Source organism: Macaca mulatta, chromosome X (assembly GCF_049350105.2).
Source record: "Macaca mulatta isolate MMU2019108-1 chromosome X, T2T-MMU8v2.0, whole genome shotgun sequence".
Taxonomy (NCBI): domain Eukaryota; kingdom Metazoa; phylum Chordata; class Mammalia; order Primates; family Cercopithecidae; genus Macaca; species Macaca mulatta.
In genome coordinates, this window is record NC_133426.1 from 5,386,982 (window position 1) to 5,963,697 (window position 576,716).

At 39.0% G+C, this 576,716-nt stretch overlaps 1 protein-coding gene across 2 annotated transcripts; it reads right to left on the reverse strand.

Annotated features, from left to right (window-relative positions):
• Positions 1–63,449: 63,449 nt before the first annotated feature.
• NLGN4X (neuroligin 4 X-linked) lies at positions 63,450–404,479 on the reverse strand. Of its 2 annotated transcripts, none has more exons than XM_015126897.3 (6): positions 404,178–404,479; positions 322,634–323,410; positions 202,443–202,595; positions 81,749–81,934; positions 75,751–76,540; positions 63,450–66,261 (listed from the first exon to the last, which is right to left on the reverse strand). In XM_015126897.3, exons 2-6 carry the CDS (start codon positions 323,103–323,105, stop codon positions 65,412–65,414), a joined length of 2,451 nt encoding a protein of 816 aa, XP_014982383.1. In that variant the 5' UTR covers positions 323,106–323,410; positions 404,178–404,479; the 3' UTR covers positions 63,450–65,411. The 2 variants fall into 2 exon arrangements, with proteins under 2 accessions (XP_014982383.1, XP_028698187.1); XM_028842354.2 differs by lacking the exon at positions 404,178–404,479 and adding an exon at positions 402,484–402,713.
• Positions 404,480–576,716: the final 172,237 nt, after the last annotated feature.

The following is a 576,716-nucleotide window of genomic DNA, read 5'->3' on the forward strand; positions in this document are numbered from 1 at the left end:
GACCAGGAGCTAAAGGATAATTTGAGCCATATTTGTTACGTAGACATTTTGGTGCCTTGGTGTCGTCAGCAAAGGTTGCACAGTGGGTTTCGACATGCATGCATTCTAAAGATGTACAGAAATTCTAGTTACTTATAAATTTCTTCTTGAATGCCTCAGATAAGGGGTTTTGCCTCCAGATAGTCATCAAGTGATCTTGACTCTCCTCAATATATATATGCAAAAGGATTTGTTTCTTGCCCTTTAAAAAGGAAACATTATTGCACTGATATATATCTATTTTATGAAATTGTCAAAATTTGAAAAATTAATCTTGACTCTTGTTCACGGGTGAAACATAAATAGGTCAACATCAGGTAGTATGTCTAAGAAGAGAAATACTCTTATTATAAAAGTATCAATGCAAACTAAGAAAAAATACTTCAAATTTCACCATTTTTAAAAAATATAAAAATCGAGTGGTAGGGTCCGTCTCTAAATGACCTGGGTGTTCTCAGAAATCTAGTGATAAAATGTGGAATTGTGGTGTGTCATTTGCCTACTCTAGAGAAATTTCAAAGCGGCAGGTATGCACAAAAAAAGGTGTCATGGGGTTGCAGAATAAATAGTAATTCAGAACTGAGATGAGGAGGATCACACATGCACTGGGTATATGTGTAATTATGTAAAAGGACAGAGTCAAAAAAAAAAGAAAGAGTTCAGGGAATTAATTGCTAAAGTATCAAAGGAGTTTTTCTGGGAATATTAACATTTCAATTTTAACAAGTAAATTTTGACTACTTAGTAGCGGGAAATAATCTGCCTTCTTGTCTCAAGTGGTGATATAAGTGAGTTTCTTGAAGCATGTTGTAATTGAAGTGTTAGTCAGCATGGTTGGCATCCAAGGATGCACATCAAAGGTGCTCATATCTTAGTGAGTCTTCCAGGGACCTGGTTCTGACTCCCAGGTTGCAAGTCTAGAAAACCGACTTTGTTCATCCCCCTGCACTTCCTCAGGTATCAAAGTGAGTGGAAAGGAAGACAGAACTCACACAGAAATTGAACCTAGAGGAGAGGTGCACACCCAACAAAATGTCCTTCCATGAATTTTCCACATCTTCAAAATGACTGGAGTGTTGATGCTGTAATTGCAGGTGTGTTTAAAGAGAAGAAAATGGAAACAAAGGGAATCAGATGGTCTTGGTGCTATGGAGAGTCTAATTTTGTATGCCCCAATGTGCAATCATCTGTGCTTTGTTGGAGCAGGAGTGTGCTGCCTGAAACGTTAGCTTTCTGTGTCAACTTGGCTCAGCCATAGCACTCAGCTCCTTAATCAAACACTAATATAGGTGTGGCTGTGAAGGACTTTTGTGGATGTCATTAGCAACCACAATCGGTTGACTTTAAGAGGATAATGGGAGTGAGTCTCATCCAATAATAGTTGAAAGTCCTTAAGAGCAAAAACAGGTTTTGTGAATAATAAGAAATTCTGCCTCAAGACTGCAGTATCAATTCATGCCTGAATCCCCAGCCCGCAGCCTTGCCCTATAGCTTTTGGATGTGCCAGCTGCTACAGTCACATGAACCCATGCCTTCAAAGAAACTTCTTTGGTTCTGTTTCTCTGCAGATCCCAGTCTAACAGATTAGGTCTCTCTCCATTGTAGAGTTCCTAAGTTTTGCTTACGCAGCACATAAATCCTCATGGATTTGAAGTAAGTTTTTTTTTTTTTTTTTTTCATGGTGGATTTGATCAAGTATAATCTTTAACAAAGTTAACTTTTAATTTCACAAGTAATACGTGGACCAATTCTGTTTGTGAAAGGTCCAAAAATATAGATAATTCTAAGGCACACTGAATCATCATGTCCAATTATAATTCCCTCTCCAAAAGTAAACACCATCATCGATTTGATATGTCTCATGCTAGAGCAGCATTTCTGTAGTTATGAATATCTACCTAACCATCTATTGAATGTATATATCCATACATACTTTTTATCTTTCTGTACATCTTTCCATCCATCTTTAACATCTATCTATACTTATATTTATCCAATTATACATATACTCTATCTAATTCTATTATCTACATATCTATGTATCTAATATTTATCTCTATATCTATTATCTAGCAGTATATCTCGCTCTCTATCTTTAACATCTGTCTATTCACCCATCCATCTATTCATGCAACCATCCACTCTCTATCTATCTATGCATCCTATCATCTATCATCTACCTATCTAATCTATCATCTGTCTCTGTCTATCTATCATCTATCTATCTACTTATCTAATATATTATCTATCTATCTCCTATCAAAAATTCACACCAAAGAAACACGGAGGTCTGTGAATCTATAAAGTACATTGAGAAAAAAAAGAAACACTAAAGTAATTCTGTGATTACTGTTTTTTTTTATGTGTCATATGCAAAATTGCATTTATTCTGCAACAACTTATTTCCTAACATAACTCCTAAAATTCTTCTCCACCACTGTATATAAGCGTGTGTTATCATTTTATCTGCTGTATAAAGTTCCCTACCATGTTGTATTTTGCCTTTGTCCTTCCTGTGGGTGTCTATGTCATTCCAAGCCATGCACTGTTAGAAGCAAAGCCATGAAACACATCCTTGCACTTGCTTCTTGATGCATGTTTTTCTAAAATGGGCCATGAGAAATAGAATTGCTGAATCAGAAGGACTGATTTTGTTTAACTATAATAGCTTCCACCAAATTAACCTCAAAAATATCAGCAAATTTACATTCACACCAAGCACTAATTCCCTACTCCAGGTCTGATTTTATCATACTTTTGAAATGTGTGCTAATCTGATGAGAGAAAACTGTGCTTCCCTTATTAATAATAAGGTTAAGTAGGATTTAGTATTTAATTTGTATTTTTGTAATCCTGAATAAATTGATCATATCTTTTGATAATTTTTTCATTAGTGATTTTCTTTGTATTGTGAGGAGGTTTTTAAACACAGATTCTGGATATACCGTCATGTACTGCATAACAATATTTCAGTCATTGATGAGCCACAATTCCGCACTGTTCCCATGAGATTATAAAACCATGTTTCTACTGTACCTTTTCTGTGTTTAGATACACAAATATTTACCACTGTGTTATTGTTGCCTACAATATTCAGTATAGTAACATTTTGCATAGGTTTGTAGCCTCGGGGCAATAGGCTATACCATGTACGCAAGGTGTGTAGTAGGCTATACCACTGAGATTTGTGTAAGTACACTCTGTGCTGTTCACACGAAGATGATGAAATTGCCTGACACATTTCCCAGAATATATCCCTGTTGTTAAGTAACACATAACTGTAGTTTGTTGTGAGTTTTTAATGTTGAGGTAACCAAATGATTCAATATTTTCATGAGTAGCTTTTGTTTATTGCAGCCTTTTAAAAGACGAGTTTCTCTATCTTCAAGATTATAACATCATCTCTTCTTTCGTTATTGTTATGTATTCAATGTTTTTCATATTGAGGTTTTTAACAGATCATTGGATCTGTTAACAACCTCAATTTTAAGTAAAGTGTTTTTACTACTATTTTAAGTAAAATGTGTGTGTGTCTGTGTGTGTGTGTGCATGTGTGTGTGTGTGTGAGAAAGAGAGAGAGAGAGAATTCACTCTGATTTATTCTGTGGCAGGAAACTAAAATACTTTAAATTATCAACCTATTTAATGCTAACAATAATTTGAAAAAACAAGGACTATCATTGCCATATTTTATTTTCCCTTAATTGTTTAAAACATATTTAAGCTAGCATCACAGAAAATAAATCTAATGATGATTCTGTGGTTTTATAGATAATTTTCCCATATGAGGATCTTTTGGTATTTTGTTGTTGTTGTTTTTCTACTACTTCTGAAATTCCACAACAATACGTGTGATGTACTTATTTACTTAGGTATTTATCACACTGGGCACTAAGTCCATTCTTTATGTTTTTCTTTACTTCTACAGAAGTGTATATTATTTGATTCTCTAATTATTGACTACCACTGTGCTTTCTAGTATCTCCTTCTAGAACTATTAATGCAGATATTTTGCAAACTGTGTATTTAATGTGTATCTCTTTATGCTTCTACTTTTCAAATTCATGCCTTCTGGGCTGAATTCAGAGAATGTTCTTCAGCAAAAACTTACACTCATTTTACCCCTTCTTCAACTGTATATATTTTTATTAGTTACCCAACCTTCTAATATGTATTTTTTTTTTGCTAAAGACAAATTTTTAAATCTTTAGATGATACTTAAAAATGTTATTTAAGGAAGGCAACATCACATCACACACTTGAGGATCATTCGTATACTCCCAATAAACTGTAACTTGCTCAATTATCTGTGCTTCCAAGGTTCAATGTTCTTTTGAGTTAGTTGAATTTGCTTCTCTCTTTTATCTATTCACTTTCAGTCAGCGTGTGGCTATTTACACTGTACACTAAGTGTGTGAATTCCATTAGACCACCTCTGCTCTCTTTGTCCACCCTCCTCTTCCTCTTCTTCCTCCTTCTCTTCTTCTCTTCCTTCTTCCCTTTCTCCTCCTCCTCCTCCTCCTTCTTCTTCTTCTTCTCCTTCTTCTTCTCCTTCTTCTCCTTCTTCTTCTTCCTCTCTCTCTCTCTCTCTCTCTCTCTCTCTCTCTCTCTCTCCTTTTTCCCTCTGTCTCTCTGTCAATCTCTCTTCCTTTTCTATTCATCCTGGATGGAGACAGGATGTAGGTGGTGTTGTCTTTCTCCCTCCCTCTCTCCCCTCTCTCCTTCCTCTTTCTTTTCTCCTCCTCCTCTCTCTGTCTCTCTCCCCTTCTCTCCTCTCTCTTCCTCTCTGTCTTTTCTCCCGCTTTTCCTCTCTCTCCTCTGTCTCGCTGCCTCTCTCTCTCCTCTCTCTTTCATTTATCTCTCTCTTCTCTCTTTCATCTCTTTCTCTTTCTTTCTCCCTCCCTGTCTTTCCTTCTGCTTCTTGTCCTCTTTGTTCCCCTCTTCCCTCTCATTTTTCTCCCTTTCCTTTTCCCTCTCCCTGTCTATTTCCCTCTTCTATTCAGCCTGCAAGGATACAGGTTGGAGGTGTCAAGCCCAATGGGGCTGGTTCATCTGAGCATGAGAGCTAACCACCTCTTCTGTGCGCTGCCATCCACCTTGGTCTCTGCTATCACTCTCCTTCCCAAGCATCCACATTTATGGCTCCTACCTGGAGGCAAGTGCGCCTGCTTCTCATTATTCTTTCCTTTCTGTCTGCACCTTGACCTCCCTGCTGCATTTTTCTGGCTTACCTTCTGCTTCGTGTATAGACGGAATACCTGAATTACCGTGGCCTCTTTTCACAGTGTCTGTTCTTATAGAACAAAATTCAAAACAAAAGGTATCTGCTTTCCATATGTCAGAGTCCTTTTTAATCCACCAAGGACAAGTTTTATTATTTTCCAGCATGGTATTTGAAACATTTTATGTCCTGAAGTGTCTGACATATATGAGGATTTGATGTGGGAGAGGAAAAGAAAAATCTACAGTGTATGATTTTTCTGCTCTCTGGAAGTAAAAGTCCAATGTACAAAGTTAGACAAATGGTACATTTTATGAGTGGAGGGACTTTGTCCTCTGATAAGGTGTCTCCTTTGATGAATAAGTGTATGCTGTTCAAATATATTGTTACTTGCTCTATGTAGAAAAATTTCATCTCTCTTTTTGAATATGAATGAAATTGGCCTCTATTCTATTCTATTAAAATACTGGCACTTAAATTTTATAACAGTGGACAATAGGAATGTATATATTCATGGTTACCTTCATTTTTTCTATACCCACATTTTGAGGGGAATGGGATACAAGCATTTGAGATCATCAGCCTGATAGCAAAATACTAGAGAGAAATTCAGCCCCTGAATATCCAGTATGCTAGGCATGGACTTTCTCAGAAATATCAATGCCCTGAGCAACAACAACAATAAAACTTTGCAAGGATTGTGTCAATGTCTGTATTGCTTGGTCTTCACAGCACAGCAATCAGATCGGTTCTAGCAATAAAATAATTTGCTCTACTTTATACTTTTTAATAAAATTTGATTTCTCCGGGCCATATTATGCTTATTAGAAAGTAGAAGCTATTCTTGGACTCTGCTCAGAAGCTATTATGGAGGGAAAGTCAATGCAGAGTACTGTGAATGGTCTAAACTCACTTCCTAATTTGATTTCACTTGCCAGTATATCACACAATTAAATAAATAGGAACCAGTGTGAGGCAAAATTGAAATGCTTTTTCTACATTGCTCTTTGCAGTGTCCTAAAAGTATTTCATCTACCTTCCCTTTCTCATTTTCCCAATACTGCCATGGGTGATATCTTTAATTATTCCCTTTTACAGATAAAAAACTGGAACCAGAGATTGATGGCATGATATAACTTGCCAAAGTCCCCTTATCTAGTAAATTCATTGGTTTGAATGAAAGGCATAACGGGATGCAAAATAACTGCGCGCAATTTAGTTATGGTGGGAAGTTTATCATTTCAGGTACTGCTATAGCTAATAAATCAAGAGTAGACCTACTCTTTGGGTCTCTACAGACCACAGCATCTTGGAATGGTGCTTAAGTCTCCCCCAGGCAGGATGTAGCAATAAAAAGTAAAGGGACCCTGTGAAGAGTGATTTGGTTGGATGCAACAGCACTTAAGGAAACATATGCTGATAAATTAGGCATAAAAAATCAATCAAAACCAAACAGTATTTTGTGATGAAATAAATTCCTGGATTTTTATAAAACTCTAAAGAGTTATAACAAATTTAAGATCTGAACCCTAAACTATGCCACATACACTTGCAATAAAATATAACTCACACTATTTTCCAATTAAACAGCTTCCAATCTCCAGCTCCCAAAACAAAACAATACTAAAAGCTAGCAATGGGCAATGACTTTTTTTTTAATGACTTAGATAGATCAGGAACCTAACATTAAGGAATTGGCCAATCCTGGAGTGATCACAGCCTTTCGGCAAAATAACATGTTTTGTAGTCTAATAAATGTGCCTGGATTTAGTGTTACATAAACTTAGGTTTTGAGATTATTTTTACAATTAAAACATTTAATTAACTTCGGAGATTATCACCCACTAACTTGACACTATTGGCATTGAGTATGGCAATTCTCAACCATGACTGCATATAGCATCATTTACTTGCTGCTATTGTTTTGAGACCGGATCTCACTCCCGTTGCCCAGGCTGGAGTGCAGTGCCATGATCATAGCTCACTGCAGCCTTGACCTCCTGGGCTCAGGTGATTCTCCCACCTCAGCCTCCCAAGCAGCTGGGACTACAGGCCTCTGTCACCACACCCTGCTATTTTTATTTATTTATTTAATTTTTTTAATAAAGATGAGGTTTTACACTATGTTGCCCAGGCTGGTCTTGAACTCCTGGGCTCAAGCAATCCACTCACCTCAGCCTCCCAAAGTGCTGGAATTACAGGCATGAGCCACCACGCCTGGCCAGCATCATTTGTAAAGCTTTAAAAATACTAAGGCCAGGATTCTAATCCCTAGGACTCTGGTTTAACAGGTCCCGGGTGAGCTTAGACATGAGGCTCTACAAAATCTTTCTATGTGATTCGATTGTGCAGTCAAAGTGGAAAAAGAGAGGTGCCAATGTTTCCGGCCAGTGTAGGAAGCAATGAGCATGACTCCTCTTAAGCCACTTTTAAGTTTATGGAAAAGACCCAACAACATAGTTGGAGCCTTTTAAATTCACTTCCCTCCTTCATGTTTGGTCTTCCTTGTGACAGAAGGTCCAAATAAGCAACACACTGCAATTTATTCATGCAATGTCTTCTCAGCACACCTGCTTGGCTGCACTTCCTCTTGCTGTCATGAATCCAGGGGCTTAGGTGGACCAGAAGATGCCACTGGAGAACAAGTGTATTCTACGCCTTAAGAATCATGCTCTTGACTGTTTAAGACCACAGCAAAATGAGCCATTGTTGGATGACATCTCTAACCCAGATGTTTAATTAACACTCATTTAAATAATTCATTGCTCTTCTTAGCCATCTTTCACCCTGCTTTTTCAGTATCTTATGTGGACTGTCCACCTACATTAAAGAACATTAACAACTACAGTTGATGACATGCGTAGGTGGATCTGTTTTTTTTTAATTTTAGATGTATCTATATGTGCATATAAATAACTAATACATAATATAATACATTATATTATATATTAATACATAACACTATGTAAATATATAATACATTGAATAATATAAAATAAATAAGTATATATATAAGTGGTTGAAATTGCTAATTGTATATATAGCAATTTCAACCACTTTTAAGTGTGCAATTTGGTGGCATTAATTACATTCATACTGTGATGCAGACAATACCACCTTCTATTTCTGAAAACAGTTTTACCACTCTATACCCAGAATACAGTAACTCTTCATTTTTCCCCTCCCCCCAGCACCTGGCACCCACCATTCTACTTTCAGTCTCTATAAAATTGACTACTCTAGGTACCTTATATAAGTGGAACCAAACAATATGTGTCCTATTGTGGTTGGCTTATTTCATTTAGCTTGTCATCAAGGCTCATTTATGTTGTAGAAGAAATCTGAGCTCCCTTCTTTTATGGCTGAATAATATTCCGCTGTATATATACAGCACAATTTGTTTATCCATTCATCTGTCTATAGATACGCAGATTTTTTCTACCTTCTAGTCATTGTGAATACTGCTGCAATGGGCATTGGCTTACAAGCATCTCAGTTTCTGTCTTTAAATCTTTTGGGGTATATACCTTTGGAGTGGAATTGCTATGTCATGTGGTCATTCTATGTTTAGGAGCTGGGGGTTTTATATGTGCATTTGCAGAACGAAATGTCAGAGCAACATTCAGATGGAGGAAACTGAAACTCCAGAAGTTTAAGTAACTAACTAATGCTGTAGAAGTAATAAAATGATAATCCCAGGACACAGACCACAGACAGATACTCAAGGTTGAACTTTAAGCCAATCTGCCCTACTTTCTGTAAGATTGACTAGATACTCTGTTACTTTCTCAACAAAATTCTCTGTCTCCCACGTAAAGGACAAAAGGAGTTCCAGATTTACTTCTGAGAGGTACTAGGAGAGGACAAATTGATATAGTTAGAAAGGGGGAGCAAAGGATATGAGAAACACATGCCACAGGATTTCAGTGGACGTGCCTCATTTGGAGGTATGAAGGGAAAGTTTCAGGGAGTTCCTTGTATGTATGACTTTGATTGGTTTTGTTTTCTTTTAAATTTTCTAAAGGGGAAATTCTTCCAAGTGAAACAGTTATTTATGCGTTGTATTTATATTAAGGCAGCTAATAACATTTATATTTTGAGTTGTTGATTTACTATTAAAATATTTCAGCATCTTGCCTATTTCTGAGACCTGCTATTGCTTAGGTCTACAGACATTGACTCCAAACCTCTTGGGGTTCAAATCATTTATTCAAGACATGCTGGTAGGGTGAGTTCAAGCCAGTAACTCAACCTTTTTGTTTCTCATTGTTCTCATCTGTAAAATGTGAATAATATACTAACTCCCTTACAGGACTCCTGTGAGGATTAGATGAGTAAATACACAAAGTGTTTAGAACAATGCCTGGCTGCTAACAAGTATTATATAAGTGTTATCATTACCATTTTCATTGTTATTATTATCCCAAAGACACCAGCACTTGCATCCTGCCTTAATTCCAGATTTACATTCATTTAGTCAACCAACACATATTTATTTTGCTGATCCTTGAGTGAAGCAACAGGCAACTTCTTGGAAATAAAATGAGGAGGTACAAGAGATCTCACTGGCTTGAGATGGTCTTAGTGATGTGCTTCTAAAAATTGCATATAGGAAAAGTGATGGGATATCACTTCTGACTTTAGGTTACCCAGAACTCTCCATTTTTTGTTATTATTTTTTGAGTCAGGGTCTCGCTGTGTTTTCCAGGCTGGAGTGCAATGGTGCAGTCATAGCTCACTGCAACCTCGGCCTCCTGGGCTCAAGAGATCCTTCCACCTCAGCCTTCCAAGTAGCTGGGATTACAGGCATATGCTACCATGCCCATCAAATTTTTGTTAAAATTTCGTGTGGAGACAGGGTGTTGCCATGTTGCCCAGGCTGGTCTCAAACTCCTGGCCTCAAGTGATCCTCCTGCTTTGGACTCCCATATCCCTGGGATTAATACCCATCTTTTACTGAGTATTTATCACCACACTGAACCTTGGCTGGGTTGTTACTAGACATCCACCCATTGACATGCACCATTTTGAATCCACACTTCCACTCCAATCTAGTCTCTAGCTCCTTTAATTCACAGTTAGATGTTTCATCTTTCTCTCCCAATAGAATGTTCTCTCCTAAAATACATGTATTTGTTAATAATATCTAAGCTCAGATACAGGGCAGTGCTTAAACTTATTTTATAAATGTGTGAATAAATAAATGCATGGTTAAACTAATGCATGGCAGTGGAGGGGACCATAAAAGCTATGTTTGGGGATGCATTTTGAAAACTTTGCCAGCCTCATGACTTAATCTCAGAATAAGAGCTAGTGTTTATTAAATACCCACCTTTGTGCCAAAAATGCTAGCTTCATTAGCTCTAATTCTCAGAGTGGCCCCCCCAAAATAAGTAGAATTAATAACTAGGTCGAGAATACACAGCTTGTAAGTGCCAAGATTGGTGGGCTTTTCTTTTTTTTTTTTTTTTTTTTGAGGTGGAGTCTCGCTCTGTTACCCAGGCTAGAGTGCAGTGGCATGATCTCGGCTCACTGCAACCTCTTTCTCCCAGGTTCAAGTGATTCTCCTGCCTCAGCCTCCCAAGTAGTTGAGACTATAGGCGCACACCACCATGCCTGGCTAATTTTTGTATTTTTAGTAGAGGTGGGGTTTCACCATGTTGGCCAGGCTGCTCTCAAACTCCTGACCTCAGGTGGTCTTCCTGCCTTGGCCTCCCAAAGTGCTGGGATTACAGGTGTGAGACACCATGCCTGGCAAAGATTGGTCTTTGAACCCAGGAATATACAGCTGTTAACCCTGAGGGATTGTGATTCATATGTTGGTTCTTTAGAAGATAGAATTGATACATTTAAAAACATATTCCTGTTGACCCAAATTGCCATGTCTAAATATGTTGAAGTAGTGAGCCTACTCTTCAGAATCAGTGGGCTTTTTCTTTTCTTTCATCAGTAGCTCCTGCTCAGATCAACATTTTGGTGACCTTATTAATATGGAAGATGCTTTGTATGCTAGAACTAAATGGCTATTTAAATGTATAGGTATTTAAAGGTCCAAATCTATTTTCCCACCAGCAAACAGCAATGCCTCACATCACAATAGTGACAAGTAGATTAGTCAGTGTTTGCATAATATTTTGTACTGATGCCACCTAATTTTTCCCCTCTCACTGTGTTTTCAGTGGAGAGCAGAGAAACGATGAACCCTGGGAACACTGCCTGGAATCTTATTAAATTATCCATGTCCTGTGATTTACAACCTGTGGGGCTGTGGACCTTCAGGACATTTGTGTTCCAGTGATATTCCCAAACTTCCAGCATTGTATTCTTTTCCTTTTGATGTAAAATATACGTTAGTGTTAAAGAAAGCTTCCTTTAATTGATGTCCCAAGTTAAAATTACCATTGTGGCTCATTTTGTGTCTTAGACACAAAATTCTGTGTCTAAGTAAAATTAGAAACTATCTCACTACATAACAAAGTTGGAAGTTAAAATCATGAGATCTGAAATCATTCTCTTTGAATTTTAAGATAGTTATTATAATTTATTTTATATGTATCTAACTTTGTCACAATTACTTTGATCCTTTCATTTCACCTCAATTTTGTTGAATTTATCTCATATATTAGAGGTATGAGAATCATTAGGAGATAACTCACCACAGGTATTGAGAAGTTAAGATCCTTTGATAAATTATCTTTTATTTCTTCTGAAGTTATACTCAAAGATGTGTACTATGCATCACCAGTCAATAAAGTGGGATATATATCTTCCCTCCAGGCACACAAAATGCAACATTGACCAGCCGTTGTCGTTGCATGTCAAGAAACAGCCCAGTGGTTTATGTGCCAATGTCAAAATCCAGCATTGTCTCTTTCCTCATTTTTTGTTGTATAATGAACACATTATAGTAACATTATATATCTATATATCAGTGGCTTAAAGATTTATACAGGAAACTGAAGATCTGTGTTTATACAACATGTGTCTCATAAGTGATTCCATAAAAATATATCTTTTAAAATGTTATTGATTAATCTGATCAAGAGTTTATTAAGGAAAAGTAGGACACATGATTTCTTTTTGTTTTATTTTTCAGTTCGCAGTGTAATGAAATGATTCTCAAGTACTTTCTAAAGACAATCAATGTGCATATCTTTAACATCATTGGGAACTCATGTCTTTTATCAAATTTGATGTATTGAAATGCATTCAAATTATCATTCTTATTGATGGTCAAAGTGTGTCATCTTTAGCCAGTGGGAGTCCATTCAAGTCAGCTGTTGTGTCCTACAAACACCATCCTATAGTTTTGGATAGTCTTGAATTCTTAGGAACCATACAGTTGATGAAGGAAATTTTCACTTTAAAGAAGAATTGTAACCAAACGAAGAAAGATGTATATAATTACGCTATCACCATTTTGCAACTCCTTATGAAGACAAATCTCATCAATGATCATTAACTTTTTAGCTTCCTGCAAAGAGAGACAAACAGGCATTATGTAGTTGCTGGTGGAAGAACTCAACACCAATTATGAGACAGTTCTGCTGCTAAACATTAAGACTTGAATCTGATAAAAATTCTAGATGCAAGTTCCTGCTTGGAGGCACTATAGGGATGAAGAAGTACAGTGAATGTCACCACAGGGCTCCAGGAGTTATAGTAGGTAGTCAGGCAGACATGAGCAGGGCAGGAGAGGGCCCCCCACCACCAGAACCAACCCCCATCATCAGATAATGATCAGGTGGTTGATAACTGTCTCTCTAGAATAATAATTGGTCACAGCCAGCGCCAGGGAAAGGCAGTCTTCCAATAAACAGAAACACCTGAAACGGGTGAGCAGCAGCTTTCTGATAAGATCTCAGGAGTTGGATGAGTAGGCTCAAGCATGCGCATTAAGACGCAAAATTGTGGAGTTTAACTGGTATATGATTCTACTGGTAAGGGAAGAATGCCTCAAGTGAGCATGCATACAACTTCAGGAAACACACTGCACATGCTCACGTCCCAAGAGCTGGCAGGCCACTGTGCATGCGGACAGCCCACCCAAAGGGAAAAATCAAGAAAAGAAGGGACATAAGAGCATGGAAGCATGCCAACATATAAGACCCCAAGTCAAAAGGTCAAACCGTGGACTTGATCTCTCAAGTCACCTGCTTGGCCCTCTTCCAAGTGTACTTTACTTTCTTTCATTTCTGCTCTAAAGCTTTTTAATAAACTTTCACTCCTGCTCTAGAACTTGCCTTGATTTCTCTCTCTCTCTCTCTCTGCCTTATGCCTCTCAATCTAATTCTTTCTTCTGAGGAGTCAAGAATTGAGGTTGCTGCAGACCCATACAGATTTGCTGTCAGTAACACAGAGACCCAGTTTTTATTCAACACCAAAAAATAGGGAGACAAAAATGGGGGCATAGTAAACAAATGTGATGTATGGACCTTGTAGGATACTGATTCAAAGAAAATTTATAAGAAGAAGATGAAAAATAGGAAGATAATGGAGAAAGAGGAGGCTGGGAAAGGAAGAGAGACAAGAAGAAAAACAAATAAAAAGCAGAAGCAGAAACAGGAGGGAAGGAGGAGGAGGAGGAAGAGAAAAGAATGAGGAGGATGAGGCAGAGGAGGAAGAGAAAAGAAGAATGAGGAGGATGAGGCAGAGGAAGAAGAGAAGAAGAAATGGGAGTAAATAGAGAAGAACAAAAAGAACAGTGAGAAGGAGGAGGAAAAGAAGAAAAAAGAGGGGAAGGAGGAAGAGGAGGGCGTGGAGAAGAAGATTTATAGTAAATTTGAAAAATTACTTCAATGGAAGAATCCTGACCTTTTAAATCTATGTCCATCCATACTGCAATATGTCATATTTTAATTTTTGAAACATGATATATGAGATGTGCTTCAAAGTAAACTGGGGATAATGGGCATGGGAATTGGATGTGGGGGTGGTTAGGAGATTAAAGTCTGCATAGGATACTAACTTTCAGACATATGTGACAGTGCCTTGGAAGTTCACTTTATATTTGTCTTTTTTCACAACCGAAAGTTCCAAAATAATGGCATCATCCCATTGGAATAGAATGCAATATTTGATTTCAATGATAGTTGAGACATTGCATGACTCAGCTGTCTATATATGCGTTACATTTCATTTCCTAGGTGTCTTGTTAGAAATTCTAAAGTTAAGACAAACATGCATGAATTGTATCAGTCATGACAAACACCCGGACAAAGGGAAGACCCATGGACGCTGGCATAAACTCTCAACACTGAAAGTATTACCTAACAAGGAAATCACTGTCTACAGATTTGATTTTGCCAAGGAAGTGGATGAACTATAATAGTGTGCAAACCCACAAGTTCTGGGGCTGGAATGCCCGAGTTCTGATTTTTCCTTTAGGCAGCTACACAAAGTGTCCTCAAGTCTATGAAACCTCAGTTTCCCCATAAGCTAAAAAATAGTTGATGAAGCTTAAACGAAAAATGTATAGAAATGTTCTTAGTACAGTGTTTGGCACATAACATAATCTCAATAAATCAATAATATTAAGAGTAGCATTATGTGAATATAGCCAACCATATCTCCTAATGATGTTTTGTAATTATCCAATTATCTGACAAATTTCTATTGCATCTTCCTGAAACTGGAGTCTATGCAATTGAAGGGAAATTTCTTAATCTTTCTATACCACAGTTTTTGCACCTCTAAAAAAAGCAAGTGATAATTGTACCTACCTCAGAGACTTTTGTTGTTTTTTTTTTTTTTGGTTTTTTTTTTTTCTGACAAAAAGCTCGCAAAGTACCTAGAAGAGTCTGGCATATCCTAAGCCTGGAATAAATTGTAACTGTGATTAGAGTAATAATAATTACTCTTATTACTGGCCAACATCACAAAATTATCCCATGACCCAAAAAGTCATGCTTTTGTGATATTATGAACACTTCTAACCTAAAGGCATTTTATCTTCTGCTGTGTCCTCTTCCTAGCTAGCGATGTGCTAATTACTCAAGGTTAATGTGCTGATGCTTCAGGGAATGGTTGGAAAGGCACCCTAACGTGTTGCTACTGCTTAACTCCATCTCAATTTTTACATCGTTAATTCTTTGGGTAACCCACCCAACCCCCCACACCCACACACTTTCCCACGCCTTGCATCTGCTCTGAATACATTTTATATTTAACAATTGTCTTAAAGCTGGTTCCCTAGAAACAGACAGCGACAGAGGGTGTGTGCAGAAAGCTTTCTGGAGAATGTTTTTGGGAAATACAAGTGCAACTAAAAAAGAAAGGAAAGTGAGATTGGACTGAAGGAGAAGCTGTCCTGCAATATGGCTGCAACAGAGACGTCAGCCCACCTGTGAGGGAGCTCTGGCGTTAGGATGGTGCATCAGAATTTTCTTAAATTGAAGTTAAGTGGTCAATGGCTTCAAACCCCACACCAATCAATAACTGGCCAAGGTTCATCAAGTGAGGGTTTTGTAAGCTTAGGGAAGGCTGCAGTTTAACGCATTTCCCAGAAAAGGAGGAATCTGTGAGCATTCAGTGGTAGAAACTTCCAGAAGATGAAGAATGAGTGTGTCACTCTGAAGAGGCAATCAGTTAGCATCTCCACAGTTCCCACCACAGCATCCATAAAACATAAATCCTACACTTCAGGTTCTCCCAAGTCTTTGTGATATTTTTTTAAGTAAACATCATGGGCCATCATTCACTGGCTGCCATTCAATGCCAACTTAAAGGGTATTCTGGAGGCCTGTATAAGGTATGAAGTCCAAAGGAATATTAATGAAAGCAAGAGACAAAATGAGCTAAGAGAGTGATTTTTCATGTTAATAAGCTTTGCCGTCTAGATTAAGTTAATTGGTACCTCTTCTCCCTGATTTATCTAAGTCTGATATGACCCTGATTTTTCTTTCTTTACCTTTCATCAGGAAAAATTTCAACTGTGTGCTGTCTCTTCCTCTCCATCACATTCCAGTCATTATTGACCTGGAAGGAAAAGGCAAGTTGATTATGAAAATACTAAAAAAAAAAAAAAAGAAAAAAATAATGGATATTACCATAATTATATATAAATTATAATATACCATCCTACCATCCTATGTTTCCAGACTCATAATTCTGTAACTATCTTCTAGCATGAAGCTGTTCAAAATAGTGACAATGTACATTTTTAAATGCTTATTATTAATGTTATTTCATCTCATAAGCGAACATAAACATTGTCAAAAAAATCTACAAAGCTAGCCTGGACAACACAGCAAGACACTGTATCTACAATAATAACAATAACAGTGTATCTATAGTACCAGCTAGTCGGGAGACTAAGGCCAGAGAGGATCCCTTGAGTCCAGGAGGTCAAGGCTGCAGTGAACCATGACTGCACCACTGCACTCCAGCCTGCAACATAGAGCAAGAGACCCTGTCTCTTAAAAAAAAAAACAAAACAAAACTGCAAAGCACCAAAACTCCCAAAGAATAAAATAACCTTTCTTTACTGCCTAGAGATAACTGCTCTTAACATTTCGCTTTATATACCACCAGTTGTTCTCTGTGAGTAGAAATACATATTATACTGATTTTTAAAATATTTATATATTCCACACATATTTGTATATGTGTTCTTTCAATTGATGAATAATAGCAACAATCAGTATTGTCAAAGTAATAGATGAAATATATAGATACATTACAAATAATTTATCCAGTCCTCTATTGCTAGATATTAAGGAGGTGGAAGTATTCTCTTTAGAAACTATATGGTAGTAAATGACCTTATTGAAAACCTGAAATATTTCCAACATTTACTGAGGAAAATTCCTAAAATTGAATATATCGCCTATGATTTTAAGGAGAAAATTTTGTTGAGATCTCTTCCAGAAAAGACAAATAAATGAAAATGCAATGTAGCAAACCTCATCAAACCTGAATTGGGATAAATAGCTTTGGTTTCCAAGTCTCAGGAAAATAGAGGTACAATCTTAAAGAAGTTCAGCATATTAACAAATGCATCAAGTTTTAATTTATTTGAATGAAAGCAAATATATTATTTTAACTTCTTTTATTATTTCATGGAAGTTTGGAGAAAATTAATATGTAGAAATGGTTTTAAGACATTCACACTCTAATTTTCCTGCGAACATTTAAAAGGTTAAAGACCACTTACTATGTATGAGTTTGTCTGTAATAGGAAATTAACTACTCATGCAATTAAGTCCTCTGCTTTGAGTTCTGAGTCTGACTTTGAAGTGCTAATAAGACAAAATTACTGAAATCTAGGAAAGAAATTAAGACATGTAAAATGTTAATTAAATTCAGAAACAGAACTAATAGGAAAACCAATGTGAAATGGAAATTAAACAAGAGGAATATGTACACACACACACACACACACACACACACACAGGAAAAAGAATTCAGATGAAGTACAGAATTTTAAAAAAGATTTTAAAAATTCTTCAAGTGATTTTGTCTGTGTTTAGTAAATTCCATGACGGTGTCTGAGAAAGTAAATAAGCATCCAATTACAATAATTTTGTGGATTCTTCCTTCACAAAAGTCCCATAATCACATCCAGATAACTGGAACATGAATGTATTGTGAGATATTATTTATTGAAGTGCATTTTTTAGATGGAACTCGTTGGCTTGAATAATTGATCCTAAGCTTGCTTCCAAAAAACGAGTCATGACTGTAGTTAAACAAAAGCTACATAGATAGGTAAAGTCTACTGCAATATCTTCTCAGGGAAATCTGACCCATGATAACAGTTCCATACATTTTCCTGGCAATTGGGATTTTGACAAAAATTCAGTGGACTATGGGTCCTTTCGAAAGGGAAGTTGAGTAAGTGGCATCTCTCAACACCTTGATTTTCCATTTCAAGGGGGTGTGATTATGGAACTTTAGTTTTGTGAAGAAAGCATCCAAGAATTTATCGTAATTGGATGCGTATTTATGTTCTCAGACACCATCATGAAATGTATTAGAAGTGGGCAAAATCACGTAAGCGATTTTATAGAACTATTTAAAATTTTCTCCTTCTTTCAAATTAGCACTGTGCTTGCAATGAACTGGTACTTACTAAGAGTTCTCTACGTCATCGTGGGTTACATGCTTTCCCTTTCTAAACCAAATCGATTTTTGATTTAAGGCTTTTGTTTTGTTATTAGTGCTTTTAGCACATGGTGAACAGGAAGAAACTGGACATCAAGCCAATACAGTTTCATACTACCATAGATTTCTGATTAAAAGGTGTCATTGAAGAGAATAGTGGATTAGCTTTCTAGTATTGAACTTTTAATAACTTTACTAAGAGGACTCTCAGTGATTATATGGCTCTATCAGTATTTCTTGGTAAATACTGTGAATTTTCAATATATATTTATTATAATATTTATTTTGACTTAATATGTATTGGTTATCTATCAGTTTTTAAGTTTTGGTTATGTCCAAAAGGATTTTTTTATTAAAAGTGTAATTTTTGTTATTTGTTCTTTTCTTCAGGGACATCAATATTTGTGTGACGTAACTAACTTGTCACTTCTCAAATATTTGTGTTCTCAGTTTTTTATGCCATTTAAAAAAAAATTTCTCTCCTTTCTCTTTGGGACTCTAACAACATGTATATTAAACAATGTGTTATTCCTCAACAGGTACTGGTATTGTAAAGGTACCTAGTAGTAGGAATAGATTAATGAGATTGATGGATCTGGATCCAAGACAGTATTGAAGATAGAAAATGAGATTTGGAGACTAAATGCATAGAGACCAACTCCCTATTGATGTTGAGCTGATGACGTTAGTATCTGAACCCAAACCCTTTTCCCTTATTTGTGCACTACTAGATAGATAGATAGATAGATAGATAGATAGATAGATAGGTAATATGAATAGATAATAGGATGATAGATTTATACACATGTATTATAGCACTGGGATATCTATAGATATCTATAGAGATATATAGATAGACATAGATATACACATATAGCTATGAATATAAATAGCAAAGAAATTTGTGTATATAAATCAATGAATATATACGCATGTATGAATATATATTAATATATGTATGTGTATATATGTGTATATATGTGTGTGTATATATGTGTGTGTGTGTGTGTGTGTGTGTATATATATATATAGAGAGAGAGAGAGAGAGCACGATAAGCCATGAAATATAATATAGCCACCCACTACATCATGAGGTATTTCCACAGGAATGTATAAATATATAATTCCTTTTTCATTCTAAAACTGTATATATTCCTCTTCCTATTTAATTTGTTCCATTTTTATATTAGTTTTATAGAAACAACAGGGTTTTTTTTAGCAAATTAAGAGTTAAGCACACCTGCAGAAATTATATTCTAGAATTGGTATATGATTTCCTAGTGAAATATTTGAAGTCCATGCAATTAGTCCTGACATAAAAAATTATTGTAGATTGCAGGCATTTTCTGTCTATCCATAATGATGGACCCATCTGGAGACACATCTTGAAGAGGAACAAATAATATCAGCTCATTGACAACTACCTCTGTTCAGAGGGGGCCGTGATAGAGTTAGGGGCATGTGGTACGTAACGCTTTCTCCATTGCATTGCCCAAAACACTCATTTCAGGAGCTGCTCTGAGGGAGAGAGGTAGGAGGAGGCATAGGGATCTCCTAAGATTTATAGATTAACATTATACATGAGATTAATGAAATCCCTGCAATATACTTCAGGGAAGAATCTTGTTCTCCTTTGTTTTTTTCTGTATTTACTAATTTATTTAATTTGATGTGGAATTTCCCATGCATATCTGTTTGAAAAATACAGTTAGGAAATTAAAAACGTGAGAACTGGGAGTAAAAATAAAACACAATTCTTGTTCTCAGCTTTCTCATGCGTATATTAACTGGGTTGAATAAAATACTTTCTAAGATTCCTCTTACAGTTGAAGACTTCTATCTTATGGCAATAATTACCTGACTTGACTATAATTATTTTTTTATGCTACAATACAACATAGACTTTTCTCCCACTTATTTGTTTTCCAATGGGAAGATACACTTTTAAAATAATAAGACATGGCATCTGAAAATATATACATATTTTCTTTCTTCCAAACAACCACCCTTTGCCCCAATTCAGTAAGAGTCAAATGAAATGTGATTTTTAGAAAATATTCAGTTTCTTGTATAAATCTATTTATTAATGCTGATTTTATCAGCTGAAATTTATATCATGAACACGTGAAAATAGGGGTCTTGGACTATATATGACATTGAAATTTCACATCCTTTTGGAATCTTATATACCATGAACATATGAAAATAGGGATCTTGGACTATATGTGACATTGAAATTTCACATCCTTTTGGAATTTGCCAAGAGAGCATTGTCTATCATCTCCAATTTGTTTCTATGCTGGGGAAAAAGAAGTGCTGAGAAGATGAGACAATGTAACTAGCTGTTGGGTGTGTAGGAGGCACGTGAAATTTTTTAAAAATGGGAAAGGTGGCATTTTTCTGTCTTCATTTATAACATGTCTTGTCATCCTCATGCAAGGTTAGTTATTTCTAAATATCCGACCTCAAAAATGTAAGTCAGCTGTCACAAAATTATGCAATGATGCTCAATTTCAAAGTCACTTTTAAGTGGAAGAAATGGTTGAAGTTAGACAAGCTTCTTACAAAAATGCATGAAATAGTTGATTATGCCAAGTTATTTATTCCACTGCATGCAACATTGATTTAGGTTGGTGACAACAGTGATTGAATAATCTCCAGCCAGACTCCAGAACATTATAACAAAAAAATTCCAGTGTTTCTGAATAGTTTGGGCAAATATTTAAGGAACTACATTAGAGGCAGCTATCTGTTGCAGGAGAACATTATTATCACCAGTCTGTAAGCAAGTACTGTATCGTCCAAGGTAGCAAGGTTGGTAATCAAATGACAAAGTGATATGGGATGGCTTGGACCAAATTATAGTAGAATAGTCTGTGTAGCATAGGTTTATAGCCCAATGTAACAGAAGATGTATAATAAACCACTCAAGTTCTGTCTTGAAGGTCATGTAAAGAAAATTTCCAACAGGCAGAAGAAATGGAATTTTCTAGAATTATCAAGAGTTCCTAATTGTATCCTTTACCCAGTTTAAAGGTATCAAGAGGAATGAGTTTCACATTTGGGATCTTCTGTTGACTCTAAGTAACTTTGACAAATTCATTAAGCTGTAGAGTTCTCAGTATCATCACTATAATTTGCCAGTTCCTTCATCAAAGTTAATCCTGCCTTATGTCAGGGGAATCTTAAAGAGTCACGTTACTTAGATTGTACTGTTTTCTGGGACATTTGGGTGGAAGACACTGAGTCTCAGAAGTGTTATTTGATGACGGCAGACTTCATATTCCAAGGCTGGTCTTGTGACTTGAGTTACTCTTCCCAAACCTCAATCTACTTCCAGGTTTCCATACTTGTGTACAAATTGGTGCCCTTCTCTTACAGATATCCATTTTCTAGTTACCTTACATCATGATATCATGTTCAAATGCATGGAACTCTACTCCTTTAAGCCAGTGCCACTGTCTTGGTCATTTCTGTCTCCCATATCTGACTCAGACCAGTTGACTCAATGGTTAAGCCCATGCGACAGTGATCACTCTATCCATCCGTCTCTTCATACTTAAGTGTAATGTTTTATCCTTGTCTAACAGTAAACACCTTATCTTCCAACTCACACAAGAAGATGCATGTGGAAGATTCAATAATTTGTTCTAATTTTTCACTTTTCTGGAAATAATAATATATGCACTCCTTGCTAAGCATTTCTTTCCTCTTGACTTTGAACATACGATTGTGTTTGGTCAATAGAAGATGAGTCCATATGATGTGAGTGGAGGTTTAACATGTGCCTGCACTGACAGGTTTACCTTCACCTCCAGTGACATGCCATGGCCCCTGTTGTCTGTGCTTCAGAATAAATACAGATGAAACATGCTTGACACAAACTGTAGCTTTGACCCCAACCACAGGCGGGAGTACAGTGGCCCAGACTAGCCCCTTTAGACTACCCTATTTTAAACAAGTAACTGTTGTTAAGAAAAACAACAGCTTCTTCCTGGACGCTCTCCTCTATGCAAGTTTATTTTTAATTTTGCAGAGATTTCCAGTCAATGACTCAATTCTTTAACTTTACTTTGGAAGGCAAGATCTGTCAATATTAGATATCAAACCAAGAACTGAAGTTACATGGCAGGAAGGTTACTAAGGTGGCAAATAGAGCCATCACTAATGATACACATTTTCAAGGCATGACGTTTTCTCTTCTGAGTACCTTGTGGAGAGAACATCAAACTTCTCTTTGCCAAAATAATTAGCCACTTCAAAGCAGGAAAACACAGTGGCGGAACCAGAATTCATCACTTTGTTTCCAAGATACATTATGAAAATTAATGTATGCGTAATCCATATGACATCTCTTTAGCTCTTAAACATGTGTTGACCATTATAACTTTGGTTCTTATCAATATCAGGCATAAGAAAGAAGAAAAGGCTTATGCATTCATTCTAGTGCAGTTAAAGATATAAGAAGCTCGTCTAAGTGGAATATTTTCATGACTTCATGACTGTTGTGGTCAGCTATCATTATACTGATGTTACTTCTTCCTCTATTGTTTGAAAGCTGTTGTTTTTAAGGTTCTAAAAAAGGACAACATTTATATAAGAGCTAGGCTTTAACATTGTCTGAGAAAACAAGTTATACATACCACAGTCTCTTTCCTCATTTCCCTGGTTGAATCCAAGTAACTGTTGTTAAGAAAAACACCAGCTTCTTCCTGGACGCTCTCCTCTATGCCAGTCTATTTTTAATTTTGCAGAGATTTCCAGTCAATGACTCAATTCTTTAACTTTACTTTGGAAGGCAAGATCTGTCAATATTAGATATCAAACCAAGATCATTTTAAATAATTAAGAGGAGTCTCTAAATCACTGCACACTTGAATCAATGAAACCACGCATTTTAGAATGACATGAGCTACTGTGGTTTTAGGAGAAAATGAGAACGTACATGGGAAAACCTACAAGAGAATAATTTAACTAACTGCATTTTAAGGAAGTTTAGAAAACTATATCACGACTTCAATAACTATTCTCCTGAGTTTGGAAGAAGGCATTTGTCTTGGGAAAAACAAGAGATCGGTGATGTATAATCTTCATTCGATGACCTGCATGGGTATGAAAAGCTTCAGCTAGTAGCTGATATAAAAGACCAAAATTAGCACTCATATCTGGCTGGATTTTCCTTCTACCTGGGCACAGCCAGAGCTGACTGGAAACTGGTCTCCAGTGCTTACCTGTCACTTGGTAACAACTGAATAAATGATCGGGGCAGAAGGCAGGCCAGACCATGTGTGGGAGACAAAAGTTATTTTGAAGAACATCCCTCAGTCCTCAAATAGATTTAAATGCTAGCCACAAAGAGGAGGCCGGTGAAGCTACACAAGCTATATAGCTTTATATGGTGTGGCTTCAGTGTGTGTGTGTGTGTGTGTGTGTGTGTTTTAGGGATGGGATCTGGCACTGTTGCCCAGTCTGGAGTCCAGTGCTGCGATCATAGCTCACTGCAGCCTTGACTTTCTGGGCTCAAACAATCCTCCTGCTTCAGCCTCCTGAGTAGAAAGCACCACAGGCACACACCACCTCACCTGGCTAATTAATTTCTTTTTTTTTTTTTTTTTGTAGAGATGTGGTCTTGCTGTGTTGCCCAGGCTAGTCTCAAACTCCTGGCTTCAAGATTGCTAAGGGGATCCTCCTGCCTTAGCCTCCCAAAGTGCTGGGGTTACAGGCATGAGCCACTGCCTCCCGCCCAGCTTCAGTTGTTTTTGCAACAACTCTGCCTTAGTAAATACTCTTTGATAAGCATGATCCACAAGAAACAGAATACTTTTCATAAGAGAACACAGAACAAATCCATTATCCCCGGACATAATTAAAAATGGAGACTCATAGTTTTGAACTGCGAGTCATAAAATGATCAACGGTTCGGGTTGTCCAACTAAGAAAGCATCATTCTCTCTTTTCAGTTCTGTTTAAAGGCAGAGCATATCAGAACTGATTGGCAGAGCCTATTTTACCTATTGTCATTTTCCAATGACAAGGCCCAGTCCTATTGACTTTCACCCAAAGCACAACACAGGCTGCACTTTTCAATTATTCAATGTAATTTCTTCTTTGGAAATTATCCGCGATGGGAATATCCTTTTCTGTTACTATTTGCTTTTTTAAAGTAAGTTCAGCATAGGGCAGATTGATAAACATGGAGATATTGGTCATTTAAATCCCCAAGAAGACATGTGATTGTCTTATGAATAATTAAAGTGTCTGTGAATGTAATGGCTATCAAAGAACAAGGGAAATTTTCTGTAAAGAAACAAATATTCTACTACGATACAGCCTGGTATGGTAGGCATAAACTGATGGCCACTATGTACTTGAGTGTGGCAAGTATAAATGAAGAAGCTGATTTTTAATTTGTATTTAATTTTAATAGATTTTACTTTCAAATAAATAGCCACCTATTGGAGGCATTGCAATACAGTTTTATACATATATGTATATACATATATGTGTGTGTATGTGTATAGACACAAAAAAATACACATATCCACATACAACTTATGCACCTGATTTTTTAAAGTAGAAATCTGACACTAATAGTGCTTTATGTTGTATTTTGAAGATTATCTATAATTTTACATAAAGTTAAAGAATAATTGCATGCATTACGTATCTCTCATCAGTGTCCTTTCCCCCAAAATTCTTACTATTAAGCATATTTGTGTGTCCTTCATCAAGCCAGTATTATTCACCTGATGACCTTATTCTAAATCATATTTTAACTACAAGTACATAATTACTGATTATAGGATTATCCTTCAAATTCAGACTTGCAAACCAGAAAGTCCCATTTGCAGGCTGATAGGAATATATAATATATACTGGGGAGAGGTTTGAATACACAGGTAAAGCTGGGATGAGCTGGAACACAGAAGCTAGCTCAGGAGTCGCAAAACAGAAAGTTTGCCTTAGTCAAGAGTACCAGCTGACCTGAAAGGGCATCCAGGTGTGGGAGGTTGATGACAGTAGAGATCATGGCTTTTCACCCTTCTCTGTATCCATGTCCATCCAATATAAATTCCTCCTATAGCTATGTGAAGATTACTGCTCCATCCTTTCCATCTGCACCTATCTGTCACCCAAGACAAATCACATCTGGGTTCATCTTCGATCAACAAGCCCCCAGTCACCTTCCAGCTGCCTCCAAGAAGGGAGAGAGCCACTTAGTTGACTTACCCTGGCCAAAGCCTTGGGGCAGCCCGACCTCAACTAGCAGAACCAGTCAGCTGAATCCAGCCTAACTTGATATCTCTGAGAAGGTCAAACTAAATAATAACAGCTGCTTTTTAAACTGCAACAGGTGTGGGAGTTACAACACAGACTGAGGTTTGGCTAAGCAAGTTGGGTCAAATGAAAGGAATTATATTAGAGAATGTTTGTGTTATACTAGAATGCAAAGGTCAATTAGGAAAGTTAGAAAAGAGGCTACAGCATGGCAGGGAAGTCAGTTCGACCTCTGTTTCTGGGGAATATGTCTTTTTCTCCTTCTTCATTTCTGAGCCTGGGAGGTATGGTTTCTAACCACTCCTAAACACAGAGAGACTTGGACACTATCATTTCCAAGAGATTCTTCTTCAGTAGGATATCCCTAATGCATTTTATCTGAATTCTGCATACACAGTCTGCAATTTGTGGAGTGTAATGTACTACATGCCATCATTGTAAAAATATAATTATTTGAACTTTTTAATATTGGAGGTTACAAAGAACTGAGTCTGTTCCTAAGATAGGCATGTTCAATAAAACCCATTCAAATAACTTTATGGAGGCCTGAATATTCAGACGTTACAAAATGGGCTATGAAATTAAAGTGTCTATTGTGGGAAACCTTAAGTAGCTATATAGTCTTTTTCTTCTCTGTTGCCAGGTCATATAATACTGACCACAAATAAAAGGTTCCTGTTATTGTTCACAGTGGTTGGACCCTACTTAATGTCATTAATACAAATGGTTTCAGAAGATTCATAGGTATGACATTGTATGTATGTGCATGCATATGTATATATAATTATGTAAGTATAGAATTCACATGTAAATCTACGTATAAAGCTAGATACTTATTGGCTTTTGTGTGTGTGTGTGTATATATATACACACACACACATATATATACAGACACATACACACACACACACACACACACACGGTTGGCCCTCCGTATCCAGGGATTAAACTAACCTAGGATCAAAACTATTTGGAAGCAAAACATAAATAATTACAACTGTAGAGATCATGTACATACTTTTTGGTCATTATTCCCTAAACAATACAGTAGAACAACTATTTACATAGCATCTACATTATATGGGTAATGTAAGTAATCTGGAGATTATTTAACGTATACAGCAGGATGTGCATAGGTTACATGAAAATACTATGCCTTTTTATTACAGGGACTTGAGCGTCCTCGGATTTTGACATCTGCTGGGGTCCTGGAACTAGTACGCTGCAGAAACTGAGAGACAATTATACTTATATATGTATATATTACATATAGTTATATATAGTACATGCACACACATATATAGTATATACTATATACATATTTATATACAATATATACTATATACATATTTATATACACAACATATACTATATTTAGTGTGTATAAATATACAGTATGTATAAATATATAGTGTAAATATATAGTGTGTATAAATCTACATTATATATACTACATATAGTATATGCTATATGTATACTATATATGTTGACACAATGTGTATACATATATAATATATAGTGAATATAAACATGTGTATAGTAAACACTATATAAATACTATATACTATATAAATGCTATATAGTATATACTATATAAATATAATATATATAGGCCAGACACGGTGACTCATACCTGTAGTCCCAGCACTTAGGGAGGCTGAAGTGGGTCATTTACTTGAGGCCAGGAGTTTAGACCAGCCTGGCCAACATGGTGAAACCCTGTCTCTACTAAAAAAAAATTACATGTGTATACAAAAATTAGCCGAGTGTGGTGGCACACACCTGTAATTCCAGCTACTCGGGAGGCTGAGGATTGCTCGAACCTGGAAGGTGGAGGTTGCAGTGAGCCGAGATCATGCCATTGCACCTCAGCCTGGGTGATGGAGTGAGACCCTATCTCAAAAAAAAAAAAAAACCCATATATATATATACATACACACACTATATGTACACTATGCTGTATTTACTATATAAATAAATATGTGTATGTAAGCATATAAAATATACATACTTATAAACTGTGCTATTTGAATTTGTATAGCCTTCTTTATTTGTATATTTACATACTTATACAAAATATATTTTCATATTTCAGAATTATTAGTTACGTGAATAACTGCCTTCAGTTCTTTTTTAGTAGCCATTCAATTTAAATTTTATATCTGGGCTTCTTCTGCTTCCAATTAGAATATAGAAAGTAATGAGAGAATAGCACGCTCATCCTATCAACCCAAACACACTGGATATGATACAAATTAAATTTATTATAAACACAGGAGGCAAAGAAATTTACTGCAATCAATAGAAAAGAGATGATTTCCTTGTGAGGGAGACATGGGCCATGGCTTTTCCTCTCCCTGATGGATTAGAGCAAGAAGTACAAGAAGGAAAAGGGGTAGCAATTTATTTTAAAATCCAAAATTATAACAAACTTTCCATAACCAAATAGGCTGGTAAGGCAGATTAGAGTTCCAGGAGGGTCTGCGCCAGAGGTACCGGAGACTCCCCCCTCTTAGGTCTTCCCAGAATGTATGAGCAGTGCATGCATGCCTGGGCACAGGACACAGGAGTTGAGATATATCCCTACGAGGTCCTCAGGCCCACCCCTGGTTCTATAAAGCCAGTCTCTGAAGGCAGGAGCAGAAAAATGCTGAGAGAGATTCTTCAAAACATCTTTGACCTTCACAGATTGCAAGGCAGTTGCCCTCTAAAGACTAGGGGAAGAGATCGGTTGAGAAAAAGGTCTCCCCAAAACAAAAATATAGAAGCAGAACTGGAAAGCTAACAGAACTCCTGAAAGATGAATGCTGGGTGGTAAACAAGGGAAGCCACCCAGTAAATGAAATGATACAAGTGCCCAAGATTGCAAGGGCTGCTGAAAAGAAAGCCCAGAACATGTCTTTGAAAAGTTTAAAACCACTAGAAAATTAAACTAAAGCGGTAGAAAGCATAAATGCAGTTCAACTAGAGGTCAAATTGGCACAAGCCCACATTTTAGGGGCTTGAAATAAAAAAAAAAAAATGACAGGTTTTCTCCTGGAGAAGAAGATTACATATTTCACATTCTACTATGCTTTTATGCAAAATAGCTGACATGCAAATCAAACATAATAAGACTTCCAAAGAATTATAAATGTGTAACCCATGAACAAGAGAGGAAATAATCAGTAAAAGTAGATCTAGAAATATTAGGATTATCAGACAAGGTATTTATGTTACAGGAATTCATGTAGAAGAAGAAGGAAAACAAGAGTGGATATTTTAGTAAAAAGGTGAAAACTATGAAGTGGCACCAAAATTTTTTATTATGTATAATTATGAATTTATATATTATTTATAAAATAATTATTTCTTCTATAATTATTTTTATACCAGAAATAAAATTATGTTATTAAAAATGACATATTTATTAGAGTTACTCAACAGGAAACTTAGAAAGCAAACTGTGTGTGTGTGTTTGTGTAACCTTTGACATATGTCCATAAAAAATATCCAAACTGATACCAAATTTGTAAGTAAAAAAGTAGACAAACAGAAAGGAGCAGATATCAACTGATAGACAACATCAAACGTTGTGTGTGTAATTGGAGCGTCAGAAAGACATGAGACTGAGAAAATAGCCAAATAGTATTGAAAAACAAAATGGCCAATACCTTCCTAAAGCTGATAAAATACATTACCCAAATAATGTGAGATCCCCAGGCAGGATGTACACAAAGAAACCTGCACCTGGGCACTCCGTAGTCAATCTAATGAAAACTGAAATTATACACAAACCTTCAAACAGTCTGAGGGAATAAAAAGACACATTACATGAGCAAAACGGTGAGATAAATGAGATCTTGCAGTCTCCCTTAAACATGGGTGTGCAGAGAACAATGGAATGAAAACTGTAAGTTGCTGAAGGAATTTCTCTCCTGCAGGCTTGCACTGCAAGAAATGTTAAGAATAGAGCTTTAAAGTGTAGAAAATAAAAATAGATGTAATGGGAGAAATAGGAACAAATCCACTCACTCTCAGTAACCCAACAAACATTCAGTAAAAATATGAAAGATTTCAATCATCTTATCAACCGAATTTACTTAATTGACTATCATGGAACAGTATATCCGGCCACTTCAGAAGGTACACTGATTTGCAAGTGCACATTCACTAAAATTGACTATGTGCTGCGCCTTAAAATAGGTCTCAAAACTTATCAAAGGATTGGAATCATACCAAATATATTCCCCAGCTAAAAGAATGTTAAATTATAAATCAATGGCAATCAAATACGTAGAGAAACCCCACGGCATAAAACAAAGCAAGAAATGTGTATATGTGTGAGAGAGAGAGAAGGGGGAAGGATTGGGAGAAAGACACAGAGACAAAGAGGAAGAGAAAGACAGACACGGAGACAGAGAAAGCCCTATATATTTTCAAAATTAAGATAATTTTTAAAAACTCAGTGGTCATAGAAAAAAAATCACAAGAGGAATTACAGAAGATTCGGCCTGTCTGAAATATATGTTCTACAAAGACAGATACACAAATGTTTATAGAACCTTTATTTGTTACGGTCAAAACATGGAAACAACCCAAATGCCCAGCATCTGAAAAGAAGGAGAAACTGTGATGGATTTGTTCAAGGGAATACCAACCGCAATAAAAATGAATAAGCTACTGACAAAAACAACGTCACAATGAACCTCAAGTGTTTTATTTAGTTAAAAACCTACAGAGAAATAGGTAATATTTTCTTATTATTGAGGAATATAAGAAGAGAAAAACAGTTTCAGGGCAATAGAAGTGAGAGAAAGGTCTCCTCTGTGGAAGTTAATTGGTGGAGAATGGGCACATGGCGTGATTTTCTAAGGTAATGAAAAAGTTCTGTATCCTCAATTGGTTCATTGTCATATGGATGTATACAATAGACAAAAGGCATCAAAGACAGTCCTTTAAATCTATGCATTTTCTGTGTGTAAGTTACATCTCAATAAAAAATACATATTTTGATCCAACATCGCATGTCTTTATAAAACCTGGAAAAAATTTTCTCTCTCAAGCACAAAGCAATGAAAGAAAAAAAAGAGTAAAACAGGGAAGCAAATGGTTTAATATCTGGCGCAAATTCTATTTAAAAAGCAAATGTAAACTATAATGCACTTGAGATTTATTTTCAGACGAGAATTAGCTTGCAAATATGAAAAAAAAATCCATCTGAGCCTTAACATTATTTTAAGGGAAGTTTCCATTCTTCAATGGGTTATAATTTTCTCCAAACGATTTATAAAATATTTTATTTTATCTATTGGCTTGCTCCGCTGTGAGTTTTAGTCGTTAGGAACAAAAATAGAAATAACAACTGTGGTGTTTGGTTTCGGCCCGTAGGCAAAGGATAGAGCAAATTAATTAGTGGCAATTCAGGGAAGCAAGTTTAATTGTAGATTCAAATTCCATTAAGTTACTAGCTGTTTTTATTCAAGTCATGTCAGCTTTCTGTATTTTACTGCATCCTAATTTGATACTAAAACAAATCTCAATATCTAAAGTTTATTTTTCAGTTATAATGACAAATTTGATATCACTAGTCATTTCTGAGTTCACTGGGTGTTTTGACTCTAAGGAGAATAGACTCCTGCCTTGCTTCAAGGTATATGTATCAGACCTGTTTACCAGGGGAAGACAAAATGGAGTTACAGCCCTAGTTACAAATGGCAGAGAAAAATCTATTGAGACAAGAGGCTTGCGGTGATGCAAAAAATCATTAAGTTAAAGGGGTCTGCCACAATCTTCATCACACATTCCTTTGCTTAGAATGTGTAGCAAAGCAGTTTGGTCTCATTTGGAAGCACCGAAGTTTGTAGATTTAGTATGTACCAAGAGTTTAAGGAGGAAAAATCCACCCTCATAAATTTTCATGAAATGAGTATGCTTAAAAGTGAACCACTACTGATTTAACCCATAATAGCACAGAGTTCTCATTTTTAAAATACACTTAGGAAATCCTCAAGGTTATGTTGTTTCTAATGAGTTGAAAGCTTTACATTCCATTCTCCCAAATAACTGACATTATTGAAGATGTGTACCAAACAGAAAAATGATTTTTTCCTGGCCTATCATGATTTCGTAGGTGAGATCATTAAATTAGCTTAGCAATTCTTTTTTCTTTTTCACAGCAATTGCATCATAGCTTTCTATGTGTGTACTTATGAGGGCTCATCTGAAAAATCGGTAGGTACCCTCGTGTCCTGGAGTGTGTGATGGCTTTAATACATTTTAAGAGAGAAAAATACATTTAAAAAACGATTTTCTTAGCATCATTAAGAAAATAAGCAACTGGATTTTAAAAAAATTATCAGTTTATTATTTGTACCTGTTAAGAATATAAATGAAGAAAATAAACAAATGTTATAATATCTTTCCACTCACTGACATTAACTTTTGAGAATCAGCTTTATGTTTCTAACAGTGAAATTCAAAATCTCCGCTTCTTCAACTTTCTATAGTAATGTGTCATTTCTTTGGAATCACTGATCAGTGAGCTATGCCACCCAAGGCAGTTTTTCGAAATCTAACCATTTTAAAGGGAAACATTCATTTTAACAAATGACAACAAATAGGCTATAATTTGATGTCTTCTTTAAATACTGAATACCATTTAAATAAGAGTTTCCCAAATTGTGTTGTTAGGCACACTAACGACATAGGGTATTATTTGATACATGAAATGTATTGCATAAGCCATATTAAAATCCTGTAAAATTGTTCCTTTTAGAGAAACATTTTTATCAGAGGCTAACTTAGCTTGTTGTCTTTACAAATAGTATCTCACTAAGGTAAAATGTATACAGAAAAGAATATATACTCCATAAGTATGCAGCTTAATGCACTTTGGTAAAAAACTGTTCTATCCAAGTAAGCATCACTAAGAACAAGATATAAAACATCTCTGCCCTCCCAGGGAAGTTCTTCATGCCTATTTCCAACAAATGCCATTCATCAAGCCAACCACTTCTCTTGACTGATCTTGAACTTCCTATTATGACATCAGTCTTGAATGATCTTGAACTTCATGTTAGGGAAGCACACACTCTGTATTCTTTTGTGTCTGGCTTCTGGCAGTGATTAATTTTTTTTTGAGGTTCATTTATGCTATTCTTGAATTGGTAGCATTTATTTTTGTTTGCTTAATTCCTGAGAAGTATTTCATTGATGAGCATTTAGTTTTGCTTAATTTTACTTATTCTTGAAACTTGGGGTCAAAATCATGAACATCAACGATTGTACAGTGTGGTGTTTAACCCCAAGATGACTTGGGAATGATCTTCTTCTTCTTTTTTTTTTTTGAGAAGGGGTCTCACTCTGTCACCCAGGCTGCAGTGCAATGGCACAATCTCAGCTCTGCAACCTCCACCTCCCGGGTTCAAGTAATTCTCCTGCCTCAGCCTCCCGAGTAGCTGGGATTACAGGCTCCCCCACCACCACACCCAGCTAGATTTTGTGTTTTTTTTAGTAGAGACGGGGTTTCACTATGTTGGCCAGGCTGGTCTCGAACTCCTGACCTCAAGTGATCTGCCCGCCGCAGCCTCCCAAAGTGCTGGAATCACAGTCGTGAGCCACTGCATCTGGCTGATCTTCATGTTTAAGCATCATGCTGACCTATCCAATTAAAACTGTATCATCTAGCTGTATATGCTTTTATTATTGTAAGAAATTGTTGTAAATAGTAACTCAAGGAATTGGACATTAAATTAAAATTGTCAAAAGTAACATTGAATCCTCCTGATATTACTTAAAATATGTATTTTACCCATTGGTTGAACACTCTTAAATAGAACCTGGTGGAGAGTCTAAAATCTAACAACAGCAACAGAAGACAAATTGCCACTCTGTTACTCACAAGGGAAACTGATTGAACAATCCATTTTTGTTGGCAGTCACCCATTTCTACCTAAGAAATGATCACCTTTAAACAATGAGGTTCAAGAATGTGAAGATGCTTACTATTCTTATAACATCTGCGTGAACACTAAGGTCATGATAAATTCTAATTCTTGGATTCATTTTCTTTTATGCATGGAAGGTCAGGACATACTTGTAACATATCATTTTCATCATTTTCATTGTGAATATTTGCTGATAGTTATCTCTTTAAATTCCTGTCCCTCTCAAATTATAAAAGGTAGCTTAATTTCCCAAGGACAATTTACTTTTTGAAGGAGGCATTCTTAACCAGTGACCTGTATATGCATACAAAATCCCCTCAAATTCTGAAAAGATGTGTGTGTTCATTGTTCTGGATGAGGCCAATAATTTTGATCAGTTACTCAAAAGTATTTGTGACTAAAACGATGTCAAAAATTGCTACTTAAATGATGATATTCTGCTTACTCTTGCTGATATTTTGAGAAATGTCAGAAAAAAAATCTTGTGATATAGGAAACCCATCTGTCAGCTCTCAAAATAAAGCCCAGTGATTTCTGTTTTCAGACAGCAGCAAACATTTCTGTAAAATCAAATTATCTTCTTCTGATAAATCCCATCAAAGGTTCAGACTGCTCAAAAAGTAAGTGTAAATTTTAAATAAGACAAAAACTTTTGCCAAATTATAGAATGGATACAATTGAACACTTATGGTATTTATTTATTTATTTATTGAGACAGAGCCTCACTCTGTTGCCCAGGCTGATCTCTGCTCACTACAACCTCCACCCCGGGGTTCAAGTGATTCTCCTGCCTCGGCCTCCCGAGTAGCTGGATTATAGGCATGCACCACCATGCCCAGCTAATTTTTGTATTTTTAGTAGAGATGAGGTTTCACAATTTTGGCCAGGCTGGTCTCGAACTCCTGGCCTCAAGTGATCCACAGGCTTTGACCTCCCAAAGTTCTGGCATTACAGGCATGAGCCACCATGACCAGCCTGAACACTTCGGGTTTTAGATGGTCCAATCATGAAAAAGATGTACAAAACAGAATGGTTACATACTCACAACTATTCCTATATTGGGACAGAGTAAACAAGTTATATTCAGAAACTGATTTTAAGAGGGCGTAGAATAGTTTTATTAATGTTATAATTTCATATGTAAAAGGTAGCATTAAAATAATTTCTGGTTTACTTTTTTAAAAAGAGCAGTTTTTCTGTCAGTACACAAATTTAGGAAGAAGATGGTTAAATTTCAATCTGTTCTTCACAAAGATAACAAGCATGAACATTTGGGATTACAAGTCTTATTTAAAGAACTGCATCATTTGAAGCTGAAATTAAATATGTAAATGTTAATGATTTATTTTACACACCTCAAACTAACATAAATAATTTCATACTACCATATGTACAAGTAATTTGCTCTCGTTGACCCTGATAGATTTATCAACTCTTATAAATACTGAGTCACCTACAGGACACACATGCACATACACAAGCACACACACACACACACGCACCCACATACACACATATGCACATACACACACACACATACATACATACGCACACACATACACACATAGGCACTTTTTTTTATCGTGGAAATATAGTAAGTCTTTAAATAAATGCAATCTTAGGGGAAAAATGACTGTAATTTTAATATTTAAATTTTTTTTATTCCTTGGGAAGAATAAAAAGCATCTGAAAACAGGTATAAGACCTGATTCCTTGGTTACTTAAACCCAAATCAGAAAAAAAAAAAAAAGAGAGATTGAATTAACTAGAACAAATGGTAATTATTTAAAGACTTCTAAAGCATCTCATGTGCTTAAGAAACTGCATGTAACATTTACTTTTGAGGAGTAAGTCTCATTTCTAACCAAAGAATAGGGTAAAAAATAATGTATCTCAAATTACAAACTACTTCTGTTATGGCCATTCTGATGCCTACAGCCTTTTCTCTGTCTCTTCCTGAACAACCTGTGTCCCCACCCAAATCTCATGTCAAATTGTAATCCCCAGTGTTGAAGGAGGGGCCTGGTGGGAGGTGACTGGATCATGGGGTCAGATTTTCTCCTTGCTGTTCTCCTGATAGTGAGTGAGTTCTCACGAGATCTGGTTGTTTAAAAGTATGTAGCACTCCCCTTCTCTCTCTTCCTCCTCCTCTAGCCATGTGAGGAGTGCCTGCTTCCCCTTCACTTTCTGCCATGATTGTAAGTTTCCCGAGGCCTCCCCAGCCATGCCTCCTGTATAGCCTGTGGAATCATGAGCTAATTAAACCTCTTTTCTTTATAAATTACCCAGTCTCAGGTAGTTCTTTACAGCAGTGCAGGAATGGACTAATTTATTTCTGTCTATTTTTTAAAGTGGTTGGATAGCAAATACTATGGCTTTCTGTGCAAACTACTCAACTCTAACATTGTAGAGTAGGTAGCCATAGATAATGTTGTCATGTTCCAATAAAACTTTATTGACAAAAACAAATGGATGGCTTAGTTTGCTGACTTGATATAGTAGACAAGGAAAATGAGAAAGCCAATGTCATTTTGTTTTATAAGGGCTAGTGTTGGAATGAGGGATTGCTGTACTGTTTAGAAGGGGTAGGCACTTGAGCCCAGTTGACCACAAAGATGAGTGCAAAGCACTTACTAAGGGGCATGAAACATCTTAGGCAATGTCTGGGTATTCCACGCTCTTCCCCTAACATCTGAAAAAGTCTTTTCTATTCTGATTAAAGTGCATTCTGAAATCATCATTCAGAAGTACATTTGAAAAGATCCAGTGATGAGGGCATTTCTCTGAATTTCCACAATATGTTATAAAAGCTGAACTGTATTCTCCATGTATTGGAAACCACTGAATGAGAAGGGAGCCCAAAGTAGTGTCTTCTCGCAGAACAGGTCCCCCCAGTCCTCTGGCTGTTGTATTTGACTGACATTGACTTCCTATGACAGAACTGATAAACCACTAAGTAATAGCGTCTTTAGAAGGATGGATCATCATTTGCAAAATTTTATTTCTTGCAAGGTGACAGTCTGTGAGCTTAGATGTAGATAAAAAAATAAAAGAATTTCCCCAATGTCAAACTCTCTTGAATAAGCCCCAATAGGGGTCCCCTTAGGAAATTATTGAGAACACATTATTAAATTATTTTCTTCCTGAAATATCTACCATTCCAAAATGTACTACTTTTACTAGAAAAGTCAATCAATATTTTGTTGTAGCTGATGGTATGGGTGAGGCACATCAACTCATTGGATTGCATTTACCCTTAAACTGTTTCTATGTGCCATGATCAATCTTCTCTGTGTGTATGCATGTGCATGCGTATGTGTTTGTTTGAATATTTGTTTGTGTTTTTGGTTTAACACCCCACTTCTGTAACTCTCTTGAGAAATCTGTCCCTATGCTATTGTGATTTCCACGTGAAAGTACAAAAAGACTCAGAACTGTCTGGGAGATATTTCCTCCAGAGAGACCATTAGGCAGTGACTGACATACGTGTCCATGTGAAAAACTGTCTTTCTGTATTCAAACTAAGAAGACCCAGGATTCACTCTTCAGTGTTCCTATGACATGAGGCAGAGTCTTGGAATTTTCTCAGGTTTTTATTCATTATGTGGCTTACCCCATCTTTCCCTTATCTGTTTCTTAATAATGAGGACACTTGCTTAATAATTTATTGCAGAAGAATACTCCTCTTGTGGCTTGCTTCTTTGGTATTCCACTTATTACAGTAAAATCAATATTATAGGCTCCCAATTTAATGAAAAAAAAAATCCAAGTAGACTATGAAATGCAAATGATTGGACCAGGTGGTAGCAGACTATGAGATACGTTGAGTTGATGTGATTTTACTAAGCTAGATTTTAGTTTTCTTTGATTAGAAATATAAAAAATAAGAATGCTACAAATTACCAAGTGAGCAGCTTTTTTCTTCCATTTGATCTCTGGAATTTGGGAGATGAAATCATCAGGTGATCTTTCTGTAGTTGTGGTTTCAGGGCATTTTGAGAGGAAACCTTGGACTCCTTTCTTTTATGCAAGGGACATTTATGCCTGGCTGGTTTGATAAAACCATGTAAAAATGGCTGTGTCAATTTAAAGTCACTGTCTGTTTATTGGTAAGATATAAGAAGAGTGGTCAGTTTGGTGTGTAGAGTAAAGCCTCCATACATTGAATATACGTAAATGAATGGGTGTATCCAAAAGGTATCCATATCCTAACCTTGAAAGCTGTGGATATATTAGATTGCCCAGCAGAGAGGAATTAAAGTGGTTGGTGGGAATAAGGTTGTTACTCAGCTGATCTTAAACCGTGGAGATTCTCCTGGATCATTTGGGTGTGCACGATGTAATTACAAGGTTCCTTCTACGTGGAAGAGATTCAGAAGAAGGGTTAGCATAATAGAGATGGTTTTGTAAGAAACACTCTATTGATCATTGCTGGTTCTGGAGTGGGATGACTACCATGAGCCTAGAAATACAGGAAACTTCTAGAAGCCGGGAAGATCAAGGAAACAGATAGTTATCTAGAGCCTCCAGAAGGAAACATCATACTACCAATGCCTTGATTTTAGCCCAGGGAGACTTCCAGGACTTCAGAACAGTAAGATCTATACCTGCATTCTTTAGACATTAAGTTTCTGGGAATTTGTTACAGAAACAACAGAAAACCCATACAGTCATCCCTGAGCCTCACTGAAACTTTCACCGCCCCAAGTCCCTCCATGAAACAAAGAACAATGATCAAATACATGATAGTATTGATGATCACATGAGCTTCAGGAATAAATAAGGGCGTGAAAGTTGTTTTGGACTCTAGAGAACATTTTCTTTTTTGTTCTTTTCTGGAATCAACCGTCTACCTGTTGGAATTCTACTGGCTTTTATCTGGTGGCAATATTTAATGAGGGCACTTTTCCTCACCTCTCACCAAGGATTGAGCTAATAATCTGGCCAGGCCAACATTTCTATGCCTCTCATTTTACATCCATTAAACAGAAGCAGAACAAAGAGTGAATTAAGTCTACCAACCTAAGACAAGCAAACTCAGACACCTGAGACCTGCAGCTGGTGGTAGTTCAAGGTTCCACCAGAAAGCCGCCCAAAGGAGTTAAATTAACACAGCTTGTGGTTCAAAGGCTGTTCCTACAGTAAACACCAAGGGAAAAGGATTACAGCTTCCACTGATGTTCACGAGTTCCATTTTACATGAATTTGAAGTAAAGGTAATGCATTCTGGCAGAAATGTACTGCAGGCTGTAAAACCCATACACCTGAAATCCTAGAGAATTTTGAACATTTGGGACAGAATCTTAAGGACCTGCTGATTTGTAAAATGAGTAGAAGTATGTTAGATCAATGGTAAGACATTTCTGGTGGTGCTCTTTCACCCGAGGCTGTGAATGCCTGTGATGTAAGGGAAAAGTGAGGCAAGAGCAAGAATCCTCCCAGCTAGTATCTATTGTTGCAATAATAAACTCTTTATTAGAATTATAGAAAACTACTATTTATGTTTTGCATAGAAAAATTATAGGTGTGACTGTATGCAGTGGCTCATGCCTGTAATCCCAGCATTTTGGGAGGCGTAGGCAAGTGGATCACTTGAGTCCAGGAGTTCAAGACTAGCCTGGGCAACATGATGAAACCCCATCTCTACAAAAAAATATAAAAAAATAATAATAGTGGGTCGTGGTGGCACATGCCTATGGTCCCAGCTACTTGGAAAACTGAGGCAGGAGAATCACTTGAGCCCAGGAGGTGGAGGTTGCAGTGAGCTGTGATCATGATCACACCACTGCACTCCAGCTTGGGCAATAGAGTGAGACTCTGTCAAATAAATAAATAAATAAATAAACAAATAAATAAATAAAAGAGAAAAAAATAAGAAAAGATATAGGTGCAATACTTGTCACTTAAGGTAAATATTTTAAAAATGCATTTATTTTTGAGGCTTTAATATTTACAGCAGTTTTAGACTCACAGGAAAATCGAGAGGAAGGTGCCCTTGCCCCCACACATACATAACTTTTCTCATTATCAACATCCCCCACCAGAGCAGTACTTTGATTACACAGTTGTTACAATTGATGACCCTACAAATTGAATTTATTTTTGAGAGGGTCCTCATCTTCTTATACTTATTTTCTATAATCTTAATCAAGGGTTGTATGTTAGGTCAGAATCTCTGAAAAATGGTCATGACATACAACATATTTATTAGGGGGGTGCCATAAGAGATGAGTTTATGCAATTGCTAGCAGGGTGGCTCTCTCCTGGGTACCAACAAATATTCTACAGTGTAGGGTCCTCCCTCTTTCATTCTACTCTTTCTTTTCTTTTTCTAAATTTCTCTTTGCTCTTCCTTTCTATTCATTTTATCTCTTCTCCCATTTTGTCTGTGTATTAGTTCTTTTTCACGCTGCTGATAGAGACATACCTGAGACTGGGTGATTTATAAAGAAAAGGAGATTTAATGAACTCATAGTTCCACATGGCTGTGGAGGCCTCACAATCATGGTGGAAAGCAAAAGGCACGTCTTACATAGCAGAAGACAAGAAACAATATAAGAACCAAGTGAAAGGGGTTTCCCCTGATAAAACCATCAGATCTCATGAGACTTATTCACTACCATGAGAACAGTATGGGGGAAACTGCCCCCATGGTTCAATTATCTCCCAACAGTTTCCTCCCACAACATGTGGGAATTAGGGAAGCTTCAATTCAAGATGAGATTTGGGTGAGAACATGACCAAACCATACCAGTATATATGGACAGCCCCATGATAAATCAACATCACCCCCACCATCATCAACATCATTATCACCATCACCATCATCATCACCATCACGATCATCATCACCGTCACTATCATCATCACCATCATCACTGTCACTATCATCACCATCATCATTATCATCACTATCACCATCATCATTATCATCACTATCACCATCATCAACATAATGGTCACCAACACCATCACCATCATCACCATTATGATAATCATTTTATTAAACAATTAATATTTTCTATAGTGTATGAGCTTCTTGGTTTTCCTAGTGTTATATGGATTTGCCACATGGCAGCTCATGAAACTTTATATGCAAACCTTAAAGCCTTTGTGCTAAACACATTTCCATGTGTTTTGAAGCAAACTGCTCATCTGAAGTACAGAATCCCACAGGATTCCTTGAGTGAACTACCAAGAATCTAGAGAATTTTTCTGTCTCCACTACTTCTGATATTTGCAGACTTTTGGGTAATTTTTTCCCTTTTAAGTTGACTTTGTTATTGTAAAGTCTGCCTGAGAACCTAAGAGAATAGTAGACTTGAGTTGCAGTAAAAGGTCTACATGAGTACACATATTTGCGAGGTGAATAGGTTTCAGGGACTCCCAAAGAGTGGACTCATTCATACTGTTGTAACAATTTCATTATACAGTTGATTCTTGAACAACATGGAGGTTAGGAGCACAGCCCCTCTGTGCAGTTAAAAATCCACATATAACTTTTGACTCCTCAAACATTTAACTACTAATAGCTTACTGTTGACCAGAGCCTTACTGAAAAGGACAACAGTTGATTCACACATATTTTCATGCTATATGTATTATATATTGTGTTCTGAAAAGAATGTAAGCTAGAGAAAAGTCTTTAAGTGGAAGTGAATCATCTGAAAAGTCTTCATCCTCATCATCTTCAGGTTGAGCAAGCTGAGGAGGAGGAAGAGGAGGGTTTGGTCGTGTTGTCTCTGGGGTAGTAGAAGTGGAAGAAAATCTGTATGTATGTATACCTATGCAATTCAAACCTGTTTTGTTCAAGGGTCCATTGTATATCCAATGTGTGCATCATATTTTCTTTGGCAGGAAGGAGTGACTCCTCACAGCATAATTTTTTAGAATGTCAAAGTATATTGTTTCTTGCTCTGCCAGTGATGATTTCCTCAAAGTTTGAGCTGTTCATCTGATGCTACTTACATTTTTCACATAAATATCCAGTAAGAAAATAGCATTCCCAGTCACTGGGCTTTCTCATGCTCGCTCAACAACGAATATTTCCTTAACTAAAGGGATATTTTTTTAATTTGTCATTTAATCTGCAATGTATAAGCTCGCACTGAAATTGGCACAATTCATAGCTATTTTCTAACTGTGGATTTTGTGATGTGTACAGTTTCTGTTTTGTTCTAATAGATTATAAATATGTGTGGAATTTTTGCAAATTAACTATGCTTTGAAATTAGTTTTTAGTATACAGAAGAGGGCACTAAAGTCAATCAACAAATCTAGCTTTTAGGCGCCAACTTGGCCACCGAGGACGCATGGAAACTCTTAGGGTTCTATATTAATATTGGGGAAAATAGGAGGTTTAAATAGCTGTAAATTCTGGCATTTGAATTAATATTCATCGTAGACTTGAATGCAATATCTACCATGAGGCTCAAGATGTACTCATTAGGATCATCCATCTTCTTTACACCTTGAAACTTGAAGCAATATCTAAGTCACAAGGAAACAAATTGCCATCATAAACACAGTAAAAACTTTTGAATACTGTAGATGTAAATATTGAATACAAATTAGCCAGGATGAGCTCTATAACTTCAGGACTTACATCATCTCTCGCAATATCTAGTACTTCAGAGGTGTAAAAAAGCTAATATTGGCCGGGCGTGATGGCTCACGCCTGCAATCCCAGCACTTTGGGAGGCCAAGTCAGGTGGATCACTTGAGGTCAGGCGTACGAGACCAGCCTGGCCAATGTGGTGAAACTCCATCTCTACTAAAATTACAAAAATTAGCTGGGCATGGTGGCACATGCCTGTAGTCCCCGCTACAGAACTGTGAGTCAATTAAACCTCTTTCTTCATACATTACTCAGTCTCAGGTAGTTCTTGATAGCAGTGGGAAACGAATTAATACAGAAAACTTCTCACAACAAGCACGACTAGGAGGACTCAGGAATCTAATAATCATGGCAGAAGGCGAAAGGGAAGCACCTTCTTCTCATGGTGGCAGGAGAGAGAGTGAAGCGTGAAGTGCCACACACTTTTGAGTCATCAGATCTCGTAAGAACTCACTCACTGTCACGAGAGCAGCAAGGGGGAAATCCATCCCCAATCCAGTCACCTCCCACCAAGCCCCTCCTCCAGTTGGACATGAGATTTGGGCAGGGACACAAATCCACATCACATCGTTTTCTTTCCTTTGTATTCACAGCTTTAAGAAAACAAAAAAGACAAAGATTAGCTATGGCTAGCAGCCCCCAAACCCAGGACATGAGATATGGGTACTGCCAAGTTTTCTGTCCACTCCCCTAGTCACAAGAGAGTGGAAACACTAAGCTACCCAGGCAGGCTGACCCGTGTTCTGCAATAAAGAATGATCAGTGTGCTGGAATTGCCCAATATTTGAGGGAAGCACAGCAGCCTGTAAAAGTGCATCTATCAGCTGTAAAGCCTGAAATAGAATAAACAGAAGATTACAGAAAACAGACAGGATGTAGACTCCCATTCCCCAAGGGTAATTGATAGGAGAAAAATTCCTACTCTACAGAAATGCACAGAGAACAGAGGCAAAAAATTATTACAAATAGAGAAAACAGTATTTGTTCAGAACTCAGTTTTTTAAGTCAAGGCATAGATACTTATGAAAAGAATAAATTTCTCATCCATTTCTTTTCTTTTCTGAGATGAAGTGTCACTCTGTTGCCCAGGCTGGAGCGCAGTGGAGCAATCTCGGCTCACTGAAACCTCCACCTCTGGGATTCGAGTGATTCTCCTGCCTCAGCCTCCTGAGTAGCTGGGATTGCAGGTGCCTGCCACCACACCTGGCTAATTCTTTTGCATTTTTAGTAGAGACAGGATTTCGCCATGCTGGCCAGGCTGGTGTCAAACTCCTAACCTCAAGTGATCCACTCGCCTAGGCCTCCCAAAGTGCTGGGATTACAGGCATAAGCCACTGCACCCGGCCAAATTTCTCACCAAATTTCTTTTGCCTCACTGTCCTGGCCAGAACTTCCAATACGATGTTCAATAATAGTGGTGAGAGGGGGCATCTTTGTCTTGTGCCAGTTTTCAAAGGGAATGCTTTCAGCTTTTGCCCATTCAGTATGATGCTGGCTGTGGGTTTGTCATAAATAGCTCTTACTGTTTTGAGATATGTTCCGTCAATAGTCTGTCCTTTACTCATTTAGTCTTGAATGGTATATGCATGAAAATAATAAAATATCTTATAAACTGAACCACAAATATTGAATTTTCTGGGAATATTTTGTGCATGATTAATCAGTGTCGAAGAAATCATGTGTTCGTGTAGCTCCAAATATCAGAAAAATATCAAGAATAACTTGATAGGAATGTATGTTTTCTCATATACCAAATAGCCTAAAATAAGGAGTCCAGTGCAGATACAGATGCTTAAACTTGCCCATTGCAAGGTTCATGCTCTTTGTAGCCCTTTATCCTGCTATCCTTAGACTACTGGATTTTGTCTTTATACTGACTGCTTAATGCCTACAAAGTGTCTGAAAAGAAGGAGAGGGAGACAAAAATAAATGTAGTTATGCTATTGCCTTTATGAACCACCGAGTTCCCAATAGGCCAAAGAAATGGGCTTTTTGGCTTTTCTAGCCTCTATAATGGGGGCAGCTAAGAAAGAACAGGGATTGAGAGGAATTCATCTAGTCAGCCTCGAAAGAATAGTGTCAGTTCAGCATCATCCTCTTTAACATTACAAGAATTAGCTGATGTTAAAAAATCCAGTTTCTTCTATGGGATATTATAATTTTTGCTTGATACAAAGTGGCTCACTTTTCAGTGTTACTATTACTGAGAGTGAATTCAATCCATATGGACTTTTATAAAAACAACAACCTTATCAAGACAATCTGCAAGAAATTAAAATTCACCCTTATAAAATGTACAGCTTAGCATTTTTGTATATCCCCTTTGCTGTGCAACCACCAACATAATTTAATCCCCTAATATTTTCATTACTCCAGAGGATACCCCATACCTAATAGGTCCCTATTTCTCCTTCCTCCCAGTCTCTGGAAATCAGTAGTATACTTTCTGGCTTAATAGGTTTGCATAGTTTACAGATTTTGAATTAATAGAATCATACAATATGTGGCCTTTTGTGTCTGACTTTTTCACAGAACACAATGTTTTCAAAGTCCATCCATATTTTAGCATGAATCAATTTGTCATCCCCTTTTCTTACTGAATAATGCTTTATTATGCAGTGTGGAATATGGATACGTCATATTTTATTTATCCCTGTATCAGTTGGTTGACATATGCTTTGTTTTCTCTTTCTAGCTCTTATGAATACTGCTGCTTGAACATTTACATACGTGTTTTTATGTGGACATACATTTTCATTCTCTTGTGTCTGTATCTAGGAGAGGAATGGATGGGTCATGGGTAACTCCATGTCTAACACTTGGAGGAAGGGACAAACTGCTTTTTAAAGCGGCTGCCCCATGTTACTTTCTTATCAGCGGTGTATCAGGACTTCAATTTCTGCACATCCGTGTCAACACTTGTTAAGGACCGTCTGTTTAATTTTAGCCACCCTGGGTGTAAAGTGTGACCTCCTTGTGGTTTTGATTTGCTTTTCCCAAACGACTAATGATGCGTCCATGTGTTTAGTGGCTATCTTAATATCTTCTGTGGAGAAATGTCTATTTAAATACTTTGCTTATTTTTTTTTAATACAGCTATTTGTCTTTCTCTTGCTGAGTGCATATTCTTTTAAAGTTTCTTTGGAGGAAGTGCTTACTGGCTTGAGCAGATGGAGAAAAATAACCTGATGGGTGTAAATTAAATATGAATACCTGAAAGATGCTTGTAAACTACACCTGCATCTCCCTTCCCAGCCAGGACGAATTATTTTGTAACATCAATTAACTTTTCCTTCTGCTTTATTATGTTTATATTCTGTATTTCTATATTGTGTGTTAGAAATGTTAAATGTCATTCAAAAGTTATTTTAATTAACAAGAAATAGCAATAGTGTGTCTTTTGTCTTTTCTTCATAGGGATGAGAAAATGGAAGGGTTATCCTTGTTTCTGCCACATAAACATTCCCAGAACTTTACACATGCCAAGTTTCTAAATGAAATCTAGCTTTACTCTCCTGTATGCTGCAATTTAAGACCAACTTTCCTCATTCCACCTTCTGTGGTAAGCTGAAAGAAACCGCCCTCTTCCACCTCCTTAACATCTTATTTTTGTGCTAAACGCTAGGGATGACATTTGTGATAGCTACAGAGAGAGCCCACTGAAATATAAATGAGAACAGAGTCTCCTTCGCTATTTAATGGGTAAGACCAAGCTTAGCGTACTCACCGTAATTCAGTTCTATGTTATTCTCATGTAGTTGGTTGATTTGAGCTTGTTATTGCAGTAATGAACAAGAGACATAGAACATCAAAGGAGGAAAGGAGAGCATTTAATGTTTTATTTAGTGCTATCCCCAACCTGAGTAGGTTTTGATTAGGGAAGCAAAATTACTATTTGCGTAAGTTGGTTCCAGAATTTATTTATAACCCCATCAATGGATGACACCTCTTGTTGATTGAAAAGACCTAATTCATGGTAATTTTATTAGAGGAAGATTGTGAATTGCTGATTTATACTCTAGGGTAGCTTCTTCCTGACAACAATAGCAGCTATATCAACCGAGCCCCTTCTAATGTGTTCCCATATATGACTCAATCACTCACCCACAAGATGCACATCCAGTGGTAGGGACCCTATTACTTTTTTCTAGCATCAAAACTATCCTGATGCATCCCTCAATTTGTCAAGAGCAACAGAAATAGGCACCACAGGAAAGGGCAGGAAGGTCTCTGCATTTGGAGACAAGGGGACCTTGAAGTTAGTGTTTGGCATATGCAGGTGGTCTGCACAGTGAACCAAATAGGACAGAAACGAGAAAGGAAATGCAAGAGACTCAGATGTTGTAGCCAAATTATGGGACAAAGTTTTGATCCTTGAAACCTATTCCCTAATTCTTATTTACTCTCTTCAATGATTAAGTGCTTGACTTTGTTTTTCCAAACCCATTTATGTAGCCACCTGCCCAGCTAAACCTGAGATTCTACCTGTTCCCCTGCAACCTAGTTGTTCTCTAGGACTGCATCAGGAATTTGTGACCTAAGGCAATACATTTATTATCTCATGGTTTCTGTGTGTTAGGAGTCTGGGCATGGTTTAGCTGGGTCATCTGCCTCAGGCTCTCTCAGAAGGCCGCCCTCAATATGAGACCCACAGCTAAAGTCTCATCTGAAGACAGGGAACAATCCCCTTGCAAACTCATTTGGGAGCTTCAGTTGATCTCCCCACAGACTGTCTTGCCCTCTCCCCTCACCTTCTTCCCTCTGCATAGCTTTGAGGAGCTCTGTTGATATATGCCTTAGGTCACTATTCTGTTTAAATCAGTAGTTCCCCAGTGGACTTAAAATAATCCATCAATCTCTCACCAGGATGATAAGGTCATTGTCCTGGCTCAGCTTTGCAACTTCACCTTTTAAGCTACCATCTCCTCCACATTCCAGTCCATGGAAACATCCTTTGATTCCCACAAAGGTCCTGGCCAACCCTAATAGGTCCTCTTCTATCTGAACATTTCCTTCCCCCCTACAATGTGGGTTTCTTCTCAGCCTTTAGGATTCAGCTCCAATGTCACCTTTTCCTGGACAATCCCTTTTCAAGTCTGCATTATGAAACCCTGTACAATTAAAAATCCTTACCAGTTTGAAGCTACCTCTTTATTTCCTTTTCTGATTGTTCACATCCTTTTTTTTTTTTTTTTTTTTTTTTTTTACAGGGTCTCACTCTTTCACCAGACTGGAGTGCAGTGGCACAATCTCAGCTCACTGCAACCTCTACCTCCTGGGTTCAAGTGACCCTTCTACCTCAGCCTCCTACATAGCTGGGACCACAGGCACACACCATCATACCCATCTAATGTTTGTGTTTTTAGTAGAAATGAGGTTTCACCATGTTGGCCAGGCTGGCCTCGAGCTCCTGACCTCAGGTGACCCGCCCGCCTTGTCCTCCCAAAGTGCTGAGATTACAGGCATGAGCCACCGTGCCCAGCCTATAAGCTCTTCTTCTATTTAACACTGTGTGTGTTCCACAAGCTTGGAACAGCCAGGCATGTAAACATCACTAAATAAACAACCCTTGGTGAGACCAAGTTTAAGAAAACAAACATCTGAACAAATCATTTGATGCTTCACGATGTCAGTCTCTCACCTTTAAAATCCGTACCTCTTTAAAGAACTACAAGTGTCAACATATTCCAACTTAGGATAAAATTTTTTACTGACATCAAAAAATAAATTGCAAGGTGAAATAGAATTTCATATGAAATTTCCAATGAGAAATGTAATAGAGACTACATCAGCATCAGAGCTTTTACTGGACGTGATCTTCTGTGTGACACAAAACAGACAAATCCATCAAAAAGTGGGCTAAGTACATGAGTAGGCAGTTCTCAAAAGAAGATATACAAATGGCCAACAAACATATGAAAACATGCTCAACACCGTAGTGATCAGGGAAATGCAAATCAAAACCACAATGTGATACCACCTTACTCTTGCAAGAATGGCCATAATGATAACAAAAAAATAATAAATGTTGGCATGAATGCGGTGAAAAGGGCACAGTTTTACACTGTTGGTTGGAACGTAATCCAGAACAATCCCTATGGAAAAAAGTGTGGAGATTCTTTTAAGAGCTAAAAGTAGATTTACCATTTGATCTAGCAGCCCCACTCCTGGGTATCTACTCAGAGGAAAAGAAGTCATCACACGAGAAAGATACTTGCACATGTATGTTTATAGCAGCACAATTTGCAATTCCAAAAATATGGAACCAGCCCAAATGCCCTTCAATCAATGAGTGGATAAAGAAAGTGTGATATATATATGCACCATGAAATACTACTCAGCCATAAAAAGGAACAAAATAATGAAATAATGGCGTTTGCAGCAACTTGGATGAAATTGGAGACCATTATTCTAAGTGAAGTAACTCAAGAATGGAAAACCAAATATCATATGTTCTCACTCATAAGTGGAAGCTCAGCTATGAGGATGCAAAGACATAGGAATGGTACAGTGGGCTGCACTGGTGGCTCATGTCTGTAATCCCAGCACTTTGGGAGGCTAAGGTTGGCGGATCACTTCAGGTCAGGAGTTTGAGAGCAGCCCAGCCACCATGGTGAAACGCCGACTCTACTAAAAACATAAAAATTAGCCGGGCTTGGTGGCATGCATCTGTAGTCTCAGCTACTCGGGAGACAGAGGCAAGAGGATCACTTAAACCTGGGAGGTGGAGGTTGCAGTGAGCCAAGATCTTGTCACTGCACTCCAACCTGGTAGACAGAGTGAGATTCTTTCTCAAAAAAAAAAAAAAAAAAAAAAAAAAAAAAGGACTTTTGAGACTCAAGGGAAAGGGCGGGAGGTGGATGGTGAGGGATAAAAGACTATACATTGGGTAGAGTGTACACTGCTCGGGTGATGGGTGCACCAAAATCTCAGAAATCACCACTAAAGAACTTAATTGTGTAACCAAACACCACCTGTTGCCCAAAAACCTATTGAAATTTGAAAAATAAAATAAAATAAAATACATTCTCTGTAAAAAACACTAACAAACAAGCAAAACCAGACATGTTCCAATTCAGGGTCTCCCATGCTATAAAGAGCGGAAGTTGAGAATAATATATTTGTGTATGCCTCTTCCCATCATTTTGAAATGACTATCATGTTTTCCCAGAACCGAGTTTACGAGCACTAAACATAATCATTCTCCAATCAGTGTACAACATAGTGGAAATTGTTCTAGTTTGAGATGTTGAAATTTTCCAATGAAATATTTTGGAATTTTTCCTCCCCATTCCTCCCAGAGGACCTACTATGAATCCAAGGATATTAACAAAATATATATTCATATACTGGTGTCAAAGGTTCCATTTCCCTGCTGATTGACAGTAAAATCCAGGCTGGACTGGCGCTTCTGTTTCCTCTGGGAAGTGGAATGGAAAGAACTGTTCATGGAGCTGGAAGGAATTCTACAAATCCATAGACTCTTCCTCTTGAAAGTAAGCTCACCTGTCAGGCAGCTCTACTCGCATACGCATGACAGTGAGAAGTGCCTTAATTGGGTTTTCAGGAAGATAGATAGGAAGTCATGCCACTTGGGTTGTCACTTCTTATTTCAACACACTCCCTACTCACACCCTCCATTATCCATTCAGCCTCCCCCATTTCCACCTGAAATTCTTGCTGCCTCTCCTGACGCAGAGCGGATAGCTCCATCTACTGGGACACTCGCGTTGCTTCATGGAACGTGGCGGCATTTATTTTATTTCTGTTATTTTATTTTCTGTTATTTTATTTCTGTTATTTTATTTCTCTGCTGCAATACTTCTTTCCAATTATAATATGAATGGACATGCGGGAAATAAATAGGGATACCTAAATCTATTTATAGTATTCATATCATGTACATGATATTCTTTTTTAAATTTTAATTTTAAGTTCTGTGGTACATGTATTAATGATATGCTAATCCTAAAGCCCTACAAGGGCAAAGAGGAAGAAAGTAAGTCATTTATTCATGATTAAACAGCTGGTAAGGGTGGGACCTTGGCATTCACATCAGGCTGGCTTCAGATGTGAAGCTTTTTCACCTATCACAAAATGTGTACTTTGCTTATACTGACACACTTTTCAAAGGCTCCTCATAAACTTCATATGAAGCATCTTTAATGGCTTAGGAAAACATACTCCACGTGTGTATAATAGGTTACACTATAGTGAATATATCTTAAGGCTTCCTACTGATCAGGAAAATTGGGAAAAAATCCAGTAACTGTGTTCCGTAAAACTTTTGGAAAATTGTATGTTCTATTGTCTATTGTAGATACCTCAGGGACTACTCATTAACACATTGATTTGGTTTACTTATGGCAGAAAAATTTTCTATTATAGAGTCAGATTTTAGTACAATTAATCTTAGCAGCATATTCAGTTTGTGTCATTGGTGAGATTATGTTACTTATACATACACACACACATGCATGTGTGTGTGTCTGTGTGTGTGACACACATACTATATTTTTATAGTATTTATTTTACACAAACACATCCTTAGCCATACATAATATACTCCTTCAAGTGTGCATGTGTGCATAAAATCTTAGGCAATAAAAATAATATCTAAAGTAGAAAGTGGAAGTTGTTCATTGGTTTTTCTTTCAAGAGACAATATAGATGTAAGTGTAACTGCATTGTGGCAAATTGACAATATATACTATATATATAGTATATTTAGATACTGTGTATGTAGACTATATGTAGTATATTTAGACACTATATATAAAGTGTATATAGTATGTTTAGATACTATATACTATATATAGTGTATATATTTATATGGGATATATATTTATATAGTATATATTGTATATAGTATATATGCTTTTACTATACATATAGTATATATATTTTTTACATTTGCAAGTAATGGCTCTTATGAAGCTGGGAGAATAACATGAACATGAAGAGTTTGCTACATGGGTGTGAACTAATGACTTTGATAGAGGCAGAGTGCCATCATTCATGTCACTAGATAGGCCAAAAAGATGCTAGTATTAAAAGACTAGTCACACATCCCAAGTATCCTCGTTTTCCTTGTTAGTGTAGGCTTACTTTACTTTGAAATGAACAATGTCAACAGATGAATGACTAAAGAAAATGTGGTATGTCTATACGATGGAACACTATCCCGACTTTAAAGAGAAGGAAATCCTGTCATTTTCAAGAACATGCATGAACATACAGGGTGTTATGCTGAGTGAAATAATCCAGACACAGAAAGACAGACACTGCATGATCTCACTTACATGTGGAGTCTATGAAAAAGCCCAACTCATAGAAACATAAAATAGAGTGGTGTTTACCGGGGGCATGGATAAGAGGAATGGGGTGGTATAAATCCAAGGATACAAAATTTCAGCTAGACAGGAGGGATAAATAGTAAGTTTTGGGGTGAGAGATATGCTTATGAGCTTGGATCAATGAGTCCACACTGAATGCATATATCACAACATCGCTTTGTACCCCATAAGTGGATATGAATGTTATTTGTCAGTGTACAATTAAAACATAGGAGAATCTGGGTGCAAGGTGTATGGGAACAATCTGTACTATCTTCGCAACTTTTCTGTCAATCTAAAAGTATTCTAAACAAGAAGTTTAATTTTTAAAAGTTAAAAAAGGAAAAAGATTGTGCTTCTAATTCCCTGAGATTGTGCTTATCAAAGATCATCCAAGAAATCCCAAAGAAAGTAAAGGTTCACTTTGAAATATCGTTTGTAGCATTTGCAAGAGTCAGTCAGAACAAATATGCAATCGTGTTTCAAAAGAAAAGTTCGTATGCTCTAGAGAGCTTTATGTATAATTATTTTTGAGTGTATGTGTGTGTATATACACAGGTATACTGGATATGTATGCATACAGTATGTATCTATATATTGTACACAATATAAGTTTTTTCACACACACATGCATGCAGACACACGAACACACATGCACATATGATAGCCAGTACAAGACTAGAATGCTATGTTATATGACCTTGTGCTTTACTCACTATTACACATGAATATATGTTAAGGCTTCTTACTGATAAAAACGTGAACGAATTCCAGTAACTTTGTGTTCCATAAAACTCTTGGAAAATTGCCATAATGATATATTTCTCAATGTCATCTCTTCATCTTCCCAGGGAGATTATAAGGATGTTTATCGGGAAGAGGAAGAAATAGCAGAGAAGTAAGTGCAGAAGGGAGAAAGAAAGAAGAAAGAGGGAAGGACATCTTGCTCTCCACACCAAGCTAGTAAAAAATGTAATTCTCAAAGTGGATAGAAATATTTTTGTCTATCCACATCACGATGTGGCCTTGGTGGTAACTTGGAAATTGCCCAAGAAAGTGAATTTGGGTGATGAGTTACCTTGTCTCCAGGCAGAGCCTCCGTTTCCTCATTAAAAAGAAAATGCATAAAATAAAATACCACAAAGTATAGGGTCAGACTGCCAAATGGAGCTGGGTTACAAACTTCTTGACTCAATGATTAGGGAAGAACAAAGTCAGTCTCTTCATCAGGTATGTCAGCAGAGTGCATGACTGGCTTTTAAATTTTAAATTTTTATTTTGGGGGAAAAATTATGGGGATGAAACTTCAGTGGTTTTTCTTTCCTTCCCTGAAGACCATGCGCATCGTGTCTGAGATTCCCACCTCCCCACTACCCTGAGTTTACCCTTGTTTGGTTTATCTCCTCCTCTAAACTTAGTCCAGTATAATCTTCTAAACTTTCTCTGTTCCCTGTTTCCTTAAGGCGCATCTGCACTCTAGATGTGCATCAGGCAGTTTCTCTCCTCCTACGGGACAGTTTCCTACTATGCATCAGGCAGTTTCTTTCCTCCTACGGGACAGAAACAAGGTATGCTCTTCTATTTCTGTTTTATTCCCACAGGCCCTAGTTGTGTGCTTGCTGTAAAGATGCCAAATGAACAAAGATAATTACTTTTTTAAAAAAATTCTGCCAACGTGTTAAGCAGAGTTCCTAGAAGTCAGCAGCCTAGAGTTATGGCACCTCCTTCCTTCAAATATTACTTAAAAGCAGACTTGACAATGAATCAGATAACCCTGGATCCTTTGAGATTTTTTATGAGTTGATGACAAATTCTCAAATCTGCAATTTTGTTGTATGTTTAACTGGACCCCGTGGTGCAAGCTGGCCAAACGCTCTCCCTGGTGAGCAGATAAGCATATAGAGATTGGGGGTCTACTGTAGGGTAACTTGAGCTTCCGCTGCTAGTGGAGGAGAATAACCCAAGCTAGCTGATTCTGGTCCTTGGCAAGCAGATGTTTTGCTACTATTTAGATGCACGCTTTACAGGTGAATGTAACAAAGCCCTTTAGCACAGTGCTGCAAGCCTTTCCCCTCCCAGGTAGAGCGTGGATTTATTCCCACTGTTGACAAAGGAAGACTTTACCTATACTTATTTATTTTTTATTATCAATGTATGATCGGGTAGTAAAAATATATGACCTCAAATATGCTGCCTTTATTTACAATTCTTTCAGAAAATGCCTTATCACGTATTCCTTAGCAGACTCATCTTAGGAAAGACCAGCTAGTAATGTCATCATCCATTCCACCAAGAAACAATGCATTTATGCTTCATGTTTTAGGCCGGAAAGTAGTTTCCTCAATTAGCTCAATCCTAAATAAAGGGTCATTGAGGAGCTGCTATGAGATGCATTTTCTCCCCTTTCCCCATTGGGCACAGTGCAGATCTCATGGTGTTTGTATTCCCTACAAAGTGGGCAGGCTAGCAGCTGGTTTTACATTCAGATAATGCATAATACAAATAGGCATTCTGCATAAACACTTCCCATTTAGAAACTATAATTTCCACTGATCTTTTTCTATTGTTGTCTTTGCAATGGGCTGGCAACAAATAGAAATATTTTTCACTTGCACCTAAGAGGTGTTTGTTCAGAACTCAAACCACATTAAGCTTTCTGTTGGGTGCTGGTGTTTTCAGAGTGCTGCTGACATATGTTCATTCCGATAAATTAACTGTCTGCTCCAATCCGAATCAGCTGGTTGAAAGAAGCTACCTTGCTGTTTTTAAACTGGTCTTGCTATTAGAAGAAAACAGGTGGGAACTTCCTTGCCTTCATGTCATTTTGACCCTCCACTGGTCTTAGGGAGCAATCACTAAAACCAACTGCAGAACTGGGTTAATAATGAAGTGTCAACCACCTTCTCAGGTGATTTTGTTATTGCAGTTTGGAAATAAACATAAGGAAGCTTATCCCAAATGGGATGTGTAATAGACTGAAGAAATTGATCTGAAGCCCAGTGGAGAAAGATGTAGGTGTGATGTTCATGGAATTAGAATATCGAGTGAGACTTATTTAAAGGAAAACTGGTTTAAAGAAGATTTGTTTAAAGGAAAATGTGCTACGTGGACGGACGAGATGGAATACTCCTATCATTCACTTATTTCTAATTTCTCCTCTCATGTGCCTTTCACCAGAGCTAATGGTATTCTTGATAACGTGCTTCAACACCTTGCAGCAACAGGGATAAAATATAGGGGGAAGAGAAGAGTTGTAAAATCTATGAACATCCAACCAGCTCTTGAGTCATGAATAACTTTTGTGTCGATACTCATGGCTTATCCTGGATTTTTGATTGCAAGGAAAAGAGACTCATCAGACAAAGGTTGCTATGCAGACAACGTGCTCCTGTAACGGGGAATTTTAGGACAACCTGGAATACTCCCTTCCCAGGGAGAACCCTCTTTCTGCGTTTCCCTTCCTCTTCCTCTCTGGGGAATACAGTTTCTTCCAGATCATGTTGTCTTGCCTTTCACTTGATCCTGCTTCTACAGTGCTTCCCAATTTCACATTGTCAAATGTCTCTGCCTTCATCTATACTTTAAACATGCCCATTCTGATTTCCCTTTTTATTTTTATGGTGGGAAGCTGTCATTGATCTATATTATTATCATCATAATAATCACCATAATCACTTCTACTATTATTATTATTTTGTAAGGAAAACATTGAGTTTTTCTTGCTGAGTAGCCCACAGACTATACCAATGTAGAAGAAAATGAGAAAAAGGCCAGGCAACGGTGGTTCACGCCTGTAATCCCAGCACTTTGTGAGTCCAAGGTGGGTAGATCACTTGAGGTCAGGAGTTCAAGACCAGCCTGGTCAACATGGTGAAAACCCATCTCTACTAAAAAATACAAAAATTAGCCAGGCATGGTGGCGTGTCCCTGTAATCCCAGTTACTCGGGAGGCTGAAACGGGAGAATCCCTTGAACGAGGGAGGCGGAGGTTGCAGTGAGCCAAGATTGCACCACTGCACTCTAGCCTGGGCAACAGAATGAGACTTAGTCTAAAAAAAGAAGAAAAAAGGAAAGAAAATGAGGGGAAAAAAAAGGGTTTAATATTATACACTAAACCTAAGAAAGGAAACTACTAAACCTAAGAAAGGAGAAAAAATTAAAATGCAAAAAATGCCTCTATATTAAGATAGGAAATAAGATCAATAACTTAAAAAGGGTATGAAATTGTTTTCTTTTTTTTTTTTTTTGAGACGGAGTCTGGCTCTGTCGCCCGGGCTGGAGTGCAGTGGCCGGATCTCAGCTCACTGCAAGCTCCGCGTCCTGGGTTTACGCCATTCTCCTGCCTCAGCCTCCCGAGTAGCTGGGACTACAGGCGCCCGCCGCCTCGCCCGGCTAGTTTTTTGTATTTTTTAGTAGAGACGGGGTTTCACCGTGTTCGCCAGGATGGTCTCGATCTCCTGACCTAGTGATCCGCCCGTCTCGGCCTCCCAAAGTGCTGGGATTACAGGCTTGAGCCACCGCGCCCGGCCAAGGGTATGAAATTGAACTATTATCCCAAGTCCTATCAATTCAGGACAACTGCTACAGGGTACAATTTTGTGAACATTTGCCCATCTATGAAGAATAAAACTAGGATAGGCTCAAACTGTACACTATTTATTTGTTAAAGGGATTACTGTGGTATCTGTTTATAGTAATTATATGGTGGGTTAATATACCAAAAGTCAAATTTACGCCACTATTTAATAGAAATATTGCATTATGTGGTGCTGATATTTTTGTCTATTTAAATAGGCCATAAAACATGTCATGGTAAATGAGAGAATTAAATAAAAGGCTTTCTATGGTATCTTGGACTAGACAACAAGACGATAATCCATATGTTCTAGAAGTTTTGGCTGCAGGGTGAATGCTCATTCTATTAAATTAGCTTTCATGGAAATCCAAGGGGTTAAAGCTCTGCAGAGGACAAGGTAACTGTGAGATTTCGTTTACATGGCTCACGAGTGAATGCCATGTTTCCTCTGAATTGTTTTTACAGTAAACACCTACATCACCTACATAAATAGCATAATTTTGAAGTTGAAGCCCATTGCTTCAAAATGAGAGAAGTCAAAACCATGCATTCTTCTTATTAGCTTAGTATTGGAATAATATTTCCAGGGTCCATTTTAGACAATAACTGTCAGCTTACTCTTCTTTTTTTAAAAAGGAAATATTAGTATTTTTTCTCCAGCATACATGGCTCATAAAAGACTCACATAATTTGGAGTATTTTTATGCAGACATGCTATAAATTCTTATTTTCCTTGGTCACTCAAATAATTAATTGAAAATACAAAATGTTAGCCCTCCATATTACAAACTATTTTATATATACCCCTAAATTAAGGGTGACACATCTTAAAACATTAGTTTGTACCTTGTTTCTGCTAGTGCATAAGATACACTTAATTGAGTTTGAAAAACAATTCCCTGGGATGGAAGAACAAAGTTAAAACTTGTTATATAATGGGTTCCACTTAAGTTTATAAGAAAATTGTGGCTAAAGGGTACAAACAGTGACCGTGTATCCTGCTAAATTTCTTTTTCTCTCAGGAGCAAGCCAGCATACAGAAATTTAGATTTCAGAGGTGGGGAAGGACAGGATGAAAAATACTGCACATTGAAAACTTAAATATATGAAATCTTCACACTTACATGTATTCTTACTTAAATATTTGGTAGATCTTTAAGGTGGAATCACTCTTCCTAAATGACAACATTAAACCAAAGTGGTTGGGTTTGGAGGTGGGGATCTGCCCTGGGTCTGCTGCTGAATGTTCTTCTAATGGTATTTGAGGACAGAGGAAGGAGATTCTGAAGCAGTCAAGTAGGGAGATAACGGTTTCTCTCATTGCCCAAGTCTGGAGAAAAGGGGTTTTGCCTGTGGTCTGATGGGGATGACACAATGCATTGGGGATGGTGGGGTGATGATAATAGTCACATATTTCACAAAGTGTGTGCACTTGTCACACAGGTTAGGCAGCCCATGGACATCATTGGCTAGGAGCAGGTGTCCTGGGGTTTCATCTCATTCAAAGAGTGCTGCTTTTGAAAGCCATTCCTATTTAATGCATTTTGGGGTACATTCTGTAGCAATCCAAGCCTGCTTTCTTCTATGTTAAGCATTATTCACAATGTTTCCGTAGGCACCTGTATCTCCTTTGTGCTGTCTAACCTTAATCTTCTAAGTTCCATGCACTCTCTGTGTGCATTCAGATGAGATGCAGGCACAACGAGGGTTTTAAAGTGCCATTTCAGCAAAAATGAGCACAAAGAAAAACAAATCACAAGTAAAGTAAAATCACAGGTAAAACTGAGAAACTGTGTCTTAAACGGGCACTCTACAAAATCTATAAGCACTCTGAATCTATTCTGTGTTTGTGAGTGTGTATGTGTGTGTCTGTGTGTGTACATGACGAGTTTTAAGATTTAAAGCTATCATTGTTCTCAAGACACGGAGAGATTATAGTGATTTTTTTTTCCTTCCCCAAAATGTCTACAGGGAGGCATACATTTCTCCAATAACTGTGTGTGTTAGAGAATAGTTGACAAGCACATGCTTTTAAAAGCAAAACGAGATGATTGCGAATACTAGATATTTTATGTTCTAAGACTGCAACCTTGAGCAATTCGTTTAATCTTCTGTACCCTAGTTTCCTCATATGAAAAATGAGACGGTCTACACCCTGGGACTGGTAAAAGGATTAAATGATTAATGCATATAACCTATGCAGAACAACACATTTTGATGATTATTTGAAAGTTTTAAAACAAGTCATTGCTCTGTAAATGGTTTACTCAATGCTTTTAGAAAATCTCTTAAGCATTTGTTTGAAAAGTTTGTCTGTATGTAATGCATATCCTTATGAATTGTTATGTTCTTTTCTATTATTATAATTTGAAAACTGTAATTGCTCTGCTAGAAGTAACACCTGAAACCCAATAACACAGGCAGCCCAATCATGTTAGTTTGAAAGCTGTGTTCATAATGTATATCCTCGTAGAAAGAGATATTGCATAAAAATGAAGCATAATAATGGTTGTAATATTCAAAATTAGGTACCGTTTGATTTGTCAGTTTTTATGGGAATTTTTAGGGTTCTATTTTAGGGTGCCAGAAATACATCTCGCCATTTATTTTCTTCTGAGTCCAAGGCCCTGTGTTTAGGGCCTGGGGCTGAGAAAGATTTTTCTTGTGGGTATCCTTCCAGCTGTGGCTGTTGGCAATTCGTCTTAGTCTCCAAAGACTCCCTCTCCAGCCTGTTTAGGAACCAGTGACCTCAAGAACTAGTGTGAACATTTCCCTTTAATAAATGTCACCTGTTAATTCCAGCCAGGGTTTTCCCCTGGCTAATTTATCTCATTTTCCCTAATTCTCTTGTCTCTAGAGGAAACAGGATTATTTCTGGGTGTTCTAAGTATTTACACGGATGGTCAGTTTAGAGACGGGTAGAGTTACAGTGGACCTTTTCCTGTATCCCCATTTCTTTCAATATAATAACGAGAATTTGCAGAGCAAGTGTCACTTTTACTTCCTTAGCATAACCTAGATTTTTTTGAACCAGATGGCCTGGGAGATGGGACATATGAGTACATATTCTGGAAGTTCTGAGAAAGAACAGAAAAAACTGCCTTCATATCTGGCTGCTGGAACTAGCCTGCTAATTAATGGCTAAGTCAAGGTGCATCTGGCTGCACATAAAAATAATTGAAAGAACTTCAACATCAGAGGAAGGCAGCCCACAGCCAGCATGGGATGAGACAGAAAAAAGAACAATATGTAACCACTAAAAATGACCCCAAATCCCCTTCTCTTCCACTGCTTATTTTTACCAAAAAGAATGCTAGTCATGCTCTGGTCCTGTGACTTTCTGGCTAAAGGTTATTGACATCCCATTATCCTGATAGCAACCAATCCAGGAACACGTTCTTGCTCCTCTTAGCACTTCTAAAACAACCCAGTCTAAGCCCAAACCCTTGACCAGCCCATCTGAACCCCTCTCCAAGGTAGCTCATCGTTCTCCGTGTATGCCCTCCCTCTGTTGAAACAAGTTCCTAAACCCAAACTTGACTTCAGATGCGGTTCCAGGTGGTATTTGATAACTGCACCTAATCAGTTCTGGTACATGCAGCTATAAAATGATGCAATGTTTTTATTGTATTTTTTTGCTTTCTTACTTATTATCACTGTCTCAATCACCCTTGAAAAGAGGACAGTCATTAATTTCTCAAACAGATTGTTCTACCTCCTTAATGCTTTCCTTGTATCCAGAGCCCTCTTACTCTGATACAAACTACCCTCATGGTTACTTCTAAAGTGGACAGTTCTCCATCCTTTGCAACCTAAAAGAGTTGGGGTTAGTTGAGAATCGGCAACATGTGCACCACTTTGAGAGCTCATTGTAAATGCAGACACAGGTTCACCACAACACAATTGAATAAGGATCTGCACTTGAAGCAGACGTCCTACATGTTCCTAAGAACGTGAATTTTTGAGAATTACTGCTAAATGTCCCAACTGCACTCATACACCACTTTGGTGCAATCATTTGGCATCTCCCTGACTTTGGGACAAAGCCCAAACTCCCTGCTTTGCCTTTGGAGGTTTTTTATCAGCCAGTTTCTTTCTGCCTCATATTTCACACCTTTCTAAAAAATACCTTGAATTTTTCACCCAGGATGCAGGAGCATGGTTCCCCAACTTCCTGTCTTCTCACTTCAAAGGTGTGGAATTCTATCCTCCCCACAACACACCACCCACTGTCATTTTTTCTACGGAGTTGGAAAGGCCTGGCTTAGGTTTCTTCAGACAGAATATGTTCCCAATCTTCACAGACTAGGTTAAGGGCAGTGTCCAGACATTTATTAGCACCACTTATTAGCATGGGTGCCATCTCCATCTCCAGCACCCCCTGCCTCTCCTTGCTTCTGTGTTTCTCTGCCTTCCCCTTGAGGTTTATGATGTGAGAAGTTTTTTCTTCAATTTTAACACCAGCCCAGCACAGGGCCTGGGACAGTGGAGATATCCAGTAAAGGATTGTTGAATGAATGAATGAATGCATGTATTTTTTAGCATCCTTGAGTTATTCATAATGAACAAGAATGCACAAAATAGTCAAAACAAGAGTGATTCTCCCTTCAGCTGAAATTTGCTAAAAATTAGACTTTGAATGCCTGAAGATGACATTCAATTAAATATGTATAAGTATATATGTGTGTATATACATGTATGTTTATATGTGTTTAATGCAAATGCTGAGATTTAAGTGCATGCATATCTATGAATATATCTGTGTAAATTATGTGTATGTATATATGCATGTGTGTCTATGTGTGTGTATATTCAGTAATGGCCCTTTTCCAAGGGGGATGCGTTCAAAACTCAGTGGATACCTGAAACCACAGATAGTTCCAAACCCTTTATATACTATGTATTTTATTATATATATACACTTTTGATAAAGTTTATAAATTAGAGGCAGTAAGAGATGAACAATAACTAATAAAATAGAACATTTATAACAATATACTGTCATAAAAGTTATGTGAGTGTGGTCTCTTTCAAAATATCTCATTGAACTGTACTCGCATATTTTTAGACCACAGTTGTCCACAGTACCTGAAATTGCAGAATGTGATTCCACAGATAAAGAGAACTAATGTATTTTATATATATGTATACACACACATGCATAGGAATGTATATATGAACACATTAAATGTGTTATAGATGTGTGTGGATATATGAGTGTGTGTGCACATATATATGTGTGTGTATATATATGTTTAATGGAATTGGCATCTTCAGGAATTTAAGTATGTGATGTCTATGTATATATTTACATATGTAATATATATGCATATATGTATGTGTGCATATACAGTGCATATAATGTATACATGTACAGTCATGCATCACTTAACAATAGGGATAAATTCTGAGAAATGTATCGTTAGGTGATTTCATCGTTGTGCAAACATCATGTAGCGTACTTACACAAACCTCGAGGTGCAGCCTACAGTACTCCTAGGCTCTATGGTATAGCCTAGTCCTTCCAGACTACAAACCCGTGCAGCACATGACTGGAGAGAAGACCCTAGGCAACTGTAACACAATGATAAGTATTTGTGTATCTAAACATAGAAAAGGTACAATAAAAATATGGTATTATAATCTCATGAGACTGTCATCATATATGCTATTTGCATTTGTCAAAAATATGCTGTGCATGATTCTATACATAATGCATATATAGGATGTGTGTGTGTATATATATATATGTGTGTGTGTATTTCTCCTGTGTGCCTTCACAACATGATTGAGGCAAACAACATCTGAAGAATTTAGGAGTTCACATATGTCAGAGAGTCCCGGTCCTTGCTATCTTTCTTTCTCTGATACTTAGCTAGGATTATCACAACATGCAAGGCCTTGACTTACAAGCGTTTGCCGTGTTAACTTCTTGGTGAAAAGATTTGGGCTATGAGGATATACTATCATGTTATCCATCAAGTTCTCCTGTCTAATAGGGGCTAGTTTCCTCTGAACATCTTCCATTATGAAAGGGGAGCAATGCATGTGCGTGTCCCTTAAGGCTACTGTGAAAGTCAAATAAGGTCGCGATGGTTGGATGCACAGGAAGGAATTGACAAATGGGCTCCCATTGGTATGTTAGTGATTTTCTGCCTCTTGAGTTTCATTCAGCAGAATTTCTTGCTGTCACTTGAAAGTTTACTCACCTAAGGCTATTTTAAAGTGTTTTGTCAACCACAATTCCAAACACAGTGACACAAGAATGAGCAGGGGTAGATATAACAAATCCAAACACTCCGTTTCAGGCAGTGTCATCTGAGGTGCTTCACCAAACACGGCTTGGTTTTCCAAAATCAGGCCAGCAGAGTCTCCTCAACTGTGCAGCTGGCCAAAGCTAAAGAAATCATCCCATTACCAAATGTATTTATCCATTTCTAGCCTATGTCAGCTGCATCACTTAGCTTTTACAAAGAAAAAGGCATTCAAAGAACAACAAAAGTAAATAAAACACGCCACCTACCAAGAAAGAACGGACGCATAATTATTTGCACAAAGCATTAGAAAATACTGTGATATTTTATTATTAAAAATGCTGCTGAAAAGTTTATACATATGTGTCCGGCCATATATATCTTCTATCATTACTTAAGGCAAAATAAAAAACAAAATTGCAAAATAATAACCCAAGGAACCATTAAACCCTGCGTGCCTTTGAAGATCAAGAATAAAAGCCTAGGAAACGATTTTTTTTTTCTTATTTTTCTCATTTTTTTTCTTTTTTCTCTTTTTCATAGATAGCAAGTATATTTTTTTCTCATAGAACTCTATGAAGATTCTATAACTTCTTTCCATGTAGAAATAAGATATCATTTAAGATGTACTAAATCACTTTTGATCATAATCCCCTGTAAAAGCTAAAGTTATTCACTTAACAGGAACTCTGTTTTTCCTTATTCAAATGTCACAAGCCTGACGCGTTACTGTACATATTGCTAGCAGGAGACAATTGGAAATACTAAACAAATACTGGAATTCACATTACAGACAGACGAAACCAGCATGGGTGCCACACATCACTTCCTTTGTAGTTTCACGGAGAGCCTATTTGTGGTTGCTCAGGTGGGGTCATACACTGCTTGCAGAAATGGCCTGATCATAGCTCTATGAAACAATGAATTGGGAATGAAATCTTACCATGACACCTCTCTGTAGGACAGAAATGTTGCTTCACGTGTGCTAAGTTGAGATAATAATATTTCACATATTTATATACAGAGAATCACTCTCAAATTTAACCCAAGATAAGCAATAGGATTTGGGGATGACTTTTATGCATTTCTAAAAACACTTTTCTTTTTTCTAGAGGTCACTCTCAAACACTGATACATCACTATAGTTTGAGTGTAGGGATTCAGTAATCAAAGGCTGTTACTGCAAAAGAGCCAGGCAGCTGGACAATTTTTATGAGGAATGTCCACTTTAGCAGAGAGATTTAAGACTGGATTTCTAGAATAACCCACAATGGAGCCGAGGGACATGATCTTCAAATATCTTTGGCTACTGTTTCTTGGTAATGCAATAATTTTTGAAAGACAAAATATAAAGTAACCGTTGCTACTATGTTTCCTTCCACCTTATAACACTCAAAACTTTCCTGAAAATGAGAAGAGAAATGAGAAAATGACAAGCTATTGGAAAGAAAAATCTCTGATCCCTAGGTCACCAATTTAAAATGGGTGAATAATTTCCATTCAATGTCTTCTCAGTGAAGTTATCCTAATTTCCCAGAAAACCCATGCAAAGCAGTTTTAATGTTCTATCCTTTTCTTCCCCCATTCTTCTATAATATTCATCATTTGGTGACCAGATATACAAATTCACAAAAAGTGATATTTTCAGACAATCATTTGTTTGATCCCATAAATGATACAAAAATTTTTTAAAAACCTGCTTACTGATAAATAAGGGACCGAGTGCTTAAACAAAAAGGAAAGACACATGTCTTCCTTCAATCTGATTAGCTAAGCTGAGCAGGTACTTCATCGGCCAAACCCTCCCGCAGCTGCTAGGGAACACAGAGCCGTATTTACTCCACGGGGCATAGCCCCACCAAAGGCAAGCTTTCTTCTTTTTTTGGCAGGGCCCTGAAATGGGAAGCAACTCTTCCTAAACATATTCAAAGGGCCAGAGCTACAGAATGGGACTTGTATTTTTGTTTCTCCCTGCTGATTCTCTGTGTGTGCATGTCTCTAATTTAACAAGCTGTAAATACATTCCACTTTGGGGACCCATCTCTGTACTGCAATCTCATGAAGGCTAACACATACGAGTCAAAGTTTTTCAAAACAATGGTCTCCTAAGAATGCTCTTGCATGCACCTGTGCAACCTGACGGGGGAAATAGGCCACACAGACCGTCTGGGTCTTCTGTGGGACATCACATCCTCCTACAAATGAGAATCCCATGTAAGAAAATCCCATGTCTTTGTTTACCACAAGTAATTAAGAAGAAAAGCCTCTTTTGTTGGGGAGGAAACAGAGCTGATATGACTAATGTGTATATATATATATTTATATACATACAGAGCACAATGAAAAGCACAACCTTGCTAAAAGCTCTTTCAAACTGAAAACACCAATAAAAGCTTTTTTTCTTGTTTGTCTGTTTGTGGTTTTGTTTAAACTCACAGCTATATACATTTTTAATTTTTACAAAGTTTCTTAAATATAGTTCAGGCTGGCAAAACACCTCTTTGCACAGAACCATACAGATTTCACTGCATAGTCCATTCTTTTATTTTAATAATAAATTTCTACGTTTCCTTCTCTCTGGATTACAGCTCCATGTGCTGGGCAAAAGCCCATTGACGCTTTCTTCACTTAAGGAGAGCCATCCATTGTGTGGCACAGAAAGAAATGTTTAAATTTCCATTGTATTTAAAAAATATTCAGTGTCCTTGGGTGAGTTTCAGAAGTGTCAGCTGCTTCCATGATGTTAGAAACACCCAGGTCCTTGAAATGGTGATGTCCTATCACACTAAACATCGGTTGGAGTGGTAGAGATCTTAAAGCAGTATTTTAACAGAAATGTGTACCTTTCACATTTCATAGGGTCAGAAGTCGATCTCATAATACTGGAAAACACCAACGAGAAGGGTCTGCTGGGATGGGATGACTGCCTTTTTGCATTTTTGTCTTAAGTCAGTGGGACAAAACCATTCCTGGTTTGGAGACTTTCTTTCTCTCTTTCTTTATCTCTTCTATGTTGCTGAGCAGGTGGTGCAGAGGGATAGGAGGGAAACACGGCCAAGCTATACTCTAGTGGTGGAATGTCCGTGGGGTAAATTTGTACTGTTTTGTCCTCCACTGAAGGTGTTAAAAGTGTGCAAAGGCTGCATCCCCGTCAGTGTGTTTGGAATCATGGTGATGGTGTTTGGCGTCATAAGTGGGATATCATCTGGCGACCGGCGCAGCGTGAGGGTGTAGTCTGGTGGGCAGGTGAGCCTCAGCGTGTCGTGTGCCTGCAGCGACTCACACTCGTGATCGTGCTCCAGCTGCTTCATCTGCAAAGACATGATCTCTTCGTTCTGGATGTGAGCGATATCATTTGTGGTGTTTCTCTGGGGACTCGGGCGCCTGTGAGTCTCATGGCGCCTCTTGTCCTTTTTGTAGTACAGAGCCGCAAAGGCTAAAATGTTGAGGAAGAGGAGCGATGCCCCGACGGCAATGGTGACACTTAATTCAGTGGAATAATCCCGTTTGGTTTCAATGAGGACAGTTGTGTCCTCGGGCCCCGTTTTGTGAGGGTCCTTAGAGTGTTTGGGATTGTTGGCAGGAGTGATTGCTGGGCGTTTGGTCGTTGGCCATATCTTGGCAGGAGATCGGCGGGTACCATAGGGAAATGATGTCATGTCTGGAGGAGGAACCTTTGTGGTTGTTGAAACATACTGGAATATCTCGTTCAAGTTGTGCAAATGAGGAACGAGTTCCAACCAGAAAGCCACTTTCGTTGCCCGGTAGTGATCTCTCACTCTGGGTTTCAAGCCTATATGCAGGTAGAGCTGGTCTTTGGGATTATACTTGGACCAGGCCACTTCTTCAAAGCGGTTGGGTTTTGTGTGAATGAACTTGGTATCCTGAGGAACTGGTTGATTTGGATCACTGGGGTAGAAGGAAGAAAAAAAAGAAAGGTCATACTCTTCCACATGTGACATGAAATTATCTTAAACCAATAAATCAGGAAGTTACAATCTGCTCTTCATATATATTTTTCAATGAGCACAAAATACCCAAGCAGCAAAGGTACATTCTGCTTTAATCCTAGACATGTCTACCATGTTGTCTTTTCCCTTAAAAATTGCTTATTTTTCTTTTAAATATAAACCCTGATAGCAATATTATGGCATTTTTATAACATGTCTACTATTTTTAAGGCATCAAATGATCTTCAAAAATAAAGGGAAAAAAGGAAAACTAAGTGTCTCTAGGAACAATTTCAGTATTTCAAGTTTCACTCTCTTGAACTGCAAAACTCATCCAGGAGGGATTTGCTCCAAAGGGATATTTGGCAAGGTCTGGAGACATTTTTGGTTTTCATAGACAGATGGTAGTTTCTATGAAGGGTGGAGGTCAGGGATGCCACTAAACACCCTCTGGTGCACAGGAGAGACCCCCACAGCAAGGAAGTTATCTGGACCCAAATGTTAACAGTACTGAGGCTGAGAAATTCTGATTAAGAAGCTATTGTTCAAGAAATGGGCATTCTCTTTCTTGCTCAAGAATTTCTTTGGAAGTAAATGAATAAATGTTGCAGTTTTAGCAATGAAAATTGATATTAACAGTCAAAAATTGGTTTTATAATTAGAAAATGTTTGTAAACAGGCATATACACCATGTGTTTGCTCTCTATTTGAAAGTAAAATACCGGAAAACATGAAAGCACGCTATGTTAGCTGTAAGAAGTTTGCTAAAATGGTACATATAGTTATGATGAGGTTAACATGTTTAAGATAAATAAGACACCCGGAAACAAGCTGAGGGCTGTTACAGATGCTAAGCTGTGCTTGGAAACTATGAGCCAAAGAATTATCTTATTATTATTTGCACAAGTGGGCACAGGTAGAAGGAAAATCATAAAAATTTGGAGATAATTCATAAAACATAGGGCCTTTAATAAACATCTTTGCAACCAACTCTCTTAGGATAACACTTCCTCTTCAAAAAACAAATTACCAAATGCTAATTTCTTCCAGTTTTTGACGGTTTGTAAAGTAAGCTACAAAACAGTTACATCTTAAGGTTTATTTGTTATAAGAAAGATTTGAGATTACGCATGGTAAAATGTTATGTACTAGTTAGTACTGAACATTCAGATGTGATGTGCAGACCCAGGCAAGCAGGGAGTTGCAACATTCTGATCAATGGCTCCAGGTGTGAGCTAAGATCTATCTTCCAGGTAACTTCTCCTTGGTGGCACTTTTGTGACACTGCCTCCAACCATTGCATGGCCTGCATGGCAGAAGGCTGCAGGACCAAGGAAGATCATGTATCTGTAGCCATTACCAGACATTGTGCAGGATCCAAACAATATACTTGACTCAGAGGTGACACATTTGCTAAAGGAAGATTTTATCCCCTCAGTCTGAGTCTGTGGTGATGATAAATCATTTCCCTGTATTCAACTTTCTGCAGCTCTGGCTAGTTAACAGCTGTGAAAACTTGAGCAAGTTTTCCAGCCAGTATTGGCCTTAACTTCTCTACATGGTGGATGAGAATATCAGGGTTGGAGGTAAGTGATGAAGGTTGAAAGATAATGACAAAATGTCTGGCATATGGTAAGAATTCAGGAAATATTATCCCCTCTCTTTCAAAATAAAAATTAGAACACCTACAATATTGCAAGGGAGGGAGAACTAGGGAGTGATATACTGTGTATCAGAGTACATACTGTATTTCTATATTGCATACATTGTAGAGTGTATAAAAGTATATTGTATATTACATACTATATACAAGGATACTGTATAGCACAGTTTATACTGTATACTAACTGTATACTATATGCAGTATATATATGTGTGTATATTATGTGGGTATATATGTGTATGTGTATATCTATCTATAGATATAGATATAAGATGTATAATGTAATACAGAAGAAGAAAAAGTTGACCTCTACCTTTTAGTTGAATGCACACTAACTGCTGTGTTTTCACTTTACTAAGAGGGTGAAAACAAATATATATAATCTGATAGGTTCTAATACCATGAGTTTTCTTATTTACTGATAAACAATATATTTGAAAAGTCTTCTGCTTTTTTATTTATTATACATGTATTCTTATATGGTTTTGAAAAAATGTTGGATTCAATGCAACATCTCATGTTTCTTGTGCTTCTTTAAGCTTTCTGAAAGAATTTTAAAATTTTCAGTTATTTAATGTGTGTTAAAAGAAAAATAAGTGAATAAATATTTTAGGAAAAAAATCCACTAATATTAGTTATTGATTTTTAATATTCTAAAGAAACAAATGGAAGTGAAGATTCCTCCTTTTTTTCATGGATCCAATTTTACTAAATTGGGTCTATTAGATGTGTGGCTGTATCATCTATTATGCAGTGAGCATCTAGGAGATGGAGTATTCTGTTCATTTTGGGCACTAGGCTATTTTTGAAGGAACTCAGGGTATATTTGAAAGGTAAAGAAAACACATTTAATTTGTTCTTGAAGAATAAAGCAGAGGATTTGGAAAATCCACAAAAGTGAGCTGCCGCCTGATACGGTCTATCAAAGATATCAGAGATGCACAGCCAGAATCCTTAAACCCAGATACACTTGTGGAGATTATGATAGCCCAAGTCATTCTCCCTTACCAAACCCTCCAGACAGTGAGACCTAGATGTGGGGTATCAGTGTTTTGTTTTTTAGATTTTATTCAGCATAAGGACTGTTTAAACTCCTGTGAGTAAAATTAAAGATTGTAATGACTGAGGATAGAAACACAAGTTGGTCTCTCCAGTAAAAGACTCAATGCATGTCTCTCTCCTTATCCCCCAGCACCTAACACGGCCATTTCCCCCTGCCCCGTTTTATTTGAGATGTAATCTTGGCAGAAGAGACTCAAGTGCATTTCTAAGGTCTAGTTCATTTCTTTAGCTAGAGATGGATATAGTACTATGATCTCTCTAAAAATGTCTGTGAATCCTCTCAGCTGTTCCTTTAAGTAGCACAGGTTTTCCTTATACCCAAAACATTGTTCGCAGTTAACGATCTGTTACCAAACTAGTTTATTATGCATTCAGTGACTCCTCTGCCACACCAGGTGGGGATGTTCATTCATTCAGCTTAAAATCCCTTTTTGGTAATAAAGGTTGCCTTTACAGCCAGAATTATGCTGCAACTCTGTAACCCATCCCCACTAAATACCTCATTGTAACTTCTTTCTTTCCCAAAGATTTAACAATAGTTGAATATAAATTAATCATAGGATACCAGCACATTCAAAAGCAGTGATGGCATCTGATGCAAACAGGATAGAAATCAACCTGCTGTACAAACCCCAGATTTGATGGAACAACATAAAAAAATCAAAATATGTGTTGACCTGATTTTCCATTACAAAACTCTCTTCTCATTTCTGACTTCCAATAGCACATAAGGTCTTCTACTATATTATTATAATGTATTGTTTGATTACTTTAAAGCACTGTTCTTTGTCATACCTTATAAATAAACCAAGATTCCCCTACTCCTTTTTGTCCATCTCTTTCCACACAGACCTCAAAATGAAAGAATCCTGGATCAATGAGCACCTAAATTTTGTTGATCAGCTTGGCCAAACCCCTTTTCTCCTATTCCCAAAGTAATTTCACAGGAAAAGGACTTTAATGCTCTAGAACCCTTTTCAAACTTTAGAGTTAGTTTTCACTTTTCCTTGACGCTGCTCAGAGTCAAGGAAAGATGCACTTTTCCAAAAATGGTCTCAATCTACCTTATTTCTACAATGCCTCTGCATGTTTGAGCTTACACGGTTCTCTTGCAGCATGATTTTAGTCCTCTGACCTGGACTAACATTGAAACTCCTCCTTGCTACAGGGGAGAATCCCGCTCAGGCACAGGCCTGGGCAACTGCTTCCCTATTCAAAACAATAATAAAAAAGAAATAGCAAGGATTACTTGAGGCCCTGGCATTCACTGATTTCAATATCCTGTCTTGATCAAGGTTTTCATAATTTAGAGCCTCGGCAGGGACTTCCTCCTCATTTCTACTCTGTGTACTCGCTGCCTCCGCCTTTCCAAGATGGGAGAGCCCTCTCACCTAATGCTACCGTGAAAATATGCAGCTGACATGATCTATAAGCAAGGATCCAATTGTCTCTCCCTTCCTCCTTCTTTCCTTCCTCCCCTCCTCCCTTCCCTCATTTCTCTTTCTTACCCTCCTTTTCCCTGTTTTCCTTCTTTCCCTCCCTCCCTCCCTTCTTCCTCTCCTCCCCTATCCCCTTTTTTCTTTTTCCTCCCTCTTCCTTCCTTCCTCGCTTCCTTCCTTCTTTTTCTCTCCCTCCATTTTTTCCTTCCCTCCCTCGCTACTCTTTCTTTCCTTCATCTCTTCTTTCTCCCTCCTCCCTTCCTCTCTTGCCTCTTTTCTTTCTTTCCTTTCCTTCCTTCCCTCTTTTCTTCCTTCCTCCCTTCCTTCCTTTCACCTTCCCTCCCTCTTTCCTTCCCTTCTTCTTTCCTTCCTCTCCTCCTCCCTTCCCTCTTTCTTTCCCTCCTTCCTCCCTTCCTTCACTCCTTTCTTGATTCCCTCCCTCCCTACTTTCTTCTCTTCTTCCCTCCCTCCCTCCTTCCCTCCCTTCCTTCCTTTGTCCCAACTCTCTTTCCTTCATTTCCTCCCTCCTCCCTTCCTTTCTTTTCTCTGCCAAAATTACATCCCAACATAATTTTTCTGTGCCCATCCCAAATCCAAAGGTTTATGTATACCAGGTATACGTGCCTTCAAACCTAGACTAAAGGTCAGAACCATCTGCTTTGAGATGTCTGCATAGAAGCATCCAGACACCATCCTCCTCATCTCGGCAAACACGTGCGCCATCGGGAGACTGTGCTGTGTCTGCAGGTTTAGAACGCCTGACATAACGCCCACTGAGAGTGGTGAAGCATGTCCTGGCACAATGCGATCCTCTCTCCACGGCACCGTGTAGTGACAGACACGCTGGGAGCTATTCTTGTTTCCTCCTGTCACCTCCAGTGCTGGAAGGGAACAGTGATGGTATGCAGAAATATGCCCCTCCTGTTCTGTGAGTCATCGTCTGAGCGTGTGCTCTGCAGAACGGCGTTAAACTTGGCAGCTCACAGGATGACAACAGATAAGGTGCATCCCATACTTTCTCCTTACGGGCATCAGGTTGGTTCGTTCTCTGCAGCTGGTGACCAGGGACTCCTTCTCTGCCCTGGAGTGATCGGGCCACCACCCAATTTACAATAAACAAATAACTAGCAACTGCAACTGAGGTCCTTGTCATCCACTGACGAATACCTAGCTCACCAGACTGTGCCTGACGGTGATATTCCCCATTTCCTTCTTTTATGGAGCTGCCATGGAGGTGTGATCACTTAATCTATTTGTATTTGAATCCACACGTTGCATTTCACATGGGATGTAAGTTCTGAGTAACTTCCTTGAGGAATCATTTGAGTCATTCTAATACCTTTCCAATGAATTAAAAGAGCTCACTGCATTAATACACTCAGTGTTATTTCAGGGATGTTTCCCATGGGCGGAAGAAACAAAAATAGAGGCTTCAGACGGACTGACATTCGAGCTCTGGGTACCTCAATGAACTCTCTCTACCAGCAGCTTTTGATTTCAGTGGCATCAGAGTGTTTCTCCAAGTTCCAGCAGTAATTCCTTCCTCATCTCTTCCAGTCATGTCAGGGCCTTCATGAAAGCTAGACGAACCCTCAACACAGACCATGAATGGCAACATGAATGTATTCCCTAAATGCAGGGGGGAAACCACAGGCTCTAAGCCAAGTGGTTTTAAGAAACAGATTCATGGCATGAAAAAGCACTCAATAACAGAGAGAGCACTGTGGTATTCTCACGGCTCTCTCAGACCTTCATGATGTCTTGGTAAAAGCATCCATTTGGTGCCAGCAGTGATAACGATCACCTCATGGAACTAATTAACTTCCTTTATCTTTTTCTGTCTTTTTTCCTTTTTTTAATAATGAGAGAGCCAGTCTCAGTCTCACAGCCCTTGGGAGTCAGGAAGAGCTAATGAGAATTTAACAGCATTATTTAGATTTCACTATTGCTTTAATGGTTCTATAAAATGTATGAGGAATGATTCTAGCTTTCCACTTAAGATAATCATATAAAGTTTATTTTCAAATCATGTAAGGAGGAAAAGAAAAAGCATATGGTTTTAATGAAAGTAAGTAAAGAGAGTGTTACAGACCAAGTCAGTAATACCTTTAGATGCTAATGTAGTGAAGATTGAATGAGTATAGCCCTGTTGATGGAAGTCTTTAGGCTTCAAGAAGATGAAATTCTCTGCAAGGGCAGACACCACTTATCTTAGTGCTGTCACAAAAGAGGGCCTGGCCCTGGCTTCACAAGGTATTAGAGATTGAATACTGTCTCCCCGTAAAGTAAGATACGTTGAAGTCCTAACCCCAGTACCTCAGTATGTGAGCTTATTTGGAAATAGGGTAACTGCAGATATGACTATTTATGTTAAGATGAGGTCATACTGGAGTAGGGTGAGCTTCTAATGCACCTTGGCAGATGCTCTTATAGGAAGACAGCCATGTGGAGACAGAGACACACAGGGAGGCCGTAAGATGACAAACACACAGAGTGGGGTGGTGCAGCTGCAAGGCAGGAATGCCAAAGTCTGCACCCAAACACGAGTAACTAAGAAGCAGCAAAGAAATACCTTCCTATAGCTTTTGGAGGGAACTTGGCCCTGCAAGCACCTTCATTTGCAACTTCTGGCCTTAGGAAGTGTAAACCGATAAATTTCTGTTGTTATAAGACACACACTTTTTGGGCTTTTTTTTTTTTTTTTTTTTTTTTTTTTTTTTTAAGACAAAGGTTTCGTTCTGTCGCCCAGGTTGGAGTGCAGTGGTGCCAACATGGCCCACTGCAGCCTCGACCTCCTGTGCTCAAGTGATCCCTCTGCCTCAGCCTCCTGAGAAGCGGAGACTCTCGGCCTATGCTACCATGCCCAGCTAAATTTTTTCATTTGTTTTGTAGAGATGGACTCTCACTATGTTGCCCAGGCTGGTCTTAAACTCGTGGCTTCCTCAGGTGATCCTCCTGCCTTGGCCTCCTAAAGTACTGGGGTCACAGGCATGAGCCACTGCACCCAGCACAGACATACAGTTTTTGATACTCTGATAACAGCAGCCCTAACAGACTAATAAACAAGGTTTACTTTTAAAAAAAAAGTATAATTTGATTTCAACAATTTATTCACACAAGAAAGAACCTTTCAGTGATAGACAAGCATTTCCATCAAATGTGGGTCCCTCCTCCCTTCTCCTCCAGGTAGCCTTTCTCAGACCAAATCTACAAAGCCTGATTATTGAAAGTTGGTGTCCAGGTGATACCTTTTCCACTACAAAAACATGCTGTACTTTTGCCAAGAGCACAAAACATTCTTAAACCACTCCCCACCCAAACCACTTTGGAATCTTTGTACAGTATGCCAGCTGCTAAACACGTAGGCATTGAAACCACCAGCATCCCCAGATCTTCTAAGGATTACTGTGCATAACTCATGTGTGGCAGGGCCACTGCAGTCTCAGAGCCTCATTCCGCATGGCAAGATTTACCCTCCCTGGGCGACAGGCACCTCTCTCTCTCTCTCTCATTCAGTGTAAAGAGGCTCAGGGTGACGATGGAGGCACACACTGGTAGAACAGAATGACACCCCATCCATTTCCACAGTTACATTATTAGACAAGAGAAAATGAAAAGATGCCACAATGTCTGGAGCTATTTAGGATGTTTTGGGTTCTTTTCTCCCATGGTTTGCAGAGAATCCGCTCAGCAGAATATTGGCAGACTCGGTTGTATATGTGCTTTTTGTATATTTTATATTTTCTACTATATTTAGGCCAATAAATGAGCTTTCCTGTGAGATACACATATATGTGTGTTTGTGTGTGTGTGTTTATATATGCAAGCCATATAGCAATATGATACAAATATTATATATTTTATTTGCTCTATCTCTATAGCTATTTATATAGCAAAGAAAATACAAATATATATTTGTGTATGTATATACATATTTGTATCTGTATATATAGTATATATATTTGTATTTGTATATATAGTATATATACTATATATATTGTATTTGTATATATAGTATATTTATTTGTATTTGTATATACAAATATATTTGTGTGTGTATATATACAAATACAAATATATATGTACTATATATTATACATATGGGAATATCTATATTTTTATAGAGACATTAAATATATATAGGAATATATATTTATATTTCTGTATAATTATTATGATATGTGTTTTCATTCCTATGGCCAGGCAATCAACACAATTCCCCAAGTGGTGCATGTGCTGTGATACCCTCACAAATTAACAAAAGAGATATGGTTGAAATTAGACTTAAAACTCTGTAATCAGGGCTGGCGTGGTGGCTCACACCTGTAATCTCAGCACTTTGGGAGGCTGAGGTGGGAAGATCGCTTGAGCCCAAGAGTTTGAGACCAGCTCGCGTGACACAGCAAAACCCTGTCTCTAACAAAACAAAATTAGCTGAGTAAGTTGGTGTGCATCTGCAGTCCCAGCTATTCAGAAGGTTGATGTAGGAGGATCCCTTGAGCCCAGGAGTTTGAGAGAAGCCTGGGCAACATAGCAAACCTGTCTACAAAAATCCATGTAAGGGCATGGAGGTGCACGCCTGTAGTCCCAGCTACTCAAGAGGCTGAGATGATGAGAGGATCACATGAACCCATGAGTTTGGGGCTTCAGTGAGCTATGATTGTGCCAGTACACTTCAGCCTAGGCAACAGAGTGAGACCCTGTTTCTATCAAAAAAAACAAAAACAAAAACAAAAAAACAACAACTAAAAATTAGCCAGGCATGGTGGCGGGCACCTGTAGTCCCAGCTACTCAGGAGGCTGAGGCAGGAGGATGGCTTGAGCCTAGGAGTTCAAGGCTGTAGTGAGCTATCGTTGCACCACTGCACTCCAGCGTGGGCAACAGAGTGAGACTGTGTCTCTAAAACAACAAGAACAAAAACAAAAACAAAACCGTTTAATCAGCTATTAACAGAACCGTCCTATATGTATGAGTCCTGCACCTGCAGGTAGGAACTCTGGAATTCCCAATGGGCAATTAGAACTCTAGTAAAAATCTGGTTTGACAGTTGTTTTACTCCTATAACACTTTAGGAGTAAAGAAAAAAATGAGTTCCATAGATGTTGCGGGAGAAGCTGCCTGTTACTGCGTGTGTAAGCATATATCTGTGTGTATATGTGTGCACACATGTGTATGTGTGTGTACGCACGTGTGCTCCTGCAAGTGGCAGTAGAAGCAATACCTATATTGAGGACCCAAACAAGTGACGAGGATAGCGATACCCCAGCACGAAGAAGAACGTACCCAGTTTTGGCGAAGTTCGTCCAGTAGGTCATGACCACGGCGCTGAGCATGACGTCGTTCTTGGAGAAATTACAACTGAAGAGCTCGGTGGGACCGACCATGGGGATGCCGAAGACGTAGGGGACCTCATCGCCATGGGCCGAATCCGCCCAGCTGGGCTTCATTTCGCTTTGGCAGTGATGATAGAAGGCATAGAAGTAGGTGGGGGAGCCGTACTGCGCGTGCAGGTCGGCTGTGGCCACGGCGGGGGCCACCCACTGGTGGTCAGTGAAGAGAGCCACCAGCGTTTTCCGCCGTGTCTCCGGGTTTTCCTTATCGGCCCAGTCTGTGTACATGAACTTGATAGTCTCGCGCAAAGTGTCTTTCCCTTCAGGATAGCCGTAAAGGTTGTCCACGAAGTTGGACACGGAGAAGTCAAAGTCATTGGGCGTCACACCGTCCTCGTTATCCACGATGCCGTCCACGAACTTCAAGCCTTCCCCTTGGTTGACGCCCAGCATGATGTCGTAGTTGAGGAACTCGCCTTGCTCCATCAGGATCTGAGGGTCGTCTGGGATGACGTCGCCGTCAATCACCGGCCCGAAGGCTATGTGGTAGGTGGCTGGGGTGATGGTCTGCTGGATGAGCTCCTTGTAGTTCTTGTTCCGCAGGCATTCTACCATGTCCGTGGTGTCCAGCATGTTGCAGCCGACCTTGTCTGCCAATATCCGAGTGTACTTGGCCGGCTGGTAGTTCACTGCCCAGCTGGACAGGGCGGTGCCGCTCTGAATGATGGCCTTCTGGAAGAGACCTGCAGGTGCAAAATTGTGGACATGCAAATGAAAACCCGCAGGACAGAAACGCAGCTTTTACTGAGCAATGAAGGCTGTGATTGTCTCTCAGGCATGTGAATTTCTGGACGTAGTAGCATTCAACTCTGTCAGGGGACCTTTTACCCATTTTCATTTCGATTTCCCCTTCCCCCCCCCTCCTGAACATTCATTTTAGGCAATGTTATTCTACACACACAGACACACACACACACACACGAGTTTAAGGAAATGAAACCACATTTACACTTTTCCTGCACTGGTAAAATACATGTGATTTCTTTTTCCTTCCACAATCCAGTGTCGTTTTTGCTTCCTTGCCTCCAGATGCCATATATAAAAACTCCAACAGCAACTGCATTCCCCATTTCCAAGAAAAAAAAATGCTTTAAGCTAGTAAAAGGTCAAAGGCCCTCTTGTCTCACAAGCGAAACTAGGTATCTCTTCATTATGGGAAAAAAAATAAATCCACTTGAATCAACTTCAGAGTATTAATTCAGGAATGCATTTCTACTTATACCTTGAGTCTAATGAAGACACTAAGATCTGGCAATTAAAATAAATACATTGAGTTAGCTATGCTTAAAGAAATCCTCAACTGGGTGCCTAATGAGTATTTTTTGAAGTCACTTCTTTCAAAACTACATCCATTGGAAACTCAGAGATGTGTATATTTTATTTTGCCACATATAAAAAATGCTTTGCTTGGTGAGAAACTTGAAAAAGCATGGGTAATTTTAGGAGTAAAATTCTGTGTAGCTTAAAATTCTCCATGAGTTCAGTCTACTACATGGATGTCCAGAAGTATAAAATCTGTATTTTTAACCACGACAGGACAAGAGAGGCGGGCTGTAAAAATCAGCATTCCATTTACGATCGCTTCCCGCCGTTTCCGTGGATCCCAGCCCGAGTCGGGCACTAAAGAATAAGGCATTCAGCTGTGAGTCCAGAAGTTCATGCCCTGTCGATTTTTAAGGTCACAGAACCAATCAAATACGAGGAAAATATGATAGTCATCAGGAAGATGTGATTTTAAAGATTGGAGGATTGCCCAAAGATGACACACAGGACTGCAACTTGAAACCAATATGGCTTTGACCAAAATGTCATCAAAGCCATCTTGGGAACGTTTCTGTCAGAAATGTGCAAGTATTGACTTGAATGCTTGGCTCTGAAGATTATTTTAAAATGTCCAAACAAAAAAACAAAAACAAAAACAAAAACAACCAAAAAAAGTCAATATGTATTCAGTTGGATACTTTCAGTAGTTAAAACATTCAGAATTGGAAAAAATGCTGTGAGAAGTTCCTTTCCTGCCTTTCTCATAACTACTGGCAGTAATTTAGGCAGTAGTGTATATATAAGTAACACACATAAAACATTTATTTGTATGTTAGGGAAGCAGTATAACTCCTGATAAGACTAAAATAGTTGGATAATGAAAAAAAATCACCCGTAATTCATACTTTAAAACACAACTCACCTTAGCATAATGAGTATGCTAGGAGTTCACTTAATTCTTAGCTCTTTCCCCCCATTCAAATGTCTGTTTTGCATAGCTGAGCCCAATATTTATATAGCTATCTACACTGTGTTTTTCCAGCTGATGTAGATCTTAGGTAAATTCTTAAATTATTATTATTTTGAGTAAATACATATGGTTCATTATAATTTTCCTCTCCTTTTGATCTTGTAGCTTTTAATTTCATTCTTTGCTATGATACTAATACTGGGGTGAATATCTTCATAAAACTATCACTTTCCACGAGTACTTTGTCTTCATTAGACCACATAACCAGCAAGGAATTCCTAAGGCAAACAGTATGGGTATTTTTATTTTTATTTCAGACAGGGTATCACTCGGCTACCCAGGCTGGAGTGCAGTGGCGGGATCTCGGCTCGCTGCAGCCTCTGCCTTCCAGGATCAAATGATCCTTCCACCTCAGCTTCCCAAGTAGCTGGGACTACAGATGTGTCACTTTTTTGTAGAGACAGGGTTTCGCCACGCTGCCCAGGCTGGTCTTGAACTCCTGGACTCAAGCAATCCGCCCACCTCGGCCTCCCAAATTGCTGGGATGATAGGCAGGAGCCTGGCTTGCATTTTTCACAATTCTTGATTATATTGATGGGCTGTTTAGAAGCATGCTGTGCAGAAATGACTGATGCAAAGGTATAATAATTTCCAACCTATTGACTTAAATAATTAACACCTCCCTCCAATTAATGTGGCTTACATGTGTTTGATTACTCCTAAAGTTGGTTCTGACTGCTTTCTAAATCTACAATTGTGATTGTATCAATTGAGAAAAGTGAAAATCTAGGTATTTTCAAAAATGCCATATAAATCTCTCTACCAAAGGGTTCATCAGATTCTTCACTTTTCCTGTTTTTGAAATAAACTTAATACAAACATGAGCCTTTCCTCTTATTAGCACTACTAGGAGATCAAAGGCCATTTGGTCTCATGGGCGAAGCATTATGAACTAAAAACTCAAGGAATTTAGAGTTTGGAGGATTTTAGGAAACCCTCATCTGTCCTATCTTGGAAATTAAGACACTGAGGAGCATAGTGATCCAGAAACTTGTCCAGATGGTGCTGGAAGTGAAGAAAATCCTGCAGTTACTCTAAAGAAACATGCTTTTTAATTGTATTTATTTATTTATGTTGGGACAGGATCTCACTCTGTCACCCAGACTGAAGTGGAACCTCACAGTTCACTGCAGCCTCAACATCCCTGGCTCAAGTGATCCTCCCACCTCAGCCTCCCAAGTAACTGGGACCACAAGCAAGTGCCACCAGGCCCAGCTGGTTTTTATTTTTATTTTTGTACAAAAGGGGTCTTGCTACATTGACCAGGCTGGTCTCAAACTCCTGAGCTCAAGCCATCCTCCCCCCTCAGCCTCCCAAAGTGCTGGGATAACAGCCATGAGCCACAATATCCAGCTGGTAGCTTTAAAAATAATAATTCCAGAGGTCAAGGTGGGTGGACCACTTGAGGTCAGGAAGTTCAAGACTGGCCTGGCCAACATGGTGAAAGTCCATCTCTACTAAAAATACAAAAATTAGCCAGGCACAGTGGTGGGCACCTGTAATCCCAGCAACTCGGGAGGCTGAGGCAGGAGAATCGTTTTGAATCCAGGAGGTGGATGTTGCGGTGAGCCAAGATTGTGCCACTGCACTCCTGCCTGGGAGACAGAGTGAGACTCCCTGAAAATAAAAAAGAAATTCCATGAAGGTTTTGAGAACTTCAGGTTCAGTCAGTGTGGTGCCATTCTGAAGACCACTGACGATACAGAACAAATTACAAAGCTGTCTTGATGACTGAGATGGCTATTAGGGATATTCATTTGCACGTGGCCTCAACCCAGGGCTGGATCTGCTCTGCAGATTTTCCTGCTTCTTCCTTTTAGGCCACAGCCAAGAATTTGTGATCCTGTTTCCAGAACCAATTGCCTCAAATTCCTCTGGACTCCCCTTTGAAGTCTCCCATCGGATACTGCAGGGAGCCTCCTTCACAAAGGGACAGCAGGGAATCCACCGAGTGAGCCTCCGGGGAAAGCCTCAGTCACTCCTGCAGGGCTCGGGGTGTGGCTGCCTATGCTGACCATTACTTAGGCAGCATAACCATCTGCCTAAGTGATTACTCCTGATCTTGAACTCCTGGACTCAAGCAATCCGCCCACCTCGGTCTCCCAAATTGCACATCTGGTTGGGTACGGCTGCCTATGCTGACTACCTGTCCAAGTGCACGTCTGGTTGAGGTAACATGATGCACATGTGTTTTTGCGGTTTCCTCTTTCTCTGCTTTGCCAACATCAGCTTTTTCCAGGGTAACACCAGGGCCCCAGGGAGGGTTTGGAGCTCCCACAGGGATAAGCAGAGGACCTCAGGCTGACTGACCCAGCAAGGAGGTCCTTCCTAAAAGTCATATTTGCAGGAGAGAGAGGAAGGGAGAGGGGAAGGCAAACTGTGGACACCTCCTAGTGCTGCATGCTGACCTGACCAGGAAGGAGGTCCTTTGCTGAAAGTTGTATTTGTAGGAGAGGAAGAAAGGGAGGGAGAGAGAGAGAAAGAAACAAAGAGAGGGACAGAGGGAGAGGGGAGAAAGGGAGAGAGGAAAGGAGATAGTGAGGAAGAGAGTGGGGAGACAGAGAGAGGGAGAGAGAGGAAAGGGGGGGAAGGGAGTGTGAGGGAGAGAGAGAGAGGGAGGGGGGAGAGACAGTAGAGGGAGGCGAGAGAGAGAGACAGAGAGAGTGAGAGACAGAGCAAAAGAGAGAGAGGGAGTGGGCGAGAGGGAGAGGGAGGAGGATGTAGAGAGGGAGAGAGAAGAGAGGATGAGAGAGGGAGAGAGAAGAGTGGGAGGGGAAGAGCAAGAAGAGATGGAGGGAGACAGTCAGGGAGAGAGACACTATTCCTCTGGGTAGAATCTACTTCTAAACAAATGCACCAGACATGTTTCAATATTTCCAGAAAATTTAAAGAATTAATATAAATTAGAGAAGTGACTTCTTAAAAAACATGTGGCTAAAAGCCCTGATGGTTACAAAATCTATACACCCGCATCCCTTATCCACATACTGTCTCTTCCATATCACTCTTACTAAGTTGCAGCTAGAAGTTATTAAAATTTCAAATAGTCAAATACAGTCAGAATGGCAAAAGAAACAAAAGTGTCGAGACTTCTAAAAGTAGTTATTTTGTTCCAATCATTGTAACCAACACCTAATTGTCACACATTTAAATTAGGAGAAAAATATTGCTGACCAAGCATGGTGGCTCACATCTGTCATCCCAGCACTTTGAGAGGCCAAGGCAGGAGGATTGCTTGAGCCCACGAGTTTGAGACCAGCCCAGGCAAACACAGCAAGACCACTTCTCTATAAAAAGTTTAAAAAATCAGCCAGTAGTCCCAGGTATTCAGGAGACTGAGATGGGGGAAGTCTTAAGCCCAGGAGTTGGAGGCTGCAATGAGCTATGATCGTGCCACTGCACTCCAGCCTGGGTGACAGAGCAAATGGAACAAAAGCTGACTTAAAAGACATGAAGATGGATTCATCTGATCTTTTGGGCATTTTCTGTTGCCAGAGTGACTTCTAGCAACCCGGACATGCATCTGAGATATGAACTCTGACCATTCATTTCTTGGTTCAGTGCATTAGACTGTCTGCCCTGGGGGCACCATTATTACCTTCTGAGTAGTGGGACAGGGTCAACAGGCTGACACAGGAGGCCCCGGCCCCCGAGCCAAAGATGGTCACTCGCTTGGGGTCCCCGCCAAAGGCTCCCACATTCTCCTCAATCCACCTCAGTGCTTGAATCTGATCCAGGAGCCCATAGTTGCCTTTTGCTGCCTGGTCACCGGTACTTAAAAACCCTACAAAAGAACACAAGACATTTTTGGTGGTCAAATATAAAAAGTGCATACACATCTCTGCTATTTGAAAATATATCTCATAGCTTGTCTTCTTCATTCGCTCTTTCCTCAACCCTCACCCCCACAAATTAGAGGAAGAAGAGGAGAAAAAATGTTGTGGCAGAAATAATTATATAAATAATGGTTACTGTTTAGGTTGATGTTATGATACCATGGCATCTTTGGGTATACATGTGGCTAATATAGAAGGCAAAATGAATCTAAAATATTAATAACATGAAGCGATCCCAGAAGACGTCGTAAATTTTACTAGGTTCAAGGCATCGTTTCTGTGCACATTTTCATTTTCTTTTTTGAAAAATGCAACAGACTCCTACAAGAAAGTTTTCAGGGAAAACAGTACGTGTGTGTGGGGTTGGGGGGGGGCAGTGGGTGTAAGTGCACATGTCTGTCTAAGAATATGTCCTTGTATATAAAGGCAGTGTGCGCCTGTTTTTCTCACTGAATTAGTTATTAACATTTTGTTTTAACTCCTTTTAACGCTTAAGAAACAAAGTAAGTTACAGACTCCACTAGATCCCACTCACAAATAGTATGCCCCTCTATTTTCCTACATAGCAAAAATATGAGTTACATACAAAAAAAATGTAATTATTGAACCTCACCCAAAAGCTAATGAATATTCACATCTCTCCAACTGTTCCCAAAATATCAGTAGCTGGCCCTCCTTATTTTAAAAGGAAGGATTCTGTGAGTTGAGGATCTAGATTTTACTCAAGGCATACAATTCTTAATTTCTCCTTAGTAGTTGAAAAATGGCAATTTTGGTATTAATGATAGCAAAGTTACGAGTTAATCTGTTTTATTGTTTGTTCCTTTCGGATTGAAAAAATAGCTTGACTTGGAAAAACTGTTTTCCTCTGATGTTTTGGAGTCATGTTTCGGAAGACATACACTCTCCTACTCAGATTCAAAACTAGGAATATTTTCTAAAGCATCCTGCAAGTTTAATTCATTGCATAAACTTTAACCCAACTTTATGTCCAAATCTGTACTAGATATGCCTTCCAAAAAGACAAAGAATTTTAAAGTTTTTTTTAACCATTTTGCATCCTTATTTGAGCCTTCCCCAAATACCCAACTATGATATCTGCCCCTTCTATACAATTTCTTTTTTCCAAGAGCTATGCCATTCACTCATTTCAAGGGATGCTTAGTACACAATTATGGCCACCTGCAGTCATGTTTGCATGAAGACAGGCTGCTTTAAGCCCTAAAATAACATCAAACCAATTCCTCCAAAGCACATCCCTAACCAAAGTTGATGGCATTCCAAGGAGTGACTGAGTGCTGGTTTCTACTTTTAAAACAAAAAGTAGAGGATGGGGCTGCATACCAATTGAGTCAACCAGCTTTTCTTCCATGAGCTTTCCTGAGCACCGGTGGAAAAATGCTCTGAGCTGGAAAGGAGGAAATGGCCTGGCTCCAAAGAAAGTCACAGGACGATTTTCGTTCAACAATGACAATAAAAATTCCAAGCCTGAATCAGGAGTCACTATCTCCTGCAGCTTCAAAGAGAGGCAGCGTTGCAACTGCGAGGTTGGATACTTAAGACACATCCTACCAATGCGATCTTCTTTAAAGTTCAGAGGGATGTGACGTGAGATTAGTTACGATTAGTGGGTACGTTCAGACATTACCCAAGTCTCCTCCCCATTTAATTAGCAATTACTAATTAGTGCTTCATGCCAAAAATGTTCTGTGACACCTATCTCCATCCCTACATCTTTGACACGGTCATCCATAAAAAGCATCAGGCTTTGCTTGGGAGAAAAGATCCTTTCATGCAGGGTACATGTGACAATGACGAATCATGTCAGTTTGGGTGCCCCATAATACCATAGGGCAATGCTTTCTTCCTCTATCAAAGAAAGAGGTGATTAATTCCTAAGGCACAAGCAATTTTCTAACAGAACAATTCTGTCTTCAGCACGTCTTTTCTTCACTCACTGTTCTCTCTTTCTCAATTCTGCAGAATGACCTGTTGGCTTATTTTGTTTCTGTGGAGGAGCATGAAGATTTTCTACACACAGTAAATCACTGGCCTTTTCCACCACCACCTCTTCCTCCCTAGCAAAACGAGAGTGTTTTAACCTTTCCCAAAGCAGGCTAAGGAATATTCCCTGCCTTCAAAAATCTTAGTTCTTCTAACAGCATCCTATTGGAGGGTTTGATCTTTGACGTTCTGAAATTCTACAGGCTGGCTGAGGGAAATGACAATCCATGGATCTCTTCAGTTTAACAAATGAATGTGCTGTTTTGAAGCTGGTGTTTCCACAGTTTCTGCCATGGAATTTTCATTTATTACAACATCCAGAGATTATTATTATTTTTCTTTTTAAACTATCAACAAGGGGGAGTGCCTGTTTCAGGTACACAATGAATGCAACAATTTTATGCTCTTTACAAGAGGTCCTTTCATCTTGAAACCACCTTTGCAAAACGTGTAACAGTCAGACAATTATGACAGTGAAAGAGATCGGACCTAACCAACTCCATCTTGCCTTTAACTTCCATACTGCTCTGGGCATGGGCCAAGCTAACTTTGGGAGAAACTGAACTTGTAGTTTAAATGATAATAGCCCCTCTTAAAATTAAACCGCTTTTGTAAAACTAATAAAAGGCCACCAGGTTAAAATATGAGAGGGGCCTGAATTCTGCTAAGATGTAGGCTTAGTTGAATGATTACCAGTCATTATTCCAGAGGTCACAAGATTTACAACTTCCCCAGTCACTAGAAGCTAAAATTTGCCTTTTTAAAATTTTTATTTTACGTTCAGGGGTATACCTGTAGGTTTATTATGTAGGTAAATTGCATGTCACAGAGGTTTGAGGTACAGGTTATTTCATTACCCAGGTAATAAGCATAGTACAGATTGGCCTTTTAAGATGTCTTTTCAGGCTTTTGCATTTCTGACAACTGATTGGTCCTACTGGGACCAGCGACTCCTCTGTGTCCCCACATAGAAGCCAACTGGGTGCACTAGGACTGTTTTCCACACCCCTATCGTTGCAATCCTAAACCAATCAGCAGCACTCATTCCCTAGCCCCTGTCTGCCAAACTATTCAGGAAAAACCCGAGCACCATGTGAATTAATCCATGTTAATGGCTACATTGATGCCAAGTTTCATCCAGGACCCTGGAAGGAACAACAATAACAAAAATACACACACAAGAGGTATCAATAGATATGTTCAGTGATCTGGTTTGGCTGTGTCCCCACCAACATCTCATCTTGAACTGTAGCTCCCATAATCCTCATGTGTCATGGGAAGGACCCAGTAGGAGGTAACTGAATCATGGGGCTGGGTTTTTCTCATGCTGTTCTCATGATAGTGAATAAGTGTCATGAGATCTGATGGTTTTAAAAATGGCAGTTCCCCTGAACACATTCTCTTGCCTGCCACCATGTAAGATGTGACCTTGCATCTACTTTGTCTTCCACCATGATTGTGAGGCCTTCCCAGCCATGTGGAACTATGAGTCTGTTAAACTTCTTTCTTTATACATGACCCAGTCTCAGGTATGTCTTTTTTAGCAGCATGAGAACAGACTAGTACATTCAGTTAGTATGGTTATTTAAAAACAGGTTTCATGGAAAAGAGGACTAAAACCAGGAATCACAGTTTTTCCTGCTGCATATTGACTGAAGTGAATATCATATAAACGTGAGAATTTCTATTCAGACTTAATATTGTTGTTACAACAGAAAAGTTTCCAATTTTTATTATAGATAATAATGTAGATGTTTCCTCTCATTTTGAATTATATCACAGGGCTTAGGAGAATAACTGCAGGTCTTTTGTTTCCCCATGCACTGCAAGTCAATGGTAAGGAACCCAATGGGGTCAGATATTGTTTTTCTTTCAATTAAAAAAAGACATTGTTATATGACGTTAAAGCCACAATCCATTTTCTTTTAGGAGATTGTTCCTTGCATAAACACAGTAAGCATTTTTTTGGAGACAAGTAACCAGGAGATAATTAAGTGAATAAAGAAGTTAAATATCTTTCACCATTTCAGTGTGTGTAATTCACCTGGTATGTGTATATATATGCATATATAACCATATATATGTATGTGTGTTTATAAATGTATATGTACACAGACATACATCTGTGTACCTTTAAACTAAAGAAGTGATATCAAACAAGAAATGTTTAAATAAAAATAATTCAATGAGAAGAAACAGAATTTGTGTTAGGTCATGCAAATGAGGTCAAAAAGAAATCGGGTGAGAATGAAAGCAGAAGCATAAAAAACAAAAATCAGTCAGATAGATGCAAAACTAATCTTTAACGGTTATAGGAAATTATTCAGGAGTTCATTTATTACAAGGTGAACCTTTAATTTTCTGATTGAAAACATGTAGGATTTAACACAGAAGCATACATTGCACAGGATGGGCTGGAAGGGAGGGAAGCTGATGTACTGCATTCAAATTCTGTTGTCTGATAGGCGTGGCTGCTTGAAATTCAGTGCCTTTTATTTTTAGTTTTTACTTAAAAATGGAATGAGTTGTATACAATCTCCAACTGTATCATGTTATCACATCAGTATTGCACAGAACCAAAGTCTATTTCCAATGTCAATAGAGAAAATCTAAAACAATTATAACAGACACATGATTTTTATATCACAGGTTTCCAAACTCTGGGGCCCATGAACTACTATTGAGATTCCTTGTACTATTTTCATAAAATAGATAATATCCCCACACATTTATCTGGAATGAAGCTGCATAGGTATTTTTTAAGTGCTTTAGTTTAAATTACATGAAATAAAACAAAAACTGAAATTGATCATATTTTAGGAACAAAATATAAAATAAATACAGCTTGTTTATTAAACAATAAAACATCAAAATTTGAGATAAATGAGTTTCATGGAAATGAAAATTTGGGAATGGCCAGCCTGGAAACAAATCTCTTTGAGTCAACTTTGAGTCTTTTTTTTGTTTTTGAGACAGACTCTTGCTCTGTCGCCTAAGCTGGAGTGCAGCAGCATGATCTTGGCTCACTGCAACCTCCACTTCCTAGGTTCAAGCAGTTCTCCTGCCTCAGCCTCCTGAGTAGCTGGGATTACAGGCACACGCCACCACACCTAGCTAATTTTTGTATTTTTAGTAGAGACAGGGTTTCACCATGTTGGCCAGGCTGGTCTCGAACTCCTGAGCTCAATTGATCTGCCTGCCTCAGCCTCCGAAAAGTGCTGGGATTACAGGTGTGAACCACCGTGCCCAGCCAACTTTGAGTATTTTCAACTGAACACTTTCTCCTTGGATATTTCTCCAGATTTGCTGCTGACTCACATTCAATTGGCTGTCACATCCTTTTGTTTTTATTTTTCAAAGAGCTTGTACATCTTGTCCCTCCCTGGGTCTGCAACCTAGTGCCTGAGATGAGAACTACAGTTCCCCAGGACCTAACCACTTGGGTGCTACGTCCTTTTAGTTTCCTCTGAATTTCCACACCATCAACATCATCATGATGGTCTCCAGTGTAAGAGAATGGGTAAAACTCAGGAGAATGAAAATTGGAAACTTCTGACCCAGGAGTCCTAATTCTTTGAATGCTTTCTATGAAAATCTTTATTCTGATGCACAAAAATAGCCACCCAAGGCTCCACAATTCACACGGATTGTAATTTAAAAAACAAACAATAGCAGCAAGATCAATGTTCACAAGTCAGAGACTTGAACGGATTGTCTCGGCTGGATCCATATTATGAGATGCTATTTGCCTGCATAAAGTGCTAAGGAGTATTTACATGCATGGACACAGAAACACATCTAAGGTGTCTCAAGAAAAAATACTGGGCTACTGAATAGTATGTATCATTTATCTTATTTTATATTTTTATGTATTTTTTTTGAGACGGAGTTTCGCTCTGCTTCCCAGACTGGAGTGCAGTGCTGCAATCTCAGCTCACTACAACCTCTGTCTCCTGGATTCAAGCGACTCTCCTGCCTCAGCCCATCAAATAGCTGGGATTACAGGAATGTGCCACCACCTGTGGCTAATTTTTGTATTTTTTGTAGAGATGGGGTTTTGCAATGTTGTCCAGGCTGGTCTCGAACACCTGACTTCAAGTGATCCACCCGCCTCAGCCTCCCAAAGTCCTGGGATTAAGGCGTGAACCACTGCATCCAGCCCATTTATTTTATTAAAAAACAAAATCTGGAAGGAATTCAAACAGTGGAGAGTGATTATCTCGAAGCATGTGGCTATAGGGAATGTTCACGTTTTATTGCTAATATCTGTTTATATTTTGTTCATAATTTAAATCTCCTTTTTAGCAACAACAATCACCCACACAATAAAGTGAGTGTGTTGGACAAACAAATTCATTACTGGAAATCCAAGCATCATTCTGTGTGGGCCCATGTGGCCTTCTCAAGGGATGCCCTAATTATGTTCCTGAGCCTGCAAATTCACCACAACACTTGCTATTTCCAGAATATGCCTTGCATTTTGATATGCTTGCCTTTTTATATGAAGTCCCCAAGATCTAGGGTGCCCTCTGTAGGGCTGCCGGCAACCATAAATTGCCTTGAACACCTTGCCTGAGCACACCTTCCTGTGGACTATGGCCGCACACAAAGCTGCACCGCTAGCTGATGGACCCAGCACCATTTGAAAGGTCAGTGTGACCTGAAGGTCAATCTCTGCATCTTCTGCAGGGGTCGCCTGCATACTCAGGTAGAACCTGGCCATATCTCTCTACCAATGTGGGGCCCTTTTCCAAAAGTGTCCTGTATGATTATCTTTATTCTCTCAACACAGTAAATGGCTTTCAATGAATTTCTGTTACAGAATGTATCACTTTACACGAAGGGCATTTGCTTGGTGACTGCTTTTGGAGTTACTGCTTGCAATGGATTCAGTCGGACATCCTTGTGGTGGAATCTATTGTAAAGCTTCAAGCACATGACTTAAGATTTCAAAGTCCCACTTTCTTTATATGTGAAATGGGGAGGAGAATTGTAGCCCTCCCGTAGCAAGCTGAGGAACTCAACCGGACAATGTACAAGAAACAGCATTGTGCCTGGTGTGGAATGTGTTCAGAAATGGTTACCTACTAGCCTGCTTTCATGAATATCAGGAGCCATGCAGTTTAGTTTTGCTTCATGTACACATACTAGGAACAAAGAAATGTCCTTCAAATATATGAAAGGAGTCCAAAGGGAAAATGTTGACTGCTGGTCAAATTAGACTCTGACTCTAAAATTGTACAGATGGTAGAGAGATGGTGTGTTCTCTGATGGTATTTCAAAGAATGAATTAGATATCATTTATTTGTGAATAATTTTGCATAAAGGGGGTATTATTTATTTAATCTGATTACTAAGTATTTAAAGTGAGAAGAGAAAGACAAGGCAAAAAGCACATCATAGCTTTTACTTATGCTATGAAATTTATGGAAAATGCTCATTCAACAATGTATGAAGTAGCCATGATGACCCAAGCAAAATCTGGGGGAAATGATGCAGTAGTTCAGCGCATTTCCATAGATATCTTGAAAAATTACAGAAAAGGTTTTTTTTTTTTTCATTTACGTTTTCATTTGTTTTTAATGAGAGTATTTTAAAACTCATTTGAATGTAAAGTGATATTTTTCACCATCAAAGTATGGACACAAAACACATATTAAGACACATCTTTTGTACTTCAGTGCTATTCAGGGCACTGTAAAATGCATATAAGTAAAAAGACAACTTATACAACACTGTATTACATGAATTAGAATTCCTATTAGATGAATGAAATATTAAAGTAATGCACATATATTAGATGAATTAGAACTTAGATGTAATCACATGCACAGCAGCAAAGTAAATATGACCGCATATAAAATAGCTAAAATCCCAGTGGAATGCTTAGTTTCAGGAATAGAAAGGTTATTGAAAAAGACAGTATTTTCTAGAATTGAGGAAGGGTAAATTATGCATGTATTGTACCTTAAGCTACACACTAAAATTGTCCTGCTGGCTTGCTGCTTTAACCAAACTCTGTGCCTCTTTAAGTTCTTAATTATTTATACTATTTTTATATGTTCTAACATTAAGATTTTTCTTAATGTTAGATTCTGCTTTTCTTTTTGAAGATAGCTACATCCTAACTCTCATCTTCCTGTTATCCTCAACCACAATGCATACCTGGGATGCCTTTTCTAAGCCCAAAGTCAGCAACTTTTCTAACAAAACCTGAAATGGTGGCTTGATTTTGAGACTGCATCAGAGAAATCAGTGCAATTTGATTTTCACTAAGTGCCATTCTGTTTTCACTAAGCAGGAGGGCTGTTTGATTTGAGAGCAGTTACAGAGTCCCATTATATCTCTTACTATACTGAAGTTTATTGTTAGAATTGCCAACGATTTGTCATTTTTGATAACTGTTCCAGTGGTGCTTGGAAGTCTTTATTTATGGAGAGATTTAAATAGCTGGGGCCAAGATTTTTCTCTGAGAATTAATGTACAAAAAAACCCACCGTTAAATGGATCACATACCAGAACAGCTACAGTCAAACTCATCTCTAAAACCTAGATTTTAAGCAACCATCACAGTAACAATTCTCCTCTTCAGAAATTTTGTCTCACAAACCTTTATAGGCTCCAACAAAGCAATCCTCATGGGCTCTCTCTCTCTCTCTCTCTCTCTCTCTCTATATATATATATATACACACACACACACACACACACACACACACATATATATATATTTATGTAGCATAGCATCTTAATCTCTGTCTGACGTCTGTTTCACCTTCAGATCTTCTATTGTTCCAAGCTTCCAGTTTCTGTCTTATAAGGATATTTTTATTACATTGAGCTCACTTAGATACTTGAAGATACTCTCCTCATCTCAAAATCTTTATCACATCAGTCAAGTCCGTCTTATTGCATAAGGTAGGATGTGAACATATGTAGGGGGCTGTTATTCTGTCCTCTACAGCAGGGGTCCCCAAGCCCCAGGCCATGGCACCAGTTTTGGTTAGGGACTGGGCCAGCAGGAGGTGAGTAGTAGGCAAGCGAGGGAAGTTTCATCTGTATTTACAGCCACTCCCCATCACTCACATTTCCACCTGAGCTCCACCTCCTGTCACTTCAGCGGTGGCATTAGATTCTCATAGGAGCATGAACCCTACTGTGAACTGCACATGTGAGGGATCTAGGTTGCCTTCTTCTTATGAGAATCTGATGCCTGATGATCTGAGGTGGAGCAGTTTCATACTGAAATCATTCCCCTACTTGGAAAAAATTATCTTGCGTGAAATCAGTCCTTGGTGCCAAAAATGTTGAGGATTGCTGCTCTGCAGGCTGCCTGACTTATAGCTGAGTTGGGAGATATCTGTATATATTCTAGACACAAGTCAATCCTCTGCTATATTGGTTGTAACTGTTTTCTCTCAATCTGAAGCTTGCTCTCTGAGCTCTTCGTGGTGTCTTGAAGGCCTTTTGTGTTCTAGGTAAGAAACTTCTGCATAACCCCAGCTGGCAAATATTTGCTCCTATTGTTTTCTTCTAAACAAAGCCGGTCTGAAGAGGTAGAAATGGAAGGAAATGATGCCAAGGAAGCGGCTACAAGATGATGAAAGGGAAACATTCCTGAAAAGAATTACAAGTTGCAAAGTTTCAAATGGGAACATGTCTAAAGGGTGAGGAGAACAGAAGGAGTCCCGGTATAGCCGACTCATAATTAGCAAGGAAATGTGAAAGAATGGTATTCCAGGAGTAGGCAAAGTGAGTTCACACATGGAAGGGAGAATAAAATGTTGGACTTTATTGTAAAGCAATGACAAGGCATAAGAGTTGGAACATGGCAGTGATGGGATAGGATTTATGGTTTTGTAAAGCTCACAGGAGCCACTGGTGGATGGGACTGCAGGAGGCTGCGTCTGGAAGAAGTCCACTGCAGTCGTCCAGGTGAAAGTCAGTCCTGGCTTAGTCAAGTTAGTGGCAGTCAGGGTGGAAGACATTCAGCATCTTCTGGACACATGTTGTCCGGGTGCTGCAGGCTTCGGTGGTAATACAAGATGTGAATATGTGGTAGGAGTGGGGATTTGATGTTTGCTCTGGTTTGGGTTCGTATTGGATACGTGTTTGTGAAGAGTGCAGCATCATCCAAAGTGTGTCGGTTGTAACCAAGTTATTGAACCTGGGTAGGTGCCCTTGGGATGGGGATGTATCTTCTGGGATTTTCACCCTGTCTGAGTTACACACACATTCAAGAGTCCTAGGACTGTGGCCAAATGATTGAATCAACCCGTTTCTCTTCTCTCTGCACACTGGGCTTTGAGGTTACTGAAGCTCCCTCTCTCTATGACATTGAACAAAACGATGAATATGAAAGACCTTCATGCATTATAAAGCTTCATGGAAATGTGAGATGCTATTATTATCTTGTGCAGGAAGATACTTATTAACGGCTGGGTGGTAGTGATGATTAAGAAAAATGCTAATAGCATGTTGTGTTTACAGTGCCTTTAGTCCAAAACACAACATCTTCATTGTTGAAGCATGGTGATTCATGTGCTTTTGTATACAAAAAAAGGCATGTCAAACAAGATCACATATGGTAAGTATATATATATATATATGACATGTATATGTCTAAAATGATTCCAAAGAATAGCATAGGCTTATTTCATTATCATTGCAACAGTCTCAAGGTTGCCACATTTGACAAAGTCAGAAAGAGTTAAAAATAGATATTCAAATGAAAACATATTCACTTTTTCCCCCTGATGTTTCAATCTGTTAATGACCCTAAGCTGCTTCTCACTGTATGACTCAGTGGCATTGAAAATAAACCAGAAAGAGAGAGAGAGAGGAGAGACAGAGACAGAGACAAAGACAGAGAGAGAGAGAGAGAGAGAGAGAGAGAGAGAGAGAAACAGAGAGGGAGACAGAGAGAGACAGAGAGAGACAGCCAAGTACTTCCAAGCACAGGGGCATTCCTTTATTTCCGTAACACGTATTTATTAAGAGCTGTTCTGCATCCTGGAAGGTGTTTGCGGGGTGAGGGCAATCTCTCCCAGCCCCTATGGTACCAACAGCCTGGGAGGGCTGAGCTGTCTCAGGATATATCCACACAACCTTGAGTTGTCTGTAAAAATTTAAACTGCATAGCCTCCACCGCTGACTTCCAAATCAGCATCTCTGTTGGTATGATTCAGCAGTAGGCATGAACACTGAAAAGTTATTTGTATGCATATTCAGGATTTGGGGAGTACTGCTTTGGGCAGATGCATTGGACAGCGGTAGCTACTCGGTGTTAGGCTTTTAAGAATAAACTTAGTACGGCCCAGGTAGTATTTTCTAGATTCAAGGGTGAAGGCTGCCGTGACACATAATGGGAAGGGTCTGTCTTTAGTGAGGCGGTCTCAGGCTTTGCTGTCTTACTGTTAATATTACAGGCGAAGCTGACAGCGACTGCAGAAGGAAAGAACAAGGAACCATCATTTCCATCTTCTCCTTTTATCTCCAACATCATAACTACTCTTCACCAAGAATCAGAGGGAAAAGGGAGAAGGTTTCTCTTGCCGGAAATGCAAATCCCAGAACCAATTTTTTTTTTTTCTCTCTCTCTCCTTTTGCTTTATCTGCCAGAAATTGTGAGGTCAAATTTATGCTCAACTCCAGGACCTGAATGTCTTTGTTCCTTTTGCTTCATGTGTCAGATGTGGCCTCTTTTATTTCTTTGTGGGGAGGCGGGGGAACAGGAGAAATAAGTTCTAGTGTTCCATAGCACTGTAGGGTGACTATAGTTAAAAATAATATAATATATAGTTTCAAATAGCTAGAAGGAGGAAATTGAATGTTTCCAACACAAAGAAATGATAAATGTTTTAGATAATGGATATGCTAATTAACTTGGATCTGATCACTGTATATTACATGTATTGGAACATCAGTATGTACCCCATAAATATGTACAATTATTACTTGTCAATTAAAGCTAAATAAATAAAATGTGGGGAGTACTTTATGCTGTGCTGCCTCAAATTGTCTTTAAGCAAAACTAATATTAAAACCTATATGAAGGCTGGGCACAGTGGCTCACGCCTGTAATCCCAGCACTTCGGGAGGCTGAGGCAGGCGGATCACCTGCGGTCAGGAGTTCAAGATCATTCTGGCCAACATAGTGAAACCTCGTCTCTACTGAAAATACAAAAATCAGCCGAGCATGGTGGCGCGGTCCTGTAGTCCCAGCTACTTGAGAAGCTGAGGCAGGAGAATAGCTTGAACCTGGGAGGAGGAGGTTGCAGTGAGCCAAGATCATGCCACTGCACGCCAGCCTGGGCGACAGAGGGAGGTACCATCTCAAACAAACAACAACAACAACAACAACAATAAAAAAAGAATGAAAACCATATGAAGATATCTATGAATATCTATATCTGTTTATCTGTGTGTCGGATAAGTTTGCCATTTTAATCATTTTAAAATGTACAATTCAGTGGGATTCATTACATTCACAATGTTGTATAATTATCACCACTACCTATTTCCAAACCTATTCATCACTACAAACAATAACTCTAACTATTAAGCCATATGTCCCCTTTGGGGAAATATTTTCTATTTTTTGAGACAGGATCTCACTTTGTCACCCAGGCTAAAGTGGCGCCATCTCGGCTCACTGCACCCTTGAGATACACTGGGCATCTCTAGCTCAAGCAATCCTGTGCTCAAACAATCCTCCTGACCCAGCATCCCCAAGTAGCTGGGAATACACACTTGCGCCACTGCACCCAGCTAATTTTTGTATTTTTTATAGAGACAGGGTTTCACCATGTTGCCAAGGCTGGTCTCAAACTGCTAAGCTCAAGCGATCTGCCTGCCTTGCCCTCCCAAAGTGCTAGAATGACAGGTGTAAGCCAATGTATTAGTCCATTTTCACACTGCTGATATAAAGACATGCCTGAGACTGGGCAATTTACAAAAGAAACAGGTTTAATGGACTTACCGTTCCACATGCTTGGGGAGGTCTCGCAATCACGGTGGAAGGTAAAAGGCATGTCTCACATGGCAGCAGACAACAGAAGAGAGCTTGTGCAGGGAAACTCCCCTTTTTAAAACCATCAGATCTCATGAGACTTATTCACTACCATGAGTACAGCACAGGAAAGACCTGCCCCCATGACTCACTTGCCTCTCGCTGGGTCCCTCTCATAAGAATTCAATGTGAGATTTGGGTGGGGACACAGCCAAACCACGTCAGCCACCATGCCAGCCTTCTGGGGAAATACTTGGAATGGTGTTCATATGTTGAGTTACACATACCCTGAGATAAATCTGCTTGATTATGTGTGATGTCTGAATTTAATGACCAATGTGATCCCACCAGCCATTTCTACAACTGATCTTGTTGCCCAGGACACCTAAATATACATTTCTCCAAGAGTAAACATTCAAAATAGCCCTCAACTTCTTAATACTCTTAAAATCATGTTGTTGGTTTGTAATCTACATTTACATAAGTAAATCAAGTATGGATTGTGTTTCCTTTAATTAGCAGTGGGGGGATATCAGCAAATGATGGAAAACAGAATGCATTTTATCTAATTCTACAAGATTGACTTGTAAATTTACTAAAATCTTCCACTCTGGAAAGACTTCTGGTCAGCAAAGATGTATCTGGGTCCACAACAATTTGCTGAATATGGAATCATGGCTAAATTTCAATGGGATGCCTCCAAAACCCAGGATAATGTTCAGTTTCCAAGAAAGATCTTATTAGGTTCAACACATTGTGTTTTACAAAATGAATTATATATTCTCATACTTCTAAATGCTTTCAAGGCAAACACAAAATGAAAAAAAATAAAATCTCTCTAATTGACCACCACATTTAAATAGAAACTTCAAAAACACCTAATGTCTTTATGCAAAATGCCTTACAATTTTTGAAGTTCTTTTCACACATTACCTCATTTCCTTTGTGTTCCTGAAACTAAGATGGCTTTCAGTAAACAATTTTTCTAGTGTTCTGGCTTATGTCCATGGCCAAACACACACACTATTTTAAAAGCATTGGGTCACAATGTGGAACGAACCCAAATGCCCATCAATTAACGAGTGGATAAAGAAACTGTGGTACATAAATATATGATGGAATGCTACTCAGCCATAAAAAGGAATGAATTAATGGCATTCACAGCTACCTGGATGGGATTGAAGACTATTATTTGAAGTGAAGTAATTCAGGAATGGAAAACTAAACATCTTATGTTGTCATTCATAAGTGGGAGCTGAGCTATGAGAATGCAAAGACCTAAGAATGACACAATGGACTCTGGGGACTCAAGGGGAAAGGGTGGGAAGGGGGTGGGAGATAAAAGACTATAAATTGGGTTCAGTGTATACTGCTTGGATAATGGGTGCACCAAAATCTCACACATCACCACTAAAGAACTGACTCATGTAAGCAAATACCACTTGTTCCCCTAAAACCTATGAAAATAAAAAAAATTTTTAAAGTCCCAATTCATTAACAATAAGTTGTTTTGCAAGTGACAGCTGCTTATCACCCAAGTTCTTTCATTGCCTTCTTCCCCTGGCCCCAAACTGCCCACCTCACAAGCTTGGTGAAAATATATTCTTTCTTCCCTCATCATTCACACTAAACACTTAGTGATATTTTAACAAATACTGATGCCCATGTCCCAGTGGAAGAGATTCTTAATGAGCTGTTTTGGGGGTAGGGTATAGGCACATGTATTTCAAATATGTATATGTATCTGAATACTTTTAATGAAAAGCAAATGTTGTGATCCACACATTTATAGAGAAGGCAAGTGAAAACAATGACACCCTCTTTTCCATAATAAAATTCTTCTTCTTATTTTCTTACATCGTTAATTTCTTATGGAAATCAATGAACTGTCCCATGAAATTTTATCAAGCATAAACATCACCGACGGGCTTGGGAAAGAAAGAATAGTTTGCAACCCACACCCTCAATTTCAGATTCAGGAAGCCTCCTCCCAGGTACAGGATCCCAAATTTTGCATTTCTAACAAGTTGCTGCTTTGTGAACCACACTTTGAACATTACTGTTGAAGAACACCCCATGTTCTAGAATTAACAGAATGTTTCCTAATCAAATCTTGTTTTTCTTCCTTAGGGTTATGGTGCCCTTTGTAGGAAAGAATGCACCTAGGAACTGCTCTGTACTTTATACTGAATTTAATAAGGCCTTATATGATACCTGCTAGTGTTACTTTTAATTATCTTAAGAGTGGTTGATAATTACATTCAGTTGGTAATGAATCCCGCTATATATATATATACACACATCTACTAAGCTTTTTAAATAATCAGAGATAATTTCCTAGATCTCTTATTGATATGGTTTGGCTGTGTCCCCACCCAAATCCCATCTTGAATTGTAGTTCCATTGCCACGTGTTATGGGAGGGACCTGGTGGAGATAATTGAATCATGGGGGACGTTTCCCCCATGGTGTTCTTGTGGTAGTGAATCAGTTTTCACAAGATCTGATGGTTTTCTAAGGGACTTCCCCCTTCAATGGGCACTCATTTCTCTCTCCTGCCACCACTATGTGAAGAAAGACATGTTTGTTTCCCTTTCTGCCACGATTGTAAGCTTCCTGAGGCCTCCCCAGCCATGTGGAACTGCAAGTCAATTAAACCTCTTTCCTTTAAAAATTACCTAGTGTCTGGCAGTTCTTTATAGCAGTGTGAGGACAGATTAATGTACTTATTTATTTTGGGGTTTCACACAATAATGATTTTCTGATAGTATTGTTTTTTCTGCATGTATTATCTGAAATTTTACTTGTAATCACCAATTTTTTAGTTACTCTGAAATTCAATATATATAGGAAAAGTGGGAAAAAAGCATGATTCTTTTATTGATCAAGATTCAGGAAAATGTGATCATGGCCTAGTAATATAACCAGTGAGTTTTATTCTGGGTGTCATCATGAATACGTGAACTTTTATGTCTTTGTCATTTTAAATCCAGTACACATATTATTCTTACAGATGTTCTAATTGTCCCATTATAGCTGGTCAGTTTCTTCCGGCTGATATTTGGGCCTTTGTGGTTTTATTGTTTGTTTTATACATATACATACACATGCATATGTCTCTCTCTCTCTACCTCTGGAGAGAATACATACATATATATACACACACACACACACACACACACACACACACACACGTTCTTATATATAGACTGTTTCCTAGTCATGTGTCTAGAGAGAGAGAATATACATATTCTTATCTATCTATCTATCTATCTATCTATCTATCTATCTATCTATCTATCTATCTCACAGGTTTGCTCTCTACTCCGAGCCCCAAAGTGCCAAGAGGATATATGTATGTGTGTGTGTATGTATGTATGTATATGTGTATGTATGTATGTATGTAAACTAAATTATCAACAGTGGTTTTCTTTTGTTAAAAGATTTTTCTTCTGTATGCTCTTTGATATTGTAAATTTATAGCAATGAAGATATACTGTTTTGGCAATCAGACAATTAGAAAAATATAAAAGACTGTATTTAAAGGAAAGAAGATATCATCTGAAATGGGGTACAGAAAGACAGTTCACACACAAAAAAGGGTGTTTTACAGCCTTGGAAGAGTTTCAGGAAGGAACGAAAATGCAGTCACAGGACTGTTCTTGAATCCCTACAGCCAACGTTTGATCAATTGTACTTTCTGTAGCATATCTCGGAAATGACTGGGAGCAAATTGTATGTGGAGCTGTAGAATGTGTCAACAAACTTGAAGAGAAATCATTAAATATTACGTTTGGAGTTCAGCCCAAAGCAAATATTTCTGTATTATAGCTTCTTCTAACAGATGGATGGTATAAGTGGTTCAATACTATTCTTGCCTAGGTCCTCATAAAAGCACCGGGGGGAACAAGAATGCAGGTAGAAGAGAATTTACTTTAGTTCTTGCAGCGCTAAAACCAGTCCTTCAAAAAGACACTGCGTTCCCCATGCATCTGCACAGGCATTAGGACTCACATCCCCAGTGTGACTCCACCACACGTCTGGTAATGATTCCTGCCTGTAACTTGAAGGATTTTACCTGGGTTTCAGCTCTAACTTCTCCCATGTTTGACTGAGTCTTCCTCCACTCATGTCTTATTCCAGCCTAAAGCTCAGTGTGTGCTATGTTGAGGTAAACATCTTTTTCTCATTCAAACTGGTCTCTTTTCTTACTTCCCGTGTTAATATCACAAGAATGTATCCAGCTACACAGGTTAAAACACTGAATTCGTATTTTTACCATGGCCTCTCTTTGTAGAATCCCAGTATTGGTTAATATTTGGGGCTCACTGATTTTTGGTGTTTAAATTGGTTATCACACCCATTACTTTCTTTTTCATTCCCACACACATCTGCAACTCCAGGGCAAAAATCTGTATCCACTTTAAATCGCTGCCTGCCAGTTATTCCTCTGGGTCTAAACTTTTCAGAATGCCCACCCTTGGTGTTCTATCCTCATGCTAAGTCTCAATGAAAATTTATTTTGCTCAGGAAGGTTTAATAGTTGTGTTATACAAACAAGATTAAGATCCTAGGCTTGTCTTTCAAAGCCACACACACAATCTTTGTTCATCTAATATTTGTTTAATATCTTCCTTCCGCTCAATCAGAATAGTCTTTTGAACTCTGCGTTCTTATATACACAGTATGTCTATTTTCTTCTTTCATTACATGGACACTGAATAAATGAATACAAGTACCCTTAGGTGACAGGTGGCCTCAGGGACAACTCTCTTCCAAGCAATCATGTGATAAGGAGGGGGATGACCTCAGCTTGAAGTCTTTTCCAGTGGAGGGGAGGGAGATTTATAGCATGATAGAAGTGTTTACATTTTATAACAGTGTACAAATATTTTAGACAGTTTACTTGCTGGATTCATTTATCTTTTAATAGACAATAAACAGCAGAGCTTTTGAAATGCTATTCATCAATAGTGCAATCACATATTATTTACCAAGAATGTGTACCCTACTTTCCACTGCAGTGACTTCCACATGAAAATGCTGTCACTGAGCTTCACGGAAGCCCCTTGGTACCCTTCCATCCATCAGAAACGCTATCGTACGGATAGAACTTGCTACATTGAAATTTAATTCCTCTTTCAAATAAAATCACCTTAGCCCTGTCATACAGTTATTGAAAGACTTCTTTTTTTTTTTTAATTTTTAGGTTTTTTTAGAGATGGTGTCTTGCTATGTTGCCTAAGCTGGTCTTGAACTCCTGGGCTCCAGTGATCCTCCTGCCTCAGTCTCCTGAGTAGCTGGGACTATAGACATGCACAACCGTGCCCAGAGAAAGACTCATTTTGGTTTTAGTTGATCTGCTGATTAATCTGTTGGAGGAAAACGCACGATAATTATTTCCAAAGCTTTGTTGGAAAGACAGAAGCTTGTTCATTTTGAAAAAAAAATCTACATAAGATTGAATGAACTACTAAATATTTTAAAATAGACTTTGCTAAATATATTTTACAAGATGTATTATGTGTCGGCTGGGCGTGGTGGCTCACGCCTTTAATTCCAGCACTTTGGGAGGCCGAGGCGGGAAGATCACCTGAGGTCAGGAGTTCGAGACCAGACTGGCCAACATGGTGAAACTCCGTCTCTGCTAAAAGAAAATACAAAAATTAGCCGGGCATGGTGGCACATGCCTGTAATCCCAGCTACTCCAGAGGCTGAGACAGGATAATCACTTGAACCCAGGAGGTGGAGGTTGCAGTGAGCGCCACTGCAGTCCAGCCTCGGCGACAGAGCAAGACTCTGTCACACACACACATACAAAAATGTATATGTGCATACACATCTTATAAAAAAATATATGTATATACATATACACACCTACAATGTGGTGTGTGTGTATACATGCATGCACACACGTGTGCACACACGCATATTTTACACTTACTACTTTGATATTCTATAAGATTTTGCTTAAGCTTACATGTATAACTAGAATACTGTCAAATAATATAAGGGAAAAGAAATATATTTTCTTCCTATCTTAGTTTCATGGCTAAGGCCCCTATGACAAAAGACAGATTAAGCAGAGTAAAGAGTGCACTTCATTTAATAACAGTTTTAAATGACACAGGAGCCTTCATAAGGCAGTGAAAACCCAAAGAAACAGGGAAACCTGTGTATTTTTGTGCTTAGATGCTTAGGTTTGATAAAGAGTGGACAGTCATTGGAAAGTATGATTGAAGGAAAAATGTATATGATCTAATGGGAATGAACTGGGGAGAACTTAGCAAGGCCTGTGTGTTCAGATTTTCCTCGGTGTCCTTTTGTCTTCAGAGAAAAGAATGTTCTATTCCTCTCATAGGAGGGTCTTATGACCTGGCTTTAGGGGAGAAGGATGGGGAGAAGGTCAGAGAGAACTTTCCTGCTTCTTCTGTTTTCTCAAATGCTAAGATGCCATATTTAGGGGTCGTGTGCCCCATCAAGAATGCTCATTAAGTAGGCTTCTCCCTGTAGCTATAGACTGGGATAAATTTATTCTCAGCCCTATATAGGACATATACTTTTTTTTTTTTTTTTTTTTTTTGAGACGGAGTCTCGCTCTGTCGCCCAGGCTGGAGTGCAGTGGTGTGACCTTGGCTCACTGCAAGTTCCGCCTCCTGGGTTCACGCCATTCTCCTGCCTCAGCCTCCTGAGTACCTGGGACTACAGGCACCCGCCACCATGTCTGGCTAATTTTTTTGTATTTTTTTGGTAGAGACGGGGTTTCACCGTGTTAGCCAGAAAGGTCTCGATCTCCTGACCTCGTGATCCACCCGCCTCGGCCTCCCAAAGTGCTGGGATTACAGGCATGAGCCACCGCGCCCGGCCCAGATACATATTTTATGAAAAGAGTAACTGGCAGTTGACCAACAAGAAGAAATGTAGATAACAACACACAATCTTCATGACATCTGATGCTTCTGTGCAGTAGCACTTATGGTGTGTCCATAAACCAGCAAGGACCCTACTTTGTGGAAAGCAGGTAGATGCACAAATCCTCACACCCTCCCCTAGAACAATAAAATACAAATTGTGGGGGATGAGCCCCAGAATGTGTCTTTCACAAGTCCTTGGTGTCATTCTTTTAAATGCAAAAGCATGAAGAGTATCCTGGTAGAGTGCATGGATCATAGAAACAACTATAACCCCAAATAATCAATTCCAATCAATAGATTTCAAAGCCACCTCATGAACCAATTAATTGAATCCAGTGTCATCTGCTACATAAAATATGTATGCAAGAATATCTCCAGGCTTGCAAATAAACACGATGCGTTATATTCTGTGCTGCCAAAGACACTGGGGTACTCCCTCTTCCCGCTGAATCTGACATTTGCATGACGTCTGTGGAAATAAACTGTGGAATATCCATCTTTGCAAAGAAGAAATATCTACCAGGTGAGAAATACTGGTTTTATCTTGATGATAGCATAAAAATAATTGGCTCCAAATATATGTATCACCCTTTCAATTACTCTAGCTCATCCTTCCCTATTGCTGTCTTTCCTGATGCATTCCTAGGTCCTGGATCCTATTGATTTACCCCATCCTGTCTGCCACAGTTCTTTAAACTTCCAGTTCAACTACCACTTATCATAAGGGACTCTCATGGCAGTAAACGTTCCATCACTTTCATCCACAATCAGGGGATATTATATCCTTTGTTTTAATATACCACAAAGAAGTAAAAAAGCTCCACAATGGATCTATCTAGTGATGGGTTGGGAGGCAGAGTGGGGAAATGTAGTGGATTTGCTCTCTGGAGCTCATACAAGTCTTTGGTTAAAAATTCATACTGCAATCAAAAACACGCAAAGCAATTCCAAAACCCTTCATTGTCAAATTGTCATTACGAATTACTTAATATTTTGTCGTCTGTGGTCATAGCTATGGTATACGCTGATAAATGAATTATGTGATATTCCAAACCAGAACATTAGGAAATTCTTCCTGGAACATCTGGGATTCTTTTTAGAAATAGATGAAAGCCATTTTGAAAGTTTTGACAACTAATGAAATAATAAGTATATATGTTGCATTTCCTAGGTAATTTTCTTAATTGGTATATTAGCTAAATACAACTGACGTGGTCTGTGGGAATGAAAGAAGCTACCAAATAGTTCAGTGTTTCACCATTTCTCAATCCTCTTTGGTCCAAAGTCCAGGGGCAGGTGGCGGCACAGATTCATTTGGAGGGTTTAGAATCCTACCTTTAATGAGAAGCATACACAATGTGAGAAAAATAGTAATAAATCAGGGAAGAGATTTATGCTTCTTTTGAGATGGTGAATAGAACATAATGCCCCTTCCTCCACAAAAATCTACTTTTGAGAAACTACAGAGGCTAAGACAAGCCATCAATCTGCGGAAAGAGCAATAATAGAACATGAAATCAGTAAGCAGCTATAAGCCATCCTGAGGAGATTGCAAGCTGATGAATCATGTATATATGGCGAATGGGAGTGGCTGCACCTTCTGGCAGAGGGTGGAAGTGGTAACAGAAAGATGTTGGTTTGAAAGAAAAGTATTCAGTTCACTCTGGTCTCTTAGCAAGAATGCCTTGAGTTAATCATTGTCTAATCTCCCTCCCATCTTCTCTTCTCCATACAACTTGGAACTTGAGGGCAGCCGTCAGGTAGTGGGACTCTGGCAAGCCTACGGAAAACTCAGCTGCATTGAGGAGTTGGCTAAAAACTTTCAGGGCCACCAGTCACTTATGGCCACTATGGGCTTTTCCTGTTTCACCCCCTTCCCCTCCACACCCTCAGGAATGAAGCTAAAGAGGCTGCTTCTTCCTAATGCCGGCTCCTTTAGAGAGTTTAAAGCCAAATCTCAAATTTCAAACTTCTTTGTAGGTTTTCAGGGCTCCAGAGTGATCTAAAAGTGTTTGTTGAATGTGAATCTCATAGAAGAAACATAGACTTGGGCTTGCCCTTAGGTCCCATCAAATCCACAATTACAAACCAGAGTGATGGATGAGTTTCCACCAGCCTAAGGAGAACACAGGCTGAATGTTTAACAAAGAGCTATATACCTGAACATGTAAAAAGGTACCAAATGCTCTCTCTCAACAGAAAAACAATTCTTATATGTTAAATATAATGATTGGAACAGAACAGTGAAGGAATTACAACAGACAAAATAAATACATGCGATCACCTAATGGAATATATTTCAAATAGGAGATTATAATAAGAAGTAAAAGAGAACTTGGTAAATATAGTAGGTATAGAATAAATAATAGTAAAGATGAACAAGAACCTAATAGTTAAGATAAATCATAGAATGAATTACCAAATTGGAAGATTAGATGGAAGAAATTCCCAGAAAGTATCAGGAAAGAATAAAGGAGAGAAAGGCATTCTTGGAAAAATGTATCAGGTAACAGAAAGAGAAAAAAAATACAGAGGGAGAACTAAGTTGATGAAAGAATGAAAATACACTTGAAACAAACAAAAAGAACAAAAACCTTATTTTGAATGGGCTCTGAATAGAGCCCATTCTCACAAAGAGTGCCCTGAATAGATATATTACTAAGAAATTTAAGGACATCAAAGACAAATGGAAAATTCTAATAGCCTTCAGAGAGAAAAATGGGTGAGCTATGAATGAATAAGAATCAGATTGACTTCAAACTTCCCAGTCGTAGCACAGGACATTAGCAGGTACATGAGTCATATTTGAAAGTTTGAAGAAAAATAACTCTGAATTTTAAAAAATTTAATAGTATAGGCCAAGTTAAAAAAAAAAGATCAAAAAGAGATTCAATCATTTTGCTAAGCAAAGATTTAAAGACTCCAAAAATTATCTTTGAGAAACTACTTATCAAAGAATATAAGTAATTTGATAAGAATTCTGGAAAATATAAGAAATGTAAGCACAACCAATAACTATCATTTATATTTGGCTAAAATAGCTAGAAAAAAGAAGACAAAAATCATATATGGATAATAGCCCAGAACTTAAATTCTTGGAAATATCTACTTAAATGGCACTTAGGGGTGGGACTAAAAGAAGACACATCTTTGAAAAACGTTTGTCTTGTTAGAGGACTGCTACAGAAATTCCCAGATCTGTCAATAAATTCCTTGATGTATTCTATATATTTTTGATTTTCAAATAGAAATTGAACAAAATTGGTATAAACCAATAGTATGTTGTTAAATTTATAAAAACATTTGGGAAAAATAAATAGCACTCTCTGTGTTCAGTTAAGGTTAACCATAGTAAGGACAAAAAATAGATAATATAGTTTTAAATACAGTAGAAGTATATCTATTGATTGATAGGTAGAAAAATGTGGCACATATACACCATGGAATACTATGCAGCCATAAAAAAGGATGAGTTTGTGTCCTTTATAGGGACATGGATGCAGCTGGAAACCATCATTCTTAGCAAACTATCACAAGAACAGAAAACCAAACACCGCATGTTCTCACTCATAGGTGGGAAGTGAACAATGAGATCACTTGGACTCGGGAAGGGGAACATCACACACCGGGGCCTATCATGGGGAGGGGGGAGGGGGGAGGGATTGCATTGGGAGTTATACCTGATGTAAATGACGAGTTGATGGGTGCTGACGAGTTGATGGGTGCAGCACACCAACATGGCACAAGTATACATATGTAACAAATCTGCACGTTATGCACATGTACCCTAGAACTTAAAGTATAATAATCATAATAAAGAAAGAAAGAAAGAAAGTTATGTTTTCAAAAACAAAATGCACAGTTATGCTTCTCCTGAACTAAATTGAACAAATAAAATACGATGGCAGAAATTAATGTTCAACAAACATAAGTGGTTTAAATTCATAAATTAAAAAAAATTTCCAGACAATCTCATGTTTGTAACAAAACCTAAGATGAAAAATGCATCCAACTCAAGGGACAAATTTAAATCCAAAAGATATAGAAAGACTAAAATTATTCAAGAGTATAAAAAATGCAAGCATAAATAAGACCTAAAATGCTGATATGGAAATCTTAATAGTTCAAAAATTAGAACTTAAGAACATAATATTATAAGAAGAAAAAAGATGTTTATGCCCCTTGACCAAAATTCCCCCATGTACCCAACTTCCAGTCCCTGGCAATCATGTGTCTACTCTCTGTTTCTGTGAGTTTGACTTCTTTAGATTCCACATACAATTGAGATCATGTAGTGTTTACCTTTCTGTGCCTGGCTTATTTCACTTAACATAATGTCCTCCATGTACATCCACGTTGTCACAAATTACATTAATTCCTTCTTATTTCCTTCTTTTTTAAGGGTGAAGAATAGTTCATTGCGTGTACTTACATATTCATAATATACGTCTCAAGTGTAACACAGATATGATGAAAATATTAGGTCAAACTTTACATAAAACAGAGAAAACCCGTTGTTTAAAGCATAAGAACATAATAAATACATAAGAAAACCTGTAACAATCTGACGATGTTGTAAGATAGAAAGAAAGCTTCCATAAGACTCAAAAGATCAATATGACAGGAATTCACCCTATGAATCTAATGTGGCAAAATCAGAAGTTAGTGCAAATAATTAGATTTTAAAAATCTATATGTTGTAATATATTCATCCCTACAGCACCCAGAAAGGAATGCAGCCCTGCCAATCTCTTGATTTCCGCCATGGGAGAATCTAAGAAGAGGACGAAGCTAGGCTCCACTGCACCAGGATTTCTGATCTGCAGAACCCTGACATAATAAATGGCTATTCTTTTATGCTGCTAAATTTCTCACAATTTGTTATGACAATTTAACTAAATGTACACAGCAGACAGACAAATTCAGAAAGGGAACATAATAGAGTGATAACAGACATGTGCAGACATACAAATATGTTTTTATTCATATATACAAGAAATCAAAACATAATAAAGCCCACAATCAAGGAGGAAATAAAGGATGGCTTTAAGTACAACAAAGAAATAATCTGTACAAGGTGGACTGAATGGCAAGTCTACCGTTTATTAATGAAGGAATAATTTGTGTTTTTATATGAACTCTCCCAGAGAGCAGAAATAAACGTTCTCTTACTCTTTCTACACAGTTACTATTAGTTGGTGCTAAAACCAGGGAAGCTCAACAAAGAAAAATTACAGTCTATCTTATTTTGTACAGAGATCCAAAAAAACATGATTAACATCTAACAACAAATACAAAAACAATATTAAAGAAGATATTGAATATCAAGCTAAGCTTAACGTTCGAAAGTTAGGCTATTTAATTTACTACGTGAAAAAAGTAAATGCAAAGCAAGGATAATCTTAAAAGATAAAGAAAAATGCCTTGAACCAACTTATGATTGTATGTTATCAAATTAAGGAAAGAAATAAACATTTCTTTATCTGAAAATGGTAGTTTATTTATATCTTACTTCAAACATTATACATAATGATAAAACATTAGAAGCCTTTTGTCTAAAGAGAGAACAAATCAAAGACAGCTAACTTCTTTTCTATTCAATTTTGGATTCAGTGCAGTGAATGCAGAGAGGACAGGGAACTCTGATACCGTTCTTGGGTGAATAACACTGCCCAACCACTTAGACAGTTTTTAACCTGAGGGTGTATATCCAAATATGCACATAAAATATGGTCCAGTAAATATATTTCTAGGTGAAGAAACTTCTGCATTTTTTTTTTCAACAAGAGACACGCACAGAATCCTAAGAGTTGAACTCTTTACCTAAGGCCAACTCAAATTTCCAGCTTCTGAAAGAGTTAAATATCTTGTGGTATAACCATCGGGTGAGGTTCCATATATCAGTGAACACAAATACACTACAGCTCCAAGCATCTTCATGGTGAAAACAAAAAACATATTATTCAATGAAAAGGGAAATGCCAGGTCAAGAAGAACATAGCATGATCCTATTTATAAAAAATAAAAAGCAGACCAAACAATATATTATTTGGGTTATGCTGGTAATGACAATTTTGTAGAAATAAAACTTCATAAAAGAAGGAAATAATGAATCAGATTCACAAAAGTGGTTACCCTTAGGACAGGTTCAAAGAAATACAATTTATAAAAGGAATTGAGGGGAATCCAAAAATCTTTGTGTTCTACTCTTAATTCGGTTTGTGCACCGAAAGATGTTCATTTAATTATTCACATCCATATAATGAAACATTATCTAATAAGAAAAAACAAAAATAAATGATTAAAATTGTCTATGGAAGTTGGAAGCAGAACTGCACAAAACAGCTTGAGGTATAAAAAAAGACATATCCTTGCAGTAATTTTAGGTCAAATCCAGCAGTTTAACAATGGGAGTGATTACTAACCTTAAATTTTCTAATCCTATGAAACCCAGGAATTTAAGTTTGTGGTCAAGTACCAGATAGACATTAAAATAATTGTTTATCTGGAATGAAGAAAATAATACGTGTTCTAATTTTTTCCCAGTCTTGTGCTAAGAAATCTTTCATTAACTGGAACAAATTAATCTAAATAACTCTCAATATTTATAAAGGCATTTTATTAAAATGGTTTTTAAAACTAATGTTCTACCATTCTCAGTTGCCGTGTCTGGAAAAATTATTACTGATTATAAATTTTACCGGTGGTTTCCAGAGACGAATGAACACGTGGGAGTTGTTTTGCAAGAAAGTTCCTGGCTACCTCCCCTGAGGGTTCTGATGTATTGGCTATGTTACTGGAATTGGTACACAGTAATTATTCAAATTGCACGCACAGCTAAGAGACGCAATAAAGCTTCTAAAGGAGTTCCCTCGTGTATGCAAAACTATTTTAACAGCAGCACACATTATTTTAACACGGAGAGGCAAAACTCATCTTCAAAACAGAACTGCCTTTCAGAGAATTATTTGTTAAATCACGAGTGGCAGAGGGTGAAATCCAAAAACAAGAAGTGACGGTGAATCTGCTCTAGCCAATCAGTGGAGTTGAGAGTTGTAGCATCCAGAAGAAAATTTCATATTAGGATAGCCAAAAAGTAGTCAGCAAAAGGGCTAGATTTTTGATTTAAAAGGTTTATTTTTCCATCTTAACCCATATGATAAAATGCCCCCAAGTTTCTCCTCAAATCCTCAGTTAAATCTAATAAAAACCTCTCTCTCTCTCTCTCCCCCCCCACTACACATAGTTGAGTGAAATTTTTTTTAAGCAGGGTCTCACTCTGTTGCCCGAGCTGCAGTGCAGTGGCATGATCATAGTTCACTGCAGCCTCAAACTCCTGGGATCAGGGATCCTCCAGCCTCAGCCTCCCAAGCAGCTGGGACTACAGGCAGGTGGTACCACACCCAGCTAATTTTCTTCTATTTTTTGTAGAGACAGGGTTTAACCATGTTGGCCAGGCTGGTCTTGAACTCCTGGGCTCAAGCAATCCTCCCATTTCAACCTCCCAAAGTGCCTAACCTTGAGTGGATTTCTGAATTCAGAAGTGATCCAGCCTTTCATGTTGGTATCTGAGGTGGAAAACACATCATCCATAAAGGACAATATGTAAAACTGGCTCTAAAAATAACCATATTAACCTGAGTCATCATTCATCCTCTGTAAGTAATTGGCAGACATATTTGGACAGGGTTTGGACTTCCAGAGTGACTAAAGTTCACATTTCAGTCTAGATTATTTCTTTATTTACATTATTTCTTTATTGCATTCATTATGAGGATGCCAATTCCATACCCAGGGATTACAGAAGCAGGGATCTTGGAGGCTTTTGCTTATGGCTGCTTCCAGGAACCTAAAATGGTCCCTGGTGCACTGCTGGTACAAGTAACTATTGGTTGGATGAATGCATTTTCAGGGATAGGGAAACCCACATTATCTCAACATAATACAATTATGTGACTGGAAATAACACAATTCCAACCACATGTATTTCACCTTGGAGTCTGTACAAACAGAGATTATGGATGAAAGTTTCAACATCTTGCTCTCTAATGGTTGCATCTTTTTTTTCCCAAAAATACATTGGAGATTTTGTCCAAGTCTGCAGTGTCTGTAGTGGCGGCAGGGCTGCAAAGGCCACATCTACCCTACGGGACTGAGAGACTCAAATCCCCAACTTTAGAATAGGGATAGGTTTTGTATTCAGATTTGTAATTGGGTAGGGTCAGGCTTTGGGTTCAAGTTCAGGTTTGGGTAACAATTCAGATCAAAAAAGATTTTGAGTGTGTGTATAAATTTTAGTCCAGGCTGGGCTCTCACAGTCAGGAGTCAAGGAGAAAAATAAAGATCAAAGGTCAAGGGTTAGGATAGCTTTCAGGTACGGATGAAGGTTCATGTTAGGATTTGGGTTCAAGTTCAGGTTGGGGCACGGTTAGATCACTAATTGAATGTCAGGGTAGAAGCAAAGTTCAATGTTATAATCAAGGGATTATATTCATTATTAGGGGCAGTGATCAAAAGTCAGGATTAGGATCAAAGGCCATGGGTCGGAGAATGTGGGGGATGCCTTCAGTGTTCAGATCAGGGGTCAAGAGTTAAGGGCTATTGGCAAAAGTTAAGGGTAAGTTCAGATGTTTACATTAGAGTTAGATTAAGTGTTGGGTTGGCTTTGCTTTTGAGTTTAGAATTGAGTTCTTTTTTCAAAGTTGGGTAGAATTAGGTTTCATACCTAGTCACCAGTTAGGGTTTGGGTTCAAATTTGGGTTCAATTTCTCATTCTCTGTTCAGGGTCATGGGTTAACTCAACGGTCAAGAAGCAATGGTCAAAGGCCATGAGTTAGTTTAAAGCATTCAATTCTGTTTAGGGTCAGTATTAGGTTTAGAGTTAGAACACTACATGGGCACCTTATCACTTTCACCTTTATGATAGAAAATCATAATCAGAAAAACACAAGGAGAAGGGAAAACTTAAAAATCTATGCATATTTTAGGAGACATAACAGTTGAAAGATATCAGTAATTAATAATTACTATAATAAGCTTCAATGTGGCATAGGAATATTCTTAGCACAAAAGATATTAACCCTAGACAATCCCAATCTGAGCTACAGAGATTATGTGTGTTTGTATTTGTGTGTGTGTGCATGTGTGTGTGTGTGTGTATGTATGTATACTTCATAACACTGATGTCGAAGCTTAGTTTTGCATTATCCAACTCACTCGTGGAGACACTATTGGATGAGGATGGATGCATGTGAGATTTAGCCACCTCTACAAATGGGAAACATATAGATTGAAGATGGTTCCCAGCAGACATTCCATCTGTGTGAAGAAGGGAACAGCAAGAGGAGTACCTCAGCCACAGAGCTCTGGGGGTTTGCAGGACGGAAACGGTCTTATAGGAAATTTGTAAAACACTGCATGTGGCGGGAGGGAGAATGCAAACATATTTAATACCATAAATGTTTAAATACTTAAATTTGGAAGTGCAAAAATAGAGAGATGGTGAAAAATCAAATCACTCAGATGGGGCAAACACACACACACAGAAGCAGATGCACACACACATCTCTGTGGCTCCAAGTGGTTTGGTTTAGGGTTAATGCTAATGTGCACTCTTAGCTACAAATAGGACATGACAGTTGAATTCTATCAAATAAATTAGCTGAATTACTATATTATAAAGTGTCCATTCCATGATTCCTTTTCTGCTCAAAAAAAATGTTTTACTAACCCCTTCCCATTCTAAACTGAATCATTTTATGGTTCACATCTTTCCATATTTTTGTCTTACAAAAATATGAGTAAGATATTAAGCTTTCATTTTTCCAAGCATCTTTCAAATTATGATTTTCAGTCGTAATAAAGAAAAGAGATAAGGGTCCCATGTAGTATTCTCAGTTCCCAGTTATGTTCCGGAATTAAAATAACACAAGAAAAAAAGAAAAATGTCAGGAAGAAACACCTAAAATAATGTGGTTTACTTAGTAACACGAACTCTTCAGGATGTGGTGTATCCGCAAATTGCCCTATTTTTAACTACCTGGAGGTTCTTTCTGTGTAGATGTTATTTTTTTAAACTATTTTCTGGACCTAAATGTCTTGTCAAGGTAAGATAGTATTTAAATACTGATAAGAGCCCAGACTCACCTGAGAATGGGCAAGAACGTGTGGAAAAATACAAAATGTCATCTCATCACTTTTAGTGCCTCAGCTCAGCCATTTGCAAGGCTACTGAGATCACACTGTTGCAATATTAAATATGCTGGGATACATTGTTTCTCATGTATTTCTTATCCAGTACTAGGAACCACATTTCATCAAGGAAAAAAAAAAAAAAAAAAGAAAACAAAAGCTAATTTCTGATACTGCCTTATTGAAATAAAGCCATTATTTTCAAGGATTAATTCAGTGCCTATAACTTGATTTTAAATGTATACTATACCTTAAACCACTGGCAGATTTAAAAGACACTTCATATCTTATAACCACATTTTTCTTAAAACTTGTGTTTTAGTCTATTAATTAAACTGCAATTTAAGAGAGAATTCTGGAGAGCTAAATATATGAGGCAAACTGCCTTTAGAGTGTGTCTTCAATACAGACTGTGTTATAAGAAACTACTTTTGCTGCCCTTAGTAAAATCACCTAATAGCTACTGTGCTGCTAATAAATGGGGGAAAATAGTAGAATCGCAGCCTTATGAAGATTTGATGCTGCAAAAATATCCCATTACTGTTCAATACAATAAAAGGAATATGTGATATAGTGAACACTGTTTGGTTCTATTCTCTAGAAAGAAAAAAACAACTCTTTTTTAGCTAAGCAAAATGAGATCCACATTCATAAATTACTTTAAAATGCCTTTCTTCTATCACTTATTATAACTTATCATGGTAGCAGAGAAGCTGTTAAAACATGAAGAGCTAAAATAATAAATCACCAAAGCCAGGTTATGGCTTGAAAAGTCTGCCTGAGATAGCACAGGTCAATGAAAATCTCACAGCCAGTGAAAGGATAAAATGTGAGGGCCGACTGTGGTGGCTCACGCCAGAAATCACAGCACTTTGGGAGGCTGAGGCAGAAGAATCACTTGAGCCCAGGAATTCAAGACCAGCCAAAGCAACATGGCAAGACCTTGTCTCCACAAAAAAAAAAAAAAGTTTTTTCAAAATTAAATTAGCTGAGTGTGATGGTGGGTGCCTCTAGTCCCAGCTACTTGGGAAGCTGAGGCTGGAGGATCACTTGAGCTCAGGAGGTGGAGGCTGCAGTGAACTATGAGGGAACCACTGCACTCCAGCATGAGTGACAGAGTGTGACACTCCCTCCTCCAAAAAAAAAAAAAAAAAAAGATAAAATGCTGTTCTGGATCTCATGCTAGCTGTGTGTGTGTGTGTGTGTGTGTGTGTGTGTGTGTGTGGCGTTAAAAGACAGACTGCTTCATGTTCTAAGGAATATTTCCTCAGAAATAGCAATTAAAAATCCTAGAGTGGCCTAAGCAAGAATTTAAACCTGCAAATTAATTCAAGGAAAAACAAACACCAGAAAACTTCCATGGGTCAGATTGCTTTTGACAACTGAACTCTTCCTATGGAGCTATCTCAGGTTGTAAAATCACTTTGAATAAAGTAAGTTGGGATACAAATAGGATAAAATGAGGTGCTGACTCTGAATTTCAGGAAGGGAGCATTGTAAATATTAACAGTTCAGACATCTGGGGCAGAGAACTAGAAAAAGTCATTGCACCTTCGTAGCTAAGAACACAGATTCCAAAGGAGGTAATAATCTCCCGAGACCTTCCCTTGTTCTTTGATGTGATCGCAAACTGATTAAACATTCAAATCTTGCCAAATGGCTGATTTATGAAAATGAATGCACCTTTGACTGATTGCTGAAAACTGACGAAGGAAAAAAAGTTAACCTGTGATTACCCAAAGGAATCGAGAAAGCCAGATAGGAATTTAAGAGCACCCGCTCACTGTCTCTATAAGGTAAAATGAAAACTGTATCTTAATTCGAAATATTAAAATAACAACTGCTATACAAGTAGAGTGGGTTGATTTCAAGGAGCAGGATGTTAAGAAAAAGGAAGCTCTTAATGCATAAGGTGAAGGGGTAAAATACTTTCTCCATGTTGAGTCTTTTAAATTAAAAAGGACAAATAGGCCAGGCTGGGTGGCTCACACCTGTTAATTTCAGCACTTTGGGAGGCTTAGGTGGGAGAACTGCTTGAGCCTAACATTTTAAGACCAGCCTGGGCAACATAGCAACATCCTGCATCAACAAAAAAAATAAAAATTAGCCATGCAAGGTGGCATACACCTGTAGTCCCAGCTACTCGGGAGGCTGAGGTGGGAGGATCACTTGAGCCTGGGAGGTGGAGGCTGCAGTGAGCTATGATTGCACCACTGCATTCAAGCCTGGGTGACACAGTAAGACTCTGTCTCAACAAAGAATAAATAAATAAAAATAAAAGTAAAAGTAGACAAATTATTTGCAGTGGGGACGAGCCACATCAGGGAGGAGTGGTTCACTAATTGTCCATAACTATGTGCACTACCATCTGAGGATTATTACTCAGACTTCAAAAGGGCATGACATGCTGGGCACGGGGATTCATGCCTGGAATCCCAGCACTTTGGGAGGCTGAGCGGGTAGATCACCTGAGGCTAGGAGACCAGTCTGGCCAACATGACGAAACCTCATCTCTACTAAAAATAGAAAAAGTAGCCAGGCGTGGTGGCATGGTCCTGTAGTCCCAGCTACTTGGGAGACTGAGGCGGAGGTTGCAGTGGGCCAAGATCATGCCACTGCACTCCTGCCTGGGAGACAGAGAAAGACTCTGTCTCAAAACGAAAGAGAAGGAAAGGAAAGGGGAGAAGAGGAGAGGGGAGGGGAGGGGAGGGGAGGGGAGGGGAGGGGAGGGGTGGGGAAAGGAAAGGCATAAGAATAATGGCGTTATCATCCTTGATTGGGCTTTTCCTGGAGGAGCCACTGGTTGAGTAAAGATAGGACGCCAGTGTTCTAGGTACTCAAAGCCAGTTGTAAGGGGTCTGTCCACCAACCTTAAGATTAGTTTATAGATGACAATGTGGCAAGCAGAATTATAATGTCATCCACCCAAGATTCTCGTTCCCCTGGTTATTAAATCAAACATGAATCTAGGTACCGTTGTGAATTGTCTTTGCAGATACAATTAAGGTTACTAGGCAGCTGATGTTAAGATAAGCTGATTATCCTAGAATATCCAAGTGGGTCCATGACACTGAAAAGCAGGAAAATGGTAATGGAACTAACAGTCCAGACAAGCCATGCAACTTGGGAAAGGAGAGAAGAGGTAGAAAAGGAAGTCAGAGAGATTCAGCACATTAGAAGCTGCCACTGGTGGCTTTGAAGGAGGAGGAAGGAGGCCAGGAGTCAAGGAATGTTGCGGTCCTCAAGAAGCCAAAATTTGCCCTCAGCCAATAGCTTGCAAGGAAGCAGGAACCTCAACCCCATGGAACTGGATGTAGCCATCAATCCAGACTTTCCTGCAAGTGGATGCATCCCTGGAGTCTGGAGGAAGAAACACAGCCCAGCTGCCAACACACTGATATCAGCTTTGGAAGATGATGAAGAGAAATCATCCGAGCTACTCACACTTCAGAGCTTCAGAATGGTGAGACAATAAATGTGTGTGTTTTAAGCCACTACAGGTGGGATAATTTGTTACAGGAACAATAAGAAACACATACAAGGACATGCAGGCAGTGTGAATCCCCTGGATAAACTTGAGGTTGCAAAGGATGGGATTTGGAGAAATGAGGATTTGTAGAAAATGCTCAAAATATGCTTACATGAAGTCTGCAGTGCTCAGTACCCACAGGGTGGTAAACTTGCCTTCTAAGTTCAATAAATAGTTTGAGTACGGAGTGACCATTTCTTCCTATGTCACTGTGCCCTCCTACTAGAACATCCACATTAACTGAGAATGAATACCAGGCATATGGCAGCTTGCCATGATCATTTAAGGATAGAGCTGCCTTGTTACTCTATGCCTAACTAGGAATCCCCAGACATCTTTAAGAACTGAGATAGGTCAGGGAAGTTTGGGAGGAAAATGTAACTGTGGGTGCCATCTTCAACCATAAAGTTTATAAATGCGTGATTCTATATCTTCTGTACATGATGGAGATAATCCAGAAGTTCAGTAAAGACACCCATCTATTTTGGGGACTCCCCTTTTGCCTCACCAATCCTGGATCTGGAATGAACAAGGGTAGTTCAGATCACCTGGCTTGGACATGAAATGTCTGCTGTGTTATAATGCAAAAAGTTGCTGCCAGTCTAACCAGCAGTGGGAGGTTTCCCTAACTTCTCACAGAACTCACAGACAGTAGTATTCTAAAATTCCTGAAACAGTTACACCCCCTCTGCTGTGAGCAGCAAGCTGCTTTATGCTCTAAGAAACTTGCATATCTTCCTAACCACCCCCAACACTCAGCAGTGCCCTATCACTGGCATTCAGTCAGTTCACTTCAAAACACAAATGAATAGGGCATAAAAGTCCACATCAATTAGAAGATACCCAAATTAAGGCCAGGCATGGTGGCTCACACCGGTAATCTCAGCACTTTGGGAGGTCAAGTAGGAAGGAGTGTTCAAGTCCAGGAGTTTGAGACCAGCATGGGCAACAGAGCAAGACTGTCTCTTAAAAAAATAAAAATAAAAATAAAAAGTAGTCTGACATGGTGGCATACCCCTGTATTCCTAGCACTTTGGGAGGCCAACAGAGGAGGACTGCTTGAGCCTAGGAGGCCAAGGCTGCAGTGTGCTATGATGCTGTCACTGCACTTCAACCTGGGCAAAAGAACAAGAAGACTCTGTCTCAGAAAAAAAAAAAAAAAAAAGAAATTAAAATTAATGAACTACTTTACCCTTGGAAACCTCTCTGGTCTGAAAGAAGAAATCAGCCAAAAGAAAAATACTATTTGAGTTCTATTTTGTCATTACTTTTGACATGACAATAGCAAATAGCATGGAAAGAACCATCTGTTTGGAGCTAGAAGACAGAATTTAGATCCCTAGTTTTATCAAATAATGGCTAAGAAATCCTGACAAGTTATGAAACCATGCTTTATCATGTGAACAAGGTTAATAATAGTACTTTCGTCACAAAACTGTTGTGGAGGATAAAATGAGAGAAAAACGTAGAACACATACCCAGTGCTATAAAGCCTTTGAAAGTAGTGTCTAATAAAAGGAAATAATAAGTAACACTAATAAGAATTAAGAAAAGTATACATGTATTTATCTTGTAGTGCAACCACTGGGGATCACTTTTCACCATCCAATAAGCAAGAGTCACAATGAGTAATGATAAATACCACAAAGAGAGAAAAATGGGAGCTCATAAAAAGTATGGAGGTTCTGCAAGAAGACAAGTATAGCAATAAAGGCTTTATAGGACGAAAAGATGGATGGGACAGGTCAGTGGGTACCCATACAAGAAACCACACTCAGGAAGCACTGATAGTGAACTTACTGGAAACAACACTGAGACAGATGCATGGCGCGATTCAAACTCTCAGAATAAAATAAAATGGCATATGCTTCTGAAAAGAAAAGTGACATATGATTCATTTTGTGAAAGGTCCCGGCAGAAGACAGCAGGCTGACTGAATGCCTTGTTGGTCAGCCTGGCAGGATCATATTTGGAAGCGAACTTGGCACAGCAAAAAGGTATTTCACATTAAAATCCAACAGCATACACACAAATACATGATTTCACAGCCATGGCGCTTGTCTGGAATCAGGAAACAAGGATTCCCAGGAAAGTCAGGAGGTGCTCTGCTGTTTTTAACATAGAAGATTCTAAGGATAATGGCCTCCAGCTCAGAAAACCAAATACTGCGTATCCTCTCTTATAAATGGAAGCTAAAGGATGAGAACACATGCACACATAGAAGGGAACAACACACACTGAGGTCTACTTGAGGGTGAAGGGTGGGAGGAGGGAGAGGATAAAAAAATAACTAATGCGTACTTCACTCAATTCCTAGATGATGAAATAATCAGTACAAAACCCCATGATTCTAGGAAGCCACTTGCATGATATTCATCTCTCTGCTCCAAGTTGAAGTTGCACAAGCACACGGGCAGAATATTCCTCATGACTTCCATAGAACCAAGGGTTTATTTCTTCCAATGATCATTTAAAACAACCTATCACAGCCATATGGAAAAAGAGGCTTCAAGCTATACTCTGTGCTAATCAATATTACTCTAGACCTGGGTTGCTCAACCTCATCAATATTGACACATGTAGATGAGAGATTCTTTGTCATGGGGGACTGTTCTGTGCCCTGTGGGTTCCTTAAAAGCATCCCTGGCCTCTGTCCTCTAGATGCAAGTGATACCCACCCCCATAATCTAGCTGTGGCAACCAAAATTTTTTCCAGACGTCGACAAGTGTCTCCTGAAGTAAAATGCATGTGTCTTTGCAAAAACGTCCATAGTTGAGGATGGAAACAATTAGACATCTATGTATTTATTATGCTTCTTTTAACTGATTTTTCCAAAATTTACTTATCATTTATTGTCCATATTGGATACCATTACACAACTCAAATATTTTGTACAGTCTTTGTACAAATCCTAAAGGAAAAATAAGAGAATATGGCACCATTGTATGTAGAGAATCAAATTAGTACACAGAGCTCCTATAGTTTATTTAAAAATCAAGTAGAACACATACGAAACAGAGAGGGAGCTAAGACACACACAGAGCGATCATTAAAAAAATAGTCTAAATAGTCATAACTTGAATTTTAGGAGTGTTTCTCTGAGGAGAAACTCAGAAAGACCACCCATAAACGTAGTGGATACTGGCATTCTTTTAAACTTTTATTTTAGGTTCAGGGGTGCATGTACAGGTTTGTTATACAAGTAAACAAGTGTCACGGGGGTTTGTTGTACAGATTATTTCATGACTAAGCCTAGTACTCAATAGTTATTTTTCCAGATCCTCTCCCTCTCCTACCCTCCACCCTCCAGCAGGCCCCAGTGCCTGTTGTTCCCTATTATGTGACCATGTGTTCTCATCTTTAGCTTCCACTTCTAAGTGAGAACATGCAGTACTTGATTCTCTGTTCCTGAGTTAGTTTGGTTAAGCATAATGGCCTCCAGTTCTATCCATGTTCCTGCAAAAGACATGATCTTGTTCTTTTTTATGGCTGCATAGTATTCCATTCTGTGTATGTACCACATTTTCTTTATCTAGTCTACCATTGAGGGACATTCAAGTTGACTCCGTGTCTTTGCTATTGTGAATAGTGCCATAATGAACATATGTGTGCATGTGTCTTTATGACAGAACAACTTATAATCCTTTGAGTATATACCCAGTAATGGATGGGACTGCTGGGTCTAATGGTAATTCTGCTTTTAGCTTTTTAAGGAATGGCCACACTGCTTTCCACAATGGCTGAACCAATTTACACTCCCACCAATAGTGTATAAGGATTCCCTTTTCTCCGCAACCTTGCCAGCATTGATACAGGCGTTTTGTTTATGATTAAAGATTCATAGGGATAAAGGAATGTTTGCACAAGTGTTTTCAAGTCTGCAGTTCAAAATGCATGCAAGGTCAGGAAATTTGGGGGGAAAGTGGAGTCAGGTATTTTGTTTAGAATTCATTAAAAATTTACAGGGATAAAGGAATTTGTCCAGAGGGTTCAAAGTCTGAGGTATAAAATGCATACAAGTTCATGAAATTTTGAGGTAAAAAATATATTCTGAAATTCTCCAGAGAAACAAGAGTGGTTTCAAGTGATTTAGATCCTGGGGATAAGTTGATGTTGGTGACAGAGCATCTGTGCCTTATGCAAGGAAATAAGATATATTATGTGGATGTAAAGGCATTTCTGATGGAGCTGTTATTTTCCCGACACGGTTGGCATTTGTGTGAGATGTGTATTATGCACACATGTGTGTATGTGTACGTTTGTAGGTACGAAATTTCAAATATCAAAGTAATACATATTTAGAAAAAAAAATTCTGAAAGAAGGCATAGATGCCCTTTTTAAATGTATGTCTCATCCTTAAAATGCAGGCATTTGTAGAATAGCATGAGCACAAAAATGGAAATGTGTATACTTAAGTAGGAAATGATATAAATATATACAGAACCTAAATATATGCTAGGCAGATAGAGACTGAAAAGAATTTAAAGGGTCATTGCCAACTTTCCAAAAAACGTTCAAGAGTAGGTGGGAATGAATTGAACCAAAGAATAAAAAGACAACATAGTAACAGAAAAAAAGAAAAACTAGTTAAAATTTCACTTTTAAGGGAAAGACGTATACCAACTGTGTGTTTTATAATTTGTTCTTTCTTGTGGGAATATATGTTGCAAAATTTATACTGTAAAAATAGATTTAATATGACTCAAACAATAGAAAAGTCATGGGATATGATAGAAAATAAAAATGGTGTTCACAATTTACATTTAAGTGTAACCAAAAGAAATTTTAAAAGAATATATTATTGTAATTATATCCTTGACCTTTGCTATCCAATGGAAATTATACTATACTAAGATTATAAATAACATACACCAGTGAACTTTATGTTAAGTATTATGCTTATTAGGAACTACTCATGACAAACGTGTTCTTTGAGATGCCATCTTTCTATTTTAAAGGACAAAATCCAGTTTGCATGCAGTTGCACGTGCTAAAAGTTACTTCTCCTGTAAGGCTGTGAGTCAGTCATTCAAAGAGTTCTCTTTATCCATTCCATTTCCCCAGCCTCCAATTTTCTTCCCTTGTTCTTCAAGCCTTTAGTCTTGCCCTATGGAGGGTCCAACACCAACACCATGTACTTTAGGTTTCTGTTGAAACAGAACCTCACTTCCAGGTTCAATGCCTGCTCTGGTTAGCTAATGTTGTGTAACAAACATGCCCATAACATGTGGCTTCAAACAACCTTTTATGAGGATCTCCCATGATTCTGTGAGCTGACTGGGCTTAGCCGTGAAGTTCTCTCTTGAGATCTCCTGAGTTAGCTAAGGGATAGGAAGAGATAGGGGTGCTCAATCAGATGGGATGTCCACAATGGGTCACTCACATGGTGGTATTGCTGGTTGTCAACTGGGAGTGAAGCTAAAGCTACTGACAGGAGCACCATGCATAGCCTCTCCATGGGGCTTGAACACTTAGTAACATGAGATGTGGGTTCCAAGACAGAATGCCTCGAGCGTCAGTACTCCAAGTGCCCTAAATGGAAGCTTAATAGCTCCTTAATGATCCAGCCCTGGAAGTCCCAGTGCTTTACTCCCAGAACATTCTATTCAAGAAGACAGTCACTGAGGCCAGCACAAGATGCAAAGAGAGAGGGTTCAACTAAATTTGCAAGAGTATCTGCATCCATTTCTACCTATCACACCCTTAATGTTAAACCTGACTGATCAAGTGCAATTATTCCAATAGATATGGAATAGCACACTAGACTAAAAGTAGTGTCCCACATAGAGGGGAAGTTGCCTCTTAACTCAGAAAAACAGACTGCTGTGATCAGTTGGTGATGCCTTCCGGGGATAAAGACGACTGTCTTATCCGTTGAAGACTGACTTATTCTCGGCCAGGCGCGGTGGCTCAAGCCTGTAATCCCAGCACTTTGGGAGGCTGAGGCAGGCGGATCACCTGAGGTCAGGAGTTCGAGACCAGCCTCAACATGGAGAAACTCTGTCTCTACTTAAAAAAAAAAAAAAATACAACGTTAGCCGGGCCTGGTGGTGCATGCCTGTAATCCCAGCTACTCGGGAGGCTGAGGCAGGAGAATTGCTTGAACCTGGGAGGCAGAGGTTGCAGTGAGCCAAGATCGCACCATTGCACTCCAGCGTGGGCACCAAGAGCGACACTCTGTCTCAAATAAATAAATAAATAAATAAATAAATAAAGGAAGACTGACTTATTCTCAGCTGTTCCCTTCACACACAGGGAATTTGAGAGGCTCAGTACAAATAAATGACCCTCAAACTGCCCCAAATCATATATCAGACATCAACTCACACATACAGTGTTGATTCAGAATCAAGTTATCATTTGTATTCAAGCATCACATAAGGCCTCAATTTCAACCATGTTATTGTTGAAATATTATATATTATTTTCTACAGAAGTAATAAGAATATAGATGAAAACTGGCATTATTTAAAAATTTTAAAAATGATACTTGACAACCACGTGAGCCCTCAGTTACAGTTGCAGGTGCAATTGCTCATACATTAATTTAATTCAATCGATGGAGTGCTTTATATGCTGTGTTTTATGTCCTCAATTAGGCTTGATGGATGGGTGCATGTGGAAAAAGGGAGGCATAGTGTATGCTGCCATGAAACTTACAACCAACAGCCTACAACAGATATACACCACCCAGTAAATGCTGAGTACGAGTACAGAGTGCCTGGAGTGACTGCATTGGACTAGAAAACCTAGAATGTAGCAAATGAAGGGAAGATGGCATGACAAGAGGGAAAATGGCTTAGCAAATCAGACGGTTTTGGGACTTGAAGGCCATGTGTAGGAATGACCTACTATAATAGGGTGATCAGTTGGTCTCCCTGAAAGTCAATAATCAATGCCTGGAAATCAATTAGGACACAGTTGCCCAGGAGTAAGTGAGAGACGATGGTTGATCATGGCAGGAAGAATGCATTTTCCAGTACTGTGTTTTCCAAAATACTAGCCAATAACCACATGTGGCTATTGAGCATATAAAATGTGGCTTGTTCAAACCGAGATGTGTTGTTTTAAGTGTAAAATGTACTCTGGATATCAAATATGTAGTAAAAAACATATGCAAACTGTATTTCGTCTCTATTGTCTGCTGACTTAATAATAATAAATATTGGGATACATTAAATGTATTTTTAAACTTAGTATCAATGGTTTCTTTGTGCACTCTTCAATGCAACTACAAGAAAACTTAAAATTACACATGGAGTTCACATTACCTGTCTATGGGATGTGGCTGCACTGGAGGAAATTTGTGGTTCTTAGGTATTTTGATTTGTTATGGTTTTCTGTGGTTTACTGACATAAATAACCAAATTCGACAGGTTAATATGTTTCATATAATAGTGGGCAGTTTCCAGAAATTTTCTGTACAAGGAGATGAAAGTGTATAACCATAAGGACTCTAAATGTTACTTAAACACCTTGTCAGTGAGAACCCCAAGCCCTGATGTAGCAGTCACTGAAGACGTTCAGCAGAGAACAGAGGCAGAAGTTCTAGTGTTCAGTCACTGTGACCTTGAAACTCCTTGCCACAGCAAGAACTATGGAAATGGCTGGAATATATTCCCAGCTGCCTTCACTCTTGCAAAACCCTTCAGTCATTCTCAGGAGGTAGGACGGAGAAGCAACATCCCCACCACAACATGATTATAAGAAGGGTCATATGGTTGTGATTCCTTTATTGCTTTTCTCTTGAATTGCTGTGGCTATGAATCAGAATAAACTTGTTCTGAGAACAATAATCGTCTTCAACAATTAGCATTCACCTACATCCAAAACCATGTCTGTTTCCTTCTTGACAATGAAACTTACAATGATTCTCATGGTTTTGAATGAATTTATTCTTTTACAGAAGACATTATCTCACTTCACAGGAGTATAACCTGCCTCAAATTCTCAGGCACAAGAAATGTCATATTTATGACTCCATAAAATAGTAACTTTCTTCTAGTCCAGAAACATACCAGGAACTAGTCTTCTGTCTTTTCTTTTTCTACTGCAGAAATCCAAAGCAGCCCTTTGAGCCATTTTTCTGACATTTGAGCAATTTGACAACTGATCAGATGAACTAAAAAGAATAAAAATATAAGGCAACCTGTCTGTCATAACTGTGGGTAGAAGAGCATTGAACCTGGAGGAAGTCAGTCTTCCCTTTCCTGCCCTCTCTGCTGGGAGGACGGGGGGTTAGGGAGCAGTACATGATTCAGGGTGTTTGTGGACATCTCCATTCCTTCCCAACATCCCCTATCTTACCTGTATTGGCTGCTAAACAAAAGACTGTAGACCCCATGGCTTGTAAAAAACAAAAATTGATCACAGTTCTGGAGACTGGAAGTCCAAGATCAAGCATGCAGATTCAGGGGCTGGTGAGGACCCACTTTCTGGGTTATAGACAGCACCTTCTCGCTGTGTCCTCACATGGCAAAAGGGACAAGGGTGCCCTCTGGGGTCCCTTTCATAATGGTAGGAATTCCGCTCATGAGGCTCCACCCTCATGGCCTCATTACCTTCCAAAGCCCTGCTTCCAAATACCTACACAGTTGAGGACTACGTTTCAGACATGAATTTGGGGCGGGGCGGGGGGGGGGGAACATATACATTCAGTCTACACACTGCTAGATAATCCATCCTCCCAACTACCACAAATGCTCCAGGATAAGGATCTGGAAATATTGCCAGAGCAAGTAGTAGGAAGCCATGGAGATATCCTCTGCATTCAGCAGTATTTCATTTCCCTCCAGAGTGGGAAAAAAGTTGGTCTTACATGCTTTCTCAAAGATGAAACACTTTTCCAAAAATAGAGGCAGTGGAGATTCGAGGGAAAATGCAGAATGCTCATCATTTTTTAGAAACATTAGGAACAGCAACTCCACTTTTGTGGGGCCTAGGATCCAATGGTATAATTGGCAAGAGGAGTTTGGTGAAGTGGTGAGGGCTTTTTACTGATTGGAGTGGATTTAAGAAAGGATAGGTGGAGAGGAGTTGAGATGTGATCAGTGAGGACTCTTGGAAGACAAGGAGATGGTTGCCAGAGAAACAGAGACATGTAGCCAAATCAGGCAGAGAAAGTGAAGGTCAGGCAGGTATTTCCAAATGGGGTAAATGAAAGAATGTGGATGTGATGTTAGGTGTGCCTAGTGGATATAAACCACAAAAGATGTAGATGTTGGGAACAATGTTCTTGAGTAGGTGTGAGAAGAATGGGGTTTCTTACGTAAGATCCTCTATGGCTGCTTCTCTTTTCCTGTATCTATTGCCTATTTTTGTATGAGGCTGTGGCTGGGAATAGGTCTCTGTGAGTGCGTGTGCATTTATAACATACACACCAGATGACGAATTAGACTTTAGTGTAAGTTATTCAAATTCCAATTTTTCTAAAAATAATAAGTGGTACTAATACATATCAAAGTTCTCTGCTAAATTTGTTCACCAATATAGGTTAAATTTATTAAATTGATCTACTTTAAGGAATTGGCTCATGCAACGTGGGAGCTGGCAAGTCTGGAATCTGTAAGACAGGCTGGCTGGCTGGCTGGCTGGCAACTCGGGAGGGAGGAAATGCAGACTAGAGGCCGAATGCTTTCTTCTGCTTTGGGGGCCCTCAGGTTTTGCATGCCCCTCAGTAAAATTGTACTTGTCCCACACCTTATATTTTAATTTGCAATGCTCCAATATTAAACTGGAAATCTGATGAGCATCAATATACTTTTCTCTGCTTATACATTGTAACAGAGAAACAGACAGCAACCTCAGTGTATTCATATAGTTAACACAAGGTCCCCGGTCAGGCTAGTGGTATTTAGAGAGATCTTTGCAGTATCTCGTTCACTATCCAAAATCTTTGAAAGCCCAGTTATTGGGAAACTCCATCAAAAATTCCTATCAGCCGGGCACAGGTTCACACCTGTAATCCTAGCACTTTGGGAGGCCAAGGCAGGAGGATCATTGGAGCTCGGGAGTTTGAGACCAGCTTGGGCAACACAGTGAGACCTAATCTATACAAAATTAAAGAAATAATAATTAGCCAGGTGTGGTAGCATGTGCTACTCAAGAGGCTGACGTGGGAGGATTGCTTGAGCCCAGGAGATTAAGGCAGCAGTGAGCTATCATCACCAAACTGCACTCCAGCCTGGGTAACAAAGCAAGACTCTGTCTCAGAAAAATCTACTATTTGATAGCACAACAGAGTGACTATAGTCAAAAATAATTTGTTGTATATTTTAAAATAACTAAAGACTGGATTTGGAATGCTCTTAACACAGAGAAAGGGGAAATACTTGAGGTGGCGAATGCCCCAATTACCCTGACTTGATTATTACACATTGTATGCCTGTAGGAAAACACTGCATGTGCCCTGTACATATATACATCTATTATGTGTCCATGATAATTAAAATTAAAGTCAAGTGAAAGACATCATTGTGTGTATTTGAAGAGGAACACCTGAGGATTCAAAATCGAGAGCCTTCTCTTCTAATTTAAAGGTACCATATTCTGATGCATTCGCGTTCGCCTGTAATATGCTCTTCTTTTTTCCCAGTTTCGAACGGCAATGTGCATCATGTTCATACAAGCAGCAAAAAGATGCTGGAATATTTGGCCTAGGTTTCACCACAGTGTTAACGCAATGATAGGAGATGCCCCACAGAAGCCCCAGGCAGGCTGCAGCCTTGAAGGCCTCTTTTTCTTCATGGGTTGTGAATTTGAAAGCGCAGAAGCTGCCTCTGCCAACAGACTAGCCCCATGGAGGGTCTCCTGGGGCTAAAGGCCATATGTGCTCAACCTAATAAAGTTATAATTTATGCCTGCCCTGTGAAACCCAGAGAAGAGACAGCACCGGCATTCTGCCAGGGATTCGAGGCGATGCGGACAGCTGTTGTAAACTTCTGAGCTCTATCTTCCCCTCAATTATCTGAGAAATTTAGGAGAAAAACAATCAAGTTTTGGAAGGTTGCAAGGATTCGGGGGACTAGGCAAGGCTGGAGAGTCAGCACATACACAGTATTTATTTATTTATTTATTTATTTAGAGACAGGGTCTCCTTCTGTCACCCAGGCTGGAGTGCAGTGGTGCAATTATAGCTCATTTCAGTCTCCAACTCCGGGGCTCAGTGATACTCCAGCCTCAGCCTCTCAAGTCACTGGGACTACAGGCAGGCACCAGCATGCCTGGCCTTTTTTTTTTTTTTTTTTTTTAAAGAGATGAGGTCTCATTATGTTGCCCAGGCTGGTCTCAAAGTCCTGGGCTCAAGTAATCCTCCTTCCTTGACCCCACAAAAGTGCTGGGATTACAGGGATGAGCCACCACGGCAACATCGTACATTGATGCTTTGTAGCTAAATGGCTCCATGGTATCATCCCTCTTGGGCCCTGGCAATTTCCCTCTCTCTCTCTTTCAGTATTTCTCAAATGGTCAATTGGGAGTTAAACAAATTGCAAATATCTGGATCTTGCCCAGAATCTAGCACTTCCAGGGTCCATGGGGGGTCATTTGTACTCTTCCACTCCCCATTCTTTTGAAATATCTGGCTTTTTAACTTTCAGTTTGACATTCACATGTTTCTACGACAGTAAGGCTCCAGCATTGAAGGATGTTACCATAACTAGTATCTCTGAATTTCTGTCTGCAGCTGATCACCATAGTTATTAGTTAGTCTCTGGGTGCGGTTTTTTTTAACCATGAAAATTCAGGACCAGAATATAGCTTGTAGATATCTGTTCTTGAAATTGTTGAGTGTTTATTAAGGTAAATCAGATACTTAAAATATAAAATATTCTATTTTTTTAAACTTGCAATGATATATCTGACTTCACAGTATCGAAAGTATTCCCTATTATTACCATTTTAGCATGTTTCTAAAATCCTTACCATCTGGTAACACCTCAGGATTTAAGCCAAAAATATCTGGATTGTGGAACAGCAACCCACTTAGTACCATGAGAGAGCCCTTTTTTTTTTTTTTTTTTTGAGACGGAGTCTCGCTCTGTCCCCCAGGCTGGAGTGCAGTGGCGCGATCTCGGCTCACTGCAAGCTCCGCCTCCTGGGTTCACGCCATTCTCCTGCCTCAGCCTCCCGAGTAGCTGGGACTACAGAGACAGCCCTTTATTTCTTCATCAGTAAGTGATATAGAAATAGTTCACTGGCTTTAGCTGCAGTAGCTGATGTGTCAGGTAAGAAAATAAACATATCCATCACCAATGAGAATTCCAAACCCTGCTCTTTTACAGACAGATATCAAAAGCTTTTGTTTTATCTAAAATATATCTGACCATAAAAAGAAATATATTCGTTAGAAAGTAAAGTTTCTTTTTTTGCTGAACCAGTACAAAAGAATGATAATTTCCACTCTCACAGGGAAGAAAAAAAAATTCAGGGTCAGGTTTAACAGGGTCAGGTTTAACATCTCAAAAGAAACAAGGACCTCAGTAATGAGTCCATGGAAATGATAACCAATTTCCAATGCTGGAATCAAAGGACGTTATGGAATAATAATGTAACATAACACAAAGTGGCAAAATAATGACAGAAAAATAATCAGAACACTAAAACAATTTAAGAAGTATTTTTTTTTTCAGAAATGCATTGTGTGACATTACCTTGGGAAAATGATAGGAAACTCTCATTCTCCATGAAATCCAGTATTAAAAATTTTAAAGTACTTCAATATTTGTTAGATTAAAGGAAAAAAGGAGAAACAGCCGTACTAAAAAAAAAAAAAAAAAAAAAGACAAAATCCTGTATAAGACCACACCAACACACCACACAGATCAAAGAGATTCAAGAAACACTGCTTGTGTAGTTTATTTGTTTGGAAAGCAATGCAAGATATTCTTAAATAGTCAGCACCATAAAAAGCATTCAGGAAAAATGCAAGTAACTAATTACAACCATGTGTCTTCTAAATATTCCACCTGAGTTGTACTGTCAATATGCACCCTTTCCTGATATCAGGAATATGAATAAAAAGTCCTGCAACACTGGAAATCAAACTGTAGAAAACAATATGACTAATGAAATTAAATACATATATATTATATATATTTATTCTGTAATATATAATATGAAATATATATTATATATTTATATAATATGTGTATATTATATATCTATATATGTGTGTATATACACACATATTATATATAAATATATAATTTTGACTCCCAAGAAATACATATATATTTATATTTATATCTATATTTGCCTGAGAGTCAAAAGTTTTAAGATCATAGCACTAAAGTTAAAGAGGCATAAGCTGGTTTGTATGCCACAAATTATATTCTAAGACATACACACATTGATAACATCATAAAATAATGAATAGTTTAGTTGTGAAGTTCGGGAAGAAAATTTATATAAATTATACACTGGGTAGAAATGGAAAGGTTGAGAAAAATTGGTATTGCTGGCTGAAACTGTGGCTGCCTACGTTTGCAATCCAAGAACCACCCAAAGTATCTTTCTCATTGTGTTTCCATTGCTTGAAATGTGTAGAATTACAGGAATTGAGCAGATCGCTTTGGGGACAATCATCTATGCCCCAGTTTAAAATCTCTTGTTAGGCGCCGGGCGCGGTGGCTCACGCCTGTAATCCCAGCACTTTTGGGAGGCCGAGACGGGCGGATCACGAGGTCAGGAGACCGAGACCACCCTGGCTAACACGGTGAAACCCCGTGTCTACTAAAAAAGATACAAACAAACTAGCCGCGCGAGGTGGCGGGCGCCTGTAGTCCCAGCTACTGGGGAGGCTGAGGCAGGAGAATGGCGTGAACCCGGGGGGCGGAGCTTGCAGTGAGCCGAGATCGCGCCACTGCCCTCCAGCCTGGGCAACAGAGCGGGACTCCATCTCAAAAAAAAAAAAAAAAAAAAAAAAAAAAAAAAAAAATCTCTTGTCAGGGTGCATAGCGTCTCTGAACACCAGCACATGCATCACCAACCAGAAGCCAGGGAGGCAGGAGGAGGGAAAACATTTGAAAACTGACAGAAAGCTAAGAAACCCTCCACTGGGCATTTGTTTTAGGTTAGTTACTACATAATGTAAACATGACAAAAGGTATCCTGATCTGTTGTCCTCCTGTTTCTTCGATATGTGAGAGACAAGAGAATAGAAAGCCACATTGAAAGAAAAGAACGGCCAGTTTTACAATCTAATTATTGGCATTTTTTATTGGTGTTGTGTGTTAAGAAGTTGGGAATATTCTGTGTGGGGTGTGTGTGTGTGTGTGTGTGTGTGTGTGTGTGTGTGTAAAGGGAGAGAGAAGTAAACTGAGAGAGAGAGACAAAGAAGAAATGTCTCAATTGTAGTGGACACTCCAAAATATATCTCCAGAAACTCTTTCTCATACATCCACTAACATCCTTGGGGATCCCTGGTTTTTAACAAATGACAGTTACTGATAGATATTTAATACCCTCCAGAATAACCTGCATTATGTGTAAATAAATACACTATTCATATGTACCTTTTTTTCCCTTTATTTGGAATGGATCCTCCTTTCCCCGACTGCTTTATTCGGGACAGTTCACTCCTCCCGTATCAACTTTAGCATCTGAGTTCCAGAAAAAACGGGGAGAGGAGACCCCAGATTCCAGATTTAAGAGGTTTTCACATAAGCACGAATCAGTACCTCTCACAACAAACATATATGACATAAAGATATGCCTTTGCATCACAGTGGATATTTCTTCTTGCTAACACACACAGTTGTCATTATATGAAATATTTATTCAAATATCCTTAACTCCACATCTTTCGGTATCTCCATGTGTACATCAGAGCAGCCATTGGTCATCCTCTGCCTGATCTCTAGATACTGTTAGTTGACCAGGGAAAGTTACTGGTGAAGTAAAATTGCGGGACTTGTAAAGATTGCAACATTTCATGCATTTACCAAGACAGCTGGTATGTATTGCCTGGTGAATCTGAGAAATCAACGTGTAAGGAACTCACCAATGATGCAGACCCCTAAAAACCACACCAAGAGCAGCGGCGATTAAGCAGTCCTGAATCACTCTTTGTTGCCCACGTATTTTTATGTAGTTTCATGCATAACTTTTACTCAGTACAAAATAAACTTAGTTCCATCATTAGAGTTTAACTTTTGCAAAAGCATTAAAAATTTTTCCCTATTGTGTAGGAAAGTGAAGCATGTCTGTTTTATTTTATTTTATTTTTCTAAAGGCTTCCTTTTAAATTGGCCTTTTCTTGGTCTTTATCACCTTGCGGTATTGAGAAAATTTTTATGCATTTAATATAAAAACATTTGTCATCTTCTCCCAGAAGAACAGGCTTCTATTTAACCAATCTTGTGTAGGACATCTGATGGACATGCGGAATAGAGTTAAATAATAGCTGGTGAGAAATTCACAGATATTCAGGGTTTGTTGATGGGGGAAGGCAGAGAGCAGTGAGAACAAAAGTTGAACATTTCCACAAAAAAAGCATACATGAATTTGATAAGGGTAATAATTCTGAAACTCACAGAGATGTCTGGATTAAAAAATAATATTTCATTAAATTTATCAGAGTAAGTTTAAATAGGTACTATCTGTCATGCATCTTTTTGTAAAAAAAAAAAAAATCTGTCATAAGTGGAGATTGAGGAAGAAAATCCAGATTTTTTTATTATAAACTTAAGAATAGCAAGTCCATCTCCTTAATACTACATACTCACAATTTCCTGCTTGACACTCGTTAAGGGGTTTAGAAAGTGTTTCTGCTTGATGTCTGAAGAGGTATGCTAGGCCTATGGGCTATGTGGCTTTTGCAGACCACCTGAAATGCCTGACATATTACTAAAATAAGCTGAAAATGGTTTTCCAAAGTAATTAAGCTTCTGAAGTTGGTAATGGAATATAAGTACTTGTACCATGTGGGCTCCCATTCAAAATTGCCATCTTATCCCTTCCCTAAAGCATTTCTGCATATCATTCTCTTCTTCTTGCTGGGTCATGGTTTATTTAAGATTTGCCTACAGCAAACACATGCAGCATTTCCCTATGCAGAAACCAGGTTGCAGATAGCAGAGAGATACGGGCTATTGCAGTTTTAATATTACCCGGCTGAGTTTCATTAGGTTCAGCCCGTGGGGACGCCCTAGGTCAAACTGTAAAGTCAATGTTGCAAGCTACCTGAGCTAATCTGTTCATGCACAATTTTCAGGTTCATTTTGGTAGGTAACAGTAATCGCAGAAAAAGAGGGAGATGAGAGATAGTTTGTTATTCCTCCCCTCATCCTGTGTGTCTCAGGCCCAAATGTGTTACACATATAGGCAGTCATTCATCCGACTTCCATAGCAGACACAAAACAGTTCATATGTCTTGTTCCATAAACTTGTGAGAGGTACAACTTCTATAGTGTAGCTCTTCTGCCTCTCAAGTCTCTAATGACAAAACAAGTGGTGTTCTTTTATCTTTTTCAGTCAGCATCAGGTAATGAGAAATTTTCCTTAGTCCACTGGCTGAGCTTAGGACTAAAGAGACTTCAAGTTACGGGCATTGCAGCAGGTCAAAGGCATAGGCATTTCTGGAGTTTTACACCTTCATCACGCCACTGTGTTCTCTAAACAATTTTAGCGAATTTGTATGTTTTGAATATTTTAATGTTATGGGCCAATGAGAGGTCATGCTAACATTCATCATGATGTAACTAGTAATTCCTTTCATGAATGTAGTGCATTTCTGGCATGCTAATGACAAAAGGTTGTGTTGATTGACATGTGAACAGCTGAAGAACTAAGATGTGGATTTTCTGATGTAGGGCTAGCGAACCACTCCAGGAATGTGGGCATAAGGTTAAAACAATTTTATCCTCCTCAAACTGAAGCGCAGGTACATAATATCATATTATCTATTCTATTTTCCTACCTCAATTTCCCTGTCAGTCAGATACATACCCTGCATTTGACATCACAGGGTGGATGGGGTGGGCAAACCTGTCAGTTCTTGCTTTAAAATTTAATTATTGAAATATTATTCAAATACTCAAAACCCTCATGAAATGTTTTTTTGTTGATTTCTTCTTGATGATGTTGTTTGTTTTGGTTATGATTTAGATTTCTACTCCAGGGCCCTGGCAACCCTGCATGAATAAGATGCATTTGCATTTTATCAATAACGAAAAGAATTACCCCTGGAAACCTGAGTTAATTGGCACTGTATGTCTAATTTATTACACTGACATTATAATGTGCCTTTGAATTTGTGACCAGATTGCATCACAATCAGCATCTGATTACTTATAGAATTATCACAAAGCTGCAGAAGGATAGAAAGAGGGTTTTGCACTGCAATGTTGTCGATAAGTGTTCCAAATAACACTGAGGTAGTTTAATCAGTTATGGTATATCAATTAAGTTCAATCAATATTACACAATTGCTTGAAAATTAACTTCAGTCAACTTCCATATTAAAAATAGTAAATAAAGCAAGTTGCAGAGTAGTATAATTAATGTGATGCCAATTTTGCAAAAAAAAAAAAACACCAAAAAGAAATATGTGCAAATGAATAAATGTGTGTGGGTGGGTGGTATAGTTGTAGAATTGCTGTTTGTAATTCAAGAAAGAGCTGGAGAAAATACACAGAAAACACTGATGGGGAAATTTCACTATATTATGCATTCCCTTATTTTTAAAACGTTAAAGAGTAAATATATTTTAAAGCAACATTTCAAAGAACTTACTTAAATACTTTCACAAAGGAATTTAGGTGTAATGAGCTGCATGAAAGCAAAAAAGTGCCCTATTTTGACTGAAAATAAATAATTTATCTTTATTAGGCTGTTGTCTCTTACACATCATAAGAAAATATATAAATTGTGTGTGACGAGCTTAATTTACTAGGTTTTCTATTTAGTACTTTAATGGGTAGCCTTCTAAAGACATTGTTCCTTAACCTGAAGGAAAACTCTAAGTAAAATAGCAGGACATGAGAGGAAGAAGTTTTAGGAAGGCAAGTGGATAATAATGTATTTTTTCAGATATAAAGTAGTTTCTTATTCTTCTTAAACAGTTTGCCATATGATCCAATAATGAGTTCACTTTTAAGGCAGGGTTCTAGTAAGTTTATGAATGTTATACTTCACTGCCGTATTTTCCATAACTTACAGTATCTTTTACAAAATTATTTATTCTAAAAATGCTTAAAATATTCACATTAATAATAAATTTCAGACCTCAGAGGGATAATTTTTTATCTTTAAACAAAAATACAGTAATTCTGTAGAATGTTCATTGTGGAAATGAGTTAAAATTGTGAATAATGTTTTTGGTAATGAGAGACTGGCTTTCAGAATCTAACAGATATTTTGGTAGACTTGTAATAAAGGCAGTGAAAAGATTTTGAAGCTCTCAGAAGAAATCTATTATCACTCCATTAACACTCTTTGACTCCTTACAGTTCTTATTTAAGTAAATTACAATAATTCCTTCAGAATTTCAACTTTGTTTTCAACAGGTATATAGATTTGCCTCCATCGACATGCTAAGTTCTCAAATTTGAAATTCGCATATACACAGAAAACCTTGCACAGGTTGGATGGGTATCAAAAGCTATATTTTAACACCATATCCCTTTAAGATCTAAAAATGAGAATGTTAACTTGTTTTATATTAGGTTCCATGACATTTTCTGGAATATTCAATTCCATAAAAGTCAGCGCAGCCATTTACATAAGACACAGGAGTTTAAAAAGAAAAAGCTAATTCTGATTTACTAAAATGTCAATGTCAATTTGAAATCCTATTAAGGTTGGAAAAGCAGTTCTTTGCCATGGATACTAAAAAATGTGAGTCATTTCAAACTTTAAACATATTTTTACATTTTTGCGAACCCCTGAGGTATCCTGAAGAGGATTTATCACCTGAAACTCATACAACATTAAAAAATATATGATTTTGAACTGCTCAAACCGAGTTTTCAAGGATGTTCTTATTTCTACTGCATGTAGGAGCACATCTCTCTACGATATGTGATAAGGCAAACAAAGAGAAATTGAACACATTCGGTCTCATTTTTCTTCATGACATCTTATACCTGCTTTTTCCTGTTTTGAATGAGGTGGTTCTGTCTCCATGTTAGTGTAAATGTGAATCATTAAGCTCATTTTGTGTTGAGTTCTAAGAGAAGGCAGTTACACACAGTAAGATGGGAAGAGACAGTACTTACTCATATCAGCTAGTGAAAAGATACAAACTATTTGACATTAAGTATGTATGTATGTTTCCATAAAAAGAGCTATGGAGTCAAACAGATTCTAATAACGCCTAAACCTGCAGCCTCAAAACATAGTCTGCTCAAAGAACATGCATACTGCATGCATCATTGGGCAGAGCATCCTATAAGGCAGGTAGAGCTGAGGTCATTTTAGTCACTTTAAGACTCAAGACAAGTTCCGAGATACTTGGCAGCTTTCCAAGGTCTTATAAAGTCAGAGAGGAGACTTATAGCCAATGCATAGCAACACTTTTGTAAAAATGTCATGGAAGAATTAACTATCACTATGTACATTTGTTTTCTAGATGAATAATAACAAAGATAAAGTAAAAGATGTACACCAAAAATGTACTTGCTATATTTTAATCAAAACAGTAGAAGAGTTTATTGATTTCTGTAGTTTTCCAGTACTATCTCCTTTTATGGGCTGAATGTTGGCATTCTCCCAAAATTCAATCTTGAAATCCTAAACTCCCTTCCCCAGGAGATGGTATTAGGAGGTGGCATCTTTGAGAGGTCGTTAGATCATGAGGATGGAGTACTCGTGGATGAGATTAGTGTCCTTCAAGAAAAGATCTCAAAGAGCTCCCTCACCCTTTTTCCATGTGAGGACACAGGGAGAAGTCACTGTCTGTGGACCAGGAAGTGGGCTGTCAACAGAGACTGAATCTTCTGCTGCCTTGATCTTGGGCTTCCAGTCTCCAGAACTATGAGAAATAAATGTCTGTTGTTGATTACCCCCCACCCCCAGACTATGGTATTCTGTTATAGCAGCCTGAATGGACTAAGACAGAAATTGGTACTGAGAGTGTAATGTTGAGATGATAAATACCTAAAAATGCAGAAGTAGTTCTGGAACTGAGTAATAAGTAGAAGCCAGAAAAGTTTTGAAGTGTATGCTAGACAGAGCCTATGTTGCTATGAATAGACCTTTGAAGGTGATTCTAGCGAGGGCTCAGGAAAAAAAAAAGAGAAAAGCTGTACAGAAAGCCTCAATCGTCTTAGGGAAAATCTATGCAATTTTGAACGGAATGACACTAGAAATATGGACAGGAAGCGCCATTTTTATGAGCTGTCAGAGGCAAATGAGAAATATGCCAGTGCACAATGAAAGAAAGGTGATCTTTGCTACAAAGTGGCAAAGAACTTGGCTGAACCGTGTTCATGTTTTAGTAATTTGTGGAAGGCAGATCGTGTGAGTGATAAAAGTGAATATTTAGCTGAAGTTATTTCTAAGAAAAGTGGTGAAGGAATGGCTTGGTTCCTCCTGACTGCTTACAGTAAAATTTGAGAAGAAAAAGATGTATTAGCAGCCTGAACAGACTAAAACACCTCCTTCCCTCTAAGTAACATCTTCAAAACAACAAGGTAGGAGAATTGCATCTTAAGGCTAAGACAACTAACTGCTCTTAATACTCAAATCCTGGGATTACTAGAAAGGTTCAGAGGAATCACATTAAATTCCCCAATGACTGGTCCTTGGAAAAGTTTAAAAGCCACTTGCATGTGGATTATCAATTCTGCTCACTAAACAAACAGAAAGGAGATCAGAACACTCAACTTTGCAGAGATTTTCTCTTCACTAATTTTTGACTATTGAAGCCTAAGTCTAATTTGTAAAGTTTTGCTCCAATGCAAGAGTTTCCATGAAACATTCTCAAATTATCGTTTCTCTCCTCCTACAAAAAAACCCAAGTATTCACTCTTTCCTGCTTCAGAATATATTTACTTTTATTACTCTTAGTACATTATTGTATGTTCATTATAATATGGTCTATTTCTTGGTGCCCCTATATGGGAAAACAATGCAAAGTGTATGAAAGTGAAGAGAAAGGACGTAAAATTCAAAGACGACTTCAGGCAGTTCAGTATATTTAAGTTAGGTCTTGAGGAAGGTGTAAAGACTGGAGCCAGTTAGGGGTGGGTTATAAATGTTCAGGGAAGACTATCAACAGGATGAAACAGTGCACTCACTCCTGAATAATTTGCTGGGCATGCAAAAATAAATGAGAAGAATTCTCCTCCTAAGATAAATTCTCCATTTAGATAGCTAGTAGTACATTTGACTGATGAAAGTATCTGACATAGATAATTAAAATGCAACGCAAGGAGACAAAAACAATAGTAAATATACTATGTGAATACAGTGGTATTTTATTCTATTCATAAGTATTCTAAAAAAAAGATTACAACTAAACTAAGAACTAGTCGACACAGATAGAATGATAGGGAAAAAATGCAAGTAAAGTTAAATTTGAAAATTAATGCCCTCAAAGCATAATGCAATCCTGTCATTGCTTTTTATTTTATTTTACTCATTTGTTTTTTGAAACATGGTCTCACTCTGTCACCTAGGCTGAACTACAGTGGTATGATCATAGCTCAGCGTATCTTTGAACTCCTGGACTCAAGCAATCCTCCCAACTTAGCCTCTCGAGCAGCTGTGACTATAGGCACATGCCACCATGCCTGGCTGATTTTTTCACTTTTTGTAGAGACAGGGTGGGGAGGGAGGGCTTGCTATGTCATCCAAGCTAGTCTTGAACTCCTGGCCTCAAATGATCCTCCTGCCTTGGCCTCCAAAAATACTGGGATTACAGGCATATGCTACCACCTGGCCCATGCTTTTTATCTTAGATGTGTATCTTTTCTAGTGAGATATAAGAGGTAACTCCTATAGCTTTACTAATGCTATGCAACTTCAAAAAGAAGGGAACTTCTTCTAGATAAGGTTTTCATCGTAATAGTTAAAATGTATAAAATAGGAGCATTCCCTCCTTATCTGTATGAAATCATCTAATATACATAGAACATGGAACAGGCGTAAAGAAATGATTAGGTGGATCATCAGGTAATGAATATACATGCTAAGTTTAAAGAAAGGCTGGGCATTCAGAGAACACCCTATTAAATTGAATGGCTTATCAAAAGCAGAAAGAGCACCAAAACCTGTCATACACACACAATGAGCATCTAGAGTAGTTTGACACACCTGGTGATTAACAGTCATCATCAGGCCAGCACATGCAAGCATCAAACATTTCTTCTGCACATCCACCTGGTCCTATTTGGAGTTACTCTAAAGGCCCCACATGAGACAAGAAGTTGTGTGCAGGTAAATTACTTGGAAGATGGGATAGTCAATAAATGGACTATGCACAAGTTTGTAACGAATGTGGCCAAGCTGGGCTCCACTCTTCTTGAAAACCTTGGAGGCACTCTATAGAATGTGCACATCTGGTTGAACCATACCTCAACCCTGCAGGTGTTATTCCCATTGTGTGCTTGAGTTATGCCTGCACATGGCATGGTCCTCAGTAGCTTCAGAGAAAGCACTTCTAAGAGAGACTGTCAAGACACATTTATTCCAAGAGGAATGCTGATGAGATGATGGTGGAATGCAGTGTTTGGAACTGTCCGCTGTACAGGTTCTGAAACCAGAGAACCCAGGAGATAAGGACAGACCACTATTCTTACCAGCCACACTCCTTATGGGATAGGCATATTCTCATTGGATAAGAGACAAAATAGAAGCTGGAACTAGCTAAGCCACTGACACAAGGTGACACTTTTATTAAATGAGAAAATCTCATTTCAAAGTAAATGTTCTACAACTTCGTATAACACTGGCCTCACTGGGCAATGTATATATAAGTGGTTGGATATACTCAACTTGAATGAGAGGAAAGTTTCTGTATGTGTTGCCCAAACGCCATAAAAAATCCAAGAAGCAGATCTTGGTAACTCTATCACTAGACTGCAGCTTTAACATCATTTTCATTTAGTACAAAGTGAATGCCTCATTGACATTCCACCTTCAGGGAAACATGTCACAGTATAAAGAGAAACAAGTCACACATCGGGGTCCCTGCAAATGATACTGATCATTGATCAACTTCTGCATAGAAACAGATAAGATATGGCTTTGAAATTTTCTTTACAGTTGTTAAAAACCATAGCATGTGTTCATCGGAACTCCTGAAAAGATAGAACATGACGTATACTTTATTTATGCTTCATTGCAGTGAGAGCAATATTAAAGATAATATCCTGTCACAAAATAGTACAGGCAGTTTGGCAAAGTACAGTAACAGACTTTGAGTATGAATAAGATGTTGAATCCTGTATACACTTAGCTTAAATATTAATAAACAGTAAATTAATCACTTTGATTTCCTACTCATACTGCTTAACTTTTCAAGTTGCACTTTGCTGTTTTTTTACAAAGCTCTTCTGTTCCTGTGTCTCACAGGACATGAAAATTCAGAGTGTGATTTGTATTACATAATCTGTAAATATTATGCTAAGTGCATATGTAGAAAAGCCAATGACTACTGTATACTGAACAATGAATGAATAGTGGTGTTTCACCTTGTACCACTTTGGCCTGTTATTATTAATAAGTATACTTAAAACTGAATAAATACAGACAAATGTTATATGCTTTGATATCATATTTAAATATACTCCCCAAAGCTGCTTTTCTGTGTTTAATCTTGAGGGAGATACAAGCATTGCAGCTATACATAAAATGTTTACTGTAGTTTCATTGACTTGAGTAGAAGACAGGTCATTTTGTAAAATGCCAAGGCTTTACTGCATTTCCAGAATGCAAATGAAAGTCATTTGGGAAATTGGCTCTAACACAAACTGGTTGTCAGGAAAGATTGTTGTGAAACTTGATTACTTAAAACTTGGAAGAGAAAATACAGCTTAGTAACCAAACCTACACCAGATAGTAGATGACAACTGTGTAGGATCATTTTCATTTCTAATATTTCCATAAAATTCAGCATCAATGTACATTTTTCACCATTACCCTAAATACAGTAGGCGGGGTGGCAGCAAATGCAATAAAGATCCTTATCAGGCTGGGGATAAATTTGGTCTGTTGTCTGAGAAAAAGTTAGCAAAGCCTGCAGTTGACAGAATGAGGCCATTTTATCATGGGGGGAGGAGATTAGACTCTACTGATGTAGGCGTTAGATTCATTGTAGGTCTCACATTTACTCCTTCCTTTTGCCTCTATCCATGACAAAATATTAATGTTCACAGCAAAATTTACTGAGGACTTATTTTTAAATATTTCAAAAATGATGGTCAGTGCAACTCTCTTTAAATTTTTATTGCAGTTTATTTTTATGTTATTTTATCGGAATCAACCACCTAGGAACTAGAACAAGCTTTGGATAGAAGCCCTAGGTTGGGGCAAGATAGGAGAAAGCTATCTCTTTTCTCTCTGTCTTGGCCCTGCCTGATTTTTCCTGCTGATTCCGTAGCAGCACATGAGAGACCTCTTATAAAATCCTGAGACCACAAAGCTAAGGAAGGTGGAAGGAGTTTAGTAAGAAGCTGAGTCATTCCACTACCTTTCTGCTTCTGTGCATGAACCTTTGCTGTAACATTGTCCTGCTCTGGGAAGAAGGAAACTGGAAGCTGGGAAAATGCTTCTAGTCAAAGGCTACTTTTCAAAATTTGCATCAGCAGTGCCATGCTGGGATAATGTGCATGAGCGAGAAGTATGGATACAGACTGGCTCCCTTTCCTTTAAGCCTCAAGAATATGCGCCAAGAAAAGCACATGAAGGACATACAGGAAAGGTTACTCCCTGTAAGATTTACAATGCTGGTCCTGTGATACCAAGCCCCCACATCCTTCCTGCTCATCCTGCAGGTAGTGTGCAGTCCCTTCCCCATCACTATAAACCTTCCTCTCTTTATCAGTTGAGCTCCTCGGGGTCCTCAAATTTACAGTCTTGAAATCTGATTTCTAACCTGGGTTGGGTGTCAAGGAGCATTTCATCCCAGGCTTACCTGCAGATTGCAGAAACCCATTTATGGATTTTCCTCCACATCAGACTATGTGCTGACTCCTTGAGAGAAGAAGCCACAAGCTAAGCGGCTGATCAATACTTTTATTTTTTTCAGTGAAGTAACAAATAATTCATACTGAAAGGAAACTGGAGAAATCCGTAAATGCAATGTTTTTATTACGATTCTCAGCTCCCTTTTCAACGGTTCATTCTTCTCTAAAAGGAACATGAATGAGAACTGACACTCTTAATGGGTGGTGGGGAAGAAAATGAGCAGAGTGGAAAATGGACCCTTCTTCCCACTTCCTCCATTAAAGGGCACGCTGTGGATGTGGCTTTGTGTATTTTCAATTTGCCTGTGTGTTCTGGTACTTTTATCATTTTGTTGCTACCAATTGGATCTAGTACAGCTGTCTGTGATTGTAAGTACCTCTCTTTCTCTCTTTCTCTCTCTCGCTCTCTCTCTCTCCGTGTGTGTGTGTGTGTGTGTGTGTGTGTGTGTGTATGTGTGTGTGTGTGTTGGGGTGCTATTTACTAATAATGTATCGATGTGTTTGAAAACAAAATCAACTCATGAATGAATTAATGTGTGTGAGGAATCACGGTAGTCCCTTAAGAGTTTATAAGATCTTAGTAGCAATCATCCACGAATGAACAGTTAGTTATTTTAAACAAATGTGCATTTTTAATGACATAGTTTTTCCGGACCATTCACAGCCTAGCGCTTGAGTCTTGACTTAACAGAATTGCCCCAATGGAGCTGTTGCAGGGAGGACTTTCACCAGTTCAACACTCCAGACTTGCTCAATCAAGCTCCTGTGGATTGCTGTGTTCAATGTCTCCCCCACCTCTTTCTTCCATAATTAGCTTGGTCCTTGTGGTCAATTCAACATTGACATGTAGTGATTTCACATGATTACAAAGATTCAGAAAAAAAGTAACTATTTTCAATTCCTTTCCAGATAACAATGATTAAAGTCTGGAAGAAGCTTAGTCTTCTACCAGTCTCAATAGGAATTTATTCTCTGCAGGACTCGAAGCATTTTCCACCAGACCCAGTGACATGTTCTTTCCTAGCTTTCTGAAAGGCCTTTTACCTAGAATTCCTCATTTAGCATCTTTATAGGCTGCCATTACCAATCTGAATTTTTCCTCTGAAGCAATTTATAAAATCATATCTCCTCTCTGAAATATTTTTTCTTCTCCATATCTAAACTGTTGGAATGGGGAGATACTTTCATCCCTATCTTAAGAAATTCATTCTTCTTACTCTCCAACTTTAGGTAACATGAATGACATAGATATATCTAATAATATGGGTGTCTCTTACCTACCCATGTGCTTTTATTGTCAATGGTAAGCTCCTAGAAGGTAGGGCCATACCTTAACTCAGTTAAATTCAACCTGATACAGTGTTGTACCAATCAATTGATACTATATTGACCAACTGATACTGTGTTGTATAATTCAATGTAGTTGCCAATAATTAGACTAATGATGACAGGGAGTTGGAATATTAAAGGCCTGGACTTTAAAAATCTCAGAATGGCAGGGAATCACAGACTCAATTCAATCCAACTTGTGTTATAATTTGGAAATCATCTCTGCATGTCTTGACTATTCTCTGTACAGATACTGTCTAAACTCCTTCAGTAACAGAGAATCTGCTGTTCCCTGAGGAATCTCACCCAATAGCCACAGAGCTCAATTATTAGGAATAATATGACTAGAAATAATAACTAGATATAGCTAATAATTATTGGAAATACATTTTCTATTTTCAGAAATAATTGTAAAAACCCATTTGTCAGACCAGAGTTTCCCAGGAAAGGAATGTCACCCATGTTCAGGTGAATAATAAGCATGTTGAACAATGACATTTCACCCTGCATTACCCAACCTGGGTACCAGCCCCAGGAGAGTTCTCTAACTCAGATTCCATCTGTGCCTAACTCCATGCTTTGCAGACTGGCTGCTAAATTTCAGGCCTGTGTTTCTGGAGCCGAGGAAGATCATGATGAATTCTGTCGACTGAGTCTCAGTGAAAGCCATGATGATGCATTTGCAATACTTTTACCTCTTATTCACACCAGCTTCAAGAAACCTCCAGTCATCAGTGTGAATCATCACCCCTTCTCTGAGTTTGAAACAGCTCCTAATAGAAGGATAAAGTCACAACTGATCCAAAGATAATTCAAGGTAATTTTCACTTCAGAGAAATGCCTTCAAAAGGTGGATGTTCATTCAGCACTTTTGTCTTATCAGTAACAATCTCCTCAACAATACTTTCCTTTTTGCAAGGAGATGACACATTTCTTTAATGAATTTCTTCTCTACTGCTCAAATCCTCATTTGGACATGCATTGCACAATAACACACATAATGGACTTGGAAAATGATATTAGACAAAACTGGGCTTTATATGCAGCCTTCCTGTTAGGCAACCACGGTATGTTCTGCTCTGGATAAGAGGGACAACGGTATTAAATGAGTCATAACATGTTTTCCTGAAAGCAAAGAGCATCCTAGTGCATAGAAAAAGTGAAGGATGATAATATTTCAAGACAGAAACTTTAATTTTTAAAAAATGATTTCCCTACTTCCAGACATGGGCTTATCCTTAAAGATAATGAATTGATTTGGGCTGCGAGAGCAACTTTAAAGTAATGGTAAGCATCTTTTAAGTAATGGTAATCTAGTGTATTGCATTTTCTCAATAAGCAATATCTAATGAAAGGGGAAAGTGTTTAATAGGCAGAAATAACGTAAAAGTAACACTCATATGTACACACACGTGCACACACAGGCACACGTGCACACATAGACACATATGTATATATGTGTGTGTGTGCATGTATGTATGCATGCATGCATGTGTGTTTGTGTGTGCATGCATGTGGGTGTGTGTGCATTCCCCATCATCTCATCCTATTTACTTCATTCACTCCAAAGTATTCAGGTTTAAGACATGCCAATGCAAAATACCAAACTATGAATTTGCAATGTGTACCCCGTTTATTGTACTGATTTAACTAAGGAAAACTATGCGCCAAAGCTTCTGGTTACTCCTTGCCTTTCCAAACTATCCCTGTTATTTTGCATTGACTCATGGAAACTTGTATTTTGTGGCTAAGTTCCTATTGTAATCCTTCTTTCACTAAGAAACAATCAAAAACAAAGTTGTCCCTAAAAGTTCTAAAAATTGCCTACCAAATTCCTTACATATACTCTTTTACTAAACAAATGAAGGAAGCAAACTTGACAAATGATTATAATTAACACAAAATGAGAAAGATTCATATAGAAGTTAGTCTATTGTATCTACTGCATAGTCTATGAAAATGTGATTACAGGATTCTTGTCAATTACCATGTCTACGCAAGGTCAGGCCTGGTGGTTTACAACTATAATCCCAGCACTTTGGGAAGACAAGGTGGTGGTGGTGGGGGCGGGGGCGTCTCTTGAAGCCAGGAGCTTCAAGAGAGCTGGGATTACAGGTGTGAGACACTGTGCCTGGCAGATCTAACTATTTTTAAGAGTAACTGTTACACCACAAGGTAACATAATTTTTACTTGGTTCTATGTCAAATAGAAACTTATCAGAAAGCCAACTGTTGCAACGACTAAGAGATAAATTATTTTTCAGCATATATAAAATTAATTGTTTCAAATATATAGATTGCTTTTAATAAACCAACAGGAGAAAGTTAAACTGCATTATGCAAAATGAGCAAAGGATGTAATTAACAGGAAAAAATATGCCTAAGTGTATTTTAAACAGATGAACAGCTTAATTCATACAAAAGAAACAAACTAAAGATTACTATTATTGTTATCACATAGACCAGGGGTCAGCAAACTATGCTCCAGGAAGCAAACCTGGCCAGGACTCCTTTTGTAAATACAGATTTATTGGAAGAGAGCCACACCATTCATGGACAAATCATCTATTGCTGCTGTCACACTGCAAGGGCAGATTCGAGTAGTCAGGACAGAAACCATGTGGCTCACATTTACTATCTGATCCTTTACGGGAGTTTTACTGACCTGTGACAGACAAAAATGACATGCTTTATAACACTCTCTGTTGGCAAGAATGTGGCCAAGATGCATCTATAGGTTGTGCTTGGAAGCTAAATTGTTTAGTCCTCTAAAACTCAACAGCATCTATATACATTTATAATAGATACGGAATCCTACCCCCACCCAAAGGTGTGTGAAGGGCCGGGCGCGGTGGCTCATGCCTGTAATCCCAGCACTTTGGGAAGCCGAGGTGGGCGGATCACGAGGTCAGGAGATCGAGATCAGCCTGGCTACCACAGTGAAACCCCATCTCTACTAAAAATACAAAAAAAATTAGCCGGGCATGGTGGCAGGCACCTGTAGTCCCAGCTACTCTGGAGGCTGAGGCAGGAGAATGGCATGAACCTGGGAGGCGGAGCTTGTAGTGATCCGAGATCGTGCCATTGCACTTCAGCCTGGGCGACAAAGCTGGACTCTGTCTCAAAAAAAAAAAAGAAAAAGAAAAAAGAAAAAAAAAAAAGGTGTGTGAAGGATGTTTCACTGCACTCGGGTTTATGGTAGCAAGTATTTGGAAACAATCTCCATGTCCAACCACGGCAGTCCAATCGATGAATCATGGTAGGTCCATACATGGGCCTGTGACAGAGGCTTCCTGAAGAATGAGGTGGATGTTTATGTGTCAAAATAGGACAACCTCAAAGTTATGCTATTAAGTGGAAAAAGCAAGATGTAAAGAATGCTCTATTGCACTGGCATTTCCATGGCTGTTTAGCCACAAATGTCTCTGGAAGGATTCTCAAGCCACAAGAAAGAAAGGTGGTCACTGGAACAACTGAATGAAGGGGTGGGGAATGGCACAGTCAAATGGTGTCCTTGTATGCCTTTTGTTATATTGGACTTTTTAAACCACATGCACAATTAACTTTCAAAACAAACCAAAACAAATGCTTCACCGAAATGAAACATCATTCAGTACTAGATATTTGCAGCACATTTGTAGACGTAACCTTGAGAAACAGCACATTGAAGAAAAACAAGATGGAGTTCCATCCACAGTCATGGAGTTAGAGGATTGAGGAGACACTGCAGTTGGGGAGTCTCAAGGGAAGGGAAGAGGAGAAAATTTGAAACCATGAATTTAAAGAGGAAACACAAACAGGAGGGTTCCCTTTCCCAAAAGCATATTAACTGACATAATGAAAAATTTAACATTCTTCTGCAGGATAGAATGGATGAAGTGTTTAAAAGATTAAGCTGAAGGCATGCCAATTCAAATTTGCCAGAAGAGAAAAGGAAGAGGGCATGAAACAGATCACAAATGAATCAAAATCCCTTCAAATAAAACACAGACAATTGTAGTCCTCCATTACCCATGGGGACACGTACCGAGACCTGCAGTGGTTACCTGAAAACACAGACATTACTGAACCTTATATGTGCTATGCATTTTCCTATACATAGATGCCTATGATAAAGCTTAATTTATCAATTAGGCAGAGGAGATTAACAATAATAGCTAATAATACCATAGAAGAATTATAATAACATGCCAGCATCACTACTCTTGCACTTTGGGGCCACTGTTAAGTGAAATAAGGGTTACTTGAGCACAAACACTGCAGTACCATGACAGATGATCTGGTCACTGAGCAGACTACTAAGTGACTAAGGGTCAGGCAGTCTCTACAACATGAAAATGCTGGACAGAGGGAGGATTCACCTCTTGGGCAGGATGGATTGGGAGGGAGCAGGACTGCTGGAGAATTCATCACGGTACTCAGAACCAAGGGCAATATAAAACGGATGCACTGTTTATTTCTCGAATTTTCTGCAGATCATGGTTGACCATAGATAATTGAAACTGCAGAGTATAACTGAGGACAAACGAGTAGTACTAATGAATTCTGTCATCTTTTGTAGAATCAAAGTTATGCAATTGTTTAGGAAGTCATCATGTAGACCAACCTGGCCAACATTGGTGAAACCCTGTTTCTACTAAAAGTACAAAAATTAGCCAGGCGTGGTGGCATGTACCTGTAATCCTAGCACTTTGGGAGGCAGAGGTGGGTGGCTCTCTTGAGTTTAGGAGTTCCAGAGCAGGCTGGCCAACTTGGTGAAACCCCATCTCTACTAAAAATACAAAAAAAAAAAAAAAAATTAGGCATAGTGGTGGGCACCTGTAATCCCAGCTACTCAGGAGGCTGAGGTAGGAGAATTGCTTGAACCTGGGAGGCGGAGGTTGCAGTGATCTGAGATGGCGCCACTGCACTCCAGCCTGGGCGACAAAACGAGACTCCATCTCAAAAAAAAAAAAAAAAAAAAAAAAAAAGCAGCATAAAAAATAAGCACTTTGTATTAATATGTTAGAAATCCACAGGTCTGTTTTGTACTTTTTATACTGCTGGATACTTATAATAAAATCTTTTACTAGGGTACTGAATAAACCTAGTCTTATTAGAAAATTTAAAAAATAAAATAAAATAAAAAAATAAATTGCTTGACAAGAGATAAAGTTGGTTATGTGTCAAAAAGAAAAAGCCTGATATTTTCCATTCCTTAGCTGAGTCTTCAATTTAATTTTTTAAATATTAAGATGAGATACCAAAGGAAGAAAGAGGGGTCTACTACCTAAAGGCTCCATCTCTCTTTTCTTCTCCTACCTTCCCCATCTTTTCCTTTTACCACCAATTCACAAAGCAGATTCCAGTCTCCTTATTGAGTCTATAACTGAAATGTTTCTTTTGGGAAAATACCTTGGCAAAAGAAAAGACTGGCAGTTAAACTCCAGTCAACACAAAGCAGCATCTATTAATAATCATCTGATTTCAAAGTATGAGCATCTTCTGTTTTAGGTATCTTCTCTGACTTTAATAATCACAGTGTTTTCAACAAACACATATTGTGTTTTTTTGGATGTTCCTTGTTTAAATTACAAATGCATGCAACTACCCTTTGGCAAAGGGAAATGGACTACGTTCTTCCCATTGAACAAAGGTCACCAAATCAGACGAGAAGACTGAAATTTCCAGAAGGCTAGGGAATCTTCCAGTATAATGAATAAACAGAAGAAAAATATAGAAAGGTTATGGCTCTTGCTTCTAAAGATCATGCTTCTCATTCTGTGAAAATATGTGTCAGAGAAACCTCATTCAGTGACTAATGAAACTTCTTGCTGCAAATATCCCTCTCTCCTGCTGTGAAATCACTTAACTCATTTTTCAAGTGGGAGTAATCTGCTCTGAAGACTCTTACCCTTTTGTTAATGTGGCTTTCTGCTCTAGTGTTGGTCTCAAAAATGAAAATAAATGCACACCTTTTACGGCTGATAGGCATATTTTCTATCCCTCGAAAGTTGAACAGAGGACCTCCAATCTCAACACACTTTATTTTATGTTTGTCAAGATTTGTGCATTAGTATGTTTGCACTATGGTTAAGCCTCCGTTATCTGTTCAGAAAGATGTTTTTTAAAATAGTAGAAGCTGTCCATGCCCCTTGACCCACAGTGTACAGAGACAAGCCCTATGGCAGAATGTTCACATTGTGCGTACTTCTCATGATGATAATTGAGAGATGACCAACTCGGTGCCACTTCTGAATTTTTCCCACTTGCTCGTGGTATTAACTAAATACAAATGCGGTCAACAGCACTGCCTCATATCTTTCTCATGAGCATGAGGAATATTGGTAAAGGAATTTTAAAACAGATCTACCCTTTTTTTGAAAATCAATAATTGGTCTCACATACTGGAGCATTAAATTCATGTAAGGAAGCTGAACTAAAGAGATACGGGTCTAGAAGTTTGTTGAAACAGTTTGAAATCCTTGAAGGATAAAAACATGGTCAAAGTAGGTGATTATCAGGTATCTCCCATAGAATACATTTTTTTTTTCAGTTCAAGAGCATTTATCTTATTTATTTATTTTTATTTTTTAGAGACCAGGTCTTGCTCTGTCGCCTAAGCTGGAGTGCAGTGGAACCATCAATAGCTCACTGGAGCCTCAAACTCCTGGGCTCAAGTGGCCCTATCACCCCAGTCTCCTCAGTAGCTGGGACTATAGGCATGTATCACCATGCCTGGCTAATTTTTCATCTTTTATTTTTAGAGACGGAGTCTCACTATGTTACCCAGACTGGCCTCAAATTCCCAGGCTCATGGAATCCTCCTGCCTTGGCCTCCCCAAATGCTGGGACTACAGGCATGAGCCACTGTGTCCAGCCACTTATTATTATTATTATTTATCTGTAACAATGATTTTTTTCTTATTCATTTTAATTGGCAAAAACTGTCTATATTTATATACTGGTATCTGGTGGGTGTGAACCAGGGATGCTATTCAATACCTTAAAATGCACAGGACAACCCCAACAAAGCAAAGCTTTATGCAGCAAATATCAGTAGTGCTGAGGCTACCAAACCTGACTGTAAATTAGGTAGATGTGGCTCAAAAACTGAAAGATGAGCATGGTCTTCTTCTCACTGCATACAATGATCTGCTTCAACCATCAATCTTTTCCACGACATTCAACAGAAGGACTGTATTGGACACAGGGAGGTCCTCCAGCAGATGGATCAGTGTACCATGTGTATTGCTAACAGTGGTTTAAAGTCAGTCTTGTTCCCTGAGCAGGTGCTCCGAGAAAGAGCCCTCTCTTTGAAGGCCCATCTCTAGGAAAACGGCTGGTGCACTGCTCTTGCAGGAAGCGCATGCTTTCAACATGTCTGTGGACGGGATTGGACGGAATTGGATGGGATGTATGCACAGCTCATAAACGGGTCTTCAATAACTACATGCCTGATTGAAAAAGAATCATGTTCAGAGACATAGGATGCAAGTTAAAAAATTCAACTTAGTTGACACTTCATTTTTTTCCCAAGAGTATTCTAGAGAGTGGAAATTTTATAATATAACTAAAGCTGCTTCCAACTGGAACTGAAAAGACAGGCTTCTTTTTCTTTTCTTTTTTCTTTTCTTTTCTTTTCTTTTCTTTTCCTTCTTTCCTTCTTTCCTTCCTTCCTTCCTTTTCTTTCTTTCTTCTTTCTTTTATTTTTCTCTCTCTCTTCCTTTCCTTTCCTTTTCTTTCCTTTCCTATCAACTCTTTAAAAATAATCTAAATCACACAAACTAGTGGAAAATAATGTGACAATGGATCAGACATACTGAAGGCTCTTGTCTAATTTACATGTCTGAATCACCATAAGGGAAATTAGTAGGCAAAACAGACTTTGCACAAAATCCTATCAAACATTATTTTTTAATCTGATAAAATGTTAGTTCCCCATTATTGTTAAGGGGAAAAATGAGCATAAAGGAAACAGGGAGGTCTCACAGTGACTGAGAGGAATTATTAACTTTTTAAAAATTGGGTAATGGGTTTCTGAAGTTATAGTTGTAAAAGTATAAGCTGTACATATTTAAAGTATACAGTATAATAATTTATACAGTTATGAAGCCATCACCACAGTCAAAGTGATAGAAATGTCAATCACACATAGTGGGGCGTGGTGGCACGCACCTGTAGTCCCAGCTACTGGGGAGGCTAAGGCAGGAGAATTGCTTGAATCCGGGAGGTGGAGGTTGCAGTGCGCCGAGATTGTGCCACTGCACTTCAGCCTGGGTGACAGAGTGAGACTCTGTTTTAAAAATATATATATGTATATATACGTGTGTGTGTGTGTGTGTGTGTGTGTGTATGCGCGCAGGCACACACACACACACACACATATATATAATACCCCGAAGTTTACCCATATCCCTTTATAATCTATATCTCTTGCTCCTCCTCCTCATCTCAGGCAAACAGTTATCTGCTTACAGACAGGCATTATGAATTACAGCTTCCAAAATATTAAAAGCGAAGTAAGAGAATTATGGTCTCTTCATTGCTTGGCCTCTTAGGCTTGGCATAATCATTTTAATATTCATGCAAGTTGCAGCATGTACCAACAGTTCATTCATTTTTATTGCTCAGAAGCATTCCAGCCTATGAATACACTCAGGTTCTTGGTCTTGGTATGGACATATGCTCCTCTTTTTCTTGTGTAAACACCTAGGAGTTAAATGGCTGAATCACATGGTACTTGTAGGTTTAACAACAAAAAAATTGCCTAACTCTTCTCAAAAGTCCTGGTTTCATATGACTTCTCCACCAGAAGGTTGGGGGATACTCTAGCTCCTCCAGATCCTCACCAAGCCCTGGCACAGCAAGTCTTGTGGCTTCAGCCATTCTCAGATGTGTAGTGGCATTTCACTGTGGTTTCATTTGTGCATTTATCCAATGACTAATGATGCTGAGCACACTTCATTGGGTTATTGGTCATATGTATGTTTTCCCAGATGAACTGCCAATTCAATTTTCTGTCCAATATTTATGGGGTTGTTTCCTTTTAATTCTCCTTTTAGAAAATATCTCTATATATGTATATACACACACACATATATGTGTATATATACACACATATACACACATTTATACACACGGGTAAATTATATACTATATACATACAATACACATGAATATATATCTTATATAGTACACTATACACAGTATACTATACTGACTATATATGATACAGTATACTATATATACTACATTGTATACAATTGAGTATACTACATGTGCAAAATATATATGTATAAAACACTGTATTTTAAATATTTATTTTATTTAAATAGGCTTTCTTTACATTTTCATAGTTCATCTTCTGTAATTTTTAGTAATAGAGATACTCAGTATATTATATATACATATACGCATAGTATACTGTATGATAAATATACGATATTTTTATATATAGTATACAGTACTGTATCATACATACTATATATGCATATTGTATATAGAGTATATAATTGTACCAGTATGTGTCTATATATATGTCTATCTAATACTATATATACTATATATTTATAGTCAACTGCATCATATGTATGTATGTGTGCGTACATTTATACTGGTACATTTCCTTCATCCGATATTTAATTTGCCTATCTTACCTCCCAGTTTGGGAACTCTCTTTACATTTCCTTAGCAATGTCTTTCATGTAGCATAAGCATTTTTTTAAGTTTTGATGTAGTCCAGTGTATTAATTGGTTCCTTTAAAGATCAAGCTTCTTGTTGCAAGTAAGAATTATTTGCCAAAATCTAATGTCACAAAATTTTTCTTTTTTTTTTCCTCCTGGAAGTTTTATAATTTTAAGCTTTACATCTAGTTGTGATTCACTTTTGAGATATTTTTTGTACAAATTGTGAGTTACAGATCAAAGCTTTTTGTTTACATTTTCTTTTCTTTTGTATATGGATATTCAATGTTTCCAACACCATTTCTTGAAAAAAAAATAATTCCTGCATAGAATTACCTTTGAATCTCTTTGGAAAATTCATTGTCCATATATGAATAGTGCTATGTGGCATCTCTAGTCTATGACATTGATCAGGTTTTCCATCTTTATGTCAATAACACCCTGTTTCAATTAATATAGCTCTATACTAAGTCTTGAGCTCAGGTAGCAGGAGCCCTAACAAGTATGTTCTACTGCTACAAAAATGTTTTGGTTATTGTAGATCCTTTGTATTTTCATTAAAATTTTACATTTATCTTGTTAATTTATGTATTTTCTAAAAGTCTACTGTTATTTCATTTGGGATTGCAAAGAGTCTGTAGATCAATTTGTACAAAATGAGTATCTTAACAATATTGTATCTTCTCAGGAGGGCATTGTGTTTGTGAACACAGTCTGTCTCCACATTTGATTAAGCCTTCATCAGTGTCCCTCAGTGACAGAGTACAGTTTTCAGTGCACAGACTTTGTCAGATTGGCTACTCTATAGTTGATATATTCATCGGCCAAAGTACATTTGTGATGGATTGGAAATAAATAAATAAAAATAACAAAAGATCTAATTATCCATGACAGACTAATGAAAAGCACCATGCTTTGAGATTCCCTTCAGAAATCTGAATATTCTGAAACTTTTCCATTTCTACAATATTTATTAACATTCTGATTACATCTTAGCTTGCTGTTCTATTTTTCAATGGAAATTTGATAAAGTTTAATTCCCACTTCACCAAGATACAGGTATACAGAGTATACAGGATTTATGATTGTGTACAAGAAATTGGTGTGTATGTTTCATATCTACCAAATTCAAATTAATTACTAGTGAAGCTTACTAGAGATAATGAACTTTTTAAAAGTAGACTTCCATTAAGATCTACTCAACTAAATTTTGAAAACATTCCAGAGTCAAATATTAAAAATAATCAATATAAAAGCCTAATTTGCATTAACAGAAAATACATATTTTTGAGTACACCAAGAAATTTTAATTTTGTCTTAAAATCTACCATTATTCTTTCCTAATGTGTCTAGATTTTAAAGGTAAATTCACTGCTATGGGACTGATTGATAGATAAATAATCACAAGGGTATTATTTACTGAACAATTATAGTATGCAAAGAAGTTTGCTAGGCCTATTACATCCATCATGTCTTACTTATTTCTCCCAGTAACTCTCCAAGGTAGCTAGCGTTATTGCTATATTGTAGACTGATTGCAGACATATTAATCAACAGCTGGCACTTAACCCATCATCAATCGTCAAGTTGATGACCTTACAAAACCTCATGCACATATAAACAAGAGCATTTTCATTAAAAAAATTAAATCCCTAAATTTGAAACAAAACAGTGGCTTTAGTAATTTGTATTTAAAACACTCATGTTTATTTCTAAAATGGCTTTTAATCACGCATTTTCAAAGATCAAACACTCTCAAAAACACCAAAATAGCCAAACATACATTTCCCAAGGAACACTCAAATCTTGATTGAAAAGTATAAAGAAACTTGTGAAAAAACAAGAGTATGACTCAGTGCTTCAGGAAGAAATGTTAATGAAAACATCTTTTCATCCACAATCCTAGCAGTAACATAAATCCTAATTAAACCCAAGTTGCATAGGCTGTGGTGTCAGGTGATGATTAACTGTCTGAAATTTCTTTGAAGTTTGAGTTGTTAGGAATAAGATTGCTGATTTAATTTATTTTAATGCCTGTGAAATAAAGTCATGATTCTTTGAACTCTGAACTGCTCTTAAGAGAATACAGTGCTAATAAAATATTTGTTTTATCTTTATAAACTCATGTTCCTACTCATTTCCGTAATATATTAGAATAAATCAGAAGCCTACATCTAGTAGTAACAGAGTAGATCATTCAAACCAACCTTCTTCTTGAAAATTGATTGTAATATGTGTGATTTTTTAAGTCTCTTAAAAACATTTTAGTGCTAAAATCATATTTAGGATTACAGCTTCAAAACTGATTATCACAGCCTTGGCAACATGGTGAAACCTTGTCTCTACAAAAAATTTTTTAAAAAGTAGCCAGGTGTGGTGGCACACACGTGTGGTCCCAGCTACTGGGGAGGGTTAGGTGGGAGGAAGTCTTCCGCCCAGGTGTTTGAGGCTGCAGTGAACCATGTTCATGCCACTGCACTCTAGCCTGGGTGACACAGTAAGACCCTGTCTCAAAAGAAAATACAAACAAACAAAAAACAAAGAAACAAAACACACTGATGACCAAATGATGATCCAGTTAGATGCCCAGCACACAAAGCAGCCTTTGCCCTAGTACACTGTTCCAATCTGGAAGAAACTGTGGGAGTTCTTGCAGCATCACCATGTAATGAGGCAACTCTTAGACCCTAGTCACGCCTGAAGGTGTCCAATCTAATATACTTGCCTTTAACATTTGTCTACCTCCATGGGTTTCAACCTCAAGGCAAACATGAAACAAAGCTAAATTCAGTCTGGCAAGTACTTGCAGTCTACCTTCATAGCATCCATGAGCAATTCAGGGAACAGCATGGTCCCATGGATGAAAGAACCTAGAATTTCGCTATCCATGGGTTATCTGCTTTGGAGAAAGATGCCACTAATCCATTTGCAAATACAATGGCCAATTCACAATGATTACCAAGCCCGTGAAGAAAGAAACAAGAAGTCACCAGCAAGAGCCAGCAGAAATCCCAAAGGAATTAAGATGCAATGAAAATATATATACGATAACCAATTTTTTCGAAGGATGTTCAAAAAGCTTGAAAACAAAAAGTTGGAAAACATCTGCAGGGAATAAGAAAGTATTAAAAATGAAAAAACAAAGATCAAATCAAACTTCTAGATCAGAGAAATAAAATAAACAAAATGAGAAAACGACTGGGTCCACCTAAGGGCAGATTAAACAAAGCTGAAGAGAAAAATATAAAAAAAAAGCTGAAGTATAAACTGGAGAAGAGGTGAGAAGAAACGATCCAGAGAGTATCGTGGAAATATGAAAAAAGCTGGGAAACTGGGGGCAGTGGCCCATACCTCTAATCCCAACTATTCAAAAGACTGGGGTAGAAGGATTGCTTGAGGCCAGGAATTACAGAACAGCCTGGGCAACAAAGCAAGACCTAGCCTCCAAAAAAAATTTAAAATATAAAATATTAGCCAGGCATGTGGCATGTGCCTGTAGTCCTAGCTACTCAGGAGGCTGAGGCAGGAGACTTACATGAGCCCAAGAGATCGCAGCTACAGTGAGCTATGATTGTGCCACTGGGCACAGAGCACAGCCTCTCCAGCCTGGTCAACAGAGGGAGCTGTCATATATAAAAAACATAAAATAGAGAGTTAGAAATAAGGAAAATAATATGAGAATATCTAATATATGCATAATCACAACACTTAGTCCATGAAGATATTAGTCAATGAGACCAAAAAGCAAAAAAGAGAAAGAAACACAAGGGTGACTGAAAAAAACAGAAATACAAAATGCAGACTTTAAAATAAGTAGGAAGAATGCATTCCAGAAAATATAAAATTGAGAACTTCAAAAATATGGAAACTATAAGAAGAAACTAAAATTAATCCTTGAAATGTAATGAAAATACATATCAAACTTAAAGATTTGATGCATTGGTTTAACCATGCATTAGATACAGTAGAAAAGAGATTAGTGAAATAGATTATAGGTCTTCAGAAAAAGTAATCCAGAATGAAGCTTGAAAATAAAATTAAATAAAAAAATACAAAAAAAAAAGATTTAAAAAGGAGCCAGAGGGAGAAAATCTAAATTATGTGCAAACAGAGTGAAAACAGGAGAAACAGCACCAATATTTGAAGAAGTAATGACTATTTTCAGAATGGAAGAAACCACCATTGCAAATTTCAAGGTCATCAAGGAATTCCAATCAGATTAATAAGCCCCTAATGGTATCACAGTGAAATGGCAGAAACTAAAAGAAAAACTGTCTTAAAGATATCAGGGGGATACAGACAAACTATCTGTAGAAAATATATTATTTTTAAAGGAGTAACATTTAAACTGACAGTTAAATTCTCCATGCCAATAATGGAATCCAGAGAATAGAATGATTTCTCAGATGGCTGAAAGAATTGCAAATTAAAATTCAATGAGAATATTGTTCAAGAAGAGGATGTCATAGACACATTGAGCCATGCAAACAGAGTTTCCAACAGCTTGTTAGCTCTGAAAATTTTAGATCACCGATAGATTTTTTAAGATAATAATCACAGATGAAAGTAGGAGGTACAAAAAGTAATGAAACAGAAATAAAGTAGTGTAATTGTCAGAAAATCAAAACTAATATTGAAATAATACAATAAGCAATCATATCTGAAAAAGATTCCTAAAAAACACAAAATATTGAAAGCTACTAACAGCAAGTAAGTTAGGTCATAAACATGGAGCTAAAACACACTGATTACTGAGTATTTTCAGAGAAGTGGAAAATGTATTCATTAACATTAGTGATTATATTACAGATCCGTGTTGTAATTTCTAGGGTTATTTACTAAAACTAGTACAGTCTTTTAACATCTAGTGTAGTGGAATAATTGGGAGTGAAGGAAATGGAATAATGTTATTTGTTTTTTATTTCTTTATTTTCTGAGATAGGATCTAGTTCTGTCATCCAGGCTGCAGTGCAGTGGTGCCATCATAGGTCACTGCAGCCTTGAACTCATGGGATCAGACTCTCCTGTCAACTCAACCTCCGGAGTACCTAGGACTACAGGTGCACACCACCATACCTGGCTATTTTTTTTTTTTTTTAAATGTTTCATAGAGACGAGGTCTTGCTATCTTCCTCAGGCTGGTCTTGAAGTCCTGGAGGATTCTTAAGCGATCCTCCTGCCTTGGCCTCCCAAAGTGCTGGGATTACAGGTGTGAACCACTGTGCCTGGCCTGAATGATTTTTTAAAAAGCAATTCAAGCAAGATATAGAAGTGGGATATTAATAGCACAATTTAAGATAGGAGACTTAAACACAAATATATCAAAAATAAAAGTAAATATCAGTGGATCTGCGGTAGAAAATCAAAGATTAAGAGACACAAATAGATGCTACATAGAAAAGACTCAAAACCTGAGTCAGCAGAAAGGCCTGAAGTAAACACATGGGAACTATACACAATTGGATTACTAACAAAACAAAGGTAATGTTAATGTCAAACTAAACAGACATTAAGGCATGACACACCACAAACTTACAGAAGATCACTTTATAATGAGAAGAACCTTAATTTGCCACAATGCAATAAAAATTCTAGACTGTATCCACTAAAATTCATAAGCATATAAAATGCACAAAACTAAATTTTGGGAAAATATAGGAAACGATTTTAAAACGTCCATAAACATCGTGGGAAAATGTAATAGACCTATTTTAGTTACTGAAAGAATACGTAAACTACCACCTAGAAAACTAAATAGAGTATGTGAACAACATACTTCAACAGTTTGAGATAGTAGACATATAGCACATTGCACCAACCACTGCAAAATAAACACTTTTCTCAGGGATGCAATGCACATTGGCAAGAAACAAACAAAGTATAAAAATAAAAATAACTGGCTGGGCGTGGTGGCTCATGCCTGTAATCCCAGCATTTTGGGAGGCCGAGGCGGGTGGATCACGAGGTCAGGAGATCAAGACTATCCTGGCTAACACGGTGAAACCCTGTCTCTACTAAAAATTAGCCAGGTGTGGTGGTGGGCACCTGTAGTCCTAGCTACTTGGGAGGCTGAGGCAGGAGAATGGTGTGAACCCGGGAGGCGGAGCTTGTAATGAGTTGAGATCACACCACCGCACTCCAGTCTGGGCGACAGAGTGAGACTCCGTCTCAAAAAAAAAAAAAAAAATTGTATATGTATAAAACTAGAAAAAATACATCTATTTGGAAACTAAACAATGGTCTGTGAAAAAATTCATGAGTGAAAGAAAAATTAATAATAAAAATTACAAAACAGTTTATCTGAACAACAGCAAAAGTATCATTTACCTGATTTGTGGAATGTAGCTAATTCAGTACCTGAGAAAAATTTACAGGTATATATTAACATATTAGAAAAGAAAGATAGTTGAAAACTAATAAAATCAGCATTTCAAGAAGATAGTAAAACAACAGCAAGATTTATCAGAATAAGCCCCTTAACATTTATAATTTCAAATTAGTTGCTTGAGCTCAGGAGTTTGAGGCTTTACTGAGCTATGATTGTGCCACTGTACTCCAGCCTGGGTGACAGGATGGCAGCCTGTTTTTTTTTGTTTTATTTTATTTTAAAAGAAGAAGAAAAAAAAAAAGACATCAAATTAGCCGCCAAAACTCATGCCACAAAGAAAACTATGCAGAAAGGGTTGCATTTCTTATTTCAGGAAGATACTAAGGAAAATATAGCCTCAATCTTAAACTCTTCAAGTGAATATTAAAAACAAAAAACATATCCTTCAATTTTATTGTACGATAGTATAACTTCTGCCCCATATCCAACAAGGAATAGGATTAAGAAAGTGGCCAACAAAGTCACCTAGGGGCTATTTTCAGCAATGTGTGAAAAGCATACAAATACATAATTATCAAATTAGACTTACCCCAACACACAAAGTGGAATTAATATTAAATATATGAATAAATTTTATATTATAGTATATTTTCATATATATATAAAACAAAGAAAGTCAATATAGTAACATTAAAGAGAAAAAAAATCAACTGACTATATTTTGTAAAAAAAATAATAAAATGCAACATCCATCCATTCCCAGCTTTAAAACTATTTTATCAAACAAAAAATCAAAGAGAATTTTCCTAATCTGATAAAAATTCACAACTGAAAGCCAGTAGAATTTAAGACCTCATTTTAACGGGTTAGGGTGTTCGAAACTTTGTCTTTAAAGTCAAAAGTACATAAAGAGATGCTCAAGTCTTTGTTCTATTTGGTATTGTACTTGAAGGCTTACAGAAAGAGCTGTTAAGGAGAGAAAAATAAACATGTCTAAAAATTGAAAAGGAAGCAGCAGAAGTGTTTTTATTCACAGTTGATAGGAGTGTGCTCTAGGAAATTCCAAAGAATACAAGAGTTTAACAAGTCTCAAAATTAATGTTCAACAAGTAAGTAATGGCATTGTCGATTTTAGCAATAACATAAAATGAACATTTTAAGAAGACAGACATTACCGAAGCTTTGAAAACATCTTTTCTTACAAATAAATTAGACAAAAAGTGTAAAAGACCTCTATTCAGAACACTATAGAATATGACAGAGAAAAAATCTAAAATATTTAAATGTGTATAAGGATGTACATTTCCATGAACATGTCTGTTCAATGTTTAAAGATGTCCAAACAGCACTAACTAACTTGGAGATTAATTACATTATTAATTAAAAATGAGATGCTTGTTTGTTTTCCAAGTTGGAGATTCTTAAATTTATACAAAATCGACACACCAAAAATAACCAAGAGTCTCTTGCAAAAGAACAAGGAAAGAAGATGTGCTATACTACATATTGCGGATTATTATAAAATCATGATGATAAAAATGTGATTATTGGCACAGAGGTAGACAAAGAGATTGCTTGAACTTTAGTGATATGGATTACATTGTTTAAAATAAATTGTATTGTGATATTCTAAGGAAAAAAAAAAACTAGACCTCTTACAGAATGCAAAAAAGATATTCCCTGTGTGTTTTCAATAAGAAAGATAAAATATTAAGCTTTTTGCAGATAAAATAAAAGGAAATCCTCATATCTCTTGGTAGGAAAAGATATCCTAAACAAAAATTCCAAAGCACTAATCTGAAAGAAAATATTGTAAAGTCTATAAACTAACATTAAGAACTTTAGCTTATTTAAATAAATCATTAAAAACCTGGAAGGAAAATCAGAAGATATTTGCAACATATATAATCAGTGAAGCACTCTAATCAAAATATAGCAATAAGAAGACACACAACCAAATTGAAAAATAGATCAAAAACAGATGCTTCACCAAACAGGACATATGAATGGCCAATAGATACATGGAAATGTCTCAACCTCAGAGTAAACACAGTGAACACACAATGGGTTTCCATGTACACACACTACATCAGAAAAAGAAAATAGAACTTTTATACTGCCACATGTTGAAGATTGCACACTGCTGGTGAAAACAGGCATTTCTGTACTGGAAAACAGTTCATCCTTATATAAACTATATAGCTGAAGATTTGAACCAGCAATTCCATAATGGTATATGTCTCAGAAAACCAATGCTTGTGAGAAAAGAGGGTGCTTGAAAAAGAATGTTAATAACACAAATTTGTAATAACCTCAAACTCAAAATTATAACCATATCTATTAGGAATAAAATGGATATATGGACTATGGTATGTTCAGACTTTAAAACACTGTACAACAATTAAAATGAGTGGAATGGATGTATACACAGCAACACATACGAAATTTACAAAACAGTATTATGCATTAAAAAAACACATCAGAAAGTAATACAAAGTTGCATTCATTTAGAGTCTCCAAACAAGCAAAATTTAATTATGTGATTCAGGGATGCCTTTATCGTTGGGAAACTATAAAGAAAAGCATGGAAATGAGTAGTAAAAGAGAATAATGGTTATCACGGAGGAGGATAAGGAGATAGAAGGGGAAAAGAGCATGCATTGCTTTGAAGACGGAAACATTATATTTCTTCACATGGGTGTTGGCTATAGAAACACTTGCCTTAAGCTTTCACATTGCATGGAGCATTGATAATATAAGATAACAAAACACACAGAACTTTGGTTTCTGTGTGTCATACTTCAAATGGATTATTTTTTTAATCAGTGTAAATCTAAGTTCGGCATCAATGTTGACCAGTTAACCTCATGCATCTATTGTATTGTTTCATATGGCCCTATTATTTGTGGTTTCTGATGGTTGTCTTCATATTGTCCACCTTGAAAATACCATGAGAAACCATGGACACATCACCAGAGAGTGATTCATGCTAATGAGAAAAACATGCTGTGGAATTTCTGTTTTCCACTTCCTGCTAATGTAAAAGGTATTGAGGCTGGGCACCGTGGCTCACGCCTGTTCTCCCAGCATTCTGGGAGGCTGAGGTGGCAGGACTGCTTCAGGCCAAGAGTTTGAGACCCAGCTGGGCAATATAGCAAGACTCTGTCTCAGTGAATTTTTTTTAAAAAAATTAGCTTGGTATGGTGGTGCCCAGTTGTAGTCCTAGCTACTCAGGAGGCTGAGGCAGGAGGAGTGCTTGAGCCCAGGAGTTGGAGGCTGCGGTGAGCCATGATCATAACACTGCACTCCAGCCTGCATGACAGAGTTACACCCGGTCTACTTTTTTAAAAAGGAGGGGTATTGCAAAAGCCTCATTCAACCTCCGAGACCCTTCAGCGACTTCTCAATGGACATGCTTCCGTACAGTAGCAGCAGCTGATGAATACTCATGAATTCACTTATCCCCAGATGTGAAACTCCAATAGGAACTGAGCCATTGATCCAACCATCCCAGGCCTATCCTCAGGTCTATAGCATTGTCTGAAGCTTAACACTACAGTTATTCTTTCTGATTGCACATTGGTGTGTGCAATAATTTATTAGGACTCTCTAAGTGTCTACACCAATTGCTACTGTACTGTAATTTACCTATTATCTAGCCACATGAAATATTCAGTTAGTTGTGCAGAAACCACATTATAAAACCTTTAATTATTCAAAGACATTGGTGGGGGCGGGGGCGATGATCTAATTCAATAGAAACCAGATTACCTGAATTTAACATGAAGCAAGTATCTTCATTGGTTATTGGCGAAGGCAGAACTGGCAAAAAATTACATGGGAGGTACATGGGAAAGTTAGAAAACATTCCACTAAACAAACTTTAAAAGGTGAGACTATGCGATGAGGGTTCTAAAAAAACATAGAAGAGAACATCTGGCTGCACAGGAATGACATCCTTCATGGAAAGTCCATTTGGAAAGGCATATGCCTGGCATTTAGCTCAATGCATTTTGATTTTCTTTTCGATGTGCCTTAAGGTTTAGTTGAGGCCAGGCACATTGGCTCCTGCCTGTAATCCCAGCACTTTGGGAGGCCAAGGCGGGCAGAACACTTGAGGCCAAGAGTTCAAGACCAGCCTGGCCAACATGGCAAAACTCTATCCCTACTAAAAAAATACAAAAATTAGCTGGGCGTCGTGGCACACGCCTGTATTTCCAGCTACTTGGGAGGCTGAGGCAGGAGAATTGCTTGCACCTGTGAAGTGGAGGTTGCAGTGAGCTGAGATCATGCCACTGTACTCTAGCCCGGGCAACAGAGCAAGATTCTGTGTCAAAAAAAAAAAAAAAAAGAAAAGAAAAGAAAAAAAAAAGAGTTAGTTGAAACAAGCTCACCTTTATTTATAGCTGTTCCTTGTCTTTGAATTAAAATTGTGTTATACAATGTGGTCGCCGACCTTACTCAACAGAACCCTGGCTCCATCCAAATATAAATGCCTCCTTAAGGATTAAGACTTGCCTCAGCAAGATATTAAAAATAAATTACCATGGGCTCTGAAATGTTTTAAAGTGAGGAGAAATAGAGAAGTTTCCAGCAGTCTTACCTTATTGCAATTAGTGTACTGCCTCTGAAGTGACTAATTTGAATATAATAAAGCTCATTTTGGGTATATGATTTCTGATATACTTGCTAAATTATATCAGCCTAATTACATAACAGTCAGCACCCATATACCTTTATCATTTCACTAGTTTTACTTCTTAAAGTGAAGTTGCTCAGAACACTGCTAGGTTAATTTCGATTTTCATATGTAAGAATACGCATTGCTAAAATTTTGCTATTGCAACTTCCATTTTAATTTCCTAAAGTATATTGTTTGTGAAACCCTTTAATATATGAGATATATAAGATATGGTTTTAAATAACACTTTAAAAAATTCCCTATTAGGTTACAACTTGGATGTTTTTCATATCTATTTAGTTTCTTCTCTCAAAACTGGAGTAGTTCCTCCATACCAGGGGCAGTGGGGGGGATGCTTTCCAAGACCCCCAGTGGATGCCTCAAGCCGTGGACAGTACCCAACTCCATATATGCAGTGTTTTTTCCTATAACTACATGCCCATGATAAAGTTTATTTTATAAATTAGGCACAGTAAGAGATTAACAACAATAAAAATAAAATACAACGACTGTAACAATATATGCTCTAATAAAATGTTACGTGAATGTGATGTGTCTTTCTCTGAAAATATCACTGTGCTGTACTAACCTGACCATGAGTAATGGAATCACAGATAATGGGGGTTGGTTGGGGGGACTGCATATCTCTATCTCTATTTTCCTCTTTCTCTCTCTGCTACATCGAAATCCACCCAGACAACAAGCGGTGAAGACAAAATACCAGTGGGCAAAAAGAAGGCTTCAAGAATTTTCTGAATAGTGAAAGCAACTGAAAAACATTATAGCTGACATAATAATGTTAAAAAGACCAAGAAAGAAAGAAAATGTCAAGGCACTAGATACAAAGCTCAAGCTGGTCAGAAGGAAACAGAAGGATTACAAGAGTAAATGAGAACAGAATCATGTGCTGCAGAAAATGCATGAGCTTGCAGAGATTAGCAACCAGCTGGGCAGGAGGCTGCAGGATGCCTTCTAGAGAAACCCACGGCTCTCTGCAAAAGCAAAGACCTGCATATCATGAATGCCAGTAGTTTATACTAATAATGAAGTATGTATGAAGAAAGACAAGCCAAAGAATTATATATAACAACAATACAAGAATACACAGCAGCAGAAATATTCATTTTTTCCTTTTTCATGCATTCACTATTTCACCCATTTATTCCTTTATTCAGCTAATTTTTTTTGAGTCCCTACTACATTCCAAACACTGATTTAGACAGTGGGGATAAAGACAGGCTACAAAGTGATCAAGTTGGATTAAACAGACTGAGGGCAAATATTCAGTATGCAAAGTACGATAGGTGGAGGGGAAGGAGGAGAGGGTTGAGGGACCCTCTAGTCAAAAAAGTACCTGATACTTGGTGCATGAGAAATAGGCACACCTCTAGCCAGGTAATGCAGCCCCACAGGTACTCAGCCTGCAGAGTGCATCTGGGGCTAAATTTCAGCCTCCATTAGTCCCTTAGCCTTCAGCCTTGCACTACGCAAGCTGTACAATAATAGCAGCACATGCGTTGTGGGCATGCACACCTTCTGTTATTTTGAATTGCAAGAAATGCAACCTTATTTGGATGGCAGAATGGTTTCCCTATCCCTGAAACAGCAAGTCTAAGATGGCTTGCAACAAGGACACAGGCACAATAGGGCATTTCTGACATCAGAAGACATGGCCTAGCATTTGGGGGTGAAATATGTGGCCACCTTTTCCCTGTGAGATTCAAATGTTTGAAGGTGGCATTGAGATTCTAGGGTAGAAAAAGTTAAAAAAAATGAAAATGTTTCCTTTCCTTTTTTTTTTTTTTTTTTTGCAAAGGAACAATATCCAATGAGACACTGTTCTTCTTAGGGGATTCCCCCTCTCCCTTTGCCCCATAGCATAATCATTGAAAACATAGAAGAAACCTCCCTCTCTAAGTCCAGAGAAGTGAGAGGACAGTGGAGAATTTTCTCTCCACCTCTAATTCCGTCCTCATTTCTGAAAGGGGATGCTGACTTGCAACTCCATGGTGCCTGCAGGTGCAGCTGACAAAGATGCTTGCAGTTTCCATGAGCCAGTGTGTTTTCTGCTGAGTGAGATGGAAATACGACAGGTGAGGGCCTGACATTCTCTTGCCTAGAAAATCCACGAGGAAATAAGGCCCCTTTCTCAGCATGCAGTGTTCAGAGGAAGACATGAAGATTACATCCATCAGTGCTAATAACAGTAAACAAGTGTGAATGATGCCAACACTTGATTTAAAACACCACATAGGCAGGGGACATCTATTGTGGGCTGGTAACACCAATGAGTTATAATTGAAATCAGCAGCAAAGACAGGATAATTGCATATCCAATCTGAAGACAGACTTCTTCCTGTTTGTTTTATTCTACCTTCACTTTAATTTCCTTATAGTGTCACAATCTAATTCCATTTAATGAAGGGGGAAAGGGTAAGGAAAAGAAAAATTTAATACATTTCTACGAGCAGGATTATTTGACAACAGATGGGCTGCCTCCTGACAGGAGTTTTGCGTGTGAAGAATTCTAATTTAGGCCTTTTCCTGCCATGTTAGTTTCATGCTAAAAGTTTCAAAGCTAAAAACCAAGTCATATTGACAGAATAACACTTCTGGAGTGTTTACTCTTGGTAAGGCGCCCCTCTTAACTCCATTTATACCTATAATTTTACTATCTTTAGAGCTAGATCCAATGAGGAACAAAGACAGAAACAACAGGTTTAGACACAAAGAGAGATTACATAACTTGTCTAGGATCACAGACAGATCTAGATGTGCCCAAAGTGGGACTTGCACAAAGTCTTACTCCATTTGCATTGTTATAACGGAATACCTGAAGCTGAGTAATTTATAAAGAAAAGATGGTCCAGGCATGGTGACTCACATCTGTAATACCAGAACTTTAGGAGGCTGAAGCAGGAGGACCGCTTGAGGTCAGGATTTTGAGACCAGCCTGGGAAACTCAGCAAGACTCTGTCCCTAATATTTTGTTTTAATTAACTGGGCATGGAGGCATGCACCTGTAGTCTTAGCTAATCCGGAGGTTGAGGTGGGAGGGTGGCTTGAGCCTAGGAGTTTGAGGCTGCAGTAAGCTATGATTGCACCACTGTACTCCAGTCTAACAGAGCAAGACCTTGTCTCTAATTAGAAAAATAAAAGGAAAAGAGAAGAGGTTTATTTGGCTCACAGTTCTTCAGGGTGTACAAGAAGCATGGTACCAGCATCTGCTTCTGGTGAGGCTCAGGGAGCTTCCATTCATGGTGGAAGGGGAAGGGGAGGGGCTGTGTGCACAGATCACATGGTGGGAGAGGAAGCAAGAGAGAGAGGAGAGGAAGGTGCCAGGCTCTTTTTAACAACCTGATGTCCTGAGAAATAATAGAGCAATAACTCATGCATCACCTGGAAGACTGTACCAAGTCATTCATGAGGGATCTGGCCCATGACCGAAACGCCTCCCACCAAGTCCCACCTCCAACACTGGGGATCAATTTTCAATACAAGATTTGGAGAAGATAAATATCCAAAGTATATCATACCCTGTGAGTATGGCTTCAATGCCTCTGCTTGTCTTCAAAGCCGCTTCCAGACAGCATCTTAACGGGCACCAATAAGTATCCCCATATTCTAAACCAAAGTTTTTCAACCTTAATACTAGTGGCATTATGAACGGGTAATTCTTTGTTCTGGTGGGCTATCCTCTGCACTGCAGTATATCGAGCAGCATCTTGGACTTATATCCATTAGATGCCAGAAGCATCACCAATCTCCAGCTGTAACAACCCGAAGCATCTACATGCATAGCCAAATGTCCCTTGGAGAGGAAAACTTCTACCTCATTGGGGGCTAATAGTTTAGCTAGAGGAAGCATTTTAAATATGAGTAAGAAAAAAAAAACATTAACTTAGAGCAGGGTTTATTAACGTCAGCACCATTGACATTTGGAATCAGATCATTGTTATGGATGAGTGTCCTACAAATTGTAGGATGTTGAACAGCAACCCTGGTCTCCACCAACTAAGTTCATTAACACCCTTCAAACTCACTGTGACAACTGGAAATGTTTCCTTACATTGTCAAGGAGGGTGCAACTGCCCATGACTGAGAGCCATGATTCTAAATCAAGGAGTGTGTCCACCAAGGCAAGACCTAGTAAAGACTGCGGGGCTGGCCACACCATACTTGGCCCATCAGCCTTGTTCAGGCCTTATGGGGCACAGCAAAGACAGTGGTGAAGGATGAAGATGCTGGAGGGCCAAGATGCTGTCAGCTATGATTGTGATGGAGCCAAATGTGAACCACACAAAAAGAAGTGCTCTTTCGTCATCTAGAAAGGGACTATACCCTGGTCTCACCTCTAGAGAACAGGTGAGAATCACAGAAGAGGTTCAGCTGAAGTGATGGAGAGAGGAAAGAGACTCAACCCAAGTCAGATGAACTGCAGTGGGTGGAACTTGCCACAGAAACCCTGGAAATCATAGATGCCTCCAAAGTAAAGTTCAACTGTGTCCAGCTGCTGCTCCCAGAAGACAGTAGCATCACACTTTAACTCCACCACCAGCCACGCAAGAAGGTGCCTTTTCTTCTCATGGCCCCTCTCCCCTCAGTGAGGAAAGACGTCAACTTCACACTCCTTTCTCACGGAATGGTTGTCCTGTCTGTGGCTTTCCCAGAAAAGGAAAGTGAAAAAATTTTGTAATGGAGGAGAAATTGCAATCGACTGAACTGGATGGTTAAGATCCTTGACTGGCCAGAATTCCTATGCTTTATGCATGTTAGTCAGCCAAGGGTGAGGTTAAAGAAGGCTACTGATTAGATTGAGATGTAAGAATGCATTTGCTGCCTATTTGTGCTTTATTGAATCCAGTTAGTATGTACTTTACTAGAACCTCTTAGTGGGTAGACAGGAGTTAGGTAACTACCTAATGAAACATTTTACACCAGGCACTTACTAAAAGTTGCTTACTAACTTGACTACCTTAATCCTAAATAAGTGCTTGAAGGTGTATTTACTTTCACTGATCAGTAGTTAGTAAATCAATGTCAAAACATATACCTTCTCTGATGTTAGTCTTGCCCAATATTTTGGACATTTTAAAATACTTTTGAGAATACTTTTGGCAATATTTTTTATTTTACTTTGGTTGCTACAATCTTTGTCACAGTTCCTCTAATGAACGAGTCAATACTTTTAATAATCCCTCTCAATGTAACTATAGTTTTGCAAGACTTTCTCCACCTCTCACTTGGTTAACTGAAGCAAATGCTTTGGTTGCGTATGTAAATCCTATTTCAGAGAAAGGAGATTCCCATGAAGGCCCTGTCCTCTTCTTCCCTTGGGGAGCTTTATGCACAAAATTGCCTGTGTGTGTGAAGAGCACAGGAACAGACAGACGAGTCAGGGAGAAGCGAGGTTGATGGAAGATGTTGGTATCGAAACAGCTAGAACTTGATTTGGAGCATTTTGGTTATTTCTGACTTATTCCTGACCTATACAGCAAAACCAGCAATGATGCCATACGACTATGCATTTCGTAAACAGGACACTGAGTCCTGTTACAGATAGTTAGAGACATCTGACTGGGGCCAGGCAAGATGTTGATCAACATCAAGACTTGACCAGATTTTAGGAACTAAGAGCACACTGGGCTTTACCTAATGGTTCAATGTAGGCTTAAAAAACAGCTGACACATGTACCAGTGCCCAGGCACAAGGCACAGATATGAATTTTAGTAGCCATGACAGACTTCTAAGGAGTCCTCGTCAATGAGGCTCTACTTCAAAGATGTCATGTTTGAGGGGCCATCGAGGTGGTCATTGATATAAGGGCAAGGGTCCGGCAGGGTTTAGAATGAAAATCAAAGTACCCTGCTATTTTAACCAGCAAGAGACCCTCAGAGTTCACTGGCATCTGGATCCAGTGCCCATCCTCACTATTTCTTTTCTGACATTTTGTATCCTAGCTTATCACTCAAGAGGAATTCAATGAGCACTTACTGTATACACATATGTATCCATAAGTGCCATTCATCAGACTGTGAATAAATACGAAACCCAGAGCCCTTTGTCTTACAATTAAACTGTTTTTACAAGCCCAGAACACACATTTCTGTACAAGATGACACATGAATAGACAACTAAAAGTGTCCTCAACCAAGTGAAAAATAATTAGGGCATCAAAGCCATCCAAAGATAGCTGGACGGTCACAGTGCCTGAAAGGATTCCCTGGAAAGTCAGATCCAGCTTAGTCATTCAAAGCAGCGCCTTCCCTGATGAAAATAAGAGATCACAATGCAGTCAATGAAGCTTATCTGGGGTCCAGAGCCTTTGCAGAATCTCAGCCCGCCAGCCTGTGGCTCAGGTGTGCCCATCTAGATAAGAGTCTGACTTTGATATGTGCGATCACAACTCTCCTCTCATCCTTGCCTTTGGGGCGTTTTTCTGTGCTACTGAGTTTGATTCCAGTGATTTTTCTCCCTGCCCTGGTCACCTAGGGACTGCAAGATAACAGAGGCACGGAGCCTCCACTTACACAGAGCAAAGCAGTCTGTGGGATAACGAACAGTCAGCCCCTTGAAGCTCTGTCAGAGGTACTCAAAGACTTTCCCATTTACCGGTGCAGTTTCTGAGGAATCTGAGGCTGTGTGGGCCTGCCCACAGAAATAACAATCCTCACCCTTTTCACTGCTTTTTTTTTTTTTTTTTTTTTTTTTTTTGAGACAGAGTCTCGCTCTGTCGCCCAGGCTGGAGTACAGTGGCGTGATCTCGGCTCACTGCAACCTCTGCCTCCCGGGTTCAAGAGAGTCTCCTGTCTCAGCCTCCCAAGTAGCTGGGATTATAGGCATGCGCCACCATGCCCAGCTAACTTTTGTACTTTTAGTAGAGACGGGGTTTCACCATGTTGGCCAGGCCACTTGTACTCCTTCGCTCAAGTGATCCACCGGCCTCGGCCTCCCAAAGTGCTGAGACTACAGGCGTGAGCCACTATGCCCGGTCTATCCTCATCCTTTTTTAAAAAACTGAAGTAGAAGTATGGAGAACATAGCCAATTCTTGTGTAGATAATCAATAACACCCTCTTAAATAAAAATCATATTTACAAGAAAAGCACGAAAGAAAAAATTGTATGATTACCTAATGTGGTCAGAAGTTAGTAGTCCCATTTGTTGCTCCTAAATAAATCATGTGGAACTTAAAATTCCTCTATTTTTAGTTTCTGCTTTTTTGGGGGTGGGGTTGGAGGAGGTTAGATTAACAAATGAAGCCACACTGTGATGATTATTCATATGTAATACAAATATGTATATATATCTATATATATAAATTATAGATAGATACAAACATGTATATGAATTAGTAATTTTTATGTTTTATACATATGTTTACAAACTCAGAAGAGTTATATACATTATATATATTAATACCTCATATGTATTGATATTATCCCATGATTCAAAGGGATTTTAATAAAGGTTGATTGGGGTATGACTTGCAAAACCTATAAGCAAAATAAAATTTTCAAAATATGCTTACAAATTAAAAAAATAAAAAAGGTAGTATATATTGCATGATCTGTATTTCATAGTTTTAATATATATAAAATATATCACAGATTTATATTTATAATAAAAAATTTATAAATTATACACATTTCATATATAAAATTACATATCTGTGTGTGTATATATATATATATAGAAAATAGCCTTTCCGTGTGGCAGAGACTCTTACTAGCACTGTTTGTATAGTAACTCTTTTGATCCTCAAAACTCCATAAGACTCAATTATTTTAAAGATGAGAAAAATGAGGCCCAGAGAGGTTAAGTCAACTAATCAACAACACACAGCTCATGAGGCTCTAATACAGCATTGGTTTTGCCACAGGTAGAGAAGCCTGAAAGAAAACATTGTGTGATACGTCAATGTGGTCAGTTTTCAGAACTCCCATGTGTTGCTCGGATGTAAGTCATGTGGAAATTGAAATTCCTCTACTTTTAGTCTCTACTGAGGTATAAACATAAAGTGGAAGAGACACACATCTAAGCTGCCTTAATCTAACTTCCCTTAATACAACATCTTTAAGCTCTTTGCATTTTTCTTTGATATTTCCAGGAATGCTGTCTCTTGTTTAGGAAACTCAATTTGCGAAATGTAATTGTGCATCTTTAGGCCACCCCTGTAATCCCAGCACTTTGGGAGGCTGAGGCGGGTGGATCACCTGAGGTCAGGAGTTCAAGACCAGCCAGGCCAACATGGTGAAACTTCATCTCTACTAAAAATACAAAAATTAGTTGGGCATGGTGTCGGGCTCCTGTAATCCCAGCTACTCAGGAGGCTGAGGCAGGAGAATCACTTGAACTTGGGAGGAGGAGGTTGCAGTGAGCCAAGATTGCGCCATTGCACTCCAGCCTGGGTGACAAGAGGGAAACTCCTTCTCAAAAAAAAAAAAAAAAGAAAAAAAAAAAGAAAAGAAGAAGAAGAAGAAAAAAGAAATGTAATTGTGCATCGTTTTATCATGTCCCCTATGGTTCCTTTAAGAAAACAATTTTATTCAGACACCTTTTTCAGCACCTAGCACCATGTGTATGAAACACTTGGCTGACACTATCACAAGATATGAAAATGATTTTGTGTCATGTTAAATTGTTGGTAGAATATGCCAAAAAATCATTCCCAGAAGCTCTGATGACTCAGACATACAACCAAGGCATAGTAGATTATTTTTTCCAACAGCTAAAATGGCACAGCCCCATGGCAGTTGTATTTTAAACACTGGGAAAAAAAAGAGGGAAAAAAGATCATTCTCTTGGCCTACTTGCTTTGAAAATATGGCACTCTTTAGAAAAATCAAATACAAAATAAAAGTAGAGAAATTGATACAGAGTGCATGTTTTCAAAACTTTTGCCCAGAATAGGACTTCAAACATTTTATAGGGCATATCTGCAATGTGCAGTTGAAATGATCATAGTTTCATTTTAATAAAATGCAAATGCATAGATTGGTGTTAAGTAGATTCTACTGAAAAATCTGCACAATTTGCCTACTCAGTGCTGTAGAAAGCACTGCATCTTTCTGCTTTGTACTCACGCACTGGCATCTCCCTTGTTGTAGAGGAAGCTTCTGAACAGCCTTTTCCAGCAATGAGCCTGAAAGCAAACTAAAACCCAAGTTGCCACCAAGATGACCTAGGCCTGAATACCCCCGCTGATCTTTTGTGGTTGATCAGTCACACTTGGTTCTGAAAGAGAAGAAATAACCATTTTTTCCGTCTACCGTTGCCCAATGGCCTTAGTTGCAGCTTGAACACTCTTGTGAAAGCATAAGCTCTCCCAGCTGGTTTAAATGCTGTAGGATTAATTTTCAACCTAAATAAATCTAAGTATAATTTTCTGTATCTAATAACCTAAAAAGCTGTCAGTCATCGTTTTCTAACCTGTTTCTCTTAGAATCTTTAAACATATTTTGATACCTCAGCCATGCTGTCACTTTAAAAATAACTATGATAACTTTGGCTTGCTCACAACCTTTTTAAAATAAGCAGTATGCAATCATCAGGACCAAGAAAATGAGATTAATTTGTTAAATAAGGTTTATTTGTGCATGCTTCTGGCTCTCACAAACTAGAATCACTTATCTGTTAAAAAAACTAAGGTTGAATGCACGAAAATCAAACTTAACAATTGAAAGTAAATGATGAGATATCTTTTGTCAATATTTTTCTTTTGCATGTCATCTGGTTCTTCAAACCCCAAAAGAACAAATGCACATGAATTTATCCCTTGGTGTTTCAAGGGCATGCATTAGATTTACACTATTATTGCTGGCTGGCTCTTGGGGAATTTCAGATCCTACTCCTGAATGTGGCTTGCATGTTCAATCGCCATGGGAAGAAAACAAGAAGTAGGAATGATATTGCTCTATGGAGTTTGGCTGCAACAGAAAATGTCATTACTCTGCAAAAATTAACCTAAGCCCTTTGTTCTAGGAAAACATGGCCACAATGATCAGAATCACAGAACAAATATGTCAATGTGGACAAATCTGAATCAGCCATACAGAATGTAACAACAAAACCAAGAGTCAAAGACATTAATATGGGCCATCCCTATCCAAGCTACGCTCATGGACGAAGGGGTGGGTCCTGGGCTATAAATGGAATTCTCCCATCCTTAAGATGCCTGCATCTCTCCAGTGGAGATGGTGTCTGCTGACTGGCCACAGAAGATGCCTCCCAGTACGTTAGTTACACAACTCCTCTTTTTTCTAGCTTTCCTGAATTCTAAAGAACCTGATTAAAATTAACTCCCACTGAAGATTGTGTTGACCATAGGATGTCTCTTTTCTGCAACAAATAAAATATTGGCATTTGGTTTCTTAGAAAAAAGCCTGGAGATTAATAGGATAGACTATCCTGTATAGTCTTTATTGAGACTCCAGTATTACCTCCAACTCTCTGTAGGATTTCAGGCATGTTACTCAGTTTATTTAATTCTCAATTACTCACAAAAGAGAAAAGCAGCCCCTGTTGGTCAGCAGCTGACCTGGCAATGTACCCTAAGCCCTGGCAATGCTGGGAGTTGGTCTGTGCCTTGCAGCTAGGTTGTGCCATTGTTCTGTTGAACATAAAAAAAAAAAAAAAAAAAACAAAAAAAACAAAAAAAAACAAAAAACATGAAACAGCAACACCGGGCAAAATCACTGTGTGATCATGATAGAACAAGACAAAACGAAGACCACACTGTGATCACGTCCGGACACTCACACAAAAAAGGTGGTTAAAGGTGGTTATCCAAACACTCAAACATGACCTGTCCTGGCTGTCATCAGTGGCTGTTGTTTCTTTGCCAACCATTGCTTTAACCCATGCTTCATTTTTCCTTCTCTTACATGACACTGAATAAGATAACCAGTCATAGAATTGCCCACACTTCCTGATAGCATCAATTGCAAAGCCAAGCCTAGTTTCCCAGAATCCTCTGTAAATCATTTAACACAAGTCCCAATTCTCTCTTTCTTGTACTGAGACATCCCCTATGGTACATGGTACATATTCTTCCTTGTTGTAAACAGTCAACAGAGGTGGGAGGAACACCTGGGTTCATGAGTTCAAGACCAGCCTGGGCAACATAATGAAAACACACCTGTAAAAAAAAAAACCTAAAAATTAGCCGAATGTGGTGGTGAGCAACTGAAGTACTAGTACTCAGGAGGCTGAGGTGGGAGGATCGCTTGAGCCCAGGAGTTGGAGGCTGCAATGAGCTATGATCACACCACTGCACACCAGCATGGGTAGCATAGCAAGACCCTGTCTCTAAAAACAAACAATAATAAAATATATAGAAATACATAAAAGAGTCAATAAACCCAAGTTTATTCAAGTATAAGGGGACTCTGGTGGTATTTTTTCAAAGAAAATAAAGACAATAGTAATGGTCTCATAGGATTTTTGTAAGAGGGAGATGGGATAACAGATGCCATTTCAGAACAACATATTTGGTAGTTACAAAGTGAGTTACAAGCATGACATTATCATTATCATACTGGTATCTGGAGAAACGTATTAGCCAAAATCGGCATCCCTGAGTAAAACCAACAGTGTGCTAGGGTCAATGAAAATTTTCTCTTACTCTAGAGTCAAAGGGTTTTCATAGACTGTTGCAAACTCCCCAACTGTTACACAACTTGCTGGGTCATCTCACTCAGTTTTTTCAGACAATCAAGGTTTTTCTCAATTGCTGATATTTAATTGAATCAAAATATGTGACCCCCTCCATAGCCCTAGGGATATGAGTTAACATTACCGAAAATACTATACTCTCAGGAACATTAAGCAACACCGGACAGCTCCCGCTTTTTGCAGGATTCTCTCCCATATACAGGCAAATGGCACCACTCATTAAAGAAGTGGAAAAGAAGCTCTAGCATGAAATATTTTTTTTTTTACTTAAGAAGAAGTCCTGACCGATATCAACCACTAAGGCAACAAATCCAAATGGCAGGTGCCTCTGAAGAGAAACCAACTGAATTCCAATGATATCTCCAAAGATTACCAGTCAGGTTATCAATAAGAAGGAACTTAACCTTTGCTTTACTGTTGTGAAGGGGAATTAAAAAAACATAGCACCTTCTCTTTATATTGCTTTTGTGAACTGAATTGGGCATTGCATGTAAATATCTTAAGTAGGACTGGAGGACGGAGTGAAAGCCATCTTTTTTAATTACTTGTAGTATCAGCATAATTACAAAACATTTTAGGTCTTTAATTTTCCTAATTAGTTTGAACTATACATCATAACCCTAAAGAAAAAGGCAAAGTCTTTTTTCCTAAAGTTTCATAAATAATTTTACCATACCCCAAGCCAGCAAAAGCCATAATAAAAAGGTTTGTTAATTAGTCTGTCAGCTATACAATACACATTTTAATATTAGCAAGTATCGATCTGAAATATAATTAAAATACTTAAGCCTGAAAAAAACCCTAGTTACCACAGCAAGAATTTGCTATAGTTATGGATAAGTAGAATGTTTTTACTTCTGTGGTGGTTCTTTTAACCTTATAGCAATTCACTGGAATTTTCTCTTTAAAAAGCTATTAATAGAAATATATTCTATTGGAAATGTTGTCTTTTGCCATTTATTGAGTTGTTTATTATCAATATAATACATTTGAACAAATTTTAGAGGTACATGTGATATGGTCATATCTGTAAACAATGTGTCAGGATCCAATCAGATAACTGGGATATGCATCTTCTCAAATATTTATCTTTTCTTTGGGTTAGGAACATTCTAATTCTTCTCTTCCAGCTATTTTGAAATATACAGTTCCCCACTGCATTAACCAATCCTAGAACTTATTCCTTCTATCTAACTGCATTTTTGTACCCCTAAACCAACTTGTATTTTCTTACAATGTCAATTAGTATGTCTTGTATAGTAAATCATATTAATAGGAGAATAGCTTTGTTTTGTGTGTTTTAATTTCATTCTCCTCTGTGTAACCAAACATCTCCAAGACATTTATCTTCCTTTGGCTAAGAGAACAACATAAAAATTTGTTTCATATTGTTTCTTCCTGTTGATACCTTCTCTTCAGGTCAGGTAGACATCTCAATTCTAAGACCAAAGATCAGTTCCACTTTGGAAAATGGTTTGGTAATTACTAACCTAAGATATCCATGCCCCTTCACAGACATTCTGCAAGTTTATGTGACACATCTGATGTATGAATGCTGTCTAAAGATCTAACATTTAACAACTATAACACATGGGGCATTTATTAGACGGTGAGTACTGACTCAGATAATATTTACAGACACGTACAAGGATGTTTGATCTACAGAAACCTCCTGCCACAGCTTGCCATGACTTTATCTAGAAGATGACTTCCCAATGAATACCCTTATTTCTGAGTAAGAAAACATTCTAGAACTGGCTTTTTCACCCCAGAATGATTTATGTGTGCCATGTGCCACGTGTATTAGTCTGTTCTCATGCTGCTAATAAAGACATACCCGAGACTGGGTAATTTATAGAGGAAAGAGGTTTAATTGACTCACAGTTTCTCAGGGCTGGGGAGGCCTCAGGAAACTTACAATCATGGCAGAGGGGAAGCAAACATGTCCATCTTCACATGGCAGCAGCAAGGAGAAATGCAGAGCAAAGGGGAGAAAAGCCCCTTATAAAACCATCAGATCTTGTGAGAACTCACTCACTATCACAAGAACAGCATGAGGGTAACTGCTCCCATGACTCAATTACCTCTCACTGGGTCCCTCCCACAACATGTGGAGATTAAGGGAACTATAATTTAAGATGAGATTTGAGGGGACCACAGCCAAACCATATCATTCTGCCCCTAGTCCCTCCCAAATCTCATGTCCTCACATTTCAAAACACAATCGTATCCTTCAAACAGTCCCCCAAAGTATTAACTCATTCCAGCAATAACTCAAAAGTCCAAGTTCAAAGTCTCATCACAGGCAAGGCAAGTCTCTTCTGCCTAAGATCCTGTACAATCAAAAGCAAGTTAGTTACTTCCCAGATACAATGGGGGTACAGGCACTGGGTAAATACACCTGTTCCAAATGTGAGAAATTCACAAAAATGACGGGGCTACAGACCCCATGCAAGTCCGAAATCTTGCAAGGCAGCTAAATTTTAAAGCTCTAAAATTATCTCCTTTGACTCCATGTCTCACATCCAAGGTATGCTGATGCAAAAGGTGGACTCTGATGGCCTTGGGAGCTCCGCCCCCATGACTTTGCTGGATAAATTCCCCACACCCCAGCTGCTTCCATGGGCTGGCATTGTCTGTGGCTTTTCCAAGCTCATGATGCAAGCTGTTAGTGGATCTACCATTCTGGGGTCTGGAGGACGGTGGCCCTCTTCTCACAGCTCCACCTGGCAGTGCCCCAGTGGAGATTCTGTGGAGGGGCTCCAACCCCACATTCCCCTTCCACCAGATACCCTAAATCTTCTCTCTCAAGTTTAAAGTTCCACATATTTCTAGGGCAGGGGTAAAATGCCTCCAGTCTCTTTGGTAAAACATAGCAAAAGTCACCTGTATTCTGGTTCCCAAAAAATTACCCATATCCATCTGAGACCACCTCAGCCTGGACTTCATTGCCCATATCACTATCAGCATTTTGGTCAAGGCCATTCAACAAGTCTCTAGGAAGTTCCAAACTTTCCCACATCTCCCTGTCTTCTGAGCCCTTCAAACTGTTCCAACTTCTGCCTGTTACTCAGTTCCAAAGTCACTTCCACATTTTTGGGTATCTTTACGGCAGCACCCCACTCTCAGCAGCAATTTCCATTATCATGCTGCTAATAAAGACATACTCGAGAGTGGGTAATGTATAAAGGAAAAAAAGTTTGACTCACAGTTCAGCATGGCTGGGGAGTCCTCAGGAAACTTACAATCATGGCGGAAGGGGAAGCAAACATGTCCTTCTTCACATGGTGGTAGCAAGGAGAAGTGCCGAGCAAAAGGAGGAAAAGCCCCTTACACAACCATCTGATCTCATGAGAACTCACTATCATGAGAAAATCATGAGGGTAACCAACACAAGATTCAATTACTTCCCACTGGCTCCCTCCCATGACACATGAGGATTTTGGGAACTACAGTTCAAGATGACGTTTGGGTGGGGACACAGCCAAACCATATCACCATGCCATCTAGTAAAATGGTCAGGCACTTTTAGACATACAAAATTGACTATGTAGACTGTATAAACCAAGTCAATGGAGTAAAAATAAAAGAGAGTCTGTGTTTGGTATAGAATCCGTTGAAATATGTGAGGTTCAATCAACATGCTTACTAAGAAATAGCATAATTTAAATTACTTCTTGTGATGCTTAGAAAGAGACACATTTTTAGAGCAAATTGCTGACTTACAAATCACTATCATAGACAACTGTTGGAAGAAAATTTTTCACCTGCAGAATGAAGTGTGCTCATGAAAGGTACACCTATTGGTTTTAGATCAGTGGGGTTTGAAATAAAAGCATTTAATTTTTCAATTTTAAAACAATCACGTTGTGGACCATTTCAGAAAGAACTAGAAGACCTGAGAGCCTGGGGGCTCATTCAGAGTCATGTTTTTTTAAAAAAATATGGAAACCACTAAGTGTACATTCACCATCAAATCCTGCCCGAACTCTTGGGAAGGTAAATCAGCTACTAATAAAACTTTGTTGCAAACCAGAACTCTATCAAGAAATAAAGGAAAAATCCAAGGTAGAATACATTGATTTGATTTTCTAATAGTAGAAACATTTAAACATCACTGTTGTGTTTTAATCTCATTTGAAAACAAATGCAAATTTGACAACATGAGCACTCACCACTAAGGGGTGTAGAATATATCTAATTTGTTACCTAAAAAACTTGAAAGGAACTAGTAGAATCTCTCTTTAGTTCCCATGTTAGGGTGGAAGCTCCCCTAAAACCAGGAAACACGTGTAATGACTTCCTGTAGGGGGTGCACGGCAACATATTCAAGCTAATGTAGAAGATATTTGAGGTCGAGGCATGGAAAAATACTGAGGCGTGGTGTGCATGTTGTTTGTGCATGAGACTATAACTCCTTGTCCCTGAAAACAGGACAGGGAGTAGTATGTGTGATAAAGAGTGCTGAACACAGCCTCCTAAGAATGTGGTTTGAGTGTTTTTTACAAGGTCATATGTGCCTCCTGACCCGACCGCAAAGAGCCACCTGGTGGATGTCTTTTGTTCATCTGAATTGTAGTTTAAACAAGCTCTCTCAATAAATATTCGGGTGGATGGATCCTGGGGTGGCACTCTCTCAGAAGAGCTGTTCCCTGCCCCGTTCAGCTGGAATTGTCTGAGTACTTCATTTTCAGCTCACTGCAGCTATAAGCTGCACTTGCCTGTTTACGTCTGAGCTCAAAAGACATTCATTAAATCAATAAAAGAGATTTAAAATAATTAAACGTTTTTGAACTTCCATACAAACGTGCCTCTTACATACCTAAAATAAATACAAAACAGATAGGGACAGGAGGCAGGGAAATTCTGGGCAGAAGAGAATGGGTTCCCGGTGAGAGCCCCGCCCTCAAGCCAAAAAGTGTGCAACCACGGCCCAAAGTGAGAATTTACATTCCTGTTTTCCCACTCGACTGTTGCCTTTTCCAAAACCACCCATGGCCTGCCCTGCACCACATCCTGTGCCCATAAAAACTCCAGGCATAGCTTGGAGAGGGGAGAAGCAGTTGGACATTGGAGATTATGGTTGCACATCAGACAGAAGTGGCTTGACTTCAGAGGGACAGCTTGATGGCATAGCTTTGGAGAGGATTCTGGCCGGGGATGACGAGACTCCTGGGGAAGATTATCTTCCCACTCCATCCTGTTTTCAGTTCCCCTTCCTGCTGAGAGCTACTTTCACCAGCAATAAAATCCCCTGCATTTACCATCTTCATTTTGTTCATGTGACCTCATTCCTTCTGGACGTCAGACTGTTGCGGGATCAGGAGGACCAGAGAGAGACCTTGGGGTGTATACAGGAGGATATCTTTATTATTGAGTGCACTCTGACCCAGTAGACTCAATGTCCAAGGACTGGGACTGTAACAAAGACAGCACTTGACCTTCATACACACTTTACAAAAGGGGGTGGGCTAGCTTGAAGCAAGCTTACAGTGGCGTGAAAGCAGGGATACAGAGTCAGGACAAACTCAGGACTGCACATGACCATTGCCAAGCAACCCTGATGTCTGTTATCTAAGTTTTGCTCTGAAGTGCCTTGCACTGGTTTATTTCATAACCTTCACTACGGTGCCCAGGTAGCTATAGTTCAGACCTAATCAGGCTTCTCATGACCTTCATTGTACTTTTTGGATAAAACACAATACTTGAAGTCACTAGTTACAGAGAACATGAATCTATAAACTCATTCCATAAAACAAAGGAAAATTTGTTTTTCTTCTCTCTATGTTGAGGGAGTGCTGGGAGAGTCTCCAGAGCACATCAGATACTATTATCTATTATCACGACTTTTCCTGGGTCTGGGCTGTGCCTGTTGCTGCCTCTGGGACCAGTCAGCCTAATACAGGAAAACTTATTTCTCTTTCTTTTTAATTTTATTTTCCTTTAATTTCCCTCCTCAGGACAAGAACTTGGGTGCCATGAATGTGGGTGCAAAAGGCTGTCACACGGACCCTCCACTGAGCTGTTAACACTTACGCTGTCCACGGATGGCAAAGCCAAACAGGCAGTGTAACACTTCCTCTGGAACTTCAGCGGTTGCAGGCTACCCTCTACTAGATGCTGCCGTGGGGCTGGTATGAAGTTCATTCTTGATGGAGCCCAGAATTGCTCGCCCTGGCTCCTGTACCTGCTCACTTGTGCTTCCCCTCCCACAAGGGGTGAGCAGCGAGTGAGCAGAGTTCACCCCTGCTGGCCCAGAAGCAGCCGGCTAGTTCCAGCACCAGTGCACTCCAGTTCCCACCTGTGAAGGGGTCAGGGAAATACCCTGTTTCACTAAGACACTTGTAAAGAAGTAGTAGGGTCTTTGTTTATTTCCCATGTTGAGGTGGAAGTTCCCTAAAAACAAGAAACACGTGTCACAAGTTGTCTGTTCACATCTGACCTCAAAAGACATTTATTAAATGAATGAGAGGAGATTTAAAATCATTTAATGTTTTTGAACTCCTACACAAATGTGCCCCTTGCATACATAAAATTAATACAAAATCACATTTATTAATTATGCATTTTGTGTCTCTTTGTGATCCCATGTTCTGTCATTTTACAACTACATTTAAAAGATAAAACACAACTTAAGGGAAAAATGAAAATAAAACTTGTCCTCATACACTAGATGTTTCTCAAATGGATACTATCTCTTTTGATGATAGCAAGAGTGTCTGTACTCACAAACAGCAATATGTTAAGCACATCGTCTATTCACAGAAATAGTACAAGTTATAGAGAGGAAATGAAAATAAAATGTTTCATTTGATAGGAATGGTGAAGCAGGAAATGAGAAGAGTAGAAAATGAACAAAGGCGTGCTTTTCTTTTTCTATCACTAAACATTAAGTGATGCCAATTTGTTATTTTCTTCTTGGAACTGCATGGGTAGGGTTTTGGAAACCGGAAACTGCTGGATCAAATAAGGTTCTTGGCTTATGCACTTCTAACCCTGTTTCCCCCATTCCCTGGGGCTTCAAGATCATTCACACAAAAGGCATGCTTTTGAATATTAGGTAATATTTTCTCCTGCTGGTAATTTGCTCTGCAGATTGCAATGCTTCACGTTCCTAAGGATTGACAGAATGTTGCTCTTTAGGGATAAATGTAGCCCGCTGAGAAGAGGGTCAAGATGAAGGATCAAGATTCAATTAGATGTTTCAGAATTTACATGAGATATTATCCCATGTGCCTATCAATATTGCAATCCAGCAAGAAAACAACACTCGGTTAGATGTTTCTGGAACTGCACTAGTTTACTTATCCTGATATCACAAGATAAGTGCTTTTTTCAATTATATTTTACCTTCAGATTATTTGGAAAAACTAAAACAAATTCAAACAAAACAAAACAAACTACAAAAGTGAGACAAGGCAGTGAATGGGGATTCTGTCCCAGTGCAGATCCCGGGGACTCTCTTACTGGCATGATGAACGGTTAATAGCTCTGTTGCACTGAGGAAGTAAAATGCATTCCTCCAAAAAATGGACCAATGAAGACATAGCTTGGGCCTTAAGGTCATGTCAACCAATGGTTGAAACCACAAGGAATACATGCAATCTGAGTGCCAACTGTCATCAATACAACAAAGACATTTGAGATGAGGATGAGTCCCTGAGTGGCATTTAGCTTCCTCCCAGAGAAGTGAGCCTTGGCTGTCTGCATCGGAACCGTCAACACACAGCCCTAGGTGGTCTTCACTACCCAGCTGTTGGGACTCAGAAACCCACACTCCAAAATATGGTACTTTGATGTGCTGAACTGAAGAAGAAGCCTCAAGGTCTCTCTCATCTGCTCCCACTCCCTCTTGTCTGTCAATCCTCTGTGACCCCCAAAGCACAGGAGGAAGTTGTTTTCTGAAGTTGTTTATCTGCCCAGTGTCTGGACCCATCAAAGAAGAAAACAATGACCTCTGGTCCCTTCCCCGAGATTCTAGTAACTGAACTCATATCGCAGGAAGAAAGACTGAAGTCTGTCAACACACTTGGACAGACGTTTGTGACAAACCACTATCTGCTCTGCAAGCCCAACAGACTTTGTTCTAAGCCACTGTATGTTCTTCAAGCCCACTTAATTCCCTAAAAATCATTTACTGTTCCCCTAAGTATCACCCAGGAGTCCTCACCTCCCTTTCCTCTAGGAAGTAGAGTATATAAGCATATCTACCCCATTAAGTTATTGGGTAATCATTCTCCTACTCCTTCCTGCCAAGCTATCCACATTAAAGGAAATTTGCATGCCTTTTCTTCAATTATTCCGCCTTTTTAAAGTTGAGTTTTCAGTGAACCCTCAGAGGGGAAAAGGGAAGTTTCTACTAGGTGCCTACACAGCCAACAGTTTTGACTAACTCTTAAAGGATAGATTTTTGCACAGTGTTCAACCCGGAGCCAGGAACAAAGCACAGGTTCTATGAGTTAATAATGATGAGAAAATAACTCAAGTCTAAGGGGTGAAAATAGGAAAACCTGTCACCTTAATACAGTGTGTATTTTCTACAGTGGGAAGGAAAAAGTGTGGGCAGATATCTAATAGTTGCATATGCAGCTGAAAATATAAAGTAATCTAAATACCAGATCCAAATGCCAGATTAACAATTCTTGCAGTAAGAATCATCCACTAATAGTCCCAAATTTTATTATAAACCAAGTAAATGTAAGTAATGTTTTGGCATGTGGTTTAAAAAGTGAATAATTTGTGCAGATGTGAAGAATACACTTAAAGTTAGAAAAACTAGAGCAAAGTTAGACATCAAACATCTTCATCATCCTAAAAACAATTTTATCTTCCCAAACGTACTTCATCTCAAACGAGCTATTTTACCCACCTCTCTTCAGCATGGGGTTTATCTGTGGTCTTGTAACTAGAAATTATATGGCATTAAAAAAGATTATCAACTTTATCTTTCCCTTCTCTGTTAAAAGTCATCATTTTTAAGTAATTATAATAAAAGATGAAAATGAATGACATTTTGAAACACGTCAAACAGCAGCATATGTTGGCAAAGACGCTGAGAAAAGGGTGCAGTTATACACTGTTGGTGGGAAGGTAAATTAATACAATCTCTATGGAAAACAGTATGGAGATTCTCCAAATGACTTAATAGAAGTACCATTTAGCCCAGCAATCCCACTTGTGGGTTTCTACTCAAAGGAAAAGAAATGGTTCTATCAAAAAGACACCTCCACTCATATGTTTATCACTACACTATTCACAATAGCAAAGTCATGAAATCAACTGAAGTGTCCATCAACAGATGACTGGATATATAAATGTTTATATATGCCACAGTTTATATATCCATGGAATACAACTCAATAGTAGTCATAAAAAAGAATGAAATTATGTCTTTTGCAGCAACATGAATGAAACTGGGTGGAAGCCACTATCCTAAGTGAAATAACTCAAAAAGTCCAATACTCATGTTCTTATTTATAAGTGGAGGCTAAACAACAGGTACACGTTAACATACAGAGTAGAGACTACAAAATGTGAGGAGGTGGAAAGAGGAGGAAAGGGCATGAAGGATGAAATACTACCTACTGGATACAGGTTCCGCTATTCAGGTGATGGGTACACTAAAAGCCCAGATACCACCACTATGAATATACCCATATAACAAAACTGAATTTGTAACACCTGTAAATTTATAAACATTTTTTAAGCAAAAAATAAAAGGCAAACAAAAGTGTGTTTTCTTAAAACATGTTATTATTTTGTTCTTAATTTTATTTCTTAAAACATGTATTTTGTTAGTAAGTATATATATTTGCTAACAAAATAGTGGAAGCAAATACAAAATATACCATGTAGCTGTGAGCCCAGGGCCCTGTAAGGGGCATGCTTGCATCATGTAATTTCTGACCATATGACAAATGGAATGGATAGAAGCTAGATACATATACAATTTTCTCCTTTCTACAAGTTCACAGTTTCAAAGAAATTTCTTAAAGTCTTTCCCTGGTCAAAAGCATGGAAATTTAATTATCAGCTCAAGTTTGCTCTGAGATCAAATGGAGACACTGGGGTTGTGAACAGTCAAATTAAATTCTAAGCTAAAATGCCTCTGAAAGTAACAGATAAGGAAGAAGAAAGCCCTGGGAACAGTTTAGTTTAGTCTTCCATGTCAGGATGCTGAGGGGTACATTGACATGTTTTGTTTGATTGTTGTTTAGTTTGTTTATATGATCCTTTCAGGACCTTTTCTACACTTTTTAAAGAAAGCATCCCAGTGAAGTATATGACAACTTCAGACTTCATTTTTCTTCTATTTAAGATGAAATTCACATAACATAAAGTGAACCATTTTAAAGTGTACTGTTCTGTTCAATGGCATTTAGTACATTCGCATTTTTGTGAATCTGTCTCTAGAAATTTTTCATGTTCACAAACTGAAACTCTGTAACCATGACACGCTAATTCCCTACAGTCCTGTTCCAAGCACCAGCAACCACTAATCTATTTTCTGTCTCTGTGAATTGAATCCAAATATCCATCAAATGAAAAATAGATAAACATAATAGAATATGGTCTATCATACAATGGAATAGTATCCAGTCATAAACCAGCATACAGTACTGATTAATACATGCTACAATGTGGATGAACCTTGTAAACCTTGTAAACATTTTATTAGGAGAAAGAAACATGATACAGAGTGTATGATTTCACTTATATGAAATATAAGATTTTGTGAATACACAGAGATGGGTTTTTAAAAGTTACTTTATTTCTGCCACTCAAGTATTACCACGTCCATTCCAATACTGCAGGATATGCAATACTGAACATGCTCTAACATGGTGACGTTACAAAGAGTCAATTAAATCACAGATAACATAATGATTTATTTTATTGTGATACAATATAGATAATATGAAATTCATCATTTTAACTAGTTCTTTGGTGTATAATTGAGTGGCCTTAAGAACAGTCACATTATTGTCCAACTGTCCCCATCATCCATCTCCTGAACATTTTATACCTTTCCAAACTGAAACTCTATCCACCAGGAAATAATTTTCCATTCTCTTCACCTCCCAGCCCCACACAAACACCATTCAACTTTTTGCCTCTGTGAATTTGACAACTCTGCGTCCTCATATTGGTAAAATCATACAGCATTTGTCCTTTTGTGACTAGCTTGTAGCTTATTTCTCTTAGAATGATGTCCTCAAGGTTTATTTATGTTGTAGCATTTATCAGAATTTCCTTTCTTTTAGGGCTGAATAATATTCCATTTCAGCAGTGTGTCTCTGTGTGTGTGTGTACACTTTTTTATCCATTCATCCATCAATGGACAGTTGGCTATTTCAAAAGTTCAGTTTTTAGCTATTGTGGATAACATGGTTAAGGATTGCATATACAAATATCTCTCTGAATTCCTGCTTTCAATTCTTTTGAGTATATACCCAGAGGTAGAATTGTTGGATCACAGATGGTAGCTCTATGTTTATTTTTTTTAGGAACAGCCAAAGGGTTTTCCACAATGACTGTACCATTTTACATTCCCACCAGCAATGTGAAAGAGTTCCAGTTTCTCCACATCTCCATCACAACTTCTTATTTTACGTTTACTTTATTAACAGCCATCCTAATGGATATGATTTCCATGATCTGAAAACATGATTTCTTGTGCATTACTGAGAATGTCAACAATTGAGATTTTCATTGTACTGGCCCAGGCTCCCAAGACTCAACAATGAACGAAACAAACAACAATTCATGCCCTTGAAGGGCTGACATTCTGGTGGGTGGGTACTGATTGGAAGAAAAGCAATTGAGTTGCAGTATAATTGTGGCCAAGATGGTCATAAATTTGATTGGAAATTGGATCCACTTCTGCCACTGTCAAGTTTTGTGACCCTGACCACAAGCCTTCATTTCTTCATTTGTCAAATGTGGTTGGTTGTCCAGGCCCATGGGAACACGTATGACGACATAAACCACTTTCACAACACTGGGGGCCCCTATTTCAGCCAGATCCAAGAGAATCTGCTCTCTGTTCACAGAATGAACACATCTAAATCAAAACACTCTATCCTGCATTTTTCTTCTGTTTTGTCTCTCTTACATTTTCTTTTTAGGTTCTATGGTGATTTGAACTTGAGGCTCAGTTTCAAATGCATTCCATGTCCAGTTATTCCAATGCGATGGAGAATCACAAAGTGAAGCAAGTGGGATATATTGCTAACCATGAATAAGAGGTTGAAATGTCATGTTCTGATTAAGAGCAGTCAATTAGGGCTAATTTCCCATAGGAGTACAGGTAAATATTATCTTGCCTACAACTTGCAGGTGAGTGACTACAAAACTTGCATTTATCTAGCAACCTTCAGTACCATTGTGCTGACTGCTGAGATCAGGAAATATCTCTTTGCTGCCTAGTTAGTGTTGTTCTCATGAATTCGGGGGTGGGAGTGGGGGTGCTTCCTGCTTCTAGACCCCTACCTTTAGACCTCCTGGATCTCCTCTATGAACCTGCAATTTAAAATGGTAGCCCCTAGCTCAATCGGCCTCCAGGACTCTAACAAAGACCCTTCCATCTGTTATAATTGATGAATGGGTCCGTAGTTTAGTGATCCTTCTGTATTAAGTATTTGAATTATACTTTTGGGACAATATGAATATATCAAAATTCTTTTATTTTTTATTTTTATTGATTGACTGATTGATTGATTGTGTGGACAGAGTCTTGCTCTGTCGCCCAGGGTGGAGTGCAGCAGTGGTACAATCTCAGCTCGTAGCAACCTCTGCCTCCCAGGCTCCAGTGATTCTTGGGTCTCAGCCTCCCAAGCAGCTGGGATTACATGTTTGTCATACCATGCCCAGCTAATTTTTGTATTCATAGTTGAGATGGGGTATTGACGTGTTGGCCAGACTGGTCTCAAACTCCTGGCCTCAAGTGATCCACCTCCCATAGCCTCCCAACATGCTGGGATAACAGGCGTGAGTCACTGTGCCCAGTCTCAAATATCTTTTTCTACATCAATTTAGGGATTACTCATTTCGAATCGCAGTAATCTCTATTTACCAAACAACAAGAGGAAGGTTTCAAATTTGAACTTCAAATGAATAAGCTCAGGATAAATTACAGGCAAACACTACTAACTTCCTATCACTGGTATATTCAAAAGTTAAATGAAAATTCCACTGCGAATCAAAGAATAGTAAATGGGACTCATTAATAATATCCTATTTGTACTCTTCCATCCATATCTTAAAAGTGTTTAATAATCTATTAATCTATACTTGCACCAGAACTATTATTCTGCAATATAAAGTATCTCAGAGTCAAAAGGCTTTCCTAAATATGATAATAAAAAGGAAAGAAGTTTTGGTACTATAAAAACCTGCTGTTAATCTTACCCACAAGATACTTTATATTTAAACCAATAAGCTTGCCAACCTGTGGCAAATGAGAGCATTCATGCTGGTCAAAAGTAAGGCAAGTTTATTTCTATTCAAGTGAATGAATCTCTACCAATACCCAACATCTCAAATTCAGAAATATATATATATATACACACACACACATATATATATATACACACACACACATAAACACACACATATGTATCTGCTTCTACAGTAGGAATTTCTGGCATCATCCTAGTAAAATTTTTAAAAGTCTATAGAACTTCTCTATAATGGCCATTTTTATTTTCACCAGTCAAACACTCTGCTGGAGATGCAATAAGATGATATCATCTGAAAGAAAAATCTCTCTCCCGCCGATCAGTCAATTAAGATCTCATGAGGTTTAGGTATCGTTTTTCTCCATCTAGGTCCTGTAATCCATGGCCTAAAGTTGGATCTCACGAGAATATAGGTCCTACCACCAGTAGGGGTCAAGGCAGCGTCTGTGAATCAGACACCATTAACACCATCTTCTGTAGAACACCTGACTTGTCTGAATGTTACGTAATCTTTACTCACCAGTCTTTAAAACCAGGAAAGGATGTTACATGATCTCTTCATGGTACCGTGGGGTGAAGAGAAAGTAAAAACAAAAAATAACACCATCTCACAAATCTGGGGTTCTGGCAAATCAGATATGTTCTAAAGAGAAGGCTATGAAACAGTTGAGTTTGAAAAAAAAAAAAATGAGGCACTACAAGGCCATTCATTGCATTAAAAGTCCATGAGTCGTTTTAAAACTTGAGATATATTTGAATAAGGCCCTTTTTTAAAACCTGCATTAATCTTTGATTTTAATTTTTAGGAACCTCCATTTTCAGATGGCACATGCCCAAATTGCAATTCCAAGGCAGAGCATTAATAAGCATTTGTAATCAGACTTAATAATAGAAGGAAAAGGTGGGAAGAATATAGCAAGGTAAAAGGTTTTGCTTTATATTTATAGCCTGTAATTTAAGAAGGAAGTGTGAAATATAGCTCTGCGTATTGCTGGAGCAAAAGCACAAGTTTTGTGGCCAACGGGGAAAAACGCTTTTACTCCCTGTCAAACTGATGGAGAAGTTTTAAAGGCTCAGGAAATAAACTTTTAGATACTGCATGACTACATTATTTGAAAGCAAAGAGGATGCAAGAAGGAGATGAAGAATCCCAGACTGTCCTCAGATCTTCTTGCCAGAGCGTGGCCTAGCAAGGAGAAAGCCAGGTGGCATCCTGAATACAGTGGCTGTGCACACATATGTAACGAAAACATCTGAAACACCTACATTCATACATATATGTTGCAATAATGATGTGATAGGTGGAGTGGGTTGAGTAATATCCTCCAAAAATACACGTCCACCTGGAAACTCGGAGTGTGGCCCTATTTGAAAATAGGGCCTTTGCAGATATAATTAGTTAAGGACCTGCAGATAAAATTATCCTGAATTGAGGGTATAGCCCTAAATCCAATGACTGGTGTCTGTATAAGAAAAGGAGATGACACATACAACAGAGGGAGGAAGGCCTTGTGAAGATAGAGACAAACACCGAGGCCACCAGAGCTGAAAAGGCAAGAAAGGATGTCTTTCTGGAACCACCCAGGGAAAGGCAGCCCTGCCGACAGGTTTATTTTCAACATCTGATTTCCCAAACTATGAAAGAGTCAATTTCTCTTGTTTAAAGCCGTCACATTTGTGGTCATTTGTTATGGCTGCTCTAGAAAACTAATAAATGGAGATTACAGGATCATTTAGAAAACAGGCCAGCCAATTGCAAAATTCAGCAGAACTCTTAGAAAACCATGGTTTATGGTCTTTTCATAATGAGACATTTAAAATACCAATGAAAAGACCTAAAGAAAAAAAAATTCTACCATAGAGCTCTACTGTTTTGCTTTTATAACTTTCACAATCTGTTAAAACTATAAAGATACGTAGATTTTTGTAAACTACAGGTTTCAATTCAAGATCAAATGCATGCCACAAATATAAAATATCTCCATTCCAGCTAACCTATGTGTAATGAATTATGATACAGGTATACATAGATATTTCGGGGAACATGGAATCTTCAGTGTTTGTGAAAAAGAAACAGCTGCTAAGTGTAAAGAGTGGAAATAAACACGGTTTACATGAAACTGGGCATTCACTGATTTTGAGAATCAGGAGTTCACTCAAACTAAAAAAAAAAAAAAAGTGTATGAGTAAACAGATTCGCTCCTTTTTTAATTAGCTCGCATTTTGCAATTTGGAGCCAAAAATCCTGCAACGGCTAATCGTCCATAAAGTGCTTATTGTCTGGTAGATACTAGGGACAGAAAGGTAGTATGAGCTACGATCACAGCCCTCAAGGACCTTAGAAACTGGTGTCAGGAAGCACACCTACAATTCCAGCATTTTGGGAGGCTGAGGCCGGTGGATCACCTGAGCCCAGGAGTTCATGACGGGCCTGGGCAACATGGTGAAAACCCCTCTCTAAACAAATATAAAAATTAGCTGGGCATGGCGGTACATGTCTGTAGTCCCAGCTTCTCAGGAGGGTGAGATAAGAGGATGGATTGAACCCAAGAGGTTGGGACTTCAGTGAGCTGTGATCATGACACTGCACTCCAACCTATCTGAGAGAGCGAAGCCTCATCTCTAAAATAAAATAAAAACAAATCAATTTAAAAAAGTGAACATCCTGGCCAGGCACAGTGACTCATGCCTGTAATCCAAGCACTTTGGGAGGCCAAGGCGAGCGGATCACGAGGTCAGGAGATCGACATCATCCTGGCCAACATGGTGAAACCCCATCTCTAGTAAAACACACAAAAAAATTAGCCAGGGCATGGTGGTGCGGGCCTGTAGTCCCAGCTACTCGGGAGGCTGAGGCAAGGGAATCGCCTGCACCCGGGAGGCGGGGGTTGCAGTGAGCCGAGATCGCGCCATTGCCCGGCAGCCTGGCAACAGAGCAAGACTCCATCTCAAAAAAAAAAAAAAAAAAAAAGTGAGGATCTTAAGATGAGAACTTACCCCAGTTCACCTGGATGAATCCAGGTAATCATAATGTTTTTTTGTTTGTTTCTTTTTTAAGATGGAGGGTTAGAAACAGAGAATGAGATCTAAGATATGTAGCCAGTTTTCAAAAGAAGACAGACAGACCAAGGAAATGGATTCTCTCTTCGAATGCCAACACATTTGGGACTTTTAGCACCCAGAACTGTGAGATAATAAATCTGCATTGCTTTTAATTCCCTAGAGTTAACATTAGAGTTATAACAAGTTGTGATAACTTGTTATAGCAGCAATAGGAAAGAAACAAATACAGATAGAAAGAAAGGGATGTTTTTAGTGAAGGAGAGAGTCATCAAGAACTCCAAATGGTTCTGGAAAATCAAAATCAAAATTCAAAATTTTCCAGCAAATTGAACCCTGAGAGTGCAGAGTGCAAGGCACTAATGGAAATGATAAGCAGTTTCATGGAGTAGAAGGGGCTAAATTCTGATCGAAATGGGTTCAAGAGACAGAAACAAGAAAAACAGTGCACCCAGACAGGATGTCAACTTTTTTGTTGTTTTGAGGGCATAGGGGCCATTATTTTGCCTACTACAGTGTCGAGAATACTTCAACCTCTCAATTTTCTTGCTACCATAGTAGATGCACTCTGCTTATTGTTTTTCATCTTTCCACACTCTAACTATTGGAGGGTTGAAGGCTCTGGGTCTTAGAACTTTTCTGCACACTCTCTCACATAGAAATCTTGTTCAGTTTCTTGGACTTTAAATACAGAATGCGACGACATGCAGCTTGGTCCTCTCCCCTAAACTCCAGACTCACATCTATCTGCCCACTCTCTTTGTCTGTTTGATGATTAATACGGGATTCAAATTTAATATGCCCAACCTTGATCTCCTCATCCCCTAAACTTATTCCTCCTATGGTCTATTTCTTTTCTTTTCTTTTTACTTTTTTTTTTTTTGAGATGGAGTTTCACTCTTGTTGCCCAGGCTGGAGTGCAGTGGTGCGATCTTGGCTCACTGCAACCTCTGCCTCCTGGGTTCAAGCGATTCTCCCACCTCAGCCTCCCGAGTAGCTGGGATTACAGGCACCCGCCACCATGGCTGGCTAATTTTTGTATTTTTAGTAGAGACGGGATTTCACCATGTTGGCCAGGCTGGTATTGAACTCCTGACCTCAGGTGATCCACCGTCTCAGCCTCCCAAAGTGCTGGGATTATAGGTGTGAGCCACCACACCCGGCCATATGGCCTATTTCTTGTTGTTCTCAAAGTATACTTCTAAATTGGCCAGTATTGTCCTGGAATCTTCTCATTCTCTGCCACCCTGTATCCAATCTATCAGCAAATCCTGTTGGATCTGCAAGACATTCAAAACAACCTTTTTCTTTTCTTTTTTTTCTTTGCATTCTCACTGGTACTGCCTTGGTTTAAGCTAGTATTATTTGGTTATAATTTAGTCCCTAGGATAGGAAAATTACTTTGCACCTGTATGATTTATCCTCTAGGGTTCATTTCCATAAAGCTAATAACTTATTAATCTTGGATTGGACAAAAATAAGACAATTCTACTAGAACACAGCACATTTGTTTTTGTATCACTGCTGTCGTGCATGTACATATGTGCATATTCATGCTTCTTGTAGAACTGCCTGTGCTATTACAGGCTTGTAGGCAAATGTCAGGGGAAAAAAAGCTGCAGGCCAGAATATGTATAGTAGTCTTACTTTGTTTAAACTTTATGAGTAATTTGTGGGGTACTTGAGATGTTTTGGTACAGGCATGCAGTGCATAATAATCACATAGTCTTTAAACATTCCGCTCAGATTGCCTTTTAGAAATTTTTCCATTATCCTACTCGAAAGGACTAATTTCCTTGAATATATGCAGATACTGACAGAATTATCACCAGAATCCTAATTCCAATGTACTTGAATTTGGCTCTCAATTTCAATGCTTATCCCTGGAACTTTCCATCATCCCTTGGGATACTCATCATACTCTTATTTTCATTTAGAGCACAACTTACGTCCTTCTGTCCCCAAGGAGAAAGAGGGCACGTCATCCTCATCGACTAAAAATGATCAACCTTTCACATACTGGATGAGAAGCAAAATGAAGAAAACAGGCTGAAGAGAGAAAGGGATGGTGTCTTTTAGAATTAAGAATCTTAAGAGACTGTTTTGAATGCAAAACTTTCAAATCCAGAACATTTTTAAGGCCTATTCTCTGTGACTACTAACTCATGCTCAAATGACATTCTACATTCAATTAACTGGGAATTATATATTGATGGAATAGATACTTCTGTGAGTTTTGTTTGAATATTTTGACTTCTAAATATGGTTTTGCATGTAAAAATAAAATTTCAGCTTCTTTAAAGAAATCCTGAATCATTTATAAATAAATCAAGGAGAGTCTCCACAGCATGACAGAGGCCGGATGATACTTTTGTGTATTTGGGATTGGAAAAAATAAGTCTTTGAAGAGAAATCTGCACTCCCATGTTCACTGCAGCACTAATCACAACAGCTGAAATATGGAATCAACCTGAATGGCCATCATTAGATGAATGAATAAAGAAAACGGTGCTTATACACATAAGGAACTATTATTCTACCTCAAAAAAAGGAACGAAATTGTGTCATTCAGGACAATATGGATGAACCAGAGGACATTATGTTAAGTGATACAAGCCAGACACAGAAAGACAAATATCACATCATCTTACTTATATGTGGAATCTAAAAAAGTCAAGCTTACAGAAGCAGAGAGTGGAATGTTCTCTTACAGAACTTGAAGCTTGAGGTGGAGAAGAAAAGGGAGATGTTGGCCAAAGGTTACAAAGTTTCAGTTAGCAGGAAAAAGTTCAAAAGATCTGTACAATATGGCAAACATAGTTGAATCACAAGGAATTGAATATGCGAACATATCTAAGAAAGTAGATTTTAAGTGTTTGCACCACAAAAACAAGCATTTGAAGTAATGCACTTGTGAATTAGCTCGATTTAGCCATTTCTCAATGGATACATATTTCAAAACATCACTTTGTACATGATCAATATATTCAATTCTTATTTGATGACTAAATGAATACATTAGGGATAAAAGCACTAAACAAAGAACATTCTTTTCTACCTTGTCTCCACTCCTCCGTTGATTTTCTTTTGAGTCTTTTTTAAAAATTTGAGACAGGGTTTCACTCTGTTGCTGAGACTGGAGTGCAATCACAGCACACTGCAGCCTCGAACTCCTAGGCTCAAGCAATCCTCCCGCCTCAGCCTTTCAAGTAGCTGGTATACCAGGCATACATCACTACATCTGGCTAATTTTTCTTTTTCCTTCCTTCTTTTCTCTCTCTCCCTCTCTTTCTTTCTGAGACAGGGTCTCACTATGTTGTCCAGGCTGATCTTGAACTCCTGGCCTCAAGGGATCCTCCCACCTTGGCCTCCCAAAGTGCTGGGATTACAGGTGAGAGCCACTGTACCCAGTCTTCCCCTGATTTTCCTTGCCCAATAAATACCCTTCCGTCTGATGTCTCGCTTATTGTTGGGTCAGCTGAGGACCGGGGAGCCTCTTTGCTCTGCTGTTCCCATCAACTCTTATGTCAATGGCACCTTCCTGGTGAGAGAGTCCTTATCCCACTGCAGTCACCCCCATCTCTGCTCCATTTGCCTCTGAGGTCCTAAGGACAAAGCACTCATCCTTCATTTCCCTTGATCTTCCCATCCTGAATAAATCCAATGAATGCAGTGGGCTTTTGAGCCACTAGGAGGCAGAAGAGGAAAGTCCAAGCAAATGATCATTCTGAGAGCAAAAAACGCGATCCTGGTTTTGTTTGCCCCACAAAAGATCTATCCACACCTATCAATCTGCAGCCACAACAACCATGGGATTACAGTGTTTCCAAGTGTGTATTCAATGCATCAAAACCTCATTATAAAGAAGATGACGATGAAAAACAAGACATTGTGTTTGTTTTTTTTTTTTTTCAAAGTGTCTTGGTTTTCCTTTATCTGATAATTTTTGGATTAGAGGTTGCCCTGTCTTCTCCAATGTGTTCATTCTATTACTGTGTTATCTACAGCATGGACCCCTGCCAACTCTCCAGGCTGGCTTTACCGATAACATCTGCCACCCAACCCACAAAGAGTCTTATTCTAAAGGCTCCCATTCTTTCTTCCACCTTTTGCTACTTCCTGGGTTTGAGTGCTCACACACACCATTCATCTTGTCTCAGGATTTCACTTTCTCACCCTTCTCTCATGCTTCTTTCACGTCTTTACTTTTGTTTATGTATTTCTCACTAAGTGCAATGCTTAACTTTCCTTTCTCCTCATTTAACTTTTTGCAGTGTTTTGTTTTAGTAATGCCTGGGTCCTCTTTTCAGACAGAGAGAGGGAATTCTTCCAGTCAAAGTCAGCCATTTAGAGATATCAAATCAGGGGGAATCTGAGACATTTTGGTTAGAGGAAGAGAGGAAAGGTATGCTAATGAAACCAGGAGAGTGGCATCAAGGTGTGCTGACTCTCCAAAAAGGAAATTATGCTTTCTTTTTTAGCATATATGCTTATGAAGTTTTGATTTGATATAAAAGATGTGTTCCATTTATCATTTCAAATAAAATCCTTCATAAAGCATTAAAAAAGAAAAGAAATATTGTTAGAAAAAAGAAATAAAATGGCAAATGTACCAAAAATAGAGCAACTCCTCTAACTTCTAAAGAGGAGAAGAACTTACAGGCCATTTATAAGATAGCTTGACATTTTTCAGCAGATGTGCTTCAGGGAAATTATAGGGACCCATTGAATTCCCACTAATGTCAGATGCATGTCACATAAATGCAAATCCATGGAATTCGGCTGTAACTCTTGGGTAGAACGTATTAGTCCTCTCTTCTAATGATTTCCAGGCTTCTTTTGTTGAGTGGAATATTATACGGCTCACACATATCACAAAACTATAAAGGTGAGACGACTGGCTGATGTTGCAAGAATACTTCAGAGCTCAGCCCACCCTCCCTCAATTTCAGAGGAAAACCCTACAAGGGAGACTAGAAGAGGGAAAGCGAACACATTATTAGGCTGAGCGAATGCATATGGGTTAAGTCACCCAAATTATGACTACAAATGCTGTTTCTGCTATGCACGTCAGTTGCTTTTATATCAAACCACTTCTGTCTTATATTTAGTTATGACTCCAAAGCTCCTAATAGGTTTATTCAATGAATGGTCTTAAAGAGAAAGACAACTTCAGGAGACCATGACACAACCTACCCTAAGATGACAATTTTCAGGATAGCTATAATATCTGAAAAATTTTAAGAAATGCACCGAAATGATCATTTGACTCAATTTATGCACACGAGACAGCAAGCAGGCAATGACATGGGAACTGGGGGTTGGACATCAAATTTGCTGATGAAGCACTAGTTCTACAGCACTGAAGAGTTTTGATGTGACAAATGCCATTGCTGTGGTTAATGCCACCATCACCGTGAACCAAAGCAAACCAGTATTGATTGAATGGAAATCAACCAGCCTTCAAGGACCCACTCTGAGGAACTTAAAAATACACTGTAAGCATCTTATCACAACTGTGTATCCTGATCAGCAGTAAGAACTTTTTTCGCATAATGATAAAAGCTACATCTGATGCTAAAGTGATATTCAATCTCTTCACTCATTCCATGGTTTACTAATTCATACTTGACATTAATTAACAAGACTCTGGATGCATTCTGAGTGGTAAGTCAGAGCTCTGGCTTCAGTTAGACCTGGGTTTCAGTCCCTGCTCTGACTGCTGGAAGGTGTGATGCCATGAGTAAATCCCATCACTTCAAAGCCTTCGTCTCCTCATAGGTGGGACACAAGGTTAACTCTGCCAAGGGAGTTTATGAAGATTAAATGAACTAATATCTGCCAGTCACACAGAGGCACACAATGAGTTGATGTTACATAGTTGGAACTCTTTCGAAGCAACAATTAATTTCAGCATACATGAAGCATGAAGTCATAGGATGACCAAAAAGGTGATAGTATCATGTGAGCTATATGGAAATACATATTTAAATGGAGGCAGATGAAATCCAGTACAGGTGCAGACTTGCACTTGGAGACAGTTGGAAGGGGGAAGGTAAGAATAAGTTCCAGGTGTTTCCATCAAAAAGCATGAGCAAGATGCATTCTCTTTTACATTGAAGGTTGTTGGACTACTATGAATGAGAAAAAAAAAAAACAAACCAGATTTGGGAGAACTCAAGTTATCGTAAAGTAAGGAGCTAAGATGGAGAGAAGAGTATTTACTGATTGAGTAATGACCTTACAGGAATTCAGATTTATCAGATTATCCTCTACAGTTTCTGTCTGGAGGTGATTGTTCTGAAAGTTTATTACCTGGATTAATGTCTAATCTTCTTAGGGGTAAATGATACGTATGGATGTTGTGAGGTGAATGGGTGATAGCGCATAGGTACTCAAGTAGGTAGGTGAGACCAGGCAAATGCCCAGCATGTACAGCTGAGCAAGGATTTTGCTGGCTTCTGAGCAGACAGGAACACCATACACCCTGGGAATGACTAAGCTGAGAGGTACTGGTGAACTTCAGCTTTTCCAAATTCTTGAATATATATATGTCAGAGACGTTTGAACCAGAGCGCCTCCATCTTGAATAGGAGCTGGGTAACGTAAGGCTGGGACCTACCGGGCTGCATTCCCAGGAGGTTAGGCATTCTTAGTCACAGGATGAGATAGGAGGTCAGCACAAGATACAGGTCACAAAGACCTTGTTGATAAAAGGATTCGGTAAAAAAGCCAGCCAAAACCCACCAAAATCAAGATGGCAACTAGAGTGATATCTGGTCGTCCTCACTACTCATTATACGCTAATTATAATGCATTAGCATGCTAAAAGACCCTCCCACAAGCACCATGACAGTTTACAAATGCCATGACAATGTCAGGAAGTTACCCTATATGGTCTAAAAAGGGGAGGAACCCTTTTTAGGAGTTGCCACCCCTTTCCTGGAAATCTCATGAATAATCAACCCCTTGTTTAGCATATAATCAAGAAATAATCATAAAAATAGCCAACCAGCAGCCCTCGGAGCTGCTCTGCTTATGGAGCATCATTCTTTATTCCTTTACTTTCCTAATAAACTTACTTTCACTTTACAGATTTGCCTCCAATTCTTTCTTGCACAAGACCCAAGAACCCTCTCTTAGGGTGTGGATTAGGATCCCTTTCTGGTAACATACACGCCTTTCTAGTGACAAGGGTGTACAACAGAACACATAAGAAATCCGTTTACAGAAGTGTAGCTTCTTTAAAAACAAACTGAACACCAATTCAATCAGAAGACATTTCATGTAGATATAAATAATTACTTTATAGCTATGATGATATGTCTCAATTTGCCTGGAACAATCCCATTTTATTGATAGCACATGAGCAACTCTCAAACATGTCCTGGATTGGATCATAAATTGTATGGCCAATGGCTAGCAAGACTGTATAGCACACTTCTGATTATTAAAAAAATAGCAAACATGATGATCTTCTGATTTATTTAACATCTAGGAGTGTCTTGTAATGATTTTTTTAAATTAACATGGTTCAGTCTGGATGCCAATATTTGATAGATATTAGCCATTAGAGATTGGGTCAGCTACAATTCTTACTGTGGATAAACAGTAGTATTAATACAATGTATAATGATATTAATAACACTAGAAATTGTAGTGTGACTGGGTATAATGGTTGCTGCTGAGAATCTATGAAACTTCATCTACATGAGTGCATTAAACCTTTTTTAAAGGTTATTTTTTGGCCGGGTGCAGTGGCTCACGCCTGTAATCCCAGTACTTTGGGAGGCCGAGGCGGGTGGATCTCCTCAGGTCAGGAGTTCGAGACCAGCCTGACCAAATGGCAAAACCCTGTCTCTACTAAAAATACGAAAATTAGTGGGACGTGGTGGCGGGCGCCTGTAATCCCAGCTACTGTGGAGGCTGAGGCAGGAGAATCGCTTGGACCCGGGAGGCAGAGATTGCAGTGAGCCGAAATCGTGCCACTACACTCCAGCCTCGGCAATAAGAGCGAGACTCCATCTCAAAAAAATAAAAAAATAAATAAATAAGTTTTTTTTTATCGACAAGTAATTGTACAGATTATATATTAATGAGGTATTTTGAACCATGGAACTTTTATACTGTACAACAACCTTGCAAGGGAGAGACCACTGCCAGTACTACACCTAAGGAAAGAGTCTCAGGAATCGCTAGCTGACTTTCTCACGGTGGGGGTAGAGGAAAGATGTTAGCTCCTGTCTGTCTCCAGCTGCAATCTACATTCTTTCCAAAGCCAGCATTCCGCTTCTATTATGGGCATGTTTCATGTTTTTAATCCTCTCTTTTGGGTAACAGAAAATAGCATTTGTTACTCCATAAAAAAAAAATCTTAAAACAATATTTTTCCATTCCTCAGGTAGGAAGATAACATTTATGCATTTATGACTTTTATTGGAAGAAAAAGAACTCAAAGAATATTTCAACCTTTTGCCTAAAATTGTATCTACTTGTATGAAATGCACTCACTGAAATGATCATTGCAGCGCCTGCTGTGTATTTTATTTGCTCATCTTTTTAAATATCTGAATGCCAAAGGTTTAAAAACATTTTTTCAAGACCGATAATAGGAGTTTCCTGCAAACAAAAAGTAAATGCCGCCTAGCCGTTTTCAAGAGGACAGTAGTAAATGCAAGATCCATGATAAAAACCAATGCAGTCACATTTTAAAGTCTCTATCGTCCTGTAAAATCAGCAAACTTGGCACATTTCATTCCATCAAATGAAAGGGGGTCTGTAGTGTGCTTGGCTGTTCCACACTAGCTCATTGGAGGAATGTAAATAGACCAGCACAGAGATGCTAAATCGCTTCTTTTATTTCTTCCCCACCAATTTTACAGCTCTCTGTTATCTCATGACTTTTAAAAACTCTCCATAACAAAAAGTAGACTTACAATTTTTCAATTAGTTTTTCTTTCCTCTAAAAAAAGTGTGTATAATTTCCAGGCTAATTTGCAAGATGTGCAATTGATTCATGAAGGGACAAAACTGATGAAAAATCAGTGTAGAGTTGCTTGATACAACTGAGCTTTAGGGAGAAAAGGAGATCAATTTCTTTCGAAACTCAATCTTATCAGACACATCAATCCATCACACATGCAACAGAATAGTCTGTGATTCCAGCAAAGCAAGAATTTTCTCGATGCCCACTGCCTCCTTCAGAAAAGGATGCCCAAGCTTTCTTCCGTGTGGCCCTGCTACAGGCAGTGCACACACTGCTCCCTTTGAAGAAGGCCTGTGCAGTACCCTCACACGTACTTTCCTCCTTCCACCTCTTTGTCAGAATGGACCTTTTGTAAAACATCAAGAAGCACAATTTCCTGTTTCCAACACTAGTAGTCAAAGCAACTCTCCAGCGCCTCTGAAAAATACTCAGTGAAGCATGCAATTATCGCTATGCAAAGGTTCAGACACATTATTCTGCCAAGATGTGGCTCACAGAAAACTACAAAAATTATAGGAAATAAAGCCAACGATATAATAAGTTTTTTGACACTAAAAGGTTTTTTGGTGGTGTTTATTTTCTTCAACGCAGAAACCAGTCTGGAACCTTGAGTTCTTTATCAATGTTTCAAAAGACATACCTTTAGCAACACCTGTGACTGACTTGCATTTCAAAGTAATAAATGCATTTCTCCTAACGTTTCTTACACCACCTCTTAGGGTTTCTCAGCAGTTCACCACCTCTTAGGGCTTCTTACAGTGAACGTTTTCACATAGGGAAAAAAAAAAACACTCAGAATGAAATGAAGTCATCTGATTGAAAATAAAATATTCTTGGCAATATTTAACTATTTGAAGAAAACACTTTTAGTCATATTTCTTGTTTGAGAGACCTCCTTTAGTCCATTTTATTTTGTTTTTTATTTTAACTAATTATTTTATTGTTTATTTATTTTATTTATTTATTTATTTTTTGAGAAAAGTCTCGCTCCATTGCCCAAGCTGGAGTGCAGTGGTGCTATCTCTGCTCATCGCAACCTCAGCCCCCTGGGTTCCAGAGATTCTCCTGCCTCAGCCCCCTGAGTAGCTAGGATTACAGGCACCTGCCATCAGGCCCGGTTAATCTTTGTATTTTTAGTAGAGACTGGGTTTCACCACTTTGGCCAGGCTGTTTTCGAACTCCTGACCTCAAGTGATCTGCCTGCGTGGGCCTCCCAAAGTGCTGGGATTATAGGCGAGAGCTACCATGCCTGGCCTCCATTTTATTTTGTATTTCATATTGTATCATAATCACACTGCAACCAATATACACATCTCTCTCATGGCTAACTTGTTAAAAATTTTATTTTCTACACCACTTCAATGCATTTTTGCCTGGAAAACAAATGTTTTTACATAGGTCTAGGAATATTATTTGCAAACTAACCAACACCAGGAAAGGCCATCTCAGAAGGTACTGAAATCTTACCCTGAAGACGTATAATTTTCCAACCTACAATTAAAAGAAGATGAATGACGGTCGGGCGCGGTGGCTCACGCCTGTAATCCCAGCATTTTGGGAGACTGAGGCGGGCAGACCACGAGGTCAGGAATTTGAGACCAGCCTGGCCAATATGGTGAAACCCCGTATCTATTAAAACTACAAAAATTAGCTGGGCGTGGTGGCATGAGCCTGTAGTTCCAGCTACTTGGGACGCTGAGGCAGAAAAATCACTTGAACCCAGGAGGCAGATGTTGCAGAGGCTGCAGTGAGCCGAGATTGCGCCACTGCACTCCAGCCTGGGCGACAGAGTGAGACTCTGTCTCAAAGAAGAAAAAAAAAAGAAGGAAAGAAAAGAAATGAAATATCAAAACATGGAGGAACTAAACTTGAATTTCCATGTATTCAGCCTTTAATCATAGATCATCAATGGAACAAAAGCCAACTAACAGCTAAGTTTCCTTGCATGCAAATGCAATGGAACCAAAACAACAGATCTTCCAAAGGCTCAACATAATCAGTTAGAGAATTGGATAAGATATTTTCCTCCACACAATATACTGATTCATAGAATGACATAACCAGAAAAGAAAGCTAAGATCTATGGCCATTCCCAACCATGATATCACCAAATATGTGTTCATTGTACAGGTCTATGTAGACAAACATATATTCATTGAACTCCAAGGGAGAAACATACTTTAAATAAAATTTCGTTTCATCTTGAAGATCTTAAAGTCTGCATTGTTTTGAGGAGGGATTCAGGTTCCACAAAATAAAATTATTGGATCAGAAATTGCAAGCTAAAAAAAAAAAATAAAACAATAAAATGACCATGTTGCATGAAGGTAGTAAAAGGAATAAACATATCTGATCACATAAAGTAAATACCGTAAAGTGGAATTAACCAGGAACTGGAATAACAGGATTCAAATCCACGAGCCCTGTCAAAATAAGAAGTGGACCTTTCATGTTTCCTGTTGCTCAGTCATTTACATGATGAAATCACTTACCTAGTATTCCCAGACGGTAGTTAATAGTGATCACGATGACATTTCCGTAGCTGGCCAAAATGCTGCCGTCAATCATGTTGCCGGTGCCCTCCATGTAAGATCCCCCATGGATATAGACCATAACCGGCTTCTTACTGTTCTGATCATGAATATCTGGAAAAAAAAGCCAAGTAAGGAAACACAATAAAGAATCACACTGACTCACCAATGCTCAATTAAGAACAAAGGAGATTCACTGATTTCCCTATTTTGACTTGAATTAAGCACATTTATTTTTATGGATGATATGACCCTTGATAAGAGTTTCTAAGGAAAATGATCAGTGCTATTACGTTTTCTATTTATGGAAATGGTATTTTAAGAAGCATACAGACATTTGGCATCCTCTGCTCATGTAAGCTTCTATATATATCTAAAGCACTAAAAGAAATGGTTTTAGGTAAAGTACACATTTCCTAAATTTTGCTCAAACCCTAAAATGTGATTTAAATTGAATAAACACATGGAATCCTTGACAAAATATATTTTATATTCTAATTAAGTATAAAATCAACTTCAAAATTATAATTAATTTTAATATAGTTGCATCTTAGTTTGCAGGTGAGTGTACAGATTCATCTTCAATTTAACAATAAAAACATAAGAGTAGTCGTGAAGCTATAAACTATCAATAAGGGACAGATAATGACAAGAAAGCAAAATCAATAGTTAAAAATTAACAGAACAGAAATAAGGAGAAAAAAGGAAGGATGTCTAAGCAAATGTCTTTGTTCCAGTGATTACAGTAACATACTAACATACTTAAGTGACAAAAATAAAAGAGATGCAATAAAAAATGGCAAAATAATCCAAATTATTTGAATGCTTTATATTTTCACAGGGACTATAAACTCCCATTGTGACTTGCAACCAAAAATTCCTCTTAATAATTTACTTTATTATTTAAATTAACAATGATGTAAAAACAATGATCTGTGATGATAGGAAGCTGGGGACCATCTGTAGGGCCTGCTTTGTGAAAAGTTATGATTAAATAAACTGTTTATAACATTAATCAGCAATTAGGGCTACATTTAATCTTTAGAAGACTGACCTCACCTATAAATATTTCTGGATACAGATATGTGTGTGTGTGTGTGTGTGTGTACAAACAATTTAAATATCTTTGTTACTAAAAGAAAACTCAAGTATGTATGCATATTGATTTCCAATTTTTTCTTCAATAAAGTTTTTTTTCCTCATAATTCGCAGGGACACTTTTGAGATATTGGAAAAGAATTCTGAGGATATGAATTACCATCGTTTGGACGGTGGCTCCAATTTGAATGAATTACGATCACAATTTTCCTGGGTGTACACAGAAGACATGACATACCCACTGGTCACAGTAAAGCACACAAAACAGTGTCAAGTTACCCAAGTATTTCTTTGCAGATATTTAATCCACGGCAGAAAAGTGGCTTTTATTTCTCATATTAAATTCAAATATAAAGTAAAAATCTTCTATTAATCATTTATTCATCATATACTACGGGAAATGTCTTCTGCTATATGAATAAGAAATGGCTTTTCTCCTGATCCACTGCTTCTTTCTGATTCCTAATTTGCTGTTTTTGGCCTCATTTCTTTTACCATTACCAGCAGTTGTCTAGTAAATTGTGGAAAAAAGGGTAAGTAGAGATTTTGAAGGGCTGCTTTAAAGTCCACCCTTGGAAAACATATGAGATTAACATCTCTAACCTTTCATAAAACATAGAACAAGACTCTCTTGACCTTGTGGAAGTAATAACCAGTTGTCATATTAATCATGAAAATTAGATGGCATTTCAATGGTAATAAAGATTCACTGGGAACATTGTGAAAACAGGTCCTAATTATCAAAGGGAAATGTATTAAAAAGAGAAAGCCAAACAGGATGCAAATTATAGCAGTATAAGGTATGAGACAACAAAAGTTTATTTCATTTTTATGTATTTGCTCAATGCTGATAAAATGTCAGGCATTCAGAAGCCCTTATCAAAGAAGGGGCTACCTGAAGCAGGTGTAGATTTTGATCTTCCATGGCCATCAGAATTGAGATCTCTCAGAGAGCTACTTGAGGCAGTGACAGCCCTATGAGCTCAGTAAAAATACTACTATTCAAAATGTTAAGGGAAGACTGGGCATGGAAAGGGTGTTGGCAAGATTTCTTTTCTTGGAGAACAGTTGATTTATGAAGATAAGCAAGGCGGGGAGCAACTACAAGAATTGGTCAAAAGACCCTGTCATGGACGTTGGTCTTGACCAGCAAAGATAATTCAGGACTCACTTTTGGGCTTTAAATTGCCTTTCAGACAGAGACCCAAAGGTCCAGCCAGGGCCTTAATGGAGCTCCATGCATTTTGCTTCCCAGACGGGAAAAATGTGCTTTTAGCTAATCCTATAGAGCCTTACCAATGAAGAAGGGCTTGCTTCAGTACTTTTTTTGTTGCTTCCCCTCTTTTAAAAAAAAATCATTTCTGGTACAGAAAGGGCAGAAAAACAGCGTGCAAGTTGTCTGCATGAGTACCTCAGACCTACCATCTTTTAAAAAAAATCCTTTCACTTCTGGTAGATAATGTGTTGAGCAATTTGGTAGCCTTAAGAAGAAACTTCACAGCAACAAAACATTTTAAGGAGAAAAACGTTTTCAAAAAAAGCCGTAGTGTAAAAAGAATAGCTAGCTTTTTGTCCTTTCTCAGTTCTGAGATACTCTTATCTTTTTTTTTTTTCCTTTAAATGCTGTAAAAGGCAGTCCTGAAAGCATCAGGACTCGTTAACAACAGCATCTCGTTAAAACACTTTTTGGTGTACTTCACTGTGAGAAGATTATCAGAAATCTATGTTGGAATCAATATGTTTGTGAAGAAAAAAAAACTGATATTTCAGCCCCCCCTCAAAAAAAAATATTCTAAGGTGCTGCAGAGTTTTGCAGTTTATAAAAATAATTAAGAAGACCAAAGCTCCAAAGTAGCATATCAACTTACAAAATAACATTTGGAAGGAAGAAAAAAGACTATACATGCATGTTTTAAAATTCCATTTTCTCTTCTTGTGACCAAGCCAAAAAAAAAAAAAAGATGGGCTTCTCTGTAAACAGTAGTTCATTACTCTTTTCATGTTTAGAAACAATGTTTATACTTCTCAGAGTGATTTGTTTCCTGTACATGGTAACTGGGATTAAAAATGACAATGGTTTCTATACAAGAAGAAAATAATTAAAGAAGCACACCAAAGTGTACTAGTTTTAAATAAGGGGAGAAAAAACGGATTGAAATGAAAAAAAAAGAGAGATAGATAGATATAAAATCATGCATCAGGGTTGAGCTTTGAAAAAACAAAAAATACCTTCATCTTCACCACGGTCATTACTGGTTATATCATCTGCGTTTTTCTTTGTGTTGGCTCCTGGGGTCATATTGAGAAGGAAAATAAAGGGAAAAAAGAGAATTCAAAAACAACAGGTTTGCAAAAAATTCAGAAAAGAGAGATGCTACCCAGTAAAAGAAAAAAAAAGAATGTAACACAAAAAGTTGAAATCGGTTACATTTGGATTTCAAAAAAATGAGATAGGGAAATGCAAAATGCATATAAACATAAAGATGTCAAGAAGAACAAATTCAAAATGTTACTTGCAAAAAATATTAGACATCCTGTGAATATGCAGTTGGGGGTTAAAATGATGCTACTGCAAAAAAAATGCTAACGTGAGTTGTTTTAAAAAAAGAGAAATTAAATTATTAGAAAAGATATTTCCCACATTCTTTAAAGAAATGCTTATGGCGTATTCAATGGTCCTCTGATTTTAACATGTTATAATTTAAATGAATTTTTGAATTGTTATTGATACATTATGGTTAGAAATTTTCATAAGGCAAGCAAAAACACACAGTAAACATGGAAGGACTTTAATCAAAATACCATAAAATTGACATTAATTTCATGCATTAAAAACCTATAAACATGCAATCTCAAAAAGTCAGAATTGTTAATAATTTAAATCACTAAGATTTACCTCTACTCTGTGTTTAGAGAAGCACTACCCATTATTCACTCTTGTTTTCTTCTATTAAAATCTACTACATGCAATAAATATTTAAGTCAGGACAAAACATTATAGACCATGTCTTATGTGTTTAAAATAGTTATGAAATATCATTTGAAAGTTATGTCCTCTGTGTTTAAAACAGTTATTAAATATCATTTGAAGATTATGTCCTCTGTGTTTAAAATAGTTATTAAATATCATTTGAAAGTTATTGGTACTTGAATTTGTTGAAGAAAATAAAAATCGAAGTCATCTACCTTGATCACCTCAGTAAGAACTGCATAGGAATTTTAATACAGGCACAATGCAGGAAGCGGCCCTGAAGGATGGCACAAACTAGCTTATGGTCTTTCTGCACAGAGCACCATTTTGGTTTTTATACTTTCCACATTTAAATGGTGTGAACATTTAATTTTGCTTGAATTAATTAATTGGCTCCATTGCTTCCTTTTCACAGACAGATGCAGCCCATGTGTGCATATCCCACTATCAATAACTGCGTCAATCAATTAAAACAGCCTTTGCCTTCCTGTAGGGTTCTAGGATAAGTGGATTAAGGCAGAGGGAAAATATTGTCATCTCCAACACTTGCAAATGAAAAACACTCTTCCGTTCTACATAACTCAGAAGAGCTTAAACATATTTTGAAACCAAGACTTGATAATGCTGTTTCCATACATCAAACAAAAGTTAAATAATGTCCATTTCATGGGGGCTTAATACCCTTTAAAACCAGACCTGGGTGGGTGTGATAGCCTTGCTGATCCACTTTCTGTCTTTATAAGACTTGCCTTTTCTAGGCTTTTCATATAAATAAACTCATATAATATATGGAATTTTGTGTCTGGCTCCTTTTACTTAGCACGATGTTTTCAATGTCCTTCCATACTGTAGCATGAATCAATACTTCATTCCTTTTTTTTTTTTTTTTTTTTTTTTTTTGAGACGGAGTCTCACTCTGTCGCCCAGGCTGGAGTGCAGTGGCCAGATCTCAGCTCACTGCAAGCTCCGCCTCCCGGGTTCACGCCATTCTCCTGCCTCAGCCTCCCGAGTAGCTGGGACTACAGGCGCCCGCCACCTCGCCCAGCTAGTTTTTGTATTTTTTAGTAGAGACGGGGTTTCACCGTGTTAGCCAGGATGGTCTCGATCTCCTGACCTCGTGATCCGCCCGTCTCGGCCTCCCAAAGTGCTGAGATTACAGGCTTGAGCCACCGCGCCCGGCCTACTTCATTCCTTTTTATGGCTAAATTATTTTCCATTGTATGGGTATACCACATTTTAAAAATCCATTTATTTGTTGAGTGACATTTGGTTTATTTCTACTTGTTGATTATTACTAATAAAGCTGCTATGAACATTTATTTGTGTACTATTTTTTGCACGGATATATGTTTTCATCTCTATTGCATAGATACCTGGGGTGAAATTGCTGTTTCATAAGGCAAATTTATGCTCAATGTTTTAATAAACTGACAGACTATTTTCCAAATCAGCTGCAATACTTGGCATTCTCACCAACGGTGGTATAAAGGGTCTCCATTTCTTTATTACCTAGCCAAAACTTGCTAATATTTTTTTTTGTTATAACCATACTAATGGATGTCTCATTGTAGGTTTTTTTTTTTTTCTTTTTTTTTCAAAGTCTTGCTCTGTTACCCAGGCTGGAGTGCAGTGGCACGATCTCAGCTCACGACAACCTCCACCTCCTGGGTTTCAGCAATTCTCATGCCTCAGCTTCTCGAGTAGCTGGGACTTACAGGTGTGCACCACTATTCCTGACTAATTTTTGTATTTTTAGTAGACATGGGTCTTGCCCTGTTGGTCTTGGACTCCTGGCCTCAAGCAATCCACTCACCTTGGCCTCCTAAAGTGCTGGGATTACAGGCATGAGCCACTGTACCTGGCCTCATTGTAGTTTTCATTTGCATTTAGCTAATGTCTAGTAACTAATGATGTTAAGTATCTTCTCATGTACACTCTCTTTGCAGAAATGTCTATTACTTTTTGCCCATTAAAAATAATTTCTTTCCTTCTTATTATTGAATAGTAAGTGGTCTGTTTAAGTATTTTCTAGATAAAAGTCTTTTACCAGGAATATGGTTGGTAAATCTCCTTTCCCAGTTTATGGCTTATCTTTTGGTTTTCTCAACAAATAGCACTTTATGTTCTCAATAGTGCCTTTTGAAGTGCAAAAGTTTTTAATTTTGATGAGTTTCACTTGATCAGTTCTTTTCTTTTAAGGGTTGTACTTTTGAGGTCATACTTATGAAATCTTTCCCAATCCATGGCCCTGAAGACCTTCTCTTGTGTTTCCTAAAAGTTGCCTAAGTTTCCTAAAAGTTTAAGAGTTTTCATTCTTACATTTTCATCTGCCATTCATTTTGAGTTAATTTTGGGGTACAATAAGAGATAAGAGTTGAAATTCATCTTTTTACATATGAATATCCAATTGTCTCAGCACCATTTATTGAAAGGACTGTCCTTGCCTCCTTTAATTGTTTTGACATCATTGTTAAAAATCTACTGACTACAAATTGAAGGATTTATTTCTAAGCCTTTATAATTGATGCTTGAACAACACAGGTCTGAACTGTGCAGATCCACTTATATGTGGATTTTTTCCGCCTCTGCCACCCCTGAGACTGCAAGAACAACCTCTCCTCTCCCTCCTCCTCCTCAGCCTATTCACCCTGAAGATGAGGATAAAGACCTTTAAGAAGATCCACTTCTATTTAATGAGTGGTAAATATATGTTCTCTTCCTTATGATTTTCTTAACGGTGCTTTCTTTTCTCTAACTTAGTTTATTGTGAGAATCCAGTGTATTGTATATATAACATATAAAAGATGTGATAAGTAGCTGTTTATGTTATTGGTAAGGTTTCCAGTCAAGAGTAGACTATTAGTTGTTAAGTACTGGTTGGGGGTAAAAAGTTTTAAGTGAATTTTCGAATGTGCGGGGGTTCTAACCTTCGTGTTGTTCAAGGACCAACTGTAATTAATTATATTTCATTGGTCTAAATTTATACCCATGTGAGTTGCCTGCTATCTTGATTACTATAGCTTTACAGTACCTTTTAAAACAGAGAAATGGAAGCCCTCCAACTCTCTTCCCCTTTTCCAAAGTCTTTTTGATAGCTCTATATCCTATGACTTTCCATGAACATTTCCAAATCAGCTTGTTAGTTGCAACAAAAACTCCTGCTGAGATTTCGATAGAAATTACTTGCCAAATCCCAATTTTAAGTGAATCTTATATATCAGAGCTTGACCCAGAAACATAATTAAATACTGTCTTTCCTGTTCTACGTATATTTAATTTGTTTATCCTTTCATTCCTTTTAAATAAACTGCTGCTCTATTTGTCCATGTAAATATAACTAATTAAAAGCCTTTAAAACAAACCAAGTTCTCTTGAGTATCTAGTTTAGACACAACCATGGACTATGTAAATGCAGGTATTAGAAGATTCATAAAAACAATTTGTCTAGAGTTTATTCAAGAATAAACCCAGCTTGTGATTGGTGCACACACACACACACACACACACACACAAGCCCAAATAAAACCTAGGTAGGCTATGAGTTTCCTTTCTCTTCTCTATGTCTACCCTTCCTCAAAATTCCAGAATAATATTCCTTTTCATACAACAATAAGCATCTCCTTAAAACCTCTGTGCAGAACTGGCTTTAAATATTAAAGAGAAGATTTAAATACTCCAAGCAAAAGTACAACCATTCTATTACTAAAATTTAAATATCATTTTATAAATAAAATATCTCAATGTCCCTAATCCTGAAGAATAATCCAGCTTTTTTTAACCTGTTCCTCTGATGCTCCCATTTAGTGCTTTATCTATGTTATTTTCTAAAGTCAGTCTATTTAAAATAGCACTTTATGTTATGAATGTAAGAGAAATACTTTGTAAAGAATTTGGAAAATTATAAGGGCGCAGTGGCTCATGCCTGTAATCCCAATACTTTGGGACATCGAGGTGGGCGGAGGTCAGGAGTTCCAGACCAGACTGACCAACATGGTGAAACCTCCTCTCTACAAAAATTACAAAAAATTAGCCAGACATGGTGGTGCATGCCTGTAGTCCCAGCTATTCGGGAGACTGAGGTGGCAGGATCACTTGAGCCTGGGAGGCGGAGCTTGCAGTAAGCTGAGATCGCCCTGCCGCACTCCAGCCTTGGTGAAACAGCCAGACCTTATCACAAAACAAAACAAAAACTGGAAAATGAAGGCTACTGTCAAAGTGAAAATTAACATCAAAGGAAAACATCACAGTCACATATACTGCTGTTAACATTACAAGTCGGAAAAATAATTTAAATCTGTTTTTTAATATATATTATTGCCACTTACATATCTAAATCATCATAGAAAGTCAATAGATACAAATGTGATCTTGTTATCTAAGCAAGAATATAAGGAAATAATAGAACCAAAAGAACCTTCAGCATTATTGTTCCTCATGAGATATCATATTGAACTGTATTAGTAGTTCATATTTTACTGCATATTGTTTTTCTTTTAAGTGGGCAAGGTTAATTTTCAACTTAGTCTTGTTATCTTAAGTAGAGAAAGAGCCTTTTTAAGCTAAGTACATTATTTCCATACAGGGAAAGTTGCATACAGTGTAGGGGGAGGGGGGCCTAGGGAAGTAAATGTTTTCTTGGCTATCACAGATGTGGATGAGATTGATTATTTTGTCACTTGGCCATAGAGGAATGTGAGCTTAATCTTCTAATCCAATGCAATATTCCCAGCTCTCTGCAGCAAGGAAGTGACTGGCACGTCCTCACAGACTGCCCATGACACACGGGTTTATTCGCTCATAAGTCCATTCCTTCTACAAATATGTATTGACCCTTTTAACATGCAGTCCTGACCAAGAGAGGTAATGCCATGCAGTCCTGGCTAAAAAAGGTAATGACACACCCACACCGCAGAAGGAGATGAACATCAGAGACAGACATGCACACAGATAATTCCAACGGGGCAGGAAAATCCATGCATGAATTTAGGATCCTCTGCTGTTCCTGGTAGGAGAGTCTGGGGATAGAGGGGTGGCTGGTGAGGAAGTGGGTTAGGGCTTCTAAATATGCACAGAAGAGCTGGGGCCAGGAATACATTTATGGGAGCAAAGAAAACAGGTTGCTCTGAGCAGAAGCATGGGTTGGAAGGTGAGGGCACAGAAGGGACAAGAATAGCCCCAGAAAGATGAGAAGAACAGGTACACAACCTGGATACCTCCTCTTTCCTCCATACACCTGGACAACAGACTCTAGCTAGGGAAAATATTCCATGCATACATTTGAAATATACTTGAACCTCCACTTGAATAACACTACCACAATGAATTTGAAAGATGACCTTCAGATGATTTTCATATGGGATCATTTACCAATGGGCTTCACCCCAATGTATCTGCACCTTGAAGAATTGGTTAGCAACAGAAAAGTTCAGTTTCTGCATTTGAAAGAACTGTCATAGCTGACCTATGGCTTCTTTTTTCTTTTTCTGAAATCAGAACACCTGAACAGGACCTAACTTCACTCTTAATGGAAATATGTATAAGATAGGAGGCTCATTTTATGGAGCCTTCAGCAAAGGGCTTTTTTCCAGAAAGTAGCATTCAAAAAGATATTTCTTGTATTATAAGCCCTGGCAGAAAAGGTTGGTAACAACGTGTCATGCATACTGAAGGTCATCCTTTTCTGATGTGGGAAGCTTTTGGTGGCCAGGAAGGCTTAGAAAGGAGAACATCTGGAGGCTGAGTACCTGAAAATTAGTTTCGTTAAAATCATCAGCAGAATCACACTTTGAAAAATTTTGAAAAGACATCTGCCAGTTTGAAGACCCCAGCTCCAGGGCACATAACTACTAGATAGACAATTGTTGAATTAGAGGGTGTAGTCAATTGACAGGCAAAAGATTCCCACTTCTACAGTCCTCCCCATGAATTTACTATTCCTCATACATAGAGATAGAGTCTGTATTTTCACCCCTTGAATCTTGAATGGCTTTATGACTGCATTTTTTCAAACGAAAAAAATATAATGATGTGCTATTTCCAAGACTGGGACTCAAATCCCCTGTACCTATTCTTACTCTCTTGAGACTGCCACTGCCCTGTGAAAAATTCAGACTAGCGGGTTGGAGAACAAGAGATCTCATAGAGAAGAACCCATTGGTCCCAACCTAGGCAAAATTACCTCCAGCAAACCCCCAATTACCTAAGAGAACTCACTCCAAATCAACAACGCATACACATGAATGAGCCCAGCCAAGACCAAAATAAATTTCCAGCTAACAAGATGCAGAGGCTCATAAGCAGTAATAAGAGCTTATTGTCTTAAGGCATTGACTTTTAGAGTCCTTTGTTATGCAGCAGTAGCTAAACATAGGGTAATACTAATTTTATCTTCAGTAGATACTGGCATCTTTCTTTCCAAACAAGTTGTATTATGCTATACACCCAGTAGCAGGTAAGAAAATTTCCTGGTCCTTACCCTGTTGCCAACACTTGAAGTTATCAGACAATATATTTGCCACTTTAATGAGTATAAAATATTAACAGTTTATATTTCAATTTCCATGTTTCTTAAAACTAGTACAGATGCATTTCTATATTCCCATTCTAAATTTCCATCTTGAATAGCAAGCCAATTTTTGACTGGCTAAATGTCTGTTATTGATTGGTAGGAAATCTTTATATTCATGGATGCTGGCCTCTTTTCAAGCATGTAAAAGCAAACATTTAACAGTGCATAGCAGTGCTGCATATGGTTATAAGGGCTTTATGTACATTGAATATGCATTTTGTTTGTTTGTTTTTTAGAGACAAAGTCTTGCTCTGTCACACAGGCTGGAGTGCAGTCACACAACTGTAGCTTACTGCAGCCTCCAACTCAAGGGCTCCAGTGATTCTTCCACCTCAGCCTCCCAAGTAGCTGGGAATACAGGTGTGCACCACCACACCTGGTTAATTTTTTTATATTTCTTGTAGAGATAGTGAGTCTCACTATGTTGTCCAGGCTAGTCTTGAACTCTTGGCCTCCAGCAAGACTCCCACAACAGCCTCCCAAAGTGCTGTATTACAGGCGTGAGCCACTGCATCCAGCTCTGAATATGCATTTTTCATAAATACCTTATGAGATGTGTAACTAATATCATTTTATAGCTGAGGAAAATTAGGTATACAGTTATTAAATAATTTGCCCAAGTTTACACAGTTGATAATTGGTGATATCTAGTCTGTTGTCTTTAACCATTTTATGGATTTTTAATTATCTAAAGTAATGCTTTAAAATGCATATTATAATTTATCACTATTTTCTCTACAATTTCTGCTTTTTTTACAAAAAAGGATTGTTTAATCCAGAAACATAAAGACATTTTATTTGCTTACATATTCTCCTAACAGTTTTAAGGTTTTATTTCATATCTGGGTCATAACTCACCTGGAATTTATTTATCTGGATGCTAGAGCACAGAGATTATTTTAATTATTTCCTTAGATAACAGTTCCATTTTCAGCTACATAGGTATTACAGCTCTTTACTGACATGCCAAGTTTTATATCTGCTAGATTCTGTTTCTGTCTACCTTGTTCTGTTCTATTTTTCTATATACCTAGCCTGTCTTATCTGGTTTATAGATAGATGATAGATAGATAGATAGATAGATAGATAGATAGATAGATAGATAGATAGATAGACAGACAAGATAGATAGATATTATTGCTTAATTGAGATATAATTAATATACCATACACATCACCGTGTCAAAGTATGTAATCCAATGGTTTTTAATATATTCATGGATCTGTGCAATAATCGACAATATCTAATGGCAGAACATTTTCACGATCCCCCCCAAAAAATATGGTACCATTTAGTGGCCACTCTCAGCCCCTGGAAACTACCCATTCATTTGTGTCTTTCTGGATTTGCTTATCTGGACATTCTGGATGTGGAGGGTGACACACTGTCCTTAGTCTTAGCTTTCATTATAAGAGGACTTGAACACATCTACATGCAACCCTGACAAGCTTCCATGAAGAGTCTATGCTAGCCTGTTAGAGGATTATATTCCACATGGAGCACTGTCAAGCACCCTGTTAAGATAGTGCTTGGCCAATGAGCACCCAACAGACCTGGAAGCTGACTCTAGACTGAAGAGCCTCCCAGCTGAGCACAGCCCAGAGGTCCAGCCAAGAATCATAACCTAAATAGAGGTTGTTTGAGATACTTGACTTTGAGATGGTTCCTTATGTAGCAAAAGCTAACTGATACACTACCAGGAACATGGCTTAACTCATTTCATCATCAGGTTTCCTTTAGAACTTTCGGGCATTCTGCTGTTTCCCCCATCTGCAAAGTCCATATTCTCCTGGAAGACTCAATTTTACTGATCAGCTTAAATTCCATTTCCTCAGAAAGGCATTCCCTGTTCATCCCAACCTTCGATTCATAAATGAACTTGAGTTCCTCAGTTATTCACTGTCGTTGGCATTCTTCTTCACAAAATGAATTGTAATGTGTAACATGATACCTTGTTAAATAAGGTCTCCCTGTTAGATTGTTAGCAACAACAAAAAGGTGTTACCTGTGATTTTTCAACACCATATTCCTTAATTTGCAATGACTACCAAAATATTCAGCACATATAATGTAAGTTACATGGTAAATATCTGTTGGACGAATCATGTATTTTTGGCTGCAAGCCCCCCTCTATTATAAGAGTCACAGTCATAACAGCTATGACAACCAGTCATAAATACAGCCTTCTATGTAACAAGTGTAACTAATTCTCCTCTCAAGCAGGGAAATGCAATGTTGCATCTTCTTATTTAACTTTGAGAGTAGATATTAAATTATAATTCATGAAGTGGCAATAACATGATTTTGGTTAGCATATAGTATATAAGAATTCTGCCATTTGTCATTTCAAAAAACATGATGAAATGCTTTTGTGATGACAGTAAAAGCAAGGTCTAATTCTAATTTTCTACTAGCTCAAAAATGCTTCATTGTAATAATGGAAACAGGATTTTCTGTATTTTTCTTGTTTTTCTCTTAGTAGCTTTGGAAGACAGACTGAGAGAAAAAGGTGAATAATAATTTTCCTTTGTTGTTTTGCTGGATTTGGCAATAATTGGTTTCACACTTTTTCAGGTAGGAATCAAAATAAATCTAAAGATTTTATGGGTCTCTGACATATTCCTGTGCTTACTATTAGAGTCCTAGAGCATTGTCTAACTTTCCACAAGCATTTTTTTGTTGTAAATTTTACTAGTGAAATGTTTCTGTCCTCAGGAATGAAATATAAATCCTATTATATTTACATGAGCCTTTCCCATTATTTTTTTTTTAGAATTTTCAGCTGATAGACAATATTATCTTGAAGAATCTATGAGCTTGAGATTAAATCGCAGTGTTTTTAAAAATGGGTACTAAATAATGTATTTTTCTAGGTATTTTTAAATGTATGTCTATTAAGAAAAGTCACGTTGGAAAGAAAATTGACTTTTATTTGCCCTAAGATGCTTGTTGAAATGTTGTATTAAAAACCTAACATACCCATAGCGGTATATATATATATCTATATATATATATATAGATATATATATATATAAAATACACTACATATATACACACACATGTACACACAGCTATATATATATAACTCTTGAAATGTTATACTAGAAGCCTAATAATGCCTGGCGCAGTGGCTGATGCCTGTAATCCTGGCACTTTCGGAGGCCAGGGAAGGCAGATCACCTGAGGCCAGGAGTTCACGACAAGTCTGGTCAACATGGTGAAAGACCATCTTTACTAAAAATACAAAAATTAGCCAGACATGGTGGCACATGCCTGTAATCACAGCTACTTGGAAGACTGAGGCACATGAATCACTAGAATCCAGGAGGTGGAGGCTGCAGTGAGCCAAGATCATTCCACTGCACTCCAGCCTGGACGACAGAGTGAGATGGAATCTCAAAAAGCAACAACAACAAAACAATCAAACAAGCAAAACCTAATAACTTCTACACACACACACACACACACACACACACACATATATTAACCTCTACAGGTATATATATACCTGTCAGAGGTTATTAGGTTTTTAATACAATATTTCAAGAGGTAACTTAGGGCAAATAAAAGTCAATTTTATTTCCAATGTGACTTTTCTTAATAAATATTCATAAAAAATACCTAACAAAACAAAGTATGTGTGTATATATACACATACACACACGTATATTTGTATGTGTTTACTATATATGTAAATACATATTTTCTTATATATGTACACATATTATACATACATATATGTTTTTTTTTTCCTTGCTATGAGATTGTGGAAAAGTTTGCTTTCTGTTGCATCATGCTTTTCTCTGTAGTCAGGACACAGCAGCTGATTAATAGGTGGAATTTCCGTCACAGGACTTTTTGGTGGTGTGGGACAAGGATTCTGAAGGGCTGGCACCTTTGGTGAATTCTCCTTTTGCTATCTATGTAGGGAATAAACTGTCAACATCCAAAAGCAGCCCAAGTATTGTTCCTAGTCAAATCATTCACAGCTCACCCTTAGCTTTTCTTGTGTGTGTGCCTGACATGGCAAATGGTTCTATTCATTTCAGAAAAACAAAATTAGTCTAGATTTATACAAAATCATCCCGCTCTTCAATTTCTGAGTATGCTGTAATAGAGAATATAAAGGCAATTGATTTCAATTAAGAGCCCTAAAATATATATTTTAAGAAGCATAAGGTCACTCAAGTATTTGGAAGATAGGGTAATCACTACTGCCCACGAAGGCTTTTGCTACTCTTTTGAACTTAGCTGATTCACCATAATGAAGAGGTTATTTATTCTGTTCAGTTAAACACTAAAGGAGGCTGGGTGCAGTGGCTCATGCCTGTAATTCCAGCACTCTGGGAGGCCAAGGCAAGAGGACTGCTTGAACGCTGGAGTTTGAGACCAGTCTAGGAACATAGTGAGACCCTGTTTCTATAAAAATAAATAAATAAATAACAAAATCACACAGGTGTGTGCCTGTAGTCCCAGCTGCTCAGGAGGCTGAGGTGGGAGGATTGCTTGAGTCCAGGGATTCCAGGCTGCAGTGAGCTACAATTGTGCCACACCGCACTCCAGTTTGGGTGAGTGAGACGTAAGCATAAGCGTAACTTAAGCATATGTCACTCATCTCTCTTTCAGTGTGACTGTGTTCACTCATTTTGTGTAGTGAGCTGTATTATTGGTTCAAAATAGTTCCTGTCCTTTCCTGGAGAGGTATTATTCTTTTCCCACCTTCTAATATCTGTCTACCTAGTAACAAGCAAGTCCACCCACAACAGACATGAACTTCAGAAAAAAGCAATGAGCCTTTGTTGTTATAAACTGCTAAAATTGTGGAGGTTTTTTTATGGAGGATTTTTAGGGTTGCAGAACTATTCTGTGTGATACTGTAAAGGTGGATTTATGTTATTATAGATTTGTCCGAACTCATAGAATGTACACCACCACCAAGACTGTACCCTGCTATAAACAATGGACTTTGGGTGATGAAGATATCAGTGTAAGTTCATGGATTGTAACAAACACACCCCTCAGGTGGGTGATGTGGAAAATAGGGAAGACCGTGCATGTGTGGGGGTGGGGGATATATGAGAACTCTCTGTATGTTCCCTTAAATTTTGTTGTGAACCTAAAACTGCTCTAATAAATAAAGTCTTAAAAAAGACATACAACATAGAATAAAAGACAACCATAGTCCTCTCAGGAACACTCGAAAGAAACACTTACATAATCATTTGTGATTTTTCATGGAGCAAAATAAGATGCAGTTTCTTTATTTCAGAGACATAAGAAGAGAACAGTCTGAGATAAAAGAATGAGTTGGCAAAGCATACTCCAAGAAAATATAAAGTGTATTGAAAGAATTAAAATCCAGACCACTCATAAGGAAAAATACAGAAACAGAGATGTACCTTAGATCTGAGTAAAGGGAAGCAACCAGTGATATACAAAAGACGCTGTAAAAAGTAATTGTTTAAGAAGATACTATGTGAACACTGCACCTACTGAAAATCAATGTATTTGCAAATCTTGGTCTTGAGGTAAAGATAATTTACAAGAGAATAACCATAAGGAGGTGAGACTATCAATAGAAAAATCTATATGATCAAGTTCTGGGCATTCAGTCAGGTGTAAACACCTTTAGCATCCCCAAGCACAGAAAATCCTAACAGTTCTTCATCCAAAACGCAGTTCAAAGGGCAAGAACACTAAAACGTAAAAGTTACTTGTAAAGAATCTTAACACATTCTGATTGTTCCTCCAATGATCATTATAATAAATAGTGTAAAATATTAAATTTTTAAAAAACTATGCAGTGACCTAATAAGGAATTAGGTTGACTCTAAAAATATAGTAAGATGGTTCAATGGGAAGAAGTAAAGTGTTTTGCTTTGTCTCATTCACATTTGAAGGAAAAAAGTCAGGTGGATAGTTGAAGGAAAGATCAAAGGAGAAAAAAGTTATTTGAAAGATGGCAAATAGCATCTGGTATTATTAATGTATTAAATTTAAAAAGTAGAGTACATGGAATATTTATTTTGGCAGGAAATCCTTTTTAATCTTATCAACTAATAGGAGAAGAAATGTGGCACTAAGTGAATTTTCACTAAAAGTATAAACAGGGCAATAATGTTCTCACCATCACATTTCAAGATATTTCTGCAGACTCAAAGCCAATATCAGAAATATCAGAAAGAAGGAGACAAAATAAAGTAACTACTGCATATGACTATCCAACCAGAGAGAGAGAATTTAGAGAATCAGCTATATAAGTTAGAATGAATGATTTATTATTTAGAATTGTATAAAATTAACAAAAAATGATCTTTCATATATGTGTGTATAAATATACTTGAAAAAAATTCTTTACACATTCATGATAAATGTTCTAGTAATAACTCTAAGAAGTGATATTTCTCAATACTTTTTAATAAAAACACGTTACATAAAATATATAAAATAATGAGAAACATAAAGAACGCTTACATATTTAAAAACATTCCATCCAGGTATAAATCAAATGTGTAATAGTATCAATACCTCTTCAAAATAATTTATGACTTTAGAATTCCCAATAAGATCTTTGGTAACAGAACAAAATTATAATATTGATGACTTAAATAAAACATGAATGTTAAATTGAATAAAACAAATAAACAAGTACAGATAATTATAGCTGGAACAAAGGAAGTTTTTCCCCATTATTACACTGTTTATCCCACTAGTAATAATTTGAGTATGATAAAGTCATTCTTTTTTAAAAGTACCATTAGCTAAAAATTTGAAAAAAGAGGGAGTTATAACAATCTCACCTTAAAACAAAATAAATATGGATAAATAATGTATGCTTAAAACAATGAGCATGTTTGTTGAAATGTATATAATGCTGAGGTTGATATTGTGAACCAATGTATATTTATTAATAAAGAATTTATTAATGAAGATGATGGCATTTTTGCTGCATATATATGCACACAGACGATTATATGGTCAGCTTTTACAATGGTATTCTTTAAATGTGGTCATGAGTATGTACAAACACACAAATACACATATATGCACATACACTTTTATCACATTAATGTTATATATATAATATATATACACATAAACACATATATACACACAGTTACAATTTGTATATATTATAAACACATATATGTGTGTATACATATATAGTACATATAGAACCAAATTATTTATAAAATGTATATATAATGTATTCATAATATACATTATATACTAATGCTTACATTATATATAAATATATAATTATACATACATTATTTATTTCAATAAATAATAGAGTCGTTTAGGATATATACACATATATGTATACTTTTGTGTACACATATATACATATACATTTTTAATAAAGAATGACACTCAGGAAATACATACATAAATCAGAAAAGAAAGATCACTGAATGTAGTCAAAAAAGTAAGTGATATCGTGACAGTGAACCAGTGGTATTAGTAAATGTGGGAAAGAGAGGCAACCAACTGGTAAAGACAACATAAAGGCTGAGGCGGGTGGATCACTTGAGCCCAGGAGTTCAAGACCAGCCTGGGCAACATGGCAAAACCCCATCTCTACTAACACCACAAAAATTAGCTGGCCATGGGGTGTGCACCTGTAGTCCCAGCTACTTGGGGGCGCTGAGGTGGGAGGATCACCTGAGCCTGGGGCCAAGGCTGCAGCGAGCCGTGATCATGCCACTGCACTCCAATCTGGGTGATAGAGCAAGGCCTTGTCTCAAAAACAGAACGAAATTTTAAAAAGGAGATGGATAATGGAGTAGGAAGATGGAAATATCTGAAAGGAATCAGACGCGATTGAAAAATATCTTTGTCACTTCAACATCCTTGCAGAGGCTGTTATTTCCAGAATAATTCACAAAAAGAGCTAGACATGGAGACATACCCTGGCAGTTTATTGTAAAAAATAGTGAAGTAAAGAAAAGCAAACAAAATGTCCAGGATGGAGGGAGAAAAACAAAAGGTGTCTCTACAATAGTGGACACCTTTGGCAGTATCTGTGCAGATTATCTGCCCACTCCATCTAAAATGAGGTAGGTGGTCCCTGTATCTAAGGTGGTGAGGACGTGCACCACTCCACCCCACGTGGGCCCGCCCTACTACTGGCTGGGATCTGAGTGCAGGTGACTCGGATGTAGGCCTCTTGGGTGGCTCATTTTCTCAAAGAAGTCAAACATGCTCAAAGCAGCATGCAGGCGAAGACTGAGCTGAGAAAGCCTGGGCCCCTGGAAGGAAAAACAGCCTGGTCGTGGGTTCTGTTCTTAGTTCGTGGTCCCATGAAATTCCCACTGTGCCCTGTCCTATGCTTCCACCAGCTGCCATTGCTTTCAAGCCCTCTGTGCTCCATTGGTTTGTTTGTGATCCACTCGGCGAAATGTCTTTATGACCACGCTACAAACACACAAAAATTTCACTTACCTTAGAACTCTCTGACATGAGACACAGTTGATAATGGCACAAGATCTACCATGCTTTGGTAGAAAAAGTTTCCCAATCTCTCCTTTGAAAAGGTATTTTTAGAGATTAGCGTGCTAAGAAAGTCCACCTAACTTAGGCATAGAGTAAAATCACAGGATAATTCACTCTAAGAAATCAAGCTCTGGGCAACTCCAATAAGCTCAAGAATGAAGTCAGAACTCAAGTTAAGAATGGGGAAGGTATGGCCTGGAAGCACTGATGATTCTAGACTAACGGGTCATCATTTCAAAGATGTTATTAAAAACTCTGAGTTTTCTAATAATCACCATTCTGACTTGTGTGAGACGGTTTCTCAATGTGGTTATAAAGATACATGCAAGTGTATGTTCACTGCAGCACTATTCACAATAGCAAAGACATGGAATCAACCCAAAAGCCCATCAATTATTGACTGGATAAAGAAAATATGGTACATATACACCATGGAATACTACACAGCCATAAAATGAAACAAGATCATGTCCTTTGTAGAGACATGGATGGAGATGGAAGCCATTATCCTCAGCAAACTAATGCAGGAACAGAAAATCAAACACCGTATGTTCTCACTTATAAGTGGGAGCTGAACAATTGGAACATATGGACACAGGGGGGGAAACCACACACACTGGGGTCTGTCAGGGAGGGCGGGGGGAGGGAGAGCATTAGCATAAATAGCTAACGGATGCAGGGTTTAATACCTAAGTGATGGATTGGTAGGGGCAGCACACCCCATGGCACACGTTTACCTATGCAACACACCTGCACGTCCTGCACATGGATCCCAGAACTTAAAATAAAATAAAATAAAATTTTTAAGAAGAATAAGAGTATGCCAAATGAACATTATTTTTGCATATAGATATTTGGAAAATATTAAGAAACCACGTACAAAAGTTGTGAGTGATATTTACAAAAATTCAGATGATAACAGAAGGATGTAAAGTGAAAGGTTGGCGGAATCTGCCACCCAATAAATGCTATGTTGGTGTACAGTTATTTAAGCTCCAGGCCCTTAAAGGAAAGGAAAGGAAAGGAAAAAAACAGCAGGTGCAAGAAAGCTGCTCTGATCCTGTTTTCCTTTCTGAAAGCAAGAGATGAAACTCCCGTATGGACTGTGCCCTCCCTATATCAGAAGGCAAAAGCATTCTTGTCAGTGAGAAGGGGAGGCTGAGATCAAGAGAATTGTGTACTAAAAGACCATGTTAAAATAATCCACATCTTTCTTTAGCCTCCACATAAGTTAGCTACTTTTCCACTATCGCCTCTCTTCGTTCAACCTTTTCTAAAAGCATTGAGGTGTTGCCACTTCTTTGAGTCTTCGTTTCCATCTGAGGGTTTTCTCATGTCACAAAAACCTTAAATTACATGGGCTTGTATGTTTTTCTCCTACTGATCTGTCCTTTGTCCATTTAATTCTCAGGACCATCAGAAAAAACTCTAACAGGGTGAAAGTAAAATTGTGCCTTCTTTACAAAAGGAAAAATAAAATGGGGAGTCACAAAATACATTAAAGAGTTACTCAACTGAAGAAAATAATGCCAAGTAGATTTTTTAAATCTTAAAAATGGCTCTGGGTAGAATGCAGGCTATGTTATCATCACTGTGATTACTTCCAGTGCTGTAATGAGGAGTGACTGTGCTCTCCACACCATTCACCACAGAAACTGTTGCCTTCCTCAGAGATGCTCAGAAAATACTCATGTGCATGAATGCAATTAATGCAATGGAATGAATCCTTTAAGCACCAGGTAAATCCTGATGTTGGAACCAGGATCCCTGGTTTGGGAAAGGTGGCAGAGAATCTATCTCTCTCCCACTTCAGAGCCACAGAATGCTTTTGGTAGGAAGATAAGCTTCCTCCCACTGTAAAATGATAGCACTGAGGATAGTGATCAAGAAGACCCAGTGTTGCCCTTAGGGAGCCTTATGCAACAATTAACTCAATAATCACTAAATCACTGAATTCCTACTGTGAAAATGTTATTAATGAGCATGTAGACATTTACATGTGTGATTACAGATAGCTATAGAGATGGATTGATACATAGGGATTAAGAGGTCTTTCTATCTATCCATCTCTACCATCTATCTATCATTTACCTGTCTATCTATCTGTGTCCTCTACCTACCTACCTGTCTGTCTGACTGTCTATTTACCTATCTACCTGTCTATTCATCTCTATCTAAATATCTATCTACTTATCTACCTACCTATCTATCCATCTCTGTCATCTATCTATCCATCTCTAACATCTTTATATCTATCAAATATCTACCTGTCTACCCATGTCCCTATCTATCTATCTATCTATCTATCTATCTATCTATCTATCTATCTATCTATCAATCATCCATCCATGTATCCATATCTATCTATGCATCTATGTATCTATCTGCCTTTCCTCTATCATTTATCTATCCATCTCTATCTACCTATATCTATCATCTCTATGTATCTATCCATCCATCTATCATCTATCCACCTATTCATCTCTATCTACCTATTTATCTATCTATTCATACGTATATATCATCTATCTACCTATCTTTCTATCTATCCATCTCCATCATCTATCTATTCATCCATGTCTGTCTGTCTGTCTATCTATCTATCTATCTATCTATCTATCTATCTATCTATCTATTAATCTCTACCTACCTATCTATCTGCTTACCTATTTATCTCCTGGTGACCCCATCTTCTCTAATGATTAGTGAGATATCACTTGAATATTACTCCTAGCCCAGGATGATCTGAATTAGGAGTTAAGGAGTTAGAAAGCGGGTTGTAAGGAAATATTCCAGAAAAGGGGAAGGAGAGTCCACTGCAAGATGAGACCAGAGGATTGGGCAGTGTCAGGTCATGGGCAAAGCTTGACAGGGTGTATTGGGTTGAATAATGTCCCAAAAATTCACATCCACCAAAATCTCAGAATGTGATCCTATGTGGAAATATATAACACCCCACATCATTATCTATGAGGATATGTTTCAAGGCCTGAAACTGCAGCTAGTATCAAATTGTATAGACACTATGTTTCCTCCTATGTATTAATGCCTATGATAAAGTTCAATTTATAAATTATGCACAGTAAGAGATTAACTCTTAACCTCTCAAGAGTTAACTGACTGAGCCTAGAGATTAAATGATCACAGGGAACTGAAACCCTGGAAAGCAAAACCATGGATAAAGAGGTACTACTGCAGGGTCTTTGCAGATGTGATCATGTAATTTCCTTGGAGATAAAATCATCACAGATTTGTGGTGGTCCCTAGATCCAATGCCTAGTGTCCTTTTAAGAAGAGGAGAGGATCCAGAAACATACGGAGAGAAGAAGGCCTGTAAAGATGAAGACAGACATTGAAGTGACGCTTCCAAGACAAGCCAGAAATTACCGGCAGTCCCCAGAAAGTAGGAGAGAGACAAGGAACAGATTCTCCCTCAGAGGCTCCAGAAAAAACCAACCCTGTCAACACCTTGATTTTGGTGTTCTGGCCTCCAGAACTGGGAGAGAATAAATTTCTGTTGTTGTAAGTCACCCAGTTTACACCAATTACCACCCAGCGTTAATGTGTTATAGAAACCCTAGGAAGTTTATACATTAGAGCATTTATGACTCGGAAGGACCTAATAAGCCATGCCCTCCTGTAATCCCAGGAAGTTGAATTTGAGCTGGACCTATGAGATTGATAGAAGTCATCCCTTGAGTATACTGCATTACCTAGGAAATGGGATGGGATGCCATTGCCTTGATTAGGTTATGTTATCTAAGATTATTTTCTTAGCTGACTGGAAGTAAGAGATTCTCCTGCTGGACTTGAAGATACGTGCTGCAAAATTGGGAAAGAGTCCCCGCGATGGCTTCATGGCAAGAAGCTGCCAGAGGGACCTCTAGGAGCTGACATCTGCCCCTGCTCACATTCAGCAAGAAAGAGGGGACCTCAATCCTACAACCAAAAGAAACCAGATTCTGCCAATACCTGAGGGAGCTTGGAAGAGGACCATGAGCCTCCTGAGAGTCATGCTGCCCAGCCGACACCTTGATTGCATCTCTGTGTGGCACTGAGCAGGAAATCCAGCTCAGACATGCCCAGACACCCGACCCACAGAAATTGTGAGATAATAAATATGTGTGATTTTAAGCCACTGAGTTTGCAGTAGTTCAATATGCAGCAATAGAAAACTAATACACACAGGCAGCCATTGCATTCCTATTTGTCTATTCTCTTTCTGACCGCACATCACTAGTTATATAAGGAATCTGGTTAGCCAGCCCCACAAATTCCCTGAAATTTCAGGTAATGCGAATTCTGTTAGGGACCCAAGAAAGGCAGGACTTGAAGGTGTGCCAGCCAGCACCAGCAAGCCATCTGGAGTCCAGCAGTCTGCACGGGCATTTGGGCTGCCTGTCAGCTGTCCTGTGGTGCGGGGGCGGTATGCAGAGAGCATCCCCATCTGTTCAAAACACACCACATTGGCCACCTCCGTCTCTACAGGCCAACCTGTATATGTGTATGTGGGCCTTTCCCAATTGTTGTTTTTGTGATATTTAGAACTGAAGCCCCTATTGGGATTAAAGAATAGTATGTATTCCATGATGCCACAACTGCTTCTAAATGTGTAACACAGAACACGCACAGCAGCAAATTATTTCTGCACATATCCATAGATTCCATAGAAGCTTCTGACATCACAAATTATAACAGAGTTCAGAAATAAAAGCAGTACCTGGATTGGTTCTGAGGCTTCCCTGGTGTTTTGAAAACCTTTTTCTGGTGTGAAAAACAACCTTTCCTCGCTTCTTTTGTCTCCTTCCACTTTTAATTCACTTTCCTTTCTCTACATCAGCTCCAAGTGCCTCCTCCAACCCTACTGAGGCACCACACTTGCTCAGATGGACACCCACCATATTACATGTGAAATTATAATGCCTGGAAAGCCCACGACTGAGGTTGATAAGACAAAGAAATCCCCCCATGAGACTGAAGCTGCATTGTCTGCCAAGTCTGACTTTGCCCTTTTGGTCTGCGAAAACAGAAATCTGGACTAAGATGGGATGCTTCAGTGAAGATGCAACAATTATCTGCATCCTCAAATGGCATGTACACAGAGTAATAACCCGGGAAGGAGCAAGCATTTCCATTTACACCATGAATTCAAAGGGAACACAAATCACTCATTTAGCAGCTTGTGAGCAGTTTAGGAAGATCATGTTTCTCCACTTGTTGTTCATGCAGCAGACTGGAACTCCACGAGCGTGCTGGCTCAGGGCATCACAGAGCTGCGGCAAGCACCTCCAGTCACACACAAGTGGAAGATGGCCAATGGGTTTCTCAGCGCTCAGATGGTACACAATCATCACATAAATGAGGAGGAAGAGTGAGCTATTTTATAGGAGGTCAAATCCTTGCATTTATGGGCATATGACTATGCATTTCGATCCAGAGAGATGGCAACCTTTCTGATTTACAGCATAAATTATTACTAGGAAGATCATTTAGAAAACACCACCCAATTTCCTAGCAGCATTTCATAAACATCATCCAAATTGACTCTGGCTCCTCCAAAAGGAATCTTTCAGTGCCTGGCACCATATTTTACTGAGAAAGCTTTCAAAATTTTTGAGCTAACTAAGCCATTCAAGGCAGAAATATTCCATTTCAGTAGGATGCTTTCATGGCTATTAAATAGCAACATCAGGAAATAACCATTGTAGTCACCATGCATTATCATATATGTTACACATTTCACTTGAAATTCTGGTAGGTCCTTTCTTTTATCATTACTCTGTGACAAAGCCAGCTTTGTCATCAAACAGTTTGCAAAGACAGAAATGATCTACAATCACGAAAGCACAGCAGCCACTAAAAATCAATAGCTCTAATGCACTGTTAGCATGAGTTAAGAAGCAATGGCTATCCCCAAGTGAAATCATTACAGCTGCCACTTAGCCAAGAGGGTGTTTAATACACGCAACTTTTTTTTTTTAATTTTTGTCCCAAATTTAGAAATTCACATATTCATTGCAGGAACAATGTTAGCTACATTTTAAGCTTCATCATCTTTACCTAAAGAACAAAAATGTGTGTTCCAGTTGACCCTATTCTGCCTACAATACTATCAGAATTCCTATTGAGGATGAAGATAATGGTACAAATGTAAAAATAGCAACCAAATGACTGGGCACTATCATATCTATAAACCCAGCACTTTGGAAGAACTAGGTGGGAGGATCCTTTGAGGCCAGGAGTTCAAGACCAGACTGGACAGTAGAGTGAGACCCTGTTTCTACAAAAATAAAAATAGACAAATTAGCTAGGTGTAGTGGTGCATGCCTGTCGTCCAAGCTACTTGGGAAGCTGAGGTGGGAGGATCACTTGACCTCAGGATTTCAAGTTGCAGTGAGCTGTGATCATACCACTCCTGTTGAGGGAAGTCAGCGACCCCGAACGGAGGGACCAGCTGAAGCCATGACAGAAGAACATAAATTGTAAAGATTTCATGGACATTTATTAGTTCCCCAAATTAATACTTTTATAATTTCTTATACCTGTCTTTATTGCAATCTCTAAACATAAATTGTGAAGATTTCATGGACACTTACCACTTCCCCAATCAATACCCTTGTGATTTCCTATGCCTGTCTTTACTTTAATCTCTTAATCCTGTCATCTTCTTCATAAGCTGAGGAGGATATATGTCACCTCAGGACCCTGTGATGATTGCGTTAACTGCACAAATTGTTTGTAGAGCATGTGTGTTTGAACAACATGAAATCTGGGCACCTTGAAAAAAGAACAGGATGACAGCAACGTTCAGGGAACAAGGGAGATAACTTTAAACTCTGACTGCCTCTGAGCTGGGCGGAACAGAGCCATATTTCTCTTCTTTCAAAAGCAAAAGGAGAAATATCGCTGAATTCTTTTTCTCAGCAAAGAACATCTCTGAGAAAGAGAATGGCCCCTGAGGGGAGGCCTCTGAAATGGCTGCTTGGGGGACGGCTGTCTTTTACAGTTGTAGACAAAGGGATGAAATAAGCCCCGTCTCCTGTAGCGCTCCCAGGCTTATTAGGATGAGGAAATTCCCGCCTAATAAATTTTGGTCAGACCAGTTGTCTGCTCTCAAACCCTGTCTCCTGATAAGATGTTATCAATGACAATGCATGCCCAAAACTTCATTAGCAATTTTAATTTCACCCCATCCTGTGGTCCTGTGATCTCGCCCTTCCTCCTCCATTTGCTTTGTGGTATTTTATTACCTTGTGAAGCATGTGATCTTTGTGACCCACATCCTATTCGTACATTCCCACCCCTTTTGAAAATCGCTAATAAAAACTTCCTGGTTTTATGGCTCAGGGAGCATCACGGAACCTGCTGGCACGTGATGTCTCCCCTGGACACCCAGCTTTAAAATCTCTCTCTTTTGTACCCTTTCCCTTTATTTCTCAAACCAGCCAAGACACTTAGGGAAATAGAAAAGAACCCATGTTGAATATCGGGGGTGGGGTTCACCCAATACACTCCAGTCTGAGAGACAGAGCAAGACCCTGTCTCTAAAAATAATAAATAAATAAATAAATAAATAACATCAACAAAGGATAATTAATTTTTTTTGAGACAGAGTTTTTTGCTTGTTTTGCCCAAGGTGGAGTGTAATGGCACAAACTCAGTTCACTGCAACCTCCATCTCCTGGGTTCAAGCAATTCTCCTGCCTCAGCCTCCCGAGCAGCTGGGATTACAGGTGCATGCCATCACACCCAGCTAATTTTTGTATTTTTAGTAGAGACGGAGTTTCACCATGTTGGTCAGGCTGGTCTCGAACTCCTAACCTCATGATCTGTCCTCAGCCTCCCAAAGTGCTGTGATTACAGGTGTGAGCCACTGTGCCCAGCAGGAATTAAATTTTTAATGTGGCTCTCTAGAGTAATTCCTTGCCAGAAAAAAACCCTGGGATTCTGTTCTTCTGCAGACTTCTGTATTTCTCCCAATGGATCAACAGAACAATCTTCTGTTTTCCAATTGCCAGCAACCATAGTTCAGGTTGTCACCTACTCAGCTGTCTCAGGTAAACACATCTCAAAAAGATGGAAGGCTGTGGCAGGCAGACAAAACCCTTCTGTTGCCTGAAGCTCTTAAAGATCAAGCATTGGGGCTGTGCGAGGTGGCTCACACTTCTAATCCTGGTACACTGGAAGCCCTAGCCAGGAGGATCACTTGAGGCCAGGAGTTGGAGGCTATGGTGAGCTTTGATTGCACCTGGGCAAAAGAGCAAGACACTGAGAACTACTATAGGGTGCTGGTTATGGGGGGTTACAAAACTACCTATTGGATGTTATGCTCACTACCTGGGTGACAGGATCCTTCCTGCAAACCCCAACATGAGGCAATATTTCCATTTAATAAATCTGTACATGTATCAAATAAAAGTTGAAATTTAAAAAATAATAAAATAATGAAATAAGTAACAATCTGCAAATTATGCAAGAGAAATGTCATATGTTTTAGCACATTAAATATAAAAATAATTATCTGAAAAATGAATTATTCTGATATCAGTTAAATCATTCAAGTTGTACAGGATTTGATAAATGATTTAATTAAATTGTGTAGAATTACACGGTGGTTGTATCTAAATACCTTTGAAACTGATGCTGCCAAAGATTTGTTGAATTATTTAACTTGGTGCCTGCCATCATTTGACAGTCCAAGATGTTGGCAATTTCTTACCTTTCATATTGGTTTCCTGAACTTCATTTAAAAACAGAAAAGGAAAAGAAAGATGTCAACACTACTATATCATGCATGAAGATACATTAATACTGTTGGCGCTCACAGCCTATTCCTATTTTATCCATTCAAAATGAAGAGTCTTAAGGCCGTTAATAAAGAGCTGTAAGTTTAACTGGACAATTTCATGCTGTAAAAAGATAGGTAAGTGGGACCATATGAGTCTCAGCCTAAGAGATTTAAGATAAAACAAAGACAGGCTGGGGCGGTGGCTCACATCTGTAATCCCAGCATTTTGGGAGGCCAAGGTGGCTGGATCATTTGAGGTCAGGGGTTTGAGACCAGCCTGGCCAACATGGCGAAACTCCGTCTCTATTAAAAACACAAAAATTAGCCGCGTGTGGTGGTACACACCTGTAGTCCCAGCTACTCAGAAGGCTGAGGCAGGAGAACTGTGTGAACCTGGGAGGCGGACGTTGTAGGGAGTGGGGTTAGAGCCACTGCACTCCAGCCAGGGTGGTAGGGTGAGATTCCATCTCAAAAAAAAAAAAAAAAAAAAAAAAAGATAAAACATAGATCAACATCCTATAAGTACCCTTTTGTTTTGTTTTGCTTTGTTTGGGCTGAAAGGAGAAGAGAGACCCTTTATCAGAATTGTCTAGAAACACGTGTTAATTGGACAGCTAAATGGATACGTGTAACATGCACTATTGCTTTGAGACCAAACAATTAGAAGGAGATGACAGGAGACTGGCCAACACTGCATTAGCATCTTTTAGCCAGACAGTGTGAGTTGACAGGCTGAATAAAACACAGCAAATTGGGACCAGTTCACTGTGAAGGTGAATCCTAGTTATGAATCTAACATGTGTTGACTTGAATGCACAGTTTCAGAACATTCCTAAGTCACCAGGAAAGAAAGAAGAAAAGCATCAATTGACAAAAATCAATGGAAAGCGAAGGATGGCCTCTGCATCCAAGCAAATGTCAGCAGGAACTGGATCAGGTACAGATCGATACATTCCTTAGCTCCTGGGAAGTGACTTCAGCGATGCTATGAATATTTTTAATTATTCAGATTTAATGAAGTGAAGCAGCATAGGAAAATGAGAGGCAACAAATTATAACACTTAACATCTAAGAGGTGTGTTGTCAATGGTGCCAACTTGAAACCTCAAGGTGGCTTAAATGAATACATCATATTGTCACAAGACCACATTTTGTGAACATCAAGCATTCCAAAACGCAGTTTCATAATGTTGATTGAGTGACGTGCATTTGTAGTTGTTGATTTGCATAGACTAAGCAGCAGTGTTTTGGCAGCTTTGAGAAAAGTGTTCCTACAAACCTCAACAGGAGAAAAGAGATTCAGTGATCTGTCTAGAGGAAGCTCGATTCTGCCAACTCAAGTTCAAAGACTGCAAAGTGCATTGGAGTCACAGAACCAGAAATAATTCTCAAGCACACCAAGGCAGAGATGACCAGACAGACAGCTGGATGAAAAGCTGGGTAGAGATAAAAATCCGTAAGAGGCTTGAATCATTTAGATTACTAAGAATTAGATAAATTAGGTGAATTAAGAATTAGATAAGTAAAACTTAGTGAATATCATATTAATCGTTCAACAAGCAGATTAAATTACAAAATGTCTTTCATATTGGAAGATCATTAAAATGCACATGTATATATGTAAGGGTCAGAGGTTTTATTAATATGCTGTGGTCATTGTTACAGACAATTAGGCTAATTTAGCTTGATAAATCTCCATTTAGGTTCAAAGTTTTCGTTTGAATAAGATCTACTTAATATTTTCTGCCAGTTCATTACATGATGTAATCTAAGGGAAGATGATCTAGAAATAGACCATAAACAAGAAGCCCTTACTCCCAAATTAGTAAAATAATGACAATCAACAACAATGAAAACACAATCAGGTGAGCCCAAAGCAACTTACCCACACGCTCACCATCAGATTTTTGTCAGAGACTATATAAAGTTTATACCTAAAAATATTCTCAATGTAAGAGGTCTGATCAACTCATCATCACAAGAGAAGACTTCATACAGGGGTAATGAACATATCCAATACGAAATATCATAAAAATATGTTATTAACACATTGCAATTTTTCAGAAGGGCATACAATCTTAGCAATTTTTGGCAGAACTTCAGATATCTTAGTCATATGAAGAGAAAAAAAGGCCTTTCAGTAAACCATTACTTTAAAATTTGGGTATACATGCACACACACACACACACATACATGTTCATACACACACACACACACACACATATATATGAACACATGTAATAACTGAAGCATTGATAGCTTGGAAATAGTATAAATTGCAGTTTTCACCTCTATGGCAAATTTTTAATAGTAACCATTTGCTGCAGACAAGTTTGACCTTGTCAATGTGTTTAAGATACCAAATTTGTGATTAAATAATGAACACATTTCCCAAAATTTACTACAAATTGATCACTTAAAATTTGATGAAAATTAATTATCTCATCAAAAAACAAAAGCAACAGAATACGGAACAAAATAATTATTTTGTTTAAATCTTCTATTGAGATCCTTACTTGCAAGTTTGCTGGCACATTCATTGTCAGAAATTTTTATTCTAGCATATGATAAGAAAAGTGAACATCATGTCTTTTTAGGGGTAAGAGTTAACTTACTTAACAACTTACAATGCTATATTTAAAAATAAAGGATTGATATTGGGCACATTTCAGTTGGTAACTTGGCACATTAGAGTTTTCCCTGGAATTAAAATCATTAAACATAATTTAAACTGACAAGATAAAATATGATCATTGTACTTTTATTCAGATATTTTGTCTATGTAGATAGCCTGAAGCTCTATGCAATTATATAACCTGTTTAAAAATAATAAAAACATTTAAGTGACAATATACAACAGAACATGATATGGATTTAATATGATGGATGTGTTTACTTTTAGTAAAAAAATGAATCATTCATGATTTAGAGAAATATAATCTCAAAGTACCTCACCTTTGGTCTACTGAAAGATTAATCACAAAAATATTTTATGGTGAAGAAAACACAAGGAATTCATAGGAGATGACTATTGATTAAAGTGAATTAGATTTTGGAATTAGTTCAAAAAATATGCATCTGGTATACTTATTGAACCCTAGCAGACTTAAGATGTGAGCTAGAATGACTACTGAGTACTTGGGAATATTCCAGAAAGGCACTGAATGTGATTTGATTTTCTTTGCTGCTGTACTTCTTTTAGAATAGATTGGAAATTCATGATCCAAGTGTGTCTACATGTCAGTCTCTACATTTATAGGGCAGAGCAATTCTCTGGTAAGAGAAGAGAAGCCAAACAGCCATTCCTGGGAATACTACCAACTCAACATTGATTAGAGGGTAACAGCACATGAGAAAACACACCACCCTTGACAGCGTCGGCCCACGCTGATGATGTTTTCTTCCATTTCTCATTATTGTTCAAACCCATAATCAGCACCTTGCAACATCTGTGTTGCCTTGTTCTCTAATTGTCTACGCCACACACGGTGGCAGTTAATTATACATTATCTTATCCTTTAATTGCTGTCTGCCTTGGGTTTCTCAGCAAGACTTTGGCTCCTCCTGAACTGCTTCGAAACCTGTGCCCCTGTGGTAGCGACTGCCTTACCTGCCTAGTGCAAAGTATTTCCAAAAAATACTTTCTGCTTGATAATAATTAATCAATGTCACAATACCTAATAGGTTGTGAAGAGGGCATCTTCAGTTGAGACACCAAAATAAGATCTTGACCCCAAAATGAGGACAACTTACACCAGCCACTTATTTACTGAGAAAAATACATTTTTGCTATTTCCTGTCTCAACACTGTACGATTTCACTGTCATGTCTTGTTTACTTTTTCATCAAACTAAGTAATTTTTCGGCAAGGCATGAAACCTGTTTTCTGAGCCAAAAAAATTCAACAAAAAAATCTAATATTTTAACTGTCACCTACCTAATTATATAGCTGCCTTCATTGTACTACTCTTGGGTAAAAATTAAATACCTAATAAATTTCTTCCATTTTTGTGGATTACATAACTATGGTAACATTTTTGCTACAGATAATACAAAACTGTACCTTTACTTTTTTTTTTTTTTTTTTTTTTACTATTCACTTTCATTTCACAAATTTATGGTTCACATTCTAGGGCAAACATACAAAATTGTACTAACACATACACAGAGAGTTATGGTGGAAATATAACTGATTTGCTCTTTTTGAGGCCTGAGATCATAGACATACAAGCCCTCTGAATCTTGTAGAAAGTGACAAATGGTTTTGTTTCATTCGTTTGTCATTTCCATGATGAGGATGGTGGTACCCGATCTTCCTTTCTCAGAGTTGTGGAGTCATATCAAATCCACGATCCTTTAGACACCCTCAATTCTAATACAATCTTAATTCTTGATTTTTCCTTGGCAAAACTCCAACCTTGGTGAAATCCACCTCTCCACCCATCATGTGCCCGCCTCACCTTTGCTGATCAGCACAGATGAAAGAAAATATTTAATCATGCTGACTTATCTCACATTAAATTCATGAACACAAACCTCCAGTAGGTTAATCGAGATGCCTGTATATCATACTAAATTTATCTGATGAATTCCCTTAAAGGCTCTGCTAAATAGCACCTTCTTCTTCCTCTTCTAATCCACAATCCCTCCTGTTGCATCTTCACTGTTAGCATACAACCTAGCTTCTTACTACACTGAAAAAATTCTAACTATCTGAAGAAAACATGCACAAACCACCAGTAACCCATTTACCCACGTGACAATAATGGCCCCATCTGTTGTGCCCCCTCTTTCCATAAAAGAATAATTATAGGAACCCAATATAAGGGTGACAGTCACCCATCAAACTCCATCAACTCTTGACAACCCAACAATAGAACACCTTGCTCTTGCTACATCCTCACAATTGTTTTCCTCTTGTATGTTGTATTATTGTGTAAAAAACTGTCCACACCTCTCGAGGGGACAAATACACACTTGCAAGACTTTCCCTGTCCCTAACTTAAAAGAATTTCACGGACTCACTTCCATGACTTCAGTTACAGCTAATTGGCTTGCTTTGGCCAATGAAACATGAACAGAAATTAGTGGGGCTACTTCCAAGTGAAAACCTTAAGAGCTACAATGTGGTTCTGCCCATTTTCCCCCTTTGCTAAAATAATAAAAATAATTAGTAATAATACGAATAAATGAGTCTTCTCCATTAGCCTGGGTTCCAGAACTAAGAATACACAGAAAACAGCCACAGTCAACCCTTAGCGAACCTTGAACTTGAGCGAGAAATAAACTTTAGTGGTTGTGCATGTCGCTGCCATTTTAGGGATATTTATTAATGTAGCACACTATACTCCGTACTGATTGATAACACCCCATGCCCCTAGATCAACCCTACAGCACAGAGAAATGTGGTTAGATTTTCCATCTTAAAAGCAATAAAACAATTTTCTCATCTAAAAATATATACATATATGTATATATTGCTATATTGATTCCAATTTTATTGATCTTATTCTCTCTGAAACCTGCCCCAATTGGGGCTTTTACCCCCAATACTCCACCAAAATTATTACTTTTCCAGTAAAGGTAAAAAATGACATTTGCATTGCTATGTTCTCAATTTTCCTCATTCTTTTTGTCCCTCTGCCTACCTCTATTCAATCTCAACTGCCAGAGTCAGACAGACAAAAGCACAAGGACACTTTTTCCTTGCATCTGTAGTGGAAACCTTAGCAGCAGATGTGTGTTTATGACCTACTTGAATTACACCCAGTTGACTACCTCTCTCTCATTGAAATACCTCTTTCCCCACTTGACTTCCACATTACCAGGCTTTCTTTTACACCCTGGACAATTATGTTCATTTCCTTTCCAGGTTCCTCCTATTATTACCAATCTCAAATTGTTGGCAAGTTCCAGCCTTGGTCCTTTCTCTTCTCTGTCCTCAGAATTCTCTTGATAATTTCATTCAGCCTCATGACTTTAGATACCATCGACACTATCTAGGCTGATGTTTTTTCTCTTCAGCACGGATTTCTCCCTTGAACTCCAGACTCTGACATCCATTTCCTTATGTGATATCTTCCGTTTGCTGTCTCACAGACATTTCAAACTCAAGCATTCAAACTTTGATGATGCCTCAAGAATGTCTCTACTAGACCATCCTCCAATATCACCTGTGACCACCTCCGCCTTTTCCAGTGTTTAGGCCAGAAACTCCGGGATTCCTTCGCTCTCCCACACTCCACATCCATATAATTAGCAAATCTTATTTCAAATGTATTAAAAACCCCAACCGCTTCTCCTTACCTCCCAGCTGTAGGTTCTTAAGCTGACTCTTGCATCAGGCTTCTAACTGGTCTCCCACATTCCACCTTTGCCCCTACAGGCAAGCCTCAGCTAAGCAAAGTGCTCCTTTAAAACACACCTTGACACATGAATTATCTGTTGAAATCCTTCCATTTGTTCTCCCTGGTTCTCAAAATTACAAAGTTCTCTATAGCATCACCCTACTCTGATACCTGCCATTCACTCTTCTCTAGAAACGTGAATCTTACTGCTTGATATGGTTTGGCTGTGTCCTCACCCAAATCTCATCTTAAATTGTAGCTCCCCTAATTGTGGGAGGGACCTGATGGGAGGTAACTGAATCATGGGGGTGTGTCTTTCCCATGCTGTTCTCGTGACAGCCAGTAAGTATCACGAGACCTGATGGTTTTGTAAAGGGACTGCATACGCTCTCTCTTGCCTGCCACCATCCATGTAAGACATGACTTTGCTCCTCCTTGCCCTCTGCTATGATTGTGAGGTCTCCCCAACCATGTGGAACTGAGTCCACTAAAACTCTTTCCTTTATAAATTCCCAAGTCTTGAGCATATCTTTATTGGCAGCTTGAGAACAGACTAATACACTGCTCTGCCCTAAACAGAACAGGGACGTTCCTACCCCAGGGCCTTGACACTGGCTGTTCCGTCTGCCTGTAACATCCTTCTCATATATCATCATGGCCTTTTCCCTTAGCTCTTTCAATTATCTACTCCCATGTCCCCTTTACATTGAGGTTCTCATTGACCACCCTACTTAAAATGCTGCAACTTCCCCAGCAATTCTAATGCCACTTATCCTCTTCTAGGTTTCTTCATAGCACTCATCACCTTCTAAAATAATACAAAACTTTGGCCATGTATGGTGGCTCTTGTCTGTGATCCTAGTACTTTGGGAGGCCAAGGAGGGAGGATTGCTTGAACCTAAGAGTTCCAGACCAGCTTGGGCGACATAGCAAGACCCAATCTCTACAAAAAGAAACAGACACAGAAAATAAATAGCTGGGCATGGTGGCACCACCTATAGTCCTAGGTACTTGGGAGGCTAATGTGAGAGGATTGCTTGAGCCCGGGAGTTGGAGAGGATGGTGAGCTATGATTACACACTGCACCCAGCCTGAATGACAGGGCAAGACCCTGTCTTTAAATAAAACCTAATTTATTTAACTCTTAAGTTTGTTTTCCACTCTCCTGTAGAATATAAGTGGCACAAGGGAGGAAATTTTATTTATTTTCTACATGGATGAGTCCCTGAAGCTTAGAACAATACCTGGCATGTGACAGGCACTCAAATAATAACTGAAAGAAAGAATTAATACTGAAAATCAAATATTACAAGATACCATACTGTGAATGTTGCTTTAGAATTATACATGACTATGCTGATACATAAGCCATTACAATTGAGTGCTTAAAAATCTTAGAGAACAAATGATTTGAAGAGTCAAATTTTGGGGCTGGTTGAGAGATAATCACTTAAGGACAAATCAAGAAAATGCAGAGAAAGTGCTTCACACAAAAAAAAAATATATATATATATATATTAGGAAGTCCTCGTCCTTCCAAGGTTAGTGACACCTAACTCACATGGTTTCTTCCAGTCCTGCGGGTGGCTTTGTCTAGTTTTTCTGATTGGGCTCTTTGTTTTTGCCAGAGGTAAACTGCTATTTCATTTCCTTTTATTTCCTCCCTATTTCTGTCCTATTTTTAGATACTATAATTGAATCAACATTCCTGGAGCACAGACATCTAACAATTTGATAAACGGCATGTATTCTCTGGTCTGCTAAAGGCTTTCTCTTAATGTCTTTCCCTTCCGCCCCATTCTGTGCCTATATCCCCTTAACTCCACCTTCATAGAGGGTTAGAAGTCCCAGAGTCCTAAAAGGTTCTTGCAAAGTTGGGTTCAAAGCTACCTAGGTTTTCTCATTATTGACTCTACATGACAGCAAATCAATAATGAAGCCACACAGTGGGTAAGGCAGTATGAATGCAGATAAAGCCAATGCCTCTCTTTCACAGATGGACACACGCCTTTATCGCCTCAAAAACATGTTAACCTCTGCTGGTCCTCATAGTGCTGAGAAAAGATTTCAGGATGTCTTTTTTCCTCCCCACTGCTGGGAGAATTTCCATTGTGAAAAACACATTTACAGCCACCTCACTTTAAAACCATGTAGAGAAGGGCAGGTGAGCTGAAGAGAGAAACACTGATGGAGAGGGAGAATTTTTAGCTGAGGAATCTTTAGCTGAAGCACGTGTGCACATGCATTTGTGGAGACATCTATGGAAGCAGGGGACAAGCACGTCATCAATAGTAGATGAGGCAAGTCCAGAGGGAATGGCCAGGAAAAAAAAAAGGAGAGAATCAGGAGATCGAGGCAAAGTAAAAACTATTAAGAGACAAGTTGCTACCATTTGACCCAGCGTTCTCACTACTAGATATCTATCCAAAGGAATATAAGTCTTTCTACCAAACAGACACATGCACCTGCATGCTCAAGACAGCACTATTCACAATAGCAAAGACATAGAATCCACCTAGATGCCCATCAACGGTGAACTGGATAAAGAAAACGTGGTGTAATACACATCATGGAACACTACACAGCCATAAAAAGAACCAAATCATGTTCTTTGAAGCAACAGAGTGCAGCTGGAGGCCATTATCTTAAGAGAACTAACACAGAAACCGAAAAGCAAGTACTGCATGTTCTCGCTTACAAGTGGGATCTAAACATTGAGGACGCATGGGCCCAAAGAGAGGAACAATCAACACCAGGGTCTACTTCAAAGTGGAGGGTGGGAAAGGCTGAGGGTCAAAAAACCACCTATCAGGTACTATGCTCACTACCTGGGTGACAAAATCATCTGTACACCAAACCCCAGTGACACCCAATTGACCCATGTCACAAACCTGCATATGTACCCTCCGAACCTAAAATACAAATTGAAAAGGAAAAAATATATATATATAATTCCCACAAACAAACAAAAAGAGAGTATTGGTTAAGTATTGGCTAAGTGTCACTCTCCAGCCCTTCAAAAAAAAAGAAAGAAAAGAAAAGAGAGAAGAGTGGATAGGAAAAGATAAAGACGCAAAGATGTTAACACTGTTTCACATTTAAAACTGGTATCTCTCCATAATAGAACTTTAGGAAATATAGCAAAAAGAAAGAGAAAAGAAAATATGAAACCGAACTGCATATCATGACTGCTTATCCTCCAAATGCATAAGGGGAGAAGGTGGAAAATTTTGCGGTTAAATAATTACATAGTTAAAATTCCGCCTGGGCTATCAGTGTGATAGAAGCGCGATGTTTACTGGACACTTTCAAGCAGAATCCAAAATATAATCTCTGGAAATTTTGTTTTGTGGAAACAAAAACAGAATCAGTACTTTCCAAAGATCATCTCCCAACCAAAACACATAATATGGGTTAGGAAACATGTACTATATTATTTGGTGCCTAAATTTTCCTTCTGCCTATCTTCATATACTACATTATTTTTTAAGACTGTTTTTTAAAATAGCTAAATTGCATATTTTAAAATGTTAAATCAAAAGCCCAGAGAAAAACGTGTTAAATATGTTTAACATTCAATTCAATTATATTTCATCTAGGGAATAAAGTGGATGGTTTAAACATAGTTATAACATTATTAGAATTGATAATCAAATATCATACTCATTTTTAAAAGGCATTATCTGCACCAGGTTTAATATTGTGTGTCCTGACACACTGTAAGAGGTATTGGTAAGTATTTATGGTTTAACGTGAGGTGACACGCAGGATTGTTCTGCTCCGAGGGCAAACCCTTTCCCATGTTTTCCTCTTCCTTGGTGATGACAGCTGCTTATGAACATCCTCTGCTTTTATCCTGTTAGGCAGTCAGTGTTTTATCCGTGATTTCTCATTTGCAATTCTTCTCAATCTTCCGTGTTAGCATGTTACCTCATCTTATCCTATGCTAGCCCATCTTCTAGCCATATACTTTAATTTCAGTCTCAGAGTCTACACGTTATTGCCTCTGCCATCTTCTTTGGATGCTCTCTTCTGACTCTTGGATTTTCTTTTTCACCTGGCTCCACCGTTTTAAAATTCCCTTTCACAGTTTCAATATTGATTAAGACAATAAAAGCACTAAATGCACAAATGGGCTGGTCACAGTGGCTCACGCCTGTAATCCCAGCACTTTGGGAGGCAGAGGCAGGCAGATCATGAGGTCAGGAGTTCAAGACCAGTCTGTCCAAAATAGTGAAACCCTGTCTCTACTAAAAATACAAAAAAATTAGCTGGGTTTGGTGTTGGGCACCTGTAATCCCAGCTACTCGGGAGGCTGAGGCAGGAGAATTGCTTGAACCCAGCAGGTGGAGGTTGCAGTGAGCCAAGATCGTGCCATTGCACTCCAGCCTGGGCAACAGAGTGAGACTCTGTCTCAAAAAACAAACAAACGAAAACAATAAATAAGCAAATGGGCTGGTCACAGTGGCTGACGCCTGTAATCCCAGCACTTTGGGAGGCCAAGGCAGGAGGATCACTTGAGTCCAGGAGTTCCAGACCAGCCTGGGCAATACAATGAGACTCTGTCTCTGCAAAAAAGAAATAACAAAATTAGTTGGACATAGTAGCACATGCCTGTAGTCCAAGCTACTTGGGAGGCTGAGGTGGGAGGGTCGCTTTAGCCCAGGAGTTCAAGGTTGCAGTAAACTAGGATTGTACCACTGCACATCAGCCTGGGCAACAGAGTGAGATACCATCCCTAAAAAAGAAAATTAAATAAAACTTATAAAAATATGCAAATGCATACAATTTTAAGCATAATCTCAGATGGTATGTCCCTAACTAATGGCTATCATTGCCATTCCCAGTTTTAATGCATAAACTGGTATAACTTTCTGGTGAATGATGCTTTCTTATGTGTTCACTGCCTGTAAGGGATCTTGTACTCCTTATATTCTTCAGAGATGCCCATTCTGCTTCCCATCTTCTTTTCTTCTAGTATTTTTCCTCTTGCTTTGATTTTTCTCTTTTCCTCTACCTTTTCTTTTCTCCACTATCATATTCAAAGAATGCTGTAGTCGTGGCACTTTAATCCCAACAGATCTCACACACACACACACACACACACACACACACACACACAGACTTATAATAAAGGTTTTATCTTCATGCATTCCTTCACTCCAATATCGTAGTTGGGCTGAGCTCATTGGAGTTTAATTCCACTGCAATGTTCCATGTTCTGCACCTTTGCAATCTAGTAACATACCCGGTCATGACATGTTTCCAAGGAGAAGTCCAGGTTCCAGGTACCCCCTGCTATCTCCTTTCCCATCAGCATTAGATAGGGCATCTAGGGCAATCTATATTCCATATAATTATTTTTAACACTTACCCCAGTTTCTTATTGCCATTCTGCTTGCAAACACTTAAAACAGATGGATGCAAATAGCATGCCAGCTGATGCTAGAATTAATCATGTTAAATAAACACTGCAATGAAGACCTTCCTCAGTGGTTTTACTGGATTCTGTTCTTCCCCCACTGCTAAGGAGGAAAGAAGCTGTCTCTCAATTCCATTTACTGGGACAAAAACTTAAAACAAAGAATTGTCCTTTTTCAAATCCCTAAATATTCTAGCATTCTGCCTTCTCTATAATCCATGTGTTGGGATCTGAGAGCCAGACTCCTTTGTGTCTACCGTAGAGTTTTAGGTGAGCACATAAAATGCTATCTCTAATTAAATCTCACAATATTAGTGAGGAAGCATTTGCCAGCGTGGGTTGTAACTGGGGTCTTTAAAAAGGATGAAGGAGAATTTATTTTACCTGACAAGAAGACCAAAGAAAATTGTTTACAGCTTAGTGATTCACCAGTGTCTATAAGGGCCCAAGTCTTACAGACACTCTATCAGTGTCTATAAGGGCTCTCCTGTCAGAACACCACCCTGGTCGGCAGTTGGGTTTCCATCTTGTTCATCGATTTCCCAGCTCCTGACCTGAGACAAGCAGTGGGGTCCTGACAAAAGTACCTGCACCCACATGCAGGCAGGGGCAAGGGAGGGAGAAGGTACAAGCTGTGTTGGTCCCTTCTATAGAGAGAAGTCTCACAAGTAGTCCCCATGAATGTCTCTGAGTGTCTCCTGGGCTCTGCTTCTGCCTGACATTCCCTCCACTCCAGGAAGGCAAGGGAGGAGGAGATAGGGAAACGGTTTGGGGCTGGCATGAGAGTTTCTTCTAGATGTCAAATCTCGGAGATTAATGCCACAGAACATAAAACTAAAAATTAAACGATGAATCAACAATTGTAAAAATTAACCTGAAAATATACAATGATCTAATAGCTCATTCAGAAATGAAATCTATAAAGGGTTTTGGGTCACAGATCTAGGTGTGTCCAGTCCTAGGAACTCATTTGCTCTGAATGGAAAATTCCATTCTGCTGATTAAATTTCATTGAGCTAAGATCCACTCATTTTTCTAATTAATCACATCCCTCACCTAAAAGCAACGATGTATTTGAACACTCCATTGCAAAAGAAGAAAACCAAATTACATAGTTCTCTATCATCAAGTAACAAAGAATACCTTATGAGGTGCTAAAGAAGACGTTGAAGAATTAAACATGTAGTTCTGGAGCTAAGAATTGAAGTAACAAGGCATATAAAATGTAAAATTGGATAAAAATTAAATAAAAGTGGGGCTGGGTGCAGTGGCTCATGCCCGTAATCCCAGCACTTTGGGAGACTGAGGCGGGCGGATCACGAGGTCAGGAGATTGAGACCATCCTGGCTAACACGGTGAAACCCTGTCTCTACTAAAAATACAAAAATGAGCCGGGCGTGGTGGCGGGCGCCTGTAGTCCCAGCTACTCCGGAGGCTGAGGCAGGAGAATTGGTTGAACCTGGGGAGTGGAGGTTTCAGTGAGCCGAGATCACAGCACCGCACTCTAGCCAGGGTGCACAGCAAGACTCCGTCTCAAAAAAAAAAAAAAAAATTAATTAAAGTGGACATCCATACCAGAAACTAACTTAAGGAAAGGACTAACTACAGCCAAAAGCAACTGCACAATAAATTGCTGTTACAAAGGAAGGCATAAGAGCATTCATGTATATCCATCTTTTTTCTCTTCTCGTTTTCAAATCTCAGAGATTAATGCAACAGAAAAAAAAACTGAAAATTTAAACAATGAACCAACAATTTCAAAAATTCACTTGAAAATATGTAATGATCTAATAGCTCATCCAGAAACATAAGGTATAAAGTGCTTGAATCATTTTAGAAATAACTACATTGGTCCTACTGGTGTTATTATAACAAGGCCTACCTTTTGGTAAGTCTAAACACTTTACTGTGGAAATTTCGAAAATTTGTATCCATGCTGAAATACAAAATGGAGAAAAGCTTTCTTGAGGCCTCATATAAGAAATGCCTCACAGGTGTGCCTGTGTGAGATAATTGAGCAGAATTCTAGTTTGGCTGTTCAAAACAGCACCCCCTAACCCTAGTTTCACCCAAACCATGCATCTTAAGCTTCTCAAATAAATATTGAATATGATTAACCATTTTCATAGAATGTTGTAATCCTGGCACTTTAATACCAACAGATCACACACACACACACACACACACACACACACACACACTTATAATAAAGGTTTTGTCTTCATGTATTCCTTCACTTCAATATTGTAGTTGGGTCAAGCTCACTGGAGTTTAATTCCATTGCAATGTTTCATGTTCTCCTCCCTTGCAATCCAGTAACCAGTAACATACTAGTTACTGAATTTTCCACTGAAGGAAAATAATGATACACAATTCATAAATCTACTACAACAATAAGTCATAGCAATCCTCAATTCAAGCTACATTCTTTAAGGCTTTTTTCTTATGTAGCTGACACCATACTATGTACTAAAATAAGACATTTTACCACATCTTGAAATGTTTCCACGTTAGCAGGTGAGATCAATGGCAGAAACATCACCACCATCAACAAACAAAAACGTATATAACCTTTCAAAAAAGCAGGTACAAATTTTAGAAGCACACAGTAGCCATTAAAACTGCTAAAAAGCTAGAGTTTTTCAAATTCCACAATTTCCTGAACATTAATAAAATATATTTTCATAGCATTGTTCTTTCCATTCAATAGAAACTTTTCAGACAGGTGCAGTGGATCATGCCTGTAATTCCAACACTTTGGGAGGTCAAGGTGGAAAGACTGCTCAAGGCCAAAAGTTTGAGACCAGACTGAGCAACACAGTGAGACGCCATCTCTACAAAAATTAAAAAACAAACATAGCCGGGCGCAGTGGCTCACGCCTGTAATCCCAGCACTTTGGGAGGCCGAGGCGGGCGGATCACGAGGTCAGGAGATCGAGACCATCCTGGCTAACACGGTGAAACCCCGTCTCTACTAAAAATGCAAAAAATTAGCCGGGCGAGGCGGCGGGCGCCTGTAGTCCCAGCTACTCGGGAGGCTGAGGCAGGAGAATGGCGTGAACCCGGGAGGCGGAGCTTGCAGTGAGCCGAGATCGCGCCATTGCACTCCAGCCTGGGCGACTAAGCGAGACTCTGTCTCAAAAAAAACAAAACAAAACAAAACAAAAACAAAAAACAAACATAAACCAGCTGGCCAGGATGGCATGTGCCTGTAGTCCTAGTGTCTTAGTTTGTTTTCACACTGCTATACATAAATACCCGAGACTGGATAATTTTTATGAAGGAAAGAGGTTTAATTGAGCTCCACATGGCATGGCCGGAGGGGGGCGGGGCTCAGGAAACTTACAACCATGGCAGAAGGTGGTGGGGTGGAAGCAAGGACCTTTTTCACATGGTGGGAAGAGAGAGAAGAATGCATGAAGGAGGAACCTGCCAGACACTTTTTAAACCATCAGATCTCGTGAGAACTCTCTCACTATCACTAAAATAGCATAAGGGAGACCACCCCCATGATCCGATCATCTCCCACCAGGTTCCTCCCTCAACACCTGGGGATTACAATTCAAGATTATATTTGAGTGGGGATAAAAAGCCAAACCAAAACACCTAGCTGCTCAGGAAGCTTGAGATGGGAGGATTGCTTGAGCCCAGGAGGTTGAGGCTGCAGTGAGCTATGATCGTGCCACTGCACTGCAGCCAGGGCAAAACAGTGACTAAAAAATATATACTTTTCATAAACTTGGGCAGACAAGCTCTCTTTGTCAGAAAATATTGAGACTTACCCATATGAAACAGTTTGTATCTTGGCTTATATGAAATCTTTGCATAAGACAGTAATAAACCATCCAATAATAAACCATGTTTTCATGACAATTAAGGAAGTAGTAATTGTGGCTGAAGACAGTACCCATGGTCTTATGGATTATTTTCATGTTCTAAATCATTAGTAGTGGGGGGGGGTAGAATAATATGCCCATTTTAGGTTAACTTTATTTTAAAATAAAGCTTTCATAACAAAACTAAAATTTGCATCTAAAATAATATCTACATCAGTCAAGAAAAGATTGTCCAATATGAGAAGTGCTCTTACCACGAGAAAGGAATGAACTGAGAGTCAGCCAAGTTACATCTCTCTGTAGTTTCCTTCGGCTTCAGAAGCCCTAATCAGATGGATCCCATCATGGTCCTGGAGAAATCCAGCTGGCTCTGCACCTTCTGATGTATCAAGGGCCTATCACTTAAACCATTTTGTTTCTAACATGGCCAGAGAAACCTCCAAATGTCAATTGAAAACCTGCCCTCACTCTGTCACGAGCAAGATTTGAATTTTAACGGGGTCACCAGGGCCTTGTGCCCAACATTAAATGAAGATGCTTGGAGAGTGCTTTGTGAATGACAGCCTGGCTACTGGGGAGCATAAAGCAGCACATGGGAGCCTTTCCTGCACTCCAAGGATTTGACTTGCCAGTATGATCCTTTCACTGTAAATTCAGTGCCATGGAGAGCTGATGACTCCTGAAAACACTCCATAGGAACCATCCACAGCAAACTTGGGTTCTGTCTTTTTATTTTCCTTTTTTTTTTTCCCATGAGCTAGGCTGTGATCCAAGCAGGGCATGTATTTTCTGTCATTTTCATGGACTGCAATAGAAAGCTGGAAATAGATTTCTCTGGTGTGTGGGAGAGATCTTACTGTCTGATTATCTAGAGGCCAGGGATATGGATCTCCAGCTTGCCTTTTTTCTTTTATTTATCTCTGTGAAACAAACTGAACTACTTAAGACTGCAGATCCTGGCCTTCTGCATATGAGATTTGGAATTTTGACTAACAGCCCTGCAACTAACCAATGCAGAGAATGCCTGTTTTCCTAGCTGCTGTTGTTAGGTTTACATTTTACCTGGAATTATCTGAAAATGCCAGGACCCCCTCAAAGTGTACGTGATACAACAGTGGGCCAAAATATACAAGACTGAGATGCTTAGGGGACAGTTATTAGATCATATATAACATACTGCACTGTAAATGAGGAAAAAGTAAAATGAGGACAGAGTGAAAAAAGCATGTTTGCACAACAGTGGGAATATTGTTAATAGCCCTGAACTGTACACGGAAAAAGTATAGATCTTACATATATTTTGTCACAATTTAAAAAAATATGTTGCCAGCACCTACTCAGCATCTGTCATAACCCTTCACACTCCCTTGCCGCTGTGCCACATGGAGTCCACTTCGGGGATGGCGCCTGTGTCTGTCTGCTCTCCCATTCACTGCCGCTATAGCCCTTGTGAATGCTGCCTTGATTAACATTAATGCCTCATCCGTCACTGAACATACACCCAAGCGCCTAACCAGAATCTCCAATTCCTTCTCTCCACCTTTGCAAATGTTACTCAATATCAATCGACCCATCTCTCCAGATACAAGGGCTGACCAGACCAGCAGCCCAAATTAAGTTCAAGCTCTTTACTCTCATATTCATTATACACTGAATCACTCCCAAATCTAGTCACAGATTCACTTTCCAGCCTATCATAAAACACATTCTGCATTAGTGAACAAGGACTCCGTGTTCTTCTGAAATTATGCCTCAATCCTCTTCTGACACCTTGCTTAAAATATTACTTCAGCTGTAACATCCAATGGCTCTGCTTCCAAAATTCCATTTGGAACTAGTTAAAGTGGCATGTCTTTCAGGACCCCTTTGTTAATGCTGCGACCTACTTATTCCTCCTGGGAGTCCCTATGGTACAAAAGCCTGAAATCAGCCACCTCCTGCCTTCTCCAGGACTTAATGATATCCATATTTTATTTCCCTTACACTAGAAACTGACTTTTTACATTTTTCTGCAGCAGCACATATGGCCATACCTTGAACACATCTGGAACTCAATAAATGTTTGTTGATGGGATGAATTAATGAATCCTATAGAATGACAACACTAGCACTCTATTTAAATATTTAAAATTAGGATTAAACTTAAGATTTATGCAGACTTTAGCACTGTTCCCAATGGTGACATTCTGCAAAGAGGGCCAAAGCCATCCTTGGCAAATAAGTGTCATGATATACATAAAAAATAACAGGGAGGGGAGTGAAGAAAATGTACTGTGCAAGCACAGTATTTCATGTGATGAAGGAGGAAGATTAGTAGGCCACAGTCTCTACCCTTAAGGTGTACCTGATATAACAGAGGACCAAAATATACAAGACTGACATGCCCAGGACACATTTATTAGATCATATTTAAGATACTGCATTGAAAACCAGGAAAGAGCAAAATGAGGGCACAGAGTGAAAAAAAGCATGTTTGCACAACAATGTGAATGTACTTAATACTCCTGAACTGCACATGTGAAAATGGTACATTTTATGTCATGTTCATTTGTGCACAATTTAAAGAATTTTTTTTTTAATGTGGGATGAGAAAAGATAATGAAGGAATAATGCAAAGCTGAAGGTTGCACCAGATGTAAGAAGTGATTATGAAGGATAAAAGAAAAGGGCTTTCCAAACAGGGAAGAGGCATCAGAGAGAAAAACAATTGTTGAGCCAGTATTCTGTCACAGGGACATTTGTCTTTGCTCTTTAATGTCCAGTAAGGGTCTTCTCAGGTTCCATTAAACATGCGGATTCACAAGATCCCCCCCCAAAGTCACCATTGTGCCAACCAACTCAAAACAATACAGACAAGAGCTCAGCTCATCAGGAAGGCTGCAGCAGGCATCTGGGAACCATCTGCTCCACAAAAGACAGCTGAGATGCAAAGATCCCTACAAAGCCTATATCCACGGGAGTTGGGTATTCCTTGGCATTGAAGTCCCAGCCTTCATAGCAGCCAATATTCCCTGTAAATACTCCATAAGCAGAGTTTCCATGGTCCCTAGAGTGAACACAGCAGCTGCAAAGCAACTCCAAAACTTGCCCTCCAGGAAGCCTGAGGTGGGGTGGTATTCCCACTAGGTTCTTTCAGGTCTTCATGGTTTCTCCTGGTCCTGATGCTATTTACAAATAGGGGATCGTTTGTATTGTAAGCAATGTGGCCAAGAACATTGTTGCCATGTTCTTCATCTAACTGCCAGGAAAACAGAGCTAGACAGTCAAGCAAAGGTCAGATTATCACGCAGCAGGTTGAAGGTTTTGTTCACATTTAACCCACAGGTACTTTGCATATCTGAGTTTGTGCCATTGTCATAGCAATGGCAGGCAGTAGAAACAACTATCAAAATTATACAGATGAGGAAACTGAGAGTCATAGAGAGGAAGGTAATGGCCTTTAAGTATGCAGAAGAAAGCAATGAAATCATGAGACAAGAGTGAAAGTCTGATTGCATATCTGAGTTCGTGCCATCATCAGCAATAGCAGACAATGGAAAGAACTATCAAAATTATACAGATGAGGAACTTGAGAGTCACAGAGAGAAAGGCACTCGCCTTTCAGTATGCAGAAGAAAGAAATGAAATCATGAGACAAGAGTGAAGGTCTGCTAGGTACAAAGCTTGTACTATTTATATTGATTCATGGAGAAAGAACCAAGGGCAAAGGTACAGAGGACAGATGACTAGGGAAAAAAGGATGATAAAGGGATGGATGTGGTAACAACAAAGAGAACTCTAGAAGCCAAACAAGCATTTCGGGAGAGCCTGCTGCATGCCAGGCATTGTACTTGCCCACACTAGCCCATTCTCCTATAGGCAAGATGGCCACAGAAATGACTAATAACAAGAAGGTAAGAGCCTTAGGAAGATCATCAGAAAGGTGCACTGGAGTTAACACAGCTACACCGGACCAGGTGCAAAGAGCACTTTGCAGACAAAGTAACATGCATTCTGAATCTTGAAGATACTTCAAGATGTTACAAGATACTTCAGGATGCTGATCTTCTCTTCATCAACTGGTTCGCCAGTTGATGAAGATGCAACATGATGCTATAAAGAACAGGGAACCAGTAAAGCACACAAGCAAAAAAGAAACATGACTACATTTGCATTTTCCAAAGAGAACTCTAGATTACTAGTCACTGAAGATGAAAGGTGCACCTAAGGAGACAGAGTGCTATAGTCTGGATGTTTGTCCTCTCCGAATATCAGGCTGACATTTGATTCCCAATGTTGGAGGTGAAGCCTAGTGGGAGGTGTTTGAGTCATGGAGGTAGATCCCTTATGAGCAGCTTGGTGCCAGCCTTGCAGTAATGACTGAATTCTAGCTCTGTTCATTCCCCCAAGAGCTGACTGTTTAAAAGAGCCTAGTGCCTCCTTCCCCCAGTTCTCTTGCTTCTTCTCTTGCCACATGATCTCTGCATACACCAGCTCTTCTTCACCTTCCACCATGAGTGGAAGCTTCCTGACACCCTCACCAGAAGCAGATCCTGATGCCATGATTCATGTACAGCCTGCAGAACCATAGCCAAATAAATCTCTTTTCTCTACACGTCACCCAGTCTCAGAGATTCCTTAATTGCAAAACTAAATGGACTAAGACACAGTGTGATCATACAAAATGAAGACAGTGTGAATTTGCACTGAGGCAAGGAAGAGAATATGGGGAGCAGAGGTAAGAGTTGGTCACTCAAGCCAGAAACACAAAATCCTCCCACACTTCATTTGTCCACTCCAAATCATGCCCCACTCTTCCCGCATCATAAAATTAGGCCTCCAAGACTTGCCAGTACTATATGCTAAATCTCTCTATAGCTCTAATTACAATATGATATTTAGTATCCACACTAGAGACAGAAACAAAGGCTCCATATTTGAATGTCTTCGGACAGGTGAGACAGGCACTAGTTAAACACTCTATTAAATACTGCAGTAGGAAGTAATGTATGTTATCAGAGAACACTCAAAATGTAAATACTGAGCAACAAAATCATCTTAATAAACAGCTCCATACACTGGACCTATATTAGTCCTATCCACATCCATCTAGGGGCTCCCAGTAGATGACAAGAGCTTGAGGAATGACCATTTAGAAATAGAGACAGCTTTTGTATGACTCTGGCAATTTTTCTGGTTGTTCTCATTGTTTGTTTCAGTTTTGTGAAAGGACATATTTTACATGCTGGAATGGTCCAATTAGCCTCATTCCTTAGCAGCTAAGTAAGAGCAACAGCTTGGCTGATCAACAATGGAATAAATGCTCTGAGACCAGAGTTGTGGACTTCCCTTCACTAACTTATAAATGAATTCAGGGTGAAGCATTATCATCTAATGCAGCCTACCATGTGACTGGAAGAATGTATCAGATGAATACATCTGGCATACTCAACCGCACTCATTATTTCATCACTAAAATAAAATACCGATTAATTAGACCAATTCCTTGTGTCTTTACTATTACATAAACACAGACAAATGATGACATATGAAGTTCACTTGGATAACGCTCTTTACTTTTTATGCAGTTGCTTCTCATGGTGTTTAGTGTGTTCATTTCAAATGGATGCCAACTAAAGCTGAAGGATCATGTTTAGCATCAGCTGTGCTCAGACCATAAATGGAGAAAGTCCTCCATAATGTTTTCATAGTTCCAACATGTTCTTTCATTAGAATTCTAAACTTAACATATTTTTACCTTTTTCCTTTCACTCCTACATGCATTTTAAATATAAAAAGTGATATACCACCTGCTCTCCCTGACATCTGCACAAGTGTGTATTTGAAAATGTTTATGTTCAAATTTTGGTAACTAATGCACAGAGATTTATACCATGTGATTAAAATATATTTTATATGGTATTTTTCCACAATTCACTTTAGCATCAATATTATTACATTCCAAAATTTTATAGTGTGTGTGTGTGTGTGTGTGTGTGTGTGTGTGTGTGTGTGTGACAGAGTCTCACTCTACCAGCCAGGACAGGGTGCACGGAGGCCTTGACCTCTCGGGTTCAAGCAATTCTCCTTGCCTCCCTCATAGCTCGGACCATAGGCACACACCATGATGCCTGGCTAATTTCTGTAGAGATGGCATTTCACTATGTTGCCCAGGCTGGTCTTGAACTCCTGGGGTCAAACGATCCTCCTGCCTTGGCTTCCCAAAGTGCTACGACTACAAGTGTCAGCCACCATGCCCAGCCTAAAATTTTACAGTTTACACACCAAAATTATCTCACTTTTCTTAAAACTTTGTCTGATTAACCTCATTTCAAATCATTAAATAGGAGTTACTTTCTGTATTTTTAATCTGCCTTCCTCCTATTTCAGCAACATTTAGCTAATCATCCAACTGTTCACCAACTCAACCAAAAAAGGAAAACTAATACAGAAGTTTGGCTTATGACCAAATCCAGGATTCAGAGAAAGATATGTCTCTTTTGCCAGATACAGGGATTGTTCTTTGCTTGCCAAATGACAAGAGACTGTTCCTTCTACTTCATCCCCAGCCTTAGAATCTGCAAATGGGATTTCCAGCAACAAACCCCTTCTAACTTCACCATTCACAAAGAAAGCTTGGTTTCTTGTAGTGTTACCTGAACTCCTACCATTAAGTTTATTAAATTTTGTGAGATCGTTTCACACAATTAAAAGGCTGATGTTTGAGTCAGAACCTGTGTCTGGGATGCTTAAATTCCTCACCCTCATAAAGACGTGCCCTGGCCACTCCATCTCAAAGATCCTCAAAACCCACGTTAGATGTTATCACTGCTTCATTTCCCTCAAAGCTATGATCACAATCAGCAATTTTCTCCGTCACGCATTGGATCACTGCTTTATCTTCTGTACCCATAACTAAAGTAACAGCAGGACAATTTGTGCATCCTGTTTGCTATGGTATCCTCAGAGTCAACAACAATGGGTCATGAATAGTTAATTCATGGATGAAAGATGAATGAATGGATCAATGAGTGCAGACTCATTTAACCTCCTCCTATGCAAGTGTGTTGTTACTGCTATGGCGGGGGGGTCTTCTAGACAGTTGGCCCTCTTCCACTTACTTCTGACTTCTCCTGATGTCTAGCAACTCACTATCGAGTAGGTCAATCACGGCCAGGTTGGTTTCACTTGGGGAAGAAGGTACAGGGTGGTTTCCATGACTATTAACAGCAACTCTAATATGTGCTTGCAGCAATTATTGACCCCAAGATGCAGCATGTCATCTGCTGATCCTAGCCACTGACGTCAGGTTCACCATTTTTAAATTTACAATTAAACTATAATATTGATAACTTCTAAATTCTATTAAAACCATTCCTGAGTGTGTCCCTATTGCTCACTAAGGAATGGTTGCAGGGTAGTTGATCAAGGTAATTAAATGGCAGGTGATATGGTCTGGCTCTGTGTCTCCACCCAAATCTCATCTTGAATTGTAATCCAAATTGTAATCCCCATGTGTTGGGGAAGGGACCTTGTTGGGGGTGATTAGATCATGGGGACAGTTCCCCCATGATGTTCTCATGATAGTGAGTGATTCTCACAAGATATGATGGTTTTACATGGTGTTCTTCCTCCTTGCTCGGCACTTCTCTCCTTCCTGCTGCCCTGTGAAGAAGATGCCTTTCTTCCCTTTCACCTTTTGCCATGATTGTAAGTTTCCTGAGGCCTTCCCAGCTACGTGGAACTGTGAGTCAATTAAACCTCTTTCCTTTATAAATTACCCAGTCTCAGGTATTTCTTTATAGCAGTGTGAGAATGGACTAATACAGCAGGGAAGGCAGGCAACAGGAATTGGGTTGGTTCCTCTCTTATACCACGGAAGGTGGCAAGTTGTTAAGAGTATGTGCAGCGTAGCCCATGAGATTTGCATTAAAGACTACCAGCCGTATTCCTAATCTGGGTGAGTTATTCAATCATCCTAATCTCAGTTTCCACATCTCTGTAATGCAGTTAATAAATGGTAGTGTAATCTCACGGCCCTACTGTGAAAATTAAAGCAGATAAGTCTTGCCTATGTTTCTTGTTCAAATGCCATCTTGCAGAGATGTATGTCCTAAACTCCTCATTTAATCTAGCCCTTCAATCACTACTGATCCCAATCCAACTTGAATTATCCTAAGACCACCTTTCCTATTTTATATGCTTGAGCCTGTCTTTACTTTTTCCCACATGGGTACATGAGCACCATGATATTGGGGCAGTGCTAGTACTCATGACAGCTGTATCTCCAGTGTTGGGCACAGAGTAGGCACTAAATAAACACTTGTTTCATGTGTGAACAAATATCCCCAAGCACATAATTGTATCTTACACATAGTAAGCACTCAATAAATGTGAACTATTGTTTATGTGCTTATAATACCAAGGAGATAATTGGCATCATCCTGTGGGTCAGCTTCATTACCCAAGAGAATAGGGTATTTATATTTACTGAGGAGCTCCTAACTTCTAGGAATTCTTACTGCAGGCTGGAGTGCAGTGGTGTGATCATAGCTCATTGCAGCCTCAAATTCATGGGCTCATGCAACCCTCCCACCTCAGCCTTCTGAGTAGCTGAAACCACAGGCCTGAGTCAACATGCCCGGCTAAATTTTTTAAACTTTTTGTAGAGAAGGGATCTCACTATATTGCCTGGCCTGGTCTTGAACTCCTGGCCTCAAGTGATCTTCACTCCTCAGTCTTCTAAAGCGCTGCAGTCACAGGTGTGACTCACCATATCCGGCTCATGCAACAAAGCTTTGATTAAATTGGTTTGGGCAGATACTGTCTCATCAGCTGAGACCAAATTCTAACCTGTGCTAGTTTTCCCTATCACATGAAACCATCTTTTTCTCATGGCTTCTTATACACACCTAGAAGATCTGCATAAATGTTATGTCAATTTACTTTTAAAAGTTACTCAAACTCATTACAAAGAATTGTTAAAATTCTTAAATATAGGTAGAGTTGTGGTTTTTCATTTTCTCTGCCAATCAAAGCCTCTCTCTAAGGGCACAGTACCATAGTTGCCTTCTAAGAGGTAAACACTGTTAATAATTTGTTTATTTTTTGACTTTTTTAAATACAGCAACATACACATATTCGTATACAAATCTACACACAAACATTCACCCACGTGCACATATATGTATACATATGTGTATGGATACAAATGTGCATTCATATCTATGTATATATACAAGTATCTATACATGCATATATAGGTTTAAGGAGTTTATGTGAATACTATTCTGTGTCTTCACATTTTGCTCTGCCTCTTCAATTTCAAGTGAAAGACAGTTTTAGTATTCTAAGTGCTTAAAATAATTCACTCATTTTCCTGATGAGAAAAATTTCAGTTGCAATGATCATCTATGTACATATATCTTTGTGCATATATCTGTAAGATAGATTCCTGGAAGCAAAAATGCTTCCAGAGGAGTAAAGTGGGTCTCTTTTTAAATTTTATTGTATAATACCCAATGTCTTCTAAAACTCTACCTCAATTCTTCCTCCAACTAGCAAACTGTGAGAGTGCTCACTTTTCCATGCCCAAAGATAACTGAATTGAGTTTTGCCATTCAGCTAGGTATAGGATAATAAAATAAAAGTAAAGTAAAGTAAAATAAAGTTGATTTCACTTTCTTTACATGTGAATGTGACTGGACATTGTTATTGATGAGTTCTAAGCCTTTCTTTCCTTTTGAGCTTCTGATAGTTCTGATAGACTCATTTACAAGTTTTTCTCTATTTTTCTCTAGTTTTTGATGCCATTTAACTTCTCACTTTTATTCTGAATGTGCCATTCTCAACTACACATGATTTGCTACCTAACATGTGGCACTTCCCAACCTAGAGTGCACTGTGGGGCACGCATTTTGCACAAGCCAAATTTTGCAAATCCATAAAAGGGAAAAGGTGAAAAATGGTACCCTTTGGAAGTTGGCCAAAAATGTCAACGAAAGCAGTTTCATTTTCTACGTGGCATTTGTCATGCTCCATGCATGGAACATTTTAAATTGCATATGTGACCTTTTTAACAATAGCAGGAAATGCCAAGAGAAAATGCAAAGCTCTTCACTGTCTTTCTTAAGCCCCTGGAGAAGCCATTTTTCATGGTCCATGGCTAGAGTCTATGATCAGGCTGTCAATGCGCCTGAAAAAAAAACATCAATATCTGAGCAGTTTTCTATCCTGGGAAACATCAGACACGGGCATGGCACTGCTCTGGAGAGCTTGTTCTTCTCCGCATTTATTCAGTAACAGCACTTTGTAACACTACCGGAGTTGTTCCATGATATAAAGAGAATCAAGTTTTAATATGGTATTACGGTGTTACGTATCAAGTTTTAATATGGTATTATAGTGTTATGTAGTATGAACCAAGCAAAGCTCTATCACCATTTTAAGAACAGGATTATTATACACTATTAGGTTACAAAGGGCGGGTTGTGTAAATCTTTTATCAATGATCCTTAGGGATTAAAACTAGAAAGAAAAAATAATAAACTTCAACTTTCTTCATCCAAGTACCATATCTACTACTGTCTGTGTAGCTTTATAACCAAAGTAACAATAGATGTGTTGTTGACATTTGGACATTATGAATGATAACATAAAGAAGAATATATAATACTGAGTTCATATGAATATACATTCCTTTTCCTGTTTATTTGATGAGTATGTGTCCCTGTACATAAATTGTAAGTTCCTTGAGGTTAAAGACTTGGCATCCTTGTCTTGACCATTTTTTTCCTTGCATAAAGTAGATGAGTAATAAATGTCTGTTAAATAAATGAATGAAATAAAAACAACCTCTATGCTATAAAGACAAAATTTCAACATATTAAATTAATACCTGGGAAAATCATTAGTAAATTACTTAAAACAATTCAAAAATTTTGCAAGAATTTAATTATAGTCATTAAATGCATTATCCATAGTAATAAAAAATTATAAACATATCATTAAACTAAATTTCTAAAAACAGCAAATACAGTGTAATTTATTATAGAATTAAATTACAATGAGTGCTATAGGCACTGCTCAATAAATGTAGGTAGCTGAAAATCAGTAAATGTTAACGCCTATGAAACTAAACACAACTACAGGTATGGAAGCTCTGTATTTTGATATTTACCTCCCCAACATTTGATATCGCCCCTTAGTAGTTTGTGCATGGCTATACTTTCTGAAGAAGAAGAACAGCACGTTAATGTCTCTGCAAGCCTTAGTTATCATAAACTAATTCCATTCAGCACCTAGAATTTTCCCAAGAACACAGCAGGTGTTCAATAAATAACTGTTAAATTAAGACACACAGGACCTGTGGGATATTCCTACTGAAACTTGAGGTGCATGTAATTAACTTAATCTTTTTCTTGCTTATATTATCTGCTGCAGAGGGACAATGAAGAAAGAAGTAGGTAAAGTTAGTGTGAAGAAGAGATACCCCCTTATGCCCCCACCCAAAAGGGGTATGTGTTGGGGCGGATAAGGAGACAGGTTTAAAAGAGAGGTCATTCCATCATTCTCATAGTCAGAGGGCTGCAAAGGTGGTGATGCCATGTCAAATAACACCTTCTAGAAACAGACCAGCATAGAAAAGTTGGATATGCTTGCTGTGTGCATGAAAGGATTGAAAGCAAGGGGCCACACAAATGTCTTAGATTTGGCCTGGAACAAGCTAAGCACCAGCTTCCCTTAGCCACCAGCAACTACGTGAAACGAAAAAGGTATTACCATCTAGTGCCTCAACTCCCTCCTCTGCAAAATGAGAAAAATTCATGAGACTGTGGTTATCAGCATTAGGAACCATGTGCTCCCAAGTGTGCGGAACAAGGTCAGGAGAGCTCTGAGGACGATCCCAACAGGAGTCAATCATATAAACACATGTCCTATTCTCCAAGCCCTGAGCTAAGGTCTTGTCTCCTGCAGAGATGAAGCTGGGAAGTATGCTACTAATGTCTTTTTAGTTTTTATTTTTGTAAGTACTTCATAATAATCTCAGGGTTGAGCTAAATTTTGAGTGTTTAACCTTACTCTATTTTTTCCAGTATTAATATGTGAATAAATATATATTGTATATTCTCTATTAATATATTTAGATAAAAACTAAATTATTTTCATCTTAAGAATGTCAAGAAGCTACTGGAGACACAGTGTCAGTTATGCATACCCGAGATGGACAAGCAGCAGATAATCAGAATGCTGTATCTTTACCTTGATATTCACTTTTGCTCTCGTTTTAATTTTCTTTGATCAGAATCTCATTTTGAGACACATAAAAGTAGACCATAGAATCAGACCAAGATGCATACTCATTCCCATAAAATACCAAGTTTTATGCTGCTATTACAAAGGAATGTAAAAATAACAACGTAATTTCAATTTTTCATCAACAGTGAAAGTAAGATTTTAAGACTCAATCAAAGAACATCCCTAGAAATCTTGTAAAAACACCAGCGTCTTACAATCTTATAACCCTGAACTGAACAAAAAACTATGTATAAAGCAGGATTTTTATTGATATGAAGTGTATTTTTGAGCGGTGGTTCACAACCAGGGGTGACTTTGCCTCAGAGGCAATATTTGACAATGTCTGGAGATATTTTTGGTTTTCATAACTTGTGGTAGTGGTGGCACTGTCATCTAGTGGGCAGAGCCCAGGCATGCTGCTAAACTAAACCTCCTACAATGCATAGCACACCTCCTACAATAAAGATGGGGTGATCAGCTCCACATGTCAGGAGTGCCAAAGTTGACAAATTCTGTTTTATAGGAAAAAGAGAGGAAGAAAAAGAAAAGGAAGGAAAGGAAAAGAAAGAGAGGGGAGGGAGGGATAAAGGAAGGAAGGAAAGAAGGAAGGAAGGAAGGAAGGAAGGAAGGAAGGAAGGAAGGAAGGAAGGAAGGAAGGAAGGAAGGAAGGAAAGGAGAGAGCAACAGTGGTAGAGAGGGAGGAATAGTTGGAAAGAAGATGGAGACAATGAACAGAGGGAGAGAATAAGAGAGAAAGAAAAACAGGCTGGCATGATTTATGTTCTGATATGTGCTATAACAAGTTATTTATTCATAAGAGTATCCTAAAAAACCTACAATTTTATTCTCCATTTTACTGCGAGAGCATGAATACCTTGCGAGGTGAATGACTTGCTTCAGACTTTGTGGGTTCCAAGTCCTGCTTCCCTGGGGGCATCTTTTTAAAATAAGATCAAATAAGAAAGCGCAATGACTTGATTCGTCTACACTGCTACAAGATCCCTTCTCATGTCTCCTGTCTTACATCTTGTGTTCCAGAAAATGGAACTCTCATGAAAGGAATGCAGTTTTCACACATGGAGACAATGCCTACTTTCTAAAAGCATCCTTTCCTTAGAGTATTAAAGGAGATTCTGCTACAGTCTGCTCCTAGAATGTAGTTATCATTCAAAACCAATACTGAATGAGTTTCATTCACATAAAAAAAAAGGCATTACCATTTTAATGATATTTTTCTTCTCTGCCTCCTATTCTAGATTAGCATTCATTATTACAACAGACAACTATATTCCTGCCAACTGTGTAATACTACAAAATCTCTTTTTATAAAAGCTATTTTCTCACTGATCTGTATTACAGAGTAAGAGACAGCCAATTCTCTGAAGAAAAACAAAAGAGAAAAAAATTAGCTCACAGGATAAGAACATGGACGAACTGGGTCTCATCACTGAGTAAGATGTTTCTCAGTACTTCTTTCTCCTCTCCTTCTTTACTTCCTTCCTTCCTTTCTTCCTTTCTTCTTTTTTCACTCCTTCCCTCTCTCCCTTCCTTTCTTTTTTTACTCCTTCCTTCTCTCTCTTCCTTCCTTTCTTCCTTTCTTTCTTCCCCCCTTCCTCCCTCCCTCCTTCCCTCCCTCATTCCTTCCTGCTTTTCCATTGGTGAAACCTTCTTAAAGGAAAAGCTTCCACTCCCATCATCAGCAGGTAACACATCACTCTGGGAGACCCTCCCTGAACAAAACAATCACCTCCTGATAAGATGCACTTGCTAGTGAACTTTTGGGCACAAGGAAGTAAGAGAAATATCCAAAATTGAGCTTTCCCACATAAAGTTCCTCCAACAGTGTAAGCATAAGAATACTTGGGTGTCCTGAAGAAAGGGAAAACTGGACCTAAGGGAAGTCTGCCCTTGGGTAACACACCCATAGTAGCACTGACCTCAGACAATGGGAGCAGGTAGCTGGAAGAGCAGTCAGATATGTAAGACAGGAGGCTGGGGCCAGAAACCCAAGCTTAGGCTTCCAGTAAGGTAGAGAATTTGGACCCTTGAAAGGGCTCAAGTCTTACACTCTAGCTTCTACCAGAAGGAAAGCGAACCTACCTGCCTGGGGAAAGAATGCCACCATAGGCCAGAAAATTCCCACAGACTAAGATCAAACAAACATGAGTTCACAGTCAGAGATCACTAAGCCCATGAGCACTGAAGTATTACAGGTGCTGCACACAAAGTATAAAATAGCTATTTAAAAACAAAGTATGACACAGGAAACAATAAACAAAAGAACAGGAAATTACTGGAAAGGACAAGGAAGATTTGAAAAATGACCACATAGCAATGAAATAAATGAAAAATGCATTTGTTGAAATAAACACAAATTAATGGATTAGCTAAAGAGATTAGACACAGAAGAAAAGACAATAAACAAAAGATACGTCTGGGAAAATCTTACAAAAAACAGAAGACAGAAATTAATAATATAACAGTCAATTTAGGAGACATGGGTGCAAAAATGAGAATCTCATATATCTAATCAAAATTTGAGAAAACAGGAAGAATGGAGAAGTGTCAGTATTTGAAAGGTGATTCCTAAGATCTTCAAATACTGATTAAATATATGAATCCAAACACACAGACACCATAGGAAGAATGGATAAAGCAAAAAAAAAAAAAATCAATATTGACATGAAGCTGATGAATGCCAAAAATGAACAGGAGATCTTAAATTTTAGTCCTTGCCAAAGACGACCTGTGAATAAAGTTTAACTCAAAACAAACCAACATCCGTATAGCCAGAAGACAGTGAAATGTGAAAATAATGGTCCACCTAGATTTGCATAATAAGCAAAATTATCTTTCAGGATTGAGTAGGGAACAAAGGTATTCAATCAAACAAAAACTGAAAGAGTTTATAACAAATATTCATGATACATATTTTTAAAAACATATCTCAAGCAGGGGGGAAACAGATCAAATTAGGACTAATATACAAAAAGGAATAGTGAGCAAATAAAAGGCAAACATGAATGTAAATCCTAACTGTTTAAATACAACAACAATAACATCAATATTCTTGTTAGATAAAGCAAAAGGATAAAATTTAAATACTGAATAATAATAGCCCGTAACTAGGGAGACAGGTGATTGATATTTTCTAGAATGGAGCTAAGGTCTTGCTTAATTTTAGACTTTAATGACTTAAATGTGAATTTTACAACTGCAAGTTTTTCCTGAAAAGTAGAAATCAAGTAAATGGCAAATTAAGAAGAAAATACAGAAAAAGAACAAACTCAATTATTAAAAGGAATGCATAAAAAAGGAAATCCAAAAGATTAAAATATGTTGAATTATATAAAATATCCTCACTCATAAATAGCGTAAGCTATGCAGTTACTAGACTGAAACTGTCACATTGAAAAAAAGAAATTATAGATATCTGTCATATGAAATGATACAACCATAATATCTGAAATTACTAAAGGTGAAAATATAAAAAATGTATTCTCAGCAATAGCCAACCCAAAAGTAAAAAAGAAACAAGCATATTTCTATTAATATTGGATATCTATTGTAAAACAGAAAGCATTTTAAGAGATAGCAAGAATAGGCCGGGCGCGGTGGCTCAAGCCTGTAATCCCAGCACTTTGGGAGGCCGAGGCGGGCGGATCACAAGGTCAGGAGATCGAGACCACAGTGAAACCCCGTCTCTACTAAAAATACAAAAAATTAGCCGGGCGCGGTGGCGGGCGCCTGTAGTCCCAGCTACTCAGGAGGCTGAGGCAGGAGAATGGCGGGAACCCGGGAGGCGGAGCTTGCAGTGAGCCGAGATCGCGCCACTGCACTCCAGCCTGGGCAACAGCGTGAGACTCCGTCTCAAAAAAAAAAAAAAAAAAAAAAAAAAGAGAGATAGCAAGCATATTACATTTCATTCTTCAAGGAGATAATTTGTTATACATTTTATGCCACATGCATTCTTTAAAAAACCCCAAATCAGTAGTATTATAGGGAGAATTTATAAATTCATTCATAAATGGAAGATACAAAGAAACCTATTTTCAATTTTAATAGAGCAAACAAAAAATAGGAAAAACAGATGCCATAAACTAAACAGTTAACCAATGATTTGATAGATAATTACAGAATTTTGTATCTCAGCACTAGAAAATAGACACAAAACACTTAAAAAATTAACTGTTTATTAGAACGTCACACAAATCTCACTTAGCACTTAATAGACAAATACTGAAATACTGTGTTTTAGAATTTACAGGAGGCAGGAAAAGTAGTAGTAGAGAAAATTTAAAGCCATAAATACTAACATCGGTAACAAAATCAAGGGTAAAAAGTAATGAGTGAATCATCCCACTTAAGAAATGAGTGGAGAAAAACAGAAGAAACTAAAAAGAAAGTAGAAGGAAGAAGCTATAAAAAGGAAAGAAGAAAAGCTAAAGATGCAATGGCAAGGTTTGGCAAGGTTAAAACGCTGGTCCCACTGGGACCAGCTTTTCTATCCTTATGCACTTCCGGACTCTCTACTCTGTTCCACTGTTAATGTTTTTCCCTGTGCCAGTGTTATAGGAACCCACTGATGCTTCAACCACACCTAGAATTAGAGTAACCAAGTCCCAGTTGGCCTGGGACTGAGGTATTCCCCAGGTGAAGAGATTCTGGTGCTAGAGCTGGCAATGCCCTGCACAAAGATGACAGATCACCCTACTTTACATTTCTGTTAGGTGGTGGGGAGATACTAGACAGGGTATGCATTGCATCTCAAATATTTCTACAAATGAATGTAGTTAGAATCTTGGAGGGAATTTCTAAAGAAGATCTCAGAGGATCGGCTGCAGGTTATCAAATAGCATAAGTCATTTGTCAGGTTGGCCAGAGGACTTGAGCCACAGAAATACAGAAAAGTCATCGGTTGTCTGTTTCTGTACTGAAGCATGAAGGGAAGTAGAGGCATGAAGTATGAAATTGCCAAGTCAGGGTAAATACATCTAGGGTGCAATTTGGTGTGAATCATGTGTAAATGTTTATGTTGTTAATGAAAAATGTTGCAGCATTTTTTTTAAAAAGAGCAATTCCATTAAATTTGTACATTGGAAATCCTGCTATGAAGAGTTCCATGTATACGAGCCTTAGTTGTTGAATTCTATTTTTAAACGGCTAAGGTTTTAAGAGTGTGTGTGTGTGCATGTGCGTGTGTGTGTGCGCACGCGCGCGTAATTATGGCAATGTTGCTAAGTGCGTAAATATGCACTCTGAATTCCAGCTTTGGGTAGACTCTACTCAGATTGCATGCTATTTAATGACTGCATTGACTCTGGAGCATATATCCAATTCTATACTATTGTTGAAACCTGCTTTTATAAGATAGCAGTGATGCTGGAAAACAATAGTTGCAAAACAGCAATGCCTCAATCTGTGCATAAATCAGGGCTTGTAAAACATATAAGCTGCACTTCAACTCTTAAGCAACTGTTACCTTAAAGAATAACTAGCCTTTCCACATTATCTATTGATTAATATGAAATACTAAAAGAGGTTTTGTTTCATAAACTGTTACTTCTTGGCTTCTGAAAAGATACAGTTTTACCTTTTACGATTTTATTACATAATTGTAAAGAAATAATTGTTGAAAGAAATTCATGTTCCTGTAATTCTAATTCTACCCCATGTATGTTAAGGAGCAATAAGGTAACACAATAGATTAGGCTAGGATTACCATAGTGGTGCTCAATGAAGACAATGCTGCCCCCTCAGGAGCCACTTGGCAATGCCTACAGGTAGTTTTGGTTGTCACAATTAAGGATGGGGGTTGGGTGCTACAGACTTGGAGTGGGTAGACGCCAGGAGTGCTGCTAAACATCTTACAACACTCAGGAAGCGCCTCAAAAGTTTTAATAGTGCTAATGTGGACAGACCCTTAATTTGGGAAAGAAAAAGGAAAAATCAAAATGGTCCCTGGCGAGGATGCATGCATCACCTGTTTATAGCCGCTACATCTGAATATGGAGGCTGCAATGACCAATGGTTTGGAGTATCAGACAGGGCATCTGGAAAAATTCTACAGCATGAAACTAAGTGTTTGTTGTGCCAACAGAAAACAGTTACCATAACACAGAGCTGTCTGTAGGTACAAAAGCCAGAACTGCGTTACAACATCTGCCTTAGGAAGAAGTTACGTTTCACAGTCAAATTCCATAGGACACTGCATCCTGAAAGTTCATCCTAGTGGTGACTTGGAGAGCTAGGGGGATGCCTAACCACTCATCTGTCAAAAAACAGCTCTGTCATTCCTCCCACTCTTTCTTGAGATTGTATGGTGTATTAACACTGGCTTTGCATGTTCTATTGAGCCTCATTTCCTGCATTTTGGAACCAGCGTCCCCTACAGATTAAAGGCCAAGCTAGAGCTGAAAAATAGAAACAACAAGCTTGTTATTTGAAATCACAGCCATCAAAATGCACTCTATAATGCCCCCTGATAAAATGTTAACCCTTAACGTGATAGCCTCAAGATTAGCCTTTAGAATATGCACCTTTAAAAAAATAATAATGGTACAATATCTCCCAGCACAATAATTGAATTCGCAATGCAGCTGAGTTGTGGAAGTGAATTCACACATGTCCCTAGACTCCTCAAAGGCCACTTGAAGAGCGGACTGTTGTAAGTCATTATGTGAGAAATTTAAGGCCAAAGAGGTTAACTTGCTGAGAGACTCTGGCTGTTTGATGTTAAACCCCATTGTCAGAAACTCTCATCTGGAGGCCAACATTAAGGACGCTATAGAGGAAAAAGCACACACATATGAACATGAGTATCTTCTTAGCATGAAAATCTAAAAGACAACATCATTTACGTGGCTGGCCAGAGGCCTTGAGCCACAGGGAACCTAACCATGAAATGCAGAAAAATCATGGGTTGTTTGTTTCTGTATTAGATTGTGAAGGGAGGTTGGACTTGAAGTATGAAGTTGTCAAGGGCATTGATGGTGCTGTTGAAAGTTTTCATATCGTGTGTGTGTGTGTGTGTGTGTGTGTGTGCACGTGTGTGTGTTTTCTATCTTCATCTTTCATCTATTTGGGTAACATCTTAACATCTCCATCATTATTGATGGGTCTTTCTTTGCATTTATTGCTGTCTAACTGTGTAATTAACAGCTCTCTTATTAGGTGTACACAAATTAAAATTGTTAGTTCTCTTAGGTGAATTCTGCCTTGTATCATTATGAAATGTTTCTCTTTTATTTTGGAAATAATCCTTATCTTGAAGGTATCTTTGCCTGATATTAATAGAGCCATCTCAGCTTTCTTGGCTTTTTTTTTTTTTTTTTTTTTTTTGCTTATTTGTTTTCAAGATACATACTTAGAAATATTCACACAGTGTACATATTTTAAAGATATGAATCTGACTACAGACTTACTAAAGGCAGTCATTGACAACATTGTTTTCATTGGATAGTCTATTGAAAACGTTTATGATAGTAGCCAAAGAATGTAAGTACGAAAACAAATACAATCTAATGACAGGGACTTGGGGCTGTTACTGTGGTTGCAGGAGGGCAGGACTCTGAATATTCCCTCACCCTAAACTCCACCTAGTTAGTCCCTGTATGTGACCCCAGAGACAAATGTGCTGAACGCCAAATCTGGGACACCTGGTTTAATAAGATGGAGAGTAGAGAAACACTAACATTCAAAAGAAATAGATCGAATGTATTCATAACACTTGCCAAGAATATACAAGAATGGGCCAGGCGCGGTGGCTCATGCCTGCAATCCCAACACTTTGGGAGGCTGAGGCAGGTGGATCATGAGGGCAGAAGATCAACACCAGCCTGGCTAACACAGTGAAACCCTATCTCTACTAAAAACACAAAAAATTAGGCAGGCGTGGTGGCGGGCGCCTGTAGTCTCAGCTACTCGGGAGGCTGAGGCAGGAGAATGGCATGAACCCGGAGGCAGAGCTTGCAGTGAGCCGAGATCACGCCACTGCACTCCAGCCTGGAAAACAGAGCGAGAGTCTGTCTCCAAAAAAAAAAAAGAAACAAAAAAGAAAAGTATCAAGAATGAAAGAAGAAAGATGTCTACAGAATTGTATAATACAAATGGCTGGCATACTTTTATTGTCTACAAAGCCCTCAAAGGTCTGACCCCTGTCTGTGTTTCCAGCTTCCCCTCCTGCCTAACTCTCCGTTGCCTCTGTTCTCAAGCCACACCTGTCACTTCAGATCCTGACTGCACTGGGCTCCTTCGAGCCCTGGAGTCTTTGCATGAAAGTCCCTCTGCTCACCAAGACCTTCTTACCCTAATAACTCACTCCTGTCCCTTCAACCACATGTTCTCAGTATCAATATGTATCCTCATGACTAGATCAGAAACCTTGTAAATCAGCTCTACCAATATCTAACATGTATTTCGGTTTGTAAGTACACCTGTGGGTGATCCAATGATTATTTTTCTTCAACTGCTAGAAGAGTTTCTCAACCTTGGCACTGCTAACATTTTTTGGTCAGATAATTCTTTATTGTGAAGGGGGTCTAGCCTCTACCCACTAGACATCAGCAGCAAATCCCAGTCATGACAACCTACAGTGTCTTCATACATTGCCCAATGTCCCCTGAGGCAAAATTATCCCTGGTGAAGAAAAGCTGCATCAGAGTATAAGCCATATTAAATAAGAAACCATGTCTTTTTTGCTCCGTATTCAATGCCTAAAGTCTAGTACCATGAAGAGTACATAGGAGATGCTCATAACGTTTAGATAGATAGATGAATAAACCACAAGTAACTACAGGTTAATGTCAGGTCTGGGTGTAGCTCGTAGAATATTCTGGGATAGCCAATTCAGAGGAGCAAGTCCTGTGTATCAATTTCTATCAAACTTTGAGCACAAAAATGACTCTGAAGTATATGTAACAACAAAGAATGCTTATTTGCTTCTATAAGTTTTGTTGATCAAAATTACTTTGTTCTTTCTTGGACTCTAGTTGGTGTCTGATCTCTCTCTTTGACAGCAGAAAACATGTCCTCATTCACTCAAGTGTTTCCTGGCATCTATGACTAGGCATCAACCTTTCAAAGTTGAATGGATTAAAAAAGTATCTACTACCCATTCTTACATCATAAAGAACTACTTATATAATAATGCCTGGTACAGAGCAAGTGCTCACTAAATATTTGTGAAGCTGAACTGAACTGTATAAATCAGCATTAATTTATAATTTAACATAGAGGAGGCAAAGGATGCTGGAAAAGTTATCAGATGACAATGTGATGATGTCCATTTGAAGTCAATAGACTTCTCTTTGCTTGTTGCAAATTAAATCCTGCATAATCCATCTCCCTAAGCTTTGCTTTTCTTCTCTGTTAAGCCAGTAGAAAATGTCTTTCTAGCCTGCCGAGAGCAGTTCGGTGGTGGAGACCCTAACCCAGTGGTGCTAGAGGAATTAAAGACACATAGACAGAAATCCCCAGAGGTGTGGAGTGGGAAATCAGGGGTCTCACAGCCTTCGGAGCTGAGAGCCTCGAACAGTTCACCCACATATTTATTGAAAGCAAGCCAGTGATAATCATTGTTTCTACAGATTATAGATTAACTAAAAGTATTCCTTATGGGAAATAAAGGGATGGGCTAAAATAAAGGGATGGGTTGGGTTGGACTAGTTCTCTGCAGCAGGAGCATGTCCTTAAGGCACAGATCATTCATACTATTGTTTGCAGTTTAAGAACACCTTGAAGTGGTTTTCCGCCCTGGGTGAGTCAGGTGTTTCTTGCCCTCATTCTGGCAAACCCACAACCTTCCAGCGTGGGCATCATGGCCATCACGAACATGTCACAGTGCTGCAGAGATTTTGTTTTGGCCAGTTTGGGGGACAGCTCGTGGCCAGATTTTGGGGGGCCTGTTCCCAACACTAGCCTAGTTCATCAGTTGCTGTATAAAATGTGAAAATGTCTGTGAATAGCTGTGTGTGGAAAGCATTTACTTTGGTTTTATGCAACGCTAAGTCAGGGTCTTCACTCAATCAAGTCTTATGTGGTACGGCTGAGTGTTGGAAAATACAAGGTAATATATAGCTGCAGGTAGAGTCCAGTGGGAGCTCCGTGGAGAGAAATTTATCTCTACCCAGGAGTAGTTTGCAAAGGAATCTTCTGCAATCTGTCTCAATGAGTGGGAATTAAACAAATAATGAAAAGCAGAGAGCACAATGCAGGTAGAGAAACAGAAGCCATACCAATGGTGGTGATAACATTATAATTCATTATTCATTCATACACTTCACAAATAATAACCTTTGAATAGGGCCTAGACTCTGCAAGGCGGTACTGAAGAAAACAAAGACCCACAGTCTTGGAGTTTATATTCTGAAGAGGATAAGCAGACATGGTAAACATATATACCATGAATACAGACCTCTGGTCAACTCCTTTCTCCTCATCCTTCTCAACGTCATTAACATGAATATCACCTTTATACTTGAGGCAGACTAGAGACTGACTGCATTCCAGGAGGCAGGGGAATTGTGGCAGTCCCAGGAGGGTAGGTAGGAAAATCAAGTCTCCCAAAGGAGTCATTTGAAAGACATATAATTAAATAAGAAAAAAACATAAAGAAAAAACCCCAAAACATTTAAACTATAAAGAGAATGTACTTTTCAGGATGCCCCCACATGAGGCCTGTCAGAAATGCAATCTTATTTTAAAACTCAATATGACATTGGAAATAATTAATAAAATATGCCATGCAATATTCAGGAACAGGAAATAGATAAAGAGATGGATGGATAGATAGATGGTACAGTATGCTACAGTCTGAATGTTCTGTCCTCTCAAAATTCAAATGTTTATATCCAACCCCCCAAAGAAAGGAAACCAGTATATCAAAGAGATATCTGCACCCCCATGTTTGTTGCAGCTTTGTTCACAATAGCCAAGATTTGAAAGCAAACTAACTGTCCATCAACAGGTGAATGGATAAAGAAAATGTGGTACACACACACAGTGGAGTACTATTCAGCCATAAAAAAGAATGAGATCCTGTCATTTACAACATGGATAAAACTGGAGATAATTATGTTAAGTGAAATAAGCCAGGGACAGAAAGACTATTATCATATGTTCTCACTTGTTTGTGAGATTGAACTCATGTACATAGAGAGTCAAAAAATGGTTATCAGGCACTGGAAAGGGTAGTGGGGGTGGGATGCAGGGAAGTGGGGTGGTTAATGGGTACAAACATTATAGTCAGAAAGAATAAATAAGACCTAGTATTTGCTAGCACAACAGGGTGACGATAGTCAATAGTAATTTAATTGTACTTTTTTTTTTTTTTTGAGACTGAGTCTCGCTCTGTCGCCCAGGCTGTAGTGCAGTGGCATGATCTCGGCTCACTGCAAGCTCTGTCTCCCGGGTTCATGCCATTCTCCTGCCTCAGCCTCCCGAGTAGCTGGGACTACAGGCGCCCGCCACCACGCCCAGCTCATTTTTTGTGTTTTTAGCAGAGATGGGATTTTACCATGTTAGCCAGCCTGGTCTTGATTTCCTGCCCTCGTGATCCACCCGCCTCGGCCTCCCAAAGTGCTGGGATTACAGGCGTGAGCCACCGTGCCTGGCCTAACTGTACATTTTAAAATAACTAAAAATATATAATTGGATTGTTTGTAACACAAAAGATAAATGCTTGAAGAGATACCCCATTTTCTATGATGTGATTATTATGCATTGCATGTCTGCACCAAAATATCTCATGTACTCCATAAATATATACATCTACCACGTATCCACAAAAATTAGAAAATAAAAAGAAAAAATATATAAATTTTAATCCCCAAGGGGACAGTATTAGGAGGTGAGCACCTTTTGGAGGTAATGAGATGATGACAGTGGAGCTTCATGAATGGGATCAGTGCCCTTATAAAAGGGATCCCAGAGAGCTCCCTTGCCCCTTCCACTATGTGAGGACACAGTGAGAAGGCGTTGTCTATGAATCAGGAAGTGGGTTCCCACCAGACACTGAATCTGTGAGCACTTTGATCTTGAACTTCCAGCCTTCTTATGTGTGTGTATATAATCTTGCTCAGTTATGTAACAAAAACCTGTAAGTAATTTGCTGAACTAAGAGAGACAGAAAGAGAGAAAGAGGATTGATAGATATATATATACATACATACACAGAGAGATAGATACATACATGGAGATGATAGATATAGATTAGATAGATCGATATATATGTATAAAGAGAGATAGATGCATACATATATACACACATACATAGAAAGACACATAGAGATGATAGATACAGATTAGACAGATAATAGATCGACAGATGGGATAGACAGACAGAGAGAGAGATAGGTAGATAGATCAAATAGATAGCTAGATACTTCACATGTAGAGACACTACTTATCAGGAAGGCATAGTGAGACATTTAGTCAACTGTGTGAGTACATGATTATCAGAAAAATCATTCAATTAACAAGATTCAGGGATCTGAGGAAGGTGATTAGGGAAGCTGTGAATTCTCTGTTTTGGGAAATGACTAAGTTTGAAAACACAAGAGCACTCCTTGAAAGTATGCAATGCTCACCCCGTGGGTGTGCAGGTGGTATCCTGTGGTTGCTTTCAACTGCTCATTTTCTGACATAAGCATATATTTGGAAAAGAGTAGATACTAATTGAGATGAGGTTTAATATTTACTTACATTGGTGGCACACATAAAGTGCTTATCAGTGGAAACAGAAGGAGAACAAAATTAGTTCACAAATCTCATGTGATCGCCCACTCTCCCGGCCTAGACAAATTCACTCATGTGCCTTTTGTCTTTTTCTCCCTGAAGTTCCTCTCCATTCCAATTGTTCCTCCCCTCCATTTTCTGAAAGGAAAGCTGGGATGGATTCCAACTTCTCTTGTTCCTTTTTGGAGGGTAAAAAATACAACTTAGGGTAACTGGTAGACATAACTAAATGCTTCAAAATAGGGTGAAAGGGATGAGATGGAAATCATGGTTGCATGTCTTTCTGCAATGTCTAGGAGTGCAGAATATGAATGAGCCAAATGTTACTACATAACAACATCTGCGAAATTTTACTGAACCCTCCTAAATAAGTCAGTGAATCTCAAATCGTACCTGTGCAGATGTGGACTCCATCATTCGGATATTCTACCATCATTACATAGAGCTTTCCTGTTGCCTAGAGTTACAGTAGGACACCTGATAACTGTTTTCCTCACTACAGTTGAACACCTATGAAACCTGATGTCAAGGCATAGGTACTTAATACATCAGTATTTTATTTCAGAATGTTATCAAGTTTTATTTTAAAACATTAATAGTCACTAGTTCGATGTTGAAAGGAAACACACAGTATCTCTAAAGTATATGCACCTTATGGTATTACGAAATAGACCATAATTTTGTGGTACATGATGAGCATTCAAAGCATTGCAAAGAATAGTAATAGAATATGTATGTGCAACTGTGTGCACCTGAGTGTTGCACTTGTGCGTGAGGCATGTGTGTGTGATTTGCATAGGTGTGGATGCATTGTGTGTGCATGTGTGTGCACAGATAGGTACAAATAAACTAACTTTTGAATCTGTTACATGTTTTCAGGTACTGCATAGATCTACATCTTACTTTTCAAAGTTGCTAACATGTATCCTAAATTTCACCTCCACCACAAATTCTTCTATCATCAAACATTTATCTTTAACTTAGTAATAACCAGCTTAAAGCATTGTTGGAATGGATGTGACTAAAAATTTCTAACAATACAGAAATAGAAACTTATGCTTGTCAAGAGAACAGGACATACTGCGTAAGAGTTGGCTTGCCTCATAATCTTCCCAAGTAAGGACTTTAGACAATATTATTTATGATAAAATATGTTATCAACTACATTCTCAGGTGGATAATATCTAACTGCACATGAATTTCTGTGTTCATTTGGCAGAGTTATAGCTCAATGCATTTATCAGTTGTTCACTTATATTTATTTCTCCATCTTCTCTCTCTCTCACTTTTATCCTGAAGATCTTTTTTGCTCTCTCTCTCTCTCTCTCTCTCTCTCTCTCTCTCTCCGCTCAAACTGAAATAGAAACCAAGATGCAATGGAAACTTGGACCTAGGAACCTGAGAAATACTCTTACAGGAATGCCTTCAGTACCTGGTCTTCCCCTCAGACTGTTTAGATGATCAGACTGGAGTTACAGAAAGTTAATAAAAAAGGCAGAGTCAAAGGGACAGGAAAGGATGGGCAGTCTGGAAAGATCAGGAGTCTCTGAGATAGGATAGAGGGAAAGAGATGATAGACAGATTAAGGAGATAACTGCAAGCCTCCTGCATGGAAGGTCAGGAGCAGGGACAATGTATATGGGGTTAGAGGTAGGAAAACAGAACCTCACACCCTAATCCAAGTTGAACCAAACAGATCTAGTGGCCTGAATTTAATAGCCGTAGAGATGGAACCACAACTGTTAGATAACTATGCTGCCTAAACTGTTATCATAATTCAGATACTAGGACAGTAACTGGATTAGCAAAATAAAATCACGTTAGACCGTTTAATCAACATTATTTTATAAACTTTAAAGTGTATTATCTCCTTTTTTTTTTTTTTTTTTTTTTTGAGATGGAGTTTCACTCTGTCTCCCAGGCTGGAATGCAATGACATGATTTTGACTCACTGCAACTTCCACCTTTCAGGCTCGAGCCATTCTCTTGCCTCAGCCTCCTGAGTAGCTGGGATTGCAGGTGTGTACCACCACACCCCACTAACTTTTGTATTTTTAGTAGAGATGGGGTTTCACCATGTTGGCCAGGCTGGTCTCAAACTCCTGACCTCAAGTGATCCACCTGCCTTGGCCTATCTCCTCTTTAGATGAACTTGATTCATGACATTGTATGTGACACATTTATGTAATTTAGAATATGGAATAAAATGTTTTACTTGATGTAATTTAACAAAGTTAAACCACAAGCAAAAAAAAAAGTACATTGGATTAGCAAATTTAAAATATGCTAAGAAATTTTATGTGAACAAACATAGGTGGGTTCATTTACTTTTCAGTACTTAGAGGCTATCGTCTAGCACGTTTTCTTAAGTAACTTATTACATTTCTAATTAGTGTTAACGGGGAAATTACCACCTAACTCTAACTGCCAATGAGTCTCAGAACCAGCCCTTAGAAACCCATCCCAATCATTAAGCCAGGAGTTTAGCTGGTAAACTGCACACATAACAAAACTCAGTCCCAGGCTCTTTTCTCCAAAAAGAAATTACATTATTTTGATGGAAGCCACTTTTCTTGGTTTGCATAATCATCCATAAACGCAATACAGATATCAGTCTTTAAAGGTAAGGGAAGTGGTTAGATTGTCTGTTGTTCTTTGGAAATCATAAAATTATTTCTGCAGTCATTGCATGAGGTCCAGACTAACACATCTCTCTCTCCACACAACTATTTTCCACTGACCACCAACAAGATCAATGAGACCTTTGATATCACAGATCCACCAGTGGGGATCTGAAACCCTTGGGAATGAATATGCTTTTGTGGGCAAGAGGAAGGGGACTCAGAACTTTTTAATTTTTTTACATATATTTTATGCAGCACCCTCAGAGGAATATTGAACATCATTCCCAAATCAAACTCACTAATATTCCTGCAGGAAAATATCTAAATGTCCACCCTGAGGTGGAAAAGAAAGACCACGAATAGTCATCTGTCAAATCAGGTTTTACCCCCAAATGAGTTTTGACATCACTGTAATGTTTTGAACTGTTTTTGACTTTCGAATTGTAGGTAAGGGACTCTGGATCTGTATGTCCTCTGATTTCTATTAACCAGTCCTAGAATAGTACACAAAACAAACACTAAAGAGCACCCAATTTACAGAGTGTTTTAAGTTCACTGAAGTTGATTAACACTTGGATCCATGCACACTGTATGGAATCAATTATGATGAATGCGAACAGTTAATTAGACAAAAAAAAAAAACCTCCTTCAATTATGCTCTAAGTATACACGAAAGTGAGAAGCAGTAGTGGTGCACTTCTTGCATCTGTGTCCCACAACAGAATACAGAACAATTCTGAACCTTGACTTCTTCTTAGTGCAGGATCCTAAACACAGTGATTATTTCTAAATTGTCAAAATGAACCACACTAATGTCTCCAGTTTGTAACTGTACTGAACACAGTAAGTACTCAAGAAATGGTAGCTGATGTTGTTGCTGTGACTATTACTGTTGCTTTACTAATATCATCATTATTACCAATTACTAAGTTTTAGCAGTCCCCAGAAAACTAGATTTAAATTCAGGAGACAATATTTGCTCCTGTCTCTAATCCTGTCATATTTCATTTCCAAGCTGTCCTTGGGAAAAGTGACCTCCTTAAGACTATTTCCTCCTATGGCAACGTTAGTTAGCACCATTCAACTGCCTATCCCACAGGTCAAGCAATGCAGGAGCAATGCCTTGTAAACAAACAAATGCCATCTTGCAAACATGGGTGTGTTTGTAGACTCTCTGATCTAAACAGAGATGAGCTTCTCATCCCTGGCCCCATCCAGACCAAGTGAAACCCCATCTGTGTGGGGGAAGGCCATGGGGATATTTTTCAAAGCTCCCCAGATAACTCAAACTCACAGCAAAGCGTGAGAACGCTGGTGTTGGCTATGAAGAAGCTTGTTCACTTTAGAGGGTCAGAAAGACACTCAGGATAGCATCACTGCCAACACATTCCAAACTGGAGAAAAATGCTTTCTGTTCAGAGGAAAGCTGTTATCCTGAAGCTCTGTGACCTCTTTAAAGGAAAAGGCTGGTTCTTACTTACTTACCGTCCAGGTTCTTGAACAAATGCATTAATCATAAGAGGAAGTCTGTAAACCCCCAAATGTTCATAACAGCATCATTCATAATAGCCGAAAAGTGGAAAGAACCAAGCTGTTCATCAACAGGTGAATGGATAAACACAATGTGGTCTATCCACAGAGTGGAAGATTTTTCACCCATAGAAAGTAATAATTACATGGCTAATAATTGGTAAAGCCAAGCTTGAACGTATGTTTTATGACACCAAACCAGGAATTTCTGCTGTTTATTTTGACACTTCTGTAAACATAAATACATAACAGTGAAATTCTTTCTCAACTCAGAATATTAAGGGATGCTATATCCCTAGAGGTAGATGAACAAAAATATGAGGGGGTTTTTTCTCCTTTGATCAAGAAGTACAAGCAGAGGCTAGACTAGAATTGGAAATAGAGTATTTAACAGATTTTAAGGCAGCTTAGGGGATATAACTTCAGTAGGAGATGACACTACTTACTGGTGTATGGTGAGAAAGAATCATTGACTGCCTAAACTAGGATGAATACAAAGAGTGTTAATGTGGTTGTTAATTGTTCTTTATGCTAAAAGGCAGACAGTTTGTGCCGAAGAATAGTGTGTTTTCACTATGTTTTAACATATATATGACTATGTTATTATGCATTTATTTATCATCAATTAGTAATAAATTATTGTTAATAAATTTATTAGTTGGATTTTTGCTAATGTCCTAGGTGCTGTTCACACATTATCTAAAACATATTTGACTCTACAAGATGGACAAATCTCAGGTTCCCAATTTTCTTAGGTCTACTGTAGATTGAGTAATAGGAATCATTTGGCCAAGGCCACAGGAATAGTAATTCCTGAGGTCACAATTCAAACCTAATAAATTTAGCATCAGAATGTCCCTTTCCTTCCTTTGCAACAGTTTTTCAACCTCGGTACTGTTGACATTTTGGATGAGATAATTCCTTGTGTGGGAGCTGCTTGTGCATTATAGGATGTTGAGCAGCATCCCAAGCCTCGACCCACTAGATCCAAGTAGCAACAGGACCACTGCTCATAATGTGACAACCAAAAATGTGTCTAGATGTTGTCAAATGTCCTCCAGAGAGCCAACTCACCCCTCTCACCCCTACTGAGGACCACTTCTTTATAATATACTGTTTCCATTTCTATCCCAATGGTTTGATGGAGTGATGGTGTTATGTCAGTCTGCCTGGATTTGTCCTTTTTTGGTTATTTGTCTTCTGTATAGGCAGTACAAGTCCGGATTGCTGCACTAGGACACCATTACTCAATACACTGCCACCTACCATGTACTTGGCACTCAAAACTCTTTCTATCTTGCCATGGAAGTTAACTGCAAAGATTTTTCCAATAATCTCAAAAAAAAAAAAAAACTCAATGTTTACTGGCTCCAAAAGTCCTCAACTTCATCAGGCCTATGATTCAATACCCCTTCTGGAAGTCATGTCAAGGAATCAGAGTAAAATATGCATTTCCCCTCTGCTACTCAGAAGTGGTGTGGCTTTTCAGAGGATATCTGAAGCACTTGACCTTCAGGCAGAAATTTCACTTCTCTGTAGGAGAAGTCCATAATCAGAATAGTTTGAAAGGGAGGACTTTATCTAAGGCTTGGCTGATAATTTTGGCTGTATTCAACTAAATCCTTCAAAAAAAATTCTCTCTTTTTCTTTCAAGAGATCAGCTGAACTAACAGAAGCTGTTTTTTGGTAAGACTTTATTTTATTAGAGCAGTTTTTGGTTCACAGCAAAACTGAAAAGAAGGTGCAGAGATTTACCATAGAGTACCTCCCACACCCACACATACATAGCCTCCCCAATTATCCACATTCCCTACAAGAGCAGCACATTTATTACAACTGATGAACCTACACTGACACGTGATTATCACCTAAGTCCAGAGTCTCCTTCAGGGTTCACTGCTGGGGTTGAACATTCTATGGGTTAGGACAAATGTATAATACCATGCTTCCACCATTATAGTATGACACAGAATATCTTCCCTGCCATAAAAATCCTCTATGATCCACCTGTTTATCTCTTCTCTCCTCATCTCCAACCAAAACTCTGGCAATGATGGATTTTTTATTGTTCCCCTAGTTCTGCTTTTTCCAGAATGTCCTATAGTTGGAATCATACTGTATGTAGCCTTTTCCCATCAGCTTCTTTCACTTAGTAATATGCATTTAATTTTCCTCCATGTCTTTTTATGGCTTAATAGCTCATTTCTTTATAGCATGAAATAATATTCCATTGTCTGAATATACCATAGTTTATTTACCCATTCATCTATTGAAAGACATCCTGGTCACCCAGAGGGTCTCTTAATCTTGATACTTCCCACAAAACAGAACTAGGAATCAACAGTTATATCAACTTTCCGGGGAATCCCTTCACGTGGAAGACTAGAATGATAGGATAAAGGATTACCTATGCCTTTCCAGGCAAAAACCTGCAAAAACATCTAGGAAAAACCTTAAGCACTCTTGAAATTCATTTATTCAGATAATCTAAAAACTGAAATGGGAATTTATGCTTTATTCTTTCCTTACCAATATAGACATGGTCTCACTGATTTGAGGACAAGTAAATGATGAGCTTGAATTCAATGCAAAGAATCTTTGAACACTTTCACATACTTTGCCCCTAGTTCTACCACAGCTGGAAGAGCTCTGTTTCACTTGGTGGTTGCGCTGGATGCCTCTTGGCCACATGGCTTATTCCAGCTGCTCTTGTGGTGATTTGCTCTGCCCAGACTTCAACCAGCTTCATGCAGGTGTAGCCTCACTTCATACCTGCAAACTTGCGTTTTTCTTGATTTCCAGAACTTTCTCTGATGCCTCACAGTGGATGCACTCTAAAACCTACTTAGCACTCCCCAAGCAGCCTGGAGAGGTTACCCCCAGTAAACTAATAGGAGGTGAAAGATGGTGAGAATATGGGTCCTCCATTTTCACTGGGTAAAGGCAGTCTGGACACACATATCATAAGGGTTTTCAGACAACCTCACTGGGTCAAGCGGCAGTCACTCCTCTGTGGCCAATACAATTTTTTGTGTTTTATTTTAAAATTTTAATTTGGATTAAAAAGTTCTTATGCAGGTTTCTTACCTGGGTATGCTGCATATGGACTTCTAGGGTACCAATCACACACAGAGTGAACACTGTACCCATAGGTTAATTTTTCAGTCCTCACCCCCTCCCATCCTTTCCCCTCTTTGAGTCCCCAGTGTTGATTGTTTCCATCTTTATATCCACGTGTACCCATTGTTTAGCTCCCAGTTATAAATGAGAACATGCGATATTTGATTTTATGCTTTTGAGTTATTTCACCTAGGATAATGGCCTCCAGCAGCATCCATGCTGCTGCAAAGGACATGATTCCATTCTATTTTATGGCCACCTAGTATTCTGTGTTGTAGACGTACCACATTTTCTTTAGCCAGGGCACTGTTGATGGACACTTAGGTTGATTCCACAACTCGGCTATTGTAAATAGTGATTATTTCCCATTCCTTCCCACATCACAGTGCTGGTTCCTCATCCCTCTTTTTGGCATAATACTTGCAATAAACAAGGGTTTTCTCTATACCTCTGCTTTGAGTGGAATCTGGGCTAGGAAAACACACAGTGGATCGAAATGTGCAGCCCTTACTGCCACCAAAATAAAGACTCAAAATGAATTGGCTTTTGAATGTGACAGGTGTGTAGCCAAATGCCCAACACTAATGTTGATGTCAACTTCAAGTCAAACCACCAAAGCCCTCTCACAGAAATTCATTTTCCAACAGAACTTAAGCTTACTTTATTTTGGAATTTGCAGGATATTGTGAATTATTATTAAATATTATTTTTTGTGGAATAACCATGAATGCACACATACCAAATAAAAATGGTGGCTCATGCCTGTAATCCCAGTACTTTAGTAGGCCGAGGTGGCTGATCACTTGAGCTCAGGAGTTCAAGAGCAGCCTGGCCAATATGACAAAACCCTGTTTCTAAAAAAAAAAAAAAAAAAAAAAAAAAATGGCTGGGCATGGTGGTGTGCACCATGTAGTCCCAGCTAGTCTATTAGGGAGGCGCAGGTGGGAGGATCACTTGAGCCCAGGAGGTCAAGGCTGCAGTGAGCCAAGATCGCTCTACTGCACTCCAGCCTGGGTGACAGAGCAAGAACCTGTCTCAAAAACAAAAAAAAAAAAAAAAAAAAAAAGGAAGAAACATAATACATAATTAAAGAAATCAATTTTCCATACCATGCAAGGAACTGATGGCAGAATTTGGTGTGTAGGTCTGTTCCTTAGTTGGTCAATCCCTGTTCATCTCTCAGGTTTTGTGCTAAATTGTGCTTTCCCTGGGAAGCCCTCCAGGCTGCCTCCAAGATTAGATCAGATGTTTCTGCAGCTGCTCCTAAGCATACTACTGTTTTAAGCAGCATGAGACTAACCTCATTTTAATCTCATCGTTATTTAATTCTCTCTAACAAAAACTCTAGGTAATGGCCAAGCACAGTGGCTCGCACCTGTAATCCCAGCGCTTTGGAAGGCCAATGCAGGCAGATTGCTTGAGGCTAGGATTTTGAGACCAATCTGGGCAACATACTGAGACCCTATCTCTACAAAAATCAAACTAAAAAACTAGCCGGATATGGTGGCATGCGCCTGTAATACGAGCTACTCCAGAGGCTGAGAGTGGAGGGTCATTTGAGCCCAGGAGTTCAAGGTTACAGTGAGCTATGATCGCACCACTGCACTCCAGCCTTGGTGACAGAGCAAGACCCAGCCTCTAAAAAAATAACATAAAACAACAAATCTCTAATACCCTATGTACCGCATTTACAATTTTATAAACCTTCAGACACCAGGTAATACCTGGACGTAATATTATAAATATGGTACAAAACACTCAATCACATGAAATACAGGGTTATATTAGAATGAGGTCAAAACTATGAGCAGATTGTATGGAGATTGGGGTTAGCCATGCCATAATCCAACTTTTATTATTACAGACAATAACAAAAGGTTTTACTGTAGCAGTATATTAAGTAATCCTAATGAACAAAAGAAGTAATGAACTGATTCACTGACTTGTTCTTTGAAGAAAACTTTGGCAATCTCTCACTTTCTGATTCAGCAATCCAAAAAGGTCAAACAAAGGTCTACAGCAGTGATCTTACAAACCCAGACCTTCCATAGCTGCAAAAGTCAGACATGCAATGATCACGTGCGTCTGGGTTTGCTCCCTGCATCTGTGAGCAGTCTGAGTGAAAAAATAACAGAAACAAACAAACATAAATGCAGAATGTGCAAACCCTGTAGCTAACTCTACTGTACATTTCTCTTTCAAAATCACTACTTTGAGATTGCAAACCTTTTTCCAAACCTGTTGGCACCCAGTCTCTTAATTACAGCAGTTATGCCTCAAAGGGAGGGTTTCAGAAATAAGCCAGATTAGAGGGTACAAATTTCAGCATCACCTGACTGGTTAATGTGCCTGGGAGGTGGCTAGAAAAACGCTTTCCTGACACAGAAAAGGAAAATCACAGGTTTCACTCCCTCCAAAGCAAGGCTGCCATGTATAATCTTTCTCTCCTTTCTCTTCTGCCAAGCCACACAAAAGGCACAGCCCCAAGGAAGAGACTAAAAGCCTTTGTGGAATTATAGTAATATCTCCATTAGCAACTAAATGTATTCCAGAGATGTATGACACAGTCAGAAACTTTGCTTACAGGTACAAAGCCAATCTAGGGGGTGGGGACAGGCTGCTGTCTAGATGCTCAGAGTCCAGTGGAAAGAACTTCCCAGGGCTCTACTGTTCCCTCTCTGCCCTCACTCCCTATCCACAAGAGGCTCCCAGTCATAGACAGTAAGTACCCCTTGCAAGAAAGAAATTTGGCGACGCTCCCAGTTGCAAGGGAGCTGGTCAGAATCCTGAGTTTCTGTGCATCCCTCCTCAACTGGGCTCAAACCCTGTAAGCAGATACGCAGCAGATTGGTTCTTCTAATAAGCTTCTCTACTCCTAGGCATCCTTCATCCCGGAAATGCATTTAATTATAAATTATTAATGGAACGAAGGAGCTGTAGAGAGTTTCTTCTCTGAAGCCCTTGTTCTATGGAGGCAGGAAAAATCAGAAGTGTCCCTCTCACTAGGAGGAGCATATCTGGACAATAAGCAAAAGTCCTGGAAAGACAGAAAGAAATGCAATTGCCCGTAGAGGCACTTGTAATATCCACCCAAGAGAAACAGCTTCTATGTACTTTGGGACCCTGGTTAACAAAGTTTTGAGTGTCTCCTCTCGGTCATCATTGTGAAGGGCTTTGGAGGAACTAGAAATTGAAATGGAAGGGCAATAATAAGAAAATTCTTAGACCTCAAAGTTAAAGTCACCTGTTCCTGAATCTGCACACAGACAGAGGACTCAAAGTTTTGCATTAGAAGTGACAGGTGCATTACTGAAAGCTGAAGCCCTCAGAGGTGGTTCGAGGTGGAAATACCTACTCTGCCCAGCAAAGCAAAGCTAACCCTACCCCAACCCTAACCCTAAAAGACTGTGATGCAACGCAATGAGCTGTTACAAAACATACTCATTTTAAGACATAGGATAGCATTGGTTTCCTTATTTAGTTTTATTTCAGTGAAAGTAAAAATATGTGAAAGGGCTTACATAGATTCACTCAAGTCCAGAACACCCAAACCTAATGTATCTTGCTATATAGTCTGAATGGTAGTGTCCTCCCAAAATTCATATGCTGAAATCCAATACACGACGTGATAACTCTACCCTCATGAACGGGATTAGTGTCCTTATAAAAGAGGCTGCAGGCCCTTCCACCTTGTCCCTTCCACCATGTGAGGATAAATCAAGAAGATGCCATTTGGGGGAATGGGCCGTCACCAGACACCGAATCTGCTAGCACCTTGATCCTGGACTTCCCAGGACCCTGAGAAATAAATGTCTGTTGTTCGCTGGGCAAAGTGGCTCATATCTGTAATCCCAACACTTTGGGAGGTCAAGGCTGGAGAAATGTTTAAGGCCAGGAGTTCAAAACCACCCTGGTCAACATAGTGAGTCCTCATCTCTACTAAAAATTTAAAAAATAAAAATTAGCCAGGCATGGTGGCACACACGTATGGTCCCAGCTACTCAGGAGGCTGAGGTGGGAGGATCAATTGAGCCCAGGAAGACAAGGCTGCAGTGAACCATGATCAAGCCACAGCACTCCAGCCTGGGCAACAGAGAGAGACCCTGTCTCAATGATAATAATAACGATAAATGTCTATTGTTTATAAATTACCCAGTCTAAGGTATTTTGTTATAGCAGCCTCGACAGACTAAAAAATATCCCTACATCTTACCCCGGGGATATTAAAACATATGTTTATAGCTCTTAAAGATAAAATATTGTAAAAATTTTTTAAATATTCAGGGTAGCAAAAAGCATGTGGCTGGCAGGAGAATAATTTTAACCAAACAATCTAGAGTCATGAATAAATACATTCATAACCTGGCTTCTTGTATGTCAAGGTTAACTAGAAAATACTTATATCCTAAAATGTCAAATATAATTTTGTTTTGCTGGTCTACCTTCTAGATAAAATAACTGCATATTCAGTGCTTGAAAATTAAAAATGAGCAGTCTCAGATTATTTCCTACAAGCTGTTGCAGAGGGGGGACAAGGACTAAAAAACTTCCTGTGCTCATTATCTGGGCACAAAATAACCTAGTGATGGGATCAACGGCAGGCCGAACCTCAGCATCACACAAGACGCCGCTGTAACACACCTGCAGATGTAACCCTTGGATCTGAAGTAAAAACGGGGATTTTTTAAAAACCTGTCCCTCAGGAATTTGAAAAAGTTACTTAAACACAAAATCTATGCAGATAAACAACATCACATTAGATTACAACCCAAAGTATAAAATAAATATCCATGGGTCCATACTGATATATGTAAATGAGGGAATAAATAAATGAGTGGGCGAGAACAGGCACATCTCTCATGCAAAATAATTTCATATAATTTCTGTAGATACTCTGCCCTCAAGGAGGGGATCATAGTCCCCGCTGTCTTTTTATTTATTTATTTATTTTTGTTTTTTTGAGACGGAGTCTCGCTCTATCACCCAGACTGGAGTGCAATGGCACGATCTCGGCTCACTGCAACTTCCTTCTCCCGGGTTCAAGTGATTCTTCCGCCTCAGTCTCTCAAGTAGCTGGGATTACAGACATGAGCCACCGCGCCCGGTCTCCTGCTTTCTTAAGTGTAGGCTGCACATAGTGACCTCTTTCCACAGAGTACAGTATAGAAAGTGTGTGTGCAGGAGGAGTAACTTGATAGTGGATAAATCTGGCCAACATCACCTCATCTATGTGATCAAGGTTAATATCAACTGCAATGTCATGGTGCTCGTATGTGCCCTTGCTGCAACGTAATGAAAGTGGCACTTCACCCCTGGTCTTCCTCTGCACAATCCATAGCCCCAGTGTAACCATGAGAAAAACAGCAGACAAACCAAACAAAGGTACCAATCCCGTGATCAGTCCTCCTCAAAACTGTTAAGGTCATGAAAGACAAAAGAAGAAGAAAAACTGTCACAGTCAAGAGGAGCTCAAGGAGACGTGACGGCTAAATGTAATACGGGATCCTGCATGGGATTTGAGGAAAGAAAGAAGACAGAAGGAAAATACCAAGGAAATCTGAAGAAGGGGTGGATTTTAGTCAAAAAATGTACACATATTGGCTCACTAATAGTGTCAAATGTACAATAATGATGTAAGGTGTTTAGAGTAGTGGAATTTGAGGGTGAGGTATAAGGAAAACTCTCCACATAATCTTCGCCAATTTAGCACAAATCTAAAATTAAAGTTTCTTTTAAAAAACTATTATAGGTAATATTTTTCAAAAGAATAATTCATATGTATATTTAATTTTTAACTCAGATCATGTAGTAAAAAAGAAAAATCTAAAAATAGAAGTGACACAGGTATTTATCAAGAAAACCTGTAGTTCTTTAAGTTTTTGAATTTACAAGATGTTACAGAAAGACAAGAAACTAAAAATTTACAACACTGCAAGAAATCTGAAATCCTGAAACTATAAAAATGGCCCAGAATTATAACATCCTAAGGGCTCGTTGCAATGTCCTGGCTTTGAGTGAATATTAACATTCAATCCAGGTGGGAACATGCTTGTTTCAAAAAAAAAATGCACAATACACAAATAGCGGATGAACTTATCCATCCATATCTGAGTGATTGTAGTCTGCAGAATTAGATCTACTTCCGGGTTTTTTGTTTTGTTTGTTGCTGTTGTTTTTGAGACGGAGTCTTGCTCTGTCACCCAGGCTGGAAGTGCAGTGGCGCAATCTCAGCTCACTGCAGCCTCTGTCTCCTGGGTTCCAGTGATTCTCTTGCCTCAGCTTCCCAAGTAGCTGGGACTACAGGTGTGCGTCACCACGCCTGGCTAATTTTTGTATTTTTAGTAGAGATGGGGTTTCACCATGTTGGCCAGGCTGGTATTGAACTCCTGACCTCAAGTGATCCACCCAGCTCAGCCTCTCAAAGTGCTGGGATTAGAGGTATGAGCCACCGCACCCGGCCTACTTCTGTTAAACCAGTAAGTCTTAAAGTTTTTCTACATTTCTATATCCTCTGGGTTTCTTCTACTCCATGACACAATCATAGATTTAAATCCTGAGAAACTTTAAATGGCTTTAGGCAAAAAACCATGTGTGAAGGAAAAGACTTAGTAGAATATTAGTCACTTTATTTAGTTTATTTTATAATTACGGAATTTATTGGGACAAATTCCAAGGTTGGGCTGTTGTTTACAATATAAGACAAAAGTCATACTTCTTGTGAGATTGCCTTTTAAGCCACATCCGACCATTTTTCCTGGTCTATGCAATCAGAGTTATAACTTAAAGCTCTAATTTAATGGAAAGTTCTTAACAAAAAATAGTCTCTGCAAAGTCAGTCTCTTTCTATCAAAGTGGCAAACACACACACACACACACACACACACACACACACACACAAACACACAAACATGCACACATACACCTGCTTGGAATAAGAAAGTTTTTTATATGAATTATTTACTTTTCTCCTTTATTATTTTAGTAATGAAAGTCAGATAACCTAAACACTACATATGAGTATTTTTTTTCTTAATATATACAATCATTAAAAAGAAAACACTGAGGCACAGCTATTGGTAGTGACTGAGGGTGGACGAGTTGTGGGACTGGTGAATTATTCCATCCTTAGGGGAAGCTCAGTAAACAATCTTGCCAGCCTTCCACATTTCTGCCTTCTCACAAAGCCTCACCATCGTCCTACAAACCATCGGTGTCCTGCAGATAAGCTGTCACACAGCAGGTTCTGTCTTTTGTGAAATCTACAAAAAAAAAAAAAAAAAAAAAAAATCCCTAACAGAAATAAACAGTAGTCACCATATCTTCAATTGTTATAGTCTAAACTAAATGAGTTCATTTTCTAAAGTGGATCTTCATCTCTAAATGGTTTCTAGGAAGATAAAACAATAATAATTTAGAAACAATGCCTGTGTGTTGGAATAAGTGTGCTCTTTTTTTGAAAAAATGGCCAAGAGAACCACTTAATAATTCAGAATCAGGTAATTCCAGGAAGATGGATGAATTTCGGAGGAAATATGGTTGTAGGTGAGCCAGTAATAATTCATAAAAATGTAGAGTGAATGACTACAATAACTTAAGAGACATTTATTCTTAGGGACCGGGATCAAACCAAATTTTACAGGATCATGGTGGCACATACAAGAACAAAGTCATGTCGTGCCTTGGGAATATAGGATAACTCATGCATCCTTTTTATAAGGAACGGGATATGAAATTCATGTTCAGTGGACACATTTCTCTAATGAATATTACAGGACTCCTGTATCATTGTAGGTAATGGCTGGGCAAAAATACACCCCTGTTCTCAGGGGCTTCATGTCATCTTGAAGGAGAGAGGTGAATTGACCCATGCCCTAGCATCCCACTAAGGGATGAGAAGGTGAAGTTGGCATGGTAGAACCGAGGAAGCCAGAACTGATTCTTGCTGAAGCAATTGCAAAAGATTCAGAAATAGCAGCTGTTGGAAAAGTAGAGACTTGGAAGGAGCATTTCAGGAATAAGACCACGTGGAGGCAAAAACACACAGGTGGATGCTTTCTGTAGCGGGAGAAATGTTTTTAGAACTGGAGAGGTAAGGAGGTCAAGGCAGGATCTTTGTGATTGTCTTCTCTGTCTCCATGCAACAATTAGAAGCATCGTTTTAATGTGCACACCTGACTCTGTGGCTCTCAAGATGCAACACCTGTTTCAAATGCCCAGTGCTTTCCTGTAAGCTTAATAGGAAGATACCACCCAATTCTCCAGCTTTATCATGCACGGCTTCTCTGTTTGCTCAAGAATTAAGAGGTGAGCGAGAAAGTGCTCTCACGGAGTTAGAGTTACCTTTACAAATGTAATAAAGAACTTAATGAGGCCAGGCGCGGTGGCTCACGCCTGTAATCTCAGCACTTTGGGAGGCCGAGGCGGGCGGATCATGAGGTCAGGAGATGGAGACCATCCTGGCTAACACGGTGAAACCCCATCTCTACTAAAAATACAAAAAATTAGCTGGGCGTGGTGGCGGGCACCTGTGGTCCCAGCTACTCAGGAGACTGAGGCAGGAGAACGGCGTGAACCCAGGAGGCAGAGTTTGTAGTGAGCCAAGATCTGCACCACTGCACTCCAGCCTGGGTGACAGAGCGAGACCCTGTCTTTTTTTTTTTCGAGACAGCGTCTCGCTCTGTCGCCCAGGCTGTAGTGCAATGGGACGATTTCAGCTCACTGCAGCCCCCGCCTCCCAGGTTCAAGTGATTCCCCTGCCTAAGCCTCCCGAGTAGCTGGGACTATAGGCATGCGCCACCATGCCTGGCTAATTTTATGTATTTTCAGTAGAGACAGGGTTTCACCATGTTGGCCAGGCTGGTCTCGAATTCCTGACCTCAAGTGATCCACCTGTCTCAGCCTCGCAAAGTGCTGGGATTACAGGCATGAGACACCATGCCTGGCCGAACCTTTTTAAGTGCCAAGAAGCTTTTCAGTTTTTGGAGATACAAGTTTTGCAATTAACATACTTCATTTTTATCTTTATGTGTGTGTTTCATGTGTTCTAATGGACTACCCGGTAGCAGATACGATTTTGGTTGATTTTTTTTGGTCTTGCTTTTTCCACATAAGAAAATCAAATTTTTCTTCATTATTTGGTGAGGACATTTTCATGTCAACAGTGCACTAATGGGATTAGCCATTCGCTTTATGGGAATTAGCCAGTTTTGTGGGATTAACCATTCATCTTAAGGAGCTCACTTTCATTCCGTGTATCCTAATCCTACTCTTTCTCTCTCTCTTGACTGCCTCCTCTCCTCATGTTTGTCTTCATCTTTGTTAAATTCCATGAACCATCTTTTCAGTTAATGCCTTGTACTCCTCAATTCCTGGCTCTCAACCCTTCTTTACTCATGGGGCATCACCTGTGGCTGGTTCAATCTCCCTCCTACCTCCTCTGAACCTGAGCAGACAGGATGTGGCTGGGAAAAAACCCTCCAGCCATACAGCCTAGGTTCAATGCATGCTCTACTGCCTCTCACATCAAACACTGTCAATCCATCTCCTAGATAACTCTTCCACACCTTCTCCTGCGTCTCCAGCTCCTCCACAACGTCACATCCTATTAACCTGAGAAAGTCCCAGCAGTGAGAGAAAAAATTCCCCGCACCTCCAACTAGCCCAACCTGCAGCATCTCAACCAGGATTCCTGGTCCTGTCTTCTTCCTGGGCATGAAACAAATGGCCTGCACTTCTCTACAATCTACTTAAGTTACTCATCCTTGTGTTACTGCACTCAACAGCAGCATTTAGCACAGTTGATCCTTTCTTCCTGAAAGTCTATTCACAGCCCCCTCAATCCCCAGCCACTGTTGTCCCCCTTGAAGTACCTCCCAGAGAAGAGAAAAATGCTTTGGACAATTGCATATGAGTGGATGTGCAATGCCACATCTGAGCAGAAGCTTAAAGAACTGTTGCACATGAACATCATTTCCTCAGTTCAGGTGTGGCCTCCAGCCTGGATTCTGGAATAAAGACTTTGAAGGGAAGTGGGGCTGATGATAGTCCATCAGTGAGGTGCAACGTAAGAGAAAAAAATATGAAGCTTTCATATTGTAAGTCATTAAAATTTGGGTTTTGGGTGGATGTAATTCTACCCCCAGTCTCTCTCTCTCTCTCTCTCTCTCTCTCTCTCTCTCTCTCTCTCTCTCATGCAAGTGCACACATGCATGCTGCTTCTTTCCTCTTCATTGTCTTCTCTCCCTCCTTCTCTTCATCCTTTTTTTTCTTCTAGTACACTCGCTTCTCCTCTCTATCTACATTCATTGTGTTGGAAATGTGATTCAGTCTCACAACTGTAAATATCATCTACATGCTCATGTCTCCTGACCATGTATCTCCAGCGTAGACCTCTCTCTTCATGTCCACACTACTGTACCAAGCTGTCTCTAAGACATCTATCTCTCCTTGGTTGTTCTTAACTTAAACAAAAGCAGTCTCCTAATTCCCTTACCCTAAAGTGCTCCTCTCACGATCTCCCTGTTGTCAGCACGTGGCAACGCCATTCTTCCAGTTACTGCAGTCAAAGGCATTGAGACTGGCCATAAGTTGTCTCTTTCTCATTCATTCTGCATTCTAGGAATAATTGATTTGTTGGATCTTCCCTTAAAATATTCCCAGAATCTGGCCATGCCTCATCTATCAGTTCTCTGGTGAAGCCAGCATCCTCCTTTGAGTGTATTATTGCAAAAGCCACCTAAGTACCTCCCTAAATATACCCACAGCTCCTTAGAGCTCATTCTCCAACCAGAACTCAGGGTGATCTGATAAAAATGTAAGTCAAGGCTCTCATTTTCATGCTCAAAATTACACTGTGGGTTCCAATATTCATCACTGAAAAGCTAAAGCCCTCTCAACGGCCTGATATTCAGCACCTTTCTCATTCCCCCACTTCACCCTCATTTTGTCAACTCTAGCCCAACTGGTCTTCTCTATATTTCTTGTACACATCAAGGATTCTACAAGTCCAGGGTCTTTGCACACGCTATTCCATCCTCATAGGAAACTCTTCTTTACTTACCTCAGATATCAGTATGCCCTCAATGACCACAGCAATTAAAATAATAATTGTGTGGGTCCATTCCTATTATTCCTTATCTACTTCGTTCTGAATTATTTTTCTTCACAGCAGGAATCACGATCTGAAATACTCCAAAATCACTTCCTTATTCACTTAAATTCCATAAAGAAACATTGTCCACTGTGGTCTATTATTTCACTACAATTATCAGCACCTAGAAAAGTGCCCCGATCATAGTAGGTCCTCAATGAGTATTTGTTGAATAAATGATTGAATGCCTATGTTGAGCAATCAAGGAGCTCACAGATATGAGCTTGGAAAAAATAGGAATCACTATCCTATCTAGTCTTTAGTTGGATAATTAAACAGATACTTTATGAGTTGATAATAACAATAGAAATAAATTTCTGAAGTGCTAAATAATACAAACTGGTAAATACTAAACTTTTGAGTATGTGATCCTGAATTCTTAATGAAAAAAGCTCAAAACAACCACATGAAAAAATCATGAACACTAGAAAGATTTGGGGAAAATAATATAACAATGATCATAAGGTTGACCATCTATGAGTGGGTAATAATGTTGGAAAAGAAACAGACAATAGCCTGGGGGTTGGAGACACAATAGGGAGTGGTGGGGAGTGTGACTATGGCAAAGTGAGTGCTGTGTCTGAAGCGAACAGCCGCACCTCATCCACAGTCACATATAGGCCCCATGTTCTCAAATCTCTTCGATGTTCAAAAGATGGCATGAATGTAAGTTTTCATGTAAAACTTTACAACTTTTAAAGATGTCCAGAATTCTTACTTTTGTATACTTTACAGAGCAAGCAAATACACCTATGGGTTTGAAATGGTCCATCAGTCATGAAGATGTGATCTTTGTATTACGGTATTAAGGTACCATTATATTTATATTACTATTGACAGTGCCGTTATATTTATTATGATGACTAACACTCCACAAAATAGCTCCAAATGTAGATTAGATAAATTAACCTACTGAAAAAAATATGCATTGCATCTTGTCACTGATTCAGAAAATTGCTACATAATCATAGCTACACAAAACAGAGGCAGGTGTAGTGGAGTATGCCTGTAGTCCCAGCTACTAAGAAGGCTGAGGTGGGAGAATCACTTAAGCCCAGGAATTCGAAGCTGCAATGAGCCATGATTGCACCACTGCACTCAGCCTGGGCAATTCTGATTTTTACAGCAAGCCCCTGCTGCAACACATATATATACAAAACAGAGGCAAGAATCAAGACCTGGCCGGGCGCGGTGGCTCAAGCCTGTAATCCCAGCACTTTGGGAGGCCGAGACGGGCGGATCACGAGGTCAGGAGATCGAGACCATCCTGGCTAACACGGTGAAACCCCGTCTCTAATAAAAAAAAAAAAAAATACAAAAAAAAAAAAACTAGCCGGGCGAGGTGGCGGGTGCCTGTAGTCCCAGCTACTCGGGAGGCTGAGGCAGGAGAATGGCGTGAACCCGGGAGGCGGAGCTTGCAGTGAGCCGAGATCTGGCCATTGCACTCCAGCCTGGGTGACACAGCAAGACTCCGTCTCAAAAAAAAAAAAAAAAAAAAAAAGAATCAAGAGCTATAATTAAAAGGGACGTCATAAAAAATGGCCCATCTACAAAATGATGACTACCCCTATGGGGTATGCGAACACTGCTTTCATCATCGTCATATACCCAGCACCTAGCCTGATGCCTGGCACTTATTTGGAACTCAAAAAAAAAAAAGGTTTTTATTGAATTAAAGAACTGTAGAACAGTACTGGGAGTGGCAGAGCTCCTTGGTAGCTCAGGCAGCTCATTATGATAAATGAAATTAGTAACTGTTACCATGAATTAAAGATCTCGCATGAGTCAGGCATTGTGCTAGGGATTTACATAAATTATCTCAGTAATCCTCACAACAGCCCCGTCGTAGGTGTTATTCTTAGTCCCTGTCTGCCCATCATATAACTGCAGTGTTCAGAAAGTAAGGAACCTGCTGAATGCCAATGCTTACAAGAGCAAGAACCTGTATTCAAACTAGCTTTCTCACTGCCTTGTCCCTAGAGAGAAAACCATACTGCTTTTTTTATTCTATGTCCAGTAGAACTCTGGTGAGCATGTTAATCAGATTGTGTAGCATAGATCACATTATGAAGGGAAAATAGAGGTAGGCACTAGTGTGAAAGCAGGGCGCCCAGGGAGAAGACAGGAAAGGTATAAAAAGCGTGAACAAGAATACAAAATCCACAGGTGTTTGATTTTAATTAACACAGCCTCAAGAAACTTTAGAGAGTAGAATTCATCCTGCAAGCATCTTCTAGGCTAAATAACATCTACCATGACAGCACTTAGTCAACAAGTCAAGGTGCTATATCCTTTGTTACCTCTGTTTGAAGAAGCATGAATGTGTTTTTAAATGATTCACAAAGAGCTTCATCCAAAATCATTAAATTAGGAGGGAATTCTGCTTCAGGGCTAAGGCCTCTAAAAAATATCTAATTTAAATTTAAAATACACACATATATATACATACACACACACACGTATACACACACACACACACACACACACATATATATATATATAGCCTCAATAGTAGAAGAAATCTTGTGGTATATCAAAACCTATGTTTGAAAACATAATATTCTAGAATATACCAAATTATTTCTGTTTGGGTTACCCTATGACCAACATCCACTACATTGTTGTGTCTCTGACAAAAAAAAAGCGTTCTAGGTTCATTTCAGGTCTTTGAAATTGTCATTATGACATGGAAGGAGGGATATGTTGAAACCAATAGGAAGCCAAAACTAAAAACACACCCTACCATGCAACAGACATGTCAGGCTCTCATGCAATGAAAACTGTTGGCAATTAAAAAAACCAGACTGTTGGGGGTCTGCTTGCCCACAAGTGAACAATAACATACGGAGATGCAAGAAGATGTTGAGAGAGAATATTCGTGCAGCCAGAAGTAATTCCTCTGTGTGTGTGTGTGTGTGTGTGTGTGTGTGTGTGTGAGTGTGTTTAGACATCTGGCAAATGCCTCCTTTATTCTTACAGGAAGAGTGATGCTTCACAACTACTCCAGTCACAGAATGTTCCATGCCATCTTCTGAACAAGCTACCCCAATTCTGTTCTCTGTTCCTTTAATCAAAATATTTACCTATTTTGAAGTTGCCACACAAAATGGGAAATTCCTGGAGAGACAGATGGCAGTGGAGTTGTCTGAGACTCAGGTGCATTTCGGAGGATAGTCAGGGGAGACAGAGCTTTCCACCTAGGTATTGCTCTTCTCTCCTCACTGTCTGGGCAGATCAATGCTTTTCCCATCTTCATTATTCCGAATGAAAAAGGTCATAGTGCAAAGCTAGGAAAGCCACATTCCAGGCATTTCTGGTAAAGCAGTGGAATTTTATGGCATTGAAAAGAATCAGGCTGGCGAAATCTCTTGGCATTCCTTCCCCTTCCCTAAGTGTTGAGTATTTATAACTGCACATGACAGTTTTCAGATAAGAGCCAGCCAGTGGATGGAAGTGACAGGGAGGGAGGAAAGAATATAAAGTTCTTGGTTTAGAAATTAAAACTCGAGTTCCAAGGGCTCTTCACAGAGGGACCCTCTTTTCCCTCCAATTTACCCAGAGGCATTATATCGAGAGGTGGGCCTTTATTTTTTGTTTTTTGGTTTTTTCTTGAGATGGAGTCACGCTCTGTCACCCAGGCTGGAGTGTAGCAGCACAATCTCTGCTCACTGCAACCTCTGCCTCCCGGGTTCAAGTGATTCTCCTGCCTCAGCTTCCCAAGTAGCTGGGACTACAGCACACACCACCATGCCCAGGTAGTGTTTGTATTTTTAGTACAGATGGGGTTTCACCATGTTGACCAGGCTGGTCTTGAACTCCTCAGATGATCCGCCTGCCTCGGCCTCCCAAAGTGCTGGGATTACAGGCGTGAGACACCGCGCCAGGCAGACAGGTGGGCTTTTGACTGGCGACTGGACTCTCGGTGCCTTCCAAGATCTCTACTGGCCTCGAGAAAATAAAAGAACTCCCAAGAAATTTTTAAGAGCCAGTCAAAAAGCAAAGCACTTAAAACAAAAGGAACAAGGCCGGGTGTGGTGGCTCACGCCTGTAATCCCAGCACTTTGGGAGGCTGAGGCAGGTGGATCACCTGAGTCGGGAGTTCGAGACTAGCCTGACCAACATGGAGAAACCCCGTCTCTACTAAAAATACAAAATTAGCCAGGTGTGGTGGCGCATGCCTGTAATCCCAGCTACTCAGGAGGCTGAGGCAAGAGAATTGCTTAAACCTGGGAGGCGGAGGTTGCAGTGAGCCGAGATCGCGCCACTGCACTCCAGCCTGGGTGACAAGAGTGAAACTCTGTATCAAAAAAAAAAAAAGGAACATCCTATATAAAAAAATAATAATAATAAAATGACCCAAGTAAACAAACTGGGATTCAAAAGAAGTAGATCCCTCCAATGGACAGAGAGACAATGATAGCAATATGAAGTTGGAACAAAGGGTTTCAAAGGAAGTCATGCGAGATACTGGGGAGGAGAAATGAAACTGTTGAACTGGAGAGCACAAAGAACAGACTGAAATGGAAGGATACCCACAAACAATGCACCTAGGAGCCAAAAGACAGAAAGACACCTTCCCAAAATGGATCTGGGATGAAAAATGGGGGGGAAACATCCTTCAAATGCTAAAGTATGGAAGATAGAAATAGAAGTGTTACCAGTCCTATAAAAAAAAAAAAAGACCCAGAAAGATAACAAAGAGAAAAAGACTAGGAAGAATTACATTAGACAGAAAGGCTGAGAATTTCCCAGAATGAGAGGGGAAAAAAAGGCTTAAAATTGAAAGTACTCACAAAGTAAATAATAGGTTGATTTAAAACAGAACAAAGCAAAAACAAATTCCAATTTTTGAGTACCTCAAATGTAAACAAAATATGTCTAATTTTTCCAATAAGAAAAAGCAGGCGATGTGCAAAGGAATGAAAACCAGGCTAATGGCAGAGCAACGTAGGATACCAAATGCAGTGGCTTCTCACCCCCAGCAAGTGCAAAGGAAAGAAAATCAGCCTGGATTTTATGTCCAGTGAAACTGTCATTTAAATGATAGCTTAAATCCGAATCCACTTACATCACAGAAATCTTGACACAATGTATTTCTGCAAGGAGAGGAACCCAGAACATAGCAATATAATACGGGTAATGACAAAAAATTATTCCGAAGAAACAATAATCTAAAATCACACTTTTATCACGATCTAGAGCCCAGATTCTCTTAGAATCTAACACAGTGTGGGGTGATTGAGAGAGAGAGATGCCAAAGAGTAGAGAAAATGCTAAATCAGTATCTTATTCTGAGGAAAATTATGGATACTGAAAAGTTTGATAGCTAATAAGAAGAATAGATATATCTTCATTAAAATATAAGTGCAGCATAAAATGGCAAAAGAAGAGGGAAATTTGATGAATCCAAACTATAAGAAGGAAAAAAAAAACAAAAGAAAGAAGAATATAATAATGAGATCAGTAAAAGAAACTTTTAAAATTATATAATGGAAGTCAGGTAAAGCAAAAAAAAAAGTTAAAACGTAAAAAGCATGATTGATAAATATAAAATATAAAATAAAATGTCATAAATGAAATCTATAAAAATGATAATTGCAGAAATAAAATTAGAATAAACAGATAAAATATTGATTAAAATACATTTAGCAACATATTGTTGAAAAGATATATTTAAAATAAATGGAAACACAAACTTGAAAATGAAGAGACTAAAAATTTTAAATATAAAACAAAATATAAATGAAAAAATATCACAGGAAGCAAATTTAGTATCAAACAAAAATCGTAAATGTCAAAAATGGATAATAAATACTAGAAAAGGAATGGAAGATTAAAAAGGTATAACCGACGCTTTCATGTAACATCCTAATAATAAAGCTTCAAAACATGTAAAAGGTATATAAGTACATTTTATACATACATACTATATATATAACATAGTATATCCATATACATTAAATATATAAGATAAAGGAAAGATAAGAAAAGATAAAATGTTACAAGAGAATAAAACACAACATTCTTGGAGTGATAAACTTAGGAGACAAAATGTAACTGAGGATATAGGCCAGCTGCAATGGCCCATGCCTGTAATCCCAGCACTTTGGGAGGCCAAGGCGGGTGGATCACCTGAGGCCAGGAGTTGGAGATCAGCCTGGCCAACAAAGTGAAACCGCGTCTCTATTAAAAATACAAAAGTTAGCTGGGCGTGGTGGTGTGCACCTGTAATCCCAGCTACTTGGAAGGCTGAGGCAGGAGAACCACTTGAAGCCAGAATGCCGAGGTTGCAGTGAGCTGAGATCATGCCACTGCACTCCAGCCTGAGCAACAGAACGAGACTCTGTCCCTACCCCCCACCCACCAAAATAAATAAGATATAGAAGACTGAAGTAACCCATACATGTGATCTGGTGGGTATCTATGGAAACCTAAGCTCCTCAAAACACACATTCTCACATATACATGTATATCTATATTTGTATTTGTAAATATATCTATGTATGTGTATATGTGTCCATAGTTTTCAAGCATACACCAAACGTTTACGAAATCTGCCTTTCATAAGGAGTACTTTAAAGAAATAGCAGCATGCAGCACTATATTCTATCAGTCAACAGAATTAGAAATCAATAGTAAAAAGCATTCAAAATAATGATAGAACACTAAACATATATACATATATATACACATATATATATATGTTTGTGTGTGTGTGTGTGCACATGCCTTTATGCTACAGTATAAACACAAAACAGTCGGAGTCCAGTGATAATTCAAATGTCACATGTGAAAATTTGTTGGATGGGACTGAAGAAGTGCTTAAAAGGGATAATTAAAACTTCAAATACCTTTACAAGGTAACAAGAAGAATTGGAAATAAACGAGCCATGGAGGCAAGTCAAGAAACAGGAAGAAGAGAAAACAGAATAAATCCAAATAAATCTAAAAATAGGGTATGATCAATATAAAAGCAGAAATTAGTGAAACAGAGAAAAAACAGTTGAGCTAATTACCAAAATGAAAGCTAGTTTATTGAAAAGCTTAATAATATAAACAAACTTCTGGTAAGACTGACCAAGAGTGACAAATAATGAAAGCAGATAGTCTTTAAATAAAAAGAGGAAAATCATTTTTAAGATAACAAATAAAACAAAGTTACAAAAAATACAAAAGACTATTTTAACAGTATAAGCCCTGGTATTAAAAAAGGAAATTGAAATAGTTGAGAGAAAAAAAAAAAAAAAAGCAACTTTACACAAAGAAATAAATAAACTAAAAGCTATTAGTAGTATTGAAAGAGTCACTAAAAATCTCCCACACAAAAACTCACCACCCAAGATAATTTTCACAAATATTTTAGTAATCCCACTTATTGAAGTTTTCTTCTGATAATACAAAATTAAAGAAAGCTACCCAAATCCTTTTGTATGGCTAGTTTAACACTCATATCAAAAGTATAGAGTGTACATCAGAAAATTATAAATCAAATTCATTTATAAACGTAGATGTAGACATCCTAAGTGAAATATTTACAAACCAAACTTAGTAAAATAATAGCTATTCTTAGAATATACAATATATTCCACTATAATAGAATTGCCATTTTTAAAAGGTTTCTTTTAAGATTAAAAATGTGTTATTTCCAAAATTGAGTATGTATTTAAAAATATATTACTTTTCAGAGCACAGTAATTGTAAGAGAAGAATCATATAACCTGCTGTAGAAATGCCAATTGATTATTTGGCAATAATCAATATTTATGAACAAAAGAAAACATTTTTAAAAACTAAGAAAAAACTGGGAATTGCAAGTAATTCATACCATCTGATAATGACTGCATGCTTAAAAATCTCTCCTCAACGCTGCATTTACAAAAAAGATGTTAGACTCATTTCCTGTAAAATCATGAATGGGAACAAAAGTTTATACCAACAGTGTTCATCCTTGCACTGGACGTCAATGGACCATACCATGGTACAAGTTATAAAGGAAATGAAAATTACAAGTATTGAAAGGAAAGAGAGAAAATGGTCATGATTTGTAGATAATGTCACCATTTTTATGGAAACCATGTAATTTAACAGAAAAGCTACTAGAAATAATAGGGAATCCAAAAAGATGGCTGAACATATAATCAATGTACAAAAAAGATCGACATTCTTTTATACCAGGAGTAGAAAATGTAATTGAAGATAACATTTGCAAAATAATAATAATAATTAATTAACACATAATGCTCAAAGTCTTTAATAAAGCTATGATTAGATCTCAACAAGTAAAGAACTATGCTTGTTTACAAATGAGATAACATGAGCTTGGAAGATGTTTATTTTTCCTCAAATCAACATTTAAATAGATACAATTCCCAGCAAAGACAGAAGAATGTTGCAGATTTTGATACATTGATTTCGTATTGTATAAGAAAGAATAAATTCTACGAAAAGCAACGGGAATGTTGAAGATGAAAAATATATAGGCGTTCGTACTATTTGAGTCATACTTTATCTTGCAGGAATGGATCAGGAAATCAAGGGGACCAAATATAAAGCCCTTGGATTGGCTGATGTATATATGATGAATTTTAAAAGCTTGTACTATTTTTTGCGGGGTTGAGGGAGTTGTCTGGCCCCTTCAAGATTTGCTTTTCCTCATCTCCACTCCTCTCTGCTGTGGAAGGTAAGTAAACAGGTTCACTCCTGCCTTCTGGCTGCTCCTGGGTTTCAGCCAAGGAAGACATGGGCATATAATCTGGAGGACAGAAGGTGAGTAAGGCCTGTATATATGACCTCCAGTTCCCTCCCTAGTAGGTAGGTCCAGTTCAACCTCAGTGGGCATCAGCAACTTCACATAAGGGCTCCACTATCCTGTGTTGGTGCCCTATATCCTGTCCCCATCTTTATTACATTTCTCAAGTTACATGCCATTTATCCCTATCGGTGTCCTGGCTGACACCACAAATCATTGGGAAAGAATACATTGTAGCTGGGCGCGGTGGCTCACGCCTGTAATCCCAGCACTTTGGGAGGCCAGGAGGGCAGATCACAAGGTCAGCAGTTTGAGACCCGCCTGGCCAACACGGTGAAACTCAGTATCTACTAAAATTACAAAAATTAGCTGGGCATTGTGGTGTGCGCCTGTAATCCTAGCTACTCAGTGAGCTAAGGTAGGAGAATCGCTTGAACCTGGGAGGCACAGGTTGCAGTAAGCTGAGGCCGCACCATTGCACCCCAGCCTGGGCGACAGAGCAAGACTCTGTTTCCAAAAAAAAAAAAAAAATTGTTTCTTTCATGTGTCAAAAGCAATGTTCCCCTATTGGGGAAAAAAATAACATGAGATTCCTACCTCATTCTGTATATAAAAATAAACTCTGCATGGATTAAAAAATGTCTGTATGAACAATGAAATTCTGATACTTATAGAAAAATATGCAGGAAAATGTTGTGATATTGGGGTAGAACAGGATTTCTTTAACAGGTACTACTTAGGAGAAACTGTTACAAAGAAAAATATGTTGATGGCATTTTGCTACATTAAAACTAATGGTTTTATTTCAATCAAAACCAGGAATGATGGGTGGGGGCCAGTGGGAGAAGATATTTACAACATGTAAAACTGAAAATGGTTGAGTTTGTTTTTATTTTTTAGAGATGGGAGTTTTGCTGTTGCCCCAGGATGGTCTTGAACTCCTGAGCTCAAGAGATCCTCTGTCTCAGCCGTTTGAGTAGCTGAGACCACAGGTTGCACCACTGTGTCTGGCTTACGGTTGACTATTTAAACCAGAGCGTTCTCCCCTGTGTGCCTGTGTGTCTTTGAGGAGTTATTAGGGAGTTGAAACGTGGGGCCCTACGAAGGCTGGGATAGACTAAGACACACACCCCTAGCAACACCTTTTTACACCACTGTAAATAGTCTCAGCAGAGAATGTGCCAAGCTATCATTATCTCCTATTTTGCATAATATGCAATAAAACTGAGATGCACTAGAGTAAATAATACAAGGGAGCCCATAAGAAAATGACAGTCCAGTCCAGGAAAAAATGATATGATGAAAATGTTTGTATGTAATACACTCTGAATATTCCTCCATATCACTAAATATTATCCTGTAATGCCATTTTAACAGCTGGTATTCAATGTTTCTATTGTATCTCTAATTATGTAATGGATTCTATGTTGTTAAAAATATTGGTTACTTAATGCAGGAATAGAAAACAAAATATCACATGTTCTTGCTTATAAGTGAGAGCTAAACACTGAGTACACATGGACATAAATATGGGAACACTCCACACTAGGGACTACTAGAAGGGAAGGAAGACGGGGTCGTGGTTTGAAAAACTACCTGTTGGGTACCATGCTCGATACCTGGGTAATGGAATCTATACCCCAAACTTCAACATCACACAGTATTCCCATGTAGCAAACCTGCACATGTACCCCTGTGTCTAAAATAAAATTGAAATGTTTTTAATTTTTTTTTTTTTGCTATCATAAAACACATAACAATGAACATCCATATATATGCATTCTTCTGTACTTTCCCAGTTACATCCTATGGATAAAATTCCTTGAAGGGCAATATATTCCTGGCTCACATTTCAGGCATTTGTTTAATACTACACTACCTACTGCTGCGTAGTCTCCCGAAAAGATGTGTGACAATCTGTGTATCCTCCAGTACTGCATGAGTGGGCATTTTCCCCATCCACAGCTAACGGGGTGATAAATAACAGTGACTTTTAAGAGATGGAAGAGGAAATAATTTACAAAGTACCATGGCTGCAGAGAAAACTGCAGTCTCCCTTTCAAAGAGAAAAAGGAAACAACAGGTCTACCATCCATGCTGTGACTCACATAAATTTGACAGATAATGATTGTCAGCTATACTTTCTGTGTTGCTTTCTTTAGCAGCTTGGAAGAGCCAAGTGGAAAACACAACCCTTGCCAGTCAATAGAGTACTATTAGCCATGCACAGAGAAGGTCAGCAAGTCACTCCATGAAGCAGAAAAGGCTGGAAATCAGTGTATGGGGCAGAGAGTCCACATTGCAGGCAGGAGGTACCCTTGAGGTCTGAGCTGGCAGAGAAACTATACGAGAAACAAGCTTAGTTGGATCCTTCCATTGATGCTTGATTTTGCCTTGTACATATTTCACTACCTAGAAAGACTAACAGGCATCCAATATAATAGTATTTGCTCCAAAACATTAAATTCACCAAGGTATGATTGCTTTTCAATAAGGGCTTCATGTGTCCTTATTTTTGAAGAGTATCTCTCTTTCCATTATGTGATAATAAACAATATGTTTAAGAGTTTCATTTCTGTGCCAAAAAGAATGCTTTGCTTACTTCACGGGTCTCACACCAGGGCAGGCGGTAATTGAAGAAGTCAAAGCAAAATCATGTACCCATGTGCAAGCCAGAGTTTTACAGTGAAATGTTTAAGAAAAAAACTATTTTGGCTTAAATGTACAGTTTTCAATGTATATGCTAACTGTGGGGGAACGAAAGATACCAATTTTTTTTTTTTTTTTTTTTTTTTTTTTTTTTGAGACACAGTGTCTTGCTCTGTTGCCCAGGCTGGAGTGCAGTGATGTGATTACAGCTCACTGAAGCCTGGCCCTCCTGGGCTCAAGCGATCCTCCCACCTCAGCCTCCCCAGTCACTGAGACTACAGGTACGTGCCATCACACTCGGCTAATTTTTTAGGTTTTTTTTTGTAGAGATGGAGGTTTCGCCATGTTGCCCAGACTGGTCTCATACTCCAAGTGATTCTCCTTCCTCAGCCTCTCCAAACACTGGGATTACAGGCATCAGCCACCAGGCTTGGCCCCAAATCTTTAAAATATTCCCTATGCCACTTTTCATTTTTAAAAATGCCAATCTTGATTGGATTTTCCCTCACTCCTTCATATAACAATGTTAGATATTTTACCATTTTGGCACTCCACATGAAACCCTCTGAAACAGAGAAAAGCCCCCAATGTAAATACAATTATTGTTGTTGTTGCTATTAAAAAAAGCCATCCATGGAGGTATAAAGCTTACCTAAAGCAAACATAATTTTGACACCAACCTTTCCTTTTTAAGACTGTGTGCTTTAACTTTTTCCTACTAAAACTCTGTTGCTAGTAGCATTAATTCTGTTTCATGCACTCACAATAAATCATAGAAGGCCCACTTTCCTGCCTCATAAAACTGGCAACAATGATGTTAATTGTGCATGAAAAATATATTAAAACTGTATATCACCTCTGTTTTCGAGCAGGATGCAAGAAACAAATGTAAAGTAACAAACCAACTGCTGTTTCTTTTGCCCATATTTGGCCAGAGGCCGTTATTTTAAAAACAAAAAATTACAGCCCACTTTCATCAATTAGGCCTTATTCTTTGGCTAAAGAATCTAATCAAGAACATGTAAAATGTATCCCCAATCCCATGGTAATGACCACTGATTAATTTTGTTAATAGTGGTGGAAGGTTCTTTTTATGGTACATTCTTGCGAGGATTCATATATGTGGACAATTTTGTGCCAACTGTGTATAAAAGAACCGAAACATTTCTTTTTGATGCTTTCTTCTTACTATAATTATGGCATAGTGTTTGTCACTTCCTAATGGCTACAGCAAAATTCTGCTTTCTATTCCAAGCAATAGTAAATAGATGTTTTTCTGCAAAGATGAAAATATTATCTTTTATTTTTAAATATACCTATGGATACTCTTTTAGAGTCTTGCCATGCCCATCAATTTCAGAGAATACCACCGATAAATAATATTTTGCAGCCTAACTTAGAAAGCAGAAACAAACATAAACCGTATTTACCAAAAGACTACTCATGCATTAAAAAAAAAAAGAAACTGGGACAAAGATCTCCTATCTTCCCTGTATATGTTACTCTCCCCTTCTTTAAATGTTCCATGTCTCGATAAATTAGCATGGCATGCTAATCATCTGATAAACTAATCCAATGGTCAACTTGTTCCATATCTAATCCATTCTCACTTCTTTGATGGCTCTTGGAAATGAGATGGCCATATGCTAAATAAGTAAGTCTTTGGTGTTCAGAAATTCAGGCAGTGTGCCAAGATAATATAGGGGCCAATCACCCCTCTGCAGAATAAATCAAATTACACCCTCTAGATGTCTGCTTAGGCTGAATCAAGCAAGTTAACAAATAACTGGCAATCTCTGAGTCATTAATCTCAAAAGGCAAATCAGAGCTTGTCACTTTGCTGCTTAAAAATGTTCCTTCATGGGACTCCAGCTGTCAACATGATAATTCCCAAACAGGATCGACGAGATAATGCATGCACACCAACATAGCTTTGGAGCACTTTGGGGATGGTCAAGAACTGTGCATTGTAGGACCTGTCCCTTTTCACTGTCCCATTGGTGCTCCGTGGCAATTTGGTGCCAAGCTGTCTGCACAAGCATTTGTTCAGTCGCCCCACATTCTTCAGTGTTCCCCAAGCACAACAATTTTCTCAGATTCTCTTCTTCTCTAGGCTTCCACAGTCTACCTAATGTTTTGTATACTTCGGTACTGTTCACATTAGATCATTCTGAGGGGTGGAGGCTGTCCTATGCATTGTAAGATGTCTAGTGGCATCCCTGGCCTCCATTCTTTAGTTCCCAGTAACACGCTCCACACTCACAAGGAACAAAAATGTCTTTCCACATTGCCAAATGTACCCTGGAAGCAAACCTGTCCCCTCCCCAAAGTTGAGAACCATTGATATACACTAGGAATTAAAAATTAAGTAAGACAATGCTTTGACTTAGAGCAGGGTTTCACAACATCAGCACTGTGGGCATTTTGGGGCCGGATGATTATGTTTGTTGTGAGGGCGGTCCTGTGCACTGCAGGATGTTTAGCAGCATCCTCTGCCTTCTAGATGTCAGGAGCACACACTGCCCGGATTGGATAATCCAAAATATCTCCAGACATTGCTGACACCCCCTTGCCCAGTTGAATCTAGAATCAGCCAGTAAAAAACAATTACACATGTACGATATGGAGCCAAGTTTCTCAATATCAGAACGCTGACATTTTGGACTAGATAGTTCTCTGCTGTGTGAGTCATTCTTCCGCATTGTACGATGTTCAGCAGCATCTCTGGCCACCTCCCACTCCATGTCAGTAGCACCTCCCCAGTTGTGACAACCAACAATATCTCTAGACATTGTCAAATGTCCCTTACAGTGGATCCAAAATTGCTCTCAGTCAAGAATCTCTGCTCTGCCTAATAACATTCTTCCACATCTTCAAAATGCCATTGGAAATATCTCCACAACTGCTAAACCCATCTGAGAGCTCCAGATAGAGTTGGCTGCCCTGTCTTCCCCCAACAACTTGGACTCATCCCTCATTTATTCATCCTTGCCCCAGTCCAGCATCATTGCTCCCTGTAGGTCCCCAAGGTCATGTCAGTTCCTCAAGGCAGCCATTCAGACATGTGGATAAGCAGCTAGAATACTTGGCTCACTGAGTGATGAGGGATGGTTGTGAGTTCTCCTAAGATGGTAAAAATGGAGACAGGAGGGCATTCATTGTGTCAAAAGCAGCAGTTGAGTTTCGAACATGGTAAGTTTAAAACGTCTCTAAGGTGGTTCTGTTTGTAAGAGACTGGGGGAGCAACTGAGATTGAGACATAGAAACAGACCATCACCACAATCATTATTATCGCCATAGATTATCATCACAATTATTGTTATCTTCATTGCTATCATCATCATAACCATCACCATCACCATCATCATCACCGTCATCATCACCATCACCTTCGCCATCCTCATCATCATGATCAACATCACCATCACCATCATCACCTTCACCATCCTCGCCATCATTATCAAAATCACCATCACCTTCACCATCCTCATCATCACCATCATCATCGCCATCATCATCACCATCATCACCATAACCACCATCATCATCATCACTACCACCATCACCATCCTCATCATCACCATAACCATCATCATCATCTAGTAGTAGTAGTGTATAATTGTGTATATTTATTCATCTTTTGATTGATTGTGTTCTTTGGCCAAAAATCAGTGTTTTGTTTACACTGATTTGATTTTAAAGATCTACAGCTAACAATTCCTTTTTGCATATGCATCTCCTAATTTAACTGAACACATATATACTTTGCAACTATTTCATCTTGAAGGTCACTTCAGAAAATTTTATCTTGCATAAGCCATATGGAGCATGGTTTTGAAAACAGGCTTTTATCATTTTTTTCTAATTGGTTTTTAATGGCAGAAAGGAGTATCTGTTTACATGTGGATTAAAAAATATTTCATGTCTAATTTTCTGTTTCATGGATATGTACATATATAAAATTTTTGCCATCAATATCACCTCTAAGGTCACTAAAAGGCAAACTGTTGGAATCTATACCCAGATTTTGAGTCACTGGAAGCCTGGATAGAGCCCAGGAATCTGCATTTGGAAAAAATTCATAGCCAGTTTGAAAACAATTGCTGTGTGACATGGAACTTCTGTGCTCTTCCATTGATGTCTATATGGTAACTAGAAAATCCCCACGCGACTTCATGAAGCTAGTCCTTTACATCAGGGGTCAGAAAACTTTTTAAAATAAAGGGTAAGATAGTGCATATTGTAGACTTTACAGGCCATATGGTCTCTTTTGCAACTACTCAACTTCACCTTTGTAGTGTGAAAGCAGACACAGACAATACTTAAATAAAAGGGCTTATTTGTGTTCCATTAAACCCTTTGGCAAAAACAGCAGTGTGACAGATTTAGTCTATGGGTTATGCTGTCCACCTTTGTTTCCCATCTCTAAAAGGAGGTCAGACCCCCTTTTAGCTAAATACTTGTCCTGGTTGAGCTTCTCAGCGTTCATAAGAGCACATCTGTCAATATTCTCTCTAGCTCGACTGATGACTGAAGGATCCTGCCCTGCAATTAACTGACCATGCAGTGACTACACTTCATACACTTCATACAGTTGGCTGAGTGCAGGACTTCAAATTCACTGTCATTTGGTTTCTTTAACAACACTTAGCTAAGAGAATCGATATTAATGTCAGGCTCTAGACTTCAGCCTTGAATGTGCTCCTCTCTCTGTCTGAAATGACTCTCCTCCCAGCAATTTGGTCAGTTACTGATTCTACAAATTTCTCCTTAGTGCATTTTCACCCTCTCAGTCTGGGACACCCGCTCCTCCCAGATGTTCTTACATCTCCCCAACTTGTTGCATCATTGCATTGATTACACTAAATGATGACTCCAGTTAGTTGTGCATTTTCCCCCATATGGTCTGCAAGTAAAGTGATGGAACGACATTTAGCAAAGTGGCCGGACAATTAGAATAGGTTCAATAAATATTCACCGAGTGAATAAATAAATGAATAAACTACATGTTTGCTAATGCCTGGGGCCCATACGGAAGAAAATGTTAGCAAACAATCCAATGACACTTAATGTCATAAGGATGTTAGTGGTGCCTACATGGACTTACAGAGCTGCACAAGAATTGAAGACCAGGTTGTATCACCAGCCTGAGAACTCACTCACAGCACAGTCTCACAAAGAAGTCTACTGAGCAGAAAGAGCAGGCTGACTGAGTAGGACCTCCTTTGCTTTTTGAAGAATTCCTTGTGAAAGAACTGGAAGCTCTTTTGTCAGCCACTTGCCTAATGTTCTACAATGAAACTATTCCCAAACTTTCACCCTGCTAAAGGCTTAGGCTGAAATTTGGCCAAATTTATGTTCACCAGATCAGCTCCCCAAATTGGCTTTTCCTTCAGTAAACCTAACCTTTCAGTTATAACTCTTAAAAGAGATCGCAAAAACAGCATGTTACACCCAGTCCTAAACAGCCTAATTCATTTGAGGTCACGTTTCCCATCTGGCATTAAATCTCAGACTATCTCTGATTTGCCACCAGCTGACAGCTTCCAGACCCAGGAGTGTCCCAGGAGGGTGACTCCCAACACAGAACTGCCTGGATAACGTCCTAATAGAAATATCCTCATCTGTTCCTGTCACTTTATCTCTATATGTCACTAAGAGCTACAGCTGCTTACAAACCAACAACAACAGCAACTAATACACAAGTTTTCTCATTTCTGAATGTCCAAGTTCCTCTTTTCAGATGAAAAAAGGAAATATTCTAGGTAAGGTTTTGCCCCCAAGTTCATCTCCTCTTCCATGAAGCAGCCGTGCCATTCTTTCTTGTTTGGTACTATTTGTAACATGAGCAATGACAATGGACATCAATGAGTTTTGCTTACCTAGCATTCAATTTTCCTCTGGGGAGCAATCTTACTTGCATCTACCCTTAGCCTATTGGACTTACCCAATCTCTTCCCAATTCTGAAGAGTACACATAACCCAAGCAGTCCATATCAATCCAAGTGTCTCCTTCCACTGGATATAGACATTGGTTGGCATGTAACTAAAATTAGGCCAATACACATAGTTGCAAAGACAATGTGCTTCTCTGAGAAAAGGATGACATACTAGGAAATGCTGTTGACTGCCTACTACCACACACGGACAGCCTCTCTAAGAAAGCCAAAAGAAGAAGAAACATGGCGCCAAAGTGCCAGGTTCCTAAGGGCAATGATTAGACCTGAGGACACCATTTTCAAAACTAAATGCACTGCTAGTAAATGAAACCCGCAAATCTCTTCTTTTCCCTTAAGTGAATTCAACCTGAATTTCTTTCACTCGCCAACTAATTGTTCCTAAGTAATTAAGGATTGTAAAATCTCAAAATATATATCCCTCCAATGGAGACATAATATCTATGTAGAAGTTGGGTTACAATCTGGCCAATTTAAAACCCATGCCTTTTTTTTAGAGACAAGGTCTTGCTCTGTCTCCCAGGCTCATAGCTGCCATGAGCTATGATTGCAATGGTGTTATCATAGCTCACTGCAGCCTTGACCTCCTGGCCTCAAGCAATCCTCCCACCTCAGCCTCCCAAGGAGCTGGGATTACAGGTGTGAGCTACTGTGCTCAGCTCAAATCCTTGTTTTGCATATTGTGCCACATGAGTTACTGACTGCTATGTAACCACCACAAACTTAACAGCTTCAAGTGATGTATTTATTTTATGACAGTTTTTGCATATCAGGAATCCAGGCAGAACCTTAGCAGGGTCCACTGCTTTGAAGTCTCTCACTGAGGAAGGTGTTGGTCTGAGCTGGAGTCTCATTTAACGCTGAATGACTGAGGAAGATTCGCTTCCAAACTTATGTAGTTGTTGGCAGGATTCAATTCCCTGTGGACTGCTGGACTGAATGCCTCTGTTCCTTGCTGGCTGTTGTTTCAGAGGCAGCTCTGAGCTTCTTGCCATATGCACCTGTTCAACATGGCTGTTCTTTCATCAAAGCATGGAAACCAGGAATGCAATAAAAAGGGTATACTAGTAAGACGCAATTTATATGCTTATGTAACATAATCATGGAAGTGGTGTTCCATTATCTCTATCATATTCCATGAGATAGAAGCAAATCCTATGTCCCACCTACACTCAAGGAGGAAGGACTTACACAAAGGCAGTATCTTTCACTTGGAAAATGCCAGCCTTGAGAGACTGGAATCCAAGACCTACTTCTCTGGTGAGCAGGGAAGATAGGACATAGTCTAAAGGCTAAAAATGTGTCAGGGGAGCTTTGCCCTGGACAGCGCAGTAGGTACTGAGACAGGATTTTATGAACCAGAAATGCAGACATCACCTCTTCTGGCTTCTGGCATTCTTAGGCAGCATATGTATGCGGAATATACCTAATCCAGACTGCATTCATTTCTGGGGCTTTGTAACTAATTACCAAAAACTTGGTGACTTGAAACAACAAGAACGTATTGTCTCACTGTTCTGGGGCAGAGTCCAAAATTAAGATGATTCCTTCTAGAGTCTCTGAAGGAAAATCCATTTCATGCTTCTGTCTTGGATTGAGTTGTTCTTAGTTCCCTGTGGTTTCCAACAGTGTTCCCCGGCTTAGGGATGAATCACTTCAATGTTTGCTTCCATCCTCACATGGTGTTCTCCTTGTTTCTGTCTTTATCATTGTGTCTCTTCTTATAAGGACACCAATTATATTGGGTTTAGGATCTTCCCTAACACAGTACAAACTCATCTTACCTTGATTACATTTGCAGAAACCCTATTTTCAAATAAGGTGAAATTCCTAGGCACCAGGAGTTAAGACATCAACATCTTTTTTGAGACACACAATTCAACCATAACACAAGTCAACTCAAAACCCATGCCAAGAGAAAACTTGACTACCTATGACGTGGCCTGTCAAAGTTTTTAAAACATAGATTCTAACCCATGCTCTGCAGTCTTAAAATAACAATACCAAATCTCAAAGAAATTGATTCCTCTAAAGCTAGGACCTCACAATACCTTCTCATAGCTACTCAACTTTAGATAATGATGATGGTGATGATTCTGATGATACTTTTGATGACGATAAGTAACTACAAAACCTTAAGGTGAATGAAATGCAAGAGGAAGCTCATTTTATCCTAAGTCTTAGAATAAGCTTTTCCTAATGATGAGCTCAGTTATTTTCCAACCTATGAACTTTAATTAATTTCTTGGAAATGATTCCTTCTGCATTCAATCAAATTATAGACCACTGCATTTAAAAACAGGCAACCAGCTGCTTTCTCAAAACTATAAACCAATTAGTTTTTTGGTCATTCTATCACACATGTATGCTGCCTTCCCTCCTTGTAACACCTCAGGGGCTTGGCATTTCAGGGAAACATGCAGTAAACAGGATCCCGGCTTGGCTGGTAATTGCTGTGGATTCAGCATCCAGTGGGAAAAACTGAGCTTCAGCAGCAAATGGCTTTGCCTTGCTTTATATGCTGACAGTTTGTCATAGGAAGTGGAGGTATCCTATTTTCTTTTGAATTTCTAAGGCATATTATAAAATGTATTACTTTTAAAATATTATAAAAACATGTGGCTTCCAGCTCAATATATATAAAACAAGAGTTTAATGCATTTGACAAAAAAAAACTCACATAAACTCTGGGTGTATTCATAACATGTAATGTGATGCATGAGAATAGATGCTTCATACTGAGGAGGATGCTTGCAAAAGACCACCTAGAAGGAACATACTAACATGTTTTCTATGACTTCCAAAGCTGTATATTAGGAGAGAAAGGAAACATTCCAAATTTCTTCAGCTCTGTTTGTAGACAGTGCTCAGGTAAATATTGCCAGCCCTTTCTGATAATGAAATTAAAAACCTGTAAATGTCTTCATTGGTCAGGTTCAAAAGAAAAAAAAAGCTGGGTGGCCAGGCACTACAGGTTCATTCATTTGTTCCATGCATTGAAGTATGTGATTCGTTCTTTTATCTCAAAAATGCTCTGGGTCTTCAAAGGGTTTGCCATCTACTGGGGAGGGCAGACTTGTAAAATGGTGATTAAATTCAACTTCTAGGAACTCAGGGGAGGATACTTCATCTCTGCTTAGAGTACCAAAAGGTTAATGAACAGGGAACTACCGTATGGTGAAAGAGTTTTGGTTAAATGACCCCAAAAGCTCCTTCTCCTTGGAAGATGTTATCATTCTGTGATTCAAGTCTAAGTTGATTATATCATTTCCGTCCAGGTAAATTTCCACTATGATATTCAATACACCAAAATCCCCTCCTATGAAGCAAAACAAAAAAAAGTATAAAATGCAAAGATCCTTGTAGAATGTGTGACGGTAAAATCTGTTCTCATTATTATCTGATTTTAGCTCAAAATGAAATAATTTCTTAACATTTTAATATTCTTGGGAAAGCTGGTTTTCTCTCTAAGGCTTACTTCTCTATTTTTAAATTTAAACATTTTAGAAACATGCAAAATAGTATTATAACTTGATTTCATACTAGTTATCTGGATTAGTACAATTCCAATATAAAATTATGAAAGTACTTTACTAGATTAGAAATTTGGGGGAGACTGAAAGTTTTCGTATTAATGATTTAAACACCAGGTGATAAAATGTACATTTGAATTTGGTGAATGGGATCTCATGTTCTTTGATTTAACTTTATTGTATAGTCTGCTAAGAAGAAAAGACAGGCATTAGAATTAGTTTGGATGGAATTCCACTTATGAACCCTCCAATGTCACAATGTAACAATGTAAAACATACCCAAGTGAGTACTTTGCCTGTTAAATTACAACATCGTTGCACCCTCCTCCAGTTTTGTCTTAGTTTTATCTCTCCCTTCTCCCCAATTTTGCATATTTTATGTCTCTGTGCAGCTAAAGAAGCAACAAACAAGAACCTCAGTTTTAGGAAACATAGACAGCATGTCCTCACTGCACAAACATGTGTTTACGCTCTGCATATTCACTCAAGGCAGGGTGAAAACCTCTCTATCAAGGACCCACAGAAAGAATCCACTCTCAGATCTGCCTCCATTTTCTTTTCCCTACAATCCTAAAACAGTCGCTGAAGACTTTGTGCTTTTCACGAAATGTGGTTTAGTTGGGTCACATATCAATGGGGCTTTCCCACTTACTTTACTTTTCCAGCAGCAGATTTAGATCTCTCCGGATACCCACTTAGACTCACCCAAGGCCTTGTCTATGCTGATTGCAAATAATGATTTATTTACTAATAATTTTTAAAAGAGTTACCTAAAATGGCTCTAAAGAAAATAAGGAATGGAAAAGAGAAAAAATACCCAAAGAGTCTAGATTGGAATTAGGAGATCAATAGTGTCATTGGCCTGACTGGAGGCTAAAGTCCGTATGTGACAGGCAGATGGGACGTTAGGTGAATGTTACATGTTTCCTTGTTGAGTGAATGACTGATTATGTCATAAAAGACAGAGAAGAGAGTAGAATGTAGCTAAAGACATTCATTTTAAGGAAGAAGAAAAGGAGTGTTCAAGAACCTACAATTTTCATATCTTGTTGAAACCCACCAGAAGAGCTCCTTTGCCTGAGATAAATCAGTACCTGCTGCATTCTTTATTTCTGATGGCAACGGGCACTTGCCCTGAGGTAAACTTGAGGACTGTGCAGACAACATGCACAGTAGACCAAGATGATGTCTGGCTTGAAGGAGACTTCGGGATGTTTGGGGTTTCAGAGGGGAAGAGGATATAGTTTAGGTGTTTTATAACTTGGCATTTCACAGTGACGTATTTGATCTTAACTGAATTGTGGATATTTCATCTATGGGCTTTCCTTCAACAGCATTCACACACAGACGCAAACACACACACACACACACACACACACACACACACACACACACACCCCACAGACCACACCAATGCCTACCTTCACCATCAAAAGTCATCATCGGATATGTAAAATCTAACAATGAAATGTTTCTCTTTTATTTCTTTTTTAGATACAGGGTCTCACTGTGTCACACAGGCTGGAGTGCACTGCTGTGATCTCGGCTCACCATAGCCTACATCTCCCAAGCACGAGCGATCCTCCTGCCTCATCCCCTCAAGTAGTTGGGACTACAGGCCAGTGCCACCATGCCCAGCTAATTTTTTTTTTCCTGGTAGGAACAGGGTTTTGTCATGTTGCCCAGGGTGGTCTTAACTCCTGGACTCAAGCAATTCACCCACCTAGACCTCCCGAAGTGCTAGGATTACAAGAGCAAGCCACCACTTTCTAATTTGTGGAAATCTAGACCTGCTTCTCTGAACCTCAATATAGAATATTAGATTGAAATAATAAGGTGGAGACTACACTGTCTCATCTTTGCTTTATTTTACCGGTAGCTATTGCATGAAGAGATCACTCTTTTGGAATTTTTCCCTCCAGTTCCCTTGCCTTTAAGTTGACTGTGTGATTTAGGTAGATCTGGTTTATTTACTGAGAGCAGATGTTTTTGATCTCACAAACTCTCTGTGGCTCTCAAATCTGGAGCTCATAACTTCTCGATTTCTCTTTGCAGTTTGGCTGTGACTGCACCAAGGAAAGGGGTGCTTAAACATAAAGACAGAATGTTAAACTAACTCATTATGAAAACAGCCTGGTTTAGGAGAAGCAACAAACAGCCTAACAAGATCAGATCTACTCTCAACAAGGGCTTCCAGTACCCCACCCAGGCAAAGAATCTTCCAATGAAAGATAAAGTCATGGGATTAATATTAAATTAACATGACACCAAAGTCCTAATATGCACTAATATTATCATTTTATAATTATTTCTTATATAGTTGTTTACTCCCAAATCACAATAATTCTAAAAAAAAAACTCATAGGATGTATAATCATATTACTCTTATTTTTAATAGTTGAGGACAATAAATATTTAAAAGGTTAAATGGCTTGGCTAGGCCAGGAGCGGTGGATCACATCTGTAATCCCAGCACTTTGGGAGGCCAAGGCAGGAGGATCACCTGAAGTCAGGAGTTCAAGACCAGCCTGGCCAACATGGTGAAACCCCATCTCTACTAAAAATACAAAAAATTAGCTGGGTGTGGTGGTGGGCACCTATAGTCCCAGGTACTCGGGAGGCTGAGGCAGGAGAACCATTTGAACCTGAGTGGTGGAGGCTGCAGTGAGCAGAGATTACGCCACTGTACTCCATCCTGAGTGACAAAGTGAGACTGTCTCAAACATAAAAAATAAAATTAAAAAAAACAATAAATAATAAAAATAAATAGCTTCGCTAAAATAGTATGGAAAATAAATAACAGTGTTCAAACCAGCAATATTAATTGACAACAAATAAGACTACAACATCTTAGGAAGGAAGACTCCACAAATAAATAATGAGCTAATTGTTTTAAATGGCCAAATATTCCAGTGGACTAGTTGTACCTAAAGTTTCTATCTCTAACAATTTCCAAAAAAAATTCTTATGATATGCACTATGTGAAAATTTGATTTTTAATAAATTCTAGGTAATCTGTATTTGTTCAAATTATGACAATAATCTAAATTGCAAATGGAATTGAATTAAAATTCATGTATTGGAAGATTATGTACATAAGGGAAAATGTTATTTGTTAGGAAAAGATAGTTCTTAATTATTCCAGCAAGCATAATTCATCCTACTAAATAGCATTATTCCAAACACATGTAATTTCTAAACCCTCAGTAAGATTATTATTCAGTATTCAAATAGCTGAAAGCTTTTTGAGCTGGTGGGGAGAGACATGCTATCGGAAATCCACTCCAGTTTAACTGTGCTTACAAAAAAATACTAAACACTTTTCAATTAGTCCGTGTCAAGGAGATCTTTATTTAATAATCTTTCATAATTATCTTTACTTATAAGCTATGTCTACACAATGTCAAACATCCAACTGACACATGAAAACTGGAGTAATTTAATTATTTTCACCTAGTTGCATGTTGATGTTGATTGGTTAAAACATCTGTCTCATTGTGTTAACAAAGTTTTCATTTTTCACCTATATTTTGTGACTATATGCATACAATTGGACTTTGTGTGTCTAGACAACAAGAGAAAGGAAATTAATTTCTCTTTAATCTCACACACAAAGAATGGTGTTACTGCCTTTTGATGGTTTAAGGGACTTTTCCAAAAAAGTTAATTCTAATCCTTTCCTGGCGATTAATTTCTCTAATTCACATATGCTCAAAATCCATTCAACAACACAGGCTCAAAAGGACTAAAGTTAGGAATAAAGCAGAATGATAATAGTCAGCTCTTTTTAAAAATGTTATACCTCCCAAAATTCCCTTTTGTTAAATCCATACTAGAAACTGCCAGAAATGATGGGCTATTGGTCTTACTTCTTAAGCTTACCCCTCCACTACTACAAGTTATGTCACAGACAATCAACATTTATGATGCCTAGATTCATATACATACCAGACCCACTATGCACGTGCAGTTTCACGGAAATTTTCGGGTTCCCTTTTCTTTTATTAATGATGCTGCACTAACATCAGATTACAGGATGCTTGTATGTGCTGGCTACTAAGCACTTTACATGGATTAAAACCTTAAATCTCTCAGCCGCCTCTATTTTAGATATAAGGACACTGTGGCCTAAGCAAGCTAGGTCACTTGCCCATAATGACTGATCTGCAAGGGGCTAAACTGTCATTCCAACTCCAGCAAACAAGTTTTGGCTGGAGGAGTAAACAAGGTGTACCTTGAAAAGGTCAGAGAATCACTTTGCCCAGAAGAGACCACATCTTAAGGTGTAGCTGGAAGGAGTGGGAACCCAAAGGATTTTGTCAGCAGTGTTTGTAAGTAGGAAATAAGACATGTAAAGGTGCAGCCGCCATCTTGAGTGAAACTCTATGGAGACAGATGAGGAAAGAACAATTTGGGTATTTTGTTATACACCATTCAAAGCCATCTACTCTGGAAATGTTATAGCTGCCTGAAAAAATTTTAAATGACCCTTTGATACCTTTCCGTGTCAAAACAGTATTATCTTTTGAATATGCCATTTAGGACAATTTGCCATGAGGCTGTATTAACATGATGCAAAATGCCAAATCTGCAAAATGCCACTGGACATAGTGGCTCCCACCTGTAATCCCAGAACTCTGGAGTTTGAGATGAAAGGCTCACTTGAGGCTAGGGTTCTGGACCAGTCTGGGCAACACAGGAAGGCTCAACTCTTTAAAAATGTAAAAATTAGCCAGTCATGGTGGCAGAAAATTGAGATGTAAATCTAATAGGGGATTTTTTTCATTGTTTATTTTTTCAAAACTCTGCCACCATTCGGGCCCCTGTAGTCCCAGCTACTTGGGAGGCTGAGGCAGGAGAATGGTGTGAACCCGGGAGGCGGAGCTTGCAGTGAGCTGATATGGCGCCACTGCACTCCAGCCTGGGCGACAGAGTAAGACTCAGTCTCAAAAAAAAAAAAAAAAAAAAAATATCTGCCACCATTTCCTAATTTGCAGACACCTGGACATGCTTCTTCTCTGAACCTCAATATAGGAGTCTCAGCTTATATAGTCCCAGACACTCAGGAGGCTGAGGTTGGGGGATCACTTGCGCCCAGGAGTTTGAGGCTGCAAACTATGAGCTATGACTGTGCCACTGCACTACAGCCTGGGCCATAGTGCAAGACCCCAGTCAGAGACAGGGTACCTATCTCTCAAACTTTAAAAAAATAAAGTTTTAAAAATCTGAAAAAATGTCTGCCCTAAAATAAGAATTGATATGATCTCCTTGGCATGCTTGAGCATGGTAGAAAGCTCTAAGTGCCCACGGGTGTTTTCAACTAGAAATTCTTGGAAGTATAATCCCAGAATGGAAAGGGGTCCAGAAGGCCCGAAACCAAACAACTTCAGCGACTCTGAACTTTTGTTTTCAGAGAAATACTTCACTATGAATTTCAAATAATATTACAGGGTGATAAAACTCTTCCTTAGTTTTCTATTACCACTAGGACAAATCTCCACAAACTTAGTAAGCTTGGAACAGCACACATTTATTCTTTTACAGTTCTAAGGTCAGAGTTTCTTCCATGGGGCTAGAATCAAGGTGTCAGCAGGGCTGTCGGGCTCCTTTCTGGAAGCTCTAAGGAAGAATCTGTTTCCCCATCTCTTCCGGCTTCTAGAGGCTGCTGCCTGTATTCCTTTCTCCTGGCTCTTTCATATTCAAAGCCAGCAATGTCCGGGTATCTCTTTCTCACATTGCTTTACACCAACTCTGATCTCCTCTTGAGTGTTCTGCATCCACAGTGGAGGGTCTCTGTTAATGTATATGAGAATCCAGGATAGATTCTCCCTATTGGAAGGTCTGCTGATTAGCAAACATAATTCAATCGGCAACCTTAATTCCCCTTTGCCATGTGAAGTCATTATTTAAGGCAGAGTACCGAAGAAGTCAGGTGCCATGCCTAGTAACCTATTCCCAGGTTCCAGGAATGAGCGAGTTGGTTGGGGGGGCGAGGCGGTGCTTGCACGTATCTCAGGGACCATGACTTTTCTGCCTACAAGTACCTATCTCTCAAAATTAGGAATGCTTGTGTCTCTTGCAATCTCAGCCTCTAAGGCATGTCTGGCATATAATCGATGCTCAAAAATATTTTGGACAGTGAAGTAGTACTTGCTCGTTCCAGACACCTTGTGGTGAGAACTATCCTTCGCCCCCTGCCAACTGGTATACCCAAGTACAGCCCAGTTTTATCTCTTCTTACTCCTGAGTCAAGTGGGCCAATCAAAACCCTGCCCTGGGATTTTCAGTATGGAATTACGGAACTTTGTCCCTCACTGGTGGAACTGAGAAAAACAAAATGCAACTAACAAAAACTGCAGAGAACCCTCTTACTGCCATTTAAAGCAAGCCTATTTCCAGAAATAAGCAAAGAACCAGACATGAAGATTGGTGATGTCCTTGGATTCACTGCTTCCAGGTGCCTCTAAAGTCTAGCTGCATCCCCGCCATTCTCCCAGTCCGATTTCTCAACTTTTACAGTAAGTTTGGATACCCCATAGCCCTTCTAATAAATTTCCATTTTTTCCCTCAAAACCAGATTAAGGCTAGGTTGCCTTCTACCATTTGAACACAAACATCTCTTGACTAATGTAGAATGCCAGAAAAGTTTGTAAGACCCTCAGAAAGGATGGGAGCTATTGAAGGATGAAAACCAAGCTATAAATTATATCTTGAATTAGATCCAGTGCTATCTATAAGAGAAGTGAATGCATTTGTTTTTTAAAAGCACTAGCAAAGTCGGTTGACTTTCCAGCTTCTTTCCCTGTTGTTCTCCTGCCACCCTTTCAACTTAGGTAGCTTGTCTACCCTAGAAAGTGTTAGGGTCAGCAGCTGTGGATAACATTAAAAAGTTTATGGGCCCAGTGCAATGGCTTATGCTGGTAATCCCAGCATTTTGGGAGGCCGAGGTGGGAGGATCACTTGAGTCTAAGACCAGCTGGAGCAACATAGTGACACCCCATCTCTACAGAAACTAAAAAGGTATGGCGGAGTGCACCAGCTACTCAGGAAGCTGAGATGGAAGTATCCTTTGAGCCCAGGAGGTTGAGGCTGCAGTGAGCTATGAGTGCACCACTGTACTTCAGCCTGGATGACAGAGCGAGACCCTATTTCTAAAAGGAAAAAAAAAAGAACTTTTATGATATGGCACTGCCAGAAACATGGTAAAGCAGAGATTCTGTTACCATGCCACACTTAACGCCCAAGTAGTAACAACAGCAACAACTGACACCAAGCTGCTTAACACAGATGTGTGTGTTCAAATGTTCCATTCGTCAGATGCTTTAGTAGATGAATCCCTTCCATCGCCCATATATTCTTCATGGCACAGCTCAACCACTTATAGCTTCCATCAAGTTTTTCTCAAAAAATAGCTTGTCCCTGAGCTGTCACAGAGCTTTCTTTGTTCCCTAACGAGGATGCTCTGGCTTATTATCTACCTGCAGGTTTATTAACTGTGCAAACTCCTACAGGTCATTGTCCATGTCGTGTCTGTCTATATTTCATCACAAAGCTCCCGGCTTTCACCAAATAGGTCCTCAATCAGTAATCGTGGCAAGCTTACTTAAGTCATAGTATTCAAAGTATCAGGTGTCATCTTGGGGGAAAAAGATGAGAGACACCTTGCATTCAATCATCTGTTGTTTTTTAATATCTTACTTTTTCAATTGTATTGCTAGCAAAAAAAAAAAAAAAAAAAAACAGAATTTCACTTTTCTAGAAATCATAATGGCATTTGCTATTATGCTACAATGAAAATACAATGATAATGCCTGGTGTTTTGTTTTGTTTTGTTTTGTTTTGTTTTGAGAGGGATTCTCACTCTCTCGCCCAGGCTGGAGTGCAGTGGTGCGATCTCGGCTCACTGCATCCTCCTTCCACCTCTCCAATTCAAGTGATTCTCCTGCCTCAGCCTCCCGAGTAGCGGGGATTACAGGCATGTACCACCACACCCAGCTAATTTTGTGTATTTTTAGTAAAGACGGGGTTTCACCATATTCGCCAGGCTGGTCAGAAACTCCTGACCTCAAGTGATCCACCCGCCTCGGCCTCCTAGAGATTAGAGGTATGAGCCACCGCGCCTGGGCAATAATGACTTTCATTTACATTTATATTTCCCAGTGTTTTTAGTCCCATGATGGAGAATGGAAGGGCTTCTCGCCCCTGAAATCTTTCAAGAATAAGACCTGGCTGGGCACCATGGCTCACGCCTGTAATCCCAGCTCTTTGGGAGGCCGAGGCGGGCGGATCACGAGGTCAGGAGATCGAGACCATCCTGGCTAACATGGTGAAACCCCGTCTCTACTAAAAATACAAAAAATTATCTAGGCGTGGTGGCGGGCGCCTATAGTCCCAGCTACTCGGAGGCTGAGGCAGGAGAATGGCATGAACCCGGGAGGCGGAGCTTGCAGTGAGCCGAGATCACGCCACTGCACTCCAGCCTGGGCGACAGAATGAGACTCTGTCTCAAAAAAAAAGAATAAGACCTTAAGATGTATGTCCAAGGATTCAGAGAGAAAGTACAGGTATAGGTCACTCAGGAAGTGCTTCCTTGGCTCTGTCCATTCCCCAAGGCAACCTGGACTCACTTGTGGCTCTTTCTCCTCCAGGCTTTACGTTTAATACGACAGTTCGTCTAAGCAACTCCTTCAAAATGTGTCTTTTATTTTTCCCTTACTTTTTAGCCTCACTTCTAAATAATACCATGGGTTCTCATTAAAAACCTGAAATGTTTCCATAGCTCATCTTTCTGTGTTCAGTCTCCTTCGTGACCAAGAGGAATCACGAATCGTAGTGCCATCCCCTCATGTATGAACTGATGTGGACTTAGTATGTGAGACTGGAACTTCTCAGCTGGACTTTCACAATTTGTGTTTAATCAAGCTACCAAGCCATATTCTGCATTGCTTCCTCAAAGTAGTCACTCAGTCACTCTCTCTCTGCTCGCTCTCTCTCTCTCTCTGTCACACACACACACACACACACCATGCAGATTCGGTCATTCGGTCTCCAACTGCTCCTTGTCAATAATGGCCCATGTGTCCTACTAGCGCTTCCAACTGGCTTGACTGATTTTGACCTTATTTTAGCACCTATCAAAAGATTAAATATGCAATTCAAGTTAATTAGCCTGTCGTCTAACAACAAAGAGAAAGTAATAACCTATGAACATTTAAATAAAGAAATTTGTAAGATAGGAAATAGTTATAAAGACCCAAGCCTAAGTTTAGTAGATCATGATGCCAGTTTAAACGAAAAGACTCACCTTCAGCAAGACCTGATTTATTAATTATAAAAAGTATTGCTTTCTAAAGAAAAAAATATATATGTTTCATAAACTATTGTACAATGAAGAAATTTCCAACACTTTTCCTCATGCAAGTTATTTCTTAAATGCAAGGGTTAAGTATGTACCTAAAATAAAGTCTATTTTTTTATTTTTAATACACCTACACGTTTTATGAAAGTGGAAACGTAGAAATTTGAGCCATTCTGATCAAGGCAGAAAGACAAAGCTAAACCAAAAAAAAGTAGATTTGTTGTTGTTGTTGTTGTTGTTTAGATTTGTCTTTCTGGCTTGATCAGACTGGTCAGAGTGGAATTTTAAATTCCAAATAATAATATTGCTGTCTATCCTGCTAAATAAAAGCATTGATCTGAATTAAGATACTGCCTAAGGGAAGGCCTTTGGAGAGAATCAGCATGATGTCAACATTTCAATATGCTGTTGTGGATGCGGAGTTCATTCATTTAGTGAATAACCAATAATTAAATATCTAAAGCTCTGCATTGGTACTTTTTTTTTTTTTTTTTTTTTGAGACGGAGTCTTGCTATGTTGCCAGGCTGGAGTGCAATGGTGCCATCTTGGCTGACTGCAACTTCTGCCTCCTGGGTTCAAGCGATTCTCCTGCCTCAGCCTCCCAAGTAGCTGGGATTACAGACACGCGCTACCATGCCCAGCTAATTTTTGTATTTTTAGTAGAGATGGGGTTTCGCCATGTTAGCCAGGATGGTCTCGATCTCCTGACCTCATGATCTGCCCGCCTCGGCCTCCCAAAAGTGCTGGGATTACAGGCGTGAGCCACCGTGCCCTGCCTGCACTGCTTCTTGGTTGATAGAGTTAAGAAAACAAGCAAGCAACCAAAAACAAAAACTCCTAACCCAAAGGCTGTGATTTGTGGACTGTATAAACATGCAGGGCTGTAGCTTTGAACTCTCACCAGCAAAATTCTAAGGTTTACACATAGTGGGGAGATCGCTTCTACTTTTTCAGTCACTATTAGATTTCTGATTCCCTTGTCAAGATCATATGGGCATAATGCTTCAAAACGCCTAAAGAACGAAACAAGTAGAACTGGGTTTATTATCAGGTTTGGATTACTTTTTCACTGAATAGCATTTTTCACATATTTACATTCCTCGAATTTTAATTCAATACTGAATCACAATGAAACGGCCACACTGTTTGTGGTCTCCAGCCACACAATTGTACATACGGGGCTCTGCAGTCAGGGAGGCTATTGATTGTTTCTCATGGGTGGCCTCAATCTGTCCAACTCCTATATGAGGCGGCCTTCTATTTGAAGTGCATTCATTGTTGCCAAGGCTAGCTCTATAAAATCACCAGACTCTAGCACATCCAAGGTATTATGAAAGCAATTTTAACCCTTTGTCCTGTTTTCGGGTTTTTTTCTCCCCGTTTTTGTCTTCCTTTCTTTTTGGTTTTTGTTTGAATAGTTCGTTATGAGAAAGATATCAACCCAGGTGGCTGCTCAAATGAGAACTCTAATTGCTTTTGAGAGCTCTTATTCATCTCACACACACACAAAGAGGGACTGTTAGGCACGGAGACAGCTCAGAGCACCCCATGGAAGTACAGCGTCCAAATGTCAGTTTAACTCCTTGAATCACATTCAGACCTGGACTTTATGAGATAATTGTGAGGTCTGTCACCATAACGACAAGGGCAATATGCCAGAAACCACTAATATAATGAAGCACAGTCCTTTAATTTCTTGCTCTGGGCTGTTCTTTGTAATCTCATTGACAATTTGTAATCTCAGTGACACACAACCCTGGTCTGGTTTTTCATGACACTCTTAACTTAGACTATCTGGCATTTATATGGAGAAAGAGAAACCTGATAGATGCAATACAATTTTGGAGATCATTAGATTAATGTCGTTGTTTATTTAGTATTTTCAGCCAAATCTTACTGAAAAATGTTTTCCAGGGATTGAAGTTAAAAAAAAAAAAAGGAAGAAGAAATTTCTCCATAAAAGAAATTTATCACACTCTCCACCAAGAACTTTATACAAAGGACACACTCTAGTTTCTACATTAGATACAACTGTCATTCCCACAAATTAACTTCCTTTCTTCCTTTCTTTCCAGGTATATTTTATTCTCTGTTGTTTTTCTCCTCATATGGCATATGGAAATGCTAACTGGGAAATGTGATAGTACTGTGGCATACTTTAGTCTGGTTATTCTTCCTAGGAAATCTGAATTTGAAATCTATAGACATAAAACTATTCATGTTTTACTAACATTAGGTTAACATATTAAATATTATTGTGTCTACAGACTTTCATTGTTTTTTTACTAAAAAAAGGAAATTTTTAAAAATACAAACGTGTTCATCTCTAATGTAGCTAGAATCATCTGACTACATTTTGCCATTTGATTGCAGCGAATATTGGAAGAAAAGAACATCCAAATTTACGTTAAGGAAACGGATTCTAAACAATGAAATCCAACCATTGTATGAACTATCCCCTGCTTGTATATTAACCATTATCAAGTTTTTCTTTGAAAACTCAAAAAAGTTGCTAATATCTTAAGTCATTAAGGCAGAAAGAACCATTTTCTCTTTCAGTTTGCAAACTGGAACATAATAGTGTACTTAATTCTATTATTTTTCTATAGACTCATTCCTTTACAGATGATTCGGGTATAACATGCAACATTATAGGCTCATATTTATTTTCATCTGCAAATAAGCATTATAAAAAGTTAAGAAGGCGATATATGAAAATAATTAAAGTCATTTTTTATAGTTTTCTCTAGCCAGTAGATGGCCCAATATATACAAGTGGAACACGTGATAAGTTGTTGCAAGAACTGCATTTGTAATATGAAAAATAAATTAAAATAAACAGGTTATAGAAAAGATCATGCACGAGACACTATAAAACCCTCCTGGCAAATGTCTCTACACACTGCCCAAGAGGTATTGTTTTCTGTTCCAATGAGGTACTCACCATCTTCCGTGGGCACGTAGATGTTTAAGTAAAGGCAGTCTTCATTTTGATCTTGAACATAGGTCATCAAAGTATCCAAATTGGCAGTAAACCAGATGGGCAGCATGTCATGCAATAAGGATCTCTCATCCAGGTGCTGAGGGCACACAGCAGCAAACTGAGTAGTATTTCGGATGCCAGTCCAGGAGGATGGGGGTTCTGGGGGCTGAAACCGCCTCTCTCCAGTGGGGGGTGAGGCATAGGGGACCCCTAAGTACTGTTCCACTGGACCCAAGATCTCACTGGGTAACGGTGTTTTTAGGCCCCGGATTTTGCCATAATTTGTGTTGACAACTGGATACTGTGCTTGGCTGTCAATGAGGGTGAATTTGATGGCAAGAGCAGTTATCCACAGGAGGACATTGGAGTTTAACATGACGCAGACTGGGGTGAACAACAGAGGAAGCCATAACAGTCCCTGGGGCCGCGACATGGTTCAAATCTGCATCCACATCCGCAGCTGTCCCAGTGATGTGGCTCCAAGGAGACAAAGCCCAGAGGCGAGCCTGCAGAGAGATGGGGCTTTCCAGGGAGCAGAAGACCTGGGAGAGACTCTCAGACTGATCACAGACAGAGCCTGAGGTTAAGAACAAGCACAGCGGTTTTCTTGGCAGCCCATTGCAAGGGGGCAGCCCTCCCTTAATCCTGAAACTGGATTCCAGCAACTGCAATGCTCCAAGGAAGCTGTGACCATCTAACACCTCCAGGGACAATTTCTCATGAAAACTCCAAGGCAGCCTAAAAGAGGAAGAAAGCAGACAAGAATAATGAAGCCATACAATGACCACCTAGAACACTGGCTGGCTCTTCCATGAAATCTACAACATCTCTCTAAGAAATTCCTATTCATTTGTATAGGAATGTGTATAGTGCCATCTCCACATAGTAGGCAAGAGCAAGAACATCACCTGTCTTTATTTGTTTTTTTTTTTCCAGAGATGGTGTCTTGCTATATTGCCCAAGATACAATGCAGTAGTGCTATCATAGTTCACTGCAGCCTCCAACTCCTGGGCTCAACCCATCCTCCTGCCTCACCCTCCCGAGTAGCTGGGACTACAGGTATGCACCACTATGTCCGGCTAATTCATTGGATTTTTTTGTAGACGTCGGGTCTCCCTATGTTGTCCAGGCTGGCCTCAAGGGATCCTCCCCCTCAACCTTTCAAAGTGTTGGGATTACGGACATGAGTCACCACGCCTAGCAGCCACCACTTGTCTTAATTCCTGCTGTACATCCTATCACCATGAACAATGCCTGACATTTAGAAAACATTAAACAAATCTGTGTTGAATGAACAAACAGATGTTCAAGAGTTATACAGGTTATGCAGATTATGGTAACGACACCTCCCAGTTTTGCTATTGTTTACCAGACTGGTTATCAATACATGGGTACTTCCAAAACACTGTTTCTCAAATGTTTAAGGAAACTGTCACATTTTCCTAAGGAGACATGCATGGAGCTCTGAAAGTTTTCCAGTAGGAGGAAAATGGAAGTATGCATCCAAGTCAATCTGGCATCATGATGTGGATATTTATCAGGTCACAAAGGGAACATCATCAAATGAAAAGAGTGTAGACTTTGGACACAAATTCTCCTTGGTCTGGTCAAGTGCATATATATTTAGGCTACATACTTCACTGCTCTGAATCTCAGCTTCCTTGTAAAAAAACTATACAAGATGGTGCATTTCAAATACATGCTGTAGTGCTAGTCTCCTGAAGACTTCATTCATAATTAAAAGTGTTGATACGATTAGCCTGACTTTCCAGTAATCCATTGCATGCCTTAGAGGGTATCCTCTTCACTCTTTAGCCCATTTAAAAAGCTGAGGCTACATTTGAGTTACTTTCCCAGTGAGCCTGGAGTCAACTTTTAAAGGGTAACCACCTCAGTTTGTCTCTACATGGATAATATGACTATCCCTAGAGAAATCGCTGCTCCTGTGACAATAAAAGAATGCTGTGCAGCAATAGACAGTATGTTAAATGACCCCCTAATAACGGAAAACATTTCACTAGGTGTCACAAGGAGGGTGCCTTTAGAGAGTTCTTCATCTCAAAGTACACATATGGGTTTCTAAGGATTTTGTGGGTTATTCAGAGCATTTGCATCAGAAAATAATTATCTGTTTCATTTAAGTAATCAGATGAACAGAATACATCACATGGCTGTTTTTTAAAATAAAACATATTGGAGCTGGATCTGTCACAGAACAATAATACCAACAGGGGGAAATTCCATAGTACATGCCATCCTGGGAAAAGTTCACCAGAGATGGATGAATATGCACTGAAAATCTGGATTGTAACTTTGAAAGTGACAAATAGCATCTCACCAAATGGCTGATTTAGGTGTTTGCTTCTATCTTTGAATTCTACTGTAGACATTTGGATGTCTGCCATATAGCAATCCCATTTCTGAATAATTAAGAGACAGACAAGAAAAACAAAGAGGTGATGTTGTGTTTGGTTGATTCTTTCCTGAAAGATTTTTAACTAGAGGTAGCTGTTACTTTCAGAGCCTTCCCCAAGAGAACAGGTGAAATCATCAACTTTTTTTTTTAACTTTTATTTTGGCTTCAGGGGTAGCTATGCAAGCTTGCCATACAGGTAAACTTTTGTCACAGGGGTCAGTTGTACTGATTATTTCATCACCCAGGTACTAGGCCTAGTACCCAATAAATATTTTTCCTAATCCTCTACCTCCTCCCACTGCCCACCCTCCAATATGCTGCTTTTTCTATTGTTTCCTTCTTTGTGTTCATGAGTTCTCATCTTTAGCTCCCACTTGTAAGAGGGAATATGCAGTATGTGGTTTACTTTTCCTGCATTAGTTTGCTAAGGATAATAGTCTCTGCTTCCATCCATGTTCCTGCAAAGGACATAATCTCGTTCTTTTTTATCACTACATAGTATTCTATGGCATATATGAACCATATTTTCTTTATCCAGTCTACCACTGATGGGCCTTTAGGTTGATTCCATGTCTTTGCTATTGTGAGCAGTGAGGCCATCAACTTGTAATTCAGATGAACCTGAGTCCTGGGATGCTACCTCTGTGAGCTGAGGGAAGCAAGTCAACCTCTGCAGACTGCAAAAAGGTAAAATGGTGTGTTCCACCTGGTTCATGGAGCTGTGCAGAGCAGGAAGGGAGCCTACAGGCAAAAGTTGAAGAGCACAGAAGATGCCCAGTCAACATATACAACATGCTGCAATGTTCAACACAGACCTGCCCAAAAGATTCCTGGGTACAGAGACACAAGGTGCTATCAACTCACTGTTAGTGCTGAGCAGGCTGACAGCAGGTCATTCAAATTCTTTAGGACTCACTTTACCAGTCTACTATTTGCGATTTTACATGCTATCACACTTAGTCCCACGTAGCTGTAAAGTATTTGGTTTTACATACTATCTCATTTAATCCCAAGTATTTAAAAGCTACTTGGGACAAAATGAGATAGTATGTATCCTCAAGGTATTGCATAGTCCCTGAAACACAGAGCTCAATAAATGTAGAATTCAGTGGGTAGACTTCTTCCAAGGTATATAAAGTTAGTTCCATGAGGAATTCCAGCCCACGTCTTAAAAGTCTCAAACTCAATGTGAATGAGACTATGAGCCACATATTGGTTATGACTGAACCAGCTGTATGATCAAATCCCTCCTCTGTCTAAATCTGCATCCCACAAGGTCCTGATGGGCAGTGAGCGATTATGAAGCAGCAGCAAGCTAAGAAGACGGGCCCAAGGGCATCTGTCCACTTACTAGTTCTAGATCGGGCATTCACAATATTCACAGGTTGAGAGCTATCTTTTTTTACTCCCTCGTTTTTTGAAATTTGGCTAATTTGCACAAAATTACTATAATCTAAAGCCCAAGTATTTTGCAGTATCTCTGACCTCTACTCACTGGACGAAAGTGGCACTTCCTACCCAGTTTTAACTATGGAAAATGTCTCTAGATAGTGCTAGATAGCCCGGGGGCCAAAACCACCCTCAAGTGAGAATTACTGGTTTAAGCCATCAAGTATAAAATTATAGTGGCTGTGTAAATGATTAAGTATCAGTAGGTATATTTAGCGAATATAACTAGTGCTGTCATGTACGTTGTCTGTGTGTGTAAACATAGTTACATTCAAAAAATTGGCAACTTGTAAATTTCTAGCATTACAAGCAATGTTGATATTGAAGATATCAATATTTCTTACTGATATCAATCAAATGTACATTATCATCATTAAAGAATCACTGTAAATTTAACCAACCTATACCCTTGTGGGCAAAATAATAAAAGATCTCCCATGTGAGTTTCAAAAACTGAAAAGGATTTCACAAAGGATGAAATGTGGTTATTGATAGTTATTCATAAATAGGTAGATTTTTCATATTCCTAAGATAAAGAGGATATACTACAAAATGAATTCTAAAATTTTTAATGGATAAAAAATGTTAATAAAAAGGTGAAAACTAACTTCATTAAATATATACATATACTTTGGGAGTGAAGAAGGGCTATATAGCATTTATTCTCTGCGAAGACTGCATAAAATAATATCTCAGAATGGCATTTTGACTGATTTATAACTTGATTGGGTATTTTAAATGATTCTCTGCAGGGCAGTTATTCTGACTCAGGTTGCAATTAAGGCAAGGCTCGCACTATTAGGCCTATCAGAATTTAAAGTGTTCAGAATAAAAATTGTAATACATTTCTCCCCTAAGTATGCATTCCTTAAATTGAGATTGGTTTAATTTTAAGATACATATTTAATTAAGGTGAGCCCTGATAACAGGTATTTTGGTATTTTGACCTTAAAATGAATAAAATCACATCTCCTGAGTGTTTATGGCCTTGTCTTTCAAAGGCTTGTAATATATTAGAAAACAGGAAGCTTTGTAGATGCATTAAAAAAAAAATAGGATAACTGACAAACAGCACCCTTCCCTGTGTTTTACTTCCAGCCACGCTGAACATCTGGGCCCACTGAGATGTCTGCTGCCAGGAGGTTTCTGAGAACAAGAAGCACTTGAGACATCCGCTTCCATCTCACATTCATTATGGAGCATCCAGAAAACAAAAGCAACAGAAGCTGATCCTTGCCCAAATTACTGGGCTTGTACAATAATCCTTCTCTACCGCTCACTAAGAAAGTCTAGAAGAGCTTTTCCCAAAACTCTGCACAAGCTACATACATCTCTGGCTTCCCTTTTCTTTTGTGTCTAGTGAAGACAACATTTTAGGGTACCTGAGTGGGATGTGGCTTATCTTTTGTTCTGAAGCCCAAAGCTCTAAGCTGATACCAACAAGAACGACCACTCTCCACACATGGCCATGCATTCATGCACACACACGTCCTCCATCCCTGCTCAACATCCATCCAACACCAGCAATCTGCCAGTTTGTCTATTTTTGTACATGTAGATATTTTAATATTCTGGTCTTTATTTCCTCTCCTACACAAAGGAGATTACAATCTAATTTGGTGTTTGTCAAATCTTAAGAGTTCTTTGCACAGTCACCTATGCAGTTTCTATTAAATCTAAAAATCAAATCCCATTTAAAAATCCACCATTTTTCACCAAAGAAATGCAAATCAAAACCACAATGAGATACCATCTCACACTAGTCAGAATGGCTATCCATAAAACATCAAAAAACAACAGATGCTGTTGAGGCTGCAGAGAAAAGAGAAGGCTATATATACTGTTGGTAAGAACATCAATTAGTTCAGCCATTGTGTAAAGCAGTATGGAGATTTCTCAAGGAACTTAAAAGAGGAACTACCATTCGACCTAGCAATCCCATTACTGGGTATACACACAAAGGAAAATAAATTGTTCTACCAAAAAGACACATGGACATGTATGCTCATCACAGCACTATTCACAATAGCAAAGACATGGAATCAATCTGAGAGTCCATCAACGGTGAATTGAATAAAGAAAATGTGATGCATATATACCATGGATTACTATGCAGCCATAAAAACAAATGAAATCATGTCCTTTGCAGCAACATGAATGCAGCTGGAAGCCATTATTTTGAGCAAATTAGTGCAGAAACAGAAAATCAAGTACCACATGTTCCTACTTAGAAGTGGGAACTAAACATTGGGTACTCATGGACATAAAGCAATAACAGAAACTCGGGACTACTACAGTGGGGAGAGGGAGGGGGAAAAGGTAGAAAAACTACCTGTTGGGTGCTGCACTCCATACCTGTGTGACAGAATCAACTGTACCTCAAACCTCAGCACCATCCAATACAGTCAGGTAAAAAACCCTGCACATATATCCCATGAATCAAAAAAAAAAAAAGTTGAAATTTAAAAAAATTGTCAAATAAATACTGAATATGTTCAAGGTAAAAATAAATAAATAAAATGTTACTGGTATACACACACACACAAAATTTACCATTGTGAACCATTATCTTTACTATATATTAAGCAATGGGAGAGTAAAAATGCGGCCAGGCATGGTGGCACATGCCTGTATTGCCAGGCAATCAGGAGGCTGAGCCAGGAGCATCATTTGAACTCAGGAGTTTGAGTTTAGCCTGGACAAACTAGCAAGACCCCGTCTCTTAAAAAAAAAAAAAAAGATGCCAAATGTACTATCTTCAAGACAGTCTTTCACCATATGGCAGCTCAAAGTGTCAACTCCATCACCTCCCTCACCATTTCTGTTCCACTGAAGTTTAATGAGTCAGGAACATGTATGAGCCATAACTGTAGAAACCAGAATTTTCAGCAGGGGGCTTAGCAGAACCCAAACTAAACCCAAGGGTAAAGAGTTAATGGCTTATATGTCGCCCAGTCAAGACCAATTGGATAGGAGGATATTCCATAGATAGGAAAGACAAAGATAGCATTAGGAATAGAGCATACATCTTTCTAGAGCAAACTATGTAGACAGAAAGATCCTATACTGACCAAAGAAATAAGACAACACCAAAACTTAGAAGTTGGCTTAGTCTATTCAGGCTGCTGTAACAAAATACCATAGCCTGGGGGGCTTATAAACCACAGATATTCATTGCTCACAGTTCTGGAGGCTGGAAATACAAGATCAAGGCATGGCAGATTCAGTGTATGGTGAGGGCCTGCTTCCTAGAGGGCTGTATCTTCCTTATAACTTTGGAAAAGGGGGAAAGGGCAAGGAATTTCCCTGTGGTATCTTTTAAAATGTCATTAATGCCATTCTGGGGCATCCACCCTCATGATCTCATCAGCTCCAAAGGTCCTACCTCTTAGCACCATCACTTTGGGGTTACAATGTCAACATGTGGATTCTGGAAAGACACAAGTCTTCAGACCATAGAAGTATCCCGTAAAGATCACTATGCTAGCTAAGGGTACATAATGGGGTAAAGAAGGAGTTCCCGACCACTAGAAGCTTACATTCTCATGAAGGTATCTATCCCTACCTGTGCTGCTTGTTTTCTTCTTATTCATCTTCTGCATATCTAAAGCTAGCACAAGGACTGGCAAATAATAAAAGCTCATTAATGCTTGATTTTCTGTGTCAAATTAAATGTTTTCCAAACACAATTTCCAAATTTAAATCAAATAATTTGCAGATCTCTCTAGGCTTTGTGTTCATCTCTCTCACCGAACTCAAAGTCATATATCCTGAAGGTCATGGAGGTATACACCTGTAGTGCCAGCTGACAACATGGTGTGTGCCACCATGCCTGTAGCGCCACCACTATCTTCTCTTCAAGAATATAGTCAGATAGACATCATATGGTGCTCCTAAAACTCTCATTCTCCGATCCCCAAACTGTTTCCATGCTTTTGTTTCATATTTGGATAACTAGATCATTACTTTTCTAGTAATTCAGACTACACTCAAAGCCATCTTTGTTGGTTCCTCCACCATAAATCCACATCCAGGAAGGAGTCCTCAAATCTACAGATAATCTCAACGTAGGACAAGAGGCTCAATGTCATTCATTATTGGTGAAATGCAGATGAAATCACAATAGGATCAATAAAAATACAAACAAACAATGAGGCCAAGTACTGAGCAACGATGTGGAGCAACTAGAACTCCCGTGCATCAGGAAATATGCACAGAAATGTCCACTGCAGCCCCATATTTTTTTCTTCAACTTTTAAGTTCCAGGGTACATGTGCAGGATACGCAGGTTTGTTACACAGGTAAACATGTGCCATGGTGTTTGCTGCACAAATCAACCCATCACCTAGGTATTAAGCCCAGCATCCATTAGCTATTCTTCCTGATGCTCTCCCCTCCAGGCATCCCCAGACAGTTCTGAGTGTGTGTTGTTTCCCACCCCCATGTGTACACATGTGTTCTCATCATTCAGCTCCCACTTACAAGTGAGAACGTGCAGTGTTTGAGTATCTGTTCCTGTGTTAGTTTGCTGAGGATAAATAAGCCCCAATTATAATTGCAAAAAATATTGCCACAATCCAGATATCCATAAATAGGATAATGAATAAATAAATGTTGGCATATTAAAACAGAAGGCTTCACAAAACAGTCAAAAATAAATAAAATACAGATATATGGAGGAAAATAGGAAAATCTCAAACATAAAAGGCAAGTCACAGAAGACTACAAAAAGTGTGATTTTATTTACATAATAGTAAAACTAAACAATATATTGCTCAGAGCTATGTTTGCCCTGAAATATACAGCAAGGGCATTATGAAAACCGAATCTTGGGGAAGTGGATTTCACTGAGAGGTAGGAGAGAGGGAAGCAATTCACATTGGTATATAAAAACAGTGGGAATGTTCATTTTCCTTGTCTGTCAATAGGTACAATACCACGTATCTGATTATTTTTCACTCTTTAAAATGAATATCCATATACACGTTTTGATACACTTTTTATGACTATGATTATTTTACAATGAAAATTTAATCAAAAGATTCTCATCTGTATAAGTTTTACCCAATGACTTTATTTTCCCATGTGCTATCAAACTATCTTGGATTTAAAAATTGAAGGGAAAATATACACTATTTTCTCCATGATTATGCAACAAGTCCAAGGCAACAGACCATCCACCCACATATTACACAGAAAAGCCCTGGGATCCTGCCAGCCATGGCAAGCACAGTCATGGCACCTGAGCCTGCTATAGCCCTGGTCACTAATTAGCCAAGTGCTCTCTGGCCCATCATTTAGTGCCCTCACCACCAACTCCCTCCACTGCAAAATGAGGGCTTGTGCCAGCGACCTCTTAAGTTGCTTTCACCACTACGACGCTCTAACATATCAGACTATTATCTCCAAAGCAAACTCAGTATAGGAGCCCAGTGGGAACAGAAAGTCCTTCACTGAAGTAGCAAGGCATAACTGAAGCTAGACAATCTGTACTGCAGAAAATGGCAAGGTTTAGTGTGCCAGAAACAGTGAGAGTCAATGTAGCCTTCCAGCCTATCCTTTACAAATATTTCTTCCAGTTGCAGTCAGGGAGCCAGAGAGTAGAATGATGGCTACCAGCGGCTGGGAAGCGTAATGGGAGGGAGAGAGAAGTGGGGATGGTTAATGGACACAAAAATATAGACAGAATGAATAAGATGTAGTATTTGATAGCACAACAGGGTGTCTGCCGTGAACATTAATTTACTGCATATTTTTAAAGAACTAAAAGTATAATTGGAAAGTCTGTAACACAAAGAAATAATAAATGCTTCAGGTGATGTATACTCCATTTATTCAAATGTGATTATTACACATATGTTTATATCAAAATATCTCATGTACCCACAAATACATACACCTACTAAGTACATGTAAAAATAAAATATGTTTTCCAACACCAGATAACCTTTATTAGCAGGATATAAAAATGCCAGCATATTTTTCTTTACTTGAATTGTACATGAGGATTTGAAATGAGTATTTACTGACTTTTTCCCAGAATTCACTGTACTAATTGTACTGTACAAATAATCTTCATTCTCCTCATATATAAGTGGAGCTATTTCATGAGTTTGTACTTGAACTTATTATACATAAAATTATATCTAGAAAATAAGTTTTTTGAGATAGAATCTCACTCTGTCACCTAGGCTGGAGTGCAGTGGTGAGATCTCGGCTCACTACAACTTCCGCCTCCCGGGTTCAAGCGATTCTCTTGCCTCAGCCTTCTGAGTAGCCAGGACTACAAGCATGCGCCACCATGTCCAGATAATTTTTTGTATTTTTAGTAGAGACAGAGTTTTACTATATTGGCCAGGCTGGTCTTGAACTCCTGACCTCATTATTCGCCCACCTTGGCCTCCCAGAGTGCTGGGATTACAGGCGTGAGCCACCACACTTGGCCTAAAATAAATTTTAATATATTATATGTATAGATATCTTCAAACTAACCTGCCATATATAGAGAGGGAGAATAATATAAAATATATTATTCTATATATAAAAAACATACAAATATATTTAAAAATATATTATAAAAATAAAATATAAATAAAATATATTACTATATAATATAGAATATAAAATATATTCTATATATAGACTATAAAATATAAAATATATAAAATACATTATTCTATACATATAGAATAATATAAAACATTCATAGGAGCTTAATAGCTCAATATTTTGCTTGGTTATTTGGAGAAATATTTTATATATATAAAACATAGAAACTTAATATTTCAGTTGTTTAGTTTGGAGAAATAATATAGGTATAATAGATACATGAAATATTTAGGAGCTTAATTGCTTTAATATTTTGGTTGGTTATTTGCAGAAATATAAAACATAGATAGGAGCTTAATATTTCAGTTGGTTAGTCTGGAGAAATATTTCATATATAAATACGTGTAAAGAGAGAGAGGGAGAAAGACGGAGAGATTGACAAATAATTAGTTTGGATATATACATTTTTGGAGGTTAGAGAGATTTATATAGATACAATACACTACAACTTACTTTATTCATGTAATTTCATGCGTGTGTGTATACACATATATATTCAAATGAACCAAGTAAAATATCAAACTATTAAACTGATTAGGTTCAGGAATTTTTCCTACTCCATTCCCTGAAAATCCCATGTTCCATGCTTTTATGCTACAGATAATCAATACTACCTGTAGAGTATGATGCTGATCATCTGTTTTCAGAGAGATGGTCCTATAACAGGAGCAAAGTGAAGAACAACAGGCTCAAATGCACTATAACAGGCACAAAAGCACCTACTCATGTGTGCATTATGTATCTGGGAGGTAGTGTGGGGCAGAAGTTTTGTGTAGTTTTGACTATGATTCAAATCCTGGCTCTCACTTCAACTCCATCAGCAACCAGAGAAGGCTGTTCACCATTGTGATGGTTAATGCTGAGTGTCAACTTGACTGGATTGAAGGATGCAAAGTATTGATCCTGGGTGTGTCTCTGAGGGTGTTGCCAAAGGAGATTAACATTTGAGTCAATGGGCTGGGGAAGGCAGACCCACCCTTAATCTGGGTGGGCACTGTCTAATCAGCTGCCAGCGAATATAAAGTAGACAGAAAAATGTGAAAAGACTAGACTGGCTTAGTCTCCAAGTCTACATCTTTCTCCCATGCTGGATGCTTCCTGCCCTCGAACATCAGACTCCAAGTTCTTCAGCTTTGGGACTCGGACTGGCTTCCTTGCTCCTCAGCTTGCAGATGGCCTGTTGTGGGACCTTGTGATCATGTGAATAAATACTACTTAATAAACTCCCCTTTATATACCTATATGTACTGTTAGTTCTGTCCCTCTAGAGAACCCTAATACAACCATCAATGCCTCCATCTCTTATGTGTAAAATGGGCAGAGTAGCAGATGTAACTCAAGGATATTGAGTTATATCTCATGCTATGCACATGCTATGGTTTGTGTTTGAGAAAGTACAAGAGAATGTGAATATACACACCTATATTCACATACCTTACATAAAGATACCTTACATAAAGATATGCATATGTATCTGATATGGTTTGGCTGTGTTCCCACACAAATCTCATCTTGAATTGTAGCTCCCATAATTCCCATGTGTAGGGAGAGGGACCCTGTGGGAGATAACTGAAACATGGGGGCAGTTTCCCCCATACTGTTCTTGTGATAGTAAGTCTCACAAGATTTGATGGGTTTTTTGGGTTTTTTTTTTTGGTTTTTTTTTTTTGAGACGGAGTCTTGCTCTGTCACCCAGCCTGGAGTGCAGTGGTGCGATCTCGGCTCACTGCAACCTCCGCCTCCCGGGTTCACGCCATTCTCCTGCCTCAGCCTCCGGAGTAGCTGGGACTACAGGCGCCCGCCACCACGCCCGGCTAATTTTTTCTATTTTTTAGTAGAGACGGGGTTTCACCGAGTTAGCCAGGATGGTCTCGATCTCCTGACCTTGTGATCCGCCCGCCTCGGCCTCCCAAAGTGCTGGGATTACAGGCGTCAGCCACTGCGCCCAGCAGATTTGATGGTTTTATAATGAGGAGTTCTCCTGAACAAGCTCTCTATTTTTGAATTCCGCCACGTAAGACGTGCCTTTGTTCTTACCATGCCTTTTGCCATAATTGTGAAGCCTCCCCAACCACATGGAACTGTGAGTCCATTAAACCTTTTTCTTTATAAATTACCCAGTCTCCGGTATGTCTTTATCAGCAGTGTGAAAAAAGACTAATACAGTAGGCATATGTAAATACATATAAATTTAGAACAATAAGTATTCCCCAAATAAATCCTAGCTAATTACAATTATTCACTGAGGTACCACTGAATGCTTCCACGGTGAAACCCATTTTGATAAAATGTAAAGATACACCAATCAAGTTCCCATCCTCAAGTAGTAAACACTCCAGCTAATGAGATGAAGCTTGCCTTTCAATTGCTACAATTAAGCCAGTCTGTGCTCCATTGCTTTTCAACTGCTACCATGAAGCCAGGCTGTGGTCCATTGCCTCCCACCTGCTCCTTCTGTAGGATGGTGGACTTCTGCAGAATGGACTTTGGAATGGAGTGCCTAGAAGACACTTCTACAATTTTAGACATGTAGAGAGAGCTAGGCCAGAGGACTTCTGTAAAGACAACATAGAAGAGGTAAGCATTGACATTCAAGAATTAAGACCACCAAGATTTACAAAGAGTGAGGAAGATGATACCAGACTAAACATTCACATTATGTCACCATTACTTCCTCAATGCTTACATTCATTGCTGGACTATGATGAGTATCTAAGGGCAAAGCCCAGAGATGACTAATACTTGAACTTGGAAGACAGAAGGTCTTCAGCAAATGCTATTAAATTAAAAGGAAGAAAAGAGACACAAAGAAACCAGATGGAACCAGGACACAGAAGGCAGAAAATTGGCAAGGTAAGGTTTCAGGGCGTTCTCCTTAGCTCATCTCCTGTGGGTACCACATCCACAGGAGATGAGCTACTTCCACCACCTGCTCCACTCATGTTTCCACCATAAAATTCTCATAGGCTTCATAATGTAGTCCCTATGGTTTTTGCCTGCAGGAATTTCATGATGAACAGAAACTTATCACTCATTGACATAGCAGTAAAGTGTTAGAATATTACTTTCAGCCAATGTCAAATAAGCCTATTTCTGAAAAGGTATCAGAACTAGTTCTGGGAATATATTTGCCTGCAATTTAGCAAACAAAATAGAGAATTCTAGATACCCAGTCACTTTTAACCCCATTTCCTGTAAAAGGCTTTCTCGTAGCTGTATCTGGTGGGCAGAGATAATACTGATCACGTAAAGGTAATATTTAACCCAGAGTGGAAGCTGAGTGAGTTCTTCTACAAAGGAAAACTGTCAGTTTGAGTAAGAAAAAAACACTCAATTTCTAAATAGCACGGTTTGACCTGGAGTTAGTACTTCTGACCTGACACGACCCTCATCTGGCAGTGGGTCTGCAGATGGTTGATCATGTGGACAGCTGGAGGTTAATGTGGACAAGAATAAGTGTGTACTCCCAGGTGCAAAACAGGAACCAGAACCATCTCTAGTAATACTGCTGGGTATATCTCTATGTCTCTTTCATAAGGAGCTTCATAACCACTGCTCATACCTCTACTAATGAACTATACAATATCCAGAAAGCTGAGTGTCTTCAGAACGTTTCCCAAGACACTACCTGTGACCCCAGGATCAGCTCCGTCTTCCACAACCCTGGCTAGAGTACTCTATTTTCTGTAGCATAGATCCTATTTACTAAGGTTACTTCGTTTTAGGCAGACGGCTCTATCTGAGAAGTTCCTATTTCAGTGTGATGCTCACTCTGACAGCCTACACTCTTTCCTCATGTGCTTCTGACAGTGCAGAATGACAAGGTGAGGGCCTTACAAGGCATACGGCTCTAGGTTACTAAACATCACCTTTCCCACAAAGCTTATTTCCTGAGTATGACACTGTACAAGCTCCCAGGAAAGACAAGCTCCATCCTCAGGCTTGAACCTCATCAGCTCCACCCACTCCCCAAAATGTTTCCTCTGCCTTCCCCAGACAGGAATATTAATTTGTGAAAACAGGCTCTATCCCAGTGAGTCAGTTACTCCCCAGAGGCTTCTTGTCCTGGGGTCAGAACTAAACTGAGATCAGACCTTCCATCTCTAGGATATAACCAAGGCTCCCAAGATCCAGCATATAGACAACAGGCTTCTCATAAAAACCTCTGTGTCTCACATTAGCATGGGAAGGAAGAAAAGGATGGAAGAAAAGAGTCATAAAAGGAAGGCTCTTTTAAACAGCATTCAGGAAGGAAAGAGTTGCAAAGTCAAGAGACAGAATCAGGATCGACCCAATAATATACCTCAGTAATCAAAGGCAACTATCTCCTAAAACTACCTCCGAAGCCTTATGAACATTCAAACAAGACAAAATTCATTAAAATGAAATGTGGTTTTGGCCAAAAATGGTAGTAAATAGCAGTCAATATTAATTGATATTGAGACTTCCAAGGTTTTTAAATAAAAATAACACGAAGATTCTAATCTGTCAGATTCTTCACTTTCTTTTTGACATAAAAATAAATCTCTCAGTATAGAATGCTCTATACTGCAAACCAGTGACTCTCACATTCCCACCTCTGGCAAAATTCCTACCTACACATGCAGGTTTTTTAAAGAAAACAGAGGTATAATAAATAAATCAAAACCTTTACTCTACACAATTCTAAATGCAGATGTTGTCCACCCTAAGTCCAGAAACCCCAATCCCACTGAGGTGTCTTTATTTATTTTTTTGTGAGTACATATCATGTATATGTATATATGTATATGTATGTGTGTGTGTGTATGTGTGTGTGTGTGTGTGTGTATATATATATATATGAGGTACATGAGATATTTTGTTACAGGCATGCAATATGTAATAATCACATCATGGAGAATGGGGTATTATCCCCTCAAGCATTTATCCTTTGCCACCCAGGAGTCTTTAGATAGATTCCACTGGTTCTACAAATTGCAATGGGCAAAAAGAATTACATCTTTAGTTTCACTATCATGCACTGAAATTTAGTATTTGCTTCCATTATCAGTATAAGTAGGACACTTAACACTGCTATCACAGATATCCCATAATACTGTGTACGCTCACTTGTACTTTGAAATTGTGACTATTATGAACCTCTTAAGTAGATCCAGGTACTTAACACACAATAAAGATGCACATGTATTATTATAGCCCAGTTTAAATACATCTTTTTATTTTTATTTTTTATTTTATTGATTGTAGAAACAGAGTCTCACTTTGTTGCCCAGGCTGGTCTTGAACTCCTGGCCTCAAGTGATCCTCTTACCTCAGCCTCCCCAAATGCTGGGGTTTACAGGCGTGAGCCACTGCACCAACTTTAAATATTAATATTAATATGCCTTGGTAACTATTTCAATAAAACCAATTTCCTTTTATGTGTATTTACCTTATTGTATGACTTAAACATATCATTTTTACAAAACTTATCAATTTTCCACCAAACTGCCAGAGGGATCTGTCACACATACTCACACATGCAGCATGCACAGCTGAGAATCCTTGGCTAACTGCCAGTCAGTGATCATCACCTGCGTGTCTATCTATCATGACCTAGTGGGGACACCAAAGGTTATAGCTTTCTGCTTGTGGATAAGGAGCATGTGCCTGGAAGGATGAAATGCCACCTCCTCAGCTATGTCATACGAGTCTTACCTGGCTGTTCTTCTCTTCCCTTGGAAGACCTGCTCTGACCATAAGTATTTACGAATAAATGGGCCAGGCATCATGGCTCATGTCTATAATCCCAGCACTTTCGGAGGCTGAGGTGAGAGGATCACTTGAGCCCAGGAGTTTGAGACCAGTCTGGGCAACATGGCAAAACGTTGTTGCTAAAAAGAATTTAAAAATTAACTGGACATGGTGGTGCACACCTGTAGCCCTAGCTACTCAAAAGGCTGAGGTGGGAGGATGGCTTGAGCTCGAGATGGGGAGGCTGCTGTGAGCCATGATCGCACTACTCCACTTCAGCCCAGGTGACAGAGTGAAACTGTCAGAAAGAAAGAAAAGAAAGAAAAGAAAGAAAAGAAAGAAAAGAAAGAAAGAAAGAAAGAAAGAAAGAAAGAAAGAAAGAAAGAAAGAAAAGAAAGAAAGAAAGAGAAAGAAAGAATAAATGGCAAATATCTCAACCATGAGGTCTTGCCTAGCTCTTGCCACACCCTCCCAGGTGAGATACTTCTTCCTGTCTTCTTGGCCATCTCTCCCCGGTGGCCTCTGTGGAACCCGAGACCACTTTAGCTGAGCTTCCTTAGAGGCCACAGCTATGCACACAAGTAATGAATAAAAGACTCCAGCGCTTCTCTCATCTAGAACATTAAACATCTATGCCACTTGCATAGGGCAGGGAGATCTTTCCCAGGACCAGGGAACCTCCAACCGAGAGAGCAATCCCAGCAACTGCACGCATGGTCCTTCTCTGTCTGAACCAAAGCTACTTAAATATCAAGACTAAGACGTGAAACTAAAGGAAGGTCAAAGACAAACATGCCCTTCCATTCACAAACACATAGAAAACCACGGTCCAAGTAAGTTTTCATCTAAAATCCCACAAATTAATGGAGGAAGGGAACCTATCTGAGGAAACAGTTTCATTAATTGGCCACTGGATGTCCTGCACCGGGAAGAAGTCTCTTCTCTTTAAGGCCCATGGAGAAGAATTCCAGGAATGAACAGAATCAAAAGAAGCATCTCAAACCCTGCTGCTTCTCCATCCCCATCTTATCCACTCACTCCCCACATCCCAAGTCCAAGAAAAAATAGGATGAAAGGATCAAGGTTATAGAAGCTCCAAAATTATTTCACAACAAGTGGCAAAATCCTCCCCATTCCTGAAACTCAAGAAGAGTAAGACTATCATTTGCCTCTTTTTTGAATTATAACCTGAACCATGGCCCTTTGAAATCTCAAACTTTCCCACTGTTTTTCTTAAATATGTCCGTGGGAAGATTTCCTTCTCCCTATCACTTCTTTCTGTATAGATAGGATTTTTAAAGGTGGATCTTTCTTTCACTACGGTAATCAGATGTCACAGATTTTCTGCAATTAATGCTTTCCTTGGCTACTTCTAGACCTCCTATTAAGAGCTATTCTCTTTCACTCCGGCCTATTCTTCATAACCCAATTAAACCCTATTAAATGCTCTGCCATGACTGTTCTATTTCCCCCACGTTTAATTATCCCTTAACAAGCCTGTGTTCCTGCATGTTCTTTTCAATTGGCCCACCCCGGACTGTGTAACTTAGAGGGTGTGACTGTCCACATCTATAACATCTTTAGGCTAAATTATCATCTGGCGAACATTCCTTCCATGGAACTCTATCAACAAGGCGAGTGCTATATTAAGACTAAGTTCTGTTTGCAACTTCAAATACTAAAGCGTCATAGACTGATTCAGTCAAAAATGTTTTTAAACAAAAAACATAAAATAATTTGCATCTATTATGTTTAGGCCCTTTGAATTAATTGGACAATTAGGAAAACATACTGAATTTGTGGGAGGACACATACTAATTCTCCAATAACTGGTTTCACTATGTATTAACACATACATATTGCTCACTGCATCCTGGAATTCCTAGGCTCTAGCAATCCTCCTGCTGGTCTCAAGCCCCACAAGAAGCTGGGACTGCAGGCGTGTGCCATCATGTCGAGCTATTTTTTTTATTTTCTGAAGAGATGGGTCTCTCTATGTTGCAGGCTGGTCTAGAACTCTGGCCTCAAGCAATCCTCCTGCCTCAGCCTCCCAAAGTGCTGGGGATTATAGGCATAAGCCACTGCACCTGTCCTTTTTATTTTTTTGAGACAGGGTCTTGCTCTGTCACCCAGGCTGGAATACAGTGGCAGGATCACAACTCACTGTGGCCTCGACCTTTTGGACTCAAGCGATCTTCCTGCCCCAGTCTTTCAAGTAGATGAAGAGCCTTTAGTAACACACTAGAGAACATTAAAAAATCATTAGCTTTAAGGACATTCTAAGAGTAAAGTTATAAAGCCAAAACCCATAAAAGATAAAGGAAAAGCGGAAGAGGCGGTATGAAGACTGTCCTCTCTCAGAGGGTCCCTCCTTGTGGAAATAGACTGCTATTCCACGTCAGAGGGAGAGTCCCACAAGGCAAGACAGATCAAAGGCATCCCCAAGACAGAAGGGAGCCAGTGAATAGGTCCTACTGAAATCAATAATTTGAGCAACAGACCGAAAGATAAGACCATGTCACCTCCCAGCTGTAAATATCAGCACTGCATGGATTTGAGTTGTTGCCTAGGATAAAAATGACTCCTCAAAAGCCAATGCTTTCTAAGCCACTGGGTTCTCATTTAATAACACAAAGAACTACACCCTGAGGATGGTCAACAAATAATCTGACATTTACCAGGCAGAAGGTACACTGAAGAAATGTAGACCACACTAGCTGCAAAAGATAGAGAAAGCATTCACTTCCTAGGCGCCAATGCTCTTTGGTAGGAACTCAATCCTCTTCACTTTTGAAGCTTGGGAAAGGCCAGATTATAATGAAAGAAAATCTGGCCTCTGCACAAGCATCCTTGACCACGGAACGAATTTCTAGAGCTGGTAATTATGTCCTTGGCCCTCGAGTTAAAGGGCGTCACAGAATTAGACCAGTGGAATGCACAGAGCTCCTCCAAGAAGCCACTTAGGACGACTGCCTGGGAAATGCAAACTGAGAATATTATATTTAATTCAACCTCATGTGTGGTCAGAGAAACAGGAGGAATTGGAACAATTAAGCCAGAATGGTGCCATGAGCCATGCACAATTGGCTTCCCGTAGGATAGACAAAGCATTCCACACAGGAGAACATTCTGTGACTTCAGTTAAGAAAGGGAAAAAAAAAATGGAAAGCTTGGGAGAAGCATTAGGTCATTTTCAAGCAATTAAAGCCTTTCTATAAAGAGCATATCAGACAACAAAGAAATGGCTGAGTGGTGAATTTGGCTCAATCTAAATCATCATATTAGTAGTAGTTTATTACTGAAACAACTGTGCCTTGGTGAAGAGAACACTACACAAGATTTTTTTTTTTTTAGACAGGGTCTCACTCTGTTGCCCAGGCTTGAGTGCAGTGGTATAATTTCAGCTCACTGCAGCCTTGACCTCCAGGGCTCAAGCGATCCTCCCACCTCAGTCTCCTGAATAGCTGGGAACACAGGCATGCACCATCACACCTGGCTAATTTTTTTTTTTTCTTTTTTTGTAGTGACAGGGTTTCACTATGTTGCCCAGGCTGGTGTGGAACTCTTGGGTTCAAGCAATCCTCCCACCTCAGCCCAGCACAAAGTGATGGGATTGCAGGCATGAGCCACTTCACCCAGCTAGAGATTTTTAAATTCAAGTAAGAATCTGAGCTACTAGATCCATGCTTCCTAAACTCTGCTGTATCTTACAATCCCTAAGGAGAACTGAAAAATCTCACTGCCCAGTCTGCATTGCAGACCAAGCAAGTCAGAATCTCTGGAGGACCACAGCACAGGCACTGATACCTATTACATTCTCCAGGTGATTCCAATGGGCAGGTACATTTGAGAAATCATGCTTTTAACTGTCACATTCGCATTCACATACCATTCAATCTTGGCCTTATCATTTTTCTTTTGAAAAAATTTTGTTTCAATAAAGGCATGCATGAAGTTTTAAAGGTCAAACTACTACAAGTGTTATTTGCACAACAAACAGCACTTTCTTGCCCAACATACAACATCCCATGACCACACTCACTTTAGAAAGCAAATGCTTTCAGATTTCTTAGCTTCTTCTCTCCAAATATATGCTCCAAGATATTTCTAAGTAATAGTTTATGCTATTTTTGATACATTATTTTTAGATATTACCTATAAGTTATCAATGGGCAACCACCACTCTATTTGCCTCTTCTGCCTTTTTTTTTTTCTTCTTTTGAGACAGGGTCTTGCTCTGTTGCCCAGGCTGGAGTGCAATGGTGCAATCACAACTCACTGCAGCCCCAACCTCCCAGGCTCCAGCGATCTTCCCACCTCAGCCTCTGCAGTAACTGGGACTACTACGCACCACCATGTCCAGCTAATTTTTGTATTTTTTGTAGAGGTGGGATTTCGCCACATTGCCCAGGCTGGTCTCGAACTCTTGGGCTCAGGAGATCTGCCTCTCTTGGCCTCCCAGAGTGCTGGGATTACAGGCATGAGCCACTGCACCCAGCCTTCTCTCTTTAACTTTATTGTAACTGTGCAATTAATAATCACTCCTGAATGAAGCATTCTACCCCAATTAAATCTCCTTCATTGAGTTGCCTCCTGTTTTATCTGGAGACAACAACTCCTTCACATTTTCATTTCATGCTTTTCTGTGTGTCTATTGTTCAACTTTTCTGAATGTTCCAAGGGAACTAAAGCCCATCTCAAGTACTATTTCCACATGGTCAAATGGCTCATTTCCTTTTCTATTATGTACTTTCTCCTTGAAGTCTCACTCTAGGATTCCAGCTTTCCCAGACTGCTCTGGGCATTAATCTGAGACCTGCATTCTTTCAGCTCTCTTCTGTGAAGGCCACTGTTTCTTGGATTCCCCATCTTTCTATTTGTCATTTATTCCACTGTTGGAAGGAACACATAATCGCACAGCTTTCCAAGAAAGGGTGCACAAAAGGTAAATTTTCTGAAAAGCTACATCAGCGTAAATGCCTTGACTCTGCCTACCCACGGACAGTTTGCTCCAAGAGTTCTACATAGTAAATTATTTTTTCTTAGAATTATGAAAGTTTCTATCTTTTAACGTTCAGTGAAAACATGAAGCATTCTATGACATTATAAATTCTTGATTCTTAATAAGTTTTTTTTTTTTTTTTTGCCTCTGATATGGCTTGGATCTGTGTCCCTGCTCAAATCTTATATTGCATTGTAATCCCCAGCGTTGGAGATGGGGCCTGGTGGGAGGTGATGGCATCATGGGGAGCAGAGTTCTCTTGAATGGTACTGTACATCCCCCTTGGTACAGTGTAGTGAGTGAGTTCTCAGGAGACCTGGTGATTTGAAAGGGTGTAGCACGTCCTCTCTCTCTCTTCCTCATGCTCCAGCCACATAAGATGTGCCTGTTTCCCCTTCACCTTCTGCCATGATTGACACGTTCCTGAGGCCTCCCCAGGAGCTGCCATGCTTCCTATACAGCCTGCAGAACCATGAGCCAATTAAACCTCTTTTCTTTGTAAATTACCCAGTCTCAGGTATTTCTTTATATCAATGCAAGAACAGATTAATAACACCTCCAAGCTCTTAGGATCTTCCCTATACATTTGTTCTTCTGAAACCTCGCAATGTGCTTTTGGAGTTTGGAGTTTCAATTCATTCACTATGGTGAGCCCTGAGTGTTGTTTCATAAGCCTGGAAGTGTAGATCCCTCAACGCTGGGATTATTTTAAAAATTATTCGTAAGTCACTTTTGCTTATTTGTATTCTATGTCATCCTTCCTGAAAATACTCCTTGAATGTCAGTTTCCTAGAGTCTCCATATTCATTCCTTTCCATTTTGCTATCTCTCTCTCATTGAAGTTTTGTCCATTGGAGATATCCTCATAATCATTCTCCAATATGAGTATTTAATTTGCCTAATACGTCACATTTTAATAGAATTCCCATGTTTTTTATGAGTCACTATTTCATCATATCTCCTACGAGTTACAGATTAGAAATTTTGTCTCTGTTCTCTTGGTTGGTGTTGTGTGTGCTACCTCCAGATGATTCTTTTTTCAATTTTTAAAAAGAATTTCTTATTGAAAGCTTCTCGAAAACATCTAGGATGAAAGACTGTCTTTTCTCACTTAAGAATCAGGTCTAAGTGAATAGCCAGGAGTTGTTCCTCAGCAGGTGAACATATTGTACAGTAAATAAGTAATAGGCCCAAATGGCCTCCATATGCCAGTTATGGAATACTTTTCTCTGCCAGTTCAGTTTACCAAGAAAGGGATCCTCCAGGATGGATTTGAAGGAGTCCAGCGACTTTCAACTTGGAAGGAAGGACAAGAAAGCTGATGGCTGTGAGTATGCACAGTTTAGACAATTCCCTTACAGACACGAAGCCTGGGCCCTCACCCCACTCCACTCTCTGATGTCTCTGGGTCGTTATGTCCTAACTTTCTCAGGACAGATACAGAGTCTGGGCTCTCACCCCCACTCCACTCTCTGATATCTCTGGGTCCTTCTGCTCTGAGTTAACTTCCTCCAAAATAAATTTCATCTGCTCCCTGTGGAGAGGAGGGAAGGACCGTACTTTGGCCACACAGCGTAGAAACCTGTATTCTAGGCTCAACTGACCGAAGAGTTTTGTACGAAGTTAAAAAAATGTGTGTTGTTGGGGCTCAGAGAATGATACCACAAAATGAAGGCTTCAGCAGCCTGAGGCAAAAGGTTTTTCTCTGACCCTCCCCTGACCTGCTGTCTCTCAATTCCATTCTCCCCGGAGACTGGCCATAGGAACTGGAATCCCTCCTCCCTAAGGCAAGTCATACAAACCAGACCCCTTCCCCACAAAGCACCCATGAAACCAAAAAAAGATGACCTCAACTTTCTCCTGCCTTTCTGTAAACATTGGCCATAAAGAAATCCTCTGACCTGCCTTTTTGACTATAGGTCCTAAGACCCCCCATTCCAGAGAGGGTCCTACCTGACACCCAGAAGGAAGAAGCGCTGCTCAGACAGGCCAAGAAGAATCTAGACAGACAGGCCTGGCTGGGTTTCCCCACTCAGTCCACTAGCTTTAGATCAGGCCCTTTTTGTCCAACCCTATTTCTACTGGGCTGTCCATAGTTTGTTGAACCTTAGCATAAAAACTGAGTTTCCAAATAACCCCATTAAAAACTGTGCCAAGGGCTGGGAGCGGTCCCTCACGCCTATAATCCTAGCACTTTGGGAGGCCAAGGCGGGCAGATCACTTGAGGTCAGGAGTTCGAAACTAGCCTGGCCAATATGGTGAAACCCTGTCTCTACTAAAAAAAAATACAAAAAAATTAGCCAGGCGTGGTGGTGGGCGCCTGTAATCCCACCTATTTAGGAGGCTGAGGCAGAAGAATTGCTTGAAACCAGGAGGTGGAGGTTGCAGTGAGCCGAGATCGTGCCACTCCACTCCAGCCTGGGCAACAGAGCTATACTCTGTCTCAAAAACAAAACAAAAACTGTGCCAAGAACATGAACACACACTTCTCAAAAGAGGGCATATAAGCAATCAATAAACATCTGAAAAATGCTCCACATCACTGATCACTAGGGAAATGTAAATCAAAACCACAATGAGAAACCATCTCACACCAGTCAGAATTACCATTATTTAATAGTCAAAAAAAAACAGATGCCAGTGAGTTTGCAGAGAAAAAGGAACACTTATACATTCTTGGTGAGACTGTAAATTAGTTCAGCCACTGTGCAAAGTAGTTTGGAGATTTCTCAAAGGACTTAAATAAAATAAAACTACCATTTGACCCAACAATCCCGTTACTGGGTATATATCCAAAGGAAAATAAACTGTTCTATAAAAAAGACACATGCATTTGTATGTTCACTGCAGTACTATTCACAATACCAAAGACAGACATGGAATCAACCTAGATGCCCATCAGTGGTGGGTGGAATAAAGAAAGAAAATGTGATCTCTACTAAAATGTGGTCTTCACATATGCACTGCGGAATACTATGCAATCATGAAAAAGAACAAAATCAGGTCCTTTGCAGAAACATGGATACGGCTGGAGGCCATTATCCTAAGTGAATTAACATAAAAACAGAAAACCAAATATTGCATGTTTTCATTTATAAGTGGGAGCTTGAGAAAACATGGAAATAAAGATGGGAGCAATAGGCACAGGGGACTACTAGAATGGGAAGGGAGTAGGGTGAGGACTGAAAAACTAGCTGGTGGTCACCATGCTTACCACCACTGATTGGGATCAATTGTACCCTATACCTCAGCATCATGCAATATTCCCATGTAGCAAACCTGCACATGTACCCCCAAATCTAAAATAAAAGTTGAAATCAAAAAAAAAAAATTGGACAGTCTCCCCTGTATCTTTGTGTACTCATTCTGTCCTCATTCTGAAGGCTCCTGTGTTACACAAATCTACAACTTAATAACTATGTATTGCTTTCTCCTATTAATCTTCCTTTTGTGACATGATTTTCCACGACCCTCCAGTGGGTGAAGAGGAAGTTCTCCCTTGGCTAATACAACATTCAATCCAACCTAGATATAGAGAAATATCATGTTCTCCATCATGTCTTTGAAATGATTTGCTATGATTTTTCCTCTGAGAAAAACAGCACAGCAGCAATACAATCACTCAAATTCTAACCTGAATTTTTTTAAATGATATGGCTAGGAGAAAGGATGAGTATGGTATAAAATTATCTCGATATTTCTGCCTCAAAGTAGAAAAAATACTGTCTATGAAATATAATCATTTTATTAAACACTACCCAACGCCATGTAGTATATAAGCAGTTTCAATATTTCTCAAGTACTATTACATTCTTTTCTCCCACATATCATCATATAGCATTTGTTTTTGCTTTTCCTTTTTATCTGGCAAAGATGCTGCTAATACCAGTGATTAACACAATTTTTAAGTAAGAAATAGAACTAGAAGTGAAAACTTACATAGAAAAGTAAGATGGAACAAGAAGTGAGGGTTAAGATATGGGATACATTCGACAACCTATAGTTCTAGACTTTCCTCAATTAACTCTCTCACTTTCCTCTATGTTTGTCATCCAATTATCTCAAGACCACAAGCAGTGACTCTCCTGTTCGTCATTCTTCTGAAGGGCTCAGTGTGGCCTCTAGGGCTCCTACTCTGGCCAAGAGTCTCTAATCTGAAAATGAAGCAAAAAATCTCATTTATCCCTTTAGAGAACAGGTGAGGTAACTGATTGTTATGGGGCTCCCACTAAGCTCTAACTAAAGTCAATGAATATGCTAATATTCTACTAGATGTGATAACACCGAAGTACACTACCCCCAAAACTCAAAGCAAGGCTGGGCGAGGTGGCTTACACCTGTAGTCCTGGCACTTCGGGAGGCCGAGGTGGGCAGATTGCTTGAGCCCAGGAGTTCCAGACCAGGCTGAGCAACATGGTGAAATCCCATCACTAAAAAATATACAAACACGCCTGTATATGTGTAGTCCCGGCTACTAAGGAGGCTGAGGTGGGAGGATCGCTTGAGCCCAAGAGGTCAAGGCTGCAGTGAGCTGAGATGGCACCACTGCACTCCAGCCAGGGCGACAGAGTGAGACCCTGTCTCAATTTTTTAAAAAATGAAAGCAAAGAAAGAGTGAATACAGTCACCATAACCATTAGCATGTTCCCATCCACAATCACTTGTGAAATGGTGAAATTCAAATGAACCATGGGTGAAAAAAAAGAACCCATATATCTAACTAGATGCACTGCTTACTTTCCTTCATCTCCATAAGGCAGGAAATACAAAGCCGACTTTGAAATGTATTAAAGACAAACTACTATTAAATAGAGTCGCCTCTCAAAGTAGAACAACGCATTACAGCTATTTTGGGACAATACCAGATACTATATTCAAAATTACAGGTGTTCTCATGTCCTTGGGTCTCTTATACAAATACATCAGCAGTATTTGACAATTTCCATATCCCTAAATTTGCAAATAGAAACTCAAAAGTTTGTCTCCATGATGGTGTGGGATTAACTTTCCAATTTTAGGATTAAATATACAGAAAATCAAATCCTATATGTTTTCCCCAGAAGGAGAGCTTAGGCCGAGAAAGGTTGCAAAGATGTGGAAAACATTTATATCCAGAGAAAAGACAAGAGAAAACAGGATAGCAGATGTAATTTTCTTTAACATCAATTCTATATTACATTTGTCTAAGCTTTCAAAGATGTTCTACACACATTACCTTATTTAAAGGTAAAGATTTGCTACTCAGGTATGTGTGTTTCATGAATGTAGACACCAATAAGCCTGTGTTGCCCTATGAACCATCCTTATCCAAAGTACTGATGCCAGTTGGCTGATCTGCAGAGAAGTGGGCACTTCCAGGTGCCTCCTCTCAATTTCTTGTTTTCCAGGTTAAAAACAGTATTGCAAAAATAGGTCAAATTAATCCCTTTGGCAAACACATTGTCACTGTCTTGGAGGGATCATTTTGCTAAGTGCATTCTCATTCCCAATGCACGTATGTGTTTTGGAATTCAAGAAAAGTAGCTTCCTTCCTTTTATGAAATGTGATAAATAACAAAGGATTTATGTCCCCTAGAAATTGATATTATGTTCCAGGCAATGATTACATGCTAGGAGGGTTTCCAGTTGAATACATGGTTTTCTAAATTACTTCACAATGTCACTCCATGAGAGAAATACCACCGTTCCCATTTTACAAAGAAGAAAACAAGCCTCTGAAAAGCTAAGACCTGTCCAAGGAGTTGATGCATACACACACACACACACACACACACACACATATATATACACATACACACACACATAATATACACACACAAACACACACATACATACATACATACATATGTTCCTGGCATGGCAATGGTGGTTATGTCTGAAAAACCCATGATATGTTGACAATATCATAAGACAAAAATACAATGCATACACCTAACATACCAAGCAGCAAAGCTAGCCTAGTGTACTCCAAATGTGCTCAGGACACTTACTTTAGCCTACAGTTGGGTAAAAGCATCCAACACAAAGCCTAATTTATAATAAAGTACTGAGTATCTCATGTAACTTATTGAATCCTGTACTAAAAGTGAAAACTAGAATGACTGTATGGGTACTGGAAGGAGGATTTCTAGTGAATGCTGTAAACCAAAATTAAAACCCTAAGGCCCCAATTCACTGAATGGAATCCCTCTCTGCCAAGGGCATTCCAAAGTAAACCTGAAAAACCAGTCCAGGCCATGAGGGGATGTGGGGATTGGACATACCTCATTGTACACTCCTCCCTTTGAAACTCAGGCACAGTTGACCAGCATTAACATTAAAACAGAGATAATAAGACTAACCAAACAGACTCTTGGTGGCAAAAAAAATATATCAAATTCCAACCTGACTCTGGTATCGCCTCACATGATAGACAGCAGGCTCTAAAAGAAATCAAAGCATTTTACCACAAAATATACTTCTTTGATATATTTTGAAATGGCCCCGCAAAGCTGTCTCTTATAAGGAAAATCTACATTCTGTAGAGAATCCCCTTCCCTTGACTGGTCTTTTGCTGATGTTGATGCGATTAGCTGAGCATCTAGCATCTTTCAAGGGTATGAATGGAAAACTTTTGCCATCTATTGCTTCTAAGGATAGCCAACTATGAGACTATCTGCATAAGACCTTGGTCGCTACAACCCCTTTTCTTAACCCAGACACTCCTTTCTATTGATTCCACATCTTTAGATAACTTAACTCTTTCGACCAATTGCCAATTAGAAAACCTTTGAATCCACCCATAACCTAGAAGTCCCTGCTTCGAGTTCTTCCACCTTCCTGGACCAAACCACTGGACACCTTGGACGTATTGATAAATGTCTGCCCGTAACTTCTGTCCCCTCCAAAATGTATAAAATCATGCTCAATCCCCTTGGGCACATGTTCTCAGGATCTCTTGGGGCTGTGTCACAACCCTTGGTCACTTGTATTTACCTCAGAATAAACCTCTTTAAATATTGTACAGAGTTTGACTTTTTTCATCTACAATGTGTATTGCCTTCACACCATCATAAAGTTGAAAAATCATTAGTTGAACCATCACAATAAGTCACTGATCGTCTGTGTCTGTGTGTGTGTGTGCGTGCGTGTATATATATATACGTGTGTGCGTGCTTGTGTGTATAAATATACAGACATGTATGTGCACGTATTTTTTCCCTAAACCCTGCGCTCTTCATGACCAGGATATTAAGTCGCTTTCTAGTATTATGGTATTCTAGGCAGTGGGGCTGAAAACACTAAACAATAAAACCCCTCAATGTTAATTAAGGTTTAAATTTTCTTGTGCCTCTTAGCACTCTTTTAAAAATATTTGGCAGCATTAATAAAACGAAATGGTTGCTGACTCTAAATCTGTCCCTTCTTAATTTAATTCAGTTCAGAAAATACATCCGCAAAACAATATTTTAAATAAAAGTTACAGTCTTCAAGACAAAAGTCATAACTGAGAGAGTTCCCATTGTCTGTGGAAATATGATTTACAAGTTTATGGAACCAATAAACTCATTTGTGAAGACCTGATGAGATAAGTGTTTGCAGCATGGTTGGAAGACTTCCTGATGAATCTTGAGCAAACTATGCCCTAAATGTCTTGAGTTTGGATAATCATCCCAGGTCTCTTTCTTCTGACAACTTAGGAAAAATGTCATTATCACCAAGGGTCAGGGTGGGGTGGGGGATTGGGGAGAGAAACCTACAAATTTAGATTTTGAGGAAGTTGGAGCCTGCTCTTTCCAGAAAAAATCTGACTCTAAATTCTTCAGACTACCTTAGTATTTTGGAGAAATGTTGTTTAATATACATATCAGTTTCATTATTTTTACCCCTAATTTCCTACTCATTGCCTTGTGTCAGTTCCTTCAGGTTGAAGGCGAACAGGCACCTTGATTTTGGATGCACAAGGATCTCAGGGGAAAATCTGCCCTACCATGGCCCAGCCCCGAATCCCGCAAAGCTGCATGCATGACTCCTGCTGAGGCTCAGAAACCAATACCCCAAAATATGGCATTTTGACAGGCTGAGCTGAAGAAAGAAGTCCAAGGTCTGTCTGACTTGGACTTCCCCACTGCCCATCTCCCAAAGAAGCTAAAGTTTCTTTATTTGCCTGAGACACAGACTCCCACAAGGAGAATAATTGTTTTTCAACCCCTTCCTGTTACATCATTATCTATTGCAGAAAAAAAAAAAAAAAAAAAAAAAAAAAAAACAAGATAAGACCACACCTGAGCAGACAGTTTTCGAGGGTGTCTCCAAGGATCATGTAATTTTCAAAGAGAACTATTTACAAGTTAATCTCTGTTCTAATAATCTCCTCAACAGAATTCCTCTCCTCCCCCTCCCATCACCTGTTTTACCGGGATCCAAGCCCACACTCTTTCTGTAACCTCAGGATGGTGTATAAGCTTCTGGATCTCATTGGGAGGGTGGATCTTCATTCCGAAGGCTCCTGTGCATCTGCATCAAATACGTTTGTATGTCATTTCTGCTGTTAATCAGTCTGACTAGTCAGTGATTTTTCAGTAACATTTTAGGGGGTAAAGAGCCTTGGCCCCTACAGTTATGACACAGAGAGCGGGGTCACCAAAGCCGCTCTGCTCTTTTGGAAGCCACAGTGCAGAGAACCCAGGAACCCACGCTGCTTGCAAAAGAGTAAGAATTTCTCATCAGCCAGCCAGGTTCCTGGTCTCTCTCTCCCTCTGTGCAATCCAGTTGAGTGGACAGTAAAAAGTCACTGTTTGTCTCCATGATTTTTCATTGAACCTTTAGGGAGCCAAGGCCCTGGACCACAACACTGCCTAGCTTCCCTGTGTAAGCTCCTAATTTCAACTGGCTCTACCACTTAGCAGCCCAACAACCCTGAGTAAGTAATTTAACTCTATTTGTCTTTATTGGCTGCAAAATGAAGATAACAACTGTGTGGTCTGCAGAATAATGGTCCCCCCCCCAACCCCGCGATGCCCATGTGTTAATACCAGAACTTGTGACTTTGTGTGACCTTACATGGAAACGGGATTCAAATGAAGGAGGCAGGTGGAATTAAGGTTCCCAGTCAGCAGACCTCGAAATTGGGAGATGATTCCAGGTTATCCAGTGAGTCTGCAGAATCACAAGGATCCTTATAAGCAGAAAAGGGAAAAAGAAAAGAGGAAGAACCAGAAAGATGACAGAACGAGAAGGACTCGATCTACTGGTACTGAAGGTGCAGAAAGGAACTTATGAGCCGAGGAAAGTAGGACGTCTCTAGAATCTGGAAAAGGCAGGGAAATTTGTCCTCTCCTCAAGAAGACAAATTTTTGTCTTCTGAGCCTCCAAAAAGAATGGAGTCAATCAAGAATGATGATACCTTGATTTTCACCTTCTCAGGCTCATTTTGGACTTCTGAACTCTAGAGCCATATGCAGCCACTAAGTCTGCAGTAACTTGTTACTGCAGCACAGATAGGAAACTAATACTAATGGTAACTATCAGGTAGAGTGGTTGAGACCAATGAGTTAATATAAAAAGTACTTGGAACAGGTCCTAGCACAGAAGAAACGCTACATAATTGTCAGCCTATATTATAACTAATAACCAAAGACATAACTCTGAATTAAGGAAGCAAATTAACAGGTACAGTGACAAAGGGAAAATATTAGACTGTGCATAATGATATTTGAGAGCATACAACTCCCCTTACAGTTTTCATTTAAATAATATCCTATTCTATCCATCATTGCTTTTTGTTTGATTGTTTTGTTAAGATACAGTCTCGCTCTGTTGCCCAGGCTAGAGTGCAGTGACACCATCTTGACTCACTGCAACCTCTGCCTCCTGGACTCAAGTGATTCTCCTGCCTCAGCCTCCCAAGTAGCTGGAATTACAGGAGTGCACCTCCATGTCTGGCTAATTTTTATATTTTTAGTAGAGACGGGGTTTCACCATGTTGGCCAGGGTGGTCTCGAACCCCTGACCTCAAGTGATCCACCCACCTCAGCGGGTGTAATCCCAAAGTGCTGGGATTACAAGAATGAGCCACTGCGCCCAGCCCCATCATTGTTTTGATTATAGTATATTTTGACACGTGCATTTATTTCCTATATCAAGACGGTCAAGATTTATTTATAATTGTACTCATTTGTCAAATAGCAACACACTACACACACAAAATAATCATGTCCTTTGAATGTGAAAGGTTTGATATTGATGATGAAAGCTCTACAAAGTTTTGAAAATACCAGGATAAATAATAATAATAATAATAAAGTTCAAAACTCAACATTAAAACATGGAAGTAGAACTGAGACTGAAAAAATCCAGATGGCTTCATGGATTTAGGCAAGTCTCATCTCTCTCCCTGCTATGATCTGAATGTTTGTGTCCCTCCAAATTCCTATGTTGAAATTGTGATCCCCAAGATGATGGTATCAGGAGGTGAGGTCCTAGGGAGGCGATGAGTTCATGATGTTGGAGCCTCATGAATGGGATTAGTGCCCTCATAAAAGGGAACTCAGCTCCCTCACCCCTTCTACCAAGTGAGGATACAGGGAGAAGGTACCACCTACAAACCAGGATGTTGTTCCTCACCAGACACTGAATCTGCCGCACCTTGATCTTGGACTCCCAGCCTCCAGAATTGAGCAATAAATGTCTGTTGTTTATAAGCTACACAGTCTAAGGTATTTCCTTACAGCAGCCCAAATGGACAAAAACATTCCCTATGTGCTTTCTAATACTACTATGGTTTCCAGACCACCTAATATAAAATGCAGATATCCACCTTTCAGTTAGACAAAGGTCGAAAGCTTGTGACTCCAAAAACGATAGGTAGCATCATAACAAAGGCAGTTACTATATACAGATTATATAAAGTAATTTAGGATAATTAAATGCTCTCGTGTTCACCCACTGAGCTCTGATAACTGACTCAATGTTCGCTTTGAGTGGAAGTGGGTCCCCCACCCCTATGTACATTAACACATTGACTTTTCAAACTCTAAACTCCTTGTGGGAAGGCGCCATGTGTTATGATACTTTAGTAATCAGTGGACAAGACAACCCCTGGAAAGCAAACCACAGTGATTTTCCAACAACTACTTCACTGCCTCACACCTGTTTCTACCACTGGAAAGTGGGACAGGATGAATCTGCCTAACCTGCTGGCAGAATGAAATACAACCACGAATATAAAAAGAAGTTTCCAAATTCTAAAGCAACAAATGCCTGTATGACTATTCTAGTGAACAATGAATACATCATTTGTTTTCAAAAAAAAAAGCATTGTAGTGCAGTGACAACCACCATCATAGCCATCGTGCAAATCCTTCAATATCATGATGTGCACAGTTCAACAAAGCATGAGAAATACACTTCTTTCACGGACTTATGCTAAAAGTAAAATCTAGAAATACTAAGTAGCTGGGCGTGGTGGTTTATGCCTGTAATCCAAGGAGCCCAAGACGGGAGGATCACTAGAGTCCAGGAGTTCGAGACCAGCCTGAACAACATAGGAAGACTGTGTCTTTAAAAAAACAAATTTTAAATCAGTTGGGTGTCGTGGTGCATGCCTGTGGTCCCAGGGGAGGCTGAGGTGTGAGATGGGAAGATTACTTGAGCCCAGGAGCTCAAAGCTGCAGTGAGCTGTGATTGTACTACTACACTCCAGCCTGAGCAACAAAGCAAGACCCTGAAAAAAAGAAAGGCAGGCAGGAAGGAAGGAATTATTGATCTTTTTAGGTAGGGGAGTATGTGTGTATGCATACATTGAGGTAATTTACAAAACTACAACATCGAACACAAACTTTCGAAGGACTGAGCTAAGAGAGCTCCTATCCACTAATAACTGAAAAACACCCATCAACTCATTTTGAAACACCATCATGAGGAAAATGAGGCATATTTTGTTCACAAAAGTTAGAAAATATTCATATAGCCAAGAAGAAAGGACAAAGCTTTGGGTCATATTGTGTTAGCATCAAGATCACTCCAGTTGCAAAGGGCTAGAGCTTTCTACGTTTTCTACCATATCAACCTGCTTCAATGAGTGTGGGGGCTTTGAGTAATAAGTCATTTTTTAAAATGATAGTAGGTTAAAATTTAGAATAGTGCTACTTATATAATTTTGATGGAATTCCTAAGAGGAGGAAAGCTAAATGTCAGAATTTCATGGTGTGCTTCTGGAGTGCCTTGGTCTGAGAATTGGATGAGTGTGTGCTGACCATGATGTCCCAGTTTGATCCGTAAGGTGTTCACACCATATTATATGGCTGTCACTGCTTTCAGTTTTCTCAGTAGTCTGACCATTTGCCACCTGAAGCCCAATCTCTCAGGTCCAGCCGCTAGAGAGAGAGAGTGATCTTCTCTCAAGACCAGACGGCAAGTGTAAAGTTACAAGGACACCACCAAAGCTAGGGTGCAACCCACTGGCAAAAAGAAGACAGAGAAGCAGGCGGCCTATTCATGACTTAATGTGGCTATGATGTGGGATGCCATAGCTTCTGTTTTTTTCATAAGCACATTTCCTTACTCCTTCTTTTCTTCTAATGATGCTGAAGACAAGGATGGTTAGCAAGCAGTGGGTGCTAAAGTTATCTTTTCAGGGCACCTAATAAACAAGTAATAAACTAATATCAAGGCAGTAAGATCTCTTCTAGTTTTTAGTATATTTACCATGTTTTGCCACAGAAAATTAAACAGATGCCTTTAATAAATCAGTTCAGTTGGAAAGGATTTAAAACAAGTAACAAGCAAGTAAAAGCTCTAAGTGAATTTCCACGTGAGAGAACACCAACTTAAATCTTTCCTATGAAACCATACCAAAATACAAATTAAGATGAAAATGTGTCCCTATCCAAATCTCATGTTGAACTGTAATTCCCAGTGATGGAGGTGGGGCCTGGTGGGAGGAGACTGGATGATGGGGACGGAGTTCTCTTGAATGGTTTAGCATCGGCCCCTTTGGTACCGTATAGTGAAGAGTTCTCATGAGATCTGTTTGTTTGGTTTTTTTTTTGTTTTTTTTGTTTTTTTTTTTTTTTTTGAGACGTAGTCTTGCTCTGTGCCCCAGGCTGGAGTGCAGTGGCGCGATCTCGGCTCACTGCAAGCTCCGCCCCGCTGGGTTCACGCCATTCTCCTGCCTCAGCCTCCCGAGTAGCTGGGACTACAGGCACCCGCCACCTCGCCCGGCTAGTTTTTTGTATTTTTTTTTAGTAGAGACAGGGTTTCACCGTGTTAGCCAGGATGGTCTCCATCTCCTGACCTCGTGATCCGCCGGTCTCGGCCTCCCAAAGTGCTGGGATTACAGGCTTGAGCCACCGCGCCCGGCCGAGATCTGTTTGTTTAAAAGTGTGCAGCACCTTGCCCCTTTCTCTCTCTTCCTCCTGCTCCAGCCATGTGAGAAAGCTCGCTCCCCCTTTACCTTCTGCCAAGATTCTAAGTTCCCTGAGGACTCTACAGAAGCAAAAGCCACCATGCTTCCTGTACATCCTGCAGAACCATGAACCAATTAAACCTCTTTCCTTTATAAATTACCCAGCCTCAGGTATTTTCTTATAGCAATGCAAGAACAAACTAATACAACATTCAACGTTCAAGTGTAATGCTGGGTATGAGAGTTGATTCTAGGTAACTAGCACTGAATGCATCTGTTCATTGTTTATAAACGTAGAAAGTAGTGGCAGAACTGTACTAAGAAAAAAATGTCTGGGAGTTGCCATAAACTCCAGTTAAGCCACTCTCCACAGGACTTTGGAAAGCCTAAAGTACTGACAGTGCTTTTTTTTTTTTTTTTATGTTAACTTTCATTTCTTGATGTTATTTTCAAAGTATTACCCTTTAGTATCTTCCCTGGAGCAGAGTTATATCCACAGACAAGGTTATCAGTTCATTTCCACCGCCCTGCCCTGCTTTTTTCTTTAAGTAAAGTGAAGATAAAGCATTCTTTGGGGAAAAACAATATTGCATTCGGAGGCACCAATATCTTGCTTCTCTCTCACTCTAAATGACAGCAACTCTAAGTCTCTGTGCTTAGGATGGAACTTAATTTTCAGTCTCCCTGGTATATCAGCCGCTATCAGAAATATGAGGGTAGGCCTGTGGGGAATGAGGATAGTTCAGGGCATCTGAAATTCTCTACCTCTTTTGACAAGTGTTGTGTATGGATGTAAATAGATTTTAGTGGTGGTACAAAGAACCCTCAAGTGTTTCATGACTACTTTAGTAATCTATTACACTATAATTGTACCTATGCACACAGACATTCACACCATGGAACTAACATGAATACATAGATTTAAAAGTGATAAACTAAAAAGGAGTGAAACTATCTCTAAACATAGATTTAACTACTATGATTTTATGGTAATATCATTAATCTAATAAATAATTTTTGACTGTGTGTCTTAGTAGTCCTGTTTCCCACTGCTTATAAGAGAACATCTGAAACTGAGTAATTTATAAAGAAAAGGAATTTATTTCTTAAAGTTCTGGGGACTGAGAAGTCCAAGGTCAAGAGGCTGCATCTGGTGAGAAGGTTCTTGCTAATAGGTACTCTCTGCTGATTTCTGAGGTGGCCCACGTTATCACATAGCCAGAGGGCTCAGGGCTACCTCAGTCTCTCTTCTTCTTCTTAACCAATTAATCCTTTTACACATTAATCCATTAATCCTTTATCCAATCACCTCTTAAAGGCCCACCTCTTAATACCGCCACACTGAGAATTAAGTTTCAACATATGTTTTGGAGGGGATATTCAAACCATAGCAGTGGGGCACTGCATTAGATGGAGTGGTGACTACAATAACGTAAGATATTTCCTGTATTCAGGGGAATTTTTAGTCTGGTAGAGAAGTAAGACATTTAAATTAACAAGAGAGGAAAGAGAGGGTTATAATGGAGGTACTCTTTTGGATACATGATTATAGAGGGGGAGCAGGTCATGGAAGGCTCCCTTGAGAAATGACCTTCAGGTGAATGCGGAATCATTAAGACATCCACTGCAGGGAGAAAAGTCAGGAAGGGAGGAAGATAGCAAGAACAGTGACACGGAGGTCTATGGCTGAACACTGCTGGTATCAAAAGGTTCTGTGTCCTTCAACATGACTGAGACACAGGGTATGTAGACAGATGTCATGAATTGGGATAGAAAAGGGAACTTAGGGCCAAATCACCCAAGACCATTTCACTGGCCATCAGTCTTTGGTCACACACTTGATAATATTCCTAACATACCTTCCATCAAGTATACAATGTACAATCGGATTCCCAAGGGAGATGGAGCAAGGAGGAGGGAAAGAGACAAGGGAAGAAGGAAAACAAAGAGAAAAGCAGCCATCAGGGAGAAAAAAGGAAAACAAGAGTGTTGTCAAAGACGTTGAGGAAGGCATCCCAGGAAAGGTGTCAAGAGGCAGAAAGATGTTGCAGAGGCCAGATGAGATGACCCCTGACATGCATCAATCATACAATCACAGCATCCTGAGGCTGAATAATGCACTGTCCCCAAAGCTGTCCACATCTTAATCCCCGGAGTCTGTGAATATGTGACCTTTCACGGCAAAGAGACTTTGCAGATGTGATTAAGTTAAGGATGCTGAGATGAAGAGATGGTCCTGGGTTAGCTGGGCGAGCCCAGTGACATGACAAGGGCACTTATAAGAGGGAGGCAGGAGGGTCGGAGTCAGAGAGGGAGATGTGCCTGCCGCAACAGCTAAGGAATGCGGGTAGCCTCCAGGGGGAAAAAGACAAGGAGATAGATTCTGACACATCGATTGTAGCTCCACCAGGTCCATTTCAGAAAGTGGCCTCCAGAACCATGTTTATTAATGGGTGTTCTTCAAACCATTGTTTGTGATTATGTGTTACAGCTGAGAACATGAACATGTTGGGGAAGGAGTGGAAAATAAGGAAAAACAAATGTGACTGCTCCTTCTGGAATCCTAGTTAAGAAGTATACAGCAGGGATGAAACACGGCTGCTAGAAAGTGTCCATTAGATGTGAACGACTGCATTTCCAAATATAGAAGACATCAGAAAGAAATCAATTGAAACAATTCTCTATAAGCATCTAGAGGAAAACATTTGTAGAAAAAAAGCATATACTATTAGAGCTGGAGTTTGCTTTCTAAGCCTTGAAAAGCCAAATCATTTTGAAATTTCTTTCCAAAGCAGTTTAACCTTTTAAACACCAAGAAAAGAAATACTGGACGGGCGTTGTGGCTCACGCCTGTAATCCCAACACTTTGGGAGGCTGAGGTGGGCAGATCATGAGATCAGGAGATCGAGACCATCCTGGCTAACACGGTGAAACCCCATCTCTACTAAAAATACAAAAATTAGCCAGGCATGTTGGTGGGCGCCTGTAGTCCCAGCTACTTGGGAGGCTGTGGCAGGAAATATGCATGAACCTGGGAGGCAGAGCTTACAGTGAGCCAAGATCACGCCACTGCATTCCAGCCTGGGTGACAGAGCAAGACTCTGTCTCAAAAAAAAAAAAAAAAAAAAAAGGAAAGAAAGAAAAAAGAAAAATAAATAAATACTGCAATTTCTTCCTGAGACATAAGATCAATGAACTGATCTTCAACTACACAAAAACAAGATGGCATTGCTGTTGAAGATCACGTCAAAGGTCCACTTGCTTTGAAGGATAATTAGATTAAATAGAATGTTTCCTAAAATCAGTAATGTTCTGGTTGGATAGTCAAGGAATCCCAACTCATGTGCTACTATTTTATCTCTTTTAATTATTTTCTCAGATGGTTAATGCCACATTATTTCAGAGAGTTGTTCTAAGACTTAACCATAGAAATGGTGATGATTTTAAAAACATCTGAAAACACTGAGCGTTAGCAAAATGTGCCCAGTATTCCAGTTGTACTTTAAGTAAAATGTTTAAACTATAACCTAATATTTCAAATATAAAATAGTAAGTGACAATTATTCACTCAGTTAATTAACTAATTTTTAAGCAAGTATCTGACTTAAACATTGAAAAAATACAACCCATGATATCTTATCAAAAGAATTAAATTAGTTGAGATTTTTAACTAATTATTATAAAAGACTAAATGGAAATAGTAGTAATAAACGCTATCAAAAAACTACCTTTTATGAACTTTAAAATCTGTAGCTGGCAAATACTCCATTTTACAGTTTACCTTGATTAGAATCTTCAACTTTTGAAAGGTAAGAAATTAGTGAAGACACATATCACTGGACATAGTGTGCTGTTCTTTTCGTTTACCTGATGCCATTTGCTTATTACTGTGCCAGATTTTATTGGTTAACTTCTTCCCAGAACAGCATAATTTGAACAATCCAATCAATTGCCATTAAAAGGACAAGTGAAAGACTAAACATTCCCCAAGGAAGGTTTAAATTTTCCAAGTAATCGAGAAGAAAATACAGCAGCTAAAACAGTAGTCCATTTAGAAGACTTAATTACAGATAAGTCAATGCTAAACAACTTATATTTTTCTGTGCATATATATGAGATCAGAACAAATGCGGGGGGGAAAAATCTCTTATACTCAACATTCAATTGCTTCCAAGTTGCTATCTCCTATTAAAAAAAAAAAAAAAATCCATAAGACATCGCACTGGTTTTCTTCTCCACCCAGGTTTGCAAAACTCAAGAAGGAAAATGATACCTACTCATCCCCTGGTGAAAACAGAACGCTTCCTTTACCAAAACATGACTAACATAGCCCAGAACCCAAAGTAACTTAAGTCTTCCCATCCAATGTTAAAGCACCACAGGTTTTCCACAGAATGTGAAGGAACTCCACTCAAGAAGTTGGTGGGCTTTGGACCAATACGCAGGAGAGCATAGGCAAAGAACGGCACCTTCTGAGAGCTGGACAAAACCAGCATTGCCCTGGGGCACTGCCTGCTCTTCTTAGCTGAGGGGATGGGCAAAAGGTTAGGGAACCCATTTGGACTGCTCAGCCAGGACTTAGACCTTAAGGTTACTGGTTTCCAGCGAGGGCCTGTTTCACTTCCCCTGAAACTGCTGAGTTGAGAACACTGGCCTGCATCCAACACATATAAAGCATCTTCTACGTGGCCTGCACTGTGATACATACTTGGCAGCATGACATTTCCTTATTTATATTTTAAACTGTAGACAAAGAGGAACAGCACAAAAGTTCATGGACAGGAAAGAGTGACCACTGTTCCAGGCCTTTGCACTGACCACAATTTACATGGATCATGTTACCTTCTACCTTGCTTTAGTCCTAACTGCTATTTCCCCATCACCCCATGTCACACTTAAATCGACCAAGACTTAGAAACACAATTGAAAATCATGTTTTCAGCAGGCACTGTGGAAATGGAAGTATAAAAGATATATTAAGACAACGTTTTTCAGCAAAAGATCCTTAATCATCTGTGTCTAAAATATATTTAGTTAATATTTACTACAGGTCCACAGCATGCCAGGTGTGGCAGAGAACAACATGCCAGAGAAAGAAAACAACTCCATTCCCCATTGATATTAATTATCCACTCCAAGGAAGCATACTGAGTCAGAATTACTTCTCTCAAAAATTCCCACGAAAAATAGAATCCAGGAACTCCCTGGTTTTAACTGTACAAAATGCACTTCATTAAAAAGTTTAGTGAAGCGGAATAAAAATCGCAATAATTGTTTGTACTTAATCAAGCGTTCCCTTCTTCTAGATCATGAAACAAATGGATTGGAGTGTGAAAAAAACAGTCAAGATGTTTCTCCAAGATCAATCTGTGCAATAATGAACCTTAGCCCTAAGAGAGATCAACCAGCAACCAGAATCCATCACTTGAGCAGCTAGAGGCCACCAATGAAAACCCATGTGAGCCAGCTGCAGCTTCTTGTGTTGTTGAAGGCCACTGAATCTTTCCCTGGTGCACATAAATTTTACATGTAAAATTCAAGGGTGTTCCCATGCCCCATTCATCCATACACCCCAGATGACAGGCTTTAAACCCCCTCTGTGTTTAAGAGTTGTAGTGCGTGCATTCATAGAATTCCTAATACAAACGTATATGGACAAATATATGCATCAGAAACCACCACTTAATGAAAATGTTCCTTAAAAATCATATTAAAAGTCTTTGTTATCGTCTTGACATTTTAACACTGCAAAAATACAGATACAAGACATAAAACTTACTCACCGATTGTGTCATTGCGGATTCAGAATTGATGGTTTTTAATAAAAGCAGTTAACATATTAATAATTACTGTAAATTTGCCATCTAATTAAATCTTAGAAAAATCATGTTAACTGTATATCACCTTCATCAGTATCTTGTCTCTATAAAAATATATGAAAATCTGTTTTCTCTACAAATTTAAAGGAAATATCAACTCTAACTCCACCTTCTTTAGTCAGAGTGGCTTAAAAATTTCTTTTCAAATTTCTTAGTATAGAAAAATAATGTTTGCTATTCAAAGCCAGTAACCAAAGAAATAAGAATGGGGAAAAGAACGGCTTTCCGAACTATTTCAAAGGTTTGCTGCATTAAATACGTATTTGAGCGTATTCAAGCTAAACCTAACATAACTTTCAGCCCTGAAAGACTTCAGTCATTCTGTAGCGGTTCATCGTTGAAAGGAAGAAAATATATTCACACATCAATCAACGTACTAACGCACAGTAAATGCACGCACGCGTACGTACACGCACGCGTACGTACACGCACGCGTACGTACACGCACGCGTACGTACACGCACGCGCCAGGAGGCACGCACGCGCCAGGAGGCACGCACGCGCCAGGAGGCACGCACGCGCCAGGAGGCACGCACGCGCCAGGAGGCACGCACGCGCCAGGAGGCACGCACGCGCCAGGAGGCACGCACAGATTTCCGCACCCGATGCCCTACGCATCGCCGGATGTGACGTCCCGCGTGGAGCCCCACAGGCAGGAAATGCCATTAGAAGAAGGTGGGCGAAGGTTCGCGGCGAAGTCTCCACTGAAGGAGCTTCTGAGAAATGCTGAGTTAAAACAGTCCTCGCCAAGGCCTTCTTTCCCTTCTTTCCTGTACTAAGCATTAGTCTTCCTACCCTCAGAGGCCAGTATGTCAGTGCCCACGGGAATCCTATCGCTCCACTATGTCCCTCTTTTTCTCTAGCAGATGTCATGGACCCACCTTGTAGGATTTTGGAGGGAATGGTCCCTGGTGAAAGAGGAATCAGGAAATTAGTTTAGCAGAATGGGGAAACTGGGAAACTGTTGCCTCAGCATGAAAAGGTAATTGACATAAAATAATCTTTTACTCGAGGCAAAACAAAGAAACACAGGTGAGCTTTGGTTACATTTTTAAAAAATTAAGTCGGGGAAATTTTTGAATAAACAACAAAATATATTTATTTCTATTTGATCAATAACCTACAACGCCCTTCCCACTTCTTAATTTAGCAAATATTTATTAGTTTACTGCTATGGGACAGGCACTCTTGTGGCTAACAGAGAAAGAAAAGTTAACAAGAACCAGCACCCATCTCCTGGTATTTCCATGTATCCACTATAGTTTACATAAAAGGATTAGATATTGAAGTTTTGATAATTGTACACTTTTTTAAATGCCCATCGAGTACTAATTTTAAAAGCTAAATATTAAACTTTATTTTCCCCATGTCTGCACAACTCGGTTCATCTCTTTTGATTTCCGAGCAGACAAAATACCCTGATTAACTCCTACATACACCAAAGCTAGATAGAGGAGAAATCTTTTTTAGCAATTACTCTTCAATTGATGAGCTTTCATCCCACTTTCTAAGTGGAAGGAGCATATCATAGAGATTGAGCGTGTATTTCAATCACAATTTACCCCATTGTCTGCCTTTGAAATCACCTTCAAGAATCATAGGTGTCTTTGTAATAACATTCAAATACTGTCCTTTTATTTCCCAGTCGTTGATTCCCTAACATCTGAAGGTTATACTGTAGTTGCTGCACCACACCGATTTGCATAACTACTCTAAGTCCTTTGAAATCACAAAATGTTTAATGTAAGATTCATTTGGGTAATATATGTTCAGAACTTAGTATCAACAATCTCAATGTTCGAACTTACAGGCCCCTAGAATTACCCTGATCATCAGAATCTTCAACATACTCACAAATTCAGTTCCATATAATACTGACTTTCCAATTTCCTAGTTCACCCCTTCATCCCTTGACTTAAAAATTATGTTTTCAGGAATGCCATGAAAGGAATTTTTCGTGATCATCAGTTTTGAATTGGACTAAGTCATACTGGCAATAAAATAAATTCTAACATAAGATCACTAAGACTATCCAGACTATCATGAAAATCCATTGCAAAGAATTCTTCTTAACAGGGATTACAAAACCAGAAAGTGTTCAGTCAATTGTATATAGAAAAGTTGAATGAACTGGCCTAAATTGAAATTTTCAAGTATTAAATAAGCTTCACGAATTATTTGTACTTCTGAGCTAGCTGTGGTTCTTAATTTACATTCACACATTCTTCATAGTGAAAAGGAATGAATGCATGTCTCTGCAGTCTTTAAACATACCAAAAACCTAGTAATTGCAAACAACTAATTAGCAGCAGACCTGGATTACAGCATAGATGTCCTCACTATCAGGCTTGTGGGTGTTTCCATGAAATCCTGTACCCCTCCTCAAGTACAACCGACGTCACTGAAGAGTCATGATACCTTCAGTTCTTACTGAGAATTTTAAGAATACTGGGAAAGGAAAAACCCTTTGTCACTTGTTTTTCATCCAGCCAACTGATTCTTGGTGTACAATGTAGGAAATTCCAACCTAGGATCACCATTCAGCAAAGACCCCTCCAAATTATCAGGAAAACGCACTCCAAAGCATTCCCCCTTAAGAGAAAATGCAGCCACCAATTAAGCAAAAGCAGTAGCTGACTCTTGCAGAGACATGCTGTTAATGCCCAGTGGTTTCAAATGTAGATTGAACCTAAATGCATATGGTAAAACAATAAAAAAAAGTCCTAGGTTCAGAAGTTCTCATTTCTTTCTCATGATTGTGCACTTTATATAATGTTACCTTTGGGTTTCATAAAGTGAGTCTATCATATTATAAGCTTTGAGTCGTCTATAGCTCTGAGCCTGATGCCAGACCTGTTACTACTGCTTCTCCTTGGAACTAGGACAGTCTGATTATATTAAACTGAATGTTCTTTGCACTGCAGCTACTGAAATGATTACAACCAAAACTGCATTGGGTTCCTGTTCCAAAGACTGTAGGTGTGAGAGAGAAGACAAATATTTCTCAGACTTCAGGCCTTGATTATTTATTAAGACTCGTCCAGGTTGAAAAAAAAGAAAATGGAAAAAAGAAGAAAGTTGAATGATTCAGGAGCCAACCATAATGTATCATTATTGATTATTTAGCTGTATATGCTGATGAAAAATGATGTGTACCTTTATTCGTTTTACCTTTGATAAGACAAATAAATCTATACTAGATAAAAATAGCAAACAGCTGATCAATCATTTTTCCAAATATGATTTTCTTCCAATTTGTATGTTAAGGATCAAATGGGGGAGGTGGGACAGTATTAATCTTTCTTTATAAATTACAAATTATCTTTGAAAAACAAAAGCTGATATTTGTTTATGGCAGGAAATATGGAGAGATGTTTAAAAATCAACTTTCTTTGGAAACAAGAGTTCCATAAAGGACATGACCTTGACAATCTTCTAGAATTAAGGAAAAATACTGAAGTTTTATTCTATAAAGAGAAAACCATGGATAGGAAAATTATCTGGCAATCATTAAACAGATACTCAAATGGCCTTTGTGGTCTAAATTTTGACAAAAGTTTGGAAGCTACAACATCAAATTAATAAGAAAATTTGTCAGTAACCAATATTTAAGCAATCAAATTGTAAAGACTTCAGATTTGCAGCTGAACCATGAAAAGACACAGCCATTTACTTGAAATGTATGAAAGCATCAGATGAACCTTTCTAAAATTTGAATTTGTGGGGAAGGGTCCAGATTTTCAATTGTGAAGTATCTCCACTAACATGGCCTCACAGCTGTATATCACAAAAGTATTCTACCCATATCTTTTCCTTGGGCTCTGCTCTATTTCTAATGTCCAGACAGTGAGAAAGATCTCATGGTCTGAATGTCCCCTCTGCCTGTACTAGTAGCACCTGTTTGATATTTTGAACCCCCCACTCTGCAGGGGCTACAAACAAAAAGGGTAAAATGAGATGTGGGGGTCATTCAGATGGCCCAAGATGGACTTTTTGATCATTGCAAATGTTTACTCTAGAAGAAAATGGACTTCTAGTGAGCAGTGCAGCCAAGGGTGAATCTCTGAGAGGTTTACATACAGTGAGTCAGAGAGCTGACCTTCATTTGTGTTTTTCTACTTTATGAGATGTACCCCAAACTGTGGCCATGAGGAGGAACAGACAATTATTTAAAAATCCTAAATTTCCAAGCATGTCACATTGGACACTCCAAATGAGCTAGAAACCACTGCTTTCTACTTTTGTTTGTTTCAAATTTTTTTTTTAAAGTAAACAATTTTCACCACCAAAGTAATCCGAAAGCACTGCTAGACTTGGTTTAACCAGGCTGAAAAAATGCATCAATGAAATAAGTCAGTAGAGGTTAATGATTACTAATAATTATTGTTTCAAAATTATTCATCAACTCATGCAACACAGGATGGGTAGAATTTCAGTAAGGAGGGAAAGGAAATGTTGCACACAGGCAGACAGAATAGCATAAATCAAAGGCTGGAGGTAGGAAGGCACCAGGCTTGGGATTGCCTGGGTGGAGTAAGGGACTAGAAAAGAAGCTCAGATGCTCTAAAGGGCTTGATCCAAAGTGAAGTGTGTGCTGGGCACAGTGGCTCACGCCTGTAATCCCAGCACTTTTGGAGGCCAAAGCAGGTGGATCACTTGAGGTCACGAGTTCGAGACCAGCCTGGTCAACATGGTGAAACCCTGCCTCTACCAAAAATACAAAAATTAGCTGAGTGGGCAGGGCATGGTGGCTCACACCTGTAATCTCAGCACTTTGGGAGGCAAAAGAAGGCGGATCACCTGAGGTCAGGAGCTCAAGACCAGCCTGGCCAACATGGTAAAACCTCGTCCCTACTAAAAATACAAAAACTAGCTGAGCGTTGTGGTGGGTGCCTGTAATCTCAGCTACTTGGGAGGCTGAGGCAGGAGAATCACTTGAACCTGGGAGGCAGAGGTTGCAGTGAGCTGAAATTATGCCACTGCAGTATGGCCTGAATGAAAGACTGAGACTCCATCTCAAAAAAAAAAAAAAAAAAAAAAAAGAAGTGTGTATGTACTTCAGAAAAGCCAATTAACCAGTAAGACTGACTGATATGGCATTTTTCAGCATTCTAAAGTTTCCTCTGAATTTTCTGTTGAAGTATTTTAATTCTGGATCAGGCACTTTCAGCAATAGTGATGAGTTCCCATTCATGCTCGTACGATGGGACTCTCATCCCGTGCATCCCCTACCCCTTATCTAGAAAGTTTGGGCATTCCTTAGACATCACCAGGCACTGAGCGTTTCATAGACATTGTTTTCACCCAATATTTTTTTTTTTTTTTGAGACAGGGTCTCGCTTTGTTGGCCAGGCTAGAGTACAGTGGAGCAATCACAGCTCACTACAGTCTCAAACTCCTGAGTTCAAGTGATCCTTCCACCTCAGCCTCCCAAGTAGCTGGGACTACAGGTGTGCATCACCATGTCTGGCTAAGTTTTAAATTTTTTGTAGAGATGAAGTCTCACTGTGTGGCCCAGGCTGGTCTCGAACTCCTGAACCCAAGTGATTCTCCCTCCTCAGCCTCCTAATGTGTTGGGATTACAGGCATGAGCCACTGTGCCTGGCCTCAATTACTTCTTATAATGTGACAGGTTAGGTATTTTATTACCCATGTTTGACAGCAAAGAAAGAGGAAGATATTAAAAGGTAATGAATAAACTATCTACCTAAGTTCATGCTGTGGCGTGTGCTTCCATCCTGCAGCCTAAAGATCCTTCTTGGATGCCTCTTCCAACAGACACCCTGGCGTCCTGGTAGGCCCAGGGGTTACAAGGAGAGCATGCAAACAGAATGAAGGGGCCTGCGTAACAGCAGCACAGGTTGCCCATAAGTGTGGCCAATGATCTGGAACTGCCCCTCCCTTGTGGATCTGTTTCCCCTTAGAAAAATCAGGCGGTGAGAATGGACCTACAGCCCACCCAGCCATGACTCACCTGGGCTGTCCTCCAGGCAGACCCCAACTCCATCACCTTCCTTCCCAATCTTGCATCTAAGCTCTGATCAGATAGGAACACTCAGGCTCAAGGAAAGATGAGGTTACAGTGAGCCTCCCAGGCAGCCCTCTGGTCTGAGCTCCAGGTTCAGGGTTTTGAACAACTGCCCGAGCCCACAGCCTGGCCACACAGTGGTTCTCCAGTCCAACGGTGCAGTCCAGAACACAGCCATTGACTGCCATGCTGGACTCGCCAGTAACTACTCCTGATACTTACCATTGCCTCGTCCTTCTGAGATGGTGCCTTTAAAAATGCCTCCCTGGAAACCTACTTGATTTTTTTTTTCCATCTCAGCACACTGTTCCCTATTTTTAAAAAAAAAGAAAAACATACCACTCTCCATCAGTAAAAGAGATGATATTGTTTCAGAACCAATGTGACATTCCTTTTGAGCTTTCTTATGGGTAGTTACAAGAACTAGCTGGTCAGGACATGAAGTAATTCTTAACTTGTTCCCTAATAAGTCAAGGAACTAGTCTAGTGGGAGCACCTACACACATGCATGGCTTCATGTGGAATCTCTATGCAACCATTTTAGCACACACATGCAATTTGAGAATACAAAATCAATGAAGACTCCTTGAGGCCTCCAATGGGCAACTCATAATCTGGTTGGCATTAATCTGGGTGGCATTAAAGTTTTGTTGGGGATCATCAACTCAGTGTATTTTTCTATTAGATATAACTTGTTTAATAAAAGAAACCTGCAAAATGTGTGAAAAGAACCAATCAATAATTTAGAAATCACTTATTTGCAAGAACTAATCCTCAACCTGCAGAGATGTTTTGCTGTGGCAGAAGGTCAGAACAACACTGCCATTGACTCTACTGCAAGAAAACTTATCACAAAATCAGCTGGGTGTGGCGGCATGTGTCTATAGTCTCAGCGGACTCAGGAGGCTGAGATGGGAGGATCACTTGAGCCTGGGAGGTTGAGGCTGCAGTGAGCTATGATCGCACCACTGCACTCCAGCCTGGGCGACAGAGCAAGACCCTGTCTCCAAAAGATATATGTATATATTAGGTTGGTGCAAACGTAATTGCGGTTTTTGCCTTACATTCAAGGGTATAAACCGCAATTATGTTTGCATCAACTGAATAGATATATCATCTCCACTGGATCAGTTATCATCTCAGGACTGTTTGGAGTTTTTCTTGCCATCTCACCCAGAATGCTCTGTTTATAGGATGAGTCTCATGCGACACTTCTCATTTTACTTTTAAGCAAGAACCATTGATAAGTAACACCTGCAAGATATCTAACAGAGTACTACGTGGCCTTTCACACTCAGGATTTTGCATCTATAGGAAAGACGATAAGGGAAGAAGAGAAGATATCACTCAATACCCTTCTGGGCTTACTTCCATGCTTGAAAAAATATTAATACAAAGTAGATAAGGCCTTTGGGTTTCACAGCTAATGAGCCAGCACATTATTAAATTGCAGGAAGACAAGATCATATTTTAACTATGTTTTTGATTTCTCATAACACCTAGCACATTTTGTTATTAATAGGTGTTATCATAAATATTGTTGATGAAACTGTATTTGTAAAAATGACTTTATATTTAACAACAATCATAATTACATTCATCTTCACTGACCCTTCTACAGCCAAGGGCAGGAGTTATTATGACATCTTATTTTACATTGGGAAAAAATTGATATCCATGTGTTAAGTAACGCAGCTCACTGAAGCAGGGAGTAAGACCTATCTTGACTCCAAAGACCATGCATTTTTTCAAAATATCAAGCTACCTCTTCATCCAAACAATTCTAATAATAGTAATAATAATAGTTTTTTTTATTTTATTTTTATTTTACTTTAAGTTCCAGGATACATGTCCAGAATGTGCAGGTTGCTTACATAGGTAAACGTGTGCCATGGTGGTTTGCTGCACCTATCAACCCATCACCTAGGTATTAAGCTCCACGTGCATTAGCTGTTTGTCCAAATAGTAAGTTATAATAGCTAATATGTACATAGTAGGTCAGCAACTAACTTGCTGAATTCTTTACATATACTAACTCTTAATTGTCTCCAAAAACATATAAGGTATATGTGAGCTTTATCCCCATTAGTTGAGAACACTAATGCAGGGACATATTAGCTAACTTGCCCAACACCACAGAGCTGTAAAAGTGGAGGCAGAACTCAAGCTGCATTGTTTGGCTTTCACCCACCATGGGACAATGGCTCGGTGGGGGATCGAGACCATCATTTTTCTCCCACATCCCGCAATCTCCGCACTGTGGGGATCTATAGCTGAAACAGTTTTCATCAGTGACAAAAATTACCAGTGGAAAAAAAAATGAAGTTTTGTGATATTAGCGCCAAAGACAGTCCCATAATGCATGAGTGTGCATATAGTAAATGCTCAATTAATATTAGCTCTTGAAATTGTATTATTAAGACTGTGAAATTGCCTATATATTTATTTTCCTTGATCATACCTTTGTTCACACCCACCAATCAGTGTTAAATTTACAGTTATCAAGTTAATGATGTATGTGTATTTCAGAAAATTTTTACAATAATTAGTGTGCACTGTATCTGACTGGCTGTACTTTTTGTGATAGAGTAAAAATTATTATTATTATTTTACTTATTTATTTACTTTGGAGACAGACCTTGCTGTTTTACCCAGGCTAGAATACAATGGCACGATCATAGCTAGCTGTAATCTCAAATTCCTAGGCTCAAGTGATCCCGCTGCCTCAGCCTCCCAAGTACCTGGGACTACAGGTGGATGTGTCTAAACCTGGCTAATTTTTAAAATAATTTTTATAGAGATAGGATGCCACTGTGTTGCCTAGGCTGGTCTCAAACTCTGGGCTCAAGCATTTCTTCTGTATTAGCCTACCGGAGTGCTGAGATTAATAATAGCCATGAGCCACTGCCCCCAGCCTATTATTATTATATTAGATTTGAGGTTTTATTTGTTTCTTGGTTTGCTTGGTTTTGTTTACAGGTTTGTTTAGATACACAAGTGAGGCGGTGAAACTAATTGTATCTGTGTGTGCGTCCCCTATTTTCAAATGTGATATTGCTAAAATCTGATGGAACAAAATATTCCCATTGAAAGTGTTTCGCCAGGTGCGGTGGCTCATGCCTGTAATCTCAGCATTTTGGGAGGCCGAGGCAGGTGGATCACAAGGTCAGGAGATCGAGACCATACTGGCTAAAATGGTGAAACCCCGTCTCTACTAAAAAATACAAAAAATTAGCCGGGCGTGGTGGCGGACGCCTGTAGTCCCAGCTGCTTTGGAGGCTGAGGCAGGAGAATGGCGTGAACCCGGGAGGCGGAGCTTGCAGTGAGCAGAGATGATGCCACTGTACTCCAGCCTGGGCGACAGAGCGAGACTCTGTCTCAAAAACAAAAACAAACAAACAAAAAAAGCGTTTCATGTGTAGTCATCTACCTAGTGAGTCTCCCTGAAAAGAACTCTGTTCATCCATCCTAGTTCTGCCTAGGAGTAGTAGGAGGAGTGTGTTCACATTTGCTGCCCTCGGTGTCAAGAATGTTTCCATGCATCCTGCAGGCCTCAGTCACTACCGCTCCTCTTATGGGTCCCTGGTCACTATCCTCCATGCAGACTCAACTCTCTTTCCTGCAGTCCATGGTTATGTATTTCCTAACGAGGTTTGCCTCTTCATAAAGGAAAACCCTTCCTGGGGGTACTCACAACACAGCGTTCTTCCTGGCTTCTCTTTTGTTGGTGGTGGAAATCCCAAGGATTGAGGAGGGAGAGAAAGGCTGGGGCTTTTTATCACTGCCATAGGTGATGCCATTTGGGTGCAAGGCAGAATGCAGACCGTTAACACTCTCTGTTCAAACAATCACTTCAGGTCGGGCTCGGTGGCTCACGCCTGTAATCCCAGCACTTTGGGAGGCCGAGGGGGGTCAGATGACCTGAGGTCAGGAGTTCGAGACCAGCCTGATCAACAGGGAGAAACCCCGTCTCTACTAAAAATACAAAAATTAGCCGGGCGTGGTGGTGCACGCCTGTAATCCCAGCTACTTGGGAGGCTGAGGCAGGAGAATCGCTTGAACCCAGGAGGTGGAGGCTGTGGTTAGCCGAGATCAGGCCATTGCCCTCCAGCCTGGGCAACAACAGCGAAACTCCGTCCTAAAAAAAATATAATAATAATAATAATAATCACTTCTTCATGTTTCCCCTTGGTTCTCAGTGACGTGATTCACTCTCGCAAAAGTTATTTCATTTATTTAGAGCTCAGTTATAAGCCATTGTCATGTAGCTGATACAGTATTTCAAAGGTTAAAGAATAAATTATCTAGATTAAAATTCTTCTGGGCTTTACTCCAGAATTTGGACAAGATAACCTATTACAGAAGGCCACAAGACAGAACAAGATCCTATATCAAAAAATGCAATTTCATATTAATATTAAGATGATCAGCCATTTGTACTCAAATTTATCTGTTGCCTAGACTGGAGTGCAATGGTGCAACCTTGGATCACTGCAGCCTCAACCTCCTCAGCTCAAGCAATCCTCCCACCTCAGCCTCCTGAATAGCTGGGACTACAGGCATGCACCACCATGCTCAACTTTTTTTTTTTTTTTTTGTATTTTTTTATAGAGACGGAGTCTCACTATGTTGCCCCAGTTGCTCTTGAACTCCTGGAAGCAAGCAATTGGCTCCTGCTGGGCCTCCCAAAGTGCTGGGATTACAGGCATGAGCCAATGTGCCTGGCTAGAATTGCATTTTATAATCTAAGTTGTCATATAAAAACTACAACCTATGGTATTCATATCATTTGTAATAATTTACATTCTACTTAATAAATAAGTTTTTGATCACTATCTAAAAGCATCTTTTAAAAACACTAATTATATGGGGGGATAGATTTTCTCGATAGTCAACATGAATTAAAGCAGAAAGGTGCTAATTAAACTAACAGTTATGGGACCGGGCATGGTGGCTCATGCCTGTAATCCTAGCACTTTGGGAGGCTGAAGAGGGAGGATTCCTTCAGCTCAGGAGTTTAAGACCAGCCTGGGCAACATGACAAAACTCTGTCTCTACAAAAAATACAAAAATTAGCCAGGTGTGGTGGTGCACGCCTGTAGTCCCAGCTACTCCGGAGGCTAAGGTGGGAGGATTGCTTGAGTCCGGGAGCAGAGGCTGCAGTGAGCTCTGGTTACGCCACTGCACTCCACCCTGGGTAACAGAATGAAGCCCTGTCTCAAAAAAACAAACAAACAAACAAAAATAACAACATTATGGAGCATTCATATCACTTTAAAGAAAGCTTAGCATAAAGAGAATACATTAGTCAAAACATACACACCTTTGGAGGAATATCAGATGTGGAAACTAAGAAGGTTATCATCCACACTATAATGATGTTTCAAATAAGCCTCTCCATGTAAGTTCATCATTACAACTAAAGATTTGGGGGTTCAGAGAGAGGCATATAGCAATTCCAACTCGCCCTGGGTAGTCAGTCAAGAAGAAACCTAGGACATAAGATATAATGATATAAATATTTTCATCAAGATGGCATTGATAGAACTCTGACTTTTCATTTGATGCTAACATTATCCCTTTGTATCAACATAAATTACAATACGGATTGTCTAGAAACCCTAAGTCATGTCATTGTACAAAAGTTTGCTGAACGTGGACCATGAATGTGCTGTGAGGACAGGGAAGGGATCCTAAAGATGAATGCCACCTGATCCCTCTCCTCAAGGTCTTTCAGGGAGCGCATCATTAAGGCAAGTACTTATAAATTGCATGAGCTCCTATACTGGTGATACAAGAATAGACAGTGTTGTGCTCAGAAGAGGCAGCATCTCAGAAAAAGCTTCAGAAGATGTCCTCAAAGATGACTTTGAAAGAGGAGAGAGAGAAGAAGCATCTTTCTCAGAGTGGGGCCCATGAAAAGCAAGAGGTGGAAACTGTAGCCGACCCCCCAGTGACCTCAAGAGGTCTGGACTATGACGCTAGCCAAGGTTCTGGCAACACTGATGACTAATATGAACATGTAGGCCTACACAAACACACACAAAAACAGGAAAATAAAAAGTTATTTTTAAAACCTGAGGATATCTCAGAGGGATTTTTAAGTTAAAAAGAAGTATCCCTAGGATGGTCCATTATTTATTGAATTTTCTTTTGAGTCCCAGTGATCCCCTAAATTTCTAAGCTAAAAAGTAGGAGGACAAATTTAATTTTGGTAGATTTCTTGATTAACTACAACAATATGGCATGCTCAGCTGAGAAAAGAATTTACCTGCAGGATTTAGTGTGGTCATTCTGGATATTTCCAGATGTGAGTATGAATGTTCAAATGAACATAAATGACCTTGATTTATACCCTAAGTTATCTCAACAAAATTTTATGTCCTTTCCTCAAACAGAGCAATCTTTCAAACTGTGTTTTTTTTTTAAGTTGCAAATTTAATAAATCATCTGATTTTTTGTCTTGGATTTGCTCCCATTTCTTAACACAACATTCATTTTACTTAATTTTTAGCATTATGAAATCAAGAAAATATTAATGAATAAAAAAATTTCTGTTTAGAATTTTAGAAGAATAAGTTTAAAAATAGAGGATTGATTTTACACAATTCTGCTCCTCCCAAATCATCCCACAATTCTGATAAACTCACAAGAAATTAATTTATTGACCACACTGCTAGTTTTGACCCAAATCTTTATAAGAAATTTAAAAAGCACATAGACTTATCCATCCAGTGAGCAGTAGAAGTAAACAATACTGCACAGCAGATTTATAGCTTTAGTGTTAGAATGTAAATGATTAAACTTCAAAATCCTGAACTTTCTTAGACTGCATCACTCTCAATCTTCCAGGCACGGACCAGAATGAGAAATTTGACAAAAATTTTCTATGACATCATCTTTAATGAAATACAGGCTAAAAAATGTAAAAACTCTAGGGACATTAATATAGATGAGGAAGATTTTTTTAAAGATAGCCATTTAGAAATAAATCACATGCATGTACTGAGTGACCCAAACATTTTTGGTAAATCGTGCTAATTTAGAAATAACAAAGTGAACAATCAAGGAAGATCCATGTTCCCTTAGGTGAGAGAGGAACTTTCCTCTACAGTGGGTTGATTATACAATGAAAGACGGCCTTCCCTCAGAGTCTCTCTGGCTTGGCTGCATGTCTCAGAAAACTGTGATAGCTGACTTAACACCTGTTTTTACCAGGCAACATTTGATTTTCTCATTCATCCAGTGAAAATCTACAGTGTCTTACAACTACTCATTTCTTTCATAAATACCCAGTGAGTGCTGATCTATTCCAGATTCATGCAATACACATGTTTACAGAATGCGGAGAAAAATTCACTAACTCTCTGGATCCTCCACACATATCCATAATAAGACAAAGAATAAAAAAGCCTTCAAGATCAGGTGAGCTCAGAGAAGAAAGTAAATAATGGGTTGAATAAGAACACAACCGAGGGTGGAACCCACTTTAAATGGGAACAGGACAGGGTGTTCTGGCCAGAGGAAGTGGCACACAAAAATGTCCTAACACTGTACCCGCTCAGTTAGATCACAAAACCGAAAGAGGACTGGGACAGCAGTGCAGTGAGAAGAGGATGGCCTGGGATGAAGCTGGAGAAGTGAGTAAGAGGCTTACTGTATAAAAGTGGAATAGGTCAGTGAAAGGAATTTGGGGTTCATTCTCAGTGTCATGAGAAACAGTCCTTTGTAAAACATTTTAGACTATGAAGGAGAAAGACAAGGATGGGTCAAAGATAAGTAATGTCAGGGCTGCCTTCAACACTTTCTATATACCTGTTTTAAAGTGTTTTACAAGCTTAATTTACTCCTTTTTTTTTTTGACAAGCATCTAATAATACTGCATCTAATAATACTAATAATACTGACCTTCACCTACCTCTGAACTCTCTCCCTTTTCTTAACTGGACAACTCCACCCATAATTGCAACCTTGTATGGTTATTCATTGTCTTGGCCTCTCTCCAATAGTTTGCAAGGTTCTATCAGTAACATCCTTCCAATGCCTCTGCAGAGCCTCATGCCTTCCCCATTTCCTCAATCTCTACCACAGTTGAATCTATAAGTAGATCTCAACTTGCATTACTGACGTTCTGTCTTCTATCACTACCTCTACTATCATGAAACTGATATTCCTTAAATAATTCTGCAAAAGTCCTAATATGATTGCCCCATTGCCTACAGAATAATATCTATAAGGCTTACCATCGAGTTGCACCACCTGAAATGATCTGATTTCAATTTCATCACCCAAACTCAAACTCAACATGCCCTTGAGACAACACTCAACACAACACACCCTATTCCTCAACACCTGCTGTACCAATGTATTTGTTCACACTTTCTCCTTTGTCCTTACGACAAAATTCTATGCAGCTCATAAGCCACCTCCTTTGGAAGAGCTTCTGGTGATAGTCTAGCTTCCAAGATGGCCAATTGACACCTGCTATTAACACCTTCCTGCAATCCTTATCCACATGGTGCCAGATTTGACTTGAACAACCAATAGCATGTAGCAAAAGTGACAAGGTGTCACCTCCAAATCAAGTGCCAAAGTGACAAGGTGTCACTTCCAAGATCAAGTTCTAAGAATGTGTGGCTTTCATCTTAGACTCCCTTTCAGCCTCCCTCTTTCTCTCCTCACTTTCAGAAAAGCCAGCTGTTAATGTCACATGTCTAGCCCTAGGGAGAAGCCCACGTGGCCAAGAACTGAAGCCTCCTGCCAAGTGACACGTAAGTGAGATTCTCCAACACCCTCATAAAACTGCAAGCCCTGTCTACAACTTGACCGCAACATCATGAGAGACCCTAAACTAGAACTGGCGAATCCCTGATGTATAGAAATGCATGAGATGATAAATGCTTGCAGTTTTAACCTAAGGTTTAGAGGAACTTTTTATGCAGCAATAGATAACCAATGCAGTGTCCAAAATGACACAAATGGAAAACAAGATTCTGTGCTGCCAAGGTCTGTGTTTTTACCCACTTACGGAATGTGTGATGTGCATGCCTTGTAATATAGGTATTTTCATTTATCATTTTGTCTTCCTTACTGAGAGTCTGCTCTCCCTGGGATCAGAGGTTGAATCTTATCTGTGTTTCTATCACTGCTGGTATCTGGCATGATGACCTTCTCAAAGTAAGATGGCAGTACATAGTTATCAAATGTATAAACAAAGAAGGAAGAAAAGATGTTGTATGCATGGTTTCTCAGTTTTTAAAGGAAGAATAGCTGCATGCAGTCTGGAATTACCAGATCTTCGTTTGAGAAGCCATATACCTGTGGATCCCTGAAGTGACAAACAATCTGCTGCCTTCACGTTGCTGTAGTGTTTTGAATTATGAGCCAAGCATTTGGAGGCCATAGGGAAATAAATAATGCCCAGCATATCAATGAGTTTTTATGGTTGTTGTTATTAATCTTTAAGTCCCTCACAGTCCATAGCACATGGTAGATGCCCAATAAATATGCATTGGCTTGAATTGACTGGGAAACTGAAAACATAAAGATAACGTATAAATCAGTAGAGCACAACTGCATGACAAAAAGCAAATGATGAGACCCAGAGCTGTGGATGCTGGCCTCTGAACAGGAAAGAATAAAACAGAACGTTGAGCTCAAAACTCAAGCAGGTCATGTGTGCACATATAACCTAGAAATACCCTGAGGCAGTAGTTCTAAAAGGGTAATCCCAAAACCAGTAATGGCAACTTCAACTGGGGAGTTATGGATCCCATCTCAGATCTGCTGACTCAGAAACTCCTGGGATGGGTCCCAGCAATTTGCCTTTAACGAGCCCTCTAGGAGACAATGATGCTTATGTTTGAGAAACACTACACTGGACTATCTGCTTCAAAAGCAATGAAGACATTGGGTTTAGCACCTCCTTTCAGTAACAATGTACCGAAGACTCATTCTGAGAAATTCAGCAATAAAATGGATGGGAATTAACCCCAGAACCCATGGTTTTGTGGACGCAGCAATCAGGCAAACTGGGAAACCACGAGCCAATTCTTACCATTACAACGCATCACTGAGGGTTTGCAGCAGGAGCCCCAACTCTATCCCTTTTACCACTCAAAGATGTCACCCTGCAACACGATCATCCCACAATGTATTCATCTCTACAACCATTTCTTTCGTTATTTCTACCTCCTCCCAACTTGCAGTTTTCTCATCATTGGGAAGACTTTTCATGAACCCTGACAGCATCCCCATTTCTACGAATTCTCATATTATCCTAGCCCCATGATTACAATCATGGTGTCAGACGCATTTAGGCTATTGCTTGAGAAGTGTCTTTATCCTCCAGCAGAGCACACACTCCAGGAGGGAGCTGGTGTCTGTTCCTCACCTACCCTCACTGGGCAGCCCAGTGCCTGCCAGGCAACAGGCACTCAGTGATCAGTGTACTAAAAGCACAGCTAAGTTTCAAAAAGTTCTGACATTCACATCAAATGTGAGGTTAAAGAGGGTTGCATTAATCCAATTTCTAAAGGTTAAGAAAGATCTCTTCCCAGATAAGAAAAGAGAAGTCATGAATAACAAAACTGTGTGTCCATACAAGAGCTGGGAAAGATGTAGTGTTTGATCATTTGCTTAATGGTTTACAATGCATGAGTTTGAAGTTGAAAATACACGGGAGAAACCCAATGTTGTAGTTCCTATTTCCTGAGAGTCAGACATAGAATGAAGTGAAAGCAAAAACTGAACACTATGAAGTGTACTCCCCACCACCAAGTTTAATTTCAGTGCAATTTCAATTGTCTACCATAAATGACACACCGTGCTTTTAGGATACTACCTGACTTCTGAGGATCTAGATGTCTTGCAGTGTGTAAATACTTGTGAATGGGTCTGAAATTACACCATTTCTACTAGCAATCCCCCTCTTGCCAATTCACATCCAACACTTAACCAGGTCGCGATGAAGTTTATTTAGAAAACACACAGAGCATCTCATATCCCTAATCATGGTTTAAAATGAGACAGTCTTAATTATAATGATGATTGTTCTCAAATCACATAGCTTAGAAAGGCCCTGGAGATAGGTCCAATCACACATTGTACAGTTGAGGGAAGGGAAACCCCACTGTTGATCTTCAGACACCTGCAATGAAATGTGGGTCCCCCACTCCACAATGTGTTGATGCAGTGGCATGGAGCAGTGGAGTCTCTAAAATCCTCATGACTATGGGAACGTGATTCCGGAAGACGAGTGTGGCTGGGTGAGGAGTCTGTCCTTCAAACCCAGCTCTGCCCCAAGCTGGCTGTATAACTTCGGGCCCATCCATTATGTACCACATGGGCTATGAGTGATATGTTCATTAATTTGATTATTATGTGTTCATTAATGTGATCATTGTTACACAATGTATACGTACATCCAGTCGTTACTGGACACTTTCCATATATACAGTTTTTGTCAAATAAATATTTTCAAATGAAAAAAATGAATTTAAATAAAGAACTCTGTGCCTTGGTGTATGAGTTTCCTAGAGTTACTGTCAAAAAGGATCACAAGCCTTATGTCTCAGGAAACAGGAATATGCCCTCTCAAAGTTCTGAAGTCTAGAAGTTCAAAATCATGATGTTGGCCATGCTCCTTCTGAGGGTTCTTGGTGAGGATGCTTTCCTGTCTCTTCTAAATTCAGGGGGTTGCCAGCAATCCTTGGGATTCCCTTTTTTGTAGTTGCATCATGCCAACCTTTGCTTCCGCCATGAGATGGCCATCTTCACCTTGTGAGTGTCTGTGTGTTCTCATGGTGGTTTCAACACCAGTTATATAGAATGAGGGCCACTTGAATCACCTCATTGTAATTACATCTGCAAAGACCTTATTTCAAAATAAGATCACAATCTGAGGTGCTGGGCGTTAGGATTTCAATATATCTTCTCGGGGAACGCAATTCGATCCATAACACAGTTCAATCCATAACAGCAAACCAGATTTTATTTGTAAAATTAGAGGGTAAGAATCAAGGTATTTTAGGTTCAATCACTAAAATGTCAAACCTGGAACAAAGTAGAACAACAAAATTGCACTAGATTCTCTCTCTCTCTCTCTCTCTCTCTCTCTCACACACACACACACACACACACACATATTTAGAATTGGGAATTGAGAAAATGCAACCTTTGGATGGATGGGTGGATGCGTTTACTTTCAAACAGGCATTTTCTCATCATACGAAAATGACCTTGCTGTTTCTACACATTTGCATCACATTGATGAATGAGGTCAGAATATGCTCTCTCTGCACATATTCAAAACTACATCCACCATAAATGTGGAGCACAACTGCAACCAAACTGTATTTGGGAGCAATTTGCATACATACATCAAACACTGTGTGCAATAATGCATAATAAATTAACTTTTCCTTTTATCCTATAATTGACTGGAGTCTAATTTATTGACCTATTTCCTTGTAGAGCAAAAACTTCTTGTAAACCCATCCCGTTACTCAGTTGGAATATTTTAACCATGGCATCAACATCTCAAAAATGTAACCAAATTTTTAAAAATGTACCCAAGAAGAAGTAAAACACTTATGTTTATGAGTGGCTTAATGAAAATAATACAGATTCCTTGTATCAAATATAAATATTAAATAAATGTATATGGGAAAAGAACAGGATTCACTGCGTTATACAATTTTATAGAATGAAAATCTTCTTAACTAGATGGTGCGTATCTCCCAGACTTTTAGAAATTTCATATGGAGTGGAAGTTGGCACTTCAAACGAAATGAGGCTTATTGCTATTTTATTAACATTGGAATAAAAATAACTGGTTTTGCATATACCCTTTTATTATAAAAGGTGTAAAATGTGCCCATTTATTATCAAAATTTAAAACGATAATACAAAATAACCTATTATGAGGTCATTTATGACAAATGTTATACTGCATTCTTTGGGGTTGGTGACATTAATTCTGAATCTCTGAGGTTAATAATACATCTTTTTAAAACACATTTTCCACCTAAATTCATCTCATATTCACTCCCAGAATATTAAAAGTTCTTATTTTGTTGGAGAATCTAATTTTAATCAATCAATGTAACAGTTCAGAAAATATAACACCATTTTCAATGAGTCTTAAATTTAATTTTCTGTGCAGCACATTTCTGGTGTTCCCATTGATGTTAATAAGTTCTAATAACAGACAGCTCTCATCAATGTGTTCGTATCTGTGGAACAGTAAATCTCATTCTTCACATCAAATGTTCAAATACTCTCTTCCCATCTACTGAGCTTTCATTTGGAACATGATTTTGCCCAATTTTAGATAAGCTAGCTGCATTCCGTTCTGCACTTTGTTCTATCAGATACTTATCAGGGATTTTCTTTTTCTTTATTTCCTGTCTTTGTTTTCTCGTAAGCTCTCACTTATATAAATCAATGCCACCTCCTTTTGGATAGCGTGCGTTATACTGACTGTCCCCAAATGTCAATCCGATTCTCATTACAACTGATAGAATTCATAAAGTCTATTCTGGTTATGAAAAACATCTTCCAGAATAATGTGCTTACTATCTCTTAGTGCACACTTTGCCCAGTTTTTCTTATCTGGTTATGCCCAGCGTACATGTCAGGGCTACTAGAATCCAAAAACCAGTGAAATTCCCCATGTAAAACTTGGAATAAGTACACCTCATTTCATAACAGAGGTTTTTAACTGGGATGGATTTTACTCCCAAGGGGATATCTGAGAATGTCTGGAGACATTTGTGGATGTCAAATTCAAAAAATAATAGAGGTTGATGAGGATACAGAGATAAAGGAATTCATACACACTGTTGATGGGAAAGTAAATTAGTATAAGTTCTATGGAAAACAGCACGGAGAGTCCTCAAAGAACTAAAAATAGAACTACCATCTTATCTAGCAATTCCACTGCTGGGTATCTACCCAAATAAAAAGAAATCGCTGTCAAAAGGATACCTGCATGCATATGTTTAACACAGCACTATTCACAATAGCAAAGATATGGAATCCAGCTAGGCATCCATCGATGGATAAATGAATAAAGAAAATGTGGTATATATGCATAATGAAATATTATTCAGCCATAAAATGAACGAAACTATGTCTTTTGCAGGAGCATGGATGGAACTGGAGGCCATTATCTTAAGTGAAACAACTCAGAAACAGAAAGTCAAAAACAGTATGTCCTCACTCCTAAGTGGGAGCTAAATAATGTGTACACATGGACATAGAGAGTGGAATAATAGACACTGGAGAATCAAAAAGGTGGGAGGGTGGTAGGATGATGAGGAATGAGAAATTACTCAACGGATACAATGCATGTTATTCGGGTGGTGGTTACACTAAAAACCCAGATTTCATCACTATGCAATATATCCATGTAATAAACAGCACTTGTGCCCCTTAAATTTATACAAGCTTTTTTAAAAACAGGGATGTGTATACGACGGGCACCTAGAAGCTTGAGTCCAGCAATTCCATTCAGCATCATACAAGGCACAGGACAGCCACCACAACAAAGAATTATCCACCCTCAATGTTAAGAGCACCAAAGTTAGTAAATCTTGTTTTGTAAGAGACATGTATCCTTGTAAAATATCTGAGTAAATCAAGTCACATTTAAAATTACACAGAATTTAATAGTTTGTAAAATTCTCTAGTGCATCCTTGTGTAACAGGTTCCAATGATCTTCTACTAATAATACCACCATCCCAGATACTCATTTAGAAGTCTGGATTTATATCATGCATACACACACACTCACAGATACACACACATACACACACAACTCTTCTTAAAATGAGGCATACTTACATTAGCATAAGAATGATAGCCAACTATTTTTAACTGTATAGATTAGATGAGTTTGGTTTTCTTTAGTCATATTTTTCCTGTTTTTTAAGACAGGATCTCTCTGTCACCCAGGCTGGACTGCAGCAGCACTATCAGAGTTCACCGCAGCCTCCAACTCCTCGGCTCAAACCATCCTCCTGTCTCAGCCTCTCCAGTAGCTGGGATTACAAGAGTGAGCCACCACATCTGGCTACTTTTTTTCTGTAGAAATGGGGTCTCACTATGTTGTCCAAGCTGGTCTTGAACTGCTGGCCTCAGGCAATCCTCCCTCTTTGGCCTCTCTTTAGCCTCTATCATTCAAAATATCATATGCAATGTTGAGTTCAATAGAACTAATAATTTTAGTTAACTGTGGGTTGGCAAAGAGGAAAAAATTGCATTTGATTCTTTGTGTGTGCGTGTGCACCCGTGTGCGCGTGTGTGTGTGTGTATGTGTAATGATGCAACAAAAGCTACCTTCTGACATCCCTTTATCTTTGCTTCTCATCAGATCTGTATCTCTGCCAGGTACCAGATAATATGAGGCTGAGTTGGGAAGATTGCTTGAGCCCAGAAGTTCAAGACTGCATCGAGCTATGATTGCATCACTGCACTCCAGCATGGGCGACAAAGCGAGACCCTGTCTTCAAAATAAAACTTCATTAAAAATAGATAAAAATGAGACATACTGAGTCCAAAGAGCTGTCACATAGCTGGCCAAATTTACCCAGCAGCATTCCTTCTGGGTAGAACACTACCAAGTCACAAAGCATTTGCTCCTAAGGAGTTGGTAACCTAAGACTGTGCGTTATGGAAAATACACACGATCCTTCTAAAATAACTTGACAACTACATTTTCCGATTCTAAAACCCACTTTCATGTAGAGTTAAAACGAGCAGTTTTTTTCAACAAGAATGTGCATAAAAAGATAGGGAAGCTATATCAATTAAAAGAAATGTAAAAGACAAATCAACCTATTGTAGTGCTAGACCTTGCGTGAGTTGCCAAACTATGAGAAGATCATTTTGACATTTACAACTTTATAGTGGATAATACGGAGGAATTACTGTTCATAATTTTAGGCATGGAAAAGCTTCTGCAGCTGTGTAAAATAAAATGTTTCCTGTATTTTAGAGCAATGTACAGACATATCTTTAAATGAATTACATCATGCCATAATAAGAATGGAAATATGAATGAAGTTAGATACTAAAGATTAGGCTATGCATTCATAATTGCTGAAGCCAACTGATGGGCACATGGGATCCATTATTCTATTTTCCCTTCTTTTTTTTTGTCATAGACCAGAAATTTTCTATAGTAAAATATTCCATAAGGTTTCAAGTGAATACAAATGTTTACAGAAGGGATACAAGAGGGAAAAATGTGTACAGACCAATGCAGAATGTTTTTTGAAACATACAAAAGAAAATAAGTAATGCCCCTATAATGAAGAATGCCCAATTTACAAGGAAGAGTTTCAAAATAAGTTAGAGGAGGGAGGGGTGTGGAGCAAAAAAATAAAGAAAAATACATTACAGGAGCAAAAACATTAAAATAATCTAAATGTCAAAAAATATGTAAAGAACTTGGTATGTTAAAGCATAGTCCTTTGAGAAAATTAACCATGAAAAACAATGCTTATGAAGATTTTTAATAATCCTAAAATGGCTTATGCTATAATAGTGTATGAAATGTAAAGTTCAAAATGGCATAGAGATATATACAGATCTAGGCATAGAAATATAATGTGAATATCAGTAAAGATATGTGTACAGATACAAAAACAAATATGATTAAGATATAGGTGAGAAAAGGTACAATATGATATAGAACAGTTATTGATATGCTATAGCTATTGACTCTAATATTGGTACAGATACCATACAGATAAAGATGTGATCTACATGCAAATATATATGTATATACATACATATGATATAAACGCAGATAAACACATAGATGTAGATAGAGAATGATCATCTGTGTTTAAAATATTCAGAAAATCAATGGAACAAATTATAGAGTTACTTACTATTAACAACTAGTCTATGGAATGATGATCCAGTTTTACATTTCTTTTTTCAAAGTTTCTATATTTCTTTCCTATACTATTCTTCATTCCTTCACCATAAGAAAAAAAAAAATCCTGCCTTTAAAAGTCTCCTTGAGGCTGGGCACGGTGGCTCATGCCTGTAATCCCAGCATGTCAGGAGGCTGAGGTGGGCGGCTCATCTGAGGTCAGGAGTTCGAGACCAGCCCGGCTAACATGGTGAAACACCATCTCTACTAAAAATACAAAAATTTGCCTGGCGTGCTGGTGAGCAACTGTAATCCCAGCTACTCAGGAGGCTGAGACAGGAGAATCGCTTGAACCAGAGGCGGAGGTTGCAGTGAGCCGAGATCGCGCCATTGCACTCCAGCCTGGGCGACAGAGCAAGACTCCATTTAAAAAAAAAAAGAAAGAAGAAAAAAGAGTCCTTGAAATGGCTACAATTTGCTTATATTCCTTATTCAGAGAATAGATCCGGTTACATGAATTAAAAAAAAAAAAGACTGCTTCTTAAGCAATGCTTAAGTAATAACCACCTGCATGCATATTAAAATTTTATGTTAAAACACATCATAAGGTTAAGAGGATGATATCACCTTTTGAAATATTGATAGTTGTGACAAGACGCACACAGCTATTCATACAGAGACTGCAGCATCTACCCTGATTAATGGGGTCCTCTGGAAGTCTTCTGGTTAGTAGCATGTTCCTTCAGCTTATATCTCTTTATCGAAAGACACTAGGATGAGTGGTGGGAGGAATGACCTCTGCCCCACTCTTAAGCTGTGGTATGGGTGCTTTTGCTTACTGCATAGGAAGGTCATAGATTAAGCAATGAAGCATGTTCAAGGACACTGTAATGTTTGCCCATCCACTGAGGTTTCCTGATGGAAGAAGGTGTTTTTGCAAGCTGAGCATCCGTGAACCAGCAAGGTTGAGAGTTTCTCTAAGAGTCATTTACTATTGAGTCCTTGCATTTACTTGCTATTCAAGTGAATAGACTTTCTGATGTCTACATCATGGCCACAAAAAAATATAAAGTAGAATAAGTCACAGTAATGTAGAATTGAATTAAAGCCCAAAGCATATCCAAAATATCCATGTGCCCACAGTGATATAAATGATTGATTAAATAAATAGAGGGGAGAGAGCCATCTTTCTTAGGGAAGAATTCCAAATAATTTATCAATATTCCACCATCCGGGAAGTGGAGCTTCATTCTGCCTCTTCTCCCACCCCCACCCCACTTTAGGGACTTGCTTTCAAAGACTAGACTTGGGGTGGAGGGGAGAGTACAACTTTACAGCAGAGAAAACTGACAAACTCTGTCAGCCACGTGATCAAAGCCACCATCAAGAGCAAAAGTCTTGCGGACAGTAGTCACCGTTGCTAAGGTGAGATGAAGGAAATCTTCATCTCTGTGGATTTCCTCCCCCAAACACATACCCTGTCTAAAACATCAGACAGGCCCTAGTTGGTGGACATTCTCCATAACATTAATACCTCAGAACTATTAAGGTCGTGAAATACAAGGAAAGACTGAGAAACTGTCACAGACTAGATGAGGCTAAGAAAATAGGGCAAATCCATGCATCATGGTATTTCAGATGGTATCTCGGAACAGAAAAAGGACATTAGGTGAACACCAGTGAAATCCAAATAAAGTGTGATGTCGATTCTTAGTAACATACTAATGTTGGTTCCTTAATTGTAACAGATGGTCACGTAAGATGCTCTGTGGGTGTGGAGTTAAACAGTAACTCTCTGTACTATCTTTGCAACCTTTCAGCAAACCTGAAACTACCCTAACATTTTTAAAAGGTTATTTTAAAAAATGAAAACAGGAGTGCAAAAATGTCCTTTAAAAAGATTAAAACAGGTTTGTATTTTGTAAAAGTAGTCAATGTGTAAGAATCAAAGAGTCAGAATTACCATCTCAATGGAACAATTCTGCTGGCTTTCAGTCCTGAAACTTTCCACCAAACGGAATAATCAGCACCTTGTTTTAATCCTGCAGAATCAACGCCTCAGTGTACAAAAGCAACAGGAACAAAGTTAAAGTTTGGAAATGTTTCTCCTCCACATAATAAATGGAGCATTCCCAGCGCACTTACTTTAAAGCATCGTGGAAAAAAATAATGAACGTCAGTCACACAGTTTTATCCACTGCGGCATTCTCAAGTTCTTAGATGGGGAGTTGTAAAAATCAAAGAACACCATTGACAAGGTCATCAAGCTGTCTGACAAACAATAATTAATTCTCAGGTCAACAGAAAGCATCTTCATAAAAGCTGTGACCTGAAAATACTCCAGGTTTCACAAGTCTGCACTGCAAAAAACAATTACCCCAAAATATGAAGGCCAGGAGTGGGCTTCTGTTGTTGGTGCACAAGACAGTGGGTTCTGCTCTTAACACATCCACAAGTCCTTATTCTGACCTTCGTTTGCCCTTGAACCAGCCCTCCGATACAGACTAATCATCACAAAATACAGATTTCACCAAGTCATCTCTCTCGGAGACCTGACAGGTCATATGTGAACCCTTCAATTTGACAAGACACTCCAAGACTAACTCCTGCAAATCCAACTTCCCATTTTGCCTTTTGTGTCTCCATGAAGCTGAAGATTTCAATGCACAGTCTAATCCGCAAAAGAGGGTCCCCTGGAGCCTTTTTGCCTCTAGGCCCTTTTGTTTGACTCTTAATCTAATGAAAGTAGATGTTGCTTTTCTCTTGATTATATCTCCCAGGACTAAACATAGATGGAGAGAGAAGTAGAATCCACCAGTTTTTGCAGAAAAGTAGAGCCAAGTGCGCTGGCTCATGCCTGTAATCCCAGTATTTCAGGAGGTCAGTCCGAAGGACCCCTTGAGCCCAGGAGTTCGAGATCAGCCTGCGCAACATAGTGAGACCCCGTCTCTTAAAAAGAAAAAACATATATATAGAAAGTTCCCATCACAGACAAAGCCCTGTAAGGAAAGGAAAGAATCATCCCTGAAAAAGATCTTATCCCTTCTTAACAATGCCTGAGACACAGCCAGGTGCATTAAACAAATGCAATTAATTAACACTTAAAAAATGTAAAAATGCTGGGTTCTGACTTACAAATAAAAACAGGGAATGGGAGCAGGCTTAGAAACAGCTAAGGTGCATTCATCAAAACTCATAAAACAAAATGAGTTCCCACCAGCAAGTGCAGCTTTTGATGTGGGACATGTCTTTTCCTGCTTTCTCTGCTAGTCCCTTTCATAGAAATGATTTATCTGTTTAAATCTCTGCTGCTTAATGAAGAAAAGTCTGTTTTGAAAATTAAATAATGCACTTTGCTTTATTTTGCCCATTTAAAATTTCTTCTAATTTTGCAAGCTTGTCATGAATTGGCGAAAGCAGATATGTTAAAAATTGGGGGTATTTCATCTTCGTTTCAGGAATAGTGTTCAAAAGTATGGGGATAAATCACGGCCCGGTGCAGTGGCTCATGCCTGTAATCCCAGCACTTTGAGAGGCAGAGGCAGGTGGATCACCTGAGGTCGGGAGTTCGAGACCAGCCTGACCAACATGGAGAAACCCCGTCTCTACTAAAAATACAAAATTGGCCAGGTGTGGTGGTGCATGCCTGTAATACCAGCTACTTGGGAGACTGAGGCAGGAGAAACGCTTGAACCTGGGAGGCGGAGGTTGCGGTGAGCCGAGATTGGGCCATTGCACTCCAGCCTGGGTAACAAAACGGAAACTCCATCTCAAAAAAAAAGGATGAGGCTAAATCACTGAAACTCTCTGTGACTCAATTTCCTCGCGTACATGAGGGAATACAAATGATTGCTCAAGTACATTCAAGTCCTAACAATCTGTGATTCTGTTTTCCAATTTCATCATGAATATCCCAACAAACTGTTCTTCAAATACAATGCTGGCAATTTAGTAGGCACTGAAGCATATTTTTACCTTTCCAAAATGAAAGTGGATAACAAGGTAACAATAGCACTCTCCCTGAAGCCATCCTGTCCTGTCTACTCCCAGTGAAGTGAAATAGCTGGAAGATGTGGAGAGTACATACTTGAACACTTTTATTTATTATTATTTATTTATTTATTTATATTTTGAAACAGAGTCTTGCTCTGTCGCCCAGGCTGGAGTGCAGGGGCACCATATCAGCTCACTGCAACCTCCGACTCCTGGGTTCAAGCCATTATCCTGCCTCAGCCTCCCGAGTAGCTGGGACTATAGGCACGTGCCACCACACCCGGCTAATTTTTGGATTTTTAGTAGAGATAGGGTTTCACTACTTGAACTCCTGACTTCAAGTGATCCACCCACCTCGGCCTCCCAAAGTGCTGGGATTACAGGCGTGAGCCATCATACCAAGACACTTTTCTTAATTTGAAGAGGGAATTTTTTTTCCTGTCAAATAGGTGTTGGAAGGATGTCAGATGAGAGCTGGGATGGGGAGAGGAAGGAAGGAGGAAAGAGAAGCAGCTCCCTTCCATTCTGACCTGCTGTGGCAAGAATCCCGGAACTAGCAAGACCAACAGGATGCAGCTGGCTTCACTGAACATAATTTGCTATGAGCATCTTTAGGGACACACACTGCTGGATAAATTCCCTTCCGGGAGAGGCCACAACTGACCACTACATGGAAGACACAGCTGTTTCTTCACTAGCCAATGAGGCATCCCCACCCAAGTGTGATCAAATGCCTCTGAGGCTCAGCCCCTCACTCCAGAATATCCCCAGGTACCTGAGGATGCTCCAGATTTGGGGGCTGCACCGTCTGTGGTTTCTCTACATTAAACAGTATTTTTGTGGCGTCAGGGGTGAGGGAGTATGGCTTACTTTTAAATATAGTTTTGCAAACTCCTTCTCTGTTTAGTCTTTGTTTGTTTGTTTGTTTTTGCATAAGCAATGATTAAAGTCAAGAGAGAAAAAAAGGTAAATGCATACCCTGGAGTCATTGAGCAACAGAATAACACTAATCAAATTCTGTCCACATAAACGATGCATTTGAATTCTTTCTAAGAGATGGGGTGTCACTCTGTTGCCCAGGCTGGAATGCAGTAGCGAGGTCATAGCTTACTGCAGCCTCAAACTCCTGATATATTCAAGTGATCCTTACACCTCAGCCTCCTGAGTAACAGGGACTACAGACATGCACCACCACACCTGACTTATTTTTAATTTTTTTTTTGTATGCATGGGGTTTCCTAGACTGGTCTCAAAGTCCTGGGCTCAAGTAATCCTCCTGCCTTGGCCTCCCAAAATGCTGGAATTACAGGCATGAGCCACTGTACCCAGCCACATTTGAACTTTTTAGCAATACTGCTACAGCATTACAGGTAGAATAATTATTGTTTGAAAAACCTTCAGGAAGATGTGTTCCCCAATAAAAAGAGAGCTATGTATGCATATGTAAATAGATGTGTAATTTACATATGCAAATATATGTATATAATTTACTTGTGTATTAATATCAAGAATACATGTTGGTCTAGAAAGAAACAATTTTTAATTAATTGGGATCTGACTAGATTAAATGCCCAAATACATTTGATTGTGAAATGACTAGACACAGAACTTCTTGTGCAATTTTAAGTTAATTTTCACAAATTATGTCATAAGGTGACTCACTTAAGTGAGGCTTATCAATTGAGATATCAAATAAATCCTGGAAGGTTATTTTACTGGTGAAATTGTCACAGCAGACTGAATCATAGTACACAACCACTGTCACACAAATTCTATGTAAAGCCACGTGTGAGTTATTATTCCGTCCTCGTAATATGGTACCGTTTGATCTCTACCATTAACCTAGATTGTCAGAAGATTTTTTTCTGAGGTATTGATTCCCTCACTAGGGTTGGTTGGTTGGTTTTTATGCTGCAACAAACTCGGATCTCCCCCACTTTCTACTACTACCATTCCTGTGTCTGCTTTATATGTTCAGTCTCTGCACAGGTACGGTATTTAACTTCCATGTAACTGTTACACTTTCTCCCTGGTATTTAACTTCCATGTAACTTGTTACCCTTTCTCGCTGGGTCATCCTTACTGTTTGTCACTGTTTCATACAGCATGAAGGGCCTTGTCTTGTCCTTCCTACTGGGTTACATTTTAGCTGGTAACCAGAACCCTCTGTGGTAATAGGCAACTAGAAACCCAAATGCAAGAGTTTTGACTGTGGTTTACTTATATTTGTTTTCGTTACTGTTGTTATTTTCGAAATGTCTCGTGTATTTCTCATCGGTTCTGATGCACTAAGTCTATCTGTTCCACATAATTCTCTGTAATGGGATCTACATTATTCATTTCTTCCCACAGCATACACTTGGCATGTGGGTAAATCTGCAATATGGGCGTGCATGTTAAGGCTTCTTGAGCCAACAGAGCAAGCCTGCTGCTTCAAGGCGAGGACAAACCTACCCTCAAAAGCATTACCTCAGACAGGCAGCCTTCTCCCCTCCCTCAAGAATCATATTAACTCCATTATGTTTCTCAAATACTTTCATCTCCTTGCTCATCAACTGTAGTAATCTGTTTGTTGAAGAAGTTAAAATCGAACTATATAATCACTCTCTGAGAATTCGAACATGAACCTAACTCCTAATATTTGGGCTATGTAGCTCTGATGATTTTGCCTTTAACTATTTAAGAAAGATGTATGAAGACTGAATCAAGCTGTTGCTTTCCTTAACTTTTGACATAGGACATGAGAGATTAAACACACACACACACACACACACACACACACACACACACACACCCCAGAAGAAAAATTCTGATAAAACATGTTTGTTCTTACACATAAAACCAGAGGTGCAAAATAACATTAGCCTATGGTTAATATAGGAAAGATAAGCAATTTCATCTTCCTTGTATCCCACTTATTGGTACTCAACAAGTTTTGAGTAAATTTGTGAAATAAAGAAAAAAACCAACAAGTTCATTTCTCCAAGTAGTCTTGGTAATTTCAACACTTTCAAGTGTCTTCATACCCTGTTAGTACTTCTTTCTGCTCTGTGTCAACAGAAGTATTCTCAACACTGTTGTGGTTAATTTGGTTAACACTCATTACAAAGAACCCTAAGTTATCTATCACATCTGCTAAACCCATTAGTACAGGAGACTTTAAGGCCATAATGTGTCCATTTTCAGGATATAATTGAAGAGAGGCAAATGATATATGAGGTTTTCCAAAAACATTAGACCAGGGAGCCTCTTCAAGAAAGAATCCCCGATTCGGGAGTTCTTATACTTTTTAAAGAATCTTCATAAAATATTTTCCTCTGAGACAATACAATCTATGCCCTATCTTTAAGCAATCCTAGGTCACCAGTATGAGTGATGTTGTCTATTTTTAAGGTTCTCTCATGATTCTAAAAGACTTTAAGTTGTTGAAAAATAAATTATATGAGGGGTGGTAGAGTTTGAAACAATTATCTGTGATGTTACCAGATATTTTAGACTAAAATATATTAGAATCCAAGGTATTGTTCATGCCTTAAAACAACTGAAATATCTGACTGTTGCTTATTAATTTTAAAAAGAATATAGGAAATAGCCATTAATTAATGAGGCTGTTTTCACTACCACATTAAAAAAAAAAAAAAAAAAAAAAAAAAAAAGCTCACAGTTGCCTGTATGTTTTTGTTGAATCAAAGTAATCTGCTTTATGTATGCATGCATTTATTCAAAGAATTTACTAAAATCAAAATCAAGCTTTTATAAATCTAGGGTTTGACAAAGTTTTAAAATATAACCAGCTATACAAATATGGCATGTGGGAAATTCTATTAAATTGTCATGAACATGCTTCTTTGTCATTCCAGGAGTCTTTCTTTTCATTACTCTTTCCTATTTGATCTGTTCTTCTATAGAATTATCTTCATTTTCTCTTTAATACCTTAAGGATCCCTGAGACCTTGTCACTCATCCAAATAGAATAAAGGAATGAGGGAAGAAAGAAGGACGGAAAGAAGAAAGGACGGAAAGAAGAATGGAGGGATGGAGAAAGGAAGGAAGGGAGGAAGGGAGGGAAGGAAGGAAGGAAGGAAGGAAGGGAGGGAGGGAGGGAGGGAGGGAGGAAAAAGAAAGAGAGAGAAAATGAAGGAAGAAAGGAGAGAAGGAGGGAGAGAAGGAGGGAGGGAGGGAAGGAAGGGACGGAGAGAAGGATGATAGATGGACAGGAAGGAGAGAAGGAGGGAAGGAGGTAAAGAAGAAAGGAGGGATGGAGAAAGGAAGGAAGGGAGGAAGGAAGGGAGGAAAGGAAGGAAGGAAGGAAAAGAAAAGAAAGAGAGAGAGAAAATGAAGGAAGAAAGGAGAGAGGGAGGGAGAGAAGGAGGGAGGGAGGAAGGAGGGAGGGAGAGAAGGATGATAGATGGAAGGGAAGGAAAGGAGGGAAGGAGGTAAAGAAGAAAGGAAGGAAAGAAAGAAGAGAAAAAGGTAGGAAGGAGAGAGGGAGGGAAGGAAGGAAAGAAAGAGTAAAAGAAGCAAGGAAGGAGGGAGGGAAGGAAGGAAAGAAGAAAGGAAGGGAAGAGGGAAGGAAGCTGTAGTTTCTGTGCACCATTAACTAACAATAGCTCCTGTGAACCAGCCTGGAAGTCCATTCACCACACAAAACATAGTTTCTTTTGGAAAATGCAAGTCAAACTATATATATGGTTTGTGTATATATATATGTATAATGTTTGCATGTACTTTTCATACAAAAGAACAAGAACAATACGTATACATACACATACACATATATTTTATTACAGATTTATATGGATTTTACTATATATTATTTGTCACAATTATATGTACATAGTAATATATACTAAATATACTAAATTATATTTAAATGAGTTGTATTCAATATATAATAAATTATAAGTATATAAATCAAATGTGTATTATATATTTATATGACTTATATGTTATATATTAGTATATAATTTATATTTATATAATACATGTTTAAATAAATTATATTTTTTATAAATAAGTTTGCAATGGCTTTAGAAATACATGTAGTTTAAGTTATAAAGGATTTCATCAGTAATATAAATGGCATATAAATACAATTATATAAGTGTATATAAATACAACTATCTAGAAATAAATATATATTAAATGGCTATTATAGATGATGGTTTCATTCAAGTATATAAGTTGGATACAAATACTACTGTATAAGTGTACATAAATGCAATTTCATATAAATAATTACATGTTATCTGTAGAAATTAAAATGAATAATGTATGATCTGTATATGTTTATAGGCATCCTATTTTTTACATATACATACATTATATATATATATATATATATGTATGTATGATGAAGGCTCTGTAGATATAATTTGCAAATAAAACTATTTTATGCATCTTATTTATACTGGTGGCTATAACTGACCTAGCCCATTTCTTTCTGCACACCTGTATACTGATGCTTCAAAAACATAAGTCTGTTCACAGTCTTATCAAGTGTAAGTAGAATTCTTAAGAACCTGTGCACAGTGGTGAGTGAGCAACCTAAATGTGAAACCCTCTAGTATTCATTCACTTTTGCTCCTGTTGTCACCTGGGATTGTCAATGCTTTTCAGTAGCTGCAATGTGAATGTATAGTGCACGTTACATTTGAATTCAAGGAAGTCTGCAGGAAGAGAGGGGCCCAAGAACATAAAGAGACTATAATGAGGTTCTCAGCTTTTGTGACCTCAAACTTCTCCATATTTATTGAAAGGGAATGCAGAGTTTCTGAAGCTGGGCAGATACAATGCTCTGCTGACCTTGCCACAAGGCTTCAACGGAACAGTCTCTCAGCAAAGCCTTTGGGCACCAAGAGAAATCAAGGTGAGAATCTTCTACAAAGGCAGATAAAAGGGTTATGAGTTTAGCCTTGGTAAAGGGTGCCCAGTTTGATCTTTGTAAAAGTTGTCTATTTCTCCATACAAGTATATAACCTTGCACAATATTGATGGACAAGAGAGGGTAACATTTTGTCACACATATAGATAGTTTCACCATAAACATAGGTGAAACCTTCCTTGGAATTAGCACCCAAATTAGAAAAAAAAAGCTTCCAGGAGACCTAGAGAAAACGGACACCCGTCCCTTAAACACATACTTTCTACTTACTTAGGTCTCATGTTAATGAATGTCTTCACTCCTAAATGAGGAGTACACCCAGACCCATCATAGGTAACTTTATAACTTTCTTTTTATTTTTTTTATTTTTTTTATTTTTTTTTTTTTTTTGAGACAGAGTGTCGCTCTGTCACCCAAGCTGGAGTGCAATGGCACGATCTCGGCTCACTGCAACCTCCCCCTCCCAGGTTCAAGCAGTTCCCTGGCCTCAGCCTCCTGAATAGCTGGGATTACAGGCGCACACCACCACGCCTAGCTAGTTTTTATATTTTTAGTAGAGACAGGATTTCACCACGTTGGCCAGGCTAGTCTTGAATTACTGACCTCAAGTGATTTTCCCACCTCGGCCTCCCAAAATGCTGGGATTACAGGCGTGAGCCACAACGCCAGGCCAACTTTATAACTTTCATTGTACATTTTCTATTTTTATTTATTTTTTACGTTTTATTTATTTATTTATTTATTCATATTTTTAGAGATAGGGTCTTGCTCTGTGTCCCAGGCTGAAGTACAGTGGTGTAATCATAGCTCACTGCAGCCCTGATCTCCTGGACTCAAGTGATCCTCCCACCTCAGCTGGAGCCACAGGTACTTGCCATCATGCCCGGCTAATTTGTTTTTAATTTTTGTTTCTTTGTGGAGTTGGGGTCTCACTCTATTACCCAGGCCAGATGTTACAAATTGTTTAATAGGTTTGGTGAATGATGAGAATAAGAAAAGGAAAATAATGGAAAATCACATTTTTTCCTTCATATATGTATATATCAAATATATATATATATATATATATATATATATATTTGCTTTTATCTAATATGTTGCAATGGCTGAGAAAAACATTTTTTGCAAGGACTAGTTCCCAGTTAATGTGTTGGCATATGCACACATGTATGTGTATACACCCGCTCATACACACTGCCATTCTTACCATGTAGCTTCAGGGCGTGAGGGCATCTTGTCTCACTTAGGAAAACAGTTAACAATGACATATTTTGTTTGTGAAAACATGCATTTACTTTTGTGAGTTTCCCCACCTAACCCATTCAGAGTTATATTCACAGAGAGTAGTGAGGACTGGAACAAGTTAAAGGCACTCAGTTGCAATGAGTTTTCTTCTGTCCGCATCCCCCATGCTTTTGAGACCACAGTTCCACACTGAACAGCCCGACTGACCATTGGAGTCATATGGCATGCCTCACTGTTTTTGGACTTGCCCGTCCCATACTCCAGAGCCATATATTGGTGGTGTTGAAATACTAAACATGGAAAATGGCACCACATGCAACTTCACCACAGCCATCATCACAGAACCAAGGAGGCCTTTTCTGTACTTTGCAAAAACAAACCACAATTCACCATAGCTCTTTTATCAGTGCCAGTAACACTTAGTAACCTCAGTCCTTTTTTTAAAAAGGACCCAAAAACTTACCATACAATGCAACTTGAAACAACTCAAGTTCCTTTTCAGCTTATATGACAGGCTGAGTTTCACGCCTGAAAAAGATGCCCTTAGCAAAATATGTGTCCCCTCTCCCCAAACAAAGCATACAAACAACCAAGCAAAAACAGAGAAAATGAGCCTGGATGAAGGGTTGATGTGGGAGCCGGGAGAGATGCCCACAGATGTTCATAAAATCACAAGTCTGGGGTGATGGCTTTGAGATCCAAGTTTTCATCATCCAATCAGGTATTGGCCTCTTAAAACCAAAATGATCACCGATATTAACAGGTAGAACTAAAAAAGTCCTATTGTAAGCCAAAAATAGCACTCTCTTACTTTGACAAACCATGATTTCTTTATATAACATACATTTTAAATAAAACAACCTAAACAAAATTCTGGGCCATTTATTCACATTTCCAGAGAGCAGTGAAAGCCTGGATCATTTCATTAGCACTATACTGAAATTAACATTTCTCTCTTTGAAATGTATTCCTCAAGTGATGAGACCCTAAATGTTCACTGTATTTCATCTCCTTTCTAAATTATGGAGGATTACTCTTTTCCTGTCTCAAATAAATTCAATAAAACCTCATGGTATGGTTTGGCTTTGTCCGCACCAAACCTCATCTTAGATTGTGGCTCCCATAATCGCCACATGTCATGGGAGGGACCCTTTGGTGGGAAGTAATTGAATCATGGGGACAGTTTGCCCCATGCTATTCTCATGATAGTGAGTAAGTTCTCACAAGACCTGTTGATTTTATAAGGGGCTTCCCCCTTCACTCGGTTCTCATTCCTCTCCTTCCTGCCATCATGTGAAGAAGGAAGTATTTGCTTCCCCTTCCACCATGATTGTAAGTTTCCTCAGGCCTCTCCAGCCATGCTGAACTGTGAGTCATTTAAACCTCTTTCGTTTATAAATTATTCAGTCTTGGGTATGTCTTTTTTAGCAGCCTGAGGATGGATTAATACACCTCATCTCACTATCTATATATATAAAATAATAAGATACATATTATATTTTTATATATAGATGCAGACCTTACTATAATATCTATTACTATATATATATTATATAGTAGGATATGTATCTTACTATATATAGTTTCATATATATGTATTTTAGTATTGTAGGGGTTAGGTGTGTTCTCCTTCAGGTACCATTTCTGGGAAGATGAGAGTGCTTTAGGAACACGTGGTGTGTGGAGGTGTTCCGCATACACCTGGGACACGTGAACTCAACACGAAATGTCTATAAATTTGAAATCTCAGCCCGAGGTAGATGGGCTGTTTTCCACCATCAACCTTCCACTCCTGTAATGATTTTATGAGCCTTTTATTTACTTATTTTTTGTTTAATGTAACCACCTGCAGAGAGAAAGCCTCTTCATCTATACATTTATTCAAAGCCTATAAATGGCATAATGACAAACTGCTAGGAGATATCACCTTCTTTTTTTCTTGTTGATGTGTGCTACTCTGCCCCAAGAAAAATGAGGAAGGGCTTCCTACATTATCATTCACTTAACAAAGAACAGTGCAGACTTTCAAAGTCCAAATGTAGGTTGTTTAGAGAAAAATGACAAAACTGTAAAATATTCATTGAGTGAATGGTAGTAGAGGGCACAGCAGATGACCTAACTGCCTCAACAGCCTGGGCTTCAATTTTGATTCTCACTTTCTCTAACTGACTGTTGCAAAAGCTGTATCTTTGATTTCAAACTGGTAGCTCAGGAGTTTAAGATATCAGTGGTGGCTATTCAAATCTGTCTGAATATCCATTCACATAATTAAACAGGAGACGAAGTCTGTCCTCCGAAAAAGTGCAGTATTCAGACAAAAACACACACAAAAAGAGCAACAGATTTAAACTAAACCGAACAGAGTTCCCCGTTTTTAAAAGGGGAAAGCATTGTTAAAATATTAAAAGTCAGAAAGCAATACAGAAAGAATACATTCCGGTTTACACACTGAAATTCTGTCTCTTACACTTGACATCCACATTCTAAGACCAACTCTCACCATATTTGGAATTTAAGTATATTTTAACCAGATAAGAGTATCTTTAGAAGGAGGATATTAAATGACTTAAAATATTTGTATATTGCTACTTCATCTGAATGCAATGCATTCGCTCAACAAGTTGCACTACTGACGATATTCAACAGTATTACGAAAGGTTTGAAATGTGGCGTACCAATTAAAAAGAAAGAATGTTAAACAGAGGTCATTCCCTCATGCACTTGAATGTTTAGTTTTGTGAGAACCTTTTGGTTGTGGTCTAGAAATAAAAGCACAGTATTCCAAATGGCTTTTAAAGAGACCCCTGCACTTCCAAAAGCAAGTCTCCGTTGCGGAGTCAGTCAACAGTCTCATCTTTGTGGAGAGACTATAAGCTTTCCACAAATTACTACACACAAAACAATGAAATAGCCAAGTTCACACATTTAAAAAAATCTATATATTTACCATTAGTCTACATTCCAGGCCAACAACTATGAACTTTCAAATTCCTTCAAGTCTGCTTGTAAATTTCACAGCATCAAGATAACTTCATTATCTACCTTATGCACCCACCAGTCCCTTATCAAATATCTGTTATATTCCTAGGTTTGGGTAAAAATGAGCTAGGTTACTGGTTTTAGGGCCAACTGTATATTCAACATTAGTTTATTTAAATAAAACACAAAGAAAAGCAACAATTCTTCCACCGGAGAAGAAAACATCAAAGCATCTTTAAAACTGCATCCGTGCACAGGTATTATTATGAAAATGTAATTATTATTCTGGTTTCAAAAAAAAAAATCAAGCCCCCCATTTTAATCCACTGACTTAAAACTGATGAAGTAATTTTACACTTGCTACAACTGGCCCTGATTGTGTTCTTACATGTCAAAGAAAATACTCTTTAAAATGGCCATATGTATATATATATATATATATACACACACACATGTACACACACACATATATATGTAGAAATGTAGAATGCGTGCGTGTATGTCTGTATACACACACACACATACACACACACGCATTCTACATTTCATTGAGTAATAAAATACTGAATTTCTAATCTGAGAAAATGCATGCTTGCAGAGGTCTCCATGAAATTCCTATATTCTTAATTTTAGGATACACAGAAATTCCATATTTTTTTCTGGAAATACAGGAATTAATGCAACCATGTGCCATTAGCCATCCCTCCCCCTCTTAACATTTTGCACATTTTCACAGGAAAATCTGTGCTGAGGATTTAATGGATTACTGCTAACATCTTCCCCACAGCCAACTAAAGGTATGAAATAATTCTCCACTCTCCAAATCTGCCCCCATAAAACTGCAGATTTCTTTGCGTTCTGATTTCACCCCGCTCTGCCATCCCCTAGGAAAAGGCTCAGTGTGTCCATTCAAACTATGCAGGTCTCTTGCAGTTTCTGCCGCTTTGTTCTCATCAAAGGCAGGTGTTTGCACCCTGGCCGTTTAATTTCTAGCTGAAAAAGGAAACTACCCCGGATTTCTTAAGCATGAACTTCTATGTCGCCCGCAGAACGCCCACACAAACTGGCAATTCTGCTTCGTCAGGATAACGAGGTCTTCCTAAACTTTTTCTTTTCCTTTTTTTTTTCCTTTCTTTCTCTCTCTCTCTTTTTTTTTTTTTTTTTCTTTTGCTTTCGCCTTCCTCACATCACAGGAAGGGCTGATTCTGAGATGTGAGCTCACGCACACCACCCCCTTTTAAGAAAATATAATGCAATGCGCTCCGATGTAAACCCTACGGGCAACGGATGCCTTCAAAAAGCATGAGATAAGAGCAACAACAACAACAACAACAACAAACCACCGCCCCCCACAAAAAAATGACCAAATAGAAACAAAATAAAGTAAAATAAATTAAAAAGAAGAAGCCATACTACCACCTTGTGGATTCAGCTCGCAAGAACATCACCTGCTTAGTTCCAAAACCCCCACCCAACCCCCACCCCAAATTTCTTAAGTTGGGTCCAAATGACAGATCAAGATCCTCCGTCCTCGCTCCCCGCAGACTCGCCCAAGCCCTAGGCTGAATTCGTGACGCGCGCGCCCAGCGCCCGCGCGAGTTGCAAGCCCGGGCGCACCGCAGAGGCCAAAACCCCGCCGGAACCTCCAAGGACCCCTCCACGCTGCCTTCTGCACCCCCTCCCCCGCATCCCCGAGATAGCAGCAGCACATACATAAAAAAAGGCTCACACCTGCCGTAGGTTCAGAGGAAGAAGCCAGAGAAAAAGAAACCCGCAGTACAAAAAAAAAAAAAAAAAAAGCCTTCTGGGGAAGGGGAGGGGTACGATGCGGAGGACGTCCTCCGGGTGCCCCTCGGCCTCCATGCAGGACATCCGTTCCCAGGGTGGCCCGGGTCAGGCCTCGGGGGTGCAAGGGTTGACCTGACCCCCCCCCCCCGCTCCCGCCCCCGCCTCTCCGGGAAGAAAGGTTGCTGTGTCTGGCGGCGAGCAGGCGCCGGAATGGTGCGCCTGGGCCCAGGGCTGCACGGTGCACGGGGCCCCGATACCGGGAACGCAAAGCTCCGGGTGAGGCCTAGGAGAACCACGCCGAGGGACCCCAGCCTACCGGTTCTCGGAGGGGCGAAAAAGCCAGGTCAGGTTGAGGGAGAGGAGGAGGAAGGGGTGTCCAGGAGAACGACTGGAAGATAAGAGCATCCCCCGGGGTAGCGACCGGCCTCTTGGAAAACCAGAGGCGGAGGGAGCAGCCGCGGAGTGGAGGGCGCAGGCCGGGACCTGGGCCTCTCCTCCCACAGCAAGCCCCCCGCCCACGCATCATCTGCAGCCGAGCGGCACCTACCTCCCTCTCCCCACCTCATCCCTGCTCGCTCTTCTGCTGGTCAGGCCACGAGGGTGCCAGCGCGGGCTGGGGGCGCCCCAGCCGCGGCCTTGGGGAGGGGGCGGGACTGAAGTTCACTCTCTCCCTGCGTGGTCTAGAAGCCCCTCGCCCACCCGCCACTGTCTCCCCCGCCTCTGGCTGCGCGCTTGGCGGATCTTCTCCATCAGTTCTGCCCACTGGAGTGGGAAGGGGCCGGGCCGAGCCGCGCGGGAATTGGCAGGCGGAGAGGCGGGGAGGCGGGGTAAGAGACGAGATGAAATCGGCCCGGGACAGCAGAGAGCCTTGGGATGGGATGGGAGGGAAGAGGGGGTGGCGGTGGCGTTTTCCAGGGCTGTGGGGGTGGTGCGCCTATTGGAACCTACTCCTCAGCCTCCTTCCCCGTCCCCACCTAGGGGACTGGCGGACCGTGCGTCCCGCAGGCTTAACACTCCCCCCGACACCCCCGCTCCGAGAAGGGGTGTTCTCAGTGGGCACCGACTAGGGCTCCAGATCCCCTGAGACCCAGACAAGGGCTCCGGTCGTCTGTCCTCGCAGCTTCCAACTTTTCCGCTCCTCCGGATAAGCGGGCAGTTCAGAGATGGTTCCCAGGGCGGCAGCTGCAAGCCCCCCAGCGCCCCCATCAAAGGTTCAGACTACACTCAAAGGCTCCCGAAGAAGCAAAACCACCAGCTCTACCCCTTTCTGCGGTTTGCCTCACCCTTCCCACCCGCCTCGAAACCCACACACACGGGAAAGGGGTGCATGGAGCCCGCTCCCCGGTTTGCAGAAGCAGCGCGGAGCTACGGTCATTTCGTCTTCACGCGGGGTCTCCAGCGCGCCTGGATCGTTCCCTAGCCCAGCCAAGCCAGGTCTAATCAGTCTCGTGCGTTATTTCGTGCATCACCCAAGCCGTCATCTTATTCAAGGCCCGGAGATGAAGGAGGGAAAAAAAAATCGCTTAATGCAACCCCGACCAAGCCTGTTTTCCCTTTTTCTCTCTGGTTAACCGCACTCCCCCAACCCCGCAAAAAAGCACCCCAGGCGGTGGTAGCTGACAGTTTTCTTAAAGAAGAAGGGGGTGGGGGGGGGTGAGGGGGAGAAAAAGAAAAGAAAAGAAAAGAAAAGCCTCCCATGCCTCACAGTTTGCAGAAGTCTTCCTGCCTTCACCATCTCCAGCCCTGACCGCTTCGCTCCTTCTCTCCCTGTACTGCAGATACATATATATATTTTTCCCCTCTCCCCGCCACAATCTTCTGTTTATTTGTATGGAAGGCAGCGCTACTTTGTAAACACATCACACACGGCCCCAGAGCCGTTCAAATAGCTGATTGCAGCAAAACGCTTCCAAACAACGGTAGTCCGGATTTTTCTTTTTAAGTGAAAATAAAACCAAGTATTTCTGTGGAGAGGTTGCATGTAAAAGCCATATGAAGGTCCACACTCCCACCCACACCTAAGAAATGGAGCGAGACAGATAGGAGAAAGTCCTGTTCAAATTTTCCAAAAATAATATTAATAATCATAAAAGAAAAAAAGATCAAATAAAGTGAAACTCAAGTATCTGCAGTGAGGCTTTCCATCCTTTGCTGGAAAACCACTGCAAGTCAAAATGTTTAAACGGCTTTTTAAAATAAGGAGAATAATATCCCAGAGACACGTCTTAAAACTACACCTACCTTAGCTTTGGAAGAGCTGCATCGGCTGTTAAGAGTTCTTTTTACACGTCCAGATTTTTCTAGGCAACTCGAAACGAGGTATGATTCAGGAGGATGTTTTGAAAGCCCAGGAGCCTTCCCCTTCTGGAACCCCCCAACTAGATTTGCTCATCCAGAGGAATGCAAGAGCCACCAACACCGCCTAGTTTGGAGGAAATTCGTTGTTTCTGCCGTCAATGGTCTGTGGACGGGCAGAACAAGCATTACAATTGAAGCAGGAAGGGCCGAGCTAGTGGCTGAATAAGAGCTCTGTGCTAAGAGACAGAGAAGGGAGAGAGACGGTTCTGCAAGAAAAAGAGAGATTGAGGAGAGAGGTCCTGCTGTCTCCGGGGCTCTCCCTCTGCCATTGGACCAAACTGAATGAAATTTACAAAGCCAGCAGCCAATAGATCTCCGGAGTCGGCCCCATCACTACAGAAACCACATCCACAGCTACAACCTCATGCAAAGAACAGCTAATCCCAGTGCAAACCAGCTGTAACGGAGAGATCCCGGGTACCCGGGAGATAGAGCAGGTGGGCATGGCACACGGTGCCACAGCACCAGACGCGCACAGCAAACCTTCTTCCTCTTTGCTTTTTTAGGACTCTCTAGATACCCTCCACACCAAACATGCTGCAGTATATGCAAACATCTTTAACTGTTTAAGGTCATGATCTCCAGCAGTCCCTGTATCTGCGTTATTGTGAGTCAACTGGGAAGCAATGATATAAAAAAAAATTTTAAGAGCAGCAAACATTGGAATGCAGCTCTGTAAAGTACAGGACCTCTTTTATGCTCAGGGTATGGTTGAGAGAGGATCGATGAAAGCTTTTTGTTTTCTTCTATTCTTATACGTTCATGAGTTTGATAAAACATTGGAGTTGTGCCCAGGATGAGGCATTTGTTTTTAAATACGCCTCTTCATTTCCAGGGTCCAGGAGGTTATCTTTCCGAGGGAGTTTCAAGTTGCATGGGGCGAGGATGGGGGTATGGCCCCTGTACTTAAAGCTGAGTTGGAGAAAGTTGGGTTTAATTTGGCAATGCAAAGATCAGAGGGCATCATAGAGTGTTGTGACAATGAACACGGATTTTAAAATGAGATTGCTTGGGTTCAAGTTGCATGTGACTTTAGGTGTGTATTTTAATGGTTTGCCTCCATTTCTGCATCTGCAAAATGGAACAGATAATCGACATGTAATACTGTAATGATTAGCTGAGTTAATGTGTGGGCCCTCATAGTCTTCACAACAATATTACATGGTGATTACTTTTATTCTTCTGACTGGCCAGAAAAGTTAGCTTTTCTTAAAATTATTTCGTGGTCCATTAATTCATTTATGAAAGGAAAAAAATAGTGTCTGCAACACATAGGATATCCTCCTAATTGCTTCTGCTTTAGGCAGTAAACCGAAGCACGATGATGTGAAGGATACTTGGGCAGCATGACCAATAATAGGGAAGGTGATAGACACCAATTTGGGGACCTGGTTTCATGTAAAGACTCTATCCTCACAAACTTTGCCTTGTTGTAAAGTCAGTTATGTTCTGTGAATCTGTTAAACTGAGATTAAAATTACCTTTCCTGTGGGCTTCTTGTGGAGACTACATGAAATAATATGTATAAAAGCACCTTTTACCAACAAGATAGGTACACAGATATACACTTATCTATTAATAGGTACCTATACCCAATAATAGAAAAAACATATATCCATCCATACGTATGTGTGTGTTCTGATTATTGGATAGATATTTAGAAACATACATGTACTTTTTCCATTATTGTATAGATACTGAAGACCTAACACAATAATATTGTTAATAAGTATAGCTTATTCCCCAAATCAGTGATATACATGGATATAGACATATAGATGTAGATATATGGACATATACACAGATATCTATATCCTAAACTAAAGCAGAATCTCAACTTTAACACAGTAATTTATAGTAGGCCAGAACGTCATGGGTTTTGCCAAGAATATATTAATTCATTGACTTATTCATAAATTCAGGGTTTTTTTTTTTTAACCACTGGAACAGTCCTAAGCACTGACATGCATCTGTGAATGAAACTCATCTATTTATTTTTGAGAAAGCATACAGTCTAGTGGACAAGATAGCCAAAAGCATGAGAAAAAATAGGCTTACAAGGTGTGCACAAGGAATACATATGAATTCGTAGGGACCTATGGAGGTGAAAATGATTAAGGAAGGGTTTGCAAAGAAAGAACTTTCTGAGTAGGGAAGAAATGGTACACAGACACTGACTGGGTGAAGAAGTTCATGGATAAAGATATCATAGCAATACAGTGTGTGTGGAGATCTAGAAATAGGGAGGGTTTGGCATGCCAGGACATTGAGTTTGAAAAGAAGGTGGTAAAGAAAGGATTAGAGACCTAATTGTGAAGAGTTTTGAATGCCATGCTGAAAAGGTAGAATTTATCCAGTAACATATTTTCTGCAGCGAGCGGGGAAGAAATGATCAGATTTATATTTTAGGGCAATCATTGTGATGGCAACGTGGAGAACAAGTTGAAGAGGGCCAATGTGGAAAGAAAAGAAAATATTTGTAAGATTGTTGCAAGAATGGATGCAACAAATGAAGTCCTGAATGAGAAACACAGAAAGAGAAAGAGAAAAGGAGAAAGGGAAGGGACAGAAAAGGAAGGGAAGGGTAGCGAAGGGAAGAGAAGTTGGTGTGGGGAGACATCACTTCTAAATACTTTAAGGCAGCATGATAAAGTGAGATTGGGAGGGAGAGTTTGGGCAAAATCTGAATGCTTGGCTTAGTTTGTGGCTGCATTAGTTGAGTAGCAGATCTCTTCCCTGAGACATGTGACCTGGAAGAGAGGAGGCAGGCACATTTTCACTTCTATCTGAATGACTCCATTGAGAGTTTTTAAAAATAATTTTAAAAATAGGGCAACATAGTGAGACCCTGTTTCTATGAAAAAATTTTAAAACTAGCTGGTAGTGGTAGTGTACCCTTGTGGTAGCAGCTACTCAGGAGGCTGAAGGGGTAGGGTCACTTGAGCCAGAGAGGTGGAGGCTGCAGTGAGCCATGATCATGCCACTGTACTCCAGCCTGGGTAGCAGAATGAGGCCCTCCCTCAAAAAAAGAAAAAAGTCAGAAAGCATCTTAGACAGACGGAATCATGGATGTAAGAAAAAGTGAATATAAGATGTTATGAAATTATCATTTCCCCTAATCCAAAATCCCTCACAGGAGACCAGGATAGGACCCAAAACACCAGTTTTTAACAATTGGGCCACCAGATTGCAACACAGACAGAGGCGCTAGAGAAGTTTAGATCCAAGATTCCTGGAAGGGATAAGGTTATCATTCTCCATGCTTCCATTTTAAATCTAACTGTGGAGTATAGTGAAATGTGGGAGTTGGGGGGAGTCATAAAATGAAATAAAACAGTAGGTTTCCAAGAACGATACATAAGTTGGGTTTGGTACAAAGAACTGGAGGGAACATGAGAAATAATCTATACCACACTACTTGTTCTCTCTGTCTCAGTGTCTCCATCAACCACATTCTGGTATTATGTTCAAGGTCCTGTGAGAGCAATATGTAGAACTCTGAATGCAATACTAGTGAAGCCAGTGGGGCACTGCTGATTCATATTGACTCTCCTAATACAATGGTCCAAGTGAAACAGAAATATTTTCAGTAGGATAATAATTGTTCATGCAATAGTAATATAGACTATGTTATTAGTTACTAATCATTATTAGAGAGATAAATATGTATAGTATAGAAGGTGCTTACAATCTAATAAGAGGATAAATTAAGCTCTTTAATTATTAAAATGCAACTCAATGTGTGATATATGCCATCTCCAAACCATACAGAAGGCATAACAGGCTTCCTATTGGGATGGTGAGAAAATTGTTCACAGATGAACAAGGTTTTCCTGGGGAATTGGAGAGCAGGAGTGGGAAATTATTCCAGGTTAATAATATCTGGAAAAGAGAAACAGATATGGAGTGAGCAAAGGCTTTGGAAGTTCAAGGTGCACAAGGATGACCCAGGAAGATGGTTACAAAATTAATGCCTCTAGAGCTAAACACCAGGATTCAAACTTAGCAGGTCTTGAGTGAGTTCTAGGAACCTGCATTTGGGGGGTCACCCCACTACATGAGATTGTTTTTTCCTCAAATTAAACCTTGAAAACAAGAGTGGTGGTGAGCTGATGATAAGCTTTTTCGATTCATAGAGGAGAATAAGAAGAAATCGGTCAGGCTGGACTACAGCGGTTGATGAATATTCATTGGTTGGAATCCTTATGGGTGTTAGTGGGGAGTGATATCAGAGATTACCTTTCAGAGAGTTTACTCTGAGGGGATTTAAGGGCTGGGACATTCTAGAACAAAAGAGGACAGTGAGGCTGCTGCATTCATAAATTAGGGCAGTAGTAGTGAAAATAACACAGTTTTAATGAATTTTTTTTCACTATGAGTGGCATTTGACTATGTGCTATAGCTGCAGAAGTTGAGTAAAAATGAGATGGAGCCCTAAAATGAGAAGAGACTAGAGATAGCCTTCATGTGGTGAGATGGGAAGGCTAAGATGAATGAGAGTGCAATCAGCCAAAGTCACTTGTTCAGAAAGAAAAATGAGGTGCTGGTGGATCATAGAAATACCAATGACCCACAGACCTGAGACCTTTGGGACAAGAGATTTGACCTGGATAGGGATCTTAAGGTAGGATCTGTAGATCTGAGCACAAAGCCTATGGATATGATACTTAACATTTTGGTGTAAAATGTAGAAAATGTTCTCTTAAGAGAAAAGGCAAATCTTTGGAGAAAGTGACACTGGGTAGGGTCTTGATAACAACCTAAAATAGGGTCATTCTCCCATCTGCAGAAGATCTTAGGTAAGAGAAAGTGTGGTATGGAATTCAAGGAAGGACTTTAACCTCCACAAGGAGTAGGCAGGAGTCAACAGTGTCAAGGTCTTCAGAGATTTTAGGAGTGAAGGACGAAGGGAGAGTACATTGCATTTTGGAATCAGTAGATCCTTGACAGCCTTCAGCTGAATATGTTAGATAGATTCATGACTGGGGATCCGATGAGGAAGTTGAAATCATAATTATAGTCTTATGTGAAAGGAAAAAAAACGATAAGGTAAATTCAGAAATAGCAGGGTTGTGGTGGGTCATTGTTAAGTGGTTTGCTGATTGTTGTTTTTATTCACTATTCACTAAGCATGAATGTGAGAACTGTTGCTTATTCCACAAACTGCAAAATACTCAAGATGGATAAATAGGACATAGCCTTGCATAGCTAATTCTTTACCCAATGCCTCTTCTGATCCAAACGATTGTTCCATTTTATTTTTATTTATCTGTTAGTTTATTTGTGGTGTTTCTTACTTTCATTTGCTATCGTAGACACCATTTTAGAAAAAATTCTTGGCAACATGTTGATGATAATTGCCTTAGGTAGTCACCATTATATGAGGCCAGTTCAGAACATGAGGTTTAATAAATTTGAGAAACGATAGGACAAAGAGTAACATTTATATAATATCTGTTTTGATACCTATATCTATCTATATATACACATGCAAATATATAGATATAGATACATAAAAAGATATAGCTATAGATATTTATATATAGATATATATGTAAACTAGAAAATATATAAAAATATATATGTGTATAAATCATAAACCAGGATAAACAACATACTCAGTTTTTTAGAAAACATTTAGAAACGTTATTCCCAAACAGGATTTGAAGTCAATTAAAATATAAGGTAATTAACAACATAGATTAAATAAGAGTAATATGCTGTAAACCCTAGAAATATTTGCATCTTTAAGGTTAAGGAAAATTCATTCTGTCTTATTTTACACTCCAAAGTTGCTAAATAAACCTTTTTCTTTCAATGATAGCAAGTAAACTCCAGACCAGTTGAAGCCGAATTATCATAAATTTAAAATTAATGTCAGTCACTTAAGTAGATTTTATTGAAATAGTTAAATGTATGTAACATTTCTTGCATGTAAATATAATTACAGAAATCCAGATGGAGGAGATAAAGAGATGCTCTTGTTTTTTCCCATTGGTTTTGTAGGGAAAGTATTTTATAAGATTAATACAGCTTGAAGGAAATACTTTAAATTGATATTTTCCAATAAAAAGGTTGTACATGCCCTTAATTCCATTTTTGTATCTGATGAATGGGAATAAAGATATCTTTGTGGGCAAGAGTCTATTTCTGGTTTCTTGAAGCCTTTGTCCTTCTGACTTCTGTTATTTCAAACCCGTAACACACCATTAATTATGTAACATGCATCCGCAGTAGAGAGTTATGCTCTCTGCTGGCCTTCCATTTGATTATTCTAAATTCTGTCCCCGGTTATTATTTCATCACTGGGCATGATTAGCCTAAATGACTTTTAAATGGCCCTGATTTTTAAAAAGGATTCAGGCTCCAAAATTTCACTACATTCATTGACGGTGAGAAATCCATTAACTATTGCTTTTGTAAGAAAACCAAGGATATTGAATCCCAAATAAGAGGCCCAAAATAGAGTTCATTTTTAAATGACATTCTGCAGTGACTGTACCAATGTTCTTGCCTAAGACTTTTTAATGAAAATCTTTTACAATGTCTATGTCCCTTTGATGAATGACAACATGCACTACACTTTTAAAAGTATGGAAATGTACATAAATCTTTCTCCAAGTTAATTGGGACCTTGGAATTATTGATACACATGTATATATAGAGAGATTTAGAAATAGGCATATAGATAGATAGATAGACTTATATAAATTCATACATTTGTCTCTACATAGATGTTTGTAGAAATTGCTATGTCTATTTCAATGTATATCTGTATCTCTATCTCTGTAGATACCTGTATCTTCTATAGGTATCTATGAAATATATATGTATATCTATATCTTCTATAGATATCTATAGAGATATGGATCTGTCTATATGTATAGTTATCTCTACATATTGATGCATAGAGATTTACCTATATCTATATTTATATTATATATATATATATACACAATACAGAGGGGTTTATATTCCCAGGATGGTTGACTTGTACAAAGCAGATATGAAGACAGAAAGGTAATGAATGACAAAGAGAAGGGCTGCACATCCTTCTAGATCTTCATCATATTCTTTTGCTGTTCTTGTTTTTCTTTTAGAGACAGTCTTGCTCTGTTGCCCAGGCTAGAGTGCAGTGGCATTATCATAGCTCACTGCAATCTCGAATTCCTGAGCTCAAGAGATCCTGCTGCCTCAGCCTCCTCAGTAGCTGGGTCTACAGGTGTGTGCCTTCATGCCCAGCTGATTTTTGTAATTTTTACTAAGTTGGTGCAAAAGTAATTTTGGTTTTTTCATTACTTTTAATGGCAAAAACTGCAATTACTTTTGCACCAATCTAGTATAAAGACAGGGTCTCACTAGATTGCCCAGGCTGGTCCCAAACTCCTGACCTCTCAGGATCCTCCTGCTTCTCAGCTTCCCAAAGTCTGAAATGACAGGTGCGCTCTACCACACCCAGCCCCATCACATTCTTACTTGTATGAGTTTCCTAGACCTCCTATAACACAGTACCTTAAACTGGGTAGCTTAAACCAAAGACATTTACTCTCCCCTAGTTCTAGAGATCAAAAGTCTGAAATCAAGGTGTCTGCATGACCATTCTCCCTCCAGAGGCTCTAGGGGAGGATCCTTCCTGTCTATCCCAGCTCCTGGTGGCGCCAGGCGTCCCTGGGCTTGTGGCGCATCACTCCAGTCTCTGCCTCCATCTCCCCATGGCCTTCTCCTCTGTATGTGTCTTCATGTGTCTTTTTCTGTCTCTTGTAAGGACATTCTCATTAGATTTAGGACCCACCTTAATCTGGTATGATCTCATCTTCATCTTACCTTAATTACATCTGCAAAGCCCCTGTTTCCAAGTAAGGTCACATTCCTAGGTTCTGGGTAGACATGAATTTTTAGTGGACACTGTTCATTTTGCTACACTGCCCTTGGAGCCTCTGAGACATCCTGTTTCCTTGAACACATTTCCTTTTCTGTTTTCTTTTGATTAAGCTTATTTAAGTGGGTTTATGTTACTTGCACAGGAAGTGCCCTAATTAATGTGAAAGGTGTTAATGGATTTTTTTAAATGCATCTTCGAGAAGATGAGCAGTATTAAGACAGGGACTTTGTCATAGGAAACTTATGTAAGGAAGCTGTCTGGGAGAAGTGGAGTGGTCAGCTTATAACCACACAAGTATACAGCTTATAACCACACAAGTATCTATCTAAGTGGTAGACAGACAATAGACCAGACGTTAGCACAGACATCTGGGCCTAGGGTTGCCAGATTTAACAGCTAAAAATACAGGACTCACAAAAACATTGGTAAAAGAATGTTTCATGCAATATTTGAGATATAATTATGCTGTATTTTTTTCTTTGTTTATGATATTCAAATGCAACTGGGGGCTGGGCACAGTGGCTCACGCTTGTAATTCTAGCACTTTGGGAGGCCAAGGCAGGTGGATCACTTGAGGTCAGGAGTTCGAGGTCAGCCGGGCCATCATGGTGAGACCCCCTCTCTACTAAAAAATACAAAAATTAGCAGGGTGTTGTGGTGCACACCTGTAGTCCCAGCTACTCAGGAGGCTGAGGCTGGAGGATCACTCGAACCCTGGTGGCAGAAGTCGCAGTGAGCTGAGATCACGCCACTGCACTCCAACCTGGGTGACAGAGCGAGACTCCGTCTCAAAAAAAAAAAAAAGATAATGGCAACAACAACAAAAATGAAACTGGGCATCCTGGATTTTTATCTGGCAAATCCATTTATTCCACATACCACAGAATCTTTCATGCCTACTCTGCTTCTAGTTGACTCTATATCAGGAGCTGGTTTTTCAGTACGACCCTTCTCTTCCCCACACTTACCCTAACTCCATACCTCCATCTTCAAGTTCAAAATTGAACCAATAAATTTGTGGTTACCTACATTTACTGACTCATTGAGCGTAGAAAAAAGTAAAATTATACAAAATATCCCTGGCTGAGGTCAATGATGTCCGGCTTCCTGATGTATTTAATCTTGCTGTGGACTTTCCATTCTTTGTTAATGAGACAGTATTTCCATACATCCAATAAGCCACTCTCTTAGTCCATTTGAGCGCCTATTACAGATTGTCTTAGACTGAGTAATTTATAAACCACGGTAATTTATTGAAGCCCAGAAGTTCAAGTTCAAAGCACCAGCAGGTTGAGCATATGGGGAGGGTTCTCTTCTTCAAAGATGATGGCTCTGTGTGTCCTCACGTGGCAAACGAGACAAAGGGATCCTCTTTTGTGAGGGCACTGATCCCAATCATGAGGACTCTTATCACATCCAAATGGCCTACTTCTTAATATTATCATATGGGGAATTCAGTTTCAAGGTACAAATTTGGTAGGGAGGCGCATTCTGAGCAAAGAAGTCATGCACAGCTTCTTGGATAATTGTAACTTTCCCCAAGGCAGCTTGCTTTTCTCACCTTCTATACTGCCATGCTTTTTCATGTTTGGAGACGCCTTGTCTCTGGACTGATTTTAATGACTCGCTGAAAATTAACTTCAAATTTCTGAGCTCATGCCTAGGTTCAGCCACACTTTTCATCATCCCCTGGCACTGGTTTGTTCTCATTGCCATGAAAACCAATTACAATGTCCACTCATCACTCTCTCTGTTGCTTGCACCTGCTGGGCCTTAGTGAAACTCCATAAACACATGTTGGCAGAACAGTGCTAGAACTTTATCCTTAATCAGACTAATTACAGTGGATTTTTAGAATAATCCATCTGATGCCAAGTAACCACTTCAACCAGATCTAGTTCATTTTGTTGAAAAAAACCACAAAATCATTTGCAGTAATTTGTGAGAGATCTAGTACCTATAAAATCAGTGTATTAGTCCGTTCTCATGCTGCTAATAAAGACATACCCAAGACTGGGTAACTTACAAAGGAAACAGGTTTCATGGACTCACAGTTCCACATGACTGGGGAGGCCTCACAATCATGGTGGAAGACTAAGGAAGAGCAAAGGGACTTCTTCCATGGCAGTGGGTAAGAAAGCTTGTTCAGGGGAACTCCCCTTTATAAAACTATCAGATCTCGTGAGACTTACTCACTATCACAAGAACAGCATGGGAAAGACCAGCCATGATTTAATTACCTCCCACCTGGTCCCTCCCATGACATGTGGGAATTATGAGAGCTACAATTCAAGATGAGATTTGGGTGGGGACACAAACCATATCAATCAGCTAATCTAACACCCTGCCATAGATTATTAAAGACTGGCTAATAGGTGATTAAAATTTAGCTATTGGTTGGTGCTTGCCAATAATATTATAGGAAGAAAACCTACATGAAACACACAAAGCCACAGAGTCATGCTGCTGTTATGCTATATTTTTCCTGGCACTTGATGATAATGGAATGATAATGATAATTAAAAATAACTGGTGAAATCTAAAACCCAGAATGTCTAAGTACCAATGAGCACACTTGGTGCTCAGAGTTTGGTTTCTAATACCATTATCCAATAAAAGAATCCAGGAATTTATAAAGAAATAAATGATTCTAGTACTCAGGCAGGAAATATCCAAGATGAGCCTGGAGCATAATGTAGTTACATAAAGTAAAAATGTGCTAAAACAGACAAAAAGCAAAGACAAACAAAATGCAATGATATGAGTATGTCAAAGGGACAGAAGAACCAACAAAAAGAGCTCCCAGGCCAGAGTTTTATCTCTTTGAGCAATTGAATAAATAAAGCAGTATTGTGTTATAACCCAAAGAATAAAAAATCCTTTATGATCAATATTGATATACACAAATGATTGATTATATAAAGAAATTGGGAAGGGTAATAGACAAATCATTCCAAATAATTTATTCAGATATCCTGATATGGTTTGGATCTGCGTGTTTAGCACCATCCCCCCTTGGTACTGTATAGTGGGTGAGTTCTCATGAGATCTGGTTTTTTAAAAGTGTGTGCCACCTCCTCCCTCTCTCTCTCTTCCTCCCATGCTGGCCATGTGAGACACCTAGCTTCCCCTTCATCTTCTGCCATAATTGTAAGTTTCCGGAGGCCTCCCAACAAGCCAAGCAGATACTATCATGCTTCCTGTACAGCCTGCAGGACCGAGAGCCGATTAAACCTCTTTCCTTTATAAATTACCCAGTCTCAGGTATTCATTTATAGCAATGTAAGAATGCACTAATACCATAGTCCAGTGTCATGGAGGGGAGCGTTAAGCCACACTCCTTAAGTGTGGGCTGAACATAGTGACTTTCTACCTACAGTTTGGAAAGGAGTGACAAAAGAGTAACTTCACAGTGGAGCCACCTGGCAAACGCTACCTCAAACAGGTGGGCAAGGTCAGCATCAACAGTGATGTTATGTTGATAGTATGTACCCTTGAAACGATGTATGGTGACTATCTTACCATCTTCAGAATTCTTGTTAACCCAGTGCTGTCCTTAAGATAAAGCTTATGAAAAATTACAGTTTTAAAATATAAAAGTGGAATAATTGATGATGTGAGTTTTGCAGACATAATATGGGAGGTGGCAATGGTATACAGATTTTTTTTTAAAGAAAGTCAACTTTATTTTTCCACAACAACATGAAGCTAGGAATTATGACATAGGCCATGCACGGATGCTGTAAATGCGGTGTGTGTACTGGTAGTGGGGGTGTTGGCCCATCCTCTGTTCTCTGTCTTTGAGGTGACTGTGGGAAACCCAATTTAAAAATATGAATTCCTGGGCATGGTGGCTCACACCTGTAATCCAAACACCTTGGGAGGCCAAGGAGGGCAGATCACTTGAGCCCAGGAGTTTGACACCAGCCTGGCTAACATGGTGAAACCCCATCTCCGCAAAAAATACAGAAAAGAGATAGTTGAGCATGGTGGCATGCACCTGTAGTCCCAGGTACTCAGGAGGCTGAGGTGGGAGGATCATTTGAGCCCAGGAGGTGAAGGTTGCAGTGCAGTGAGCTGAGATTGTACCACAGCCCTCGAGCCTGGGCAACAGAACCAGACTCTCTCTAAAAAAAGGAATGCACTATATAATGTGTGTATATATAGCATGTATAGTGTATATTATATATGTAGATAATACATGTAATTTATAAAAGAAAATTTGGCTGGGCGCAGCGGCTCACGCCTTTGGGAGGCCAAGGTGGGTGGATCACGAGGTCAAGAGATCGAGACCATCCTGGCCAACATGGTGAAACCCCGTCTCTACTAAAAACACAAAAAATTAGCCGGAAGTGGTGGCGGGCGCCTGTAGTCCCAGCCACTCGGAAGGCTGAGGCAGGATAATCACTAGAACCCAGGAGGCGGAGGCTGCAGTGAGCCGTGATTGTGCCACTGCACTCCAGCCTGGCAACAGAGTGAGACTTCGTCTCAAAAAAAAAAAAAAAAAAAAAAAAAAAAGAACATTTTGTGTGTGTGTGTTGTGTGTGTATGTGTGTGTATATATATATATATACACACACACACACCAGTAATCCCAATACTTTGGGAAGCTGAGACAGGAGGATCACTTTAAGCCAAGAGTTTGAGACCAGCCTGGACAACATAGACCGCATCTCTAAAAGCATTAAAAAATTAGCCGGGTGCAGTGTTGTACAACAATAGATCCAGATACTCAGGAGGCTGAAGCAGGAGGATTGCTTGAGTCCAGGAGTTCAAGGCTGTAGTAAGTTGTGATTGTGCACCACTGCACTCCAGCCTGGGCAACAGAGCAAGACTCATTCTAAAAATACATACACACACACACACACACACAGAGAGAGAGAGAGAGAGAGAAACATACCACATATTACATACTTACTTTTTTTGAGACAGAGTTTCACTACTGTCTCCCAGGCTGGAGTGCAGTGGTGCGATCTCAGCTTACTGCAACCTCTGCCTCCCAGGTTCAAGCAATTCTTCTGCCTCAGCCTCCCAAGTAGCTGGGATTGCAGGCACCCGCCACCATGCCCGACTAATTGTGTATTTTTAATAGAGATGGGGTTTCACCATGTTGGCAAGGCTGGTCTCCTTACCTCAGATGATCCACCTGCCTCGGCCTCCCAAAGTGCTGGGATTACAGGCATGAGCCACCTTGCCCGGCCCATACTTTTTTTTTTTTAGATGGGTTCTCACTCTGTTGCCCAGGCTAGAGTGCAGTGGCATGATCTCAGATCACTGCAGCCTCTGCCTCCTGGGTTCAAACAATTCTTGTTCCTCAGTCTCCCAAGTAGTTGGGACTATAGGCGCGTGCCACCACACCCAGCTAATTTTTGTATTTTTAGTAGAGATGGGGTTTCACCATGTTGGCCAAGCTGGTCTCGAACTCCTGACCTCAAGTAAGCTGTCCACGTTGGCCTCTCAAAGTGCTGACATTACAGGCGTGAGCCACCACACCAGGCCTGTATACCATATATTACACATTTATATATATTTATCTATCCTCTACTGGATTAACTTGGCTTTAACCAATTCAATACTTCAGTGTTTAAGGGATGTCATCTCTGTGGTTAGCATATAAAGATTGTGACTTCCATCTTGCCATCCAGCCTTCTGCCTTGCTGATTGATGATTGAAAAAAAAACCACCTATTTTGTGATTATGACTGTGGAATGTCTTTTGTTCATTTTAATATTTGTGTCACCAAAAGGATCAACGTGGAACGGATGTGGCATTAAAGGAGAATGTCAAATACTGCATGGGATGGCTAAGGCCTGTCCCACACATGCTGGGGTGCCCCTGTGATAATAATAGTTGCTGATAAACTTCCACATTGAGAAAGTTCACATATCAGGAAACTAACGGTGGGGCCTTAGCCAGCAGTCAATGAGAAACTAAAGCCCTCTGTTCCGCAGTCTGTGAGAAGCCAAATTCTACCCACAATGATGTGAGCTTCAACATGAGTTCTTCCCCACTGGATTCTTCAGATGAGACCTCAGCCCTGGCTGGCACCTCGTAAATAAACTTGATGCAGAGGATTCAACTATTTTCTAAATTCTAATCCACAGAAGATAAGACATATGAAATGTGTATTTTTTGAAGCCACTATGTTGTAATAGACTATTATTTACATATGCATGTAATTATGTATGTAGGGATAGATATGGATATAGATGACAATACACAACTTGAGCAGATAGGAAGAGTAAAAAAATTGACTAAGTTGAACAAATATGTTAGATATTTTACAATTTGCAGGATTGCTGCTACAACTCTTTCAGACATAGCATAGATGAATGAACCAGAGTAAAGCGTCCATCATCTGCTCATAAAGCCTGCCAAAATGTATCAAAATAGGGAAGAGGAAGAATTTGACAACCAAATCTGTAGTTTCTGCATCAAGCAAAATAGATTTTCTTCACTTTTTCTGAGAATCGCTTTGCTTTCATCAACAATCTTGATCTTTCTACAATTCATCACATCAATACACAATTAGCAAATCCTCCTACTATCTTGGAGGCCCTGTGCTAAGCAGGGTGTGAGAATCTTAGAAATATTATGCCATGCCAGGTACTTCAAATTTTCTGAGCTACATACATATGGAAAGGTCTGTAGCAAGGTTTCTCAAGCTCAGCACAATTGATATTTGTGGCTGCAAAATTCTTTGTTGCAGAGGGATATCATGTGCATTTCAGGGTGTTGGACAGCATCCCTGGCCTCCATCCACTAGATGCTAGTATCATTCCCCCACTCACCCAGTTGCAACAATCAAAAATGTCTCCAGACATTGCTCAGTGTCTCTTGGTGGACAAAATCACCATCATTGAGAACCATTGCAAAATCAAACAAACAAACCATCAAAAAATGACAAAGAATCCCTTCTTCAATTTGCACAACATTGAAAGCCACCATTGGTAATTCTTCTCACCACATTCCCACTGGCATTTTGAATCTCTGCGATATGTCCAACTCCAGTGCCTTTCAAAATGCTTACTAGTTCTGGCACCTGTGTCATAATTACAGTAGGCTCCCCAGAAATTTTGACAAGCACTCACTCACTGTGTATTTGCAAATACTCCTGGTGGAGGAGAGAAGGGAGTGTTGAGTTTCCTGGCCAAGAACCACTGTGAAACCAGTAAGTGTTGGCTGATCACGTACTGCTAGTTGCTGACTATAGTGTTTCATGTTCCTTCCACATGAGATGCCTTCCTCTTTGTGGACTGATGCATAGTCCCTCAAACCTTCTTCAACACGGCATCAGTGCAATCTCCTTTGACCCACCCATTTCCCCCAAAATTCCTTCCTCAGAAAAATTCATCATCCCACCTCCCTACTCTAAAAGCACCTTAACCTTCTAACAGCACGTAATTGGCCTACTTGCAATGGCACACGCAGTGTGTATGTGTGTGTGGGTTGGTGGGGTCACTGTCCATCACACTGTGGGTTCCATTTCCATATCTGTCCCTAATGTCTCGCTTTAAAACTGTTTTATTTTATTTTATTTTATTTTATTTTATTTTATGAGACAGGGCCTCACTCCTTTCACCCAGGCTGGAGTGCAATGGCACGATCTCTGCTTGCTGCAACCTCTGACTCCCGGGCTCAAGCAATTCTCCTGCTACAACCACCTGAGTAGCTGGGATTACAGGTGCCTGCCACCACACCAGGATAATTTTTGTAGTAAAGACAGGGCTTCACCATGTTGGCCAGGCTGGTCTTGAACTCCTGACCTCAAGTGATCCACCCACCTCGGCCTCCCAAAGTGCTATGATTACAGGCGTGAGCCACTGCGTCCGGCTAATTTATTTTTTAAATTGAGGTAAAATATACATATATAATTTACCATCTTTGCCATTTCTAAGTGTACAGTTCAGTGGGAATCAATACATTTATAATATTTTTCCCCTTCACATATTTAGCATAATATAACGTTGAATTTGCCTTCATTTTCTTCAGTTCACTTTCATTTTGTACACTGATCAATTACTCAAAAAAATCAATGGAAACTTACTGCGACTCGTGGATGTTACCACATCTTTCCATTTACGTTGTGTGTTTCTTGAGTGTTGAGATTCTTGTCTTATGTAGACCCAGGTAAAGTCATTTGCACACAAGATCTAATAAAAATATTAATGTCATTGGCCTTCTGGTATTAAATGAAGTAACATGCTTTTTACTAACAACAGGAAAGGATGGAAGTCCCAGATAAACACAGTTTCCACGCAAATCATTATAATTCTTAAATTACCGGCACCAACAACTAGCAAAATTAAGCCATTCTGTTCTTAGACCCCTGATGGTAAAGCGCCCTTTGATAGTAAACAGGGATAAATATCTGTAATAGGAGCCCCTTGCACGTAGGATATGCAAGACTACAAAGGAATCTTTGTTTCGAGTTGGCCAATTTAAAGAAAATAAAAATCCTTTATAGATTATACTTTTATTCAAATTGGAATTCTGTTTCATAACACTAAGAAAAAGTAATTTCTATCTCCCTTCCTCCCTTTTTCTTTCTTTCTCTCTCTCTCTCTCTCTCTCTCTCGCGCGCGCGCACACACACACACACACACCCATCCTACAACCCCCACCCCTCCAACCACCTTTTTCCCCCTTGGACAGAACTGGGCAGTGACAGGCAAGGATTGTGAAATGTAGCAAATTCTTCTGCTTCCCAACAGGGACCTATAGGCTGCCCTTTGTAAACTTCAAGCTGTCTCACACTTTTCCTTTGAGAAGCCCTTGGTTGGCCTGAGACCTCAGCCTATTGGGACCCATCCTTGTGTCCAGAGTTACACAAGAGGCTACCTCTCCCAGGAAAGCACCCTCCTGACTGGCTTCCAGGCATCACCCAGGGGCCACACTTCCAGCCTCAAGAAGAGGAGGCAGGATGAGGAAGGAGATTCAGCGGTAAGAAATTCATGCATCAAGGGCTTCACCATCTATAATAGCAGGGCCCCAACCTGAGATTCTTCAGGACATACACAGTTATTGTATTTTCTTTTATGTGCTGAAAGTATCAACTATTTCAGTGTGTGCACTTAAAAGATTTCATGATTTTTATAACCCTCTTTTAATATATCTTTATTTTAATTTTTTTTTTTTTTTGAGACAGAGTTTCTCTCTGTTGCCCAGGCTGGAGTGCAGTGGATGATCTCAGCTCACTGCAATCTCTGCCTCCCGGGTTCAAGTGATTCTCCTGCCTCAACCTCCCAAGTAGCTGGGATTACAAGTGTGCATCACCACCACATCCAGGTAATTGTTGTATTTTTAGTAGAGACAGGGTTTCGCTGTGTTGGTCAGGCTGGTCTCAAACTCCTGGCCTCAAGTGATCCACCCACCTTGGCTTCCCAAAATGCTGGGGTTACAGGCGTGAGCCACCATGCTCGGCACATTTATTTTTATATATAGCTGAAACCTCAAAAAAATAAAAATAAAATAAAACCGCATGTCCTGTGTTTGAATTCCCCCTGGCCATCCCCACCTGGCTAGTTCCCCAGAGCTTGGGGAGAATGATTCTGACACTTTAGAGAGCTTGCCCCTGGAAGAATTTTCCCCTTTAGTTCTTCTACTGTATGAACAGAAAGCCTGCACAAAAAGTAGGCAGCAACTGGCAACTCACGAGACTTTTGCTCTTCCCTGTGTTGGCGCTTTAAATCACAGAATCAGACGGTCAAGTACTTCACTGCAATGTTCCCTAGGCTGCAGACACTGGGTCTTCCTGGGAGTCCATCAGTTTGCACCACACCTGCCTTGTCAGAGAAGCAAAGCTATCTTCCCTCCAATGGCTCATTCCTCTACCATCTGGCTTCCTTCGGGCTGCCTTTTTCTTAATTAAGGACATGCACTTTTCATCTGTTGTGGAGGTCAAACACCCTGCATTGGTTTAGAAGCTAAATTACCCTGGTTGAGGACTCCTAGAAAAGCAAACCTTTTCGTCTGCATTTCTTGAAGTGGCCGGCTATTCACAGAGTTTTTCTTTTATTCTATTTCCAATTTCAGGCTTTTTTTTTTTTTTTCAGTACTGTAGGTACTTTTGTTGTTTTTGTTTGTTTTTTGTTTTTGAAATGGAGTCTCCCTCTGTCACCCAGGCTGGAGTGCAGTGGCTCAGTCTCGGCTCACTGCAACCTTCACCTCTCAGGCTCAAGCAATTCTCCTGCTTCAGCCTCCCCAGTAGCTGGGATTACAGGTGCCCGCCACCATGCCTGGCTAATTCTTTTGGTATTTTTAGTAGAGACAGGGTTTCACCATGTTGGCCTGGCTGGTCTCAAATTCCTGGGCTCAAGCGATCTACCCGACTTGGCCTCCAAATGTGCTGAGATTACAGGTGTGAGTCACCGTGCCCAGCCAGTAGTCTAGGTATTTTAAGCCCACTTACTATTTTACTAAAATGAAAAAATTAAAGAGAAAAAGAAAGCAGAAAAAAGCAAGAGTAAAAAGATAAGAGAGAGAGAGAGACAGATACACACATACACACACACACACACACACACAGACACAGAGAGAGAGAGAGAGAAAGAGAGAGAGCAAACTATTGATGCAAAGGTAAATATTTTCATCTGGTCTATATAAGATGTTCTCATCTACTGAAATGAAACTGACCAAACCGGAATGTGGAAAAATATTTAAGGGGAAGAGTGATTCACTTATAATCAGAGAATGGAGTTGAGTTTTCCACAAGCAACCTCTTCCTGAATATTTTCAACAAGTGAAAGAAGATGGTCTTTGATCTCTCCGTAACACAGATGAGAAAAGTGACAGTGAGAGAGTCTGTTAAGCGTGTCTTGACTTATTTAGATAATAATGCTATGGGTGGGACTTTACAGATTTTTTTTTCTATCCAGAAACAGAAACAGCAGAAGACATGAGCAAAATACTGAAGAATACTGAAGAAGAGGTTCAAGGGATATGGCTTACCTAACAAGGAATGAGAAATGACAACAGCAAATGGTGTTAAACTACTAGACTTTCCTTCTTGACAGGGTGATATCACCCTCTAGGGAGTAAAAACTGGTCCTCGAGGAGCAAAAATCTACTCCTTTTATGTATAAAGATATACATAGAGTATGCAAGCAAGTGCACGATATGTCTGAGGTGTGAAAATCATACAGTTGACCCAAATTTTAAAAATACGTTTAAATTGTCTCCCTGGGGGTGTGGGTGAGGATAACGAACAATAGACTGATAAATATTTCTATAAGGCACTGAATCTATGACTTAAGGGACAAATCATAAAATGTCACCATTTCTTCAAATAGCATCAAGAGCCACTCACCAAAAGTAAGTAAATAAGAATTTACTGAGATGGATATACTCAGTATGGTGCTTCACATGTTAATTTGTACAAAACAGGGATAAGGTCGAGCACGGTGGCTCATGCCTGTAATCCCAGTCATTTGGGAGGCCAAGGTGGGAGTTATCACTTGAGTGCAGGAGTTCGAGACCAGCCTGGGCAACATAGTGAGACTCTGTATTGACCAAAAATAAAAAAAATTAGCTGGACATAGTGGTGTGCACCTATAGTCCCAGGTACTGAGGAGGCTGAGGCAGGAGGATCACGTGAGTCCAGGACTTCAAGACTCCAGTGAGGTGTAATGGCACCACTGCACTCCAGCTTGGGCACTAGAATGAGACCGTGTTTCAAAAAAAGCAAAGAAAAACTAAACTAAAGGCATAAGACATGGTCCTCAGAAAATGTTTATTTATATTATGAGGAAAATATTTCTACATGAAGTATGGTGGTAAATACTGACAAGTGGGTATCTGGCAGAGGCGGAAGCTTTCATTGGTAGCATTTACTGATTTCCAAAGTGTATGTACTTGGATTCTGTCCAATTTCATACACCAAAGTGAAATCCCAGAGCACGGACATACAAAGACATGTGCATTAGTATAGGATTTTATAGGGTTTCCACAATGAAGATGTAAGAGACTTAAATAACCTCAAGAGTATAGATAACAGTAAAATGAAGTACAATAATTAGTCAGTGATGAGTTTTGAGCATTTAGCACCTTTTAAAATAATGTATCTAATTTTAAGATTGTATAATTAAGTTTTTAATGGAGACTGTGTTTAATAATGGCATTTTTTAAAATTCTGAAGTACGAGAGATTAACTCTCATGAGCCAGTGCAAAATGGGTCTAGGAGACCACTGCAACAATTAGGGAGAACTGGAAGATGCAATGTGAGTAAGCCTTGGGTTACACAGGATGCCTTCCACGAATTAAAAAATTGACTAATTGATGTCCAATTAATAAAACGGTGAAACATAGTGTGTTGTCATAGTCTCTAACTATATATCTACCTGTTAGTTGATGCTAGTTTAGCTTTCCCATTTCTGAGTTTGTTGGGTTTTGATGACTTTTCATGAACTTGGCTTGTCCCAACTGGATTCATTGTAATTTTATGCAAAATAATTAAATGATTCTGACAAGCCTGGTGAAAACCCTTTTAACCCGATCACTTTGTGCTTTGAGCATGGAGCCAGACCTTTTCAAAGGACCGACGCTTTTTGGAAACTGCGGTTGTTATGGACCTATCTTGAGTTTTAATATTTGGAAGCTTAATAACTATCCAAAAATAAAACCTACCCCCATAAAACTTACCATGTGAAAATACAAATTTAGACTATGACCTGACAAGCAATCACAACAGAGACAAAAATTGAGAAATGACACTTAGTTTAACTAAAGAGTTTCTGCACAGCAAAGAAAACTATCAACAGAGTAAATAGACAACCTACAGAACGAGAGAAAATATTTGCAAACTATGCATCCAGTAAAGGTCTAATATCTGGAAGCTCTGAAGAACATAAGCAATTTAACAAGAAAAAAACAAACAACTCATTAAAAAGCGGACCAAGAACACGAATAGACACTTCTCAAAAGAAGACATACATGCAACCAAGAAACATGAACAAATACTCCACATCGTGAGTCATCAGAGAAGTGAAAATTAAAACCACAATGAGATACCATCTCACCTAAGTCAGAATGGCTATTATTTAAAATGTAGTTTTAATAAATGCAGATTTGGTTATAATGCTGTTGGAGATTGGTTCTTGTCCTCGGCTGAGGCCCCTTTTTTCCAAAGGAGGCGGGGTCAAGTTATTACGAGCTGGGGATGGGAGTGAAGGGGACATGGGCCTAAAAGAAACTGAGCTATTAGGTGTGGGACTTACTAATATGTTTAGGAGACAGGTATTAAAGTTAGTTTCAAAAGATTAGGTAATATCTTCCCATAATTTATAGATTTTACTTATTTGTTTTACCAGCAATATTTAAATATTTTATAACAACATGATTAAGGAATTTTTTTTTTTTTTTTTTTTTTTTTTTTGAGACGGAGCCTCACGCTGTTGCCCAGGCTGGAGTGCCGTGGCGCGATCTCGGCTCACTGCAAGCTCCGCCTCCCAGGTTCCCGCCATTCTCCTGCCTCAGCCTCCTGAGTAGCTGGGACTACAGGCGCCCGCCACCGCGCCCGGCTAATTTTTTGTATTTTTAGTAGAGACGGGGTTTCACTGTGGTCTCGATCTCCTGACCTTGTGATCCGCCCGCCTCGGCCTCCCAAAGTGCTGGGATTACAGGCTTGAGCCACCGCGCCTGGCCTAGATTAAGGAATTTTATATTTCAACAAAATGCACGATAAACAAAATAGACACAGTAATTGTGACAGCTTCCTCGTTATTAAATATGACAGCAACAGTCCTTTCCCCTAGTTCTCCAGTGGAAGATTTAGAGAGAATTGATCTTACAGTACAGTTGGGAATGAATCAGGCACCATTACAATAGACATTCCCACTCAACCTGAGTCATCAAGACAATCTTCCGTATCTGTCAATCTAAATCAAGGATTGGCAAACTTTTTTTTTATCACAAGTCAATGTCATATTAAACTATAATTAAAGGATATAATTAAAAGCACTTTTTTTTCTGTGAATATGATAGAAGTTTGTTTTGCTGAGACAGAGGAATATAAACATGTACCTCACCCTTTAAAGGGATTAATAATGGTGACACAAAATTTGAGTTGTTTTTAGTGAAATCTTTTATAACATTTAGTTCTTATAATATCTTCTGCTTTCTCTTATTGAAGTAGACATTTCAGTAAAAGTAATATAGTGATTGAATTTGAACATTTGCAATGGATGAATATTTTATTTTATAAGAAAAAAAGACAGGCAGGAAACAATTTATGAAGTTAACTATAGGAATGTGCTAAATTTGATTTCTTGCATTCAGTTGTCTCGGGAGATTGCAGGCAGCTTTCACCAGGAATACTAAGACTATTATGCAGATTGAAAAACTCTACTCCTACATGGTCATTCATATTTACTTTCACGGAGTGACAGTCAAAATGTTCTGTGGGTCAAGTTTGATGTTTAAAAACATTTATGAAGATTATGTTACATTTTTTAAAAGGCCATGCAAAGCTTTTGCTATTTCAGCAGGGGATATTTCTAGAAAAGGAAATAACTGATATGAAAGACCTTTCTGCTGGTTCTAATGGCAAGCCTATTATTTCTTTAACTGTATTCTCATTTAACTGTGATTCACGGGGCACAGCTAACAATTTTTACTGGGGATGAAAATCAGATAACTATGGCGAAGAGACTATGAGGAAAAAAAGTGTGATGGAAAATACTTTGGCTAGGTTTCCACAACACCATAGAATCATATCAATTTACGTGTTCGGCTTGTAATAAAGTCAAGAAACTTTTGGTGGCAAATTGCTTGCATTAAGAATGGCTGGCCATGGTGACTCACATCTCTAATCCCAGCACTTTGGGAGGCCAAGGCAGGAGGATCACGTGAGGCCAGGCGTTTGAGACCAGTTTAGGCAACACAGTGAGACCCCATCTCTACAAAATAAAGAAAAAAGTTAGCTGGACATGGTGCTGTGTGCCTGTACTCTCAGCTACTTTCAAGGCTGAGGCAGGAGGATCATATGAGCCCAAGAGTTTGAGGCTGCAGTGAGCCATGGTCTCACCACTGTACTCCAGCCTCAGCAACAGAGAGAGACTCTGTCTCTTAAAAGAAAAAAAAAATAGGTAGCTAATATGCAGTGTCTGTGTTTTCTCAGGGTGTGAACAATCATTTTTAATTGTACTTCATGAGGAGAGCTACATTTCCCTTACTTGCAAAGCATTTGGGCCCAGCACCAAGTTGAAATATTGAGATCTTTATGGATGTTGTTAAGATTGGCTTCTTCTTTGCAGGTTTCATTTGTCATTGACCTTGGGATTGAGAAGTGCCCTCAAATGTATGTGGGGGAGTTTTAGTTGTTAACTAAATTTTTCCATTCTGCTTTGGTTGTTATCCCTTGGGTGGAATTGGTTGTATCTGCCCTGAATCTAATCTGAGTCTTACTTGTTTTAAGGGAGTGTCAATCAAGGCCCCAGAGAGAATTCAACCAAAAGAAATGGTGTCGAGAAACCCAAATAGCCACAATGAATCCACTTCACTTTAATGCTTGGAAAACTGATAAGGGTTTGCCATGTTGCCCTTTTAATTTCCACACGAGCTTCTTCCAAGATAAGCAAATGTATAGCAATATTCTCATTTGGAAGAGTGTCTTCCCTTGGGATTTGGATTTGAAAAATGAGATAAAAGGACAAATTACCTCTCATATTCTCATGTCATACACAGAAGATTTTCTTATTAAACCATGTGTTGAAATACTCAATAGCAATACTCCAAAAAAATCCATATACAGATGAAAGAAACAGTCATGAAAGATACTGCGGCTTTATCCGACATGACCTAAAACCAAGACAGAAAATTGGTTGCTTCTGTTTCTGGGTATGTCAGACAAAACACAATGTCCAAGTTAGCGGAGGTTCGGGTTGTTTTTGCCATTTTCTGAAGTGGGTCGGCTCTCTTAATAGGTCTGCAGTCATCTGAATGGAAAGTACACTCAATTTGTTTTGGTAGACCTTGAAATTGAACAACCAATTTGGTCTAGCCATTAAATAAGCCTCAATTAGGGCTGGGCATTAGGACAAACTTCAACTAGTTTGAATGATTGCTTTTTGTTTTTTAAACTTTCCAACTCGCTGTTTGGCATTATTTAGAAAAAGTTTGATTTCGTGACTGTTGAGAGAAGAAAGAAAGCATACCACGGCTTTTTCTAGGAAACTGAAACATGAAAAATTCCATAAAGAATTTAATTTAAAAATTCTGATCTCCACTTGGACCTAATGGGATCTTCCAACTTGGAAAAGCATTCCTTCCTCCCATTTTATTCTTCAATAAATCTCAAATTAAGAGTATATTAAACTTTTTCTGTAGGTTCTCTGGGCCTTAAACAATGAAGTCATTTATTTAAACTAATTATTTTTGTTAAGTAGGGTGGGAATACTGTGTGCTTAGTTGCTGCATTTATTATTTATTAGGCACTGAGACTTAATTATACCTTGTACTGAACACAAAGAAATGCGTTGTCTGTCTCAGTTTCATTCTGCAGACAAAACAGACAACATGAGCAATCGACACCCTAAAAACTCTTCATCCTCCCTCAAGCATCGCATTTATAGGCAGGTTTGCTTGGTGCCATAAATTCCAAGTAAAGGGTCTATGTCACCATAGTTGTTCAAGGCAGTAGAGTTAGAGATGGTGTATCAAAAATATTTTAAAAAGTTGACTGGGGAGTTGGGTAATTTTTTTTTCACCAAAATATAAAAGTTGAGTGAAAAATAAATAAATAAAAATGAACATAAAAAATATTTAAAAATTTTAAAGCACTAAAACAAAATCAACATAGATTTGGAATCATCAAATTGTTTTTTTTGAGCAGGATCTCACTCTGTTGCCCAGGCTGGAGTGCCATGGCATGATCTCAACACACTGCAACCTCCGTCCCCTGGCCTCAAGCCATCCTTCCACCTCAGCCTCCCAAGTTGCTGGGAGCATAGGCATGCGCCACCACTTCCAGTTATTTCTTTGTGTTTTTTATAGAGATGGAGTTTCACCATGTTGCCCAAGCTTGACTCAAATTCCTGGCCTCAAGTGATCTGCCCAGCTCAACCTCTCAAAGTGCTAGGATTACAGGCGTGAGCCACCATTCTGGGCCTTGAATAATAAAATTTTAAAGTGAGCAGTTGCCCTGGAATCTTACTTAAACTTTCTGCCTGTTGAAGAGATTTGGAGTCATAAAACTTTTAAGTTAACAATTGCACTGCAATCTTACCTGAACTCTCTTCCTGCTTATCTGTAGCAGGAGGATGCAGACAAATTGTTTCAGAGGCTAAGGATGGAGAGTGCAGGAGAACCTTGTAAAGCGAACCTGGTTCGTTCAAATGAACAGCTCTTCATTGATCACAATCAACCTTTGAAGTGAGGAGATAGTGCTGACCAAAGCACTACAGCATGATTTTCACCTTGGGGAGAATCCCATGATCATGACTAACCTGTGGCCAGAGAGTCATTTCGTACCGTTTCTGCTGATTATTCATACAAAGGCAGAAAAAGAGAGAACAAGTCTGGTCAAAATTAATTGCTTTTTCTGGAGGTGTTTGTTGCAACGCGTGCAGGTAATAGGTTTCCTCCTTTGAGGCCCAAAGAATCGAATCCTAGCCACATAAAGCCTCTTTGCTATGATCCTCATTGATAGGAAAGAGCATGGAGTGCAGTCTCTCTCTACATTCCTTTGTATCACCTGCTCAGAAATCCACAGGATTGGACAGGACAGGAATTATTGTTGTTTTTATTACATTAGGAATTTAGTAGTCAGGCATTGCTTCCAGAAGCTCCACAACAGGTGCCCCTGAGTTAGGCCTGAAATCAAGGTTTTCTGATTCTAAGCCTAATTTCGTTTTCTTTCTTCCTTTCATTCATTCTTTCTCTCTCTTTCTTCCTTTCTTTTTTCTCTTTCCACCTTTTCTGCCATTTCCTTCCTGCCTGCCTGCCTGCCTGCCTTCCTTTCTTCCTTCCCTCCCTCTTTCTCTCTCTTTCTTTCTTTTATCTTTTTCTTTTTCTTGTTTCTTTCTTCCTTTCTGTCTCTCTCTCTCTTTCTTTTCTCTTTTTCTCTTTTCTGACAGGGTCTTGCTCTGTCACTCAGGCTGGAGTGCAGTGGTACAATCATAGCTGACTGCAGCTTTGACTTCCTGGGCTCAAGCCATCCTCCCACCTCAGCCTCCCTAGTAGCTGGGACTACAGGCACTCACCACCACACCCGGCTAATTTTCTTTTTTTTTCTTTTTTTCCTTTGAGACAGAGTTTCGCTCCTGTCGCCCAGGCTGGAGTGCAATGGCACGATCTCAGCTCACTGCAACCTCCGCCTCCTGGGTTCAAGCGATTCTCCTGCCTCAGCCTCCCGAGTAACTGGGACTACAGGCAACTGCCACCATGCCCAGCTAATTTTTGTATTGTTAGTAGAGACAGGGTTTCACCATGTTGGTAGGCTGGTCTCAAACTCCTGACCTCAGGTGATCCATCCACCTCAGCCTCCCAAAGTGCTGGGATTGCAGGCGTGAGCCACAGTGTCCGGCCTATGCCTGGCTAATTTTCTGTTAAAATTTATTTTTTGTAGAGCCGGAGTCTCCCTATGTTGCCCAGGCTGGTCTTGAACTCCTGAGCTCAAGTGATCCTCCCACTTCAACCTTTCAAAATACTGGGATCATAAGCTTAAGCCCTGCACCCCACTAAGCCCAATTTCTGTTCAACATATGTCTCTTTGGGTGTAGTAAAACTCTTTAAATATGTTACTTAAAGAAATCTGACTGCTGCAATTTTTTTCTAGTGGGTTAGTGTTTAAGAATCATAGACAAAAAGATTATTATCCTTAATGGTAGGACTTTGAAAACTATGGTCCCTGGATCAAATCCACCCCAAACCTGTATTCTTATGGACTGCATGCTATGAATGGAGTTTACATTTTACATGTTGAAAGCAAATAAGAGAATTTTCTTGGCACATGAATAGTATATAAAATTTACATTCCAGTGTACATCCATTAAAACACAGTCATGCCCAAGCCTTCACATAGTGTCTGTGACTGTTTTCATGCTACAGTGGCAGAATTGAGTAGTTGCAACAGAGATGGTTGTCTTTCCTGCAAAGTCTATTCTCTATCCAGGCCTTTATGGAAAATGTTGGCAAACTCTTGGTTGAGAGAAATGCCCCTGGAGTGTGAAGAGTGAAATCTTTGGGTCTGATCTGCAAAGAGAGAGCTCAGATAAAGCCTGTGCCCTCAGAAGAAAATCAAAGATTCTAAAGACTGGAACTTCTAATATTTAGTTTAAAGTCTCCATCACCCCTCCTCCATGGCCCACACCTTCCATGGTTTTGTCAGAGTGCCCCATAGGCGGTCTGAAGTCACTGGGGTAGGGTTTGCAGATGGAAACCTGACACGTTCTTGCTATTTGTAGTAGGATGGAGCCATGCGGGCAGGTTCATCCCTAACACCATATGAGGACTGGACAAAGGGTGGATGTCTCCTGGAGTTCCCTGGAGACCCCAGGGATAGTGATGAGAAACCAAAGCTGGACATGAGGTGGGCCCTTCCTCCTTCAACATGTGCCTATTAAAAGGAGACTTCAAACTACGACGGGATTTAGAAAAACATTGTGGCTGACACCTGGGCTACTTTCTGTAGTTAAGAGACAGAGTGCTTTAGGTACATGAATTACATGATTCCATTTATCACCCAGCAACCTTTCAATTATTAACTTTAATTTGACCTATTCTCTTTGCTACTAAATGTTCAGAACATCTTAGCCTAAATCACTATCTAAAGCTATGTTAGGATACAGGAGGGAGAGAGGAAAATAAAAATGTTGATGAAAAGTACCAAATGGATTGCGAAGATAATCTTATTTCACATAAAATAATTAAATGAATGTTGTTTTCTTTTTAATTGCTCCACACTTAAAACCAAACGTGCCGAGGTTAGTACTTTACAACATCTAATTGAATTTTCCTAGTTCCTTTTATTATGAGACTAGGTTCTATGTAAAGCTGTTGACTTCAATGCAATTATTACATTGTTAGACAAACTTATATCATTAATGAATTTCAGCAATAATGTTTATCTAGTCTACTTTTCTAGACTTTTTCCCCCTTATTGTTGAATTCCACCAGGTATAGCAATAACCTCAGTGTCAGTTGCTGTACTTACACAGGTCAGTAGTCAATTCGTCTTTTTAAATTGTAAACAACTATTTGAAAGCTATATTGTAGCTATAATTTTAAGAAAATAAAGCCTAAAATTAATTTTACTTTGCCTAATCATCAATTAAATCACTTGCGAAGTATTTTTAAAAGGACATTAACAATAGATTTATGCATAAGTCACATCTTTATATTGACTTTATCTACCATAGTTCTGCTAAAGCAAAGAAAAGCACTTTTCTTTCCAGAGATTTAATTAGATCTGTTGTTCTAGCAGAGGCATTCTAAAATCCATTTTCAACCTAGAATGGTTTTTAAAAACCTGCGCCTGAAATTTCAATGTCAACATAAAAAAGTAGTAATTAGTGATTGCACCCTATTTTTACCTTGTTGTGTGACTTTCTTTTCATCCTTCATCTCCTGCCTGGGTGCTTTAGGGAACTCATAAATCAATATATTTCCAGGTGCCATATGGTTGCTATATACTTTTAGGCAATGCTTGAGTATCACCCAAAACATTTCTAAGACTAATGTTTCCCCCTTGCAAATGGAAGGTTCTAAATGTAAACATGTTAGTAATATAGCCATGAATGGCAAGTGCTTCCATCACAGAAGAAAATGAACACATATTGCTAATAATAACAAATGTGCATTTCTATGTCCATGCAAGATTTCTATGGTCAAGTCCTGGGAAAACAGAATTGAGGCTAACCACATGGAATGTAGTCATATTTCAAAAACTATAATCTGATCCTTGAAAAATCAGAATGCATGAAATCAGTTAAACAGTTATAGAGTCTGCATGAACAGTAGTCTTTGGTAATAGCCAAAATTAGGCTAAGATCAGTGGATTTAACATTTTCCAGAAGGCTTGTTCTTAAATCAAGGATGTAAAGTCATTCTCTTATGTTTTCAAATAGCGGTTTTAAAGAATTTTTATTGTTGTTTGGTTTTTTTATTTGTGTGTTTCCAATTTCCTCTTCTGTCCAATGCATTCTGCATGTTTTAATTTTTATTTATTTATATATTAAATCTTAGATTTGGAGTTACACGTGCAGGTTTCTTACATGAATATATTGCATGATGCTGAGATTTGGGCTTCAGCTGAACCCGTCATGCAAATAGTGAACATAGTACCCAAAAGGTAGCTTCTCTACCCTTCCCAGGCGACCCCTTTTGGACTCCTCAGTGTCTATAGTTCCCATCTTTATTTCCATGTGTACCCAAAGTTTAGCTCCTACTTATAAGTAAGAACATGTGGTCTTTCATTTGCTGTTTCTCCGTTAATTCACTTAGGATAATGGCCTCCAACTGCATCTATGTTGCTGCAAAGGACATCATCTCATTGGTTTTCATGGCTGTGTAGTAGTTCATGGTATATATGCACCACATTTTATTTTTCCAGTCTGCTGTTCATGGGCACCTAGATTGATTTCATGTCTTTGCTGTTGTGAATAATGCTCATTCTGCATGTTTTTATATGTAGCTGTAGCATTGTTAGACATTTCAATTCCGTATTTTTTTATATTCTTTTATTGCTGGTGTATAATTGCACAATAGACAGAGAATGTTGTCTCTATGAATTTGACTACGGAATTTTTGAGATTTTGTTTGTAGCACAGGTTAATCTTGCAAAATAATTTAGATGCCTGAAAAATAACACATAATGTCTTTTTTTGTGATACACATTGATATATCAATCAGATGATGTTTGTTAATTACTACATTATAAGTTTTATCCTTTTCTCTCTCTTTTTTTTTTTTGGTAGGGGAGGGTTCTGCTTTCTTTATCAACTCTTGACAAAGGTTCATTCAATTTTTCCACTACAGATGTGGTTTTAAAATATCTTTCAGTAATTCTGTCATTGTGTGTGTGTGTGTGTATATATATACACACACAAATATATATACACATAAATATATATATATACACACATATTCACATACACAGAAACACACACATAATATATTCACATACACAGGCACACACACATATTTATTTATAAAGACTCTCTTCTTAGTCTCAATATAATGAGTTTTTGATTATTACGGATTTCTGGTGGCATGTTTTACTAATAATGTAAAATCCCTAAACTTCTGTTACTTACTTTTGTCTTCAATTCTATTGTAGATCAATTTCATTTTGGTTATTGCTTTTATGGTATGCAAGTTTCATTTCCATTATTTTCATCTTTTTTTCATAGATGTATCAGGAGTAAATAGTTTAGAGCTGGATTATCATTTTATTTAGTTTTAATTCAACTTGAGTGTCTGTTCCTTTTTAATAGGGAAGTTTAGCTTTTTATGTCTAGTGTGATAATACATAAGTGGGCATATTTCTACTATCTCAAATTGTATTTTCCATTTTTCACCCCCTGACGCTTAGCTTTCTTTTATTCCCTCTCTTTTTCTGACCTCTAGGGATTTTATTCATTGTTGGCTCAGTTTCCTTACTTTTTTCACTTGCTATTTTAGTATTCAGATTTTCTAACTTTCTAGTAAACTTCACAGCTCTATCCTCTTTCTGCACAAGACAATGGTGTTAATGTACCCAACCTGGTCAAGGCCCTTCCCTACGTCTCATCCGTTATTGATTTTAACATTTCAATTCCAGCCTATTTTTTGGTATAACATTTTAATATTATATTAACACTATCTTTATGATTAACATTAATTTATAGATTTAACAACATGGCTCATAGTGGCCTTTATCTTGCACATTGAAGCCTAGAACTTCCTATTTATTTCATTTTATTTATATTTATGATAAAGTATATCCTTTCATATTGTCTGTATAAAGATCTGGATAAAACATTTCTGGAGTCATTTATGCCTGAAAAATATCTTTTTTTGTTTTATGAACAGTTGCACACTGGTAGTTTTTCTTGGAATTCTATATTCTCAAATCTTGTGCATAAGCATTTCAAATATATGGTGATAGACAATATATTTCCAAGGTGATGCCAATGATCCCTGTAGAGGTGTCCAGACCTGTGTGCCATTCCCTCCCATAGAGTGTGGTAGGACCTGTGCCTTGCTTCTAGTTATGCAGAATATAGACAAGGTGGAAAAATTTGTGATGTAATTAATGACCACAAATAGGTTGATTTTAAGTAAATCCAATAGGTGATTATCTTGGGCAGGTCTAACTTCATCAGATTGAAAGGTTCTCCTTGTGGGCTCCATGATATAAGCACCAATATTGGAGAAGCCCACATGTCCTCTTGGCTGTAGTGGGTAGACTTTAAAGTGACCCTCAATGCCTCTCATCTTCTGGTATTCACACCCTTGTGTGTGACGATACACTCCTTGGGTGGGTCCAGGATCGTGGGATGTGACTTTTGTGTTTTGTTTACTTTATGCCACATAAAACTCAATCTTGCTAGCAGACTCTTGATAGAGACTTCTCTTGCTGACTGTGAAGAAGTCAGTCATCAAGGTGAGAGGCCCAACTGTCAAGCTGCTAAGGATGTCCTAGGATGGGGGACTGGACTTTGTCTGGCAGCAAGAAATGGCCAGAACTCTCAGTCCTACAGCCGCAAGTAACTTAATTCTGCCAACAACCTGGCTAAGCTTAGAAAGAGATTCTTCCTTTTTTGAATCTCCAGATAAGAACACAACCAGCCAATATCTTGACTGCATTCCTGTGAGACCCTGATCTCCAAACCCACCTAAGCCATGCCCAGGTCCTTGATCTGCAGAAACTGTGAGATAATCAGTGGTGGTTGTTGTAAGGTGCTACATTTGGTGGTAATTTGTTATACAGCAGTAGATAACTAACACACACCTAATTCCATTATAACATCAGTGAGGTGTAGAGTTAAAGGCCCTGGTTCTGAATCCAAACAAACTTTATTTATCTCTCACTCAGTTTGCCCATTAATTAAAACAATTAACAGCCCTTCTATCTTAAGGGCTAAGAGCTTTAATAAATTAACATTTTATCCACATGATGACTATTATCAGAGTGGGTGGCTTGGAATAAACATGTAAAAAATACCTAAAATTATTGCTGTTGTTCTTTTTCTTCAAAGAACTGATCATTTTGAGAGATTAATGATGCTTAGTAATTTTTTCTACTCCTGAGACCAAATGTGGAGTACAACTTAGGAAGGATTTGCCTTAAGAACACATGCTTTCAGAATATCTGACCTTGTGTTGATTGTGTGACAGGTTTAAATATTAGATCTTTCTTCTCCCAAGATCTTCCTAATTATGTGCTGTTTACACTCACCCCCAAACCTCAGCAATCTATTGATTTTTGAAGTTAACACGTTGATTTTTTTTCTCTCTGTCTTCTATATGACAATGCCAAAAAGGTTTTAATAAATGGGTTGTGGCCGTTATATGAACTAACAGAGGCCCCCTGCTGGAATAGCTATTAAGATATCATCCAGACATAGAAGCAGGATCATTTATAAGACCTTGGCATTGGAACTGCTGGTCATCAGATGCTCATGGATGCTCTTGCAATTCCTGACCAAAGTCTGAAATAGAGTGCTCTCCTTCACTTATGTAACATTTAACATCACAATTTTTAAAAATATTCCAATATGCATCAGAGTTCTAATAAACATTAGTATTTTGTTATTCATTAGCATTTTTGTTGGTGCACATGTTAGTTAATTTTTTAAAAGGGAATCTCAATTTTCCTTACAGTTGTTCAAGCTAAATAGATCAAGCAAGAAATCTAATACATACAACCAAAAGTTAGATGACTAACGCATAACAGTACTATTTAAATTTTCACTCAATCTTGCTTGATTTATTGACTCTCCCAAACCACTTTGCTTGACTGAGAGTCTTTTAAAAATTAATAAATGATCCCACTGTTAAAAATGATCAATTATCAATGGCTACATTTGCTGAAAATTTGGGAACAGATATTGACAGTTTACTATCATCTTGTAATAAATTACACTTCAAATATAGGGGCTTAGAGTAACATATGTTTATTATTTCATAGTTTCTGTAAGTCGGGAGTCTAGGTATGGCTTAGCTGGGTCCTCTACTCGTGTTCTCAAAAGGCTTTAATGAAGTGGGTAGTTAAGCTGTGTTCTCATCCTGAGTCTCAAATGTGGAGGGAGGCATTTTCAAATGCATTCAGAATGTTAGCATAATTTATTTCCTTGCAACTATGTGGTTGGGGAACTCTCATTTGGCTACCTCTTGACTAGAGGCCACATTTGGGTCATAGAAGCTTCCCACACTCCCTGGAGGCCACCCACTCTTTCTTGCCACCTGGGTTTCTCCAACATGGCCTTATTTCATCAGGCCTTCAAAGAGAGGCTGTCACCTCAGTCTTTTTCAGGTCGTTCTCCTGATTAAACCAGGCCCACTCATGATGAGTCAGACAACTCAAAATCAACTGATTCAGGATGTAAATTACATCTAAAACACTTGCTTCATGTTTGCCATGTTTTTGGCTAGAAGAAAGTCACTATTCCTGCCTATATTCAAGGGGAAGGACTTGTATAATGAACCACCGAACCATGGGGACTCCTCTAACATGTGTCCACTACAGACCCTGTGAATAATAAACAAGAATAAATCCATGATAGTAGAACATTAGTAGTAAGGACAAAATAACTGATAGTTAAATTTACACACACACACACACAAACACACACACACAGAAAAGTCATCAACCTGGTGCTGAGATTTGAGTCTTAGTCCTAGTTTTCCTGTTAATTTTGTGACCTTACACAAGCCAATTGACCCCCTCTGCGCCTTAGTATTATTATTTCTAAAGTGGGTCCTTAGACCAGAAAAAGATGTATACTCCCTCTCTTCTCTAGCCTACTATGATTCAATATCCGTGGTATATTCATGGGTTATTGACTGGAGAAAAAAATTTTGACTAAGACCTTGGCTGCATGATACAGTAGACATATGTGACTATGAGCACTTTTAATGCAGTGAGTCCAAATTGAGATGTGCTCTAAGTGTAAAATACACATCAGATTTCAAAGGTTTAACACCACCACCACAACAAAAAAGAATATAGGATATCTTATCAATATTGATGTTGATCACATGTTAAAAGAATTATATTTTGTCTGTATTTGGTTACATTAAATATTACTAAAATTGATTACATCTGTTTCTGGTTGGATATTTTAAAGTGATTCCTGGGAAATTGGAAACTACATAGTGAGCTACACTTGTATTTCCATTGCATGGCACAAAGAACCAGCAGTTCTTTCCTACCTATTTACATTCACTTGAGGGATTCTGTTTTTGGAGAGCAGGGAGAAGGAATGTAATGGAATGAAACTAAAATTATATCTACATTAGCCAAAAATTTATAAGTTTTTTTTTTGTATTTCAACTACTTCATAAAATTATATTAAAACTTCTAAATATATCAGTGAGAGCAACTATTCACTTTAATGTACTAAATCATGTACAAACACACAAAATTTCATTCACATACTGAACTATACTTAACCTTGAGGTCAGATACAAGGAAATATTACTTAACCATATCTATCCAAAATGTTTACTATGAAGGTTTAATGGAATAATAGATATTCCACTTAGCCCCTCTTACATATGAAGCTCTACCTATTGGATTATTTTTTAAATCATTATGTAGTTTTTTTTTGAAAGCAGTGATAATCTTCAGAAATATTTTCTGTAATATATATACATTTTTTCTGGACAATTTTACACGACAGATTGGATCATTTCGATTGCTAAAATTACTGAGTCAGTCAAACATGTGTCACAATCACCAATTTTGCAAAATTATCCACCCACACCCTGGCTCTTGGCTCAGCCCTACCATCCTTTCAGGGGCAGAGACAAACCAAGCAGTCTATTTCTCCGAATGGATCAGCGATTTGACTCAAAGAGTTCAATGCTGTAGCCCAGACCGACTGCAGCTGTGCATTGTAATCAGTGGGGAAGGGGGGTTAAAACCTCTCGTGCCCAGCAAGGATTGCACCTGCCACCAATTGAATCAGGACTTCCTCGACTTGGACCTGGTATTGGCATTTTAAAAAATATGCTATCTGGGTCAACCTAATGTCAATCCAGCATTGATATCACTGAGTAACAGATTCTAGCTTTTGACCTAAATATATGTATGTGGGACAGCTTAGGAGTGAACTAAAAAAAAAAAAAAAGAAAAGGAAAAAATTTAAACCATGCTGTGTTTTGTCCTAAGCTCTTTCTCTTCAGCTCTCCTATCATTTATTCTACAATTTAGATTAATTTTTCAAAAATACTCATATTCAGCTATTCTGACATATCCATGTTTCTTTTCTCCTGAAAAATATCAAAAAAGAATCACATACACCCATTAGACACAGGCAGACATTCCTTGCAAATAGAAAGATACACCAATTCCTTGGGAAGTTTGTACTCTCACCAAAACAGAAACCTCATTATTTTTTTTGAACGTTCATGGATAGAAAGGAGAAACAGGGACATTCAAATGCTGCAAACATTTTTTTAAAAACTCTTTTTGAACTGGTGGAGCTTTAACTTCTCATTTGAGAGAAAACAGCTTCTCCTTGGGAAAAACAAAAACATGCCTTTTTTGGATGGAAAAGGCTGAACCAAAGGTTGCTTGTATTAATCTTGGTTTCCTAGTAAGAAGACCCCATGACAGATCCTTGGAGAAGCAATACCCAGATGTGATGAGATGGGCAAGGATTGTTTTGAGAGAATTACCTGTGGGAGTGAAAATGTTTAGCTCCTAAAAGACACATGCATGTGTGTGTTCATGGCAGAGCTATTCAAGATAGCAAAGACATGGAGTCAACCTAGGTGTTCATCTACAGTGGCCTGCATAAAGAAAATGTGGCATATCTACAACATGGAATACTACACAGCCATAAAAAAGAATGAAATCATGTCCTGAATGAGATTTCTTGTCACCCCAAAGAGGCTGGGAGACCCACCAGAGAGAGCTCAATGGTACTCTGACTTCCCATAAAGGAAAGAGGGTGGGAGCAGGAAGATTGGGCATGGTGGTCTGGTAGCCCTCCAGTCAATGCTGGCCATCACGGGTCCTGTGTCTCCAATAAAGAACTCACCTTACTATCCCTGCCGTCCTCAGTCATTGGGGAGGTTAAGTCTCTGGGAAGAATGAGCATGTTGCAAATGAGGTGATGGATTTCAGAGCACAGCAGCTTGGGTTCTCAGTAAATAACATTCCCTGTGGTCAAGGAAATGAGAAGCCCATTTTTCATGGCCACACTAGGGCTAATTTGTCACAGAGGGTGAATTTCTCCAGGACCCGGAGCATGGGATTGCAGGGCATCCATACCTAGAAACCTGTTTAAAGTCATTCCTTTTACATATTGTCACTTTCAACCGCTTACAGTCATGTCGAACAGTGTCCTAGATTAGAATGTGCTATGGTGGGGTAGAGGAAGGATTAGTACAGCAACAAGCCAATGGATGCTTGGCCTGAGAGGACAGCCTAACGTTCCAGTGTAAGAGCTCATGGCTGACCATTTGATGACACACAGCGTGAGAATGGGGACCTTTATGCTTGAGTCCTCCTGATTATATCTTGTTTTATACCTTACTTTTCCCCAAGGGGAGAAATTAGTATACCTCATTTACAAACGTTGCCTTATTCACATTCTAAAATTGTGTCTATGGGAAGGAGTAAAATCCCACTGAGAACATGCAGTATTTGGTTTTCTGTCCCTGTGTTAATTTGCTTAGGATAATGGCCTCCAGCTGCATCCTGGTTGCTGCAAAAACATGATTTCATTCTTTTTTATGGCTGTGTATTATTCCATGGCATAGATATGCCACGTTTTCTTTATGCAGGCCACTGTGGATGGGTACCTAGGTTGACTCCATGTCTTTGCTATTGTGAATAGCTCTGCCATGAACATACACATACATGTGTCTTTTAGGAGCTAAACACTGAGCACATACGGACATAAAGATGGAAACAATAGGTATTGAGGACTACTAAAGGGAGGAAAGAGGGAGGAGGGCAAGGCCTAAAAAACTAACGGTTGGATACTATGCTCGGTACCTGGGTGACGAGATCATTCGTACCCCAAACCCCAGCATCGCACAATATACCCAGGTAATAAACTTGCACATAAACCCCTAAATCTAAAATAAAAGTTGAAATTATTTTTTTAAAAAAATAAAATTACAAAAAAAGAGATAATCAAGAAGAAAATATATAAACAAATGATACATTGAGTTTATGAAAAAGAAATCCCACTGAGAGGGCACATTTCAAGTCTCATCTGTGGGGGATGATTTTCTTCTGGAAATTTTTATGGTAATTTCCCAACTTCAGAGGGCTTAGCTGTAGGGTACTTTTAAACCTCAAATTTCACTTTCAAGTTTATATGCTGAGCAAATCTCATTCCCTCAAAGTAGGGTTAGCATATCTTTATTGAATCTCTTGTGTTTAACCTCTTTCTGCAGTTCAGATGTTCTGTCCATGACTGGGCAAACCCATGTCTCCTTCCTCACTGTTGTCTGTGGAAAAAGTCAGTACAAGTTCTGGAGTTAGATGGAAGCCTTGGCTGAAATTTATTGTCTTATCATTCTTGAGAGTAGAAGTTTGAAATCCAGGTACGGGCTGCATTGGTTCCTTTCAATGAGCAAGCATATGTTTCAGCCTTGTCTTTTAACTGCTGGTGGCTTTCTGTCAATTTATGGCATTCCTTGACTTATACAAGCACTATCTGTGCCTCAATGTCTGCCTTTTTCTTCATGTGGCATTCTCCCTAGTGGTGTGCCTCTCTTCAAATTTGTTTTTTCTATGAAGATGCTTGTCACCTTGGATTAGAGCTCATCCTAATGACCGCATCTCAACCTAACTACCTAACTAAATACATCCACAAGGATCCTATTTCCAAATAAAGTCACATTCTGAGAAGCTAGGAAACAGTAGGTCTTCAACATATGAATTTTGTGGGGACACAATTCCACCCACAATCCTAGTTCATCGCAGAATAGGAACTAGAGCCCACAGCTCTAAGTTTAGCGCCCTTTGGCCTGGGCTACTAAGGATGCTCAAAACACGGCCAAAGAGTGACTCAATCCCACAGTAAACGCTGGCTCAGTATTTGAAAGAAGCATTCTGCTTTTGCATTGTCAAGCTGTCAGACGACTTGAATTCTGCAGAAGAAACTCTGCAGCCAATTTGGTAACTACAGATTATCTGAAATCTATCTGACCCAAGAGGCTTTGCTGAACTCCGAAGGTAATGAGTTCAAATCCATATCTCATGGTTACATGCACACCATCTACTAATCATTGTAATATCCGCCTAGGCAATTACTCACTTTTTAGTGTAGAACAATTAAATAAATATCAGGTACTGTCTTTTCTGTGAGCTCCTCAGATGCGTTCTTAACAATTACAGTCTGTCTGCTTGGAGGCAGCACTGAACATTGCTGGCACTTGGAGAATACTTTAAGTGTGTCATCGTCTTTTCCAGAATTTTTAGAACCTGGATAGAAAACTGTGAATCTAAGATCACAGGTTTTTCTTCTTTGTGGCTATTGAATACACATTTTATGGTCCAGAGTTTTATTACTATAAATGATTTCTTCTGTATTTATAAACACAAAACACAGATGTAAGATGTGATGTGCTCAGTAATTAAGTCAATTTTTATATAACAGTCTGCTTGGATATGGTGAATTGTAACCCAACCTTCAGAATGCATGTAAAAGATGGAAGTTTTGTCTGATGATCTTGAATTGAGACGGTTTCAAAGATATTTTATACCTTCAAGGAAAGGCTAGCATTTTCTTTTTTCCAGAAATTAACTCATTATTAATCTTTATCTTACAATGAGTTGCATATGAAGGAGCACTTAACTTTAAAGCACTTCGATGGAGTCTACGTGAAGGAGCAAAATGAGTCCACTTGCAGAATTCAGTGTTTTACAAGCCACTTCTGTATAGTGTTAACATGATTATTTTACAAGACTAGGGATCAATCTAGCACTGCGTTAATAGAAATGAGGCAATTCATGAATATTTAATCAATTATTTACACCAAAAGTCAGAGCAGATACGGAGAAAAAAATTGCAAGTGTATGAAAAGATGCACAAACAAGAGTCAATTGTTCTTGAAGAACAGATTCTGAGCCACTGTTGTCTAAGATTGTTGCTGTCACAATTTTCTCCAGCAACCTTCTGAAAATAGTCTCATTCACACATGCATCACCCACCCACTCACCCTCCCCTCACACACAAGCATGCACGTGCTTGCCTATGCATGCACAATCTTTTTCATGGCCGCCTACTATTCCGTGTCTGAATCACTGTCATTTAGCTAACTTCTGTCAATAGTCATCTTAGTTTTCTTTTTTCTAGTTTTTGTGATATTTCAAAACCATTATGCAGTGCTAACACCCTTCAGCATAAATCTCGGCATGATGTGGGGGTGCATCTCTCAGGATGTATTCCTTAAAGTGGAAGTATGTGCTGGGTCAGTGGCCGTGTGCATCTTAAGTGTGGGTCTGCTTTCCCAAATGTCCCTCCCAAGGGGCTGTCTGATTCCCAGTCACTATTTAAAGTACTTCCTATGCCTTATCCATCTGTTAGATCGCTAGCAATTGGAAGGTTAAAAATATAGACTCTCACTATTGTTTTTATCTGCATTTTGATACTTACGGGGAAAAAGAAAAGTTTTCACTTATTTAAATTTATATATCTTTCTGTTGCCCTCAAACTCCCTGTTCAGTCTTTGTTCCTTGGTGGTAAATATCCTGGATATATTTTAAGTTTGCCAGCTCACATTCTGTTGCATTTTGTGCATTTTTTTCTGTTGCATTTTGTGCTTATTTTTCTGTTGTATTTTGTTGCATTAGTTTGCTAGAGCTGCCATAACAAAGTACATAGACTGTACAGCCTAAACAACAGAATTAATTTTCTCACTGTCCTGGAGGCTAGAAGTCTTAGATCAAGGTATAGGAAGAGTTGGTTCCTCCTGGGGCCTCTCTCCTTGGCTTGTAAATGACACCTTCTCCCTGTGTCCTCACATAGTCATCCTTCTGTGTGTGCCTGTGCCACAAGCTTTGCTTCTTATAGGGACACCAGTCTTGTTGGATCAGGGCCCACCCTAATGACTTTATTTTACCTTAATTATCTCTTTAAAGACACTAGTCAGTTCTCCATATCTGTTGGTTCTGTGTCTATGGATTTAACCAACTGCTATTTGAAAATATTAAGGAAAAAAAATGGATGATTGTGTCTGTACTAAACACAAACATCACATACATATTATTTTTCTTGTTATTCTCAATGGAGGAAAAGAGCTATTTATATAGAATTTACAGTGTGTTAAATATTGTAAGTAATCTAGGAATGATTTGAAGCAGCGATCCCCAACCTTTTTGGCACCAGGGATAGGTTTTGTGGAAGATGATATTTCCACGGACGTGGGGTGGGGCGATGGGGAATGGTTTTGAGATGATTCAATTGCATTACATTTATTGTTGCATTCTCATAAGGAGCACACAACCTAGATCCTTCGCATGCACAGTTCACAATTGGGTTCATGCTCCTATGAGAATCTAATGCTGCAATTGATCTGACAGGTGGTGCAGCTCAAGCATTAGCTCACTCGCCTGCTGCTCACCTCCTGCTCTGTGGCTGTGTGGCTCAGTTCCTAACAGGCCATGGGACTGATACCAGTCCATGACTTGGGGGTTGGGAATCCCTGATTTAAAGTATACAGGAGGAAGTCCGTAGGTTAAATGCAAATACTACACCGTTTTACATAAGGGATTTGAGCATTCATAGATGTTGGTATCCAAGGGGAGTTCTAGAATTCATCCCCCAAGGATACCATGGGTCAACTATGTCTCCAAACACACTCACATTCTTTGATACTGAGGGTTGGGATTTCAAGATGTGAATTTGGGAGTGCACAACTCAGCCTATAATGTGTTAACTTGGCTAAGCTATCATGTCCAGGGTTTAATCAAATACTAACTGTCACTGTGAGGTGTTGTGTAGAGTGGTCAACATCCACAAACAGTAGACTTTAAGTGAAGGAGGTGATCCTTGATTATGGGATTGGCCTTGCCCAATCAGTTGAAAGACCTTAAAACCAAACTTGAGGTTTTCTGGAGGAGAAGAAATTCTGTCTCCTGACTGCAGCACCGGTACCTATCTGAGTTTCCAGGCCACCAGACTGCTGCTATACGAATTTTCAACATGCCAGTCCCTATAACTCAATGAACCAATTCCTTGAAATAAATACATATTCATATATTATATGCAAAATACTTATTGAGAAATATGTAAATATATACCATATAACTTATATAACATACATATATGAAGATGTATTTGTAAATTATAATCTATATATTATATAATATATAATATACCACATATAGTACACACCATAATAATACATGTGATATATTATTATATAAGATTATATCATATATAATTGTAATATATTATATCATATATTATTGTAATATGTAGATTGTAATAATATATGTACCATATATTAGTATAATATATATGCTGTAATAATATATATGACATATATTATTATATATGGTATATACATATATAATATATGTATCACAAAGCATGAGCTCTGGTCCTGCCAACCACAAACAAGTCTCTATGAGCCACCAAATTGGGTGAATTTTGACATTGAACCCTACTGACTTGCATATATACCATATATACAGTATATACTGTATATGTTGTAATATATAGTATATACCATACAACATATAGATTATATATCTTTATGTGTCTGTATATGGTACATAATATATTTAAATATATAATATTTATATATGCTTATAATATATATTATAATTTGTAAATATATAGGCAATATAAATTTGTTTTTTTTAAGAGACAGGGTCTGGCTCTGTTGCCCAGGCTGGAGTGCAGTGGTGCAATCACTGCTCACTGCAGTCTTGACCTGTTGGTCTCAAGCAATCCTCCTGCCTCAGCCTGCCAAGTAGCTGGAAGCTCAAGTACATGTCACCATGCCCAACTAAGATATAAATATTGATACGGATATCCAACATGCCTACTGGTTCTGTTCGTCTGGAGAATCATGACCGGTACAGATTTATTGCATGTATTTTCCCTCGCTATGCCTTGCTTTTTACGCTGTTGAGTACACTGTTTTTATTTAGAAATTTTGAGTTTTATGCAGACGATTTTGTCAATTGTTTTCTTGCTGGCTTGCAGGATTTGTCCTGGAAGCCATACTTAGCTACGAGCACACGAAAGCTCTTTCTGAAAGTTTCATGGTTGATCAAACAATATCTCCTTGTTTATCAAATGTCATCCTGTCACTACATTTGGTAATTTGCAAAACTTCAGAAAATGGTAGCCCAGGTTTAAAGCAGCAGCCTTCTGGTAATCTGTGGCTAGGGATACATGGGGGAGTCTTAGTTTTCCCACACTGTTGTAACAAAGTGCCACAACCTGGGTAGTTAATAGAGCAGACATTTATTCTCTCATGGTCCTAGAGGCAGGAAGTGTGAGACCAAGGTGTCAACAGGGCTGGTTTCTCCTGATCCCTCTCTCCTTGGCTTGCAGATGCCGTCTTCTCCCTGTGTTTTGTCTCTGTGTCCAAACTTCCCCTTTTCATAAGGACACTGGTCATACTGGCTTAGAACCCACCTAATGGCCTCATCTTAACTTGATTACATCATCTTTAAAGACTATCTCCAAATTAAGTCACATTCGAAGGTTCTCAGAACGTCAAGGTATCAACCCGACAGTGGCAGGCAGCTCAGCTCCTCACAAGGTGGGTAGCATTCAGCCTGTGTTTTCTGTCCTCAGTGAAAAAGGCAAGCCAGAGACTGCAAGCTCCTTCACACAGAGTGAGTTCTCATCCCGCCAACCACAAGCGGGTCTTCATGAGCCACCAAATTGGACGAATTTTGACATTGAACCCTGCTGACTCTTGCAAGAGGAAGTTCAGTTGCAGCGAAATGCTGGTTCTGAGAATTTACAACTAAAAGACAGTCACAGCCCATAAGAGGAAGGCCTCCCAAAGTAAAGATGGCCTTAAGTGGTGTGGCGTGGGTGTCTAAAGCCTAAAAAGTGCAGCCATGGCTCGGAAAGACATACTAGTCGTCTGATTCTTAACTGTTCCTGATGCTTAAAAATGATGATACCATTTAAATAACCTGCAAGGAGATGAAGAATTCCAAAGGCAGCCTCTGAAAATTGCAAAGAATAGCCATTATAATGATATGAAGAAACCGGAGAAGAATTATGAGCATGCCCTAAGATGGGAGATATTTTTACCCAAGACTCAGAGATGTAGTTTCGGAAGGGATAGTTTTGGAAGAGAAATCTCCATCCAGGACTCAGTAATCAATGCCTAACTTTGAAAAGGGAAAAATAGCAGACCAGCACACAGGGCAAAGGACTGGGTTTGAAACACCAGATCTTCCTCATCTTGGCCACTTCAGGGAGTTAGGGAAGCTTTCTGAAATTTTTCTGGCACACTCTGTACCTTTTGACACAATTTAGGGTGCCTGCACGGGAGACATGTTTTATTAAGTTGCTCCTTGAAACTCTCTTCCTGCAAAAGTTCTCTGACTTGCAGCCATGGTGAGTGTATGAAACTCACTTTTGCGTAATTCCATCAGAAAAGGTTTAAAGCCATTCAGCATTAATTGGGCCCCTTTGCAAATACTATTGGCTTCTTCTGAGATCTGGAAGCCTGCATGAAAGCCAGAGAAATAGATAAATAAAAGGTTTGGCTAGCCTCCGCAGCTCCCGAATCTACTGAGCTCCTTTGCTTGTATGCCCTGAATCAGAGAACGGAAATACTCGCCAGGAAAAAATACTTTTAGGAGTCTGACTGTGCCCTGTTCAATTGTAATGAGGTGCCTCTCGCTGTTTCTGTTTAGTATCCTTACTGAAATCCCCACTTTTTTTGGTAATATGCACATTTTCATCTCCAGCTGTGGAGCTAATGTTCCCATAATTGTTATGAAACACGGAGCATTGTGTCTTTTTCCAGGATATCCCAAAAGAAAAGGTGGCTGTGGAATAGCTATGCTGATTAGTGCATGCCTCCTGACTTGGAATAAAATCAAGCTGGAATAAACAGAAAGCAGGTTTTGAAGGAAAACCAATAATAATAACAGCAACACTTGAGGGCAGAGTGAAATGTGTAACTGTACTGATCTTTGCAGGTTTCACATCATCTTGAGAAACGTAAGTAAAAGACTGGTAGGGAAACTGTTGAAAACAGAACAATATTTGCTCAGCATGTATGCAAGAAAAGGAAGTTTCTGAAGACTCCCGAGCGGTGGAGAGAAAGCCTTCTGGCAAATTATTGAGAGAGTGAATCAGTTCTCCCTCTTTCTGATGCGCCTCCTAAGCTTAAAAATAAAGAGGTGAAAACAACATGACGTTTGCGGTGCATTGTCGACATGAAATGTTAAAGCAAGCTTAATGTTCTGGAAGGCTTTTCCTTATAGATGCGGAGACGGCACACCCCACTGATCTGAAAGATCACTGCGTTACTAAGAAGCTACATGCACCTTATTAATTTAATTCTTACATCCATTATTTTTCACACTATGGAAAGGATTCTAAAAATAACCCAGAGAGTTATATAACGCCCATTTCTGTGATGCTGTTTCTTGCTTTCTTTCTCTTCTTTGCTTTTTTAAACAAACTTCCAGATGGATTCACCTTGAGCAGCTTTAGCTGGAAGCAATATAAAAGATATATATCTTAGTAGATACTTTTTCATTAAGTTCTAGACAGTCCATGTTTCTGGAAGTTATAATTTAATCTTTGCAATCTTGGCAGTGCAATTTAAGCAGTGGGTTAAGTTGTAAAATGAGTGTTTTAACATCCAGTGTTCTAACAGTTTGATGCAAATGTTTTTGTGGCATTTATACAGCCCAGATTCTCCAAGAAAGTAAAAGAGAGCAAGAGAGAGAGGGAGATCGTATTTCTGAGGATGTTATAGACCAAGCTAGCATCAAAGAATAAGAGAAAAAGAGCTGCATAAAAGTCCTGGAGGTAACAGGTTTGAACAACTTTGGATGAGCAGACATCCTTTAATGCTAGTCTCTGATTCCAATTGCTACAAAATCCAGCAGGTATGTTGGGGCACTGTGCAGCTTGGAAGTCAGAATTTCACATCCGTCTCCTCTCATCGTTGTTAAATCATTTTGTTTCAAAAAGGTTTTCTTTCTTTTTATGTTAATAAAAAGAAAAGTCTTCAAAGGCATTTTGTTACAACAATGAAGTCTCAATTTGTGATTCTAATGTATACAAAAGTACATTGGATTGTGGACTTAAGTCATCAATAGAACCAAAATGTGCTGGTAAAACAACTAGACATCTCCAGGAATGCCTTGAAATTGCCAAACAAGCTAATTTACCTTTTCTATTTATTTCAGTGCCAGAGAATGTGAATAAATTGTGAATGTCTCTTAAACCCTACATGACATGCTCTAGTGAACATGTGATTCCAGTTACTGGATGGCTGATTTATGATGGCAGTATTTGTTCAGATTTACTTATCATTGAAGTTAAATAACCGAATGGAATCTATTTAGCTGATGGAAATCAAGAATAGAAAGAAATAAGGACATATTCAATCCTGGAAATCTGTCCTTCTAATGGCTTAGAGTTACAGAGTTCCTACATATATTTTACCAAGTTTAAAAAATTACCATCTGTATTTAGTATGTTTGTTTTTAATGTAAACTCATAAATTGCAAGACTCTGCTCCCTTTCATCCAAAAAATATTAATTGCTTTCATTCTCCTTCTTAAGCAAACCATGGCATCAATTGAATTAATTGATCCATTTTCACAGCATTCATCAAAAGTTCAGTTTAAGGGGTTAGATGAAAGTAGCCATGTACTAATCATGAAAACACATAATCTCTTAGAGGTATCATCTTTAAGAGCATATATTCCAAAGTAATGTTAATATGAAAAGTCATTGAATATCAATGAAAAACTTGGCCACAGTGATTCAGAGCAAAATCTTGGAGAATATGCAAAATATCCTTGTGTGATTCTTCCTACAGGTATAGGAAGATGAAGTTTTGTCTATGGAAGTATTGTTTATTTTATAAATGGGAATAGTGCTTGGATTAAGATAGCGCCCTGACCAACCCTGGTCTGACTTTCTTCAGTTATGCTGTAGAATTTTGTTACTGATACAACCATAAGATCTCAAAGTCTAATGTGGGGTTTCAGAATAATGGAAAGCTCTCTGGAGTCATAGTCATCTTTTCTATTTTTAAAAATCAGAGTCTATTACCATTGTTGGCACAAAAGATGTCTTCAGTGTATATTTATTGAATGGACGATTGAATGAATGAGTCTAACCTATTCCACCAACATCAGAAAAACTCAGCCATGAGACTGAGCAAATCCTTGCAAGAATTCAATGCAATTCCATTTCCAATTCACTACTTTTTCCCTTCTTCCTTCATTAAGGTCATTTATCCAGTGGTCCATCCTACATGATACCTATATTAAGATCTCTAGTGTTTAGTGCCCTACACTGAACTGAACATACAGTGGTCATAGATGGGTGTTCTTTTTGCCTGGATAGAAACTGTGACTTACCCCAAAGTTAAAACCATATGCATTTATGATCTCACAGTTTCTGTGGGTCATGAATTCAGGGAAAGCCTAGCCAAATCCTCTCCTTAGAGTCTATGAGGGCTTCCATCAAAGTGTTGGGCTGAGCTCTCATCTGGAGGTTGGACTTGGGAAGAATTCACTCCCAACCTCAGGCATGCTGTTGTCAGATTTGTTTCCTTGTGGCTGCAGAACTGAGAGCCCAGCTTCTTGCTGGTTATGGGATAGGAGACACCCTCCACTCTTATGGGCCATCCTCAGCTCACATGAACACTGGATTCTTCAATGTCCACAGGAGAGAAAGTCTCTAGAGAGAATGGACTAGCAAGATGGAGTTTCATGTAGCATAAGCATAGAGTTTATATCCATGGTCCAGGGCACATTCAGTGGAAGAGGACCATACAAGAAAGTGCAAACTAGAAAGTGCAGATCACTGGGGGTCATTTTAAAGTCTGTCCAGCACAGGAGGTTGCCAGAAATATATCAGACAACAGGAAATTACAAACCATGATCAGTATTGCCATTTTCTGCACAGCAGAAAATTAACAACAATAGAAAATATTGGAGGAATAGGAACTTTGCACAGAATGGAACATTTAATATCATACCTGAAGAATGAGGAAGTGGTTAAATGTTGCAAGGGTCCATGATGAAGGTACAGGATTGTTTACAGGCAGAACAGATGGCCAGGTCCTTCTTCTATGTTAAGAATTGTATTAGTCCATTTTCATGCTGCTGATAAAGACATACCAGCAGCATGAAACTGGGTAATTTATAAAGAAACAGAGGTTAAATTGACTCACTGTTCCACATGGCTGGGGAGGCCTCACAATCATGGTGGAAGGCGAAAGGCATGTCTTAGATGGCATCAGGCAACAGAGAATGAAAACCAAGTGAAAGGGAAAACCCCTTATAAAACCATCAGATCTGGGGAAACTTATTCACTACTACAAGAACAGTATGGGGAAAACCGCCTCCACGATTCAATTATCTACCAGCGGTCCCTCCCATGACACGTGGGAATTATGGGAGCTACAATTCAAGATGAGATTTGAGTGAGGACACAGCCAAACCATATCAAGAATGTTAATGATTACCCCCAAAATCAAAAGATTACCATTCCAAGCCTTTCCATAATGATAGATACAACCTACCTCATGTGATAATGATGATGATGATGATGATGATGATGACGTGATGATAAAGTTGCTGTTTTAGCTGTACAAATGACCAAAATTTCTATCACCCTTAAAATTTTATTTCAATGACTTTGATTAAGCCATTACTATATCCAGTGGTTCTCCTAAAATATAAATAATTTGTTTCTAAAAAATAGATATTAAGTCACTGGGATTTCATCAGAAAGTATTTGTCAGGTATGTGTTGGCTTGCCTCTCTTTTCCTTGCATTCATGTTACAAAATCTCAAATCCTGGTTAATTTCAAGACCTTTTTACACTCTTAACTCCTACATACCCTCACCCCCAGCATTCTCCACACGTCTACCTGCTTCGTTGTTCTACCCATCTCCCAGTGAGGGATGTTCTCAAGGAATGTGTCTCAGCAATAATCATAATAAACGTACATTAATGGATGCTTACCATGTAAAAGATACCTCACATAGAACTCACATTTAATTTTTTCAACAGTCCTATCGCTTTCACTTACAGATTGTAAGACTGAGGGCCAGTGAGGAGAGAAAGTTTCCCAGACCACCCAGGTGAAAAGTGGCCAAGCCATAGTCTGCAGGATTCCAGGATACCTTCCTGACTTTGGCTCAGTCTTTTCCAGAATCTCAGGCTATGCTCAAGACAATGCTCTCAAAGTCAATCTCCCAAGCTTGAGTTTCAATTCGACCACCATCTGGCCTTCAACTGCATTCCCAAGCTCTCAGCATGGTTCAAACACATCTTCTTTGCTACAAGTATCTTAAATTTCTTGCTGTTTTTCCTTTTTTCATGGGGCTCTTAAACCTTCCAAACCATGAACCTTCTTTCAATCAATTGCTGCAAGTTGCACTCACAAGACATTTCCATTTCTCTTAAATCAATCTTTATTATCTCCTTCAAAATCTTTTTTGAATCACAATGGAGATCAATGGACCCTCTCATTCAGTTAAAGGAAGAAAAGACTGATGTAGCAAAGTCATCCTCTAAGCCATCCACAGGGATTGTTGGAATTATTTCTCTTGACCATAGCAGGGCAAAGCATTCAGTGGGGAGATTAATGTTTCCTCGCTTTCCTTACTTTCAGCTCTTCATTTCTACTAGACTGCAGTCCAACTCAGACTCTATAGCAGAACTCAAAACCTAGACTTAGTCCACCATGAGATCACACTCCCTGGCCAATAAAGACTCCCCACAAATCAGAAAGACTCAATGGACATTTTGTTGGATATGACATGTAGACCCTCATTCAAGTATGAAAAGATCGAGTCCTTGACACTGCTAGTAACTGGAATATTAACACTTTTCTGTTTAATTTGAAAATGATTTAAAAATATATGCATATTGTATATATAAGTATTTAGATATCCACACATATATGTATCATTGTGTTTATATATTTATATCAATACTTATGTGTGAATATGCAAAACTGTACTTTGCTGTATTATCTGATCATGGAGAACCACAGGCTTCTGTTGAATAGTATTCTCTGCCAGTCAATGGTAACTTTTTGATAGACTCTTCATCTTTGTATAGTGATGCTAAGAAGGTTCTTTGAATATCTTACTGATTTTGCCTCTATAATTTTATTTCTTAAAGGGTAGGAAATGGAACAACTAGCATGCTACTACTATAATATGAAATATGTCTCAAAAAGTCAATGAGATTGAACCAAAAGTGAAAATCCTTCAGTGAGATGAAAAATGTAGACTCTACCTTATTGGGCTTAAGCCCACCACTGCTGTTCTGAAGAAAAAGAACAAAACTAAACAGCAAGTATGAAATGCTGGAATAGTGTCATCAATGATTGTTTTTTTCTGAAAGGGATATTTTAATATGCATTTTTGTTTTATGGATCTAAAGCTCTCTTGTTCATGGGTAAGTTATTGTTTGATTTTCTCATATCCAACTTCAGTGTTGATTTTTAGGAACATATTGTGTAAGAGAGAAATGGCTGCCCATCTTAGTTAAAAGCACACTCATATTATGCATACTATGCTCTTACTGGTAAATGTCTAGGGCTTGAAGAGAGTAAAATTTACTGTGTCCATTTATAAAAAAAATTAAAATGAAATACATCTTAGTAAAGAATGGAACTTAAATGATTTTCTGTGATGGGACACTGTATGAGTCCATTTTCATACTGATGAAGAAATACCTGAGACTGGGTAATTTATAAAGAAAAGGAGGTTTTATGGACTCACAGTTCCACCTGGCTGGAGAGGCCTCACAATCATGGTGGAAGGTGAAGGAGGAGCAAAGTCACATCTTACATGGCAGCAGGCAAGAGAGCATGTGTAGGGGAACTCCCCCTTATAAATCCATCAGATCTCCTGAGGCTTATTCACTATCATGAGAACAGCACAGGAAAAATCCACCCAATGATTCAGTTACCTCCCACTGGGTCCCTCCCATGACACATGGGGATTATGGGAGCTACAATTCAAGATGAGATTTGGATGGGGACACAGCCAAACCATATTAGACACTTCTGTGTGGTTTAAAAAAACAGCACCATTTCTCTCTCATTTTTATCCTTGGTCCTATTTATTTTCTTCTTGGGAGATGGAATGATATGAGCTATCTTTAATTCTTTTTAAAACAACATTTGATTCCTTTTCTCTTTGTCAGTATGAAGTATTACCAAGAAATGAAAAAGTTCCTCTTTGAGATATGTATAGTAGCAGGGAAATAGTTTGGTTTTTTCTTTTCTTTATTATGATTGCCACATTTTGAAACTCAATTTTGGTTGTATACATTTCATTCCTGAATTGTCAAAGACTCTCACTTCAAGTAAGTTCAATCTGCCTTCTCACTCCTTAACTTTATTCTTCTTTTTGAGAGAAAGAGTCTCGCTTTGTTGCCCAGGCTGGAGTGCAGGGCTGCGATCATAGCTCACTGCGTCCTCGACCCCCTGGGCTGAAGTGATTCTCTCGTCTCAGCCTGTAGAGTAGCAGGAACCACAGAAGCGCATCACCATGCCTGGCTAATTTTTTAAAAATTTTTTAGAGAGAAGGGGTCTTGCTATGTTGCCCAGGCTGGTCTCAAACTCCTGGGCTCAAGCAATCCACCTGTCTTGGCCTCCCAAAGTGCTGGGATTATAGGCGTGAGCCACTGTGTGTGGTGTTCAAGTTTATTCTTTTAAATGATTTTGACATTTACCTTTCTATAAAAGTTCCCTAAAACACCCTCCCCCTCCAGCATTGCCATCCGTAGATTCCTTAGGTAAAGATAACACTTCTACTAGAAAAGAAAATGGGTCTCCTGTAGTTCTACAGACTTTTAAATAGTATTTCTGTGTCTATTTATCTATGTATCTCAGAATGTAAGTGGTATATTTTGCCTTTTCAAAGCTAAGGCACTTTCTCCCACCAGGCTGAGTTTCTGCACACATGCAGCCTTTGCTCAAGAAACAGCGTCTTCATGGAATATGGAGGTTGATGCCAGGTTGGTGGCTATCGAAGGCTCCCATGTGGTACGACTTCTCTTCCCATTTGATTTAGACCACATTCTATAATAACCTCATGTAGATGCAGAAATAGTATACTCTGGTCAGCCATTGAGGGCCATGTGGTTTCTGTGTTATAATAAATGTATCAAAGAAGTATAGGAATCTGTGATGAGGTCAACAATTCAGAAACCATCCATTTACCTAAAGAATGTGTTTTTCTATATATCCTCCCAAGTAGTGATCAGAGACAATCAGCACCAAGTGTTCAATTTAGCATTTTTCTCTCAAAACTAAACTTTTGATTTTCTGACTCAAAATTTTGCCAAAGTGCAAGCGTTGTAAAACTGAGAAAACTGCCTGGTTATAAAATCCTTCAGCTTTATCCATGTATTATCTTTGCAGTTTTCCTTTAAGGAATAGTAAAAAGAGAGGAACTATCCAAGGGGATAGTAATTGCACCAAATGGCAGATAGCAAAGTAGATAAAATTTTACTCAAATCTTTTAGTGTTTTGATAGCAAAATACATTGTAAATCACTTAAAACTTGATTTAAACAAATTTAGGTGTAAGCTATGCTCTTTCGAGACCATCCATATTTAATTTTTACATTTTATAAAATATAACCATGTTTTAGGCAGTCATACAAAAATGTATTAAGACACTTTTTTCATGTGGCCAAATTTATTTGGCTTGTTTCTTTTGCATCCTAGGCACCTAAACACCTAGTTCTTGGTACTGAGATGAAACAAGAACTTTTTTTTTTTTTTGAGATGGAGTTTCACTTTGCTGCCTAGGCTGGAGTGAAGCGTCATGATCTCGGCTCACTAGAACCTCTGCCTCCCGGGTTCAAGCAGTTCTCCTGCCTCAGCATCCCGAGCAGTTGGGACTACAGCATGCCTCAGCCACCATGCCCAGCTAATTTTTGTATTTTGAGTAAAGATGGGGTTTCACCATATTGGCCAGGATGGTCTTGATCTCTTGACCTCATGATCTGCCCACCTCAGCCTCCCAAAGTGCTGGGATTACAGGCGTGAGCCACCATACCCGACTTTTTAGAAAAAATTTTCTGACCGTGGTTGTGAGAAATGCACTCACCTGTCCAAACCCAAGACTCAGAGACACGGAGAATAGCAGAAGCGATACTTTTAATGACGGTCTTGCAAGATCGGGTAGGCAGACACACCCAGTACTGTTACAACAAGCCATTTATCCCCTAGTATGCAAGTCCCTTCCTCAGTTCCTTATAAGCTGAGTACTATGGGGGTCACAATCTTCCTGGATGTCTCCTATTGGTCTTTGGGTTGAGGCTTTTAGGTATTTTCTTTAGGGTTGTCTCGCTGCATTTTGTTGCAGCCCATAATGCATTGCAATCTGGTCAGCTCTGGGGCTCCTCAAGTACTTCACTTATGACCCAGGTTGTCAGGCAAGCTGATAAGAATAGATAAAGCAAGCTATTTTGCAGGCTAGTAAACTTGCACTCTAGATTAAAGTCTTTGGTTCGGGTGTGGGTGCCGGCTATTAAAGCAGGGGCCTAGTATATCCTTTCTTCCATAGTTTGTGGACCCAAGCCTACTAGAGGCACGTTGTCTTGGAAATGGATCATCATATAAATTATGTTCTACATAGTTGCAAACTGGAAAATTTTATGAACTTGGAGTGACTTCCTGCGAGGCTGATGTAACAATTCTAAGTATAGTAACATTTCACTCTTTTTTCGTTGAACTACCAACATGAAAATATAAAACATTTACAAATTAGGTAAAAGATCCTTTCAAAGACAAATGCACTAACACATCTAAACTGAAACAAAACAAAACGAAATAAATACACAGTAATAGCCAACTATTTATGTATTGCAGAAACTGGGTAGGTACTCACCAACCACAGTTCCTCTTCCTGGGGACACAGGGGGAAGACCGTATTGACCAGAGTCCCATTCCTTTGGGCTCACAGCCTTACCAAAGCCTGATCCAGGAGCCGGCAACATGAAGCATCATCTTGGAGCTCATAAAATTGCACAGTCTCTCTGATGATTAGTGATACTGAGCATTTTTTTAATATAAACTTTCCTGAGTCAAAATGACTTTTATTTAAAAAATGAAAAATAACAGGCCAGGCATGGTGGCTCACACCTGTAATTCAGCAATTTGGGAGGCTGAGACAGGTGGATCGCTTGAGGTCAGGAATTCAAGACCAGCCTGGCCAACATGGTGAAACCCTGCCTCTACTAAAAATACAAAGAATTTGCCGGGCATGGTGATGGGCACCTGTAGTCCCAGCTACTCGGGAGGCTGAGGAAGGAGAATTGCTTGAGCCTGGGAGGCAGAGGGTGCAATGAGGTGAGATCGCATTACTGCACTCCAGCCTGAGTGACAGAGCGAGACTCTATCTCAAAAAAAAAAAAAAAAAAAAAAATTAAAAAGGAAAAAGAACAGATGTTGGTGAGGATTTGGAGAAAAGGAATTCTTATTGACTGTTGGTAGGAATTTAAACTAGTATAGCCATTACAGAAAACAGTACAGAGCTTTACAAAAAATCTAAAAATAGAATTATCATTAATCCCACAATCCCACTACTAGGTATAGGTATCCACCTGCCCCTGAAAAAAAGAAATCAATACGTCAAAGAGATACCTGCACTTGCATGTTGATAACAGCACTATTCACAATGGCAAACATATAGAATCAACCTAAGTGTCCAAAAACACACGAATGGATAAAGAAAATAGACATAATGGAATACTATTGAGCCAGAAAAAAGAATGAAGTTGTGTCTTTTGGCAGCAACATGGGTGAAACTGGAGGTCATTATTTTAAGTGAAATAAGCCAGGTGCAAAAAAACAAATAGTGCAGGTTTTCACTTACTTGTAGGAGCTAAAAAATTTGAACCCATGGTAGAAGAGAGTGGAAAAGCAGATACAGAGACTGGGAAGGATGCACAGGAGGAGAGGGGATGAAGAGACGTGGGTTAAAGAGGACAAACATACAGTAAGATAGAAGGAATAAATTTGAAGCTTGATAGCAGAATAGAGTAACTGTACTCAACAAAAATGTAGTGCAGCAGAATGATGAACACCCTGAATACCTGACGTGATCCCTATGTGTTATAGACATGTAACAAAATGTTTCAGGTACCCCATAAATATGCACAAATAAAAAATATAAAACATTAAAATGCAATCTCAACCTCATCCTAGAGCTGCTGAATCAGAATCTGCATTGGGACAAGACCACCTGATGAATCGTGTACACATTAAAATACCTGCCGTAGAGAAAAGCCACCCAGGACCATTTGACCAGGGACATCTCTGTATACAGGAGAAGGAAATATTTGTTGCCCTGAAATGCAGAGTTATTTGGTACAATAACTAGCATGCATCCTACTCACTAAAACTCAGTGAAAACAGAATTTTCCTGTAGCTTACCAATTCCACACTTATAATTATCTTACTAGACCACAAAACATGTACATTTATGCACATATAAAATCATGTTCCCTTTCTCTTGGTATATATACATTTCCTTTCAATTACACCTTCTCTTATATTATTGTCATCTTCACCCACCTTCTCTTAATATATTATTGTCATCTTCAGCCACCATGGAAGACAAGCAGTCAAATATTCTGAAATCTCTGTAACATGTCATTTAGGTCCTTACAATTTAGAAATGATGGAGTATCCTCAGCAAAGAAGGGCAGAGGTCTTCCTCAAGGTCAAGTCAAGGTTCATGCATAGACTCTCAAGTCAACACAAATCAGCTCAGGGAAAAAGTGTTCTAACCTTTGCCAAATTTTTGTGATAGGGAGCAACTTAGCAGGATATCTGCTTTAACTCAGCACTCTTCAAAATGTTTGGTTTTAAGGCCATTTTACTCTCTTAAAAATGACTGAGGACCTCAAATAACATTTATAATGTAGGTAATATTTATCAAAGTAGAAACAAAAACCGAAAAACATCTGAAGTATTTATATTATTTTATTAAATTTATATATAATAAACGCTTTGCATGTTAATATAGAAACATTTTTATTAAAAATAACAATTTTTAAAAACCAGGGAGTAAGACCACATGGTTTTGTAGTTGCACTAATCTTTTTAGTGGGCTTGATCAAAGACAGCTGGATTTTCTTATCTGCTTCTGCATTCAATCTGCTGTAATATCACATGTCATGCGGCCTCTGGAAAACTTTACTGTAAACTTAGGAGGGAATGAGAGAGGGAGACGGAAAAGGCAACACTGTCTGGGGCTATTATGAAAAGGGTTGTGACCCTAAGGACTCCTTGAAAGGGTCTTCCGGACACTCAGGGTTTCCCAAACCACAGTATGGGAATTTCTGTTCAAATGGGTTGAATGCTGGCATTTGCGTGCAGAATAGCAGAAAACCAGCGTCAACTCTGTCTTGTTCAGGGTTCAGTACATAATGAGCAGGCTGAGCCTCTTGTTCAAAAATAGTGTTAGCCTGGTCAACAGAGCAAGACCCCATCTCTACAAAAGTAAAAATAAAAAATGAGCTGGGTGTGGTGGCTTGGGCTTGTAGTCTTAGCTATTCAGGAGGCTGAGGCAGGAGGATCCCTGGAGCCCAGGAGTTGGAAGCTGCACTGAGCTATGATCCTACCCACTGCACTGCACTCCAGCCTGGGCAACAGAACAAGACACTGTATCATGTATTTGTGTGTATATATATAATTAATTAATTTAAAGATATATATAATTAATTTTAAGACCGCAACAGGAAAACATTAAAAACCAAGTGCGGGGGGCTCTTGTAAGTGTGGGTTGCATGTCAACGAATCTAGCAAAGCTGGAAATATAACTGCATTTTCCCCTATAATGGAGGGCAGTGAACCCAGCTGGGCTTGGTTGTATGATTAACTTCATTGCATCCCAGGCTTCGAATGTGTCCAGGGGTAAGTTGCTGTTACCATGGGCTTAGGGTGGAAACTAAGAGGCAGGATGGTTTTCTCATTGTTTCTGTTCTCCCCTCAGCTTTTGGTTTCTCCTGCTTTCTGCATCCCACAGGGGAGGCATCCCTTTGTGCTCTCCCACCTTCCCTAGCAGCTCATTGCTGTTACTTCATAGTTTGTGCTCTGCTGATGATGGAGATGGAGTAAAAGAGTAGGTTCTGTTTTCCTCATCCAGCCTCTGATTGAGGCTGTCCTGTGTTCTCAGAGATGGGAGGTGAGACTTTCTCCCTTCCACAGCAGCCAAACTCAGGGAGGAATCTATGGTTGGCCATGGTGGGAGGCAATTCATGCTCTTTTCCCCAGAGGCAGCAGAGCACTGCTTGATATTAGGATAAGATCTTGGGGCCAGATGAGTTATCTGCTCCTTTTCTAAAATTAGAGGATTTGTCTTCTATTCTTATCCTGGCTATAAAGGAAGGGTTTTTGCCTGGGCTATAATGGTTGATATTGTTTGCTGCATCTCTTTTCAGTGATTTAAGTCTTTGCTTCCAATGAGTGAAGGAGTCAGGGAAGTTTGTGGGTATATTACTCAGGGGTCTCTAGAGGGACAGAACTAATAGGATAGATGAATGTATGAAGGGGAGTTTATTAGGAGAATTGACTCACACGATCACAAGGTGAAGGCCCACAATAGGCTGTCTGCAAGCTGAGGAGCAAGAAAGCCAGTCTGAGTCCCAAAACCTCAAAAGTAGGGAAGCCGACAGAGCAATCTTCAGTCTGTGGCTGAAGGCCCAAGAGCCCCTGGCAAACCACTGATGTAAGTCCTAGAGTCCAAAAGCTGAAGAACTTGGAGTCTGATGCTCGAGGGCAGGAAGCACCCAGCATGGGAGAAAGATGAAGGCTGGAAGACTCAGTGTAGTCTTTCCCGTTCTTCTGCCTGCTTTTTATTCTGGCTGTGCTGGCAGCTGATGAGATGATGCCCACCCAGACTGGGGCTGGGTCTGCCTCTCCCAGTCCACTGACTCAAATGTTAACCTTCTTTCACAACACTCTCACAGACACACCCAGGAATAATGCTTTGCATTCTCAATCCAATCAAGTTGACACTCAATATTAACCATCACAGTGGGACTTTGTGGTTTTTCAGAAATTTTCTCAGAAATCACTACAAAGTGACTGCACTTTTTATTGACAGTGAAACTGCTGGTCATTTTCAGGCCTGCATCTTTTTTTTTTTTTTTTTTTAAGAGAGAGAGGGTCTCACTCTGTCACCCAGACTGGCGTGCAGTGGGCAGTGGCATAATCAGAGCTCACTGTAGCCTCGAACTCCTGGGTTCAAGCAATCTTCCCACCTCAGCCTCCCAAGTAGCTGGGAGTACAGGGTCTCTCTGTGTTGCTCTGGCTGGTTTTGAACTCCTGACTCAAGCAATCCTCCCACTTCAGCCTTCCAAAGTGCTTGAGATTCCAGGTGTGAGCCACCACGCACCGCATGCCTACCTCATTGAGGTGGGCTCTCTCATATCTCCAGCCCTGCCTCCAAGATTTCTCATGAGACCATAATGAGGCCTGCCAAGAGATGGGTAGTAGGTGGAAAATTCCTTTGTGTCTGGGGTTCTAGGGATATTAAAATTTTTAAAAAGGTAAATTATAGACTCTCAGGAAGGTATAAAATAATCATGTGCTAAATATTTTATTTTACTTAGTAGTTAATGAGGAATTGGTAAAATAGACAATCAGTTTGCATATTTTTGATCCAACAAAGAACATTAAAATGAATCTATAAAAGGTTGCGTAAATGACCAGATGCTAGTATTTGTTTCCTGTTGCATAGTGTAGCCAAGTTGACGCATCCCGAAAACCTCACACTGGCAAAATTCACATGGTGAAAACCAATGTCATCCCACTGGAAATCATTTACATCACTTTGGACACAAATTATTTGCTTTGCTATCGGGGTTCTAGAACTTAGAGAGTCGTAAAATAGCCTGGTCAAGGCCCATGGAGGCAGAAATAACCCAGATGGATGAGATAGTTAGGACATCTATTCCATTTCAAAGTCTTTCAAATTTCCCTAGAGGGACTTGCAGCTATTTCAGATAGACATGGTCACGCAGTGGACCTATAAAAATTGTTTAACATTTTAGCTGATATTGTTGTATTTGCTATTGTAAAGGTTGGCCTTCCCTCCCCAGTTGCATATAGCATTTCTCCTTGGAGGGCCTTTTCCTCTTCAGAGGGTTTAAGGCAAGTTACAAGTGTGTAGGCTCTCCATCTCTCTCTCTCTCTTTTTGGTGGGAGTGACATTCTCTGCACTTTTCTACAACCCAAGGAGATGTGGGAGGAAAGAGGCTGTTGCATATTTTGACACTCAGGCTGGTTCCACACAGCAGCTTTGTTGTGGAGGTGTTTTGGGGGAATAAAGGAGAGTGAGCTGTGATCACATAAGGACTGAAGTAGTGCAGAGAGAAGGGAGTAGTATGAAAAATCCCACAGGGACACAGCTGCAGGCAGTGGAACAGGCAGTAAGCAGGTACTGGAGGAACGCCCAGCAACCCCTCTGCCTTAATCAGAACTTTCCAACATGCATCTTCCTTTCTTTCATAGAACTTAGTATTATTATTAACCTCCTGAGACAGAATTTTTTTTGTAGTAATTGCCAATGGTTTGGGGCAGACATTAATTGCACAGGAATATTCTCACTGCACACTTTCAGGAATAGAAATAATAAAATGAGTTGTACTCTAAGGAATACAAAAAACAAATAGAAATAATCTAAATGAAGTGGAATGGTAATAATGCCTATATTTGCAAGATTTTTGACAGTTTTCCAGGGATTTTCACCAATAGGAATATCTGAGTTGGTGGAGAAAACGTAACAACATTAGTAAAGGTTCAACGTGCAGCACAGCCTGTCTTCTGTTGTGAAATAGTTGTCCTTTGATTTATTAAGTATAGCTAAATTTATATTGGGTTTATTTGTATAAACCATCTTCAATTCATTTTTTTTTTTTTTTTTTGGCGAGCAGGCAGGTTAGCAATACCAAAAGCAATGTTATTCTTCCGTTACAGTTACAGAGAAAATAGGACTCCTAATGCTTATTAAGCCGATTCAGGGCTGCACCTTTGTGAGCGGTAGATAAAGTTTTAGAACTCAAGGTAACCTTCTTTCTCATCCTCCGGCTCTTTGAGATTACAGAAACTTGCGCTTCTTATTAAAGAACACATTTTACAATGAATCTAGGCCACTTGTAGAAGAAAATGCCACCTGTGTATGTGTGTGTTACTTGTCTTTAATTCGAGATAAAGCATGCCACTGTCAAAAAGTGATTGCTATTTCTGGCAGAAACTTTTGTATTTCTTTTGAATTATTTGGATAATTGTCTCCAATTCTTTACTCAGAATTTTATGCACAAACAGGATGTAATCTCAAACTCCTAGGCTTGCCTCTTAAACTTGGGAAACTCAGTTGCATTCAGCATACCTTATTCCCACCTATATGTGCTCATTAAGTTGTTCATGAACATTGTCTTCAATGACTGAAGCTGAAATACTTGTTTTTCAAGTGATTGTGGCTTCCATTTATGTCTTGGTTTTGTTTCATCATTAGCATAATCAGGCATGTGTAGATATGTAGGGTGTTTGGAAGAATGAAGATGAAATAATGGAAAGCCGGAGACACGTACTTACAGTACAAACTCCATTTCTATGAGCACAGACAAAGGTGTGCAAAGACATGGAGAGGAATCTCTACCCATGTAGATGCAGGTGGCCAACTACCACTCATCCCATACTTGTAACTCATGATAAGGCTCTATCATCTCTTCATCTCTGTGCTAGATTCAAATTAGACATTTTTTTCCTCTGGGAAAGGCATTAGCAAATTCACTTTTTCTGTTATCAGAAGTGTCCAGAAAATTTAGAAATATCTACTTTGTGTGTATCTCTCACATCAATGTCTATGTGTTCTGTGTCACAATGCATTCTTTATTATTATTTTTATTTTTTTGGAGACAGGATCTTATCCTGTCCCCAGGTTGGAGTGCAGTGCTGTGATCATAGCTCACTGCATGCAGCCTCCAACTCCTGGGCTCAATTGATCCTCCCACCTCAGCCTACATAGTAGCTAGGACTACAGACAGGCACCTGCCACAATGCCTGGCTGTTTTTTTTTTTTTTTTTTTTTTTTGAGGCAGAGTCTCGCTCTGTCGCCCAGACTGGAGTGCAGTGGCGCTATCTTGGCTCACTGCAACCTCCACCTCCCAGGTTCAAGTGATTCTCCTGCATCAGCCTTCCGAGTAGCTAGGATTACAAGCACCTGTCACCACGCCCGGCTAGTTTTTTTATATTTTTAGTAGAGATCGGGTTTCACCATGTTGGCCAGGCTGGTCTTGAACTCCTGACCTCATGATCCGCCTGCCTCGGCCTCCCAAAGTGCTGGGATTACAGGCGTGAGCCAACGCGCCTGGCCTAATTTTTTATTTTTATAGAGATTGTTTTGTAGAGATTGGGGGTCTCACTACATTTCCCAAGCTGGTCTCCAACTCCTGGCCTCATGTGATTCTCCTACCTTGGCCTTCCAAAGCTCTGGGATTATAGGGGTGACACACTGTTGCAGTCCCCATAGTGAATTCTGATGGTGCAGGCAAGGGCAGGTCATGTTTGGAAGCCACCAAGCCTGAGTTCCAGCCATGACACAGCCGCTCGTGAGCCGTATGGCTCTGGATAAGTCATGTCACTTTTCTAAGCTCAGTTTCGTTTATCTATAACACAGTAATAGTAATACTAGCCTCCTAAGGTTGTTCCTATAACTAAATGGGTGTCAGGTATGTGTTACGTTACTCAATTAAGGGTATCATTATAAATGTTTCCAGTAATCCGTGTATCTAATGAACATAGGTTTGTTAAAGCCATCCACTGATTTCGAGCGAAAAGAAGAAGGGAGAAGAGAATTAGATATGATTAGAGGCAAGGATTTGTTTTCATCCTCCACAGCTCAATGTCTTAAACAGTGACACCATGATTCATGCTGAGTAATAGCAATTAGCTAAATGTCTGTTATTAGGAGGGCCAATGGTTTTATGTATTGATTTTCCATCATGAGCAGGACTGCCATGCCATACTCCCTGCCCTGGCCACACCCCCTGTTGAAGGATCTTCTACAGAGAATTCTTGTTTTTATTCCCCGAGTGCTGTGTATTGGACCAAGGGGAGGGAAATCTGACCTAAGAGGAAGAAGGAGGCCAGACACATCAGGTGCAGTCTGGTATGAAGAGATGACACAGACTGAGGTAGGCTCCTTCTAGAAATATCAACTAGAAGACACACTGGGAAAGTGAGGTGTTAAAGAATGAGAACTGAGTTCACCCAAATGTGGAAACAGAATGAGGAAGGAAAAACAGAAACCTTAGAGGTCACACTATACAACACCCTAAGGAAGCCCAAACGTAACAGGTAGCAGCAGAAGCTATGTGGTAGAGAGAAAGGGAAGAGATGGGGAGAAAATAAAAGACTGTGAAGCCACGCAGAAAGGATAGAACACAAACAGCGGCTGGAAAGCAGAAATGCAAAGGAGGGGATCAGCACCTATGGGGTTGTGACAGGGCCAGCTTGGTGATCACGTCGAGGTTTCCTGCTGGCCCATGAACTCCTTGAAAATACATGATTTTATTTTTAAGATGATTTGCATAAATAGCTGTTAATATTTTAAAGATGATTTGCATAAAAATCTTTTGCATAAATTTATTAACAAACAAAACATCAATAAATTAAATAATAAAGTTTTGTTTTTCTGTATGAAATTAATGCAGGCTAACTATAGAAAACTTTACACTTCTTTGTTTGTTTGTTTTTTTGAGACAGAGTCTGGCTGTGTTGCCCAGGCTGGAGTACAGTGGCTCAGTCTTGGCTTACTGCAACCTCTGTCTCCTGGGCTCAAGTGATCCTTCCACCTCAGCCTCCCAAGTAGCTGGGACTACAGGTGCATACCACCACGGCTGGCTAATTGTTTTAAAAAAATTTTTTGCAGAGAGAAATCTCACTTTGTTACCCCGGCTGGTCTCAAACTCCTGAGCTCAAGCCTTCTGCCCGCCTTGGCCTCCCAGAGTGCTGTGATTACAAGGGTGAGCCACCATACCCGGCCAAAAGTTTACATTTCACATATTGAAGAGGGAAAAAAAATAAAAGCGTCATAGTAGGTTCCCTCAAAGACAGTTACTATTAACATGTGACTACATTTCAAACCAATTTTTTCAAGTATATTTTATGCATTGTTGTCATATTCTTATCAAATTGTATTTTACTGGTTAATACTTAATATGGTATATTGTATTTCCTAAATTTCTACATGCTTTTCACAATGTTTATTTTTGATATATATATAAAATAATCCATTGAGGTTGATGTAATGTGACATATCCAAACATGTACCCACAGTGGATATTATTGACCCTTTCCCACTATCATTGACTTTGCTTTTCTTTCAGAGATGAAATGAACTATGCCTACAAATGACGCCCCACAAGCATTTTCCTTAACAACTCTACATAATTTTAAAATCACCTTATAGCATTTTTTTGGTGGAAAAACCCCTGAGGATAAGCTACTTTTTTCCTTCCATTTTTTAGGTCACTTATGTTTCCTGCTTGAATGCATGTATATGATTCTTTCCTTTTCCATGAAATTCTTGGCAAGCACTCTTAGTCACCAAACTCAATTATTTTCTCAGCTTAGGAAAGTTTTTTCTACGATGTGCTCAATATTTACTCCCCTTCTTCATTGGTCTTCATTTTCTTAGTCCCCAACTACTCTTTGTAGCTTATAGTGATGTTCTGCAGGGCACTGTAGCCTCCATAAATCTAATACTTTCTCTCATCATTTAGAAAAAGCTCCATTTTCTTCACCTTGGTATCCATTATCTCTAATCGCCTTGCATATTGCTGCGGTGATCTCTCTAGGTTTTACTTTTTCTTTATGAAGATTTCAAAACAGATCTTCTTTCTTGCGATAACATTTCTGAAATCCAAAAAACTTTCTGAACTTGAGCCTGTTATTTATTCACCTCAGCCCATTCCTTCCATGCCTATTTTTTTTCCACAGAAGCCATAGAATTCTATATTTAATAATACAGAGCCATCATTTTCAAAGGGTTTCTCTTTGTGTCACTCAAATGAATTCATGAAGAATGCTTCCCTGTGTGTCTGCAGGAATTGCAACCCTTGTCTAATGTTTTGGATTTGTGTCTATATCTTTGCTATTCTCCCACCCCAACCCACTCGTTCTGCCACTTATCTCTCCAGCTTCACCTCTTGTGGCTCTTTGCTTCTGACTCCCCTTTTTAGCAGTGATGAACCACTTGCAGTCCCAAAAGTACACCAGGATCCTTTCTTCTGCAGGATGTGACATGGGATATTGACTTCCTGGGTCATCCTTCCCTTTCTCCGCATCCCTCATGTCCATCCTCATCTATTCCTTTCCAATGTATACGTTATCTCTCAGAATACCATCCATATTGTTCAAAGGGATGTTCCCAGACCACCACGTTAGGAGTTCCCCTAAATATTTCTGAGTACTCTTCACGTAACATAAATCCCCAGTCTATTTTAAGCTACACAAAGGTAGAAAAGATACATCTTGTTCACCAGCCTTCTTTCAGTGCCCAGAACATTATCTCAGTGCATTTTAAACAACAATGATTCAACATATCTCTTGCATCCATTAATTATTGAATAACAACCTCTTTGAGTGAGGTAAGATGTGGAATGAGGTAAGATCTGTAAAAGCCTGGTGTTTGCGGAAAATGTACAAAGTTACAGCCTAGTCATTGGAAGGTTTTGTTTCAAAATCCAATTAGTATTAGGAAATTATGTTATACCACTTCTAAGAATAGTTTTGAAACAAATCAACATTTCTGAACCAAGTTTCAGCATGCCAAAGGAAGAAGCACGACTACTTTCGGAGCCACTGAAGTGTATCAGAAGTTTTTCATGTACGCTCTATTGGAATCCTCGCAAGTACTTTGTAAACTGGATATGAGTAGACCCATGTTGAAAATAAGGAAACAGGACAGAGAAGTCACCCAGCTCTTGGGAAGTTGTACCTGGATTCTAGTTTCTCTGAGTCTGCCCATAATGTGCTTTCTAAGTTTGGAAACTCAGACTTTTCCCCTCCATGGAGAGATGGAGCTGCCCTCTTTTGAGAATCCCTAAGAACCTCCCTTGATTTTGAGAACTGAACTTCTTTCTCTTCACCCTCCAAGCTCTATGTCCCTCCAAATTGCTTCTGGTCTGAGGGCTTATACTCAATTTTGACAACACACCATGCAAATGGAAGGCAAAGTTCATGCAAGGTAGATGAAATTCCCCTCTCCCTTGCTTCCTTTATTACAGAGGAAAATATTCCTTCCAACAACTTGCTGTTCTGCATGCCACACTGCCCATGTTGCTTCCAACAACAGCACCATGTCTGAGAACTATGCTGTGCAAAGTGAGACATATTCTAATATTCTACTCTGCCATGAAACTTTTAGCTAAATTCCCATGGAGTAGATGACAAAATTTCCAGTACATGACTATTATGCCACAAACAACTAGAACAGTAACCCATAACACCCCACCCACAGTCAACTACAGGGAAGACAAAACTGCCAACAGCCATGGAGGTGAATCTCAGGATTCCTAATGACTCTTGGTAGAAATGCTGTCCATGTGGTATCAGCCTAGGCTTGATCTCTGTAGTCTCTGTCTTTCTCTCCCCTGTTTTTCATCTGACTTAGTTGGGGCTGATACAGTAGAATACTGGGTGGCTTAAACAGCTGAAATTCATTTCTCACACTGCTTGGAGGCTGGGAAGTCCAAGGTCAGGGCACCAGCAAATCCAGTGTCTGGGGAGGGCTGTCCTCCTGGCCTGCAGACAGCTGTCTTCTTGCTGTATCTTCACACGGTGGACAGAGATTCATCATCTCTCTCTTCTTTCTTCTTATAGGGCCACTAATCCCATGATGAGAACTCTGCACTCATGACTTCTTTACCTCCTAAAGATTCCATCTCCAAATACCGTTGCAGTAGGAATTAAGGCTTCACCATATAAGTTTGGGGGTGGGGGGCAGAGACACAGGCTTTCAGTTCATGACTTCGTCTTTCTCCATTTTATTCTTGATCTTTTGACCAGGTCTTCTGGGAACCGCCCAGTGGGTTCACCTTGCTTGTGGCCTAGACAGAGCCGATTTATCACGACAAGGCAATTGCAATAGAGAAAGAGTAATTCACACAGAGCCGGCTGTATGGTAGACTGGAGTTTTGTTATTACTGAAATCAGTCTCCCCGAGCATTTGGGGAGCAGAGTTTTAAGGACAACTTGGTGGGTGAGGGGAGGCGCGTGAGCCAGGAGAGCTAATAGATCAGGAATGAAATCATAGGGAACTGAAACTGTCTTCCTATGCTGAGTCATTTCTTGGGTGGGGGCCACAAGATCAAATGAGCCACTTGAACTATCTGGGTTGGACCAGCTGATCCATCAAATTCAGGGTCTGCAAAATATCTCAAGCACTGATCTCAGGAGCAGTTTAGGGAGGGTCAGAATCTTGTAGCCTCCAGCTGCGTGACTCCTAAACCATAATTTCTAATCTTGTGGCTAATGTTAGTCCTACAAAGGCAAACTAGTCCCCAGGCAAGAAAGAAGTCTGCTTTGGGAAAGGGCTGTTACTGTCTTTGGCTTAAACTATAAACTACAGACTAAATTTCTCCCAAAGTTAGTTCGGCCTACACCCAGGAATGAACAAGGACAGCTTGGAGGTTAGAAGCAAGATGGAGTCAGTTAAGTTTGATCTCTTTCACTGTCTCAGTCGTAATTTTGCAAAGATGGTTTCCCTCTTATGTCTTAAACAGTGTTGACTTACTGACTGGCAATATCTGTTATCTCAGAATCTCAAATTTACTTTAAAAAACACTGAAAATTTCACTACTCTAAGGTCTTTTCTAATCTCTAGAAAGATCTACAGATAAAATAAAATTGACCGGCTATATATGATCCCTTTGTTGTATAGAAAAGGAAATATTTATCGAGAGATACCAAAGGACCTATGTAAAACAAAGAAAGTTGGAGCACAATGCCCATTAATCTTTTCATCTTGTAGAGTATAGCTCCCAGCATGTTTTAGAGTATCCAGTAAATATTATTACTGTCATGATTTACGTTATTTTTATTTTGCATGTTTATATATTTGACACTGTCTAGATGATGCTGGTTTCAAGGAAACATTCATTGGAAACTGAGTTGGCAGGGAAATGGACAAGGTCATTTGAGTTATCTTTCTTAACACTCAAATCTGTGTTTTTTTCCAATAAAGGAGTGGGTGTGAGCTACCAGCATTGTGGCTTGTGCTGGGAATCTATGCTTCGTTTTTAGTGAGTGCCTGGGTGTATTCGAAATGAATTTGTTTGTATATTATTTTTTAATTTAATTTAATGTTATTTTAAGTTCCCGGATACATGTGCAGAATGTGCAGGTTTGTTACATAGGTAAACGTGTGTGATGGTGGTTTCCTGCACCTATCATCCCATCACCTAGGTATGTAACCCCACATGCATAAGCTATTTATCTTGATGTTCTTCCTCCCCAGGCGCAACCAACAGGCCCCAGTGTGTGTTGTTCCCCTCCCTGTGTCCATGTGTTCTCGGTATTCAGCTCCCACTTATAAGTGAGAACATGCAGTATTTGGTTTTCTGTTCCTGTGTTAGTTTGCTGAGGATAATGACTTCCAGCTCCATCCATGTCCCTGAAAGGACATAATCTCATTCCTTTTTATGGCTGCATAGCATTCCATAGTGTATATGTACCACTCGTTTGTACATTTATTCAACTAGCACTTATTTGACATTTCTGGCCAGTGAATTTTGAGTAAAGACATGCTTATTCTGCGTTCCTTTCTTTAATTCAACCATAAACAAATGAAATATTGAAACCTGTTGCCCGGGGGTGAAAAACACTTCCATCTTCAATCATTGTCTTAGTTTGTTATGTGGTGCTGTAACAGTATACCACAGATGAGGTAATTTATCAAGAATGGAGATTTCTTTCTACTATCTTGGAGGCTGGGAAGTCAAAGATTGAGGGACCCATATCTACTGAGGGCCTTCATGCTGCATCATCTTGTGGTGGAAGGCAAGAGTGCCAGAGAACAAGAAATTGAACTCCTGGCCCCAAGCCTTTTTATAAGCAGCATTGAAGGCCAGGCGCGGTGGCTCACGCCTGTAATCCCAGCACTTTGGGAGGCCGAGGCAGGTGGATCATGAGGTCAGGAGTTCAAGACCAACCTGGCCAAGATGGTGAAACCCTGTCTCTATTAAAAATACAAAAACGTTAGCTGGGTGTGGCAGTGGGCACCTGTAATCTCAGCTACTCGGGAGGCTGAGGCAGAGAATTGCTTGAACCTGGGAGGCAGAGGTTGCAGTGAGCCAAGATCACGCCACTACACTCCAGCCTGGGTGACAGAGTGAGACTCCGTCTCAAAAATATAAATAAATAAATCAAATCAAATAAGCAGCCATTGATCCATTCATGAGGTTGGAGGCCCCAGGACCGTCAGGCGTTTCTCCCTAAGGCCCACCTCTGAGCACTATTGCATTGGAGAATAGGTTTCCAATACATGGACTTTTGGGAACATATCCAAGCCATGGCAATAATAGGAAATTGGAGCCAGGTACCATGGCTCACACCTGTAACCCCAGTGCTTTGGGGGGCTGAGGCAGGAGAATCACTTGAAGCCAAGAGTTAGAGACCAGTCTTGGCAACATAGTGAGACCCCATCTCCAAAAAAAAAATCAGCAGGGCATGGAGGCAGGAGCCTGTGGTCCCAGCTACTCAGGAGATTGAGGCAGGAGGATTGCTTGAGCCCATGAGTTTGATGCTACGATGAGCTGTGATCACACCATTGTACTCCAGCCTGGGTGATGGAGTGAGAACCTGTCTCAAAAAGAAAAAAAAAAAAAAAGCCAGGTGCAGTGGCTCACGCCTGTAATCCCAACACTTTGGGAGGCCGAGGCGGGAGGATCACGTGAGGTCAGGAGTTTGAGACCAGCCTGGCCAACATGGTGAAACCCCATCTCTACTAAAAATACAAAAATTAGCATGGTGGTGTGCACTGTAATCCCAGCTACTCAGGAGGCTGAGGCAGGAGAAATCTCTTGAACCCAGGAGGCGGAGGTTGCAGCGAGCCCAGAGTGTGCCACTGCACTCCAGGCTGGGCGACAGAGAAAAGACTCTATCTTAAAAAAAAAAAAAAAGGAAAGAAAAAAAAAAAAGCCACATTCAGTAAATCTTGAACATGAAACCTGGATGAAAATAATAAAAATACAAAGAATTATGGAGCCAACTAATGTCTTTTCATTCTTGAAAAAAGGAATGCAGAAAAGGCAAGTAACTCTCCAAAAGTAACTCTCCAAAATCCTGCAGCTGGTAAGAGAGATTCTTAGATAATCTGATGGCAGGAAGAAAATGCAGAGAAGGAAAATAAAAGCACCAAAAAGATGAAAGCCAAGGCATCATAGAAGCAAAATAGAATAAGTAGAACAGAAATGACTGAGAACAACCAACATTGTGATAAACAAGCTTAAAGAATTGAACACACACACAAGTTACACTACGGTAAGAGCAAGATTGTTCCCCTAATAGCCTCATGAATTATTCATGATTTATGTTCATATAGTATTTTAAAATTTGAATTACATTATATGCTGCCTAGCAAAAACTGGTTAACTGTTCAGCAAGCCTCTTTCTTCTTTCCTAGGTGCATTGGGGTGCATGTGTCCAGCTTGCCTTGCAGTGAGGTCCTAGGTTACAAGATGGTAGCAGGATTCATGTGCGCCACTTTCAGGTCTCCCATATCACTTCCTGACAATATGCATCATCATTTCCCCGCTTTCAGCTTCACTGTATATGAGAAAGAAAATTATGGTACCAAAATATAGAAGGGAATTGGCACCTGAATTATTCCTCAAAGGAGAATCATTTTACTAGTCAAGATTACTCATTTGGATATCATTTCATAAGAATGAGAAAATCATCTCTTCTGTTTGAGCTATTTTACATTTTTGGGTGTATTTCATGAACTGGTGTTACCATACCTAATACAGTGCATGAATTTTCCTTTGCTATGAAATATTTTCTTCACAACTCACCTAAGCCCTTGAAGAGAGTTGAAATATTCCTAGCATTCTTCTATATCTTTTTTCTCCTACTTTCTTGACTAATTTGTTACCAGGAAGTGGTCTGGATTCTGACACCCAAGAGAGGGTTCTTGGATCTCCCACATGAAAGAACTGGGGTCAAGTCCGCAGAGTAAAGTGAAAGCAAGTGTATTAAGAAAATAAAGGAATAAAGAATGGCTACTCCATAGGCACAGCAGCTCCAAGGGCTGCTGGTTGCCTATTTTTGTGGTTATTTCTTGATTGTATGCTAAACAAGGGGTAGATTATTCATGAGTTTTCTGGGAAGGGGACAAGGAACTCCCAGAACTGAGGGTTCCTCTTCCTTTTAGAACTTATAGAGTAACTTGCAGACATTGCCTTTGTGACATTTGTAAACTGACTTGGCACTGTTGGGAGTGTCTTTTAGCAAGCTAATGCATTATAATTAGAGTATAATGACCAGTGAGGAAGACTAGAGGTCACTTTCATCATCATCTTGGTTTGGGAGGATTTTGGTCAGCTTGTTTACTGCAACCTGTTTTATCAGTGGGGTCTCTGACTTGTGTCTTGTGCCAACCTCTTATCTCCTATGACTAAGAATGCCTAACCTCCTGAGAAGACACCCCAGCAGGTCTCAACCTCATTTGACCCAGCCCCTATTCAAGATGGGGTCAAGCTTGTTCAAACATCTCTGACAAATTCAGTACTGAATCTACAGGATGGAGTTGAGAAAGACAGGTGTCAAAACCGGGGAAGGGAAAGTGCCCCAGTGGTCCAGAGAAAGAGGTCAGAGTCAGTGCAAGGAAGGTAACCATACAGGAAGACTACCCGGTGTGAGGTGTTGAAGTTTAAATGAGGGAAAGTGGGCCAGGCACGGTGGCTCACACCTGTAATTCAAGCACTTTGGGAGGCCGAGGTGGAAGGATCACTTGAGGCTGGGAGTTCGAGACCAGCCTGGCCAACATGGCGAAACCTCGTCTCTATTAAAAATACAAAAAAAAAATTAGCCAGGGGCAATGGTGCATGCCTGTAGTCCCAGGAACTCGGGGGACTGAGGCATGAGAATTTCTTGAATGCGAGAGGCAGAGGTTGCAGTGAGCCGAGATCATGCCACTGCACTCCAGCCTGGATGACAAAACAAGACTCTGTCTCAAAAATAAATAAATAAATAAATAAATAAATAAATAAATAAATGGAGTGGGCATCTGTCTTGGGAGAAAGATCTGATAGCTGCTATGGAGGACCGGATACATATACAGAGGGGAAGGGCAAATAAAAATAAGCACAAATATTAGGAACAATGAGAGCCAAAATTCTATCAGATAAGGAAATTACAATTAAGGATAGAGAAAGCGAGAATTTACATGACAGTATGGATATAGAATTGGAGGTATCAGAATCAAGTAATGGGCTTTGATATAGTCTTTTTGAGAGATAAACAAAATAAATATAGGTACTGGTTGCTGGGGCTCAGAAACCAATACCCCAAAATATGGCATTTTGACATGCTGAACTAAAGAAGCCTCAGGGTCTCTCTGATGACCTCCTTCCCCAGCCTTTCCCAAAGAAGCTGAAGTTCCCTTATCTGCCTAAAATTCAGGACTCCAAAGGAAAACAATTGTTTTTTCTTCCTCCCTCGTTATCTCTTTATCTATTGCAGAAAAGATCAACATGTAACCCCACACCTGAGCAGACCTTTTTACCATGATAATGAGTGTCTTCCAAGGATCATTTAAATTCCAAAGAGAACTCTTTACAAGTTAATCTCTGTTCCCCTCCTGTCATTCTCCCTAGAAATTATTTGTTGCCCCTCGATAAAATTCTTCTTCTCCCCTTCCCACCACCTGTTTTAACAGGATCCAAATCCTAATTCTTTCTGTTACCTCAAGGTGGCATATAAGCTTCTGGACCTGATTAGGAAGTTGAGTCTTCACTCTTATGTCTCCCATATATACACATTAAATAAATTTGTATTCCTTTTCTCCTCTTAATCAGTCTGCCTCATGTCAATGATTTTTCAGCAAACATTTAGGGGGCCAACAGCCATGGACTCCGTCATATATATGTGTATTTATTTTAGTTCTGTTCACTAAGACACTCTGGGCATAAGGACACTCTGGGCATATTGAGGATCCAGATTTTGGCTTCTGCACGTTATTATTCATGTGTAGATTCCAGGGCTCCTTGGAAAAATTGCAGAATCCTGGGCTGAGTCAGTAGCAGTGTGAGATGGTAATCAGGAATATAGCGTATCAGAAAATATTCAAAGAGTCATGAGATTATGGCAAAAGACACAAGCCAATTTGGAGAAGCTACCACTGGCCAATTTGGGTACAGTTTGAGTATCAAAACAACTAATGATACTAATGGATTATAAGTTATTGAGTGAAATGAGAAACATCAAGTTCATATTGATATGGATAAAGTGAACAGAAAATTTGATTAGGAAGAGGATATTTTCACAGTTTGAAGGAACTGTCCAATGGATACTGTGATGGTTAATATTGAGTGTCAACTTGATTGGATTGAAGGATGCAAAATATTGTCCCTGGGTGTGTCTGTGAGGGTGTTGTCAAAGGAGATTAGTATTTGAGTCAGTGGACTGGGAAAGGCAGACCCACCCTCAATCTGTGTGGACACAATCTAATCAGCTGCCCATGTTGCTAGGATAAAAGCAGGCAGAAGAACCTTGTGATGATAAATGCTGAGTGTCAACTTGATTGGATTGAGGGATACAGAGTGTTGATCCTGGGCGTATCTGTGAGGGTGTTGCCAGAGGAAGCTAACATTTGAGTCAGTGGGCTGGGAAAGGCAGACCCACCATTAATCGGAGTGGGCACCTTCTCATCAGCTGCCAGTGCAGCTAGAATATAAGCAGGCAGAAACATGTGAAAAAGAGAGACTGGCCTAGCCTCTCAGCCTACATATTCCTTCCATACTGGATGCTTCCTGCCCTCTAACATCAGACTCCAAGGTCTTCAGTTTAGGAACTCAGACTGGCTTGCTTGCTCCTCAGCCTGCAGACTGCCTGTTGTGGGATTGATATGGTTTGGCTATGTCTCGACCCAAATCTCAACTTGAATTGTATCTCCCAGAATTCGCATGTGCTGTGGGAGGGATCCAGGGGGAGGTAATTGAATCATGAGGTCTGGTTTTTCCTGTGCTATTCCTATGACAGTGAATAAGTCTCATAAGATCTGATGGGTTTATCAGGGGTTTCTGCTTTTGCTTCTTCCTCATTTTCTCTTGCTTCCACTATGAAAGAAGTGCCTTTCACCTTCTGCCATGATTCTGAGGCCTCCCCAGCCATGTGGAACTGTAAAGCCAATTAAACCTCTTTTCTTCCCTGTCTTGGCTATGTCTTTATCAGCAGTGTGAAAACAGACTAATACAGGGACCTTGTGATTGTGATTGTGTGAGTTAATACTTAATAAACCCCCCTTTATGTAAATGTGTATATATAATGTATATTCCATTAATTCTGTCTTTCTAGAGAACCCTGACTAATACAAACGTGGAAGGACTAGACTGGCTTAGTCTTCAGGCCTACATCTTTCTCCTGTGCTGGATACTTCCTGTCCTTGAACATCATACTCAAAGTTCTTCAGTTCTGGGACTCAGACCTTCTACTACCAACTGTAGGCTGCACAGTCAGCTTCCCTACTTTTGAGGTTTTGGGTATCAGACTGGCTTCCTTGCTCCTCAGCTTGCAGCTGGCCTATTGTGGGACTTCACCTTATGTCATGTGAGTCAATACTCCTTAATAAATTCCCCTTATATACACATGTATCCTATTAGTTATGTACCTCTCGATAACTCTGACTAAAGGCAAATGTGTATTTTTACTTTGGAGAAGCATGACAAACACCACCTTTGCTGAGTAATCAAGGTGAGCATCATTGATGCACACTTTTGTTCTGGGGTCAGGAAACACCACCCCAAAGGCCATCTAGGTGCTGGGTGAACCTAGAAAATGCTGCCCTACTACTGCTCACCAGCTGCAGGTGGAGTTCCTTGAGAGACAATCAGGGACATGAAAAGCTTGAGTTTGCTCATCTCACATTGGTGGTCCTCTTGTAAGATCCTTGAAGAGCAGTTCAGGGTCAAAATTCTTTCTTGGACAGAACCGCCAGTCTCCATTCTTTCATTTCTTTCTACAGTTTTTACCAGTTTGCTTGTTGTTTTGTAACCTCCCAATGGGCTCTTGCCTGCTGCCTAGACAGAGGGAATTTATCAAGGGAGGAGAATTGCAATAGGGAAGTTGCACATGCACAGCTGGCTATGTGGGAAACTAGAGTTTTATTGCTAAATATTACTTAAATCAGTCTCCCTGATAATTCGGGGGTCAGAGTTTTTCAGGGAAAAACTGAAACTGGTGGGTAGGGAGCCAGTGAGTCAGGAGTTCTGATTGGCCAGGTTGGAGATGGGAATCATAGTGAAGTGGCCTCATTGTCTGGGGTGACACCCAGAGTTCTTGGTCTCGTGGTCAAGGAAATCAAGGATGCAGACGTTCCAAGGGTGAGGTTTAGAGCAGAAATTTAGTAGGAGAAAGAAAGAGAACATCTCTCTGCTACAGAGAGGGATCCTAGAAAAAGGGCTGCTGTTTTGCAAAGCTTTTATAAGAAACTGATGAGGGTTGGGCATCTCGTTTGCATAACGCACAAACTTCTGGTAGATCCACCCCATCCTCCTAATGCACATGTGGGCCCTTAACTTGAGTTATTCCATATTGCTTTGTTCCCTTTACTGCACATGTGTTAGGGAATGGAATTTTCCATTGCAGGCATATCTTGCCAAGTCATCTGTGCACCCTTTCTTATCTGTGTATCTATGGGCATGTCTTAGGTAAGCTCTCCCCACCACCGTGCAAGTTCCCTTATCTGTGTCTGCAGGCTGTTCTTTTGTTCAAAATAATTCAACCGAGGACCCACTCTAACTGCCTGCCTGACCAGGTTTTTTCCTTTCTCCTCTCTCAATAGGAACTCAAAGCTGTTCTCTTGTGCTGAGTCAGCTCCTGGGTGGGGACCACAAGATCAAATGAGCCGGTTTATGAATCTGGGTGGTACCAGCTGATCCATTGGGTGCAGGGTTTGTGAAATATCTCAACCTCTGATTTTAGGTTTTGCAATAGTGATGTTATCCCCAGAAGGAATTTGGTGAGGTTCAGAATCTTGCAGCCTCTGCCTACATGACTCCTAAACCATAATTTCTAACATTTTGACTAATTTGTTAGTCCTACAAAGGCAGTCTAGTGCCTAGGCAAGAAGGAGGTTTGTTTTGGGAAAGGGTGTGATTGTCTTTGCTTCAAAGTATAAAGAATAAACTGAGTTCCTACCAAAGTTAGTTCAGCCTATGCCCAGGAGTGGAAAAGGACAGGTTGGAGCTTAGAAGCAAGACGGAGCTTGTTAGGTTGGATCTCTTTCACTTTCTCAGTTATAATTTAGCAATGGCAATTTCAGTTTCATTTCTTTGTTTTCTTTTCTTCCTAGAGACTTTTTTTTTTTAATTTATTTTGAGACTGAGTTTTGCTCTTGTTGTTGCCCAGGCTGGAGGGCAATGTCACGATCTTGGCTCACTGCAACCTCCACCTCCCAGGTTCAAGCAATTCCTCAGCCTCCCAAGTAGCTGGGATTACAGGTCTCTGCCACCATGCCTGGCTGATTTTTTTGTGTTTTTAGTAGAGACGGGGTTTCACCATGTTGGCCAGGCTAGTCTCGAGCTCCTGACCTCAGGTGATCTGCCCACCTCAACCTCCCAAAGTGCTGGGATTACAGGAGTGAGCCACTGTGCCTGGGCCCCTAAAGACTTTAAGAGACCACATCTTGTTTAGTTGCTTTCATGAGAACCCAGAACATTAATGGCTAGTGTTATTTTAGAATTACTATCCAATGCAGTATGCAGAAGGAAGTGAAATATATTGTGTCAATTATAAAGAAGGAAGCAGAGTAATTATATCGGGGTGAAGGGACCATTTTGTAACTAAAACTTAAGAGAATCAAGCAGAAAGTAAGAATGGAGATGTTAAGTCAGTAAAGTAACATAGTTGGTTATGAAACTAACACACACATTCAATATATTCCCCACATCAAAGTAATAATCTGTTAGGAAATAAACTGACAGGAATTTGCATTACCAAATAAGCAAAATACAAATAAAATACTTCAAAACTAACTTAAAAAGCCATGTACAATATAAATTTAGAGAAAATGTTGAAACATTACAGACATATATTAAGTAAGAATTAAGTTAGTGGGAAAACACATTATTTTTTTCTTGGTGAGGAAGACTCTGTGTTATAAAGATGTCAATCTTCCTAAATTAATTTGTAAATTGAAGGCAATATCAGTGTAAATGCCAACAGAATTTCTTTGAGTTCTAGAAAAGCTGATTTTAAAAGAAATGGGAGAGGAACAACCCATCTAGATATCCAGATGTATAACGCTACATTTATTAAAGCTACTTGGGGTTGGCACAGAAATATACATAGAGAGTAATTGATGGGACAAACAGCCCATAAATACATTGGTACACAGAAAGGAATTTGGTACATGACAAAGGGAGCACTACAAATCAGTGAGGAAGAGAGAATGCATTTAACAAAGAGTTGTGTGATCTGGCCATTAGAGGGAAAAATGCATGCATCTACACATATATGTGAATGTATACATATATGTATTCATGCATATGTGTATATGTAACTAAATTTGCTACCATATGTAGTAAGTAGTAACATATTTATACATATACAATATACTAAATTCAACTATATAAGAATGCATATAGATGTAGATTTCTACTTATCTACCTATGGTTTATTTTCCTTCTTATATACAATTAAATTTAAGTGTAGAAATTCTAAAAGGGAGCAGAGTTTATTCTACAAACATAGTGGTGAAGTGGAGATAACTTTCAAAGCAAGACAGAATCTCTGTGCACCCCAAAGATTGATTAATTTGGGCACAGATAAGTTTACAATTTCTACATTCAAAAATACACTATAAATGAAATTAAAAGAGAAAATTTTAAAACTCTCATATCTGCTGGACTAGGTCATACTGGATTTGAGGATAGGGATGCTTCCTTTCATTTACACAGTTGCTTAGTATCAACAGAACTCCTGGACCTTGTATGCTGTGTTCTAGGCAATTATTCTAGAAATGTCAGAGGCATTCATCCCAGAGCAACTCCATCTTGAGAGAGGGCTAGGAAAAGTGAGGCTGGAACTTGCTGGGCTGCATTCCGAGGAGGTTAGGTACTCCTAGCCTGTAGATGTTTATGGTTAAGGGAATAATAGATTAATAATGTTGGCCGGGCGTGGTGGCTCACGCCTGTAATCCCAGCACTTTGGGAGGCCGAGGTGGGCGGATCACAAGGTCAGGAGATCGAGACCATGGTGAAACCCCGTCTCTACTAAAAATAGAAAAAATTAGCCGGGCGCAGGGGCGGGCGCCTGTAGTCCCAGCTACTCGGGAGGCTGAGGCAGGAGAATGGCGTGAACCCGGGAGGCGGAGCTTGCAGTGAGCCGAGATTGCGCCACTGCACTCCAGCCTGGGCGACAGAGCGAGACTCCGTCTCAAAAAAAAAAAAAAAAAAAAATGTTTACCAAACAGACCCAAATTCAGGAATGTCCTGGATATCTTGACAACAAAAGCATTCCTAATGTTGCTTTAAAGATAATAATATCGATTCTAGCAAAATATATTAAGGAAAATTAATCTCTTATCACAAATCCTTGTAATACAGTACATCTCCCCATTATAAACATATATGTACCTAGGGTGGGCGCATTCCTCCTTTTACTTTCAGGAACACCCTACTCTGTCTATGGAGGAGCTATTCTTTCACCACCTTACTTTGTTAACAAACTTGCTTTCGCTTCGCACTGTGGACTTGCCCCAAATTCTTTCCTGCACGAGATCCATGATCCCTCTCTTGGGGTTTGGATCGGGACTCCTTTCCAATAACAGAAACATTTGATTATCTTTTGATTGTGTTAATCAGGATTCCGTATTTTCCAACCTGAATTTTTTCCCCACATGCAGGCAAGAGGAATTGACTCATGTGTCCTAAGGAAGTAAGACTCACCGAAAGTCCCAGAATGCATCTTTTCCCTTAACAGAAAATAAACTCTGGGATATGAGGGGGTAAAACATCAACACCGTGAAAAGAGCTGGCTCAAGTATAAAAAGTGGTCCAAGCGACATAACAGAAATTTGTTTTTGGTTTGTATTTTTTTTGGGAGGTAACTGTTTTTTTCAGAAATAATTCAGCCATTTAAGGTGTAAAATTCAATGGGTTTTAGCACAGTAAAATAATTGTGCAACCGTAATCACAAACTACTTTAGAATATTTTCATCATCCCCAAAAGAAATACTGTATTCGTCGGCTATTACCCTGCATTCTACCCCCACACCCCACCACCACAACCCCAGCCTCAGACAAGCACTAATATATTGATGATCTCTATAGATTTGCCTGTTCTAGACATTTACATAAATAGAATCAAACAAGAGTGGTATTGTTTCTGGCTTATTTCACTTAGCATAATGTTTTCAAGGCACATCGATGTTGCAGCATGTACCAGTACTTCATTCCTTTCAATGGTTAGCTATTCCATTGCCTGGCTATATCACATTTTGTTTATCCACCCGTCAATTAATGAACGTGTCAGTTCTTCAACTTTGGTCTTCTTTTTTGAGAATGATTTGGCTATTCAGAATGCCGTGCAATTCCATGTGAATTTTAGAATCAACTTTTCCACTTCTGAAATAGTCCACTGGGATTTTGCTGAGGATTGTGGTGATTCAGGAGATCACCCTGTCAAATACAATCTTCTTAGCAATATCAGGTCTTCCAAACCTAGAACACAAGATGCCTTTCTACTTATGTAAGTCTTCTTTAATTACCTTGAGCAAAGTTTTGTACTTTTCAGAGTTTAGGTGTTGTACCGTTTTCTGTAATTTACTCCTAAGTATTTTATTTTATTTTTTGATGCTATCGTAACTTGAATTACTTTTCTCAATTTTGTTTTTGGATCATCCATTGGAAGCATATAGAAATTCAATTGACTTTTTAAATATTGATCTTGCATCTTTAGAATTTTCTTGTTACAAGATCATGACATCTGCAAATAGATATTGTTTTACTTCTTCCTTGCCAGTATGCATGCTTTTTATTTTATTCCTTTTTTTAATGACATAATTGCCTTGGCTAGAACCTCCAGTATAATGCTTAATAGAAGTGGTGAGAGCAGAAATCTTTGTCTTGTTCCTGATATTAGGGGAAAAGCATCCAGCCTTTCACCATTACATATGATGCTAGCTCTTGCTGTTTCTGGATTTTTGTACTGCAGAGAATTTTGTTGGATTCCCATACATGGGGAAAGAGAAATAAAATCCGGTTCATGGTGTGTGTTCAAAATATGACATACATATTTCCATTCAACTGTGGTGTGTGACTATTCAAAAAATAATCTTAAACTTACATTGATAATTATGAATTTTTAAATAAGATTCATAGAATTTAACATTTACCAAAATTCAAATTCAATGTTAATGCTTTCCCCAAAACAAACAACAACCAAAAAATTAAAAACAGACATTAGGTTTACTCCATAATATTAAAATACAAATTTTATTTACAGCGCTATGAACCAAATGAGTGGTGATCTTAGAGTTTATTTAAAATATATTAAGAAAACGGTATTTTAAAATTATCTTGAATAATTTAATTAACTTGTCAGTTTCCTTAAAAGGAAAAAAACCAGTCATGCTACTTTACAACTATAAAGCACTTTTCCGTTCATAAGAGAGTCCCATAATCATTACCTCATGTTAATCTCTCAATTTTGAGACAGGCAAAATGCATATGCATTTGAGGAATAAGGAGACTGGGTTTCATAGACATTGCGTATGGGTAGGAACATAGCTGTTTGCTGGCTAAGCCTGTACTAAAAATAGACCCCCCTCATTCAATTTTCAGAGGTCCCCTGTCCACTCAAAACTTGTTCTTCTTGATGTAATGTTTGCAGAATGGTCTGTCAATCTCATGCCACCTATACTTTCCAGCACAGAGAGCACAAATGCACAAGGTTGAATCATTAAAAAAGTTAAATCACAGGAAATCAAAAGAACATTCAAGTATCACAAGAAATTAGGATGCAAAATAAAAGCTATATTTACATATATGATTATGGGCTGTTGGCACCAACTCATGTCATTTTTGTCATCAGGTGCTTTACTAGGGTGAGTTAATTGATGTATAGACACGAGTTCAAAACTTTTCTAAATACATATTTTAGACAAAGCTATGTCAGTCTCCAGGATGGGATTCTATCTTGTCAAAAGTCTATGCAATCTCTAACGTTCCATAATTCAATTAATTTCAGAATAGTTAAAGAGCTATTCATCATTTCTAGATTGGTGAAAATTCAACATATTGTCTTGTGCATTGAGTCTTAAGATATCTACATTATATTAAAGAATTCTAAGACAGAAAAAAAGAGAAACAGAGAGACTTTTCCTTGTAAAGGTGAGATTTCATGAGTTACCATGGCCTACAAAGTAAAAATGGTCTAGTCAATGGAAAAGAGGTTAAAAGACGATATTCACCCATGTTTAGGGATTTTTCTCTCTTTATTTTTCTTTTCTTTTCTTTTTTCTTTGACAGGGTCTTGCTCTGTTACAGCCCAGGCAGGAATGTAGTCAGGGCTCACTGCAGCCTTGACCTCCCAGGCTCAAGGCATTCTCCTGCCTCAGCCTGTAGCTAGAACAACAGGCATGCAGACCATGTCCAGCTAATTTTTTATTTTTTTGTAGGGATGAGGGTCTCACTATGTTGCCCAGGCTGGTCTCGAACTCCTAGACTCAAATGATTTTCCTGCCTTGGTCTCATAGAATTCTGAAATTACAGGTGTGAGTCACTGTACCAGGCTGGAATTTTTCACAGTTAGGTCTAGGAAACTTTTTTTTTTTTTTGTGACTCCAATGCATGTATCAAGAATATAATGACACGGGTTTGTTTTTTGGGATGACAGATAATTGCTCTGCAAGCATGCTGACAATCCTATAAATATGATTTACAGCAAGTCCCCAAACACATTTTCCCATGTGTCTTCTGTGATAACAATAAAAGGTCTTCCTGCTACTCGTCCATGCACACAGGGCAAATTCTCTCATGCACAGTTGAAATAACTGGAGAATTTAGGCAGCACTTGGGGAGCCTGTAGTGTAATTTTGAGAAGCATCCACAACAGCTAATGAGCTGATTGTTTCCACTGAAATCGTAGGCGCATTGTGCACTCTAATTTCTTTCTTTCTTTCTTTCTTTCTTTCTTTCTTTCTTTCTTTCTTTCTTTCTTTCTTTCTTTCTTTCTTTCTTTCTTTCTTTCTTTCCTTCTTTTTTCTTTCTCTTCCTTCTTCTTTTCCTTCTTTCTTTCCTTTCTCTCTTTTCATTCTCTTTCTCTCTCTTTCTCTCTTTCTCTTTTCTTTCTTTGTCTCTCTTTCTCCTTCCTTCCTTCCTTCCTTCCTTTCCTCCCTCCCTCCCTCCCTGCCTCCCTCCCTCCCTCCCTCCCTCCCTCCCTCCTTCCTTCCTTCCTTCCTTCCTTCCTTCCTTCCTTCCTTCCTTCCTTCCTTCTTTGTTTTTGAGACAGAGTCTCTGTCACTCAGGCTCGAGTGCAGTGGCACAATTTCGGATCACTGCAGCCTCGAATTCCCAGACTCAGGTAATCCTCCCACCTCAACTTCCTGAGTAGCTGGCACTACAAGCATGCACCACCAGGCTCTGCTCATTTTTTGTATTTTTTGTAGAGATGGGGTTTCACCGTGTTGCCCAGGCTGGTCTCAAACTCCTGGCCTCAGGTAATCCTCCCATCTCAGATTACAGGTGTGAGCCACTGCACCTGGCTCCAAGGAATGATTTTCTTTTGAAAATGTCATCAGAATACATGATGAGTCATCCCAGAATTGCCCTCTGGCTCTCTGGTCTGCAGGTTCATCATGTCAGAATTCACAATAGTAAAGACATGGAATCAACCTAAGTGGCCTATCGGTGGACTGGATGAAGAAAATGTGGTACATATGGAATACTACAAAACCATGAAAAGAATGAAATCATGTTACTTGCAGCAGCATGGATTCAGCCGGGGGCCATTGTCCTGAGTGAATTAATACAGGAACAGAGAACCAATACCCAAACACTGCATGTTCTCACTTATAAGTGGGAACTAAACATGGGTACTCATGGACATAAAGATGGAAACAGTGGACACTGGGGATTAGTAGAATGAGGAGGAAGAGAGGGTGGCAAGGTTTAGAAAAGTACCTATTGGGTCCAATGTCACTACTTGGGTGATGGGATCATCTGTGCCACAAACCTCAGTGTCACACAAAATACCCAGGTAACAAACCTGCACATGTACTCCCTGAATCTAAAATAAAAATTGAAATTAAAAAACAAACCATATTTACATGTTTAAAGGCTTTCCTGTATGTTGCTGTATTTTTTCCTGGAAACCTATAGCAATTTATCTCCCACCAGAAACCGTGGGGTGTCGTTTACTTCCCTCGGATGCCACTAATATTTTTTTCCAGTGGAGTAGTAAAACATTTTCACTTTTAGTAAGACCACAACACCAAGGCCAACAGGGCCACTGATGTCCAGTTCCTAAGTTTACTCTCTGCCCTGCATCTCTCCTGTACTTTTCTTTCACAGCTTCTCTATCAATACTACGAGCTCCAGCCCCTGCAGAATGCAGTGCTTTCTTGAATGAATGCTTTATGACCTTTTGTTCTTCCCAGCATTTGCAGGTGCTTGTTCTGGTGTGTTCTTATCCACACTTTGCTACTTATCCTTTTCTTACTCCTGCTTCTTGATGCAATTGGAATTTTGCTTTCTTGTCTTGGCTGTTTCATCTTATGCGTCAACTTGCCCGGGGTTACGGTGCCCTCCTGTTTTGTCAAAGACCAGTTTTGCGATGATGATGTGAAGGTATTATGTAGGTATGATTAACATTTACAATTAATATGCTTTGAAAAAAGCAGAATGCCCTCTGTGATGCGTGTGGGTGTCTTAGTCCACTTGAACTGCTATTACAAAAACACCACAGACTAGGAGGTTTATACAACACACATTTGTTTCTCAAAGTTCTAGAGGCCAGCAGTCCAAGATCAAGGTGTGGTAGATTCTGTGTCTGGTGAGGGCTCTCTTCCTGGTTTGCTAATCCCATTCCTGTGGGCTCTACCCTCATCACCTCATCACCTCCCAAAGCCCCCACTTCCTAACATCATCACCTGGGGAATTAAGATTTCAATGTATGAATTTTGTAGGGGACATGCACATTCATTCTATAACAGAGGACTTCATTCAATCATTGAGGGCTTTAAAAGCAAAAACTGAGGATTCCCCAAGAAGAAGGACTTCTGCCTCCAGCCTGCAACATAGAAGTCCTGCCTACACTTCAAACTTTCAGACTGGTTCTATTTAAGTTACTGGAGAAATCTCCAAACTGCTTTCCACAGTGGCTGAACTAATTTACATTCCCAACAAGTGTATAAGGGTTCCTTTTTCTCCATAGTGTTACCAACATGTTATTTTTTCACCTTGTAATAATAGTCAATGAGTACCCTTTGACTTAGCAATTCCATTCCTAGAAACATAGGTTATGCAAATAGTCACTGATGCGTGCAAAGACTTAATTGTATGTTCTTCCAAGTTTTGTTTACTCACAGTGAAGAGATGAACAGACACCGAATGCCCCAAATGGAGAATTGGGGTAAAATTAAAAGTAGCTGAAACCCAATGCAGCTATTTCATGATAGTGTTCCAGGACAACTAATGACAGAAGGGGCCACCAGTGTAATATATGAATTAACAAAACAAGTCAAAATGATTTTCTATATGTCAACATAGCTGCAGATACACAGATATGGATATAGATACAGGTATAGATATAGCTATAAAGATGTATGCCCAATAGATAACAGTGGTGCCATTACAGGTAATTTGAGATTCTTTCTTTGCACATGTCTATGTGTATAAAATATATTATTAAACAAAAGCAAGTGTAACCGTAGTGGAGAAACCTAACAAATACCCCCTCAGCTGGGTGATCAACGTCAAGATCAACAGAAATAAGTGATGTTGGTGGGACGTTCCCTTGCTAGGATGTGATTAATAAGGTACTTTACCTCTGCCTTTCTTTCAAAAACCTATAACCTTAGCCTAAACATGCGAAATCCATCGGAAAAATTGCAATTAAGGGTCATTCTACAAAAAAAAAAAAACCTTGAGCTGTACTCTTCAAAACCATAAAGATCATCAAAAACAAGGAAAGTATGAGAAACTGCCACAGTTAAAAGGAACCTAAGAGGACAAGATGATTAAAGATGTAGGGTACTCTGAAAGAGACCCTGGAACAGAAAAGGACTGTTAGACAAAAAGGAAGGAACTCTAAATAATACAGTTCCCAACAAGTGTATAAGCGTTCCTTTTTCTCCATAGTGTTACCAACATGTTATTTTTTCACCTAGTAATAATAGTTTATTTATCTATAAATAAATAAATAAATATAGTTTATTTATTTATAAAACAATAAAAATAGTTTATTTATAAAAATAAATATTTATAAATGTTTGTTTATTTATTAATAGAAAAATAACAGTTATTTTTTCTCTAAATAATTAGTTTAATGATAGTGTAACAGTTTGGGTTAATTCATTGTGACAAATGTAGGGAACACTCGTGCAGAGATGAACTTTGTGAGGGGAAGGAACTTCACCATAATGAGTCTGTTTTCTAGAGTTACAGAGCTTTCCAGTTTCAGCCGCTTCATTCCATCTTCCTACTCTTCCCCCACTGCCCACAAAGGTGCATAAAGGGGTGGACCCATTTGAAATTAAAATGGACCCAGGAGTTGCGAATAGGCATCTTTTATAAATGTTCAGTCTGAACCTTGTCAACTTTTGTTTCCCATCCCCACCCATAAATAGCTGTCTGTAGTAATTTCTCTCCATGCCTGTGCCCCCATTTGAGCGCCAACATCAACTAGCAGTTATAGGAATAAGGTGGGAGATATTTCTTGTATCTTGATTATAATTTCCTATAACATATCACAGATCAGGTGAGCTGGCATCTGTCCTTCCTTAACCTTCCTCTGGGCTGGGGATAAACCAAGGTTTGGCTGCATCTCTGACCTCCCAGCTGGTGCAAGTCCCAGCCCACAATGACGTCACAGTGCCCTGGTTATGCATATCTGTGATATCAGGGGTGTTTAGGAAATGAACTTTGTATTAGTCTGTTCTCACACTGCTAATAAAGACATAGCCAAGACTGGGTAATTTATAAAGGAAAGAGGTTTAATGACTCACAGTTCCACGTGGTTGGGGAGGCCTCACAATCATGGCAGAAGAGCAAAGAATGTCTTACATGGTGGCAGGCAAGAAGAGAGAATGAGAGCCAAATGGAAGGGGTTTTCCCTTATAAAATAATCACATCTTGTGAGACTTATCCACTACCACAGAACAGTATGGGAGAAACATCCCCCATGATTCAGTTATCTCCCACTGAGTCCTTCCCACAACACGTGGGAATTATGGGAGCTACAATGCAAGACGAAATGTTGGTGGGGATACAGCCAAACCATATTAATCTGTGATACTTGAAATTAGGAAAATGGACCCTCTAATGCATCTCGAATTTTGGCTATGAATATTTTCACAGTTGCTGAAGCACATGGCTGAAATGCTTTCCCAAAGAGTTGTGCCAATTTCTACTCCAAACATTAGAGGTAAGAGAATTTTTTCTTAAATTGCATTCAGGAACAGATAGGAGAGGTAGAAGTTTGGAGAGAGGGCAAATAGCTGTCAAGTAATGGAAAGAATATTGGAGTATGTTTCAGGTGAATGAACTTTATTTCTTGGGCTCTCTGCACCATGATGATATCTTCATTCAGGCCAGTGACTGTGAGGTTCTGTGTTTTCTTTTACAAAGAGTAATCTGGACCTGCTGCCTCCAAAGTTGCCTCTGGTTCTGAAATTTTATGGCTACGATTCTATCACAAAATTCACAACGATGCTGGAGTTGGTACTGTTGTGACCACAGAGGGAGGTATATCATCGTAAACCCAAAAGGATGCATAATGGAATTACCATAGAATTTGAATTATGTACTTTTTATTTGCCATGTAAGGGCATGTTTTTGGGAGACATGACTGGATCCGAAAATGTGAAATATGTGGGGTTTTGTTAGGTAGTTGTGACTGATTTATTCATTCAAGAAAAATGGGTTGAGCATCCTGTCTGTATTTGGAGTTGATATTACCTTGAAGGAACAGAAGAGAGAAGACAAAAGAAGAAAAAGAGGACAAATGGAAGGGATGGGAAGGAGGAGAGATTGAAGCATCGTGTGGAAATGGAGATAGGAGGCTGTGAGTCAAGGAATGAGGGTAGCCTCTAGAAATTGGAACAGGCCAAAGAATAATCTCCTCTAGAGCCTCCAAAAGGAATGATATCCTGCCAATACCTTGATTTTAGCCCAGTGATAGCATGTCAGAATCTTGACCTCAAGACTGTAAGATAATAAATTTGTGTTGTTTTAAGCTGGCAAATGCATGGTGCTTTTCTACAGAAGCAGTAAAATACTAATAGAATTTAGTTCTCTGATGAATGGTTTCTGTCCTCTTATGAGAAAACTCCCATTTCTGTAAAGGAACAAAACTCTAGAAATAAGTCTTGATGAGGACTGGCCGTTTCTACTTATCCAGATGAATGGATTCAGGCAGGCCCTGGTCAGGACGGATCACCAGGGAAATTTCCTGGCTCCACGCCCTGTTCAGAATTCCTTGGAGTCAGCACGTACAAGAATTTACTGTCCTTGACGGTACCTTGTGTCACACCAGATTTCTTAATTAAAGATGAGATATTTTAATACAAAAATGGTACGCTAAAGTGACAACATCGATTAGCCTTAATAGGTAATCAAATGTGGAACATGTTTTTTTCTTAAATGGTTACAAATTCTGTTAAAATTTTCCTAGATGTTCTTTTATACATAGGCTCAGCTACAAATTTTTGTATTTCTAAAGCAAACAAAGATTTCTCTTTAGATCAAAGTCATTTCTTTTCTTTTTTCCTCTTTTTCTCCTACAGTGCACATACGCATATATCGGTAATTTGTATCATACAAGAGCATGAATTGAGAATGTCTAAAAGGTAATTAATTTTCTTACAATAAAAAAAGAAAAAATAAGACTGTGAATAACCAACTGGACACAATAATAGAAAACAGTAGTTGCTAAGCTGTAGTCCCCAGACCAGAAAGATGATGATCTGGGAATTTGTTTAAAAGGCACATTTTTAGCTGAGGCAGTAGGGCTGCTGGAGGCCAGGTGTTTGAGACCAGCCTGGGCAACAGAGAGTGACTGCATCTCTACAAAAAAATTTTTAAAAGTTAGCTGGGCATGGTGGTGAAATCCCAGCTACCTGGGAGGTTGAGGTTGGAGGATCTCCTGAGCCCAGGACTTGGAGGCTGCAATAAGCTATGATTGCGCCACTACACTTTAGCCTGGGCGACAGAGCGAGACCCTGTCTCTAAATAATAAAATAAAGGCACGTTTTCAAATCTCTGCCCAGACTTCCAGAGAGAAGCTATAGAATTCAGAGGTAGAATGAATCTTGGCTACAAGGCAGAGCAATGTGATTGCTTCAAAGATGAGGTCAAACACTGCATCCAAGCAATGGCGGAGATCTAAGGGTTTTTAAGGTTTCCACCCACTCGCACCTCCAAAATTCCTATTGTACTAGAGTTATCCTTTTTATCTGGCCTTTAAGAATACAAAATTATATGTATATGTGTGCTTGTGTGTATATATATATGTATTACATATATGAATATATTTTATACACTCACACACATATATCTTACTGTTGGAAGTGTAATTCTTGAAAGAGAGCTTGTAGAAAATGCCAAATTTCAGGATGCAAACTGGATCTATTATGAAATCTGCATTTGAACGAGTTTTCCAGGTGACTCATATATCCATTAAAATTTGAGAAACATGGCGTGTAATCCCAGCACTTTGGGAGACTAAGGTGGGCAGACCACCTGAGGTCAGGAGTTTGAGATCAGCCTACCAACATGGCGAAACCCTGTTTCTACTAAAAATGCAAAAATTAGCTGGGCATGGTGGCGTGTGCCTGTAGTCCCAGCTACTCGGGAGGCTGAGGCAGGAGAATGGCTTGAACGCGGGAGGTGGAGGTTGCAGTGAGCTGGGATGGCACCACTGCACTCCAGCCTGGGCGACAGAGTGAGACTCCATCTCAAAAGAAAAAAGAAAAATGAGAAAAAATGCTTTAAAAGATTCTATTCCTTGAAATGTTTTTTTTTTTTTTAAAGATTACCTTTTATTCTTTTTTTTTAAATTTATTTATTATTATTATACTTTAAGTTGTAGGGTACATGTGCATAACGTGCAGGTTTGTTACATATGTATACTTGTGCCATGTTGGTGTGCTGCACCCATCAACTCGTCATTTCCATCAGGTATAACTCCCAATGCAATCCCCCCCCCCTCCCCATGATAGGTCCCAGTGTGTGATGTTCCCCTTCCTGAGTCCAAGTGATCTCATTGTTCAGTTCCCACCTATGAGTGAGAACATGCGGTGTTTGGTTTTCTGTTCTTGTGATAGTTTGCTAAGAATGATGGTTTCCAGCTGCATCCATGTCCCTACAAAGGACACAAACTCATCCTTTTTGATGGCTGCATAGTATTCCATGGTGTATATGTGCCACATTTTCTTAATCCAATGTGTCAATGATGGACATTTGGGTTGATTCCAAGTCTTTGCTATTGTGAATAGTGCTGCAATAAACATACGTGTGCATGTGTCTTTATAGCAGCATAATTTATAATCCTTTGGGTATATACCCAGTAATGGGATGGCTGGGTCATATGGTACATCAAGTTCTAGATCCTTGAGGAATCGCCATACCGTTTTCCATAATGGTTGAACTAGTTTACAATCCCACCAACAGTGTAAAAGTGTTCCTATTTCTCCACATCCTCTCCAGCACCTGTTGTTTCCTGACTTTTTAATGATCGCCATTCTAACTGGTGTGAGATGGTATCTCATTGTGGTTTTGATTTGCATTTCTCTGATGGCCAGTGATGATGAGCATTTTTTCATGTGTCTGTTGGCTGTATGAATGTCTTCTTTTGAGAAATGTCTGTTCATATCCTTTGCCCACTTTTTGATGGGGTTGTTTGTTTTTTTCTTGTAAATTTGTTTGAGTTCTTTGTAGGTTCTGGATATTAGCCCTTTGTCAGATGAGTAGATTGCAAAAATTTTCTCCCATTCTGTAGGTTGCCTGTTCACTCTGATGGTAGTTTCTTTTGCTGTGCAGAAGCTCTTTAGTTTAATGAGATCCCATTTGTCAATTTTGGCTTTTGCTGCCATTGCTTTTGGTGTTTTAGACATGAAGTCTTTGCCCATGCCTATGTCCTGAATGGTACTACCTAGGTTTTCCTCTAGGATTTTTATGGTATTAGGTCTAACATTTAAGTCTCTAATCCATCTTGAATTGATTTTCATATAAGGAGTAAGGAAAGGATCCAGTTTCAGCTTTCTACTTATGGCTAGCCAATTTTCCCAGCACCATTTATTAAATAGGGAATCCTTTCCCCATTTCTTGTTTCTCTCAGGTTTGTCAAAGATCAGATGGCTGTAGATGTGTGGTATTATTTCTGAGGACTCTGTTCTGTTCCATTGGTCTATATCTCTGTTTTGGTACCAGTGTCATGCTGTTTTGGTTACTGTAGCCTTTTAGTATAGTTTGAAGTCAGGTGGCGTGATGCCTCCAGCTTCGTTCTTTTGACTTAGGATTGCCTTGGAGATGCAGGCTCTTTTTTAGTTCCATATGAACTTTAAAGCAGTTTTTTCCAATTCTGTGAAGAAACTCATTGGTAGCTTGATGGGGATGGCATTGAATCTATAAATTACCTTGGGCAGTATGGCCATTTTCACGATATTGATTCTTCCTATCCATGAGCATGGGATGTTCTTCCATTTATTTGTGTCCTCTTTTATTTCACTGAGCAGTGGTTTGTAGTTCTCCTTGAAGAGGTCCTTTACATCCCTTGTAAGTTGGATTCCTAGGTATTTTATTCTCTTTGAAGCAATTGTGAATGGAAGTTCATTCCTGATTTGGCTCTCTGTTTGTCTGTTACTGGTGTATAAGAATGCTTGTGATTTTTGCACATTAATTTTGTATCCTGAGACTTTGCTGAAGTTGCTTATCAGCTTAAGGAGGTTTTGGGCTGAGACAATGGGGTTTTCTAAATATATAATCATGTCATCTGCAAAGAGGGACAATTTGATTTCTTCTTTTCCTAACTGAATACCCTTGATTTCTTTCTCTTGCCTAATTGCCCTAGCCAGAACTTCCAACACTATGTTGAATAGGAGTGGTGAGAGAGGGCATCCCTGTCTTGTGCCAGTTTTCAAAGGGAATTTTTCCAGTTTTTGCCCATTCAGTATGATATTGGCTGTGGGTTTGTCATAAATAGCTCTTATTATTTTGAGGTACGTTCCATCAATACCGAATTTATTGAGCGTTTTTAGCATGAAGGGCTGTTGAATTTTGTCAAAAGCCTTTTCTGCATCTATTGAGATAATCATGTGGTTCTTGTCTTTGGTTCTGTTTATATGCTGGATTATGTTTATTGATTTGCGAATGTTGAACCAGCCTTGCATCCCAGGGATGAAGCCCACTTGATCATGGTGGATAAGCTTTTTGATGTGTTGCTGAATCCGGTTTGCCAGTATTTTATTGAGGATTTTTGCATCGATGTTCATCAGAGATATTGGTCTAAAATTCTCTTTTTTTGTTGTGTCTCTGCCAGGCTTTGGTATCAGGATGATGTTGGCCTCATAAAATGAGTTAGGGAGGATTCCCTCTTTTTCTATTGATTGGAATAGTTTCAGAAGGAATGGCACCAACTCCTCCTTGTACCTCTGGTAGAATTCAGCTGTGAATCCATCTGGTCCTGGACTTTTTTTGGTTGGTAGGCTATTAATTATTGCCTCAATTTCAGAGCCTGCTATTGGTCTATTCAGGGATTCAACTTCTTCCTGGTTTAGTCTTGGAAGAGTGTAAGTGTCCAGGAAATTATCCATTTCTTCTAGATTTTCCAGTTTATTTGCGTAGAGGTGTTTATAGTATTCTCTGATGGTAGTTTGTATTTCTGTGGGGTCAGTGGTGATATCCCCTTTATCATTTTTAATTGTGTCAATTTGATTCTTCTCTCTTTTCTTCTTTATTAGTCTTGCTAGTGGTCTATCAATTTTGTTGATCTTTTCAAAAAACCAACTCCTGAATTCATTGATTTTTTGGAGAGTTTTTTGTGTCTCTGTCTCCTTCAGTTCTGCTCTGATCTTAGTTATTTCTTGCCTTCTGCTAGCTTTCGAATGTGTTTGCTCTTGCTTCTGTAGTTCTTTTAATTGTGATGTTAGGGTGTCAATTTTAGATCTTTCCTGCTTTCTCTTGTGGGCATTTAGTGCTATAAATTTCCCTCTACACACTGCTTTAAATGTGTCCCAGAGATTCTGGTATGTTGTATCTTTGTTCTCATTGGTTTCAAAGAACATCTTTATTTCTGCCTTCATTTCGTTATGTACCCAGTAGTCATTCAGGAGCAGGTTGTTCAGTTTCCATGTAGTTGAGCGGTTTTGATTGAGTTTCTTAGTCCTGAGTTCTAGTTTGATTGCACTGTGGTCTGAGAGACAGTTTGTTATAATTTCTGTTCTTGTACATTTGCTGAGGAGTGCTTTACTTCCAATTACATGGTCGATTTTGGAGTAAGTACGATGTGGTGCTGAGAAGAATGTATATTCTGTTGATTTTGGGTGGAGAGTTCTATAGATGTCTATTAGGTCTGCTTGCTGCAGAGATGAGTTCAATTCCTGGATATCCTTGTTAACTTTCTGTCTCGTTGATCTGTCTAATGTTGACAGTGGAGTGTTGAAGTCTCCCATTATTGTTGTATGGGAGTCTAAGTCTCTTTGTAAGTCTCTAAGGACTTGCTTGATGAATCTGGGTGCTCCTGTATTGGGTGCATATATATTTAGGATAGTTAGCTCTTCCTGTTGAATTGATCCCTTTACCATTATGTAATGGCCTTCTTTGTCTCTTTTGATCTTTGATGGTTTAAAGTCTGTTTTATCAGAGACTAGTATTGCAACCCCCGCTTTTTTTTGTTCTCCATTTGCTTGGTAAATCTTCCTCCATCCCTTTATTTTGAGCCTATTATGTCTCTGCGTGTGAGATGGGTCTCCTGAATACAGCAGACTGATGGGTCTTGACTCTTTATCCAGTTTGCCAGTCTGTGTCTTTTAATTGGAGAATTTAGTCCATTTACATTTAAGGTTAAGATTGTTATGTGTGAACTTGATCCTGCCATTATGATATTAACTGGTTATTTTGCTCGTTAGTTGATGCAGTTTCTTCCTAGCCTCCATGGTCTTTACATTTTGGCATGTTTTTGCAATAGCTGGTACCAGTTGTTCCTTTCCATGTTTAGTGCTTCCTTCAGGGTCTCTTGTAAGGCAGGCCTAGTGGTGACAAAATCTCTAAGCATTTGCTTATCTGTAAAGGATTTTATTTCTCCTTCACTTATGAAACTTAGTTTGGCTGGATATGAAATTCTGGGTTGAAAATTCTTTTCTTTAAGAATGTTGAATATTGGCCCCCACTCTCTTCTGGCTTGGAGAGTTTCTGCCAAGAGATCTGCTGTTAGTCTGATGGGCTTCCCTTTGTGGGTAACCCGACCTTTCTCTCTGGCTGCCCTTAAGATTTTTTCCTTCATTTCAACTTTGGTGAATCTGGCAATTATGTGTCTTGGAGTTGCTCTTCTCGAGGAGTATCTTTGTGGCGTTCTCTGTATTTCCTGGATTTGAATGTTGGCTTGCCCTACTAGGTTGGGGAAGTTCTCCTGGATGATATCCTGAAGAGTGTTTTCCAACTTGGTTCCATTTTCCCCCTCACTTTCAGGCACCCCAATCAGACGTAGATTTGGTCTTTTTACATAATCCCATACTTCTTGCAGGCTTTGTTCATTTCTTTTTCTTCTTTTTTCTTTTGGTTTCTCTTCTCGCTTCATTTCATTCATTTGATCCTCAATCGCTGATACTCTTTCTTCCAGTTGATCGAGTCGGTTACTGAAGCTTGTGCATTTGTCACGTATTTCTCGTGTCATGGTTTTCATCTCTTTCATTTCGTTTATGACCTTCTCTGCATTAATTACTCTAGCCATCAATTCTTCCACTTTTTTTTCAAGATTTTTAGTTTCTTTGCACTGGGTACGTAATTCCTCCTTTAGCTCTGAGAAATTTGATGGACTGAAGCCTTCTTCTCTCATCTCATCAAAGTCATTCTCCGTCCAGCTTTGATCCGTTGCTGGTGATGAGCTGCGCTCCTTTGCCGGGGGAGATGCGCTCTTATTTTTTGAATTTCCAGCTTTTCTGCCCTGCTTTTTCCCCATCTTTGTGGTTTTATCTGCCTCTGGTCTTTGATGATGGTAATGTACTGATGGGGTTTTGGTGTAGGTGTCCTTCCTGTTTGATAGTTTTCCTTCTAACAGTCAGGACCCTCAGCTGTAGGTCTGTTGGAGATTGCTTGAGGTCCACTCCAGACCCTGTTTGCCTGGGTATCAGCAGCAGAGGCTGCAGAAGATAGAATATTTCTGACCAGCGAGTGTACCTGTCTGATTCTTGCTTTGGAAGCTTCCTCTCAGGGGTGTACTCCACCCTGTGAGGTGTGGGGTGTCAGACTGCCCCTAGTGGGGGATGTCTCCCAGTTAGGCTACTCAGGGGTCAGGGACCCACTTGAGCAGGGAGTCTGTCCCTTCTCAGATCTCAACCTCCGTGTTGGGAGATCCACTGCTCTCTTCAAAGCTGTCAGACAGAGTCGTTTGCGTCTGCAGAGGTTTCGGCTGTGTTTGTTATTGCCCTGTCCCCAGAGGTGGAGTCTACAGAGACAGGCAGGTTTCCTTGAGCTGCTGTGAGCTCCACCCAGTTCGAGCTTCCCAGCAGCTTAGTTTACCTACTTAAGCCTCAGCAATGGTGGGCGCCCCTCCCCCAGCCTCGCTTCTCCCTTGCCGGTAGATCACAGACTGCTGTGCTAGCAATGAGGGAGGCTCCGTGGGTGTGGGACCCTCCCGGCCAGGTGTGGGATATGATCTCCTGGTGTGCCTGTTTGCTTAAAGCGCAGTATTGGGGTGGGAGTTACCCGATTTTCCAGGTGTTGTGTGTCTCAGTTCCCCTGGCTAGGAAAAGGGATTCCCTTCCCCCTTGCGCTTCCCAGGTGAGGCAATGCCTCGCCCTGCTTCAGCTCTCGCTGGTCGGGCTGCAGCAGCTGACCAGCACCGATCGTCCGGCACTCCCCAGTGAGATGAACCCAGTACCTCAGTTGAAAATGCAGAAATCACCGGTCTTCTGTGTCGCTCGCGCTGGGAGTTGGAGACTGGAGCTGTTCCTATTCGGCCATCTTGCTCCGCCCCCTCTATTCCTTGAAATGTTGAAGCTACTTCTTCATCCTAAGATATGTGTCTTCTTATTTATTTTTATTTTATTTTGAAGAACTGCAAAGGGAGGAAAATCTTTAAAGTGGTCATTATCACGACCTAATTTCTTGTCTTTTAAAAAAATCAATAATTTACTATTGTATTAGTTCACTTTTTTAAAAAAGAGGTAGGGAGAAAGCCCTATTTTCCCCTGTTTTATATCTACAAATACGATACAGAATGAAAAAAATTCACTTTTTGACATTCAAAAACATTTTTCTTGATGTTAATTATTAAATTAAAGGATTCCAGCTGGTAGTTTCACTGGAGATCATTTTTCCTCATTTCCAAATTGTGGAAGAATAAACCTACCTGAGTGGACACCTTGATTTGAACCTGGAGTTAGCAAAGTTTCGAGACCCATCACAATGACAGGAGAGTATTTATTCTCACTGTTGGTGGCATTATACTCATTTATACATTTACCATGCCTCCCAGATTTTTCCTCTTCCTGTAAATCAATCAGGGTAATGTCAACAAAGCAGAATTTCTAGAAAATGTATGTGTGTGTATATATGTATATATGTGTGTGAGTGTATATATGTGTATATATGTATATGTATAATGTATTTGTTACAGAGATTTGATTTTAACAACTTGAGGAACTGTTTGAGCTGCCTCCCTAAGCCTGTTGTCTTTGCAAATTTAATGCTGGAGCCAAACGTCTATAGGGCAGGCAGTCAGGAAGGGAAGATGCCAGTGAAGTGGGAGAGGTTGGGAGCAGTCTGGAGCCCACAAGTGGGACTTGCAGCCATACAAAGATGGTGCTGCTATGGTCTGAATATTTCCATTTCCTCAAACTTCACATGTTGAAATCCTCATCCCCAGAGTGATGGTATTAGAAGGTGGGGCATTTGCCAAGTGGTGAGGTCATGTGGGTGGAGCCTCATCAATTGGATGAGTGTCCTTGTAAAAGAGACGCCAGAGAGCTCCCTTGCTCCTTTGACCAGATGAGGACACAAGAAGGAGCCATCTATGGACCAGTGGGTCCTCATCAGATACAGAATCTATCAGTGCTTTGATCCTCAACACCCAGTCTCCAGACCTGTGAGAATTAATTTTCTGTTGTTTCCAAGCCCCAAGTCCATGATATTTTATTGTAACATCCCAAATGAACTAAGACAAATGGACTAAAACGTATGTCTTACCATTGCCTCTGACCTTGGTAATGAAGAACTGCAGAACTGCAGAATACAGAAGCCTGCCTTACAGACACCTGACTTAGGAATCAGAGATGCCGAAGGAGGATCCAGGAACAGGTGGGGCAGTTGCAGACCTGGCTGCTGCTTCATGCCAACAAGGTGATTCAGCAGATGTGTGACTAAGTGTGCAACCCGCAAAGTGGCTGCTGCTTTCTTTCTACATTCCTCATCCTCCAAGAATCTCCCTTGCGGAGATTCATGCAAAAAGGGAAAATATATAAGAAAGAGAGTTCTTGGAAATTTAATTCAGCAAAGCCAAGTTAACACATTACAAAGCCACTGAAGTCTATCCACGCCTCGCTGACTTCTCTGAGTTTATACAGCATTTAATGACCTGGATCTCACCATTTTATATGGGTGAATTGAAACTTAATCAAACCCAAATTTTCTTGCTCTGAGTCAAGTGACCTTTCAGAATCCAAACAATATAAAAATGCCCAAATAAATGTCCTATGACATTTATATGCAAAAGGGTTCAAGGCAGAAAATGATTGGGTAATCAGAATTCTACTCTTAGTTCTTCATTTTGTCCATTTGAAAAATCGGGCCTCTTTGTCCTACTCTCCAGGGAAATACCCGATACACATCCAATTTCAAAGAGGAGATGTTAAGAAATGCCTTCCCCTAAATTCACTAGATGTATTCATTTCTGGACACTGACCTTATTCCTCTATCAGACCATTTAACGTTTTCCCTTTAAGTACATGTTTATCTTTTTCCTCTGAAAAGAAAAAAAAAAGCTCTTTTCTTTTGTTAGTAAGTGGCTGGAGGGTGCATAATTACTCTGTATGTATTTAGTCACAAGTATCATTAGAATTCTGAATTAAAGATAAGATTAATGATTTAATTTCCATCTGTCAGGATGAGCCATTTAAAAAATACTGATGTGATATAATGCTATAAAAGATTTAAGCATAATTTATTGATAAAACCATTACAACTGGAATGAGAGAGCTATTTGTCTACATAATGGTTCCTGAAATCACAGATAGTACTTTCCCATTATTCCACTGCAACATTTATAATTCCTTTTTAGATTTACCATTTTTTTAAACAACCACATATGGTACTTATTATATGCCAGGAAGTGTTCAAAGGGTCTTACAAATACTAACTCATTTAGTCCTCACAGTGACTTAACAAAGCAGTACTATTGCCTTCCCTACATTGTGCATAAGAAAATGGCAGCATGGGCTGGGCACTGTGGCTCACCCCTGTAATCCCAGAACTTTGGGAGGCTGAGGAGGGGGGAACACGAGGTCAAGAGATAGAGACCATCCTGGCCAACATGGTGAAATCCCATCTCTACTAAAAATACAAAATTAGCTGGGTGTGGTGGCATGCACCTGTAGTCCCAGCTACTCAGGAGGCTGAGGCAGGAGAATCGCTTGAACCCAGGAGGCAGAGGTTGCAGTGAGCCGAGATTGGGCCATTGCACGCCAGCCTGGGTGACAGAGTGAGACTCTATCTCAAAAAACAAAACAAAACAAATACACCCTTCATTAGTTAAGGATAAAGATGGGGGGGCCGGGTGTGGTGGCTCACTCCTGTAATCCCAGCACTTTGGGAGGCCAAGGCAGGCAGATCACAAGGTCAAGAGATCAAGACCATCCTGGCCAACATGGTGAAACACCGTCTCTACTAAAAAAAAATACGAAAATTAGCTGGGCGTGGTGGCGCACTCCTGTAGTCCCAGCTATGGGACTACATTGCAACTACAGTTGCAATGACCCGAGATCACACCACTGCACTCCATCCAGCCTGGCAACAGAGCGAGACTTCATCTGAAAAATACAAATAAAATAAAATAAAATAAAATAAAAATGGCAGCATGACAAGCATGGGTAACTTGCCCAATTGAACACAGCAGATGAATTTTGGAACCATGATACAAACCAGAGTCTGGCTGCCTAACCATGGCTCCATATTGTTTCTGCATTGTAGATAAACCAGTGAGAACTTGGACTGACGGCAGTAGTTAATGCATCTTTGCATTTGAGAAAGTAGCTGGGTGGCAAGATTACTGGTGTGAAAAATTCTCAAATATATGAAATTCATATTACTCATAATCTAATCAAATATTGCAGAGATTTTCTCTTCATTGGGATTTATATAAATTTAGGTGTAGAAAGTTAATGTAGAAGTTGCACTTTTGGTGCCGGGCGCGGTGGCTCAAGCCTGTAATCCCAGCACTTTGGGAGGCTGAGACGGGCGGATCACAAGGTCAGGAGATCGAGACCATCCTGGCTAACACGGTGAAACCCCGTCTCTACTAAAAAATACAAAAAACTAGCCGGGTGAGGTGGCGGGCGCCTGTGGTCCCAGCTACTCCGGAGGCTGAGGCAGGAGAATGGCCTAAACCTGGGAGGCGGAGCTTGCAGTGAGCTGAGATCCGGCCACTGCACTCCAGCCTGGGCGACAGAGCCAGACTCAGTCTCAAAAAAAAAAAAAAAAAAGAAGTTGCACTTTTGGCTAAGAGGGGGTAAACATGTAAATTACCTTCCCATCAGAAAGAAACAAAGACGATACGTGAAATAATGGTTTTTAAGACACTGGATATCAATCAACAGATAAGTGATTCCAGAAATAGAGCTGATAAATGAGGTGAATACTTTTGATTGCATAACTTCTGCATTGAGAGAGATTCCAGGCAATGGTACAAGGAGGGGAACTCACACAGAACCCAGTGGACTATCTGATTTGAAGTGATGAACCTGAGAGTTTAGAGAGAACAAGGCAGCTAGAATTTGAAGGACAGGGTTACAGGAGAAAAGAGAGATGTACAGAGAACTGCCCCCTCAAAAAAAAAAAAAAAAAGGCCAGCAGAGTGTCCCTGTTGAGTATTTAACCAATTGCTGATGCAGCATGCATATGAGAAAATTACCCAAGCATGGAGATATAAACATCCAAAAGAATCAGCACACTGTTCAAGGTTCACAAAGGGCTGTAAATGATGCCTGTTTTCACCAGCCAGAAGGAAAAAAATTCCCTAAATACATGAGACATTGTATAAAGTTTTGAGGTTGGTCTTGCTTTAGTAAGGAAGAAAAGATTAGCAACAACCTGAGTTCTAATCAAGTTCTGACTAACAAACCTGAAAAGCAGAACCTAAGAGATCAGTCTCATTCAAAATCCCTTAACTCAAGCCCAGAATAAAACCTAAGAAATTTTAGAGAAATTAAAAAAAAACAAACAAAAAAACCCCAACCTTCGAAGTGGTAAAATTCACCATCTTTGACATTCAAAGCTTACAGCATTTGGGCCTGTCGCAGTGTTGGAGACCAGCCTGGCCAACATGGTGAAACCCCGTCTCTATTAAAAATACAAAATTTAGCTGGGTGTGGTGGCTGGTGCCTGTAGTCCCAACTACTCAGGAGGCTGAGGGAGGAGAATCGCTTGAACCCCCGGGAGGCAGAGGTTGCAGTCAGCCGAGATCACGCTATTGCACTTCAGCCTGGGTGAAAAGTAAGTCTTGGTCTCAAAAAAAGAAGAAGAAGAAGAAGAAGAAGAAGAAGAAGAAGAAGAAGAAGAAGAAGAAGAAGAAGAAGAAAGCTTACTGCATTTGAATGAATAGCAATGGAAACTATCTAAAATGAAACACACAGAAGAAAAAAAAGTAAAAATGAAAAGAGCATCAACGGGTTGTGGGACAATTTCAAATATCCTAATAGGTGAGTAATTGGAATACTCAAAGGAAAAGAAAGGGGAGCAGACACACACACACACACACACACACACACACACACACACACACACACACTTGAAGAAATAATGGCCAGAAATTTTCAAAAAATTTTAAAAAGCTATCAGCCTATTGACACAGTAATCTCAACCGACTCTAAGCACAAGAAAGCTACTTTACCAAGGCACATCATAATCAAATTGCTCAAAATTAGTGATAAAGACAAAATATAACTATCAGCCAGAGGGAAAAAACACATTACGTATAGAGGAACAAAGATGAGAATAACTTTGGATTTCTTGTCACTAATAATGTAAGCAAAAAGACAGAGAAGAAACATACTTATGGTACTTCTAATAAGTATCTATATTTTTGCTGGGTATAGAAGTCTATACTTATTACAGATAATAAGTCTATACTTAGGCCGGGTGTGGTGGCTCATACCTGTAATCCCAGCACTTTGGGAGGCTGAGATGGGTGGATCACGAGGTCAGGAGATGGAGATCATCCTGGCTAACACAGTGAAACCCCGTCTCTACTGAAAAAAAAAAAATACAAAAAATTAGTCAGGCATGGTGGTGGGCGCCTATAGTCCTAGCTACTCAGGAGGCTGAGGCAGGAGAATGGCATGAACGTGGGAGGCAGAGCTTGCAGTGAGCCGAGATCGTGTCACTGCACTCCAGCCTGGGTGACAGAGAGAGACTCTGTCTCATAAATAAATAAATAAATAAACAAATAAATAAATCTATACTTATTACAGATAATAAGTACAGACTTCTATACCCAGCAAAACTATCTTCAAATCAAACAAAGGTGAAGAAAAGACACTTCCAAACATTTAAAACCAGAAAGAATTCATGATCAGCAGATATGCAGTACAATGCATGTCCAAAGAATTCCTTTAGGCAGAGGGATTGATATTAGATGGAAATTTGAGTTGTACACAAAAGCAGGAGGAGCAGCAGAAATGGTAGATAATTGATAAAACTATAAGACTTTTATCTTTTTATGTGTTTTAAAGAGATAATTGATTAAAGAAAAATAATAGGAATGTATTGTGAGGTTTATAAGATATTTAGAACTAAAATGCATTACAACGATAGCATATTCTGGGAAGGAAAAGTGGATGTATACTATCATATAACATTGCAAAAAGGCAGCACAAGGAAATAAAACAACAGACTGATATTCCTCATAACCATAGAGACAACATTTCTAAATGCATTTTTAGCAAATTGTAGCAAAACTGCATAAAAAGATAATTAAGTCATGACCAGAAGGAATAATTCTAAAAATATAAGGTCGTTTTAACATTCAAACCAACCAACGCCATATTAACATTGAAGAAGATTGCCTTAACATTTGAATAAAAATAATCATTGAAATTCAGCAACACTCCTGATTTTTAAAAGTTGTTATCAAAATTAGAAAAGGAATCAATTTTCTCAACTTGATAAAGAGCATCTACATAAAACCTGCAACTAATAACATAATGGTGAATTATTCTTTCCCTCCACCCCCAAGTTGGAAACAAGACAAGTATGTCTTCTCACAACTTCTACTCACCATTGTACTGGAGATTGTAGCCAGTAAAATAAGGAAAATAAAAATTCTTCAGATTGGAAAGGAAGAGTCAAAACTGTCTTCCTTTGCAGATGACATGGTCATCCATTTAGAAGATCTGATTGAATACACCAAACAGCTACTATAATTATTAAGTGCATTTAGAAACATTTCAAGATAAAGATCAATAGACAAAAACAAATTTTGTTTATATATCCTAGCAATGAGCATTTGAAAACTGAAATTAAGAAAACAATATTAACAACAACCACATCAACAATATGAAATTCCTAGGGATAACTCCTACAGAAGATGTGCAAGAAAGGCTTGTATACTGAAAACTACAAAACTTTACTGAGAGAAGTTAAAGAAAACCTTAATCAATGGGGAGATATATTTTGTTCATGGTTGGGAAGACTCAGATGCTGGTTCTGCCCACATCAATTGATAGATTCAACACAATTGCAGTCAAAATCCCAACTGATTCTTTTTTCTCAAAATTGACAAGCTTATTCTACAATTTATTTGTAAATTTTAAAAACCTGGAATAGCTACAAAAAATAAAAAAAGAACAAATTTGAAGGTCTAACACTACTTAATTTGAAGATATACATAAGCTATAGTAATCAAGACATCACAATATTGCCATGAAGATAGACAAACAGATCAAGGAAACAGAGTAGATACTTGAGAAATAGAACCACAAATACACAAAAACTTCACTTCTACACATAAATACACACACACGTGCACACACACACACAGAGTTAACTTGACATTTAAAGGACACAAGGAGCAGGTATTTGGAATATATGCCACGAGCCTATTTTTCAGGCTTCTGTGCAGATGAAATAATCAGTACTGTTTCCAACTAAGCCTGTATTTCTTCTCAACAAATATAATGTAGCCATTTCTAGCTGATCAAAGATTGGCACTGGATGAATCAAAGTTGGCATCCTGATGTTGACCAACTCATGTCTCATCTTACAGGTGATAAAGTTAAGACACAGGTAGTTGATAGTAATTAGAAGAATATTCAGGACAAGAAGCCAATAGCTTAATTCCAGTCTAAAGTCCTCTACATGACAGGCCAGAAGACAGACTGAATGGGTATATGTGTATGGAGGATGGGTGCAGAGTATGATGCAGGCAAAAAAAAAAGCTAAATTGCCTAAAATTAGACCTGTACCACAGAATACTTTGATTTGATCCATTTTCAAATTTGATGACTTATGATATTTATGATCTAATATATTGAACATGTTAAACAAGAAATTCTAATTATATTTTAGCAGAAAGTATATATCAAGCAAATCGTTTCTCTTTTCTGTTTTTATTGATTTATCATATCATCTAAATGATTTTCCAATTCTCTAAAAACATAAATTTAAGATTAAGCTGTGTCTGTAAACATATCTTTCCTTAATAGACTCCCTGTCAATAATCTATTTTCAAATGATGAATATTGCCAAATAGACTTAAACTTTTTTTAAAAAAAATTTTTTTGAGACAGTCTTGCTTTGTCACCCAGGCTGAAATGCAGTGGCATGATCTCGGCTAGCTGAAACCTCCACCTCCCAGGTTCAAGCGATTCTCATTCCTCAGCTTCCTGAGTAGCTGGGACTACAGGCACGTGCCACCATGCCCTCCTGATTTCTGTAGTTTTGGTAGAGATAGGGTTTCACCATGTTGGCCAGGCTGGTCTGGAACTACTGACCTCACGTGATCTTCCTGCCTCGGTCTCCCAAAGTGCTGGGATTACAGGCATGAGCCATCGCACCTGGCCTTGAATTTATTTTTAAAAGAAATTAAGATATATTTATACAGTGAAGATATGTTATGACTGTCCTATATGCACTCATAATTCATTAATAATTTATATCCATTTATAATATTTTCATAATAAAATTCAATTTTAATTATCTTTGTCATCAAAAATTGGGAAGATAGGAATTAGGGCAGAGTATACATCCTAACTTTTTTAGGGTCTGATTGTTTAAAATCCTAAATATTTGTCTCTTTCTTATAAATCTTGCTAAACAAAAAAAAAATTGGGAGTTTTGATCAGTGAAGATTTTTATCATACTTACACACTTCTAACCATTGTCAACAGAAAATTTATCAGAAAGCTTTTTATGTTGCATTGATAGGAACAATTAAAAATAAGAATTAAAATACTTGCATTGCAAGGAAATTTAAACAATGATTTACTAACAATCTGTTATCAATTAGACCCATGATGAACTCATAGGTGCTTTCAAGAGTATATTTTACAGCAAGAAACATAGTTCCGACAGCTCTTACTCATTTAAAAATTCTTATGAACTATCCAGGCTAGACATAGGGGCTACTTGGAGACAGAATATTTGGTTAAATATGTGCTTTTTTAATGACAGTTCGGGTCAGGTCATTACTTGAAACAACAATACACATAAATTGGCAACAGGGCCTTATGTGAGACAGCTGGTCCCTCCTCCTGAGATTAATTGAACATAAAATTACCTTTACCTGAGAGTGAAATATATTATCAGCAAGCCAAATAATTCTCCATCGGGTTTTCATTTGTTTATAAAAACAATAATAAAGCATTTCACTCTAAAAGCCTAATACTGACTATGTTCAATTATAGAGGAGATAATTTAACAACCCATATCATCAGTAATGAAAAATCAAAGTAGCTTTGTGCATTTCTGCAATGCAAATATTGAGTGTGTTCGTCTGTGTATTTCCAACAGTGTATAAAAGTTACATTCAAGAGAGTATCAGCGGTTTGAAAACTGCTTGGATTAGCTGAAATCTCCAAAAGACAAAGGAATACCCACAAGTCAACTGAAGTATTGGCCCTAAATGATCCCACTATTCCTGATTCTTTTGATCAAAAAGCAACCTTTTATAATGAAAATTCATGAGGAGCCTCCCCTCTAAAAATATTGTTTTCATTTGCATTCCTTTCACTGTGAGTAAAGTTCAACATCTTTTCATAAGCTTAAGGTCATTTGTTTTTTCTAACTTGATTTTTTCAACTTTTATTTTATGTTCAAGGGTACAAGTTCAGATTTATTGTATGGGTAAACTTGTGTCATGGGGGTTTGTGGTACAGATTATTTCCTCGTCCAGGTATTAAGCCTAGTACCCATTAGCTATTTCTCCTGATCCTCTCCCTCCTCCCTCCCTCCACCTTCCGAAAGGCCCCGGTATGCGTTGTTCCCCTCTATGTGTCCACGTGTTCTCATCATTCAGCTCCCACTTATAAGTGAGAACATGCGATATTTGATTTTCTATCCCTCTGTTAGTTTGTTAAAAGGTTTTTTGCTGGTAATTTATTTGTGCTTTTTGCCTATTCTTAAAAACATGTCTCTTTCCTCCTTGTTTTTTCAAATAAGTTTCTATATATGGAGAATATTAGCCACTTATCCATTACAAACCCTCCAAATATTTCCACATTATTTGTCACTGGATTTTTACTTATGACATTTTATGCAATGTAGAGTTATTAAAAATGTACTCACATTTATCAGTCTTCTCTTATTGATATGGATTTTGTGTCATAAAAAGCCATTTTCCTCCATCCAGGTCATAGAAAAAAATTTCCAGCTTTCCTGCTAGTTCTTTTGTAGTTCATTTTTAAAAAAAACTTTAAAACTTTAGATATATGTTACATTGGGGATTCTTTTTTGAGTATAGTGTGATGGGTGGATCTAAATTTACCTTTTCTTAAATGGCTGCACACATTTGTCATAATGCCATTTTTTAAAAAGTCCACTATTGTCCAAATGATATGAGGTCTAACTTCATCCTATACTACATTTCTATATATCCTTGGCTGTATTTCTTTACTTTCTATTCTATTCCATTACGTTCTTTATTCTTATGCCAGTTTGATAATCTTTTCTTTTTTTTTTCTTTTTTCTGTTTTTTTTTTAGACAGAGTCTCCCTCTGTCACCCAGGCTGGAGTGCAGTGGGGCTATCTGCAACCTCCACCTCCTGGGTTCAAGTGATTCTCATGCCTCAGCCCTGAGAGTAGCTCATGCCACGACACCCGGCTAATTTTTGTGTTTTTAGTAGAGACGGGATTTCACTGTGTTGCCCAAGCTGGTCTCAAACTCCTGACCTAAAGCAATCCACCAGCCTCATCCTCCCAAAGTGCTCAGATTACAGGAGTGAGCCACCACGCTGGACTATAGTCTTCTTGATAGTGAATTTGTTGCATATTTTAACATCCGGTGTGATGAGGCTGCCCTCATGAGTCTTCATCTTGTTAACCATCCTCACGTAATAAAATATGATGTAGTTAGTCCTTGATGAAGCATTACCCAGACACTCAGCAACTTCAAAGCTTGGTAGACCTGGAGGTATGTGGTGGTTTGGAGTGTCAGCGGGCAACTCCAAACCACCAAGCCTTTCTAAATGTGGAATGGGATGAGGGAGAGAGAGCGTGAGAGAAAGGGAATGAGAGACCAAGAAAGAGGGAGACACACACACACACACACACAAAGAGAGAGAGAGAAAGGATATGATTACTCCCATGGAAAAATTTTATAAGTGCCAATCAAATATCACCCAAAGTCCATTTGGAGATTCACAGTAAATGGAATGTTTTAAGTGTCTCATTTTTCAAACTCTCACTTGTGAAATGTTACTTTGGAAATACCTTGCTTTTCTTTCTATGACTTCAGCAGCTGTGATATTCCTTCTGCAATAAGTATTCAAGGAAGAAGTAAGATTGCCTGTTGCCTAGTTTTACTTTGTAGTGAAAACTGTGAGAGAGATTTTGAGTGTTTCATAATTTAGATTTCCTTTTCAAATGTCAGACATGCTTCATGTTCGGAGAAGCCATCATTCAAAGAATAGACATGCAAAGGTCAACCAGTGAAACTGTGAGCACCTGAAATTCTGGCCCCAAGCAGGGGCTTCCTTGCTCTTAGATGTTGTTCTCAAGGAACTGGGGAACTGGGACTCTACAGTGTTGTTTACCAGAGATTGTTGTAGGTCAGTGACCACATTTGGACTTTGTAGAAATACTGTTGTCTCAGTGTTGCAGAATATAAGGACGAAATGGAGCATTCTACTTTTTTTTTTTTTTTCCTGCTTGGAGTGAGAATTCCTACCAGCTAGAATAGCATGGATTGCGTTTCCTGTTTTCTTTTTACAGTAGCTTTGTTTGCAATTGCTTTAATTTTTTCCCCAATTTCTTGGCATTTTGTAAGCAGGATTTCTAGTTCAAAACCACTTTCTGCAGTTATGATGGTAAAGTGTGGTCTTTTAAATGCATGGTCATGGTGGTGGTGATGGTGGTGGAGAAGACAGGATTGAAGTATCTCGTTACTCTTTCCTTCCAGCAGAATCTTAATTTTCCCTTTTTTCCTTCTTTCTCTCGATATAACTATTTCTCAAATGAGACTATTCTGATTGTTTTTCTCCAGGTAATGTCACTTCTAGGCTGCTAACCTGAGACCTACTCACACTGAAGGCTCTTTCTTTCACCTGGTTTTCTTAGACATGTTCATCTTTAACACTCAACGTGAGACTTTATGGGACTTTATGGGACTTTATGAGACTTTATGGGATGTTTTGTTCTGTGTTTCTTCTGGGTCCTACACTTTCTTTCCTTTTTCTCAAGGCTGACCATAATGGAGAGATGCAAATTGGAATGGTTGTTGTCTTTCACTAGGCATGGGTCATACATGATTTTATTTTCGCTCATTTTTACTTTTATTTTGTCTTTTTTGAAAAGATGCATGGAGAGATTTTCATTCAGGCATCTACTCTTATCATCCAGAAATGGAAGGTGTCTGCAATTTCTGTTTATTTCTATCACTATGCAGATTATAAAGTATATTGTATAATTTCATGTTTATAATTTTTATAATTTAAATGTTTATATTAAATGTGTATTTTATAATTTATACACTTTATATCAAATACAATATTTATAATTTTCATAGTAATGCTTATAAGTTTATTGTGGATTTTCTATCTATATTATATGATGAAGAACTTTGACAGGGTAGAACTAACACACTTTCAAATACCAAATTCTTTGATATCAAAGTTGCAAAACTTTATATCAAAAATTGATAACAAATAATAAATAGTAAATTTGTCCTTCAAGAGTCAATAATAAAAATCTTTCATTTTAGTACAAACTGAACCTAGTAGATAATGTTTGGATTAATAAAATTCCATTTTTGATTCAAAACTGAAGTAAAAGAATGAATGAATTGGATTAGCATGAAGTTCTTAGCACACAGTAGTATGATTTAGCTGGGAATGCTGAGCAATATATTAAGAAATAAAATCAGAATGATTTATAATCACCCACTCTTTAGAAAAAGTGTGAAAGAAACATTTAAAAATAAGTAAAATTGAAGTGGCTTCAAAGAAAGAATTAACTCCATAGCGATGACAGTGAAGTAGATCATAAACTGCATAATATGAGAAGTGTAGAATAACTATTTTTCAAGTGTAATACTCTAATAATATTTATGTTCCAATATTTTGACAACTGCCAAAAATGGCAGCTGCCTATAAAACTAGAATAAGTGTTGTCATAATACATTGCTGAAATTTTATATTTATTTTTTCACAAATTAGAAATAAGTTTTTGTGTTTTCTGAACAGACTGCCAAATGTTCACCAGTCTTATAATTCACCATCCGTTACATGAAATAAGAAAAGCACGGCTATGCTGCAGAGTGTATTTGTCTTTACAACAGCCACTTTAACCAATCTAGTTCTCTGCCTTTATGCCCCTGGTTTGGCACATGAATAAATACACAGATGAGTGGTCCTGCCACTTCCTAAGCTTCATGATGCTTTCTACTCTCATCTTCTTTCTTCTCTTAAACAGGATTCAGGTATATCTGAATTCTGAGGCATATTCATAGTCTATACCTTAGACACTGGTTTTTTTTTTTTTTCTTTTGAGACAAAATCTTGCTCTGTCACCCAGGCCATAGTGCAGTGGTGTTATCTCAGCTCACTGCAACCTTTGCTTCCTAGGTTCAAGTGATTCTCCTGCCTCAGCCACCCAAGTAGCTTGGACTACAGGTTCATGACACCATGCCCAGCTAATTTTTGTATTTTTAGTAGAGATGGGGTTTTACCATGGGGACCAGGCTGGCCTCAAACTCCTTGGCTTCCCAAAGTGCTGGGATTATAGGTATCAGCCCCATGCCTGGCCTCTACCCTGGGTGTTCTATAATAAAATTAACAATACTTAAATACATGCACATTCAAAATAAATATATTCAGCACAGCCATTCTGTTACCTTGACAAATAACAAGTACTTAGTATTCAAGAAAAAAAGAGAAGTATCTATTAATACATCTCTTTCGTAATTTTATGTAGAACTCATCAGCTACAAAACACAGTTGAACGGACAAACCCCTAACCAATCTCTTAGATGTAATTTTGTGTGAGAATTCCTGCTTTGCAGAAGACAAATTCACAGTTGCATGCCCATGGATGTATTTGTTAACTTCCTCAAAAAAGTACTCAGGATTTTTAGGGAAATAAATATGATAGATGCAGATGGTGGAGAAATGGAGAAACCACCATTTACTCGTAGCTGCAACTATCCTTGTTTTGCAAGAGGTAGTTTATATGAAAGATCCTTGTAACTTTTCAGTGTTTTTAGAAATTATTCCTTTCTAAGGTCTCTCTCCCGGACAGAGGCTAGAGAATTTATTCTTCCATACCAACCTCATTCAAGTGCATCTACCTCACCAAAATGATTCCTATATGGCACATCAAATATTTTCTTAGTTTAGGTAAACTAAAGTTCATTATGCTTAATGTCATTTTATACTTTGAAAGGCTCCTTGGATTAATTGGCCATGCTCAGCTATGATATAGAACCATAGTTGTTGGGGTTTTTTTTGGGGGGAGGCAGGTATCAATAAATATTTTTGGGAGGAAAATGGAACGGCTATGTGAATCGATGATTTGAAATAATATCAAGTCTACTGTTCAAAAGACAGGGAAGAAGGTATTTTTTCTCCAAATAGTAATATTTCCCAGGGAGTCAGGATTAGAAGGTAAACTAGATCATTTAATTCAGCGATTCTCTTTGCTCAGAGTGGGAGAGTGGGGTCACAAGAACTCCCTTGCAGAGGAAACTGGTGCCATGAGGGTGAGGGGGTGTTGCCAGTAAATACGGAGTCCTTCCATTCAATTTTTAATTGAAAAATAAAATTATATGTAATATGTATTTATGGTATACAATGTGATGTTTTGATGTATGTGTACATTGCAAAGCAGTTAAATCAAAATAACATAGCAATGAACTCACGCTTATTATTTATTTGGCAGGCTGATAAAAAAAAAAATTCAGCCAAAATACATTTAAAGAAGTTTAATTGAGCAATGAACAATTCGCGAATCAGGCAGTCCCCAGAATCACAGAAGACTGAGAGAGACTCCAGGGGTGCCTCATGGTCAGAATGAATTTATAGACCAAAAGGTAAAGTGATGTACAGGAATTGGAAGTGAGGTACAGAAACAGTGAGATTGGTTGCAGCTCAGTGTTTGCCTGATTTGAACGCAGTTTGAACATTGAGCAGTCTATGAGTGGTTGAAGTATGGCAGCTGGAATTGGCCAACACTCAGCTATTGTTACAGGCACATACTACTAAGTTAGGTTTTCAATTTTGTCTGACAATTAAGCTAGGTCACAGTTCATCCACACAGACTCAAATATAGAAGTACGGAGTACTTCTCAGGCCATATTTAGTTTGCTTTAACAGGGCGAACACTTAAAATTCTACTCTTTTAGCAGTTTTCAAGCATACATTATTATTAATCGTGCATTTCTTGAATTTATTACTTCTGTCTAACTGAAATTTTGTATTCTTTGACCAACATCTCCTCAGTGTCTGATCTCACTTACCTGTGGAATCTAAAAAAGTCAAACTCTTAAAAGCAGAGAGTAGAATGCTGGTCCTTCTATATTTGCTTCTGTATTTCCTGTAGGACAAACGATATTCTGGTTTTCAAGATAAACCAATTCTTTCCCTATATCCACATCCTTCTCCCCTTCTTTGTTGTTTCTTTCCCTACTTTCCCACCTCTTTCCAATGCCCTCTCCATCCCCTGCCCCAGTCAATGTCATCTTTTTGTTGAAACTTTCTTAACCTGCTCCAGGAATGGCTAGAGGCATTCTCCTTTTTGTCCACATGCTCTGTCCTTGTTCTGTGAATGGTGTTCACTGCATTCCATTTCGTGCTACTCTTAGATCTGTATCATTCTGGGCTGAGGGCTCCTTGACACGGAGACTCTACATTGCTTATCTTTGTAGCAATATGGGGGCCGAGCAGGGGTCACTGCATGTCTTCTGTATAGGCAGATGGTAAACATTTTTGTCTTTGTGGACCATAAGGTTTCTGTTCCAACTACTCAGCTGTGCTGTTGTCGCAAGCCCAGCCATGATCAATATGTAAACGAATGGTTTACAGTAGCTATCTTTACAAACACAAGTGGATGGCTGGATTTACTTTCCTGACCTGGTTTCGTAGAGTCCAGTGGGATCTAATAAAGTGGTCATGAGAGGGATGACTTAAAAATGCTCACATGCTTCAAAAGTTAAAGCATTCAACATGTTTTAGTAGTTTAAGAAACTAAATAGAAATTAAGCACTAACCATAGATATACGTATGTGTATATATTAGAAATACATAGTTCTGCAGTAAGACTTAATACAAAGAAAGCAAGAAAGTGATGAATACAAGATTTAGGATAACAGTTTCTCTGGGCAGAGGAATGCAGGGAGATGGAATAGAGGAACCAAACAGCACAAATCGGTTATTTTTATAATTATATTTTTGTGTGGGTGCCTATTATATTACTATAAACACACTAAGAAATAGGTCATATCAGGACTAATGATGAGAGTATTCATGAGTCAAGAATTATGTTTAATATGTTTTTTAGGTCAAGGCCATAAAAGAAGTTCTTATAGTTATCACCATCCTTATATATATTCTCAACCTTCCCATTGATCAAGATTCTTCAAAGATGGCAATATTACTTTGATGTCTTCAACACATTCTCTCAATGTCTCAGGTGGTAATTGTTGAGGCCAGAGTTTTAAGCAGATTCAAAATGCTTTAGGTGTTCTTTTACCAGGATTGTACTCCTAGTGGATTATTAGAATTGCATCCTGCTGTGACTTTCAGAGTACCAGCTTCAGAAGTGGGCATGTGCTCTATGAGGAAGCTGGGCTTGGAAGCCCAGTGTAGTCTAGTGGGTAAACCTTCAAAGCCAGACTCCATGACTTCAGATTCCCACTCTGCTTCTTACTCCCTGTGTTAATGTGGGCAACCGCTGCTTTTCCTCCTCTGTAAGATGGAACAATTGTAGCATATACTTCATAGGGGTGTGGTGGGCATGAAATTTACTAGTAGAGGAGATGTTTCCAGAAAAGAGCTGACACATAGTGGCTGCTGATGAAATGTTATCTCCTGTTAGTATGATTATCAAACAATTTCGGTTCCTGTTGTCATTTAATAAGAATTCTGGAAGGAGACATGAGCCTATTTTTTGCTTAGGGATTCAGAAATATTAGGGACACATTTGGTACCACTCTCTTTGGTCTCTCTCTCCATGATGGTCACAACATGACAGCTGTAGCTCCAGTGATTTCGTCTCCATTCCAGAATGGGAGAAGGAGAAATAGGAGAATACAAGGGATAAGCCAGACAAGTTCATATCATAGCAAGGCACACTTGTCCAAGCCAAGGCAATGGCTTCCTTTTAAAGATCATTGGGTAGATCCATGTCACACAGAGCATCACCCGGGCTTTATGGCAGGTTGGACGATGAAGTCCTATTCTAGTTGGTTATATTGTAACTCAGAACAAAGCAAGAGGACTACTCAAACTGAAGGTGACGACAACGAACATTGGGCAGGCAACTTGCAAAATGCCAAAAACTGCCACTCCTTCCTAACCATGCTCATTCTATTCTGTCCAGCCTAGCACCGAGGTAAAGCAGAAGAGAAATTGAGCTTTGTCTCTTTGTCCACAGTGAAAAGTGTATGTTCTACAGCAAGCAACAGGTGGTGTTCTTCTGCAGCAACTGTAACATTATAAACACTTTTCTGTTGTAAGTTTAGCATTTTTGTGTGGTGGTCAAGTTGTTCTGGATCTTAACTTTCTTGACACTACAATTATATTCTGGACCTCTCTTTTGTAGTTTCCCTTGAGGGCTTGTTGGATAATCTGGACACATTATTTGAAAATTATTGAGTAAGAGATCACCCTGATCCTTAGACTTGCTGTGATGTTTCGTACAAAATTTCATTTTTTGAAAATACTTGTTCTGCCTGAGTATTTTTTTCATAGAGAATCTCGAGTAATGCAATATATCTATATCTACCTATATCTATATATCTCAAGTGGGCACATTCAATATTCCACCTTCTATGCCTATGAGGAACTCCTCATAGATAGGCAGATAGTTTGAATCATGCATGCCCACCCCCAAAATATTAGCCTCAATTAATACTTTCATCTTGATCAGAATTATGTCTTGAATATTAGATATCTACTAAAAATCAGGAATGAATCTTTAATCTGCATCTTTTTAATATCAAGTTAAATGCAACTTACTTTTGAACTTTTAAATTTTACTTAATGTTAAAATTAGTAAGCTGTTCAAGTAGTTCCAAACTCAAAATAAACATTTTGTGTTGTGACATTTCATACTAACATTTCATCAGTTGTTTTCAGGTAATCATATATTAGATTATTAGATTTGTGTATATTCTTTTGGTGTTTCCTTAATGCAAATATGAAAATGAATATGTAGTTCTATTTAACCATCTTTCCAACACAGAAGTCAGCATTCTATATGGATTATTTTGTACCATTTTTCACCTAATATATTATAGAAAATATATATTTAGAAGAATTCTATTTGATAGTTTGCAAACTATTTTACTATTCAAGTTCTATTTTGTGAAAGATCATCTACCTTGCTCTCCAACTTCCCTGGTATTCTCTTTCTCTCAGAAATTTACTTTGTTCTTCTCTGATCTCAAATAGGTGCTATTACTCTTAAAAACATACAAAACAAAACCAGGGTATACATTGCCTCTCACTGCTTTCAGCATGTTTTCTTAGAGATAAACCTTCAAAATATCCATAATCACAGAGAAGCCAATCTTTAACATCACCTGATAGTATGTTCAGATCCAAAGTATGCCTAAAAAACAAAAACAATATGATTTAAAGCTCCTTGCATATCAAAGCATGATAAACCAAAATTTATGTCTGTAGCCCTCAAGATCTGAAATCAGCTGCCTCAGGAATATGCAAGTGATTTTCCATGTATTTTTCCTTTTGAATGACCTGGGAAGGTGGATTTTCTTCTAAAGACTCAGTATAGAATTAGAAGAAGCAAAGTTTATTAGTGAGCCTTAGGGTAGGTGTTGATTGTTCTGGAAAGTTGAAGGGAGCTGGAATTCATGACTGACATTTATAAAATCATGGCATATGGAAACACTTATATATTTTTATTCATCTAATTTCAGAATACCACAAGCAGGACACATTTCTGGAAGTCAGAAGGTCACAGTTTTAGGACAAATGCCACAGCCATTCTTTGCACACCAGACAGGAAGGATGTAGACCTCGTTTCTGGAAAGAGCTATAATAGATAGAGAGTATAAGTAGATATAAAAGTATTTCAATATATTTAGGTGATGAGTCTACAAAGAAAATAGAAAAGAATGGCGATGACTGATTTATATTTCTACCTTTGGACATGACATTGTGTTGGGCATTTGATTGATCTAAGGAAGAGTCTTTACACAGAGATCAAACATGGAGCACCACATGGCCTGTGTAGTTGGTCTGACTCAGTACTGCCTATGCTAGGCTCTTATCCAAGGTGCAGATCTTCCTGTGAGGTCCTGGAGGTCTCTCTGTCTCAATTACTGAACTGGGATCTTCAGCTTTGCCCGGTGTCTTCATAGTAGCTTGAAACTGAGTTATCTTAGGATATGGTCAAGCTTGTGACTCCAAGTAAGAATGGCTGGACCAAGGTCAGGGGGTGATGAATGCAATGTGGTTGGAGAAGGAAATATTTGTGAGAATGTACAGCTACCCTAGTCATGGATTCATCCACAAGAAGAATAGTTTTGGTGGATAAGATGATGGGAGGTGATGCAAATAATTTATTGGGGATGAGATGATGGAAATCAGTGTATAGAAGAAGTTGATAGAAATAGTTTACTGGGGACAGGATGATGAAGGTTAGTATAAATATTTATTGGATATAGGATGAAGGAGTTGGTGTAAACATTTTACTGTGAATAGGATGGAAAAAATTGATATAGTTTATTGGGGGATAGGGTGATGGATATGGTGTAAATATTTATTGTGAACAGTGAAGGAAGTTGGTGTAAATATTTTATAAGAGATAGGATGATGGATATTGATAATGGTTTATTGGGAATAGGATGATGAAAATGGTGTAAATATTTCTTAAGATAGGATGATGGAAGCTGATGTGAATAGTTTATTGGGGGGTCAGATGTCAGAGGTTGGTGTAGTTTATTAAGGGTAGGATAATGAACGCTGGTGTGAATAGTTTATTGGAAATAGCATGATGGAAGTTGACCTCAACTCTAGTTGAATTGTGTATTAACCTTCATGATCTCATCACAGAAGTCATATTCCTCTGGAACGAAGACCACGTTAAATGGGCGTGAATGCTCAGTGTGTGCTGGCTTCTGTCCCAGATAAATGTTACCTTTTATTTTAACCTTTTATCTGATCCATTTTTGTGCATATTTTCTGGTGGTCTGTTTAGTTGTGTTACTACATATTTAATATGCTGGGCTGTTTATTGTCATTAAAAGGAATGATACACATGATGTTGTAAGCCTTATAATCGCATGTGTCTCTAAAACCAAACACAGGGCTGTAAGCCAAAAGGCACTTAATGGATAGATGGATGGGCTGATGTTTTAGAAATGCAGCTTTCACTGAAGTGAGAGAAGGTAAGAACATTTGGTGATATGCCAACAATCAGCTGATTTAAAGATTCACAGTCATCTCTCACAAGTCTTGCAGTCAAGAAATCTACTTCATTTTGTTTAACCCTGGGATTTCCAAACTTATTTGACTCCAGATTTTTTTTCCAGTAACATTGTTGGAAAACCTTTTGAACAACCCGTATGTATTTGTACATATCCTGATTTTTATTGGTTAGTTAACACATGAGGTCCTACTTATATGAGTGGCAAAAACTTATTTTTAAAAAATACTCAGAAAAAGTATAAATACTAGACATTTGTGCATGAAGTGAATTGACATTCAGAAACCTTTTCTAGATTTACGTCAACTTCATTTTTTCTAACAATTGAAATAGAATCTGCTTTAGGAATCTTTTCAGTTGATTTTAATAAATACTATGTCAAGGCATTTATAGATCAAAATTTTACAATAGTCTTGGATTTATTTTGGTGATGAAAGTAAAAGCAAAACAACATACCTCTTTAAAGGTTTAGGCTAAGCATAGTTTATGGCAAAATATGAGTTCTTGACATTTTATTTTAACCAGAAGAAATTCTTGGGTTCCTTGTGGACAAGTTATTTTGAGTTCAGCCCTGTCAGTGCTCATGAAAGAGTAAGACAGGACATGTTGTCAAAGAAGTGGCTGTCTTATGGAAAAGTTGGGGGAAGCAGGGTGTAGCAAGTAATAAGAAAAATAAGATATGCAGAGGAATAATTATAAAAATACCTGTTATACAAACATGACCTTGGATGTGTCCAATATAAATGCAACTGCTAGACCTCTATTAGTGTATTCCTACTCCCCAAAGAAGTTATGGGAATTACTTTAAATTTAAAAACAGGAAATGTTTGAAAGTTGATTGACATCATCTTCTTAATCTAAGACCTGCCATTTTTGTTAAATTCTTATTAAGTCCCAGAGGCTTGTTTTAGAAAATAATATACTGTACCAGCATCTCTGAATGATAGTCCTCCAAAGACTTATTCCATCTATTATTTTTTCCTAACTTTGTGAAGCTAATTCGTGGATTCCTGTGTGATACGAATTGTGCTTTAGTGGAGGAGCACCGAATTACAGATGAAATGATGTGGATTATGGTGCCTGGATTGGCACTCACTCATCCATACTTCTTAACCTGTCTGGACCTCAGTAACAACATTCATAAGTAACTAAAGCCATAATCACCCATGGTCATTATTCATTATATGGAATGTCAAAATGCAATAAATTATGTGAAAATATTGAAGTTTTGATGTCATGCATACATATCATTGTAAATTAAATACCCTTTCTATTGACTATATCTGCCTTCATCAACCGCTTGAAACTGATAATTAGTCAAAATTGATTTCCTTTGCCATTTGTCCACAGGCTTTGGTTGGGAATACCTGTCCTTGGATACCTTTTGGAGGCACAGGCAGCCTAGCAGCTTCCTGTGAAAGGCAAATTAGCGTGCCTTCAGATTGGGAATTCAACCTGCCTCTATGATAGTTCCTTTTCATTTTTATCTAATTTGTAAAATTAAGATACATTTAACAATTACCAGACACTTGCGGTGGGAATGTATCTGTTACACTCCCAGAACTTCATAACTTTTGGTAGCTAGTTGACTTATTGCTAATGTGACTGGTATGCATGACAACAGGGAAAACTACCTTAAATAGGAATTTTGTTAAGGTCATGCCTTTTTAATGGCATATTTTTGTTGCTGTTGTTAAACCTGCAATCTTTCTTTATTGGACAATTTTTGTCCATGCTGTTGATTTCATGAATATCCTACTATTTGGCAAAATGTTAAAAGAAAGAATCAATATTTTATATTGATTTAGCTGAAAGTAGAGAAAACATAAATGTTCAGTAAAAATAGAAGCTGAGAAAAGCCGGAGTTGGTTTTTTCATAAATGAGACGAGTTTTGTACCTAGGACTTGCTGTGTTCCAATGGCAATGGGAATTACAAGGGGAATGATGACTTCCCAATTGGAAGACAGTATTCAAGACATCATCTTAGACACAAAAATCTAGCATGTTAACTCCCTAAATGATTACTTCAAAATGAGCACTGTTAGATTTTTCTGGATTTCTAATAGTCCAATTTGAGGTGATGACACTCACTTTTCTTTTTTAACGACATACATTCTCTCTTCCTGATATCATCAATGATTTATTCTTTCACCTTCTTCCTTTGTACAACAATCTTATGTATTTTTTTTTGAAAGTTACTGGGGAACATTTCTGCTCCCTGGTGAGTATTTGCCATATATAAGCTAGAATTGTTTTTCAGTAATTCCTGGTGAGTTTAATTTTTATCGTGATGTTCCGATGTGCTATGTCTTTACTAAAAATTTTTACCTTGAGATCTTATAATATTAATACAGTTAGAATAAGAGTAGAATTACCTGTTTTCCTGGGATGTCTTTTTCTCTCCTGTTACTTTCAAACTTTTATGTGTCCTGAATGTTTTAGGGATGGCCTTTTTCAGCTGGACATAATGAGACATTTTAAAATCAAATGTCAAATTCTCTCTTTAACAGTTGAATTGAGTCCATTTACATTTACTCTATTTTGGTTTAATTTCTCCCGTTGTAGTTGATACTTTTTATTTGTCCTGTATATTCTGTGTTTTCTTTTCTACATTCTAGATTTATTTTTGTTGTCAAAGAAATTTTGCTCTATGTGACTTCATCTGCCTCTCCCTTGGTTTGAAAGATTACACTCTATTTCTATCCTGTTATAGGTTACCCTTAAAATTTTGAATACTCAAATAGAGTTTACATGGAATCTGTATTTCTGCCCTTCTATGAAATATCACAAGAAATTGAGAATACTTAAATTCCAAAACCTCCTTTGCATCTTTTAAGTTCTTCCTTCCTCTTCTCTCCTATTCTGTTTGGTTACTCCCAGAATTAGACATTACTATTTTTGCTTAATATATTTAGTATTTGTGTAAATGTAATGGCACTAACCAATTTCCTTACTCACCAGTCTCAGTATTTGAGTGGTTTTCTTTGTTTCCAAAGTAAGTGCTTTTCACTGTGTACAATTAGCTTTGTTTTGCATGTTTTTCTTGATGACTAGGTGTAGTATTTTTGCCATAGGTAAAGGTACTCTAGGTTGATGGTAATTTTCTTGCAGCGTTTTGAAGACACTTTATTCACTGCTTCCTGGCTTCCTATCTTGGCTGTTGAGAAGCCTCCATCAGCCGAATGGTTGATTTTTGTAAGTAATGGCTCCTTTCCCACCCCTGGTTGTTTTGAACATCATCTCTATGACTTCCATAATTTGCCAGCTCCCTACATTCCAACTAAGTGTAAATTTCTTCTTAATTTATGTAGTTTGTGAATTACCGAGCTTTCGGAATCTGAAGAGTCACAGCTTTCATAAACATGAGCTCTTTCCAGCTGTGCTTCCTGCTTTACTCTTGCTTTTCTAGTTTTTAGGATTTGGATCTGATGTACATCAGACATATTTTAACTGTATTTTTTTTGAAATGGAGTCCTACTTTGTTGCCCAGGCTGGAGTACAGTGGCTTGATCTTGGCTCACCAGTAGCTGGGACCACAGGTACATGCCACAATGCCTAGCTAATTTTTGTATTTTTTGTAGTGACAAGGTCTCACCATGTTGGCCAGGTTGGTCTTGAACTCCTGGGCTCAAGCGATCTGCTTTCCTCGGCCTCCCAAAGTGCTAGAATTTCAGGTGTGAGCCACCATGCATGGCCTAGAACTCATTTTTTTGTTCTCTTTGTCTTTCTCACTTTTATGCTCCGTTCTTTGTCTCTTTTTCCTGCATTTGTGTATTATATTTAAGATCTAATTTCTAATACACTAATAATTTTCTTCAGTGCCATCTAATCTTCTGTTTAATCTGCACAGTTTTAATTTTAATGCATGGTCACAAATGTTCTAATTGTTGTGTCTTTTGTTTGTTTTTGCCAAATCTACTTGTCCTGTTTTTTAAACTCCTTTTTTACCTCGATGCCCTGCTCATGAAGTCTGTTTCCTGCTTTGTTTTTGTAAACATCCTAAATGTATTTGAGTTACATCCAAAAATCTGTATGTCTGAGGTGTTACATTCTATGTTTGAGCATCCCGAAGTCCGAGTTCCTTCAAGGTCTAACATGCTGTTTGCTTCTACAGCTAACTCTTGTTCTTGGTGGTTTGTTGCCTTGTGTGATTTTTAATTTGTGTTTGCATGTTTGTTAACCTGTGCATCTGTAAGAATCCTTTTGCTCACTGTTACAGGGAAGGAACCACCTTCCCAGTTCTAGGCATCCTGTATGTTACCAACATGGTACCATCGGAAGTCCAGTTATTGTCTTGGATCTTCTTAAATTGTGCATCTAAGGTAACGTCTAACACCCAAGCCTTTGCAAGGACAATTCTAAAACTACAAATTCATTAGAGGAGACATTTTTTTCCAGCCTGGATTTTAGGTCTGAAGGGTACACTTTTCTTTTATCTTCTATTAGCAGGTGGATATCATTTTTTTTTCTTGTATTAGCAGGTGGATATCTTTTCTAGGCCAGTACCAGACTGGCAGAATACTCTTTAGAGTTTGTGGCTGCAGGAAGGGCTTTCAATTCCAACTCCATACTCAGTACAAGATCAAAATCTTGTTTATTCTCTATCCTGATAATGACTAAGCACCTCAGAGAAGTTTCAAGTCTTCTGAACACCCAGGTTTCCTGACTTATTGTGTCTCTACCCCCTAGCAATTAATGACTTCTGCTTTCCTAGAATTGGTTATGTGTTTTAAAGAACATTCCACTTTTTCTAGAACTTCCATGGCTTCTTTAGCGGGAACGTTGTTTGGGCATAATCAGTCTGCCATATTGGTGGAAGCACAAATCGTACAGGTCTTCCTTTCTATTCATTCCACCTTTGCCTCTTATACTCACCTTCTTCAATGAATGAGGCCAGCAGTTTCTCAATGAACCTAATTGACTGGACACTCTCTTATTTCTCTCTCGTGGCAATTTCTTCTATGAGTTTAATCTTATTGAAATGCTTTGAGTGTACCCTAATTCTCTGCTCCAAACCCTACTATACTCTTCCATTGTTCAATTTAAATTTAAATTTCTTCTGGAATTTTGGATCTCCTGTAATTTTCACTTCTGTACTTAGACAAATGAGTGTTGACTCCCCCCATTGTACAAACTCGACTTTTTGTCAATGTGTTTTAAGCAAAGTATCTAAAAATATTCCCTTCTGACTCTTATTGTCTTGACTCATTTTATTGTCCTCTTCTATAGAATGACTTCTCTTCTTTCTTATTTTGAGGTATATCCTCATCATTCTGCAAATCCCACTTTGTTTATGAAGATTTTACTAATCAAGGTGTCACCAACCCTTATAAAACTGTGAAGCATTTATTGTAATTGCTTGGAAGTAACAGGTAAATACATTCAGACTTTTATTGCCTATTGTTTTATGGGCATTCACTTTGTCTTCTCAATTACTTTTAATTGTAACAAAGATTTTAAAAAAATGATCCATTAATCCCAAAGTGCCTAGCATAATGCTCTTTCTACTTAATAGAATAACTGCACAAGACATGCGTTTAGAATGGTCTATTGCAAGTAAAGGTAAACTAATGTTCCTTTACTTTTTTTTCTTAGAATGAAGAACATAGCATAATTCCTTTAATTAATTAGGATATTGCCTGCTAGGACTGGGAACCATTGAGTTCACACTAGATCCATCGTTTACCATGCGGCATGAGGTGGGGGCAAAACATTCTGTGTACCCGGATCTCTCTGTACTTTCTCTAAGACAACGAGCTCATCCAGCAGATGCGCCATGTCTCATTTCTCTCAGTTTCCCTGGTACTTAGCACAGTCTGTGGTTTTAGTCAGAGCCTGATAAATATTCATCAAGCATATGGCTGGATCTTTGCTTCTGGGACTCCTGAGATCAGAGCACATCCTCACGTTGCCTCTTACTGTTCCTGGAAATGTCCTCCATGAGGGGAATCTCGCTCTTTCCACTGGCTTTGGTCACACAATCCACCATTCAGTTATACGAGATGTCCAGTTATAGATGAAAAAGTTAAAGAAAAAACATCTTATTTTCGTTTATGGTTTTTGAGACTAGGTCTCACTCTGTTGTCCAGGCTGTAGTGCAGTGGCATGGTCATAGCTCACCACAGCCTCGACCTCCTGGGCTCAAGTGATCCTCCTGCCTTAGTCTCCTGAGTAGCTGGGAGTACAGGTGCACACCAAGACATAATTTCTATATATTTCTTTTTATTTTCAGAGATAGGGTCTTGCTCTGTTACCCAGGCTGGAGTGCAGTGGCATGATCACAGCTCACTGCTGCCTTGACCTCCTGGGCTCAAGTCAGCTTCCCAGGTAGCTGGGACTTTAGGTGCACCACCATGCCCAGCTAATTTTTGTTTTCTTTTGTAGAGATGGGGTCTCTCTATGTTTCTCAGGCTGGTCTCGAACTCCCGGGCTCAAGCAATTCTCCCTGACATGGCCTCCCAAACCAATGGAATTACAGGTGTGAATCACTGCACCTAGTCAAGAAAAATCATCTTGATTTAAATTCACAACTTAAATTGTAAGAGAGGCTAAGATGGGAGGATTGCTTGAGTCCAGGAGTTGGAGACCAGCCTGGAAAACATAGCAAGAAATTAAAATATTTAGCCAGGCATGGTAAAACATGCCTGTAGTCCCAGTTACTAGGGAGGCTGCTGACATGGGAGGATCGCTTGAGTCCAAGAAGTTGGGCTGTGATCATGCCACTGCACTCCAGCCTGAGTGACAGAGTGAGACCCTATCTGAAAAACCACCACCACAACAAAAAATCCCCAAAACAACAATAAAACACCAAATAAATTTACAACTTCTCCTTTTCCCCAGCTGCAGCTTGATGAAGACCGGTCAGTTAGAGTATATGGTAAGGGGTTGATGTCTGTTTTCTTACCTCTCCTTCTTCACTACCTGGTGGCTGTTTTTTTATCCCCCCTAGGGTCTACAGGGAGGGAGGAGAGGTAAGAACCTCAGTAGGTTCTTACTCAGCAGGTATCATGACACTCTCTTTCCTTGATTTCTGGAATTAGCTGACGGTCAAGACTGAAATGCTCTCTTTTGGACCCATTTGTGGACTCTTTGCTATCTCCTGCCTCTCATGGCCAAAGACAATGTGTGTTGCTCTTCAGGACAGCAACTCTGAAACCTCCTCCTCCGCTTCTGCTCCTGGAGGGTGAGAGCAGAGAGGGGAAGCTGCGTTTGCAGGCTGCACACGTGGGAACTCATTGCTGTAAGATGATCTCAAGCCAATGCGGATGTGCAGGGTTCACCCTGGTCCTCTTATGACGATCCACATGCCATCACCCTGATGATAGGAGGAAGTGAATTTTCAGACACAGCCCTCTGCTCTGCACCACAAGGCAGTTTCATATTCTCAGGAGAGAGTCAGGTATTCCCAAGTTCAGGGGATGCACATCAAGTCTGAGAAAAAAAAATGAGTCAGAGAAGATTGAAGGGAAGGCGTGCTGGGGACATAATGTTAAGGAACAGGGAAATGTCATATACTTGTTATAGTACATATTATAACATATAAAAACACATATTTGAATGAAAAACAGAACTACAGAAGAGAATAGAAACGTAATAGAGTTCACAAACTTCACAAAATGGGCTCACGTTTGACCTTCCATAAGAAAAATAAAGCCCATTGATTCATTAGGAGAAACAGAGGTTGTTCTAAAACATAAGGCTGAATTTTTTAAGATGGGTTTTAATATAAGAGATGGAGTAGTGAACATTTGCCATCATATCCTTACAACCTATGAAAGTGCTGGCTTAAAGGACATGTGTGTGCTGCACCCTTCAATGCGTGCTGATTATGTATTAGGCTGGTGCAAAAGTAATTGTGCTTTTGCCATTAGTTTTAATTTTTACTTTTAGTATCCATGCTAAATTTGACTGTCACGTGGTGATAGCAAAAATCAAACAAACAAATAGAGCTCATTATCCAAATACACAGAGTACAAAATTACCTGATATTTTAGAAATCTAGAAGGTACGTAAGCTACTTCTACTTCAATTACTCTTCGTTAAGATAACTTCTGACTGGGCTTGATGAGAACTTAGGTAGGATGTAGTGTGGAATTGTTTTTTCTGATAAGCAATTATAGCTGGCTCATTACTGATATTGACAGAAAGTGGATCTATGCACTTTAAGGACCACAAAACAGAGCGTATTATGCACATCTTACACTGCAAGTTATGAAATTTAAAGGAGATTTGTTTGAGAAACGAAAGAAGGTGCAATAGGCCTCAAAGAATAAGAAAAAATATATATAAGCAATTTACATATCTTCAGGTAAGTCACTTTCCTGAAGATATGTAAATATCTTGAAGATATATGTGTCTGTACGTATAAATAAAGATAGATAGCTCTCTCTCCATATATATATACACACATATATATACACACACACATATATATACATATATATATATACTCCCTGGTTTTACTCCCTGACTCCCTGAAACACAGCCAAGAAAATAATACATGATTTGACTTTTATTACAAGAAGTTATAAAGTCCATGCCATTTCTCAGAATCTCTTAGGTCTCATGGTTGCCAATTTTATTTTACCAGCAGAAATCAAACATCTTATTTGCTTCTCAGCAAGGCAGCCTCAGAAAAACAAAAATGCTAAAATGTCACCTTTTTGGTGGGGTTGATTGCATTGGAGTTCCTAGGAGATCCCAGAGAGAAAAAATGATTGATCGTAAACACAGACGTTGATAGGTGTGGCTGTAATCACAGAGGGATGTGAGACAGGCGTAGACAAAGACTTCATGAACAACCTCATGAGGGATACAGCCACGGCCTGTTTGCAGTGAGGCTCCATGAATTTGCTTTTGTTTGAGCAAACATGTCATTTAATGTTGGAGGCAAAGGACTTCTCTGTAAATGGTTGTCCATTCCATTACCACTCAGTAAATATGGAAGAGATGGACTCTATGTACTAAGAGGAACAACGTAAAAAGGTTAAAATTATCTAAAATTACAAGTACAATTAGTACTTCTTTTCTAGGTCAAAGAAGCATTTCAGTGATGTCAAAAACAGGATACATTTAATGGAACAGGAGTAAAACATGCCTACCTTTTAAAGGTAGATCTTAACATCATGTCTTTACTTGAAAACAATTTTCCTTAAACCTCTCAACCTGGACTATTCCTAGAGACACAAATCTCCCACATATATGACAAATACTTCAAACATGCTGCTTGTTCTCACACATATATATTAATACTAATAATGATGATGATGACAGCTAATTTCATAGAGTGCCATGTTTACTAAGTATCAGGCACAAATACTTTACATGCACAATAAATAATGATTCTCAAAAGCTCTATGAAGTTTCCTACCTGCAATTCAAAGAGGAAATAGAAAGTAATGTATGTATTTTCACTGCATGATACAAGCAAGTGCTGCAGTATTTATACGTGCACATCAAATCAGCTGTTTGTGGTAGTTGCAAATGCCCTCGACACATGTTAGGAGTATGGGGGTGGGAATGGTGAATTCTTTGCACCAGGGACTCAAATACCATAAGCAGTGTTGGAATTTTTCTGAAATTATTAACAACTCTTGGTAAGTTTCCAAATAAATAAACTATAATTTTCCCTTTAATTACTTGGCAACTGTTTCCTGGCAAGTTCAATGCTTATTAAAAATGTGCAAAAAAAAGTGCTTGAGTTTAGATATAAAATGGAGTTAGGTTCTAGATTTAGATTCAGGTCATCATTGAGAGGTTTTATATATACATAAATACCTAGCAGGAGATTTCAAAATTGTTTTACATATGCATAAATACCTGCAGGATATTTCAAAATTGTATGGGAAGTGATACAATTCTTCTTTTGTTTTATGTTATGTACATTGCTAAACTTTTCTCATTCCTGGCATTTGTCCACTAAATGTCAGTAGTGATAATAAGTTAGTATGGTAACAATAATAAAACATATACAAATAACTCACTAAATTCCACAATGACCCCCTAGATGAGATAGAGCCATCATTGAATAATTACTGTTCTGGGAGATCCCTGGATGAACTTCAGGAACTCCTTGAACTCTGAAATTTGATGGAGAGTGTTTATAGAGAACTGCATTCTTCCAGGAAGGCTGTCCATAACACTTAGAAAATTATCAAATGGTGGCAAATTCTCAAGTCCTCAAATTCTCTTGCGTGCTCATGCCTGTTATCCCAGCATTTTAGTAGAGACGGAGTTTCACCATGTTGGCCAAGTTGGTCTCAAACTCCTGACCTCAAGTAATCTGCCTGCCTCAGCCTCCCAAAGTGCTGAGATTGTAGGCATGAGCCACTACGGCTGGCCTATTTTTCCTCCTTTTCAGTTCCAAATATTCTCGTTCACATGCAGAAAGTGAAGTGATGGCTGTTAGCATGATGGCTCTGTTAGAAAAAGAGCTTCACCTTCACAAGCACATGAATGGCATCAGTTTTCTATCTATAACATCAGAGGACAGAAATAGAATATCAATGAAGCTAATTCTGATAATGGCGCAGTTTTTTTTTTCTAGCCAGTTCATGAAATAAAAGTAGAGCTTTGCAAATTTTTAAATTATTATACTTGCAACTCTACGCTTGTTGTGAATGCCGGTCTAATGTGGAAGATGGAATTATTTGTTTTGCTGTCATAATGTGATACCAATTTCATAAAACACACAGCTTGGTAGACACAAAGTTCTTACTAAAGTAAGAAACCAGTGGGTGAAACATATACTTGGGAGTAGTTGTGGTTCACAAATCATTCATAATTGCAACAAGATGAACTGCACTACCAGAACATATCAAAATCAAAGCTCTAATTGTCCACAAAGTAGCAATTATCAAAGTGTGGTTTTCAGACCCTTGGAGTCCCCAAGATCCTATGAGGGGGTTCAAAACCAAGTCAAAACAACTTTCATAACATAATCATGTCATGTGCCTTTTCCTGAATGCTGACATATGCACTTCAGGGGCAAAACAATGGTGGGTAAAGCTACTGGTGCCTTAAATCAAAACAGTGACACTAAAGGTATGAGTAGCCATTGTGTATTTTTAGCACCATGCAGTCTCAGAAACAAAGAAGGGAAAGGGCAGTTTCACTTAAGAGTGACTTGGAGGAGACAATAAAATTGTATACAGCTCTTCTATGTATGTCTTATTAATAATCTCTACAGTGAAATGGAAACGCTCGTGCAGCACTTCTGCCGCATACTGAAGTGTGATGGCTGTTTTTGAGAAAAGCACGTGTGATGTTGCTTCAATTGCATACTGAAGTGGCTGCTGTTTTCATGGAAGAGCAAAAGTATTTGAAGGAATGTCTGATGGACTCACCATGGTAATTCAGAATTGAATAAAGTGAGCCCTTCACTTCAAGGAAAAATCAGATTTTTGGAAAACTTTCATCGACTACTGAGAACTACCTGTAGCAAAATATTTTCAAATCTAATTGCTGATGTCATTAACAAATGCGACTTTTGGGCCCTGTATAGTGAAATATGTCCACATATTGAACATCTGCATAATTCAAACAACTGTTGTTTTCCAATTGCATGGCGCTAGAAAAATTAAGTGAGTAAAAACAAAACAAAACATTGTGAGTGCGACACAGAGCAACACATTTTCCTTAAGAACATACGAAAAGTTCATGGCTGTGATTTTAGATTCCACATTGCACACAAGTTTTAAGAAACGACCACATTATCTGAATAGGCTGTTGAAATAGTCCTCCTCTTTTGAACAAAGAAGAATGAACCTTGCTTGTAGTCAGGGTTCTCTCTAATCAGGCACCTGTGGGCTTTCCCACTGCCTTCGCTGTTACAGGGTCACTCAAGGGCTGCTGCAAAGGAAAGCAAAGATGAAAACAGGGGAAAAGAACGAAAGTAAAAGAGAAGAATTGGGGTTCCTGCACCCTCTCTGAATGGTACAGCACCTCTTTCCTGATCCTTAAGCCAGAACAAGTGCTTCCGTTATCCTCTCTACCTGTGCTAATGAGCTCAGTTCCTGGTTTGTTGGTGCATTGCATTCAGGATAAAGGACCCTGTGTCAGTCCCTTCTCACACTGCTATGAAGAAATACCTGAGACTGGGTAATTTATAAAGAAAAGGGGTTTAATTGGCTCGTGGTTCTGCAGGCTGTACAGGAAGCATGGTGGCATCTGCTTCGTGGGAGGCCTCAGGGAGCTTTTACTCATGGCAGAAGGCAAAGTGGAAGCAGGTGTCTTACATGGCAGGAGCAAGACCAAGAGTGGGCAGGGAGGTGCTGCACACTTCTAAGCAACCAGATCTCATGAAAACTCAGTTACTGCCATGAGAATGGCACAGAAGGGATGATGCTAAGCCATTCATGAGAAACCACCCCCATGAGAGCCAATCACCTCCCACCGGGCCCCACTTCCAACACTGGGGATTACAATTCTGCATGAGATTTGGTGGGGACAGAGAGCCAAACCATATCACACCCCAAAGGGAAAACAATAACCAGCTCATTACTGTCTTGGTGGGACTTGGAACTCCGTTCATCTTCTCCAACCTGTCTCCTCTGTCGTAGCAACTGTGACCTTGAGTAAGTCCAATTACAATTAGTGTAATAAGCCATTACCTGATCTGATTTTAACACATTACAATTTCTGAATGGATTGTATTTAGTTTTTGTTGCTGTTGTTTTTTAATTAATAGGCTTTTTTAAAACATTTATTTATTTATTTATTTTTTGAGGTCGAGTCTCCTCTGTCACCCAGGCAGGAGTGCAGTGGCAAGATCTTGGCTCACTGCAGCCTCTGCCTCCCGGATTCAAGCGATTCTCCTACCTCAGCCTCCCAAGCAGCTGAGACTTCAGGCATGCACCACCATGCCGTCTAATTTTTGTGTTTTTAGTAGAGATGGGGTTTCACCATGTTGGCCAGGATGGTCTCAAACTCCTGGCCTCAAGTGATCCATCTGCCTCTGCTTCCCAAAGTGTTGGGATTACAGGTGTGAGCCACCACACCCAGTCAATAGGCTTTAATTTTATAGTCATTTTAGCTTCACTGCAAAGTTAAGTGGGGCATCTTCCCACTGCTCCACATATGAATAGCTTCCCCTACAGTTAACATCATGCAACAGATGGTACATTACAATTAATCAACCTATATTGACACATCACTATCATCCAAAGTTCACAGTTTACATTAGGATTCACATTAGTTTATATTAGAGTTCATTAGTGTTGTGCATCCTGTGGGTTTTGACAAATGTATAATGACATGGATCCACCATTATAGTCTTATGCATTTTCACTGCCTTAAAAATCCTCTGTGTTCTGCCTGTTCTTCCCTCCGTTCCTCAAACTGCTGTCAAGCACTGATCTGTTTACTATCCCCATAGTTCTGCCTTTTCCAGAGTGTCCTACAGTTAGACTCAGTCTGTAGCCTTTCCACGTTGTCTTGTTTCACTTAGTCATATTCAAGGTTCCCGTATGTCTCTACTGGTTTGATAGCTCATTTCTTTTTAGGGAGGAGTGATATTCCATTGTCTGCATGTAACACATTTTACTTCTCTGTTCATCTACTGAAGGGCATCTTGGTTGTTTCCAAGATTTGGCAATTATGTATAAAGCTGCTATAAACATTATTGTGCAGTTTTGTTTGAACATAAGTCTTTAATTCATTTTGGCAAATACTTAAGAGCACAATTCCTAGATACTATCATAAGACTAAGGTTGGTTTTGTAAGACATTTCCAAATTGTCTTCAAAAGTGGCTGTACTGTTTTGCATTCCCACCAGCAATGGAAGAGAGTTCTTGTTGCTCCGTGTCCTCACCAGCATTTGGTTTGATCAGTGTTGTAAATTTGGGCCATTCTCATAAGTAGGTAGTAGCCATTTCATTTTTAGAGTCCTCAAATAGCCGCCCCATGCCTCCTGTCCTGATTTCATAGCTTCCTTCAGTGGGTGGATCAGGAAAACTTGCACATGTCCCATCTGTGAGCTGAATTGTTTTCTTGAACAATTTATATATTGAACCCGTAACCCCTAGGACTTTAGAATGTGACTGTGTTTGGCAATAGGGTTTTTAAGTACGTGATTAAGGTAAAACAAGGTACTAGAGTGGGCCCTAATCCAACAGGACTGGTGCCCTTATAAGAAGAGAACATGAGGACACAGACCTACACAGAGGAAGGACCCTTTGAGGACACAGGGAGAAGATGGCGTCTACAAGCCAAGGAGGGAGACCTCAGGAGGAACTAGCCCTGCCCACACCTTGATGTTGAACTTCCAGCTTCCAGAACTGTGAGAAAATAAAATGTTGTTTAAGCTGCCCAGTCTCTGTGATGCTTTGCTATGGCAGCTCAAGCCAATAAATACACCACTTCATCACAAACCAGAATGCAAGAAGTATTTTTCGAAGTGATGTATGTCTGTATGTCTAGAAATACTTTTTAATAGAACTAATTTACAGCTCCATCAATTTAATAACATTTATTTTCAGTGTTTGTTTTTAAAAATTATAAACTTTAGAAAATTATAAATTTGTTTCTGAGTCCCTATTTCTCTCAAGAGTCCTGTTTGAATGATAAAATTATGTAGTGGCCTTATTCAACATCCCCCTCACTTTGTCATTCCCAGCTTCCAATTTTCTTGTCCCTGTTTCTTCTTTTTAAATGACTGTTATTTATAGGATCTATTGGAAGCCTTTTCTTTGAGCATCCTCTTGCACGGGGATTTTCCATATTGGTATTAATCATTGATCAAAATTATAAAATGTTACTTTAGTATTCAATAATATTAACAAAATGTTTAATGCATTCTTGAAAATGAAGTCTCTCTCTCTCTATATTTTTGAGAAGTGATTTTGCTCTTTCACCAAGGCTGGAGTGCAGTGGCACAACCTCGGCTCACTGCAAGCTCTGCCTCCCGGGTTCACGCCATTCTCCTGCCTCAGCCTCCTGAGTAGCTGGGACTACAGGCGCCCGCCACCACACCCGGCTAATTTTTTGTATTTTTAGTAGAGACAGGGTTTCACTGTGTTAGCCAGGATTGTCTCGATCTCCTGACCTCGTGATCCACCCGCCTCGGCCTCCCAAAGTCCTGGGATTACAGGCGTAAGCCACCGCGTCTGGCTATTTCATTTTTTAAAATGTCTATATACAGTCATTGAACTAGCTCCACCATTGTAAGGCAAATGGGAGAGTCTCTGTGCTTAACTATTAGTCTATGTCTTCTGGAATAAATGAGAACTGGCCAGCGTTCTCTGGTAATTAACAATTTACATAATGATGAAAGAAAAGTGGCATTAAAACCTGTAAAAGTGGTTTGTGTCAACTGGGTGGGGGGGGGTTGTTTAAAGGTTGTCCCCTCCCATGATTATGGAGGAAGGTATAAACAAATGGAATTTCAGTTTGAACCTTTAGTATGATTCTTTGCTTGTACACTGACTTTGAAGAGAGAAATCAAAGTGGCCACAGAGAACGTTTGCCTCATGCAATTAACATTCACATCCATGCTAACGCATGTTGGGGTGGATGTTGGAGGAGGGCTGGATGCCAAAACCTGGAGAAAAGAGACCACTGACAGGCTGTCTCAGTGATGCTGGGTAACACATTGAATGTCCAAGGCTTGGTCTCATCAATTTTTTAAAATTATGTGCAACCTACTTCTTACCATCAGAATAAAATAAAGAAGCATGCATAAAGTGCTAAGTCAATTATAAAACATCATACAATTATAAACGATGACTTATTACCATATAATTATTATTAAATGATGCCTTTTTGAGAATGGAAACTGAGTTCGTTGAAGTTCTGCCTTATCCTTTAATTATGGGATTCAATATTATTACTGTACATTTTTCATTCATTCTCATGATGATAGAATTAGCTATCCTTTGTAACTGTTAATATGCAGGCAAGTTTCCAAACTTCTCCAAATGCATGCATTTAGGATAACCGTAAATCAACAGATATTTACTGAAATAATGAGTTCTAATTATGAATATGAAGTGGATTAAAAGACATGCAGTATTTACCCAGCAATTGACCAGATTAGCTTAAAAGAAGGACTTAGTGGATACTTATTCTCATGATTTATTGCAAGGACACATAAATCTGTGCTTTCTGAAGTTTAAACTATATATTTTGCACTTGATTTATAAAACCTGCTAATAAATCCAGCTCAACTTCTCATTGAGAAATCATTATCCTAAGCATCAGCTCTTGCTAAGCGTGAGGATTTATAAGCAAGGAAAACACGTGTGCGAAACCTACCACAGATTTGGAAATCATACCAATAAATCTTGGGGAAAAAAACCCACCATTTTATTTACAAACCCTTACCTGATACTTAGGATATAAGCGAAAGATTTAGCAACTATGACCTTAAGTAAGTACAATTACAATTAGCATAATAAGCCATTACCTAATCTGATTTTAACACATTAAAATTTCTGAGTGGGATGTATTAGGCATCACAGCTTGAACAGGGATATTATTTTAAATAGACGCTTAAAGAGATTTCTACTTGCAGGAGTTAGTAGGTGTGGAGATGCTGTTTTTGTGCCCTGAGAATACTTCTTAAAGGGCTGATGATGCACACTGGCTGTTGGAAGTGGGAACTACGAACAGTTCACAGCCACTCTGCTGCTCTGGAGAATGACCCTTGGTTGACAGTGAGTTGCTCCTCCTAGAAATTTACCTCTTATCTCCTTACCCAAAAGATCCCAAAGCCAGAGACTCCCTGACGTGGGAGCAGCTGGTTTTTTCATCAGTGAATCACTGGCACCCAAATCTTTGTGTCAAGGTCTACTTCTAAGAAACCCAACCCAAGGCTTTCACTGTCTCTAACAATGCTTCACACACACATGCCATTCAGACTCATTTGCTTGACTACTACACATTTAGACAAGCAGGACTTCACTTCAAGCTGCAACTAATTTTTTTTTTATATTAAATCTCCTTACATAAGTCAAGGTCTGAATGCTTCGAAAATAGCTTCTCGTTTTTCCATCTTGTGTTTGCTCATACAAAAATCAGAGGTGGCTTATTATGTGCAATCATTATCTTGCTCATACAAAAATCAGAGGTGACATTTTATGTGCAATAATTATCTTTAAAAGTATATCAATATTTCGTTGGGTTTGAATAACCTGAACAAGAAAGGCTAGGTAATTTGAGCTCTATGTATTTCAGTTGCATTTCAAGCTAGGCAAGAGGTCTCCACTAAAGATGAGCGTGCAATGAGATCCTGGCTTTCTGACTTCCAAAACCCCTGTGCCTCATCACAGACTAGAGTCATCATTAAGAAATGCATTAAGAGCACAGGACGTTCTGAAATGAGCACACAGTACTTAGGGAGCGAGGAAAACCTTTTCCATTACTTGTGGATGATGATGAATGTGGCCGTAGATGATAATGGTAATGATAGGGCTTAAAAATATTCAATACATAAAGAACATTCCATACAGGAGCTACTTAAATGGAGCCAGGGCTATTAGTGCCTCTCTTTGGTGATTAACTTAGGTGCATTCAAAATTTTGCCTTTGTAACTGTTATCGCCAGCAAGACAAACTACAGAGGATCCTTCATCTCCCTCTTATGGCTTGGAAGTGAAAATGCAACTGTCATATGGAAGAGATTTGGTTCAATACATAGAATGGCGAAGATGAATGTTGAATTTTTATATTGATGATTAACCTTGGGTGCAGAATACTAAATTCAATAAGAGGGATTTCTGTGAGTATTTCTATGGACATTCATATCCTCTTGAGATGCCACCTTGCACTTGGGGAAAACTGAAAAATGGCAACTTCCAATAGCGCACGGTGGGTTGGAAGAAGGAGCTGCAGATCACACAGCCTGAATTCACGTCACCTCTGCACTTCTTGCTAGCTGGGCCAAGTCATGTAACTTGCCTCTTTAGGCAACAGTTCTCTGTGCAAAATTGTTATGATAGCTTCCACCTCATGACTGTTGTGAACATTTAATTGTGAAGTTAACACATATAGTCTCTCCACAAAGCTGCCTGACAAGAATTCTAAATAATTGTGTATATGTATGTATGTGTGTCACATCTATATCTAATCTCCCTATCCGATATATATGCATATCCTATCTCGTGTTATCTATGTATCTATCTATTGCATCTATATCTGTCTCTATCATCTATTCCATTTATCCCATTTATCTACCATCTATTCTATCCACATCTATCTCTACCTAATCTATTTCTCTCTCTCTCTCTCCCCCTCTCTGAGACAGAGCTATGTACATATATAGGTGTATACATATATATGTGTGCATATATAGGTGTGTGTGCATATATATATATATACTTATGGGTATGTGGATGTTTTGTGTGTATATATACACACACACTACACACACACACACACACACACACACACACACACGTGGCATTTAGTTAAATATATTGGCAATGCAATTCTAACTTTCTTTTCAAGCAATGACTGGAAAAAAGCCCATGCCAGCTAGCAACTTTTCTCTTCTCTGTTGATCTTCCATTCTCTTCACATATTCACTACCCTAAGCATCAACTTTTAACTACATTATACTGTACAAATTATTAGAGCTGTTAATCACCTCAACTCTCAAGATTACCCTACTCAGAGGAAAGAATGGAAAGTTCAGACTACAAAGTTAGACCATGGTGAAGAAAGAGACTGACTTAGGAATACTACAGACTATGCACAGAGATAAAGGTGTGTCACATTCAGAAAAAATAAGTACTTAGACTCTTACAACTGATGCTAGCCTAGGAATTTTAAATGCAACCTAATGGCTATGACTGAGCCTCATTATCTAAGTGTGTGAGCATATGTATTTTCACATATGCCCAAGATTCCCGGGGGTCTTATTTCTAAAAACCAAAAAAACAAAAAATAAAGAAATTATAGTTTCAAATTGGAGGATCTCTACTATTTACTATTTTTGTGTATTTGCTGTTATGTAAACATACCACATTTAGGAAAAAAGTGAAATGAATGAAAGGAAACTAAATCAATCATGAATTAGATATTTCTTGTTATTCTTGAATCTTAGAAGGAACCACTTCACACTGGGAAAATTATGTCTGTAATTTTCCTCATGTCCCAAAAATATGTTTTGAGGGAGACAGTATCAGGACTTGGATGTTGTGGAATGTAGCCATGCAACTGAGACAAGGTGTTGGGAGTTTGCTGGGTGTGAGGAGGAGATGGAGGAAGCAGTAATGTGAATAGCATTACCATATTTCCCTCATGTCTTCTTTGTGTTAGTTTTCAGAATATAATGATACACTAGAGAAATATTTTAAAGTTCCCTATGTATGTGCTCTGGATTTTGTTTTCCATCCCTTCCTTCCCAATGGACTCTAGTTAATTTGGTTTTATCATTGCTCTGGATTGCATTATCATTGCAATGCATATGTGTATATCTATATCTATAAGTAGATATAGATTGATGATAAACAATAGATGATAGGTAGATAAACAGGTAGAGATAGATAAACAGGTAGAGATAGATAAACAGATAGGTAGATGATAGATCATAAAATAGGTGATAGATTAGATAGCTGATAGATCAATACATGATAGATGACAGATTGCATAGATAGATAATAGATAAATAGGTAGGTAGAGAGATAGATAGATAGATAGAATGGATAGACAGGTAGATGGATAGATAGATATAAAGATATAGGTTCATTTGTGAAACTTAAGTAAATGTATCATGCTGAAGGTCATTCTTCGTTTATAGTTAAATTTGAGATTGAATGAATTGATACCTATAACTATAGTTTATTCATCTTGTTGATTATTCCAATGTGGGCACTTTCTAACTTTTCATTATTCCAAGCAAGTTACTGTTAGCATTCTTTTCCATGACACTGCACCCATAGCTTGAGCTTCTCTCAAGTAGAAAGCAGGCTGGTAGGCTGAGCACATCTTCAATTCTCCTGATGTTTCAAGATGGCGTCCTAAAGTGGTTCTATCAATTCACACTCTCTCCAACAGAGCAAGGGATCTCTTTTGGCTTCATGTCTTCCTTAGTGCTTGAGACTGTCAGACTTTACTTTTTGCCATCTTAGTGGAGTCTCATTGCTGTTTTAATTTGAATTTCCCTAACCAGGAGTAAAAGAGGTCTTTTCACATGTAATTGGTCATTCAGGTTTTTCCTTCATTTAAATGCTCTTCTTTTCCTTTAATATGTCCTACAGGGGTATTTTTTCCCTTTACATATTGATTTGTTGAACTATGTGTGTGTGTGTGTATTCATAAATAGTGCTATACATAGTAGCCACATCTGTCTATATTTCCATATATACATATATATTTACATCTTCATATTCTTGATATTAATTATAATCCCTTTGAATAAAATATGTTCCAAATAGTCTTCTCACATTCTTGGTTTTTCTCTTTTTTCAGGGTATTTTAAACTTTCAGATATGTTGATCATTTGTATATTCAAATTAATCAATGTTGTTTTAAAAGAATTTGTTCTTCTTGTGTCTTACATACCAAATCTGTTCTATTTCAGGGAAATTAATATTTCTACCTACAGTTACTTCCAAATCCTTCAAGCTTTGCTTTTCACATTTAGGCCTTTAATCTCTCTAGATTTTAATTTATTTAATTTTTCATAGGGCATGAGATAGGGATTTATCTTTTTACCCATTATGGATAACCATTTCACAAGCACTTTTGTTAGTTTATCCTTTTCCCACTAATTTGTAACAACACTGTTGTAAATATGCTTCCATATATGAGGGAAAAGATTTCCAGGCTCTCTATGCAGTTTCATTCTTCTATTTTTTCAATGATTATTCCACAATTATGCCCTTACTTTCTGTAGCTTTATAATAAATCTTGACAAGTCCTCTACATTATTCTTTTTTTGTTCTTTCAAAATTAAGTTAACCCTAATAATTAATTTAATTAATTTCTTTTAAAGAAAAATAACTTTATTAACTTAATAAAGTTAATTTTGTTAAGGATGGAATTTTAACAGTAACTTTCTCTGGGCACTACAAACAAATCTCTGCTTGTTGGCTTCTCTCATTCCTACTATGAGCTGTGTTGCTGCTATAATTATTATTCTGTTGTGTATGATGTTTTGTTTATTCTGGTTGCTTCTGTGGGTTTTCACTTGTCTGTTCTTGAATTTCAGTTTGATGTGCCAGGGTGTGGACTTGTCTTTATTTCCCCTGATTTGGATTCATTTTGTTCTGTGACTCTGCGTGTTCCTGTTTCATATGATTCTGGAATATTCCCATGGTTATCTTTTGGAATATTGCTTGTTCCTTATTCTCTGGATGCTGTTATTCTCCAACACCTTTTAGTCATTGTATCCTGAATCTCTTCCATGCACCCTCCTTCTCCCTAAAACTGACTTTGATACAATCTATCCGTTGATATTTATGTACTGCATTCTAAGTAATCTTTTCACGTCTCTCTGCCCATTCATTTTTTTTCTCAGTTCAATCATGTATAATCTGACCTTTACTTTATCCATCGAGATTTGGGTTCCAGGGCTTGCTTTTTACTTCTACAAGTTCTCATTTTTATTTCAAACCCATCTGTCCTTTAATTACAGTCTCTTCCTCTTATTTCTGGTCCTTCTTCAATTCTAAATGCTTTTCGTAATCCAAATCTGATTACATATTATGTTGTTGTGATTATATTGCTATTTGTGCCTTTTGACCATCATGAGCATTGGATTGGGACTTCACATGTATTGTGACTTTTGATTATGAACTCATGTTCAGGAGGGTTTTATCAGTGGGAATTGTATTGTGCCTTTTGACCTTCATGAGCATTGGGTTGTGACTTCACTATATTGTGATTTTGTATTGTGAACTCATCTTCAGGAGGGTTTTATCAGTGGGAATTGTGTGCAGCTCTTGATTAGCGTGTTCCTCTGTAGAAGATTTTTAAATGTGTTGCTGCCATGAGCTGTAGTGTTGATACTCCCCCAGGACCAGTTCATTTTTTACTTGCATGTTGTAGCTTCGAGAAGCATAGTGATCACATAAACTACAAATCTGGATCCATAAGATCAAAATTAACTGTCAAAAATGTACACTAAGGTCATTTTTATAGATCAAGAAAAAACAAGCTTTCTTTTTCACTCTCCTATACTAGCAGAAAATTATCTTTACTTTGAAAGATCTCAATCCTACTTGGTGTCTCAGTTCCAGCTCCAACAATCCCTATAGTTTACTAAAACCAGCACAAACTTCCCAGGGTGGCAATAATGTCATGCACTTATATTCATGTTGTTTTGTACTTTTTATTTTTGGGGTATGTTGAGTTTTTTCCTTTTGTGGTGGCGGGGAATTTGATTTTGCATTTAAAGGATAACTGTTGCACCTTACATAGCACTTCTAGTTGTTTTGTAACAAGAGCATTCTCAGGTTATCAAGTTCTTCTCATCAATAGAAGATAAAGCTGTAGGGTTAGGTTTTTCAAACATAAATGCAACCCTTCACATCTCTGATAACACTCTCCCACAGTTTCCATTTTTCACTTGAAATGCAATTCCAATCTCTGTCTGACTTCACATTCTTTCATTCTTCCCCTCATCCACTTTATTCCCCTCTTTTATCAGTCATTTAAATTCTTGATATCTGATTGCAATGCTTTCCCCCAGTAATGTGTGTGAAGGGTGTGTGTATAAGAGCTCATTCATTTACTCCAATCTCAGTTCAAATGCTACTTTCTAAGTGAGGCTTTCTTTTATCATTTTCCGAGACACTTCCCAGTCCATTCTCTGCTTTAATTTTTTCATAGGACTTTCTACCACCTTCAAGTATATTTATGTTTGTTTGCTTGTTATCTGTCTTTTGCCCCTGAGATGTGAGGCTCAGGAAACAAATGTTTGTGCTTATCTTATTGATAGCTGTATCATTTTGACTAAAAGAATGCTTTACCCATATAGGCTCTTAATAAATATTTGTTGAGTAAGTAGCTAAACATCTTTATCTCTGTTACTACCTCAAAATTAAATAACATAGAGGGATTTTCAATCCAGGTATTTTAATTTCCAATATACAGTTTCTTTATGAGCCTACTAGTTCCCTACCTTTCAACTCTTAGGATTTTGCAGAGAGTATTTAAAATGTATTAATGAGTTAGGTGCAGTGGCTCATGCCTGTAATCCAGCACTTTGGGAGGCCAAGGCAGATGGATCACTTGAGGTCAGGAGTTGGAGACCAGTCTGGCCAACATGGTGAAACCCCGTCTCTACTAAAAATACAAAAAAATTAGCCGGGTGTGGTGGCTTGTGCCTGTAATCTCAGCTATTCAGGAGACTGAGGCAGGAGAATTGCTTGAACTCAGGAGGTGGAGGTTGCAGTGAGCCAAGATCGTACCACTGGACTGCAGCCTGGGCAACAGAGCAAGACTCCCTCTCAAAAGAAAAAATATATATATATATATATGTGTATATATAAATGGTTTTCTTGCAAGAAAATACATATATCTGTTTAGGTATATGTGTATATATATATTTACACATATGTTTCTGTATCTTTATGTATACATTTACACATATATGTTTTTGGTGTATGTATGTATATACTTACACCCATGTTTCTGTATGTGTATATATTTACACATATGTTTCTGCATATGTACATATTTATACATATGTTCCTGTATATGCATGTGTACATTTACACATGTTTCTGTATGTGTGTGTGTATATTTACACATGTTTTTGTATATGCATGTATATGCTTACACATATGTTTCTATATATGTATATATTTACACATATTAATTTCTGTATATGTGTGTACATATTTACACATATGTTTTTGTTTATATATTTATACATATTTTTCTGTATGTATATATATTATTTTAGAAAGCGTGCTATAATATCCACTAATACTATTGTCATTTTTTAAAATATATTTATAATCTAACTCTAAATATGAGTATTTAAAAGCATATTTTTACGTAATGAGATCCATTGCTCAAAATGGTTTTCTAGTCTCACCATCTTCCTTTATCTCTACTCAGACTTCTTCTGTTTTGTTTTTCTCGTGGCCCAGGCTGGAGTGCAGAGTACAATCATAGCTCAAGACAGCCTCAAACTCCTGGGCTTATCTTTCAGCCTACTGAGTAGCTAGGACTCGGAGTGTGTGCCAACACCATGCTAATTTTTGAAACAATTATTTTTGGTGGAGATGGGGTCTCAGTCTTGCTGTGTTGCCCAGACTGGCCTTGAACTCCTGGCTTCGTGTGATCCTCCTGCCTTGGCTTCCCAAAGTGCTGGAATTACAGATGTGAGCCACTGAACTGGCCAGATGTTTTGTTTGTATTGAGTACTTTTGTGCATCTTAGTCTCAGTAAGGAAAGTAAACCTTCTGAGATGCTGCATATATTAGAAAAAATTCTTTTCTTTTTCTGTTTCCTTTTTCCTTCCAGTAAAATAGTGTATATAGGATGCTTGGATCCCAGCTGTTTTCCAGTCATAGTATGTAATATTAACTGTTTTCTAGATTCCTGTATGGTGATGAGTATGTTTGATTCAAGACTAATTTTCTTTTTATTACAAATAATCCTTCATTCGTGGAGGCTTCTAAGGTTTTTTCTGTATCTTTGTGATTAATCAATTTAATAAGAATTGTCCTTTTTTGTTCTATTTTTGCCTCCTACCTCCTGAGATAATTTTTCCATTTGTCTTTCCAAAATATCCATGTAGTTTATTAGCAGTGACTCATCACTTTTTAACTTGCCTTATTTATTGATTTTTAAATTTTACCATTATCATTCTTAAATTCAGAAAGTCTCTTTAAAAAATATCCTCATTTTATCTCCTTGGTTGTCACAAGATCTTTCATCTGTACTCTCTCTTTTGTCTCTCTGATTATATCCTCCTCATTAGATGTTGATAGTGTCTCTTTTTCATTTTTAAATGAGATACTAATTTTTTTAAATTAATTGAATTTTTCCTTTGCGCCAAACAAAGTAGTTTACCGGAGGAGGCTCTCTCTTTTTTCTTTTCTCTTCCTCTTCTTCTTCTTTTTTTTTTTTTGAGACAGAGTCTCACTCTGTCACCCAGGCTGGAGTGCAGTGGTATAATCACAGCTCACTGTGGCCTCAAGCCTCTGGCTTCAAAGGATCTTCCCACCTCAGCCTCCTGAGTAGCTGGGACTATACACACACACCACCATGCCCAGCTAATTTTTTTATTTGTTTGTTTATTTTCTGCTGTAGAGGCGGGGTCTCAGCATGTTGCCCAGGCTGATCTCAAACCACTGGGCTCAAGTGATCCACCCACATCAGCCTCTCAAAGTGCTGGGATTTCAGGCATGAGACACTGTGTCCAACCATCTCTCATTCTGGTGGGCAGTAGAAGATGGAGCAGTTTAACAGGCCAGTAGGCAACAACCTGCTCAAGCGAGGTCCACCCCTCCCTAAGAAGTAAAGGGAGGCTTCTGTTTCCAAATCTCTATAGGGATCAGGATGGTCATCCTCTTGTATGCATTAGGCACACAGGGTTCTGCCTGGGGAACAGTTGTGTCAACATACTCAGGAAGATGCCCACAGAAGAACCCACTCCAAGCAGTGAGGTGAAAACCTCCATGAGGCAATGCACTAAAGACCTCTACCAGTATGGGCCACTAGGGGCTAGGTGTTGCACAGAGAAATCACCCATAGGTTCAATCCAGGACCCCAGATGCCCTACTCCCTCCTTTTATATCTCCAGTGAGGCATCTGAATACCAAAGGGACCAAGGCCATAAGTTGCTATCCCTGGCATCTTCCAAAATATGTTTTCTAATTTGCAACCAATGACCAGAAGATTTTTCTCCAGTTTGCTTGTTTATTACCAGGTCATTGAACTGTGTATCCAAGCTGGGTGGTATCTTAGAGCTGACATAGCCCAGAAATTTTCAAACTCTGTTCTGAGCACCACTTGGTCTAAGAGTGAGGGGTGGAGATTGTTAATGACAGAGGTGGAGACTATGAATGATAGAAGTGCTTTCTGATTGTTTTATGGATTGCTCTTGAATCCATTGCACAGAATCTTACGGATTTCTGTTGTTCTTGTTTTTAAAGGATTGCAGTTTCAGCCACAATTTTATTTGAAGACTCATGATCCATGCAGCTTCCTCATTTCACATTATGTAGAAAAGCCACACGGCTCATCTGAGGTTACTGAATTGGCGAGGAGGCACTAACTAAAATCCAGGTGTCACAGTTTGCTGCACAACCATCCCCTTTACATTTGTGTGCAGGATTACCCTGCTGTATGAGGGTAAAACGAACACACTCTTCCTCCAGGTAAATAACTTTAGGATGCATTATCCTTAGCAGAGAATGTTCTTCTCATAATACAAATGTGACACTCATTGTTTCTCTTTAATATAAATAATTAGACAAGAAGTCTTGAAATAAGAAAAGGTAAAAACACATGGGAAAAATATATATTCTTTAATGATGTTGTTTTGTAGATGTTTCATGTCTTACTTCAAGTGTGCCTAACAAAGCCTTTTCTATTAAATAAGGATAAAACCAGATGACCCTTTAAGAAGGTAACCAATATTAAAAGCATCTTACCTCATTGTTCTGGATTGAGCACATTCGACTATTATTGGAAACAATTGCCCCATAACCACCAAAATCACCATTATCCTGTTGCACAGACATTTCAGGCTATGTTTCCAAAGTACTTTTAAATCATTTTTATTAGTTATTACCCTGTGCTCTAGTTTTTTAATTGGCAGACATTGCGTCTCAGTGCCATGTTCCTAATTAAATCCCCAGACTAAACTGTGAAAACTGCCCCCATATTTTTACACGACGTGGACGCCATTTGAAAAGGGAATACATGAATTTTAATTATGTTGTTCATCTTTATGCAATGGAGCCAATCACTAGATTTTAGAAAAATATATTCCACCCAAGTTTGTCTAAAATGTTCCTACATTGGGGTTATTGTATTCTACAATTCTATGCCTTGTGAAACAAGCTTTTTTTTTTTTTAAAATTCCCTTTATTAACCTTGAGAACATCAAGCTATGTGAAATAAACTTATCACAAGAGAAGAAATATGTGATCCCATTGATAGGAGGCTTCTAAAGTCATCAGCTTTGTGGAATCCAGTTCATTCAGAAAATAGAATGGTGTTTCCCAGGGGTTGGGGCAGGGGGAATGGGAAGTTGTTGTTTAATAGGCACAGAGTCCCCATTTTGCAAGATGAAAAGAATTCTGCAAGATCATGTTCTTTGCAGTGATAGGGATGGAGCTGGAGGCTATTATCCTAAGCAAACTAACGCAGAAACAGAAAACTAAGTACCATATGTTTGCACTTATCAATGGGAGCTAAACAATGAGGAGGCATGGACACATAGAGGATAACACCACACAATGGAACATTCTTGAGGGTGGGAGGTGGGAAGAGGAAAGGGATCAGAAAAAACACCGAGCTGGTGCTATGCTTATTACCTGGCTGAGAAAACAATCTGTACACCACACCCCTGTGAGCCACAGTTTACCTATTGTATTAGTCTATTTCCATGCCGCTGTAAAGAACACCCTGAGACTGGGTAATTTATAAAGGAAAGAGATTTAATTGATTCACAGTTCTGCATGGGTGGGGAGGCCTCGGGAAACTTACAATCAAGATGGAAGGTGAAGGGGAAGCAAGCACCTTCTTTACAAGGTGGCAGGAAGGAGAGGGAGAGCAGGGGAAACTGTCACTTATAAACTATCAGATCTCGTGAGAACCCCCTCACTATCACGAGAACAGCAAGGGGGAAACAAACCCCATGATCCAATCACCTCCCACTGGGTCTCTCCCTGAACACCTGGGGATTACAACTGGAGATGGGTGGGGACAGAGACCCAAACCATATCACCTAAATAACAGACCTACACATGTATGCCTGAGCCTAAAATTAAAGTTAAAAGTAAAGAAGAGAGTTCTGGAGATTTGCTTCCTCAACAATGTGAGTGTTCTTAATTACTACTGAACTGAACACTTTAGAATGGTTAAAATGGCACATTTTAGGCTGTGTGTATTTTACCATAATTAAAAAACTTTAAAAAGTTCCTTTAAACTGATAAGTGTATCCTCACTGTACAAAAATAATGTGGGGAAGCAACAGAGAAAGTGTTATTACTTGGAGTATTGATTTCCAGGAGTTTGTGGTCCTGCAAGTTTGAATAAACCCCAGTAGAAAACATGACTATTGCCAAGGCGGATTCCATGGAATAGTTGTCATGGTAGTATTCCAGCAGCCACACGCTGGGTCATATGAATCTAGTAGTTTCTGAGTTGAATTTTTTTTTCCCCTTTGAGACAGGGTCTCGTCCTATAACCCAGAGTGGAGTGTAGTGGCATGATCATGGTTCACTGTAGCCTCAACCTTGTGGGCTCAGTTCATCCTCCCGCCTCAGCCACCCGAGTAGCTGGAACTACAGGTGCACGCCACCATCCCCAGCTAATTTTTACATTTTTTGTAGAGATGAGGTTTTGCCATGTTGCCCAGACTGGTCTGGAACTCCTGGGCTCAAGCAATCCTCTCAAAGTGCTGGGATTACAGGCATGAGCCACCGCACCCTGTGGCAGTTACATTCTTAAAGCAAGGATTGGGAAAGAGAATATCGTTGAAAGGTTTCTATCTGACTGAAATCTTAGAACTCTTCCTATTCGATTTTTTCCAGTTCAGTTTCAAACTCCTGCATGTGGAGTGAAGGGGGAAAGCGAGGTTAATAACCACAGGATGATCCTTTACCAGTGAGGCCGTGAGGGAACTGGGCTTCCTAACCTGAGGATTCAGACTTGCTCCACTTCATTGCAAAGAAACTAGTCATGCATCTTCTGCCATAGGGCTTAATGATTTATCATCTTCTGGTACTTTGTCGAGATGACAACAGGCATCACATCGTTTATTTTTCTCTATGGAATCCATATGAGGTGGAGCCGATGGAGCACTCTGCAACCTACCTATGCAACCTACTGCATTGAACGATATCTATTGCTTCAGACATAAGAATGATTTTGCAAGATGAATTCGGGCTTGTTTGTATTTGAGCTGGCAAAGAATAGAGAAATGTCTCTGATGGAAATTGCATTTGTGCAGGGAGAGGTAACACATGCGACTGAGTCAGGGATCATAAGAGCAAATAGGTGAAATTTCACAGTCCCTACTGGAAATCTGGCTACACATATTTTATCCTCTAAAATCCTTCTGAGGATTAAGTGGTATTATGCACTGCCTATTGTTTTTCTCTAAATCCTGTCTTGTAGAAGGCAATGTCAATAAAATAGCACGCAGAACGGCTGGGCCATCCTTCATTGCCAGCTGATCCCACAAAGCATTTTATGAACATCTCAGACAAAAGATGGTTCTATCCTCATGGAATTAAATCAAATTAGTCCCCTCCTTAAAGCTCCCAATGGGGATAGCACTTACAATGATGGTTGAAATGAAGGAACTCACCTAAATCAAATAAGGTAATGCATGTGAAATGATTCCGTAAGCTTCAACAGATAAATTTCAGTTATTTGGCTAATTTTAATAGTATTATTACTACTAAAATTACTATTCATAAGGCAACTTAGACCATCCTTGATACTTTCAGACAGAGGTTCGTAAACTATGACTCACGGGTTAAATCTGACCAGCTGCCATGTTTGTGTGTTTCGTACAGCTTTTTTAATGACTGGTGTGTTAAGAATGGTTCATATGTTCATTGCATCACTGCTCACAGTAGCAATGACATGGAATCAACCTAAATGCCCATCAATGACAGACTGCGTGAAGAAAATGTGGTACGTATACACCATGAAATACTATACAGACATAAAAAAGAATGAGATCATGTGTTTTTGCAGGGACATGAATGGAGCTGGAGGCTACTATCCTTAGCAAACTAACACAAGAACAGAAAACCAAATGCCGCATGTTCTCACTTATAAGTGGAAGCTAAATGATGAGAACCGTGGATACATAGAGAAGAACAACACACCTTGGGGCCTATCAGAGGCTGGAGGGTGGGAGGAGGGAGAGGATTGGGAAAAATAACTAATGAGAATACCTGGATGATGAAATAGTTTGCACAGCAAACCCCCATGACACACATTTACCTATGAAACAAACCTGCACATGTATTCCCGAATTTAAAAGTTGAAAAAAACTTAATTAGTTGTATATGTACTTACATAATCTTCTCAGCATTGCTTCTTGGGTATACAGAGTGAAAAGTATGAAATATTATCTGGCTCTTGGGGAACAACAACAAAAAAAGGGTTGCAGAACTCTGTCTTACAACCAGGGCTTTATAAATGTATATTTAAATTCAAAAAGAGCTTCAAAGGATCTTCTGAAGAACCCTGGTGATATTGCAGCCTCCGTGTCAAAGATTATTTTAAAATGAGTCTGAACTTTTGTTCAGTAAAGACAATGCCACTGGAAGCTGGGCTTCCGGATCTGAGGGTTCAGACTTGCCCCACTTCATTGCAAAGAAACTAGTCATGCATCTTCTGCTATAGTGTTTAATGATTTATCATCTACTGGTACTTTGTTGAGATGACAGCAGGCATCGTGTCATTTATTTTTCTCTATGGAATCCGTATGAGGCTGAGTGGACGGAGCACTCTGCAAAAGAGACCTCCAAGTTTGTGAATGGTCTCTTTTCTAGAATACGTTAAAAGCATTTTGTAACTTAAAGAATTTCACCTCTGTTCTGCTCGTTGATAATTTCCCTCTTAAATAATTACTAGCAAAACGTTTCAGTGACACAGAAGTTAGTGTTCTCAAGGAAACAAGTTAAGTCATTCTTTAATGCTATTTACAGAGTCCTTATTAAGGTATCAGCCTAATGCCTTTCTAAAGAGGGTGATGGGTAGTGGGCCGATCTCTCAGGAACACTTCAGTTCTGTGCTTCAAAGTGTAGCTTTGCATTACTCAAGGGATTGTGGAGTAATCTGCTTTACAGTTCAGAGAATGCAATTTTCAAAGATTCGCGTCTGTCTTTACACATCTTCTGTCACTCTAAACTTCCCAGGAAGAGCATGCATGCACAATGGCACAATGACTTAAACAATACACACATTTCTAGGAAAAGAACACATTTGGAAACTCGCATTTATAGGTGCCAGATTAATGCATTTGGCCAGTTTCACACAAGACCTGTATGAAAATGGTATAAATGAACATCGATAATCCACTAAATTATGTATTTTCATATATGTGTATTACATATACACACATATACATGTCTACATGCATATAAGTATATGTAGATATACATACACACACAGATACATGTACTAAATTGTTGCAAACGTAATTACTTTTAATGACAAAAACAATTTGCAATTGCAAAAATGCAATTACTTTTGCACCAACTTATATGTGCAGAGAGAGAGGAAAGACAGAGAGGGAGAAAGGTTTATTTGATGGTGCCAGAGGCTGGCAACAAGTTGCAAAGTAGTCTGGCTTGCTGAAGACCGGGAAAACAGTGCATGATGCCGTCCTGAGTCTAACTGCTGGAAACCCAGGCTGAATTTCTATGTTGGAGTCTGGAAGCTGATCTCCTTCTTTGGGAAACATTGGTCTTTGTGCTTGAGGCCTTTGACTGACTGAATGGGGCCCACCCATGTTACGGAGGTCAATGTGCTTTACTAAAACTCAACTGATAGTAAATGTTCACCACATCCCAAAGGAAAAATCCCTTCCCTTGGCTGGGCTTGATGACTCATGCCTGTAATCCCAGCACTTTGGGAGGCTGAGTCAGGAGGATGACTTGAAGTCAGGGCAACATAGTGAGACCCACCTGAGCAACATAGCAAGACTCATAACTGTAAAACTTTTAATAATTTAGGCAGGCACTGGGGCTTGTGCCTGTAGTCCTAGCTACTCAGGAAACTGAGGCAGGAGGATCGCTTAGGCCCAGAAGGTTGAGACTGGAGTGAGTTGTGTGATGCACTCCGGCCGAGGTGACAGAGCAAGACCCTGTCTCTAAAATGAACAAACAAAAAAGTTCCTTCCCAACAAATATCTAGACTAAGTGTTTAGACAAACAACTGGTCACCAGTTTCTAGCCAGGCAGACACATAAAACTAACCATCACACCAACTATAGTTGCAGTAAGTTTTAAAACTATGTATTTTTTATTTCAATAGCTTTTGGGGTGGCCGGGCGCGGTGGCTCAAGCCTGTAGTCCCAGCACTTTGGGAGGCCGAGACGGGCGGATCACGAGGTCAGGAGATCGAGACCATCCTGGCTAACACGGTGAAACCCCGTCTCTACTAAAAAAATACAAAAAAAAAAACTAGCCGGGCGCGGTGGCAGGCGCCTGTAGTCCCAACTGCTCGGGAGGCTGAGGCAGGAGAATGGTGTAAACCTGGGAGGCGGAGCTTGCAGTGAGCTGAGATCCGGCCACTGCACTCCAGCCTGGGCGGTAGAGCGAGACTCCGTCTCAAAAAAAAAAAAAAAAAAAAAAAAGCTTTTGGGGTACAGGTAATTTTTGCCTATATGGATGAATTGTTTAGTGGTGAGGTCTAAGGTTTTAGTGCACCTGTCACTTACGTAGTGTACATTGTACCCAATATCTAATTATTTATCCCTCACCTCCTTCCCACCCTCCCAGCTTCTGAGTCTCCAGTTTATATTTTACCATTCTGTATGCCTTTGTGTGCCCATCATTTAGCTCCCACTTATAAGTGAGAACCTATGATATTTGATTTTCCCTTCTTGACTTACTTCACTTAAAATAATGGCTTCCAGCCCCATCACAGAGATATTATTTCATTCATTTTTATGGCTTAGTAGTATTCTATGCTGTATATATACCATATGTTCTTTATTTACTCATTGGTTGGTGGGCACTTAAGTTGATTCCATATCTTGCATTTGTGATTTCTGCTGCAATAAACATATACATGCAGGTGTCCTTTTCATATAATGGCTTCTTTTCCTTTGGGTAGATGCCCAGTAGTGGGATTGCTGGATCAAATGGTAGGTCTACTTTTAGTTCTTGGAGAAATCTCCATACTGTTTTCCACAGATGTTGTACTAATTTACATTCCCACCAGCAGTGTACAAGCATTCCCTTTTTGCCCATATCCACACCAACATTCATTGTTTTGTGACTTTTTAATAATGGGCATTCTTGCAAGGTAAGTTGATATCCCATTGTGGCTTTAATTTGCATTTCTCTGATGATTGGTGATGTTGATCATTTTTTGTTTGTTGGTATGTTGAGCATGTTTCTTGGCCATTTCTATATCTTCTTTTGAGAAATGTCTATTCATGGCATTTGCCCAGTTTTTGATGGAGTTATTTGAATTTTCTTTGCTCATTTGTTTGTGTAACTTTAAGAATCCAGGTAACTCCATTGTAGTGTCTCTTTAATCTGTCAGCCACAATCATATATTTACTGAAGCAGACGCCTCTTCCTCCCATGAAGGGGGTTGTGCCTGTACCCTTCCCAATCAATCAGCTAAGAAAAACCTCTCAGAAGGGTACAGTAGGCTGTCTTACAGCCCACGTTGTAGAGACAGGCCAACCCTGTAGAATCGCATTGGTTTTTGAAAGGCACAAATGAAAAGATACATTGAGAAGCTTTGGAACACAAGATACATTTTATACTCCCTTTGCAGGGTCATATTCAGCCAGAGTCAGCCACATTACAGACAGATTTTCAGGGTCTTCATGGAATTCTTGCTGGAAGTAACTGATGCATTGATTTTGAAGCTTCCTTTGATCTTGAATTGGGTCTATCAGGTAAACACACTGACCTGTCTTCTTAGCAGCCAGTTGCTGGCGACCTTTCCACAGCCTGTGTCCATCCAGGAGTTCAGCGAAAGCCTGGCCTTTCCTCCTGCTCTGAGCCCAGCTCTCTACCAGCCTCTTTGAACCCTTGCCTGGATGGTACCTACTTCTCTGCAAAGGCAAATCAACACAGAGGTGTCATCAATCTGTACTAGTCTATTAGTTTTAGTTTTCTAGGACCGCTGTAACAAATTATTACAAAATGGGTGGTTTAACAAAAAATTATATCCTTTCCCAGTCCTGGGGAACAGAAGTCTGAGAACAAGGTATGGGCAGGGTGGCATGCCCTCTGAAGGCTCTAGGGGAGGATCCTTCCTGCCTCTCCCCGGTCCTGGGGGTTTCAGGTGTCCCTAGGCTTGTGGCCGTATCACTTGTCTCTGCCTCTGTCTCCACATGGCACATGGCATTTTCCTCTGTGTCCGTGTCTCCTCTTCTGTCTCTTAGAAGGACACTGGTCATTGAATTAAGGCCACCCTAAGTCAGAATAATCTCATCTCCAGATCTGACTTTATTTACAAATCTACAAAGACTATTTTTCTAAATAAGGTCATATTCCATGTTCTGGGCTTTATGATATGGATTTATCTTTCTGGAGGCAACTGTTCAATCCGCTACAATTGTATCTAGTTCTTTCCAGAGATGCTAGGGCAGGACCCTTCTTGCCTCTCCCAGCTCCTGGGGGCTCTAGGCATCCCTGGGCTTGTGGGCCACATCACTGCACTCTCTACCTCCATTTCCACATGGCCTTCTCCTCTGTGTCTGTGTCTTTTCTTTTCTGCCTCTTAGAAGGAATTTAAGATTACAACTACTGCTAGATTTCCCCTTATTGCTCTGGATAAGGAGTCCTTAGAATCTCCTGTAGTACAAAAGTTTTCGTTTTACATTGCAGCCCCTTACAAAGAGGGCTTAGGCCAATGTTTGTGCTAACTTCCCTTCTACATCTCTGGATTCTGTCTCACCGGCTCCCTGTCATTTCCCCAAAGATGTCCTGTGCTTCCTTACCTCCACCCACCTCATCCCACTCTTCATCCCTGCAACATCTGTCCTTATTTTTATTTTTATTTTTTTTGAGACAAGGTCTTGCTCTGTAGCCCAAGCTGGAGTGCAGTGGTGCGATCATAGCTCACTGCAGCCTTGATCTGGGTCCAAGCGACACTCTCACCTCAGCCTCCAGAGCAGCTGGGACTATAGGCACACAACACCATGCCTGGCAATGTTCTGTTACTTTTTTTGTCGAGATGGGAGTGTCCTTATGTTGCCCGGGCTGGTCTCGAACTCGTGGGCTCCAGTGATTCTCCCACCTAGGCCTCACAAAGTGCTGGGATTACAGGCGTGAGCCACTGCACCCAGCCAACCATTTAAAGAAATGTTTTGACAACTTAACTAATACCCACAGATTGGATCTAATCATTTAAAAAACACAAACTTGGTTGTAGACTTTCTGTCCTTCTGAGGCCCCATGACTATGCAGTCTCAAACTATTCTCACCAATCACAAAGGAGCATTCTGTTTAGGGCTACTTTTAGCTTTGCTTAGACCATCCCTTTATTCAATTAATGTTTGAAACATCATACAGTGGTGGGGAACAGCCACGCTATGGAGTGCGCAATGTTTGTTAAAAATTAAACAACCACTCACCCCTCCCTCCCCCAGTGACCTTTTCTTATCTAATCTTTTTCTTGGCACTGGTAAAGAGAACAGGCTTTCTTCACATAATCACTCCATGGTTTCTCAAAAGAACATAAACCAACCGCCTAGCTGAGGGGGCCTAGGGTGACCAGGTCTTCCTATCTTTTGTGCAGAGCTCCTGTTATGCAAAGGAGTTTGGGAAGATACCCCCCACCTCCCCGCAAAAGTTTTCCTATGGCTTTAAAATAAGAGGTACTTCAGGAACATTAACTGTTCACTTTCCATTTAAGATACGGTCTCCTGGAGATGTTGATGTGCCAGCTGGTCTTGTTGAGAGGCAGTTACTGATCTAGCAGGTGTTTATAGATTTTCCACCTGTCTTGTTCTTTTTTTAAAAAAAGACAACCTGCAACTAACTAACTTTATCTCGTATGCTAATGAGACAGCTGTGAAAGAACACAAAATCAAAACGCTTCCCAGGATTCACAGCTCTATTGTTCCTTGGCTTTATCGTTTGGAAGGAAAGCTGATTTATATAGGCAGAGAGTCTCTAGATAGGTCCTCAGCTGCCCTGTCCTGTTGTTTTGGAATGCGAGCAGCACACACTCAGATCTACTGTATGAAAAGGACACCCCGCACTCTGAAATTCCGTCAGCTTCACAGCTCTCTCATGGATTCTCTCAGAGTGATGACTCCCCTTCCCTTTCTCCAGTGTCTGAACACTACGTGGTAAGGGACTTTCCACACACAATATTAGTCTCAGCAGACAAAAGGTGCTTTCCTGGAGAAGAAAGCGGCAGTATCTTCCAGAGGCAATTGGAGTTTTCAATCGTTGGTGGAGTTATGGGTTTGAAGGCTCCAACTTTACTGGGTAGTCTCACGCCTCACAGTGCCCTTGCCCTGGGACCCACTGGTTGTGTGTGGGTGCTTGTCCTCAAAACTGTAGCTGCCCAGTGCCCCTGGAGACCCACTTTACCCAGCATCACAATTAGGTGCTCTGCCAGCTCTGGAGCATGGAGGGGAATTGTCTGGTAAGAATGGAATGTTTTCCACTCTCTCCATCAAGAACTCGAAAGGCTGACTGACAGGTGCAAATGCGAATTGGGTCATCTAGGCTGAATTACAAGATGCCTGGTGGAAGTTATGAGACTTCAGGAGGAAGTAGGAGGGATGGAATACCTGGAATTCCTTGGGGGCCAGGAGAGCTGAGCCATCCTCAGAGATGTGTGCATACTGTAAATCTCATTTAAGGCAGGGCACTGGTATTGTGGGAAGCGCAGTTAGGGATTAGAGGTATTCCAGAAGTAAGATCAACAAAGCAGTCTGACACCCTTTGGGGTGCCAGATATTATCACTTAGCTTGAGGACAGGGGAAAGAGGGTATAGTGAACTCTATTGCTTTCTATAAAATCTAACAGACATCAATGAGTACCAGAGGATGAGGAGCTACAGTGTCATCTCAGATCATTTCCGAAGGGAAGGATAGATGATCCCATAACTCATTATCTCCAAGAGAGAATGAGATTCCACATGCAAGATAGAAATCCAAACCCTTTTCACCACCTTCATTGACTCAGATATGTAAATGGCCTTAGCTCATAGCCTCTAAGCCCAGAGCAGACAGTGCACCCTGGTTGCTGATTGCGTACCTCCTGATGGGTTGTAACTGTGTGCTTTATGGGGGGCTAGTGTAAACATTCTCATTGCAAAGCGTCTTGTACGGATGAGCGGACACAGAGTGGCATTTGCCGGAGCTGAGCACCCCTGACTTCAGAGATCACGTTTGGCAAAGTGGTTTGTTGCACTACTTGGCATTTGAAACATCCCAAATAGGTTTGTTTTATGGGGTTGGGGGGTGAGGTGAAGAGAGTGGAGCTTTCTGTCTTTCCCCACTAAGCAGGAGGGTCCTCGTTTGGGCTTTAGGCCCCTTACCTTGTTTTCTGGGCAGAGGAATTCCCCCCAGGAATCCTTTGAAGGCCCTCCCAGTTTCAGAGCTCCCTTATTTTCATCTCTCCACTTCAATGAGCTCATTCACAAAGGCTTTCCCATAGCCCAGGATATGATTTGGGCGGGCCTGCTTGGGTTTTGTGTGCCTCTGTGCCAGGAAGAGAACAGGCACAGGGCTCTGCTTGGCTGTTGCCGGCATTCCTGGGCTAGTGCGTCACGGGGTCTCATGGTGACAGCATTCCACTAGAAACACGGAGTCACAGAACCCAATTTTGAAAGGAATCCTCTCTAAAAACCTTTCAGGATGGAGAAAACAGTGATTTCAGAGAGTTAACATTGCTCCTCAAAACAGTGTTTGTCCAGGAAATTAGTAGCGACTTGTATGACACCCTATTTCTCCTGTGATTTGACTTTCCTAGATGTTGACTGCTCCAGGGTGTGGGGCTTCTTTTCCTCTATACCCAAGGCCACCTAGTAGAAGGGTTAAGTGCATGGATTTTGTTCCGGGCGATCTCTGTGTTCATAAAGAGAAGTGGGGAAAGGGCTTTAGCATTTCAAATGTAAAGTAACCTTTGTTAGAAAAATGGCTTATTCATTCTTTCATTCGTTTATACAAAGGTAAGGTCTGGCTATGCTTAGCTACCCAGGGGAAATCAGAGGCAACTGGATCCTCTAGGGATTTTTAGCAATATCTGGACACATTTTTTATTTGTCCTCACTGGGATGTTTTTACTGGCATCTAGCAGGCAGAGGCCCAGCGATACTACAGGGCACATGACAGCTTCCCATCATAAGAAATATATCCTCCCAAATGTCAGTAGTGGTGTTACCAGCAAGGGGTCCCTATCCGGACCCCAAGAGAGGGTTCTTGGATCTCACACAAAAAAGAATTTAACGTGAGTCCATAGAGTAAAGTGAAAGCAAGTTGATTAAGAAACTAAAATAATAAAGAATGGTTACCCCATAGGTAGAGCAGTGGCTTGAGCTGCTAGACCAAGGATACTTATTGTTACTCCTTCATCATATGCTAAACAAGAGGTGGATTATTCATGAGTTTTCCAGGAAAGGGGTGGACTATTCTCAGAGCTGAGGGTTCCTCCCTTCTTCAGACCTTATAGTGTAAGTTCCGGATGTTGCCATGGCATTTATAAACTGTCATGGCGCTGGTGGGAGTGTCTTTTAGCATGCTAATATGTTATAATTAGCATATAATTAACAGTGAGGATGGCCAGAGGTCACTTTTGTTGCCATCTTGGTTTTGGCGAGTTTTGACTGGCTTCTTTACTGCAAGCAGTTTTATCAGCAAAGTCTTTATGACTTGTATCTTCTGCGGTCCTCCTATCTCATCCTGTGACTAAGAATGCCTGACCTCCTGGGAATGCAGTCCAGCAGGCCTCAGCCTTATTTTCCCCAGCCCCTATTCAAGATGGTAGAGTTGCTCTGGTTCAAACGCCTCTGACAGTGGGAGGTTGAGAAACTCGGGGGTAGACCAAGGGCGAGGCAGCAATCTCAGCCTGTGGAAAACATTTTAGCACATGCCACTGTAATGTCTAAAGTCATTCAATTATAATGTCAAACTCACTGCAAAATATGCATTATCCGAATATCTCTTATAGTTAGCTTTCTTCCTCTCTCTCTCTATTGTTCTCTCTCTAATTCTGTATTTTAAAATCATATATGTACTGACCAATACAGTGTTTGGCTGATCATTGGAAAGGCAATTGGAGAAACTTAGCAGCCCTGTTGAAGTCCTCGACATATGCCATCTCCATGCAAATTCACTACAAGGCACAATAGTAAAGTGTGGCTATGATATTATCATCTTTGAGGGGCCTCATTTTCCCTCCTAAATCCCTAGTCTCAAAGCCTGACTCCACTTTCTTCTGCCAGCCAAGAAGCTTGTCAAAGCCTGAGGGCATTATTGCTCTTCCCCCACTTCTAGCAGATGGCCTCGTTGTGAGACATTTAATCCACGGACTGAATCAGTTACAGTAATACCAGTGGCTTCTGCACATCAGCCTCAAATAACAGTAGCTCAATGAACATAAATGACATCAGAAAAATACAAGTAACTGAAGAAATTACAGGGGTTTATGTCTGCTCTTTCTTCATTCAGAGAATGTTATTCTGTGGGCATTACTGAAAAGGGAGCTTTTGTTAATGACTGATCTTAGAAACCAGATTTCTTCTACATTGTGGCTCTGCCAACTCCAACGTGAGACACCGAAGGACAAGTCGGGGATTTTTTTCCATTGCAACCAGCAAGGAACAGAAAAGAGTATGAAGGTTTGCATGTCATAAGTAGCACCCAGCACACAGCAGCCCCACCCAGCCCCACTGATGAGAACTGGGCTCCACAAAGACCTCTGGCACATAGGAGGCTTGGAAGTGCATGTAGTCTTGTGTGCCTGGGATGAAGAAGACATGGGTTTGCTGAGCCAGCGTCTGATCTGCAAAGTGCTTCATCGTTTCTTCACCATGTGACCTCTGCAAGTGACTTAGCCTGCCTGAACCTCAGAATGCTTTTCCACATAATGAGACCTGCATGAGAGCAACTGTCAGGTCACATCTGGCTCCGGATCCTATAATTCTTTCTGTCTTCACTTTCATCCAGGCCCTTTACAGTCAACCAAGGACCATGGAGAGTTCTTTTGGCTGATTTTTGTTTCTCATAATCTGACTGTCTTCAATAACTGTATGAGGATTCTTCAGAGAAATACGATCAACAAGATAAACCTATCCTATTGACAGATATGTCTATTTATCTATAAATTAAATATAAATAATATAGATATAAATAGATGTATACATATATAAGTGAATACAGAAATAGATATAGATACAGAGAGAGGAGATTTATTATGGGAATTGGCTCATGCTATGGCAAGATATGGAGAACTAGCAAAGCTCATTGTGTAATTTAATCCAAGACGGAAGTCCAGAAAGCAACAAGAGCTGATGGTGTAAGTCCTAGAGCCCCAAAACCTGGGAAACAGAGCCTTGATTTTGCAGGGCAGGAAAAGGTGAATGTCTCAGCTCAAGAAGAAAGAGAATGCACTCTTCCTCTCTCTGCCTTTTTGTTCTCATTAGGCCATCAAGGGATTTGACAGTGCCAGCCCACATTGTTGAGTGATCTTCTTTACTCAGTCCACTAATTCAAATGCTAATCTCTTCTGGAAACACTCTGGCAGACATACTCAGAAATAATGTTTTATCAGCTGTCTGGGCATCCCTCCGGCCGGTCAAGTTGACACATACAATTAATCACCAGAGTAGAGTTTCTAGTAATGCTTTTGGTTCTTGTAACTATTTTTGAGGGCACAAAGAGGGAGCAAGGCCACTCTTTGGAAACTAGCCACAGCCAACCGTGCCAGCCAATTCTAAAGACATCATGTGGGGAGAGTGAGCCCTACAGTTCCCAGGTGTTGGGTCCCCATCCCACCACTGGAGGCCACCAATAAAGCAGGTGATGGAAGGTGGATTTAGGGGCATCTACTGGAGTGACATTTGACTGGGACCAAGTCAGTTGAGGATGCATCATGTAGATTTGTAGTAACTAAAACATGGCTACATATGTAAGGTGAGGGAAGCATCTTCTTTCTACCCAAATTCTCTCTTGTTCTGCTGCTAAAAGCAGAGCTACTTGAACCACATGAGGCCCAGTTTGTCACCTCATTCTCACATAATTTTTTCTAGTTTATTACTACAACATTTTAATGAAAAGAAGGCCTCTAAGACAAATGCCCCAAGAGGAACATGGAACATTCATCTTTATTATTCTTTTGGCTCCATTTGACCGAACTCCTTTTGTCTACTTAGCATATTCTTATGGTTTCTTGGATGCAAGTATTCTGTTTTTTTCTCTCTCTCTTCTTTGATTTTTGTCTGTTTTTTTTCCCCGACCTATACAACTGCCATTGAATATAGTGATGCATTAAGCATAATAAACCTGTAAATAACTGATACTGCTTCCTCTTCCAAAATTACTCTTCCACCTTTTACATCTATTTCCAAATTTCTTGTTTCTGTCTGCATAACAAAATACACCTCTACCTTTTCCAACATATTTCTAAATTAGTACTACGCAGCATGCCTTCTTTAAGGCAAATAGACAAATTTAAAATTATATATTAGAAAACGCTTCATGTTCTCTTCCTTTCTGTAAACCACCTGAGTTGAACCTGTTTCAATTCCTCTCTGCTTTGCATCACTTCCTTGCTATTTGTCCATATCAATAATTAACCTGTTGACCTGTCATTCAAGACTGTAGGAAATCTTGCTAACACATTTGTGTCTGCTTTTATCACCTTTCACCTCTCAATGCACACACTCTGCTAAACTGAGATTGCGTTCTGGTCTCACAGACAGACAATTTTCACATAGCTCCGTGTTAATATTGTGGGGTTTTTGTTTTTGTTTCTTTGAGACAGAATCTTGCTCTGTCTCTCAGGCTGCAGTGCAATGGTGTGATCTCGGCTCACTGAAACCTCTGCTTCCTGGTGCAAGCAATTCTCTTGCCTCAGCCTCCCGAGTAGTTGGGATTGCAAGTGAGTGCTACAACACCCGGCTAATTTTTTGTATTTTAGTAGAGACAGGGTTTCACCATGTTGGCCAGGTTGTTCTCAAACTCCTGGCCTCAAGTGATCTTCCTTCCTTGGCCCCCCAAAGTGCTGTGGTTACAGGTGTGAGCCACTGTGCCCAGCCCAACTCTATGTTAATATTTTCACCGACACAATGACCTCCCCATTTCATTCTGTCCCCTCAGGTGCTACACAACTTTCAGGTCCAAGTAACAACTTTAACAACTGAGCTTCATTCATTACTTTAGGGTGGGCTGTATATTTTTTCAATAAGTGTAAAGTTGGTTGGATTGTCTATTCTTAGCATCGTAACTATAGTTCAATACAAGAAATCTTATACCCCTAGTTGGAAATACCCTTCTAGAAAATCCATGTGCACACTGGTTTCAGGAAGCTCAATAACCGTTGAAAGTCACATAGAAGTTCAGTAGTCTGTAATTCCAGAGAACTCCAGTAGAGATATACAAGACTTGCACTAGTCAAGGTGATAGTGAATTAACTGTGGTCTTATATGTCCTGTGTCCTGAATCAAAGACATCAAAACCAGCTAAGATAGTCACCAAGTTCCTTGTTACCGAGGGGCTCACATAAGTAAAAAGGCTCAGATCACAAGGTCAACACACATTATTGCAAAAAAACACACAACTAGATTTGAAGAAAATGTACGTATAACACCATCACTGTAGACTTCAAATGCCCAAAGTTGATTTTCTTTTTATTTTATTTTATTTTATTTTTTTGAGATGGAGTCTTGCTCTGTTGCCTAGCGCAATCTCTGGCGCAATCTCAGCTCCCTGCAATCTCTGCTTCCCAGGTTCAAGCGATTCTCCTGCCTCAGCCTCCCAAGTAACTCGGACTACAGGCATGCACCATCATGCCTGGATAATTTTTGTATTTTTAGTAGAAACGGGGTTTTGCCATGTTATCCAGACTGGTCTTGAACTCTCTGACCTCAGGTGATCTGCTAGCTTTGACCTCCCAAAGTGCTGGGATTATAGGCGTGAGCCACCACGCCCAGCCCCGAAGTTGATTTTAAACTGTAATACAGAACATAGTAAATTTGGAATAAGTAAGTTCTTGCCACAATACATCTACTCTGAGATGATATAAACTAATCACCATGGTTAGCTAAAGCTACACTTAGGAAAGTTCCTTTGAAAATTGATGGAATATAAGCGTTTAGAGGAACAGAACTGCATAAATAACTACACATGATACTTTAAAATGTATTTCTAGTTTTTATTTTTGTTTGTGACACAAAGGATAAATGCTTGAGGAGATGGAGACTCAATTTTCCATGATGTACTTATGATGCATTGCATGCCTGTATATAGGATACCTTCTACTGAGATTACATGCCCTTCAAAATATTCAAGCATATATTTGTTTATTAAATCAATTGAAGGTATTTTATATAATGAACAAAGTAAGTGATTGATAAGCTTTCATTGACTAGAAAATTATCAGGCAGATATAATAAAGTGGATTATTTTAAGAAGTATGGCCAAGAATTTTTCTCAACAATTGTCAGTAATCAGACAAATTCCAGTAATTGGATTTACCTAAAAGTACTAACTTTGATATTATTATTACTTGATTTATTTAGTATTAAGAACAGGATCCCGGGAAAATCATACATTTTTTTCTACAGATAATTATTGAAACATAGTAAATGAATTGTTACCAATCCCCTCAAATACAGTAGGGTTAATTAAAAAGTTAACATCCAGTTTTCTAACACTAATAAAAGAATGAATGAATCAAAATTAAAAGGATGAGACTTGTTCAATAATAGAGAATATTGTATTCTAAAAGTAAAGAAGAAAAATAACTGGAAATAATTATGTTTGGGGGCTACATTTTTCTCGTATCTTCACATTTTGAAGAGGAAATAAATTGACATTATCATTGTATAATATTAGTCAATTAACAACTCAGAATCCAAATAACAACAATTTAGAAAGATTGATTAATACTACTACTGTCTATTTATAATTACTCTGTAACACTTTAAAAAAATCTAAAGCAGCTAAGCTTCTTGTAATTCCCTTGGGTAATCTAAAGACAGATTAGTTTTTCAATTACAAATATAAACCATCTGTGCCAGAAAAAAAAAAAAGCCACTGTAGTTTATGCTTACTTCTTTATTTAGGGGTTTTAGTATTTCAATAATTCTAGCATGTTTTTACCATGTCCAATTCAATTAAATCTTAAATGTTCTGAGATTATCTGTCAACCGAAATAAGACATGATGTCTTTAAATTATAAGATCAAAGATTCCCCATAGTTTGTCAAATTGAGTATGGAAAAGAACATGCTATGCACCATTAACAACACTGAGCTAAACCTCAAAAGAGGTTAAATATGGTGAGATGGAAATCGAAAGGCTTACTCTGGCTTTAGCAGCTAATGGAGAGACAGCACAGCAAACACTCTCCAATACCAGCACCAATATGAAAGGGTTATTAATCGTAGCAATGAACAATGAATGTACACGGAAGTACCGATTAAGGAGTTCACGCCTCTATGGTAGCCATGCAATAACCACTCAACTAAAACTTGGGGAAACCTGCGTCTATTCTGTGGTTCTAACCCCACGTGCCATCTTGCAACTCTGAAGTTTCGCAGACCTATTTCTTTACACAACGAAGAAGGGAGGTGCTGTGGAAGTGGGGACCCCACCATGAACCTCTTGCTGGGAGTCATGGCAATCACTCGTTTCTTCCTAAAGGAGTTTGTGCACAGGAGCAGTGAGGGATTTGCAAGAAGGGAAGCTACATATGGAAACAACAAAAGGATCCTCATTATCTTCTGTTCTCCTCCTTCCATACTCCTGTGTAACTGAGCTCAATAAGAATCTGCATATCCTCAGAAGAGTAGCCTTCATATTTGTGAAGTGGAACTCAAGTGCTCGGTGAAGCTAAAATCCAAATGAAAATTGACAGCTCTCTTACACATATGTATGGCTGCACCTCTTGGAAACATGTGCTGCAGTTTGTCTTGGATCCTTTTTTCTGCCCTTGGCTCTTGGGTCACCCTTTTCTCTTCATTTCGCCCTCCTTCTCTGGAAAGTCTCAGTTAGTTTCTTTTTCTTTTCTTTTCTTTCTTTTTTTTTTTTTTTTTTTGATGGAGCCTTGCTCTGTTGCGCAGGCTGGAGTGCAGTGGTGTGATGTTGACTCACTGTAAACTCTGCCTTCGGGTTCAAGCAATCCTCCCACCTCAGCCTCCCGAGTAGCTAGGATTACGAGCATGGACCACCATGCCCGGCTAATTTTTGTATTTTTAGTAGAGACGGGGTTTCACCATGTTGCCCAGGCTGGTCTTAAACTCCAGACTTCAAGTGATCCACCCGCCTCGGCCTTCCTGAGTGCTGGGATTACAGGAGTGACTCATCCTGCCCAGCCGTCTTGCTTAGTTTCTTCATCCTATGCTGTATCCTAAAATGTTGGTCCTCTTCCTTGTTCTGTAGCAGGCTCCTTTCACACTCTGCATACCTCCCCCACCCAAAGGAATTTCAAGTTCCACTGGTTCCAAAATGTCCCCATTTCCATTCCAAATCTTATTTCTGAATTCTATGTCCACATATTCAATCACCTGGAGATCTTCACTGTCCCTTTTGTAATCTGTTCCCTAATCCAATTTCTCATTCACAACCAGCCTCAGAATCCTAAATTGCGGCTTATAAAAATCCGGGTTCCTGGAACCTGGTCCTGTCCTAAGGAGAGAGAAAGGTTGAGGCAGAACTAGACCAGTGGCTTTATTAAAAGATACTACAGTATCTTTGATGCCTAAAACTTACATTGTCTCAGGAACTAACTGGCTTCTCTTTTTAAATTTCTGCCTTCCACATTCTTTACTTCACCACAATGAATTGTTCATCTATATAAATTCATAAGGATGGAAATGGTCTTCATTTTTTCCCCCGAAAACATCTCTCCAATCCTTTTAATTTTCTATACCAGCGACACTTTGTAGTCAAAGGTGGCAACATGTCTTTCCAATATAACTACAAAACTTTCTAATTAATTAATTGTGTACAGACTTGCTCCCTTCCAATTCTGTACACTGTTGGCAAGGATCTTACTAAATACATCTCATATTCCCCTACTGAAGTGTCTACTATGGTATGTCATTAGTAGGCTAATCTCTAAACTGCTTCCACATCGACTCATGAGTTTACACAAAGTTGATATAATCACTCTCCTTGCAATCTCTGCTCCAACCCAATTTCTAATTAACAGCCAGCCTTAGAATCCTAAATCGCTGTTTGTAAATTCCAGCTGCCTGGAGCCCCATCCTGCCCTAAGGAAAGACAATGGTTGGGGCAGAAGTAGAACACAGGCTTTATAACAAGCTCACTGGAAAATTAATATGCATCTTGAAATTTGAGAGCTACTGCTCGGCATAACAAATGCCTTCACTGCACCCCATTGCACTGGGCTTTAATGTTTTTGGTGTTCCTAGTTCTGGCTCCCACAACATATGTATTGACCAACTTCTATACATCCATTACTTTTTGGGGGTGGTCTTCCCTGACTCTAATTTAATGGAGTCTCTAAAGTGGCCACCTATACACTCAGGTTGCATTCTTGTAGTGTTTATTATGTTTCAGTGTTTTGTTTATCTCTGTGTGGCTTGACGGTGGACTCCTTGTGGATATTAGCTCATTTTCTTGGCCAGCGCTGTGCTGTATCCCACATACAGACAACAGGGCCTGGAAGACCCTTAGTTTTTGGTGAAAGGCTTAAATGACAAGTTCAGGCTGTTAAAAGATGAGGTGATTCAACAGTATGGGGCTGAATGAGGAGAAATCTGCATATGAGCAAGACAGGAAGAATCTCCCTGCATTGCCAGAAAATTGCATGTCTACAAATGCCTCCCAACCAGATAGCACAGAATTTCAGACACAGGTAAGGCATACAGTTCCATCAGGCTGGATGCTAATATAGAAAAATGCCAGAAATGGAATAAGAGAGTGTCCAGAATGTATAAATGTGATACACTCCATTTGTGCTGATTCTAGTTGACAGACAGAATTAGAGACTGAAAAAGCAGATCTGAACCATTTCAAATACACTACACTCATGAAAGCCGTTAATAAGCCAGTTCTTTGTACATCGGTGTTTCCTAACTCCACAGCAACCAAGAAGAATTTGAGCTTGCTACTTGTATATCCATCTCCATTAGAATAGTGTAAGCCATTCTTTAAATATTTAAACAAGGCACCCACGTCCTTCTTGCTCATAAATGTTCTGTCTTAGCCCATGCCCAAAGCATGCCAATTTCATCGATATTCACTTTAGACTGAGCCAGATGAGGTCTATTCTTGCAGTTTCCCTGAGGGAATTTTTGTGGAGTCCTTCTCAACATCTGTGGCATCAGAATGGTGCTTTGGAATTCTCCTTTTGTTACTCTGAGAGGTTTTGAACAGTCCTCAACTCTTGAAAATCTGTGGCATCAACAGAACGTAGACCAAACTGAGCCCTGTTGAACTAGAGCCTGCTCTTCAACAGGCCTGGAGCTGACAGCCATCTGACATGAACATAGATCTGGTGTTATACTGGAAAAGAATTTAAAAAATCTTCAACGATTTTCCTTCACTCTTTCTGATTTGTCGATTGCACAAGCTCAGCACTTTCTGCTTGCTATACGATTCTCTCTTAGTCCCTAAGGGTTGTTCCGTCTTTCGATTTATTGTATAAGCCATGATACATTCATCATTTTCTCACCCCTTGGATTTCGTTGCCTACTTTTACTTCCATTGCAACCAGAACCTTCTTCAACTCTCATTTTCAACACTCTTGACATTTTTTTCTGCTTCCCAGACATAAGCAAGTTAGTTTTGTTCTATATCATCTCAAAGGAACTCTGAGACAGGGGTCTCAAACTCAAGTGTCTCCAGGGTCCCAGAAAGGAAAATTGATGTGAAAAGCAAGATGGGTGAGAAAAACCTACAACAGAACAAGCACAGAGATGAATACCCCACACTCGGGTGGCAAGGAGAGAACAGGAAAGTTGAGTTAGTGGAAGTTGCTTACTGATTTCTTTTTTTTTTTTTTTTTTGAGATGGAGTCTCGCTCTGTTGCCCAGGCTGGAGTGCAGTGGCGCGATCTCGGCTCACTGCAAGCTCCGCCTCCCAGGTTCACACCATTCTCCTGCCTCAGCCTCCCGAGTAGCTGGGACTACAGGCGCCTGCCACCACGCCCGGCTAATTTTTTGTATTTTTAGTAGAGACGGCATTTCACAGTGTTAGCCAGGATGGTCTCGATCTCCTGACCTCGTGATCCGCCCGCCTTGGCCTCCCAAAGTGCTGGGATTACAGGTGTGAGCCACCACACCTGGCCTGCTTACTGGTTTCTAAGGAGATATGTCTTTTGGCATGCTGTAATATTTTTAACAAAAATGTAGACATGGAACATGAAAATGAACTAAGGGTGTAAAAGGAAGCTAGATGAAACCCTTATCAAAGACCCAGAAATGCAGGTAGCAAACTAACTGTGAAATACAACCAAACCAAACCAAAACAAAACAAATCAAAACTGTTTGAATTATAAAATTTGAGAGTCATGAAACAAGATGAAGAAATTGACTTTGCCGTGCCAAATATATACTTTGTTTTCTGTGGTGTTTAGGTAATCTTCACTAAGACATATTTATTAAATTTCACTGGTCTCTCTGATGAACTTTTGGACATTACTACTTTTTGAGTTAAATTTTTAAATTTCTAAATTTCTTTATAAATATGTAGGGGCACCACAGTTTTGACGATTTGTATACTGGTGGTATAGATCTTTTTTTAAGGATTATAACAGCAATTTTATCCGTTCACTTAGTTAGGATTAAATTCTGGGCAATTCGTTCTTAGCAACAAGTGTCAAAAGTGTGATTATACGAGAGGCAGCCAGGTGTGGTGGGGCTCACCTGTGGGCCCAGTGCTTTGGGAGGCTAACATGGAAGGATCACTCAAGCCCAGGGATTTGAGTCCAGCCTGAGCAACACAGTGAGACCTCAACTCTTAAAAAAAGCAAAAGTATAAATTAAATATACAAAGACATGAATAGGAGATTGGCTATCAGAAGACATCATTTGGGAGCCACCTATACCACTCCTTCATGGGTAACCTTGATAAAGACCACGTGAAACACTTACTGAGTGGTTATTATACAAGGCTGCCCGCTAAACAGCCTCCCTTAATCACCTCATTTAATTATCTTATCCATCGGGGGTGGCAAAACTGTATTTTCTATCTTCTCTCACTTAACGGATGAAGAAACGAAGACTCAGATGGGTTAGCTGATTCACCTAGACAGAGTACTTGGTGCTGCTGGAATTAACTGTGAAGTCATGCTCTCAAATGCACCCATAAGCTACCTAACATTTTTTAGCTTATTCCTTCATCTTCTCTGTTAACCAAAAATCCACTTTCTTCCACAACATTTTTGGGATCAATTAATACTTATTAAAATGTGCTAAACCTGAAACCACTCTGACAGTAGGAAGCATTGTATTTGTTATTTTAAATTTACTGGCGAAGTTTCCACCTGCACTGGAAAACACAGTCTCACCAAAGAGCCAGAACAAGATTTCTTTTCAGGGCCCTCTTCCTCATTGATAATCCCACCTAGCAAAACCAAATGCAATGCTGACAAAACTTGACATCTGAACCAAGAGAATATGGGGTATGTTCATAATCCCATTAATTAGAGCTGCTTGGTGTAGAGTGATGTTTCAAAGAGCATTCTATTGGAACAATAGTTTCTCAAAATCATTTGAATTCAAAGGATCTATGCCAAAAAAAAAAAAAAAAGCTTAGAAGACAGCACAGAATAATTGTTTCATCCGCGTGTGGTGGCTCACACCTGTAATCCCAGCACTTTGGGAGCCCGAGGCAGGCAGAATATTTGAGATCAGGAGTTCGAATCCAGACTGGCCAACATGCTGAAACCCTGTCTCTACTAATAATATAAAAATTAGCTGGACATGGTGGTGTGCGTCTGTAATCCCAGCTACTCAGGAAGCTGAAGCAAGAGAATTGCTTGAACCTGGGAGGCGGAGGTTGCAGTGAGCTGAGATCACACCACTGCACTCCAGCCTGGGTGACAGAGCAAGACTCTGTCTCAAAAAAAAAAAAAAAAAAAAAAAAAAAAAAAAAGTCCTTGTAGATTTATAACGCACATAACACACAAAGAACACATAAGATTATGCAAAGTGCTAAGGTTGTTGAAAACATAGGTGTTTATATATTTTTTTGGTTTATACAACAGACATTTGTTTCTCTCGTTTCTCACAGTTCTAGAGGCTGGAATTTCAAGATCAAGTTGTTAGTAGGGTTAGTTTCTCCTGAGGCCTCTCTCCTTGGCTTGTAGACGCCATCTCCTCCCTGTGTCTTCATGTGGCTGACCCTCTGTGTGTGTCTGTGTTGTAATCTCCTCTTCCTATAAAAACACCAGTCATGTTGGATTACAGTCCACCCCTATGACATCATTTTACCATAATTACCTCATTAAAGGCCCTGTCTTCAAATGCATTCTGAGGTACTGTGAGTTTTGACTTCAACATATGAATTTGTCAGAGGCCCAATTGAGCCCATAACACATCCCCATTAACGTTCTATAGGAATAATACTCCTAGGACAATGGCTTTGAGATGCTGATCTTGAGGACTATCAAGACATCCCACAGTTACTGTAAAAGTGATCTGCAGAGATTTGAATGACCCATAACTCCCTTGACCTCAGTTTCTCCTAGAGGTAATTGCCAAAAATAATTAATAGGCTTCTATAACCCTCCGTCATCAAGTTTGTGGTATTCTTCTTTAAAAAAGTTATATCTGAAAAAATAAGCCCTTCAAGATGATCCTAAATGTTATTTAAGAATAGAATCTACCACCCAAATATTCACAACAATGCTAGTATTTTGTTTGGTATTCTATGATTGTAAAAGTCTTCAGCATATACTTGGTTCATTCAGTCAAATCTTGGGATTATAACTCAAAGGGTCTCCAAGTCCTGGGTTCCCTGGAACTATCAGAGACAGAGACAGAGAGCACGAGAGACAGATACAGAGAGACAGAGAGAGGGAGGGAAGGTGCCCTGAGTTATGCTCTGTGATTAAAACAATTATTGGATTAACTATAAATCCAGCTGGATAAACTCTGAAAGAGGAAAATCCTTTTAACTTCCCTTTGCCTATAATGAATCTGCATATCTTTTATTATTTTTTCCTTGAACTCATATTTATCTGACAAGAATAATGCTGAGAACTGGCCATGCTTGCAATCGTTAAATGGAAACACCCCCTTCTGAAAATCCACGAGACTGATTCTCCACAAAAGCCTTCTGTGTGAAATAACAGCCAATCAGAAATTATTGGTGAAAATAAAAGTTGGTCATATGACTTGACCAGGCTACTTACTGGTGGGCTAGTGTCCTGTGTGAATTAGTAGGTGGTGGCATAGTTGGGAAACACAGCAGTTTCCCTTACCAGAAATTGTAAGAAGTTTTTTGAGAAGAAGAACCTTTTCTATTCACAAGTGTGATGAAAGCAAGTTGAAAAATGTCAACTTGTATCTGCATTCATGAGATTCATAAGAATCAATACAGAAGAGTCAGGGGATGGACAATAAGAGCTTTCACTGGTTCACCTTAATTAACCATGAGCATAGCTAAGCGTTGTCTGCCTCACTTGAGTGGGCTATTAAGAACCCAGCAAAATAGCAAAGCGATCCAAAGAGATCAAAGGACCCAGCATTATACCTTAATCACCTACCTTCTTAATTGCCCTAAAAGAGTACTCTTGGCTGGGCATGGAGGCTCACATCTGTAATCCCAGCACTTTGGGAGGCCGAGGTGGGCAGATCACGACATCAAGACATCAAGACCATCCTGGCCCACATGGTGAAACCTCGTCTCTACAAAAAATGCAAAAATTAGCTGGGTGCGGTGGCACGCACCTGTAGTCCCAGCTCCTCAGGAGACTGAGGCAGGAGAATCGCTTGAACCCTGGAGGCAGATGTTGCAGTGAGCTGAGATCGTATCACTGCACTGCAGCTTGGCAACAGAGCAAGACTCCGTCTCAAAAAAAAAAAAAAAAAAAAAAAAAAAGGAAAAGAAAAAAAAAAGAGAAAGAGTACTCTTTCCACAAGAACCTAAATTTTTACAACAGTTTCCTCTTGGCTTCCCAAAGAACAAGCTTAGTGGTTTAGTGAAAAATCCAGACTATTTTTATTTTAAAATGTTGCTTACTAGCACTATTCACAATAGCAAAGACATAGAACCAACTCAAATGCCCATCAGTGATAGACTGGATAAATAAAATGTGGTACATATATAACATGGAATACTATGCAGCCATTAAAAGGAAGGAGATCATGTTCTTTGCAGAGACATGGATGAAGCTGGAAGCCATCATCTTCAGCAACTAACACAGAAACAGAAAAGCAAACACTGCATGTTCTCACTCATAAGTGGGAGCTGAACAATGAGAACACATGGACACAAGGAGGGAAACAACACACACTGGGGCCTGTAGGGAGGGTTGGGGAGAGAGAGCATTAGGGTAAATAGCTAATGCATGCCGGGCTTAATGCCTAGGTGACAGGTTGATAGGTGCTGCAAACCACCATGGCACACGTTTACCTATGAAGCAAATCTGCACGTACTGCACTTGTATCTTGGAACTTAAAATAATTTTTTAAAATGTTGCTTACTGACACATTGATATAAGGAGCTGTATTTATGAATCCTGATTTCTCTATAAGTTGAAACCAGAAAACAAGCCTCAAAGCCTTCCAACATCAGGAAAGCCAATTTATTTGTATGCAATATAATCACCTGCCATGTGAAATGCCTGGAATTTAGCATTATACTTTTCTGGAGGACATAATGATGATTGTATAATACTACTGAAATTGTTGAATGTAGAACACTCAAATCACTCAATTAGTCTCTACTATTTAAGCATTCATTTGAATCCATTGAATATGTATATCTTTTCTTTAGCACATTTGAGTTTATATGTAGGATTCGTGTGGAAAGATAGTTAAGCAAATAGTTTCTTGTTAATACCTGAAATAATAACTTCTTGCATGTCAATGGTGTGAAGTGCTGCAGAATATAGGAAAAAATGCACACTAACTTCAATGTTATAAACTGAAGACAGACAAACTGCATCAGGGGTGCATTGTTTGAATCAAAGAGGGCAATTGTTGTAATAAGTAGAGTGCAATGTTGTGTATTGGAGATAGGGAAGACATTATCAGAATCTGTAGCCTCAGAAATGTCTTCTCAATCTCCTGTTGTCCAATTTATTCCTCTTGTCTATGCCATGAACTGAAGAGTCATGATAATTTATCCTCCTTCTTCTATAATTAGTAACTCTTCCTTTCAGCTTCAAAGTGCTCCATCTTTCTCGTTGTTTCATACACACCCTTTATTATTTTCTATTATCATTCATTCATTCAGATACCCATCCACTCATCCATCTGTCTTGATTCCAATTATCCATCTGTTTACCTAAAATTTATTAAGCACCTTCTTTGAGCTAGGCATTTTATTAAGGACTGCATAGATAAAGAGAAAGTCATCCATTCAACAGCAGTGCCAATGTTGTAAGCAGTGGGAATTGTGCAGCAAAGTACAACAATAAAAGCAAAATGAAAAACCAAATTTCTACACTTACGAGATTTACATTTGAGTGGGATGACTAGGGTGATGTTTTCACCCTCTCTGAGTTCAAAATCAACTTGGAACTGAGTTTAGAGAGTCTAAATGTTCATTTCGCTATCCTTCCCTTCCTTACTTTTTCATAATGAGTCTCACAGTTTTTAATTTTTGAGCATCTACATTTCATCAGCCATAGCTCAGTGTACACACCCCAGCTGTGCATATTAAGCAAAACCCCATGTTGTCATAATATATTCTCAAAATTTTGTATATGTATAGAAGAACGTTATAAGGAGTTCCTTTTATCAGGAATGCCCTAGAGATACCAACATATCGTTTCTACTAATATATGATATAAATTACTATTTCAGGTTCTACTTGACAGTATAATTTTCACATGGTAGAAAAAAGATTGAGAGCCCAAATAAATATGTTGGTGCCTTTTTAATCCAGCAGGTATTGCAGTAAATTTTTGTCTTCATGAAGAGCAACACTATTACAGGCACATATTTTAAAATATCTCATAACTTGGGGTAAATGTTGCATATTCTGGTATTTTGTTTCTTGATCATTTACAATTTGCATGAGCAAACCCTATTGCTTCTCCTCTATTAAAAACTTCTTAAGAATTTTTGTTAAAAAATTAAAATTTTACCAAAAGTTCACTAAGTACTATGCCTTCATTCATAGATCTCAACTCATAAATTCTTTGGTTAGCCCTTTTAAAAGTCACTCAAGCACTTAAGATTTAACTTTGTAGGGTCATTCTAATCCCATTGGAAGAAAGCTGATGCACTCATTTTGTAGCTCAAAAAGGGAACAATGGATACTTGAATCTATAAGGCCAGCTTCCTTGCAATGGATTTATGTAAGATGCATTTTTTCCTATTGCAATCCTGCTGATCATGGCATGGTTCCTACAATTAATGACACATGCTTTAGTAACTTACAAACTACATAAGTGTACTTGGATTTTCAAAAATCTTTTAAATTCAATAAAGTTTGTTCCTTCTCCTTCTCCCTCTTCCCCTTCCCCTTCTTCCTCTTCCTCTTCCTCCTCCCCCTCCCCCTACCCTCACCTCCTCCCCCTCCTCCCCCTCCTCCTCCTCTCCTCCTCCTCCTCCTCCTCCTTCTTCTTCCCCTTCTCCTTCTCCTTCTCCTTCTCCTTCTCCTTCTCCTTCTCCTTCTCCTTCTCCTTCTCCTTCTCCTTCTCCTTCTCCTTCTCCTTCTCCTTCTCCCTCTCCCTCTCCCTCTCCCTCTCCCTCTCCCTCTCCCTCTCCCTCTCCCTCTCCCTCTCCCTCTCCCTCTCCCTCTCCCTCTCCCTCTCCTTCTCCTTCTCCTTCTCCTTCTCCTTCTCCTTCTCCTTCTCCTTCTCCTTCTCCTTCTCCTTCTCCTTCTCCTTCTCCTTCTCCTTCTCCTTCTCCTTCTCCTTCTCCTTCTCCTTCTCCTTCTCCTTCTCCTTCTCCTTCTCCTTCTCCTTCTCCTTCTCCTTCTCCTTCTCCTTCTCCTTCTTCTTCTTCTTCTTCTTCTTCTTCTTCTTCTTCTTCTTCTTCTTCTTCTTCTTCTTCTTCTTCTTCCAGTGTTCTCTTTATATTGCCCAGGCTGGTCACCAACTCCTGGCCTCAAGTAATCATCTTGCTTCAGTCTCCCAAAATGCTGGAATTGTAGGCATGACCCATCATTCCCAGCTCTGTTTGGCCCTTATTTTATCTTTACTGTCCTCTCCTTGCCTTTCCTCTCCTCTTTTCTTCTTTGTTCTCATCCTCCTCCTCCTCTTCCTCCCTCTCACCTCTTTTTTTATTTCTCCTCCTCTTTCACATCTTTCTTCTTCTCCTCTTTCTCCTCCTCCTTGTTTGTCTTTTTCTTCTTTCTCTTTCTCTTTCTTTCTCTTTCCCTGTCTCCTCTCTTACCCACTTTTTTTCAATTTCTGCATGATATGAAGTATTCAACCATGTTCCACGTTATGCCATAATACTCCTTTGCTTTGCAAAGTCCATCTCTTCTCACCTGGAATGTCTTCCTATTTCTAGCAAACATAAGCTCCCTTTTCCTGGAACCCTTGCTTAACTATCTCAGGTACACTTAGGTCTACCACACTGAGCAAAAACAAATCCCCTGCCCTGAGAAATGACATTTGTATGGGATTTCCCTGGTACTATAGCTCATTTAAGTGCCTCAGTAATAAAACTCAATTAAGCTGCACTGAATTTTTTTAAATGACTGCTGTCCTTATTATGATGGAAGACTCTTGAGGACATGAACAAAACTTTCGTGTTGATTCACCTGCGTATTTTGAACACAGCAGTTGTCGAATACATATCTGTTAGATAAATGAACAGATGGGTTGCTGAGATGATCTTCCAAAGCAGGTTTTCAATGGGAACAGGGATCAGAATATCTGGACCATTGGTTGAATTTAGATTGTTGTCTTGGCATCATTTGGCTGGAGAATAAAAGATGGCTTTTAGGTGCTTTTAGAAGACCAGTGAATCAGGTTGATGGTCCAATAGGGGCAGTATCCAAATCATAGAGAGACCTTCCAACAAAGCTTCTGCAACCAAAAGATAAAACACTTTCTGAGTGACAAAGACCATCTGATTCTGCAAGTACTCTGCACTGGGTAAAACACGCACCACGAAGTAGAAAAAAATAGGAGCAAGGGCAAGTGCAACCCAGCTAGAAGGCAATAGCTCTTCTGGAGGGTGAAACAGTCGTGAATGAGTCATTAGACTAAGTAAGACCCCTAGCTCAATCATCTACTAACTCAGTAAACTTAGATGAGGCATGTCACCTTTCTGATTCTTAGTTTTCTCATCTATAAAATGAGAATAACTCTGCCTAGGATTGTTTCGAAGACAAAATTAAAAAGCAAGTAAAGCGCTTTGAAAGCTCTGATGACTCTATACCTAAAATCTTAGTTTGTGGACATTCAGTCAAAGTTGTAGGTTTGACTTATGTATGAGCCCCTTCTCACACTGCTATGAAGAAATACCTGAGACTGGGTAATTTCTAAGGGAAAACGGTTTAATTGACTCACAGTTCCACATGATTGGGAAGGCCTCAGGAAACTTACAGTCATGGCAGAAGGTGAAGCAAACATGTCCTTTTTCACATGGTGGCAGGAGAAATAAATGAGTGCCCAGCGAAGCTGGAAGCCCCTTATATAACCATCAGATCTTGTGAGAACTAACTCACTATCATGAGACCAGCATGGGGGAGACACCCCATAATCTAATCACCTTCCACAAGTTCCCTCCCACAACATGTGGGGATTATGGGAGCTACAATTCAAGATGATATTTAGGTGGGGGCACAGCCAAATCATATCAACTTAGCACCTTGACAGAGATGAATATCTGCCAATGTACACCACAATTACTTTGTTTTAGTATATGAAAGATATATTACATTTTGGTTATCTCAATGCTATGAGTATTGACTGTGAGTTTTCACACAGTCATCATTTCAGAATGTCTTCAAGCAGTTTCAGGAACAGCAGACATTTAAAATCACTTACCCTTTTCCCAGTTGCTCAATGTTTGACATCCACATTTATCATAATAGAACACAACATGGTTGTTATGGAGATTGATATGTTTTTCATGTTTCCATGCAGTTAATTTCCATGCATGTCCAAGAATGCACAAAATGCTACCCATGGAGTAAAGCAGATGTATTTTGGTCTTTTCTCCCACAATTCCAAATGCACCCTTTACGATCCTCTTCATAGGAGAGTTGCATGGGTTGGTTGTACACTAGTGCCAAGTCTTACTCTTTATTCTTACCTTCTATTTCACTAGGCACAAAATAAAATCAATGAGGTACTAGTGGTAACCTCAAGCTAGACCACAGCTTGATGGCTGATTGCTTCTATTTAAACAATTTTAAGTAGAGACTTACTCTGACACATTAAAATGTAATAATTCTAAATTGGAGACACTCGAAGGTCACTATCAGAAATGAGGATTTGTGTTATATTTCTAGTAACAGAACTAGATTTGGATCTAGAAGAATTAGGTCTCACCTCTAACTTTCTGCTGGTCACTTAATCTCTCTCAGTTTACATTTCTCATGTTTAACATAGGAGGATTGGACTAAATCTATCTACAAGCTGTTCCTACTGTGAGATTTCCATTAAGCCTATATTTTGGACACTTATAATTCAGAAAGCATTTGCTAAATAAATTTGAAGTGATAAAATTCCATTTGCTTCATAGTACAAATTGCACTGAGTGCATGGTCTAATATTGTTTGTTTGATAATTGGCTTTAAAATGCCTTCTTATAAACTGCACCGTGTATGTGTGTATGAACATTAACTTTATTTGCAGTCTAGTCTACAGCCTTAGCATTTTAAGAACCTTAATCAGAAATCCAAACATATCCAAAAATTTATATTCCAAATATCCTTTT

What these genes read in the sequence shown, in the direction of transcription:
- NLGN4X (XM_015126897.3), bottom strand. Translation starts at nt 323,105, where the DNA reads ATGTCGCGGCCCCAGGGACTGTTATGGCTTCCTCTGTTGTTCACCCCA. An exon ending in CCTGTCCCACTACTCAGAAG is followed by an intron (nt 76,541 to 81,748) that starts GTAATAATGGTG and finishes TTGCACCTGCAG; the next exon opens with GTCTCTTCCAGAAGGCCATC. An exon ending in ACGAACTTCGCCAAAACTGG is followed by an intron (nt 66,262 to 75,750) that starts GTACGTTCTTCT and finishes CTTCTACCCCAG; the next exon opens with TGATCCAAATCAACCAGTTC.